We start from the raw sequence: 477,587 nt of genomic DNA on the forward strand, positions 1-477,587 counted from the left end.
TGTGCTCAGGATGACACTGAGGATGCAGAGACATAAACAGAGAGGAGTTCAATTCCACCGTCATTTACACTCCGGGTGGATTCAAGACAGAGACAGATGTTCAGAGAATACCATTTCGGGTAGCTGGTGTTGACTAAAAAATCATGCACAAACTAAAAGTTAAGAATTATGTTTTGGGGAGTTCTCATCGTGGCTCAGCGGTTAATGAATTCGACTAGGAACCATGAGGTTGTGGGTTTGATCCCTGGCCTTGCTCAGTGGGTTAAGGATCCGGCATTGCCATGAGCTGTGGTGTAGGTCACAGACACAGCTCGGATCCCGCGTTGCTGTGGCTCTGGCGTAAGCCAGTGGCTATAGCCCCGATTCAACCCCTAGCCTGGGAACCTCCATATGCCGCATGAGCAGTCCTAGAAAAGGCAAAAGGACCAAAAAAAAAAAAAAGAGAGAGAGAGAGAGAGAATTATGTTTTGGAGTTCTCATTGTGGCTCAGCGGTAACAAACCCAATTAGTATCCACAAAGATGCAGGTTTGATCCCTGGCCTTGCTCAGTGGGTTAAGGATCCAGCATTGCCGTGAGCTGTGTTGTAGGCTGGCAACTACGGCTCCGATTCGACCCCTAGCCTGGGAACTTCCATATGCCGCAGGTGCGGCCCAAAAAAGAAAAAAAAAAAAAAGATTATGTTTTATTTGGCAGACTTACTGAGGAGTTAAGCCCATGATACGACTCTCAGAAAACTCTAAAGGATTCCCCTAAGAGGGGAGGGAGGAGCCAGGAAATATAGGAGTTTTTGCCAAAAAGACTCAGGTAGTCAGAACATCAAAAGACGTTAAAGAAAACCAGACATACTGAGTTAATGCATTTAGCTCTTTTCTATGGATGGGAAGGAAGATGCAAGAGTCTGGGCTCAGGGAAATCACCCCTTTGATATGCACCTTAACTCTCTAGGGCAGCATCCCATCTTTCTCCATCCTGAATCCCCTCTGGGTGCACCGTCAGGGGTGGCAGCAGGGAATGAGGGCTTGCTGGCTGCCAACATCCTTTGTTTACCGAAATGGCAGGTGACATTCCTTGTCCACACTGGCATTGCTGACTGGGCTCCTGGCACATCACGTGACATCCACCTTCAACATCACAGGGAGGGAACTGCACAGAAGCCACCAGAGAACTCCTGATGGTTCTGCTGCACCAGTTCCATCACTGGGACTGTGCCCGCCCCCAGTGACCTCTCCTGGCGCCCTCTCCTCCTGGGAGCACCATCAAACTCCACTTCCAGCCAGGCCCTGCACAGCTTCGTTTTTCTAACCTTCATCTAGTTGTTCTAGATTTCTGAATTTCTTTTCCTTTTTTGTCTTTTTAAGGCCGCACCTGTGGCATATGGAAGTTCCCAGGCTAGGGGTCAAATCAGAGCTGCAGCTCCTGGCTTATGCCACCGCCACAGCAGCTCAGGATCCAAGCCACGTCTCCACCTACACCACAGCTCACAGCACTGCTGGATCCTTAACCCACTGAGCGAGGCCAGGGATCGAACCCGCATCCTCATGGATACCATTCAGGTTCATACCACGGAGCCACAACAGGAACGCCCAGATCTCTGAATTTCATTCCTCGCAATACTGACTCTGCCATTATACCCCCTCATAGATATCTCTTAAAATCTGGCTTCATTTTCTTACTTTTCAAATTGTAAATAGTCACCCCTATCTTGATCATCATTACATTGGCTGGTCCACCTCGGTGCTGGCTACTTTATATATAATCGGGCAGAGGTCCTAGGGGTCTTAGAAGCTTGAGTGAAAGTCATTTATAATGTTTCATTGCTTACAGGAAATGAATAAAGAAAATAGGAAAAGAGGAAATATTAAATATTGGGAGGACGTGATGGAAGGCATGTGCTTCATTCAATCTAACATGAATGGAAGGGACACGAAGTTACTCAAATAAATTTGATAAAGAAATTGAACACCCAAAAAACGTCACTTTAAAAATAGGATGATCTATGTGCCCTCAAGCCCTCAGGCAGGGCAACCCCTGCTTCACCCTCTCCCTGCCCTGGCACTGTCGTCCTCACTCAGCCCCAGGGCCCCACCCTCAGGGACCCCCCAGCTGGCCCCTTGCCTTTCCTCTTTATTCTGAGTGGGTTTAGTTTTGGTTTGGGTTTTTGGCCGAGCCTGTGGCATGTGCAAGTTCCCGGACTGGAGCTTGAACTTGCATCACAATGGCAACCCAAGCTGTTGCAGTGACAACGCTGGATCTTTAACCCACTGTGCCACAAGGGAACTCCCAGAGGGGGTCTAGTTTTCTCCCGCCCTCCTCACTCTGCTGTCTCCCACATGACCAAAGCCTCCTTGTCTGACCTGTGAGTAGCTCACTGTCACTTCTCTAAAACTCCCCGTCCAGGAAGAAAGCAACTCAAAGCAGATGAGCTCACAGATGCCCAAAGACTGAGGAGCCCAGAGATGCAATTTCAAAGACAGAAAAGGACAGGTGGGCATCCTCTTAGCCAGGCTTTTGCAGACCAGGATAAAGGCACCCAGCATGAACGCTGAAGGAGCTTGAGGGACCCCCAAGTTGACTTAGAAACTTACTGGAGTGTTCCTAGACTGAGTATTTTTCATTTCCATCCTTCTGCCTGAAGGGAATGCGCATTCTCTCTGCACGGAACAACTTGACTCCAATGAGCCTCCTCACCCCATTCCTCGAGGACATTTCTCCATTTTTGGAGATTTTACTTGGTGGTTTGAGGGGTTTCGGGGTTTTACAGTTTGGGGATTTTTTTTTTCCTCCAAAGACATTCGGGAAGTTTAGTTCTGTATGATAAAACCCAAAGCAACCTATCTCAGTGATCTTTTGAGTCCACACTGTATACTGTATAATTCTCCAGACAGCTGCCCCTCAGTGTCTGAGACAGATTGGTTCTGGGACCCCCTGTGACTACCAAACTCCCAGGACGTCCGCTCAAGTCCATTATGTAAATGGAGTATGGTTGCCTGCCCTCCACATCCGTGGGTCCCTTTATCTGTATAACAAATACAGAGCAGTCATGGAAACTGTGACTCAATCGTCCCACAAAGATGGAGGAAGGACTGTGCACTTTGAAAATGCAACCTGAGGAATAATTCCACTGGCTTGGGCACTAACCCTCTGAGTAAGCTGACCTTTCAAACTTTGGATTCACATTTTCTAAACAGTACTGCCCAAGGCCACAGCCCTGAAGTTACTCCATAAGAAACACACACTTACCTTGAAGTAAGTACACAGCTGTCATTCTGAGCTTCTTAGGTTCCTGCCATGACATCAAAGATGTCTGTGTATTTTATATTAAGATGTCTTCCCATTACAAATGCAGTTTGTGCTTATGATAAAAAAAGATAATAAGAATTATCTGTAATTCAATACCTAAACGTAATAATGTTAACTTTCTCTTAACACTTTTCTACCCACATGCTTTTATATATTTTTTTTCTTTTTTTTCTTTTTAGGGCTGCACCCGTGGCATATGGAGGTTCCCAGGCTAGGGGTCCAGTGAGAGCCTATGCCACAGCCACAGCAAACACAAGATCCGAGCGCATCTGTGACCTACATCACAGCTCATGGCAACGCTGGATCCTTAACCCGCTGATCAAGGCCAGGGATTGAACCCACATCCTCATGGATACTAGTCTGGCTTGTTACCACTGAGCCACAATGGGAACTCATATATTCTGCTTTTTTAAAAAATTGACATTATACTGTGTATATATGTGGAATTTAAGCATATTTATATAAGTCCAGTAAAGAATTTTTCAGCTAGTAAGCTCAAATATTAGCTGATCTAATTTGTCAATTTAGAAGTTTCAAAGATAGTTTTCTTTACTCTGGAGCCTAATGACTTTTTAAAAGGCAACAGATTTTATTTAAATAAGCGACTGGCCCAACTCACCGGACAATAAAATGGGACACTTTCTTGTCTCTAGCACTTCCCAGGCTGTGACACTGTGACTCTGCAGTAACACTGGGTAATGCTCACAGCAGGGCTGGGCTCCCTGAACCCTTTGCAAGGGATTCAAGACTGCCTATGATTTTCCTTTAAATTTCCCTACCTGCAGATAACGTACTCAATTTACGTACACATATTTAAATTCTATTTTGGTTTTAGTGCACATTTGGGTACAGAGTAGGCAGAACTGAAGAGCAGAGAAGGGAAATTATGGAATTATGGGGGGGGACCCAAACTTCTTGAGGTTTACTGAAGTGTTTCTTGTTTGCAAAAAATGATGCAGAAGAAGGGGGGATGTTTTAGCAACCCGACATGTGAGGTAGGGGAAACCGGGGCGTCAAACAGACCTGAGTGCAAATGCTGATTCTGCTACTTACCTCTTCTGAGGGGTGGTTTCCTTATTTGTGAAAATGGAAATAACACCTTCTTCAAAGGGTTGGTGGAAAGTTTAAATGACAAAAGAATGTGTGAAACCTCAGAGCCTGGCAGATTAGACAGGCATGTTCAGTGTTAGCTTCCAATCCTTCTCCTACAACTAAGCTGTGTAGGTTCAAGAGCTCAGAATGGAGAGATTCTGGAGGGAAAAAAAAATATGTAGATGTAACATCACAACCTGTTAGTATGTTAATGGGCCTCAGTTTTACTCTGAATTGCATTTTTGCAATTAATTGCCTCTTACGCATTTTTGGAGTTATTTTCTTTTCCTCACCCTGAAGCCTCCTTTAAATCATAGTTATATTTTGCGCTTTGCAGGCACTGCAGCCTTCAAAGACATTTACAAACAGCGTTCTGCACGATTTTGCCAAGATCACAGGAAGGCAGGTATTACCAAATCCATTTTACATATGAAAACCATGGCTCAGGCTGCTCTCTTGCCGAATGTTTATAACACGAAGATTCAGGCCCAGCTGACAGTGAACTTCTTGCACAGTTCAAGATTGTGATGATCATTGAAAGAAAAAGTTTAAAATTTATGCTCTGTAAATGTAGCTCTGTAGAGTCAGGGAAAATAGCAGATGCCTATAAATGAACCAGAATGATAGATCGTGTGATAAAAATGAACTTGTTTTGGAACTCCTGTCATGGCTCAGCAGCTAACGAACCCGATTAGGATCCATAAGGATGCAAGTTTGATCCCTGGCCTTGCTCAGTGGGTTAAGGATCCAGCGTGGCCGTAAGCTGTGCTGTAGGTTGCAGATGCAGCTCGGATCCCGTGTTACTGTGGCTGTAGCGCAGGCCAGCAGCTGTAGCTCCAATTGAGTCTAGCCTGCGAACCTCCATATGCCGAAGGCGGGAAAAATAAGAACTTGTTTTTACCAAAGGCAAATACCGTATACAAGCAAGAGTATCTACTTCAGAAAGTTTCAGGTACTAGGAAACTCTTGAGTGTGTTCTTTCCATTCATCGTCCACCAGGGGGCACTGTTACCCACTCTCAGGGCGGACACTGCATAGCCCCATGAGCGGTTTCCTTCTTCCGGCTGAAAAGCTAGGTAACCAGTCCAGTTTACAGCTTCCCTGGTCTGATGGCTTTTTCTCATTTCCCAGTTATTTTGCTTTGAGGACAAGGTGTCTCAAATTCAAAACGTATTTTAAAATATTTTATCTTTATGTGTCAAGTTAGAGTTCAATTCTCCCCACACCTTGTTAAAATTCTTTACAGTTCACTTAATGAGTATGAACTTTTAGAATAAAAGAAAAAGGGGCTCGTGGAGGAGCTTTTGATCTTCACAACAACCCTAGAGGGCGATTTGTTTTTCTATTTTACACGCGAGGAAACAATTTCAGATAAAGTAATTGGTCCAAGGTCAGGCAGACAGGAAGCAGAGAAACCAAATCCAAGTTCTTTTCACTATATGATAAACTCAAGTTCAAGTTCTTTTCACTATACTCCACTTTGTGATAAACTCAATTTCCTAGGGGAGACTATTAGTAAACTCAAACGATGTCCTCCTAGACCTGGTAGACAAAAACAAATGGGATAGCATTTTTAAAGAATACGGATTACAGGAGCTCCGCTTGTGGCTCAGCAATAACAAACCCAACTAGTTTCCATAAGGATGTGGGTTTGACTTGGCCTCACTCAGTGGATTAAGGATCTGGCGTTGCTGTGGCTGTAGTGTAGGCCAGCAACTATAGCTTAGATTCGACTGAGAACCTGGGAACCTCCCTGTGGCATGGATGCGGCCCTAAAAAGGCCAAAAAAGAAAAAAAGAATACCAATTACAAAATTCTTTGCAGCCCTTTTAAAATTGTCTTTTCTTTAATGATTCTTTCCCTAGAATCAATCTGCAAACTCACTTTAAATGTGTTTTATTCCTGCCCTGGTTCATTGCATTGTATTGTATTGCATTGTATTGTATTGTATTTTTAATAGTTAAGAGATTTTATTCTAATACTGTAATTACAGTGCTTGTTTGTCGAAATGAAACTGAAAACAATGTACAAAACAGTTGATTACTAATCATGTATTGAAAGCAGTAAGAGGTTCCACAACACCAAATAAGCCAGTTCTGAGGTTTTCCCCAAGATAAAGTTTAACAGCTCCAGCTTCTTCAGTGTTTATCAAAATACAAAAGAAAAACGTGCAGGTTATCATTTTCAATGGCAAACCTGACTCCTGCAGGCTAAGGGCGTGAAAGCACATGTAGACAGGGCCTCCAAGGGGCTGGGGCTCTCCGATGACCACCATGCTCCTGCCGGTGAGACCCCAGAGAGCCCGGAGCAGGCAAGCAAGGGGACGGCAGGGCTCCCACTCCAGCCAGATCGTTCCAACCAAAGTGCCCATGTTGACTCAAGAAAAGGCTAAGGTTCCTCCAAGGGGTCTGGGAGCCGTGGCTGCAGCTCCAGTCCATCTCCTGGGTGGCTGTGTGAGCACAAATACAAGCAAAAACGCAATGGGGTGTGGGATGACCCAAGACAGAGCCAGTCGGAGGGATCCTATTGTGACCGTGCAGAATGGATCGTGGCTGGTTCTGCTCCATTTCATGTTCCCAACGGGAAACAGACCGCCAGTGGACTGGACTCAGGCGATTTCTGCAGAACCTACACCAGGCACATTTCTCCCTGCTGTGTATTCAAGTGTTCTCCTTATCTTGTATTTGTAACTATTTTTTTAAAAATGCACTGAGTTTGGATTAAAAACCAACCACCAAAATGGATCTCAACGCAGATCTAAAGCCCAGAGGAGGAGGATGGGGCCTGTCTGACACAGTGACCCCTAGATGACCCGTGTGCCTAAAATCCCTTCTCATTCCTAAAGAGTGGGTTTTCTTTTTACAATAAAAAAAGCCGAGTAATATTGCATAGGAGTACCAGAAACTGCCTCATTGGAAACAAAAACTATTTACATTAAATAAACACCCAGGTGCAGGCTGTGTCTGCACATTTACAGCATCGTGAAGCCCACTGTGACTGACCATGGAGACAGCTTCTGGCACTCACACCACAGGCTGCCCTGGTTCATTTTAGCATCTAAGCAACTAAGTACTCACCACACTTTACCCCACGTCTTAGCTCCCAACACTGATAATGTTCAAATCAAATAGAAAAAAATGTATCTATCTAAATTCTGGCTTGCCCATTCCAAAATCCAAATGGCTCCTTTTTGTGTATACATACACATTTTTCTGTATACACATAAAACTCTATTTGTATCTAATTTCCACATCAATATTTTGTTGCACTTTTGGTGTCCCGGGTCTTGATGTTTGCACTTTCTTTGCTGTCGCTCAAGAAAATCTATAGTCTGAGTTCCCATCGTGGCTCAGCAGAAACGAAACTGACAAGCATCCATGAGGATGCAGGTTCGATCCCTGCCTCACTCAGTGGGTTAAGGATCCGGAGTTGTTGTGAGCTGTGGTGTAGGTCACAGATGCAGCTTGGACCTGGCATTGCTGTGGCTGTGGTGTAGGCCAGCAGCTACAACTCTGATACACCCCTAGCCTGGGAATCTTCATATGCCACCAGGGATGCAACTCTAAATAAAAAAAAAAAAAAATTAAAAAAAAAACTACTGCCATTGCTAATAATCATGACACATAGTATCTGTTCTATTAGTTCTATGTCCTGAGGTCTCAAACCAAAACCTTAAATGAATGAACATATCTATATAGCTACAATCTTTTTTTTTTTTTTTTTTTTTTCTTTTTAGAGCCACACTGCAGTATATGGAAGTTCCCAAGCTAGGGGTTGAATCGGAACTGTAGCCGCCAGCCTACACCACAGCCACAGCAATGTGGGATCCAAGCACGTCTGCGGCCTACACCACAGCTCCTGGTAATGCCAGATCTTTAACCCACTGAGCCACAATGGGAACTCCTCTATCTACACGTGAACTCCTCTATCTTGTATGTAAACAGTGTACAAGATTGGGGAAGCTGAGGTCACTGAACTTCTTTCTCTCTTACTCGTACAGTTACTCTTGTCCAAAAGCTGCTCTTTCCCTCTCCTCTCACCACCTCTCAGTCTAACGTCTGCTTTTTTAAGGTTAAGCATCCTACAAGGTGGCCAAGGATACCTCTTCCTCCTCCTCATGACCCAGACAGGTGACACCTTCCCCATGAAGCCCTCTCCCACCTCTCCAGGCCTTGTTTTCACGTCTGTTGCTGCAGCATATCTGCCTATTTTAAGAACCTTGCCTTTCTTTCTTCCTCACCACTTTTTTTTTTTTCTTTTTAGGGCTGCACCCAGAGCATATGGAGGTTCCCAGGCTAGGGGTCCAACTGGAGCTACAGCTGCCAGCCTACACCACAGTCACAGCAATGCAGGATCTGAGCTGCATCTGTGACCTACACCACAGCACACAGCAATGCTGGATCCTTAACCCACTGAGCAAGGGCAGGGATCGAACCCACCACCTCATGGTTCCTCGTCGATTCATCCTGCTGTGCCACGATGGGAACTCCCTCCTCACCACCTTTTTTATGCTGCCTCATTTCTTGAGGACAATACCCATATCTTACTTATCTTTATATGCCCTAATGCCATGCTTCTTGAACTTGACTTGGGGCACAAGAACCCTCTGGGGATCTTGGTGAAATACAGATTCTGATTCAACAGGAGGTCAGGGGTGGGGCCTGAGGTTCTGCAGTTCCCAGAGAATATGACAGGCCCACGGCCGCACTTTGAGCAGCACGGCACTTGTACGCCTTGCATAATATTTTCACATGGCTGATGCTAATTCACATGTACTAGAAAATTGAAAGTTAGGAAGCCAAAGTAAAGGGAAAATACAGTGAGACGGCACTACATAACCATCACAATGGCAACACCAAATATTGGTGAGGAAGTCTGAGTGCCTAGATTCTTCTAACATGTTGACGGGGGTGTGAAATAATGTACTTACTTTAAGAAACAATCTGGCTTTTTAAAAAACAAAATTAACATCTACTTACTCTATGATCTAGCAGTTCTACTCCTAGATATCTACCAAAGAGAAATGAAAACACATGTCCACAAAAAAGACCTCTACAAGAATGTTCAAGACATCTTTATTCATAATTCAGCCAAGAAGTGAAAATACTCCCAGTGTCCACTGACTGGCAAATGGATAAATACATTGTGGTATATCTGTACTGTGCAATGCTGGCAACTATTTCAACACCGTGGAAAACTGGCTCAGGTTCCCCACGAGGGTGTGGTTATGAAAGGCAGAACTACACTCATTGGAAGGCTTGCTGGGGCTGCAAGATCTGCTTCCAAGATGGTGCACTCGTCTGGCTGTTGGCAGGAGGCCTCAGTTCCCTGCCACATGGTGCCCTCCAAAATGCTGCTTGAGTGTCCTTACGACATGGCCACTGACTTCTGCTGCTGAGTGACCTGCTGTGGCCTTGCCTGGCTCCAAGTGGCTGCCTGTCTTGAGGCTTTCTTGGTCAATGTTGGGCCAAAGGCTCCTAATAAAAAGGTATGAAATGCTGATACGACACGTGTCACTCTCAAATGGCCATGTTAGTGGAACAACCAGACACAAAAGGGTACTTACGGTATGATTTTATTCCTTTCATATGATATTATAAAAGGCAAAACAAATCTGCAGTCTTTATAAAAAGTCAAACGGTGGTTGCCTGGGGGTAGGCAGCAAATGTTACAAGGAAACCTTCTCAAAGAATGAAATGTTGTATATATATATTTTTTTTTTTTTTGTCTTTTGTCTTTTGAGGACCACATCCACAGCATATGGAGGTTCCCAGGCTAGGGATCTAATCAGAGCTGTTGCCACTGGCCTATGCCACAGCCAGAGCAATGCCAGATCCTTAACCCACTGAGCAAGGCCAGGGATTGAACCCATAACCTCATGGTTCCTAGTCGGATTCGCTTCCACTGTGCCATGATGGGAACTGAAATGTTGTATATTTTGACAGGACATTTGTCGGAGGGAAGCCTGGGCACATATACTCTTTAAATGGTCTCCTGGTGAGTTTAATATTTGTCATATAACTGGACCTCACATTTTTAAAAAGCCTTCGAAGGGACTTCAAAGAAAATTAATTTTACTTTAAAAAACGCTATTTTGTGTTGCGAGTCATGTTTCTACAATATTTTCTTGGCCTCTTTGCTGAAAACTCCATCTTGTCCTGCTTTACTTTACCCCATCTTCCTGCTTAGAGAACAGTCGCAGTGCTGGTAAATGACTTAAGCTTAAGAACAGAGACCTAAAGGCATGAGTTATTCATGTGCTCAGCTGAGTGAGGACTTAATGTGTTGGTCTAGGCAGGCCGGACCTGTGCAGATTGGCACGCCGTTTGCACAGCATGATATGTCCTCTTAAGAATAAAAGAAAGAGGAGCCTCATGGCCCCAAGGGGTTTATGAGGGGTCCTTAGCAGGATATGCCTTAGCAAGGAGACCAAGGTGTAAGCCTAGGCACACGGGTTGCTGCAGATCGCATGCCATCTGCAGAAGCACAATGGTGATTCTCTAGATGCTATGCATGGATAGCTGACACCAAACTTCCTCAATGCTAATGATTGTTCAATGCCTAAAGGTCAGAATAAAAGCTTAATCAGCAACTGGCTATGTGACTTTTTTTTTTTTTTTTTTTTTTTTGTCTTTTTGCCATTTCTTGGGCTGCTCCTGCGGCATATGGAGATTCCCAGGCTAGGGGTCGAATCGGAGCTGTAGCCAGCCGCCAGCCTATGCCAGAGCCATAGCAACGCAGGATCTGAGCCGCGTCTGCGACCTACACCACAGCTCACAGCAACGCCAGATCGTTAACCCACTGAGCAAGGGCAGGGATCGAACCTGCAACCTCATGGTTCCTAGTCGGATTCATTAACCACTGCACCACGACAGGAACTCCTGGCTATGTGACTTTTAAAATAACTTAAAAAAACCTATATCCTGCACCTACAACCCCCTCCTCACTTGATGTCATCCTCAAGAGCACAAAAAAAGCAGTGTGGCTTCTTGAGGTGGGGATCTTGGTCCCTGAGACCTTGAGTCCCCCGGTTCCCACCTTTACTTAAGATAAATGTCTCTGTGTCTTGTTTTATGTTAACTTTTTCCTTAAGTTTCACAGCACTCGTTCTTCAGCCCCATCCTGCTGAGCTGGTCTCAGACAGTTCTGAATAAAGGTCCTTAATGTTTGTGGCTATCTTTTTCCTCCAGCAATTAGAGACACATCTCAAAATGTATAGGTCAATGAGTTCACATTAAAATAGAACAAACTTCAATTTTAGATCTCCCGAATTCATAAAAGCTCATTGGCAGAAATTATTTTAATCCTACTGAAACTGACCTCCAAGAGAACACTCCTGGTTGCCCAAATGCTGATGCGTGGACCTCCGATTGGCAGGGCCTGATTTCCTTAAAGATAGGCTAAGCATGCATTTAGGAAAAACACCACCATATATGTTTGGGAAAAGATGTATATTTGGTATTTCAAAAGTAGGATGGGAGGAATCATGATGGTGAGAAAGAAAGAGGGAGAATGACACTGGCATTTGTTACAGTTGTTCTGTCTCTGGGAGGTGGGGCGGGATCATGGCCTTTGCCAGGAAGGGGGATGTGAAAGCGACTTCGAGCCTGGTGGGGGGGGGTGGGAGGGGCTCCGCACTGGGGGATAACCTTGGCCCCAGCCAGGAGTCAGCACCTGGTCCCTTAGAAAGTCAAAGTCAGAAGAGAGCCAAGCAGAGGGAGCTTGCGCCTGGCCCAGAAGGTTTTACCCTGTGAACCTGACACAGAACAATGTTTTCATTGTTCTTTGTTTGCTGAGTAGGGCCCGTTCCAGTGCAAAGCTGGCCCTGAGAAGCTTCCAGAGCCTGGTGACCAGGCTGGGGGAGGTGGGAAGCTAGCACTGGCTGCCGCCCACCCTGCTGCCTGCCTGTGGGGGTGAGGATGGGGGTGGGGAGGCCACGGCAGGTGCACCATAGATGGGTTAGAAACTTGGAGGCACTTACAGGTTTCAGAGTTTCTCTTATTAGAAAAAGAGACAGAAAATGGCTAAAAAGTCAGGCCAGCAATAATCGAATCGGAACACTAAACTCCAGGACAAAGGCGAAGGGTTTATCCCATTGGAGAAATGTGCACACACTCCCCTGGAGTAAGTGTCCTGCCCAAATGTCACAACTTTTCTTGGCCTTGAGGATGTCTGACCTGCAGCAAGTAGGAGGAACAGAAAAACGACCAGACTGGGTTCAGCACCCCCCCTACCCCACACCCCCCCACACTGTGGAATAATCTTTTCAACTGCAGGGCAGCCCCCAGGCTGTGAATAAAGAGCGAAGGAGGCACCCACCCTCAGAAGCAGGACTTTCCGGAAAGAAAAACAAAAGGCCTTTGCTCCGTTATCACCATGCATGGAAAGGGTGAAAGTTGTGTGACTATAATCCGGCTATTGGTCTTTCTGATGTATAGACAAAGGAAAAAATGTAAATGTATGCCAAAGAAAACATTTTTTCAAAAATACACACAACACACAACTGTCATGAGCAGTTATAACTGGTTAGTAGGGTTGTGGAAGAATTGTACTTTTTTTTCCCTCTATTTTTAGATTGCCTTACTAGTTTATGTGTATACATATGCACGTGTGTAATTATTTATTTATACCAAGGCCATGCACATCTACAACTCAGGAAAACCATGAAGCTAGTTCTATAGTAAAATCAGTTTAAAATCTGCAGATGTATTTTACAATAGTCAACACATGAAAGCAACCTAAACATCCATCAACAGAAGAACAAAGAGGAGTTCCCATTGTGGCTCAGTGGTTAACAAACCTGACTAGTATCCATGAGGACTCACGTTCAATCCCTGGCCTTGCTCAGTGGGTTAAGGATCAGGCATTGCCGTGAGCTGTGGTGTAGGTGGCAGACACAGCTCGGATTCTGCATTCCTATGGTTGTGGTATAAGCAGGCAGCTGTAGCTCCGATTCGACCCCGAGCCTGGGAACCTCCATATGCCACAGGTGTGGGCCTAAAAAAACAAAAGACAGGAAAAAAATGGATAAAGAAGATATGGTACATGTATGCAGTGGAATACTACTCAGCCATAAAAAGGAATGAAATAATGCCATTTGCAGCAACATGGAGGGACCCAGAGATTCTCATACTAAGTGAAGTAAGTCAGACAGGGAAAGACAGATACCACATGATCTCCCTTTTATGTCGAATCTAAAAAATGACACAAATGAACTTATTTACAAAACAGAAACAGAGTCACAGACACAGAAAACAAACTTACCATTACCCAAAAGGGAAAGTGAGAGGGAGGGATAAGCCAGGAGTTTGGGATTAACAGAGACACACCACTACATAGAAAACAGAGAAACAACACAGATCTACTACAGAACCCAGGGAACTATATTCAGTATCTTATAATAACCTACAAATGAAAAAGAATATGATATATATATATACGTATACATATGTGTTGTACATCTAGAATTAACACAACATTGTCAATCAACTATGCCTCAATTTAAAAAAACCCGTGCAGATGCAAGCTCTTGCCCATGCATTTAACTATGGATGCATGTGTGGATAATTTGGCCTTTGAGCTGGCATTCTCTGGGCCTACCTCCAGGAGGAAAGGGAAGGAAAATTGTTAAAACAGAATTTCCTCATTAACATGACTGGCAGAACAGTGATTATTTTGACAGTACTTTGTTTGCGAAGCTTCTAAAAGGACAGAAACAGAGATTTATATCTCAAGAAGAGTCTCCCATGCTTTCCTGTGGTTATTTAAAATTCGTAAGACCATCAAAAACACAGCTAAGGCCATAGGCTTTCTTTTCTTGGAAATGACAGAACTGAGGTCCTGTTTTTAGCTCTGCAGAGATGCCAGGGGGAAGTAGGTCATTACAACGTGTGTCAGGTCGTTAACTCCTCCCAACCTGGCTCTAGGCATTTTGTCTGCCATTGACCCTTCCCCTTGTTTCAATATCCAATCACTATGTCACACCTACAATGCACGGAAATATCAAGTTCAAGTCGCCAGGAAAGCACAAAACCAAAGGAAAACAAAACAAAAGTCCCAAATCCTGTTAGTTGGCTGGATTAAGATCTACTCCCATTTCAGAGTTCCTGTCGTGGAGGCTCAGTGGTTAATGAATCCGACTAGGAACCAAGAGGTTGTGGATTCGATCCCTGGCCTTGCCCCATGGGTTAAGGATCCGGTGTTGCCATGAGCTGTGGTGTAGGTTGCAGATATGCCTCGGATCCTATGTTGCTGTGGCTGTGGTGTAGGCTGGTGGCTACAGCTCCGATTAGACCCCTAGCCTGGGAACCTCCATATGCCAAGGGAGCAGCCCTAGAAAAGGTTAAAAAAAAAAAAAAGATCTACTCCCATTTTAAAGAGGAGGGAACTGAGGTGTGAAAAGGTTCTGGGGTTTGCCCAAGTTAAGAGCTCTGCAACTTTGCCCCCGGGTGGTGCCAGAGGCTGGCCCATGATGCCATCTGTGCTGGCACAGGCTGAGGACTTGCACCCACCCTCTCACCTGCCCTGCCCCACCTCCGTGCTCCAGCTCCACACCCCTAAGGGGCCAAGCAATTTGTCTAGGCCCAAGCAGGCAGGTGCCGTTCCGTCTTACTCTAACTTTTAAAAGTCACTTTATATACTTTTAACTTTGAGTCATAGAAGAAACACACAAAAGCAGGCACGATATAAGAAATTCAAAAGCTACCAAAGACTACAAAATGAAAACTGAGAATTCTTCCCAACCACCTCCCTGAGCTCACCTACCTCCTGCCTCAAGAGGAAGCCTGGCTCATGTCCCTGGAGGCGACCACAGGTCATCAGGGCATATTATCTGGCAAAACAACAGTCAAAATGCTTGCTGTGGACCAGCGGTTGCCACAGGCCTCTTGTTGTTCTAGTCCCTTCTGGTTTCATGGTCCCTAAGCCCGAGGCCCAGCCTGGGGTGTCAGGTCAGGGCAGGGAGAGGCAGTGCGGGTCTGACCAGGGGCGGCAGGGGCGGCGGCGGCGGCGGCGGCGGAGGCGACAGCCAGGAGCACGCAGGCGGGAACAGACCGTACTCACGCAAGGTTTGTCTGGGATCACGCAGTGGCCTTGTCTTCCTCGTCTCCTCCCTCCCTTTACCACCCACGGGCCCCAGGACACCCTTGACCTTCTCTCGCACCAAAGCTGGGTTAAGAAGGAGGCTTTCAGGGGCTCTTCCACAGCCCTTAAAATCAGGGTCAGCTCTTGGAGTTCCTGTCGTGGTGCAGCAGAAACAAATCCGACTAGGAACCATGAGGTTGCGGATTCGATCCCTGGCCTCGCTCAGTGGGTTAAGGATCCAGCATTGCCAGGAGCTGTGGTGTAGGATCTGGCGTTGCTATGGCTGTGGCATAGGCTGGCAGCTGTAGCTCGGATTTGACCCCTAGCCTGGGAACCTCCATATGCCATGGATTCGGCCCTAAAAAGGCAAAAAAAAAAAAAAAAAAAAACCCTCAGCATCAGCGCTTGCTTCTGGGTCTAACCTTACTGCGGGTTTTACACCCTGTCTCCAGGGTCCAGTCCTAACTGCATGCCTTCGACCTTCTATGTCGCTATAGGGGTAATATGTCCAGCACACCAGATCCTCCTAATTCGGTGGCCTGTCCCCGCCCTCACGTGTCCCCTGGCCTTGAATCACAGCCCCACGGCAGAGCCTGAGAGTCTGCAGTGGCCCTCCTGGTGCAGGGCTCCAGGTGGCAGAAGGGACCTCCTCCTGGTGCCTGTGACCTGGCTGTCTCTTTAGTATCCCCTCCCCATGGTGAACCAGTCCAGGTAACGAGCTGTGTCCTAGTACAAGCCAGGTCCCAAAAGCAGGAGAGAGACAGGTGGCAGAGATATGTGCTTCCAGGTACCCTGACCCCATCAGGTGATATCACAGGCGGGGGTGGCAGGGAAGAACTGTCCAGAACACTTGTTTGAAAGCTGAAGAAGGAGTTTAGGTCACTGGCCATTCTCAGCTCTTCCTGTGCACGCAAACACACACACACACACACACATACCCCCAGCCATCGGGCACCAGCGCAGAGGCAGTGCCAGCTGACCACCGATGCTGCTGGTGGTGTTTGTCTTCTCCGTCCACCTCTATCCTGTGGTCTGTGCACAGCGTTGTGGGACAGGCAGGGTGTGGAATTCTAGGACCAGTGTGAGCTGTCAGCTAAGGAATAGCTTCTGAGCGCAACCACCCAGAACTCTGCCTTCACATGAAGAATACAAGCCAGACCGAGAATAAAACAGGGAGATCAGGCCTGTGCTATCCCAGGACACCCGAACATTGATGAGAATTCCCCACCTGTTGGCCCTCTGGACCTTGACTTAGCTGCAGGGCACTGAGCTATTGCTTAGAGGCAGAGCTGGTCCCCAGGATGTGGAGAGAGAGAAGCAGGCTCAGGACTTGCCATGAGAAGCCAGGTGGAGGTTCCAGGTCTGAGAATAATGGGCTGTGACCTTGAGCCTCAGACAGCAAGCAGCATGGACTCACATATCATCTAAGGTCCTCTCCATCTTCCACATTTGGTGAGTCTATGTTTTCCTCCATTGCTCAAACAGGAAAAGCCACTGGTCTTCCTACCCAAGCTACTCCACCACATTAGCAAGACCAGGAAAAGGCATATTTATATGTTTAACCAAGATGGTGCTCCTAGTCACAATAGCCAAGACATGGAAACAACCTAAATGTCCATCAACGGATGAATGGATTAAGATGTGGTATATATACACAATGGAATACTACTCGGCCATAAAAAAGAATGAAATAATGCCATTTTGCAGCAACATGGATGGAACTAGAGACTCTCATACTAAGTGAAGTAAGTCAGATAGAGAAAGAGAAATACCATATAATATCACATATCTGGAATCTAATATATGGCACAAATGAACCTTTCCACAGAAAAGAAACTCATGGACTTGGAAAACAGACTTGTGGTTGCCAAGGGGGAGGGGGAGGCAGTGGGATGGACTGGGAATTTGGGGTTAATGGATGCAAACTATTGCCTTTGGAATGGGTAAGCAACGAGATCCTGCTGTATAGCACTGGGAACTCTATCTAGTCATTTATGACGGAGGATGATAAAGTGAGAAAAAGAATGTATACATGTATGTGTGACTGGGTCACCTTGCTGTACAGTAGAAAATGGACAGAACACTGTAAACCAGCTACAATGGGGAAAAAATCATTTAAAAAAAAAGAGAGAGAGAGATGGTGCTCTTGGCCACCATCCAGGCATTTGCTGGGTGATATTCTCCTAACTGGATGGATGGGTAACTGGCCCACAGAGTCTTTGGAGAAGCAAATTCTTGACTATTCTCCTTGCCTGGGATAGCTCAGAGTCACGCACACACAGTAGGCCTGCAGCAAGGCACTGAATGAAAAGAGCAGGATTGAGACAGCCAACCTTTCCCACATAACCCACCATAAAATAAAGAACGCCCTGTGGAGGCTTTGGGGGTTTGAAATGCATCTCATAAAGGAAAAAAGTCTCTGAGCTCAACTAATTGACCCAGGGGTCGGCGTGCAGCGAATGCCAACCTGCTAAGAGAACATAAGTTGGCTCAGGTGGAAGATACTGAGGTTACAAGACCACGCCTCTGCTTAGAGAGTTTCGAAAGCACCCAAGCAACAGGTACAGACAGGTCTCAGGAGGCTGTTCGAAGGAGCACAATATGATCTAATAGCTTTATAATGTCCTCGAGGAAGATAGGAGTGTATCAAATTTGCTATCTAGAACTAAGCAGGTAATTAAAGCTTCCTACATGTAAAACAAAGACTTGAATTCAATAACCTGGAGTTCTTTTAGGCTTTAACTTTCTGTAGCCATTCATAAATTTAAATATCTGGAAATAATCATCTCGTACATTACATGCATGCTCAGGGAAGAAATATTTTTAGGTTCATTCCAGGTGCGTTCTAAACACATTGAGAAATTGGGAGTTCCTGTCGTGGCACAGCAGGAATGAATCTGACTAGGAACCATGAGGTTGCGTGTTCAATCCCTGGGCTCACTCAGTGGGTTAAGGATCCAGCGTTGCCGTGAGCTGTGGTGTAGGTCACAGATGTGGCTCCAATCCTGCGTGGCTGTGGCTCTGGCTGCAGCTGCCCTAGCCTGGGAACTTCCATATGCCGAGGGTGCGGCCCTAAAAAGACAAAAAGACAAAAAAAAAAAAACCACATTGAGAAATCAAAAAGAAAAAAAATGTGTGTGCAGTGGGGGTGAAGAATTAGGCAACTGAAGGATAAACTCACATCTTAGGTGATTTTCTGCTTCCTTATTTGTGAAATGCCTTTAGCCATCTTCAAGCTATAGGTTGAAAAGTAAGGGCTAATAATATATACATCACAGAGCTCCAAGTGCAGTTGAATTTTTAAATTGATTTTTTTAAAGCATGACTCTAGTATACAAAGGGTGAGTGTTGTTTTAAAAATGTATTTATAAGTAACTTCACCTTACTCCAGAAAGGATTTAAAATGGAATAATAAAAATTAAAAGTAGAAACATTAATTTGCATAATTTTTTTTCATTTTAGGGCCATACCTGCTGCATGTGGAAGTTCCTGGGCCAGGGGTTGAATCAGAGCTGCAGCTGCCAGCCTACACCATAGCCACAGCCACACCAGATCCAAGTCACATTTGCAACCTCTGCAGTACCTTGTGGCAATGTTGGATCCTTAACCCACTGAGTGAGCCCAGGGATAGAACCTGCATCCTCACAGAGACTATATCGGGTTCTTAACATGCTGAGCCACAATAGAAACTCCTAATTTGTACAAATTTCATCCCTGTAATTTTAAGTTTTTACAAAATTGCAGTTCTCAAAACATCTGAAATTTCGAACAATTGCATAAGCTCTATTGAAGCAGAGATTTTGGGTGGAGGGCGATTCGGGCAGTGGCTCCAAGGCAGGGATGAGGTTCGCATCTTTGGGAAGCAGGGGCTGGTGTGTCAAGAATGATGTACATGAGGAGTTCCCGTCGTGGCTCAGTGGTTAATGAATCTGACTAGGAACCATGAGGTTGTGGGTTCAATCCCTGGCTTTGCTCAGTGGGTTAAGGATCTGGCGTTGCCGTGAGCTGTGGTGCAGGTTGCAGACGCAGCCAGATCTCACGTTGCTATGGCTCCGGTATAGGCCAGTGGCTACAGCTCCAATTGGGCCCCTAGCCTGGAAACCTCCATATGCTGCAGGAGCTGCCCAAGAAATGGCAAAAAAAAAAAAAAAAAAAAGAATGATGTACATGAGATACACAGGGGTCAGGCGATATGGGCCACCATCAGCCACAGGAGGGAGCATAGGTTAATCCTGGATGTGATGAGAGACTGGTGGTGGGATCTGAGCCGGTGGCCACAGGACATGAATTTTTAACAACAGCTCCAAGGGAGGTGGCTGTGTTCTTTAGAGGAGAGAAGAGGCCAGCTGTGGGGTAGGGTCCTTGCACGTAGGTAGGGTCAGCAGTCAGTTGTGGTGTCAGGAAGCCAGGGGTTTCTTTAGGCAGAAGTTGGTCACCCCAGCAAGGGGGTGTTTTCTGTCGGCGGGCAGGGGGCAGGGGCAGGGGGTTGTGATGTGAGCAAGCAGCCACATGACCCTGGCCAGCCAGTGCGGGACACTGACCAGCAGGTGGAGCACACCTGCAAGCACGGCACATGGACCAGCCACCAATAGGAGTAGGTTGTGAGTTGTGTCCCTTGCAAATTCAGAGGCCAATATCCTAACCCCAGGTGCTTCAGAATGTGACTATACTGAGACAGGGCCTTTACAGAGGTCATTAAGGTCAAATGAGGTCCTACAGGTGGGCCCTCATCCAAATACGAACGGTGTCCTTACAAAAAGAGGATGCGGATACAAGGGGAAAACCATGCAAAGACCACCTACAAATCAAAGACCGAGACCCTCAGAAGAAACCAACCCTGTTGGCGCTTTGATCTTGGACTTCTAGCCTGAAGAATGGGGAGAAAATAAGTTTCTGTTGTTTAAGCCACCGGGTCTGGGGACGGGGTAGTGGCAGCCCCAGTGAACTAGTCCAGGTGGATAATTTCAGTGAAACGCTGGGAGGTCATGTGCGGTCTGGGTCTCCCCTACAAGCCCCTGGGAGAGGCTGATGAGCACACAGAACACACAGAGAAGTGATCTGAAGTTCATAAGTTGTTGGGGAGATTCAGCAAGTCATTGGGGACCCTGGTGAACGTCCACAATGAGAGCAAATCAGATTGTTGGCACGAGAATATCTGAGAGCTGCAGATGAGTTACATGGAGACGAAGATGAGAAGAGATGGGATTGTGGTGAGAAGCTTGGTGACTCCACTGAATCCCTAGAGGCTGGACCTTTGGGGATGATCCTTGAGGACATCAGGGCCTGTGGTTGAGAAGCTCACATGGGCAGCTGGAAACCGGATGCTGGGTGTCCTGTGACAGAGTCGGTAATGATGCCAATGTCATCTACTGCAGCAACGGTGGGAGGTCAGGACTCCACAGGCTTCTGGAAAAGAGGCCAGAAATCCATCTACTCCGTCTCAGAGGTGGTATGCTGGGGCTGAGTGCAGAATTTGACTCTCTCTTCTTACCAAATATTTTATGTGGCTTTACCAAACTGCTTGCTCACTCAATCTGTTTCTGTGTCTGCACAGACCTGTTCGGACCTGGCCTAGGCCTGGCCAGCTGCTTGGTGGCTCATCCAGCTCTATGATTTTGTAAAGATCTTTTTTTTTTCTTTTTGTCTTTTTAGGGCTGCACCCGTGGCATACGGAAGTTCCCAGACCGGGGGTTGAGTTGGAGCTGCAGCTGCTGGCCTACACCACAGCCACAGCAACGCCGGATCTTTACCCACTGAGCGAGGCCAGGGACCGAACCTGCGTCCTCATGAATACTAGTCAGGTTCATTACTGCTGAGCTACCATGGGAACTCCGTAAAGCTCTTTTTTTTTTTTTTTTTTCTTTTTTAAATTTCGAGTTTGACTCTAAAGAGTCATATTTCTTAAAAGAGTCCATTGTGTTTGTTGGTATGATTTGACCTTCAAGAAGCACGAACACAAATGAGTTGTGCTAACCAACTGTGTACTCCTTCTACAAAAGTGACTTCTGGAAAACAGACGCAGCCTTCTGTTTGTTTCTGACAAACTGTGCCAACAGAACAAGTCCATCTTTTCTTTTTAGAGGGTGTCAGAAAGCATCCCAACACCCAGGGCTCCTGGACCTAGAGCAAAGATAGTCACAGACGTCTAACGAAACCAGTGTCCTAATTGCGCCAGATGCCTTAGGTTACATAAGGTAGATTACATTCAAGACAGGCCAGAAATAGGCAAGAGCACAGTCACTTTTGCTTATGGCAAAGAAGAAGGGAGTGGAGTAAAGAAGGGAAGATCAGAGATAAAAATTAGCCTAAAAGAATCCAAAGCAAAGACGAACACCAAGCAAATATGAAATTATCTGGAAAGCTTGGGTATAACTATAAAAAGTCTTTTTTTTTTTTTTTTTTTTTTTGTCTTTTCAGGGCCGTACCTTCGGCGTATGGAAGTTCCCAGGCTAGGGGTCAAATTGGAGCTGGAGCTGCCGGTCGATGCCACAGCCACAGTAATGACAGATCCAAGCTGTGTCTTCAACCTGCACCGCAGCTCACGGCAACCCCAGATCCTTAACCCACTGAGCAAGGCCAGGGATCGAACCTGCATCTTCATGGATACTAGTTGTGTTCATTATCACTGAGCCACAAAGGCAAATCCCCTTGACATTTTTTTCATCCTCTCTTGCAATGTACCAGGATTGTTTTGTTAGTGTGTACCTTACCTTTTAAGAGAGCTGGACCCTGACTCTATTGGTCTGAGCTTTAGTGCATAGCCTTTACCAAGACCCCAGAGTCTGGAAGCAGCTGCAGAGACCATTGCGGGCTGGATGTACTCTGTGGATTATTAGTTTGTACCTTCAGAAGTTAATTCAAGTTTCAAACCTCACGGCTGGCCTGTGTGCTGGTGAGTTGGGGCAGCTTAGATCCCTGGACTGTCAGAGCTAGAGGAATGGCCGAGCCCATGCTGGCCAGTCCCTACAATCTGCCAGGACACCTGAGCTTAAATACCCACTCAGTAGTGGAGAAATGTGGGGCCAGAGTCTCCACCTATTTGAGCCCCGGTGTTCTCATCTGCAAAACAGGCCCTCTTCAACCTCTTATTGTCAGATCAAGAGATTTGCCACTCTTGAGACCAAGCCAGTAAAGCACTCAGCGCACACGCTAAGTGTTAGTGAAGTTACTGTTATGGCCAGAAAAGTGTTCCCCAACCTGAACAATGGTCAGGGGAAGGCTGAGCTCTGGATAATTTGCATGATGTCCAACTTAGCTGAATTTAAATTTTCTGACCTGCTGTCTAGCACAGGCAACTATATCCAGTCACTTGTGATGGCACATGATGGAGGATAATGGGAGAAAAAGAATATATATATATATATTCTGGGTCACTTTGCTATACAGTAGAAATTGATAGAATGCTGTAAATTGATTATAATGTAAAAAATAAAAATTATAAAAAAATTTTTTCTGGCATTTGGGACATGTGATTATGCATGTCCTGTTTGTTCATTCACTGGGCGCCTGACTGCTGAGAGTGGGCAGAACTAACTGCTGTACAGGTCAGACTGTGACGGAGACACAGCTGGATGGGTATCAGGAGAGAAGGGCCCCTTTCATTCACTGCATTGTCAGTGAGAGTAACATTTTGAAAGAAATCCTTTTTTTTTTTTTTTTTTTTTTTTTTTTTTTTTTTTTTTTTTTTTTTTTTTTTTTTGTCTTTTGTCTTTGTCTTTGTTGTTGCTATTTCTTGGCGCTCCGCGGCATATGAGTTCCAGGCTAGGTTGAATCGGAGCTGTAGCGCCGGCCTACGCAAGGCACAGCAACGCGGATCGAGCCGCGTCTGCAACTACACCACAGTCACGCAACGCCGGATCGTTAACCCACTGAGCAAGGGCAGGGATCGAACCGCAACCTCATGGTTCTAGTCGATTCGTTAACCACTGCGCCACGACGGGAACTCCTTTTTTTTTCTTTTTCTGAGAAGTTGGTCTCAACAGGCGGCTTAAGATATTCAGTAATCCATATTTTAAACAGAGGTGCTGTTATGCAGGTTTCATTCACTGTTCCATGTATAGAGCACAGGCAGAGTAGACTCAGCATAATTCCTAAGGGGCCGAGGAGTTGGGGAGCAGTAAATGAGCACTGGCTTCAACTTAAAGTCATCAGATGGAGTTCCTGTTGTGGCACAGCAGAAACGAATCCAACTAGTATCCATGAGGATGCGGGTTCCATCCCTGACCTCACTCAGTGGGTTAAGGATCTGTCGTTGCCGTGAGCTGCGGTGCAGGTCACAGACATGACTCAGATCTGGAGTTGCTGTGGCTGTGGTGTAAGCTAGCAGCTGCAACTCCGACTCGACCTCTAGCCTGGGAACCTCCACATGCCATGGGTGTGGCCCTAAAAAGCAAAAAAAAAAAAAAAAAAAAGAGTCATTAGCTGCATTAGCCGCTAATAAGACACTGGCTGATGCTTTGAAACCAGGCAGGACTTGTCTCTGGCTATGAAAGTCCTAGATGGCATCTTGTTCCAATAGAAGGCTGTTTCCTCCACATTGAAAGTCTGCTGTTGAATGTGGCCACTTTCACGAGTGATCTTAGCCAGATCTACATCGCTTGCTGCAGATTCTATATCAGCACTTGCTGCTTCATCTTGTATGGGGATGTTATGGAAAAGGCGTCTTTCTTTAAACCTCATGAACCAGTTTCTGCTGGCCTCAAACCCTTCTTCTGTACCATCCTCACCTCTCTGAGCCTTCAAAGAACTGAAGAGAGTTAGGGCCGTGCTCTGGATCAGGCTTTGGTCGTTGCTGCTTTAATCCACCCAGACACTAACACTTGCTCCATATCAGCAAAAAAGGTGATTTCACTTTCTTATCATTCATGTGTTCCCTGGAGCAGCACTTTTAATTTCCTTTAAGAACTGTTCCTTTGCTTTTACAACTTGGCCGTTTGGCTTAATCATTTCTAGCTTTTGATTTAAAGTGAGAGACATAGGAATTTTCCTTTCATGTGAACACTCGTTCGGAGACCATTGTAGGTTATTAATTAGCCTAATTTCAATACTGTATGTCTCAGGGAACAGAGAGGCCTGAGGGGGAGAAGAGAGATGGGGGAACACTGGTCGGTAGGTCAGCCAGAACACAGAGTTTTCCAAGTTCCCATTGTGGCACAGTGGAAACGAATCCAAGTAGTATCCGTGAGGTTGTGGGTTCCATCTCTGGCCTCGCTCAGTGGGTTAAGGATCCAGCGTTGCCATGAGCTTTGGTGTAGGTCACAGATGTGCGGTGGCTTGGATCTGGTATTGCTGTGGCTGTGGCATAGGCCAGAAGCTGTAGCTTCAACTGGACCCCTAGCCTGGGAACCTCCATGTGTCAAAGGTGCAGCCCTAAAAAGCATCCCCCCAAAAAAAGGAACACACAGTTTTTACTACCTGAATTTGCTGTCTTACATGGGAGCGATTTGCAGACCCCCAGAATAATTACAATGTCACATCAAAGACCACTGATCACAGATCATCATAACAAGTAGTACACCAATGACGAAAAAGTTTGAAACATTCTAAGAATTACCAAAATGTGACACGGAGACATGAAGTGACCAAATGATGCTGGAAAAATGGTGCCCAGAGACTTGTTCAACACAGGGTGGCCACAAACCTTCAATTTATAAACAAACAAACCAACACAACCAAAAAAACACAGTTTGTGTGAAGAGCTGTAAAATGAGGAACGTCTATATTCAACCTGTCCAGCTGCTCCTGCTGAAAGACTGGCTCTTTCTCAGTTGTTTCAACAAACAGTTCAGGACTGAATCTTTTTAGTCTGGCCTGGGACATGTCCCCATGGCCCATCATGGAATCCATTCCTGTGGTCAAGGGATCAGAACTGGCTCAGACAGGCTATGCTTGGGTCAGAGCAAGTGTGACCAGCTCATCCCAATTTGCCTGGGACGTCTCTGGTTTCAGCAATAAAAGTTCCATGCCCAAGGAAATCCCTTAGTTTAGGGCAACCAGGGATAGCTGGTCACTGTAGGAGTCTAGGCCAGAGAAGGGGGGTGTGGTCAGCTCCCTAAGACTCCCACAGCTAAAACTGAGGGTGGAACAGGGTCCTGGCGGAAACACCAGAAGAAGGGGAAATGAATTCTGGGCTGTAACAAAGTAATATCCTCTCCTCCACCTGCCTTCCTGGATTAGAGGCACCTTGAGGACAGGGGCTGAATCTTACTTATTTCTGTATCTTTTGCAGAATTTAGCACATTGCCTTCCACATTGGAAGGCCTCAGAAGAATTCATAGTTTCTTGTACAACTTTACTAAATACTTCAAAAAATTCTCATAGAGTGAAGAATGCCTAACACTAAATGGTTCATGACAGATAATACAGAATCACTTTGAACAGGAGTATTTTTTTTTTTTTTTTGGTGTTTTTAGGGTTACACCTGAGGCATATGGAAGTTTCCAGGCTAGGGATCGAATCTGAGCTGTAGCTGCTGGCCTATTCACAGCCACAGCAATGCCAGATCCAAGCCATGTATGGGACTTACACCACAGGTCACAGCAACGCCAGATCTTTAACCCCTGAGTGAGGTCAGGGATGAACCTACATCCTCATGGATACTAGTCAGATTCGTTTCTGATGAGCCACGATGGGAACTCCCTTAACAGGAGTATTTAAATAGTTTACAGTCTTACTTGATTGAGATGATTCAAATGTAATCTTGCTGAAAATGGAGTGGGTGCAGAGTTTCCATTAACTTAGCTTTCAAAATAACCAAAGTACTATGAGTCCTAAGGTCCTTCTCCCACTTTATATTAGAGATAAAAGCTAGATTATGTTTTCTTTATATTAACGTCTGATATATATTAAAAATGTGAAACTTACAATACCTTCTTGGTGATTTGAAACGATTCACTAGTTTCGGTTTTGTTTTCAAATCAGAGTGAGGAGTGGACAGGAATTGTTTTCCTTGGGGCAAGCTGTGGCTTTTCTTCTGAAACTTTTTTCCCTATAACTTCTAACTTTCTACCCATTCCTGCCAGCATTGAATGACATATCGCAAGTAGGAGTTTAAAAGAGAAATAAATGCATTTAGAACTATGTCTTGGATTTTGAAAACAGAATAAAACATTTTAAATATTTGACACTAATGAATACATTTTAAATCTTTCTTTTGTGTGTGGGGTGTGTATTTTTGTCTTTTTAGGGCTGCACCTGTGCATATGGAATTCCCAGGCTGGGGGTCGAATTGGAGCTGTAGCTGCCAGCGTACACCACAGCCACAGCAACGCAGAATCCAAGCCGCGTCTGCGACCCACACCACAGCTCATGGCAATGCCAGATCCTTAACTCACTTTAGGAGGCCAGGGATCGAACCCTCGTCCTCATGGATGCAAACTGGGTTTGCTAACTGCTGAGCCATGACAGGAACTCCTAGATTTTAAATCTAGTGGGGGTAAAAAGATACCACCTCTAATCTGCTGCTTACAAACCTGACATTGGCCATGGAAGCAAAAACTCTAGTTGTAATTAGCCTGTGTGAATTTAGGCAAGTCAGTTTTCTCTGGGGCACAGCACTCAATTGTAAAGGATGAGTTTAGACTATAGTTCCTAGTTCATTTCAATCTCCAGCACAAAAATGGGTTTAAACTTCATCCATATTTCTTAAGATTTACATAAAATTTCTTTTTCAAAAGCTGAGCAGAAGAACATTATAAATGAACGTTGTCATTTTGCCTACCTAAATCAAACACTATGTCAAAAAATCACATTGGAAATGGAGAATTTGGTAATGTTATGTTTTTTTTATAATCATAAAATGCCTCCAATGACCCTAGAGCAGACTCTCTGGTGGTCTCCCCAGCTACCCACTCCACCTCACTCCCAAGACAGAAGAAGTGCAGTTTGGGAAAGAGAACTCAGCTCAAAGGGCAGACTGAACGGTCTGCTTTTTTCATATTCCTTGCTGGCTTAGATTTGGGCATTTGACACATTTCTAGTCAAAGCAACTGAAAGAGATGGTTGCTGGAGCAAAACAAAACAAAAAACCTAGAAGTCACTTCTATTGCCCAGAGGAAGTGAAAAATGAATCATATGATCCCCGATGCTACTGTTACCTTTATCGCTAGATGAACCAGAGGCTAATTCTGTTCATAGCTGTGTGAGGAGTTTGAAAGAAGCCCATCTGAAGTAGGTTTCTCTTTAGGGCCGCAGCTGCAGCATATGAAAATTCCCAAGCTAGGGGTCCAGTTGGAGCTGCAGCTGCTGGCCTACATCACAGCAACAGCAACGCCAGATCCGAGCCACGTCTGTGACCTACACCACAGCTCACGGCAGTGGGGCAGCGCTGGATCCTTAACCCACTGAGCAAGGCAGGTATTGAACCCACATCCTCATGGATCCTCATTGGGTTTGTTACCCCTGTACCACAAAGGGATCTCCCTGAAGTAGTTTTCTTTTGTGGTTGAAATGGTAAATATTTGGAGAATAACAGATGCTTGAGACCAAAAAAAATGTTATGAATCATTTTGTCCCTCTATTTTTGAGCGTGTTATCTTACAGAGGGGACCAGAGGGCATAGGACCCCCTGAACTGACCCAGCCACATGGGCAGTGGCAGTGGCAATGAAGGGGGGTCCTTCTCTCCTGATACCCATGCAGCTACGTCTTAATCACAATCTGATCTGTATGGCACACAGTCATAAACCCAGTGAATGAATAATCACATGCCCCCAAAGCCACAAAACTTACATTCAGCTAAGTTGGACATCATGTAAATTCCCCAGAGCTCAGCCTTCCCCTGACCATTGTTCAGGTTGGGGAACACTTTTCTGGCCATAACAGTAACTTCACTAACACTTAGCGTGTGCGCTGAGTGCTTTACTGGCTTGGTCTCAAGAGTGGCAAATCTCTTGATCTGACAATAAGAGGTTGAAGAGGGCCTGTTTTGCAGATGAGAACACCGGGGCTCAAATAGGTGGAGACTCTGGCCCCACATTTCTCCACTACTGAGTGGGTATTTAAGCTCAGGTGTCTGGCAGATTGTAGGGACTGGCCAGCATGGGCTCGGCCATTCCTCTAGCTCTGACAGTCCAGGGATCTAAGCTGCCCCAACTCACCAGCACACAGGCCAGCCGTGAGGTTTGAAACTTGAATTAACTTCTGAAGGTACAAACTAATAATCCACAGAGTACATCCAGCCCGCAATGGTCTCTGCAGCTGCTTCCAGACTCTGGGGTCTTGGTAAAGGCTATGCACTAAAGCTCAGCCCCAGGAGCATCTATCAAAAAAAAAAAAAAAAAAAAAAAAAGCCCGTTTCTCAGCTGGTAATCACCACTAGTTCCCTATGGCAAAGACGATGTTTCTGTGTTTCTCGCAACTTTACTCATAAACTGTCTAGTACTCAATTTGCCTGCGCAGGTGCTGACTTCTCCAGCAAGACATCTACTCCTTTGGTAGAACCACACTGTATTTATTTATCCCAACTCACTGGAACTGGTTAAAGTTGCTCTAGACTTGTGCTGGGCTCCAGAGCCACCCAAGTCGTTTTTCCTGCAAACAACTAAGCCGCCGGGTGCATAGTAATTAGGGAGTGGCAGTAAGCCCTGGGTTGGCAATAGCCAGGGGCCCTTTCCGGGCCTCGCAGTGTTTCAGGTCCCCTGAAGGGCACTCAGTCCTGGAACGCTAGCAAAGGGGCGTGGCCGGAGAGGAGAACGAACCTTCCACCTAGACCCCATTCGATCCCAACCAGGCCGCTGTCCCCAAGTGTTACCTGAATCCAACCAATCGGAAAGGGAGTTACATCTACTGAAGCCGCGGCGTCCAATCCGAGGACATGTCTCAGATCTGTCGCCCTCCAGGTCCCCGCCAGCTGGAAGCCTGTTCCGCAGTCGCGCGCGCGGGACAGCCGCGCACCCTCCCAGCGCCCCAAGCAGCGCTGATCTCGGGGTGGTAGAGCCTGTTAATCGCAGGGGGCGCCCGCTATTGCGCAGGCGCCTCCGGAAGAGCTCGGCCTGGCTCCCCAGCGTTCAGATCTCGGTCGCTTCCAATACGCACCGGCGCCGGGTTCCGCGCGCGCGGGGTTCCGCGAGCTGCAGGGACGTGGCGGCAGCAGGTGAGTGTGAGCCCCGCGCGCCCGGCATTCGGGAGCGAAATGCCATCCCTGCCCCACGTCTGCCGGGGGCTTTGAAAATAGAGATGGTGAGACCCCTTCCCCCATCACACACATCCCCCGGGTGGGGGGACGTCCGCGAGTGACCCAAAGTGGCCCCGGTACCTGCGGGGGCGCGAGGGGTGGGGGGCGAGGTGGGAAAAGAGGTGAGGAAACTGTGCAGGTGGGCGTGGACTGGGCAGGCGGTGAGCTGAGGGGTGGGGAGAGGGGAGGCGGCGGGACCGCCCTGAAGGTTCAGGGGCGGCGGAGCGGGCGTCGGATTTGACATGAACGCGTTTAAAGGCTCCGATCGACCTGCAGCTGCCTCAGTATTCGGTTAGAGTTAATGGTGATGACATAGAGTTAATGGTAATGACAATTTAAAAACGAATTTCCTAGCAAATCGAACAAGAAAGATAACACTGAAGTGCTTTTTATCGGCCGGATACTGGGCGAAGCATTCTAGGAGCAATGCTTTCCTTGTCTGGGCACAGCAGGCTTGTGAGACCGTAGCGTCCCATTATACAGATGAGGAAGTTCCTGCTCGAGACATGAAGTACAGCGAGTGACCACGAGCAGATGCAGGTTTATACCAGCCCTGACTCCACCAGGGTTTGGGTTGCGGGGGAGGGTCGTTTGTTTGTTGTGTTTTTTCCTTAACCACCAGGCCACTTGGTGGACCTAAGCCTGAAACCTTGCCAATATTAATGGAAATCAACTGCTCCTTTAATGTTTGGGTTTTCTTTTCTTTCTTCCTTTTTTTTTTTTTTTTTTTTTTCCCCAGAGGTTGCTCCAAGCTCTTTTAAGAGAATTAAACAAATTTAAAAGCGAGGAGGAGATATTTTATAAATGAAGTATCTCCTCCTCGCTTTTAAATTGGCTACAAAATGTCATTTGGGAGACATTTTGATTTAAAAAAAATGCAAGGAGTACACGAGGGCTATATTTTATGATGTAGAAAGTAAGATTTAAAAAAAGAAGAAAAAAAAGAAAGTAGGATTAAGTGTAGCTGTTTTGAAGATGCTAGAAAAGTTTGTGTTGGAAAACTGAAGAAGGGTTGAAAATACTAGAATTTTTAAGCCAGTCTTTTAGAACTAATTTTAGTTTTTCTTTAGAATATCAAGAAAATAACTGGTAATAATCTAGAGAAAGCCACCTAAGTTACCTATGTGAGTAGACAATGCATGCTATTTTATTTTTATTTTAAAGCTATATATGAGTTTCATTACAAATAGCATTTGTGAAATGTTTCGAATAAGGCTTTTGTCTTACAGAGCAGATGACATGCTAATGGCGGCAAACATCTTTCACCATATCCTGTAACTGTCATACACTCCCAACTTGAGACGGGCAGATAAGGCCACAGAGAATTGCTTGAGATGCAGTCTCTGCAAGTAAGAAAGTCATCTCAGAGGAGGTCGAGTTTGTTTTGTCCCCTGAGTTGACGAAAACTACATACAGTTGCCATTGCTGTCGGGATTATTTGGGTGTTGTCCAGATGACTCTGCTTTTTTTCCTTTCCTTTGATTTTTTTTTTTTTTTTTTTTGGTTTGAAAAATTACAGAATATCTCTCGATGCTTTGTAGTGCAGCAGGATGATTAGTGATTTTTATTCCTTGAAAATACTTGAGAACTTCTCATACTTTAACACTCCCTGCTGGAAGGAAACAACACAAGAGATCTAGATACAGGCACCACTAATGAAAGATAATCTGGCAGGAAAGGTTGGGTTCATCATATGAAGATGAATACTAAACTTGTTAACTGGATCAAACTAGACTTGCAGACGTGTTAAGGACCTGAAATTAGTAAGATTACAGACAGGAGTTCCCATGTGGCTCAGTGATTAACAAATCCGACTAGGAACCATGGGGTTGTGGGTTCGATCCCTGCCCTCACTCAGTGGGTTAAGGATCTGAGCTGTGGTGTGGGTCGCAGATGCGGCTCGGATCCCACATTGCTGTGGCTCTGGCCTAAGCCAGCAGCTACAGCTCCTATTAGACCCCTAGCCTGGGAACCTCCATATGCCATGGGCGCGGCCCTAAAAAGACAAAAAAAAAAAAAAAAGATTACAGTGTTTGGCTGATCACAGGACTTCAGCGTCATCATGTGTAAAAAGAAGAAGTTAGAGAGTTCCCACTGTGGCACTATGGGTTAAAGATCTGGCGTAGGTCACAGCTGCAGCTCAGATTGGATCCCTGGCCCGGAACCTTCCATGTGCCACAAGTGCAGCTGAAAAAGAAAAAAAAAAAAGAAGAGGTTAGACCAAATTAGTTCTAATTAGTTTATAGTTTCACAATATCATTCTGCCTGTCATTGTAGGGACTTTTTTTTTTTTTTTTTTTTTAAACATACAGCTTTGTAGCTAAGATGGAGAAAAGGAAATTCAGTTCGAAGGCCTGTTGTTTAACGCTATGCATCCTCATTTTACAAATGCAGATGTACTGAAGCTGGGAGAAGTTAGATCTGCCTGTAGTCACTCAGCTATGAACTGTGAGCTCCAATTTTGGGACCCTTCTGATTTCAGAGTCTATAATCTTTCCACTTTGTGCTTCTAAGCCTGAAACAAGGATCCTAGCTGTGGGCTAAGGGATTAATGAATCTTAGGATAAACAACACATACATATTGAACATATTAGGATTGAACGCACTTGAATTTGGAGGAGAAAGGTTTTGACTTGTATGTTTTGTAAAAGAGGGGCAGACACAGGTTTTTTTGTTGTTGTTTTGCACATGGGAAGTGGAGTAAAACATTTTCACATTGAAATACCCAACTTTGTATTGTAGAGTACACATTTCATATAATTTTTGAGCTAAGATGATATTTTCTGTTATTTTCATCACTGGTACTTTTGGTACTGTATCTAGGAAGTCTTAGTTTAACTCAAGGTCATGAAGAATTATTCCTATATTTTCTTCCAAGAGCTTTATAGTATCAGCTCTTAATTTTGGTCTGTGATCCATTTTGAGTTAATTTCTGTGGATGGTATGAGATAAGGGTTCCAAACACATTCTTTTGCATGTGGATGTCCAGTTGTCCCAGTATCAGTTGTTGAATTGTTTCAGCACCCCTCTGCTCTTTGAGGCAACTGTGTTGGAAAAGCTCTAGACATACTGTGAGATTCAATTTGTAGTGATGCCTCAAAGAGCTTAGTTTTTTTTGTTTTTTGTTTGTTTGTTTGTTTGTTTCCTTTTAGGGCATCAAGTGTAGCATATGGAGGCTCCCAGGCTAGGGGTTGAATTGGAGCTGCAGCTGCCAGCCTACGCCACAGTCACAGTAACACTGGATCCAAGCCACATCTGTGACCTACACCACAGCTCGCAGCAACACAGGATCCTTAACCCACCGAAGGAGACCAGAGATCGTACCCGGAATCCTCATGGATACTAGTCAGATTCTTTTTTCTTTTTTTTTTTTTTTCTGGATTTATTTATTTTTTCTAATTTTTTTATTACTCATGAATTTTACCACATTTATGGTTGTACAATGATCATCACAACCCGATTTTATAGCGTTTCCATCCCAAACTCCCAGTGCATCTCCCAGCCTGTCTCCTTTGGAAACCATAAGTTTTTCAAAGTCTGTGAGTCAGTATCTGTTCTGCAAAGAAGTTCATTGTGTCCTTTTTTTAGGTTCCACATGCAAGTGATAGCATATGATGTTGGTGTCTCACTGCCTGATTAGTCGGATTCTTTTTTTTTTTTTTTTTTGCTTTTTTTAGGGCTGCACTTGCAGCATATGGAGGTTCCCAGGCTAGGGGTCAAATCAGAGCTACAGCTTCCGGCCCACACCACAGCCACAGCAACGCCAGATCTGAGCCACGTCTGCGACCTACAGCACAGCTCACAGCAACTCCATTTCCTTAACCCACTGGACGAGGCAAGGGATCAAACCTGCAACCTCATGGTTCCCAGTCAAATTCATTTCCGCTACGCCGTGACGAGAACTCCTGATTAGTCGGATTCTTAACCCACTGAGCCACAACAGGAATTCCCAGGGCTTAGGTTTAAGAACACTACTTTATGGGAGTTCCTGTCATGGCACAGTGGTTAACGAATCCGACTAGGAACCATGAGGTTGCGGGTTTGATCCCTGGCTTCGCTTGATGGGTTAAGGATCTGGCATTGCCATGAGCTGTGGTGTAGGTCGCAGACACGGTTCGGATCTCATGTTGCTGTGGCCCTGGCGTAGGCCAGTAGCTACAGCTCCGATTAGACCCTAACCTGGGAACCTCATATGCTGCAGGTGCAGCCCAAATAAAAGCAAAAAAAAAAAAAAAAAGAAACAACAGTATTTTATGGTGTACAGATCTCAAGCACAGCATTACGACAAGGTGTAGTGTGTTGTAGAAGAGAGTTCATTCAAGCTCCTCTTTGTTCTTCCAGGAGGACAGCCCGATGCCTTATTTTGATGATTTATGCCCCAATTTTGAGTATTTTCTATTTGAAAAGTACAAAGCTTTTGTTCCCTGTTAAAGAGTACATACGTAAATTTTGGTGTTAAGCATTTTATTTTATTTTATTTTTTATTTTTTTGTCTTTTTGCCATTTCTTGGGCTGCTCACGCGGCATATGGAGGTTCCCAGGCTAGGGGTCTAATTGGAGCTGTAGTCACTGGCCTACACCAGAGCCACAGCAACTCAGGATCCAAACCGCGTCTGCGACCTACATCACAGCTCACGGCAACGCCAGATCCTTAACCCACTGAGCAAGGCCAGGGATCGAACCCGCAACCCCATGGTTCCTAGTCGGATTCGTTAACCACTGAGCCACGACGGGAACTCCTAAGCATTTTAGTTATATTAGATATCTATTGAATTTTTTTTTTAATGATCTCAAAGAGTATGTGGGCAAAGACTTCATGTGTCGGGAGCAACTTTAGGAGGTTTGGAAACACAAATTATTACTGAAGAGCTGTTGTAGGTCACCTGTAGGTCACGGGGATAAATGGTTACTGTCTTTGAATGCATCTCAGACGGACTATGACAGCAGCATGTGGTAAAAGTGGGTTAAGTTTGGCGGTGACTTCTGTCCCTGTTTCATACTAATTTGCTTGGGGCTTGAGCCTGGATGATGGAGGCACTTGAATGCCAGGCTGGAAGTTTTGTGTGGGCAGGGGAGCTCTGAATGCTGATTTTATTAGGGAACCGTCACAAATAGAGCTGTTCCTGGGCAAGGTCCATGGGCAGCAGCTGTCGGGTGAGTAAGGGGACGGGGATAAAGGCAGGAAGGTCCATCCGGACAGGAGGTGTTGAGGCCTTTAAGGAGCCGGGCTGTAGTGGAAAGAGACAAGAGTAGTAGCTGTTGAAACTGTAGGTTCTGGAGTTCCCGTCGTGGCTCAGTGGTTAACGAATCCGACTAGGAACCATGAGGTTGCAGGTTCGATCCCTGGCCTTGCTCGGTGGGTTAAGGATCCAGCATTGCTATTAGCTGTGGTGTAGGTTGCAGACTCGGCTTGGATCCCGCGTTGCCGTGAACTGTGGCGTAGGCTGGAGGCTACGGCTCTGATTCGACCCCTAGCCTGGGAACTTCATATGCCACGGGAGTGGCCCGAGAAATGGTAAAAAAGACAAAAACAAAAAAACCAAAAAAACTGTAGGTTCCTGACCCTTCCTCTCGACTGGCTCGACCAGAACTCCCTACGTCCAGAGTCTGGCTGCCATTTCACAGGCTTCCTCTGTGACTCTTCTATCTCCTCTGCTGACTAGATATGAAGGTGGAATGGACTAGGCTGGCAGCCACTGGTGTGATCAGGACACGCCTGCAGGAGAGAATGGAGAAGCTGTTTTAAGGGATCAGGGAACCAAGGGAAAGGAGAGGATTTGGAGATGGAGAGGGAATGCATTTGGTTGGATCCCCACCAGACTTGACTTGGCAGCAGCAAGTTTGTGCCGTGGCCTTGATTGAATATGAAGACTGCTCAGGGAACAAGCCGGGGCAGTAAATAATTTTCAAAAAAGACTTCTAGGGAGTTCCTGTTGTGGCTTAGCAGGTTAAGAACCTGCTATAGTGTCTGTGAGGATGGCGGTTTGATTGCTGGCCTCACTCAGTGGGTTAAGGATCCAGCATGGCCACAAACTGTGGCAGAGGTTGCAGATGTGGCTGGGATCCAGCGCTTCTGTGGCTGTGGTGTAGGCTGGCAGCAGCAGCTCCAATCCGACCCTTACCCTGAGAACTTCCATAGGCCAAGAGTGTGGCCCTTCAAAAAAAGAGAGAGAAGGAGATTTCTAGGTATATGTCTTTAAGATACTCTACCACATTTGCTGTTTTCAGTCTGCTCTGCTGTTGGAAACAATTACTTAGGTTGGAAAAGTAGCTCCATATGCCATGGGAGCGGCCCAAGAAATGGCAAAAAGACAAAAAAAAAAAAAAAAAAAAAAAAAAAAGGTAGCTGTATGCAGAGAGAAACCAGGGAATCTGCTCGGTTCCAGCCTTCCGTGCTCTACGCACCCATGTTCTAAGGTGGCCAGGACCCAGGACAGCTGCCTGTGTGCTATTGTTGCCTGATCGTAGCCAGTCCTGACTGTCCGAGGGAGAGGTTGAGTTGTGCACAAACACAAGGTCAGGGCCATCAAATACTGAAGGAGAAGCAGGGACTGCTCCTGGATTCGGGCCCCCTGAAGTTGCTGAGATGTGGCCCCGGCTGTGTCTGTGCAAAGGATGTCTCTCATATGAGTTAGAATGGTTACTCTGTTCTCTCAAGAGGTGGTTCGATTGGGGACTCTACTTTCTTCGGTTTCTTGAATGCCCGCCGGCAGCAGATGATCCATGCACCACTCCCAGAAGGCAGCCCGCTTCAGGTTAATATGGTCGAGATTTCCCAAACCCCCAGAGCCTGTGTCTTTGGTCTGCAAAATGTTAAGGCCTCGGTTTTCAGAGGGTCCCAGCTTCCATCGGTTAAGTGTTTGAATGACTGCACACACATAGATTGCCTAAGTTTTTGTGGGTTTGTTTGAGGGTTTTTTTGTCTTTTTTTTTTTTTGGTCTTTGTGTGTGTGTGTCTTTATTTTTTTTTTTTCTTTTTAGGGCTGCACCCACAACATCTGGAGGTTCCCAGGCTAGGGGTCCAATCAGAGCTGTTGCTGCCAGCCTACACCACAGTCACAGCAATGCCAGATCTGAGCCATGTCTGCGACCTACACCACAACTCACGGCAACGCCGGATCCTCTACCCCCTGAGCTAGGCCAGGGATCAAACCCGAAACCCTATGGTTCCCAGTTGGAGTGGTTTCCGCTGCGTCACGACGGAACTCCTAGATCGCCTAGGTTTTATGTTTGAAAGAGGAAAAGTCTGTGCCTGCAGGTAATTGCAGTCTAGATGGGAGAAAGTAGAATGCTCAGCAAATGACTCATGAACTTAACCACCTGAACCGTGTAACCATCTTAACCATGGTGCTAATTTTACTCGCCACTGCTCTGCCTGGGACCTCTGGGTGCCTGCACCCCAGCCATACCTTAGGTCTTCTACTCCGAATGATGAATTCACTCCCCTCACTCTGACCATGACCTTACTTCCTTGCAACTTTCACTGAGCATTACTTTTATTTACTTATTTTTCTTTTTTGAGAGTTACTTTTAAAACAGGTTTTGTTTGTTTTTGTTTGTTTGTGTTTTAATTTCATCAGAACCTCTAGCCTAAAAACCTCAGTCTCAGCTTCGCTGCAGCTCAAATTTCAGCCACTCTTGAGTCAGGATCTTCAGCTTTCCTTTGTCATCCTTCAGCATCTGGCAGAATCTCAAGCTCAGGTCAGATCAACTGCCTGGTTTGTTCGTGCCTGAGCCAGGGTCACTGAATGGCTAGAAAAAGCCAATCAGCAGTGTCCCCTCCCAAAATTCATGGCAGCCACTGTCAACATGGGCCACCAGTCCTGCTGTTTCCTTGTACTGGCTCCTGTTCTTCACGTTGGCCATTCCAGACATTCTGTGTTTCTCAAACCTCTGAATCTTTTACCAGCCTAACTCTGAAAATACTCAGCCCCGGCTGTTCCAGCACAGAGAATGCAACTCCCTGCTCCCTCAGCCCTCAGACCTGTGACCTTTCACCCTTCCTCCCCCTCTCCTGCTATAATGGAAGAGGAATCCTGCCCCCTAAGATGAATCACTCAACTGCATCACCTATCTCCGATTTTCTTAGGGAGCAAAGAAGATAGAGATTGAAAGCAGGGAAGTTCCTTTGGGGAAGCCTTTTTTTTTTTTTTTTGGTAAGAGAAGAGAAAAGTCAAGGAGTTTCTGTCATGGCACAGTGGAAATGATTCTGACTAGGAACCATGAAGTTGCGGGTTCAATCCCTGGCCCCACTCAGTGGATTAAGGATCCGGTGTTGCCTTGAGCTGTGGTGTAGGTCACAGATGCGGCTCGGATCTGGCATTGCTGTGGCTGTGGCTGTGGCTATGGCCAGCAGCTCTGATTAGACCCCTAGCCTGGGAACCTCCATATGCTGCGGGGGTGGCCCTAAAAAGCAAAAAAAAAAAAAAAAAAGAAAGAAAAGAAAAGTCAGGGCTAGCTCTGAGCCTGGAGTAGTAGGTAGAATAGTTACAGTGTCCCTAGGTGTCCTCAGGGGATTGGTTCCAGGAGCCCCTGCAGATACCAGAACCTGGGGATGCTCAGGTCCCTTCTATAAGAGGGTGTGGTGCAGTGAACAGTCAGCCCTCTGGATTTTCCGTCCGCAGTGGTTGCCTCAACTATATGTTTTTGACAGTAAAAAGGAAGTTTAAAAGGGATGTATGTGGTGGGAGTTTCCGCTGTGGCACAACAGGATCGGCACCATCTCTGTAGCACCAGGACGCAGGTTCAATCCCCAGCACAGTCAGAGATCCAGCATTGCTGCAACTGTGGTATAAGTGGCAACTGTGGCTCGGATCTGATTCCTGGCTGGGGAACTCCATATGCTGCAGCTTGGCCAGAAAAGATTTAAAAAAAAAAAAAAAAAAGGATGTGATGAAATTCATTTCAACAACTGCTGGATTGCTTTGGAAGTTACTGTGGCCTCCAGGTCCCTGTGGGCTTTGTCTGTTTGTCAGCCTCATGTGAATATTGGGCAGGCATAGATTGAGGTGGGTCCCATGTCTCAAATAACATTTATTTCTTACGCTCCTTTTTTAATGCCAGTATTTTTCAACAGGAACTTGCGATGAGCCAGGATGGTAGAATTTTCACCCCTTATTTTTTGTGGATTAAAAGGAATTATAGGGTCCCAGTTATTAAAGTAGAAAAAATTTTGTGCAAAAGGGTTGTTTTGATTTCTTCATTTTTTTTCCTGTTAAGCCTTTAGAATAACTTTTTCTGGTGCACACAAACCAGGCAGCCAAACAGGAGTATTTATGAGGAGTGTAAGAATGGCCCACCTCCCCTTCAGAGCATGAAACATGGGGCAGGACGTATCACTGGACAAGTAAAGGCGTATTTTACTTCTTTTCCTACTTCAGCTTCATTCAGTTGCCTTTCAGTAAGTGACATTATTTAATTTCGAAGTTGTTGAAGGTAAAGCTGGTATGTAAAGAGTTGATAAATGTTTGTTTCCTTCTCCTGATGGCCCAACTTTTGAAACCGAATCCAAATCACAGAGCATCACTGCTTATGCCTTGTGTTTTTCTGTTTTAGGAACCCTGACTGCCCTCCTTCAGCACATTCATTATGAAATTATTGCGGGTACTTTTGTTTGCTGGGCTTCTAACTGGTTGCGGAGGGAACTCTTCCCATCCTTTGCCGCCCAGGTTACTGCTGTTGTCCTTCGATGGCTTCAGAGCTGACTACCTACAGAACTACGAATTTCCTCATCTCCAGAACTTTATCAAAGACGGCGTCTTGGTCAAGCAGGTTCAGAACGTTTTCATCACCAAAACATTTCCCAACCACTACAGCATCGTGACAGGCCTGTATGAAGAAAGCCACGGCATTGTGGCCAATTCCATGTATGATGTCATCGCAAAGAAACACTTCTCCGACACGAACGACAAAGATCCTTTTTGGTGGAATGAGGCAGTGCCTATCTGGGTGACCAATCAGCTTCAGGGCAACAGATCCAGCGCAGCTGCCATGTGGCCTGGCACAGACGTCCCCATTCACAACACCACGCCATCCTACTTCATGGATTACAGCCCCGCCGTGTCCTTTGGGGAGCGGCTGGGTAACCTCACCACGTGGCTGAGCAGTTCGAACCCACCGGTCACCTTTGCGACGCTCTATTGGGAAGAACCAGACGCAAGTGGCCACAAATACGGCCCCGCAGATAAAGACAACATGCGCAGGGTGTTGAAAGAAGTAGATGACCATGTCGGTGAGCTCGTTCACCAGCTCAAGGTGTTAGGACTGTGGGAAACTCTTAACGTGATCATTACAAGTGATCATGGGATGACCCAGTGCTCTAAGGACAGACTGATAAACTTGGATCACTGCATCGACCCGGCAGACTACACTCTTGTAGACTTGACCCCAGTGGCTGCCATACTTCCCAAGAAAAGTAGGTCAACTTTTGGCTAAGGAAGATTCGAGGGGGCCGTTGATGGAGGAGTGGGGTGGGCTGTAAAGGCGTGGAACTCAGGCTTTTTGTAGTTCATGACCTTGTACTCTTCTACTTTCTCAGAGGGGATTATGTCTACGTTTTTAGGCCATTCGCCTAAGGTGTAGGTTCAAAGTGATGATTTCTTGGCTTTTTGATAGATTTAATTTTTATTTTTGTATTGAAGAATAGTTAACAGACAGTGTTTCAGATGTATAGCACAGTGATTGTGTTATAAATATTTATATATATTCTTTTTCTTTTTTTTTTGATCTTTTCAGGGCCACACCTGCGCAGCACATGGACGTTCCCAGGCAAGGGACTGAATTAGAGCTGCATCTGCCGCCTACGCCACAGCCATAGCAATGTGGGATTCTGAGCTGCATCTGCAACCTACACAGCACACAGCCACGCCAGATCCTTAACCAACTGAGCAGTGCCAGGAACCTCATGGATACTAATCGGGTTCTGTAACTGGTGAGCCAGGATAGGAACTCCCTATATTCTTTTTCAGATTATTTTCCTTATAGGTTATTACAAGTTATTGAGTAGTTTTCTGTGCTATACAGTAAGTCCTTGTTGATATATTAATTGTTCACACTAATGGAAAAAGGATGTTTTTATCCTTAAAAAACATCTTACATGAGATGTACCTTTTTTTTTTTTTTTTTTTTTTTTTTTGTCTTTTTGCCTTTTCTAAGGCCGCTTCCCTCGGCATATGGAGGTTCCCAGGCTAGGGGTCGAATCAGAGCCGTAGCCTCCAGCCTACACCAGGGCCATAACAATGCAGGATCCGAGCCTCGTCTGCGACCTACACCACAGCTCACGGCAATGCCGGATCCTTAACCACTGAGCGAGGCCAGGGATGGAACCTGAAACTTCATGGTTCCTAGTCAGATTCGTTAACCACTGGGCCACGATGGGAACTCCGAGATGTACCTTTCATCTACTGATCTTAGAAATTAGTAGTAATATGTAATTTATGTGTCCATTTACTCAGGAAGCTAGTTGTGAAATTTGTTCCCTTTGTGAAAAAGGCCACCAGGGATGATCACAAAATGAAAAGAGAGATGTGTGAATGCTTGAAAAGGCGTGTGTGTGTGTGTGTGTGTGTGTGTGTGTGTGTGTGTGTGTTCCCAACACTGTTACCTAATTATTATTATTTTGTTTTTCAAATGATTTAATTGATAACAGTGTTCAGACTTACTTCCGGTTGTTCTAGTTCCAAATCTTTTCTCCTTATCAGTCCACCATGACTTTTTTCCTTTGCTGTTTCCTTTTCTTCTAGATAGAACAAAAGTTTATTACAAACTGAAAATCTGTGACCCTCACATGAAAGTTTATCTCAAAGAAGACATTCCTGCCAGGTTTCATTACCAACATAATGACCGAATTCAGCCTATTATTTTGGTTGCCGATGAAGGCTGGACAATTGTGCTAAATAAATCATCCCTCAAACGTAAGTAGTTCTTTAGAATTTTCCTTTTGAATCCTAGGCATAAATCAACATGTTCTGACATTGTCCTGTTAACAGGGTACTTTGATGTAGAGATGTTAACACAGGATAGTTTCATTTTCAGCTGGATGCTGCTCAGGTTTTCATCGGAGAGCAATTTTCTGGCCCCTGAGTGTGGCCCAACTAATCAGACTTTTAGTGGGTGGGAATTAAACTGGCGAGCACCTCGTTTGACACTAGAAGCGAGTTGTTATTTTGCAATAATACAAATAACATTATTTAATCTTTGCAATAGAAGGACAGACCTTCATCACTGACCTCGTCTTGTTCTTTTTCAGTAGGTGACCACGGTTATGATAACTCTTTGCCTAGTATGAATCCGTTTCTAGCTGCCCACGGGCCTGCATTTCACAAAGGCTACCAACACAGCACCATTAATACCGTGGATATTTACCCAATGATGTGCCACATCCTGGGATTAAAGCCACATCCCAATAACGGAACCTTTGGGCACACCAAGTGTTTGTTAGTCGACCAGTGGTGCATTAATCTCCCAGAAGCCATCGGGATTGTTATCGGGGCGCTCTTGGTTTTAACCACGCTAACCTGCCTCATCATAATCATGCAGAATAGACTCTCGCGGCCCCGGCCGTTTTCCCGACTTCAGCTGCAAGAAGATGATGACGATCCTTTAATTGGGTAACACGAGCTGGGGTTTATACACAGTGGCTTTGATTAGGACGCACCCAAGGAACTATGGTGTCACAACTAGGAAAAAGTACACTTTGAAAGTCGGAGAACTTAGACCACGCATGCTCAGCTCGTTTTGTTTTTCTTTGTGTTTTGTTTTGCTTTCTTAGCTAATACAAGAAACTCTGACCGTAGTGAAAATTGCTACTAAATCACTAGTTAAACACCACCTGTTTCTCTAACTGGAACCTTTTTTTAGGGAAAAATACTGCCTTTGCCTTTTCTTTTTTTTTTTTTTTTTTTTTTCCGGCAAAGAAGATGTGACACATCTTTAGATGAAAAAGCACCAAAATTTAAGGGGTAGGCTTTTCGAATACATTTTTACATTTGTAAATTAAACAACAGAAATCTTTATAAAATCTGTGAATTTTGTGAATCAGGGAGGGAAAGTTTCCTGTATTTTTATATTTACTATTAATAGACTTTGTAACCCAAGTAAAAAACCCCCAGACGTAGGAAATTCTCTGTGATGGTTAATAAAATGGATCAACCAGGCAGAAAAGATCTAGCATATGAAGACGTTACTATAAGAAAAATTATTATAAAAAACAAGCAGAGACCATGTGACACAAAGCCTGGCCTTCGCCATTGCATTTTTGTTAAAACCCATACGCTGTTAAAGAAAGCCTCAAAAGCTGTGTCTTTGAAAGATTATTGCTAATAAGAAAATAGGGGAAAATAGAGACAAGTGCATTTCCTGCTTTGTGCTGAATGTCTTTGTGTCAGTTATTTAGGTGTGTGCGTGTGTGTGTGTGTGTGTGTGTGTGTGTGTGTTGCATGTATGGATGTGCAGACTTTGTGTGACTTATAGGAGGTGGTGAGAGGTGAGTGGCCTGTAGGCAGGCTCCCACCTTCCCATTGCACGCAGCTCTCAGGAAAGTTTATATTTACACTTCATATTTGTTTACTCTCTTCTAACTCAGAAGTGAAAATCATTTTTAAAAATTCCTTAATTTCTGTTACCATTTTTAACTCTCTCATGTTGTTTTGTGCAACCAAAGGTGTCTCAGTGCTGCAGAAGAATTAATTTATGGCCTGAATACATACCTGGTTTTGACTGGGTCAGAACGAGGAAGAGAGATGTTTCTATTTACCTTCGGGAATTTTTTGCCTCCCTTTATAGGCAATAGAGTAGCTAAATTTAAAATGGAATTGAGTCTCTTTTGACCTTTTACATTAATCATATGTTAAGTGGCTGGATAATTTCAGCATTCTGTTAACGTTTGGTACCCTCAGTGCTGCCTCTGCTTTTTTTCCTCCAATATTTTGTTCATGGAAATAACCACTCTGCTCATATGGACATTTTTAACATACTTGTTCTGAGCCAAGGATTTATTGTGAATTACTCTCATCTTAACTTGCTAAGTAGTACCTTCTAATAATCAAAATTAATATGAAGAAACTGAGTGGTGGCCAAAGAGATTCTATCAGAAGAGAATTTGGGTTTAAAAGAAGCATTCTAGGGACCTCAGGCAAGCAATTCATATTTCCAGTGCGATCTTTAAAGTTTTGGCAAAATAGGAGTTCCCGTCTTGGCGCAGTGGTTAACGAATCCAACTAGGAACCATGGGGTTGCGGGTTCGGTCCCTGCCCTTGCTCGGTGGGTTAACGATCCGGCATTGCCATGAGCTGTGGTGTAGGTTGCAGACGCGGCTCGGATCCCGCATTGCTGTGGCTCTGACATAGGCTGGCAGCTATAGCTCTGATTCGACCCCTAGCCTGGGAACCTCCATTTGCCTCAGGAGCGGCCCAAGAAATAGCAAAAAGACAAAAAAATAAATAAAGTTTTGGCAAAATAAAAGAAACTAGGTGGGAGTTCCCGTCATGGCTCAGTGGTTAAGGAATCTGACTAGGAACCATGAGGTTGTGGGTTAGATGCCTGGCCTCGCTCAGTTGGTTAAGGATCCGGCGTTGCCGTGAGCTGTGGTATAGGTTACAGACTCGGCTCGGATCCCACGTTGCTGTGGCTCTGGCGTAGGCCCGTGGCTACAGCTCCGATTCAACCCCTAGCCTGGGAACCTCCATATGCCTTGGGAGCAGCCCAAGAAATGGCAAAAAGACAAAAAAAAAAAAAAAGAAAAAGAAAGAAACTAGGTGAGTATTTTGCAGATAATCTGAAAATAATCTACATAAATGCACAGTCCAGTTAAATGTTGATTGTCTGCAATGGTCAAGAACAGCGGTGCCAGTCATCAAATAGGTAATTCATCCTGTGGTCACTGCTGACTTCCTGATCCTGGGGTTTGGTGCCTATTTGTACTTGGGGTTCTTGAGAAGCATTTCCACACCCTGCATGAATAGTCTGTGCATGCAGTCATAAGGAGAATGTATTAGAACAGCTTGGAGCTCCCTTTGTGGCTCAGCAGGTTAAGAACCCGGTATTGTCTCTGAGGATGTGTATTCAATCCCTGGCCTCACTCAGGAGGTTAAGGATCCAGCATTGCCACAAGCTGCGGTGTAGGTCAAGATGCAGCTTGAATCTGGCATTGCCATAGCTGTGGTATAGGCCAGCAGCTGCAGCTCCAATTTGACTCCTAGCCTGGGAACTTCCATATGCTACAAGTGGGGCCATAAAAAAAAAAAAAAAAACAGCCTAATAATAAATGATACCAATAGGACTAATTATGCTTTTAGACACATTTTATTTCTGTCTCCTCCTCACATAAAAGTTATCCTGAAGGTTAATATTGATCTAAACAAAATAATAGAAAATTTTCCTTCTACTTTAATTTCCATTTTAAAAAAAGAAGAAGAAAAGGAAAACAAGCAAACAGTCACATTTAAACCAATGAGCATTTTTTTGGAGTTCTGGTCGTGGCTCAGTGGTTAACAAGCTCGACTAGGATCCATGAGGATGCAGGTTCGATCCCTGGCCCTGCTCAGCTGGTTAAGGATCCGGCATTGCTGTGGCTGTGGTGTAAGCCGGCAGCTGCAGCTCCAATTCAACCCTTAGCCTGGGAACTTCCATGTGCCTCGGGTGTGGCCCTCAAAGAGAAAAAATAAAAAATAAAAATAAAGCAGTGAGCATTTTTTGAAATGTCTAAACTACTGGTTGAGTAGAAGCTTGATCCTTGCAGTAGAGTGAACTTTAGTGGTTGTATTGGCTTGATTGGCAGTTCTGAGTTTCAAAAATCTGTCCATCCATCCCATCCATCCTGTGAGTGGATCCTATGTAGGATGGGATAGGAAGGGCGGTCCTGTCAGTGTCTCAGCCCTTTGAACAAAAGACCTATTTGACTTGTTCATTCCACTCTCAAAACATTAACTTAAATAAATTGTAAATGTGTTATGTATATGTTGATGGGATGAGAGCAGTATTATTGAATCAAAGAGACATTTATATATTATTATAGTGAACTTTATGTTAGTTCATTTTTATCTTTAAACAGTTATCACTCAAAGCCAGTGACTCCTCTAGTATACCAAGAAAACCTTTCAGTAAAGCCAGCCTTTTTCACTAAGGCTTTGGTGTGTATTTGTTAAGCAATCGACTAATATGCTGCTGTGCTTTCTGGGTGGTAGAAAGTGTTTGGCTCTGGGAAATATTTACCTGTTTATGACAGCAATACTCAAAAGTAATAGGAAAACCTTTTTATTAAGATTTTGTTAATTCGGTGAGTGAATTCAGAATAAGTACATTTACTTATAATGTAGGGACAGTTCTGCTGCTGTTATTAATGTGTAAGTTCTTCAGATAAACAGCAATAGAATAAAAATTATTTCAATGCTCTGTCCCATAGGTTTTGTGTTCTGTTCCATTAAGCTTGGTAGAAGAATTTAAAGATAAATTCTTGAAACATTAAAGGATTAAAAATGCCTTTGCATTGTTCTTGGGTATTTCCTTCTCTTGCCCATATCTGGTAAGTTTTAAAGCTGATTGCACTTAATTCCTTTATTTGGAGAGTTTTAATTCATTGTAAATATATAAATTTGCAAATGAAGGACAAAGATGAGATGGAACGTGTATATTTATTGTCACTTCTTAAAATACTGTGTAAATAAAATGATATGAGTGTGCTTTAAAGAAATTTGTATGTAGTGCCTTAAGTTAAATATATTTGACTGTATTGTTTGAATTCATAGTTATGACTTTGCTTATGATTTTTAAAATTTTGTGGAATAAAATATACCAAAATGTTTTGACCGTAATTATTAAATATACAATGTGATGTCACTGATGATTTTTTAACTTGTCACATTCTTGCAAAATATACATACTGTGATAGATGTTGACATGGCTTCGTAATACTGCAAAAATCCACATAGGCATTCATTACAATTTTTTTAAAACGGATTAAGTGTGTGACATTTACCAGATTTTTAAAGCAGTGTATAAATATACAGTCCAACATAAATACACCATTGGAAAGGAAGCAGAGATATATTTTGCAGTTTCTATGTCTATATGTTTCTGTGTGTATATATATATATATATTCGCAGAGCTATAATTTATTGGTTTATAGTAGAAAGGAAGATGTTTGAAAAAGCTGATTACAAAACACTAGCAGGATTACAGTATATAAACTTTGTTTTGTACACAGTGTAAGTATTTAATGTCTTTTTTAATAGAGTATAGATTCAAAAAGTTTCCTTGAATAGAGCAGTGATTAATTCATTTCCTATTTTGACATTCATTGAACCCTGCTAGGAAATGTGGAAAAGAAAAAAGGCCTTGTTTGGACAGGAGTTCTGTACCATTTCAAAAGTGGTAAAAACGTGTACCAACAAACTGCATTTGTCTACTCATGGTTAAACTCTTATGCTGAGATCCTTAGATCCAGAACCATTTCCCAGGCCCCGTGCTTTCTGAAGTCAGGATGCCAGAGTTCCCTCTTTCCCCCTCCACCAGCACATACACAAACACACATACACACACTGCCCCTCACCTGTATATGAGGACTTCTCATGTATGTGAAATTCTAATGTATGTGTGTGTGGGTAGTTGGTTGGTGTTGAAACTGCTAGGTCTTGTGATGCATGTCTCAGCCAAGATTACCTGTCAAAGGCAGGGTCTTACCCAAAGAGCAAGGCAAACTGCCATGGGGGCCTTCTGCCTTCTACCATTCCACATATCTTCTGCCTCTTTGACTTCTGAAAGCTGATTTCCATGGTCAATAAACTGAATCTAGTGAGTTCATCCCCTGGCAGCTCCATAATGATGGTTTATAGATACACGTCTCCGATTCAAACATTCCTTCCGGTGTTAAAGATCTGCTGACTTACCCGTGACCCAAAGTGTTAAAGATCTGACTTACCCGTGACCCAATCAGCATTCTTCTCATGGCTAACTTTTTTTTTTTTTTCCCCCCCGCTTACAGCATGGGGACCAAGTTACACATACCTGTATACATACTTTTTCCTCCCATTGTTGTGTTGCGATGTGAGTATCTAGACATAGTTCTCAATGCTACACAGCAGGATCTCATTGTAAATCCATTCCAAGAGCAATAGTTTGTACAGCTACCATTTTTAACTCTACTGTCATAAACAGGGCTGGTGGGAAGGATAGATAGACATTAGCCCCAAAACAATTCTAGACAACCCCACTCTACAAATACACTCTTTATACAAGGGTTCCTCTAGGTCAGGCCCAGTACTATTGATTCACACATGGTTTGAATTGTCCACTGAGGAAAGTGAACATGTTTATTACATAAAATTTCCGTGAAAGCTTTTTTTTTAATAGTATATGTACATGCAAGAGAGTTCTGTTTCCAGTAAAATGGTAGTGTATGTAATTCAAACCAACCCTCTTGTTGAGGACTGGAAAATCTGGACAAAATATAAAAGATCTGTGCTGAAGCATTGAGGAATTACCAAGAAAGTGAAGAATCAAGAGGTCAAGATTCAGAAGAAAGAAGAAACCTCTAAAAGTGAGCCCCTAAGGGCATCTCTGGATTCTGGAATTCAGCTGAGAGGCTGAAAAACTAACCTAATCGAAAGTGATGGGGGTGGGGGGGCATGGCAGGTGAGTGAAAAGAGAAAACACAGATGTAAAAAGACAGAAGCAACACACTTAAAAATCTTTGCGCCTACTTGATTTGGCACAAAAAATTCGAAAATATAGATAAAATGGATGATTTCCTAGGAAAAATATTGAATAAAATTGCTTCCGATAGAGAAAAGAAATAAAAGTTTCAGGCCCAAAAGACAATAGTCTTTTTTAGTGGCTCTTTGTCACATTTAATTATCAGTGTTGTATCTGCTTCCTAAAACAAGTGTTTTAAGGAAAAACATGTGTTTTTTAGGTGAATGTAACAACATCAAACCTGATTTAACAAATAGCATCAAAAAAAGAAAACTAGGGTAAAAAAGAAAAAACTATAGACCAATTTCAAATGAGGGGAAAAAAGAAAACTCCAACTGCATCAGTAACTAAATGTAAATAGACCGAACATTCCAATTAAATGGAGATCTTGTCAGATTGTGTGAAAAAGCAAGACCCAGCTATATGTCGTCAAAAAAGAGATATTTTAAATACAAAGGCAAATGCAAAGCAAAAGGATAGATCTACAGTGCAAAGCTGGAATACTTATATCAATATCAGATAAAATAGTCTTCAAGATAAGAATTTCCAGAGATAGAGAGGATTTCACAAAATAAAAGAATCAATATATATCAGGAATTCAGCAATTCTAAGTGTTCATACCTAAAAACAGCTTGAATATTTGTGAAACAAGTGATGGAATAAAAAAAGGGAAAATCCATAAACATATTTGAATTTAGAACTCCTATCTTAGGTAATGGAAATAATAACTAGACTGAAAAACTCAGTAATGATATGTTAGACTTATGTGGTGGAATCAACTACATTGACTTAAAAGACATTTAGAGAATATTACAGCCCCAAACTGTGGAATTCACATTCTTTTCGCATATACATGGAATTATCACCAAGGTAGATCATATGCAAGACCATAAAATAAATCTCAGTAAATAATCTCAAAGGATTACAATTTTATAAAGTACGTTTTCTGACTGCAATGGAATTAAATCGGATTCAGTAATAGATCTAGAAAAGCCTTAAATATTTGGAGGTTAAACAATACACTTCTAAATAGAATGCATAAAGCAAATGAGAAAATATATTTCACTGAATGATAATGAGTTTATAACATAAGAAATCCTGCCATGTGCAGCTAAACTAGTTCTTGGAGGGAAATTAATGCTGGTCTTTGGGAGGAAGAGGTTCAAAATCAATGATTTAAGCTTCCACTTTAGGAAGTTAATACAAGATGAAGAAAACTATTCAAAGTGAGTGCAAGGACGGAAATAATAAAGATAAAATCAGAATCAATGAACTAGACAAATAGAGAAAAGTATTAATAAGTCCCTAATAAGACTGAGAAAAAAAATGGCAGTAGTACAATCAGCAATATTTGTAACAAAAGAGGGGCCATCACTAGAGATATCTCCATGTACTTCTGGGAAGTGCCTGCCCAGGTGCCAAGTTTATTCTCATAGGTACCCAGAATTAACATGGAGTTAAGACCCAGGCAGCCACCCTCAACCAGTGGGGTCTGGGAAGCTGAAGGACACACGCTTGGCTTCTCACCTTCCATTCCTCTGGCAGACAGTTCTGAGCATTTCCCAAGTTTCCCCTGAGAGCCCTGCAGGATTGAGCTCCATCATTCCTAACAGCAGCCAATTCTCTAGCTTATGCTTCTATCGTCTTTCTCTGTATCTCTCACACCCTATCCCTCACTCTTGCCTCTTGAGATCAACTCAGTTAAATCGCCTGCATACAAGTTTTTGTCTAAGACTTCTTTTGGGGAACATCCAGGATCTAGTGTTGTCACCGTAGCAGCTCAGGTAACTGTTGTGGCCCAGGAACTTCCACATGCCATGGGCACAGCCAAAAAAAAAAAAAAAAAAAAAAAAAAAAAAAGTGGATTTATATACTATATCCAACAACAAAAAAAGTATGCAATACGTACACCAAAAGTTCATAGCAGCTTTACTCATCAAACCAGAAATGATCCAAATATCCAAAAACAGAGCCCAGAAATAGAATTTAGTGTGTTCACATAATGTAATTCTATGAAGCAATGAAAATAAGCCAGGGCTACATAAGAACATGAATGAATCTCACAGAATCTTGAGTGAGAAAAGCCAAATATAACATAATACATATTGTTTGATTTCAGAGAAAATTTTAAAACCGGAGAAATGGTTCTAATGGGTTCCTTGTCAGGATAGTGTTATCTTTAGGTAGGAGGGAAGAGGTAATGATGGGAAAGTCTTAACAGAATCTTTCTGGAGAGGCGGTAATATTCTATCTTTTAAAGTGCTAGTTACATAGCTGTGTTCGCTTACTGATAATTGGCTACGTTTACTATTTATATACTTTTGATTGTGTTGCACTTCAAAACAGTACATTATTTCAAGGAAACAGAAGAAGGAAATCTGGAACATTAAAAATAAGACTTTAAATCTGTTTAAAAAAAAAAAAATGGGGGGGGAGTTGTTGGTGGGTTAAGGATCTGGCATTGTCACTGCAGCAGCTCCCGTTTGATCTCTGGCCCAGGAACTTGCACATGCCATGGGCACAGTCAGAAAAGTGAGGGGATGGGAGTTCCCATTGTGGCTCAGCTGTAATGAACCTGACTCGTATCCATGAGAATGCAGGTTTGATCCCTGGTCTTACGTGGTGGGTTAAGGATCTGGAGTTGCCATGGGCTGTGGTGTAGGTCATGGACAGGAGTTGGATCTGGGGTTGCTGTGACGTAGGCTGGCAGCTACAGCTCTGATTCGCACCCCTAGCCAGGGAACTTCCATATGCCTCAGATGCAGCCCTCAAAAGCAAAAAAAAAGGGGTGGTGGTGGTGGTGGTGGTGGTGGTTAAAGACTTGGAAGATGCAGTATCTCAAATGCTGTAACAAAGGGAAGAACTGGAAAATACTGAGACAGTTAACCAATTCAGAAGGGTCAACATCCAACTGCTGCGAGTGCCAAAAACAGAAAATGGATTAAAGGAAATTATAAACTATGACAATTTGCCAGGATGCAAAAGAGAAATGAGCCTTTCAAATGAAAGGGCCCCTGAGTGGAGGGTATCAGGTAATAACTGCAAACTTTCAGGATACCAAGGGTCTAAAAACAAAATTTATGGGTTTTAGAAGGGAGAGAGAGAGAAACATAAACAGACATAAGCCCTCTTAATAATCACCCTGAGAGAAGATGACTACGGTGTATCATCGAATTGGAGATGTGGGAATTCCCACTATGGTGCAGTGGAAATGAATCCAACTAGGAACCATGAGGTTATGGGTTCAATCCCTGGCCTCGATCAGTGGGTTAAGGATCCTGCGTTGCCGTGAGCTGTGGTGTAAGTTGCAGACACAGCTTGAATCTTGCATGGCTGTGGTTGTGGCATAGGCCAGCAGCTGTAGCTCCGATTGGACCCCTAGCCTGGGAATCTCCATATGCTGTGGGTTCAGCTCTAAAAGAAGCAAAAAAAAAAAAAAAAAAAAAAAAAAAAAAATTTGGAGATGTGAATGTATTTTCTCATATAGCTTCTCATTTTTCCAGGGCCTTTTGTTACTGTTTTTGTTTGCTGGTTTTTTCATTCCCAGCCTGTTACGGCCTGAATCATGCCTCCATAATGCATTATGTTGAAATCCTTACCCCCAACCTGGATCAGGACCCTTGGGCTCTGACTCCAGGGAGCACAAAGATGCTATGCAAGTCTCTCCAAGAGGATCCTTGTTAAATCCAGGGGTTCAGTGGTCCCTCAGACCCCTCCTGGCTCTGTGATTCTTGAGTTTGTCTCCTTTAATTAGTGAATAACTGAAAAAAAATTGAGAACTAAAAGATCTAGGATCTACATTAGGTTTTCCAGAGATCAGTTCTTATAAGAAATGAAAATAATAATAGGATCTTAGTTTTACCTTAAGAGGTCAGAAAGCATTTTGAAAAGTAATCTTAAATTAAATGGCAGGTGCCAAAGGGAGAAGAAATTGCAAAACATACACAAACACATACAAGTGAACAAGAAAAATCCTGTCAATTAATAAACTACAAAATAGGAATTCCTGTTGTGGCTTAGCAGGTTAAGAACCCAACTAGTATTCATGAGAATGCAGGTTCAATCTCTGGCCCTGCTCAGTGGGTTAAAGATCCAGTGCTGCCTTAAGCTGTGGTGTAGGCTGACAGCTGTAGCTCCCATTTGACCCTTAGCCTGGGAACTTCCATATGCCACGGGTAAGGCCCTAAAAAGCAAAACAAACAAACAAACCCCAAACCCCATAAATCTACAAAACAGCTGATGGAGGGTGTTGAACAAAATTGTCGCGGTGTTGGAGGTGGGGGGATCCCATTCCTCTGACCCTCCTAAAATTCTTAGAGTTAGGAGGGTCAGCCAGCCTACATTTTATTTCTATGTGCTCATTTGTGTTGACTGCATACAAAGTCTGATCATTAGAGACAGGCAGGTAAAACCAAAACCACAACAAAACCATCTCAAGATGATGAGTGACTAGATTTTCCCAGCAAGGTTTAAAATGTTATTGTCCTTCAGGTAAACGCTCCTGCTGAAATGTTATAGGAAACTAAGTATCTGTAAATAAAAGAAACCACTCAAATCATCGAATCTTCACATCAGAATTTTAATGATTTCGTAAACGTTACAGAATTTACTTTCTTCTTACTAGTGAGGTCACAGCACCTTCTAAATTAAGTTAATGCAGCAGTTGATTTTCAACGTACACATCATTCGAAAAATAATGCTTGTACAGAAAAGTTTTATCTTTCAGTCTTTAGATGGGCATCTCAATAACGCAAATAAATTCAGTGCTACAAAGCAAGCCAACACAAGTGGTTACCTGTTCTAAAATGTCTAGTCCAGAGTTCAGACCTCTTGAGTTCACCATCTACCACCTAACTTCTCAGCTTTTCAATCTAGTCATTTCTAGAGATTTCATTCTGTTCCATTAAGAGATTGTATATTGAAAGGAGAATCAGGTACCAATAGCATTCTTTATTGGTGTCATCATTTAAAAATCATTCATTCACTTGATTTTAGGAAGCACTTAAATTCAAGGATATATTTAACTGTGCCACTTTTGTTCTTTACAGCTAGTTTATCCTTTCTTTCTGGAATACATTCACCATTTCACTTACTTACTAGCCTGTTGGTGCATAAATATATGCAAAATCACAAGAATTATCTACAGGCCATGTGTCTCTAGACAGGTTTCTATTTTCTTCAAGGGAAGCTGTTCTTTCCAGGGCTGCTTCTTTTCCACCAAGAAACCCTAAGTAATACTACCTTCACTCCAACCTGCAAAAGCACAGCTTTTCATGGTGGGAAGGAGGAGCTGAGGTGACCAGGAAGGTTAAAAACTACCCAGGAGGTAAAGTCTATTTGTGAACCGACAGTTTTCTTTGATTTCACTGAGCACTTGTTGAGTGGATATTCAAACCTTTCAGGAAACAAGGCTACCACCTCAGCTTTTCTTTTTTTTTTTTAGGGCCACACCTACGGCATATGGAGGTTCCCCGGCTAGGGGTCGAATTGGAGCTAGAGCTGCAAGCCTACGCCACAGCCACAGCAACGCAGGATCTGAGCTGTGGATGGATCCTTAACCCACTGAGTGAGGCCAGGAACCGAACCCACAACCTCATGGTTCCTAGTCGGATTTGTTTTCCGCTGCACCACGACGGGAACTCCATCTCAGCCTCTCCTGTTTCAATACCTGTTAGCTCTAAGAGACATGTCACTACTTTTTGCCATCAGGTACCCTTCAGCACTGTTCTGGGTACATTGTGAAAAATGGTCCTGCCTAATTTTTCCCCCAAGCTCCTGTCTTAATTTCCACCACTACCCCCCTTCTGCCCCACAAGCACCACACAGCTCTTTTCAAGGACTGTGTGCCCTACACTTTTCCCTAGTATAATTTGTGCTCTCTTGCAATTCTGGACTTTCAAATGCTCAAATCTAAAAGATGCTTGTGTTCTGTTACTGACAGGTTACCAGAAAGAAAATAATTTCATTGAACTGATTTTTAATGCGATTAATAGCGATGTTGTTTTCAAAGCAGCAAATAATTACAGAACAAGAGAAAACATGGCTGAGCTGGTGCCTGATCCTTTACACTCCGGCTAGTGCTGGATGATAGAGGAAAGAAATGTATATTCGTGGTGTCTTATTATCAGAGTAAAATGACACATCAGGAAGTAGCAGTAATGACTCAGGAGGGAAACAATTTGCCTAGGATGAGTCCCTCAGTATTTGCATCTCTTTTTGGGGGGCAAGGCGGGGAGGAAATGAGTTAGGACAAGGAGGGCCCACCCTGCTGTGGAGAATGCAATCTTCCCCAAATTCAATGTACAAAGGCTGTCATTTTCATCATCGAGTTTTCACTTACCTCCTATTCTCCTAATGTAAGGAGATAGATTTCTGCATTATTTAGGAATTATTAGAAATTTGATTCTGTTTGAACAAGGAACAAGAGGTAGGCTGGGACGTGGATATAAAAAATTGTCTTTTTCAACCGAGTTATGAGTTATGAGATGTTACAGTCAATAAAGTGCATTTCATATAAAAGTACCTATCAGGAGAGTAGTTTATTTATTTATTTATTTAGCTTTTAGGGGCCGCACCTGCGGCATATGGAGGTTTCCATTTGGCATAGGGGTCAAATCAGAGCTAGAGCTGCTGGCCTATGCCACAGCCACAGCAACGCCAGATCCGAGCCACGTCTGTGACCTACACCACAGCTCAGGGCAATGCCGGATCCTTAACCCACTGAGTAAGGCTAGGGATCAAACCCGCAACCTCATGGTTTCTAGTCGGAGTCATTTCCACTGCCCCACGACGGGAACTCCAGGAGAGTAATTTAAAGTGCAATCCTGTATGATACTTCAAATAGTGCAAAGTTGCTAAATATATACATTTTATGTGCCAAGTCCAAATAAAGCAGGATCTTAGGTAGCCCCACATTGCCCTAAGCCAGAGAGAGCAATGCAAACATACCGCCCCATCTTCCATCCTTTGCAGATGTGTCATTTGATCCATGTGCCTATGAGTGCGTGCGTGTGTGTGTGTGCACAAGCCTCTCTATGTACAAATCTGCTAAATGGTCTGTGCAAATGCCTGAAGCTGGTTTCCTAGAATGGGAAACCTTTAAACACTGACATAACTATGCAACCTCCCCATCAACATAGCATTAGGCTTGTAATAATGGCTGAGATATTTCAGACTGAAAATCTGGTAAGGCAGGTATCTGACTGCGAATTAAATGTTTAGTGAAAGTTATTAAAAAGACAATAACTATAATGGCTCCGAGAGAGACCCCTAGGAAATAAGCGTATGACTCCTCTTGCTCATTTTCTCTTGGTTTGACACCACCACGCAGGAAAGGAGGGCTCTGCGTGTAAGGGCTTGCTCTTGGCGCTGTGGAACTGAGCAGATCCTGGACATTCCTGAGTGACCCGTTGTGTGGCATGCCAGTGATGTTGAGGAGGTGGCAGAGCAGGGGGTACAGATCCGTGGAGTTCATGGCCTCTCTTGTGAAGTTCTTTCGGAAGGCAGGCCCGTGGGCTAAAAATATGGGGTGCATTTCGGCTAATGCATTATCATAACCGTGGTTGCCTACTGTGAAGATAAAACGTGCATGAACAGGTTAGCCAAACGGATGGCATTAAACTGGAAATAATGGCTGTATTGCTGAGTTCTGAACTTCGATGCAAACTTTCCCTAATTTGACTTTTTAAATGAAAGGGTCTTTTACAAATAATCACTGCTATTGTCAATGTCACAGGTCACTTCAGGAAACGAAAAGTCAAACAATCACAAATCTTTATCACAGGCCAATGTTTCTTTAAGCAGCACAAGGAAAAGCATAAAGGGCAAAGCCGAGTCAAGGCAGGGGAAGATGAAAGTGATCTTTTTGGGTTTTGGTGGCAGGTAAACTAATATTCAGCAAATACTTGTTAGGTACCTACTATGTTTCAGTTATTGTTGCAAAGATAAAAGGATAAAAGTGCTTAATTATGAAGCCAATAAGTTCATAATTACCTATAAAAGAGGAAAAGCAATAAAAACAAGACACCTCCAAAATCGAACCTCTATAGTTACAGGTCCAATCTACTTTTGAAAAATAAAGATCAGGGAGTTCCCTTGTGGCTCATGGGTTAAAGATCTGGTATTGTCACTGCTGTGGTTTGGGCTGTTGCTGTGTTGTGGGTTAGATCCCTGGCCCCAGAACTTCTGCAAGCCATGGGAATGGCCAAAAATATAAGTGAAAGAAAATTTAAAAAATGAGAAAAAAGTTTCAGAGTTCTCCTGTGGCTCAGCAGGTTAAGGATTTGGCATTGTCACTACAGTGGCTTGGGTCCACACTGTGGCTTGAGTTTAATCCCTGGCCCCAGAATTTCCACATGCAAAAAAAAAAAAAAAAAAAAAGTGGTGAGAATGACCAGCAAATCAGCTTCATCTGCTTATACGTGCTACGGGGAGACATGCAATGGGAATACATGTCCAGAAAGAAAATTCTACATCGGCTCCTCTGAAAGTTATTGTCTCAAAGTAATTCCAAATCTTCCTGGCAAAATCTATCTGAAGAAGTCATTCTAAGTGCTATGATTCTTTTGAGTTTATTTATTTATTTATAGCTTCTTTTTTTTCTTTTTTGCTTTTTTTTTAGTGCTGAACCCTCGGTATGTGGAAGTTCCCAGGCTAGGGGTCAAATCGGAGCTGCAGCTGCTGGTCTACACCATAGCCACAGCAACGCGGGATCCGAGCCACGTCTGTGACCTACACCACAGCTCACGACAACGATGGATCCTTAACCCACTGAGTGAGCCCAGAGATCAAACCCACATCCTCATGGATACTAGTTGGGTTTGTAACCCACTGAGCCACAGAGGGAACTCCTCTTTTGAGTTTATTATTCAACTGAAAATAATGCTGGACTTCTGAATCACCAGGAATCATCGCACAGAGGACTGTGCTGTTCTAGTTAATTCATCGATATTGGCACATTGCGAAATGTGTCATGACTATAATTTTATAATTGAATGGATGACTACTGTGCTCATTTCTATGAGAAGCTGGATCCAGACTTTTAAACACAAAGGCAAAGATAATCCATTCCCCTCTCACCTTTTACTAGAAAATCAGATCTGAGGTGAACACATGATGACTTAATACAAACCTCTCCCATGCCCGGGGACTTTGTTTTGTAGCCGTGCTCCCTACCATATATGCCTGACCCAGAAGAGAATTTAATAAGCGATGCATAAGAGCATGTGTATGAGCCCCCGGGGCTAGAGGGTGCAGGCAAAAACACAGACTGCTGGGTAGTACCCTCACAGTTCCTAGTTCAGTAGGTCTGAGCTAGGCCCAAGAATCTGCATTTCTTTCTTAATTAATTAATTTTTTTGTCTTTTAGGGCTTCACCAGAGGCATATGGAGGTTCCCAGGCTAGGGGTCCGGTCAGAGATGTAGCTGCCGGCCTACACCACAGCCACAGCAACACAGGATCCGAGCCACGTCTGTGACTGACACCACAGCTCAGGGCAACACCAGATCCTTAACCCACTGAGTGATGCCAGGGATCAAACCCAAGTCCTCATGGATACTAGTCCTGTTCGGTAAACCGCTGAGCCACAACAGGAATTCCAAGAATCTGCATTTCTAACAAGTTTCCAGGTGATTTGGATGCTGTTAGTCCAGGGAATACATTTAGAGAACCACTGCTTTGGGGCATTTGGGCTGAATTCTTACACAACTCAGGCTGAGAAGGCCTATAGTGGTCAGTGCTTAACTATCTGTTGAATCTATAATTATGTTGAATATAAGGTGACATCAAGACATCAATAGGAGAACTATTAAAGTCTTCTATTCAAAGTAGGTGTGACCCAAAGTTCCCAGAGTGGCTCAGGGGTTAACAAACCCGACTAGCATCGGTAAGGACGAGGGTTTGATTTCCGGCCTCCCTCAGCGGGTTAAGCATCTGGCATGGCCGTGAGCTGTGGTGTAGGTTGCAGACACAGCTCAGATCTTGCGTTGCTGTGACTGTGGTGTAGGCCAGCAGCTACAGCTCTGATTCAACCCCTAGCCTGGAACCTCCATATGCCCATGGAGGCAAAAAGGCAAAAAGACAAAAATAAAAAAAATAGGTGTGACCCATCTATTACATAATCATAGTTCACACAAACCAAAATTTCAAGAGGGTCACTTACATTTATATTCAACATAAATTGTAATTAAAATCTCCTCAGAAACAGCAGTTCTTTTTTTCTTTTCTTTTTTTTTTTCTTTTTTTTGTCTTTTTTGTCTTTTTGTTGTTGTTGTTGTTGCTATTTCTTGGGCCGCTCCCGCGGCATATGGCATATGGCATATGGAGGTTCCCAGGCTAGGGGTTGAATCGGAGCTGTAGCCACCGGCCTACGCCAGAGCCACAGCAACGCGGGATCCGAGCCGCGTCTGCAACCTACACCACAGCTCACGGCAACGCCGGATCGTTAACCCACTGAGCAAGGGCAGGGACCGAACCCACAACCTCATGGTTCCTAGTCGGATTCGTTAACCACTGCGCCACGACAGGAACTCCCCTTTTTTTCTTTTCTTCTCTCTTTTTTTTTTCTTTTTAGGGCAACCCCTGAGGCATATGGAAGTTCCCAGGCTAGGGGTTGAACTGGAGCTACAGCTGCCAGCCTACACCACAGCCACGGCCAACACCAGATCCGAGCTGCATCTGAGACCTACACTACACAGCCTGTGGCAATGCTGGATCCTTAACCCACTGAACAAGGCCAGGGATGGATACTAGTCAAGTTCTTAACGCACTAAGCCACAATGGGAAGAGCCTAGCAATTCTTTTCTTTTTCTTTCTTTCTTTTTTTATTTCTTCCTTCCTTCCTTTTTTTCTTTCTTTTTTGTGTGTGTGTGTTTGCGTGATCAGCCCCTCTAACCTAAAAATGAACATATAAATGTGGCAACTATTCTCATAGCCAAAGATAATAATGTTTAAAGGCCTTCTTAAAACAGCTCTCCTAGCTTGATTAAACATTGGTTTATAGATTATTATCTGTCTGTAAACCCTGTTTTAAGGACCAGAACCCATGTATCTGTACACTTGTGCCAGTATGACTTACATATGCCCTACAAATGTCACTTCCAGGCAACTGCTCTCCTGGTCACCCAATAAACAAGATGGGAACCTAATTCTACCTAAAGGGACATTTTTGTACATCTCTTCTATGTATCCAGGACCTATGCCTCAAAGAGCATTTCTAGATAGTGTTGACATACTATAGTTCCTTCCACATTCATGCAACAGAACAGAAACAACTCCCAGTGATTTGGTGGGTAGTGCATGCTAATATCCATGTCAGCCAGGAAGGCAGAAGCCAAACCAGGTAGTTCAAGAGAGGGAATTTCAGGGGGTTCCCCTCATGGCTCAGCGGAAACATATCCAACTAGTATCCATGAGGATGAGGGTTCGATCCCTGGCATCGCTTGGTGGGTTAAGGATCGGCGCCATGAACAGAGTTGTAGGTTGCAAACATGGCTCAGATCCTGTGTTGCTGTGGCTGTGGTGTAGGTTGGCAGCTATATCTCTGATTTGACCCTAGCCTGGGAACTTCGTATGCTGCAGGTGCAGCCCTAAAAAGAAAAAAAAGAGGGAGGGATTTCAGATGGGGGCTCAGTAACAAACTGCAGAAGCTCAGCCACAAACAAGGGATGGGGAGGTCACGTGGTGAGTAGAACAGTGGGAACCTCCCACAGCCCCCAGGGCTGGAGGTACAGAAGGAAGATGTGGTGACTCCAGAGCCCCAAGACCAGGAGTACCCAGGAGATGCTGAGGCCATAGAGAGGGAAGTGGTCCAGAGCTGGGATTACAGAGGACATGAGGCCAACGTTAGAGACACGGCTGGGGCAGGAAGAGTGAGGGTCAAATATCTGGGCTTCCCCCAAACTCCTGTTCCCATTATTTGGCCAAACCTCACCAGAAACCATTCCCAAAGGAGCCTGGGAATTTCACTCTGCAGGGATCAGTCACTGGTGGTACAAAGCAGAGGAGGGTAAGAGCCGGGAATTTGAGAGCAGATATGCAAATGACAGGCATATATATATTTTCTTGAATATGGATATATGCCTGGGAGTGGGATTGCTGGATCCTATTCCATATTTAGTTTTCCGAGGACCCTCCATACTGTTCTCCACAGTGGTTGTACCCATTTACAATCCCACCAATAGAAAAAGAGGGTTTCCTTTTCCCCAGATGTTCTTCAGCAGTTGGTATTTGTAGACCTATTAATGATGGCCGTTCTGACTGGTTTAAGGTAGTACCTCATTGTAGTTTATCGCAGTACTATCCACAATAACCACGACATGGACACAACCTAAATGTCCATCCACAGATGAATGGCTTAAGTGGTACATATATACAATGGAATACTATTCAGCCTTGAAAAGAACAAAATAATGCCATTGGCAGCAATATGGATGCAACTAGAGATTCTCATACTAAGTGAAGTAAGTCAGAAAGAGAAAAAGACAAATACCATATGATATCACCTCTATGTGGAATCTAAAACATGGCGCAGATGAACCTATCTACAAAACAGAAACAGACTCAGGGACATAGAGAACAGACTTGGGGTTGCCAAGGGGGAGGGGGAGGAAGTGGGATGGATGGGGAGTTTGCCGCGTCTGCAACCTACATCACTGAGCGAGGCCAGGGATGGAACCTGCATCCTCATGGATGCTAGTCAGGTTCATTACTGCTGAGCCACGATGGGGAACTTCCCATTTGACTAACTTATTAAAAGCTATGTGAAAAGGGGAAATTATACCCTACAGAGAGCAGGAAGTTCTTTATTTTGCATGCTTGAATTTTAAATGGGATTTCATTATATTCTAAATTTAATCAGTGGAAATATCTCCCAAATTATAACACTTGGTATTAATTAGGGAAATATATCTTGATATATTTTTATCCATGCCATATGCAGTTCTTGATAGAAATGTTCCTAAGGTGTAAAGCAAGCTGGCCTATATTTGGTAGAGCCAGAAGCGCAAAAGAAACTAGAAAGCTAAGAACTGCAAAGAAAAATTGAGATTACATTCTTATGAAATCTGAATATGAAACAGATACAGAAAATGATTCAACTGACCCCCTTCAGTTAGGTTTTGCTCAAGAACATAATGGTTGTAATTAGCAGTACAGGCGACTGTGCTTTGGTCTGATGGCTTCAAAAGAAGTAAATGTTTCATTTTTAGGAGGTTACTTCATTTTAAAGCCCCAATAAAATTTTTTTTCTTTTCATGATTGCACCTATGGCATATGGAAGTTCCTGGGATAAGGTCGAATCAGAGCTGCAGCTGCAGCCCTATGCCGCAGCCACAGCAACGCCAGATCAGAGCAACACTGGATCTGAACTGCATCTGTGACCTCCGCCAGATCCTTAACCCACTGAGCGAGGCCAGGGATTGAATCCTCAACCTCATCGACACTATGTTAGGCTCTTAACCTGCTGAGCCACAACAGGAACTCCTCTAGCAAACCTTTATTGGAATCTTTACTGGGTCTTTCTTTAGCTTTTTTTTTTGTTTTTTTTTTTTTTGTCTTTTTAGGGCCACACCTGCGGCATATAGAGGTTCTCAGGCTAGGGGTCCAATCGGAGCTACAGCTACTGGCCTACACCACAGCAACAGAAACGTGGAATCCGAGCTGCATCTGTGAACTACACCACAGCTCATGGCAATGCCAGATCCTTAACCCAGTGAGCAAGGCCAGGGATTGAACTCGCAACCTCATACTCATGGTTCCCAGTCGGATTCATTTCCACTGCACCACGACGGGAACTCCTCTTTAGCTATTAATGCATGGTACGAGCTAGTTATTTGATCGGTAAAGAAATTGCTGAGAACAGCGAAAAAACGGCTTCCGCCTGGCCTCCACTGTAGCCAACAAGGATGCAGAATGGGGAGAAACACTATCACATACTCACACAGAAAGTCGTCGGACTTATTCCGCAAAACATACCACCCGTTGTCAGCCACCGCGATGATTGGCTGAATTCGGCTGTTGTATCTGTAATGCCATCTTTCTGGAATCTCTTCTTTTTTGTAAACAGTAAGATTAGGATGAGCGTGAGCTAGTGCTTCATAGACTTCATCAAATTTACCTAAAAGAGAAGGAGGAGGAGAGGCACTCAGAACGAAGACACTGGCTGGGACATTCAAAGAAGCAACCGGGGCAACAGAGGCCAGTCAACACAGGCATCCTTCTGACATGGAGAGTCACAAGCTCAACCTTAGGAAGCCTAGCCAGAGGCGTCCCCTCGGGGGAAATAATCTTGGGGGGAAACTCAGAAGTACTATTTTTTCTCTTCAAGGCATCCAAGGCATGTGGTAATTCCCAGGCTAGGGGTCAAATCGGAGCCACACCTGCCGGCTTACACCACAGCCACAGCAACACCAGATCGGAGCCACATATGCAGCTTTTGGCAACGCCTGATCCTTAACCCACTGAGCAAAGCCAAGTATCGAACCCACATCCTCACAGACACTGTGTGAGTTCTTAACCTGCTGAGCCACAACGGGGACTCTGAGAAGTAACCTCTTAAAGTAAATTCATCTTGGAGTTCCCGTTGTGGCGCAGTGGAAACAAATCCGACTAGGAACCATGAGGTTGCGGGTTCGATTCTCGCTTCGCTCAGTGGGCTAAAGATCTGGCATTGCAGTGAGCTGTGGTGTACATCAGATCCCGAGTTGCTGTGGTCGTGGCTGTGGCGTAGGCTGGCAGCTGTAGCTCCAATTTGACTCCTAGCCTGGGAACCTCCACATGCAACTAGTGGGCATTTAAAAAGCAATAAATAAATTTAAAAAATTCTTCTTGGGAGGACATTTTATTTTATTCTTTTAAATGATTTTTATTTTTTTCTTTTATAGTTGGTTTACAGTGTTCTGTCAATTTTCTACTGTACAGCAAGGTGACCCAGTCACACATACATGTATACATTCTTTTTTCTCACATTATCCTCCATCACGCTCCATCATAAGTGACTAGATATAGTGCCCAGTGCTACACTGCAGGATCTCATTACTTATCCACTCCAAAGGCAACAGTTTGCATCCATTAATCCAGATTCCTAGGAGAGGGCATTTTATACAAAGAGAAATCTCTAATATCTGAAGACAAAATACCCACACACGTGCGAATTGGTGGCACTTAGTTCCACGTCCAGGGCACTGCAATACCCACACAAAAACAAAGAGCTCAGTCCTGATAGCTCTCAGTCCAGAGACAGAGAATCTCAAGGCGATAAGGGTATGTGGAGGGGGAGGGTTGGTCAAGGACCAAAGCGGCAAAGCAGGTTGTAAAATGGAAACATTCTTTAAAAACCCTGGAGGCAGAAGTACTCCCAGTAACTTCAAACTGCAGGAATCACTATCTTTAATCGTCTCTTGTTTTTCAAATCTGTTTATTAGGGGACATCATACCAATTTTACAAGGAAAATTAAAAGGTTAAGGTAATTTTCTTAACCACCAAAAGTGACTATTTTATATTGAATTTGTTAAAAAGTTTGTCTGCAGGTGCACGTGCATATCTTAACATTCACTGTCTCCTAGCGATAGGGATGGAGTCGGCACAGGTAGCTGTAAAATCCCAGTAAAGGACCATAAATAAAGAGGGAAACCTGGGGGACATTGGGAGACCACTGTAAGTTAATAATTGCTCAAGAAAGCCATCAGAACAGGGCAGGCTTGCTCGACTAGTGGAGGTGCGAGAAATGCCTCAGGTCGTTGGGGCGGGGGGATGGGATGAGGGCTGCATTCAGATTCAGACCAAGGGCAGGAGTTTGGGGACCACCCTTCTGCTGACTTGAATACACACCTTACCCGGTAACAAAGGATGGGCTACTGCTGGAAGAAAGAGGAAGAGGCAGTCTTTTCTGACCCCCACTCCCCTTGGATGACAAAACTGTAGCCCACCGGATCCTGGGGGCAGAGCCTCCTTGCCTGCCTGCTTGCATCTCTCACAAGCATCTGATCTTAAATCTATTTCTTGCCAATCACTTTGTCTCTCACTGAATTCCTTCTGCGTGGAGGCATGAAGAACCTGAATTTCAGTGAGTTCAGACACTGGGTGAGTGATTTCCATTTAAAACCATGGGTTTAAGTCCCAGTCTGGGTTTAGGTTGCGTTCAAGCCACTAGTGCTGTCCGTTTCACTAGGATCCTCTGCATTGCCCTGTACGGGATCTAATTCTTACTTGTGAGGCACTCAGCTTTTCAAGGATCTGTTTTCTCACCTGATACCTAGATGAACACCAGGAGGTGATAAAACAGAAGTCAGACAAGCAGAGGCTTGCTCTGCACTTACTTTTGATCTGGGGATGTTGAACCTTTGGGGCTTGTTCACCTATCTTGAAATCAGAAATCATGAGTGACAGGGTTGGAATGGGGTTTCCCGGAGAGGTTTGTAAAAAGGTCAAGGTACAGTTGGGAGTTTCCTGGTGGTCTAGTGGTTAGGATTTGGGGCTTCCACTGCTGTGGCTTGGGTTCAATCTCTGGTCTGAGAACTGAGATTTCACATCAAGCCCTCTGCCCACCCCCCACAAAATACTATTATTACTTCCCCTGCTTATCAATAAGAAAACTAAATTTCAGAACGACCAGAGCTTTCTCCTTCCCATAACCCTCTGCTTTCCTAAGGGTCCACAGAAGGCTTTGGGGCTTCCATAAAATAACTGCAATGGTATGCATATTTTGTATGTATTTTCCCATCCCCAGTCCTCTGAAAATGGAAGCTGTAGCTTTCCCCATATCGGATAGGACTACCATAAACATAGAGGGAGCATCAGTTTCAGTATTCTAGGAAAAAGGGAAAAATTAGACGCTGTGAAAAGAGAGTTTGTCTTTTCAGTGTCTAAGGATTCGATTCTGGAATTTTACCATGTCAGAGGCAAGCCCACTGGAAAGACAGACACAAAATCCCCCCTTCAAAAGCACTGGGCATGCGTAGCCCCAGCCCCCAGCTCACCCCTCAATTCAGACTTACCTTCTTTGGGTAAGATAGCTGCTACGGGTGATTGGTCAATCAGGGTATAGTGGTCTCTATCCAGATACTGGTCAAGCTCTATGACCCTTTCCTCAGAACACTGCGTCATCCCATGATCACTTGTGATGATTAGGTTCAGAACATTCCACAGCTTCGCCTTCTTCAGCATTTGTATGAGATAGCCTAGCTTGTGGTCAGTATCTGAAATGACAGGTCCCATGAGCGGGCTGTCCGGTCCCAAATGGTGGCCCATGTCATCAGGTTCTTCCCAGTAGAGAAGACCAAGATTGATGGGCTCTTTCGAGGTAAACCATTCAATGATTTTGGCAACTCTCTCTTCAAAGGAAACGGACTCGTTGTAAGGGAGGTAGTGAGTAGGAAAGCTTTCATGTATTTTCACATCTGTCCCAGGCCACATGGCCGCGCCACTAGTATGTCCCGCCCTCTGATTCGTGATCCATATTGGCGTCGCTTCTTCCCAAAACTCAGAATCATAAATGTCCATGTTATCCAAGGAGAAGGATTTGTTCAGGATAGGATCAAACATGTCATTTGCCACAATGCCATGATTCTCAGCAAAGAGGCCAGTTACCAGAGTATAATGGTTAGGGTAGGTCTTTGTAATAAAAATATTAGTAACTTGCTTCACATGGACCCCATGTTTCATAACATAATGAAAATGGGGTGTTGGAACTCTGTATAAGTAATCCCAACGGAATCCATCAAATGAAACTAGCAGAACTTTTTGCTGGTCTGGTTGGAGAGAATATGTCTTTGCAAGTGTTAATGCAGCAAGTAGGAAGCACACCCAGAGAAATTTTGAGGTCATTTTCAAAGAACTTGATCGGTTCCGTGTAAGATAATCTGGATAAGAAACATATAGAAATTAATGACAATAATTTTGTTTTGTATACTTGAACCCCAATTGAGAGTGATGCTGCTGAGTAATTCCAGTTCTATCGTAAACCACAGCCTGGAAGGATCATGTTGCAGAACTGCGTCTTAAACATGAAGCTGAGCAGTTTGTTTGCATTTTAGAAACTGTTTTAGTTTCCAAGAATTGATCAAAACATTCCTCAAAGAAATTATTTAAAACAGCTCCTAAAATATCATTTTGAAAGATGACATGGAGTTCCCACTGTGGCTCGGCAATAAGGAACCCGACTAGTGTCCAAGAAGATGAAGGTTCTATCCCTGGCCCTGTTCAGTGGATGAAGGATCCGGCGTTGTTGTGAGCTGCAGGGGAGGTCACAAGTGCGACTCAGATAATCTGGCGTTGCTGTGGCTGTGGTGTAGGCCGGCAGCTGCCGCTCTGATTTGCCCCTCGCCGGGGAACTTTCATATGCTGCAGGTTTGGCACTAAACAGATTAAAAAAACAAAAATAAAATAAAAGATGATATAATTTACATACAACTTTTCAGAAGCCATTTTTAGGTTGACTCAGACCTCTGACTCCTGGTCAGAAAGATTTGTATGGTCAAATACCTGTGGATATACTTATTATGTTAGCGGGACCCTAGGAACCTAGCGACAGGAATTACCATTGGAAATCCAAAAAAGAGTGCTTTTTAAAAACACATATGTACAGGAGATACTTGGTGGTCTAGCAGTTAAGAATACAGTGTTGTCTGTCATTGCCATGGCTCTGGTCACTGCTGTGGCAGGTTTGATCCCTGGCCCAGGAACTTCCACAAGCCAAGGGCAAGGACAAAAAAAAATATGTACACCTCCATTTTTCAAAGACCAGGCCTTATGTTTGGTCCATCATGGTGAAAGATGTCATGAGAGAGGAGAAAATAGATGAACTTGGTTTCTTGAAGTGACATCAAGTTTGTGACTTTCTAATACATTTGTGAAAAGTAATGTACATTCCTGTATTAATAAAGAACAGCCTTCTTTAAAATAATTAGAACTAAGTATAAACAAAAACATAATTCTGAAATCTGATGCTGACCTTCTTAAAGTTAATCAACATTTTTTTCTTTTTTGGTTTTTTAGGCCATACCGGTGGCACATATGGCCGATGCCACAGCCATAGCAATGCCAGATCCGAGTCGCATCTGTCATCTACACCACAGTTCACAGCAATGCCAGATCCGTGTCGCGTCTGTCATCCACACCACAGTTCACAGCAATGCCAGATCCTTAACCTACCAAGTGAGGTCAAGGATCGAACCTGGAGCCTCATGGTTCCTAGTCTGATTCATTTCCGCTGAGCCAGGACCAGAACTCCAAGTTCATCAACGTTTAATTGTATCAGTGATGTGTGTAGAAAAGGCACTTCCCAGGATTAAATAATCTCTTCAGATTAAGGTTGATGTTACCGTTGTTAATCTGCCTATATTTCCAAAAAGCTTTATTCTCTTCAAGAGTGCTAATAAGAGGCAACATGCATAAACAATACATATGTAAATTTTGTCAGTTCTCATTGGGCCTGCAAATCCAGTGAGGATATTTTGTTCTCTCCTTCTTCCATCCATTCTTGCATGAAGGTATTTATTAGCCCAACAAAACCTGGATCTAGTTGCATTTTGTGCCAAGAAACCTATTGAATTCAGCTTTCCACATCTTTCTAATTTGAACATGCTGAAGATATTTTTCAACCTCAAAAACAGACCCTGTCTTGTCCTGCTATATTATAAATAAAATAAGGAAAATAAAAACTGCTTGGTATGCTTGCTTTGCTTTCAGATGCAGTAATTCTTTTATTTGTTTGTAACCATGATTTTAGCATACCTAGAGCATTACTTAAACTGAAATGATTTTAGGTAATGTTCTCCAGACAATGGTTCAAAAATTAAATTCAAAAACTATTTCTCAAATGGCAACAAAGTTTCCAGTTCTGGAAAGAACGTGAAAAATCGGTTCCAATAAGGAACTGTAAATATATTTACTAACACCTCCGGCTGAGGATGGAGGTCCCTCCCCCCTTTCTTCTCTACCTGCCTAACACAAGGAAGGATACTGTGTATCAAATATATTTAAGTCTAAAAACAAGAATCGACTACACAGAGACATCTGATTTTCCTCTTTCAGTAAATTAATTTAGCAACTGTGGTAAGCAGAAAAGAACCGATTTCCTGGGACAAATGAAAATAAACAAAGGCTAAGAATTGCCCCAAGCTAAGGAATGTTTGGTAAGAACCAGCGTTATCACAACGATGGCAGAAAGCTACAGAGACATGGGGGCGGGATGGAAGAAATCTGATTTCTTTCTTTTCCAAGCACAATGCCACCCGGCGACGGGGGAGGGGGGGGTAGGAATACTTAGATTTAGGTACAGATTTCACTGGGTTGCTTCCCAGTTCCTACCCCACCCTCACCCTATCCTCCCTCCCACCCCCACCCCCCGCCCCAAACAGCTTTCGAAATCTGGAGGGAAGGGGCGCCATGAAACAAGAGGAGGGAAAGTGAGGAGAAGTAGGTGAAGAGCGAATAGACGTCAAGAAGGTGATGCGGCGCCCCATCTTTTCCACGGGGATTCCATCCCAGCTCTGGGAAGCATCACGGGTACGTTCCCAATTCGCAGACTGCCGCCCACCGAGGCCAACAGATGCCCTAACGTGGGCTCTGTGTACGTGTACAGAGGAAACTGGGGGTGAGGGCAGTTTGGGGGGGTGCCCATTGGAGGCAGGTGGGTCCCCGGGAGGCCAGCCGCCCACTCCCGGGGACTCTTACCCTTGCAGCGATCCGTTCAGTCCGCATCAGTTTGGGGCAGTGGGAGTGAGGGCCTGGAGGGGACTCCCTCTCGCAGACCCGGTGCAAAGGGGGGAGGCGGCGGGAGCAAGGAGCGCCCCCAAACCCGCAGCTGCTCACCTGCACACCACCTCGGCGCAGAGCACCTGACCAGCACCTCCCCCCGCTGCAGGCCCCGCCCCTTGGCTCCGATTGGCTGCGGTATGATTGTTACTGCCGGGGCGGTGGAGAGAAAGCCAGGCTCCCAGGAGTCGCTGCCCTGCCTGTCAATCAGCCGCAGTGGGGAAGGCGCTCCCGGGTTCCGAGGATGGATAGGGCTGGAGCCAGGGGAGCGAAGGGTGGTTTGGACCCGGCCGGGAGGCCCGGGGAGCCGAAGGGATCGGTTTCTGAGGTCCCCTCTGCTGGGTCACAAAACCTTTCTGGCACCGTTCCTTTTGTAGACGGGCTGTAGTCGGTGATGCAGCGAGATCATACTGCGCTACCCCAGTAGTTAGTGCGCTCCAACTCTGTTTTTGTTAAAAGCTACTTTTATTCTCTTATTCGATCTCTCGTGTTTGTTTTTATTTTTTCTCTTATTACAAATGAGTGGTGCCGTACCCTGGACTTTGCTCTGAGAAACACCTCAGCAGTCCAGGATGTCGATGGGAGGGTGCAAAATCTAATTGTAAAGGATTTAATTTAGTCGGCTCTGCAGCCGCAAAGCTTGTTGTCCGGGTTTTTGCAATGTCAGCTCTCAGAGATCTGCAGTAGTGTGGCACCTGAGAGCGCACATATTAAATCAAACCAGATTCAGAATCAGGTTAATTGGCACAGGCTAAGAGGCTAAACAGCTATTCTGATAGTTCCATATGAGCGCCAGACTCTGCTCTGCTCCTAGCTTTGTTTCCACATATACCGAAGAGTTATAAACTTCAGGTCTGATTTCTCTCTCAGGAAGTCTTTTTTTTTCTTATTTTTTATTTTTATTTTTTTATTTTTATGTCTTTTGTCCTTTTAGCAACGCATCCACGGCATATGGAGGTTCCCAGGATAGGGGTCTAATCAGAGCTACAGGCCACAGCTCACAGCAACGCCAGATCCTTAACCCACTGAGCGAGGCCAGGGATAGAACCCGCAACTTCATGGTTCCTAGTCGGATTCATTTCCGCTGCGCCAGGACGGGAACTCTATCAGGAAGTCTTCTTTGGCCCTGTTCCTTCTATCCCCTTACAGTAGTGAATTTATTTTTTCAGGATTTTTTTTTTTTTTTTTTTTTTTTTTTTGGTAATGATGGTATTTTAGGTCGAAGGGAATGCGGACATGTGCATAGTTGCCAATATAATTCCAACTGTATTTATTATAAATTATAGCAGTGACTTTCAGCTCCCCTGAAACAATTTCTCCATCTGCACAATTCCCGGGCCTAAGTCTTTTTTTTCTTTTTTTTTTCCTTACAGCTGCACCTGTGGCATATTAGAATTGACTGGCGGTTGACTCGGAGCTGCAGCAGCCAGCCTCCACCACAGCCACAGCAACACTGCCTCTGTGCAGAATCTGCCACCTAGCTGAGGCAGTGCCAGATCCTTAACCCAATGAGCGAGGCCAGGGATGGAACCTGCATCCTCACAGAGACTATTGTTGGGTCTTTGACTTGCCAATCCACAACTGGAATTCCTAATTCTGACCACCCTGCAATGGGCAATAACATCTGCCTGGCTGTCCCAGCTTAAGTTTCAACATCTAATTAGCTGTTACAATGGAGAAAAACCCCCGAAGCCCTGGCTCCCATCCAGAGCTCAGGTTCCCTGTCCAGTACACTGGAACTGGAAGATGAATAGACGTTTCTGCTGATACTTAATTAGATGAGGCAAACAGTTTGGTCCCTGTTTTTTTCTTTCTCTAGGCTTCTCATAGAAGGGCAGTCCCTACCCCAATGGTTCTCTTCTAATTGCACCCTACCATTCCCAAGGCATCTGGGCACTCCTCCATGCCTTTTATTTGCAATACCTTGAGTTTATGGTTTTCCATACGTGGGACGGGGATTAAGAGGCAGGCTGCTGTCCGGGTTTAGCCAGACCCAGTGACAATGAAGTTGTACAGGTTGTTCCAGGTCCCCAAAACCCTGACCTTTGAAATTGCCCCAGCTGGGAACGGGGTGGTCCAAGATTCTAAGTCTTTGTCCCCCCTAAATGGGCCAACCCTATGTTCTCCCCAAACGCTCAAAGGACAGCATATGCTGATTAGAGAGGGGGTAGTGAGAACACGCTTGTCTTTTCCATGGATCACTGAACATCGTTGGACTCTGCTCAGATGGCCTTGCCTTGCTCTGCAAACTCTTTATGGAAGATCCATTGCATTCACGAGCTACCCTGTGAAAACAGGCACAGTGCAGTTGTTAAGCACAGTGCTCAGCTCGAAAAACGACTCACAGGAGGCCCATCGAGGGCCAGAGACACTTCCCAGAGCTCCGCATGATGACATCGAGGGTCACCTGGTAGGCTTGTTATGAAAGTCATGTTGCTCATGGGAAAAAAAAATCTGGCTTCAATAGTACAGATAGAGGAACGATTGCCAAAACATGGAATTCCCACTTCCACGCTGCCACCAGGCCTTCTCCCCTGCCTGTCACCTTGATTTCTCTCCAGCTGCAATCACTCCTCAGCAAGTTATGATCGCCTAAGCCACCACCTATTCACTGTAGCTATTCCTTTGTTTTCTATTATTGAATTAATGTGAGTAATTCGAGTATTGCGCTAGTAATGTTTTTTTCCTGAATAATGGCGTAACAGAAGAATCAGCTTCTTCTATGGGTTTTGGGGGTGGTCATGGGGGTCCCTCTGCCTGTCTAAGTCTGATAGCAGTTTGGGAGCTGGATTATTTTCTAACTTGGAAGCTGGAAAATGTTTATGCTAAAACTGAAATCGGATTCATTCTTTATGAAACAGCCAAGACTGGCTCTGATGCAGAAGTTTTGTTTTCCAAACTAGTCTATATCTACCCCATGGTAGGGACAATGAACAAATTATTTCAAATTTTTATATCTTAAGGTTGTAATATATTGTATCACAACAACTAAACTAAAACAAAGACTATCTCTTCATCATTTATAGAACATTCTGTAAAATAGGGGTTTCACATATGAATGGCCATAGCGATGCTGACTCTGGAGTGAACTTAATTTTTTTTTTTTGGTCTTTTTAGGGCTGCGCCCATGACATATGGAAGCTCCCAGGCTAGGAATCAAATCAGAGCTGCAGCTGCTGCTCTATGCCACAGCCACAGCAACGCCAGATCCAAGCCACATCTGTGATCTATACCACAGCTTACAGCAATGCTGGATCCTTTAACCCACTGAGCGAGGCCAGGGATCAAACCTGATCCTCATGGATACTAGTCAGGTTCGTTACCACTGAGCCACAGTGGGAGCTCCGTGAGCTTAATTTTTTTAATTGAAGTATAATTGATGTACAATATTGTGTTAGTTTCAGGTGCATGGCAAAGTAATTCTGATATATACGTATTTTATGTATATATATTCTTTTTCAGACTCTTTTCCATTATAAGCTACTATAAGATATTAAATATAGTTCCCTGTACTTTACAGAAAGTCCTTGTTTTTTATCTATTTTGTATTTTTGGCGTTTTTTTCAGGGCTACACCTGCGGCATATGAAAGTTCCCAGGCCAGGGGTTGAATCAGAGCTTCATCAGCCGGCATACACCACAGCCACAGCAACTCAGGTTCTGAGCTGCATCAGTGACCTACACCACAGCTCATGGCAACACCAGATCCTTAACCCACTGAGCAAGGCCAGGGATCGAACCTGCAACTTCATGGTTCCTAGTTGGATTCGTTTCCATTGCCCCACAATGGGAACTCCTGACCTTAACCCTTGATAAATTGTAGATCTTCGCTAATTTGGACTCATTAGCAGAAGTTCAACCCAATGAGTGAAAAGCTGAATTATAGATTCTTCAAAGACTTAATTCAAGTACTTTTTTGCCTATTAGTAACTTAGGCTGCTAACGCTATGTTTGTACTAATTAGAACTATATTTTCACGTAATTAGTATGCTTTTATCCTCGGAAAGCTTTATGTAGGTCAAATATATGTAACCCTGTACAGGTCTTAGTATTACTATATTTTGCAAATTATTCTCATAGTATGTTCTTTTCCTAAGGCTACTCTAGCAAAGCCACTGGGTGGCTTAGGTCAACAAAAATATATTCTCTCACAGCTTTAGAGGCTTGACGCTTGAAATCAAGATGTCAGCAGAGCAACCCTCCCTCTAGAAGCTCTAAGGCAGAATCCTGGCTTGTCTCTGTCTTTCAGTTTTCGATGGTTCTGGCATTCCTGGGCCAGCTACCATGTTGAGCTCCAATCGCCGCCTCCATCATCAAATGCTGTTCTCTGTATATTTCCGTGTCTCCACGTGGCCGTCTCGTGAGGACATCAGTTACTGGAATGAAGTCCCTCTTGAATCCAGTATGACCTCATCTAAATTTCACCTGCAAAGGACCTATTTCCAAATAAAGTCCTATTCTGAGGTACTAGGTGAATGTGAATTTGGAGGGACTCCTGTTCAAACCAGGTCACATAGTTAGTAGAATTTTTTTTTTTTTGCTTTTTAGGGTCGCACCCGGGGCATATGAAGGTTCCCAGGCTAGGGGTCGAGTCGGAGCTACAGCTGCCAGCCTACACCACAGCTCATAGCAACGCCAGATCCTTAACCCACTGAGCGAGACCAGGGATCAAACCCACAACCTCATGGTTTCTAGTTGGATTTGTTTCTGATGTGCCACCATGGGAACTCCTAGTCAACAGAATGTTTAATTTTATAGCTCAGCCTAGGTCCAAAGTCCATGAATTATTATTAAAGTGGCTCAAATCAAGGAAACTGACCACATCTGATCCACATCCGACAAGGAGGCACAGCCACTGTAACAATGGAACACTTCCAGTAGCAATGTCACAGCCACTTTGGAAAACAGTTTGGAAGTTTCTTATAAAGTTAAATGTGCATTTATTCTATACCCCAGAAATCCCACTCCTTAGGTACTGAGCAGAGAGAAATGAAGATATCCACCCAAAAACATATAAGCAAATCATTATAGCTTTGTTCATCATTAAAAGCTAGAAACAACCCAAATGTCCCTCAACTGCATAGATTAACTGTCTCAAGACATGTTTCTACAATATTTTCTTAGCCTCTTTGCTTCTATTTTCTATGCTGAAAACTCTATCTTGTCCTGCTTTACTTTACCCCATCTTCCTGCTTAGAGAACAGTCACAGTGCTGGTAAAAAAAAAGACTTAAGCTTAGGAACAAAGACCTACAGGCCTAAGTTATTCATGTGGTCAGCTGAATGAGGACATAATGCGTTGGTCTAGGCATGCTGGACCTGTGCAGATAGGCATGCGTTTGTGCAGCATGATATGTCCTCTAAAGAATAAGACGAAGATGAGCCTCATGGCCCCAAGGGGCTTATGAGGGGTCGTTAGCAGGATATGCGTTAGCAAGGAGAACGGAGGTGCAAACCTAGGCACGCTGGGTTGCTGCAGATGCGCATGCCATCTGCAGAAGCACAATGGTGATTCTCTAGATGCAATGCATGGATAGCTGACACCAAACTTCCTCAATGCTAATGATTGTTCAATGCCTAAAGGTCAGAATAAAAGCTTAATCAGCTACTGGCTATGTGACTTTTAAAATAATTAACCACCCCCCAAATCCTGCATTTACAACCCCCTCCTCACTTGACGTCATCCTAAAGAGCACAATAAAAGCAGTGTGGCTTCTTGAGGCGGGGCTCTTGGTCCCTGAGACCTTGAGTCCCCCAGTTCCACCTTTACTTAAGATAAATGTCTCTGTGTCTTGTTTTACGTTAACTTTTTTCTTAAGTTTCACAGCATCCGTTCTTCAGCGCTCACCTGCTGAGCTGGTCTCAGCATTAACCCATTCTGGTCTATCCATCAGTGGAAGCCTATTCAGCAATAAGAAGGAATGAAGTACTGATACTTGCAGCACCCAGGGTGAGTCTCCAAAGCATTGCACTAAGGGAAAGAAGCCAGATACAAATGGCTACGTGCTGTATGGTTCATTTATATGACATTCTAGAAAAGGCAATCTAGAAATCAGATTTCTGGGGCCAGGAGTGAAGGGAGGGGATTGGCTACAACTTTCTGGTGTGAGGGAATTTTGATTGTGATAGTGGTTACAGGACTATCTAAGTTCATCAAAATCCAGAGAGCTTATACCTCAAAATATATCATTTTACCATACGTAAATTATACCTCGATAAACGACAAGGACAAAAAATAAGCCCTGCTGGGTTGGTGATTGTCCCTCCAAAAGTTCATGAATTAGGCCTAGAGAAGTTTGACTTTTGAGTGGCGATGTTTCTGTGTGTAGGTGCGAGTGTATTGGCTCAGCCTGAAGGATATAAGAACTTGAACTTTCAAGTGCGGGGAGTCCTTGGGGTCCCTGCTCTGCACTTTTCCTGTTGTTTCACCTTATGAAGTCTAGAAACTGGGCAGCAAAAAAACAATTATTTTCAGGAGTTCCTGTTGTGGTGCAGCAGATGCGAATCCGACGAGCATGTAGTGTCCATGAGGATGCGGGTTCGATCCAGGCCTTGATGGTCGGTTGGGGATCTTGGCATTGCCTTGAGTGGTGGTGTGGGTTACAGACCCGGCTTGGATCCTGAGTTGCTGTAGCTGTGAGGTAGGCTGGCAGCTGTAGCTCAGACTGAACTCTCAGCCCGGGAACTTCCATATGCCATGAGTGTGGCCCTAAATAGTAAAAAACAAAACAAAACAAAATAAAAAACAGTTATCTTCTGGGTCAGAACTGAATGTCATTTGTTGAATAATAACGAAATCAGTTTAGGATGTGCTAATGCAAGCAGAGGGACAGTGGCCTTTTGGTATTTAGTTTGAGGCTTATTTTGTTTTTTACTTTTTATTTTTTTATTTATTTTTTTCCTGCTGTACAGCATGGGGGCCAAGTTACACATACATGTAGACATACTTTTTCCTCCCATTGTTGTGTTGTGATGTGAGTATCTAGACATAGTTCTCAATGCTACACAGCAGGATCTCATTGTAAATCCATTCCAAGAGCAACAGTTTGCATCCATTAACCCCAAGCTCCTGATCCCTCCCACTCCTTCCCTCTCCCCTGGGGCAGCCACAAGCTCTTCTCCAAGTCCATGATTTTCTTTTCTATGGAAACGTTCATTTGTGAGGTATATTAGATTCCAGTTATAAGTGATATCGTATGGTATTGTCTTTCTCTTCTGACTTATTTCACTCAGTATGGGAGTCTCTAGTTCCATCCATGTTGCTGCAAATGCCATTATGTTGTTCTTTTTATGGCTGAGTAGTATTCCATTGTGAGTATATACCACATCTTCTTAGTCCAATCGTCTGTCGATGGACATTTGGGTTGTTTCCAGCTCTTGGCTATTGTGAATAGAGCTGCAATAAACATGCGAGTGCATGTGTCTTTTTTAAGGAAAGGCTTGTCGGGATATATGCCCAAGAGTGGGATTGCGGGGTCCTATGGTAGTTCTATGTATAGATTTCTAGGGTACCTCCATACTGTTCTCCTAGTGGCTGTACCAGCTTACATCCCCACCAACAGTGCAGGAGGGTTCCCTTTTCTCCACACCCCTCCAGCACTTGTTATTTGTGGACTTATTAATGATGGCCTCACTGGCGTGAGGTAGTATCTCATGGTTGTTTTGATTTGCATTTCTCTAATAATCAGGGATGTTGAGCATTTTTTCATGTGCTTGTTGGCCATCTGTATATCTTCCTTGGAGAATGAAAAATTTAGGTCTTTTGCCCATTTTTCCATTGGGTGGTTGGCTGTTTTGCTGTTGAGTTGTGTAAGTGGCTTGTATATCCTAGAGATTAAGCCCTTGTCCGTTGCATCGTTTGAAGCTATTTTCTCCCATTCTGCAAGTTGTCTTTTTGTTTTCTTTTTGGTTGTGGTTTATTTTGAAAGACATAGTCTCAGAAGAAGCCAGATACAAAACTGCACCCGTATTTGCAGTAATCTGGATGACAGCACTGAGACAAAACCATGTTGTCCGTTTTTTGTGAAGAATACATCCCTTAGAAGTCTCTGAGTGATACCTAGTTTAACCTCACCAGTTATTTTGGAAAGTATTGCCTTATCATGGGCATTGTAATTCTGCAAATTTACTCTATGTGTGAGAGAATCTAAACATACTATACTACTGCCAGACCAAAAAGATATTTTTTTCCATGCTAGGTATTATATGTATGTATGTATTTGTTTTGTGGTCCTGCCCACAGCATGTAGAAGTTCCTGGACTAGGGATCAAACCCATGCCATAACAGTGACCCAGGCTGCTGCAGTGACAACACCAGATCCTTAACCTGCTGCACCATAGGAAAACTCTGAACTGTTATATTTAAACGGTAAATGTAAACATCCTTGGCAACTATTACGTAGCTTGTGTGTGCAGTGGGTTCTTTGGTAAACATCACAGTTTATGAATAGACAAAGCAGGTAGCAATAGCTCTTATGGCTTTCTTGGCATGGAAGAGTGGGAAAAACCACAGGAGAGTTCTCTCTTTCCCATTCCCCAATGGCTGTAGTTTTTGTTACGTTTGTTTGTTGCTTTGCTTTGTCCGAGCCCACAGCATGCAGAAGTTCCCAGGCCAGGGATGGAACCCTCGTCACAGCAGCAACCGGAGCCACAGCAATGACAACGCTGGAGTTTCATCATTGAAAATTCATCTCTTTGGATGAAGGCTTTTCTTCCAGGAGTGATGCCAGATCCTCCTCTATTAGCCATTGGCTCTCACATGTGTGTGACTGAGTCTGATGCACCCAAAGTAGCATCATTTGTGGAGGAGAAAAGCCCTGAGCGGAATGGGTCAGTAAGACGGACATTTTCTTTTGAAAGGATTGGGCACCCTCGTGTGCAAGAATTAAAATGAGGATCTTTTTCTTCTGTTACTTTGTCTCGTGTCAGTTTATTTTAACTTTTTATTAAAGTATTGGTTTTTTGGTCATTTTTGCTTATGGAGGTTTCCAGACTAGGGGTAGAATTGGAGCTGTAGCTACTGGCCTACTCCACAGCCACAGCAACTCGGGATCCAAGCTGCGTCTACGACCTACACCACAGCTCACGGCTACACTGGATCCTTAATCCACTGAGTGAGGCCAGGGATCGAACCTGCATCCTCATGGACGCCAATCAGATTCGCTTCTGCTGAGCCATGATGGGAACTCCTTATTAAAGTAGAGTTAATTTACAATGTTGTGCCAATTTCTTCTGTGCAGCAATATGACCCATTCATACATATATATGTGTGTGTGTGTGTATATATATATTTATATGTGTATGCACACACAGACACACACACACATTCATTTTTTTTTAAATCTTTTTTATGGCCATACCCAAGGCATATGGAAGTTCCTGAGCTAAGGGTCAAGTCAGAGCTACAGCTGCAGGCCTCTGCACAGCCACAGCAATGCCGGAGCCAAGCTCCACCTGTGACCCACACTGCAGCTTGTGGCAATGCCGGATCCTTAACCCACTGAGTGAGGCCAGGGATGGAACTCACATCCTCAAGGATACTGGGTCAGGTTCTTAACCTGCTGAGTCACAATGGGAACTCCTACATTCCCTTTATATTATCTTCTATCATGGTCTATCCCAAGAGAATGGATATAGTTCCCTGTGCTATAGGGTAGGGCTTCATTATGTATCCACTCAAAATGTAATACTTTGCATCTACTGCATTTGTTTTGTTATTAGTCCTGCTGCAGAACTCAGGAGAGGTGGAGAGGGAACACCCCCCCCCGCCCCGACCACACTGTGCCTGTTGTGTGCCCTCCTCTCCCTCTCATGTGCCTCTCCTGTCATGCTCTTTGTGCTGCCCTGGACTCTGTGAAGAGCAGTTTTGCCAGCTCTCATGATGAAAGGCATCTCATAACATTTGATTTCCTCTGTGAGATCTTAGCCTTATCGGGTAGGACAGTCAGTGATGTGTTTGGTACCCCAGAAATTCCTACAGTTTTTTAATAAGTGATGTTAGATGAACCTTCTGGCCTTCTACATCATGTCTGTGAGACGCCACTGAGAGCGCTGTTTATACTCAGATCGTGAATTATCTTCCTCGATGTACAAATGGGCAGAAAAAACAAGCAGGACCCCCTTTACCAAAGGATTCTCACATGGTCTATTCATCTGTTCATAGTTTGAGAAATTCGAGGGGCTGGAGGTTGGATTCACTTGCTGTTGTTTTTGACATCAGAGTTAGGAAAGGAAGGGACTGGTTCCTGGAGGAAGAGGGGGATGGAGTCAGGAGATAAGGGATGCTCACACATAAAATGGGATGAGTTGGAGCTCCCGTCATGGCTCAGGGGTAACAAACTCAACTAGTATCCATGAAGATGCAGGTTCGATCCTTGGCCTCGCTCAGTGAGTTAAGGATCCAGCACTGCCAAGGTATCAGACAAGGCTCGGATCTGGCGTTACTGTGGCTGTGGCGTAGGCCAGCAGCTAAAGGTCCAAATCCACCCCAGCCTGGGAACTTACATATGCCAAGGGTGCAGCTCTAAAAAAAAAAATTTTTTAAAAAAGATGACTTAGCCAATGTAGTCACTGACTCAATAAAGTATAGCAAATCCCCTGGATATTATCTGGCAGGAGTAAGTAGGAGACTGGCAAAGGTGACTGTGGGTGTTTGCATTGAATGTGAGGTGGGAAAAGTGGATTGCTTCTCTCTCTTTCCTACTGTGTCAGCTCTTGGACAGCTCGCGAGTGTACATGTTCCAAAAAATAAATAAATAAATAAAAATACTCCTGCAGCATAAACTCACCGTGGGGCCCTGGAAAATCCCCCAAATGCCCAGAATGTGCTCTACTGAATCTTGTTGTCCCACTGATTTAGGTTTAATGTGGCCTTATCGCTTATGGCAAAAGACTAAATTATACAAAAGAGCAAGATACATTTCCTGTTGTCAAGCCATGCAAGCCAGTAAAAGGAAAAATAACCCCAATACCTCCTATGACATCCTCCTTCTCCATTCTTGGGCAAGCAAGGTGCTTGCAGAAAGTGATAATACTCACAGCTATAGATAAAATAGCCGAGGTGAGAAATCGCCTCTGTAGACTTCTCTCTCTACTCTTTGTCCAGCTACGTCCTCCAGATTTCTTATTCTTTTAGGGCCACACCCACATGTAGCAACATTGGATCCTTAACCCCCTGAGTGAGGTCAGGGATCAAAACCGCATTTGACTGCCATGAGATGCCATCTCACGCCAGTCAGAATGGCCATCATTAATAAGTCCACAAATAACAAGTGCTGGATGGGGTGTGGAGAAAAGGGAACCCTCCTGCACTGTTGGTGGGGATGTAAGCTGGTACAGCCACTAGGGAGAACAGTATGGAGGTACCTTAGAAATCTATGCATAGAACTACCATAGTTCTACCCGCAATCCCACTCTTGGGCATATATCCCAACACGCCTTTCCTTAAAAAAGACACATGCACTCGCATGTTTATTGCAGCTCTATTCACAATAGCCAAGAGCTGGAAACAACCCAAATGTCCATCGACAGACGATTGGACTAAGAAGATGTGGTATATACTCACAATGGAATACTACTCAGCCATAAAAAAGAACAACATAATGGCATTTGCAGCAATATGGATGGAACTAGAGACTCCCATACTGAGTGAAATAAGTCAGAAAGAGAAAGACAAATATCATACGATATTACTTATAACTGGAATCTAATACACAGCGCAAATGAACGTTTCCATAGAAAAGAAAATCATGGACTTGGAGAATAGACTTGTGGCTGCCTGGGGGGGCTGGGGGGGGAGAGGGAAGGAGTGGGAGGGATCAGGAGCTTGGGGTTAATGGATGCAAACTGTTGCTCTTGGAATGGATTTACAATGAGATCCTGCTGTGTAGCATTGAAAACAATGTCTAGATACTTACATCGCAACACAACAATGGGAGGAAAAAGTATGTCTACATGTATGTGTAACTTGGCCCCCATGCTGTACAGTGGAAAAAACAAAACAAAACAAACCGCATCTGTCCTCCAGATATTTGAAGACCAAACTAACGAGTGCCATCCTCCTGGACCCTTTCTCTGTTTGGGTTTGGAGGTGGGGCTTGTTTTTTTTTTTTTTTGTAATCATTTCAAAATGTGAAAAATTCTTAGCCCAATGACTGTATAAAAACAGGCTGTGTGCTGGATATGGTCGTGACCTCTGTTTTAGGGATTTGGGCCACTAATAAAATTATTTTTGACCTCCCTTTCTTTTACATAATTTTCAATGTTCTTTTTTACTTTATATTTTTATTTTTATGGCCGCATATGGAAGTTCCCAGGCTAGGGGCTGAATCAGAGGTACGGCCCCCGGTCTAGGACGCAGCCACAGCAACCCCAGATCCGAGCCACATCTGCAGCCTGTGCCACAGCTTGTGGCAATGCCGTGTCCTTAACACACTGAGTGAGGCCAGAGGTCAAACCTGCATCCTCATGGATACTAGTTAGGTTCTTAATCCACTGAGCCACAGCGGGAACTCCTTGATTTTTTTTTAATGGATTAAGGTAAATTCAAAATTTGATATTAAGCATCTAATTTTACTGAACTCCAACACTAGTAACTTTATGAACACCAAATAACCTTGGAGACAGAATCTCAAGTAGGAAACGAAGAAGCAAGAGAAATGTCAGTCTTTTTAAGGTCTTTGTAAAAGAACAGGAGATAGAGACGGCAGGAAAAAAGAAAACGCAGCAGCAGAAATAAAAAACAAATCAGCCCAGGACTGCATATGAAGAGCTCCGAGGGGTTTATTTACAAAAGAAAATAAGGAATTGTTTTCTCTGGTTGAATTTTGACCTGGAAATATTTATATATATATAAAAGAATATATATGTATATATATTCTTGTTCTTCTGATACTGCCAGAACTGTCCCATTTCTTAGCATCATGGAACATATTTGCACAGAAAGCTGTTATATAATGAACTATTTTTACCTATATTTCAGAAAATCAGTTCTGATTGGTCTGGATCACAAAACCTGTAAATCTGCCCCAATAACCAATTCCAATTCCGAAACTTATTTCCTAAGAATAGTAGACAGAAAAAGCAACCTAGTCCCTGTCATAGTCTTTTTTTTTTTTTTTTTTTTTTTAATAAGGAAATGGGTTCATTGCTGTCAACTTTTTGTAAGATGCTAAAAGTGAGACAGTATTTTTGCTGACCTGGTTGGCCTTTCTTGGAATGGCTGTTTAAAGAACATAAACAAACTTTTTGATGTGCTGTGTTTCATAAGTTTTGTGGAGCTGGCCCCTTCTCCTTGTCCCACTTTGAAAACCCTAAATACAATTTCTGGGTTTGGTTGACCCTTCATGTGGGGTTGATGCTTTGGAAAGTGATCAAATGAGGACTGAAACAAATGAGGAACAGAGAGTTCCCATGGTGGCTCAGCAGGCTAAGAACGATTAACCATGAGGATCCGGGTTTGATCCCTGGCCTTGCTCATTGGCTTAAGAATCGAGTGTTGCTGTGGCTGTGGCATAGGTCAGCAGCCATAGCTCCAATTTGACCTCTAGCCTGGGAACTTCTATATACTGCAGGTGCAGCTGTTAAAAAAAAAAAAAAAAAAAGAATCACCCTGTTCAGAGCATGCTCCATTCTTTTTTTTTCTTTTTTTCTTTTTTATTTATTTATTTATTTTGCATTTCTTGGGCTGCTCCAGCGGCATATGGAGACTCCCAGGCTAGGGGTCGAATCGGAGCTATAGCTGCCGGCCTACGCCAGAGCCACAGCAATGTGGCTAACAAATGGCTAACAGTGGTTAACGAATCCGACTAGGATCTGACGTTGCTGTGAGCTGTGGTGTAGACTGGAAGCTAGAACTTCAATTTGAATCCCTAGCCTGGGAACCTCCATATGCTGAAGGTGTAGCCCTAAAAGACCAAAAAAAAAAAAAAAAAAAAACCAAAAAAACAAAACAAACAAACAAACCCACTAAGAGCTATAAAAGCCCTATCGCGAGAGGTCTTAAAAACTAACAGAGGATTGTTTGGGGGCATGTGGGAGATAGAAGTCTTGAACAGAAAGGAAAAATGATGCAAAGAAAACATAAAGTAGTAAAAGCAGAAGTTGCGAAAGAGATGCAAGGAGTGGTCCCCCGCCCCAGCTCTGCTTCCTCCCTGCGCCCTATGCCCTTTCTCCAAAAGCATCCCAGAATGCTTTGTGCTTCTGTGTTGCACATATTATTATTATTTTTTTTTTTTGTCTTTTTGTCTTTTTGTCTTTTTTTGTTGTTGTTGTTGTTGCTATTTCTTGGGCCGCTCCTGCGGCATATGGAGGTTCCCAGGCTAGGGGTTGAATCGGAGCTGTAGCCACCGGCCTACGCCAGAGCCACAGCAACGCGGGATCCGAGCCGCGTCTGCAACCTACACCACAGCTCAGGGCAACGCCGGATCGTTAACCCACTGAGCAAGGGCAGGGACCGAACCCGCAACCTCATGGTTCCTAGTCGGATTCGTTAACCACTGCGCCACGACGGGAACTCCTATTATTATTTTTTTTAGGGCCACACCCTCGGCATATGGAGGTTCCCAGGCTAGGGGTCGAATCAGAGCTGTAGCTGCTGACGTACACCACAGCCACAGCAACACTGGATCCTTAACCCACTGAGTGAGGCCAGGGATCGAACCTGTGTCCTCATGGATGCTAGTCAGACTCATTTCTGCTGAGCCATGATGGGAACTCCCCTATGTTGCACATCTTTTTTTTTTTTTTTCTAATTGCACATCTTTGTGTCAATTTTAAATCATGCTAGACTAATGAAGCCAAGTACACCAGGCTAAAACTTGGCCAAAGATATAGAGGCCAAAGGAAAGAATCACTAGAACTCCATGGAACTGAGCTGCTCTTCCTAGAAGCTATATAAGATGTAGAAAGAGGCCATTTCTCCTTAGGGGAGAATATACCTTGGGACTTAGATATTGGCATTTATGTAGTCTGTAGTGTGTTCCAGATACTTATCAATACCACAGTAAGTTTTCTCAATTTCTCCCTCCACAAATGAGGTAAGTGAGGCACCCAAGGTTCAGTGACGTGCGCAAAGTTACACGGCTCGTAGCGACAGAGCCAGAATTTAAACTGCCAAATCCCACTTGGAACCTCAGAGATGGTACAGAGACTATTTTAAGCTGAAGGCATTTGAAATGCAACAGATGGAGAAAGAAGCCGTCTCCGAGCTCCCCTTGTCTGACCCAACGTAGAGACTTCTGAGAAAGGAAGGCAGCCACAAATTCCCTCCGAGATGCAACGTCTCCTCCTGAAACTGAAAACCTACCATAGACCCCTCTCTGGGGATTTCGTGGTCCTGAGGAGGATGGAAAGACCACACATACTTGGGACAAACATGATCACAAACTTTATCTCTTCTTCTTCGAGAAAACCCATCTGTCTTCCTAAAGACGCCTATTTGTCCTTCCCCCTAGAAGCTCGTCTTCCCTTTCTTCTCCTAAGTTGGGTGTATGTCCAAGCCTTTAACTACAACCATGTTAACACACCAGCTGCATCTTTTCCAGGCCCGTGTGTGCAGCATGAATTCTACCTTTCCTCCTGCTGATCTGCCTTTTACCAGTTTAACTGACAGCCTCTGGTTATTACACCTAAGAGGGAAGAGACAGATTTCCCTCCCCTACCAAATCCAGACCTTTGGGCTCCAGAATCCACACACTAATCCAGACTTTCTCAGCCTCAGCACGCATGACACCTGGGCTGGGCAGTTCTTTGTCACGGGCTGTCCTGGGCATTGTAGGATGTCAGCAGCATCTCCGGCCCTTACCCACCAGAGGGTAGTGGTACTCAGCGCTCACCTCCAATTGTGGCCACCAAAGGTGTCTCCAGACATTGTTGAATGTCCCCTGGGGGGCAAACCCAGCCACCAGGTTGAGATGCTCTGCCCATGATGCTGCCTCTCCTGGTTCTGCTGTCCCATTCTCTGGGAAGCCTTTCCTGATTCTCCTCTCTCAAGGGTGATTGTTTTGTTTGTTTGTTTGTTTCCTTTTTACAGCTGCACCTGTAGCATATAGAAGTTCTCAGGCTAGGGGTCGAATCGTCCTACACCACAGCCACAGCAACACAGGATCCGAGCTGCATCTGTGATCTGCATTGCGTCTTGTAGCAACACTGGATCCTTAGCAGAGTGAATGAGGTCAGGGATTAATCCTGCATCCTCAAGGACATTGTGTTTTTTTTTTTTTTTTGTCTTTTTAGGGCCACATCTATGGTATATGCAAGTTCCCAGGCTAACGGTCAAATCAGAGCTACCTGGCCTACGCCTCAGCCACAGCAACGCCAGATCCAAGCCACGTCTGCAACCTACACCACAGCTCACGGCAACACTGGATCCTTAACCCACTGAGTGAGGCCAGGGATCAAACCTGGATTCTCATGGATACTAGTCAGGTTCCTTACCACTGAGCCACAACGGAAACACTTATGTCAGGTTCTTAACCCATTGAACCACAACAGGAACTCCTATGTCGGGGTTCTTAATCCACTGAGCCACAACAGGAGTGCCAAGGCTGATAGTTATTGAGCTACTACAAGGTTCTAGGTGATGCCTAGTTTTTTTACATGTACTTGCTTGCCTCATCCTCACAGGGAAACTGTGTGGTGGGTCTGACTGTAATTTGCTCCTATAAATGAGAAAATGAACTTTGTCTGGTTCAGATCCTGCCGAAGTCATGGGGCCAAGAGCCCCCAAGCTGAGACCCACGCTGGAGTCTGTCACTTTCCAGCTTTTGTGCTCTGAACCACCCACTGCCTTAGATCATCAGGCCCTGTTTATAGCTTGGCCTCCTCCACTGGTCTGTCTCTTTGAGAGCAGAGACCAGTGTGTCCCCAACACCCACCACGCAGCACTCAGCTCAGTAACAGTAGATTAAAATCTTCCCAGCTCCAAAGCGGAAGATTGTGTAAACCACACACAGTCTCCCCACACAAGAGAGGGCTGCTGTTCCACCTGCACGGAATGGAGTATCCAGGACCTCACTGGACTCCTCAGAATCTTCTGCATTAAAAAACTTCAGGGAGTTCCCGTCATGGCTCAGCAGTAACGAACCTGAATGGTATCCATGAGGATGAGGGTTTAATCCCTGGACTCACTCAGTGGGTTACGGATCCAGTATTGCTGTGGCTGTGGTGTAGGCTGGCAGATGCAGCTGCGATTGGACCCCTAGCCTTGGAACCTCCATATGCTGCGGATGTGGCCCTAAAAAGACAAAAAAAGACCATAAATAAATAAATAAATAAATAAACCCTTCAGGAATAATATGTGATGTATGTCTGTCTGTCTCTCTCTTTTTTCCATAGTGTATGGAAGTTCCCAGGCTAGGGGTCCAATCGGAGCTGCAGCTGTCAGCCTACACCACAGCCATAGCAATGCAGGATCTGAGCCATGTCTGCGACCAATACCATAGCTCAGGCAATGCTGGATCCTCAACCCACTGAGCGAGGCCAGGGATTGAACCCACATCCTCATGGTCACTAGTTGGATTCATTTCCGCTGCACCACAATGGAAACTCCCTGCTTCTCTGTTTTAATGTATCTCTCTCTCTGCCCTCTTTTTTTATGGGCACACATATGGCATATGGAAGTCCCAGGCCAGGGACCAAATCCAAGCCACAGCTTTGACCTACACCACAGCTGAGGCAATGTTGGATCCTTTAACCCACTGCATCAGCCGGAGATCCAACTCCAGGTTCTGCAGTGACCCAAAATGCTGCAATTAGATTCTTGACCCACTGCTTCACAGTGGGAACTCCCTAAGGTGTTTCTTTAATTCAAATGACCAAAGAGAGACACAATTAAACAGACTGCACATTCTTTCTCAAAATAAAAAACACGACAGGACTTTAGGATGAGATCCCTTCATCTTCACATTGTCAAATACATGACTTCACTCCACATCACATTTTACAGGTAAATGTTGTTTAATAAAGTGCCATGGGGGGGGTTAATAGAATTTCCTCTCTCCCAGAAGTGCAGTATTTGCTAGCATCTCAGCATCTCGGCCCTGGAGGAGATGCTGAGATGACAGCTAGGACTTGAAGGTAGGCCTGTCACCTAAGGCTTTGTCACACACTTTACTTCATTGCTCTTCTCCAAGGCTCCATCTGGTCCTTCTGCCCCTGGCAAGTCCATGGGAAGAACGTTAACCTTGGAGTTAAAACTGGCTTGAGTCTTGGGTCTTGGTTCTGACACTTACTAGAGAAGGAACATTAAGCAAATCTCCAATTCTCAGGCTGGTTTCTTTTTTCTTTCTTTTCTTGCTTCCCCCCCCCCTTCTTTCTTTCTGTCTGTCTGTCTTTTTTAGGGTCGTATTTGCAGCATATGGAAGTTCCCACACTAGGGGTCGAATGAGAGCTTCAGCTGCTGGCCTACACCACAGCCACTGCAACACAGGATCCAAGCTGCGTCTGCAACCTACACCACAGCTCACGGCAACACTGGATCCTTAACCCACTAATCAAGGCCAGAGATCAAACCGGTGTCCTCCTGGATACTACTGGGTTCGTTGCTACTGAGCCACACCGGGAACTCCCTTCAGCTGGTTTCTTTATCTGCACAATGGAAAAGTTTCCATGATATTTTTTTCCTAGTGCTGTCCCAAGGTTCAGTAGCAAAGGAATCTACTAGCTATGTTTTTTGAAAAATAATTTCCTACTTCAGCAGAGTTTCATGCCACTGGGGTTCGTGGAAGTGGCTACTGGATAGTGTTTCCCAGGCATCTCTCTGGGGGTGTTTGGGAGGCTCTGTGTCCCTTTTGTCACCGTTCTATTTTTATGTCCGTCACTCCCCCTCCCAGACACTATCAGCACTGTGGAGAAGGCACAGAACCACTCCTAGGGGCATTAGTCCAGGGAAAGTCACACTGTGTTCTCTTCTGTCCCCGGCACCCAGCGGTCCCCAGGCTAAGGGAAATATAGCTGGTGGCCTTGAGAAGATATAGGAACAACCCTGAAGTGGGCAACGAAGGGTCAGTGGGGAAGCAGGCAGGGGCAGTTCAGTGGCTCTTGCCGGGAAGGTGTGGCCCATGTGATGGCTTCTGAACCACTTGTGTGCCCATGGATGGTCAGGGTTCTTCTAGCCCCTGGTCTCTGGGTAACTTCTCCATCGTTAATTTGATTCTGGAACAAAATGCTCTTGCTTGTGCAGAGTCAGTTTTGCTACATATAGGAACAAGGACAAATTCCATTTCTCCTATCCTGTTCCTACTTTCTGGCTTATATCATTTAGCATGGACTAAGACTCTATTTGATATATATATATTTGTCTTTTTGCCTTTTCTAGGGCTGCTCCTGCGGCACATGGAGGTTCCCAGGCTAGGGGTTGAATCGGAGCTGTGCCCCAGCCTATACCACAGCCACAGTAATGCGGGATCCGAGCTGAGTCTGCGACCTACACCACAGCTCACAGCAACGCTGGATCCTCAACCCACTGAGCAAGGGCAGGGATTGAACCCGCAACCTCATGGTTCCTAGTCGGATTCGTTAACCATTGAGCCACGACGGTAGCTCCTATTTGATTTTTTTCTTTTTAATTATATGCTGGCACCTGTGGCATGTGGAAGTTCCCCATCCACCTCTGCAGTGACCCAAGCCGAGGCGGTTGGATTCTTAACTCACTGCGCCAGGTGGGAACTCCATTTGATTTTTTATCATGAGATTCTACAACCTCTGTGGATGCCTGACTCTCCATGTGACATTCTGTTTGCGTGAGAGGAGTTAGAGCAGGTCAGGAAATGGGCCACTGGGGTCTTTGTTTCTAAAGAGATGGGAAAAGGCCTCTGTGGATAGCCGAATTCCAAGAATTATCTTCCTGATTTTACATATAGAAGGTTAAATGGAAGTTAAAAGACATATTTACAATACTGCTTCTCTCTCATGGTTAGGACTTTTAGAACCTCTCTCTTTATCTTTTTTTGGCTGCCCCACGGCATATGGAGTCCCTGGTGCAGGGATCAGATCCAGGCTGCAGCTGTGACATACACCACAGCTGAAGCAATGCCAGATGCTTAACCCACTGTGCCAGGTCTGGGATCGAACCTTTGTCCCAACACTCCAGAGATGCCTCTGATCCCATTGCAGCAGAGCAGGAACTCCAGGACTTTCAGAATCTTTCTACATTGTGGTTTCACAAGAATGATGAAGGACTTTCTTTTCTGGAAGATAATGGTAGAAGATGTTGGCATTCACACACAGCCGCATCCCCAGGCAAAGTCTGTCATACCATATCCATCCAGGCTTGGGTGGAGACACTTTCCCCAAGTAAAGACCCCTTCAGGAGTTCCCACTATGGTGCATTGAGTTAAGAATCCAACTGTAGGAGTTCCCGCCGTGGTGCAGCCAAAACGAATCCAACTAGGAATCATAAGGTTGTGGGTTTGATCCCTTGCCTTGCTCAGTGGGTTAAGAATCCAGCATTGCTGTGAGCTGTGGTGTAGGTCACAGATGCGGCTCTGATCCCGAATTGCTGTGGCTGTGGTGTAGGCCAGTGGCCACAGCTCCGATTGGTCCCCTAGCCTGGGAACCTCCACATGCTGCTAGCGCAGCCCTAAAAAGACAAAAAAAAAAAAAAAATCCAACTGCAGAGGCTTGGGTTGCTGCAGAGAAGTGGGTTTGCCCCCTGGCCTGGTTTGGTGGGTTAAAGAATCTGTCATTGCCACAGCTGTAGTTCTCAGCTACAGCTCAGATTCAATTCCTGTCCCAGGAGCTTCCATATGCCACCATATGCGGCCATTACAAAAAAAAAAAGACTCTTTCAATGGATAAAGAAGATGTAGTACATATATACCATGGAGGATTACTCGGCCATGAAAAGGAATGAAATAATGCCATTTGCAGTAACATGGATGGGCCTAGAGATTATCACACCAAGTGAAGTAAATCAGAGAGAGAAAGATAAATACCGTAAGATATCACTTATATGGGCAATCTAAAAAATGATACGAAAAATAAATACAATTTAAAAAATGATACAAATGAACTTACTTACAAAACAGAAATAGACTCGTAGCCATAGCAAGCAATCTGGTGGTTACCAAAGGGGAAAGGAGGGGGAGGGATAAATGAGGTGGTTTGGACTAACAGATACATGCTCCTATATAAAAAATAAACAACAAGCACCTACTGTGTAGCACAGGGAACTATATTCGATATCTTTCTTTCTTTTTTTTTTTTGCCTTTTCTAGGGCCGCTTCCCACGGCATATGGAGGTTCCCAGGCTAGGGGTCAAATTGGAGCTGTAGCCGCTGGCCTACGCCACAGCCACAGCAACACGGGATCCAAGCCAAGTCTGCGACCAACACCATAGCTCATGGCAACACCGGATCCTTAACCCACTGAGCAAGGCCCGGGATCGAACCCGCCACCTCATGGTTCCTAGTCGGATTTGTTAACCACTGTGCCATGACGGGAATTCCTATATTTGATATCTTGTAACAACTTAAAATGGAAGAAAATCTGAAAAAGAAGGTCTATCTGAATCACTGTGCTGTACACTTGAAACTAACACAACATTGTAAATCAACGATACCTCAGTTGGAAAAGAAAAAGAAAAAGGATTCTTTTTTTCTGGTAGAACAGTCACAGTTACTGTCCTCAACTGGGAATCCAGAGAACCATTTCTCCTCCAGTTACCAGGAGGCTCGAAGCATGTCTTCTTTTTATTTCTACACCCTAGATTTGATTTTCTATCATTTTTTTTTCTATCATTTTTACTTTTTAGGGCTGCCCCTGCGGCATATGGAGGTTCCCAGGCTAGGGGTCGAATTGGAGCTACAGCTGCCGGCCGGCACCACAGCCACAGCAATGCAGAATCTGAGCCGCTGTGTCTGCAACCTACACCACAGCTCACGGCAACGCCAGATCCCAGACCCACTGAGCAAGGCCAGAACTAGCACCTGCATCCTCCTGGATACTGGTTGGATTCGCTTCCGCTGCGCGATGACGGGAACTCCCTACACCTGGATTTTAGAATCACCACCCAAGGGATAAAGGAAAGAAGAAAATATTGTGGAAAATTGTGTCACAAGGATTAATCCACTGAATCAGGGAGAGATTGACAGGCTCTTGTGTCATCCAACCCTACCTAGGAATTGGCAACACCAGTGATGTCTGGGAATGAACTGGGTTTGTTAACTGCTTTTCATTCTGTGGCTTCTGACTCATTAGGGACCCCTGAAATCAACTCAGCCCGACTCCCCTTTAGCCCCAAACACTTCTCTGGACTGATGATGGAAGTTAAAGGTGAGATTCGGATCACCTAACCTGGACAGAGGCGCAGGTTGCCATTTCTTTAGAGGCCCTGGTTTCTGTAGGAGTCTCCCCAAGATGCACCTGGACCTGGTGGTTCATTAGCGGTCACATTCATCTAGGGGTTGGCGACTACCTTTTAGAAATAATGAGATAGAATACAATGAGTCAGAAGAGAACTCTCAGAATGCCCCACATGTAACAAGGATCGTCATTATTTTATAAAAAACTTTGTTTTTGTTTACACATTACACATTTGTGTACTGAGACTCACCCTAAAAAGTATTTTCTTTTTTTTCTTTTTAAGGCCACACCCGTGGCCTACGGAAGTTCCCAGGCTAGGAGTCGAATCGGAGCTGGTGCTGCCAGCCTACACCACAGCCACAGCCACACGGGATCCGAGCCGCATCTGTGACCTACACCACAGCTCACGGCAACGCCGGATCCTTAACCCACAGAGCGAGGCCAGGGATCGAACCCGAAACCTCATGGTTCCTAGTTGGATTCGTTTCCACTTCGCCGAGACGGGAACGCCTAAAAAGGAGTTTCAATGGTGGGTCTCAGTCTAAACGGTGTTCAGTTACAAATACACTATTGCAGAGGGAAACTTGTGGTTCTACTAAAGTGTGTGGCCAGTCACACTTCCCATGATCGTTATTGTAAAGGAGGCAGGTCTCCAAAGGGACCTTCTTTCTGTCTTTTTTCCTGCTTTCTTCCAGGTTCTTCTGTTCTTCCTGTTGTGTCTTCCCCACCTTCCTTCTCAATGCAGACTTCAAGTGAGGGGTAAAGCAATCAGCCCTCCTGGGATTTTATATTTTTATTTTCTTTTTTTAAAATCCACCTCCCCCGAGCTCCCATCGTGGCTCAGCAGTAAGGAATCCGACTGGTATCCATGAGGACGTGGGTTTGATCCCTGGCCTCACTCGGTGGGTTAAGGATCTGGCATTGCTGTGAGCTGTGGTGTAGGTGGTAGAGCGAGACTTGGATCCGGCATTGCTGTGGCCTCAGCGTAGGTCCGCAGCTGTAGCTCCGATTTGATCCCTAGTCTGGGATCTTTCATATGCCATGGGGGCAGGCTCCACACTCCCCCGCCAAAAAAGAGAAAAATCCACTTCCTCCTGATCTTTCCGAGACAAACCTTGCAGCACTTTATAGAAACAGTCCCGCAGGGTGGGTGGCAACATGTGTGAGAGTGAGCTCATAATATTTGAAAATCAGAGGAATATAATATGAATCTAAGCCTTGTTTCCTACTAGCTTTGTGATCTTGGGGAACTGATTTAGCCAAGATGTGCTTTTTAGGTTCCTCGCTTGTAAGCTGGAGATGATATTTTAGAGGAATGCTAAGAGAATTAAATACGGAACATGTGGAGTTCCCATTGTGGCTCAGCGGTTAACGAACCCAACCAGGATATATAAGGAAACGGGTTCAATCCATGGCCTCGTTCAGTGGGTTAAGGATCTGGCTTTGCCGTGAGCTGTGGTGTAGGTTGCAGATGTGGCTCAGATCCTGCGTTGCTGTGGCTGTGGTGTAGGCTGGCAGCTGTAGCAATGATTGGACCCCTAGCCTGGGAACCTCCATATATCATGGGTGCAGCCCTAAAAAGAAAAAAAAAAACCCGTAAATAAATAAATAAGAAATGTGCCTGTGGTATGTGTGTTTGAGAGAGCGGCAGAGAGGGAGAGAGAGGGAATCAGAAATGCTATTTGCCTGGCATAGTATTTGGAGCAGTACAAACACTCAAGAAAATAAAGGTAATTTCTGTACATTAAATGTGGACACATTGTAGCCAGTAATTCTTATAGGAAATGATTTATTTGCATTGGAAATCCACAGATAATCCAAATACAATCAATTTTAATGAAAGATTTTAGTATTTGAATTGACTGAGTAGCTGGGAATTTAATGAGGGCTTCTTGCCCCAGCAGGGTGCCACATGGAAGAGTCAGATTACTCAGCAGCTCTGGTCTCTGTTTTTTTTGTTTTGTTTTGTTTTTAGGGCTGCACCTGGAACATATGGAAGTTCCCAGGCTAGGGGTCCAATTGGAACTGCAGCTGCTGGCCTACACCACAGCCACAGCAACACCAGATCTGAGCCACCATCTGCAACCTACACAACAGCTCACGGCAATGCCAAATCCTTAACCCACTGGGCGAGGAAAGGGATCCATGAACCTGCATCCTCAGTGGTCAGGTTTGTTACCACTGAGCCACAATGGGAGCTCAAATTAGGAAACATTAAGCGGCAAGTAACACTATACTGCAACTCCAAGTAGCTTAAACGATGGAGTTTGTTATTCCACTTAAGAGTAAGCCCAGTGTACATGATTCCGGTTTGGTTATGTCAGCAGCACAATCATGTCAAGAATCCAGCTATAGTCCTTCTTTCTGCTCTGGCATCTTTGGCCTTGTACCTCTGTGATCATGCTGGCAGCCACAGCACCAAACATCTCAGCTTTCCTCCGCTTCCAGATGTGGAAGGCTAAATAATGGTCCTCCACAAAATAGCCACATCCTAACTAATCCCCGGAACCTGTGAATATTACTTTATGTGACAAAAAAAAAAAAAAAAAAAAAGTCTGGAGTCCCGTCGTGGCTCAGCAGTTAACGAATCTAACTAGGAATCATGAGGTTGCGGGTTCGATCCCTGGCCTTGCTCAGTGGGCGTTGCCGTGAGCTGTGGTGTAGGTTGCAGATGCAGTTCAGATCCCATGTTGCAGTGGCTCTGGTGTAGGCTGGTGGCTACAGCTCCCATTGGACCCCTAGCCTGGGAACCTCCATATGCCGCCGGAGCGGCCCTAGAAAAGGCAAAAAGACAAAAAAAAAAAAAAAAAAAAAAAAAAAAAAGTAAAGAAACAAGAAAGAGATTTGGGGAGGTGATTAAATTAAGGATTTTTCAGTAGAGAGATGATCCTTGGTTATTCAAATGGTGCCTAAATGCCAGGACACGTGTCCTTACAAGAGGGAGCAGAGGAAGATTTGACACACACACAGAAGAGGCAGAGATGGGAGTGATGTGGTTACAATCAGAGGAATGTCAACAGCCTCATCTCTGAAAGAGGCAAGAAACAAATGCTTCCCTAGTGCCAAGGGCTATGCTCACAACTTGTTTTTGACCCAGTGATCCTGATTTTGAATGTCTATAGCTGAGAGAGAAAATTTCTCTGGTTTTAACCCCCAAGTTTGTGGCGATTTGTTTTTGCAGCCATTGGAAATGAACACAAGGAATGACAGGGGCATTTCTTCTCATATGCTTCCTTTCACGGGGAGAGGAAAACTTTATTTCATTGCATTTCATTTCATTTCATTTTTAGGGCCGAACTTTCAGCATATGGAAATTTCCAAGCTAGGCGTTAAACCGTAGCTGTGGCCTGCGCCACAGCCACAGCAGCTCCGGCTCTGAGCCACATTTGCAACCTACACTGCAGCTCTCAGCAATGCCGGATCCTTAGCCCACTGAGTAAAACCAGGAATTGAGCCTGCATCCTCATGGATACTCGTCAGGTTCTTAACCCTCAGAGCTATGATGGGAACTCCAAGAAACCTTTCTCAGAAAACCCACTGCACACTTCCCCTCAGGTCCTGTGAACAAAGTTCTCGCTTCAAGGATGCTGGCAAATCAGTCTCTGTCATGTTTTGCCTTTAGAAACCTCTGCCAGCACAGAAAACCTACGGTGTAATAGTTTGGGGAAAACCAAACAGTAGCATCTGCCACAGTAGTAAAGGGACTACATCAGAGATAGCAGGAGGGAGATGGGACTGCATGGGCTGAACCCCATCGCCCAGCACTGATACCTGAAGAATTTACCTGGAGAGCTGACTGCATTCTTCACATGAACAGTCTCACCAGCAGCAGGGTATCACTGCCTTACCAAGCAGGGCCATGGATTTCCACGTTCTTCCTTGGCAGTGTCTGGCCACTTTTCCCAAGGTGAGTTCTTACCCAACGTGGTTGGGCTGATCTTCCTGGAGCTTCCAACCAGGAAACTCCTTCTGGAGGTAGGTTGAGTTTCCTTAGCAGCAGTCAGCATAGCCTTCTGTGTTCTAACCCTTGGTTTTCTCTTCCTGGCAGCTGGCCACAGGCAAGGGAGGTGGGCTCTTGGCTTTATACACCTCTCTGGATGGCTTCCTTGCAGTTCCAGATTTCTTTCTTTCTTTTTTTTTTTTTTTTTTTGTCTTTTGTCCTTTTTAGGGCTGCAGCCGCGGCATAAGGAGGTTCCCAGGCTAGGGGTCTAATCAGAGCCACAGCTGCCGGCCTACACCACAGCCACAGCAACGCCAGATCCAAGCCTTGTCTGTGACCTACACCACAGCTCAGGGCAACGCCAGATCCTTAACCCACCGAGCGAGGCCAGGGATTGAACCCACAACCTCATGGTTCCTGGTCGGATTTGTTTCTGCTGCGACTTGAAGGGAACACCCAGAGTTCTAATTCAAACACCTGAGTCATCCACCCGACCCTCTTGGTGGCTCTTCACCAACTGAAGTTTCATTGAGTGCAGACGAATGTTCTCGAATTCACGGTTTAGTGCTCGTGTGACTATTTGCCTCCTTTCATATGAACTGAACTGGCAAAGACTTGAAAGCCTTGGAATAGCTCAACTACAAAGACAGGGGGAAGCCCTTGCCAGGAGACCTTCCTATTTACGGCATTCTTTGGAATTAAAATCCTTCAAATCTGACTGGTAGCTCCCCCTGCCACCCCCAAGTAAATGTATTTTCTTTTTGCTTCATTAATTTTAAAAATGTGGAAGGTTTGTGGTCTGACTCACAGAGCATTATAAAACAAAATCCTGTCATCTGGAAAATGCTATATATATATGTGTGTATATATATATATATATACACACATATATATATCCTCAAATAGGGCTAAATTTAAAAGGAACCCACACAGAGACCACCAGGTAACATAATGGCTCTTTGCCCAAGAAATATTTGGAGGCAAATGCCCCCGCTGACCCACAACTCAAGACTAGTGGGGCTTTAAATCTGTTACTTATGGGATTGTAACACTCCTACTGGGCCATTAATCTGATTGTTTATTAAAGCTCTGCTGACTTATTCATTTAATGGTTTTCTCTGGCCCGGCCAAGACTCTTCAGAGAGTAAAGGCTATGAAACTTTGAGCTTTTTAATGGAAACTGACAATCTGTCCCAGAGGATGGAGACCCTGAAGGCTTCAAGCAGAAGACGGATGAGATTCTTGCAGATGCTCATTTCAAGACGAGCTTAGCAGCCCCATCTCTGAATTCCCTGCTTAGGTCTCTGCTGTGCAGAAAAAGCATTTGTCATTTTGGTTCCATTTACCCACCTTGCAACGAGAGCTTCTCAGCAGTGGGCTCAGGGCTTCCACATCCTTCATCACACAGGGAGACACGGAAGGGATGGCAAGGAGCAGCCAAGAAAAACAGCACACGGTGAAGTTCCCGTTGTGGCTCAGTGGTAGCGAGCCCGACTAGTATCCATGAAGACATGAGTTTGATCCCTGGCCTCGCTCAGTGGGTTAAGGATCCAGTGTTGCCGTGAGCTGTGGTGTAGGTTGCAGATGTGGCTCGAATCTGGCATTGCTGTGGCTGTGACATAGGCTGACAGCTGTAGCTCCAATTCAACCCCTAGCCTGGGAACTTGCATATGCCCAGGGTGTGGCCCTAAAAAGCCAAAAAACAAAACAAAACACATGGAGACCAAATGTCCCTGAGAAGATGACTAAGGTGGACAAACAAAACAGTACAAGAACCCAACAAGATCAATGAGATGGGCTCTAGGTGGGGCTGCACTGTGGCCAAAACATAATTTCAGAGCCACTGTCTTCTGTAAGGATTTTTCCTGTTTTTCCACCCCGCCCCCAGCCTTCCCTAAACCCACGTGGGCATGCTCTTCATTTGGCAGAATCAAGCCCTCTTTCTGCTTAGACCCCCTCCTTTTCGATCCCTCTGTCCTCCACAAGGGAACATCCATATCCCATCCTTAGTCTGTTTCAACTCCATTCTTCCAATCCGGTGAGTGAAGTTTGGCACCCTCTGATAAAAACACAGCAAGAGCCACATGGGTAATGAAAACATTTCTAGGGGCCGTGTGAAATGGAAAGACGCTGGTTAAATTAATTGTAGAATATATCTTCTTTTATCCAATGTCTACAAAATATTTTCATTTCAGCATGTGGCACTGGCCACCCATCCAATGCTCTCTATCACAGGCAGCGAATGGCCATTGCACCCCCCTTGGAAGGGCTCCTTTTCTGCTCCCCAGCACTGTGGGAGGTGGCTTCTATGATGGCCCCTGATGATGCCCACCGCCCTATATTCACCTCCTTTTAACATCAGCCCACACCCCTTGAGTAGTCTAGACTTGATGACTAGTTTCTGATCCAATGGCAAAGATGATGGATGTCGGCGTTCCCGTCATGGCTCAGTGGTTAACTAATCTGACTAGGGACCATGAGGTGGCAGGTTCGCTCCCTGGCCTCGCTCAGTGGCTTAAGGATCCAGCATTGCTGTAAACTGCAGTGTAGATCACAGACACAGCTCAGATCTTGTGTTGCTGGGGCTATGATGTAGGCTGGCATGCTTCAGCTCCAGTTTGACCCCTAGCCTGGGAACTTCCACATGCCGCAGGTGTGGCCCTAAAAAGCAAAAAAAAAAAAAGGGGGGGGGGAGGATCCTTCCCCATTTGAGCTTTCAGATGAAACAGCCTGGTGCAGGCTTCAAAGAACCCCCAGAGTAGAAGACCTAGTTCCCCTGGTTTCCTGACCCACAGTTGTGACAATAACAAATGTGTGCTGCTTCCGCCACTGACTTTGTGGTCATTGATTACATGGCAATAGATGAGAAACACCCCAAGCTTAGCAGTGAGAGTGGGGACCAGACCCATGCAGCGGTTAGCTGGGGTCCATTCTCACCTAATTCCAAGAGACCAGGGAGGGCAGACTGATTCAGAAAGACTGCAGAGAGATTGCTCATATATGGAAACACAATACCCAGGTGTCCAATTAAAACCAGGATTGAGAATCAAAGTATTTGATTCACAAGAGAAATGAGAACCCCCTGAGAAGGACGCAGCTATCTTTAGACCGGACTCTGAGCCACAGTAAAGGGAGAGACTTTTATGGGAGGAGGCGATGAGTCTCAGAAGGCAGATGAACATGAAACATAACCATGCAGCACAAGGCTTCAGAGAGGGCTGAGAAAGTCAAGAGGCGTCTCAAGGGAAGAAGGTTTTCCTTTATTGGAATCCATAAAAAAATACGCGCGATTGTAACTTGTTACACAAATAACATGAATTCACACTGATGATCAAAATCATTCAGTTTTCCTGCTCTGAGAGCAACTTCCTTTCTCCTCTCCTATCTTCTTCTCCTCCTTCTTCTTCTCTCTCTCTTTTTTTTTTTTTTTTTTTTTGGGCATACGGAAATTCCCAGGCTAGGGGTCAAATCAGAACTATAGCGACCTACAGTAGAGTTCACCGCAACGCCCACTGAGTGAGGCCAAGGATCCTGAGTGAGGCCAAGGATTGAACCTGCATCCCCATGGATACTAGTCAGGATTGTCACCACTGAGCCACAACAGGAACTCTGAGAGTTCTTCTTCTTTTTTTTTTTTTTCGGTCTTTTTGCCATTTCTTGGGCCGCTCCTGCAGCATATGTAGGTTCCCAGGCTAGGGGTTGAATCGGAGCTGTAGCCACTGGCCTCTGCCACAGCCACAGCAACGCAGGATCCGAGATGCATCTGCGACCTACACCACAGCTCATGGCAATGCCAGATCCTTAACCCACTGAGCAAGGCCAAGGATCGAACCCAAAACCACATGGTTCCTAGTCAGATTCGTTAACCACTGAGCCAGGACGGGAACTCCGAGATTTCTTCTTTTTTAATTGCAGTAGAGTTGACTGACAATATTGTGTTACTTTCAGGTGTCCAGCAAAGTGAGGTGGTTATCCATATATTATATAAACATACACATGTGCTTTTACTCTTTTTTGAATTCTTTTCCTTTATAGTTTAGTACAGGTGGAGATTTCTTGACGGCAGGATGGTTTGAGAACTGATGGAAGAAGCTCAGGTAAGCTCTGGAAGCACTTTAAAAGGCATTAGCATTAATTCCATTATAGGGCACCCGAGAGAACATGAGATGAGCATTTCGTGATTAGCCCTCATCTTCTGCCGTCCCCCATCTCCCCCACACAAACGGAGCAGGCTCCAATGTTTATTTTCAAAGGTGTAGGAAGGGAGAAAGGAGGATGAGCAAGGGTGGGAGGGGTCCTGGGGGCACGGCAGGCAACCTTTCTGCAGAGTTAGGCAAGGGGCAGATGGATCCCCATGTTTTTAGGATCCCCTAGACCGATCTTCCCAGACTGTGCCAACATCTATAAGGAAATTCCTCAAATCATTTTATATTTTGGCCGCACCTGTGGCATGCGGAAGTTCTGGGGCTAGGGACTGAACCCAAACCACAGCAGTGACAATGCCGGATCCTTAACTCTCTGAGCCACTAGGAAACTCTGGAAGCTCCTCAAATCTTTGCTCTTGACCTGGGAATCCCAGAAAACCAGAGGGCCCAGAGTTGCCCCCGGTGATACTGAAGCAGGAAAGGACAACCACTGTCAGGTGGCATCAAATTACAGCCAGACTTGCAGAACCTGAAGCTGGCCAGCCCCTTGGGCTCTGCCCCGTCACTCCTTAATCCCCACATCATGTGACCCACATTTTATTTCTGTTTGGATCCCACTTACTTTGTTAGGCCTTTCCTCAGTATTTGCAACTTAGTGAGCAACCTGTGAGTCCTACATAGGTCAGCTACAGATCTGCCTGAGCCTAAGAGACTTGCTCAGGCGTCTTGCTCACGCTTCTTTCTATGCAGGGATTTATGAGTTCAGGGGCCCAGTGCCAGCTTCCACTGTCCAATTCCAGAAGGAAAGACAAGGAGATCTAGTAGGGTTCTGAGCTCTCACTTCCAGACCCCATCACTCCTGGAAAAGTCTGCCTAACCCTTCTGGGACCAGACGCAAACCATGACCGTGCACTTTGCTGGAAATCTCTGAGCTGGTGACAGACACAGTGTAGGGCCATAACAAGTGCTAGGTTGGAAATAAATAGTAATGCAGAAGCATCCTGCCTTTCTGGAGAGATCTCACATTTTGTGTTCGCCCTGCCACCCATTTGGTGTAGGGTATTTCACCCATGTCATCAACTGGTGTCCTGTGGGCATTAAATGGGTCAAATAAAATAGCTTGTGTGTCATCACTTTATAAACCCTCAGGTCCAATGGAAATGGATAGATTAGCTGTTGCTGCCAGCATTGTGCCATGGTTAGTACAGGGCTGGGCGCAGTGTCCTGTTAACGCTAGGCTTTGGATGCAGGCTGCTGGAGCGCCAAGCTCAGCACTTTGGGCAATGTATTTAACTTCTGTTCACCTGGGCTTCCTCCCTGGAGAGATGGAACTAGAAAGCCTTGGGCATCAGGGGGACCGGGTACCACTGGGGCGAGTGGTGGTGGGTGTGGGCCCCAGCATTAAGGCAGCCTGCAGACGGGCTTCTAGAATGCTGGTCGCCAGACTTCAACTCTCTAGGCAGGAGGAAGGTGGCTTTTTGTTGTGAATTTTGATGAATGATAATGCATGGGAGTTCCCACTGTGACAGTGGCTTAAAAATCCAACTCCATGGAGTTCCCGTTGTTGCTCAGCAGTAATGAATCCAACTAGTATCCATGAGGTTTCAGGTTTGATCCCTGGCCTCACTCAGTGGGTTAAGGATCCAGCATTGCCATGAGCTGTAATGTAGGTGACAGACTGGGCTCGGATCCTGTGTTGCTGTGGTTGTGGTATAGGCTGGCAGCTACAGAGCTCTGATTTGACCCCTAGCCTGGGAAATTCCACATGTCTCGGGTGTGGCCCTAAAAAAAAAAAAGAAAGCAAAAAGCAAAAAAAAAAAAAAAAAAAAGAGTCCAACAGCAGTGATTTGGGTCACTGTGGAGGTGTGGATTCAATCCCCAGTCTAGGGCAGTGGGTTAAAGGATCTGGCATTGCTGCAGCTGCAGTGTAGGTAGCAGCTACAGGTCGAATTTAATTCCTAGCCTTGGAATTTCCATATTTGGCAGTGTGGTCATCAAAAAAGGAAAAAGAAAAAAAAGGTAATGCATGATTATTGGCTCATTAATTGTTTTGTTTGTTTGTTTGTTTGTCTTTTTGCCTTTTCTAGGGCCGCTCCCTCGGCATATGTAGGTTCCCAGGCTAGGGGTCGAATTGGAGCTGCAGCCACTGGCCTACACCAGAGCCACAGCAACTCAGGATCCGAGCCGCGTCTGCAACCTACACCACAGCTCATGGCAACGCCGGATCTTTAACCCACTGAGCAAGGGCAGGGACCGAACCTGCAACCTCATGGTTCCTAGTCGGATTCGTTAACCACTGTGGCTCATTAATTGTAATAAATGCACCTTTCTAATAGAAGTGGTTCCTGATGGGAGAAACTGGGTACAGCGTTTCTAGAAACTCTGTATTCGTCTCACAATTGATCTGTAAATCTAAAACTATTCCGAAAAAATACAGCGGAATAAGAAAATGACTATTAAGTGTTATTTCAAACTCCATAGTTATGCAATAAAATTATTCTAAAACTCCAGAAAACGGAGGGGGGCAGATACAGAGAGTCTGAAGTCCTACAATAAAACTGATACCTGGATTAACTTACAGGGAAGTTCAAAGTCAATGAGTTTCACTTACAACCACACGACCAATCAAATTACTTGTTCAGTGTTTCACCTAAAATATGAGTAAACCACTAAGGGTCACAGGACATGGGAGAAAATGTCTAACAAGGGTTTCTCAAGTAAATACTCTTGATATTGAGGGCCAAATAATTCCTTCTGTGGGCACTTACTGTGCATTACAAGATCCTTAGCAGGATCTCTGGTCTATATCTCTCAGATGCAAGTAGTCTAAGCCCCCAGTTTCTTTCTTTCTTTTTCTTTATTTTTTTTCTTTTTAGGGCCATACATGCAGACTATGGCGATTCCTGGGCTAGGGGTCGAATCGGAGCTACAGCTGCCAGCCTACACCACAGCCACAGCAATGCAGGATCTGAGCTGCGTCTGCGACCTACACAGCAGCTCACAGCAATGCAAGATGCATTAACCCACTGAGCAGAGCCAGAGATCAAACCCACATCCTCATGAATACTAGCTGGATTCTTCACCCACTGAGTCACAACGGGAACTCCCTAACTCCCCAGTTGTGACACCAAAAGCGTCCCTCAGGGGCAAAAACTTTCCCTATAGAGAACTTCTGCTCAAGCCTGAGAGAGAGGGAGAAATTAGGATGACAGGGCGACATGGGGCTTCTAGAAGCTAGAAAGGGTAGGACTAATGCCTTCAAAAATCCTGAAGAAATTCCAACAAACCAAATTAGCATTCCGGTGGGAAGGTGTAATGATGCTGCTGGCGGACAGACAAGGTCTTGTACAATGTACGTTTCCTGCTTCCCTTGTCTGGGAAGCTACTGGAAAACATCCTTTGTCAAAACTAGAGAGCACAGAAGTTCTCGTCGTGGCTCAGTGGTTAACAAATCCAACTAGGAACCATGAGGTTGCGGGTTCGGTCCCTGGCCTTGCTTAGTGGGTTAAGGATCCGGCGTTGCCGTGAGCTGTGGTGTAGGTTGCAGACGCAGCTCGGATCCCGCATTGCAGTGGCTCTGGTGTAGGCCAGGGGCTACAGCTCCGATTCGACCCCTAGCCTGGGAACCTCCATATGCCGCGGGAGCAGCCCAAGAAATGGCAAAAAAGACAAAAAAAAAAAAAAAAAACCCACAAAATAACAACAACAACAACAAAAAAACTAGAGAGCACAGCTTTCTCCTCATCCACGTGCTCACTAGAGGTCCAGTGTGGTTAGGAGGATATGATGCATCCACCAGGAAGCTCTTTCACTTGGTCAGGATACGAGTCATGCTGTGGGGCCTTTTATCAGCTGCAGCCAGCGATGGGGGCAGGTGTTGTGGGGGGTGGGGGTGGGGGGAGCTCCATTGGCCCCAGCCTTCTGTTCCCAGTGCACTCCTTCCACTCCCCAGCTACTCCTATTTGTGAACCTGAGCTCAGGGTGTCTCTTAGACTCACCTGGAGAGAAGAGCTGCCACCTCCATTGTCACCTTCACTGAATCCAGATTTTCTATGGTAGCTTTATCAGGTCGGATTTTTCTGTTAATCAGCTGCTTGCATTCCACAAGCGACACAAGTATGTGTATTTTTTTCTCAATAACGTTTCCTGTAATTTCTAAGCAATTTCAGGGGATCCATCGGGTAGTAAACGTGTTCCATCTAACATTTAAAACAAAAAGACTCGCTCAGTGGGTTAAGGATTCGGTGTTGCTGTGAGCTGTGGTGTAGGTTGCAAATACAGCCTGGATCTGGTGTTGCTGGAGCTGTGGTGTAGGCCAGCAACTACAGCGCTGATTCAACCCCTCGCTTGGGAACTTCCAAATGCCACTAAGGGTGTGGCCTTAAAAAGACAAAAAAATTAAGCAAAAAATTTTTAATTAAAAAAAAAAACTCATAAATTGAAGATTTTGCCCCTTCCCTACACTGACACACATGGAGCCTCTGTTCAACTAAGACTCTCAAACGTTTACGGTATTTCCCTTTTTTTTTTTTTTGTCTTTTTGCCTTTTCTAGGGCTGCTTCTGCGGCATATGGAGATTCCCAGGCTAGGGGTCAAATCAGAGTCATAGCCGCCCGCCGTCCTACGCCAGAGCCTCAGCAACACTGGATCCGAGCCGCGTCTGCAACCTACACCACAGCTCACGGCAACGCCGGATCCTTAACCCACTGAGCGAGGCCAGGGATCGAACCAGCAACCTCATGGTTCCTTCGAACCAGCAACCTCATGGTTCCTAGTCGGATTCGTTAACCACTGTGCCATGAAATACTCCGGTATTTCCCTTGTTAAAGTTGATGTTTTTCTCCCTATACTTGCATATTGTTTTAGACAATTAAATATGGGACTTCACATTTATACCTCGTACATTTTCTTTAGTATTTACATAGTCACTCTCTCAGTTTGAGAGTGAAGAAATCTCATTTATGTTGAATTAAGTAAAAGGGAAGTTGTTTGCATCTGAAAAGAGTAGAGGATTTTTAACTTCAGGTATGGTTTGATCCAGCTGCTCAAATGATGACATTAAAATCTCTTCTCTATTCCCCTCCTTGTCTTGCCATCTTTTGACATTCCTTTCCTCTGGATTGCCTTCATTCTCACGGAGGAACTATCCACGTGGTAGTTCTTTGCCCTTCAAGTTTACATTGTCCTATTTAGTAATCTAAGTAGAAAAGCATTCACCTTTCCATTAGTTCCAGCAAAAATCCTGGTATTGCTTCCGATTCACCTAGCTGGGATCATGTGACCATTCCCAAATCATTCATTTTGGCTGTGGTACTGGCCAGACCTGGGAATATGCTGCAACCTGGTGCTATATGATGGCAGCTGATAGCCAGGACTTAGAGAAAAGGGTGTGTGGCTCCCCACAGGAAGTCCTGATGCCACTAACCAGAAGAGGAAATAGGTTCAAGACAACCTGAGAAGTGAAGACACAAAGTGGGAGCACATGGTATACTGGGCCTGATAGGTGTTAACTCTACACAAAGATAACCTTACTTCCAAGGTACAGATGAAGAAACTTTCGGATGTACAGGTCTGAATAACTTGCCAGTCTCTATATCAAAGCTTGGCAAAGCCCAGATGTAAGGCCGCTACAAAATAGAGATAAAGGAGATTGTCCCCAAAGAGAGTAGGGTCTTAGCCTTTCTAGCACCAGGGAAACTAGGATGAGAGAGGGTTTGGTTTGCCCAGAAATAGAGATGCTTTATCCAAAAGCAAAGGAGATCACTCATAAGCCAGAAAGTTCAGCATCAAGTTCTAAATTTGGAAACCTTCCAGCATCTATGCTCCCTCATCGGCTGGCAGCAGAGGTGAGGGGGTTGTTGGCTCTGAGAGGTGGAGATGCCTGCCTCTGGGATGGGGGTGGGGGGCAATAAGCTGGGGGTGGCCAGGTCTTCCGCTGGAACCAGTACCATTGAATGTTGAAGCCAAGGCATGCTTTTAACTTATAAACAGCTATGAAATTACCATCTATTTGTATGTTTTCTTTTTTTTTTTTTTTTTTTTTTGTCTTTGTCTTTTCAGGGCCGCACACGCAGCATGTGGAGGTTCCCAGGATAGAGGTTGAATTGGAGCTACAGCTGCTGCTCTGTGCCAGAGTCACAGCAACACAGGATCCAAGCCACGCCTGCAACCTACATCACAGTTCACGGCAATGATGGATCCTGAACCCACTGAGCGAGGCCAGGGATCGAACTCACAACCTTATGGTTCCTAGTCGGATTCGTTTCCGCTGTGCCACGATGGGAACTCCTATTTGTATGTTTTCTTCACTGGAAGGTTCTCCTCCTTTGTAAAGCTAATGCAAGATTTAGTTCATCATAATATTACAGACCAAGTTATGGCAAAAAGTCATGGTAGTGGAGTGAAGGGTATTTAAACAAGATCCATTTGTTGGAGGTAAATGGAAGAACCAGTTACTCTTTGTAGCTCATCGCTTACCCTGTGCTTCAAGCCTTCAGAACCTTCTGGAAGAGGGCTTCTGCTGCTACAGGCATCAAGGGATTGATCAGGTTCTGGGTTTTGGAAGTGGTATGTTTCTGTGCGTTGGAGGAGGTCACAGAGAGGGCATGACCTGGACTCAGGCAATGGGAGGTTCCTCCGCCCTCCCCACCTCGAACTTTGAATGTACATCTACCCACCTCCCCTAGGGGAGCTGTTTTCAGATGCAGCCTGGAGAGAGTGAAGTGTTGACATCTGAGCTGCACCTACACTGCAGTTTGCAGCAATACCGGATCCTTAACCCACTGAGCAAGGCCAGGGATTGCACGTACATCCTCACAGACACTATGTCAGGTTCTTACCCTGCTGAGCCACAAAGGGAACCCTTACCTACCCATCCTGAGTGACTTGCTTCTCTCTCCCATCTCCAGGTACAGGGGCCAATGTTGGATTTAATCCGGGGAACTTGCAGATTGCAAACCATCACCTTACAACCCAGGGTCGTTGGTGTGGAAACAGCCTCCTAACATGCTTCCCCCTATTCCTAGCACAGAATCTGAGAATAAGCATGAAGACGGTGGTTTTACTGGTGCTTCACTTCTCTTGCAAGTGCAGATGAACTTAATGCATCGCTAGCCCAGTGTGTTCTGGCATGCTTGCCTGGTACCATATTCGCAGTAGCGCTGGGTGTGGCATGGCTGGTCCTCAGAACTCTGCTGTGTTCCTGGGGTGAGGGCCTTTCTCAAGTCACACTGTAGCTTATGCAGAAGCCCTTTTACTGGGGATAATGGGCATGGCCACTGGCAGAGCTTGATGTGAGCCTGGAGCACAGAAGCTGGAGCTGAGATTTCAGCTGAAACAGCAGGGGCAGCAGAACGGACAGGATGAACTGTGGATGGGAGCAGAGAAGGCACTTGGTCAAACAGACCGTGACTGGGGGAGGGAAATTATCTACTGTGAGCACTGATGAACACTCTCTGCATAGAAGCGGTTGGACACATTTGCTCTGCAGTTACAGCTCTGTTAGGGCTTTGCTTTGGCCCTTGATCTTGAGAACTTTTATTTTATTTTTTAATTGGAAATTTTTTTGGCTGTGCCCATGGCATGTGGAAGTTCTGGGGGCCAGAGATTGATCGAATCCTTGCCACACTAGTGGCAGTTCCAGATCCTTAACCTGCTGAGCCACCAGGGAGCTCCTTGAGTGCTTTTAAAACTGTACAGTACATGGGACTCTTGGGCATGAGGACTTTATTAAAATGCAGGTTGTGACTTGGTGGTTCAGGGGAGGTGCCAAGACTTGGCATCTCTAACCAGCTCCGAGGTGGGATGGGGAGTAGGGTGTGGCTGAGAGATGGGGGTGGCGTGTGGATGGGGGTTGGAGGAGTGGAGGAGAGTGGGAAGGATGCCTCTGTAGATGTCGGTGTGGGCGGTGCGTGTAACACCCTTTGCTGTATCAAGGGTGAAACTCTTCCAAGCTTGGAACACCTCGCATGTAAAAGAGACATGTCAGGAGTTCGCGGCGTGGCTCAGCAGAGACAAATCTGCTGACTAGCATCCATGAGCAAGCAGGTTTGACCTCTGGCCTCCCTCAGTGGGTTAAAGACCCAGCATTGCTGTGGCTGTGGTGTAGGCCAACGACTACAAGCTCGGATTTGACCCCTAATCTGGTAACCTCCAAATGCCAAAGGTGAGTCCCTAAGAAAGACAATAAATAAATAAATAAATAAATAAATAAATAAATAAATGGGGGACATCAGTACTTTCCTCATAGGGTCATTGAGAGAATTAAATAAAAATCTAGAGAACTTAGAAAAGTACCTGCCACAGAGTGCGGACTCAATAAAAGACGCCAATTTTTTATGAGAAAAGGCAGACATAAAAGCCCAGCCAAGATGAATAAAGAACGTAAAGGTCGATCACGTGCGCCCCCTGGGGTCCGATGCATGAAAAGCACTGGCCGTCGCCCTGAAGTGCTTTCTCTGAATCCCTCCTAACACCACGAGATGGGTACCAACAACCTGCCCTCCTGGCAGATGTGCAAACCAAGACTTAGGTTAAAAAAACTGAGTGGAAGATCACACGTTGGCTGCAGTGACAGAAGGGGGGCGGCGGGTCAATCCAGGTCACGTGGCACCAGAAGGTGTGAATTCAGTCACCAATAATGATCGCTACTGTCATCAGTGTTATCGTATTAAGTCCTCATGACAAAGGTGGGTGTTTATACCTATTTTACAGGAGAGAAAACTAAGTTTCAACGACTTGAGTAACTTGTCTAAAGTCATATACGCAATCTCTCTCCTGGTCTCAAATACAAGGGTGGCACACAGGCCAGAATTTGGGTCCTGCCCTCCTTGCCAAGGGCCTTCTGTGTTGTCCCCAGGGGCTCCTGACGACAGGTGCTCACAGTCCTCCTGTCACAGGGAATTCCCTTTCTCCATCGTGGGAGTTTGTGCGAGTTTCCAGCACACCTACTCCACGCACCCGGAACGGAGCCCAAGGACACCAAGGAAGCATGCGATGGAGCTTGGCTGGGCTGCTTTCGGAGAAGCTGAGAACCCTAGTGTAACGGATCTATCCTAGCAATGCGAAGGTGATGGGACGGATGGAGGGGCTGTGCAATTGCCGGAGTTCCAAGTGATGGAGAGCAGACGGTCCAGGATGTGTGAGGTTAGTATCTCCGGGAGGAGGTGCATATGGAAAGCTTGCTTCGGCATCTTTAAGGTCCACGTGCGCGGGGGAGTGGAGACAGTATGTTTAGGCAGCGGGAGGAATTGAGCTGAGATGTGGACACCTCAGCCGAGCCCACAAGCAGCTCTGGAGCTGGGAGGCCCTTCAGAGTTGCAGGGCTGGCCTTCCACCCCCACCAACACCCCACCCCCGCCGCCCTGTGACTACCCGAGACTAGTTACTGCACGCAAGCTGTCCGCGGCAGGGGCGTGACCTTGGGTGGGGGGATCTCTCCAGCTGAGTGCAGTGTCAGGCCACTCAGTGGAGGGCCACCAACACCCCAGCGTGGGGCGACATGACCACCTCCACCTTGAAGGGCCGGAAGGGCTGGGAGTCACCCCCTAGCGGCCCTCGCAGCGCATGACATGGGCGGGGGCTGTCGGGGCTGAGCTTGATCAAAAACAGCTGTAAATCTTGCTTTAGGAATAAAATGACCCCATCGGCAAGTCTAAAGTCTGTTTGGGGAACACTAATGATTGCAACTCGTCAAGCACACCCCACAGTCCTGCCCAGCCCTCAAACTTTTTTTTAAATTTATTTTTATTTTTTATTTTTTCCCCAAAATGGATAGTTTTTTTTTTTTTTTTTAATTACTCTCTCAAACTTTTAAAACTCAATTATTGGGTGAGAATGGAAAATAATGCAAAAAAGCCAAGGAGGGATCCTTTTCATGCAAAGCATTTCGATCATTTCAGCCTCTTCTGGGTTTCCTGTTTCCAACTTATAACCAATGCACTTGGGTGCACACACACACACACACACACACACTCATGATTAACCTTAGATATGATTTCCGTTCAGAGACATAAAACCTCCTGCATCAACTTCAATAATGCTTCCCCAGACCGTCTTGGAAAAGAGCAGATGAATGAATGTTTGACAGAAAACTTTTTGCTTCAGATTTTTCCCTTTCTCATATTGCAGATGTAAGGGGAAAGCCAGCCAAGTGTTCAGTGAGGCTCTGTATGGTGGCTTCTGGCACGGACACTGTTCCAGCAGCTAAATGAATGTTTTCCTGAACCACTGGCTTATCATTCTTTGTCACCTGTCTCTGTCCCCTCTTTCCTGCACCGAGGCCTGACTGAGGGCATAAGAACAAAAACAAACTTTTCTAGAACCATGAAAAAACATTGCACAGTGGCGCTGGTTGCGAGAGGTTGGGTGGATAAGATGGCATTGATGAATACAGCTCTTCAAAGCTATCTTTTCAAGCCTAAATTGGGCAGTCTCGGGTCAGACCTCCAGGCTGGAGTATCTGGACCTTTAGGACTGTGGCTTTGTGTTAGGAAGTGTTGATTCAAGCAGGATCTCTCACAGGATGAAGTGAGGCTGTACATAGCCCCTGCTGAATCCCTTCTCTTCTCATGGTGCTTAAAATGAATTCCAAGGAGTTCCCTGGTGGCACAGGGCGGTAAAGATCCGGCATTGTCACTTCTGTGGCTTGGGTTGCTGCTGTGGCGTGGGTTTGATCCCTGGCCTGAGAACTTGTGCATGCGGCTGGCCAAAAAATAAAATAAAATAAAATGAGTTCCAATCCCCCTAGGTTGTCCTCCTAAAGCTCCATGGAGCCCAAGCCCCGCTCCCTTCCCCAACCTCATTTGAGGCCACCCTGGCCCTCTGGGCTTCTGCTGTACTGAGGATAGATAAGATTCTTCCACCTTGAGGAGGCTTCTCCATGTCCAAGACCCTCATCCCTGCTTCCTGGAAGGCTTTTCTCAAGGGCTGGTTTCTTCTGTTCTGTATCAATGTCACCTCTTCCAAGACGCCTTCCCTGACTACCCTCCCCCCCCTTTTTTTTGTCTTTTTGCCATTTCTTGGGCCGCTCCTGCGGCATATGGAGGTTCCCAGGCTAGGGGTCGAATCGGAGCTGTGAGCCACAGCTACGCCAGAGCCACAGCAACGCGGGATCCGAGCCGCGTCTGCAACCTACACCACAGCTCACGGCAACGCCGGAACCTTGACCCACTGAGCAAGGGCAGGGACCGAACCCACAACCTCATGGTTCCTAGTCGGATTCGTTAACCACTGCGCCACGACGGGAACTCCCCCTCCTCCCCTTTTATTCTCTGACCTCTTAGTTCTTGCTTTTCCGCCCTGGGCTCACCTACTAGAATTTCTAATTATGGGTTGGCTTGTTCCTATATTTATTCTCTTTCCCACCCAAGACTCTACTTCCTGAAATGGGCAGGGACGAAACCCACCTTGTCCACCCCTGGAACCCAGGGTCATCACAGGGTGGGTCTTTGTTAAATACCTGTCACCCCAATGAACAGTGCCTCCCCCAGGGCTAAAGTCTGATGCTTTCCACTGTCTGAGATACTTATTTATAGATCATACAGGAACGCTTTGTGCAGAGCGAAATATCTCACAAATCTACGATGGATGAGTTGTGTCTTGAGGGTGAGGGCCTTCTATCCCCTTATTACACCTAAAGGCTCCTTCCTCCTGTTCTCACAGTGCTTTCACTTCAGTCGAGGTATAATTTATGTATCTATCACATACCTTTCAAATGAGTTTTGCATATGCACGCATGCGAGGGAGGTCTCCATGAGGTTGTAGAGAGACGCAGTGTCCACCACACCCCAGGCGGCCCTGTCTGTCCCCTCTGAGTCAATACCCCCCCCCCCGCCCCCTGCAAAGGGTAGACGCTATTAGCATGTCTATCAATGTAGGTCAGTTCTGACTCTTAACATCAAAAATGGACACAGTCTTACATCATGGATTCTTTCATGTCTTCCTGTTTTGGCTCCAAAGTATGATTCTGAGACCCAACCATGTTGTGATAGGTCTCAGTGATTTGTGTGTGTGTGTGTGTGTGTGTGTGTGTGTGTGAGTTTTAATTGCATTGGAAGATACTACAGTTTATGTATCCACTCAACAGTTGGAGGATGTTTGGGCTGCATCCAGTTAATGGCTATGGTAAGCAATGCTGCTGGGGACCTTATCAGTCAGGTACTTGGGTGGGTGTGCTGGGTGTCTGTCTTGGACCAGAATCGCTCCCAGATTGGCCTACATCTAGCTTTCGTAGGTATTACGGAACAGTATCCTAAGGTGGTGTTACCAGTTTCCACTCTGCCTTGACTGAGGTCATTCACACTCCTATTTCCCTAAACTTAATCTTGGCCATTCTGATAGGTGTGTGGTGCACCACTTTTTAAAAAATTTAAAAAAATTTTTTCAATTCAATTCAATTCAATTTTGTCTTTTCAGGGGTGCCCCTGCGGCATGTGGACGTTCCCAGGCTAGGAGTTGAATCGGAGCTGCAGCTGCAGCCACAGCAATGCACAGCCACAGTGCCAGAGCCTTAATCCACTGAGCATGGCCAGGGATTGAACCCATGTCCTCATGGATACTAGTCAGGTTCGTTACCTCTGAGCCACAGTGGGAACTCATATTTTGACCACAAGTAAAGAAATGAATTTTTCCCTTAATGATTTGGAGGTCTTTTCACATCTTGGGTGTGACTTATTGAACCATGATATGTGAAGTAGTTTCTCCCACTCTGAATCTGTCCTTCCCACTCTTTTAATGGTGCAATTTGATGAACAGATCCTCTTCATTTTCATGAAGGGCCAAGTACCCATCTTTTATTTTATAATGGTGCCTTATAATGGTGTTTCCGGTAGTAAATGTGTGCCTACTTCAGGGCTATTACAGGGTTTTTAAACTAAAGCATAGAAAGAGATATGTTAAAAGAGGGTTCATTTACAACTGAAATGGCTTTTAGGACCTAGCTGGCTGAAGCCTGACCATAAAACCAGGGGTTTCCCAGGTCCCCTATCAGAGCCCAACCCATCCCTCCAAACCTCGAATTTCTCTTCCTTCTGGAGCTGCTGCCCACCAGCTCCCCTTCTGCTTGTTTTTGGAAGACCTCAGATGAGTTTAGCTCATCTGTTGGGAACTTAGAAAGACCACAGGCTGGCTTGCCCTCCTCCACCATCACCACTCAGAGATCACCCAACCCAGCCAAACAAGACAGAAATCACTCTGCATAGACAAAGACTCATTCATCAGGTGTATTTGAAATCTAAGCAGTTGAGCTGTACACGTGCACAAAATGATTCAGTGGGTGGTGTTCTGCTTCTTCCCCTCCATATTTAAACTTTTCCAACTTAAAATAGTGCTAAAGAGGTCTGCAACTTGGGGGTCCCAGAGCCACCAAGGCAGGTGCTTTTCCAGTCCTTGCAGGGTCCACAGAAACACTCCAAGGAGTCCCTTCTGTTCCTTCCCCCTCTCCTGGGATAGCCTCCTCTCCGCACCTCCCCAAACCCAACCTCATGCGAGTTACTTGATCTGAGATGGATGAACACATGGGCCCTTTGTAATAAATGTCACCGAGACTAACCATGCGGGTCATACACTCCATGCAGTTTTAATTTTTTTGAAGACACAGAATGGTCATTCAATTTTAACTCAATTTGGTTGGAAACATCTGCTGTATCCATTGCAAAACATTGAGAAGTCATTTCTAAATGGTTTCCTCTCACCCAGATTTCTCTAGAACCTGCCGAATGAAAATTGTGAGTTGCTTCCAAAGTCAAAGGACCCGGAGAAGTTTGAGAGGAGTTTCAGACCCAGATGGCTGCCAGCTGTAGTTCCCCGCTCCCTCCACTAGACAGCAGCCTTTCCTCACTAGTAAGGCTAATCTTTCATTTGTTCAAGAAAAAACCAGAAACCTCCACGGCAAAGGAAAGGCAACAGCATTTGCTTATTATACACTCCTCAGGTTTTATTTTTTTCAAAGGAGCCTTCGTTTATCTTACGGAAACTCAGGATCTTACAAGCAACGCTGTCCTCAGTTTCACCTGTACTGCGTCCAGTACTATATTGCTATATTCACAGTAGAACGGACTTTAATTACTGAGTGATCAGTCTAATGTTTTAAGTTTCTGATGAAACTAACATACACCTTAGTCAAAAACCACAACAATCCTTCCATTGGCTTGGCTGTGTTATTGTTCTTGTGTGTTTTTCTGAGGCTTGGGGAATAAAAGCATTTCCCCACTCCGTCATAATTGGCATTTGCATCTAAAGCAATTCGTTATTAATGTACAGGAGTAGATGAGGCCTGGCACACATAGCAGAAGGTAATGGTTCTATAGGTGTATCTTCTGTAATGCACTTCGGGCTAGAGAAATAGAAAAATCACATATAACGAAAACAAATACATTTTTGAGCAATATGGGCATTGCGTGAGCAAGCCGGGTGAACGTTTATCAACCTTTCCTTTTGATTATGCTCAGCAGCTGCTCCGTGGACTTAGCTGCATTTAAACTGTCTGCAACAAACACTTTCATCTTCGGTTTATCTTTGCTATCAAGATAAACCGAACTTCTCATGATAAACAGAACTTCTCATGCCAAAATATAGATGATTAGCCGACATCTTTGCTATCTTTCAAAATTCAGCATCATCCATAATAGTGTGTAATATTATCAGATTACCTGTATTCGTATATGAACGCATTCATAAGCAATGCAGGTATGCTTGAAGCAGCTAACGGCTGAACAGTTACTAAATAAAAAAATCCAGATTATTAAAAGCACAGCTGAACCATTTGTACAAATATACAAAGAGGAAAAAAAAAAAAAAAAGAAACCAATCGTTCAGACACCATGAAACTTTTGTAATAAATAGATTTGTCCGAAATCGGTCTCTATCACCCTGGACAAGCCTCCCCAATGAGGCTGGGGAAGTTCTACGTGGGAGGTCATGTTCAAAATCTATGGAGGGGTCTCTCTGGGGCCAAGCTCAGTTTTGCCTCCAGGAATTTTAACAGAGCGAAGAAGTCTTTGACTCAAAAGAGTGACCGTACCCAGCCTTGTGTCGCTGGAGGAAGCTGATAAATTTCCTAATCTAGATAGGACACGGCTGGACGCTGACAACCTGTGACTTAGAGTAACACCCTCCAATCATGAAAATAAATGCTGGTGATCATGCATGTCCTGGGAATGTCGGGTGCAGAGGGCTGGGTGAGACCAGATAGGGACATCTCATGCAGTCAAAGTCAAGTTTACTTATGGTCCTACGTATTAAGTGGCCAGGAAAAAAACAATGCACACACATCAGGACTTGAACTGGGACGGCTCACAGACAACACAGGTGCTATTTGTCACCGATGTCTCTGGCTTGGAGCCACAGGAGAGCATGAGGGTATAGGCTGTGCTGATCATTTCATAAGAAAATACTACTTTTTTTTTTTTTTTTCCTAGAATCTTCTAAATAATGGATGATACTGGATGGGTATGATATGGTCAGGAAACATGTCACCTTTTCCTAGCCCTTTTGTCCGAGAGGCTTGATTACAAGGAAGGAAATCTCAAACAACCAAACACCCAGGGATTTAAAGGCAATTATTTTTTTTTTCTGACAAACAAACAACGTTGGGGGGCAGGGGGGAAGCATGATAAAGAGGAGACGGATATTATCGTCGAGGTGGAGCCAGGGGCTCAGTTGGACACGGAGGGCGGCGGGCCGGGACGCCGGGTCTGGATGATTTTTGGCTTGGGGGACGTCTTTGGATCCTCTTCCTCCTCGATGTCACTGTCACACACGTGCACGACGACACTCGGGGTGGACTCCGTCCCTGCGTGGAGCTCGTACTTCTCTCCTGAAAAGCATGAGAAACAGGAGGGGTGAGGAGGGGGTGGGATTTCATTTCCAAGCAGATGCTTTGGTCCGGTTTGTTTGGTGTGAGAGGAGCACGTGGCAGGGTCACAGGAGAGGCTGGTCTCCCGGGCCGGTCCCGAGGGATGGATGGAGACTGAACTGTCTCTGCGTCTCTGCTCTCCCGCTCGTCAACTGCACAGCCCTGAACAGGCCACTTCCCCCGTCCCAGCCTCCGCCTCCTCAACCATCAATTTCCAAAGGGCAGTGACTACCATCCATAGGATTGGGGTGATGACAAAACGGGCCTGGCAGCAAATTACCAGTTTCCCTTCTCTTCCCCAGCCTTGCTGCCAGTGGCGGAGCAACCTTGAGCTCCTCACCTCCTTTCTTCACCTTTTGGAGGAAGTGGTCTCTACATCCTCCCCGGCTCTACATTTCTTATCATAGGAGCCACCCGGGATGGAAAAAGGTGGGGTCGCTGCTTGTCTGGAATCTTGCAGTGGTTACTGGGAGGCGGGGTTCGATGACGGTCAAGGTCCAGTTCTAAGAGTCTATCAGTCTAGGGAGTGCCCTTCGTGGCGCAGCGGTTAATGGACCCGACTAGGATCCATGAGGGTGCGGGTTTGATCCCTGGCCTCGCTCAGTGGGTTAAGGATCTCGTGTTGCCGTGAGCTGTGGTGTAGGTGGCAGTCGCAACTCGGATCCCGTGTTGCTGTGACTGTGGTGTGGGCTGTAGCTCTGATTCGACCCCTAGCCTGGGAACGTCCATATGCTGTGGGTGCGGCCCTAAAAAGCAAAACAAAACAAAACAAAAGCGTCTACCAGTCTATTCTGCTACGTGGCTTTGTGAGACCAGCAGGGGGCTGGGGTTCTGGGACGGGGCTCCACTATCCCACAGTCTGTAGCCGACTGGCTTTCTGTCTGTCTCTGCTTCACTTCAGCATCTCCCATGACCTGACCCAGGGCGAGTCATAAAGGCTACAAGGCACAACATCTGTCTTTTGCAGGAGCACAGCCTCGTGCAGAAATACGAAGTATCACAGAGTTTGATGGTAACTGCCAGGGCGGCGATATATGTCCAGGATGTTGGTACCAAGCTGGAAGGAAGGAGTAGCTCTGAAAGCCTTCCTGGTGGAGGCAACAGTCGACCGGGGTCGCAAAGCTACGTGGAAGGTGCCCAGGAGGTGCGCAGGCGTGGGGAACATTCTCCATGCGCATGCTTGTAACTTCTCAGCGTAACAGCCGACACCCTTCTCTTCATCTTCTTCTCACATCCTCTCCCTCCCCGCCCATCCTCAGGGAAAACCCCAAAGCAGTGTCTCCCAGACACCCTCCTGGTCAGTGGCTCTCTGGGTCTCACTCGATCGAGTCCTCATTTCTTAGGCTAGGACAAAAGACTGTATAATCTCTCACCACTCGTGACAGCCACATTTTTATACCCACCAAACCCACTACTTTTATTTGGCATCGTCTCACCTAGTTCCTTAAATCCCGCTCTCCTCTCACGATCCAAGCCAGACACCACTCAGCACAGGAATCTTGCCCATCACCCTCAGTCTGTGGTGGAAGATGCCCCTGCCTGATGGCCAGAGCAAGGACCATTGGTGCCCGTGCTGGGCTAGTCTTGACCCTACAGGGCAGATCTTGCTAAGCATCAATGGTGCAAACAGCCATTGCTTGCAAGGTGCAAACTTCAATTTTTGGAGCAGTGGTTTGCAAGCACCTGAGCAGTTTCCTGGGGCTGCTTGTGGAAAACAGGCTTTAGGGAGTTCCCATTGTGGCTCAGTGGAAATGAATCTGACTAGCATCCATGAGGACGTAAGTTCGATCCCTGGCCTTGTTCAGTGGGTTCAGGATCCGGCGTTGCTGTGAGCTGTGGTGCAGGTCGCAGACGCAGCTCAGATCCCATGTTGCTGTGGCTGTGGTGTAGGCCGGCAGCTACAGCTCTGATTAGACCCCTAGCCTGGGAACTTCCAGGGTTCAGCCCTAAAAAGACAAACAACAACAACAACAACAAATGGTTTAGCAGTATGAGGATGCAGCCCTGCCAGTTTGGATGTAGCAACACTTACTTTGGTACCTGGCAACCCTGGCACTTCTCCCTGCCTCAGGATCCGGATGGCTACTGTTACACAGCTTAGGGAGACAGGCAGGGGGTTAGGTCCTGTGAAGATGCTGGTGTTCAAATAACCCTCCCTTCCTCCAGTCTGCATCCTTATTTTATTAAAAAAAATTCTTTTTTTTTTTAGGGCCACACCTGTAGCACATGGAAGTTCCCAGGTTAGGGGTTGAATTCAAGCTGCAACTGCCAGCATACACCACAGCCACAGCCGCACCAGATCCAAGCCTCCTCTACAACCTACCTCACAGCTCACAGCAACACCAGATCCTTAACCCACTGAGCGAGGCCAGGGATCGAACCCGTGTCTTCATGGATACTAGCTGGGTTCATCTCTGCGGAGCCACAACAGGAACTCCTGCCTCCTTATTTTTTATTGGAAAGTGACAACAGTGCAGGTAGAAGGTAGCAGAGGGAGGGAGGCTGAGGATGCATGAGAGAGAAGAAGCAGGGCGGGGGCTGGGGGTGGGGTGGTGGGCGGTTGGTCGGCTCTGTGGCCCCTCCCAGCCGCCAGCACTGCTCGGCCACTCTTTCATCCTTGGCCTCATCTTTGTTTCCGGGAGAACAGCAGATCCCAGCAGACGTTGATCAGTTCACCAGACCCAGGGTTTCTAAAATTTTCTTTTTTCCCCCCAGGATGTTTTTTTCTCTCCCTGCCCACCCCCGGATGCTTTGCAATTCTGAATGAGATGTCTTCAGGCAAGAGACAGAGAACAAAATAATGTCCCACTAAGGTTCTTGTTTTTAGCACAGGATCTCTTTGAAGTTCTCAGGTTTGGAGAATACGTGCCTTTTGCAGAAACACCAGTGGCCCCCGCGGTCCTGCCTGTTGCCCTGTTGGGTGTGATGGGAGGATGGAGCCAGCGGCTGCTTCTCATCCTCTGGTGTGGGGGTGACAGAAAAGAACCTGCCGGGCACAGCGAGCATGGAGGCTATGGGACCTGTGGGTGAGGGGCTGACTGCAGGGACCCTGATCGGGGACTGACCGGATCCTGCCCTTGTCCTCAGAAGAAGCTAGCTTTAAAAAAAAAAAAAAAAAAAGTCATACAATGTATATAATGAAGCTCGCCCTTGGACCGAGCCCTTTCTGTGCCTTGGCTGGGATAAAGACCATGCCCTTAAAGGCACCACTAGCTGCCATGTGTTTATTGCTTCAAAAGGCAGCACTTTCAGAGTTCCCGTTGTGGCTCAGCATGTTAAGAATCAGACTGGTATCCGTGAGGATGTGGGTTTGATCCCTGGTCTCGCTCGTGGGTTAAGGAGCTGATGTGGCTGTGAGCTGCTGTGGCATAGGTTGCAATCAGGGCTCAGCGCTGGCTGGTGTGGCTGTGGCTGTGGCCCGCAGCTGCAGCTCTGATTCAATCCCTTCTCTACACCGCAGGCCAGGCCCTAAAAAAAGGGGGCGGGGGGGATACCTGCTTTCCTCTCGAATTGGATGTGCTTGGATCACGTTTGGGATGGGGGGTGGTCAGGCAACTTTCACGCCAAGTTAACAAAGTCAGACTGGTTGGTAGTAGGGCTATTTTATTGCTGTGTTGCCATTAACGCTGACATTTCCCTTGTCTATTTTGGGAAACTTTCTTACTATCAAAATCCAGCAAAGCCCAACAGCTGCTGGGAGCCCACAGAATAAAAAGACCGAGCTTTGGTCTGGCTGGACTGAATTGTTCTATTTCTGGTCTCTTTCCCCTCGGGCTTCAGCTAACTCCTCTCCCACCAAGGCTGATGTCAGCACGGTCACCCGGCTTGGGGACCCACTGGGCTCCGTGGGCGGCAAGGAGCCCGTGGGATGGCCAAGCAGACCACTGCATCTTTTCAAGGACAAGCCTGGGCTTGCCTATCACACTCTCAACTCCGCTAGTCTGTCCTCAAACTGTCCTTTCTCCCCAGGGCAGAAAAGAGGCCAGGACCAAAAGCCCCTCAGCAAAGGCACTGGCCAGAGTTTCCTGCCTCCCGCCATGAAGCCAATTCCCAGCTCAGCAAAGGCAAAATCCTCTGCGATGTAGCTGCACTGAAGCGGGAGATAGATGGGCTCCAGGATAGACATTTCCAGCCAGCTGCCTATTTATTCTCCCAGAGAGAAATAACAAGAGGCACAAGGCAAAAAACTGGTACTTGTCTTCTGTGGACATCTGAAACAGTGGTAATGGCAGGATGAGAGGAGGGGCTAAGCCCTGTGTGGGCAAAAGACCTCAGGGTCAGAAAGGGAGGGGTGCCAGACCACAGGACGTCTAGATAACCTTCCCACAATGCCTCGCTTTGGAATCCATCTCGGTCAAGAGATGCTCATGCAGATCGGGGAGGTATGAGAAATAAAGATAATCAGGACCTCCCGTTGTGGCTCAGCGGGTTGGGAACCCAACTGCTGGAGTTCCCATTGTGGTGCAGCAGAAACGAATCCAACTAGGAACCATGAGGTTTCAGGTTCGATCCCTGGCCTCACTCAGTGGGTTAAGGATCTGGCATTGCCGTGAGTTGTGGAATATGTCGAAGATGTGGCTTGGATCCATCGTTGCGGTGGCTGTGGTGTAGGCCAGTGGCTACAGCTCCGATTCGACTCCTAGCTTGGGAACCTCCATATGCCACGAGTGTGGCCCTAAAAAGACAAAAAGACAAAACAAACAAACTCCAAAACCAAAAAAACCCCCAACCCAAATACTATCCATAAGGATGCGGGTTTGATCTCTGGCTTCATTCGGTGGGTTAAGGATCTGACATTGCTGCCATGGCTGGGGGGTACACTGACAACGGTAGCTCTGATTCCACCCCTAGCCTGGGAATTTCCATATGCCTCGGAGGCAACCCTAAAAAGCAAGAAAAAAACAAAAACGAAAATAAAAAAAAGCAACTCTATCAAGGTAATTGGCCAAAGGAAACCAAAGACCCAGAAGAAATGGTCTATGTTAGTGAGTTTGGGATTAACACATACACACTGCTGTATTTAAAACAGATAATCAACAAGGCCCTACTGTACAGCATAGGGAACTCTACTCAATATTCTGCAATAACCTATATGGGAAAGGAATTTGAAAAAGAATGGATGTATGTCTGCATATATCTGCATCACTTTGCTGGACACCTTCTAAAACTAACACAACACTGTAAATCAATCAAACTCCAAAATAAAATCAAAATTAAATTAGAAAAAGAAAAAAAGGAGCTCCTGTCGTGGCGCAGTGGTTAACGAATCCGACTAGGAACCATGAGGTTGTGGGTTCGGTCCCTGCCCTTGCTCAGTGGGTTAACGATCCGGCGTTGCCGTGAGCTGTGGTGTAGGTTGCAGACGTGGCTCGGATCCTGCATTGCTGTGGCTCTGGCGTAGGCCGGTGGCTACAGCTCCGATTGGACCCCTAGCCTGGGAACCTCCATATGCCGCGGGAGCGGCCCAAGAAATAGCAAAAAAAAAGAAAAAGAAAAAGAAAAAAAGGAATGACTGATGGAAAAGAAGATATAACAAAAGAATATATATATATATATATATATATATATATAACTGAGTCACTTTGCTGTACAACAGAAATTAACACAACAAAGTAAACCAACTGTACTTCAATAAAAATACATTTTAAGAAAAGAATGGGGAGTTCCCGTTGTGGCACAGCAGGAATGAATCCAACTAGGAACCATGAGGTTGCAGGTTCGATCCCTGGCCTTGCTCAGTGGGTTAAGGATCCAGCCGTTGCCACGAGCTGTGGTGTAGGCTGGCAGCTACTGCTCCAATTTGACCCCTAGCCTGGGAACCTCCATATGGCGCCAGTGTGGCCCTAAAAAGCAAAATAAATAAACAAATAAATAAATAAGAAAGAAAAGAATGGATGCAGGCTTATTGAGGCAATCACCAAGAGCATCTCAGGACCCTTGAATGCAGAGCCACGTTGGGTGTAGGCCCAGTGCCACCACTGAACTTGGATTAAGAGCCCTTTCCATTTAATTAAGAAGAAAGCCAAAAATACTGATTATAAAATTCTCTCAGGTTTGGTCATGTTGAAAAGACACTGCAAATCCCCACCCCAAATATTCTGTATTATAAATGTGATCTTTTTTTTTTTCCCCAAGAGGAAGGAGCAGGCGTTGGTCCTGGTCTATGGAATAAGTACAATGGCATTTCCATGCGGATTATTTTTAAGGTGCTCACTGCCTGCTGGGGATTAAACACAGAGATTGAGGGAAGGGTTCAGGATGATTTGAAAGGTGTTTGAAAGGTGGTCACTCCTGGATTTTCTTTCCTTCCAAGTATCAGGGTTAGGACTTGATAGCATTCAGCAGGGAGGGGAAGCCTCACAAGCCCTGTCAGCTGTGGAGACGATGGAGGTGTCTGTCCCCAGTCTAGCTGTCAGAGAGCAGAGAGGTGGGAAGTGGGGCAGGGGTGAGGGGGCCTTGTACCCCCTTCCCTCCACCCCAGGCACTGGCCAGCATATGAGCTCACTGTGCCTTTAACCCTCTCTCAATCCTGGCAGGGCAGAAGCTCCCTTTGCAGCTCAGTAGGATCCATGAGGATGCAAGTTCCATCCCCGGCTGGCCCCGCTCAGTGGGTTTAAGGATCTTGCGTTGCCATGAGCTGTGGTGCAGGGCATAGACGAGGCTCTGAGGATCCCATGTGGCAGTGGCTGTGGTGTCAGCAGGCAGCTACAGCTCTGATTCAACCCCTAGCCTGGGAACCTCCATATGATGCAGATGAGACCCTTAAAACATAAAAGACCAAAAAAAAAAAAAAAAAAAGAGTTGATGCCCAGGAAATACGGTTGCAGCTAAAAAACTAGTTAAAACAGAGTAATAGGCACCTGGTATTTAATTGTCCTTTGAAATGCTCCCCAACACCCCCTTCCTTTTGTGCGCAATCTTCACTGCAGAGAGAAGGTTAAGGTGCGATAACCCCAAAGACCACCAGAAACCATTGCTGAACCACCTGACTCTGGCCTTGATGACCTTGAAATGACCTACGGAGGGAGAAGAAGGCAGGCACCCTAATCTTTTTCCATAGCCCTATTTTTTTCACACTAAACCTATAAAACCCCTCGCTACCCCCTCTCAAGGGAAGACACAGTTTTGAGGGCCTTAGCCTGCTGTGGCCTCCTTGGCCTGGCAAAGCAATAAACCTGTTCTTCCTGCTTCACCTAAAACTCTGTCTCAGACTTAATTGGTGCCCGTGTATAGAGGTTAGTTTTGTCTCTGCACTGTCCCCACTCCTGTTCCTCTTGTTTTTGCTCCCACACTGGCATGTGACCCCTGAAAGATGTTTTTCTTGCCTTTGTGTCTCTGACTCCTTGCCACATTTGGGAACCACCTGCTAAATACTGGAGAAGTGTGATGAGTGGGGTTCTTCTTCTTCTTTGGTGTGTGTGTCTTTTTAGGGCCCCATGGTGTCACATGGAAGTGCCCAGGCTAGAGGTCCAGGCTACACCACAGCCGCAGCAACGTGAGATCCAAGAAGCATCTTCAGCCTACACCACAGCTCACGGCAACACCAGGTCCTTAACCCACTGAATGCGGCCAGGATTGAGCCCTCATCCTCATGGATACTAGTCGGGTTCATTACTGCTGAGCCATGACTGGAACTCCAAGAGTGGGCTTCTTAATCAGGGGTCCTAAACTCCCAAAGGTGTCTGGAAATGTGATGGGATTTTTTTTTTTTTTTTTTTTTTTTTGGTTGTCATAGGAACTGGGTTGTGTGTGGATACTGGCATTTTGCAGGTGAGGCCCAAAGATGCTAAAGGTACTGCAATATGTAGGATCATCAGTTCCAAAATATCATATTGAGAACACTGAGGTAAGAGCTAACAGGCACTTACATTTCAGTAGGAGACTATGAAGTGGTTTGAAAATCAAGCAGCAATGAATAGGTAACACACTATTTACTATGTCCAGGCTTGTACATGATGTACAGACATATGTGCTTTTTTTTTTTTTTTTTTTTTTTTTTTTTAGGATTGCACCTGGGGCATATGGAAGTTCCCAGGTTAGGGGTTGAGTTGGAGCTGCAGCTGCTGGCCTATACCACTGTCAGAGCAATGCCAGATTCTTAACCCACTGATCGAGGCCAGGAATTGAACCCAAATCCTCATTGATACTCACTGAGTTTTTAACCCACTGAGCCACAATGGGAACTCCTGGATTATCTTATTTGATGCTTGCAACAATCCAATTTTACTGTTGAGGAAGCCGAGGCACAGAGAGGTTAAGAAAGTTGCTTAAAGTCACACAGCTAATCAAAGGTGGAGCCTGGATTCTAACTCATATCCTGAGTTTTAATCCTCATCTTAAAGCAAGAGAAATACTGCTCTTCATATTGGCACTTGATTGCCAGCTACAAAATAAAAAAAGAGATGAGCCAGGGCAGGCTTACAGGAACTTTTAAAATCACAGCTAGGAGTTCCCGTCGTGGCGCAGTGGTTAACGAATCCGACTAGGAACCATGAGGTTGCGGGTTCGGTCCCTGCCCTTGCTCAGTGGGTTAACGATCCGGCGTTGCCGTGAGCTGTGGTGTAGGTTGCAGACGCGGCTCGGATCCCGCGTTGCTGTGGCTCTGGCGTAGGCCGGTGGCTACAGCTCCAATTGGACCCCTAGCCTGGGAACCTCCATATGCCGAGGGAGCGGCTCAAGAAATAGCAACAATAACAACAACAACAACCAAAAAGACAAAAGACAAAAAAAAATAAATAAATAAAATAAAATAAAATCACAGCTAACTGGTAGCCACCTATGCACGAGATCAGTCTGAGTGGAGAAAGAACTGATTTTCTAAGTAGACGTGGAAAGAAGGATTCAGGATTTTTAAAAAAAATTCCAAAGAGGAAGAGGATTTCCGTTGTGGCTCAGCGAAAATGAATCTGACTAGCATCCACGAGGACACAGGTTAGATCCCTGGCCTTGCTCAGTGGGTTAAGGATCCAGTGTTGCCCTGAGCTGTGGTGTAGGTTGCAGACGTGGCCTGGATCCTGTGTTGCTGTGGCTGCGGCGTAGCCCAGCGGCTATAGCTCTGATTGACCCCTCGCCTGGGAATCTCCATGTGCTACAGGTGTGGTCTTAAAAAAAAAAAAGAAAATTCCAGAGAGGAAGAAATATTCCAAAGAAGGAAGTCCTTGGCAAATTTTTTCTCCCCTATTCCTTAATGATTCCATGAGCGCGTATTTAATTTGGGGAGACCTTGGAGAAAAATGCTATATAGGTAGACTCAAGGGCAGGATCAACCACTGAATAAACAACTCCGTAGCTTTCCTTGTGTGGCAGCTGCTCTGTCAAAGTATGCCCTCCAAGCCACAGTGGCAGAGGGTATACAGCAAAGCACAGATCAGACTAAATATTTCACTGGCAGTTCCAAGAACAAGTCCACATAAATAGCAGCCACCACAAAGGACACACACACCTTGTCCTCACTGCCTGGTAGACCCTGTTCCAAGTGTGGTACATACCTTAATTCATGCACTGGCAGAAGAAACTGGAAATCTCTCTGAGGATGCCCTGCTAAATAATACTGTGAGCAGGATGCTCATAGCACCCACCATGGATTGGATAGTGCCTATGTGCCAGGCACTAGGCTAAGTGCTTGATGTATATTAATGCTTCCATCTTCATGATGTGCTTGCAAGTTGTCAAAGAATTACCATTGAGGGAATTCCCTTTGTGGCTCAGCAGTTAACGAACCCGACTAGCATCCATGAGGACGCAGGTTCCAACCCTGGCCTTGCTCAGTGGGTTAGAGAATCTGGTGTTGCCTTGAGCTGTGGTGTAGGTCACAGATGTGGCTCAGATCCTGCATTGCTATGGCTGTGGCATAGGCCAGCAGCTGTAGCTCCGATTCGATCTCTAGCCTGGGAACCTCCATATGCCTCAGGAGCGGCCCTGAAACGCAAAACAAATAAACAACAACAACAACAACAACAAAAGAATTACCACTGAGAAAGAAAGAAGCGTAGAGGGGGTGAAGCAAATTACTCCAGGTGGACACAAATAAGTGAGAGAGGCAGAATTCCAACAGAGCTCCACCTGGTACAAAAGTGTGAGGGCCGTATTGCCTGCGGTGGTCATGACTGAGGTGGGGAGGGCACATGAAAGGCATCAGGGCTGCACGTGAACTTCTCTGTTCCCAGTAGGTCTGGAATGAGTGCGTGTTGGCAAAAGATCATCAATGTGAGTGGTTGGAGGTCTTCTTCCTCACCCACCCCCATCCGCAGTCCTGACCCTCATCAAAGTAGGAGAACAGAAGTGTTTTTGGTAAGATGGAGAAGGGCTAAAGGGAGAGAGAGGGAAGGAGGGAGAGGTGGAGGCGGAGAGGGAGGATACTTCTGAGGTTGGGTCTACGAGGTGCTTTATTTCCATAAAAGAAAGTTTGCCTCACACCCATCAGAATGGCTATCATCAAAAAGCCTAATAAATAAAGAGTCCCCGTTGTGGCGCATCGGAAGCGAATCCGACTAGGAACCATGAGGTTTCGGGTTTGATCCCTGGCCTCGCTCGGTGGGTTAAGGATCTGGCGTTGCCGTGAGCTGTGGTGTAGGTTTCAGATGCAGCTGGGATCCCGTGTTGCTGTGGCTGTGGCTGTGGCTGGCAGCTGTAGCTCTGATTCGACTCCTAGCCTGGGAACCTCTACATGCTGCTAGTGCAGCCCTAAAAAAAAAAAAAAAAAAAAAAAAAGTCTAGCAAATAACTAATGTTGGTGAGGATGCGGAGAAAAGGGAACACTTGTACACTTTTGGTGGGAATATAAATTGGTGCAGCCATTATGGAAAACAGTATGGAGAGTCCTCAAAACACTAAAAATAGAACTACCTATGATTCAGCAATTCCACTCCTGGGCGTTTATCTGGAAAAAATGAAAACACTCATTCAAAAAGAAACACGCACCTCAATGTTCATAGCAGCACTATTTACAGTAGCCAAAATATGGAAGTAACCAAATGCCCATCGGCAGATGAATGGATAAAGATGTGGTGTGCACACACGCACAGGAATATCACTCAGCCGTAAAAAGAATGAAATAACACCATTTGCAGCAATGTGGATGGACCCAGGGAATATTACGCTTAGTGAAATAAGTCAGACAGCGAAAGACGAATGCTATATGATATCACCTATACACGGAATCTAAAAGATACAACCAATGAATATATAGAGCAAAAGAGAAACTGCCTCACAGATAGAGAGAGCACACCAGTGGTTACCAGTGGGGAGAGAGAAGATAGGCTTGGGAGATTAAGATACACAAACTGCTATGTATAAAATACATCGGTAACAAGGATATCTTGAACAGCACAGGAAATTTTTTTTTTTTTTTTTTTCAGCACAGGAAATTATAGCCATTATTATGCAGTAACTTTTAAGGGAGCATAGGAAAACACTGAATCATTATGCTATACATCTGAAACTAATATGACAAATCAACTATACCTCAATTAAAAAAAAAAAAGAAAGAAAGTTTGCTTATCTTCTGGGAGTTTGCCACTAAAACTGGATTAGGGCCCGGCTTATCTTCATTCCCTCCTGGGTCATTTAGGATCTGAAAGGACTTCATAGGAACCACAGGACTGAGGACCTGAATAAGTGATTTAGACAAAGGAGTGGAGCCTTAGGGGGAGCGGTGGGAAACTGCAGACCAAGGAGGTGGGTCTCCACAGCCTGCAAGGTGGGCTTGTCCTCGGGGCTGAGGGCTGACAGGTGAGGGCAGACGTGAGGATCGGAACAGCGCGTGGACGTGGACGAGTTCTCCGCGTGCTTGGCCACAGAATCGGGAGCTTCTCCTCTCTGGGAATGATCACTCTATTCCTCCTTTCCCAACATTAGGAGCTTAGCTACCGGCATAGCCATGTGGAGGAGCACGATCGCGCATGCGCGCGTACCGCCGTGCTCATTTCTGTGTCTTTTTCGTTTTCTACAACGTGCAGTTTACTTGTGAAATAAGAATAGGAAGTATTTCATATTGCTACTCAAGAGTGATCGAAGAATACTGTGGAATATATATGCTAAGAAGACAAGCCCCTTTAAATTTTTTTTTTTTTTTTAACCCAGAGAAAATTCTTCTAAAGGAGGTGGAAAATTAGGAGCGGGAGTCCCAGGCTCACAAATCTGTGTCTCTCCGGTGAGCAGGTGACATGCACTAAATGGCACCCTGGGACTGGCTGTTTTATTTGCGTCTCGTGTCTGTGATCAGAATATAGCAATTGTCGAGCAAGAACCGGGGCTTATATAACAGTCATAGCCTAGGCACCCCAAATAGAGGTCTTCATCCACATTTTAAAAATGCAGTTTTCTGTACCTTCCAGTCAATAAGCCTGGAAGAGAAAATGTTTCTTCCTTAGAAGTGACACGGGTTAATGAAATATATTTTTCCCTTTGGGGAAAACTGTATACGAAGCGGCAAACCAGCAAAATTGCTGTACCATGGCATGTTTTGATAGAGAGAATTTGGAAAAAAGTCTAAATATAGCAGATGTATGCAACTTGAAATTTCAACACCATTTTAAGCCCTCTTCTGCAGTTAACTAAAATCGATCTCCCTAACAAGAGCTAAAAATAGCAGGAGGAAAAAAACAGGACTAGACAATGACTTTTCATATCTCTCCCTGCAGGCATTTCCAGTGTCAATGAACCTGACCTTCCAGAGCCATCCTGGAGAGCAGAATAGGCTGGCATTTCACACCCCGGCTTTGATTTACCATCCATCCAGGGCCCGAGCATCTCTATTTTGCCATTTTGCTGATGAGTACAGAGACATTCTTTTGCTGGGCTGGGTTTTGTTTTTCCTATTTTGTTTTCCATCCAAAAGGAACACAGCACTATACTCTTTCTGGGGTCAGGAACAATAGGCATTGTAAAGTAAACAAAAGTATTCATTCTCCACCAGGTCAAAGCTCATCTAATTTTGTCCAGACCATTCTCTAGATTCACCAGAGGGACTCATATAAATGTTCAAAGATTCTGGGTTTTTTTTTTTTTTTTTTTTGGTTTTTTGTTTTTGAAGTTTAGTTGATTTACAATGTTGTGTTAGTTTTTGGTGTAGAGCAAAATGTTTCAGTTCCGATATCTATAATATATATGTATATATTCTTTTCAGATTCTTTTCCATTATAGGTTATTACAAGGTATTGCATATAGTTCCCTGTGCTATACAGTAGGATCTTGTTGTTTATTTATTTTATATATAGTAGTGTGTATCTGCTAATCCCAAATTCCTAATTTATTCCTCCCCCATTCCCTTTCTCCTTTGGTAACCATAAATTTGTTTTCTACGCTTTGAGTTTGTTTCTGTATTGTAAATCAGTTAATTCGTATCACTTCTTTAGATTCCATATATATTTGTCTGCTTACTTCACTTAATGTAATAATCTCAAGGTCCATCCATGTTGCTGCAAATGGCATTATTTCATTCTTTTTTGTGGCTGAGTAGTATTCAGTTTTATATATACAATATATATACACCATATCTTCTTTATCCATTCCTCTGTTGATGGACATTTAGGTTGCTTCCATGTCTTGGTGGTTGTAAATGATGATAGTGCTGCAATGAACACTGGGTGCTTTTTTTTTTTTTTGAATTAGAGTTTTTGTCTTTTCCAGACAAATGTCCATTAGTGGGATTGCTGGGTCACATGGTAACTATTTTTGGTTTTCTAAAAAACTTTCATGCTGTTCTCCATAGTGGCTGCACCAATTTACATTCCCATCAACAGTGTAGGAGGGTTTCCTTTTCTCTATACCTTCTCGAGAATTTATTATTTGTAGACTTTTTTTTTTTTGTCTTTTTAGGGCCACAGCCTTGGCATATGGAAATTCCCAGCTAGGGATTGAGGCGGAGCAGCAGCTGCTGGCATACACCACAGCCACAGCAATGGGGAATCTGAGGCGGAGTTTGCAACCTACACCACAGCTCACGGCAACGCCAGATCCTTAAATCAAACCCATATCCTCATGGATACTACTTGGGTTCGTTACCACTGAGCAACAATGGGAACACCTACTTGTAGACTTTTTAATGATGGCCATTCTGACAGTGATACCTCATTGTATTTTTTTTTTCTTTTTTTTTGTCTTTTCCTAGAGCCACACCTGCGGCATATGGAGGTTTCCAGGCTAGGGGTCTAATCAGAGCTGTAGCTGCTGGCCTACACCAGAGCCACAGCAACACCAGATTCGACCCAGTCTCTGACCTACACCATAGCTCATAGCAATGCAGGATCCTTAACCCACTGAGCAAGGCCAGGGACTGAACCCACAACTTCATGGTTCCTAGTTGGATTCATTTCTGCTGTGCCACGACAGGAACCCCCTCATTGTAGTTTTGATTGCATAGAAAGCTTCTGTTTTATAGAGATGATGATAAGCCTTTAAACAGAGCAGAGGACGGCAAATTCTGATCCAAGCAGCCCACTTGACATTAGAGGAAAGTATCAAACTCACCTGACAGAATAGATGCAGTGGATATGCTTTAGGAGGTGCCAATAAGTTGAGAATGGAAGTTTGGAGAGACAAAATGTCTAAGCAGTTTTGTATTTTTAAAATGTCCTGGGAGTTCCCTAGTGGTCTAGTGGTTAGGATTCGGCACTTTGACTGCTGTGGTCAGGGGTTTAGTGCCCTGTCTGGGACCTGAGACCCACATCAAGTTGCCGAATGTCATAGCCAAAAAAAAAAAAAAAAAAAAAAAGAAAAAAGTCTTTTTGCAACAATCCGGAATTTCTTTTGGATAAATTAATTTGGTTTCTCAAACTTTCCACTCCTCAAGGCAATGGTACTGGCTCCATGAATCCTCTCTGTTTCTCATTAGGGGTGGAGGGACATATTTTAACTTCCCAGCTGTGTAGCCTTGGGCAAGTGACTTAACCATTCTGTGCCTCACATTCCTCAGCTGTATAAATGAGGAGTAAACAACACAATGAACATTAAATGAGATAATCTATACAGCAAAGTGTTTAGAACAATGCCTGACACACAAGTAATCCCTATATATGTTTCAGCCATTGTTTCTATTACCTTTTTCTCCCTAATTTATCTATTCCCCTTACTTTCGGGATCAAAAAGCAGAACATATAGTCATGGAGACAGTGGTTAAAAATGTTTGGAATTGTGCCTCCCATATTTTCCAGACTGGGAACTTGTTCCCACTGGAATAAACAGAACAGAGCGATGCTTCCCCAGTGTTACGTGGCCCTGGTCTTGGGTTGTAACATCCCGTTAAGTATTTCCAAGGATTTCAAAGGAAATCCACAGGCTTGGGTTTGATCATGGTCGCTTTGTGATTGCACTTGTCCTCCATGCTGATTTCAAGAGCCTCTTTCGAAGTTCCAGGGAGCAAGAGCGATCCTCTCTGGAACAGGGTCACCCATGCTCCTTTCTGAAAGAGCAAGGTGCTGTTCTGGCCCTGCCTGTCTGAGCGATGCTTGTGTTCCCCCTCTCCCACTTAGCCTCCATGAAAGGGTTTAAATAACACACACCATTGCCTTCCACGGGCGGCTAGATGTGTCAAAGCTCCCACAAGCCAGATGCTTTGTCGAAGTGATCCCCAGCCTGAGTACCATCTCACCCCGGATCCCCAGCCTGAGTACCAACTCACCCCAGATCCCCAGCCTGAGTACCAACTCACCCCAGATCCCCAGCCTGAGTACTATCTCACCCTAGGTCCCCAGCCTGAGTATCACCTCACCCTGGATCCCTGCACTGAGATGTCTTTCTTTAGAATTTCTCTCCCCCAGCATCCTAGACTTCTGCATCAGTTCTCATTTACTCAGCTCCACATATTTAGAACCATTTGTCAATTCTCCGAAGGAAGTAAAACTCCATTCCTTTGATCATTTGAGCTGCTTTGCTCTGCTCTCATTCTAATTTATTTCTCTGCTCCTGGAAGTGAGGTCATCATCCCCTAACACGGCATGACGTATAATTTGTTACCGAAATGATTCTGCCTAAGGATTAAAAATGAATTTTTTTCTAAAACATTTTTCCCCCCAAATGGAAATGCTAGAAGTTCTCTCAGTGGAGAAAACATTTATTTGGTGCTGCCCAAGTCTGGCTAAAGCTAGAAGACAGCAACAATTTGCCAAGGAAGGAACCATCTCTAGAGCGGGCTAACAGCTCTGATCTCTCCGCATATTCGGTCATGCACTCGTTCAATACTGACTGAGCATCTACGCTGTACAAATTGCTATCAAGCACGGGGAAAACCAAAATGAATAAAAGACACATTCTCCCCTCAAAAAGCAGAGAAGACAGCTGAACAACAGAAAACTACCCATGAGTGGAAGTGAGCATTTGTGGAAAGTGCCAGGGAGTAATTCCTCGCCTTGCTGCCTGGTGGGGAGTGGAGGCGAGATGCGGGGGGTCAGCGGGGGGGAAAGGGGTGCAGGGGGGCTGTGTGCAGGGCGGGGCTCTGCTCTCATCACTGAGGCTGAACTGGCCGCCATTGGTCCACATCTCTAACCTCTGTGAGATGCTTAGTTGGATATAAATCATCCATCTGGGTGGGGTGTAGACGCTTCAAGGACACAGGAAAAGGACACACGGATGACTAAAGAAAGAGAAACAGCCTCAAACTGCTGGCAAGGAATGGAGAAAGCAATAAAGAGAAGACACGCCAACAGAGGCTGTTCCATGGGGTGCGGTATCGGTCATCTGTGAAGAACAGGAGACCTTCCGTATTTGCTCTTGCACACAGAGCACCCAGCGCTTCATCTGCACACTTACCAGACCCTGGGGTAGGCTTTCTGAAGGTTACAGTGGTGTTAGACATGACTGCCAGGGCAGGGTTGGAATAATGCTCTGCCTGGGTTAGAGCTGAGCTGGCATAAAGCCCACCCAGGCAGCCAGAATCCTTAATAGAGGCCCGTGGGTCTGGCCAAGAGGTGGTCAGAAGAGCCAGGGTGGACATTTGTCTTTGATCCCGGCCAGCTGTGTCACCTTGGGCAAGTGTGTTCACCTCTCTACAGCTCGGTGTTCCCATCTGGAAAATGGGGATATTAACAGTGCCTACCTCTGTGCTGAGTGCACAGCCGGGCACTTCAAAGCTGGTCAATTTTGGAGTTCCCATAGTTAACAAATCCAACTGGGAACCATGAGGTTGCCAGTTTGATCCCTGGCCTCGCTCAGTGGGTTAAGGATCCAGCGTTGCTGTGGGCAGTGGTATAGGTTGCAGATGCGGCTCGGATCTGGCATTGCTGTGGCTGTGGTGTAGGCCGGCAGCTATAGCTCCAATTTGACCCCTAGCCTGGGAACCTCCATATGCTGCAGGTACGGCCCTAAAAAGAAAAAAAAAAAGAGCTGGTAGATTTACTCGTAAGGCTCATAGGTTAGCTGCACAATTAAGGTAAAAGACATGCATTTTTAAACACTATTGGTAAATTATTCACAAGTCTAAAAAAGTACCCCCCTCTTTTTTTGCCTCTTTAAGGCCATTTCTTTCCTATGTCCTCCCTCCTCTGTACCAGGTTCTGTGAGCACCTCTTCTGAAGTCGAATTCTCACTCCATCCAGCCCTTCTGCTGCTGTCAGTGCCAGGTCACACTGGTCCCAGCAGTGCCCATCAGATTCAGGGCTCAGCTCCCAGAGCCAGGGAGCGTGTCTGACACATGCCCCTTTCTTGCCTTTGCATCAAGCATTGTGAATATTAAATAAGAATGAATTTTCTTTCTGGCTCTGAATAAAAAGTGTTTTGAGAAGTCCCCAGTTTAAGGACCCGACACTGTCTCTGTGAGGATATATGGATTCAATCCCTGGCCTCACACAGTGGGTCAAGGATCTGGTGTTGCTGTGGCTGTGGTATAAGTCACAGCTGCAGCTTCAATTTGACCCCTGGCTTGGGAACTTCCATATGCCACAGGTAAGGTCATGAAAAGAAAAGAGAAAAAAAAAAAAAGAAAAAAAAGATCTGAATGTAACTGGATTACAGGCTCCAAGGGAGTGGACCAGAGAGGGACCTGAAAGTCTGACTTAGCGGGGCCTCCTTTATAAAGAGTGAAGCAGGAAGAGCACTGCCTGGGAGCCCTGGCCTTGTCACTGGTAGGTCGTTCCCACCCCCTCTCTGGGCCTCCGTTTTCCTGCCTGTAAAATGAAAGTTGGCCATGACTCCTAGGCCTTCTGGCCAACCTTAGCGAGCCTGTGGAGAGCTCTGTGGGTTGACACTACAAACAGCTGTACAAGGTGTTCAACTGCATTCTTGTTAATATCTTGTTAATATCTGCTTGGGAGCCAAACCAGCTGTTCCAAGGACAGCGGTGTCATTGGTCCTATGTCTGAAGTGTCCCCAGTGACTGGGGAAAATGGGTCACTTGAGTAGACTTTACTTATTTTATATACATTCTGCAAACATCTGCTTGGATCACCCCTATGGCTCTCTTTGGATGCGAGTGCATGTGCTCAGGATTCCTGTAGGTGGACTAGACTTTCAAGGAAATCACGTTTCACAGACATCTCCCTCATTATTACATGGTTTCTTCCATCAGCCCATCTTAAGTAGTTAGACACCAACTCTTTCTCACAGTGGCTCTTTGAGAGTAAAACCAGTGGCCTTTGGTTTGCTTGTTTGTTTGTTTTAGGGCTGCACCCATGGCATATGAAAATTCCTGGGCTATGGGTCGAATTGGAGCTGTAGCCTCTGGGAGGTTGAGCTGTGTCTGTGACCTACCCCACAGCTCATGGCAATGCCAGAGCCCAGGGATCGAACCCAAATCCTCCTGGATATTGGTTGGGTTCGTTACCATTGAGCCACAATGGGAACTCCCCCAATGGCCATTTTCAAGGCCCTGGGAAGCTGAGGGACGAGACCATGATTACAAAGAAACTCCCAACAACCTGGCTCTTGAAAGTGCTATAGTCTAACTTTAAGGCCACACATGGGACCACTCGTAGTTCTCTTGCAGGGGGTAGTTATTAATCAAACCATCCTCATCTCATTCTGAAGACCCAGTAGGATGACTAGCTTTTCCTGACTTGCCTGGGAATGTCCTGGTTTGGAAATCACAAGTTCCTAGGACCCCGAGTCTGGGCAAAGCAGGACACTGGGTCACCCTCTTACACAGGGTTCTCAAATTTCAGGGTATGCAAGAATCACCAGGCGTGCTTATTCAGATTTCTGGGGCGGGAGATTCTGATTCAAGTGTTTTCTTGACCACACTAAGAAATATTGGTAAGCATGTATTATAAATTTGTCATTCCAGGCACTTGGCACTTGGCTACTGGTGGTTCTTTTTTTTTTTTTTTTTTTTTTTTAGGTTTTTTCTTAACTATTTTTTTGTCTTTTTGTCTTTTCAGGGTTGCTCCCATGGCATATGGAGGTTCAGAGGTTGGGAGTCAAATTGGAGCTGCGGCTGCCGGTTTACACCACAGCCACAGCAGTGTGGGATCTGAGCCGAGTCTGTGACCTACACCACAGCTCAGGGCAACACCAGATCCTTAACCCACTGAGCAAGGCCAGGGATCGAACCCATATCCTCATGGATACTAGTCGGGTTCGTTAACTACTGAGCCACAACGGGAACTCCTTAACCATTTTTTTTTTAAAATTATAGTTGATTTACAATGTTCTGCCAATTTCTCTATACAGCAAGGTGATCCAGTTATACAATATATACATTCTTTTTCTCACATTATCCTCCATCATGTTCCATCACAAGTGACTAGATACAGTTCCCTGTGCTATACAGCAGGATACAGCATCATTGCTTATCCACCCCAAATGCAATAGTTTGCATCTAATAAACCCAGACTCCCAATCCATTACACTCCTTCCCTCTGTGGTTCTTGAACTCATCTGCATATCAGAATCTCCTGGGGAGATTTTTTAAAAAATACTGAGATCCTGCTGTGTTGCACTGGGAACTATGTCTAGTCACTTATGACGGAGCATAATAATATGGGGAAAAAAATGTATACATGTATGTGTAACTGGGTCACCATGCTGTATAGTAGAAAATTGACAGAATGCAGTAAACCAGCTATAACGGAAAAAAAAAAAATCATTATACAAAAAAAAAAAAAAATACTGATTCCTGAGTTGACTCAAATTAATTAAGTTAGAATATCTTGGGGTACAGTTAGCCCCCTCTCACACGGGGATGTCATGGAGCAGGACCCTTTGGGGCCTTCTCGGGCTGTGCTCTCCCCATATCCTCTGCTTTAGCCTCTCTCTGAAGTATAACATGTTGGAGATTTATGGGAACATGGTGACCTGACCTCTGAGGAGAGCTCCAAGAACAAAGGATCTTTGCACCAGGAAGTTCACAACAACCAACCACACCCCTCCCTCACTTTGCCTTTAAAAATACTTTGCAATTTTGGTTCAGGGAGTTCAGCATATCTGGGGAGCACGAGCCATCCGGGTCCTCTCTGATCCTGCAATAAACCTTTCTCTGCTCTAAACTCCAGTGTTTTGGTTTGTGTGGCCTCACTGTGTGCCAGGCACACAGACTTGCGATAACAGAGCAGACTAAGAGAAAGGCTGTTATTTATCTTTGATCCATGGTGCCTAAAACTGCAGCTGCTACTTTCAGCCTCCCGCTCCCCTCCACTTTCCACCACGGCCCCTCCTGCGAGAATATAGGCAAATGCTTTGGCGTACAAGGTGACCTCTGTTGAAACTGATGACAGTATCACTTCTAGGCATAAGACACAGAGAAACTTTTGGATGAGTGCATAGGAGGTATGTATGAGAGTGTTACTATAGCTTACGTCATAACGGCAAGAAACTGGAAACCGGCTAAATGTCCATCAAGAGGACACTGGATGAGTACAGAGCCACGGTGGGTTCACAGGGTGGAATACTACACTGCAGTGAAAATGAGAGCACCCAGACTACATGGACCAACGTCAAACACAACAACCATAGATTTCTCTAAAGTTAGAGGCTATTGTAACTAGCTTCTTGGGGACTTAGAGGCTTCACTTTGGCAATTGTCTTGTAGCAGAGGGGCTCCTGGGCACATCTGTGGCAGCAGTAAAAACAAGGTGGCACAGCATAGAAGCCTCGTGCCAGCTGCTAGAGCTCATTTTGTCTGTGCTGAGGAAAAGACGTCCTTGCGGTCTAGAGCAAAATTCCACAAGATTTAGGGAGCTCTTTGCAATCTTTCTGCCCTGCCATCCAGAAGTTGTATAGACTGACATTTTAGGGCTGGGTCCTGAATTGCTTTTGAACAAAGTCTGACGCTGCATTTTCATTCATCTTTCCTCTCGCTGTTCACACACATCGATACATGCATTAGAAACGCAGATGTCACCAGGAGCCCAGGATTTCAGGGTTGTTCATCTTTGCCTTTCCTAGGTTGCTGACAGATGTTTAGTTTTAGGAAAGGCGATGGCGTCAGAGGAGCTTACCTGGTCCTAGTTTGGCCACGGCATAGAGGAGGTCGTAGTTAAGGACCGGCGTGGCATCGCTGATGGGCTGCCAGCCGACGGGAGGAGAGGCGGGGGGTGAGATGAGGAACTGTTTGGCAGGCTGTGGTGGGGCCAAATGCAGTTTGTCTCCGTCTGTCTCTGGAGTCTGAACCTTTCAAACAGAATAGAAATGAAGATGAATTATTCCTTCCGGCCTCGGATGTATCGTGTGGTTCCGTTAAGATGCAGAGTTTCTCTTTTAGCCTATGCCAGATGAACCAGTGAGCCAGCCTATAATACTAATGACTACTGACCACACACTGTGTGCTCCATTATCATATTTGACCCTTAAAACCAGTGGATCCAAACCTTTAGAATTAACCTGGGAAGCTTGTGAGATAAGACTGCCGAGCCTCCGCCCTGGAGCTTCTGAGTCAGTAGATGGGGTGGGGTGGGATGGGGGCAGGGCTTGAAAATGTGCATTGCTAACAAGTTACCAGGTGATGCTGAGGCTGCTGGTTCCCAGACTCTTCCTTTTCTTCCCTTCTTTCTCTTCCCTCCCCTCCCCCATCCCCTGACCCCACCCCCACCCATCCCCTACACTCCCCTCCTTCCTTCCATCCTTCCCTCCTTCCTTCCTTCCTAACTTTCTCCCTTCCTCTCTCTCTTTCTCTTTTAATGGAGGTGATAATTCACATAACATGAATTAAACCATTTTAAATGGAGCAATTTCAGTTGCATTTTAGTACAATCCCAGTGTTGTGCAATCACTGCTTCTATCTAGATTCGAAGGATTTATATCATCCCAAATAAGATCTGGTACCCATTAAACAGTTTCTACCATTTCTGCTTCTGGTCAGACCATGGAAACCACTGGTCTGCTTTCTGTTTCTATGGATTTACCTATTCTGGACATGTCTTACTATGGACTCGAAGAATATGTGGTATTTTGTATCGAGCTTCTTTCACTTAGCATAATGTTTCCAAGATCCAGCCACACTGTGACAGGTATTAGTACTTCATTCCTTTATATAGTTGAATACGATTCCACTGAATGGACAGATCACAATTTGTATGCTGACCACAATTTGTGGGTTCACCCATTTATGGACATTTGGGTTGTTTCCACCTTTTGGCTCTTGGGAGTAGTGCTATTATGAATAGGTGTGGACATGTATTTGTCTGGGACCTCTCTTCAGTTCTTTGAGATATAGACTCAGAAGTGGAATTACTAGGGCAGAGAGTAACTTTATGTTTTACATGTTAGAGAACCAAGTAGGGTTTTAATAGATGAGGAGACTGAGGTTTCTACAATCACACAAGTTATTAGCCGTGTGGGATTTGAACATGAGTCTCAGGCTAAAGTCTAAGGATATTTTTTGCAGTTTTAATTTTACTTTATTGTGGTAAGAACATTTAACATGAGTTCTATCCCCTTGACAACTTTTTAAGTGTGTGACACATTATTCCTGACTCCAGGCACAATGTTGTACATTCATCTTGCTTGACTTTATGAATGCTGATTAGTAACTCCTTATTTTCCCTCCTCCAGCCCTTAGTAACCACCATTTCACTCTTCGACTCTATGGATTTGACTATATTAGATACCTCATATATGTGGAATTATGCAGTATTTGTCTTTCTGGGACTGGCTTTTTTCACTTAGCATAATGTCCTGAAGGTTCACCCATGTTGTCCCGTGTTGCAGGATATTCATACCACCCAAAGCAGTCTACAGATTCAATGCAATCCCTACCAAAATCCCACTGACATTTTTATGCAGAAATAGAAAAACATTCCAAAATTCATATGAAACTACAACAAACAGCCAAATCAATTATGAGAAAGAAGAATATCATACTTTCAACTTTCAAAATATACTGCAAAGCTATAGAATCAAAACAGTGTGGTACTGGCATCAAGACATATAGACAGATGCAAAGAAAAGAGAACTCAGGAATAAATCTGTGCATATAGGGTCAACTGATCTTCAACACGGGTGTCAAGGATACAAAATGGGGAAAGGATAGTTTTTTCAATGAAGGGTGTTGGGAAAATGGGATATCCCACACACAGGAGAATGAAACCAGATACTTATCTTAACACCACACAAAAATCAACTCAAAATGGATTAAAGATTTAACCATAAGATCTGAAACTGAAAAATCCCTAGAAGAAAATATAAGGGAAAAGTTTCATGACAATGGTCTTGGTAATGACTTCATAGATATGATACCAAAAGCATAGACAACAAAATAAAAAATAAATGGGTGCAACCACATCACACCAAAAAGCTTCTGCACAGCAAAGGAAATAACCAAAAGAGTGAAAAGGCAACCAGGAATGGAAGAAAAACATTTGTAAATTATATATCTGAAAAGGAGTTAATCTCCAAGATATATAAGGAATTCCTGTAACTCAATAGTACAACAACAACAACAAACTCTAATAATCTGATTTTAAAATGCACTAAGAAAAATAAATAAAATAAAAATTTTTAAAAAAGGGAGTTTCTGTCATGGCTCAGTGGTAACGAACCCAACTATCAATAAGGATGTGGGTTCAATTCTGGCCTCACTCAGTGGGTTAAGGATCTGGTGTTGCTGTGAGCTGTGGTGTAGATCCCTGAGTTACTGTGGCTGTGGTGTAGGCTGGCAGCTACAGCTCCAATTCGACCCTTAGCCTGCGAACTTCCATATGCCACAGGTGGGGCCCTAAAAAGACAAAAAAAATAAATAAATAAATAAAATAAAGCAATCGAATCAAATCGAATAGCTAAGGACTTGACATATCCATAAAAAAGACATACAAAGAGTCAACAGATATGTGAAAAAGTGACCAACATCACTTAACATCAGAGAAATGCAAATCAAAACCACGTCTGATTATTTAAAAAAATGCCAACAAATGTTGGTGTAGATATGGAGAAATTGGAACTCTTGCACACTGTTGATGGGAATACAAACCAAACAGCTTCTATGGAAAATAATATGGGAGTTCCTCAAAAAATGAAAAATAGAACTACTGTATGATCTAGCAATTCTACTCCTAGGTATTTACCCAAAAGAATTGAAATCAGATGTTCAACAGATATTAGTACTCCGACATTCACTATAGCATGATTTGAAATTGTCAAGACATGGAAACAACCTAAATGTTGGTGGACAGATGAGTAGAGAAAGAAAATGTGATATATGGAGTTTCCATCATGGCTCAGCAGTTGCTGAATCTGACTAGCATCCATGAGGATGCAGGTTCGATCCCTGGCCTCGCTCGGTGGGTTAAGGATCCGGCGTTGCCGTGAGCTGTGGTGTAGGTTGCAGATGAGGCTCGGATCCTGAGTTGCTGAGGCTGTGATGTAGACGGGCAGCTGCAGCTTGGATTCGACCCCTGGCCTGGGAATCTCCATACGCCATGCGTGCGGTCCAAAAAAAAAAAAAAGCGACGTCTATATTCCTTTCATTGCATCATCTCTGTAGAGTCCTGATGTGAAAATGATGCCTACAAACGACTAATGGATGGATCGAGGTATCTATGTAATGAACGAGGATACTAAGGAAACATTATGGACACCGATGTTCTACTGCTGAGGACTCTTCATGAACATTGTCAAGAATTACCCAGGCCTTGTCGGAAGAGCCAGAATTTATTTTGGGATAAAACAAAGCACAAAATTGATTTTCACATGTTTGTAACTTTTTTGTCCTGGGTATGAGTCATTGAAAAGATATACAGTCTACTGAAACTGTCACGTAATTTAAGTTTTATTTATAACCTTGCCTGGTAAGTTAGGAGTAGGTGTGATCAGAGCATTCTTATTATAAGTCCTAGCTGGCATGTAGGGTGCATTTACCCAACGCTAATCATTTTAATGCACAATGATTCATTTAATCCTCATAATGACGGTATAGGGAGCACGTCACCATCCCCATTTTACAGATGGGGAAACTGAGGCCCAGTAAGGTTATATAATTTGCCTAGATTAGAGCCAAACCTGCCAGTCCTCAGAGTCTGCTTTCTAAACTGCTATCCTGTCTCCACCTGGGAATCACGATATAGGTTTTTTTCTCAGTGAACTAATTACAGATTACAAACCAATCTGAAAGTAGAAAGGGCTCCATTTGCATTTTTAAAAGATAAAAAAAAAAAAAAACAACAACGAAGGCCCATAGGATTAGCTTTAGTAAAGAATGATCTTACCGGAGTTCCTGTTGTGGCTCAGTGGTTAACGAATCAAATCCGACTAGGAGCTATGAGGTTGCGGGTTCGACCCCTGGCCTTGCTCAGCGGGTTAAGGATCTGGCATTGCCGTGAGCTCTGTGTAGGTCACAGATGCAGCTCAGATCCAGAGTTGCTGTCTCAAGTTGCTGTGGCTCTGGCATAGGCTGGCGGCTATGGCTCCGATAGACCCCTTAGCCTAGGAACCTCCATATGCCACGGGAGCGGCCCTAGAAAAGGCAAAAAGCCAAAAAAAAAAAAAAAAAAAAGAATGATCTTACCTGTGCAAAGTAGAGTTTTAATTTTTTCCCCCTGAACTGGGTTTCATGCAGCTCTATCCTGGCTCGGGCTGCAGATTTGGGATTGCTGAAGTTTATTCGGACACGTCTGAAGCTCTTAAACAGCTGGAACGTCACACAGTCGTCATAAGTCCGGAATAGGCCCTCAAATTTTTCCTGATAAAAACAAACACAGAGGAAAACCCATTGGTCATTAATTTTGCATGATGCCAGATCTGACCAAACAAGTAAATATATAGGCTTTCCCTCATCTAAAATTAAAGCAGAACACCATAATGTATTTTTTTTCACCTGTTGGTCTGTAAGCAGGTGCTAAACATGCCTGAGGATTCAGTCAAAGGATTCAGAACCTGGGTCTAGGGATCGATCCCTAGAGGACCAGTGAATGGGGTCGGGAGTGCAACCCTATTTCCACTGACAAACCTGACAATTACGCAAAGCGTTGAGAGTTTCAACATAAATATGTTTTTTCCTGGGAGAGAGATCGTAGCTGTCATAAGATTCTCAAAGGAGTCCATTATCTTCAAAACATTAGCTTATGAGTAAAGCATGAGGTAGACATTGCTAGTGATTAGCAGGCTTGGGGGCACTTTTCTTGCCTAAAGATAGGGGAGCCCACTCTCTCCTATCTCAGGTAGTGCCATTAGTTCTTGTGGATGAAATAGGTACAGAAATCAGGAATAAAGCCCTGGAGAAGATTTTCTGTCGCATTCCCTGAGGACACCGTGTACTGCAGACAGGTGTGCAACTAGAAGCAGGGTTCTTCTCAGCCTCGGTCCCTGAGTGGCTCTGTGGAGTGGAAATATCTTTCTCCTGACTCCCACCCCATCCTAGAGCCAATGTTGGCCAAGGAAACAAAGAACCCTCTCTTGCATTAAACCACTGAAACTTGTGGAATATTGTATTCCTGCAGCACCACCAAGCCTATCACAATACAAAGCAACATTTTTTTTTTTTAAGGGCCAAACCTGCAGCATATGGAAGTTCCCAGGCTAGGGGCTGAAGAGGAACTGTAGCTGCCGGCCCACACCACAGCCACAGCAACCCGGGATCCGAGCCACATCTGTCACCTACGCCTCAGCTCACAGCAACACCAGATCCTTAACCCACTGAGCGAGGCCAGGGATCAAACCCGAATCCTTATGAATACCAGTACGGTTCTTAACCCCTGAGCCACAACGGGAACTCCAATTTAGAAATTTTGATTGGATATAAGTTTCAGTTCTCCTGTACACATCTCTATTCAATGCTCACTTTGTACAAGGAATGGTGTCTAGGCTTTAGAAGGATACAGAGAGGACATTATTTTGTTTTGACTCTTAGTGATGTAATGGTATAAGGTGAGAGGCAGACCCAGACCATAGAACACCTGTAAGTCTGGGGAAGGCATAAAAGGAAAGCTAGAGAATGTGAGTATATATATATAAACACCATTTATGTAGTTCTTCTTAGATTTATAAAAAAGATCCTATTACGAGTAACAAAACCAATGCATGTTAATTTACTCTGTGTTCTTAGTGGAGAAATTGCCACTAAGAAAATAGCTTCCATTTTTTAAAAAAAATGCTGATTCTTTTATTTCTACAATAAATGGTATTTTATCACAAGAGTGAGTTCAAGTGGGAATGAAGATGTGTGAGAGATGAATACTGCAAGATCCGTTGCATTTTGATTTGCAAGGGACCTGAGGGATCATTAATTCAGTCTTTCCCTCCTCACCTCCATCATTTTACAGATCAGGCCCCTGAGGTCTGGGGAGATGAGGACCGGCCCAAGGTCACATGGGCAGAGGGTGGCAGAGCCAGGACCAGGCTAAAGTCTTTGTGACCTGAATACAGAGATGCTTTCAACTACATCAATAATTACCCTGCTCGACTGAGAGGAAGCTTTAAGAAGAGCAAGAGATGGAGAGCAATAAGCTGACCCCAGCTCCTGTGTGACCACATCTGAGACTCAACAAGATGATGCGGGGTTAGAAAATCACTGTCCTCTGAGGCTGCATGGAGGGTGTCAGGTGAACTTGTCTCAGACCCTCAAGTCCAAGGTTCTGGTTCCTTCCAAAAGCATGCTGCCTATTGCTGAGGTTCCCTAGCATGTAGCCCATAGTAGTTTCACCCATTTTCAACTCCTGTGTCTGCACACACTTGATCTTTTTTTTTTCGTTTGTATGTGTACATTTGCTTTTTTGTTTGTTCGTTTCTTTGTTTTTTGGCTGCACCATGTGGGAAGTTCCAGAGCAAGGGACTGAATCTGTGCTGAGGCCAGATCCTTAACCCACTGAGCCACCAGGGAACTCCAGGGAACTATTTTTTTTAAACATATAAGGATGTTTATTGAAACCTTGGTGGCAGTGGCAAATTTTTTTTTTTTTTGAATTTGAATATCATGAATAGGGAACCTTTTTTTCTTTATGTATTTTTTTCACATTTTTTTTCCCTTTTATGGCCACACCTGCCATACTGGAAGTTCCCAGGCTAGGGGTCCAATCTGAGCTGCAGCTGAGGACTACACCACAGCCACAGCAACACCAGATTTGAGCCACATCTGCCACTTACGCCACAGCTTATGGCAACGCCAGATCCTTAACCCCCTGAGTGAGGCCAGGATGGAACCCGCATCCTCATGGAGACTAGATCTGGTCCTTAACCAGCTGAGCCACAACGCAAACTCCTTCACATTTTTTTTATCAAACGAAAGATTCTTTAAATTTTATAATGCTTTACAACTTTCAAATGTTTCACACACTCAATTTCATACAATCCCATAATAACCCTTTTCAAAACACCTTTTTTTTTTCCTCTCAGCTTCATGACATTTTATGGAGTGATTTGACTGGTTGTCTCTCTCTCGCCTTTTCAGGCTCTGTTCTCGTCCCCCTGTCCTATAAAGAACAAAACAGGAATCTTTCCTTGTTTGTTCCTTGGGCAGTTTTTATTGTTCTCAATTTTCAAGCCTTGGGATCAACCAACTCCCAGGCCTGGGGCTTCAGCCACCAGTCCCAGGGGGCTCCCAGCACTAAGTGTTTTCCTGAACAGGAATCCTGGGGACTAAAATGCTTTCTGGCCCTCACAAGGCAAGTAGTCTTAGCTGGTAAGATCGAAGCTGGTGGGCTGATTAATTTGAGAATTTTCAGGAAAGGGGGGAATTAAGGAACCAAAAGCTCTTTCTTTCTCTCCCTTTTTTCTTTCTTCCCTTCTTTTCTTTCTCTTTCTTTCTTTCTTTCTTTCTTTCTTTCTTTCTTTCTTTCTTTCTTTCTTTCTCTCTCTCTCTCTCTCTCTCTCTCTCTCTCTCTCTCTTTCTTTCCTTCCTTCTTTCTTTCTTTCTGTCTGTCTCTCTCTCTCTCTCTTTCTTTCTTTCTTTCTCTCCCTTCCTTCCTTCCTTCCGTTTTGCATTTTAGGGCCGTGCCTGTGGCATATGGAAGGCCAGGCTAGGGATCAAATCAGAGCTACAGCCGCCAGCCTACGCCACAGCCACAGCAACATGGGATCCAAGCTGCATCTGCGACCTACACCACAGCTCACAGCAACGCCAGATCCATAACACACTGAGCGAGGCCAGGGATCAAACCTGCATCCTCATGGATACTAGTCGGCTTCATTTCTGCTGCGTCACAACGGGAACTTCTCTTATTTCTACGTAGAGCATCGTTTAGGACACAATCCAAGGGTCTTCTTCTTGGATCTGCCGTTTTCCCATTTCTGGGGAGGGGGTTCCATCTCCTGTCTCCCCTCCCCACCCGCCAACATCAGCCTGGGCATGAACGTGAGTCCTGGAAAGGGAGGTGCTCTGTTCCTGGGAGTGGGATTCCTTGCCTTTTGGTTTATATTTCTTCCTGGCATTTTACATCTTGGCTGTTTGGCCTTGAGAGGATTAGGAAAGGAATGGAGGAGGAGGCCAGGCTGCAGGCTTAGGGCAGGGGTGACAAGGAATGACGGGAGGCCTGGGCGATGTCACTGCAGCTCTTTTCTCCACGATTCCTCAGGCAGCCACGACCAGCAAGCTGGAGATGGCAGGTGACAGAAGCCTCTTAGAGATCCGCCGAGGGAGGCCAGGGATCGAACCTGCATCCTCATGGATACTAGTCAGGTTCATTACCACTGAGCCACAACGGGAACTCCCTCTTTTTGGCCAGCAGTTTGAATAAAGCTCTACAGCAAAGATCTCAAACTCTGCTCTCTGAACCTCACACATCACAAAAATTGTGGAGGATCCTAAAGAACTTGGTTCATGTGAGTTTTATCCACCTACATTTATTGTACTAGACATAAAAACTGAGAAACTGAAAAGTATTTATTTATAAATTCATCTCTAAGTAACAATAATAAACCCAGCATATGTCAAAGTGATCTTTTTTATGAAAAATAATTGTTTTTCCCAAATAAGAAAAAGCTGAGTGAGAAGACTGGCATGGTTTCACATTTTTGCAAATCTCTTTCACTTCTGACTTCATAGAAGAGACCTGGAATCTCGAATCAGCTTCTGTTACATTATATCCTTCTGTTTGAAGGGTCTGAAGAAAAGCTGGCCTCACCCAAATATGTGGTTGGAAAAGGGAAGGGCGTTTTAATAGGCTTTCAACTGTTGTGAATATTCTTTTTTGATACTTCATCACAGCTCAACAAATGGCAGTTTCTTAAAATCTATTGCCACATTAAATCTGAAGCCATAATCAAATAATACATTATTAAAATCCATTTATCTATTTTTCACCTTTAATGGATATTTTCACCCATGCACGATTCTGTCGGAGTGTACATTGGTCATCTGAAAAATGTTGGTTCCTTGAGTGATGCAAATGTTGACACATTTCATGACACAAGATCAAAAATCACATTCATTAATATCACCACCCACTTTTTTTTTTTTTTTTTTTGGTCTTTTTGCCTTTTTCTAGGGCCGCTCCTGCGGCATATGGAAGTTCCCAGGCTAGGGGTCCAATCGGAGCTGTAGACGCCGGCCTACGCCAGAGCCACAGCAATGCCGGATCCTTAACCCACTGAGCAAGGCCAGGGATTGAACCCGGCAACCTCATGGTTCCTAGTCAGATTTGTTAACCACTGAGCCACGACGGGAACTCCTATCACCACCTATCTTATTAAGAAGTCTTTCGATATTACAAAGCTGTCAGATCCATGTTGGTGGATACAAGTTTTCCAAAATTGTAATTTTTGCTTGAAATTACCCTCTTTATCATTGGCAACAGACCCTGTAGGTTATTTTCCTAACACACTCATTCATTCGTTTTTGGTAAAATGTCCACAAAATAACTAAGTCTGCATAACTATAGTTTGTGCGTTGTCCTTTCTAGAAAGAATTAAGTTCCATGAGAAAAATAAGTGTCCAGTGCAGCTTGGGACATCTTCAGCCATTTCCTCAGGTGAAACACTGAAGTGTTTTAGGTTCACTTCCCATTCTATTATTCAGATTATTAAATAGGCATGTGCAGAGTTAATAAAGCTAGTAACATGCAGTTCCCCTCATGGCTCAGCGGTTAACGAACATGACTAGGAACTACGAGGATCCCTGGCCTCGCTCAGTGGGTTAAGGATCTGGTGTTTCTGTGAGCTGTGGGGTAAGTCGAAGACACAGCTCAGATCCCACCTTTCTGTGGCTGTGGTGTAGGCCAGCAGCTGTAGCTCCAATTCGACCCCTAGCCTGGGAACTTTCATATGCTATGGGTGTGGCCTTAAAAAGCAAAACAAACAAACAAACAAATAAATAAATGCATCTAATAACAAATGATGACACTCTACCGTAAAATTGGTATTTTTGTATTTTTCTTTATCGCACTCTTCTTCCTTTTTTGTGTGTGTGGGAGTGTGTGGCTGTGAAAAATACAGACACGAGTAGCATGGTTTGGTACAGTTTGGTGCCACTGCCTTGATTCATACTAAAGTACCAGCCTTTCTAACCACTATTGCTTTTGCACCAGGGGGGTAAATGTCAACACAGTTGGAAAAGCAAATACTGTCTTAGTGTTATCGTGGAAATAGTTTTGACCCCATGGGAAATGGTCTTGGGAACTCCCAGGAGTTCGTAGACCACCCTTTGAGAACTGCTGTATGACTGGACCTCAGAAAAAGTAAGGTTTAGTTGGTTTAGGGTGAAGACAAGAAGTCTAGTGAGAATCTCTTTTTAAAATTTTTATTTTATTTTTATTAGAGTATGATATTGTTTCAATTTCTGCTGTGCAGCATAGAGACTCAGTCATACATACATATATATATACGTACATATATATACACACACACACACATGCTTTTCCTCATACTATCTTCCATCATGTTCTATCCCAAGCAATTGGATATAGTTCCCTGTGCTGTGTAGTAGAACCTCATTGCTTATCCATCCAAATGTAATAGTTTGGATTTACCAACCCCAAACTCCCCACGCTGTGTATATATATGTGTATGTATGTGTGTATGTATACACACACAATGGAATACTACTCAGCCATAAAAAAGAACGAAATAATGCAATTTGCAGCAATGTGAATGCAACTAGAGATTCTCATAGAAGTGAAGTAATTCAGAAAGAGAAAGACAAATACCACAGGATATCACTTACATGTAGAATCAAATATGGCACAAATGAACCTACCTACAAAACAGAAACAGAGGGAGGAGGAAGAAGGGGGTTGGACCAGGAGTTTGGGGATGGTGGACGCAATCTAGTGAGGATCTTAAGGGCACAACCTGAGGGAGAGCAAAGATGGTTTGCCTCCGCTTGGTGATGCCTAGGGAATGAGTGTCATCAGCAACTCTAGGATTTGATACAGGGAGGATGGAGAGGACCTTTTCAAGAACATGGATTGTCCTCTCAGAAAAATGAGCAAGGGGCGCTAGAGAGAGGGAGCGGCTGGGAGAGGAGGTTAGTAGGGGAAGAAGAGCCAGGAATGGAGGCTGGGGCCGGATGAGGACATGAACACAGGGGAGGAAGCCGTGTAAATGAAGGCATCCCGAGAAACTTGCACCCTTGGCGGGGTAGACCAGATAATCAGAAAGGGAGGGCGCGATAGGTGGTGAGGCCATGCAGGTCTCAGGTGCTTAGGGTCCAAAGAGTAATTTGATATTTTTACCCTCATCAATTTGAATCAGCCTCATCCTTTACATAGCAAGAACAACAAGGTACACACAAAGGCATTCAGGGCGTGTGCCTGAAAATTGTGAGTGTGGCTGCTTACTAGAGAGTGTAGATCCAGGCCTCGCTCAGGACATGTTTGAAATCAAATAATCTCCTGGTTTCAAATAGGAACACTTTTGGATTTTAAAATGTCTACCTTTAAATGTGTTTGCTTTTCTTGAATAGTCTAGACAGCAAAGATGAATTTTTACCGATGGAAGCATTTTTTGCTTTCCTTGGAGAAGCTCACTGCGGTTTTCCTTAAGTCTTCTTACTTCACCTCTGTTATAATTATTCCTTACTTATTATCTGTACTCTGCATTTTAAAAAGATTCTAACATGGCTTAGAAAGACATGTAAGAATGAAAAATTTTTTTAAAAAGTGGAAATAGTGTAGAGAAAAAGAGGACAACAAGGGTGGAAACAGAAATTGAAGCCAATAAGGAGGACTCTTCAGAAAAGGTGAAAAACTTCTCATAGTCTTGATCGTTTGCCATGGGTGGGCCAACATCTTGCCTCTAATTTTTCCCAAAGCTGACATGATACGGTAATTTTCACCAGCTACCCAATTCTCAGGGCATTACGGTAAAGATGAGTCTGGCTTTAAAACCAGGCAAAGGGATCTGTCCACGGTCTTCGCAAAGAAGCTCCTGTGATGTGTTACAGAACATGAACCAAGGAGCAAGTGATCTCTTATAGCTTCCAAAGTGTAAGCAATGTTTTTTTTTTTTTTTTTTTAACCAATAACCTTTAAAGCATCCTCAGGACTTAGGGAAGCGCTCACTATATTTTAATTGCTTGGTTGATACAAAACCTCAAGGTATTTGATAGACTATTAGAACACTGAAATAGTACCTACAGTTTAACTCTAAACCAGATAAACAATATCATCTAATTTATTATCTCATTAACTCCTTACTCAGGTCCTTTGAGGGAGAGTTCCAATTATCATTATCTCCGAGTAACACAGGAAAACCAGAGAAGGTAATGACCTTGGCAAAGTCACCTGACTAACTAGTTAGCAAAATCAGAACTAGCAAGCTCAGATGCATCAAGAATAACATACAAACAAGTGAGAGGTCCAAAATACCAAAATGAGAAACCAGCTTTCCTTGTCAATCCAGAACTGTCCTGTCCTTGAAAACGTGGCTGCCAAAGAAAACCAACGGTGCCTTATCTGCATTCCAAACAATGCTTTATGCCTTTATGCATTTTTTTCCCCAATTTTCTCCCTTATAATACCTTTGGGTATAAATTATCTTCATAAGAAATTCAGCTTCCTTCAAATCACAAGGCTCTCATCTGTCAGATAATACTGCCCAGAAACTACTGAAGAATGAAACAATTCATTGAGGTTTATCACCTCTCAACGGATGCCCCGGACAAGCCCTGTGCAAATTCCATGTTTAAGGATCATACTGGATTTTAGAGGCTGCTCAGGAGGGCCTCCTGTCAAAAGGACTGCTATTGTAAATCTTCTGTAATCACACTCCTTACGTGATAGGCAAAACCAGGCCTGCATGTAGAGATTTTATTAAAATTAGTCGATAGTTGATTTACAGTGTTGTGTCAATTTCTGCTGTACAGCATAGTGACCCAGTCGTAAATATATGTATGTGTGTGTATATATATATGTGTGTGTGTGTCTGTATCTATCTACCTATATATACATTCTTTTCTTGGTCTTTTTTTAGGGCCACACCCTTGGCATATGGAAGTTCCCAGGCTAGGGGTCAAATTGGAGCCACAGCTGCTGGCCTACACCACAGCTCATGGCAATGCCAGATCCTTAACTCTCTGAGTGAGGCCAAGGATGGAACCCACATCCTCACGGATATTATTCAGGTTTGTTACCGCTGAGCTATTACGAAAGCTCCTATATATTCTTTCTCTCATACTATCTTCTATTGTGTTTTATCCCAAGAGACCGGACATAGTTCATTGTGCCGTACAATGGAATACTACTCAGCCACAAGAAAGGACAAAATAATGCCATGTGTAGCAACATGGATGCACCCAGAGATTCTCATACAAGTGCAGTAAGTCAGAAAGAGAAAGACAAATACCGTATGGTGTCACTTATATGTGGAATCTAACGTATGGCACAAATGCCCCATCTATAAAACAGAAACAGATCACGGACATGGAGCGCAGACTTGTCGTTGCCAGAGGGAGGGGGTAGGGAGTGGGATGGACTGGGAGTTTGGGGCTGGTAGATGCAGACTATTACATCTAGAATGGATACACAATGGGGTCCTACCACCCTATCAGGATTTCTCAGACCAGGAAGACCTGTGTTCCATCGTAGTTTGTTCCATTTGCTCCTGATATTATCTAAATTAAAACATTACCGTGAAAGGAGGCTCTCATCCCTTCCTTGCTGATAAAAGAGGCATTCAGACCTCACGTCATATTAACAACTTTGAGAACAGATAATTCACTGGAAGAGGCCCCAAAGCTTTTATCCCTTCTCACTGGAGTCCCTGGGAGAGACAAAGATCTAAAACCGGGTCCAAACTCCAAAAGGACCCTCTTTGTCCTGAAACCTCAGGGATTCATCACATGCCTCTCTCAACAGAATGCTTTCCATGGTTGGCGTTTGCTTCTCTTTCATTTGGGGCAGTGACCCTCAAGTTCATGGTGGCTAGACACCAATGCTATGGGAAAGTGCTCCCATAGACTATTAAAGCATTGAAATATTATCTTCAATTTTACTTCTCGAGTTAAGGACGTCTTGGTTTCTCTGCTGCCACCAAGCTGCAAACTATGCATTTAGACCTGGAAAAACAAAACCCCCAGAACTCTTCCAAAACTACAAAAATGTACAAGGGTTAAAAACTGGAATGACCTTGGAACAGGAGTGAATCTAAGTATCATGGAGCCTGAAGTTTTACAATTTGCAAATCCCTCTTTTAGCAAGATGCTACAAAATTAGGCATGGACAGGATTTTCCCTTTCCTTTTTTTTTTTTTTTTTTTTTTTTTTTTTTTAGAACAACAAGAAAAAAATCATAACGAGTAACTTGTGCAGATTTTATAAACAATATATGACCAGAGTGCCAGCACCCTACAGAGGCCATGGTAGAGACCCATGCAAATGAGAGTCCCTTAAGCTGAAGTTTCATTCACTTCCCAGGAAGTATGACCAACAGAATGACAAGTCTCCTGAACCATGACCAAGCAGTCTGGTATCTAACTTTTCAGAACAGCAAAAACAAGTACAGTGCTTATACGGCTCTCAGCTGATGATGCTCACTTCCCTAAATGTTTGAAGCCCCAGAATGAGAGCCAAGAACCTGGAAGCTGCAAAGTTTCAGCCCAGGTCTCATATTACAGATGAATGATATGTCCTGGCTGCACTGGAACCCATTTCCTAAATTTCTCCAAGATTGAGAACTGAGGGGGAGGGGCAAGTAAGGGGATGCTCGGACGCTCTCCTGCAGCTGTTCAATAAGGGGTGGCAAGTGCCAGATGAGGGGACTAAGAGGGGAACCTAAAGGTGGCACTGTCCCTTGTGCCTGGGACCCTTGTACAGCAATCCCCCCCGCCCTTTGGGTGAGTGAGACCCTCCCACACCTGAATATGGGACTGTTCTCATGGGTCTCACTACTCCCACCAATGAGACCAGGGGATGTGCAGCCTGGCTGTGCCAAGCAAGATGCCATCTGTGGATGGCGGCATGCACCTGCCTGCTCAGGACATTTGTAAGCCTCCCAAGGGAGTAGCCGGGAGGAGCACACCTACCTGTCCTGGGGATGGGGAGGGGGTGGACCAGGCAGACTAGACTTCCAAGAGAATGGTTATGATCACAGATGGTCGGTTACCCCTGCATGGTTGTACATACAAAGGAAGCACCTGACAGTCCTTTTATGGGTGCCACATTTCAGTTTATAATATCAATGTCTGCCTTGGTCCAGGGGATTGGCTGAGAACTGCCACATCCTTCTCTGGGCCAGCAGCTCCCCTCCTCTGATCAGGAATCTCCAAGAACGCCTGTGGCTATCATCAACTCTAACTGCACATGTGTCATTGATGAAATGTGCAGCCATTTTAAATTCATTTCAATATTGATTTATCTATGATAGATTGATGAAGAGAGGTGCTGTAAAGCCATGTTACTGGCACAGACTCTAGAGCCATACTACCGAGTTCAAATCCTGGACCCAGGATTTTGTACCACCCTGAGCAATTTACTCACCTGACACCTCAGTTTTCTTGCCTGTGAAATGGGAAAATAGCAGTATCTACCTCCTAGGGCTATTCTGAGCACTAAGTGAATTAATATATTTAAATCACCAAACGAGAGTTTATTTGAGCTGTTATCATTATGATTCCCACATTTGAATATAAATAATGTTTTCTTTATATGTCTATCTTTGGCCCGCTCTCTCCAGCTGCACAATTCTCCCTATATCTAAATCCAGGGATGTAAACATATTTATGCCCATATCTATCTATATTTATATCTAGATTGCACCTGTATCTAATCCTTAAAAGATTAAGAGCCATTATAGGAATGCCCAGAGGGATAGCCCATATAAAATTGAGTCTAATTATACTAACGTGTTTTCATTGATATTTTCATCTACTTAAAATGTAAATCCCAAATTAACCATCAAGATTTCTTCCTTGGCTGCTAAGCTGTAAAATTTCCTTTAAAAAAAAAAAAAAACAGCGTGGTAAATTAGATAATTCTAAGGAGGAAATCAGCCGGGTAATTGCCTTCAATCGTTTCCTTTGGAGAGTCCACACCACCAGCAGGGGCTGGGGTTCAGAGTCAGTGAGTAAATCGCAAAGATGCCAGCCACTGTTGAAACTACCTGAAGCTCAGACCAGTGGGCGATTCATTAGGCTCCGCCCACCTGTCTCCTTTCGCCTGTCCCAATGCACTTAACCATCTTTTAGACAAATCCATCTCTAGAACTCTATTTCCCATGTTCAATGGTTTCCTGGACATTTCTTTTGGGAAATCCAATAGGTGCCTTAAACTTCATGACTCTAAAGCCACACTCTTTGTGGGGGACTTCTAAATCTGCTCTCCTCTTTCTCAATGAATGGATCCGATTTACACGCTGCTCAATCCAGGAGGTTGGATGTCATCCCGATTTTTTTCCTCTTCCTCTCCCTCCGTCTCCATCTCACCAGTTAACCTGACTTTCTCAACGTTCCCATATCTGCTCTTCATCTGACCACCAACCAATTCCTTGGCTTTCCACAGCTCTCCCCCTGGCCATACTAGGTCTTCCTAGCTTCAGTCTGGCCACCCTAGACTCAACCTTGAGTTTCTTGCAAGATAGGTCTTTCTAAAAGAGAAAATTCTGAAATCCTCCAGCAGCTTCACATAGCTTTTAGAACACAGTGTGGCATAGCATTAATTAGCTTTAAAAATGGCCATCACTCACCCACAAATCTCTATTCCACCCATTCCCTAACCTACCCACGGTGCTCAAGCCAAACTTCCCCTTGCAAGTTCCCCAAGGCAGGCTACTCTGTATCTCCCAGCCGTCTCTCACGCGCTTTCTCTTCTGCCGGTGATAACCTTCTCCTTCAGAAAACGTTTTTTCCTGTGGCATTTCCCCCAGTTTTATGGAGACATAATCAACATAAGGCATGCTTGAGTTGTACAACATAGGGATTTGGTAAATATATATTGTGAAATGATTGCCACAATGTTTAGTTACCATCCATCACCTCACAGAGTTACACGCATTTTTCTTTCTTGTGATGAGAAGTTTAAGACCTAGTCCCCTAGCAACTTTCAAACACACAACACAGTGCTGATGACTGTGGTTATCCTGCTGTATGTTCCATCCCCATCAGAAAACCTCCAATTGTCTCTCGAGTCTCAGCTTGGGTTTCATAGCTGAGAAATCCCTCCTGAATCCTCCTGAGGTTTAGACAGCCTCCCACTGCACTCCCATAACACCGTTATCTAGTTAGTGAGGGTAATTCCTCCCCCACTGACTAGTACTTACTAGACTACGAGAACTTCAAAAGCAAGAATGGTTCATGCTTTTTTTGTTTTTTGTGTGTGTTTGTTTTCTCTTTTTAGGCACCTGTGGCATATGGAAGTTCTTGGGCTAGGGGTCAAATTGGAGCTGCAGGTGCAGCTGTATATAGACACACACACACACACACACACACACACACACATGCACAGCAATACCAGATCCCAGCCACACCTGTGACGTGCACCACAGCTCACGGCAATGCCAGATCCTTAACCCACTGAGCAAGGCCAGGGATTGAACCCGTATCCTTATGGATGCTAGTCGGGTTCTTAACCCATTGAGCCACAATAGGAACTCCAGGAATGGTTCCTATTTTTGTGCTTTGCTCCTCTGTTCACGATTGAGTGCCAACTGTGTACCACGCAGGATGCCTGCATTGTTAACAGAGCAGTGTGGACAGAACTGGCCTCCCTCCCCAACCACAATACTTTTTGGTGAGTTTTTTCATCTCTTCAAAACTACCTTCAATAAAATCAACAAATATGTACTGAACCCAGAGATTAAGATCTTCCATATTATAATATAACAGGGGAGCCCAAATCATATTGTACATACTTCTTTCCTGAAGTCTTTTTTTTGACCCCTTCCCCTGACCTACCCTTGCTTCATCTAGGTTTCATTTCCACTTCCTTAGGTTATTTAAAATACTCGGAACCTCTTTTCAGAATAATGTATCATCACAGTATGTGTTGGGGGGGAGGGAGGTAAGCGGTCAAGAAAGACTTCAAGGAAGAAATGGTAAGTGAAAGATGTATAGACTTTTTATTTTATATTTTATATTATATTTTATTTTATTTATTTTATTTTACTTTATTTTATTTTATTTATTTTATTTTACTTTACTATTTTATTTTATTTTATTTTATTACTTTTTATGGCCATACCTGCGGCATATGGAAGTTCCCAGGCTAAGGAGCTACAGCTGCTGGGCTACACCACAGCCACAGCAACATGGGATCTGAGCTGGGTCTGCACCCTACACTACAGCTCACAGCAACGCCGGATCCTTAACCCGCTGCATGAGGCCAGGGATCGAACCAGCACCCTCATGGATCCTAGTCAGGTTCCTTAATGGCTGAGCCTCAACTTTTCATGTGTGTAAATGAGGTGGTGGGAGAATTTAGAAGAAGCTTTTTGTTCCAGGCAAGAGCAGTCTTATCAAAGGCTTTATATATTCCTATTAATCTGATGCCACCTCTAAGGCAAGGGATTTTGGGGGGACGAAGGAAGAAGGAGACAAAGGTAACAGTTCGTCCTAAACCCCATTTCCCTGAGTGGGACCTTGCTGCCCATTCACAACTGTTACTAACTCCTTAAAGAACTGCAGAAAACGTAAAACAGGGAGTTCTCCCCGTGGCGCAGTGGAAACGAATCCGTCCCTGGCCTCGCTCAGCAGGTTGAGGATCCGGTGTTGTCGTGAGCTGTGGTGTAGGTTGCAGACGCGGCTCCGATCTGGTGTTGCTGTGGCTGTGGTGTAGGCCGGCAGCTACAGCTTCCATTTGACCCCTAGCCTCGGAACCTCCATATGCCGTGGGTGCAGCCCTAAGAAGACAGGAAAAAAAAAAAAAAAGAAAAAGGAAATGTAAAACAAATGAGCTTTGAGATTTTATTATTTTAAGGGTCAGCTCTTACATGTTCCTTGTGATATTGATTTTTCTAGCAATCTGCTCCACTGAATACATTTCATTTGAATTCTAAACTATGGGTCCTGGGTCTACTGAGACAGACAGGACAAACTGCTCACCAGCTCCAAGACTAATTTAGGAAATAATCCCTTCGGAGAACGCCAGGCAGTGTTGTAGCTGAAAGAAGGAGGAAATAATGTTTCTAGAAACAAGCAGTATTCTCTCTGCTCAAGATGGAAGCGAAGCCTCTGTTTTAATAACGGGCTGTCAATAATTGATGAGGACATTTTTAGTATGTTTAATGTTAAATTAAAGGGCTAAATCCTAAATATGTTCCCTATCACATCCTTCTGAAGATGAGCAATTTAAAATTTAATCCATTCATTTTGCCATTTGGCACAGGATCAAAGCAAGCTTTTCAAAGGCAATGTATCATCCTTAACTTATTTTTCCCATGAAATGGAGAGAGCATTTGCATTCTTTTGAGATGCAGATATGAGCAAAATTTTATGACTCGATTTAAATCTAGAAAGAAAATACACAGTTTGTTAGGCTCCTCATGGTCCTCCTCACTGTCCCTTTTCCTCCTCGCAATTACACCTTTTCTTTTTTTTTTTTTGTCGTTGTTGTTGTTGTTGTTGCTATTTCTTGGGCCGCTCCCGCGGCATATGGAGGTTCCCAGGCTAGGGGTTGAATCGGAGCTGTAGCCACCGGCCTACGCCAGAGCCACAGCAACGCGGGATCCGAGCCGCATCTGCGACCTACACCACAGCTCACGGCAACGCCGGATCGTTAACCCACTGAGCAAGGGCAGGGACCGAACCCGCAACCTCATGGTTCCTAGTCGGATTCGTTAACCACTGCGCCACGATGGGAACTCCACCTTTTCTTTTTGATTTTTAAGACTGTACCTGCAGCATATGGAGGTTCCCAGGCTAGGGGTCCAATTGGAGCTGCAGCTGCTGGCCTATGTCACAGCCACAGCAAGACAGGATCTAAGCTGTGTCTTATGAATTACACCACAGCTCATGGCAATGCTGGATCCTTAATCCACTGAACGAGGCTAGGGATCGAACCCACAACCTCACGGTTACTAGTTGGGTTCGTTTCTGCTGCACCACAATGGAAACTCCACACCTTTTCTATCTTATTTAGTTTCTATGCTTTCTGTGCTTTCGGTACTGACATAAGAATACATGTTATAATAAAAACCTTATTTAAAATGAAATCTCTCATGTCTCCTGGGATAGAACATGATGGAAGATAATATAAGAAAGAATGTATATGTATGACTGGGTCACTTTGCGTACAGCAGAAATTGGCACGACATTGTAAATCAATTATATTTTAATTGACACAAAAACAAACCAAATTCCAGAAAGTTCCCCAAAGCAAAACTTGAACTTGCTGTGCTCTCTCATCAATTTAGACAGCATTTTCATTGTATTTACAACTAGTTACATAGCATTTACATTGTATTCGGTATTATAAGTAATATAGAGATGATTTAAAGTATGCAGGAGGGGCGTTCCCTTCATGGCTCAGTGGTTAATGAACCCTACGAGGATCCATGAGGATCCAGGTTCAATCCCTGGCCTCACTCAGTGGGTTAAGGATCTGGCATTGCTGTGAGTTGTGTTGTAGATTGCAGACGAGACTCAGATCCCTCCCAAGTTGCTGTGGTTGTGGCTGTGATGTAGACTGGCAGTTGTAGCTCCGGTTGGACCCCTAGCCTGGGACCTTCTGTATGCTGCGGGTGCAGCCCTCAAAAGCAAAAAAAAAAAAAAAAAAAAGAAGGATGCAGGGAGATGTGTGTAGGTTATATTCAAACCCTGTATCATTTTACATAAGGAACTTGAGCACGCATGGATTTTGATATCCATGGGGGTCATGGAATCAGAACCCCATGGATACTGACAGATGACTGTATTCAACAAAAAAAATCTGTCTGCTGCACAATTCTTGATACCAGTGCACATGAGCCCAGGAAGAGTTAGAACTCCCACCTCTCCCAGCAATAATAGTAATCACTATCACTTAGCAGGCCTCCCTAAGTGCAGACACTGTACGTCGTCCTGACAGTCCAACCTGTGGACCACAGACCAGCAGTAGCAGCCTGGGGGGCTGTCCTGTAAACATCTCCGGCTCTAAACCTGCAGACCGACTGATTCATCATATGTACTTCAACCAGGTCCCCAGATGATCGGTATCCCTTTAAGTTGGATAAGGACCAGATTAGAAGACTTGGGTTGCACCATTAGAAACTTAAGAGCTTCCTGACTTAGTGCATAAACTGACGGATGTAATTGTGCTACTGGGAATTACCAGCACTGTCTTTGGGTGTTAGTGGTTTTCCTTTGAGGGGGGCATTAATTAATACATTTATAGAATTATGCTTAGCAATTACTCCTGTTGATGACTTTGTTCTTACAATCACTGCAATGTTTTTACTTTAATTAGTATCTTGTTCTTTCCCAGTTGTCTGTTTTCACTGGGTTTCTCTCCTACTACAAAGAGGAGACCCATCGGGTGCATAGATGGGGCTCTATGTTGGAGGGTTCTATGAACAAGGGAAGAAGAGAACCTGAAGAGATTTTCAAACGGTAGAAGCTTTGGTCTCAGTTGATCGATACTGTTGAATCTAAATCCACCCAGGATTATCCCCAGGACAATTTATTTCTGCTGTGTATCACTTAACCAGTACATTTGAAACCAAGCAGTATACGCATATGAATGGAAGCATCAGACCTTCTATCCCAATCAATTTTAATTACTTTTTTCCAAAGGTTCCCAGCGATCAGGTTTTCTCTCCAGCATCACCTTAACTTTTGTTCTTAGAAGGGACACTAAGAGTTCCCATTGTGGCTGAGGGGTAATGAATCCGACTAATATTCATGGGGACTTGGGTTCATTCCCTGGCCTGGGAACTTCTATATACTGTGGGTGTGGCCTCTGAAAAGCCAAAAAAGAGTAGGGGGACAATATCAGTAAGTTACTCTAATCCCTTTACTTGGCAAGTTGATTTTTTTTTTTTTTTTTTTTTTTTTTTTTGCTTTTTAGGGCCATACCCGCAGCATATGGAGGTTCCCAGGCTAGGGGTCTAATTGGAGCTATAGCTGCTGGCCTACACCACAGCCACAGCAACGCAGGATCCGAGCCGAGTCTTCGACCTATACCACAACTCACAGTAATGCCAGATCCTTAACCCACTGAGCGAGGCCAGGGATCGAACCCTCAACCTCATAGTTACTAGTTGGATCCATTTCCTCTGCTCCACGACAGGAACTCCAAAAAGTTGAAATACATAAAACACGGAGCAGTAAGGTAACACACCCGTTACCTCACTCTTAGTCAGAGGCAACACTACCCTAGAACTTGGAACTTGAATGTATGGACACAGTGAAACACAAAGGCAATACAGCAACATTTAGAATCAAGATTCTTCTCTGATGTTTTGGAAAAATGCCAGACTTTGAATAATCCAAAGACATTCAGAGGTGTCGTACTGGAAATGAGATAGTCCTTAGGAAAAACAGGGCTGCAATGTTCATTTTTTTTTTTTACAAAGCCTCAAATATAAATTTCATCCCAGGAGTTTCCATTCTGGCTCAATGGAAACGAATCCGACTAGTAACCATGAGGTTGCAGGTTCAAGCCCTGGCCTCACTCATTGGGTTAAAAATCAGGTGTTGCCATGAGCTGTGGTGTAGGTTGCAGATGCAGCTCGGATCTGGTGTTGCTGTGGCTGTGGCATAGGCTGGTAGTTACAGCTCCGATTCAACCCCTAGCCTGGGAAGCTCCATATGTTGTGGGTGTGGTCCTAAAAAGCAAACAACAAAAAAAGTGTGTATGTATATATATATATATATATATATATATACACTTTTAAATAAGTGCTTCATCAAAGGTTCTGGGCAAGCGATGGTAGCAAGAGACTTCTAGTATATATGTTTGCCAAGTTTTAGTTACAAACCATGTTGTAACTGGAAAAGATTATTGTGACTCTGGAAAATAACACGGTCATGGTAAACCAGTTGGAAAAGCATACACACAGGTCAAGGACAAAATGACCCCATCCATCAAAGATAATCACTGTTAATGTTTTTAATTAAATAAAAGCATTATATTGATCACTGTTACTTAAATTTATCAGAAAAAAAGATTTAAAGAAAACTAAACAATTGTTGATGTTCAGAAAAAAGTTTATCCCAAATAGATACTAATCTCCTAAAGGAGTCTTGCAAATTTTTAAATAAAAAGTCTCAAGAGAAATAGGTTTATGTTTTTAGGTATAAAATCGAAGGCATCTATCTGACGAAAATCAGAAGATAATGCTGATATCTAAAAAAAAATTTCAGGGAGGGATGGACGGGGGGTGTGGGATTGGCATATGCACATGGAGGTCTATGGAATGATTGGCTAATGGGGACCTGCTGTACAGCACAGGGAACTCTACCCAATGTTCTGTGATAATATTTGTGGGAAAAGAATCCAAAAGAGAATGAATATGTGTCTGTGTATGACTGAATCACTTGGTTGTACAGCAGAAATGATCCCAACTTTGTAAATCAACTAGACGTCAATGAAACTTGAGAAAACAGAAATCGAGAAAAAAATAATTTAAACCTCTATTATTTAATTTAAAAAAGAACCCATGCCTACTTACAAAGTAATAGAAAAAGGCAAATTTGTAAAATAACATGTAACAGTCACAAACGCAAGCACTGGCTGGGGCGGGAGGAAGCAGCACCATAGCGAAGTAACTGCAACCATTTTGTACAATTAGCATGAAATAAACGGACTAGACCTACTAATGCCAGTCTTCATTCACCCGACTGTTCAACTGTTTTGACTTGTGCCAGTTTGGATTTATTGTTTCAGAAAACACTACTCCTTTCACTTCATCAATGGCACCATTTTTTTTCATGTTTCAATGGAGAAGTGTATCAGTCTCATTTTTTTCTTTTTTAGACTTTCTAAATGCCTTTCTATTTTTATTGAAAAGAAGAGACATATGCCTTTATTTCATGCCTTTATTTCATGAGTCTTGCCACAAAATTGTACTTCCAGGTTCCTAATGACGTAATTTGAATTATCATATCAAATGTCTCCTTTTTTAGTAGTCTAAACAGATTTTTTTAATTGAAGTAAAGCTGATTTATTATGTTGTGCTAATTTCTGCTGTATCGCAAAGTGATTCATACATATATACATAAATACACACACACACACACACAAAGCCACACTGTTTTTTTAAAATTTTGTTATTTCATTGTAAGGCCGCACCTGTGGCATATGGAAGTTCCAGGCCTGGGATTGAATCTGCGCCACAGCTGAAACCTACACCAGATCCATTTAACCCACTGATCAAACCTGCACCTCTACAGTGACCCAAGCCACTGCAGTCAGATTCTTAACCCACAGAGCCATGGCAGGAATGCCTATATATTCTTTGCTTTTTTTTTTTTTTTTTTTTTTTTTTTTTGTCTTTTTAGGGCCACACCTGTAGCATACAGAGGTTCCCAGGCTAGGGGTTGAATCAGAGCTGTAGCCCCATAGCCACAGCACCGAGGGATCCGGGTCTCATATGCAACCTACACCACAGCTCACAGCAATGCCAGACCCTTAACCTACTGAGTGAGGCCAGGGATCGAACCTGCCTCCTCATGGATGCTGGTCAGATTCGTTTCCACTGAGCCACGATGGGAGCACCAATATTCTTTTCCATCATGATTTATCTCAGGATATTGAAAACAGATCCCTGTGTTATATGGTAGGACCTTGTTGTTTATCCATTCTACATACACTAGTCTGCATCTACTACCCCCACATTCCCAGTTCAAAAGTCTTCTTTAAGTACTTCATCAAAGAACCCTCTGAATTCCTGGGCCACTTTGAATCAATTAAGTTTTAGGCCAGTTGGAGAACTGTCATGACTACCTTTCTTCTCCTTTCAATCTTGGGCTGTTTCTACTGGGTTATGCATCTTTCACTTTCTTAGAGTACAGTTTTCTGCTATGAAGAAAAACATCTGGGGAGACCTCCCTCCCCTGCAAAGATGGCAGGTGGAAAACATTCCAAGTCATTGCACTGTCAAGTATGTGTATATGTTGCCATCACACTAGGCTGCTTGTCCCCCAGAAAGGCTTCAGCAGATCCAATGGCAGCAAAGGGGGGGTAGGGGTGGTTTTTCAGAGGTGTCCCCCTGCCCCCTTCAGGACCTTGCATCTCCGGGAGCAGTCATTGGGTGAGAGCTATCCCAGGTGAAGGGCGTGGCCTTGGCGAGGTGACCCCCTTTCTCCTTGGCTGAAGGCTATTCCCACAGGAGGACTCAGACAAGCTCTTCTAGCTGCCATGACTTCAGAGAAGGTCATGGGAAAGCATGCCTAGGCATGCCGGGAGGACCCAGGGGAGTCAGAGGGCCCCTGGGTGGGATGTCATCAGCAGCTTCAGGACACAGAAGCTGGCAGGAATCAAGTGAGTGGAGGACTCTGGGATGAACCACCAACATGACCTCTCTCACGTTCCCACAGGCTCGGCTCTGCTTTTCCCGGTGGTCGCACCGACCCTTAAGAAGGCACTTAAGGCTGATTCCACACTTTATATAATTCTTGTTTTCTCCCATTGAGAGGGCCCCTGTGGAGCTTGCACAGCATCACCTGGTCAGCCAATATGACGCTCAGAGGGCTGATGCTCTCCCTGGGGTCTGAGGCCACTGCGGCCGTCCCTGCGGCCACCTCTCCGGCCCTCGGGATCCCATCTGCCTGCTGTCTTCTGCAAGGATTTCTGATCTGCTCCCAGTGCCACCGACTGCTGCTTCTTGCTACATTTTCTTCCTGCCATTTCTGAGACATTTCAGTGGAGAGAGGCGTTAAACACTCCTCAGCCTGATATTTTGGGCCCAAAGAGCATCGGGGACTTCTTGTTGGGATTATAATAGGTTGAAGCACACGGAATGGCATTTTGTGGAGGTTAAAAGTCAGCAAATATCAGCACTTCCTTGTGGTTCCATCCAACAGCCTGCAAGGTACTGGATAGACCAGAGAAGCCAAGAAATACCTCCTTTACTCCCTGTCGAGAAACAACATTAAGGAGTTTCCATTGTGGTGCAGTGGAAACAAATCCAACTAGTATCCATGAGGATGCAGGTTCGATCGCTGGCCTCGATCAGGGATCCGGTCAGGGATCCGGCATTGCCATGAGCTGTGGTGTAGGCTGCAGACATGGCTCAGATCCTGTGTTGCTGTGGCTATGGTGTTGGCTGGCAACTGCAGCTCTAATTTGATCCCTAGCCTGGGAACTTCCATATGCCACTGGTTCGGCCCTAAAAAGCAAAACAAAAACAAAAACAAATTCCCCAAAACCCCACACAACATTAATCATCAACTTTTATGATAAGTATCTTTTTTGTTTGTTTGTTTTTGCCTCTTTTTTTGCCTTTTCTAGGGCCGATCCCACAGCATTTGAAGGTTCCCAGGCTAGGGGTCTAATCGGAGCCATAGCCGCCGGGCTACACCAGAGCCACAGCAACTCGGGATCCGAGCTGCGTCTGTGACCTACACCACAGCTCACAGCAACGCCAGATCGTTAACCCATTGAGCCAGGCCAGGGATCGAACCCGCAACCTCATGGTTCCTAGTCGGATTCGTTAACCACTGTGCCAGGACGGGAACTCCAGTATCTTTTTCATTTGTTTCATTCATTCTTTAATTCCAAGGAATGTAAAATGTAGTTCCAATGCAATGTCAGCATGCTGTGCGGGACATTTTCTCCTCACTCATTTAAGTCTCCAGCACTGCAGGAAGGTGGGCGTCTAACTGGTGAATGGGACAAGGCTGGTGACTGTGGGGGGTGTCTTAGCACAGGGAGCAGACCGACCCAGGCGCGCAGGGGCTCCAGGCACACCCTGGGGACATGGCTGTGTGTGAGCGTGGGGTCCAAGGCCGGGAAGTGGAAGGATGGAAAAGCTGTCTCCTTGAGTGCCCAGCTGTGTGGTGGCGCCTGATTACTGTGAGCAGACTGGCCTCACTCCCTCCTGCCCCCGAGAAGCCACTGCCCACCAGGGAGTGCAGTGTGTGTCCTGTCCATGGAAAAAAAACAACAAACAAACAAACAAACGCTCCTTACTTCCTACAAGGTGCTGCCAAGAACAGAATTCCAGCTTCAGCTGCATTTTCCACTCTTCCTTTCATCGAGGGAAGGGTCCCTCTCCTCTGGGACACCTCAGTGGAACATGCTGAAACCTGCCCTATCAGCCTTGATACCAGCTTGTGTCTTCTGGGAACACGTTTCTTTCTTCTTCTTCTTCTTCTTCTTCTTTTTTTTTAGGGCCACATCCTCGGCATATGGAGGTTCCCAGGCTAGGGGTCCAGTCGGAGCTACAGCTGCCAGCCTACACCACAGCCACAGCCACATCAGATCTGAGCTGTATCTTCAACCTACACCACAGCTCACAGCAACGCCGGATCCTTAACCCACTGAGCGAGGCCAGGGATTGAACCTGCAACCTCATGGTTTCTGGTCAGATTTGTTTCTGTTGCACCACGATGGGAATGCCCACACGTTTCTTGTTTAGACAGAAGGATGTAGTGGATGTGTTCAGACTCAGACGCTTGGCACCAGTGTGGCCACATTCCTTCCAGGTCAAGACTCTGGACTACTCTTGTGTTGCCTCCTGAGAGAACAGCTTACCTTCTTCTGGGAGTCCTCTTCCTCCTCGGATGCAGCCAAAACTCAGTTGTCCGTGGGGTCGGTCTAGGGAGTCTCAGCTCAAGCGAAGTAGAGATTTCTTCCAGGTTTTATTCCCCTTCTTTTTTTCTTTTTGTTCTGAGTTTGGTTTTATAAGTTTCAAATGGAGGTTGCCTGGCTTTGCTCTATTAAGATCTATGAATAAGTCTAGGTTTACCCTATGTCGGGTCTCCTATGCAAGCTTTTTTTTTTTGTCTTTTTTATTTTGGGGGATACACCTGTGGCATATGGAGGTTCCCAGGCTAGGGGCTGAATTGGAGATACAGCTGCCGGCCTATGCCACAGCCACAGCCACACAGGATCGGAGCTGGATCGGAAACCTACATCACAGCTCATGGCAATGCTGGATCCTTAACCCACTGAGCAAGGCCAGGGATGGAACCTGCATCCTCATGGATACCAGTCGGGTTCTTAACCTGCTGAGCCACAACGGGAACTCTTGTGCAGTATTTCTGAAATGCATAGATTATATACATTTCCAGAAGTAAATGGGATCATAAAAGCCTTGTAAACATTAAGGTGCTCTCTCCTTAGACAGGGCAGGGGTGATATTAATCAACAGAGATGGATGAATGGCTGGGTCCATTTGGGACGTGAGCATCTGCTCTAAATGGAATTACCACTGCTGGGCTAACCACAGCCATTTTTCTTTAGAGAGCAGAAAGTGGTGAAAGAAAAAAAAAATCATGAACTGTGTGTTTCTTTTGTGACCACGCTCAACCACTGCATTTAGTCCGGAGGGCAAGGTTGGCCTGAGGTCAGCTCTGTGAAAGGCTGGATGCAGAAAACGCTGAAAAAGATGCCAACGAGCCTCTTGGCTGAACGGGACTGAGCACGGAGGCTTCCTGTGGATCAACGCAGCAAACAAGGGTGGGCCGTGATTATTGCATCATTTACTTTCCAGCAGCGGTTTAGCTGCCTTCCTGTTTGTGAATCCGAGATGAACACAGAGCTTTGTTCTGACCAGAGGATGTTCCACCTGCAAACCTTTGACCACACAAGCTAAGTGTGGGCGGAACCTCTGCGTTTGGAATGGGGGTGTATTTACTGAGACACGTCTTCACTGATGGCTTCTTTCTTGGACCCTCATTATCTACTCAGGTACCTACATGTGAGTCCTACACTCCCTCAACTGTGGAAGCAGAAAACAGAGACATCTCGGAGAGTTCCCATCATGGCTCAGCGGTCATGAACCTGACTAGTATCCATGAGGACGCAGGTTCTATCCCTGGCCTCGCTCAGTGGGTTAAGGATCTGGCGTTGCTGTGAGCTGTGGTGTAGGTCACAGATGTGGCTTGGATCTTGCATTGCTGTGGCTGTGGTGTAGGCTGGCAGCTGCAACTCTGATTCGACCCTTAGCCTAAGAACTTCCATATGTCGCACCTACGGCCCTAAAAAGTAAAGGAAAAGAAAAAGAAAAAAAAGAAAGAAAACAGAGAGGTTGGCTTCTCAGCTTTTGAGTTCAAGAGCTGAGGGCCAGATGCTAATATAAAATATTTATAAGAGGAGTTTCCATTGTGGCTCAGTGGCAACAAACCCAACTATTATCCTGACTTAGTATCGAACTAGTAACCTGACTAGGGTTCAATCCCTGGCCTTGCTCAGTGGGTTAAGGATCTGGTGCTGCTGTGAGCTGTGGTATAGGCTGGCAGCTGTAGCTTCGATTTGACCCCTAGCCTGGGAACATCCATATGCTACAGGTGCAACCCTAAAAAGACAAAAAAAAAAAACCCCTCAAATCCAAATATTTAGAAGAGTATTCAGAGTCAGTTGTTTCCATCAAAGGAAGTAAACATCCTCTAGATGATTACAGAGAGAGATTTGGAGAAAACTCTATTCTTTACGATAGGCTGGTATGGATCCAACATCCTGCTCCAGTCGGCATCAAAAGCTATAAGGGGTGGGTGGGCTTCTGGGATTCCCAAGTGTGTTTAGAGATCTGGTGTAGGTAGCACCTGTGCCTCACCCCCAGTGGGGAGGGTGTCTAGATTAGCAACAAGGCTCTAGAACCTCCCCCCCCCCGCCCCGACATCCTGCCTTATAGGGAAACAATACCATGAAGACGGTTGTGTGGTGTGGCCAGGCAGAGAGTGTTCAAGACAGCCCCAGTGAATTTCCCATATGTCTAGAGTCATGAAAGAGCTTCCAGTATTTGGGGGGTTTTTCCAAAAAGAGAGGCAGGGAGGGCAGGAGACCCCAGGACTTGCTCTGTGGCTAGGACTCGAGGAATAAAGAATAACCTCCTAGACTTTGACAGAGGAGCAGATGGAAGCAGGTACTTCTCGTTAGGACAGATGGACGCAGAGGACTGTGCATTAGCAGCCTGAGGGTCTCCACCAAAAGTGGTGGCTGCTTGGCTAAGTTTATTTTATTTTATTTTACATTTTATTTTATTTTATTTTATTTTATTTGTCTTTTGTCTTTTTAGGGCCACATCCGTGGCACATGGAGGTCCCCAGGCTAGGGGTGGAATCAGAACTGTAGCTGCCAGCCTACACCACAGCCACAGTAACATAGGATCTGAGCTGCGTCTGTGACCTACACCATAGCTCATGGCAATGCTGGATCCTTAACTCACTGAGCAAGGCCAGGGATCAAACCTGCGTCCTCATGGATGCTAGTTAGATTTATTTCCACTGAGCGATGATGGGAACTCCCGCTTGGCTAAATTTAAACAAGGCTGCCCTCCCTCCCAATAACCTTATTTCAACACCCTGACAACGTGTAAGGGTTTTCAATTGAACACTGGTTTAGAGGTGGTCTGAACTGACTGAGAGCATCCTGCAGTGACTACAAGAAAAGCCAGAAGTAGCTATGATTAACTTTTGACCATCGGCAGACTAGGGTTTTACACGTGCTATGATTTTGGCTACCAGAAATAAAGGACATGGTTGCCTTTGTATCTTTGAGTCTATAGTTCATGAAGCTGAGACCTTCTGGGGCCCCTCTGGAGCTCAGGATGAGAACGGAGGCACATGCCAAACAGGTGGTGAGTTTGCCAAGACTGGACTTGGCTCCACCATCTTCTCGCAAACCTCCTCTAAGCCATCAGATGGCATACATAATCGCCGTTGTTCTTTCAACAGCTGCTCACAAAAACCCATGAATGCTTTTCTGTGAGCTTGGTAGCAGCATCACCAACTTTGTAACTCTTGAAAAAGAAAAGCTATCTGTTTTTCAGAGACCGAGGATGACACAGTGCTTGTGGAATGACCACAGAAGGAAGACCTTTGCTTTGCTACACAGCTGTGGCAACACAGGCTCTTCCCCACGTTTGTGCTTAGAGCCCAATTCCTTTCTCCTGCTCCATCCATGCAAATGACACATAAAAAATAGTAACATCAGGAAGTTTCCGTTGTGGCGCAGCGGAAGCGAAATCACACTTGTATCCGTGAGGATGCGGGTTTGATCCCTGGCCTCCCTCAGTGGGTTGAAGATCTGGTGCCGCTGTAAGCTGGTTACAGACACGGCTCAGATCCCGTGTTGCTGTGGCTGTGGTGTAGCCCGGCAGCTGTAAACTCCAATTCAGTCCCCAGCCTGGGACCTTTCATATGTGGCAGGTGTGGCCCTAAAAAGAAAAAAAAAAAACAAAAAAAAAAAAACCAAAAAGTAACATTGGACTAGAGTTTCCTAGGAGTCCGCGTAGTGCACAGTGGTTAACGAATCCGACTAGGAACCATGAGGTTTCGGGTTTGATCCCTGGCTTTGCTCAGTGGGTTAACGATCCGGCGTTGCCGTGAGCTGTGGTGTAGGTCACAGACGCAGCTCCGATCTGGCGTTGCTGTGGCTCTGGCGTAGGCTGGTGGCTACAGCTCCAATTGGACCCCTAGCCTGGGAACCTCCATATGCCGTGGGTGCGGCCCTAGAAAATACAAAAAAAGAAAAAAGAAAAAGAAAAAAAAAGAAAAAAGAGTTTCCTAAAATACAGGAGATGTTCTGTAAAGGTGGCCACAGAGGAACATCCATTATGAGTTCATTACCATTTCAATGAGCTGGTTTCTTTTCCCAAATGAAAAGTTTTCAAGTGAAAAAAATAAGGGGTCAAGGTCTGATGTGCAGAATTCTGCTGGATATCTTAATATACCACAAAAGGTTCCCCAAGGTCACTTACAACTTCCGCCCTCAGTATGGACTGGAGAACCTATTTTGCCACAAGACAATCTTCGAGGATTGACAAGCCACCCGGAATGGCCACTGTGTGGCTCATGAGGCGTGGCTACAGCAAGGGGCTGTGTGGCCCCAGGACTTAAATGTCCCTTCATCAAAAAAGGCATCCCCGAGCCCTGTCAATCCACCTCAGCTAAAGGCAAACTGTGTTTCAACTGGAGTCACCATCACACTGTCCCTCTTGGGGATCCTAGGGGCTCCCTACCGTCTTTCCCACGAAATGCTGCTTCAGGGAACCCCTGAAACACGAAAGCCTGTTTGGGTTTGAAAGCCTGAGCAGCCATCCCACACACATAAATCATTTCAACGGCAGCCACGCTTTTTCAAAGCTCAAGCCTGGGAGTTGACATGGCGTGGAAAACTCTCTGGACCACATGAAATCATCCCTTTGGCTGTGCATCAGCCACAATTTATTTCGTCTTGCCGGAGCCTCTACGAGTGGACTAGAGCAGCGAGCGGAAGTGGCATTTGGGGAGCTGGAGGAGGACAGGAGTGGGTGGAAAGCTAAAGAGGTGGCCAGGGGCAGCCTCCCACAGACACCTGTGCTGGCTGCTTCTGAAACTACGTGTGAGTGTCCTGAAGTCCTTGAGCTATGACACCATCAGTGCTATCAGGCCCTTTCGTGCAAATGAAACACCAAGGCAGGTCGAGAATGCAAGGCTCTGCCTGGAGGGGCCAGGCAGGGGGGGAACACAGCTTGGCTCTATCAAAAAAAATTATTTACTTATTTTAATTGTTATTTATTTATTTTAATTGTTATTTATTTTTAAAGTGTATTTATTTATTTATTTATCTTATATTCTAAATGATTTTTATTGTTTTCTATCATAGCTGGTTTACAGGGTTCTGTCAATTTTCTACTATACAGCAAGGTGACCCAGTCACATATACATACATACTTTTTTTTCTCCCATTACCACGTCCCATCATAAGTGACTAGATATGGTTCCCAGTGCTATATAGCAGGATCTCATTGCTTATCCATTCCAATAGTTTGCATCTATTAACCCCAAATTGCCAGGCCCTCCCACTCCCTCCCCTTCCCCCTTGGCAACCACAAGTCTGTTCTCCAAGTCCATGATTTTCTTTTCTGTGGAAAGGTTCATCTGTGCCATATATTAGATTCCAGATATAAGTGATATCACATGGCATTTGTCTTTCTCTTTCTGACTTACTTCACTTAGTATGAGAGTCTCTAGTTCCACCCATGTTGGTGCAAATGGCATTATTTTGTTCTTTCTCATGGCTGAGTAGTATTCCATTGTGTATATACATCACGTCTTCTTAATCCATTCATCTGTCAATGGACATTAGATTGTTTCCATGTCTTGGCTATTGTGAATAGTGCTGCAATGAACATATGGGCGCATAGGTCTTTTTTTTAAAAAAAAATAATTTAGAATGGAGCTTACAGAAAAAAGGAAGATCGGCAAAACTCTCCTGTTCAGGTGACTTTCTGTGCTCAAGCCTTTTAGTGTTTTTTATATGTAGAACATGTTTACATTCTATTTGTATCTCTAGCTCTGTTCTATCTCAAAGGGGCTCAGGTTCTCCACTGGGTTATTTACCCAGATCTGGTGAATTTTTCTGGGATGAAGTCCAGTGATCTGAGTAAAATACCACTCTTGGTGTGAATTATTCTTCTGTGGGAGGAGAAATGGCTTCTTCCACAAGTAGATGACTGTAGAATTTAATATCCAAACTGGGGCATTGCTAAGTATGATAGGAAGTGCTGATAATTATGCTAAAAGGACTTTACTGGGCACATGGAAATGTGTGCTCATGCTTCCTACAGATCACAAAGAACGGTTTAAGAAAAATCACTTTCTCCAAAATAGACCACGATCCTTGTGCCCCAATGTGATGCTGGTGTTAGGAGGCGGGGCCTCTGAAAGGTGATGTGGTCCTGAGGGTGGAGCCCTGGTGAATGAGGTTAGCACCCAGACCCAGGAGGCCCTAAAGATCTCCCTCGCCCCTTGCACCTAGTGAGCACCCAGCAAGAAGACAGCCATCTATGAGCCTGGAAGCTTTCACCAGACACCAGATCTGTTTGATCCTTGATCGTGGACTTCCCAACCCCTGGAGCTGTGAGAATAAAGGTTCTTTTTAAGGCACTCAGCCTGTGGTATTTTTGTTACAGCAGCTCAAAGACAGGCAGGGTGTATATGGGGGAGTTGGGGGAGGAGGTTCTGGAGGGTGATATATCTTGATGATTTAATCTATTTCTTTCTTCCTGAGTGTTCGCCCCTCCTATCCCCCAGCCCACCTCATGAAGAAGGGATTTGAAAAGAGGAGCGCAGCATTCTCTAAGACACAGGGCTCAAAGCCATGCACGTGGGTGACCAGGTCACCCAGTGACCATTGCACGGACCTAGCTAAAGTTGACTCAACACGCGCTGTTCAAAGAAAGAGGCTCTCTTTCCTACGTAGGGGAAATCTCTTAGCTTAGAAGTCAAAATGGAATTTTCCCGACTGTGAACCATTACCTCAAACTCTCAGACCACGTCATGTCCATTTCCACCTACTTTCTCTTCTTTGCACAAAGGATGTCACCTAAGACATCATGAAATATGGACATGCATCTCAGTCCCAGAGGACTCCAGAGACAGGAAGTCTTCTATCACCTTTTGGAGCATTTTAACTTGGTATTTTGGCATAACTTCAAGATTTACAGAAAAGTGGCAAGAATAGATTTATGCGAAGAATTCCCATATCCCCTTCAACCCAGATTCCCCAAGCGTTAACATTTTTATCATAGTTGCTTTATTCTTTAATCCCTCCCATCACACACACACACACACACACACACACACACACACATCCTTCTGGATCATTTGAGCTTTATGTATACTCCTAAACACAAGGACATTCCCTTACGTAACCACTGCACAGTTGTCAAACTCAAGAAATTAACATTGACACAATACTGTAATCTACAAGCCACTTTCAATTTTCACCAGTTGTTCTATTATTTTACCAAGTATCCCCTACAGCAAAAGAAGATCCCACATCATATTTTGGATTCCGTTATCATTTCTCTCTTGTCTCTTTTAGTCTGGAACATTCCTCCGTTTTTGACATTGACCTTTCTGAAGTGGACGTGCCAGATGTTTCACAGAGCGTCAGTCACTTGGGGTCGGTCTGTTGTTTCCTTGTGCTTCGATTCCAGCTATCCATCTCTGGAAGGCTGAGGCAGGTATTCTAAACGTCCCTATACTGGATGCTTATTTTTTAATGGTCCACCCATCCCTATAGCTGCTCTTTTATCCAAGTCCTACTCATCCACTACCTCCCTGGGGACAATATAGCCAGTGACTCTAAACCCTGGCTGTGTGTTGGAACCATCTAAGGCACACCAGACTATTATTACAAACAGAATTTCTTGGGTTGAGACCTGAGTACTGGTATTTGAAAACATTTCCCAGATTATTCTAGTGAACAGCCAGGGATTTGGGGCTTGTTTTCCCCTTGAATTGGTGCGAAGTTTTCTAAGTACCTTAGACCTCACACAGTGGGGGAGGCCTTTGCATTCAACCCAACTTGATTCACAAAAGCCAGCATCTGGCTTCCTGGTGGGAGCTGTCCATCCTCATTGTTGACCCCAATTCCTGAGAGTTGGAAGTCCACATTACCTAAGGGACATAAGTGGGGACTTTAGCAACCAGGCAACACTCCAAGGGTGCCCAGTTGTCTTCTTGGAGAGGCCAAAGCAGAACCTCCTGCTCTAAAGCTCTGGTTTCTAGACCTCAGCACTATGAACATTTGCAGCCAGATAATTCTTTGTTGTGTGGGGCTGTCTTGTGCACTGTAAGATGTTCAGTGCCAGCCCTGGCCTCTGTCTACTAAATGCAAGTAGTATCCCTTTAATCACGACAATTAAAAATGTCTCCAGACATTGTTGAATGTCCCCTGGGGAGGAAGGAATTACTCCTGTGGAGAATCACTGCTCTAGATCCCCCTGTCACCAGGTCCTCGGTCAAAGTAATATTTGCAACCATCTCCTCTTCATTATTTATTTATTTTTGTCTCTTTAGAACCACACCTGCAGATAGGGAAGTTCCCAGGCTAGGGGCTGAATCAGAGCTACAGCTGCCAGCCTATACTACGACCACAGCATCGAAGGATCCGAGCCGTGACTGCGACCTGCATCACAGCTCACAGCAATGTCGGATCCTTCACTCACTGAGCGAGGCCAGGGATCGAACCTGCATCGTCCTAGATGCTAGTTGGGGTTGTTATGATGAGCCACAACAGGAACTCCCCATTTCTTCTTCTTTAAGCCCTGTGTTTCCTCTAAGACCAGCCAGACCAGGGCAGTAGGTATATATATGTTTATAAATCTTGTCTTGGTTATCAGACTGTACTAGGTTCAGTTTTTTTTGCTCTGCCCCTTACTAGAGGAGAACCTTGCTCAAAGAACTTGGCCTCTGTAGCTCTCAGTCTTCTCTTCTGCAAAATGGGAAGAAGAACAGCTCCTTCATAGAGCTGTTGTAAGAATTCCAGCAGAGAGCGTATCAAATGCATCTGACGAATAGCTACTGCTCGAAAAAGGATTGCTTAATGAAAGTTCATGGAAAAGGGGTGAGCAGCGTGCCTGGCACATGAGAACTCAGTAAATACTAGTGGTGGCTGTCATCAGTCATCCTCCCTGGTCAAGATATTCTCGCACAGAGCGATTAAGAGTCTTGTTCAAGGTCACATAGCTGGAGTGAGAACTACAAGCAGAGCCCCTGCTTTACGGTTCCCAGTGAAATGCTCTGTAACCCACACAAAACTTTGAAAGATCAAGGACAATTCTAGGGAAGATGAAACTCTTGGCTAGAGAGTACTGGGCAGTGCTGTAATGACCAGGACTTGGCAGTATAGGTGAGGTGATTAATCATTCTAAATTGGGGAATTTCAGAATTAAGGCCATTCAACCGAGCATTTAAAGGCATAGGTTCCCTTTAAGTCCCATCCCCTGAAAATAATTAAAAAAAAAAAAAAAAAAAAAAAGGGAACAGGGAGTTCGGTCGTGGCTCGATGGAAATGAATCTGACTAGCATCCTTGAGGACACAGGTTTGATCCCTGGCCTCACCCAGTGGGTTAGTGATCTGGCGTTGCCGTAGCCTGGGGTGTAGGTCACAGATGCGGCTCAGATCCTGAGTTGCTGTGGCTGTGGCACAGGCCGGCAGCTACAGCTCTGATTCAACCACCAGCCTGGGAACCTCCATATGCTGCAGGTGCAGCCCTAAAAAGACAAAAAATAAAAATAAAAGTAAATTAAAAAGGGAACAGAAAAAGGATTAGAAATACTTTTAATCTCTTCAGGCAAAGGAATTGGGCTACTGGAACATGGAACCTTTACAAGATGTGACTCCTTAATTTTTTTAAAAAAATGTTTTTATTTATTTTTGATTTTTTTAATTTTTAAAAAATTGGATTATAGTTGACTTACAGTGCTGTATTATTTTCAGATGTACAGCAAAGTGAATCAGTTATATATATATATATAGATAGGGCCATTCAAAAATTTTTAATTGAAATATCATTGATATTATATGTTACATGTGTACAACATAGTGATTCACAATTTTTTAATTTTATTTTTTAATTGCTTTTTAGGGCCGCCCCTGCAGCCTATGGAGATTCTCAGGCTAGAGGACCAATTGGAGCTATAGCTGCTGGCATACGCCACAGCCAAAGCAATGCGGGATCTGAGCCGCCTCTGTGACCTACACCATAGCTCACGGCAACACCGGATCCTTAACCCACTGAGCGAGGCCAGGGATCGAACCTGCAACCTCATGGTTCCTAGTCGGATTCATTTCCACTGCACCACAACAGGAACTCTGATTCACAATTTTTAAAGGTGATACTCCATTTGAAGTTATTGTAAAAATATTGGCTATATTCCCTGTGTTGTACCATGTGTCCTTGTAGCTTATTTTATACTTAATATAAAGTATTAGTCCTCTACCCCTATTGTTCCTTTCCCCCTTGCCTTCCCCACTGGTCATCACTAGCTTGCTCTCTACATCTGTGAGTCTGATTCTTTTTTGTTATAGTCACTAGTTTTTAACCCTTTTAAGAAATTTTTAAAATTTTTAATTTTTTGCTTTTTGCTTTTAGGACTGCATGTGCAGCAATATGGACATTCCTAGGCTAGGGGTTGAACTGGAGATGCAGCTACCGGTCTATGCCACAGCCACAGCCGCGAAGGATCCCAGCCGCATCTGCGACCTACACCACAGCTCATGGTGATGACAGACCCTTAACCCACTGAGCAAGACCAGGGATCGAACCCACATACTCAAGGATGCTAGTCCAGTTCGTTACGGCTGAGCCACAACAGGAATCCCCTTCACCCTTAATTTTTAAAAAAATGTTAGTGCCACACCTGCAGCAGATGGAAGTTCCCAGGCTAGGGGTTGAATTGGAGCTGCAGCTGCAGCCTACACCACAGCCATAGCAATCCAGATCCGAGTGGCACCTGTGACCTATGCCACAGGTTGTGGCAATGCTGGATCCTTAAGCCACTGAGTGAGCTTAGGCATCGAACCTGCATCCTCATGGACATTATGTCAGGTTCTTAACCTGCTGAGCCACAGCGGGAACTCCCAAACCTTAATTGTTAAAAAGATCTTTGTCTATGAGGACAGAGACAGATGAACATGGTGAAGACAATTACTTCAGGGTTGAAAACCACAAAGAAAGAGCAGACATCCCCAAGCACCCACTAAATGTCATAAAACAAAGAACAAAGGGGCTTCCTCTCTCTTCAGAGCTGTATTTTAACAGGGAGGGATTCTAATTCCATCGGTTCCAATGGAGCCTTGGAGAAGTATTTCTACGGCCAAGAAGCTGTAGCTCCTTATGAAATAATTGGCCAGAAAAGTGCATTCATCATAACCAGCAGGTTGGCAGCCTTTGTCATCCTGTTCTTTGTCCCCTTCAGTCGTGAAGCTGCGTATTTGTTACACCGAAGGACTCGTAGGAAAGTGGTGAGCAAGCAATAAATGCCTCTGGGAGGTGTGTGGGCGCAGGAGTGTGCATACGGGTAGTGTGTGTATGGGCCTGTGTGTGTTTCATCCAGAAACAGTTTGCTACAATCGGTCATTTTCAAGGGCAACATTAAAACCATTCATTCATCAGTCCTATTCTAGGACCACATCAGCTACCTCCCTAGAGCAGAAGCCCATGCTGTGTTAGGCTCTTGAGTTGCTGGTTGGTTGGAAGGTTCCTGGGGGAAGGCTGAGCAGCTGGGGTTTGGGCTGGGAGAGAAAGAGGGGGGAGTGGAAGGGCACTCAAGGACTCCAGGTGGGAGTTCCCATCGTGGAGCAGCGGAAACAAATCTGACTGGGAACCATGAGGTGGCGGGTTCGGTACCTGGCCTCGCTCAGTGGGTTAGGGATTCAGTGTTGCTGTGAGCTGTGGTGTAGGTTGCAGACGCAGCTCGGATCCTATATGGCTGTGGCCAGCAACTATAGCTCCAATTTGACCCCTAGCCTGGGAATCTCCATAGCTCCATATGCCGAGAGTGTGGTCCTAAAAAGCAAAAAAGAAAAAAGGACTCCAGGCAGAAGCTGGTTTGGAATGGCAATAAGGAATTAGCTTGATTTTTTTTTTTTTGGCCACACCCATGGCATATGGAAGTTCCCAGGCCAAACATATCGAATCCAAGCCTCAGCTGCAACCTACGCTGCAGCTATGGCAATGCTGCATCACAGCAGGAACTCATAGGCTGATATTTTAACAGAGGTGTGCTGGCTCACAACAGCCCTGAATGCATGTCCAGCTTGTGGCATCTGCCTTTACTTTGTACGCACAGGTTTGCAAGGCCAGCCCTCAAGAGCAATTTCTCACACTTGGGTCCACAGCTCGTTTGTGCATAAGGATCCCTTGGTGTGTTTGTCACAAAGACAGATTTCTGGATTGCTCCCTGCAAATGTGTGTTTTAATAAACGAGCTTCCCAAGTGATGCCTGAATAGCTATAGGTTTTGATCTGTTCCTTGAAAAGTGTATTCAAAGGATAAGAAGATGCCCATGGTTCAGAAAACAGCGTGGCCTTAAAACAAGTGAAAAGGGAGATCGAAATTATTTCCTCAGACAGAAGGAAAGCCCGGGTGTGATGTAACGGCTTTCAAACAGCTTTAACTGGCGGGTGCTCCAAAAACTTGAGGAAGAGACCTAAGCTCAACCTTTATTAGTGCTTCCAATACATGTGTTAATTTATTAATAAGCAGAAAAAAAGAATGAAATAACGCCACTTGCAGCAACAGGGATGGACCTAGAGATGACACTCAGTGAAGTAAGTCAGACAGAGAAAGGCAACTATCATATGAGAGCACTGATATGTAGAGTCTAAAAAAAATGATACAAGTGAACTTATTTACAAAACAGAAACAGACTCACAGACATAGGAAACAAACCTACGGTTACCAAAGGGGAAAGGGGATTGGAAGGGATAAAATTAGGAGGCTGGGATTAACAGATATGCATGACTATATATACAATAGCTATATACAACAGATACACAATATATATATACAATAGGACCCAATAATCAACAAGGACCCACTGTAAAGCACAGGGAACTATATTCAATATCTTATAATGACCTATAAAAGAACAGAATCTGAAAAAGAATATATACATATATATACATACACACATAACGGAATCACTTTTTTGCACACCTGAATCACTGTCAATCAACTATACTTCAACTGAAAACCAATCAGAATGGAAAAAAAAAAAACAAACCAGAGAGATCACATATTAGCTATGTGTCACATATTAACTATATGTCAGGCATAATTCCAAAGACATTACAAGGCATCCGATTTGGGGGCCTGCACCATTAACTACTATATTCATGTGCCTCCCTTTGTTAACTTATGTCTTCCTTTCCCTGAGTTACAAATACATTGGAAGTGGCATGACAGCAGGGGCCAATTCTGTCTTGTTCACTTCTGTTTTCTCAGGGTCTCACAGAATCCTGAGCTGCCCAATCAAATTTTTTTTTCTTACTTTTTACAGCCGAACCTGTGCATAGGGGAGTTCCCAGGCCAGGGTTCAAACTGGAGATACAGCTGAGGCCTATGCCACACCCATGGCATCACCAGATCCTCAACCCACTGAGCCAGGACAAGGATCAAACCTGCATCCTCACAGAGACAATGTCAGGTCCTTAACCCACTGAGCTATAACAAGAATTCCTCAATCAAAAATGTTTAATTGCATAAAGAAGAAAATTTCACGATGTGTGCTTTTTGGACTAAATCATTCACATTTTCTCTAAAGATTTGAATATGCTTGTTAAAAAGAAACCACTCAAACAGCCAACATGCAAACTGGTTATTACTCTGTTCTGGTGGTTACTGATAGCTCAGGTCACATGATGTGTTAAGATAAAATGATGCAATCTTAATCCTTAGGTTCCTCTGCAGAGAAGCCTTCTGCATTCATCTAGGGAAAATATTCGTGTTCACTTTCTAAATTACACCTTAAAACCAAAGCCTGCTCTGTAGGCCACTGAGCTAGAGGCTGGGAAGAGCCATCTATCTTTAGATGCAATGATGGCGCCATAAGCAATCTCACACTGGGAGTTATTGATGGGCCAGTGCTGACAGCTCAATTTGGCTGGGCACTGCTTTAAGGTTCTTCCTAGCCTTCAATGCAAATAGAGCATCACACCCTCTCCCAAAGGCCAAGTCCGGGGCAAAGGCAGAGTTCTGGCTCCAAGTGAAGCATGTCTGTTCCTCTCAAGATTAAATACAGAAAAGAGAATGTCAGAATTTCAGAAGGAACCATAGGCGTTCTTTCATCTAAACCTTCACTTCAGAGATAAGAAATATTAAGCCTGGAGCAGGGATGATGCTAAAATACTCAGGAAGTTTTCTTTCTTTCTTTTTTCATTTGCTGCTTTTTAAAAAATTATTTTGTATTAAAGTATAGTCGATTTGCAGTGTTGTGCCCATTTCTGCTGTAAAATGACCGAGTCATACATATATATACATTTCTTTCTCAGATTATCCTCCATCATGTTCCATCACAACAGACTGGATGTAATTCTCTGTGCTATAGAGTAGGGCCTCATTGCTTATCCATTCTAAATGGAGTAGTTTGCATCTACTAACCCCAAAATCCTATCCACCCCACTCCTTCCCCCTCGGCAGCAAGCGCAAATCTGTTCTCTATGTCTGTGAGTCTGTTTCTGTTCTGTGGATGGGTTTGTTTGTGCCACATTTTAGGTTCCACATGTAAGTGATATCATATGGTATTTGTCTTTCTCTTTTTATAAATTTTTAATTAAAGTATAGTTGATTTATAATGTTGTGCCAATTTCTGCCGTACAGCAAAGTGACCCAGTCATATATATATATATATACACACACACATATATATATACACATATATATATGTGTGTGTATATATATATATGAGAGCACTCTATCATATATATATATGATAGAGCACATGATCTATCCCCAGAGCCTGGATAGAGTTCCCAGTACTATACAGTAGGGACTCAGGAAGTTTTCTGTATGGGCGCTGCTCAAACAGGTGGGCAGGAAATAGACCTTCAGTGACCAGATCACAGGGAAATCCAGGAGGTTCCAAGAAGCAGCCAAGGTGGCCTTGCAGAGGGCTTCAGCAAAGACTGTCCATCAATTGATATAAAGGCATTTCAATAATTTAAACAGCAGGCAACGGAGAGGGTGTGGAGAAAAGGGAATGCTCCTACATTATAGGTGGGAATGTAAACTGGTGCGGTCCATTTTGGAGTTCCCTGTGCTGTAAAATAGGTCCTTGTTGTTTCTCTCTTTTATACGCAGTGGTATGTACCTGTTCAGCCCAAACTCCTAATTTATCCCCCTCACTCCCTGTTCCTCTTGGTAACCACAAATTCGTTCTCCCTCTCTGAGTCTATTTCTGTCTTGTAAATAAGTTCATTCATCATATATTTTTTTTTTTAGATTCCACAAATAAGTGATATCATATGATATTTGTTTTTGACTTACTTCCTAAGTAGATAACCTCTAGGTCCATCCATGTTGCTGCGGCTAGCATTATTTGGTTCTTTTTTTTTAATGGCTGAATAATCAGAAATGGATTTTCATTTCACCTTGCAAAAGAGGACTCAGTCTCTGTTTTCTGTACAGGTATACATTTAGCCCAGTTCTGCACACTGCACTGGGTTCTCTGTGGAGGAAGATGAATTAGACAATCCCCAATCCTGGAAGGGTTCTGTGTTTATATAAACCTTCTTCTCCTTGTCCTCCTTTGCCCTCACCCCTAACACTCACACGTATCTTTTATCTTAGCTCAAGATGAACACTTTTCTAATTCCTCCGTCCTGTGATATCATCACCATCACATGACTTCCACAATGGGTCCCTATTTATTGAACTTCCACTTGAACTTCACACTTAAAAACTCTCATCACAGTAAAATATTCCTTAAGTTATCCTTAAGTATAACCTTACATATATGCATTTCATGGGTTTCCACTGTCATAAATTTCACCTCTTTGGGCAAGACTCAAAGCCAACTGGTAATGCCAAATTGTGAGATTTTCCCAGGAGGCTTGGTTGAGAACCTCTTTTGGTTTTTTTCTAGCAAGATATGGGACTCCTGGGAAAAGAATTCTGAGAGTAAATGGATGTTCTTAAATATCAATTTTTTTTAAAATCCATAGAGTTAATATTTCCCCTGTCTACTTCAACTGGTTATTACAGTCATCAGAAAAGTTATTCCACATGGAAGGGCTCTGTAAGTGGCAATCACAACGCAGACTGAGAATATTAATGTTTCTCCTTCCTCCACTCTTTCCCTCTTGCAGGGAGAATGTTAGTCTATCTCCTACTCATCAGGTAAATGTATTCCTAAGAGTTCTTCATAATCAAGACTCTCCATAAGAATGCAGTCAAGTCCTCTGCCTCTCAGTGTCCCCTTTTCTACAGTCTATTCTTAAGTTGCAGCAACAGGGAACTGGAGCAGGGAGAAACCACATATACCATAAACATCTATTATCAAGAAATAATAGAGACCAGTCAACTCAATGGGGCAGTTAGAAGCAATAAGCAAATATGGAGGTGACTTTGGAGGGTAGACCAGCTCTCTCTCTCTCTCAGTACTGATTTCTCCAGCTTTACCTCTAGTGAGGAATCTGGGCCAGTCGGAAATCTAGGCACCAGTGAGCAAGGAGTGAGTGTCAGAAATGAGGAGAAGGGAGCTTCCTGGATCCTGAATGTAGCCTTCAGGTGACTGCCCCCACTGTCTACCTGTATTGTAGGTCTTGTGTTCACCTATCTTCTCTACCTCTGTAATCCTGGATAATTAGAGGTTGATGAGAGGATTCTAACACTGGATGATTCAGATTCTAATGCCAAGGCTCTGGGAATAGAGCTCCTTATCCGGAGACTACATTTCCTAGCCTCCTTTGCAGCTAAATATGGTCACAAGACTCAGTTTGGGCCAGTGGAATGAAAAAGGAAGTGGTACATAAAATGTCTCCATCTCATGTTTAGAATGAGGAAGAAAGAAACCTGGTTGTCTTCTGTTTCATATTTTTCCTTCTCCAAGGCTTGAAAATGGAGTTAACTAGAACAATTAGCCACTTTGGACCCAGAGGTGAAGCCAAATATGGAACATGTCAGGGCTTGCTGCCTGGATCCCTGGATGACACTGTGGAGTAAAGCTATTATTGACCCACCAGGGTCTGTCAGCTACCTCCACACTGGTTATGAAAAAAAAAATACACTTCCAGCTTATGCAAGACATACATCTTTAGTTCTCTTTCTACAGTGTGCCTTAGCCTGTAACCTACAAGATTTCATCCATCCAGTATACCTGGACTAGGCAGAAACAATATAACAAATCCTGAGGTAATGCAAATTAGGAAAGAAATTCCAACACTGTAGATGGAATTAATAATCATGACATCTTGTATAGTAAACATGATAAATCAGTGCTGAGATGTTAAATGATGAGAAAGAGAAAAGTACTGAAAGCCTAATTGGGGCAAAGCTTCTAGGAAGCCACTTTGTCTATTCTGAGTTGATTGTTCTATTCAGTGACAAATGAAACTCTGTATCATTTGAACTTTATTTGAATTCTTTCTCCCCCTCTCATAATAGTCATGCTACCCTTACATTTTCTATGAATGGTTGCTGCAGAACAATTTTAAATATTAGTAAATCATTGTGTCTAATGTAATTTTTTTTAAAAGAAAAAAAGAGATGTCTATCTTGCAACCCAGGAATAGCATAGAGGGAAATAAATCATTAGAGCAGTATGGTATTAATATGGTGCTGTCAAGTTAATAGGCATTAGTCAAAGATACATGACTCAAAACATGAAGATGGAAGCCTGAAAGAAAGATGACATCTCATCTCATCCAGTCCACATAAGTATGAGGAAATATAGTAGTAAAATCATGAAGATAAAGTAAAACTACTTTGAGAATATAATGAAATTTCTAGGTATAATTTGGAATCCCGATTAAAATTCATAAGGAATAGTAAAAATGTTATTCTGCTCTTTCCTGACAACTCTTGCTCTAAAAACATAAGATTAAGTATGACCACGGCTGATTCACAAAGCAATATCCAGTCACTGTGGCCCAATGACACCCTGAACCCAATGGACAAATTGAAATTCCATGAGTCAGAGGACTTAAAGTGCAGGGGCATGAAAGGCAGCTTGCTGGGGTCCAGAGAAGGGGAGAAAAAGACAAGAGGTGCTTTCATGAGGAAATAAGGAGATGAGTTTAATGAGTGAGTTTCTAAGAAATCTTTTATTTTTACCTTTTTCTTTCTCTCTTTCTCTCTTTCTTTCTTGGCTACACTTGCAGCCTATGGAAGTTCCCAGGCCAGGGAATGAATCCAAGCCACAGTTGTGGCAACACTGAATCCTTTCACCCACCGCACCAGGCCAGGGATCAAACCTGAACCTTCACATTGACCCCAGCAGCTGCAGTCATGTTCTTAACCCAAGGTGCCACAGTGGAAACTCTCTTTTTTAAATTTATATTTATATCTTAAAAACTCAGCAATAGAATGAAGAGTGCTGAATCCAGCTGAACAGAAAGACATTAAATATAATTAACCATTTTTTTCACTGGTGTAATTTTTGCTTCTTAAGAAAAGCAAGAAGGGTGGGAGGAAGGAAGGGGGTGAGAAAAAATGAGAAGAAATGATTGTGTTTTCATTATGCCAAGTTACAAGAAGTGTGAGTTATATTGTTTCTGCCTATTCCAGGTGTACTGGATGGATGAAATCTTGTAAGTTATAGGCTAAGGCACAGGGGGCCAATGACAGAGGGACAGTTGCCTACAGAGTCAGAGCAGCCTGGAGCCCCTAGTTTCAGGGATTTTTTTCCTCCTCCAGGCACCACAGGGTTTTGATTTCAAAGCTCAGAGTGGTGGGTCCTTCAGGAGGGAAATGAAATAATAGCTTGGGTCTTTTTCTTAATCACTAGAACAAACTCACACAAATATCCACCTTAGAGTGTTTCCCCACAGGCAAGGTCACCTTTACTTAGAACAAAACATTTCATTTCATAACCACAAATGTTCAACAATTCTGCAGCCTTACTTTGCTAGAACTCCTGACATCAATGTATTCCAAGGATGCACCTGTCTCTGAAATGCAGTTTTGTTGTGCCCTAGGCATGTCTAAGAAGGGACCCTTCTTTTTTTTTTTTTAATGGCTGCGCCCTCAACACATGGAAGTCTTTCGGCCAGGGACTGAATCCAAGCCACAGTTGTGACCTATGCCACAGCTGCTGCAATGATGGATCTTTAACCCACTGTAGTCAGATTCTTAATCCACTGTGCCACAGTGAGAACTCTTAGAAGGAATCCTTTTTAAAAGGTGGCATGGAGTTCCCCACCATGGCGCAGCGGAAACGAATCTGACTAGGAACCATGAGGTTGAGGGTTCGATACCTGACTTCGCTCAGTGGGTTAAGGATCTGCGGTTGCCATGAGCTCTGGTGTAGGTCACAGACTCGGCTTGGATCCGAGTTGCTGTGGCTGTGGTGTAGGCTGGTGGCAACAGATCTGATTGGACCCCTAGCCTGGAAACCTCCATATGCCACAGATGCGGCCCTCAAAAGACCAAAAAAAAAAAAAAAAAAAAAAAAGTGGCATGTTCACGTGCTTTATCCACTAAGAATCACTAGTGATTAGGGAGAGAATATGAAGTGGTAAAGGTTGTTTTAGGCAGACAGACTAGCATTTGCAAAAGCTCAGAGGCATGAATGAGCAGACAGTACTTAGCACAAATGGGTCAGATCTTTCTGATGCTTATTGATGCCTAAAATTTCTTACACTGCAAAATTGGAATTAAAAGGCTTAAAATGCAAATATCTCCTGAAACGGTCCCTCAGCAATCTTATTACACTAAATTCTGATTAGTCTATCAGGCAACTGGTATAAGGCCAACATCAGTTCTTTCTTTCCTGTTTCTGTAGGGAGGACAGGATAAAAGCGTGGTGCTTGAAAGCTACAAAGAGGTGAGGCTACGGACACTGGCAAATTTGTCCGACCTATACTTGAAAGACTGGTTGATCTCCAGACCATTAAGCAAATTGATCAAGTAAATTATAGGCATGCAATTATTATTTCAATTTTCTCCAAGACAAATGCATTTAAAAAGTGAATCTTGGCTCCCTAAGATGATTAATGGATTTAGGGCTGTTCTCATGATGCCATCCTTTTGATAGATTCTTGGGAAAGATTTTCTCTTTTTTGCTTTTGTCCTAATTGTGCAGCAAAATTTTGTCAGTTTCCCTTTTCGAGCTTTAATTATTATTTTTAATTTTAGCATGTAATTTAATTGAACCTCAAATGGTCTGAAACGATACAGAAGCATTCTTAGATAACAGAAAGCTGTGATCTGAATATTTGTGCCGCAACCAATTCCCAAATTCATATGTTGAAATCTAATGCTCAATGAGGGGTATTAGGAGTCTTTTGGAAGTAATTAGGTTATGAGGGTGGAGCCCCTGTGAATGAGATCAGTGCCCTTATGAAGGAGATGCCCACAGCGCTCCCTAGTCTATGAAGAAGAGCAGACTCTCATCAGATACCAAATCTGCCAGCACTATGATTTTGGACTTCCCAGCCCCCAGAACTGTCAGAAATGAATATTTGCTGTTTATAAGCCACCCGATCCGCCTGAATGGACTAAAGCAACAGGTAAATTTATCTTTCCAAATGAACATGTTTTCCATTCAACAAGTAAGCTTCAGGTCTATTTTCCTTCCATCCATCCATCCATCCATCCACACATCCTCTTGCCATTCTCTATGTTTTCAGCATCTATGCTCTTCTTAGAACTAAGCTGAGGGAGTTCCCATTGTGGCACAGTGGAACAAATCCGTCTGGTATCTACGAGGATGTGAGTTCAATTTCTGACCTTGCTCAAGAAGGTAGGGATCTGGCATTGCCGTGAGCTGTGGTGTAGGTTGCAGGCTCCTGTGTTGCTGTGGATGTGGCATAAGCTGGCAGCTGTAGCTCCTATTTGACCCATAGTCTGGGAACTTCCATATGTCATGGGTGTGGCCCTAAAAAAAAAAAAGCAAAAAAAAAAAACTAAGCTGAGACATCAAATGCTATGATAACTGACCTCATGAAGTTATAATTTCCAAATCTTTATGCCTAATAGTAAATGAATTTTGGAGATAATCAAATCCATGCCAAGGAATTCTTTTTCTACAGCTTCATGGGAAAGTATAGATAGTAGACATGTGGTAAGCACACATTCTATATACAGGAGCTTTAATAAATTAGCAAAATACTAGAGCTCTACCTACTTGGAGAGAGAAAGAGCCAGAACAAATTACTAAAACATTCAAATAAGACATTCAAGTTGAGATAAACTTCCCAGGGCAGAGACAGCTCCTTTTTAGATGGAGAACAATAGCTTCATCCATTCATCCCTCTATTTCTTCAATCTTTATTGCCTATCTACTATCTTGTAGGTATCGTTAGGCCCTGGAAGCAGAAACAAAAGTCTTACTCTCTTTAAGAATAGGAAAGGCAATAGAGTGTGGTGAGAGCTAAGAGAAAGGCTTCTCCCAGATGCTATAAGAGCACAGAGAGGGACACTGAATTCAGGCCACGTGGTCAAGGGGGTTCCCACTCAAGGGAAATAACTCTTGAGGGCGTTGGAAGATGAGCAGCGGTTTGCTTGGCAAAACAGGAGGCAGGTGGAAAATGGTGACTGGGGCAAAAAAAAAAAGCACATGTTGCCCAGATATGAGGCATAAAGAACAAACACGTTATTTTGAGAACTGGAGATGATTCAGAAGAGCCTGTGGTGTCCTGGTGTGCGTTTTGGCACAGGAGGGCAGACAGTCAAGGGCAAGATAATAGGGGGCACTGTGTGCCAAGCTAGGCGATTCAACTTTGCCCTGAGAATTAGAGGGCACAAGAAGAAATTTTATTTTATTTTATTTTATTTTGTCTTTTTAGGGCTGCACTTGCAGCATATGGAGGTTCCCAGGCTAGGGGTTGAATTGGAGCTGTAGCTGCCCACCAGCCTACACCACAGCCACAGCACGTGGGATCCGAGCCATGTCGCGAGCTATACCACAGCTCACAGCCAGATCCTTAACCTACTGAGTGAGGCCGGGGATTGAACCCGTGTCCTCTGGATACTAGTTGGTTCATTAACCACTGAGCCATGACAGGAACTCCCAAGAAAGGATTTTTAAAGCAAGGCTTGACTTTCAGAATGACTGCTCACTCATACAAATAATAATATTAATCATGATAATCAAGTGACCGAAACCTTGATACAAAAAAACTGAAAACATGAATAGGCAGGTCACAGAACAAGAACCAGTTAGAGTTCATAAACATATGAAAACATGTTCAACTTCATTTAGAAAATATCCAGCTTTCATTTTTCAATTATTGAATCAGTAAATATACTACTTAAATGCAAACATTCAGTTCTGGCAAGTGTGAGTGAGACAGTCGGTCTCAAATAGTACAGAGAGAATAATCTGTTACCTCTTTTCTGAGATGCACTTGGGTAAAATATATCAAAAACTTCAAAAATATTCATACCCTTTAACCTCATGATCCCACTTCTAGCAACTGATCCAAAGGAAATAACAGAGGTAAGAATTACAGATTCAACCACAAAGCCATTCACTTAGTGTTAATTGAAAGATTTTTTTCAAAAAAGGACACAACACGTTACACAATAGAGGAATAGTTAAATTATGGCTCCTTTGTTTTATTTTCCAGGCTACAAGTTGGTCATCAAAATAATATTTTAAAGTAATTTTTAATGCTATGGGATAATGTATTATATACACACCATGCGAAGAAATCAAACAAAGTGAAACAGGGACATGATCCCAATGGTGACTAGGAAAAAAAACACCCACCTATGCATGAATTAAAAAAATTTTTTGGGGCGGGCTGCACCTGCAACACGTGGAAGTTCCTGAGCCAGGGATCAAACCCATGCCATAGCAGCAACTCAAGCTGATGCAGAGACAACACCGGCTCCTTAACCTGTTGAGCCGCAAGAGAATTCCTGCACATGCGTTTTTTTAACTAGAAAGAAATGCATCCCTATTTTTTAAATGGTTCTATTTAAGAAAATAAGAAACTTCTACTTTCTTCATATGTCTCCCAGGCATCTTCTGAGGCTTAAGAAAAAATGATATGAGCAGGGATCATTTTTATGTTCTAAGGTTATTTTTTAAAGGCAATATTCATTTATCTGCAACATGGAGGCTGCACTGGAAGGTCAGAGAAAAAGATAAGAGGAAGAGCCCACTCGGGGGTGGCTGTAGTGAGCCAGAGAAAGGGTATGGGTCCAGGCAAGTCAGTGGCAAGGCATGGAGGAGAGAAGCCTTCAAAGGATGTTAAGGAGGAAAGAGTCTCAGAAAACCCATACTGCCAGGAATTAGGGCACAGAGGACGGAGGAGCCAGGACGTTCTCAGGTTCTCAGTCAACCTGGGGAAGCAGCTGGTTTGCAGGAATAATGCAATGAAACCCCTGGGGATCTGTTTTGTCTGTGGTGGCTTTGGAACGGCCATGTGAAGACATGCAATACACAGTTGCCGTTGCGGATCGGGACCTCAGGAGACAGATGTGGATGTCATCAGGATCTCTGGGAAACCTGGAGTCGGAATTTGGGGGAGGAGTTCCCGCTGTGGTGTGGTGGGTTAAGAATCAGACTGCGATGGCTCGGGTCACAGTGTGGGCGAGGCTTCCATCCCCAGCCAGCACAGTGGGTTAAAGGATCCTGCACTGCCATAGCTGTGGCTCATCAGATTCAACCCCTGGCCTGGGAACTTCCACATGCCTCGGTATGGCCATTTAAAAAAAAAAAAAAAAAAAAAGAGTGTCTCCTGCAAATTTTTTTTCTCTACCAGTTTCTGCTTTTAATAGCCACATAGATAACCAGTCACACAGAGAAGATTCAAAGCCAAGCCCTGAAGAGGTCAAATCCTGCCTGTTTGCATTATACTCTGATGCATCCACCAAAAAAATACTGTACATTTCTTCTTCGTTTCCTTTCCCCACAGTGAAAGACTCTCCTAAGTCTTTTTTTTTTTCCCCCACTCATTTTTTGAACTCTCTTCTAGAGAACTTTGTGAGAAAGCCTTCATTCCACTTCTACGGTCCCTTGATTACATATTAAGGGCCTGATTCTGAACTTGCACAGCTCTGCAGAGCTGGCTGGCACCCTCTCCCTGCAGCAGGCACCCCGGTGGGGCCTCCAATTTTGCAAGAAAGGATTTCAGCGCCAAGGTTCTGCAGAGACTGATTGGCTCAGCATGGGCTCTGCCAGGCCCTGGAGCTGGGAAGACGCCACTGCCGCCTGTCACTTCAGAGGGAATGAGGAAGAATGAGGCTGCTCTCAGAAAGGGGATAATCAGAGTACAGCTCCCTCAGAATGGGGAAAGGGAGTGGACAGAACCAGCTCCTCTCCTGTATCTGCCATGGAACACAGGTACGCTAACCAATCCCAGTCGAAGTTGTTCCTGCACGGTCCAGACAGGCAGAATCAACCCAAACCAAAATCATCTGGAGGGCAGATGCTAAGAAGTGCTAGGGTTTCCCATCTGCAGAGGCACAGAATACATCATGTTTTCAGATTCTCGGAAGGACCAAATGAAACTTGAACTCTTCCGTGCAGTCTAAAACATTTATCACTAGGGCCATATCACTCTCCTTCTTTTTTTAGGGCTGCACCTGTGGCATAGGGAAGTTCCCAAGCTAGGGGTCCAACTGGAGCTATAGCTGCCGGCCTATGCACAGCCACAGCAACACAGGATCCAAGCCTCGTCTTCAACCTACACCGCAGCTCCTGGCAACGCCAGGTCCTTAACCCACTGAGGGAGGCCAGGGATGGAACCCGCATCTTCGTGGATACTAGTCAGGTTTGTTTCCCCGAGCCACGATGGGCACTCTGCATTCTGATGGGGAAAAAGTCATTATTGAGTTGATAAGAAAAATCTATGTTTTTCATTTATACTCTTTATTAAGACAGAGAAGTGACATATTTTCACCTGCTCCCTGCTGCAAGCAGTTAAAGGAATAAATGCTAGTTTTCTGTGAAAATCTCTTTTTATTTATTTATTTAGTCAAATGAATTGATCACCTCTGTAGTTGTATAATGATCAGAACAATCCAATTCCTGTGAAATCTCTTGATTGTGGTTCTTTGAGCCCCAACATGTGGGCAGAGAAAGAACTAAGAGTCTGAAGGGAGGATGTCCCCCCCAAAGGGGAAAGGAAGTAAGGGACACACCTCGAAAGAAATGTTACCTGCTTACTATTCCGCCCCAGCGTCAAGCTGGCTGAAAAGCTGTAGCCAAGCCCTGAAGGTCCCACCTATCCCAGAGAACTGCTCACGTCTATGAGTTGCCTAACAAAGCTGATGCTGCTGCTTCATGAACGAGTGTCCACGTTAACAGTGTGATTTCAAGATGTAATGATCTTCTGGGCCGCTTACATGGGAAGACAAATACTAAGAATAATTCATCGATAACAGACTTTTCCTTCACCACTGTGAGATAGTTAACACGCTTTCCCAACTCAGCTGACGCTCGGTCTTGCTTGTAAATACGATTGATTTTATGTAAGTGTCATAGACGTCACTCGCGGTGGGGCATCATGGCAATGTCCACCTAATGAAAAGTCATCTTGCTGTTGTTGGGCGGGGGGCAGCGGGGAGGGCAGTAGTGACCAAACCAGGGACTGTGTTCCAGAGGTCTGGCTTCAGCTATTGACTTTATTATTCTGTGCTAAAAGCTCCATTTTCACAACCAGTGCTGTTTGTTCGGAGGCTACACCCCCAGTGCTTTTTCTTGTTTGGCTACCCCTTGACATTCTCACAGGCCAAGAGAGTCTCCCTGACTTTGGTAAATATCACAGAAACTAATCACAGTTGTGGACTCACTTTAAAAGTTACCCAACCAGGAGTTCCTGTCGTGGCACAGCAGAAACAAATCCAACGCGTATCCATGAGGATATGGGTTCGATCCCTGGCCTCCCTTCGTGGGTCAGGATCCGCATTGCCGTGAGCTGTGGTGTAGGTCACGGACGTGGCTCAGATTCCAAGTTGATGTGGCTCTGGTGTAGGCTGGCAGCTGTAGCTCTGAATTGACCCCTAGCCTGGGAACTTCCCTATACTGCAGAGGCAGCCCTAAAAAGCAAAAAACAAAAAACAAAAACAAAAAGTTACCCAGCTGAAAAAAGAGTAGAAGTGGTCTTAGTCCATTCTGCAGCTATAACAAAGTCTGGTTGACTGGTTGGTTTATAAACTACGGAAATTTGTTTCTCATAATTCTGGAGACTGGACAGTCCAAGATTAAGGCACAGACAGATTTGGCATCTGATGAGGTGTCCCCTTCCTTGTTCAGAGATGGCCTTCTTCTCTCTGTGCCCTCACAGGACAAAAGGGTGAGAAATCTGGCTGGGATCTCTTTTATAAGTGCACTAATGCCCTGAGCTTCACCCTCATAATCTAAGCACCTGCCGAAGTCCCTATCGACAAATACCACATGGGGACTAGTTTTCAACATATAAATTGGGCACAGCTGGGGGGCACAAACATTTAGTCTAGAGCAGAAACCAATGTTCTTCTAAACACAGGGGTAATGCAATTCCAAAGCCTGGTTTCTCCGGGTCATCTCTCTCAAGAGCACCAGTGCTGGTCCTTTTTTTTTTTTTTTTTTTTTTTTGTCTTTTTGCCTTTTCTTGAGCCACTCCCATGGCATATGGAGGTTCCCTGGCTAGGGGTCTAATCGGAGGTGTAGCTACTAGCCTACACCACAGCTCACAGCAATGCTGGATCTTTAACCCACTGTACAAGGCCAGGGATCAAACCCACAACCTCATGGTTCCTAGTTGGATTCGTTAACCACTGCGCCACAATGGGAACTCCCAGTGCTGGTCCTTCTAATGCAAATACCTGAGGCAGCTTGCTCTTAGCAAAGGCAATAATGTTACCACCTGAGAACCTACTCTGTATCAAATATTTAATTTGTATGATCTCATTTAATATCACAATAACCCTGTAGGGTTGGTTCTATCCCCATTTACTAGATGAGAGAAGTGAGAGATGGTGAGTGATTTCTCCTAGATCCAGGGCTGGAACCAGAAGCTTCCAGAAGCCTCTTTGCGTGATTCTATGCAATGTCTGGAAACAGGAAAGCAAAGTTACAGGAATAAAACACAGACAGACCTCAGAGGCTCATCACTGTTGTTAAGGACCTTTGCATGAAGCTTGCTGTCTAAAGTCGATAAGGATCTGAACCATCCTTGTGCATCTGAGCAATATCACGGAATCTGAGACAATGCTCCCACGTTCAGGAGGCCAGTCTTTGAACCAAAGGGTCCATAACCATGTACAGACATGAAAATTCTCAAGGACCACTAATCTTGACTTCAGCCATTTTTATTTTAATGTTATTTAAATACGCATGGATGTAGAATGGGGTATCAACACCTTATTCTTAAGTGCTAATAAAACTATTTTTTAAAGACACACGGAGTTTCCATTGTGGCTCAGCAGAAACGAATCTGACTAGTATCCATGAGGATGCAGGTTTGATCCCTGGTGTCGCTTAGTGGGTTAAAGATCCGTCATTGCCCTGAGCTTCGTATAGGTCACAGATGCGGCTCGGATCCTGCGTTGCTGTGACTGTGGTGTAGGCCAGCAGCTGCAGCTCCAATTCAACCCCTAGCCTGGGAACTTCCATATGCCACAGGTGTGGCCCTAAAAAGACACACACACACACACACACACACACACAAGAACCACACAAATGTTCAAATTGGACACAAATGACAAAATCAGTACAGTTCAAATAAGCAACAGCCCATAGCCCTGATGGGGTGCACTCCTTTCTATAGGATGTGCCAGTGTGGGTCACCATTGCCATCCTATACTGGGCATGCAGCTCCTCTTTCTTGTGCATGAAAACTTGAGCAACTAAGAAGCCTGCATTCTCCTCTCCCTTTTATGGATTAAACCCTATGCTACACTTTTCATGATATAAAAGTAGTGTTGCCACTTACTGCCTTGCAACCTGGGGTGCCTTCTTCCTGCCTCATGTTCCTCATCAGTAAAATGGAGATAAGTAGACAGGACCTCCCCACATGGGGTAATTATGAGGATCAAATGAGTCAATAAATAGGAAAGTTCTCATAATAGTGTCTGGTTCACAGTAAATGCTCAGTAATTATTTATTATTATTATATGATTATTATAAGTGTAATTAAGAAAAACGTATACATGGAAACTGAAAGACAGCCCCAGTATTCAATTGGTTATAAAGTAAGCATACTAATGATCAAGAATCTGATGAATTTTTTATCCGACATGGGAAGATAAACTAATTAAAATGTTGTGTATATATAGTACAAGCTCTAGGGCAACTAGTAAAAATTTTAAAAGGCGCTATTAAAGGAAGCCAATAATTGAGATAAAGTGAAATAATAAAAAAATGTTCCAACTAGTTCAAAAGACAGAAAAAGAGGAAAAGGGAACAAAAAACCCAGATGGAACAAACATAAAACAATTACAAATGTAGTAGACGTTACTTTTTTTTTTTTTTTTTTTTTTTTTTTTTTTTTTAGGGCTGCACCTACAGCATATGCAAGTTCCCAAGCTAGGTGTTGAGTCGGAGCTACAGCTGCTGGCCTACACCACGCAATGCAGGATCCGAGCCATGCCTGTGACCTATACCACAGCTCATGGCAACGCCAGATCCTCAACCCACTGAACAAGGCCAGAGGTGGAACCCATGACCTTATCGTTCCTAGTCAGATTCGTTTCCGCTGGGCCACAACAAGAACTCCGAAGTGTAGTAAGCAGACTTTAATCCAACTCTACCAATAGTTGCATTAAATGTAAAGGATCGAAACAAATAAATTGAAAGATAATCAGATTGATTAAAAAAGCCACACCCAAGTATATGCCATTGACAAGAAGTCCACGTTACATACAAAGGCATATACAGGTTTAAAGTCAAAGAATAGAAAAAGATATAATCTGCAAAACTAATAAAAAATGCTGGAGTGACTATATTAAAGTTTTATCATAGAATGAAAATTTAAATATACAATAACTGCATTCATAGTTAAATTTCTTATCTCTGTCTCTAATGCTTTATCTCCCTATTAAGGAACTCTCAGATAAGTTCTGTGAAAAGTAAGACTAAGAAATAAAACAGAATTAATCTTAATACTTTGCTTCATATGCTCTATAGCTACCATATCAAATGTACGAACACCTTTTTATTTTGCTCTTTGAAAGCATATGTTACGGCATGGATTTCTTTGGATGGAGCTCAAATAAAATTGAATAATTAGTGAATAGGAATGTTAGACTGAAAGCTGTGAATGAATTCCAACTAGCTAAAAACAATGTGAACTCTTGTCACTGATTAGTCTCATCTTTCACTATTAAATGACCAAATGCTAAAGATTTCATTTAGCTAGAAGAAGACACTAAAATGGGATCCATTTTCAGAATTTGGCAACCAAGGCTACTCCTTAATTAAAACAAAACCAGACAAAACAGCTATCTAGCTAAACCAAGATTTTAGCAGCTAAAAGGACAGCAAGATTCTGTTATCGTTAAAAAAAAAAAAAAAAAAAAAACTAGTACTGCCAAAAAAGGGAAAAAATAAAACAAAAAAACCTAGCGTGGGAAAACAGAAACATCTTGTCCCACAAGCAAAATCTGGGCCATATTTCTTTCTTGTAGGAGGAAATGAGAATTCCAACACCAGTGTTAACACAGAGTAGGTGTAGATGAAGGGAAATATTTATCAACATGGAGTTAACACCCCTGGTTTTAAAAGACAGATACAGAGATGTTTCAACAAGAACAGAGTAAGCACATTCTGCCAACATAGAAAAATGATAGGATTCAATAACTGAGAAAGGCCCTTATTTCCTCTGATCCTCACTGTCTGCATCTGTACCGTGAGGTCCAGGCCCTCTTACAATGGCTGTAAGGGCTGCAAAGATACATGGGGATGGGTCTCTAGATGGCCACCCCTGTGATCAGAGACCCTGGCCAGACGTGAATGATCCAAGAGTAGACACTGTACACCCCAAGTTGGGACAATCAGATCTTCTCCGGCATTCGACATTTCACAACTCATTTCATGCATGCATTCATTCACTCACTCCCTCATTCATTCATTCAACAAATATCTACTGAGCGCCTACCAAGGGTACTGTCTTAGTCTCTGTTGAGCAAGTTTACAAAGATATTACCCTCTTAGAACTTGCACTCTATAGGGAGGTACAGACAACAAACACACAAATAAGGCAGTATTAAATCCTATTCAATGGCCAGACTCTAACAATGGTGCAGTGACAAGGAGCGACTGAGTAAAGATGCAGATACCACAAGTTGGATAGTGAGAAAAGCATTTCTGGGGAGGTGATAAAAAGAAGCCAGTCACATAGAAAATCTAGGAAAGATCCTGCTAGGCGGAAACAGAAAGAAGGCCAGTGTGGCCTGAGGAATAATGAACCAGGGGGTGAACAAAGAGACAAACAGACCAAATTATGCAGGGCCTTGTGGGCTTTGGTGACGTATGTAGATTTCATTCCAGATGTAACCAGAAGCCACTGGAAGGCTTTGTGCATAGAGTCCCATGACCCAGTTTGTGACTGGAAAAGATCACTCAGGCAGAGGGATCTAGAAAAGGGGGTAGAGACTGGATTATAGGAGAGCAAGTACGGAAGCAAGAGACTTGCTAGGAAATGAGTCCAATGTCCAAAGGAAGGTGATGGGGCTAAGATGATGGGGCAGGAAGTGGAGTTGGAGGTGCAGCCAACAGACTTTGCTAAGACGGAGAGTGGGGGATAGAAAAGTCAAGCAAGACAGCTGTGCTTATGGCCAAAGTGACCAAGTTCAATGTATCCCCCTTTTTTTTAATTATGGTTAGTGCTTGCTTTTTGTCTCGTTTAGGCAATCTTTGTCCACTCCAAATCTTGTTGTCTCTTCAAACTGAGGAAGCTCAGGGGCCATTAAAGGTTGTATATTGGACAGGTTTGGAAAAATGGCAATGGTTAAGCTTTTTCAAGGCACAGGAAAAAGAGGTATTGAGAGGTCAAAAGGGAAGAATCACAGCAGTGCCGAAATGGGAGGAAACTTGCAAGATTCCCTTGACAGTGGGGAGGAGGCAGAATACTAACTCAGGTAATCAGCGTAGGAGCATGGGCTTGATACCTTCTTTGATATGGCCATTGATTATCATTTGTGACTTAAGGGCTCCAGGGAGTAACATCCCCACAGGCTTTGTTTACTATAGGGAGTGTACCTACGCCCAAATGGACATTAATCCTTAATCCCCTGTGACTCAGTTTACGGGAAGAAAAGGGCAAAGAAACCATGAGATTTATGGGACATTTCCATCCCTAGGATCTCTATTGGATAAGGACTGACATAGGTAATTGGGCAAGGCCAATGGGAGAAAACCACATCTTTCTGGACCCCACATTGGTATTTGGTACCCCCACCATCTTTAAGGGATAAAAACCCCTGATAAGACAAAAAGAGGGGGGGTCTTCTCCCCACTCCCAGCTGTCCTGGGAGCTATTTGCTTTCCTGTAATAAAGACGTTGCTTGCTTGCTGCCTGTGTGTTCGCGGAGCTCATTCTTTGGCTGCGTAAACAAGAACCAGATTCTGGTAACATCTTTCCAGCATCAAGGGGCAGGCAGTAATCAAGGACTTACCATTGGAGTTGGCAAGGGGAATTTTTCTTGAGAGAAACTGACAGTAGGAACCATAAATAAATCTGATCTATATCGAGCCTTGGACGGATACCATCCCCATGCTTTTGCTAAAAGCAGCAGTCACCTGACCAGGTTTAGCCCAGAAGTCCCCACAGAGTGCTGCACAAACGGAAGATCTGCAGACAACCTTGTCCCTTTCTTGGGAACAAGGTGACTATAAAGAGGTAAACAGTCCAAAGCATCTGTGCTTGTATTGCATCTTTCTAGTGCATCACTTCTGATTGGCTGGTGGTGAGGTAACAGGAGGGGCTCCAGGAGGAATCTGGTGCACAGCCTGAAGTTACCATCCTCCACCCGGATGGGGGCCTCAGTTCCTGCAGAAGAATTTAAAGATTCTGTTCTGTATATTCCTTGAGACAGAACCAGGACCCTGCCCCAGGCTGCACTGTTGTTTCTTGACTGCTCCTCCCTTGTCTCTTCACCCCCTCCCTTCCCTGACTGTTTGAATCCGCCCTTTGGAACTCAGGGAACATCCAGGAGGCTGAAGGAAGCTTATTTCCTACAAAGAAAAAATGGGGGATGTGGAAAGAATTGGTACCTAGGAGGATCCAGCAGGGTCCTGTTGGCTTTTAATAGTCTTGGACTTCAAGGCCCCTTCAAGGAGATAGAACTCAAAGCCTCTGGCCAAGACAAGAATTAATACACCCTTATCATCGCTCCACCTGTCTCACTGTAATGCCCCCCACTCCTTGAGCAACCTGGTCTACTCCTCCCTGCCCCCTGCTATGTAGCCCACTCCTCAGCCCACCCCTATGGTGGCCTTAAATGCCACCAACCAACCCGCAAGTGTATGTTAAGACCCCTCTTTCCCCAACCAATCAGCAGGTCAGCAGGGGTATCCTGAGACCTCTCCTCTCCCTGGGTTATAAAAACTGACACGACCACACGTGTTCAGTGTCAGCTCTCCCTGATCAGGAAGCCTTCCCACTGCACTATCTGCATCCATTGCTTATCTTAAGAAACACTTCTTTCTCTTCAACCTCGCCATGCTGGAAAATTCTTCTTTCCGACCCTCATGCACAGACCATGACAAATAGCACAGGTAAACCTGGATGTCTTCAAGAAAGGAGTTTTTGTATAAAGGATGACTCAGTTATCAATTATAATAAAGATCTGTGGTCACTATTTGGTTTGCTGGTGTCTTTTATAAGACACCTGTCTCATCCTCCAGTTCCTGCCACAGTAACCGGTTTTGTGTGGGTTCCAATCAGCTATGTGCAGTTTGCAACCTGAAGGCCCTGCTTTACCACAATGCCCGTCTCTTTCCATCCCAAGTTTCTCTGCTGACACAGAGGCAGGCACCCCAAGAACCTGCTTGGTACTCATGCATACACAGCCCAGAAGGTCAAGGGAGGTACAATCTGTGGGGAGAAACTCTGGCCCATGGTGGCTGGAAGCCAATGGCTAAAGGCTTTGTTGCCGGAAGGGGGAACCCCTTCCAGGGCCGGAGAATGGGCTTTTGTCTAACACTCCTTGGAAATGAATTGTCTGAGGAGACACACGTGCTGACAAAGAGAGAGAATTTATTGAAGGGGCACCCATGCAGAGAGCAGCAGGGTGGGGGAACCCAGAACTACGCTGCCATGTCACTTGCAGTCTCTGGTTTGATGGGAATGGGGTTCATTTCTGGGTTGTCTCTGGCCAGTTGTCTTGCTCCACCCATACTTGCTCTGGCCCAGAGTCCTTTTTGGTGGCACGTGCGGCTCTAGGCCAAGATGGATTCCAGAGCCAAGGATCCTGGGAGGCTGGTTGCCTCCTCCTTCCTACTGGCCCCTCCCAAATCCAAATCCTCCAAATTGGTCTTCAGGGCAGCATCATGTTCCTTATCAGGGCTTCCTGTTGTGAGACAACTCATGCAAGTGGCTATTACATTCCTGGCCAAAGTGGGCGGATTCAGTCAATGGTCCCCTAACAGCTTCCCCTTTGCTTTCTCTGGACAGAAGATTCTGTACTATATTTTAATACAGCTGCTCAGGCTTTCCACGGAATCCAGCAACTGGTCTCATAACAGGGGCCAGGATTCCCATTACCCATCTCAGCACTGGCTCCCCCTCCTTCCCTGCTTCACTCCACCTGCCTCCACCTCGGCTCCTGGGCTCTTGTTCACCAGTGATGCAGCTGCCTGGAAGCTCTGTTGTGGGCTCTTCTTTTGGGGAACGCAGGTTAAGAGGACACTGAATCAGACTTCTACTCGATTGATTTTACTTCATTAGATTTCCACCCTGGATCAATTTTACACTTTTATAACTTCCAAGGAAGACTCAGACCTTTTACAGGGAAGTACCTATATGAATTAAACCCATCCAGTCAGCTGCACACATCAGCTCCAGGGGAAATTTATTCGAGAATCAACATGATTCTCCGTTAGCCACAGAGCTGCAAACGCTTCTTTTTAGATATCTGTTGGACTGGGGCCAAGATGGCATCAAACTTTACATTGGTTCATGAGATAATCAAGGCACTGAACTCAGGTAAAATAATTCAATAGATGAGAAATGTCAAAAGCTGACTGTCCAGGAAACGTGAAGCGGACACTGGCTCCCACCACTGGGGTGGAATCCTGTTCTCAATTGGAGGGCTTTTTGATCTCGAACACCTGGCACCACTCCTGGTGGCCGAAGTGCTCAGGACATGCTGCGAAGGTGGTCAGGAGGGAGCTTTGATGGGCACCGATGGAGCCAGCGTGCCCCAGAGTCGGGCTGCTATGTGCAAAAGGCCACCTGATGGAAGGGAACGTGGCCAGAAGTCAGCAGTGTAGCAATAGCAGTGTGACATGGTGTGTGGGGGGGGTGGCTCCAAGATTGGCTTGTTTCATGTTCAAAGAGCCCATAGGTGCCGTGTAAACAGACGGTTCCACTGAAATCACCTTCTCCCTGGCTGGCTCGGGGCATTTCTCCTCCAGGAATTCCAGCTTAACAGTGAGCAGAGCAGGCACAATGACCCTTACAGACCAGTGGTTGTCCCTGATGCCCTCAAGCTTCCTACAACCCCAGAGGAACCCCCCTTTCTAACTCTTCCGAAGAAATGTACACCTTTCAGAGTTCTTGTCCTAGCATTGCAGGCCATTTTGTTTTATTATTTTATTTAATTTGTATTTTTAGGGCTGCACCTGCAGCATATGGAAGTTCTGGGCTAGGGGTCCAATCAGAGTTGCAGCTACCAGCCTATGCCACAGCCACAGCAACGCCAGATCCAAGCCATCTCTGCGATCTATCTACACTGCAGCTCACGGCAATGCTGGATCCTTAACCCTCTGGGCGAGGCCAGGGATCAAATTCGCATCATCATAGAGCCTAGTCGGTTTCTTAACCTACTGAGCCACAAGGGGAACGCCTGTAGCCCATTTTAAAAAGGCTCAGAGGCAGTGTGGAAAAGGCCGGGGATAGTGAGGCAGAGACGGGGATGACGGTGGCCGGAGCGGTACTCATGCAGCATCTTGAACTTACACAGCATCTCGCGCTCTTCGCAGAGCCTGCGGGCATCTCATTTTCTCTCCAGACGCTCACATGGATCATACGCTGGTTGACAGGAGCGTCTTCTCACCCGTGTCTGAGCTCTATTTTGGCATTCTCAGGCTTCCACACAGAGCCTTGCTCATGGTAGGAAAGCAGGAGATGTTTGTGGAAGGCATCTTAGGTCTTCATTTCAGGGAGGGCTATCTTGACCCCCCCACTGAAGCAACGCGGAAGAGTTATGCTGCGAGCCACACAGGAAGTCCCTGACCCCCTATTGAAAAGTCTACCTCCTGCTCCCACTCATATACCCCGTGGCCTGCTTTTTCTTTTCCTCTCTGGCACATATCACTCCTGGCATACTAAAGGATGCATTTCTTTAATATAGTCCTTCCTTCTCTCTCTGCCCACTAGAATGTTTCACGGTGGGCATTTATTTATTTATTTTGTCTTTTAGCCTTTTTTTCTAGGGCCGCTTCCTGCAGCATATGGAGGTTCCCAGGCTAGGGGTCTAATCGGAGCTGTAGCTGCTGGCCTACACCACAGCCACAGCAACTCGGGATCCGAGCCGCGTCTGCAACCTACACCACAGCTCATGGCAACGTTGGATCCTTAACCCACTGAGCAAGGCCAGGGATCAAACCAGCAACCTCACGGTTCCTAGTCGGATTCGTTAACCACTGCGCCACGGCGAGAACTCCAACGGTGGGCATTTCTAACTGTCTTGTTTGCTGACATCTGTCTCTGTCTAGGACAGGACCTGGCATATGTAATAGGCACTCAGTAAACACTAATTGAATAAAGAACTTCCATCCCCCAGTGGCAAGTTCTGGTTCTTAAACCCACAAGGAGCAAGTCTGTGCCTCCCTTGGTGGGTCCCAACTCCATTTTGAAAAACAATTTTCTTTCTTTCTTTTTTTTTTTTTTTTTTTGCTTTTCAAAGCTGCAGCTGGGGCATATGTTCTCAGGCTAGGGATCAAATCGGAGCTACAAATGACTGATTGAATCAGAGCTACTTTCGCCACAGCCACAGCAACATGGGATCCGAGCTGCATCCTCGACCTACACTGCAGCTCATGGCAACGTCAGATCCTTAACCACTGAGAGAGGCCAGGGATTGAACCCACATGCTCATGGATACTAGTTGGGTTCGTTTCCTCTGGGCCACAATGGGAACTCCGAAAAAACAGTATTTTTAATTCACTAAATAACTATTTTTGAGCACTGACTCTATGCCCAGCACTGTGCTAGGTCCTGGGGAGACAAACATGAATAAGAGAAAGACCCTGTCTTCAAGGAGCTTAGGGTGAGTGAGGAGACATCTGTCTGCAAGCACGGGCTCCTGGAATACAAAGCAGGAAGGACAAGGACAGGGACAAACACCGGGTGTTAAGAAAGCACAGAAGAGAGCGCTTGGGCTTCAAGGAACAGCTAAGGCTCCGGCAGAAATCCAAGCCCTGGAGACCTGAGTTTCAAGGCTGAGTGGATGTTAGCAAGAGAACGCATGTGAGGACAGGGTGAGAGAGGCAGGGGGTCAAGGTGAAATGGAACAGGACCCTGTAGTCCTTCTCCCTGTGTCCTCTGCCTGCATTTTGTCTGTAGAAAAACTTTAAAGAATAAGTTTAATTGGCTCAGCAGAAATGAATCTGACTAGTACCCATAAGGACGCAGGTTCGATCCCTGGCCTTGCTCAGTGGGTTAAGGATGCAATGTTGCTGTGCCTATGGTGTAGGCCAGCAGCTGCGGCTCCAATTCAACCCCTAGCCTGGAAACCCCCATATGCCACAGGTGCGGCCCTGACAAGACCAAAAAAAAAAAAAAAAAAAAAAAAAGTCATTAAACAAAGTGAAGGACCTTTAGTTCCTCCTCCAGGGCTGTAGATAATATTCTGGGCCATATCCTGTGAGCTGTCCTGTAGATACTGAAACCCCCACCAGGTGGAAGAAGTTAACTACATGATGACCAGACTGTAGCTGTGACATAAACTGCCACAATTCCAAGAACTGGGCTCAGGGAAATGGGAACAAACCGACCCTGAACCTGAACTGTACTTAAAACAATCAAGATGACAGTGGTCAGACCACTGCAGGACCAATTTCAAGATGACTGTCAGAGCTGATTGTGCTGTTTCTGCATGTAGCGCCCCCCCCCCCTAAAAGCTCTTGACTGTGGGAGGTGTGTGTGGGGGTGTCGGCCTTTGGACAGAAGTCTGCCCTCCTCCGTGGTTGCTGGCATCTAAAATAAAACTGTACAGCCCAGGGAACTATGTCTAGTCACTTGTGATGGAGTATGATGGAGGATAATGTGAGAAAAAGAATACACACACACACACACACACACACACACACACACACACACACATATATGTGTGACTGGGTCACTTTGCTATACAGCAGAAATTGACAGAACACTGTAAATTAACTATAACAGAAAAAAATAAAAATCTTAAAAAAAAAAATAAAGCAAACTTTCCTTTCTACCGCCCTTGCCTCTTTATTGGCTTTAGAGCAGCATACAGCCGGACCCTCCCTTTCACAAAGGTTGTAGCTGAGAACTGCAAACCTTGGAGGTCAAATGCCCATGTTCCGAAGGTGATGGAACTGCTTCTGTGCTGTAACATTCATTCAGCATATATTTGTGGTGCTCTTACTCTGTGCCAAGCTGAGGGTGCAGCAGGAAACAAAACACAATTTCTGCCTGCATGGAGCTTACCTTCTAGGGAGAGGAGATGGGTAAGAAACAAAATAAATAAGTGAGTTATATATTATAAAAGAAGTGCTATGGACAAAGAGCAAAAAAGGGGAGGGGGCGGGGAAGAGGGGGAAAGCACCGCTATGCCCAGAGTTTGAATAGATCCACCTCTCTTGGGATTATCTCCCATATCCTCTGATGGAAATCTTCCTGAAGACGGTGGTGGCCCGCCTCTAGCTTTAGAGGCTTTTCTTGAAGCAAGAGGGAGGAAGGAAAGAAGCCTTCCTTCGTTACAGTCATGATTACAGTAATTACACTTTCTATTAAATCCTGTGGAAGCCCTAAAGTAATTACACAACAAATAAACAAATGAAAGGACACTCAGAAACAGGCATCAGACAAAGACGCTGAAGGAAGCTTGGGGTGCAGATGAGCAGCACAGGCTCCGAGCCAGGCAGCCTGCGTTTGACCCCAGCGCTGCCACTTCCTGGCTGGCTGACTTAAGAGGTTCCTTGGTCTGCAAAGCCCTGCTCCCCCTGACTGTGAAAGAGGGATGAGGATCCCAGTACTTACTTTATTTACATGGGGTGTGAGGGTTGTGATGTGAGAAAACACTTGAGGACAGGGGCTGGCCGGTCATCATCACTCCATCACGTTAAACATGAGGCACGTAGCCAAATATGTCTCCCTCGATGATTCTGGAGATCAGGAACTCTTAGACGAATGCTCGATTTACAGCACGGAATGTGGAGACGTTTAAATTAAGGAAGAGAAGAGGCAAAGATGGTTGGGTTGGGGGTTGGACGAAAGGTGCTTTTACTGCGTAGTCCAGGATAGGATGAGCCCAAGGGTCTAAGCACAGCGCGGCTGGATAAGATGGGAAGTGGGAGAAGAATGGCTGGTGATGGAAAGATGATATAAGTTGTGCAGAACTTCAGGATGGGAGGGCGGCTTGTGACCATGTCATATAAATAAGCTGGAGAGATTGCAGATTTGGGCTGAAGAGGAAGATCTAACAGTGGGGAGAGGGATGAATAACCATCTTCAAAGAACCAGAGGATTTTTCTGGCAAAGAAACAGTAGCTCGCTCTGTTTGCTCACAGAGCACACGACTACTAGGACAAATGGATTGAAATTACAGAGGGTCGGTAAAAACATGAATAATCATGAAAACAGTCATAGTAAGGAGTGAGGGCTCCATTGCTGGAGGAGTTCAAGGAGAGGCTGGGATACTGGAGGAGAGAGATGGTGACAGCAAGTAGGGGGCCCTTCGTTGTCCCTCGAGTCCTTCCCACCCTGAAATTTTGACTTTAAGCCTCAAATAAGAAGGCAAAAATAAGCAGAAGAAGGAATCCAAGCTTGGAAATAATCTGAGAAAAGTCCATGCTGGTCCATAGGAAAGAGAAGGGGGTGAGACTGCTGATATGGAGAAAGTTGCAGAAATGCAGTCAGGAAAGGTTAGTCCATGAAGATGATCCAAAATGCTGTGTCGCTCAATCCTCACCAGAATCCTGGGAGGTCAATATCACCCTCATGGCCATTTTACCACGAGCAAAGGGAGGTCCAGAAAGCCCAAATCTTGCCCACACACTGTGCTAATTAGCCAGGGCAGACCTGCAACTGGACCCCAGTTTTCTGACTTACAGTCCAGCATTCCATCCAGTTCAGTGTGCAGAATTTCCATGTAGGATTAAGAAAGAGAGATTAAAAAATGGGGACATGGGTGTTTAAAGAATGGTAACAGCCCCCTTACTGATTTCCCTGCCCTCTCCCTCCCCCTCCCCTTGTTTTCCTCCTTTCTCCTCTCTAGGCTGGACGCCTGGGGCACTGTGGTCATCCTAAATGATGGCTCTGAATGCTCTGATGATCCCCATGGTTCATGGAATGAGGGGCAACGCTTTGGTTGGTGCTCAAGGGCATCCATAGCAGGACTATTCTCACTCCTCACTTTACAGCATTGTCCTCCACTACTCCCTGCATCAACTTGGACTTGGTGTACGCAAGTTGCAGGACAATAGAGAGTGATGGGGATTGGAGAACGCTTGCTCTACTGAAAGGGCAGACCTGAGTCAGCTGTAGCTGGCACTCAGTGATGCCAGCTCTACCGATCTTTTAAGAGAAGCAGGGATACAGATTTCCAATATGAAATCGCTCCAATTTTTAAAGAGTAGCAATGAATTCAATTTACTAAAACAACATTGTATGGGCCAAATAAAACCTGTCTTTGGTTCTGGCTCACAGGTGACCATTCTGCAACTTCTGATCTAAAAATGTTACCTTATGGATGAAGCTAGTCCTGATGTGCAGAACATGAAGGAAATCATTCTTCCCAGTAGCCCTAACTTCCTAAATTTGCACCTTTCACCTGGCACTTATACTAGTCAGTCCTGCTAGTCTGCAGGATTTTGAGTTTTCTACTCTTTGGAGATTGGATGGTGCTCCATTCAGATGAGGTACTTACAAATAACTTTGAACTTAGAATGAGCAGGAAAAAACCTTGAAAAGAAAAAATAAAAAAGATTGGCTTTTGCTTACGTGGGAAGTCCATAAAAGGGACTGATGAGTAAAGACGGTTCCTGATTCCAAGTCTGGGTAATGATGATAATTGCCTGGAATAACTGTGTAGGTGGATCAAGCAGCAAGTTCAAGGGAAAGTTGAGGTATTCAGGGCTTATTATGCTGTGCTCATTCAGAATTCAAGAGCTTAAAGTCCTTTTTGAGTTTATTTCACTCCCATGCCCAAGAAAGACTCTGGAGCGGAACATCATCAGGCAGTCATTATAAAAATTTTGTGCTTAGAGCTTCTATTCTATAACACAAATTAGAAGGAGGACTGAATGGGGGCACACACTTGATTTTCCAATATTTGTAAAAAAGAATGAAGACGGATTCATATGTCCTCCAGAGAAATCTGAGTTGCCGTAGTCCAAGATCTTTGCCTGCTTTTCTTACCTTAATACTGGCAAATAAATAGCTGTTCTTAATATTTGTTTGATTTTTCTCACAGTGTTGCACTAAAGGAAGCAATTGACACCACTACTATTAGTGACATCATGGGAGAATTTGATCCTAGTGGCTATCTTTTTTTTTTTTCCTGCAGCCTTGAATGACTTGATGGAGTTTTGTTTTATTTTATTTTTTTTCACTAAAAAGGGTGCTGCCTTATGGAGGAATGTTACTCAGAAATTGTGTAGATTTCAGAAAAAAAAATGACCTATTTTTTTGTGGGTGGAGCACATAATGTGATCTTCAATATAGCAGGACTGCTGTTTTTGCTTTTTGTTTTTTTCTTTCTACAACCACGCCTGCAGCCATAAATACGGAAGTTTCTGGTCTAGGGGTCTAATTGGAACTGTAGCTGAGGCCACAGCCACAGCCACAGCCACAGCCACAGCCCCAGTGGATCTGAGCCACATGTGCAACTTGCATCACAGCTTGTGGCAACACCACATCCTTAACCCACTGAGCAAGGCCAGGGATCAAACCTGCATCCGCACAGACACTATGTAAGGTTCTTAACCTGCTGAGCCACAATGGGAACTCCAGGATCACTACGTTTTTAAAAGACCTAAAGCTCACTATTGGATTCAGTTGCATTTGAGGTGTTTTCATCATCAAAGTTGAGAGACAGGCGTTCCCCCTGTGGTGCAGCGGGTTAAGGATCCAGTGTTGTTACTACCCTAGAAGTGCCTGGCCCAGGAACTTCCACATGCTGTAGGCATGGCTGGAAAAAAATTCTAGAGATGAAAGAGGAAAGAAAAGTAACCATTTACTGAGTGCCTTCTTTCTTTAAGTACATTCTCATTCCACTTACAACACCATGGAAAGTAGCATTTTATGTCCATTTTACTGATGAGAAAACTGTGACTCAGAGATCAAGAATAATTTCCCATGACTGCAAAACTAGCAACCATTAGGGTTAAGGTGCCAGCCCAGGCTGCTCTGTCTCCAAAACCCATTCCCTCTGCATGCTGCTCACTGCTCACCTAGGGATCTTTCATTCCAGTGATCTACCTGAGAGATTAAATTTCTTGCCCAAACTACGTGGCCTGACGACCTACCCTTAAAGCTTCTCCCTCCTGGTTCAGCCCTCCTTCTGTCTCCCTGAAGCCATGGCTGCAGCATGGGTTCTGCTGCAGCTATGAAGGGCAGAGGAAGGCTGAAGACATCACAGTACCCCCAGGGGCAGAAACTCTCTAGCTTAGTCAACAGAACACTGGCCCTAGCCAATGATGGCAAAGGATCTGAATGATACACTGGATCTGATCAGGGATGGCCTTGCTATCTGTTAAAGATCTATCTGCAAATAGACAGCACTACCCAAGTGGACAGCAGCAGAACACAAAGCAGGGAATTGTGTGGGATACCCAGTCAGCAAGCAGGAACGTTCCAAGTCAGAGAGACGGGGTGGGCAAGGCCGCCCAGCCCGTTGGGGCTTTAACCTTGCCGGCCAGCTGAGCTAGAAGGGAGCAGCTACATTGGAAAGGACCTACTAGCACCTGCCATGCCTTTCAAACCCCAGATCAAAAGCTCACCTGCTTTAGGAAGCTGGACAAATGTCTCCTAAGACTGGGTGTTTTGAGAATTCATTCAACCTAGGGGAAATCTGTGACTCAAATTCTCAAGTCATTTACTTAAAGGGTAGGTACATTTGTCACTGGCACTGGAAATTGCTACTTGTCCCTCTGTATCCACTTTCATCTTCTATTTACACTAGAATCCTGATTTTCAGCTTGGCACAGGGCCACCAGGAACTTTCTTGCATCCTGACGTGTTCAAGTACCCAGGTTTTGCCCAGATGAATCTCACAGGAAGTGATATGTGCAACTTATCTGACAAGTGGAGAAGCGCCTGCTCTCCCCCCCTTCCTCTTCCTCCCTCCATCCTGCTGCCAAAAAATGAGGCCAGCAACACACTCAAGTACCATTTAATGCATTTCCTCATCTAAATTCTTTTCATCGTCTATTAAATGTAGACTATTGTACTGGGGCAAAAGCATTGGCATGATGGCAGCAGTTAACTAAAAGGAGATGGCGTCAAACTTTTCTTTCTCTTGGCTTTATGCACGTCAAACTTGAGGAATTTTAGCCCCTAGGAACATATTTCAGTAGTAATATTTAGGTTTTTTTTGGGGGGGGCACACCCATGGCATATGGAAGTGCTCAGGCTTGGGGTCAATTTAGAGCTGCAGCTGCTGGCTTACACCACAGCCACAGCAACAACTTACACCACAGCTCATGCAACACCTGATCCTCAACCCACTGAGCGAGGCCAGAGATCAAACCTGCATCCTCAAAGATACGAGTCGGATTCGTTTCTGCTGCATCACAGTGGGAAGGCTGAGGTTGATTATTATTTTTTTTTTTTCTGTCTATGTATTTGCTCTCAGTAAGAACCTAGAATAGTCTAGATCCAACATTCAACATCCTGAATTTCTTTGTCTAAGTTGCTAGAACAAGGCAACGGGGTGGGCTTATTGGATAAAAAGACATTTGCCTGTTACTGTAAGTCTGCCTCTTTCACCCACAGACCAAGTGATACCTCAGGGCAGGGACCAGGATTTAGAGTCTTGATTTTCCACTCTTGGACTGAGTCAAATTGGATGCATTGCTGAATATCCTGGGTGTGAGGCACAAAAAGATATCTCCTTCCCTCCCAAACTCATTGAATGACCACCTAATGACAGCCTTCAGGCTGCGGCTTTCCTGTTTTGACTTCTTTCTTCTTTAAAAAGACAAGACGTAGACACAATGAACTTCTTTGCAGAACAGAAATGGACTCACAGACTTCGAAAAACTTACGGTGACCAAAGGCGACAGGTTGCCGGGGGAGGGAAGGGCGGGGGGGGGGTCTGGGGTGGAAATGTTGAACAACTGGGTTGTGATGATGGTGGTACAGCTATAAATATAATAAAACTCATTGAGTTTAACAAAAAAAGACAAAAAGTAGGAATAACAAAAGATAAGCAAGTAATTTAAGGATGCTCTCACTCTGCAGCTGATTCTCATTCTAGCTGGCAGGGGGGTGTGTAGGGGGGGCAGCCCCGCCCTGCCCCCCATGCTGGCCTCTTTGCAGCATCAGCCTTGGTACAGCCACAGTCACATGACAACCAGAGAGGACCTTCTGTCAGACCAGGCGGAGGGTCACACCCCTGTTTAACCTGCTTCCTATGGTCCATCTGATGGGACTTGAGCCTAAGGTCCAAATTCCTTCAGAACGTGGGCCTGGCCTCTACCTTCCAGCACCCACCCAGGGCTCTCTTCCTAAGAGTCATCACCCAGCTTGGCATTTCTGCTTGGGCACAGGCTCCTCGCTCTCTCAGGAAGACACTCTTCTATTTCCATCTTTCCTTGTCAAACACCCACGTAACCTTTAAAGCTGTGACCCAAGGATTACCCCTCTGGGAAACCTTTCCTCTTCAATCCAGACCTCCCTCTTAGAGGTTTCCACAGTGTAGGGACCTTACACAAACCATGGCATTGTCTAAAATCTACTGCCTTCACTCCTCTATCAGCAATGGCCTCCTTGAGGGTAGAAGGAATGCCTCCGTTCCTCAACTCCCAAGTACTGAAGCAGCTCCTACTACCCACCGAGTGCTCTGCCATGTTTGTCACGTGTGGAATGAATGGATGAGATGCCTCACTCGTGCTCTGCACGGGCATCAGCAAAAATTCGTTGATCATCTATGTCCCAATAGCTCTTTACCTAATTCTGCATTTTTTCAACTTTTCAATTTTTATTTTATTTATTTTTTTATTTTTAGGGCCGCACCCACAGAACTTGGAGGTTCCCAGGCTAGGGTTCGAATCGGAGATGTAGCTGCCAGCTGCAACACGGGATCCAAGCTACGTCTGCTACTTACACCACAGCTCACAGCAATGCCAGATCCTTAATCCACTGAGCAAGACCAGGGATCGAACCTGCGTCCTCATGGATGCTAGTCAGATTTGTTAACCACTGAGGCATGATGGGAACTCCCAGAATCATTTTTTTTTTCTTTAAACGTATGAGGAATGTCATCCATAAGACGTAGCATGAATTCAGGTCTTTTTGCCTCCAAAGACCAAGCTGCTCTCCACTGTACCATTGTATCAAGTTTCTTGGTTTTACCTCCAAGAATTACGGAATAAGAATGTGAAGTAACAAGATGTGGAGTCTAAAATATGACACAAGTGAACTTATCTATGAATTTATGAAACAAATCGACTCACAGACTTGTGGGAACAGAGCTGTGGTTGTCAAGAGGGCGGGAGTAGGGAAGGGATGGATTGGGAGTTTGGGATTAGCAGATGCAAACTAGTATGTATACAGAATGGATAAACACCAAGGTCCTACTGTAGAGGTCAGGAAACTATATTCAATAACCTGTGATAAACCATCATGGAAAAGAATATGAAAAAGTGATGAAAAAAAAGGGAGTTCCCATTGTGGCACAGAGAAATAAACCTGACTAGTATCCACGAAGCTTCCATCTTTGGCCTTGTTCATAGTGGGTCAAGGATCCAGCATTGCCTTGAGCTATGGTGTAGGTCACAGACACAGCTCAGATACCGTGTTGCTGTAGCTGTGGCATAGGCCAGCAGCTGTAGCTCTGATTCGACCCGTAACCTGGGAACTTCCATACACTGCAGGTGCAGCCCTAAAAAGAAAAAAGAAGAAGAAAAAAAAAAAGGTGTGTGTGTGTGTGTGTGTGTGTGTGTGTGTATAACTGAGTCTCTCTGCTGTCAAGGAGAAATGAACACAACCTGGGAAGTCAACTATACTTGAATAAAATAAAAATTTTCGACCATGTCCGTAGCATGCAGAAGTTCCCAAGCCAGGGATTAAACCCGAGCCACAGCAGTGACAATGCTAAATCCTTACTCCCTAGGCCACTAGGGAACTCCCAACTTCAATAAAATAAATTTGAAAAAACAAAAGGAGATGAAGTAACAAGGAGCAAACTTGAAATCTCTCTATTGTTTGGGTACACAGTTTGGAGAACACTTCTGTTTTTATTTTGTTTTTTTTTTTGTCTTTTGTCTTTTTAGGGCCACACTCGCGGCACATGGAGGTTCCCAGGCTAGGGGTCTAATGGGAGCTGTAGATGCCGGCCTACACCACAGCCACAGCGACGTCAGATCCGAGCCCTGTCTTCAACCTACACCACAGCTCACAGCAGTGCCGGATCCCTAACCCACCGAGCGAGGCCAGGGATCGAACCCGCAACCTCATGGTTCCTAGTCAGATTCGTTTTCGCTGTACCACGACAGGAACTCCATGGAGAACACCTCTAACCTGACATTGTCACGGAGAGAGGAGCACTTCCCACTGACATCAGAGGGGTGATGTGAAGAAGAATTCACTCAAAGAGGGTTCAAGTTTTCTGAGGCTCACACAAAGGCTGATTTTTGTTAATTATACGCTAGGTGTTATTTAAACAGAGAATATGATTTTGCTGAGCCCTGTGAAGTTTGGAGCACTTCCTTCCAAGGTAAGAATATAAAATAGGTCATCTACTCTCTCTCATTAATAATTCAAATCTATTGCTTATTCAGTCAGGCAATGAATAGTAGGGCTTTTAGCTTTTAGCTTTGTTTTAAGTATCATAGACTTGTTTACTTGTTTTATGCTACAAGTTAATACACAGTCAGAGGTAGGTGTGCAGGGTGGAATATGGAGCTCCTGGAGCAAAAGGCCTATTAAGCAAAAGAGAAACTGAGCTCAGCTTGGGTAATTAACCTAATGCCCACTTATCTCCACAGTTTTAAAGTAGAAATGGACGTGAAGGTCAATATTGAAAGGACGGCAAAAACGGTTTAGCAAAACTGGTGAAATCCATCTGCAAGTCCACCTAAAATTCCTGCTCAAAGAGATGTATTTAAATAACCAAATGGGTTCTGAGTTCAAAGTCTCTTTTCCTGAATGGACATCCTGCCTGAAACCTCTGTATTCCGCCCTATACATCGCTCTCTGAACACTCACTAAAACTGGCCTTGGACTGGCAGCCCACGCCAACCGTGTGGGTCTGTGGTTCCCGGCTCCTCTGCTGAAACCAGTCACCTCCCGCTCTAGTTCTCTGACCTCAGCGTGTCGCCGAGGTCAAGGTATTGCTTCCTCTGTGCAAAGATAAGTTGAAAACCGCAGGGAAGCATCTGAGATGGGAGTTCCCACTGTGGCTCAGCGGAAACGAATCTGACCAGTATCCATGAGGATGCAGGTTTGATCCCTGGCCTTCTTCAGTGAGTTAAGGATCTGGTATTGCTGTGAGCGGTGGTGTAGGTTGCAGATGTGGCTCGGATCCAGCGTTGCTATGGCTGTGGCCCAGGCCTGCAGCTATAGCTCCAATTCCACCACTAGCCTGGGAACCTCCATATGCTGTGGGTGTGACCCTAAAAAGACCAAAAAAAAAAAAAAAAAGAGTCGGATATAATAGGGGCAGTTAGGGTGAAGAAAACCCTAACTGGGGAGTTCCTGTCGTGGCGCAGTGGTTAACGAATCCGACTAGGAACCATGAGGTTGCAGGTTCGCTCCCTGCCCTTGCTCAGTGGGTTAACGATCCGGCGTTGCCGTGAGCTGTGGTGTAGGTTGCAGATGCGGCTCGGATCCTGCGTTGCTGTGGCTCTGGTGTAGGCTGGTGGCTACAGCTCCGATTCAACCCCTAGCCTGGGAACCTCCATATGCCACGGGAGCGGCCCAAGAAATAGCAACAACAACAACAACAACAACAACAACAACAACAAAAAAGACAAAAAAAAAAAAAAAAAAGAAAAAGAAAACCCTAACTGGGAAAACTCCTGGGAAGTAAACTCAAAACACTATGTAAGACACTTACTACTACCAACGCTGATGAAGGCTGGCATCATCTGGGCATGTCCTACCTGCTAGTCCCCGGGGTTAAGGTTTTGACATACGCAAATGGATTTAACCTTCACCGCCAACCTAGGACATAAGCACTATTAGTTTCTTCCTTTTGTAGATGAAGAAACTGAGGCACAGGGGAAAAGACTCCTTGCTCAAGGTCACACAGCAAGAGGCCACCTGGCCAAATAGAGAATTTCTAACCAGGATGTCTGACTCGGAGACCTCTGATGGCTTGCTGCCTTCTCACGACTTTTCCAAGTCAGCAAAGGAGGCCTCTGCAGGGGCTGAAACTGCGTTGTCCTTTTGGGATAAAAATGGCACTGAGGGGAGGCCAACACTGTGTAACGACAGAGCACAAGCTTCTGCCTCCAGCAGGACTGTTCACCTTTGAATCTCCAGTGCAGAGCACGAGGCCTTGCCTATGGAAGGCATGCAATACAGATTTGATGAATGAATGAATGAATGAATGAATGAAAGAATAAAAGCACTTTGCTCAGTGCCTGACAAATAGTAAGTGCTCAATATATTGTTGCTATTATTAAATTTGCTCGCTGCTTTGGTATCCTGTTCCAGGAAAGCTGGCCTGAGATGATTTTCTTAGTCAATACCTCAAGGCACAGTGAAGTCACAGAAGATGAAATCAATTCTATTAGGCGTACTATTGATGGGGGCTCTAATAATACATCCAGAGGTCTTGGGCGATGCTGTGAAAAGAATCCCCATTCAAGCTTCCCCTGATGAACTGCGATCTTGTTTAACTTTGGAGATCTTTGCGAGAAAGCTGAGTTCTGTATCATTTGGAAAGCACTGTCCGAAAGTAAAATATCATTACTGCAATTAAAACATTCACCACTGCGGCGCCACGATCAGAGATAACCCTTCACCCAGTCGTGGAATATGTGTGCTGACATCCAGAGAGAGGCTGGAGGAGCTGTCACACCAGTTATTATCTGTCTACTGGTGAGCCTCTGAGTTTTCCAGCATTTCCTCTCCCCAAAGAGATGGCATTATTAGATTTTGAAACCAATTTTAAAATGAAACCCTGGGAGTTCCCATGGTGGCGCAGGGGAAATGAATCCGCCTAGGAACCATGAGGTTGTGGGTTCGATCCCTGGCCTTGCTCAGTGGGTTAAGGATCTGGCGTTGCCGTGGGCTGTGGTGTAGGTTGCAGATGTGGCTGGGATCTGATGTTGCTGTGGCTGTGGCGTAGGCTGGCAGCTGTAGCTCCGATGGGACCCCTAGCCCGATAACCTCCATATGCCGCGGGTGTGGCCCTGCAAAGCAAAAAAAATAAAAAATAAACAAATAAAATGAAACCCCAGACAGACGCTATGCCTAGAAGTGCCACCATGTTCAATTCATTGAGAGAAGGAAAACAATCTGCACTGATTTGTGTAAAATAGTACTCCCAACTCTGATAAGAAAAAAGAAAAAAAGGCCTAGTGTTTTGAACATGAGCAAATGTTGTATATGAGTTCAATGTCTTAGTCTCTAAAATCTTTTTTTTTTTTTGCCCAAGAGTTGGTTACTGGCTTGTTAATCCTTAGGGATATTTCAGTAGTGGAAAGAGTGAAGCAAACCACGGTTTGTTTCCCAGTTCTGCCAATTAATAGCTGTGTGATCGTATGTGAAAATTTAACTGCTTGATCAGAAACTCATTTAAGGAGTTCCCGTTGTGGCTCATTGGAAATGAATCTAACTGGTATCCATGAGGATGCAGGTTCAATCCCTGGCCTCCCTCAGCAGGTTAAGGATCCGGTGTTGCCGTGAGCTGTGGTAGGTTGCAGACATGGCTCGGATCCCACATTGCTGTGGCTGTGGTGTAGGCCAGTGGCTACAGCTCTAATTTGACCTCTTGCCTGGGAACCTCCATATGCCATGGGTTCAGCCCTAAAAAGACAAAAAAAAAAGAAACTCCTTTAAAACAGGGTAGAAAAATAGATGCCTCAGGAGTAACCTGGTGCATGTCATGCACTTAGATACACTTAGAAATATTCAGTGAACAGGAAGAGTTGTTAGAATTTTTAAAATTGCCCATCTGGATAACATAATATTGATCCATGAAGATGACTGTTGGGGAGGTTACATCTGTCATCACAAGATATAGCTTAATACCCAATTTAATAAATGCCCCCCCATCAAATCCTGGGGGCAGAAAATAAACACTGCTCACATATTCCTTTAGAACCACCAGTGATGGGGAAAAAAAAATCTTAGACAGCTTTAAAAAAAAAAATGTACAGCTAAGCAGCAAACTATCTTGTTTGGCAAAGTAGAATATTATTGAAGATGTTATTTGGGGGGATGAAAGCTGGCTTGCAGTCCAATACCACAGAAGAGCAAATGTGTTAAAAGTTATCTTTCTGGGAGCGGAAGGGTCAAGATCTTTTTTAAAGGCTTTAAAAAAAAAACTCAGAGCATATTAGATTCTGGAGAATGATTGTGTTACTAGACAGTAAGTATGTAAACATTTCTTTGGTATATAACAATAAAAAGAAAAGGCCATGAATTTCTTTGGGATATAATACATACATTTACATAAAATTAAAAATATGTAATATGTATTTCATATGCATGCATTTATTATATACATATATATTACATGCATGCAATACATGTGTGTGTGTGGTGTGCATGTGTATATTCCCCCTCCAAAACATATACCCCAAACAATACAAAGGTACATACAGTGAATATTTTCTAGGGAAGGTCTAACTTGGATATTTTATTCTCAAATAGTTTTGAAATAACTTTTCCATTCTATACAGAGTGAAGTTACCTGCTTCAAGGCCTCTTTCCTTTTTTTTTTTTTTTTTTTTTTTGCTTTTATTTTGAAATCAGCTTAGATTTAGAGCTTAGAGGGGATACATTTCCTTTACATAAAGAAATCGTCCCTTAAAGAAATTCTAGACCACACGTTGGCTGGAGGGTTTATGATCTCCACAGCAAGCTAGGTTATTCACCACAAAGCTGTGGTGCCATTTCAGCTTACAACCTAAACACAGCCAGTGATGACAGATGTTTCAGGTATCCTTTTCTTTTTGTCTTTTTTTTTTTTTTTTTTTTTTTTGCTATTTCTTTGGGCCGCTTCCTGTGGCATATGGAGGTTCCCAGGCTAGGGGTCGAATCGGAGCTGTAGCCACCAGCCTACGCCAGAGCCACAGCAACGTGGGATCCGAGCTGCACCTGCAAGCTACACCACAGCTCACGGCAACGCTGGATCGTTAACCCACTGAGCAAGGGCAGGGACCGAACCTGCAACCTCATGGTTCCTAGTCGGATTCCTTAACCACTGCGCCACGACAGGAACTCCTTTTTTGTCTTTTTTTTTTTTTTTTTTCAGGTATCCTTTTCTTTCCTATTGGTCAGTTTTAAGCTTCATCAGAAGGTACGAAAACAGCTATTATAAATTATTGATAATTGTACTCAGGACCACTAAGGATGCAAATGATACCCTGAGGTTTACATTAAAATCTGCTTCTTTAGGAGAACAATGTTAATGAAGCTACTATTTTGTAGTTATTGTTTTTAATAAACATGACATTCAGGTTAGAGGTAACAACTGTCAGTGTTTCAATTACTTTCCAACAGTGAAAAGACTCTAAACAGAGAAGCAAGTTTTCAGGTGATTTTCCTGTTTAACAATGTCACTGGGTGAATATTGTAGCTTGTCCTTCCCTCATGGGACAGGTGGCTGAGAAATCTGCCAGTTAACCTTCTCAAGGGGCATCTGTCACTTGAATAAAATCCCTTCTTCCCACTCCGTGAAAGGTGTTTGCTACGGTCTTCAGAGGTGAGACAGTATTCAATGGTTCACATTTAAGGATGTTAAGTTTCTAAATCAACTATAATAGAAAAAAGAAAAATCATTATAAAAAATAAAATAAAAAATAAAGACTCTGCAAAACAAACACACACAAAAAAAAAAACCCTTACAAAACAAACACAAAAAAGAATGTTAAGTTTCTTAAAGTATTTTTTAGGGTTATGTCTAACATTCAGTCTTGCATTAATTCACTTGTTTTCAAAATGGCCTCCATTTTAGTCCATGAATTATCAGAGAGAGAGCACGTTTTTGTGTGAGAGGGTTAGAACCTGCTCTGGGCAGACTATCTCATCCCATCCTCCCGTCACGGTCCCTTTCGGTTTTCAGAAGATCCAAGAGGTCCAGGACAAAGATTATTTAAAATTCCGGTCACTGAAGAGAGAATGAGAGTTTCTGTTAACATTTTGGTTCCTAAAAATCACCGTGAATAGCTCCAGAAGGTTTCAATGTTGGAGAATGAAATCATACACAACTCAAATTCTTCTCTGTGACCAAGTGAACACAATCGTTTTTGAAGACTCTGAAAGAGCTTTTGAGTTCTACAGAAAAGGTCAGAATTGCAGCCAGATCCTCTGCCCAGCATGGCATCTTCAAAAAGCAGAAGGAATAGGCATGGACAAATAAAAACTATAAGGAGGAATCAGCTCACACAAGTCAGAATGGCCATCATTAATAAGTCTGCAGAGAACAAATGCTGGAGAGGGTGTGGAGAAAAGGGAACCCTCCTACACTGTTGGTGGGAATATAAGTTGGTACAACCACTGTGGAACACAGTATGGAGGTTCCTCAGAAAACTAACAATGGAATTACCGTATGATCTGGCAATTGCACTCCTGGGAATATATCCAGACGAAACTATAATTCAAAAAGATACATGCACCACCACTATGTTCACTGCAGTATACTTCACAATAGCCAAGACATGGAAGCAACCCCAATGACTATTGGCAAATGAATGGATTAAGAAGATATGGTACATATCTATGATGGAATACTACTCAGCCATAAAAAAGAACTAAATAATGCCATTCGCAGCAACAGGGATGCAACCAGAGATTATCATACTAAGTGAAGTACGTCAGAAAGAGAAAGACAGAAACCACATATCACCTATACGTAGAATCTAAAATATGGCACAATGAACTTATCTATGAAACAGAAACAGACTCACAGACATAGAGAACAGACTTGTGTTTGCCAAGGGGAGGGGAGAGGGAGTGGGATGGAATAAGAGTCTGGGATTAGTAGATGTAGACCATTACATTTTGAATGGATAAGAAATGAGGTTCTTCTACTGTGCAGCACGGAGAACAATATCCAGTCTCCTGGGATAGATCATGATGGAAAGGAAGGTATCACAGAAATTGGCACAATATTATAAATATATAAATATATTATAAACAAACTATGATTTAATTTTTTAAAAGAAGTAAAAAGAAAAAGACAGGCATGAAGCCTGATGAGCTCCTCTAACAATACCCACAAGTCTCTCTTCCCAGTCGATCCTGGTACCCAGCATCTCCACATCCACCTGTCACCTGTGCCTCCTCAAAGCAGAGCGCAAAGTGTATCCCACCAACCCTGCTCCATCCTTCTCCCATGACTCCAGCCAAGCAAAACAAGTCATGTGAAATTTCCAGTGGTTCAAATGACAGAGCGATTTCATTGTACTAAGTGGCCAAGATGTGCTGGGGCTTTGTGTTTTTGGTTTTGCTTTTTTTTTTTTTTAATAACTCACACAACAGTGTGACACAGACTCTGAGTCAGTCACCTCATATTTTTGTGTGAAAAAGGAAAACAAAATACACAAAGCATCAAGCCTTTTTCTCAGCATAATGACCATGTGCCAGAAAGGTTAGGAGACTTGCCCAAGGATGCTTGGATGGGGAGGATACTGGGAAATTCTCAAAAGCGGAGGAGAGAAAGTAGGACTTATGAGTCACCTTGGAAAGGCCCTGGACTTCCAGAAGGGCAAAGAACAGTCCTACAGCAATGCTAAGATTTCAAGTGTATGAAGCATGATTATGCTGAGAACAAATTTCTGCGTATATTTCTCCCTCCTCCAAGAGAACTGCTAGGCTTAAAACATAACACGAGGGAATTGGCTGAAGCACAATTTCTAAAAACGAACAGGCTTCAAAAACTAAAAGTGATGGCATAAGATCCTGCCAGCCTCAGTAGGTCCCTGAAGGAATGCATGCCTGAAACAGGTTAACTGCAGCAAGGCTAAGAACACATCAGATAGAATGGCCTCTCTTTGTATCTGCTGTTCCCTCTATGGAGATGCTTTTCCCTCTATTCTACACGTGGCCCTTTCACTCGCGGTCAGACCCCTGAATGACAGTGGAACAATGACATTGAAAAACCTGTCGCCTCACCAGGAATGCTTCCACTGGTCAATGGGATTTCTGGAGAAAGACAAATATGGTAGAACTCCATTCACCTGATTTTCTCCACTTCATGGTACTACTGATCTAGCAGCCTTGGCAAAATTTATGAACGAGGAGCCTGAATGGCCCCTGACACCACTTTCCCTCCGAGAGGGCATCCCCTCCCTCTGCTTCATTTATCTTCAAAACCCTTACCACTGCCCGCAATTACAGTATACACGTACTGTTCACTGGTTTGTTGTCTGCCTCCCATGTGAGAACGTGCTCTCCCCAAGGGCAGGGGAGGTCCTTCTTGCCCCTCTCCCAGTGCTCCCAGCATCACCTGGTCAGGAGGTAAGCGCACCCCACAGATGTGTTGCAATGAATGAACAAACCTCCATCTCCAAGGGTCTTTGGCATTTCTGATCTTCTGATAGGGTCTGCCGTGTTTCCTGCCTGCCCGGAGGAGCAGAAAGAAGCTTTGCAAGCCCCCTGTCTCCTATAATGAAGCCCATGGATGGGATCCTTGGGACTTCAATCAGGAGCCCTCCGGCCCAGAGAGGAGGCACCCAACCCCTCTTCTGTGAGGAGAGCTCCCACTGCAGAGCAGGGCAGCCCCAAGCTTGAAGTCCCTGGGGGAAGGGGGGACCCTCTGCTCTAAGAAGGTTGCCCATGGCAGCCAGCAGTTCAGAAGAGTGTTTACCATCATCTTGGCACCAGGTGGAGGGGCTGCAGGGCTGTTGAACTGGCCCAGAAGTGCTGGGTGAGTCTCAACGTTTGTTTGTTTCTTTCTTTCTTTCTTTGGTCTATTTAGGGCCGCACCTGTGGCATATGGAAGATCCCAGGCTAGGGGTCAAATCAGAGCTGTGGCCGTCTGCCTACACCACAGCCACAGTAATGCCAGATCTGAGCCACATCTGTGACCTACACCACAGCTCACAGCAACACTGGATCCTTAACCCACTGAGCGAGGCCAGGGATCGAACCCACATCCTCATGGTTGCTAGTCAGATTCGTTACCACTGAGCCATGACAGGAACTCCAAGTCTCAACATTTCTGACAGCTTTGAGACAGAATTGCTTCTGAAACTGTATCCATCAAGGCTTCACTGGGGGGAATGGATTGAGGTGTGTAACCAGAGGTGATTCTGGATAATTCTGGACTGACTTCACTGGTACCTACCTGTGCCTAAAAGACATGAGACATTAACTTTATAGGATAATCTATACCCACCTCCCTTCAAGCCAGACGTTCTGGGCATGGAGCCTGGGCATCACCATCAACATGTTAAAAGCTCTCCAGGGGATAGGAATGTATAATCAGGTTTAAGAACCACTGGACTAAAGTAAAATCTAAATTCATTACTCATCTTTGGATCGCTTTCATTTCCCCCAAGCATTTGGTTCCTCCTTGAGGGGTGGAGGAGACTATTTTCAGAATAAGAGAAGAAAACTGGAGAAAATGAACCTGCCTCCTGTGTGCACACACGCGCACACACACACACTCACACGCAAATGCTAGAGTTCACCACGTCACTTTCCTTCTACTGAGGTCTTTGAATATATTTATCATTCTGAGCATCCCTTTGCCATAAAACAGACAGCGACCATTCAAAACACCTAATGGCATTTCTGGAGGAACACAAATATGGGAAATGCATTTGCCTGATTTCCTCTGCTTTTTGGTGTTAGGGCTCAGGCAGTTTTGGCAAAATTTAGGAAATTGGAGCCTGAATGGTTCCCTGTGCAACCAGCTGAGATCCCAGGGATAAAGGCTTTCTAAATCGCCCTAAGTCACTGGATTTGCATTTGCCTCCACTCCCTTCCAATAAACCACCGCATGTGCAAAGAGTACCTGCTGGTTGCATAACCCTGATGTGGTTGCTTTCCCACCGGGGCTACAGGTAGAAAGGGAGAGTCAGTAAAAAGCCAAACTGCCTGAGTTCGAGCAGGCTGGATGGAGGCAGGGGTGAGAGATTTTCACCCCGGGGGGCCTCCCTTTTCCCTAACAGGAAATACCAAAGCCTTAGAAGAAAGGAATCCCTGGCTCCTTTGTGGATCTAAAATAGGTAATAATGAAGTTCACCCTTTGGGGAAACTTTGGTGCCAGAATTTTACATCTGAACCTCTCTTCCTGACAACAAACAAGGAGCAGACAGGTTTCCTCAACAAACCTGGCTAGCCTGCCTTCTGTTAGCTTGATTACAGTGTAACTGCTTTACTTTAAAGGATGAAGTGTCTGAAAGGAAGGGCCTTGTTTTCTAAGCTGCTAGGCTGTGGGGGAGGGGGAGGGGGGTGAGGAGTGTGTGTGTGTGTGTGTGTGTGTGTGTGTGTTTGGGGGGATGGGAGGGAAAACACTCTCTGTGTCCTGGAAGGTCGTTGTAAAGTCAGCTGGAGATAGGACATTCCACTAAACCAACAAAAGCATACCTATCACCTTCAGAGAATTCTAAAAAGGTGACCATGACAATGAGGGTGACAGCTAACATTTACTGAATACGAAATACGTGTCAGGTACGGTGATAATTAATCTACATGGACTATTTTCTTTATTTCTCCTACCAAGCCAGTGAGACAGGAACTACTCCCCATGATACAGATGAGAACACTAAGGCGCAGAAAGATTAGGTAACCTGTTCCAAAGAAACAAATCCATTGTGATTCCAAGCTGTTGAGGAGGAAGGCATCTTTCTGGTGGGAGTTTTCGAAGAGAACCCCTTACATTTCTGTTGAGCAGCGTTAAGTTGCTTCATGATTGGGCCCAACTCCCTCCCTCCCGTTTCCCCTCCAATCTCTCACAAAGATCCTACTGCAGTCAAATGCATTGACTCACTTGACTGCAAAATGGAATGCCTTTCCATCCCCCACCCTCCCTCCTTCTGTATGCAAAGCTACCCATCTTCGAAGTCCAAGTACCACTCTGTCCAGGAAGCCATGCCAACTACTCAAGTACAACGGGCAGTAAGAATTTTGCGTCCCCTTAATTCCTCAAAATACCCTCTGTCTTTAAAAAACATCAGGCATTTTTGCGGCAACATTCATGGACCTAGAGATTATCATACTAAGTCAAGTAAGTCAGACAGAGAAAGACGACATATCACTTACACGTGGAATCTTTAAAAAAAATGATACCAATGACCTTATTTACAAAACAGGAACAGATTCACAGACATAGACAACAACCTTAAGGTTGCCAATGGGGAAAGGGGCAGAGGAATAAATTAGGAATTTTGGATTAACAGATCCACACTATATAGAAAATAGGTAAACAACAAGGAGCTACTGCATAGCACAGGGAACTACATTCATTAGCTTGTAATAACTTATCATGGGAAAGAATCTGAAAAAGAACATTTATACATGTATATATGTATAACCAAGTCACTCTGCTGTACACCGGAAACACTGTGAATCAACTACATTTCAATAAAACACAAATTTAAAAAAATGAAGAGCAATGATTTTAAAAAAGGAGAGCTATTGGGCAAGTGGTTATTTTTATGCCTAAACACAGATAACGACGTCATAAAAGCGTATTTTAAACTCCTTCCTGTACAAGCACAATGCCCAGCATACTGCAGAACCTTAATAAATATTTTCTCACTATCTTTTCTTGGACCGAAAAAAACGTCTAGATTATTTTATGATGTTTAACGAGGCAAGCGTGGAATTACCTGGGGATTGCTGGAAATAGAAAGGAACAGTCAAGTTTGACTTTATGAACACATAATCCCATTCTAGCAGGTGCTGAGCAGAGATGATGTCTCTCTACTCAGTTACCCACATCAGACTTTAAACCAGCTTCAAGGAGGGGCTGTGAGGACTGCTCCCCGCTGGGGTGTAGACAGCAGGTCTGAGCAGCAAGACTGTTAGTCCCAATTCGCATGTTTCCATTGTGGACACGACTACAGGTAGGAGCCAAACCCCTGCATTCTAATTTTCTGAACCTCAGTATGACAGGTGGTCAACACTTCGCAGCCCGGGTGTTAAGAATGGATAAACACTGGACCCCGAATTTAAAATATGCAGGAAGAACAAACCAGATTCCTGAATCCATTTCAAAAGCGTCTTCAAAACCGCAATCTTCAATGACAGAGCCATGTGTTATGCTGGTGAACCCATAAATTTCCCCTCGGCTGTACCAGGGTGTCACCTGCATGTCCCAAAATAAGGAATTTGGGGTCTCCTTTAAAGTGACGACTAAGGGCAGGGTGGAAAATGATCCCGCAGTGTAACCCCCTTTCCTTCCTCCCATCGCACAATGAGCAACAGTCCTTTTTGTTGTGTGTGTGAACTGTTTAAATAAGAAGCTTCCACTAGTTGTTATTTTCAATACACGAGAACCAAGATGCCCATTTCAGGAGCATCTTTTTCCTAACATAAAAACCAAAGGGGAAAAGAAGAGAGGATGTATGTCAGCAGGAGACGATTCCCTATGACAATCAAACAACTGCTGGGGACCGTCAGGCAGGACCAGCGCCCTGGAACAAAACGTCTTGAGATGCACAATATATTTATGCCTGAACTTTCTTTCACGGACAACTGCTCCGGGAAAATGACTTGCTTCTCTGGCCTGACAAAGAAAATATAGACAGCCACTCTCCAACTTTGATTTCTAGAGAGTGGGACTGGGGGGAGGATTGAAACTGCCATCCGGAGAATAGCTTTTGTTCAATTTAAAGACCACATCTCGGCCTATGAAAGCGCCATTCCAGGAAGGGGTTAATGTCCCGAGATCAGGGTGGCCTGGGCTTGCTGTTTATTACATGCGCGTTCTTGATTTAATCATTGATTGAAAACCCCCTGTCCACGTTAAGGACTGGCAAATTCTTACTGACACAGATAAGAGACTATGAAAACAGGTCTACTGTGAAAGGGATGACTGGGGATGATCCTAATTTAGCAAAGACAAGAACAAACAGACGATGGTGAACCTCATCGCATTCAAAATTAATGTGCCGGTGCCTCTTCTAACTTATTCTAATGAACAGAGCCGGGCACTCACCGCATGCATGCATGTCTAGCGCAGATCATGAGCTGAAAACTAGGAACCCAAGTCTTGCTCCCTTAAGCTAAAAAGCAGCTTCAGCATCAGCATCAGCAACAATGAAAGAGAAGATTGCAGGTGCATACCTTAACCTCCTGGTTGGTAAAGACCTCCACATCCACCACGCAGGCAACCAGAGTGGAAGCATCACAGTCCATGCTAGGGGCTGGCATTCCCCCTCCTGAATTGACAAGAAAGAGCTGGGCAGCCTCCGAGTCGTGCCGGCCGGGGAGAGCCTCCAGATGGATGTGACTGGGCCGGGCCGGGCACTGCCCTGCCCTGGGGATGGCCGAGCTGAGCACCTGAGCCCCCTCCGCGGCACGCAAGCAGCCCGCCGCGTCTCAGGCAGCGCGGCAGAGTAAGAGCGGCCGGCTCACTGATGGCTATGACATCATCACTAAGACTGACACAAGCGGGAGCTATTTTTTTCCCCCCCAGCCTTTTATCTCTAGGCAGTGCAGTGGAGCAAATTGAACATGATTATGTGCTAAATCTGAACTCAGACTAAATCAATTCAGGCAGCGTTAGCTAGGAACTGAGTCATAGCTGTTGTTTCAGCTCAGTGCTTATGTTTGCAAAAAGCAGGGTGGGGGAAGCGGGAATCTGACACCAGCGGCTCCGGTGGGGGTGGGGGAATTATTCTGCAGATGAGCTTCCTGAGGTTAAGGTGTGACAACGTTCTGCCTCAGAAATGAGCAGGAAGTTGAGGCATTTTGCAAATGGCTTGGCTTTGGTGAATTGCCCTGTGCCGGCCTGGAGCCGTCACACGTGTTCTGGGCATCCTAATGGATCCCGGGCAGGCGGGCACAGGCTAAGTAGAAATCCATTCTTGGAGTGACTAAAGAGTCGGTCGTCAGTCATTTAGGCAGCCTGGTAAGAGGAGATAATTAGAGGTCTGTGAATTTCTATTTGAAGCGCCTAAGTGCAGGCCAGTAACTCTCAAACACCCTTCCAAGCTCAGGATTTCAGGCCATCGCCAAGGTCATTCAAACCGAAAGCGGCCAGTGGAAAGGAGCTGTAGCAATTGTCTCCTGTGGGGACAGATGGCAGAGTCTAATGGGCAAACCCACTGATGTGGGTCATCGTCAGAGCCTCGGGGCTGGATTTTGTCCGAGACTTTGAACATGTCCGATGGTTTTTTCAGCTTCTTTTCCTGACTGTGAAGCCCTGAAGGGCAGGGCCATGGATAATTCACCTTAACATCTTGAGACTTTAACAGAATATGTGGCATAAGTAGGCAGTAACTGTCTAATGAGTGAACAAACCAAGCTTTCTTTTACAATAGAAGTGAGCACAGGAAAAAAATCTGATTGGTTTTAACTTTATCATCAGTTATAAAAGTACCAGTAGAGCTTCCTAATATTCTGGCAGGATCTATGCCCAGTAGGAGTGCAAGTGCATCTTTGGTGGCCATCAGAGGTCATGATTTGTAACAGACTGGCGCCTTTCTAATCCATAACTGGACAACGTGGTCCAATTTTACAGGTAAATAAAGAGAGGTGATATTTTAGGTTGAAGGTGAAAGTTTTGTGGTTGATCCTCATTTGAATCTAATATTTCCCTTCAACAAGGCATTTCCCACGTTAAGTGAAATCGGCCCACAGATAGATCTATTCAGACTAAAGAAACTGTGTGTGTGTGTGTGTGTGTGTGTGTGTGTGTGTGTGTGTGTGTGGTGTGGCATTGACTGTGTTGTCCAGGGCATTGTGGGGAATATGAAATCATATATATATATATATACACATACAGCAGAAAATCCAACTAATGACGGCCCTGAATGACGGCCCTGTACAAAGCTCTGGACCAGCTGCGCTCAAGGATAAAATGACGGATAAGCAAAATCCACTAACCTCAAGAGGCTTAACATCCAAGGGAGGAGATTAAGACACAGGGCAGACACCTGTACAGCAAAGCAAGGGCGGGAAGGCACAGGTGGTACTTGGTGGGAGCACTGGAGAAAGAGCAATGGATGCTGAAGGGAGCTGGGACAGAGGAGCCTCAAAGAGCAGGACATGACTTCTGCTCTGACCTTGAAACATGGGTGAGACTTCATCAGACAGAGAAGGGGTAAGGAGACACCCTGCAGGCCACAGACTAGAAATATCCAGAGCAAAGAAAGAATAGGGTAATGGGGGGTGAGGCACACTGAAGGTTAAAGTTGACGGGAACCAGGACTCGAAAAGGCAAAAAGAGCCAGATGACGCGGTGCCCTAATGGGCCTCTCCTGACTATCTGGTCAACCATGGAATGCCAGGCAAAGTTTTTGAGAAAGTAAATGAGGTCTATAGGTACATAAATAGAGCTGAAACGTAAAGTATACAGAAAGATGAATGCAAATTTAAATATCATCGATACCCACTCAAGAGGCAAAACAAAAACATGGCTAATTTTTCATACACCTTGGCATAGCCTAAAATTTACTTTTTTGTAAGGGTCACAGCAGCGGCATGCTAGTAAATGTCTAACAATCCGTTCTCTGAAAAGCTCAACGTGCTGCATTTGCTGATTCCTGTGGTGTAAATATTCTCATCATGGCTGATTTCAAGCAACCAACATAAAGTCACTGAACACAAAGTTAGGAAGCAGCTCTCATCTGTTCATGCCGCCATTCAGGTGCCACTGAGTCCTCTGGCTCAGAGGACTTTTTGCCTTTTCTAGCACTGCTTCCTAGTCAAGAGAACGTGACACCATATCAGTGATAGTCCCTACATGTCGAAGGTGTTAAGTCCAACACTCAGGTCCAGAGCTGATCAAAGAGCAACAAGGCAGTAGGAACGACTCATTATAATCATCACTCTCTACATCTAAAGGGCTCTGTGAATTATTTCACACTTTCTCCTTAGGAAAGAGCTATAAAGGATACTCACATGTTAGTTCAAGAGAAAGAGCCTTGCTCTGACAAATCTTAACAGGAGCACATTAGCCTATCCAGGAAGCAGAGCTTCACTCCAAATTGTAAAATAGGCAATTCTGCATTTTCAGTTTCTTCTTCTTCTCTTTTTTTTTTAAAGGGCTCCGCCTGTATCATATAGAAGTTTCCAGGCTAGGGGTTCAAATTGGAGCTGCAGCTGTCGGCCTAGGCCATAGCCATAGCAATGCCAGATACAAGCTGCATCTGCAACCTATACCACAGCTCCTGGCAATGCCAGGTCCTTAACCCACTGAGCAAGGCCAGGGATCAAACCTACATCCTCATGGTTACTAGTTAGGGTCTTAATCTGCTGAGCCACAATGGAACTCTAGTTTCTCCTTTTTGATTTATTTCTTCCCTGGAGATTCCTTCTTGTACTCTTGAGTCCACTCACTGTATGCTTTCCACTTTTATTTATTTTTTTTGCACAAAGGAACCTTTCCACAGAAAAGAAAATCAAGGACAGAGAGAACAGTGTGTGGTTGCCAAGGGGGCAGAAAGGGAGTGGGATGGACTGGGAATTTGGGGTGAAGAGATGCAAACTATTGCCTTTGGAATGGATATGCTTTTCACTTTTAAAATATCTTTTCAAGGACACAGCTCTTGGTTGTTTTATGTTATCATTAAATGGCTGATAACTTACAGAGTTACCCATTAGAGAGGCATCTGTATGATGAAAAATACCACAGGGTGGTCACATCTTAAACTGAGTAAATAGTGGTTTTAGGGTGAAATTAGAGGCGTCAAGAGCAGGTAGTGATTTTGAAATAAAACTACTGGATTTTTTTTTTTTTTTTTTTTTTTTTTTTTGTCTTTTGTCTTTTTAGGGCTATACCCACGGCATATGGAGGTTTCCAGGCTAGGGATCGAATTGGAGCTTGTAACTGCCAGCCTACACCACAGCCACAGCCACGCGGGATCCGAGCCGCATCTGTGACCTACACCACAGCTCACAGCAACACCAGATCCTTAACCCACTGAGCAAGGCCAGGGATTCAACCTGCATCTTCGTGGATACTAATGGGATTCATTTCCCCTGAGCCACAGCAGGAACTCCCTGGTCTTCTTGAGAGTCCCCCCAAAAAAATGCCAAGTTCTTTCTCACGTCAGCACCTTTGCACTTGCTATTGCCTTTGTCTGAAAATATGCAGATGCAACCATTTTATTCGCTCAGTCTGGATTCTCTCCAGGCTGGATGTCCTTAATGAATTCCACATAGTGTCATTTAACTGGTTTCTCTCCTACCTGTAGGTCCTGTTAGTTAGATCCAGAGGCTCAATAGGTTGGGTTTGGCAAGACTCTCCCAGGGATGGTGTACTTCCATCAGGAGGTGTGAAATGCTTGTTGGTCTCTTTTTTATGGTATTAGCAGCCTTTTGTGCTCAATGCCTAGACTCACTTTTTCATTAGAAAATGAAAAATGATGATTTCCCCTTCATTTATTCATGGAATATTTCCATTAAAAAGAACTACCTCTTTTTTTCTTTTTGGCCACGCCCACAGCATGCAGAAGTTCCAGGGTCAGGGATCGAACCCACAATAGCAGTTAAAACACCTGATCCTTAACCCGCTGAGCCACCAGGGAACTCCAAAGCCAGTTTTTGTTTTTGTTTTTTTGGCCGTGCCTGCAGCATGCCGAAGTTTCAGAGTCAGGGAAGGAAAATTGCACCAAAGCCACAGCAATGACAACTCCGGATCCTTAATCCACTGAGCCACCGAGGAACTCCACAAGGAACTTCTCATCTACTGTGGAGTCACCCTGAGCTACATTTCTGTAAGACAGGCAAAATACACACTTGATTTGTTTTCCTTTATTATCTGGCTTTTTCTGGAAAAAAAAACAAAAACAAAAACTACTTGCTTCCCTTTATCTTTCAAAGAAGATCACGAGCTTTTTTACTTTATTAAGCATCACTATGAACTTCAGGGCTACACACACTTGAGGGGTTTAAATCCATTGTTTTATCTTATTGGTGCTTAAGTTGCTGGTGAGAATCTAATCAGGTTGGCTCCTGTGGCCTTTTGACACCATCTCAGTAGTCTCCGAGAACTACCTCGCCATCTGGCAGGACAAGATGTTCCAGACTCATCTCATCCATTTCCTGCCCCAGATAAGGAATCAGTCATTTCTTTCTCAGTTTCATTTGGTAAGTATTTCCAATATATTTTAAGATCCTAATCTACAGACTTAGAGATGCTCTTTGCACTGAGTTGGTTATTGTTTACAAGGCTTTTTCAGGGACCCAGCTAGAAAATGTATGAATGTGTTTGAAAGATAACAGGCATGATGAGTTCAGACTAATAATGTCAGTGCAAATCCAGAATTTCTCAACCTTACATCTGTATCTTCTTTCTTCCACACCAAATATCTTGGTCCTTACCAGTAATGTAATTACTCACTTGCCCTAGTCCATGCTACAATACACACCAGCTTCAGAATCACAATATTCACTAGGAAAAACTTAAATTTTTTTTCCCTAGTTCTTTTTGTCTTAAGGGTATATCCCAGAAGGCCAGTAGGGATTCTGATGCTTTGGTCACTAGAATAGTTCCTCTGTTCTACCAACTGGATACCGAGTGAGGTTCATTTGTTTCCTTCTACTTTTGATCCCTAAGGACAGCCTTTCTCATGACATTTAATTTTGTTTTATACTTATAAAACATCTCACATGGTCCAAAACTTAAAACTACAGATCTATAAAGAAATCTAGCTTCTAGCCCTGTCTCCTCCACCACATTCGCTCTTCCCTTCCCTCCCATACAGGTTACTACCATTTCATCTTTGTCATTTATCTGTCCTCTCCTTTAAAAAATTACAATATATATGTATGTAAATGTACTATATATATGTAAATATATATATGTGCATTATTTTCCCTCTCTTTCTTTGACAAATGATAGCATACTTTGCATTTTTTTTCTTCTGTCTTGCTTTAATCACTAAAAAACAGGACCCAAGAGATCACGCCATAGTTGTATATAAAAATAGTCCCATTCTGGAGTTCCCTTCGTGGCTCAGCGGTTAATGAACCTGACTAGGAACCACAGGGATGCAGGTTCGATCCCTGGCCTCGTTCAGTGGGTTAAGGATCGGGCATTGCTGTGAACTATAGTGTAGGTCACAGACACGGCTTGGATCCCATGTTGCTGTGGCTGTGGCACAGGCCAGCAGCTGTAGCTTCAATTTGACCCCTAGCCCAGGAACTTCCACATGCCTTGAGTGCAGCCCTAAAAAAAAAAAAAAAAAAAAAAAAAAAAAAAAAAAAAAAAGTGTGCTTATAATCAGGGCAGAGGTGATCCTGTGTTGCCTGTGGGAATGTTACAAAGTATAACCTTCTGGAAAAACAATTAATAGCAACATCAGAAGACAGAGAAAGTCTTGAGAAGGTCCCTCTGAGCCAATAATTCCACTTCTAACAGTCTAGCCTGAGAAAATAATCCAAAATATATGGAAAAAATTACCACCAACGATGGTCATCAAAGTATATTTATGGTATTTTTGGTAATTGGGAACCATCTAAATGTTAGAAGGAGAAGGTAAATCACCCTGCCATGATCCAGTGTGATCCTTGAGCTAGAATGGAAAGTCCGAGCAGGGCTACAGTGAGTTATAAGCTGAGAAGAGAAGTCTGTGGCCACCAAGACAAGGAATTTGAGTGCCAGGGCAAAGAATGAGTATATTTCGCTCAGAAAGGTATGGGATCTATCAGAAGCATATGAAAAGATCGAGTTTGGAGTAAAGAGGGATTTGGTTTTCACCCTCTAGCAGGAAGGTGATGAGAGGCTGGGTCATGGAGATGCAATAGTAACATAAGGAAAGGAAGAGATATGGACATGGAAGAGGCAAGATTTCACAACTAATTGACTGTCAAGGTAATGGTTTGGGGATGGAGAATGACGTGAGGAGGAGGAGAGGTTGAAGGTACCAGAAAAAGACGAAGGGAGGCAGGGACAGAAGGCGATTATAAAATTCCAAGCCTGGGTAGATAATGGTAACTTTATCTGAAATAATTTAATCATGCAGGGGACAGGAATAAATTGTGATCAGACTTCTACTCCCTTAACAGTGAGATACACATTCACCTTCATTCATTTCCGTCTTTAGCTATTAATATTCATCTTTAGCAGAAAAACAAAAAACCAAAAAGACGGGTAAGGGTAAAAACTGAGATAATGGCTTACAGTGGTTATAGGTACTCGTCTTTATTGGTATTAATTAGGGATGGACATTATGGCAAAACTGTTATAGTTTTGACTGGCCAAAACTCTAGACACAGATTCCCTTTCAGCCTAGCTCCACTCTCCTTCTCATGCTGAGACTTGCAGCACGGGAGCAAATCTACGAACAGTGGTTCTTCTATGCAACTATTTCTACTCTCTTTTTAAAAGGCCTGGACTTTAGTTTGAGGTGTAAATAGATGAAAGTATTTGTGAACTCTTACTCTTTAATCACAATGAAATAATTATGGAGCAAACAAACAAACAAACAAACCAAAAACCAAAAAACTTCTAAAAAAGCCAGTGTACCATTTTGGGACCTGAACTTCTAATCTTCCCACCAAGCCTGCTGCTCTTCCTGTGCTCCCTCTTTCAACTGGACACCACCCTCTACCCAGTAACTTACATCATAACCTCAGTCATCTTTGATCCCTTCCATTGGCTTGACTAGTGCACAGCTTGACTAGGGTTCAGGAATGATTCATTCAGAGGCTCAATGAGCTTATCAAAGGGCTCTGTTCTTCTGACTCTGTCTTCTGAAGTTCAGTGTCATTCTAAAGCTGATTTCCAAACTGGCCGCCAGGAGCAACAACTGCCTCCATTTCATTCCAAAACTGGACCCTTTAGGTCACCTATTCGCTTCTGAACTTTCTGTGGTTGGGGTAAGGAGAGTGCTGATTGGCTTAAGTCAAATTAGACCCATTCCTCCAGCAAGGAGTGGACTTAATTCTTCCTAAGTATGTGAATTGCATGAGGATGGAGGGTTACGCAAGGAAGAATGTGGGTTAGGAAGGAAATGGATATTGGGTGGGTATCCACTGCTATCTACCACTGATTCAATTCTATACCTGTCAGGGCACTTGGTTGCAGATGATAGAAAGTGAACTGTTCTTGGCTAACTCACGGAAAAGTAACACACAAGGACGTTATCAAGTGGCTCTTACAGAATTAACAGGAACTTGGAGAAACAGCTTCAGAAATTAGTCAGGAACCAAGAGAATCTCAACTGCAGAAGATAACCTCCCAGGTGATGCTTTAGGAACCAATGTGGATAGGTTACCACCACTGGAACCCACAACTATTGGACGTGTCACTCCTCCTTTGCTTCCATGAGTGACCTCTAACTGTCCCTGTGTAATACTCTCTGGAGTCAAAATTCTGAGTGTGGTGTCCAGCTGGTCACCCCAACCTCAACTGTTAGGAGATCTAGTTAGGAAATTTTTTGGTCCCCATGGCTGCCGAGTAACAGCTGGGTCATCGAGGGGAGATGTCCCCAACATGGATTAGTGTGAGGATGCTGGACCGCTCAAAAGCGACAAAGGTCCACTCTCAGCCTCTTACCCACTCTGCCTCTATGCCTGCCCCCATCTTCTTATTCAGAATCACCAGAGCCATCCTTGTGAGAACTGGTTCTCACCACCCTGGTTCACATACCTTCAACTGCCTTCCATTGCTGGTAGAATCAAATGTGCGTGTGCAGTGACATCAACCTACTTTTCCAGCTATTTTTTTCCCATAACTGCTCCTCAGCACCATCCTATTGTCCAAACTGAACTTCTCAACACCTGCCTTATTAAATGCACTCTGTTCTCTATGAGTTGTTTCCCACAATGGGAATTCATTCATCCATCTATCCATCCATCCAGTCCATGGTTATTTATTGAATACACTATGTATCCAGTACATAGCAAGGCATAGGCTATAAGAAGACGGCAAGTCACTCTCCTTTTCCTCAAGGAGGTCATTGTAAAAGGCATAAAGTATCACAATATGATTGATATGATATGGTACAATGATGTGATGTCATATAAATTACATTTGCTTTAAGTGATGTTGACACAAAATGTGGTTTGAACACAGAGAAGGAATCTAAGTTTGCCACGTGGAGCGGGCATTAGAGAAGCTTTCCCTCAGCAAGAAACACTTTGTTAAACCTTGAAAAACAAGAGGATTTCTAGATTTATAGATGAGCAGATAGGTAGGAAAATGACATTTTAAGCATAGGCAGGGGCACAAAGTGACGTGGTAAGACAAGAGAAACTGAGTAGCCCAATATGGCAGAAATTCCCAGGTGGAGTTAGGGACTAAAGGTGGAGAGCCATGGAGAATGCTAGAAATGTCAGGCAGGAGCCTGATTGCAAAGGGCCTTGTGAGTTGTGGGTAGACATTTAAATTTTATTTCATAGGAAGAAGGATCCAGGGTAGGCTATCACAGAGTAGCCTCTTGGATCTTCCTTCCTCTAATTTCACTACTATTGAATCCATCTTGTGGACAATCTGTGACCAGAGAGATCTTTCTACAAAGGAAAATAAATATATGATCCGTGAGAGTGGAGGGCAAAGTTGGAACCAGGGGCTGCAAATAGGCAAGGGATTAGAGTAAGGAAACCCTAGAAATCTAATGAGCAAATAGACCTCTGGGACCCTGTGCTGGGAATTTCTCATACTACCTTGATGGAAGGCAAGCTTCCTCCACTAAAATAATACATATTACTTCCACATGCATAATGCACAGAAATCCATTATAGCTCTTACCCATTGTAGGGTTTAAATGTTTTATTGTGTCTCTAACACTTAGCATGTTGCCAGGCATAAAGCAAGCAATCAGGAGTTCCTGTTATGGCTCAGTAGGTTAAGAACTCGAAATAGCATCTTTGAGGATGCGGGTTCATCCCTGGCCCCACTCAGTGGGTTAAGGATCTGGTATTGCTACAAGCTGCAGCATAGGTTGCAGATGCAGCTTGTATCTGCTGTTGCTGTGGCTGTGGTATAGGCCAGCAGCTGCAGCTCCAATTTGATCCCTAGCCTGTGTGGCCTTAAAAAAAAAAAAAAAAAGGCAATTAATCAAGATAACATCTGATCTGTCCTCAAAAACAAACTTGCGATTACCAAAAGGGAAACTTGGTGGCGGGGGGAGGATAAATTGGAGTTTAGGGTTGACATATACACACTACTATACATAGAATAGATAATCAACGGGAACCTACTACATAGCACAGGGAACTCTACTCAATATTCTGTAATAACCTATATGGGAAAAGAATCTGGAAAAAAAAGGATATATGTATGTGTATAATTGAATCACTCTGCTATACCCCTGAAAGTAACCCAATGCTGTAAATCATTATACTCCAATATAAAATAAAAATTAAATTAAAAAGATAATGCTGATTAATAAATGAAAGAATGCAGGAGTAAAAAGCAGGACAAAATGATGCCATCATCACTTCTTTCCATGGATGGAGGACTTCTGAGCCATCTATCCAAGCAGCAGCTCCACCTGCGTTAGTCTTTGGTGCTTAGCATCAAGTCTCCCATCCCACCAGCCTACCCCGCAAGCTTTTAGAGTCCTGGAGATGTATCCTGAAGAACTAGTAAGTGCAGCCAGGGAGCCTCAGATCTACTTATGAGTATCAAGAAAGCTGGCTGAAGGTCCACGGAAGCTTTTGCTCCTCCCACAGTACAGAGCTCTTTCTGAAAAAGTGGTTTCCCAATCAGGGCTACCACTGGATTCTATCCAATGGAGTGAGGACAGAATGAATATCACTTTCAGTCCTGGCCCATAAGAACCTCCGGTAGGACTCATTTCTCTTCTTCAACCTGATCTTTGGAGCTAAGTGTTGAAGATGGCAGAGCCTCTATCAACCTAGGTCTCTGCACACACTCCTGTTGCCTTCATCCTCATCTCCGTCACTCTGCCAATGGATTTTTTACATGAGTGGGAAATAAACCTGTCTTCTGGTGAGCCCCTGAGGTTTTAGCACCTATCTGGTGCAGAAGACAGCACTATCTTAACTAACACAGAATGCATGTACGTGTCTGTATGGACGTATGTGTGCTATGGAGGCAAAATCCAATTTTCAACAGAACCTAATACTAAATGGGGATTGAGCCAGAAGTAAGAGGATTTAATCTTTAAATGTGGAAAATCTTTCATTTGAAATTGAATTTGAATGTCTTAAATTAGCAAATCAGCAGGTAATCATATTGTTAGTTGACATATCACGGTTAGTCTGTGTCAAGACAGAGACCAAGGGAGTAAATGGAACTTGTGGAAAGAGCTGGAAAGCCCAAAGGATCAAATGAATGCGATCAGAAGTGATTTTCTGCTCAAGTTCATGATTTGCAAAAACAGCTGTATTAGATGCTGATCATGAATGGTGAGATTTCAAATAAATAAATAAATAAATCATCAGGATTATATGTAAGAAACATAAGTTAGCAATAATTAGAAGTACATTACAGTTATGTCACTGGATCTTGTCAAGCTGCAGACTGTTAATGCTCTGTACTTTAAGATTCCACCTGCCTAAAAACAGCAGGTAGGGACATCAAATGACTTGCTCTGTATTTCTATCCAATCTAGGGCCAGCCTAGGGAGGAAAGGCATCTAAAAAAGTAAATCTTCCTTCATGCTATCTTTTTTTTTTTCGGGCTGCACCCTCGGCACATGGAGGTCCCCAGGCTAGGGGTCTAATCAGAGCTACAGCTGCCAGCCACAGCAATGCCAGATCCTTAACCCACTGAGCAAGGCCAGGGATGGAACCCAACCTCATAGTTCCTAGTCGGATTCGTTTCCACTGCGCCACAATGGGAACTCCTTTTTTTTTTTTTTTTTTTTTCCGTCTTTTTGTCTTTTTAGCGCCTTCCTGCTATCTTAGTGGAAGCTGGGCCCCCTCCACTAAAATAATGCATATTATTTCCACGTGCATAATGCACATAAATCCATTACGGCTTCTTTCATTTGCTCTCCCTTTTCAAGGAGGGGTTTCGGTACATCGAAAAGCTAGAACAAAGAAAGGTAAAGAGGGAGTGGTAAGAAGCCACACGGAAATGCACAAGAGGGCAGTTTCTGGTATAATATGGCAGGCTGATTATAAGCATTCATACCACTCAGGCTGGGGTTTCATTGGGGTGTGTCGGTTGCCCAAGGCAACACTTTTGGAAATTTCCAAAATGTTGATAAATCACATTCTTTGACTGAGATATGTCATTTGAATGTTTTCATAGAGCTGGAGAGTCAAGAGTAGAAAAAAGCAAGAAGCTAGCTATGAAGGATTGTCTCTAGGCTCAAGGCAAGAAAGGGGGAAGAGATTTTCAGGTTAATTTCAGGTAAGATAGATTACTTCCTCAAGGAGGTAAGGAGAAAGAGTCTCAGGACAAATGCTCTGCAGAAGAATAAATAATGCACATCTGGGTGGAGTTTTCTCTGTGCTCTGTCTCTGGCACACCTGGTATGGAAGGAGAAAAATGTAGAATTCTAACAGTGGAATCATAAGATGATGGAAAAAAATGTAGAATTCTAATAGTGGACTCATAGGCAAACTTATCAAAGAAGAAGTGTTCATTAAGCATGGCTCTGGGATAAGCATTTGAAATTTGGGTGTTGCTATTTTGGGTATAAGTGGTGTTTTCAGTACTCTGTGGGTGAAAATATAACTTGGAACAATCTTTACGGAATGAAGGAAGCTTTTAAAAAATAAATGAAGCACACAGAAACGTCTACTGCCAGTTAAAGTGAGAAACAGTAAGCCTCATGAACTACACAAGCACAGATTTTTTTTTCCCCCACCAGGCTAAGGGTCAAATCAGAGTTGCAGTTACCGGCCTACCCCACAGCCACGGCAACACAGGATCCAAGCCACATATGTGACCTATACCACAACTCGAGGCAATGCCAGATCTTTAACTCACTGGGTGAGGCCAGGGATCGAACCTGCATCCTCACAGACATTTTGTTGGGCTCTTAACCTGCTGAGCCACAATGGAAACTCTGAATCACAGACTTTTAAAACTCTCTAAGAGAACTGGTGGAAAAGAAATCTAAAGGACCTCAACTCCATATCAGCAATGACCCATTCTCGTGAGAGAAGAGATACATGTCTGCTTTCATCTTTCATGTAATAGTTGGAGAAAGAAGAATTCACTAGAGACATGTGTAAGGAGGAACCATGAATTCCTAACAAACTTTCATGGTTTCACGTGGACTAGAATAATGGATCAGAATCCCAGAAAGCCTCTGACAATAAGCAAGCCTGGAAAGCCAACATATTATCCAAACCAAAACTAAAATAAAGGAAAAGAGGTCTGTGGGATAATATAAAGTGTTTTAACAGATGTTTAATTAGAGTCCCCAAAGTAGAAGAGAAGATGATGCAGAAGAAACAAGTAAATAGATAATGGCCAAGATTTTCTCCAAATCAATTAATGATATCAACTCATAAATCCAAGAAGCTGATTAAACCTTGAGATGACCATAGCTAGACATATCATAGTTAAAACTTTCAAAATTCAAAATTAAAGAGAGGATATTAAAAGCAGGAAGAGGAAAAAGACATATTACCTATAGGGGAACAAGAAGAACCATTATGACTGATATCTTATGAGAAACGAGAGTGACCATACTGCAATGGAACAGCATATCTAAAGTTAAGAAAGAAAAACGATCAACTGTCAATCTACAATTTCATATCCAGCTAAAAATGGCTTTCAAATATGAAAACAAATACTTAGCTGTTGTTTGTGAGAAAGTAAAATAGTGCAACAACTTTGGAAAATAGTTTGATAGTTTCTTTTTTTTTTTTGGAAGAGAATATTTTATTTTTTTATCACATCTGTAGTCGTATAATGATCATAACAATTCCATTTCACAGGATTTCCATCCCATAACTCAAGCACATCCCCCCACCCCCCAAACTGTTTCCTCTGGAGACCTGAGCTCCAGTCCTTCTATTCCTCCATCTTAATGATGGTTTCTTAAGAGGTTAACTCTACAATTAAAATATGACCCCATAATTCAACTACTTGGTATGTACCCAGGAGAAATGAAGACATATGTTGACACAAAGCCTCCTACGAAAATGTTGATAATAGCATTATCATAATAGCCCCAAACTGGAAACAATACAAATGTATAGCAACTGGTGAGTGGATGATCTAAATGGATATTCATACATTAAAACACTGACATGTTGTAACATGGGTAAACCTCATGAACATTATGCTAGAAGAAATGAACCAAAATACCACGTAATGTATGATTCCATTTATATGAAATGCCCCCCAAAAGTAGACAAATGTTTGCTTGCTGGTGTGGGTGGAAAAGAAAGTTGCTACAAATGGTCATGAAGGACTTTTTGAAGGGATGGAAATATATTAAAACTGGATTGTGTTACACCAGCCGGAATAACCATCATCAAAAAAAATCTATAAACAATAAATGTTGGAGAGAGGGTGGAGAAGAGGGAATCCTTTACAATGTTGGTGGGACTATAACTTGGTGCAACCACTATGGAAAACACTATGAAGTTTCCTCAAAAAACTAAAAATAGAATTACCATATGATCCAGTAATCCCACTACTGGGCAACTATATGAAGAAACCCATGACTTGAAAAGATACATGCACCCCAGTGTTCATTGCAGCACTGTATACAATTGCCTAGACATGGAAGCAACCTGAATGTCCATTCACAGAGGAGTGGATCAAGAAGATGTGGTACTTATATACAATGGAATATTACTCAGCCATAAAAAAGAATGAAATAATGGTATTTGCAGCAACGTGGATAGACCTAGAAATTATCATGCTAAGTGAAATTAGTCAGACAGTGAGAGACAAACATCATATGCTATCACTTATATGTAGACTCTAAAAAAAAGATACGAAGAAACTTATATGCAGAACAGAAACAGACTCACAGACTTTGAAAAACTTACAGTTACCAAAGGGGAATGGTTGCAGGGGAGGGATGGACTCCGGGTTTGGGATGGAAATCTTCTAAAATTAAATTGTGATGATGGTTGTACAACTATAAATATAATAAAATTCACTGAATTAAAAAAAATTGATTGTGGTGATGCTTTTACAATTCTGTAAGTTTACTAATAATCACTGAATATGCTTAAAATGGATGAATTTTATGCTCCGTAATTTATGCCTCGATAAGGTGGTTAAACAATATGAAGACAAGATAGAAACCATAGTCATCAGAAAGAGTATGAGAGAATCCATTTACTGTGTATCAGAACTGCTAGAAGTGATACAAAATATTCTTTCTCCTGAAGGGAAATCACCCCCAGTGGAAACTCACAGTGGCAGAAATGGACCCAGAACACCAGAAGGGATCCAGTCATAGGTAAATATACAAGACATTTTATTATGTTTATTTTACAATTATTTAAAAGATGACTAATTATTTAAAGTAAAATAACAATAACGATTGTGGGGTTTATAGCATAGGTAGAGGTTAAATATGTGACAAAAAGAGCATACAGATCAGGTAGGTGAGAAAGGAAATATTAGTTGTAGGTAGACTGTCATGCGTTAAAGATGCATGTTGTGATCTCCAGGCTAAAGCAACCATTAAAAATAACATAAAGAGGATGAGCTAAAAAGTCTACAGAAGGGAATCGAATGTGATACTAAAAAAATAATTGATTTACCCAAGAGAAGGCAGAAAAGGACGAGCAGAGGAACATAATACAGATGGAACAAATAGAAAACAAATGCCAAGACGGTAGACTGAAACCCAACCATACTGATAATTACTTTAAATGTAAATGGATTACAAACACTTTAATTAAAAGGCAGATGATCAGACTAGACAAAAAAGAAAGAAAGCAAGGCTCTCTTCCTCCCTCTTTGCATTTTAAATCTGAAGAGACAGACCTCTTAAAAGTAAAAGATTAGAAAAATACAAACCATGCAAACAGCAAGCATAAGAAACTTGGAACATCTATATTAATACCACACAGAGTAGATGTTAAGACAAAGAGAATTATCAGAGATAAGATTCCTTATGTTATAATTTTAATTAATTAATGTATTTAATTTTGCTTCATAGGGCTGTACCCGTGGCATATGGAAGTTCCCAGGCTAAGGGTCGAATCGGAGCTATAGCTGCCGGCCTACGCCACAGCCACAGCCACATCACCAGATGGAGCAGCGTCTGCAACCTACAGCACAGCTCATGGCAACGGCTGGATCCTTTACCCACTAAGCTAGGACAGGGATAGAACCTGTGTCTACATAGATACAAGTCGGATTCACTTCTGCTGCATCACAAGGGGAACTCCTATCATCTTAACATCAATACACTATAACAATCTAGATGTGAATGCACTTAATCAACAAAAATTCAAAACGTGAAGCAGAATTTACCAGAACTAAAGGGAAACATGTAGATCTACAATCCCAGTTGGCTATTTTAACATCTCCCCTTCAGAAAATGATAGGGAAAATTTAAAAATCAGCAGTGATAAGAAGAGTGGAACAACTCTACAACCAATTTGGCCTAACTGACATTTATAGAACTCTGCGCGCAGCAGCTGCAGAATGCATTCTTCTCAGATGTACATAGAGCATTCACCATGACAGACCATGCGCTAGACTGTAAAACAAGTCTCAGGAAATTCAAAAGGATCAAAGTCATGCAGATCAGAGATTCTCAGAATCTCCCTTTTAGGAAGTCTGTAAGATCAAAACTATTTTCAAAATATTGGGACCCTACCTGCCTTTTTCACTCTTGTTCTCTCCTATGAGTGTACAGTGGAATTCTCCAGAGGCAAAATCCCTTGATAACACAACAGATTGAATGAGGCAACAAATGTGGAAATTCAGCTGTCTCAGTTTCAACTTTTTTTTTTTTTTTTTTGGCTTTTTAGGGCCACATCCATGGCATATGGAGGCTAGGGGTCGAATCAGAGCTAGAGCCGCTGGCCTACACCACAGCCACGGCAATGTGGGATCTAGGCCTCATCTGTGACCTACACCACAACTCACGGCAATGCCTGATTCTTAACCTTCGAGGCCAGGGATCAAATTTGCATCCTCAGGGATACTAGTCAGATTGGTTTCTGCTGCACCACAATGGGAACTCCCAGTTTCAACTTCTAATACGGTAAATATAAGTAGACATAACGTACGTAAGCAAAAGCCTTGGGGGCCTTCAATAAATTTTAAGAGTGTAAAGGTGGTGAGATTGAAAATTTTGATACCCACTGATAAGAACACCACAATGAAATTGTTTGATATTAATAAAAATAAGACAAGTAGAAACCCCCAAGTATTTGGAAATAAAACACTTTTCTGAATAATCCTTCAGTAACTTAAAGGACAATTTTTAAAATATTTAAGCCAAATGATAATGAAACCATATATCAACACTTAAGGGTTACAGCGAAAGCAGTGTGGAGTGAAGTAAAAGGTTTGAATGCCTGTGTCAAAAAGAAGAATGAGATTAATAAAATAACTACCGATTTTTACACAAAATCCTGCAGAAAATAGAGAAGGAAGAAACACCTGCCAACTCATTTCATGAGGGTAACACAATTCTGATGGCAAAATTTGTTAAAGACATTAAAATAAATATGCATACTCTTTACTAGTAATATGTTTAGGCATCTCCTCGAAGTCATGAGAGGTATGGATAAATATCTCTGTGCAAGAGTTAAACAGTGAAAAACATATGTCTAACTAGTAGGAACTAGTTAAACAAATTATGATAAATCTATGGGATGAGACATTATGCATTAAAAGTATGCTCTCAGAGTTCCCCTGTGGCTTAGAGGGTTAAGGACTCTGCATTATCATTGCTGTAGCTCAGGTTCGATCCCTGACCTGGGAATTTCCACATGCTGTGGGTGCAATCAAAAAAAATACAACAAAATAGGAGTTCCCTTCATGGCGCAGCGGTTAACGAATCCGACTAGGAACCATGAGGTTGAGGGTTCGATCCCTGGCCTTGCTCAGTGGGTTAAGGATCCGGCGTTGCCGTGAGCTGTGGTGTAGGTTGCAGACGTGTCTTGGATCCCGCGTTGCTGTGGCTCTGGTGCAGGCTGGCAGCTACAGCTCCGATTAGACCCCTAGCCTGGGAACCTCCATATGCTGCGGAAGCGGCTCAAGAAATGGCAAAAAGACAAAAAAAAAAAAAAAAAAATGTAAAAAATAAAAAAAGTACATTCTCAAAGGAGTGAATAACATGGGAAAGACATAAATTTTAAAAAATGTAGTCTAATCACGTTATTACATGTAACCTACATACATATAAAAAGCCTGAAAAAAAAAAAAACACACCAAGGAGTTCCTGTCGTGGTTCAGTGGTTAATGAACCCTACTAGGAAGGATGAGGTTGCGGGTTTGATCCCTGGCCTCACTCAGTGGGTTAAGGCTCTGGCGTTGCCGTGAGCTGTGGTGTAGGTCGCAGATGCGGCTCGGATCCCGCGTTGCTGTTGCTGTGGCGTAGGCCAGCAGCTGCAGCTCCAATTCAACCCCTAGCTTGGAACCTCCTTATGCCTGGTGCGGCCCTAAAAAAAATGACAAAAAAAAAAAAAAAAAAAGAAATACACCAAAATATTAGCTGTGCTTAACTCTGGATTGGAGGGATTGCCAGTAATTTTTGTTTTCTCTTTTTCACTAGCTGTATTTTCCAAATCATCTGCAGTGTAAATGTGCCACTTTAATAATAGAATAAAATTATAATAATAAAAATAAGAATACATAATAAAATAGAATAAAATGATAACATAATAAAGAATACATAAAAATCAAATCATTGTATAAAGAAAAATGTGGATAATGGGACACTGTAATTCACAGAACGGTATTGCTCTGAAGGACCTTTGAAATTAATCAGTCTGTGCCTGAATTATATAGACGGGGAAATATAGTTCCTTTCCTGGGTGGACATGTATGACTTACATCTGGTCATACATCAAGTTAGTAATAGAATCAAATCTAGAATCTGCATCTCCCGCCTCCCAAGGCTATGCTTTTGACTTTGGGTCACAATGTGAGCAAAATGATGCTCTTTTTAGCTGCATGAAAATTCTTCAGATTTAATCACTGCTCTCAAGACTATAACCCTAGGAAAAGAATCTGATTTACATCTTCAGTTCAAAGGTAAAGTAGCTAAACTTACGCTTAAAAATACACTGTTAACCATCTCAACAAAAATGTCAGGGATAAGTCATTCCTTCATATTTTATAAGGAGATGGGTTTTTTTCCCATCTGAATTTTAATAATGTTTTTCCACATGGTCAAAAATTCCAATTCGTTAAAATCTCAAATTAAGACAATCATTAGAATTATCCATTGCATAAAAAAAGCTAAATAGTCTATTAAAGAATTCTGGCCAGAAAGCAAAGGAAAACCAGTCAGGTTTCACTCAATGGAAGTTTGGCTTAAAGATCATTCTCGCATCTAAAATTTAGGTTGTCTAATTAAGAAATATCTGTTTAAGACGATTGGATTAGGAAGATGTGATATATATATATATACACACAATAAAAAATAATGAAATCATGCCATTTGAAGCAACATGGATGGAACTAGAGACTCATACTGAGTGAAGTTAAGTCAGAAAGAGAAAGACAAATACCATATGATATCGCTTATATCTGCAATCTAATATAAGGCACAAATGAACCTTTCCACAGAAAAGAAACTCATGGATTTGCAGAATAGACTTGTGGTTGCCAAGGGGGATGGAGTGGGGTGGTTGGGGAGCTTGGGGTTAATAGATACAAGCTATTGCCTTTGGAATGGATTAGCAATGAGATCCTGCTGTGTAGCACTGGGAGCTATTGTCTAGTCACTTATGACGGAGCATGATCTTGTGCGAAAGCAGAATGTGTACATGTATGTGTAACTGGGTCACCATGCTGTACAGTAGAAAAAAATTGTATTGGGGAAATAACTATTAAAAAAAAAGAAATATCTGTTTAATAGAAACGTTTCCAAAGAACAGGCATATTTCTTTCTTGGCACACTACTGAGTAACTCAAGCCTCTGTAAGAATAAATAAATGAGACATTTATTGTTCAAAAATCGGGAGAAGACAGCATGGCCACATGGAAAACCTGAGCAGAATACCATATTGTGATTTAAATCAAAGCATCCATCACCTTTAACCATAAAGACTAGATTTCCAGCCATGGCACATCTCGTAAAACAATGGAAATAATGTTTGTGTCCCTTCATGTGTCGAGGAAATTAAACGGCCATTCTGTGGTCGATCTAAGGTGACTGGACCCAGATTTAGCAGACAGTAAGAGAGTGCTTTTTAATTCTGTAAGCATTTAATAAAAGGAGAAAAAGAAAAATCCACGTCCAATGCCAGGATTAGTGTGTCAGATCACATCCGTCATGATTTGATTGGATAAAAGAGGCTAATGGATAGTCCTGTCCTTAAGGAGTCAGAGAGGGAAAAAAGAATCCAGCTTTTCCTCTGCAGTGCAGGTCACATCTATCCAGACCATGGGCTCTGGGACCCCTTTCTATTCCAAGGCTGTTTCGAGGGGCTTCCTTGTCTCCTTGGTGATTCTGGAGCTCCCATCCCCTGCCCGTCACATGTCCATAGGCTTCCTCCTGCCCCCTTGGACTTTCCCATCATCAGCCCTGATATCAGTCCATCGACATCTGCTGGAAAAGCACATCCACCAGGGAATCAGGCTTCAGACCCTGGTTTTGCCCCCAACAGGGGGAGGATGGACGAGGGCAAATCATTCACTACCTCTGGGCTTTAATTTCCTCGACCTTTAAACAAGTGGATTGGATCAGGCAGAAACGGCAACTGGAAGGGCTACACTGAGAAAGATCCTGAGGCCTTTTCCAGCATTTCCAGGAAAGATCCTTCATGAACACCGCCTGCCAGGAACAGAGCAGGGCATGGTGACAATTAACCCTCAAAGTCTGAAATACAGATATTAAGTGACACCTCAGGGAGACCTTCTCCCCAAATTATTTTCACTATTCTTTCTGCCTTAGGACAGAGAACTGGGGGCTCTTTATTCTCTAGCCCCCAAATGTGTACCCACCATTCAGTATACCAATGGTGCATTTACATTTCAAAGGTGAATGTGATGAATCCCATTTCACAAGAGGAAAATTCAGTCCCAAAGGGTCCAGCAAGTCCAGAACAAAAAATTGAGGGGGAGTTCCCGGTGTGGCTCAGCAGAAATGAATCCGACGAGCATCCATGAGGATGCAGGTTCGATCCCTGGCCTTGCTCAACGGGTTAAAGACCCAGCGTTGCCGTGAGCTGTGGTGTAGCTCGAAGACTTGGCTCGGATCCCGAGTTGCTGTGGCTGTGGTGTAGGCTGGCAGCTCTGATTCCAAGCTTGGGAATCTCCATATGCCTTTAAAAAAAAAAAAGGACAAAAAAAATTGAGGGCCACTGACTTACTAATAAACATCTTATGTGTTAGATTTACTTACTTCATAGCTTTTATTATGATTTACTACATGCAAAGTGCTAGGAAAGTCCCTCCTAAGATGAGAAAAAGAGGAGAGGAAGACAGAACAACTAAGGATTCCTGGGGCCAAGGAATTTTCAATCTAGTAGGCGAGAATGATATTCTCAGATAACACGGTCAAATCAACAAGTGTCCATCTCAGAGGAGAAGAGCACTGTTCACCCTGCAGTGGGTAGTCCTCCTGGACTGCCCTCTTTCTCTCTGATCCACATCCAACCCACACACAGAACCTGTGTTTTTTTTTTTTTTTACAGCCACACCTGTGACATATGGAAGTTCCCAGGCTAGGGGTCAAACCAGAGCTGCAGCTGCTGGCCTACACCACAGCCACAACCATGCTGGATTTAAGCCACATCTTTGACCTACACCATAGCTCGTGGCCATGTTGGATACTTAACCCACTGAGCGAGGCCAGAGATTGAACCCACATCCTCTTGGATACTAGTTGGGTTCTTAACCCTCTGAGCCACAACAGAAAATCCCCACCCCCCGCCTTTTTTTACTCATTTCTGGAAGGAGAAATTATTGATATCAGCAGACGTTGCATGTTTCAGTGACATAAGGGATGATTTCCCTTCCTTTGGGGTAAAATACCACATGGGGGTTTTCCTGTAACAGGCACAATTCTAGCCCTGTTCACAGCTAGTGGATAGCAGAGCAGGGAGTCCAACCTGAGAAGTGTGGCCCCAGAGTCCATCCAGTAACCGTGGGCCAGGCTGTCTCTCATGAGTGTACCTCTCATGACTTGCTCCCCCTTGGGCTGTCATCCTCCTCATAACCCGGTTTCCTGGGACAGCAACAGGAAACAGGATGCTAGACTTGTTGGGAGCTCCAAGGAGTTAACACACACACATCCTACTATTACCATTATATCTGTAGCATCAGTTCTTAGCTGTGAATTATTGGATCAAATACTGAGTCACCTAGTGGGTGAGTGATCCCTGGCCTGGGAACTCCAGATGCTTCATGGTAGCCAAAAAAGAAAGAAAAAAAAGTAAAAACCCAGCCACGACTGGCCCCAAAACTCTTGTTCTTATACCCCTGCTAGCTAGCATCAGCTGTTCCCAGTACTAGAATCCTCTGGCACCAGACAATCTTCAGTCAAAGCTTTCAGTTCCCTTTCAGGCATTTTCTTGATGATGTCTGACTTTTAATTCGGCATGTAGAGACGGCTCATGATCGAGCTTTCTAATCAACACGTTTCAAGCCTGGAACATGACTCGTTATGGCAGAGGGCTGACACCCATCAGGGAGGCTGGCGTGGACTTTCATTTTGATTCTAATCAGAGATTCCCGGGCTGGGATAGGAAGGAAGCTGTGTCCTTGAAAATTGCTCGCATACCAATGCTCCACACGCCAAGAGCTGCAGGTCTCACAAGATACACAGGTGAGAAATTTTCCTCTAGTAAACAGCACCCACTGCCAAGCTGGCGAAACAGGCCAGCTCACAGACAGGAAAATCAGTGATCCAGTGGGACCCAGATAATAAATACCTTTGGCGATAGTGGATGAACAAAAGAAAATACACCTGCATGCAGTTACAGACGGTCCAGGGAGACGATGGTGCAGATTGATTTTATTTTTTATGATAATTAGGGTGCAGCAGGAGTTCCTGTTGTGGCTCAGTGGATTAAGAATCTGACATAGAGTTGGTGAGAATGTGGGTCTGATCCCCGGCGTTGCTCAGTGGGTTAAGGATCGAGCGTTGCCATGAGTTGCGGTGTAGACTGCAAATGTGGCTTGGACCTGGCATTGCTGTGGCTGTGGCTGTGGCTGTGGCCGGCAGCTGCAGCTCCAGTTCTGCCCCTAGCCTGGGGACTTCCATATACTGCAGGTGCAGCCATTAAAAAAAAAAAAAAAAAAATTAGGATGGGGTAGGTGGGGGGCCAGAGAGTTGAGAGGAGTGACATTTTTCTCTGTGACCAGCCCTCCAGACTCCCCTTTCTATGTTGGCAGGAACTCCATGCCCTGGGAGTGGGCTCTATTCTTTCTCTCTCCCCCTGTCCAGTGTTCCTAGAAAGGGTCAGACACATCCCATAACACATGAATACATGACTCTTATCTTTAAAATAGGGTATAGCACAGGGAACTCTACCCAGTCTCTTGGGATACACTGTGACGGAAGATAATACAAGAAAGGGAATGTGTACGTACGTATGTACGACTGGGTCACTTTACAGCAGATATTGGCACAACACTGTCAATCAATTATACTCTAATAATTTTTTTTTAATATAATGTATTGGAAGTTCCCATTGTGGCTCAACAGATTATAAACCCAGCTAATATCCATGAGGATTTGGGTTCGATCCTGGCCTCACTCAGTGGTTGGGGATCTGGCATTGCCGTGAGCTGTGATGTAGGTCACAGATGTGGTTCAGATCTGGTGTTTGCTGTGGCTGTGGTGTAGGCTGGCAGCTGCAGCTTCAAATCAACCCCTAGCCTGGGAACCTCTATATGCCTCAGGTACGGCCCGAAAAAGCAAAACAATAATAACAGTAATGTAACTGGATTATACCTGGATTTCAACAGGCCCCCTCCAAGCTTAAGCCATGGACATAAAGGTGAACATTGAGGGACCATTAAATCATTCCCCAGGAGGGCAAGGAAATTCTGCAGGATGCCCCTACTGGGATCTCACAGCAGCTGGCCAACCCCCAACTGTGTTCACAGGAGGGGCTTGAAGAGATGTGCATTGAACATCCAAATGTCTTCATTCCACTGACCTACTATAATCAATGTGTCCCGGTGACTTTACCCTGTGCTACAGTTCCCAGCTTTAAGTAACACTGGATGGATCAATAGATAGAACAAAGAAGGAGGAAAGATTCTTTGTATCCAAATCTTTGAGGGTAGCCCCTTTCATTCCATCCATCCCATCCTTCTTCTCTCCCAGGACTGAGCTGGGGGCCTGGGAGTTACAGGATCTAACCCCTTGGTGGAAGGGTGTCAGGCTCCATCACTGTCCCTCCAGGGCCTTCTGCAGGCCTCCAGGAGCCCCTGGAAATGCCGCTGCAAACCAAACCTCTCTGGAAATACTAGGTAGAGAGAATATTCTCAAGACTCTGACGCAAATATTTGCTGTGCTCGGTAACTTGGTGGAACTCCATTCAAGTAACATTCCCCAGGGAGGTCCACGGTTGGGGCCAGGAGTCAGAAGTCACCAGGGGAATATGGGGACACAAAGGACCAGCGGGATTGGGGAGAGAGGGGATCTGACCCTGAAAAAGAAGAAGACATGCAGAAAGTTCATCTAGGGAGGCTTCTGAAGACAAGAGTCAGCCGTTCTAAGTCTGAAATTTGTGGCCACCTTCTGCTTGTCGAGGGGAGCCGGGGGGCATCCTGAAAGACCTCTAGACAGCAGAAAATACAGACAGTGCAGTTGGACGTGGAGCAGGTGGCATCTGAAAAGTCCTGCACAGACAAGTCTTAGCAAACATATTCCAGACACCACGGCAAGGTTCCTCCTGAGCTTGATGAAGTTTCGGCTCCAGTAAAGGCAAATCTCCTCGTGTATAAGGTGAGGGTAAGTTCCGTGCTCTGACTCAGGTTTGACTTAGGGTTTGTTCTGGTTATAAAAGTCCCTATTTAACCTCCCAGCTCATACCTGAGAGTAGGCGCTGGGATGAGACGTGAGGTTTATTCATTACACCCACTGCTTAACTGATTAATACCTCTTTCACCTCTTTTTAAAGAGAAAAGGGATGGAAAGGTGCCCAGGACAGGATTTAATTTCCCAGGTGGCAGAGAGAGAAACACTCATTTCATTTACAGGGAACAGTAGTTGTCTATGCACATTGAGAGCCTGATAAATGGGAATTTTATAGACATAACTATGTACATAAGAAGTCTCTCCCCATGTTATCAGATTTTAAAACTCAAATCTTCTCTCTAAATGACATTTTCCGAGCCCATGGAATCTTCTTCTCATTCCTGAGATGGACTTTAATTCTGAGAGTCATAAACCCTAATTTACTTTCCCAGGTATGATAGACCCCTCCTGTTTGACATAGGATCTAAAGCAGGCTGTGTTTTGTATGATTGTGAAGTGTAGTTTTCAGCAGTTAAGTTTGCTTCTAAATGTCAGTTGCTTTTACTCTGCAATCTGTTATTAAAAGTTTTAACTCTTTAGAATGTGTATTGTGAATGTGGTCTACATTTGCACACATGTATATATGTATATTGTGTGTGTGTGTCCACGTCCTTGTGTGTGTGTGTTGTGTGTGTGTGTGAATCACAGACCTAGGGTTGGAAGAGGTCAGGGCAGAGGTAGGCAAAGCTAGCTAGTTAGGAAAATCACCCGGGAAGCTTTAAGTCCTGATCCTCAAACTGGTGAAATCAAAATAAGGTCCCTGGGCTTCTGTAACATCACGATTCCAATGTCAATTTCTTGGCCTTGATGTTGGACTATCTATCGTTCTGTGAGATGGGACCGCTGGGGAAATATGCGTGGAAGGTATGAGAGACCTCTTTATATTATCTTTGCTACTTCCTCTGAGCCTACACTGATTCCAAGATAAGAAGTTGAAAATTGCTGATTCACAGGCCAACACTAGCGCAATTAAACCAGAAGCTTTGCTGGGGGGGGGGGAATATCCTGGAATCAGTCTTTTTTTTTTTTTTTTTTTTTAATGGTTTTTATTTTTTCCACCATAGCTGGTTTACAGTGTTCCATCAATTTTCTACGGTACAGCAAGGTGACCCAGTCACACATTCTTTTTTCTCCCATTATCATACTCCATCATAAGTGACTAGATATAGTTCCCAGTGCAATACAGCAGGATCCCATGGCTTATCCATTCCAAAGGCAATAGTTTGCATCTATTAACCTAAATTCCCAGTCCATCCCATTCCCTCTCCCTCCCCCTTGGCAACCACAAGCCTGTTCTCCAAGTCCATGATTTTCTTTTCTATGGAAAGGTTCATTTGTGCTGTATAGTAGATTCCTGATACAAGTTATATGGTATTTCTTTCTCTTTCTGACTTACTTCACTTAGTATGAGGGTCTCTAGTTCCATTCATGTTGCTGTGAATGGCATTATTTTGTCTTTTTTAAAGCTCCCCAGGTGATGGCAAAGTAAGGTCCAGGTAGAGATTCGCTGATCTTTGCCAACTCTTGTTTGTTCGTTTGTTTTGCTTTTTAGGGCCGCACCCACAGCATATGGAAGTTCCCAGGCTAGGGGTCAAATCGGAGCTACAGCTGCCTGCCTACGCCAGAGTCACAGCAACGCGGGGTCCGAGCCATGTCTGCGACCTACACCACAGCTTATGGCAATGCTGGATCCCCAACCCACTGAGCGAGGCCAGGGATTGAACCCACAACCTCATGGTTCCTGGTCGGATTCATTTCCACAGCGCCAGGACGGGAACTCCGACCTTTGCCAACTCTTGATGTTTAAATGTTTTAGACTCTCCTAAAGCATTGCTTACTATTTCAGTAGGAATCAAGCACCTTTCAATTACTAAACAAAATATTTATTATAAGCCTTCTAATATTCTAGGAAACCAGCAGAGATTTCTCAGAGGAAAATTTATACATATATATGTTTCAGGTAGACTATTAACTTTGTAAATAATTCCCTAATGATTTTGAGTGAATGTTGGCTAGCCCTATGATTTTCCTAGCAATTATTCATAGTGGCAGGAATATAACATGTAATTATGGCATAAAGACTTAATTACTTTTGTAAATAAAAATATGAACATGCTTCCCACAATTAAATAAATAAAAGAATGTCCTATTTTGTTGTTAACCAGGTAAGCTCAAACTTCAAAACTTTTGCAATGCATAAGCAGAGTGTGTCTCTCCAAATAGCCATAATACAGGCAAAAGTTCTTACGTAGCCTGAAATGAAGATGATTTTGCAATAAATTTATATCTCAACCTAAAATTCTATGGCTCTAGTCTTGAATGCTGTGTATCAGCCCCATGAAATGTTAGCTATAAAAATATTAAAAAAGAAAAAAATCCCCTTGATATATCCATATGCATGCAGATTGAGAAATATTGAAAAAAAGGAGAAAATCATAAAACATTCACATGAGAATGTATTATTTTATACAAAGTAAAGCTGTTCCAGAGGAATAAAGTGAAAATTTAAAAAGGAAAGAGAATTTCTTTTTCTGCAATAATAACTACCACCTGTGTGTCCACATATTTGATTTGATAGGTGTGCAAAATAAAGGAAAGAAAACTTGGTATCTACTTAAACTTTATCATAAGCTAACAGTGATATCAGTCACCAAACCAGCTTAGGGACCACATGGAGCTGGCCTGCTATTTTTTTTTTTTTTTTGTCTGTTTGCCTTTTCTAGGGCCGCTCCTGCAGCATATGGAGATTCCCAAGCTAGGAGTCTAATTGGAGCTGTAGATTCCAGCCTACCCCACAGCCACAGCAATGCCAGATCCGAGCCACATCTGAGACCTACACCACAGCTCACAGCAATGCCGGATCCTTAACCCCCTGAGCAAGGCCAGGGATCGAACCTACAACCTCATGGTTCCTAATCAGATTTGTTAACCACTGAGCCATGACAGGAACTCCTGGCTTGCTATTTTTTAAAACTTTATTTCATTGAAGTATAGTTGATTTACAATGTTGTGTTAGTTTCTGCAGTTAGCAAAGTGATTGAGTTGTATACATACATATGCATTCTTTTTCATATTCTTTTCCATTATGGTTTATCTCAGGATATTGAATATAGTTCCCCGTGCTATATCTTGTTTATCCATCCTATATAGAATAGTTTGCAACTGTTAATTCCCAAACTCCCAGTCCCCCCTCCCCCACCACTCCCTCCTTGGCAACCACAGGCTTGTTCTCTAAGTCTTGTGAGTCTGTTTCTGTTTCATGGATAAATTCATTTGTATCATATTTTAGATTCCACAGGTAAGTGGTATCATATGGTTATCTGTCTTTCTCTTTCTTTGTTTTATTTCTTCTTAGGGCTGCATCTCTGCATATGGAGGTTCCCAGGCTAGGGGCTGAATCAAAGCTGAAGCCACCAGCCTATGCCACAGACACAGCAATGACATATCTGAGCTGCATCACAGCTCATGGAAACACCAGATCCTTAACCACTGAGCGAGGCCAGGGATTGAACCTGCATGCTCATGGATACTAGTCAGATTCGTTTCTACTAAGCCACGATGGGAACTGCTGTCCTTCTCGCTCTGACTTACTTCACTTAGAATGACAATCTCTAGTTCTACCCATGTTTCCACAAATAGCATTATTTTATTCTTTTTTAGGGCTAAGTAATATTCCATTGTATATATGTACCACATCTTCTTTATCCATTCTTTTGTTGAAGGACATTTAAAGTGGCTTCCACATCTTGGCTTTTGTGAATAGTGCTACTATGAACACAGGGGTGCAATTATATTTTCAATTATAGTTTTGTCCGGATATATTCCTAGGAGTGGAATTGCTGGATCATATGGTAATTCTTTGTCTTTTTAGGAAACTCCATATTGTTTTCCACAGTGGCGGCACCAAATTACATTCCCACTAACAATGTGGGAGGGTTCCCTTTCCTCCAAACCCTCTCCAGCAGTTTTTATTCATAGACTTTTTAATGACTGGCTCTCTATTTTTAACTCCAGGCCTCCGCCACATACAGACGCACTTCTCAGATCTGATTGTGCCCCAGTTCACCTGAGGGTCTTGTAAGAATGCAGATTCTGGAGTTCATGAACTCTGGGGTAGACCTGAAGTTTCACGTTCTTAGCAAATTCCCGGGAGACACTGCTGCTGCCCCAGGACCATGCACTGTGACCAATCTGATCCAACCACCTGACTAAGTGGTGCCATCACATTACTAGAGTGACAGGATGAAGCCTGCAGTCACCCTAAAGGTCTCATTACAACCCGCCTCACAGAAGCACATCTATCTAACTGTGGCATCAGCAGAATTTTATCACAAGAAACAGGCAGCACAGTGGAAGAGAAAATGATGAAGCTATGCCCCAGTGTCTCTTTGCCTTTAAATATCTTTACATATTTTTTATGCCCTCTTATGAACAAATGAAGAATGGTATCCCTTCAAAAAATAAAAATAGAGGCATAAATCTGAAGTGATGGATTATTCAAAATCCTCTTGAAGCTTTCATTGAATTCTATACTTTGATTTCTTATGTGTGTTAGTGCTTTGGGATGAGATAGCCTACTCCTGGCCCCAAATAGAAATAAGTTTTGTTTTATGACTTGTAGAATTGGCATATAATGTAATTATTATCTCTTTAATATGCCACAAATAGGTCTACCAACCGCTATGAATGAAATTTTAAAGTAAATTTCTTCTATTGCAAAGAGCTAGACCGCTGGTTTATTGATCTATTTTTGGATCAAAGACCACTTTGAGAACAGGACGAAAGCTAGAGAATCTCTCCTCTCATTGGAAGATGCAGAAACAAGTGGTTCACAGATCCTCAGTGACTTCCAGAAGCCTGTAATAGAGACGGTAGGATTCTGGACTCTGGGAACGAGCCTCTGGTTCCCAGGTCAACCAAGCCTGACACTCAGGCTGATGGCTTCCCTCTGCCAGCCCTTGAGGTGTCCTCTTCTATATGCTAAGATCAAATGATGTCCAGGGCCCTTCTTTCTCTCAGAGGTCATGATTAAACCCAAGTTCATTCAGTGCAGATGCTACAGCTTAAATGCTTTAAAAACCACCCATTCTCCCCAACTAGTTAATCCATCACGTCAAAGTTTGTGTCACAAAGTAGCCAATGATTAACTCAGCTTTAAGAAATCCTTGATTTTCCCATTTTTATTGTCCACTGGGTCAAAACTAAGAAATGAATCAGGTCCTTCCAAGACTGCCAAGGAGGCAGAGAAAGAAAAAGGTGTTGAGCAGTGATTCACAGCTCAGTAAAGCTTGGGGTCATCTCCAGAGGGAGATCCGAGGAATTTAAGAAAGCCCTCTGTTCAACTGCTCAAAAATCAAAGTGAGTAAGTCATGCTCCTATTTCCAGGCTTGACCTGAGTGGCCGAGGGGCCAGTGTGCTGCTCCATCCTGGGCTGTGGGCTGGTCAAGCCCTTCCTTACTGATCTGGCTGGCTGCATCACCCCATCCTGCCACCTCCTCAGCAAGGGGGAAGTTGTGGGGTAGTTTTAGAACATCGGTGGTGGAGTTCCCGTCATGGCTCAGCAGTAATGCGCCCAGCTGGTATCCATGAGGACAAAGGATGGATCCCTGGCCCCATTCAATGGGCTAAGGATCCAGCATTGCCATGAGCTGCGGTATAAGTTGCAGACACAGCTCATATCTGGCGTTGATGTGGCTGTGGTGTAGATGGGCAGCTGCAGCTCTAATTTGACCCCCAGCCCAGGAACTTCCATACGCTGCAGGTGTGCCCCCCCACCAACCAGTCATAATAACACAGACACGAGGGACCCTTAGGCACAGGAAAGGCTCATGTGATAACCCAACTTCATGATGCACTTTGGAAGCTGAGCCAGCGAGTCAGCCACCAAGTGAAGAAGTGGGATGCACGACAAGAAGGATGAGAGTTACCTGTTCATGCACCTGCCCAGCACAGTAAGCTGAATGGACAAATTGAAAAGGCCAGGTTGGATTCACATTTCTTCTCTGATCTCCTTGCGCTGATGTGGGGCCCATGAAATAGCTGTCTTCTCTGGTTCCTGCTCTTTAGGTCAGCCATGGGCCCTCCCTCTTAGCCCAGGGGATACTTTAAAAAAGTGATCCCAGCCTCCTCCCCCAAAGACTTCAGTTCCACTAGGCTGGAGTACAAAGCCCGGAGGGTGGTACCTTTTTAAAGTTTCCTCTGGAGTTATCGTCGTGGCGCAGCAGAAAAGAATCTGACTAGGAACCATGAGGTTGCGGGTTTGATCCCTGGCCTCGCTCAGTGAGTTAAGGATCCGGCATTGCCGTGAGCTGTGGTATAGGTTGCAGACACAGCTCAGATCTGGTGTGGCTGTGGCTCTGGTGTAGGCCGGCAGCAACAGCTCCGATTAGATCCCTAGCCTGGGAACCTCCATATGCCGCAGGTGCAGCCCTTAAAAAAAAAAAGAAAAAAAAAGTTTCCTCAAATGATTCCAATGTGCATCCAAGTTAAAACCCTCTTTTCCAAGATACAGACACATAGCATGTGATCAGGGAAAAAGCATAGTGGATGTGACTGCCTGTATAGGTCTGGACCTCTTCGGGCCGGCAAAGCTTTGCAAGAAGGATGCTGGGATTCCCAACATCATTGATGAGAAAAGCGAGGCTCTGAGAGGGAAGAGAGGTTACCAAAGGCCAAAGAAAGAGCAAGTGGGAGAAATGGGATTCTAACCCAGGGCTTGGTTTTCACTCCCAGCACCTGCTTCCCTGCAGTGAACACTTATCCAGGAACAGATCCCCCGCTGCCTCAGCCACTGTCCAGACCTGTCTTTTCATCTTCCCTGCAAGATGCACCTTATATTATACCCATTTTACTAAATAAGAAAACTGAAACTCTGAGGGGTTAAAGGACCCATCCAAGCTCAACAGCTAGATAATTAAACAGAACATTCTAGTCTCCCCAGGATCTACTTTCCAAGGCCAGTCTTACTTTTTAAAATTTTTAATTGATGTATAGTTGATTTATAATGTTGTGTTATTTTCTGCTCTACAGAAAAGTGATTCAGATATACTTTATTTTTTACTTATTTATTTTTTTTAGGGCCGCATCTGCGGCATATGGACATTCCCAGGTTAGGGGTCCAATCAGAGCCACAACTGCCAGCCTACACCACAGCCACAGCAACGCCAGATCCAAGCCTTGCCTGTGACCTACATCACAGCTCAGGGCAACTCCAGATCCTTAACCCACTGAGCGAGGCCAGGGATCGAACCTGCGTCCTCATGGTTCCTGGTGGGATTCGTTTCTGCTGCGCCACAATGGGAACTCCCCAGATATACTTCCTTTATATTCTTTTCCATCATAGTCTATTGATGGCATAAATAAATTCAATTCCTCATGCTCTGCAGAGGGACTCGTTGTCTATCCATTTGACATATAATAGTTTGCATCTGCTAACCCCAAACTGCCAGCCCCACCTCTCTTACCCTGGGGCCAGTCTTTACCCACTTGGTTCTCCTTGTAATTCTGCTGGGATGAACTTGACCTTTTCCCGCTATGCAGGCTGATTATCACCAGGGATTTGGGAAAAGGCTGTCACACCAAGCCCACGTTGCCAGGACATGTGGGCCCATCTGGCTACAGGCTGTAGAGAGAGTGACAACTCACCCTGGTGTGTTTGGGTCTGTCCCAACATTAACACTGAAAGTCCTGCCTTCTGGCACACCCCTCAGGCTTGGGAAAACAAAGACTGTTGGTCAACTCAGCCAAAGAGAAACCTCAGGGCAACTGAATAGAGTTCAGAATGCTCAGTCTGCTCTTCTCACCAGAAGAGTCATTAATTGGGTTCTAAAGAAGAATCCTCTCTGGTTATGCCTTTAAAATTCATGTGGAAATTAGGAGATGGTTCATAAAAGAGTCACCAAGACAATTTTTTTTTTTTTTTTTGCTTTTTAGGGTTACAGCCACAGCATATGGAGGTTCCCAGGCTAGGGGTCAAATTGGAGCTGCAGCTGCCACCCTACACCACAGCCACAGCAATGCAAGATCCAGGCCTCATCTGCGACCTACACCACAACTCATGGCAACGCCAGATCTTTAACCCACTGAGCAAGGCCAGGGATTGAACCTGCATCCTCGTGAATACTACTCAGGTTCGTTATCTCTGAGCCACGACGGGAACTTCCAAGATAAAATTTATAGAATGGAAATTAGGCCTTAGTTAAGGAGTTAGTTACTGGTAAGTGATATTTCCTTAATGATTATAAATATATAATGGGACTGAAACCTAAAACATTCATGAATATTGCGTATTGCATGCCAGGCACTGAAAGCTTTAAAACCCTATTAACTACTTAATCCTCTTGGGAACTCTATGACGGAGACACTGGTATTCTCCCTGGTTTAGAGATACGGTTGCAAAAGCCCAGAGAGGTTGACTTTTCAAGGTCACACAGCTAGTACATAGTGAGGCTAGGGCATTTTCTCAAGGTCACACAGGACTTCTGAACTAGGGTACCAAACCTCAGGCAGGGGTCAGCAACAGGAATTGCAAATTGTGTGGGAGACGTGGGCCACACAAAGAGGCTAGGGCAGGGTATGTGTTTAAATAAAGAAGTTTAATTTTCACCTTGTGCAGGGCAGGAAGAGATTTGGGAGGTCTTGGAATCACTCCCAACTCCCAGCCAAGGTATTATCTTTCCTCTCCCTCTTCAGAGGACACATCAGCTTAATGTGAACTGGAAAAATCTATCCGGTCACCTCGGCACCCATTTTTTGGTACCGAATCTTTAGTTTATTTTTACAACATGCAAATCAGAGGTACAGACGGAAAATTCAATAACGTTGTAATCCTGGCGATGCCCTGGGTCTAGGATGACATTTATCTAGGCAAAAGCACTCTTGCGGTCCTAGGAATGATGGTTGTGGCATTTGAAAGCCGCATTAGACCCTGCAAACAGAAATCCTCTCCCCCTACTTTTGACAATCCTATGGGGTGCAACAGAATTTATCAAGCCAATGAAAAATAGGTTTCAGTAACAATCCTGCTGTGTGAGGAGGGCTGCAGCCCATTAACTGCAATGAGCAGACTTCAGAAGGGCTCTCCGTGGCACTTGCTTGAAGCAAAGATGATGGCAGAGGAGAGAAAGGACGCCCTGCAACTGGTGGGCAAGGGGGAAGCTCCAGGGCTCCAGGCATCTCCAAGGGCAGATCACAATATCTGGAATTATTCCATCCTTGGTCTTCTCTAGCCTTATCTGAGACATCCCAGCCAGAATGCAGTGCCCAGGGCAGCAGGAACATTAGCCAGTACCAACCCCCGGAGTAGGGACTTCGGGGGAGATGTGTTTCCCATTTCCTCATCTGTCAAGCAACATGTGAAACTGGATGCGTGAGTCTCAATCGCCACCGTGTATTGGGGAAGAGACCCTTTGACAACCGGCAGATGCCCAGGCTCCATGAGATTTGGTGTCATTCAGTCTGGAGTAGACCCCAGGTATGACAGGTATGGTTAGGGTGCCAAGGCAATTTGAAGCCACCTTCGGCGGTGGTCGCCATCAGTAGTTCCCAGCCTGGGCTATACATGAGAACCACCTAGGCGATTAAACAGAATCCCGATACCCATGTGGCTACACTCCAGGATTAAATCAGAATCATCAGGAGGTAATATCCGAGTAATTAGTATTGTTTACAGCTGCCAAGCGATTTGAACATACAGCCAGCATGGAGCATCATTCAGCTAGGTGCTGGCTAGGGGACCATTACAGTGGGGAAATCCTGCTGTGTTTCCAATCCTTCAGTTCCTTCCACTTCTAGGATTCTGTATGCAGGCTGGCTCCCCAAACAGAGCATGTTAGAATCCCATGGAAGGCATGGAAAAATGGGTTTCACCCCCAGAGGTTCTGGTTCATTAGTTGTGGGGTAGGATGCAAGAATTTGCACTTCTCACACGTTCTCAAGTGATGCCGCTGCTGGGCCAAAGATCACATTTCAGAAACTTCTGCTCTAAAATCTAATGGACACTGGACCTCGACGTCAAAGAGAACAGAACCAGATGAAGTAACTTCTGTTGGAGAAAAATAGTAGCTCAGGGCTGCCAGGATCAGCCCCACGGGCAGCTTCTGGGCAGCTGGGGTTGGTACGGAGACAATGAATGAACTAAAATGCAAAGATGATGGTTTGAGACGTGAGGATACAGCAAAGACACACTTCGTCTTCCTCAGCCCTTGGCCTAGAGCCTAGAGCTATTTGTCAGTCAAATCACAGGAAGGTAGAACATTGAAGCCTGTGCTGATTTCACCAATAATTTCATTCTAATTCTCTCAGAACTCTCCCACATATTTGCTTATTATCTTTCCATCATTCATAATGGATGAATTGGGTTACTTATGATATTGTTTTTCTGGACATATATATTTAGGTAGGATCAGACCAGGCCCAACACATAAAAAGTGCAGATTCACTACTCTGGATGACTGGAGATGCTTAAAAGACAGAGCCATCAAAGGTGGGGAGAAGGCTCATAGCAGAGGGTGGATGAGATCTATGTAGATTCAGCATCCATGGGGGGTGAGTGGATTCTGTGGGTGTGAATACATTTTGTTTACCCCTCATCAACAAATAATTTGCTAAGAGAAATTACAAAACACAGATGCTAGAGCCGAGCTCAGAGATCACTAATCATTTGAGTTCTCAGATCTCCCAGGAACAAGAGCCAAGATTTGAATTTGGGTGTGTCTGACTCCAAAGCCCAGGCACTTCGGTCTCTATCTCTTGGCCCTCACTCCACACAGACCTGATCCCTTTGTTTCACCTACTCAGGGGCTCTGGAAAATTGCTAGCCCTCCTCATCTAGTGCGTCTCAATATAAGAGAATGAAATAGTGCCCTTGCAGCAACATGGATAGACCTAGAAATGATTATACCAAGTGAAGTAAGCCAGATGGAGAAAGACGAATATCTGTGATATCTCTTATATGTGGAATCTTGAAAAAAAATGATACAAATGAACTTACATACAAAACATAAGACTCACAGATAGAAAATAAACTCAAGGTTACCAAAGGGGAAACGGAGGGGGATAAGTTAGGAGTTTGGAATTAAAAGACATAACACTACCATATATAAAATAGATCACCAACAAGGACGTGCTATACAGCACAGGGAACTATACTCAACATTCTGTAATATCCTATAAGAGAAAAGAATTTGAAAAAGAATATACATATTTTTTATATACATATACATGTATAACTGATCACTTTGCGGTACACCTGAAACTAACACAAATTATAAATCAACTACACTTCGATTAAAAAATTAGAATTTAAAAAAAGATCTTCAATGTGAGTAGGCTCTTGGGGGTGAATCTTGGTAAAAATGCAGATTCTAGGATGAAGCCTATGATTCCTTTTTTTTTTTTAAATGGTCACACTCACAACATGTGGCAGTTCCTGGGCCAGAGATTTGAGCCACAGCTGCAACCTACACTGTAGCTGTGGCAACTCTGGATCCTTTAGCCCACTGTGCCAGGATGGGGATTGAACCCATGCCTCTGCAGTGCTCCGAGCCACTCACAGTGCAATTCTTAACCTGCTGTACCACAGCAGGAACTCCTAATTCTGCATTTTCAAAGCAGCTCCTGGTATTTCCGTCATGGTTCAGCAGTTAACAAATCTGACTATCATCCATAAGGATCCCTGTCCTTGCTCAGTGGGTTAAGGGGATCTGTCTGGCATTGCCATGAGCTATGGTGTAGGTCGCAGATGCAGTTGGATCCTGCGTTGCTGTGGTGTAGGCCAGCAGCTACAGCTCCCTAGCCTGGGAACCTCCATATGCTGTGGGTGTGGCCCTAAAAAGCAAAAAAAGCAAAAAAAAAAAAAGTAGCTCCTAGGTGATAACAGATACTGTCAGTCCCTGAACAATATTTTTCACATCAAGGTCTCAGGAGATATGGGTTAAACAGAGCTTTACATAAACAAGAGAGAGAGACAAAAATCTTCCCAAAGAACTGCTCTGAAGAAGACATCACTGGCTGCAGAAATAAAGAATTAAAAGGAGCAGAGGCTGGGTTTACAAGATGCAAAAGCAACTGGTTAACATTTTGCTTTTAAATCGTCCATCAACCATCTGTTTGGTACTAAATAGTCAAATGCACAAAAATCTGTATTAGTTAAATCAAATGAACTTCCACTTTGCTACACTGGGGAAGAATCCAGAAAAGTGGCTTACCTATTAATAACAGAAGGAGAAGTGCATTCTTCAAGGTGGTTCTAATGTATGTTTTAAATTTGTCACGAAGGAGTTCCCATCGTGGCTCAGTGGTTAACGAATCTGACTAGGAACCATGAGGTTGTGGGTTCGATCCCTGGCCTCGCTCAGCAGGTTGAGGATCCTGCGTTGCCTTGAGCTGTGGTGTAAGTCACAGACTCAGCTTGGATCCCGAGTTGCTGTGTCTCTGGTGTAGGCCAGCAGCTACAGCTCTGATTGGACCCCTAGTCTGGGAACCTCCATATGCTGCAGGTTAGGCTCTAGAAAAGGCATAACGACAAAAAAAATAAAATAAATTTGTCATGATTTTTGTAGAACAGAGTTTGAAGAGTGATGACATAATTACAGGCCTCGCCCCTGTCCCCATATATCTGTAAAAATGTGACCTGGAATCTCAGAAAAATGATTGCATTATATATAGCAATAGTGCTTGGTGTCCAAACATCTGGATGTTCCTTAAATCACAAAGCGATTTTAGGCTAGATCTTGTTCCAAACCAATGCCGGTATTTTCCAGAATTTCCATATGGACTGCAGCCCTGACATGGTAAAGTGGAAATCAATTTGGCAGCACAGCAGGCCCAGCGTATAAGAAGTGACACAGAGAACTATCCTGGGGGAAGGGCAAGAGAAAGCAGAGCTGCCTGTAATGAGACTGGAAAGCAAAGCGAAATGAGCTGAAATCCCGGCGGACGAGAAGCCAGGGGAGTAGCCAGACATGGGCTGAGTCTGTAGGAATATAAAGGAATAGGGAGCTATTTGCCAAACTGGATTTTTAATTAAGAAATAGAGAGCTATACGGCTTTCAGCTGGGCTGCCCCAACTTGCAGTTCACACTGAGTTTCCATTATCCCTTGAGTCCAGATGAAAGGTAAAAAAAAAAAAAATCAAATCAAATCAAACAACATTTTTTAAAAAGGAAAACACTCCTTGAGTATTGTTATGCTCTGAAATAACCAGCAGATAAGCTGTTTAGAAGTTATGTTGATATTGCCTTGGGCTCTGGACTTTACCGTGCAGCCTGAATGTACCTCTAGATGACAGTTAAACAAGATGACACGTCTGCTTAAGGAAAGAGGAGGATCTTTATTTTATTTTTTCTTTTTAGGGCCATATCTGCAGCATACGGAAGTTCCTAGGCTAGGGGTTAAATCAGAGCTTCAACTGCCGGCCTACACCACAGCCACAGCAATGCAGGATCCGAGCCGAGTCTGCGACCTACACCAACAGCTCACAGCAATGCCAGATCCTTAACCCACTGAATGAAGCCAGGGATCGAACTCATGTCCTCATGGATATTAGTCAGGTTTGTTACCTCTGAGCCATGATGTGGGAACTGCCAACCTTTTTTTTTTTTTTTTTTTTAATTTGGTAAATTAAGAGGTTTTGTAGCCTGCTTTATTCAAGAACAAGGTGCCGATTTTTCTGGGGTTGAAGTGACACCTAGATTTGTTGATATGTGGATTAGTTTGAATTTTCTTGGCAGACAGAGCCCAGGAGGTTGTTTGTTATTATAGAGGCCTTGCTGCTAACGGTTTTATTTCAGAGATTAGCAAGATAGATACTGTTGGTGCCCAAAGAGGGGTTTATAGTAATCCCATGGTTATTTTTCTTCCACTGGATTAGATACTGAGCACTTGCATATTTTGATCTGAGTTTTTCCAACACCTATTATTAGGGTTTGGGGATTTCAGCAGAGATAAAGTTTTAAGAGACAGAGAAAAATATCAATAAAAAAGGGGTGTAAGGAGTTCCTGTTGCGGCACAGCGAAAACAAACCTCACTAGTATCCGAGAGGATTCCGGTTCAATCCCTGGCCTCACTCAGTGAGTGAGTCAAGGATCCAGCATTGCCATGAGCTGTGGTGTAGGTCCCAGACACGACTTGGATTTGGTGTTGCCATGGCTGTGGTATAGGACGGCAACAGCTCTGATTCAACCCCTAGCCTGGGAACCTCCATATGCCATGGGTGTGGCCCTAAAAAGAAAAAAAAAAAAGGAGGGGGTATGAAATTTACATATTTACTCCAGTCTGGGAATTTGAAATGTTTGTTCTCACAAACCAACTCTGATGAATTCACATGGACTGGTGTGCTCAGAAAGATTCTGAGGTCCAATATCAAACAGCACCATGACGAGAAGTGATGTTTGCCATAGATCCAACTTCAGGCACTGACAATACACCTGCCACGAATGCATCCCCCTATTTTAGGAACCTAAGTGATGAAAGGCTTTACATGTAAATGGGAAAAAATAATTATTAAAAACTTTTTTTTTCCTGTTTAAGAGGATGAATCCAAGGAACATAGATTTATTTTAGAGAAAATGTATCCATGGAATTCCCTGGTGGCTCTGCGGGTTAAGGATCCAGTGTTGTCACTGCTGTGGCTTGGGTCACCACTGTGGCACAGGTTCAGTCCCTGGCTTGGCAATTTCTACATGCCGCAGGTGTAGCCAAAACACCAAAAACCAAATGTATCAACTAATGAGAATTTTCTGCAAATCATAAATGCTGTAGGCTTTCCCCTTCCTTATAAGGTAAATTGTACACTGACCATAAGGAAAAGTTAATCAATGAGATGACAAACCAAATAACCCTCAAAGAGGTGGCAACCTTATATCACCACAAACTCTTCATGCGGGAGGCTGTTTCCTTTATTAGAGCCTGCATTACGCTTGCCATTTGATTATATCACAGCTTTGCATTTTCATTTTGTACTTTTTCCCCTCTCTAATTGTAACTTGGATTCCAGAGGCAAGTCCAAATAACCTAAGGAAAGGCATGATGATGAGACACACAGACCCACTTGATATTTTCTTATCGATCGCTGAGAGAAGAAAAGCTACTCTGCAGGAATTTTCTCTATGTATGTATTGTTGTTTTGGGGTTTTTTTTTTTTAATGTTTTTTTTTTTTTTTTTTTTTTGCCACACCTGCAGCATGCAGAAATTCCTATGCCAGAGATTGAACCTGTGTCACAGCAGTGACATTGCCAGACCTTAACCCACTGAGCTACCCAGGAACTTCTGTATGCATTTTCATTGTTAATGAAAGAAAAGCAGTTTTTTATGCCAAAATGTATCCCACAGCATCCTGTTCTCATTCAAACCCACGGATAACTGAGCGAAGCCTGCTTTAGCCCATTCCTCCTCCTTCAGGGTATAGGATGATATGCAGTTTGAACTATTATTTATAAGTACCAGGTGGAGTAAATAATAGTTTATTCAGTTGCCCTGATGCTGTGCAGTTTGAACTTTATTTAGTCTACCTGGTATTTGTATTTTGTGATACAGAAATTATTAAACTTTTTTTTTTTTTTTTGTCTTTTTGCCATTTCTTGGGCCGCTCCCTCGGCATATGGAGGTTCCCAGGCTAGGGGTCGAATTGGAGCTGTAGCTGCCAGCCTACGCCAGAGCCACAGCAACGCAGGATCTGAGCCGAGTCTGCGACCTACACCACAGCTCACAGCAACGCCAGATTGTTAACCCACTGAGCAAGGGCAGGGATCGAACCCGCAACCTCATTGGTTCCTACTTGGATTCGATAGCCACTGGGCCACGACGGGAACTCCTAAACTAATTTTTAAAATGGACATTTTGGGGGGGCCACGCCTGCTGCTTGCGGAAGTTCCCAGGCCAGGGATTGAACCCTTGCCACTGCAGCAACCAGGGCCACCACAGTGACAACATCAGATCCTTAACCCACCAAGCCACCACAGAACTCCTAAAAATAGACTTTTTAAGGAGTTGGCCTCCTGTTCAATGGCATGTGATGATAATTATGCCTTTCGAAAGAGTAAAATAATTCATTCTCTAAGAAAAAGAAATCCAGTAGCATAAAGTGGGAATTAGTGGGAAACTCAAATTACTATGAGAACCATCAGCTCTTCCTGAGCAGAAGTGGAGAAGCCATCATTTACTTTCACGGTGAGGAATACAAGCAGGGTCTGAATGTGCTGCTCCATCGGGTTTTCTTCTCGTGCGTGGATTGTCAACTGTATTATAAGGTTCTACCACATGTGCATTGTGTATCTTAGCTGAGCACAGGCTGCAGTACCATGTATGGTACTTTGGGGACTTTGAAGAGAAACACATCATTTCTAACCTTACAATTTTCCAATTAAATGAATTTCCACATAGAAACACATTTTTCTTTAAAACCAAAAATAAAGCTAAATTATACTCACGGTAAGAAGCTAGGATAGTAAGTAAAAAACAGTGAGAAATAAAAAGAAAATTCTCAAGACATATAAACAGGAATTTAACTGAAAGGATGGGACAACCCAGAATTTATTCCCTTTTCTTAGTTTGGCACACAAGAAGAAGCTCCCCCTGCCCAAACTACAGAAATGAATGATCTAGTGCAGAAGAAAAATAACTATTGAATTTTGGCTCTTGCTTATTAGCTTTTGATTTCCTTCATCATTCAGTTTATTAAAGTGTGGTTGAAAGATTATTCCAGAAAGGTAAAATCATGAGTCTTATACAAATATAAAGTGAAAGGTTTATTTAACTATTTCGTATATATATATATATTTCCTATATATGCATATATATGCATATAGGAAATAAGATTATTTAAAACAAAAATTCACATAGATGTATAACATATATTCTATACAACAAAATGTTTTACTTAATTCATCAATTAACTAGAGAATTCTAAGGTGTTAAAACCAGGTTAAAAGAGAATCCAAAGAACAAGCACATACATATTTTAGGAATGCCGAAATAAATTTGGATAAAACAAGGCAACAGGCCTAAAATGGAGTCACTTATGCTAAAGCCCCATGTCCCCAAACAGACTTTACCATTTTCAGCTCTTAGCCCTGTAATCTTAAGCCAGTCAATTAGGACTTGCCAGATCAGCACTGGTTAGGTCATCTGTCTGACAGACCCTTTCCATCCCCTATAAGGAAAGTAACCTTCCAATGATCAATCTGCTTTTTGGCCCAGGACAACTTCCTGGTTCTTGCTCCTTCTACCTCTAAAATCTCTTGCCTTGTATAGCTCTTTCTGGAGCTCCTTTCTATCTACTACATTGGATGCTGCCCAATTCAAGAATTGCTGGATACACAATCCCACTCTTGGGCATAAATCTGGACAAAACTTTCCTTGAAAAAGACACACATACCTGTATGTTCATTGCAGCACTATTCATAATAGCCAAGACATGGAAACAACCTAAATGTCCATTGACAGATGAATGGATTAAGAAGATGTGGTACATATACACAATGGAATACTACTCAGCCATAAAAAATGAACAAAATAATGCCATTTGCAGCAACATGGATGGAACTAGAGACTCTCATACTAAGTGAAGTTAAGTCAAAAGGAGAAAGCCAAATATCATATGATATTACTTATATCTGGAATCTAATATACGGCACAAATGAACATTTCCATAGAAAAGAAAAATCATGGACTTGAAGAACAGACTTGTGGTTGCCAAGGAGGAGGGGGAGGGAATGGGATGGATTGGGAATTTAGGTTAATAGATGCAAACTATTGCCTTTGGAATGGACAAACAATGTGATCCTGCTATATAGCTCTGGGAACTATATCTAGTCACTTACGATGGAGCATGATAGTGGGAGAAAAAAGAATGTATATATGTATGTGTGACTGGGTCACCTTGCTGTACAGTAGAAAATTGACAGAACACTATAAACCAGCTATAATGGAAAAAATAAAAATCATTAAAATTAAAAAAAAAAAAGAATTGATGGATACAACCAGTAAGGTGCTTCTTCCATAGTGGGGAGGTAAAGAAATTGAACCTCCACCAGAAAAAAAATCCATTTGCACATTAAGGGACAAGTACATTTGCATTGCTGTTATTTCCATCGTAAGTCTTAATGAATTTAAAGACAACGGAAGACTCAGAGACCTCAAGAATCAGACAATCAAGAAAGATGTGTTAACAGATGCCTAGTTTCCAGTGATAACACTCAGTCTTCTTTGTGGCTCATTTCAGAGTCTTTCACAATTTTCCCTATTATATATAGTCTTATTCTCTGAATGTGTTCTCTTTATGTTGGTTAAACTTCACAGAGAACTAAAGAAAGGGGGAGGGAAGGTTTGCTTTTTTGATGTTGAAGGGTATGAGCCGCTTAAATATTTTGATATTAACCCCTTACTGGTCTTATCATTTGCAAATATTTTCTCTCATTCAGTAGGTGTTTTCCTTTTGTGGATGGCTTCCTTTGCTGCACAAAATCTTTTAAGTTTAATTAGGTCCCATTTGTTTATTTTTTGCTTTTATTCCCTTTGCTTTAGAAGACAGATCCAAAAAAATATTCCCGCAACTGATTAAAGAGTGTTCTGCCTATGTTCTCCTCTAGGAGTTTTATGGTTTCCAGTTCTACATTTAGGTCCTTAGTCCATTTTGAGTTTACTTTTGTATAGGGTTTATGGATGGACTTCAAGGGTATTAAGCTAAGTGAAATAAGTCAGAGAAAGACTAATACTATATGATATCATGTACATGTGGAAAATAAAAATACAACAAGTGGTGAATATAGCAAAAAAGAATCAGACTCCCAGATATAGAGAATAAACTAGTGGCTGCCAGTGGGGAGACAGAAATGGGGAGAGGCCATATAAGGGATTAAGAGGTACAAACTCTTATGTATAAAATAAGCTACAGGGATATATCGTCCAATGCAGGAATATAGCCAATATTTTATAATAACTATAAATGGAGTCCAACCTCTAAAAATTGTGAATCACTATATTGTACACCTGTCATTTATACAATGTCATATATCAACTAACAATTTAAAAAAAAAGAAATAAGCTGAAATTCACAGACAAGAAAAGGTGGGGGGAGACCAAAGGTGTGACATGCAAAAGCAAGATCACACTTTCACAATGTAAATTTCCTCCTGGATTTTCTTGTGCAATTAGATATGAACCCACAACTAGCCTGGTCCTTTCAACATCACTTCTGAGAGTGCACAGATAAGGAAAGAGGAAAAATTTGGAAATGTAAACTGATCTTTTAACCTAATATAGAGGGTTAGCAGTAAACTGCAGAATTTGTTATAACTCCAGTTCTTCAACACTCACTAGCCTGTCAGTAACTAGTAAGTGATAGGTTCCCTGGAGGATGGAGACAGACCCCCAACCTCCATCCCCAAATGTGGTTGTTCACCTTGGAGACCTGCTGCAGACATGGGTACCACCAGGCACAAGATCTTCACCCTTTCCCGGAATGTGGATGCTCAAGTTGAGCATCAAGAAACAAGGACCTGCCTGCAGAAAACAGCTGCCTGCATAGCTTAACCACCTACAAGGATTAAGTGCCCTTTGTCATGGGTACTTGTCATGCCCTCCCTTGACCTTCCCCTCCTCCTTCTTCATTGTTCCTGCCACAATTCCCTCCATGAACTCTGGCCACAGATTCCCACCACAGATCCTTTATAAGCCTGGCATCTCCTCACAGTCAGAGCCAGAGCCATCTTGAGCTCAGCCCATCCCCCTCTGATGCCTTAATAAATCCCTCTTGCTGTACCAATTTGGCCTTGGAAGTTCCTCCCTCAGCAAACCTAACATTAAGTAACCAGGCAACCACCGAGTAACAGAAACATCACCGGCTCTTGCTTCCATGGCTTCTGTGGGACTTGAACTACCTGCTCAGCCTCACCTGAACTGAGCAAGACCTCACAGATCCCTCCCAGGTACAAAAGTCCTTTGTCTCCCTGTTTCTTTAAAAGAGTAAAGCCTTTTAAAGGAAAAAAAAAAAAAAAGCTTTAATCTCTTAGGCCTTCCCAAGTTCCAAAGAGCAGACACAGGCAGTTACTAATTAGGGAAGCAAGGGAATGCAGAAAACAAAGGAAAAGCAATTATGCCAGAAAAGGAAGGACAACAGTTCAGTGATAAAACAGAGTCCTAGTTCCTCCTCAAAGGATATACATAATAATCTGACAAATACCTTTGAGCTGTTCTGCAGGAACTAATCCTCCCACCCCCACCCAGGTGGAGGATGGTAGCTACATGCTGAGCGCAAGCACAGAGACCCCAGACTGACTGGAGCCAGAAGGGTGATGATTAAGATTCCTGAAACACCACCTTGCTACCTCACCACCAACCAATCAGAAGACAATATATCCCCTGCAGTCCTCACCCCTGGTGTAGCCTTTAAAAACTCTTCCCTGAAACGCCATCAGAGAAGAGAATTTGGGTCTTCTGAGCACAAACTGCCCATTCTCCTTGCATGGTGCCTGGCAAATAAATGCTGTACTTTGCTTCACCCCCAATCTGGCATCAGTAGATTGGCTTTGCTGTGTAGGGGGCAAGCAGACCCAAGTCTGCTTCCTTAACACACCCAGTTTAGCTTGAGATCTTAGGGGTTGTCTCCCCAAACTGCCCCTTGGTCTCTGCAACATGATGTATGCTTTCTCTTCTCCTCTGGCCCAGCTGGAGGGTACCTGATGTCTGAGACGCTGTGTGAGACCTGCTCACTGCAGCCTTGGCTGCTGAGACACAGCCTGGGGCTCAGATGCACCTGCCAGGGGTGCTATCACCAACAGCCCCCTGAACTACTGACCCCCAGGGGCCAGAGAGGCCTGATGTCCTCTGGAGTCCTTGGTGGGCCAAGGTTCTATAAAGAAATGGCCTCATCTCATCCCATTCTCCCTCTTGCTTGCTCTACTACAGTCACACCAGTTTTTTTGCTGCTCTTTGAACCTGGCAGGCACACACCAGCCTGTTCTCTGTGCCTGGTCCATTCTTTCTCCTGGTACCAACATACACTATTCCCTCCATTTCCTTCAGATTTTACTCAGATGTTACCTTCTCAGTGAAGCCTTCCCTGACCATCCTTCCTAAACTGCAGATTTTAATCCCAACTTGTCACTTCCTATCACTCTGTTCTGCCTTTTTTTTTTTTTGCCACTTATCTAACTCACTATAAATTTTATTTTATTTTATTATTACTTTTCTCTTTTTTATAGCCTCATCTGTGGCATATGGAAGTTCCCAGGCTAGGGGTTGAATAGGAGCTACAGCTGAGGCCTACAACACAGCCACAGCCACACCGGATCTGAGTCACATCGGATCTGAGCCACATCTTCAATCTATGCTGCAGGTTATGGCAACCAGATCTTTAAGCCAGTGAGCAAGGCCAGGGGTCAAACCCATATCCTCACAGACACTAAGCCACTGAGACACAATGGGAGCTCCAGTATACATTTTAATTATCTTAGTTCTTGCCTGCTAAAGGGGAACAGAATGTAGCACTCCAAAATATGCCTCTCTGGCATAAGGATTTTTCAAATAAATTTTGTTGGGGTATAGTTAACTTACAAAATTGGGTTAGTTTCAGGTGTACAACAAAGTAAATCAGTTATTCATACACATATATGCATTCCTCTTCAGATTCCTTTTATATAAAATAGATAGCAAGGACCTACTGTACAGCAGAGTATACTCTATTACAATACTGTGTAATAACCTATATGGGAGAGGAATAAGGATTATTTTGAGCTGATTGTCTTTGAGAAACAGCAGACACAGGAGAATCTCTGCAAACAGAGTAGCGGTTACCCCTTTGTAAGGGAAATTTACATCAATAAAGGACATCTCCATTGATAAGTGTCTCCCTCTCTGGACCAGGAAGAGAAGGACGACTGTAAGTCACAAGAAAATCTAATCAATGGAGAAGGTCCGGACTTAAATCTGCATCACAACAGCAGCCTGGTTCATGGGGCTTTTCCTGGTAACCTCTCGTAATGGGCCGGCCCCGCCCAACATTCTTCCTTTGTCTCTAGCCTAACATGATATTTAAGGTGGTCTCCTGGGCTTCCTCAAGGGAGCTGATCATTTCTCCTATATACAGGAGGGATACAAGTTAATAAACTTCTGTTTGTTTCCCCACATTAAAAGTGTTTTTCTCTTGTTAATCTGTCTTTTATGATGGGGATCTCAGCCAAGAGCTCAGAAAAGTAGAGGAAAATTATCTTTCCTCCCCTACACTGACTTTCTCCATTACCAGATCATCTCCGGAAGGTAGGAGTTTTTGTTTTGTTCCTGGCTGCATGCCCAGCTCAGCACATAAAAGCCTCAGTTAGTACTGGTTGGAAGTTGAATAAAATGAGAAAGTCCCTCTCCCTAAGCACAGCCTCTGGGGGTGTGAATCTGTGTGTGTGTGTGTGTGTGCACGCGAGTGTGTGTTTAATGGAACACTCTTTATAGAAACAGCTTCTTCAGTGTCCGTGGCTAAGTGGCTGGTGCTGAGCTGATGGATGGTTGCCATGGCAAGGAGGCCACCATTCCAGTCTCTTCCCAGAAGGTACCTTCCTCCCACCCAGATGGACTCATGCACTTATTTCCTTACAGTTTGCCCGTCCTACCAGACAATGCACTAGACCAGTTTTAATGGTTTCTCCCAATATGGATAAGAATCTTGGGCATGTCTTTCAGGGTTACGAAAAGGCACCTGAAAAAACTGCTGGGACCCTCAATAGGAAGCTGTCAACTTCATCTAATGATCTCACCTCTACTTCCTGCTCTTAGACTTTTTAAGATCTCATTGTATAGATTTAAATGCTCTCCTTTTAGGGCCACATATTTGTTTGTTCTTCTTTCCCCTTCCACAATCATGAATCATCAGAAAAAGCTCACTTGGCCAGTTGTTGGATGAGAAAATAACCAGCTGACAAAGCTTAAGGAACTCTCCCATGCTGGTTACCATGCACATTTTAAATAATACCAGCTCCAACCACTGATGACTTTTTTGTCTTTTTAGGGCTGCATCTGTGGCATAGGAAGGGTCAGGGGTTGAAACGGAGCTGCAGCTTCCAGTCTATGCCACAGCCACAGCAACACCAGATCCAAGCCATGTCTGCGACCTCCACCACAGCTCACAGCAATGCCAGATCCTTAACCCACTGAGCAGGGCCAGGGATTGAACCCTCATCTTCATGGATACTAGCTAGGTTCTTAATCCACGGAGCCACAATGGGAACTCCCATTGGAGACTTCTCAATGTCGGGCATTATGCTACGTACGTATTCTTGCATTCTCAATCTTAACTTTCAGAATAACCCGCTTAGCTGGGTACTTCATTGTCCCCAGTTTAAGGATGAGGAAACAAGGTACAGAAAAGCTTAGGGAATTTGCTCAAGGTGATCTGGCTGGAATGGGTCAGGCCAAGACTTGATCATGGGTCATTTGACTCTAGAACCTGGGATTATAACCACTATTTCCCATGTGGTTCCTGCTTGGCTGTTTTGGCTGCTGCCCCAAGAAGCCTGGTTTCCTTCCCTGATACTTGTGTTTACTTCACAGCTTGAAATAAACCCCACTTTCATATCTTCTGAACTCTGAGAGGGTCAAGAGCTTTCCAAATAGTTCTGCAGGCAAAAATACTAAAAATCAGGATCCTAAAGTATCCAGATATCTTCCTGACACACTGAGAAGAAGCCATGTCTTTTGGGCCCCTCCAGGCAAAAATCCCAAAGACCAATGGCCATCCTCTAACTTCCATTTCTCTATTCAATTCCTTCTTTATAGCCTTCCTCCCTACCTCCTACAGAGTTTTTCTTTTTCTTTCATTTTTAATTATCCTCGACATATCTATCGTGGCTGATGAATTACATGGAAACTTAAATGCCACACACAAGGCACATGTATTTAGAACACAAGGGAGACTCAGCTGGAGAGAGGCCATCATCTCATATAAATTATTATTGGTATAGTTTAAGGAGTGGCTTAAGAAATGGAAAAACCTTGGAGTTCCTGTCATGACTCAGTGGTTAATGAGCCCGACTAGTATCCATGAGAACTCGGGTTCAATCCCGGCCTCGCTCAGTGGGTTAAAGATCCGGCATTGCATGAGCTGTGGTGTAGGTTGCAGACAAGGCTCAGATCTTGCGTTTCTGTGGCTGTGGTATAGGCTGGCAGCTACAGCTCTAATTCAACCCCTAACCTGGGAACCTCCATATGCTGTGGGTGCAGCCCTAAAAAAAAAAAAAAAAAAAAAACCAAGAAAAAGAAATGGAAAAATCTTGACTGAATGTATCAGGTATATATGTAGTTTTTTCTTCGTAAGCTCTTGATAATTCTAGGCTTATCATATCACACCATCAGATGGAATTACTGCATTTTTTTAAAAGGAGAAAGTTCAAAAGAACACCTGGTCTTCCCAATAAATATCCCAAATATTAGTGACAGCCTGGAGATTACATGAGATGCTGACCTATTTAGAAAGCTCTTGAAAGCCCCAGTATTAAAATGATGCCACTCTGGAACTTCAAAGGCTTGGAGGGTTAAGATGAATTTGAAATGCCAACTCGAGATCAAGTTAAATCATTTAATTATTCTGACCCGTTATTTTCAGTCAAGATGGAGAGCCATTCTTTCATTTTTTTCATACTGGTGGATCTCTTATCAACAGTGACAAATGATCTGCTGCATACATTATCTTTTTCTTCCCCATTTTAAAGTTTTATTGGCATATAATTGATTTACTATGTTGTGATTAATCTCTACTGTACAACAAGGTGATTCATTATACACACACACATATCTATTTTTTCCCATATAGGTTATCACAAAATACTGGTAGAGTTCCCTGTGCCATACGGCAGGTCCCCCTTGACCATCCATTCCAAATACTACAGCGTGCAAGTACCAGTCCCCAAACCCAAGCCCTGCCCCCTCCATCTGTCCCCTTTGGTAACCACTACATTTGTTTTCTTTCCCTTTTATTTTTTTTTTATTGAAGCATAGTTTATTTATAATGTTGTGCAATTTCTGCTATACAACAAAGTGACACAAACACACACACACACATTCCTTTTCTTATACTATCTTCCATCATGTTCTATCCCAGGAGATTGGATGGAGTTCCCTGTGCTGTACAGTAGGACCTCATTGCTTAGCCATTCTAAATGTAATAGTTTGGGAGTTCCTGTTGTTGCTCAGCAGTAACGAATCTGACTAGTATCCATGAGGATGCAGGTTTGATCACTGGCCTCGCTCAATGGGTCAAGGATCCAATGTGCCATGAGCTGGTAGCTGCAGCTCAGATTCCACCCTAGCCTAGGAACTTCCATATGCCTCAGGTGTGGCCCTAAAAAGACAAAAACAAACAAACCCACAAAGTAATAGTTTGCATCTGCTAACCCCAAACGCCCCATCTATTCCATTCCCTCTGCCCTCTGCCCAGTAAGCACAAGTCTGTTCGCTATGTCTGTCCACACATCTTTTCTTCTCTTTTCTTTGCATATTCTACTGTCTAATGTTTGTTTACAAAGCTGGCAATTAATCCTAGCATTTTGAAATGCATGTGTGAGACAAATGATAACTAAAAACAAATGTATCTTTGGCTTCTCCTAATTCCTCTTCAAATTCAACTAGCTCCAAGAAAATTTTCTCAGTTTTAAATTGCATATACTATCCAGATTTACAATTTAAGAGCTGTTTATCTTTTGGTCTAGAGAAGAGGTGGGCAGGTTTTTTTCTGTAAAGCCTCTTGGGGCTTCATTCTTCCATACTCAGATGACCTTCCCTCTGGACCTGGTCCTCAGCACACATCTCTAGTCTAGGTACAGTGCCCAAGAACTGGTCAGTGCCTCCCCAGCACCCATGTGCATCACTCAGACTCCTAACCCCACCAGTCTCTTTAGTTTTGCCTGATGCTCTATCCTGGTCATTGTGTTTGCCTCCTATTTTCATTCCACTCTTCATGGCCCTGCTCTGTGCCCAAGATGCTGCCCCTATGAAATACCTCCCCCCCATGAGCTCCCCTATCTCCTGGCTTCTGGTCAAGGTTGGCCAAAAGGAGGCCTCAGCAGGAGATCAGGGGTCAGAGACAGAAAGAGCTGGAGGGCGTGTTTGCATCCTTGTGTGACACAGCTCCCGCTGCAAAGCATCCAAGCTCTTGCCAGGCTTAGTCATACTATCTCTTCTCCTTGCTCCTTTGATCCTGAAGGTTGTACCACCTTCCCAGGTTGTCAGCCTCTGAGTGCCCCAACCCGTGGTTAGTTATCATGATACTGCCTATACTTGAGTGTCTCTTCATCAAGTTCACTCTGCTTAAATCCTCTGTGTGACTCTGTCTCTCAGTCAGTGTCCAGCTCCATTCACTCTTCACATTGGATGAACTTCCCCAGGTACCAACTATAAGCTACCTGCAGCATCACTCTCTCCCTCTCTCTTTCTTTCTCTCTCTCTTCCTTCCTTCCTTCCTTCTTCATTTTATACCCAGAGCTATCTTCTGAGGATTTAACTCAAGAGTCTGAACGTGAGATACATGGACATACAAGGGTTCCAGGGTAGATTTGGAGGGGGCAACACGCATACCCTGACATTATATAAAAAATTGTGTGCTGGTGTGTTTCTGGGAAGAGGGGCTGTATCTATCACCAGCCTCTCCATGAACTGATGACCCAAATGGGTAAGAGCTCATTTTAACTAAAGATAAAAAAGAAGATATGCAAGCTGGGACCAGTCCTACCATTTTAATTAGTGAGGAATGATTCTTACAGTATTTTTACCCCAGGCGATGATTTTTTTGACAATTCCCTGCTTATAATGAGAATCAACTCTGTTGGGTGTCCAAAAAATAACCTTGGTTCTAAAAAACCCAGGGAACAAAATAAACAAGTAAAGATGGTGATCAAAATATCGCTCTGGGAGTTCCTGTCATGGCTCAGCAGTAACAAACCTGACAAGTATCCAAGAGGACACAGGTTCGATCCCTCGCCTCGCTCAGTGGTTAAGAATCCAGTGTTGCCGTGAGCTGCGGTATAGGTCGCAGATGTGGCTCAGATCCTTCATTGCTGTGGCTGTGGTGTAGGCTGGCAGCTGCAGCTCTGATTCAACCCCTAGCCTGGGAACCTCCAAGTGCCGCCGGTGTGGCCTTAAAAAAGAAAAAAAAAAAAAAATCACTCTGATTTGTCACAGAGGTGAGCTGAGTGTAAGCTAAGTAATTTAGTAAGAACCACACAAGCTGGCCAGACTTCCTCACCAATCACAAGCAAAGCTGGACCAGGGCAGACTTTTTTGCAATGAGTTTGTCTAGGTAAGATTCACAGTATAGAGGGTAGAAGAGAATTCCCGCTTCCTTTGGACACACCCAGTCCCAAGAGGAAAAAGAAAATAATGAGCTAAGCTAAGCATCTCCAATTTTCCTCTCTAAATCTACCCATCAGATATGCCATCCTACCTCCTTAGGGATACGCAAGGACAGGGGTATGTATGGAGGAGCAGAGGAACTCCCTATCCACAAACTACACCATTTTTTCTACTCCTTGTCTTTAATTATTTGATTTTATGTTACATGACACTACCACTTCTTTTTGTGTGTGTGTGTCTTTTCGTCTTTTTAGGGCCCCACCTGCAGCATATGGAGGTTCCCAGGCTAGGGGTCAAAGAGGAGCTGTAGCCTCCGACCTACATCACAGCCACAGCAACACAGGATCTGAGCCGCATCTGCGACCTACACCACAGCTCATGGCAACACCGGATCCTTGAACCCGCATAGTCATGGATACTAGTTGGGTTTGTTAACCACTGAGCCACAACAGGACCTCCAACCACTTCTGAAGTATAAGCAGAGGTCTGCTGGCCTTGCCTGTGCCTGTGTAAAAGGCTTTCATCTGTCTATCGCATGACATCTCTAGGCCAGTTCTACTTGACAGCCAATCACCACTCAACACTGGGGGGAACTTGTGGGAGGAATGAAAAAGCTCAGTTAGGAGTTCCCATCGTGGCTCAGTGGTTAACGAATCCTACTAGGAACCATGAGGTTTCGGGTTCGATCCCTGGCCTTGCTCAGTGGGTTAAGGATCCAGCGTTGCTGTGAGCTGTAGTGTAGGTTGCAGACGCAGCTCGGATCCCGAGTTGCTGTGGCTCTGGCGTAGGCCGGTGGCTACAGCTCCTATTTGACCCCTAGTCTGGGAACCTCCATATGCCGAGGGAGCGACCCTAGAAAAGACAAAAAGACAAAAAAAAAAAAAAAAGAAAGAAAAGGCTCAGTCAGAAATTCTAACAGTACTAAATAGAGCTGATTCATGTGCAGTGGGTGGATCAGAATAGTTTTGATTCCAAATCCCAGAAAATCCAACTCAGATTGGTTTAGGCAACATGGAGATTGTTTTGTTTATGTAGCTTAAAGCCGGGATGTCTATTATTGAGCCAATCACTGCCAATCAGGGTAAGGCTGCTCTTAAACTAAGCAGATTTTGGATGGAGATCAAGATGGGGTCAGCTTTTCCTTGGGCACATGGGCTGAATGTGGGAACAGTAACTATACCTGAAAAAAAAGGGGGTTCTCTTAGGAGGAAAAGGAGAGTAGAGAATGGGTGACCAAAATCCAAAAGAGCGGTCACATGCAAACTCCTCCTCTTATGACCGCACGTCCCTGTGTCCATACCGTTTTGGCCAATCATGGAGAACTCATTTTGATCGGGTGAATGTCATAAACAGGGAACAGAGCACAGAGGTTCAATAAACATGTGTTGAACAGAAACCAAATGTACCGAACCATCAGAGGCATGGCCCGGAACCAGGGCAGACTAGGTAACCACAGAGACCTCTTCCAACTCTAATTGAAAATGAACTTACGGGAACTATACAGAATATAACCCAAGGAAGATTCTTCTCCCAGGCAGCATGCCCAAGGGTGTTTCTTATTATCCATGCAAAAGATAATGCTGAAGAGTTGTGCATGATTACAATAATCGTATTTCCCAGCAGTCAACCGGGACTGGAGATGGAAAACAGATGGATGGAGTCAAGTGGCATCACCACCACAGAGCAACTAGCACTTATTGAGCACTTCATTTGTACCAGGATCTGTGCTGGACATCCAGATACATTGTATTATTTAATGGCAATGCTGCAACAATTCTAAAGAAGGTAGTAACTTGCCAGTTTGCAGCCCAGGAAATGGAAGCCTGTCGCCCAAGATTAAACAAGCATTACTGCAGCCCCCACATTAAGTGGACATAGACCAAGACCCCTGTCAGATTCTTCTCCTCTTCCTCTCCAATTGTTCTGTAAAGTCAGAAATCCTTAAGGATTCCTTTTCCGAAGCAAGTTGCCTAGGCGCCATCATTCTATAAATTGCTACGCGTTGAAGGATTGGAGATTTGATCGTTCCGGAAAGTGCCCTTGTCAATTGTTCTTGAATATCGGCATTTGTCAAAATGAGGAAAAGGATTTGGTCTGCTCCCACTTACAGGTGGAGTCCTTTCAGACTGGGAGCAAAGCCTGCCCCAAACTTTCCCTCGTCATTTTGCCAGCCAAGAAAACAACTCAAAAGCCAGGCCAACTACTAGCTTTCAAAAGAAGAACTACCTGGAGCTTTAATATCCTACTGGATCCAGTTGTTCCATTTGTAAAATAAGGAAAATAACATTTGTTCCAAGGATACTGTAAGATGAAGGTTCTGAGCCTATAAGGAACATAAAAATAAAATGGTATTTTAGATCTGAAAGAGATATTAGAGATACCAAGGTCATAAAAAAAAAAAAAAAAAAAAAAGAACCCCAGAGAAAAGGTACTTGTTGTCTCCTATCCTGTTCCTGGAGATTAGTGGAGCTGGGGTCAGCATCTAGGTCTCCACTGTTGGGCCAGTGTTCACCCTGGATGTCATCAGTCATGGACACAACCTAGCAGTGAGCTACAGTGAGATCCGCAGACAACTCAGTGTTATTCCATGGAGACTGCTTTCTTGGAGTTCCTAAGAAATCACTGTGAATTTAGTTCTGTGGTTTGATAGGCAGTTGGGCTGTTGACAGGTAACCTAAAAGGAAGCTACAGTGTCGAGAAACATAAATCGTGGGAACTTGCCACTTTTATTAGGTTAGAACCTCCCACTTTTATTACTTTGTTTTTCACACAGTAAGAATTTACTAGTCCTTAAGCATGGGAAAATGTACATCTGTACCTACCTTTTTTCTTATCCTTAAGTGACAAATCAAAGAAGACATAATGCTGCACAGTGCCTATCTAGTAAAACACGAACAACGGAGACGGGGTACCGAACAACACAGCAAACATAACAAGAGTCTTAAGGTAGAATTTGTCTCTGCCTTGTCCTGCCCCATCCCACCCCTTCCTCTCCCCCCCATCTCCTCCTCTCTCTCCTCCCCTTAGAACCAACCCCACACCTGTCTTGGATACCTCAGGTGAAGTCCATCCCCTGATATTCTAGCCAACAGATGCCGCCACAGCAAGATCCCTAAAATTCCATTTCTATGATCCAGCATGTTGATGCTGCCTGCATCATGGAACTCAAGATACAGTCATGATTTCATCGTCTGCTCCCCCCAGGAGACTGTAAGCTCCCTGATGGCAGGGAGGATGTCCTAACTCCTCTTGATTTCTCCATGGCATAACACAGTGCTCAGCACACAGATGCATTTACTAAATTACTGGCTACGCAACTACCCTAAAACCTGCCACCACTCCCCCAATGCCTATATATCAAAACCCCTTTTATTTTTCAACTGCTATGCCCTCTGCCAAATCATCTTTCCCTGGCTTTTCATGCTAAACATCCTCCTGAAATCCATCTCAGGCCTCCCCAATTGCTCCCTCCTCTTAATCTCTTTTTTTAATTTTTTTATTGAAGTATGATTGATTTAGAATGACATGCTGATTTCTGCTGTACAGAAAAGTGACCCTGTCATACATATATATATGTGTGTGTCTGTGTATATATATGTGTGTGTGTATATGTGTATATATATGTGTGTGTGTGTATTTATATATATATGTATGTGTATATATACGTGTATATATATGTGTGTGTGTGTGTGTATATATGTATGTGTATATATACGTGTATATGTGTGTGTGTGTGTATACACACACACATTTCCTTAATTCCTGTGGTGCGTGATCATGTTTTATCTGATAACTATTATTTTAACATTTCAGGATATCACTCAGCTCTTAAATATTTTAGAAAATATTTTTTACATTTTTTAGTATTTCACAGAGCCTAATATACATATATATAAATATAATCATTAATTATATATACATAATTTTATGTATGTGTGCATATATACATACTTATATACATATAAATGCAAGATGTTTGTTGTACAAATGAGTGCACAAAATATGAGGCCGACAGACTATAACTCCCACAACCATTTTCAGCCCCATGAATCTAGGATTTGATTTTTTTTTAAGTGATTTCTAGATTCCGTAGATCCAACACTGTGAGAAAGCCTCCATTTTTTACAATGAAAATAAATCAAACCAGTGTGAAAATTTCGCTTTTCCTATTTTAAACTGAAATTCAGGAGTTCCTGTCGTGGCGCAGTGGTTAACGAATCCGACTAGGAACCATGAGGTTGCAGGTTCGATCCCTGCCCTTGCTCAGTGCGTTAATGATCCGGCATTGCCGTGAGCTGTGGTGTAGGTCGCAGACGCGGCTCGGATCCCATGTTGCTGTGGCTCTGGCGTAGGCTGGTGTCAACAGCTCCGATTAGACCCCTAGCCTGGGAACCTCCATATGCTGCGGGAGCGGCCCAACAAATGGCAAAAGACAAAAAAATAAATAAATAAATAAACTGAAATTCATCAATTCATCATGCCTCTGTTTGCCTGACCCAGCCCAGCACTGGTCCTTATCAAACCATATATGCAAGAGTGCAACCTGGAGGCCAAAGAAACTCAACACATATTTTGCTCGTAGCTCAGTTAGAGACAGATGAAAGAAAACCCCTTTGCTAGCAAGGAAAAAATAATTCCATTTCTGATACCGTTTAAAGTTCAACACATGAGATTCCATGAAAATCACCACATGGTTATTTGGAAAAGATGAATGGCCCCATACTCTTCCCACGGGTATCTTTTAAACCTCTTTTCTCTCTCAATCCTGCCCTCTCTTGGCCTGTATGGTTTTCTTCCCACATATAGACAAGATAGCACTCCCCAGGACCATAGCTTTCCCCAGGTCAGGATCCTTCAGCAGAGACGCTGACCTACAAAAGTTCTCTAGACTTGCCTTTTGAAACCTTCACCTTGGCCTCTATTTATTTACCTTTCTGGCACAGTCTCTGCCTCAGGAAACAGGTTCATCAGCCAAATTGCCCTTCTAGCAAAACAATACCCTATATGTACGCTTCTCCCTCAGAGATCACAAACTTTTTCCAACAAAAACCGGAGAGTAAATATTTTAGGCTTTGCAAGCCATCTAGTCACTGTCAAAACCACTCACCCTGCCGCCAGACTAGTGCAAAGTTCATCACAGACAATCCATAAAAGGATGGGTGTGGCTGAAGCTGATAAAACTTCTCTGATGGAAATGGAAATTTAAGTTTCATATCATTTTCACATGGCATAAAATATACTTCTTCTTTTTTTTTTTTTTTTTTAAATCATTTAAAAATACTGGAGTTCCTGTCGTGGCTCAGTGGTAGTGAATTCGACTAGTATCCATAAGGACATGGGTTTGATCCCTGGCCTTGCTCAGTGGGTTAAGGATCCGGTGTTGCCTTCAGCTGTGGTGTAGGTCCAAGACACGGCTCGGATCTGGCGTTGCTGTGGCTGTGGTGTAGGCCAGTGGCTATAGCTCCAGTTCCACCCCTAGCCTGGGAACTTACATATGCCGCATGTGGGGCCCTAAAAAGCAAAATAATGATAATAATAAAATAAAAATACTGAATGATCAATGCCCAGACCCTACACAATCAGGTGGGGGTCCAGAGGTGGGTGAGGTGACAGGCTGCAGTTTGCCAACCTCTGTGCTGTGACATCACATGCGCTCTACCTGCCATGTCTTTCTTTTCTTCTTGTCTATAAATTCCCCTTCCTTCTCAGGGTCCAGCTCAAACACCAGGCTCCCCGGAATATGTGTCAATTCTGCTTAGAGTCAATTCCACGATCGGCCATTCCGCTCCCCAGAACCTTTTGGTGACATCTCCAAAGAGGAAACTGACACAGTCAGTGTTGGCTGTCCTTGTGTTTGAGCTCACAAAATCCGATTCTCTGTGCTCCTTTGTCTCATTCAGCTCCTCGTGAACGTCACACCCCCTCTCCTCCTCGTACTCGGTGCCTGATGCAGAACCGACACTCAGCATGCTTCTTTTTTGGGGGGGTTGGGGGGGTGGTTTGTTTTGTTTTGTTTTAGGGCTGCACCTGCGGCATATGGAGGTTCCCAGGCTAGGGGTGGAATCGGAGCTGCAGCTGCCGGCCTACACCACAGCAACAGCAACTCGGGATCTGAGCTGCATCTGCGACCTACACCACAGCGCACGGCAAGGCCAGATCCTTAAGCCACTGAACGAGCAGACTGAACCTGCATCCTCACGGATACTAGTTGGATTCTTAACCCACTGAGCCACAACGGGAACTCTTCAGCACATGTCAAAATAGAAAAATAGGTTCTTGCCTTTTTCCAAAATCCACATAGAGTACTGATAATGAAATCAAACTGGAGCACTGAGACCATGAAAGTTGAGGTGAACTGACCAGCAGGACTGAGGTCATTTCTGGAGAATGGGCTCTGGGCCTCCCTGCGGACAGGCAAGGATGAGAGTTACAAGATCCTATCAGAGAGGAGGAAGCAGAGCACAACCTCAGCAGAAGCAAGGTTTTGTTTCTTTTCTTCTTCCTCTTGGCATTAAGTGATGAAAGCAGCTGCTTATGTGGAAATGTGTGCAGGGCATGTAGTGGCAGGCTGGATGCTGCCCTCCAGGGCGATTCATATTGCAAAAGAAAGATGTGATTTTCCTATGGTTATTATCTCAGAATAGCCTGGGAAATGCAAGGGCAGTTCCATGAGAAGAAACAGTTCCCAGATATTGCCTTCTGGAGCTCTAACTAGAAAGACAGAGCTTAGACTATACCTAAGGCATGTGCACGCTGAGGTCTATGGAATGACTGACCAACGGGGACCTGCTGTATAGCACAGGGAACTCTACCCATATTCTATGATAAGCTGTGTGGGAAAAGAATTTGAAAGAGAATGGATGTGTGGGAGTTCCCGTCATGGCTCAGCAGTAATGAACCCGACCAGTATCCATGAGGCTGAGGGTTCAATTTCTGGCCTTGCTCAATTGGTTAAGGATCTGGTGTTGCCCTGAGCTGTGGTGTAGGTCGCAGACATGGCTCAGATCCTGCACTGCTGTGGCTGTGGTGTAGGCTGCCAGCTGCAGCTCCAGTTCAACCCCTAGCCTGGGAAATTCCATATGCTGCAGGTGTGGTCCTAAAAAGACAAAAAAAAAAAAAAAAAAGAATGGATGTGTGTGTATATATAACTGAATCACGTTGCCTTACAGCAGAAATCATCACAGCATTGTAAATCAACCATATTTCAATAAAACTTTAAAAAAATGGTGCAGTGGGTTAAGTTTCCAACTGCAGAGGATCGGGTCACTGCAGAGGTACAGGTTCGATCCCAGGCCCAGCTCAGTGGGTTAAAGGATCCAGTGTGGCCACAGCTATGGCTTGGATTTGATCCCTAGCCAGAGTGGAATTTCCATATGCTGCAGGTGTGGCCATAAAAATAAAAAAATAAAACTTTAAAAATGGAAGAAAAAAGAATATACCCAAGGCAGAGTGGGGACCCATACCATCCAGCCTATTTTCCCTAATGCTTTTCCTTCCAGGTTGCAAACCCACGTTTCATAGGCTGGAGACCCCAGACTCTGTGTCCAGCCAGAGCTGGCAGCTAAATGAGAAGGCAAAACAGCATTCTCTCCTGAAGAATGGAGGGGCTGAAATACACTTCCCCCCACACCCCCATCACTGAATGCTCAGGGGGACACGCCACACAGTCACTAGTCTGCTCAAATGGAAGACCAGTGACTCCTCAAGCACTGGTTCAAAGACTTAATTAAGACCCTAGAGATCTCCTCAGGAGAACCGCTCAGAAATGACTTTAGCTTGGAAAACGTTCAGAGGCGAGCAGTGTCCCATCCTGGCAGTCAGGAAACTCCCATAATGCTCTCTTACGTGACTAAATCAGAGGAGCAGAATTCCCAGCGGAACCGGCAGGGTGAGTCAGCTGTGAAGTGTAGCCCCAAGTCAAAGAACAAGGGGCTGAGGGTACAGAGTTATTTGTTATTAACCAACTGAGGACCAACAGAGCCAAGGGCGCAGCTGTCTTTTTCTGGCAGAAATTACCTAATGGGGCAGAGTGCTCCTGAGGTCATTCCCAGTTTGTTCCATCCATACTATTCGGTCGGCTTAAATAAGGATCTTCCTTCTTGCTTTTTATAAAGCATTCACATTCACTTTTTCCTAAAATCCTATCAGTCCATTAATGTATGCGTTGTAAAGATGAGGCTATATCCTGACCAGCTTGGTGGGTGGAGGGGGGGTCAGGGAGGGAAAAATAGTAGAGGATACTTGTTCAGAGCATGAAATCTGGAGTCAGAAAGCTTTGGGTTCAACGCCCCCCATGTGACCACTTATTAATTATATGACTGTGGGTTACTCTACCTGCTCTATGTCTCAGTTTCCTCAGCTATTACAATAGAGATGTTAAGAGTGACCTCATAAACGTCCAGGATTAAAACAAGCCCCATATGGGTAATGCATGAGAATTCAGAAACCATCAGCTGCCGCTCTGATTGTTTGCCTTCTTACAGCATCTGTCACGTCACAGCAAGTCACAGCACCTGCACAGAGTAGACACTGACTAAACATGTGCTGATCGCTGAGTTAATTTCTCACAATGAAGCTGGTGGCCATTCATGGGCTGATACCCACAGTGCCAGTTTAGAAAGGCTGCAGTGTGCCTCCCAGATGCCGTGGGCTCCATGATTTGTTTATGAACCATCAAAACTGGTGATTTATATAAACGACGTCTTTGGAGGGAGTCAACACAAGAGAGGAAATGGAATGGGATAAAGGACTACTTAACAAACATCACTCAGCTTGGGCAGCTGGAACTACCAGCTGATGAATACCTGGCCCAAGGCCTAAGCCACTCAAAACAACAACAGCAGGTGCTATTATTACCAGATGTTATTGCTCCTGGAGCTTGAAAACTGGTCTTCTGGGAGTGATCCCATCCAGACAGACATGCAGGCTTTACAGGCGAATCCGTAACCGGAGATCTATGGAAATCCCCTATGTCTTGGGACGTAGGGACGTCATGATGATCCAATGAGTCCTGCCATCTTTATTCATAAAGTGGGAGACATTTAAAAGAGCCGCCATGTTCGGTTGTGCCGGCTGTACACTGCACAAGCCTCAGGGCACCCGTCACTCACTCGGTCCAGGATACCCCTGGGGTCTGGAGGGTACAAGTCAAGCTGCAGCAGCCCTGCTAAAGAGGGCTCAACACGGGCCTCTGAAACCTTGTCCCCCACTAAAGATACTGAACCCAGAACAGAAGTTTCTTAAGAACAAAATTGGTATATATCGCAGGGGGGCGGATTTAGCACACTGATTGGCTTATAGTGTTAACTGAGTGGAGTGGCATTCTTTTTGGAAGACTAGAGACATAATATTTGGAGTCTATCTAGAAGGTTCTGCAACTAAAGTGCTCACGGAATCAAACTGGTCAGAAGAGTGGCCTGCCATACAAAAGAGGCCGCCCAGAGTACAATGGCCAAACAGAGACTAAGTAAGCTTTATACGTTTAATACATTTAATCAATCCAAGTAGTTCTGGCCCTGGTAAAGGAGAGGACATGGGTCTAGAAAATAGAAGGCAAGTGAATGAGAATTCTGGACCTGAAAGAAAAATGCGTTGAAAAGGGCAGAGGGAGTTGGCTGATCTTACAGTACATGGACCCTGCCAGGCCAGAAACAGGTAACCCGGAGGCTCTTTGCCACCAGAAGGGCAGGATGACTGCCTTCAGGCAGGGCTCTCTCTGGACCCAAGATACCAATCTCTGAAACTGATGAACTCTTCTGGTTCTGGAGAGCACTGTTGGGAAAGGGGGGGCTTCTGGGGAGAGAGGGAGAGAGGGGCACAGCTAGGGGACTGCACCTAATCAGCTCGGTGGCAGCAATCGTCAATGATTTTGGGAATGGGATACAAAATGGGAAGCTCCAGATAAATGAATTGTGAGGGTTCAAACACATTTTTGTTCTGTAACTCATTTTCAGCTTGAGCAATTTCATGCGAATCCAGTTACGTGAGAGAGTTTCCTGATGAATATGCTTTTTTATGATTTTATTACAGCTCTAAGAAGTATTTGCATTTAAGTGAAATGATGTTTGGGGGAATCTGAATAATTGTCTCATGATTTCAGCCTGCCTCATTATTAAATAAAAATACAGGGCTCTGTTCCCCTTCTTTCTTACCCAAATCTGTAGCCTCAACAGCATCTCATTCCCAGGTGAAAAAAAACCCAAAGAAAGCTTCAGGAGAAGGTGGGGAGGGTGGGCCCAGGCAAGAATGCCTGATGGTGTCCTGATAAAGGCAACTAAGCTTCAGGAAACACCCATTTCAGATCACCATGACCTTGGGATTTGCCCAGGTAGCTGGGAGAAGGACGACTCAAGCCTTTTCCTTACAGTTCAGCAGGCAGCAGCTTGTCTGCAGCTGAAGGAGAGAAGCTTTTGAAAAATCTTCCCAAAAGATGTCTCAAAGGGTATCTATTGAGTTCAAGCGCATGGACGATTGTGGCTATCTAAAAATGGCATTTTTGCAACATCAAAAGCAAAGAGCGCCACCCATTTCGTCAGGTTCGCACAAATGGACAGTCCCTTCTCTGAAATCTTCAGCACTGGTTGTGTTTTGGATTTCAGGGTTTTTCAGATGCTAAAGGGGATTACCCTGTGTCTTCTATGGAACACCCTCCCAGAAACGTCCGGGGCACTTGCTACAATCCAACGTATTAACATCTCTGCAGCAAACTGTACGAACAGTCACAGCCGGGGATAAAGAAAGACTATAAATAGCCTCACCTCTGTTCAGGGAGGGCTTTGCTGCCAAACGAGTTTGCGCCAACCTTCAGGGAAAAACGTTTAGCGGCCAGAGCTTTTTGGTTCTCAGTACTGCAGGGGAGGGACTGCCCAAAGTTCAAAGATGTACTAGCAATGCCGTTGAGCGGCGGTTCTCAAAGTGTGGTCCCCGGGCCAGCAGATTCAGCATCCCCTGGAAACCTGTCAGAAACGCAGATTCTCGGACCCCACCCCAGACTTAAGGAATCACCAGCTCTGAAGGTGGACTCCAGCAATAGGTGGTTAACAAGCCTTCCAGAGGATTCTGGAAGAGAATCTGCAGGGCAGAACCAGAGCTGGAGAGATGGAGCATAAACACTGGTCTGGGAGTAAAAGAGAACTGAGTCTACTAACCTGCTGTGACACATAATCCTCTGGTAATCTGATTTTCAATCTGCAAAGTACGAATTGGGTCTAAATTCTTGTACTAAAATGTTAGTTATTTTAAATAAGAATTAAATCTTGTCATTAAGTAGAACAGAAGTTAGTAGATCCATGGTATATAACAAGAGAAAGCAAATAAACACGTAAAATGGTACTTCTGTGCCTGGAAAAGTAATATAAGAAAATGTTACCAGAGTTCCTGTCACGATTCAGTGGTAACGAATCTGACTAGTACCCATGGGGACAGGGGTTTGATCCCTGGACTCACTCAGTGGGTTAAGGATCCAGCGTTGCCATGAGCCGAGGTGTAGGTCACAGACGTGGCTCGGATCTGGTGTTGCTGTGGTTCTGGTGTGTAGACCAGCAGCTTCAGCTTCGATTGGACCCCTAGCCTGGGAACCTCTATATGCTGCAAGTGCTGCCCTGAAAAAAAAACAAAAAAACAAAAAAACAAAGAAAGAACAAAAGAATGAAAATATTATCTACCCTCAGGTTTCCTGTCTCTACTGTCTCTAGGAGACCTCAAGTTCTGTTCTCAAGGATTTCACATTGAAACACGGCCACAATGAAAAGACTGAAATATCTGCTAAAGTATATATATGAATGCATTTTCATATGTCCTGCTCCACCCCACTCCAGAAAAGATTCCAAACAATGTTGAAAGACAGATGATATGTTTACTGCTGGGATTTCTGTGCTTTGAACAGCAAAAAGAACAATCTGGAGAAGCAGACAACACAAGATAATACAGTTCTCTCTCTCTTTTTTTTATTTTTTATTTTTTTGGTCTTTCTGTCTTCTACGGCCACACCTGCAGCATATGGAGGTTCCCAGGCTAGGGGTCTAATTGGAGCTGTAGCTGCCGGCCTACGCCACAGCCACAGCAACGCTAGATCCAAGCCACATCTGCGACCTACACCACAGCTCATGGCAACACCAGATCCTTAACCCACTGAGCGAGGCCAGGGATCGAACCCGCAACCGTACGGTTCCTAGTCGGATTCGTTAACCACTGAGTCACAACAGGAACTCCATAATAATACAGTTCTCTTGAATGGAGAATCAGGACACCTGAATTCTCATCCCAGCTCTGCCACTAATGGGCGATGTGACCTTGTGCAAGTCCCTTAACCTCTCTAGGCATCTGTTTCCAGCTGTTAGCCCTGCTCTCATAGTTCAGTTCTGTTATCCACTGCTTTTTTGCCCCCCACCCCCAGTTCCTGGAATTAGATTCTATTAATGGAGGGCAAGAGTGATAACCAATGAGAATAATATGAGATGAGCTTGTCTCCACATCTACAAACCCAGGTGGGGAACAGAAATACAAGCTGAACTGGGTTTCAGGGTATAAGCTTCTATATTATAATCCTATTGTATATTACAGTTCTGCCTGACAGGCAACAAGTTTTATTTGCAGTAAGTTACCTATAGTGGATAATATGACCATTAAACAAAAAGTCTCATTAAGGAAAGTTTCATCCATACAGAAATTCCACTCTGTGCTGTTGGCCACATTAAAGTGATTAAACTCAGCTAAGGGCAGTGCATCCTGTTCCTTCTTGCTCATGGAACAGAGGTGACAGCATACAGCTGTCCTATCCAAGCTCTTTTTGGCATTTTTTATCTTCTCTGTCAAAGCTATGTCTTCAAGGGCTACTTGGCTGGAGCCTCTACCCTACAAGGTACACACACCTCCAGAGGCATCAGCTTATATTTCCCAACACATGATTTATAATTTTTATATGCTTGTGTGTGAAGCAGTAGACAGGGGTGGTTAAAGACAGGGACTGTTGGGAGTTCACGTGGTGGCTCAGTGGTTAATAAATCTGACTAGGAACCATGAGGTTGTGGGTTCGGTCCTTGGCCTCGCTCAGTGGGTTAAGGATCTGGTGTTGCCAGGAGCTGTGGTATAGGTCACAGACGTGGCTCAGATCCTGCGTTGCTGTGGCTGTGGCGTAGGCCTGTGGCTACAGCTCCGATTAGACCCCTAACCTGGGAACCTCCATATGCCATGGGAGCAGCCCCAGAAAAAAACAAAAAGACTAAAAAAAAAAAAAAAAAAAAAAGATAGGGACTATTGGCCATCAGATCACCTTCCAACAGCTACTGACACCTTGGATAATTCATTTACTATCTCCATGCTCTCACATACACACCTGTAAACTGGGAATACTTTAATCATTCCTTTCTCAAAAGGTGACTGGGAGCATTGAATGAGTCTTTGTTAAATACCTAGACCACTACCTAGGACAGTAGGTAGCAAGAACTCCCAACTGAAATGGGACATCCATCCTCCAGCTACTCTCTAGTGTAAGTATCAGAAAGCACAGTCTACTAAGCCCTGGAATCCTCAGGAAACTACAGTGAGACAGAATTAGTCTCCCTTGAGCAGAAGACCCCAATTCCCAGAGGAACGAAAACAATTCCATTTGTGCTCCACGGAACTCAAGCAAATACAACAGCACATGTGTAAATGGTGCCAACCTAGCAATACAAACTCCAGGTGAACTTAGGAAAACTGCATTGCCCATCTACAGTGGTTCTATTAATAAAACTGCACTGGTGCGTGATTTGGTTTAAAATACTGCTATAGTCACTCTGCATGTTTATGATTCCTGTGTTTTTGAAGTAAAATGACACCATATAGAAAGGAGTCTAGAGTATTACGTCAACACAAATTCTAGGTGTAGATGAACAGAATATTCTTTTTTTTTTTTTGAATGAAAGTCAATTTATTAGCCTTACCCATGAAAAGAAACTTCAGTGGTGTAACATAAAACTTACAAGATTTATAATGCATACAATTTGAACAGAATATTCTATCTGTAGAAATGGAAATAGAAAGCAGATATTTCATTACAACTACCTCCTGGAAACATGTCAGAAAAAATAGCCTGGGAACAAGAAACCTTTCTCCTTGAGGTCCAGCATGAAGTTACCTCCTATGGTCATTAGATGGCAGATTTGGGCTTGTAGGGTAATTTGTTCGCCTGCACATGGCCACAGGAGCAGAAACAGAAGGCTCCATCACCAGCACGGAGTTTAAACAGTAAGAAGAATCTATTACAGTTGACCTTTGAACAGCATGGGTTTGACCTGTGAGGATCCACTTATACGTTAATTTTTTTCAATAAATACATACATACGACAGTATCTGCATTTGGTTGAATCTGTGGATGCGTGGATCCAGACGGCCAGTCTGTAAAGTTATTGGCAGATTTTTGACTGCACAGAGGCTCAGTGTCCCTAACCCCTGCACGACTGAAGGGTCAAATGTATAAATAATATTTGGTGCTAGATATTATGTGAGACAGAGAAGACAACCAACCTAAATCCTCCCTTCCAGGAGCTAACGGCCTAGTAAGTAAGAGAGAGAAATAAATCTAGATCAATAACTTTAACACAAAGTAGTTAATATAAGGAATTCCTGCTATGGTGCAGTGGGTTAAGAATCCAACTATATCGGCCTGGGTCACCGAGGAGGTGCGGGTTCAATCCCTGGCCCAGCACAGTGGGTTAAAGGATGTGGTGTTGCCACAGCTGAAGTGCAGTTTGCAGCCATGGCTCCTATTCAATCCCAGGCTCGAGAACTTCCATATGCTGTGCGTGTGGCCATAAAATTAAAAAAATAAAACGTAGAAAGAAAGAAAACACCAGAAGTGTTCACAGGAAGGAAGAGATTCACACAATTCTGGAGGAAGTGGGGGAAAAAAGATCCAGAAGACAAAGGTCAGGCAAATATTGTCTTAATTATTTAAAATGCAAAAAAGTGTTTGAATGTCTCTCAGGATGGAGTCTGGATTCCACAGAAGGAAGGCAAACAATGTTCTCAATGTTCTCTCTGAATTGCTCCAGTTTCACTTCTGTCTGTCCTGACTCCTTCTCTGCATCCTGATGAAAGCAAAGTTTTTGTAGCTGCCCGTGTTCAACAGGAAGCTGGCTTTCTTCATGCTGTTCCCTCTCACTAGAATGCCCTTCTCCTTCTGTTTATTCTTCCAGACTCAAGTATTATCTCCTTCAGAAAGTACTGCCAAAACTTGCCCTGCCCCCTCCTTGATGCTCCTATAGCATCTGGCCCATTTGCCTCCCATGGTACTGATGATGCTGAAATTATCTTCTTGGGTATCAGCCTCCCTGTGGATCTATCATCAGCATCTCCAGAGCTAGATCACATGCTCTTCATCTCTGTACTTCAGTACCTAGCCCAGGGCTTGGTACTCTGCAGGTGCACAGTAAGTGTTTGTTGCTCTGCTATAAGGCTGTTCTAGACTTAGGGATTCTATGTGGCGTGGGAATACAAAGAAAATAAAGTGGTGGTGATTTTACAGCCTTCCTGAAGCTGCTCAGGACTCATCCTTGTCCCCACCTATTGTCTCCACTGAGACCAAGGCTCATGCCTTCAATTAAGTTACCAAGTTCTGACGGACCGATGGGTACCAGGTGGGTACCGAGATTGCCAAAGAGCCTCTTACTCTCACTCTCATGCCAGACAATCTTGGAACAGAGGCAAAGGGATACTGGCAAGATTCCTCTATCCTATAATAAAAAGTCATTTTGTCAAACACCCACTTCAATGATAATCCTAACCTTTACGAAATGATAGGAACAAAGAGAAATGAACAAGGGATGTCATTGTCATCATTTGAGATGTTGAAAAATGGAAAAATGACCAACCACTCTCTTTGAAATAATCTGGTTAAAATATTTAGCCATGAAACCTCTGCTGGATGTTCCAAGCAAGAGGGTTGGAAATATGATCACAGGAGAACCAGAGATTTTTCAAGGTGGTGGATATCGGAATGATCTGCTCCAAAGGGAAACTTTTTCAAAAGAAACAAGCATGGAGGGGTAAGGCAAATTCTGTGCCACTGATTCTGCAACAGTGTGAAATTGTTCTAAGTTTTCCTTGACAACTTTGTTCAAAATTGTCAATAGTCAATAAACTCCTGACAAATGGAGCCCCAGACGCACTGAATGAATAGGATAAGGTTCCCACTGCACTCCTGGTCCTTTCAGGATACAGATTCAAAACCCAGGGCTGAGACTCTCCAGGTAGAAACCAAATCTTTTTATTTTGCTTTCCCTAAAACACAACGATAGGTAGACTCTCTATGGGATGTGACGTTTGGAGCTTTCCTCTTTCCTTCTGAAATTTTTTTCATATGCATTTCCATCAGTTACGGACCTGCTATAATTAAAAGTCAAACAATGTGCAATGACCTCAAATGTCCACTGCTTTATCAAAGTCCAGGTGAGTCACAATAACCGCATTCTGTTAGGGTTACTAGAACAGGGGGAATGCCATAAGAGGAGCATTGGAAATAACTTCGAATAGAGAACAGAGACATAGGAAGATGAAAAGAGAATAAAATTGGTTCCTGAAGCACTGAGAGTGAGAGTGTACTGATTTGGAGAAGGTGACTTTCTGGGTTTCCTGATAATGCAAAACAGTGATTACAAGTGCTCCCTTGTAGGAGGTTGAGTGAGAAAATGTATATAAAGTACCCGGGGGAATGTTTGGATGTCATGGCAGCACCAAGAATGGCAGGAGGGATAAAAGTGTTTCAGGACAGCCCTGGTCAATGGAAGTTGAGGCCAAGGCCAGCCAGGTCTTGACCGCCCAGCTCTTGTGTCAGAGGGAAAGCATGTTCCTTGGAGGTGGGCAGGCTGGTGCATACCCCAGCTCCATCTCTCCCATCCTTGTCCTTGTCACATAACTACCCTGAGCCTCTGTTTCCTCAGCTGGGAAATGGAGATAATAACAGACCCTATACTTCATGGGGCGGCTGTGAGGATCGATGGAGGTCCTGAAATGAGAGTGCTGGGCACATTAGGAGTTCTCAAAAAGTGTGGCAGCTTCACTGCAGCTGATAGGCAGGGAAGGCAGGGGTAGGGCTGGGATGAAGAGAGTGATGCCCTCAGCCCAGAGCATCTGGGAAGGTTGCCTGACTGCATTAAGCATGTAAGAAAAGGTGAGCATCTTTGCTGTTGAGGCTGACATGGGAGGTAGAGTCTGTTGTCATCCATCTCCTCCTTTAGTGGACAGTTTGCTCTGTTCCCAAGACCACAGTCTGAAACTTGAGAGCAAGAGCTTAGAGAAACATGGACAGATCTCTTAGTCTATCCTAAGGTCTAGAGAGGGCGAGGTGATAGAGGAAGTCAGAAGAATTACAGCTGATTGAACTACCAGTCATAAGAGTATGGACTATTAGAGGATGTCATCAGGGTGGTGACAAATCAGAAAGCCTGTTTATTGTGTTTGCTGGCAACACAAAGACAAAGGGATGGCAGGCTTTGAGACATACAGTAGACTCTCAGGAATGACTGGTTGAATATATGACTGAAAGAAGAATCAAGATGTAAAACTTTCAATAGACCACATGAGAGGTCGAAAAACAAGATGAAATGTAGAGCGTAAATGCTAAGTTTTGCCAAGTGGTGAAGATTTTGTCTGACAGTTATACATGCAACAAAGACTTAGGGAAACAGAGAAAGTCACTTCCCAAAGACTTAGGGATGTCATCAAAGACTAGAAGCTTCATAGTAATCATATGGTGTGACTTGAAAAATGCAGACTTGGAGTTCCCATGTGGAACAGCAGGTTAAGGATCCAGTGTTGTCACAGCAATAGCCTGGGTCACTGCTGTGGTGTGAGTTCAATCCCTGGCCTGGGAACTTCCATATGCCAAAGGTGTGCCCCTGGCCCAAAATGAAGACTTAAGCCATATTATGAGATTCAGAGAGGAATTATGAGACTCAGAGCCATATTATGACAATCACCATCAGCCAAGGCCCGTGGTGTCTTCAGTTTTAAGGCCATGCTTTAGGAACTCCATTTATGCTCTGGAGCAGGCAAAGGCAAATCATCAGCAAGAGTCTGAAAACCCTCTTACCAACTCAAAGGACTGGTAATTCTTCATGGGCAAAAAGAAAGAAGACTCCCTAGGAACCTGAGAGTGGATGTCAATAGTCAAGTATCTGAAGTGTTGTCAAGTAGAAGATGCATTAGCTTTTCTAAACTGAGCAAATGTTTCTTCAATGTCTGTACTGATGAAGTACTCATTTTTCAGGGTGATTGGCCACTTCTTCTGTGCCAGGCACTGTCCTAGATGCCAGAGGAAAGGGCTCTGCCCTCATGAAGCTGACACTTAGCGAAGGATGGGAAAGACAGTCAATAAACAAGCAAACCAGAGAATAATTTCTGATAGTGGAAGGATGGAACTGTCCATGGTGTCTGCCCTCACACATAGCCTTCAAATCCAGTGGGCTGCTCTTATTAATTGTTGTTTCATTAATTAGATAAAGATAGATTGTCATCCAATAAAAGGAAGAACTGTCTCCCAACAGAGCATGGACTCCAAAGAAAACAGTAGACTCTCATTGGAAATCTTAAAGACAAAAGCTACCTGGCCTAAAGGATGACTGCGGAGAACTGCTGAGTAGGGAATAAAGTTGGATCACTGGTCCCAAAAGCTTTGGATTTCTCAGACCAATACAACTGAAAAAACATGGTAAGTGGGAATATAGGGTGGCCAAGTTTTTATATTTCCAACATTAACAAAAACCCTACTATTAAAATCTTTTCATTAAAGACAGGTCCATTTTCAGGAACTGACAAGGAAAGAATGACACCACATTTATTCAGAATAAAAAGGTTTTCTAAGCTAAGCAAATTTGGTTATATTAAAATCTCCTAACATTGGCCTTTCTTTTCTAGTTTTGCAATGGACCATCAAAAATTTCCTCATCAGCCTGAAGTAATCCAGAGACTGGAATCTGAAAACAGAACCAGATGCCCTTTAAGTTCTTCCCACTCTGTTTATGTACTGTCAAATTTGAGTATACTCTTGAAGCATGGGGCTGGGAGGCTAATGTTTACGAATTCAAAGTCAGCACTCAAACTAGTTATTGGAAAGCTATTTAACTTCCCTGAATCTCAGTTTTCAGCCCTGTGATGTGGGATAATAATATTACCCACTCCTGGTGCTGTAAGAATTCACTGAAATCACACAAATGAAGCACGTAGCACAGACAGTGGCCTGTAGTATGTGCTCAATAAAATGAGAACTTGAGCACGATAATGTGCAAAAATAGAATGTGTACATGTATGTGTAACTGGATCACCATGCTGTACAGTAGAAAAAAAAAATTGGGGAAATACCTATTTAAAAAATAATAGTTAATAAAAAAAATGAGAACTTGTCCCACTTTTTATCAGCTCTTCTGCCCCCAAGGAGATGGTGAGTCGAGAGGTCTTTCTTCTGGATGACTTTTTAAATACTTTAATTTCCCACAGAGGAATCCCTTGCCTTATTTAGCATAAATCCTTGAACCCTGGCTCCTATTGCCAGGGGAATAAACAAACATCACAACTTGTTACTCAAAGGATGGTTGTATCATGTAGTATTCATTTTCCCAAGCACCTATGTCTGACTTGTGCTGCCTACCTTCTTTGGTATTTGCTGGCTTCTCCAGGGCCTGCCTGACCACTTATTGTGTCTGCTCTTGCTTCTCGATGGCTCTTCCATGTTCTCTTCTACCTCCCTGCTTTCTGAGTCTACTGATGGCACTCCTTCCCTCCTCCCAACCCTGCCCACCACCTCCAACGGAATCAACCCTCCCAGCAAAGCTTCAGAGCAAAAAAAGAATTTTGACATCAATCCCAATAAATTCTTGCTCCATTTCTTCAGCAGGCAATAGGGCGTGTCTGAAGGTTGTGGCAACATCTGTCCCTAGGCCTGTGACTTCAAGTCTAAAGGCTCAAGCCACATGAAAAACGACCTAGGTTTGAAAGCTGAGCTACCCGTCAACCTTCCAGGGCTCATGCTTTGTGACAAGGCCCAGCAGTGTCTTTTCAAAAGAATGCATTGTTTTAACAGTAGCGAATGCTTCTCTTGCTTGATAAGGAAGTCACACTGTGATGTCATGATCAGTGATCAGACTGAAGTCCCTGGAAGGGGCTGAGTGCCCTAGAATCCAAGAACTCTGTTCTTCAGCAGGGGAACTCTATAGGAAAAGATGCTGAAATCAGGTCTTTCTACACAGGTCTTAATGGAGGGACGTCAGCGGAGTGCCTATGACTTGGCATTTGCGTAAATGCAAAGGTGCTGAGTCAGCCCTGAGTTACTTTTCAGCACTGCCTATGCCAGTTCCACGTCGATGACTTACTCATTTACAATGTGGCTAGGCAGGCTTAGGGGAAATAAAAGCACAGAGCGGTATAATTACTGAACACAGTCCAGTAGATAAAAAACTGGTCTAAAAATCTCACTCCCATTGGAGATCTCCAGTTATAGGCATGGGTTATATCTAAGCAATTCTTCAGGACCTGAATAGATACATGGATCTTCTTCCCTGATGGAGACACTGTTACACTTTGATTTATGCCCCCTATTTTTCTTTTTCTTTTAAATTTTCTCTAGGAAAAGATCACCTGGGGCCTTGCACCATAAAGCCTTCTGCTTTTATCCTTAATGAGCTGGGGGCTGTGTGGGAAAGATTCATTTGTGTGCACCAACATTTAGGAAGAAGCACATTTGTCACAGCATCGTTTATGATGGCGGAAAACTGGAAACGAATCTAAATATTCAGAACAGGAGACTTGTGAAGTACATTTTGACAGACACCCAGAACTGACAAATGAAAGACAATCAACATGTTATTGCAGAATGGTTCTTAGCCATTTAAAAAGCTGCCCTCAATGTTTTGCCAAGTGAAAAAAAATATCTTAAATGGGGTATGCAACAATATTTACTTATGTATTTGCATAGGGAAGGAACAGATACTTAAAAGTTAATGGCAGTTTTCTCTGGGTGATGGCATGACAAATAATGTGTATTTTCTTCTTTTGTTTCAATTTTCTAAAATGTCTACAGGAGATATTTATTACATTTGTAATACATGCAAAATGAAAAAAACAACGCATAAATTACACCCAATTCCTTAGAGATCAGCATTTCCAAACTGTGGTGAATGAATGGAGTTTGGAAGATGTATTCGTCATGGTCCATGATGACTGCTAGAAGAATGTTTAATGTGGGGCGTTCCTGTGGCAGCGCAGCAGAAATGAATCCGATTAGTAACCATTAGGTTGTGGGTTCAATCCCTGGCCTCACTCAGAGGGTTAAGGATCTGGCATTGCCATGAGCTGTGGTGTAGGTCTCAGACTCGGCTTGGATCTGGCATTGCTGTGGCTATGGTGTAGGCTGGTGGCTAAAGCTCCGATTAGACCCCGGGCCTGGGAACCTCTGTATGCCTGGTGTGGCCCTAAAAAAGGACAAAAAGACAAAATAAATAAATAAATAAAAGATCTATGAACTAGGAGTCTGGGGTTAGTAGATGCAAACTATTACATTAGATCGGATAAGCAATGAAGTCCTGCTCTATGGCACAGGGAACTCTATCCAGTCTCTTGGGATAGACAGTGATGGGAGATAATATAAGAAAGAGAATGTGTACATATATGTATGAATGGGTCACTTTGCTGTACAGCAGAAACGGACACAACACTGTAAATCAACTATGCTTTAATTTAAAAAATACTAAAAATGGAGTTCCTGCCATGGTGCAGCGGAAACGAATACGACTAGGAACCATGAGGTTGCGGTTGGATCCCTGGCCTTGCTCAATGGGTTGAGGATCTGGCGTTGCCATGAGTTTTGGTGTACGTCACAGACATGGCTTGGATCTGGTGTTGCTGTGGCTATGGTGTAAGCAAGCAGCAACAGCTCCCATTGGACCCCTAACCTGGGAACCTCCATATGCCGCGGGTGCGGCCCTCAAAAAGACAAAAGACAAAAAAAAAAAAAAAAAAAAAAAACTAAAAAAATATAATGGTTGGAGTTCCTGTTGTGACGCATTGGGTTAAGAATCCCACTGCATCGGTTCAGGTTGCTGCAGAGGTGAGGGTTCAACCCCCAGCCTGGTGCAGTGGGTTAAGGATCTGGTGTTGTTGCAGCTGCGGCTTGGGTTCAATCCCTGGCCTGGGAACTTCCACATGCCACAGGTGCAGCTATTAAAAAAGAAAAAATACTAGGTTGATTCAAGTCTACACAAATCTTTTTCTATAGAGAAGGACACAAGACTTGATTTTTAACATGTTTCCCAGAGATTCTTACACGTAAAGAATTCTGACAACCACCAGACAGTACAATCAAAGGAACAAAACGCAGCCACATTTCCCAGAGTTGAATCAGGCTCATGTGAGGAGCCTAATGTCCAGAGTGGGTTGAACATTTTGGTAAAGTTCCTGTTCCTTCTATTTACTCCTCAAACCCTCCTCTGCAACACAAATTTGCCCCCGGGTTCCAATCAGAACCTCAGGACCTCAGAATCCCCTTTCCTTCTTTGTCCTTCCAACTTGAGCAGAAGCCAGTCCACAGTCTAATCTCTTTCGGCTTCGTTTTGGGGAATTTGTTGCCTATTCATACTCCTCTACTAGGGCCAGAATTAATTTGATGAAAAAAATAATTATGGGAGTTTCCACTGTGGCTCAGTGGAAATGAATCTGACTAGTATCCATGAGGATGCAGGTTTGATCCCTGGCCTGCTCAGTGGTTACCTAGGATCCGGCATTGCCATGAGCTGTGGTGTAGGTCACAGACACGGCTCAGATCTGCGGATCTGGCATTGCTGTGTCTGTGGTATAGGCCGGCGGCTACAGTTCCAGTTCGACCCCTAGCCTGGGAACCTCCATATGCCGCAGGTGCAGCCCTAAAAAAGACAAAAAAAAAAAAAAAAAAAAATTCTGTAAGCCAGCACTGCCGGACAGTTCTTGACTCTGGGTGACCCTGGTTTCTTAAGACTAGCTGGCTAGATCGAGGTTAGTGGGATGAGCTGACAGAGGCTGGAATCTAGAATATATTCTTCATTCCTACCAACCCTGTTTAAAAATAGATCATGCACTGCTTAAAATCGATCATTGTTTAAAATAGATCCCCACACCACTGTTAAAATAGATCCCATGCAGTTTAAAATAGATCATCACACAAAGTGAGTTATGAACAGTAACAAAAGTTTTAGACACACAAAATCTTTTACCCCAAACTCCCAAGATAATGGTATCTGCACAGAGAGCTGGGGGTGTGGACCTTTCAGGAGAGGACCAGGTTCCTCTCCTTGGTATTTCCGAGAAGTGGGGGGGAAGGAGGCGTCTAAGCTTAGATGAGGTGACTTCTTAAGCTAACGTTTTTGCTCACAGATCATCCGGCTTGAAATATTAACCTTTTTTTTTTTTTTTTTTTTTTTTTTTTGCCATTTCTAGGTCCACTCCCGTGGCATATGGAGGTTCCCAGGCTAGGGGTCAAATTGGAGCTGTAGCCACTGGCCTACACCAGAGACACAGCAACTCGGGATCCGAGCTGCGTCTGTGACCCACACCACAGCTCACGGCAACGGCAACGCCGGATCCTTAACCCACTGAGCAAGGCCAAGGATCGAACCCACAACCTCATGGTTCCTAGTCGGATTCGTTAACCACTGCACCATGATGGGAACTCCTAAAATATTAGCCTTTCTAATCTCACAACTTCCACATACGTATACCAAAGATGCTACATAAAGGCAAATTTGCTGCAGGTAAAGTAAATACTTCAGGATATTTTTGCTCATGTTATTGGGGACCTTTTTATAAAGCTGTTCTTGACACCCTAGTCTTTTTTTTTTTTTTTTAAGTTTAAGGGAAAAAAATTCCCTTAAAATTTATTTAATTGAAAATATCTTTGAAATGACAAAGACAGTATGTACTCACTATAACAAGTGAAATACTCACAAATGCACGAAGATAAAGCTAAAAATCTCTTCCCTTTCACATCCCATCCCCTTCCCTTGTAACCGATTTGATTGACACTTTATTCTTTTTTCAAATTTTTTTATTCCTCCATGAACTGTATTACATTTACAGTTGTACAACAATCATCACAACCCAATTTTATAGCATCTCCATCCCAAACCCCTAGCGCATCCCCCACCCCTCAGCCTGTCTCCTTTGGAAACCCTAAGTTTTTCAAAGTCCATGAGTCAGTATCTGTTCTGCCAAGAAGTTCATTGTGTCCTTTTTTTAGATTCCACATGTCAGGATAGCATGTGATGTTGGTGACACCCTATTCTCAACATTTACCCTCAGCCAGGCCTAGAGCACCTTACCAGCTCCATCTACAACTCTTCAATGGAGGCTAAAGTAAAAATTATTCTAGAGAGAATATAGATCCCACAAAGTAAGTGAACCTGCAATACACTTCAAAAATGCCGTTCCTTGGTCTGTAGCAGATATATTGATTTTCTATCTGCCAAGTCCTTTCTATATGTAACACATACTGTTGGATGGTAAAATGTTGCTGAAATAGACAAAAGCTAACCTGGTAGATAAATGGAGGGTGGGGCCCAGGTAACTTGCATTTTAGGGCACTAACTATATTGCTGTACCAGCTGCCCCATGGAAACCTCTCAAAAAAGCTAATAACCCACCTAAGACGGTATCACAGTTCCTACTTCCTTTTCTCCATATTAAGATGAAAGCACTTCCCTCAATTTTGAGCCAATTTTTCTTCTGAAGAATTATGTTCTCATGAGTATATGGCAAAGAGTCAACAATAGCTGAATGCACACCTTTGGGCAAAAAAGGATCACAGATCAATAAACAATCATTTGCAAAGAGTCACACTACCATCTTCTAACAGGCTTGGGGAATTTGGACGAAAAGGTCTCCATACAGATTCGATGTGAAAAATAGCTATATTATCTAATTTTCTCAAATAAGGCCATCCTTCCAAGTCTCATTAAATTCTGGCAGATATCTCTTGGTGTGTTTTCATTGCTTTTTTCAGCTTCAGATGTATTTATCAAAGCAGTAAACCTTTCGTTCTGTCCTCAACTCAACCTTCTCGGCATTCATAATTTTGATGGAAGACCAAGACAGCTGTTTGAGTTTTAGGACAATTTAAAGCAAACGTTTCTGTCCACTCCTTTTTGAACTCTTATACATAAATGACTTGGAGAGAGAAACAGATTTCAGCCCCCTGCTTTAATTTTTTTTTTTTTTTTTTTTGCTTGTTAGGGCCATACCTGTGACATACGGAAGTTCCCGGGCTAGGGGTTGAATCAGAGCTACAGTAGCTGGTCTACACCACAGCCAAAGCAACATGGGATCCAAGCCACATCTGCAACCTACACCACAGTTCAAGGCAATGCCAGATCCTTAACCCACTGAATGAGGCCAGGGATCGGACCCGCATCCTCGTGGATCCAAGTCAGGTTCATTAAACGCTGAGCCACGAAGGGAACTCCCAGACCCCTGCTTTTAGTAAACCCTTTGCTTTAACATAATGTTGGCCATAAGCATTTTGAAAGACATGTTTTCCACTTATAAAGGCTATTGCCTGGAATGGCTTGGCTACAAATGATCAGGGAACTTTCAATGTCAACAGCACTTTAATCCCTGATACTTTATGCTTCATTCTCTACACCACAGCCAAAGCAATGCGGGATCCCAGCCACCTTTCGACCTACACCACAGCTCACAGCAACACTAGATCCCCAACCCACTGAGCAAGGCCAGGGATCGAACCCACATCCTCATGGATACTAGTCAGATTCCTTACCACTGCGCCACAAGGGGAACATCTCATTCCCGCATTTTTCTATTTTAAAAAACTAGACAATGAGCAGATGGTTCCTTTAAAATAAAAATTACAGCACTACAGTTGGAAACTGAGCATAGAATTAGGTTCCAGGGGATTCAGCAACACATACCCGCAAACTGGGTCCCCGAGCATTCGCTGCCTAATAAAGACACAGAGATCTCCAAAACGGACTTTTTTTTTTTTTTTTTTTGGTCTTTTTGCTATTTCTTGGGCCGCCCCTGCGGCATGTGGAGGTTTCCCAGGCTAGGGGTTGAATTGGAGCCATAGCCACCTGCCGACGCCAGAGCCACAGCAACGCGGGATCCAAGCTGTGTCTGCAACCTACACCACAGCTCACGGCAACGCTGGATCGTTAACCCACTGAGCAAGGGCAGGGACCAAACCCGCAACCTCATGGTTCCTAGTCGGATTCGTTAACCACTGCGCCGCGACGGGAACTCCTCCAAAACTGACTTTAAGACCCCAAAGACTGAACTCCCGGAGCACAAATCTGTTACTGGCCAGGGTTCTGGGCCTTCCTTAATCAATAGAAATGGATAAGAGGCCAGATAAGAAACTCAAGCAGGGCTTTATTGGGGAGCCTTGCTGCGGCCAGGTGAGTGGGATATGGTGCAAGCTTAGAGTCACTGGCCTATAGAGATGCCCAAGTTCCCAAGGCTCTCTTTGGGGGTTCCTGAGAATTCAGATGAATGGGTAACTGAACAGGACTAGATGAAGATAAAGGTGAGATTACATAAGCTTACAGAGGGGCCGCCCTTTAAATGCATGCCTCCTAAGAGCGAGGGAAAAAGAGAAAAAACCAGTCAGAGGACCACAGAGAAACTGAAACCTTACCCAAAGGAGTAGCAACAGAACAAGAAATTAGGAGTTCCTGTCATGGCTCAGTGGAAACGAATCTGACTAGTATCCATGAGGATGCAGGTTCGATTCCTGGATTAAGGAGCCGGCGTTGCTGTGAGCTGTGGTGTAGGTCACAAACCCATTTCGGATCCCACGTTGCTGTGGCTGTGGCGTAGGCTGGCAGCGGTAGCTCTGATTGGACCCCTAGCCTGGGAACCTCCATATGCCACAGGTGCAGCCCTAAAAAGACAAAAACAAACAAACAAACAAAAAACAGACTCATCCACGCCAACCCTGAAACTGCTCATCTGGAACGGAGCAGCTTTGCTTTTTCAGTCATTCACATGTTGAGATGGTTATTTTCAAAATCTACGATTCTTCTCTCGAGAGGAGAGCTGTTGATAAAACAACTTCTGAGGATTTTCTGATCAGTCTTTATGTCTCCTTGGTGGCTTCGATCAGCTCCCTGAAGAGGAAGCTTTTCAAAGTTGTAGGACAATGCTCTGATTACCTCCCTGCGGGTAGCTGTCACCGCTCTGCCCTACATGAGTTTGCCTGGGTACCTGTTCCCATGTTTCAAGCGCATCCAATATGGGGCTGAACAGCTGTGGTGCCTGCAGGCCCTCCTGGTAACCTACTGCAGATGGGACCAGCTGGCAAGCCGCTCACTCTGCAGCCTGGCTTCTCTTTGCCCTGCCCCGGAAGATGGTGACTCATCAGCTGAGCAGTTCAGCCCAGCCTCCTTTTACTGAAAAAAAAAAAAAAAAAAAAGTGGGATGTGCAACCTTTTGCTCCCAGAAGATTCTTCTGGGAGAGGCGTATGTATCATTGCAACATTTCCTATTTCCAGTAATGGTGACAGATTGATGCTAAATGCTACTTCTAGGTCTCCTAGGGCAGACTTAGATTAGGGTACAGGGCCTGCCAGCCAAAGAGACCGGAGCTGCCAGCCCACACGAAGAAGGAACTAAACCCACTGGCCTTTCGCTCTCTCAGCTCTGCCCAACTGAGCTATTCAACTACTTTAAATAACCAGATAGTAAGGATTATTAAAAGACTGGGTAGGCGCTTTGGCAGGAAATGATATATCTTTTTTTAAATTTTTTTTTTCTTTTTTCTTTTTAGGGCAGCACTTTCAGCATATGGAAGTTCCTGGGCTAGGAGTCGAATCATAGCTGCAGCCTAGGCCACAACCATGGCAACACCGGATCCGAGCCACATTTTGCGACCTACACCAAAGCTTGCAGTAAGGTCAGATCCTTAACCCACTGAACAAGGCCAGGGATCAAACCTGCATCCTCATGGATTCTAATCAAGTTCTTAACCCACTGAGCTGCAACGGGAACTCTGGAAATTGCATTTCTAATTCTTCTTCTTTTTTTTTTAAGGGCCCCACCCACAGCATATGGAAGTTCCCAGACTAGGGGTCAAATCAGAGCTGTAGCTGCCGCCGACACCACAGCCACAGCAGTGCAGGATCCAAGCTATATCTGCGACCTACACCACGGCTCATGGCCACACCAGATCCTAAACCCACTGAGCGAGGCCAGGGATGGTCAAATTTGTTTCCACTGAGCCATGACAGGAACTCCCTAATTCTTTTATTTATTGTTTGTTTTTTTTTGTTTGTTTGTTTGTTTGTTTTTTCCCAAGAGGAGAGAGTTTGGCCAAAAGAAGTCCTATCCTCTTAAGGATGCCTGTATCATGTTTGCACCTTCTCTTTGCCTTGAATGCAGGGAGTCACAAGGATGGGAAAAGGCCAATTATCATGTAAAATCTTGGGTTCTAGGAGACCTTCCAGGGTGTGTGAATTTCACAGGGCTCTATCAGACCGTGAAAATCCAAACCAAGGTCATCTGCCACTCAGATGCCTTTTTAAATATGCTAATAAATTACATTCCTGATATGATGACTTATTTGAGTGAAAAGGTTGCCTTGGAGTCTTTGGAAACATCGTGCATAAATATTAGGACTTCTGTGTAAAGAAAGAAAATACCTTAAAATGATTTCTCAAGACTCTCATCCAATGCCAGCATTCTACAGATTAATTTTTTCTTTTCTATATAATTCTACAAGTAAATATGAATGCAATAACTAAAAATCATATACAGAAGCACTCTATAATGGAATAAGAAGTTTGGGGGGCATGCCTAAGACATGTAGAAGTTTTTGGGTCAGGGATCAAACCCAAGCCACAGCAGCAACCCAAGCCACTCCAGCAACAATGCTGGATCCCTAACTCGCCATGCCACAAGGGAACTCTTTTTTTTTTTTTTTTTTTTCTTATTATAGCTGCACCGACAGCATATGGAAGGTCCCAGACTAGGGGTTGAATTGGAGCTGCAGCTGCAGGCTTATGCCACAGCCACCGCAATACCAGATCTGAGTTGCATCTTTGACCTATGATGCAGCTTGCAGTAACTCAGGATCCTTAACCCAGTTAAGGAGCAAGGCCAGGGATCAAACCCACATGCTCACAGAGACAACATTGGGTCCTTAACCGGCTGAGCCACAATGAGAACTCCAGGAACTCTTGAAATAAGAAATTTAACACTGAGTTTGTTCTCCCATTATTACTCAACTTTCAAAAAGTTTATTAATAACCATGCCAACATTTTACTCTCTCCCATACATCCTGTAAAATTTTTTTCTCTGTGTACAAGTTCATAAAATATGTTTTGACCAGTTTTAAGCTACCAGTCAATGTGACATATATTAGTACTAGACTCTCATCCAACGCCAGCTACCATTCTCAATGCATATTTGACCTTGATTAGGACATAGCCTGAAAAGGTGGAAGAGGATTTGGTGAGACTTTTTTCCAGAGTAGGCAACAGCGCATAGTGTGGCTCCACCTGCTGGCCACCTGGCAAAAAGGCATGCCCATGACCTCAAATCCACCAGCTCTCACAGCAGGTACCTCTTGTCTTGTCACTACAGCATCCAAACATTTCCTGAACACCTAGCCGAGGTGAGGCTCCAAATAAGAAGCAGATTCACAGGAACAGCCTGGAGGAAGTACGGTTTTTCTCATTTTGGGAAAAATCCTATCCTACCTGAGAGAGCAAATCTTTGAACAGTTTAAAAGCTCAGTCATTAAAAACATTATTTGAAAAATACACAGTTTTAACAAGGGTAATATGATCTGACATTATCTGATCATTTGGGGCTTTCAAAGACCCTTTATACCCATGATGTTGGGCATCCTTACAATCATCAAAAAGTGCTGGTGCATGCAGGAAACAGAGGGCCAGGGGAGCAGGGGGAGTCACAGGCTTAGGTGTTCGGTAGGGCTAAGTTTGTTTATCAGCAGCTCCATTCCTTAATGTGTAACCTTGAACAAATACCTTAGCCTTCTGAAGACACATACTTCAAGTATCAAACAGTGAGAAGAGCCTACGGCTCCTGCAAAGAACACCTAGGATATTTTCCATCAAGGATGGATGAAGGGATACATACAATGTGGAAAATACCTACACTGGAATGTTATTCAGCCTTCAAAAGAAGGAAAGTCTGAGATATCCACAACACGGGTGACCTTGGGAACCTTAGGCTAAGTGAAATAAGGCAGACGGCAAAGAACAAATACTGTAAGATTCCACTTATACAAGGTCCCTAGAGGAGTCACATTCAAAGAGACAGGAGAATGAGGGTTGCTAGTGACTGGACCAGGGAAGGAGGCATGGAGAGTCAGTTTTAAGAGATATGAAGTTTCAGTTTGGGAAGACGAAAAAATTCCGGAGATGGATAGTGGTGATGGTTGCACAATATGAATGTACTAATGCCACTGAACTGTACCATTTAAAAATGTGGAAGTAGGAGTTTGTGGCTCAGTGGAAATGAATCTGATTAGGATCCATGAAGACATGGGTTCGATCCCGGCCTCGTTCTGTGGGTTAAGGATCTAGCGTTTTCGGGAGCTGTGTGGCAGGGATCTGGCGTGGCTATGGCTGCGATGTAGCCGGCAGCTACAGCTCTGATTTGGCACCTAGCCTGGGAACCTCCATATGCCGCAGGTTCGGCCCTAAAAAGACATAAACAAACAAACAAACAAACAAAAAATAAATAAATGGTGGAAGTGATTAATTTTGTTTATGCATATTTTACCTCAATACCAAAAAAATCCATAGATACCTGGCCAGGAGTTTCCATCGTGGCTCAGCGATTAATGAATCTGACTAGCATGCATAGATACCTGGCCCATGGTGTGTGGAGTGAACCAGAGCCCCTGGAAGCTATCACAGTCTCATTCTCTGCCCTGTCCCTGCCACTGATCATTCAGGATTTCAAATGATGAGCTTAAGGCCACCCTCTATGGCAAAGCTGCCTCCAGGATCTTTCCTCAGGGCTAACTGAGGTGTGTACTTATTTCTATGAGAGTTTTTTTTTTTTTTTTTTTTTTTTTTTTTCCCTTTTTAGGGCTGTACATACTGCATTAGAAGTTCCGGGGCTAGGGATCAAATCTGAGCTGTAGCTGCCAGCCTCACTGCAGTCACAGCAAGGTGGGATCCGAGCCTCGTCTGCAACCTACACCACAGCCCACAGCAACGCAGGATCCTTAACCCACTGAGTCAGTCCAGGGATCAAACCTGCATCCTCGTAGATACTAGTCGGGTTCTTAACCCACTGGAGCACAACAGGAGTTCCTCCACGAGAGTGTTTAATGTGTACAGCCAATTTAACAGCTTGCATCCTGATGTTGGATGTGACATTCAAGGAAACACAGGTCACGCCAACTAAAGGCGAGTTTTAAACTTTGCAGTGAATCTGAAACACGTGTGGCTTCCGTGGGCTATTATACTTTTGCTTTCAGTGAGAGAGACTTTTCACGTAAGAGGCCATCTCCAACACCAAGGCCCTGATGACCCACATCATGAAACACCATATAATTCTTTTATCTATTGGCTGACCTCTCCCTCTGCCACGTGGAAACTCAAGGTCTCAAATGGCAAAGTCATCGGCTGAGTGTAGGACATGGCTACAATGGGTAGGAGTCCTACGATGCTCACTGAGTCATAGAATTAGGATTAGAAGATTGGAAAATAGTCATCAACCAGACGGGATTTCCTGAGGAGCCCAAGTCCCTGAGCAGATGATCTTGAGTATCGCGGTGAGGTGTCAGGAAATTCATGAATCTGAGTGGCTCTCTGCAAAGCCTGGGGAGGGGGGGGTGAGGGGCTGGAAGGAGGTGGAAAATGGAAGGGAGGGACGTCTGTCTGCAGCAGTTAAGGTCCCAAAAGATCCCTTCAGTAAAGCATCAGCAGAGGCTGAATGGGGTATCAGTCAAGGCCCTCACCCATGCGAAGATGCTCAATAGTCTCACTGAGCATCTACGGTTCTATAGAGAAGAAGTAAAAAACCTCTGGGAGTTCCTGTCGTGGCTCAGCGGTTAACAAATCCAACTAGGAACCATGAGGTTGCAGGTTCGATCCCTGGCCTTGCTCAGTGGGGTTAAGGATCCGGCGTTGCCGTGAGCTGTGGTGTAGGTCGCAGACACGGCTCGGATCCTGTGTTGCTGTGGCTCTGGCGTAGGCCGGCGGCTGCAGCTCCAATGAGACCCCTAGCCTGGGAACCTCCAGATGCTGAGGGAGTGGCCCTTTTAAGACAAAAGACAAAATAAATAAATAAAAATAAATAAATTTGTTCATCCATGCATCACAGGGTCTATTTGAAGAATTCTTAGTGACCTTTTAATATTTCAGTAAGAGTATCAAAGAGCAGCTATTTGTTATTTGAATTTTAGCTACCACTTACCGAACACCCTGTGTATTTTCCCTCCCTCTAATTCTCCTGACATTTGACATGCAAAGGACAAAGGGTCAGAGAGAGTGAGGAATCTGGTAAGGCTAGACAGTTCCCAAGTGGCAGAGCTGGGTTTTTAAGTCTGCCCTCAAAGCCTGTGCCATTAATTACCCACTGGATCTGCCCTCTTCCATTTGTGTAAGGGTCAAATTCAGTGTTCAAAAGATCTGAGGGAATTCCCATCATGGCACAGCGGAAATGAATCCAACTAGGAACCATGAGGTTGCGGGTTTGATCCCTGGCCTCACTCAGTAGGTTAAGGATCTGGCGTTGCTATGAACTGTGGTGTACGTCACAGGTGCAGCTCGGACATGGCATTACTGTGGCTGTGGTGTAGGCTGGCGGCTATAGCTCCAATTAGACCCCTAGCCTGGGAACCTCCATATGCCTGGAGTGCGGCCCTTAAAAGCAAAAAAAAAAAAAAAAAAAAAAAAAGCTGGAATCAATTGATCAGCCACCATTGGGTTTCATTCATGACTAAATGAAAAAGCTGTTGCGAGAAAATATAGATCCTGACATTCCTGTTATGGCTCAGAGGGTTAAGGACCCAACATAGTCTCAAGATTTGGGTTCCATCCCTAGCCTCGCTCTGTGGGCTAAGGATCTGGCATTGCTGCAAGCTGCAGTGTAGGTCACAGATGCAACTCGGATCTGGTGTTGCTGTGGCTGTAGGCTGGCAGCTGCAGCTCCAATTCAACCCTTAGCCTGGCAACTTACATATGCCACGGGTGCGGCCCTAAAAAGAGAAAAAAAGGATCCGTACAGGCCATGAACAGCCACCTCCATACACCAATCAATGACAAAAATTATGGCTTCTGCTGGGGCATATTTTTACATTGGAAAAATATTACGCACTGAAGCCCCTGCTTGGGGACAAAGCAGCCTGAAAGGTGGCAGAGTTTGGGGAACCTAAAGGAGGTAAAGCAACCGAGCAGGTAGGGAGGCAGCCGCAGGAGCCCTGGCACCTGGCATGGTGCCTGGCACATGTTGAACATTCAATAAACATGGGAATGAATTGATCAACCTGTGGACAACGGCAGGTCCACTTTAGAAAGACCATCAGGGCACAGGAAGCAGCAGAGCCTCATGGGGGCCCCCAGTCCCCCTTGACACCCTGGCAAATGGTACAGTTGAGGAAAGAAACTGTCTGCTCTCAGATCTGCATCTGTCCACCTCACCCCTGATGCTCTGGGTGGAACAGACAGCAAAGCGAGAGGCCGAGCTTTTAGAAATTGCAGTGGGATTGACTGCCAGATCATATTTAGTTTTCTAAGGAACCTCCATACTGTTTTCCATAGTGGCTGTACCAGTTTACATTCCCACCAACAGTGGAGGAGGGTTCCCTTTTCTTGAAGACTTGATCTAAAGCGATAGTAGTAGAGACAGAATGAGGAAATCTGATCCAGGATTTTTCAGATGTAGCTCTTAGAGGACCTGTGTACTGATTAGAGGTTAAGGGCAGGAGGAGGAAGAAGGCTGTCTCCTGGATGTTTGACTTGAGTAACTTAAGTTACTAGCATGTGGTGGGACAGACAAACTTCCTGGTGGGGTGACCAAAACGTTGGCTTTGTTTGAGAAGGAGATGTTCCAACGTCCATGGCAATGTCCAGTAGACAATTAAATCATTGAGTCTGGGGTATGGTCAAGGCTGGAAGGAGAGACTGAAGGAGCCACGTCATTGAGAAGGCATGAAAAACTATGGGGCTGGATGAGATCATCTATGGAGAATATATAAATTGAATACAAAAAGTGGCCCAAAACTTACCTATGGGATTCGTCAAGTTCAGCAGAAGAAAGAGAAGAGAATAGGACTCAGAGAAGAAGGAGACAACCAGGAAAGAGAAATGGAGATTATAGTGTCATGAGCATCCAAGACTTCTAAGAAGGAAGTAGTGGTCCACTGACACATGCTCTTGAGAGATCAAGAATATTATGAGGGAGTTCCCGTCGTGGCACAGTGGTTAACGAATCCGACTAGGAACCATGAGGTTGCAGGTTCGATCCCTGGCCTTGCTCAGTGGGTTAAGGATCCGGCTTTGCTGTGAGCTGTGGTGTAGGTCGCAGACGAGGCTCGGATCTGGCATTGCTGTGGCTCTGGCGTAGGCTGGCGGCTGTAGCTCCGTTCGACCCCTAGCCTGGGAACCTCCATATGCCGTGGGAGCGGCCCAAGAAATAGCAAAAAGACAAAAAAAAAAAAAAAAAAAAAAAAGAATATTATGGAAAAAGATGGCTACTGGGTTTGGCAACATGAAGCTCATGACTCAAGATCACTCTGATGAGAGCTGTCTTGGTGGAGTTACAGGGAGAGAAGCCTGATGGGGAGCAGGCTGAGGCATCAAGATGAGGTGGGGAGACAATGATTACAGAAAACTCTTCTAAGAAGACTTGCTGCAAAGTGGGTAAGAGAAACAGTTGGAAGAGGACACAGGGCAGAGATGGGTCTGTTCTCAAGACAGGTGATGTCTTTTTATGCTGATAAGGATAATCTAGCAGAGACAAAGAAATTCATCAGGCAGGAAAAAAGGCTCATTATAGGTACACAAAGTTTCGGAGGCAAAAAGGATTGGGACCCTGGGCACAGTGGAGGGGTTGGCTCTTGGCTTTGACCTGAGAAACTTTAGCCCTTGCAAAAGAAGGGAAGCCAACGAGCACAGGCTAACATGAAATTGGGGGGTGGGGGTGGTAGCCTTGGCCGTGGGAAGATGAGGTGGAAAGTTCCTACCAATTACTGGATTTTCAATGACGTATGAGGTACCTTCATCATCTGGGACTGGGATTGGAGGAAAGATGAAAAAGTATGAAACAGCCCTCTTCAGAGAGTGGACAAGTAGAAATGCCAGTCATACCAACTGTCCAACTGGCGTTTGCTGTATTGAAGGTAAGAACAGCCAGCCACGGTGCACTTTTCTCCTGCAACTGGTCAGGGGCAGATTCAGGAACTGAGTTAGGTGTGAGGGTGAAGCCTCTTCCAAGAGAATGTAATCAAGACAGAAAGAATCAGAAAGGGCTTCAGAGGGAGGCGGCTACAACGGTGGGCATAACATTTAGGCTGCTAAGGAGGGTATAAGGTCAGGAAAAGAGAGGATTGGCGATCCATCTAAAGGGTTTAATGGAGCCACTCAAAAATTGCTAGGGTGGAAATATAGGAGTAGATAAAGGATAATAGAAAGAAAGATGGCTAGAATCAAACTTTTATTCATTTACTTATTTATTTTTATTTATTTTTTGCTTTTGAGGGCCTCACCCGTGGCATATGAAGGTTCCCAGGCTAGGCGTTGAATTGGAGCTGTGGCCACCAGCCTATACCACAGCCACAGCAACGCAGGATCCGAGCTATGTCTGCGACCTACACCCCAGCTCATGGCAATGCTGGATGCTTAACCCACTGAGGAGGCCAGGGATTGAACCTCTATCCTCATGGATGATAGTCAGATTAATTAACCACTGAGCCTCGACGGGAGCTCCTGAAAACAAACGTTTAAACTCAGAACAATGCTCTCGACAGGGAATGCGTTGCTTTATCACCACTTCCTAGTGGAGCCCCAGTTCAACGAGATTGAACCTGACGTCTCTGCCTGTTTTCCATATGCCTTTGAGCAAATCATACAACATCTCTGAGTTCTTGTCTATAAGATAGTGATGGTCATCTCTCCCTATTATTTGGATGGTGAGGGATGACATGTAGAAAGCACTTAATACATGGCAGGTGCTCATTCTTGGCTGCTCAATATAATCCCGATGTTTAGTGACCACAGGTGACCCTTCTCCTGTAATTCATGTTCCTGATTCTCTGCAGTCCTTTAATCTTTGCTCAGACTGTAGCTGCCATTCCTTATGGTTACTGGGTGCACAATAACACTGTGGACCTGGAAACCAGATCCTGAGCACCCATAAACGCAGGCAGCAGGAGATGGGCCCTTCGGGGAGTCACACTTTGGCATATCGTCTCTAGGACGCTTTTTCCTCCCTTCCGAAGTCTGCGTTCATGACTTCCTGGTCCACCTGTGTTGTGCCAGATACCTGAGTTTGGGTCTTGCAAAGCGTTACTGTTGTTGTTGGTCAATATTCTGCCACCGGAAGCAGGATCTTCCATAGGTACGTGGCAACAAAAAAGCAGGAAGTGCTTATATGTTGTTGGGTATATTTGATTTCCTCTATATTAAAACAAACAAAAAGGATCATTGTGATACAGGAAGGAATGAGATGAGGGTACAGTGTTCTATGACTTGGCCGGCTAAGAAAGCCTCTCATTTAGGCTTCCTGCTGGGTGTCCCCATGGTTATTCTTATATTATCAATGGCATCTTAAGAGCTCACGGAATGGGAAAGAAAGGAGGCTTCTAACCTATTACTGACCTTTCTCCATCCCTAGCTGATATTATAATTCATCCCCTTGATTTAAATTTAGCCTACACTATCATCAAGAGGATTGTTAAAGTTATACAACCTACTTAATTCTATACCTTGCTTTTCACATTTAGAATTAACTTAGAGCCAACTGAGCCAAGAAGAAATTATTGGGCAACCTCTTAACTTGGTGCTCCTATGCTTACTCTTCATCCTTTCTCTCTGTAAGGGAAATGAGTCCATCTCTTTAAAATGGTGGCTCTGCTGAGATGCAATGAATAAACTGGATGGCATTAAAGATTTAACTTCTACTAAAGAAAAGCACTTTAGAAGAAAGCCAGGAATTTCCTCGTGGCTCGGCGGGTTAAGGATCCAGTGTCGCCACTGCAGTGGCTTGGGTTCGATTCCTGGCTTGGAAATTTGCACATGCAGTGGGTGCAGCCAAAATAAGAATGAAAGAAAAGAAAAGCACTTTCATTGATACTGGGCAGAACAGACAAGCAGAAAAAGAGAAACAAGAACTTTATTACATTGAAGGAAAAAAAAATAATTCCCCCCTGGAGGAGAGAGGCAACATTTGATCAAAGATTCTCATAGACAAACTGAATGAAAATAAAAGAAGAGCAGACGTGTGCGTGTGTGTGTGTGTGTGTGTGTGTGTGTGTGTGTGTCTTTTAAAGCACAGATTACATCCTAAAAGCATGATAATAATTAGTGAGTACTTAAATATATTCATTAGGCTAATTAAACTAGGAAATGTGGGCAGTTCTATTGAAAGATTTCCTGCTAAGATTTTTTTTTTTTAAGATGGAAAATTCCCTCCAGTTTGGGAGAGCCATTAAAAGTCCTCTTGTGACGTGTAGATTAGCTTAATTGGAAGATACCATTAAAGGAAATCATTGGAGTGGGTTAACAGTATGTGTGCATATTTTCTATGTATGAGAAGTATTTTTTTAAACCTGGGGGGTTATAAAAAATCTGTAAGAGCACATGGTCTTAAAAATAGGAGATTTCCTATGGTTGGTGAATCTTTGGGATCAGAGTTGACTCCAGCGGTGGGCACAAAATGCCCTCTCATCCTCTTTGCCTCCTGCTGAGGATATTTACCAAGTGGAGATCCTGGGAGATAAAGTCTCTTTATGGTTACAGAGCAGAGCACACAATTCTGAATCATTTGCTCACCCAACTGGGCAGATCAAGCCCCGGCAGAGTGAAAGTGAGGTTTCCCTTCATCAAAGGAATGCTACTGGTTATTACTAGTAGATCAGACTCAGGAATGGACTGAGGTGAAGCCTGGTGGCCAATCCTAGAGTTTTTTCCCCATCAGCTTAATTCTGATCATAAGACCACTCGGCCGGCCACTCGGCCTTTAGTAATTAAGTGCTTGCTGAGATTTAAATACATTCAGAGATAATCCGGGGTGGCGAGGAGGAAGGAGTTAGATGCCAATCCATGGGGGCACTGAATGTTGTGTACTAGAAACCAAATTAGAGATGAAAACTCCAGGATGCTGAATGCCTTTCCAATGCTAAATATATTTATCAAGTGCCCATTTTGCATAGCGTCCTATGCTAGAATCGTGAATTATGCAAAGATAAAGAGGTCCGGCGGCAGCCATTAGTTTAAGCGGGAGATAAATATGAGCGGCTAAATTGCGAAGGCTCTGCAGAGTGTTTGGATGTCACTCTGAGTTTCCAGGAAAAAGGCTATGGGGGTGTAAAGGTGGGAAAGATTAGAGAAATGACAGAGGACTTCCTGGAAGCTGGATCCTTTGACCTGGTCTTGGAAAAGGGCCCATATTTTCATTAGTAGACATGGAGGAGAAAGTGAATGATGGAGCTAAGTGTACCACAACGGGTAAGTGAACGGTGTTCGTTCAGGGACCATGAATTCTCAAACCTGGCTGGATTGCAGGAGAGTCGCAGGGCTCTGGAGGGGTATGCGGGCCTGGAAAGGTAGTTGGAGGTCATGTATGTCTTTGATTCCTGAGCCAAGCGGCTTGAGCTTTATTCTGCAGAAAGCTTTTAGAGCAGAAGAGGGACATAACCAGGGCTGTCCTAGGAAGATGACCCTGGTGACAGCGTGGGAGATAGAGATGGGACTCCCAAAGATGATAGCACTGTCCACAGGAGAGGTGCCAAGCCAATAAGGGGTGAAACCGGGCCTGGGTTATGGGTTTGGTATAGAATTAAGATACCTGAAACGGACAAGGTGATCATAAAAGAAAACAGAATCAAATGTCTCTTGACCTTCTACTGTGATTGGCTTACAGGACTGGGACACCATTCATCAGGATAGAAATTAGCACTGGGAACTATGTCTGGTCACTTATGATGGAGCCTGATAATGTGAGAAAAAAGAATGTATACATGTATGTGTAACTGGATCGCCTTGTTGTACAGTAGAAAATTGACAGCACACCATAAACCAGCTATCGTAGAAAAAAATAAAAATCATTATATTAAAAAAGTAACTATAAATGGAGTATAACTCTTAAAATTGTGAATCATTATGTTGTACAGCTATAATTATAAAATATTGTATAGCAAAGATACTTCAGTTTACAAAAAGAAAAGCTGAATATCCTCCATAATAATGTAATAATGAGATTACACATAATTGCGGTCATTACACTAGAGAAATAATAAAACTATTAAATACTTTATTAAAAAAAAAAGAAATACAGAAGCAGGTTGCAGGAACAAAGCTAGATGGGCAGACATACAGAGAGATGAGTTCTGCTATGGACCCCTGAGCGTCCAGGTATTAACGGTACACACGGGTGAAGGGATTCAGGAGACACACCGGGTAGAGATGAACTGAGGGCATCTAGGGCCCCAGAGAGTGGGACCAGTGCTAAGAGAGAGATCAGAGCTTTAGGGGTGTTAATTTTTGCACAGGGAAAAGGACCCAGCAAAGCAGACCATAGAGGAAAGGCAGAGTGAAGTTAGGGGAACTAGATGGTACCCAATGACCCAAACCATGAATGAATAAGCCAAGGTAGTGCCCAGACACAGTAATTTAAGAAGAAGGGTGCTTCAAGGACAAAGGCGTAGTCGTGCACTTTGAAAGGGTAGATTTTACTATATGTCAATTACATCTAACTAAAGCTAGGATTTTTAAAACGCATAAAGGAGCAATCAATTGTGTGACAATTTGGGGCACCAGTAACCTCTAAAAGAGCAATTCCAGGAGACAAGGAATGGCAGAGACTGGACAGGTGGAAGTGCAGGAAAGGGTTGAAAAGTGGAAGGATCTAACATTGTACCCTTTTCTCAGTAAGTTCAACATCTCGTAATTTTTTTTCTTTTTTCTTTTTAGAGCCACACCTGCAGCATATGGAAGTTCCCAGGCTAGCGGTCAAATTGCCACAGCTGCAGCAACACCAGATCCGAGCAGTATGACAGCCACAGCAACACCGAAATCCGAGCTGCATCTGCGACCTACACCATAGCTCACCGCAACACCAGATCCTCAGCCCACTGAGCAAGGCTAGGCTTGAACTCACATCCTCACAAAGACAATGTCGGGTCCTTAACCCAGTGAGCCACAATGGGAACTCTAACGTTTAATTTTTTTTTTTTTTTTGGTCTTTTCTAGGGCCACACCCGCGGCATATGTAGGTTCCCAGGCTAGGGGTCCAATTGGAGCTGCAGCTGCCAGCCTGCACCACAGCCACAGCAACGCCAGATCCAAGCTGCATCTGCGATCTACACCACAGCTCATGGCAATGCCAGATCCTTAATCCACTGAGCGAGGCCAGGGATCGAACACACAACCTCATGGTTCTTAGTCACATTCGTTAACCACTGAGCCACTACAGGAACTCCTCTAATGTTTAATTTTTGATATAAAATAATGTTATTGTAACGTATTTGGAAAATGTAGAGGTTTTTAAAAAAGGAGAAAATGAAAGTCATCTGATCTGCTACTACCCCGAAATAACAATGGTTAATGTTGTGGTAGATGTATTTCCATAAAATTTTCTGTGCTTATTTTTTATAGAATTGGGATCATGCAAAACCTTCAGTTTTCTATCTTGTATTTTAAAAAAATTCAATCTTAGAGCATTTACCATTGTATGGATGTGCCATCATTTTAAAACCATTCTCCTGTTGCTAAATTTTAGTTTATCTCCTCTTTATTTATTTTGCTATTTTCACAGCAATGATTATATTTTACTCCTAAATCTTTGTCCAATGCTGTTTTGCTATTTCTTTAAAATATATGCTTAGAGGGAAATTGTTATGTCAAAATACATGGGCATTTTTTATGACTCGCTGTATTATCAAATGGTTTTTCAGAAAGATTGTACCAATTTGCAATCCTCAGGCAGTGATTCACTGCGCATTTTCCCCTATTGAGTATGATCTTCTTCTTTTCACTCACGTGGCCCATTTGAGAGATAAAAGCAATATCTCACTGTTGTTTTCATTTGCATGTCTTAGCCCAAAGAGCTCTCAAACAAGATTTCTTCCTTAAGATGTGTAATTTGTTTCTAAGCCTCCTGATTAAAAAGGCAGCAGAGAGAAACAAATTGATGAGGACAGATTATGAAAATGAACTCAGATTAAAATTTAGTTCCATAAAACCATCGGAGTCTTACGAATATGGACAGAGAGAAAGAAGCTGTTCACTTATGATAAGTATTGCAGGGGAAGAATCTCCTATTCAGTGGCTATTAATCCTTCAGGCCATTTTCTGCAGTCTCTGCTGTTCCCCAACCCATCGCAGAAGCTGGGGTAAAATACAGATGCATCAATTTCCTCTGATTCCTCATGTATATCTCATTATCATAATCCAACATATCCGCTTTTACCTAGGGTGGTGTATTCCACAGAAACAAGCTAAAACTCTTTCCTAAATATTTGTATTGAAGGTTGAATGATACCGGAATAAGAATAAAGCTGCCATGTCCTAAGAGCCAGGCATCATGCCAGGTGATTTACATACACAGTGAACTCTTTCGACACTGCATGGAGGCAACTACTGGACCCATTTCACTGATGAGAAAACTGAGGTTCAGTTTGCTGTACCCATGCAGCTATTAAATGAATAATCTGAAACTCACATCTGGCTGTCTGGTAGGAAAGCCAAGGCTCTCGCCCCCAAATCTCACTCTTTCAGATGTCACTTGATATTAATATTCTGTGTGACAATGTATTATCACTACGTTTCAAATGCAAGAAAGGAAAGGGTGGGAAAGATTAGAGAAATGACAGAGGACTTCCTGGAAGCTGGATCATTAGAACTGGTCTTAGAAAATAGCCCATGTTTTAATTAGGAGACAGGGGGAAGATGGACTATGATGATAATATAGCATCATGACTGCGATGAAAATTATATATCATAACGTATGATGACTATGATGATAACATATCATCATATAATATCATAGTGTAATATAGCTGTTTCACAGTATCTCAACAAAATACCTTAAATACTGAAGCTGATGAAAGTCTTAGTATTACGATTAGATCAGAAAGAATAGCCTGAGCTTGTAAAGAAAACACTTCAAGCATCCTTCTCTCTGACCTTTCCAACAATTCTTCCACTTCATTCTACCTTTCAATCATCAAGGCTTTTCCACTCTCCAGAATCAAACCTTCTTCAATTCCTTACACACTTGGGGTTCTCTATCCCACCACTGTGGTCAGTGCCTGGTCAACACCCTCAATGACTGCGGGATCTCTTATCCCGCATTCTAATCTGACCAGCCTTAGGTTCCCCAATACATCCGCCTCCTCTGTACCAGCACCCTGGCAACTAGAGGAAATGACCATTTCACCAACTGCTCTCACGTTACATTCCTAACCAAAAAAAAAAAAAAAAAAAAAAAAAATCTCAAATGACCACATGGCCAGCAATTCCAAATATGCTTCCTTGGGAAATTTATTTTTCTTCCACTGCAAAATGACTACATCACAAATAGGTGTCTCAAATATAACAACACCCTTCCCCACCTGCATAGGCTGATGAACCCACCTCATGCCACATGCAGAATCTAGCATCAATCACACAGGGATGTGCTCACCTTTGCACCCCTGTAATAACTGCCTGCACCTGGATCCACTGGCTTTCCCACATGTCACACTGGAGGAGGTGACCCTTGTCCTACCAAAGCAAATCCTACATGGTGCTCTTGACCTCAGCTTCTGCAAGGCTGGAGTTTTCTCATGGTTCAGGGTTCAGCTCTGATGTGACCATCTCATAGGACCTGGCTACCATCCAAACTAAAAAAAGCATCAATCACTTTCCAGCGTTCTATTCTAGCCCAGGGCTTCTCCGTATGGACCCTGCACTAACTGTATTGGCATCGCCAGGGAATGTTAGAGATGCAGATGCTGGAACCCCACCCCAGACCCACAAGTCCAACCCAGCCACTCTGGGGGCGGGGCCAGCTGTGTGCTGCAGCCAGTTCCTACCCATGCTAGAGAATGGACTGTTAAATTTCTGGGAATTCTTTTTTTTTTTCCTTCATGGCAGTTTTTTTTTTTTTTTTTTTTTTTTTTTTTGTCTTTTTTGTTGTTGTTGCTATTTCTTGGGCTCCGGCATATGGGTTCCAGGCTAGGGTTGAATCGGGCTGTAGCCCGCCTACGCCAGAGCTACGCAACGTGGGATCGAGCCGGTCTGCACTACACCACAGCTCATGCAACCGGATCGTTACCACTGAGCAAGGCAGGACGAACCGCACCTCATGTTCCTAGTCGGATTCGTTAACCACTGGCACGACGGAATCCTGGCAGGTTTTTAAATTGAAGTATAGTTGATTTACAATATTGTGTTAGTTTCAGACATACAGCAAAGTAATTCAGTTTAGATTCTTTCTCCTTATGGATTATTACAGGATAATATTAGGTAGAGTTCCCTATGCTATACAAGAGGTCCTTAAATTTCTAGGAATTCTATAAGCTGATTGTTAAACACAACCATTCCTAACTTTAAATTTTATGAGCTTTCAATACATTCTAAGTGGAAATAATAAATATTCAGCATTCATCGCTTCCTAATAAAATAACTACATTTACTGTTGACTGTACAGGTGAGCAAGTGTAAGTGGGGTGGGGAAATGCTGCATAAGAGATGCTACAGGGCATCTTTGCCTGACCCCATGGTGAGTGTGTCATGTTGGCAGCTGACAATCAGCCAAGGTGGGAGCACTCACAAAAATGAGCAAGTGGTGGAGTTCCCTTTGTGGCTCAGCGGTTAACAAACCCGACTAGGATCCATGAGGATGTAGGTTCGATCCCTGGCCTCACTCCGTAGGTTAAGAATCCAGTGTTGCTGTGGCTGTGGCGTAGGCCAGTAGCTCCAATTCAACCCCTAGCCTGGGAACCTGCAAGTGGGTGCAGCTATAAAAAGACAAAAAAAAGGAATTAGCCAATACTACAAAGCAGGGTCTTTTTTCTCACAAACCACTTAAGCATTTCCTAATATCTCACTGAATGAGGTCCAGTAATTTGCATTTGAACAAGTCTTCCAGGAGATTCCATGAAGCTAGAGTTTGAGAACTGCTAGTTTGGAAGAGCTTTCCTACCCATCTCCCATCACCTGGTACCCTCCCCTCATCACTAAGCAGGCTCCCTTCTCCCTCACCTGCACACGGAGTGCCTGATGATGGAGCTGGCTTCACTGCACGTCCATCCCCGCTTCAAACCTGATTTCACCGACCCAAGTTCCTGGGACCCAGAGTCAACCCCTGTTTTACCTTATTTGTATGTCCAAGATTCTATAAAAAAGCATTTTTCCTAAGTGGTTTCCTGGTAACCTAATCTCATTTTGGTATGCTCTTCTGTTTTTTTAAACATAATGAAATTACAAAATGATTTTTTTTTTCCCTGAAAATTACATCTGTCATCCATTCTCCACTTAGCAGTTTGCTGTCGAATCATAAGAACCAGCAGATGGCAGCAGGGCCTCTTGGAAAAAAAGTCTCCCGTGTTCAAAGCATTTTGGCTGAGAAAGAACATAACCGTTATTGCAAAGTCAAACACATTTCTAGAGTTTTTGGATTCATCATACTCTTCATGTCAGCAAAATGCCTTTTAAAAGGTGGGATCGATTATGTTCTATGGTTTCATAAGAACAATAACAACTCCCCCAAAAGCTTTGCTCTTTTTATGCAAATTAGCCCATGTCAGACCAGAAGCAAGTATTTGGCAACTTTTGAATGGCTTTTCTTTCTCTCTTTCTTTTTTTTTTTTTTTTTTTTTTTTTCTTTTTATGGCCACACCCTCTGCATATGGAAGTTCCCAGCCTAGGGGTCTAATCAGAGCTATAGCTGCTGACCTATACCACAGCCACAGCAATGCAGGATCTGGGCCACATCTGTGACCCAACTGCAGCTCATGGCAACACTGGATCCTTAAACCACTGAGCAAGGCCAGGGATGGAACCTGCACCTCATGGCAGCAGATTTGTTTCTGCTGCGCCATGACAGGAACTCCTAAACATTTTAATTTCTTACAGATTCAGATTTAAATTATTTCATTCATTACTATTTTTAAATTTTTTATGTTATTACTCTTACAACCAGTTTTCCTGTAAATTCAAAAGACAAGATATGCAGAGTGAAAATTATAAGCTACACACAACCCCCCACCCACAATTTTTAAACAAACATAAAAGACCAGAGTGTTTAGACTCTCTAGGTCTGTAATATTACAGAGCTTCACTAGAAGCCATAAAAGCCAATTAAGTTGAGTCCAATATTAAGAATGATATATTTTTAAATTTTTAATTAAAGTATAGTTGATTTACAATGTGCCAATTACTGCTGTAGAGCAAAGTGACCCAGTCATATATATACATATACTCTTTTTTCATACATTTTTTTTCCATCGTGGTCTAATAGGAGATTGGATATAGTTCCCTAGAACCTTGTCTAGCCATTCTAAATGTAACTGTTTGCACCTACCAACCCCAAACTCCCCGTCCATCCTATTCCCTCCCCCTCCCTCTTCTCTATGTCTGTGAGTCTCCTTCTGTTCTGTAGATAGGTTCATTTGCGCCATAGTTTAGATTGCACATGTAAGTGATATCACATGGTATTTGTCTTTCACTTTCAGACTGTCTTCATTTTAGTATAAGAATCTCGAATTACACCCATGTTGCTGCAAATGTTATAAAAAATACTGTGTACCTGGGGTCTTTGGTGGCATACATAAGGAAAGCTATTTATAAGGATTGGTTCTACGTCTATATAGTACTTAATGCTAAGATCCATTTGGGAGCTTGAGGTTCGAGGATTCAGCAAGAGTGGCCGTCACAGCCCTGGGAGGTGTTTCTTTGATTGCTGAACAGTGTATAGAGAAATAGCATCAGTACTGCAATATGGGGAAACTCTTTTTTATGGCCCAATTTCAACATCTTCTGATCAAATAATTTTTATTGGGCACATACAGATGTATAGACACTAGGGAGGAACAGGTACATAATACCATATTTACTGCACATCATTTATGAACCAGCAGTGTAGGAAGCACTGGGAATGCTGAGATGAACAGACTGTCATCTCTGCTTTCCAGGAGCTCACAGAGTTCTGTTTACATATTTTAAAAAGATTCAAAGGCGTTCCCATTGCAGGGCAGCAGTAACAAACCTGACTAGTATCCATGAGGAAATGGGTTCGAGCCCTAGCCTCACTCAGTGGGTTAAGGACCTGGCGTTGCCATGAGCTGTGGTGTAGGCCAGCAGCTGTGGCTCCAATTTGACCCCTAGCCTGGGGAACTTCCACATGCCACAGGTACAGCCCTAAAAAGCAAAAAGAAAAAAAAATTAAGTTCAATTTAAAAAGAGAGATTCAGTAAAGTATAGTATTTATTTCACTGGATTGTTTTGACAATAAGAGAACTTAGAGAACAGCACTTCACAGACTAAGCACCAACTATGTCAGTGTGTCATTATTTTTGAATAGATGAGTGACAATATCAAAACGATGGTCATAAAAGATTGATAAGGTAATGGGACCTAATCAAACTGACAAGCTTTTGCACAGCAAAGGAAACAAAAAAGAAAACAAAAAGACAACTTACAGAATGGGAGAAAATAGTTTCAAATGATGCAACTGACAAGGGCTTAATCTCTAGACTATGCAAGCAACTTATACAACTCAACAGTGAAAAAGCCAACAACCCAACTGAAAAATGGGCAAAAGAAATGAATAGACATTTTTCCAAGGAAGACATGCAGATGGCCAACAAGCACATGAAAAAATGCTTAACATCACTGATTATTAGAAAAATGTACATCAAAACTACTATGAGGAGTTCCCGTCATGGCGCAGTGGTTAACGAATCTGACTGGGAACCATGAGGTTGCGGGTTCGATCCCTGGCCTTGCTCAGTGGGTTAAGGATCCTGCGTTGCTGTGGCTCTGGTGTAGGCCGGTGGCTACAGCTCCGATTCGACCCCTAGCCTGGGACCCTCCATATGCCGTGGGAGTGGCCCAAAGAAATAGCAAAAAGACAAAAAATAAAATAAAATAAAAATAAAGGCTTATTTCTAAAAAAAAAAAAACTACTATGAGATACCACCTCACACCAGTCCACAAATAACAAATGCTGGAGGGGCTATGGAGAAAAGGGAACCCTCCTGCACTGTTGGTGGGAATGTAAGCTGGTACAGCCACTATGGAGAACAGTATGGAGGTACCTTAGAAATCTATACATAGAACTACCATATGACCCAGAAATCCCACTCTTGGGCATATATCTGGACAAAACTTTCCTTAAAAAAGACACATGCACCCGCATGTTCATTGAAGCTCTATTCACAATAGCCAAGAGCTGGAAAAAACCCAAATGTCCATCGGTAGACTATTGGGTTAGGAAGATGTGGCATACACACACACACACACACACACACACACACACACACACACACACACACACAATGGAATACTACTCAGCCATAAAAAAGAACAACATAATGCCATTTGCAGCAACATGGCTGGAACTAGAGACTCTCATACCGAGTGAAATAAGTCAGAAAGAGAAAGACAAATAACATATGATATCACTTATATCTGGAATTTAATATACGGCACAAATGAACCTTTCCACAGAAAAGAAAATCATGGACTTGGAGAATAGACTTGTGGTTGTCAAGGGGGAGGGGGAGGGAGTGGGGTGGTTGGGAGTTTGGGGTTAATAGATACAAACTATTGCCTTTGGAATGGATTAGCAATGAGATCCTGCTATGTAGCACTGGGAACTATGCCCAGTCACTTATGATGGAGCATGATAATGTGCGAACATAGAATGTGTACATATATGTGTAACTCGGTCACCATGCTGTATGGTAGGAAAAAAAATATTGTATTGGGGAAATAACTATTAAAAAATAATAGTAATAAAAGAAAAAAAAAGATTGATAGGGCAGTGATTCAAAAGCCAGATGAAATGGGAAAAGTTACCTTAGGCAGACTGACTAGCTGGAGTCCACAATAATAAATCCAGATACTCCATGTCGACAGAGATGGAGAATGAACTGCCTAAGACAGGGGGAACAACTGAAGGAAAAGATGAAGGACCATGACTCTGTGTCTGACAGTAGGGCGATAGAGAGGAAAGAGAAAAAAAAAAGCAAAAACCCTAAAATATATTCCCTGGATGATTATGGGAATAAGGAAGTAGGAAAGTCAAGTGGGTGATATACTTTAGGGAAGTAAGAAGGAGAATGTGACTTTCAACCTGTTGAGTTTGATTTTTTTCATTTTTTGCAGTTTTTTTGAAGTATAGTTGATTTACAATATTGTGACAATTTCTGCTACACAACAAAATGATTCCGTTATGCATATACACACATCCTTTCTCTTTCAGATTCTTTTCCCACATAGATTATCGTAGAATTCTCCGCACTATATAGCAAGTCCCCATTGGCCAATTGTTCCGTATAACTCAGTGGGCATAGGCCAATCCCAAACCCCCAGACCATCCCTCTCACCCCCACTGTCCCCTTTGGTAACCATAAGTTTTTCAAAGTCTGTGAGTCTGTTCTGCAAATAAATAGCCTTTTTAAGATTCCACATGTAAGTGATATCACATGATGTTTGTATTTTACTGTCTAATGTCACTTAGTATGATAATTTCTAGGTCCATCCAAATGTTGCTGCAAATGGCATTATTCCATTCTTTTTATGGCTGAGTAATATTCCATTCTACTTATGCCACATCTTCTTTATCCAATCATCTGTTTATGGGCACTTAGGTTGCTTCCATGTCCTGGCTATTATAAATAGTGCTGCAGTGAACACTGGGACTCAGGTATCTTTTCAAATTATGGAGTTTGAAGTGACAGCAGAACATCCGAGCAAACACAATAGGAGGAAGTTAAGAGTTAGGAAGTTGTGTCACAGCTCACAAACTCCTATTCAAACTTCAAGACCCACCTCCCATGTCCTCTCCTCTGGGAAGCCTTTCTCTGATAGCCCTCAGGGATTGAGTTAACTCACTTCTCCATGTTCCAAAAGCAGTTATTTTTTTAATATTCTATCTTAGCACTTGTCATATTGACTGTGTGTCTGTCACTTCAATTAGACTTTATTGGAATCACTGGAAGTACAGAAAGTCACCCATTTTTACATCCTCAGCACCAGCACAGTACACTATTTAAGGTGCTCAATAAATGTCTAGGGAATGATTCAAGTAACGAGTGATGAAAACAACCATCTAGATATCAAAATACAAGATTTGGAACTCATCTCCTTAAAGGGGATAGGAAGCTGTCAGTGGATACAATTTCCAAGGAAGCATATTTAGAAAGAAGAGCTGAGAGCTCAGGGGAGGACATGGATAGAGAGTCAGGAAGAAAGAAAAGCTAGTAAAAGGAAGAGAAAAAAGCCTCAGAGTAAAAGGATGCAGTTGCAAATGAGAGAGAACATATTCCAGGCAAAGGCGGAAAAGGCTATTGCCATCAGCAAACGAAGATTAAAGAATGAACCACAGAATGTCAAGGCCAGCCTCACTGCAGAAAACTCAGGTTTATTTCACCAAGAACTAAAATAAGAGCCATGAATAGATGCACTTAATTTGGTGAAGAAGCCAGGGATACGGGAACAATCAATTCTTGGGATTTATATGCTGTAAAAAGGCTGCACGAAACTAAGGGCCGGCTGAGTGCATCAGGACCGAGAAGTTGAAAATATTCAAGGGATTAAGAAGCTAATTTTAAAACATGATGAATAACAGGAACGTTAGCACAGGACGACTGACGAGGTCTGATGAGGAGGCAAAAAGCATGCAGGAAGCTCTCCAGGGCATTTTTCACGGGCAATGATGCTGCGGTCCAGATAAACAACCTCTTGTTAAACAGGCATTCCTTAGGACCATGCAGGCTCACCCGGGCTGTCCTCCCACGGCTGCCAGGCCAGAGGGTCAGGGGACCTTTGCTCCCAGGGTGTTCCCCATGTTTCATTGAGATATCTAGTGCCTGGCCAAAGGGGTGGTGGCATTTGTACTCTATATAGCTGGATTCTTCTTCATTTCAGGAAGTCCTAGCTTTCTGGGTAGCTTAAGTGAATTCCGAGCATCAGCCTAGGAAAGATCTTTAAAAACAATTTCATGGAGTTCCCATTGTGTCTCAGCAGTAACGAACCTGACTAGTATCCATAAGGATGCAGGTTCAATCCCTGGCCCTGCTCAGTGGGTTAAGGATCCAGCACTGCAGTGAGCTATGATGTAGGTCACAGACATGGCTCAGATCCCACGTTGCTGTGGCTGTGGGGTGGGCTGGCAGCTGAAGCTCCAATTCCACCCCTAGCCTGGGAACTTCCATATGCTCTGGGTGCGGCCCTAAAAAGAAAAAAAAATAAGAATAAAAATCATTTCATTTGGCCTTGTTTTCAAATGAGGATACTGAAGTCCCAAGAGATCAAGTGGCTTCTCTGGGGTCACACTGTTGACTGGTGACAGATCAAGACTAAAACCCAGGTTTGCAGACTGCCAATCCTACGGCGTTATGTTCTACACTTCTCAACACAGCGGGGGATGGAGGAAGAAAAAAGGCAACTAAGAGAGGAAAAGAGACACAATGGGACCCTCCGACCTGTGGAAGGCCTGACCTCCTCTCCACACTGAGGCCGGCCCTGTCCTCGGCCTGGCACCATCAGCTAAAGGTGAAGACTGGCTGTTTCTTGCAGGAACCTGCACACTGAGTTTTGCCTTCTGTATGCATTTTCTTTCCACTGTGTGCACACCGTGGAAGCCCAAATTTCTCACTATTTTTCCTGTGTTGAGGGACCCTATTTAAAATCCTACTGTCCAAGAGCTGTGATTTTTGCCCCTCCTTCCACTGGTTTTTGCGTTTGGGCTGAATTCTCCAATTGCTAATGGCATAGTTTGATTATACAGCATGAACCCTGTCCCATACCAACTCTGGTTCAAGACCTCATCTCAGCAGCTTGTATTCATAAGCTATTTCCATACCTGACTGAGATGAACATGCATCTCTTCTCCACCTTACAGAGGAGGAAGCTAAGGCAACAAAATGATTAGGTAATAACCCAGGATTAGGAGTTCCCATAGGGGCGCAGTGGAAATGAATCCAACCAAGAACCATGAGGTTGCGGGTTTGATCCCTGGTCTCGCTCAGTGGGTTAAGGATCCAGCGTTGCCATGAGCTATGGTGTAGGTCACAGATGTAGCTCAGATCTGGTGTTGCTGTGGCTGTGGGGTAGGCCAGCAGCTGTAGCTCTGATTCGACTCCTAGCCTGGGAACCTCCATATGCTGCAGGTGTGGCCCTAGAAAGACTAAATAAATTAATTAATTAAATAAATGAAAACAAGTCATACAACTCAACAACAACAACAACAATTAAAAAAAAAAAAAGAATAATCCAGGATTATACAGCCAATAAGTAGCAAAAGTCTGGTTCCGGATCCTGCGTGCCAATCACGCAGCACCATCCCCTCAACGTCTCTGCCTCTCTTTCTGTTGGAATCTGAATTCACCTCTGTTGTTCTCAATCAACATTTATGAGTCCCAAGACAATCACTAATAGAAACAAAACAGCTCAGACCTAATAGATGCATATAGAATGTACAAAATGCAAGGCACAGTCTCAAGGGTTTATTTTACAAGTTCATTTCATCTCAAACGATCAGGTAGGTGAGATAGAACCGTCACATTCACTCTACATAGAAAACTAAGGCACAGGAAGCTTAAGCAACTTGCCAAAGGTTGCACAGCCCTGAGGGGAAGAACCAAGACTCAGTTGTGAGGCAGCCCAGCTCCAGAGGTCTTCCTTCTTAACCACTCTGGTCCTGCCTCACAAGCAAAGTGCACAACCAGTCAGGAAGCAGGCTGCCTGTCTCATGGGGACTCAGTTTATCAATCTGCCTCCTTCCTGTGCCTCCTTTCTGACCTGACCCTGACACTAGATCCTGCCTGCTGCCTACACCTTGAACTTGTAGGTTTTCTTCCTGAGTGAGCTGGTCTGTCTAGACTGAATTCCTTTGATAAGTGATCCCTGCCACGCTCACTACACACTTACCTGGCCAGAGCCAGAAGCCAGGATAACAGAGCCGTCCAGGCAGAGAACAGGTAATGAGGTCAGCACACCTTTGGTCACTGCTTTCACTGCCACTGACTAGCTATGTGACTTGGGCCAAGTAACTTCACTTCTGAAGTGTGAAGGCAGAATGGAAATAACAGTGGTACCTCCTGCACAGGGTTGCTGGGAACATTATGGGCAATATAATAAGATATTAGTATACCTTACATAGCATTACATCTTAATAATAATGAGATTAGCACATAGTAAACAGTTTATAGATATTTCCATGTCTTGGTTTTATTTGTTGTCCTCTTACCAGATTTTTTTCCCTTTTTAAATTTATTTTTATTTTTCCAGGAAAGACCAATTTATTCCATATTTGAGTTCTGCAACCATCCTTAGCCATGGGCACATCTTCACACAGCCAGGAAAGGGGAATGTGTGTATGGAGGTGAAAAAGAAGCTGGGTGGGCTACAGTAAAGAAAGAGTCGGAGTTCCCGTTGTGGCTCAGTGGTTAACGAATCCAACTAGGAACCATGAGGTTGCGGGTTCGATCCCTGGCCTTGCTCAGTGGGTTAAGGATCTGATGTTGTCGTGAGCTGTGGTATAGGTTGCAGATACAACTCAGATCCCAAGTTGCTATGGCTGTGGTGTAGGCTGGTGGCTACAGTTCTGATTCGACTCCTAGCCTGAGAATCTCTATATGCCGCAGGAGCGGCCCAAGAAATGGCAAAAGACAAAAAAAAAAAGAAAGAAAGAGTCTATGGTTTTCAGTGGCTGAGTCTTCCCTTTCTTTAAATTGAAGTATAGCTGATTCACAGTGATTCAGGTGTATCAGAAAATGATTCATACATATATTTATATATATATATATATGAATCAATTATATATATGTGTGTTCTTTTTCAGATTCTCTTCCATCATAAGTATTACAAGATATTGAATATAGTTCCCCACGCTATACAGTAGGACACTAGTTGCGTACTTTGTATTTGTTAATCCCAAATTCCTAATATATCCCCTCCTTTTCCCCTTTGGTAACCATTAGTTTGTTTTCCACATCTGTGAGTCAATTTCTGTTCCGTAAGCAACTTCAAATTTGTATCACTGTTTTTAGATTCCACATAAAAACGTTATCATGTGATATTTGTCTTTCTCTGACTTATTTCACTTAGTATGATATCAATGTCTTGGTTTTATTTTATTTATTTGTTTGTTTATTTATTTATTGCTTTTTAGGGCCGTACCCGCGGCATATGGAAATTCCCAGGCTAGGGGTCGAAATGGAGCTACCGCTGCCGGACCACACCAGTCACAGCAACGCAAGATCTGAGCCACATCTGGGACCTACACCACAGCTCACGGCAATGCCAGATCCTTAACCCACTGAGCGAGGCCAGGGATCGAACCTGCATCCTCGTGGTTCCCGGTCAGGTTCGTTACTGCTGAGCCACAACAGGGACTCCACAATGTCTTGGTTTTAAATCCATTCATGTAATAACACCTATTAGAGTGGATACTTTTGTAAGCACGTTATAGTGGATGAAAGCCCTCAGAGCCCTGACGCTCACAGCTTAGTCTTTTATGGGAGAACGACACACACCTATGAGCCAATAATTATGTGATACACATCAGGTAACAATACTGACAGTGAGAATTAAACTTCTAAGGCCATATATGTGGTCCCTAGTCTTCGACCAGCTGGATATCAGCAGGACTTGCAAGATGATTGTCTCATCTGCTAGAAGCTTCTAGAGCCCAGGTTTCTCAACTTTGCTTTCAGGGACCCATTCTACTCTTAAAAACTGAGGATCCGCAAGGGTTTTTGTTTGGGTGGGTTACAGAAGTCAATGATTTCCATGATAAAAGTTAAAACAGGAATTTAAAAATCTATTAATGCACAGAGCACAGAGACATTGGTTGTCTAGGCAATGACGTCATCACATGTCATGCAGCCTCTAGAAAGCTCCAACGTGCCCGTGTGAGAGAATGAGAAAGAAAAAGGCAAAAAGGCCTTAGGATTGTGGCTGACCTTGAAGAACCCTGAAAGGGTCTTGGAAACCACTCGGGGTCTTCAGACTATACTTTGAGAACTGCTGTTCTAGTGAAAATATATTTAGACTGGCGCAGGCTTGGAAAAATTATACACACATACACATAAACCAATGTATATAAACCTATGTATATACACACACATATACATATAAACCAGTATATGTAAATATACATGTATTTACTTTTCCGTTTCTGCTGGAAGTTCTTGCTTATTTTTGCTTATTTTTCTCCAATCAGAAGCTGAAAAAAATTAGATAACAACTGGAACAACATGAAGTCTGAATACCTGCAATTTGTTTCTTAAGTTGTATATTTATGTGCCTACTTGCCTTAAAAAAAAGCAAGCAAATTCCAAAATCTCAGTTCTTGATCTTCAGGATCACAACCATCCTTACAAAATAAAATTTACTTCTCTACGAAGGATTATATACTAAATATTTCTCAGTGGTTCATCTAGCAATACCTTTAACACTCCAAATTGGTTCAGAGAGAAACTGGTTACTTCTTTTAAAGGTGGGTCATATTCATTCCCAGGGAAATGTTATTGTTATTTCATTGTTATTTTTAAATGAATAAAATTCTTCAACGTGTTTCTAATCATGGTTAGAATGATTTCATAATTGTATTTCGCTATACTTTAAAGGACAAAACACTAAGTTTTTTGAAGGTGTAGTTGATTTACAATGTTGTGCCAATTTCTGCTGTACAGCAAAGTGATCCAGTTACATATTTATCTGCAATATTCCTATAAAATAATGATTTCCTTTTTTTTCTTTTTAGGGCCATACCTGCAGCACGTGGAAGTTCCCAGGCATTGAATTGGAGCTGCAGCTGCAGGCCTGCACCACAGCCACAGCAACACCACATCCTTATCCCGCTGGGTGAGGACGGAGACCAAACCCATATCCTCACAGAGACTACATCACATTCTTAAACAGCTGAGCCACAAAGGGAACTCCTAAAATAATGGCTTCTGAAGACAACAGGGGTAACAGACTTGTGGTTGCCAAGGGGGGAGTGGGATGTGGGAGTGGGAGTTTGGAGTTAGTAGATGCAAACTATTCCATTTAGAATGGATGGGCAATGAGATCCTACTTATAGCACAGGGAACCGTATCCAGTCTCTTGGGATAGAACATGATGGAAGATAATACGAAAAAAAGGAATGTATATATGTGTGACTGGGTCACTTTGCTGTACAGCAGAAATTGACAGATCATTGCAAATCAACTGTAATAAAAAATCTTTATTGGATCTAAAAATTTTTTGAAAAAAGAAAAAGGCATCCTATTTCACTACTTTTAGTACTAACCACTTTCATTAATCTATATGGGAAAACAGGGAGTTCCCATCATGGCTCAGCAGTAATGAATCTGACTAGTAACCATGAGGATGCAGGTTCGATCCCTGGCTTCGCTCAGTGGGTTAAGGTTCTGGTGTTGCTGTGAGCTGTGGTGTAGGTCAGCAGCTACAGCTCTGATTTGACCCCCTAGCTTGGGAATTTCCATATGTCATGAGTGCAGCCCTAAAAAGACCAAACAAACGAACAAACAAAATCTATATGGAAAAGAGCAGGCAGCTGACCGGCTATGTTTCTTAAACAGGGGAGTAAAAAGAGCAGCTGGCTATACAAATATGTAAAGGTATTTGGGGCTACAGAGCTTTAGGGCTCTAGAATAAAAAACTAAACCCCCCCTCCCTCAGTACAAAGCATCCCAGCTAGCACACTGGGAGGGAAAAAGGAGAACAAATGAATCCATGGGGTTTTCATTAAGCACCTACTACATAACAGGTCATGTTGTATGTACTTGATGCAAATCATCTCATTTAATCCTCATCCTTGGTTATTCTTATACTCATGCTACAAATGACAAGACTGAGACACAGAAATAGCAGATAACTTGCTCAAGGTCACTCGGTTGTTGGCAGAGATGGAGTTGGAACTCCAGCAGCCTCGTAACAAGCACAGCACAGGGTTTGAGCCAGCAAACCTTTTGATAACACTTATTAGCTGTGTGCCTTTGCGAAAGTTACTCCGCTGCTCTAAATAGAACAGAGATAACAATACCCCTTCCATGTAGGATCATAGAGACTATTATAGAAGAAAAAAAATCACATTATTGAGGGCATGAAGGGGGATAAAGTGGGGACTCCATTGCCAGAATGGTGTCCTGAGCTCTTAAAGTAATTAGAACTGTTTTGAATAACTTGAATTTAGAAATCCTAAAAATAAGAAGCCTTGATTAATGCTTAAACGTTATTTAAAGACTGACTAAATGAACCATTAAAGCAAAAAAATCTCAGGGAAATTAAATGGATAACCACAAACAATTACACAGTTAATTTCTTTTTTTAAATCACATTATCACCTAGTACAGCGTTCATGTGGCATTCCATAGACTCGCTGCTTATCCTCTCAGTGGGCCAGCTTAGTGGTTGTGTGCTTGGGCATTAAAGTCCTTGTCCGAACTTGACCTTGGACTAGCTACTGCACCTGTGCCTCAATTCCTCATTGGTAAGTGAGCCTTGAGAGTAGCACTTCCTGCATGGTATTATTATTAAAGTTAAATGAGTTCATATATGTAAAATAATTAAAATAGTGCCAGGGAGTTCCCATTGTGGCTCAGTGGAAATGAATTTGACTAGTATCCATGAGGACGTAGGTTCCATCCCTGGCCTCGCTCAATGGGTTAAGGATCTGGTGTTGCTGTGGCTGTGGCGTAAACCAGCAGCTGCAGCTCCGATTTGACCCCTAGCCTGGGAACTTCCATTTGCCTTGGGTGCGGCCCTAGAAAGACAATAATAATAATAATAATAATAAATAAAATAAAATAGGGTTGGGCACATAATCAGAGATCAAAAAATATTAACATTCTTTTTCATTCAATTGTTTCCCAAGGGCTTGGTGCATATCGGGCCTGAATAAATATCTGTATTAAATAAATAAAGGATGACACATCCCCCTGATGAATATAACAAAGAACATTCTGAATGTGTATTAACATCCTCCTTTAACCCAGCTTCCAGAGTTACCCAACCTTGAAAGCAATGTATCTGGTCTGATAACTTGAGCCACAGCAGGCTCTGGATTTTCAAGAGACATGGGAGAAACCAACAAAAGAACACTTGAAAATTGCAGGCAATCCTAAGCATAAGTCTGTGGCAGACATTGTCAGTTGATTTTCTCCCCTGACAAAAGAACCCCAGTTTACTACACCCAATTCAGCCCCAGGATGAATCCTTTGAGGGCTAAGCCAGGCTTGGCCGTCATTTCTCTCTGAGAGATGCTTCTCTGCCTCCTTAGTATTTAAGAACACTGGCCAATGACACGAAAGTCTCAGTCCACTGTTGGGAAGAGGAAGTGTTTCTGGGAAAGGTTTTACTCCCTCGACAAAGAAAATGGTGCAAGGTGACACCATGTCACCTCGTGGCATTTATCCCCCTTATAAATCAGAGTCTTTCTTTTTTAGCCTTTCATTGATTTTACCACTGTTTTATTTTGCTGTTCAGTTGTCATTTATGTCTTGAAGTGTTAGCTGTCCTGCTCCACCAGGAGGTAAGCTCCATGAGTGATGGCATAGTTTATGTGTCTTGCTCATGATGCCTTGAGCAATGACAGGAATGTAGCTGGAGCTCAATAATTATTTGTTGACGGAATGATTAAATAAATGATCTGACTGTGATTTCTCTGGAGCAATGGCTTCGAATTTCCAGAGACTCTTTGCTCTCTGGTCTGGAAAGGAATCACTGAGTTGAGAATGTTCAGGACCCAGGACAGGGGAGAATGGCTAGACTTTCACTCTGTCCCACTTTCCAGGCAGCAGCTCGCCTATTCCCTTCCCTGAGCTGGCGTTCCAGAGCCCAGAACACTCAGAAGGTCTGTGGGCTTGTTGGTTTTACAGGTTCTCCCCACTGTCGGCACCTTAGTGGATAGCGCCCTCCAATCTACTAAATCAGGGGCCACTCTTTCATCTGCTTTCTTCTCAAGATGTGCTGAAAGCTCTTGACAGGGGATATTTTCTTTTTTCTTTTTGTCTTTTTAGGGCCACACTCAAAGCATATGGAGGTTCCCAGGATAGGGGTCGAAAAGGAGCTACAGCTGCCGGCCTACATCACAGCCACAGCCACACCAGATCTGAGCTACGTCTGCCACCTGCAAGACAGCTCACAGCAACGCTGGATGCTTCACCCGCTGAGCGAGGCCAGGGATCGAACCTGCATCCTCATGGATGCTAGTCAGATTCGTTTCCGCTGAGCCATGACGGGAGTGCCTTGACAGGGGATATTTTCTTTCTGTTCTCTTCCATCACGTACAGCATGCCTTATTATGTCTTTACTATCAAGAATAAGAGGGGACTGGAGTTCCTGTTGTGCGGCAGAAACGAATCTGACTAGTACCCATGAGGATGGGAGTTCAATTCCTGTTCTTGCTCAGTGGGTCGGGGATGCAGCATCACAGACCTGGTACAGGTCCCTTGTTGCTGTGGCTGTTGCTCTGATTAGACCCCCAGCCTGGGAACTTCTATATGCCGTGATGTGGCCCTAAAAAGAAAAAAAGGGGAGGTGGATATATATTTATGTGGTCAGGAGTTGTCTTTAAATGGAAATAAGGACATAAATATTTAGAAAGCAAAGACAAGTAACCCCAGCCTAAGAGATGATATCAGACAATCAATTAAGTCAAGTCTGATAATACTTTATAAGTTAGACTTACAATTATTTTAAAAAGCAAACCACAGGGTGAGTAGTGGGGAAAATATGATGATCCAAGATTATGGGCACCTAAAGCATCTAATTCAATATAGGGGGACATGTCCCCCTGTACATAAATAGAACTGCCAAAACTCTTCCATGGGATATGCTCTGAACTTGCCCCTGAAGAAGCAACGTAGCATCACAAAGGCATCCGACCTTGGAGCTAAAAGACATGGTTCAAGTTCTGATTACACGAGATCTGTGTGACTCTTGGTAAATTACTGTGGCATTTCATCTGCTGTAACTCACACCTTTGCTGCAAGGGTCAAATGAAATAACTCAGGGAAAGTCCTTTGTAGTTGGCAGCAAACTCTTCAAGAGTTTTCTTAGTTATTATCTTGGACAAGGGAAATATTATCTTGAGATATCAAAGTTTTAATTTCTGAAAGAAACAGATAAATTCCATGCCAAATGTCTCTAGCAGTACAAGCAGAAGCTAGAGGGACTCATATATAACTATATATAATATATATATTACATATTATATAAAATTATATACAATATATTATATCATATCTAATATATATGCATAGATTATAAATTTTATATAAAAGGTATCACACATTCATTTCTTCAACAAATGTATAATCCAGGCAACTTTGCTAAGTGCTAGAGAATGGCAAGCAAGGCAGACAGGCTCTCCCTCTCGTGGACCTTAGATTTTAGTTAACAATCACAGACACAGATGTATCATTCAATGGAGGGTTAAGCTCCCCGAAGGAAAGAAACATCACAGTATGAAGGTATATAGCAGAGGGATTCATGAGATCTGGGGCTGGCACAGGAGGAGTAAGGAAGGGGGTGTTTATGACAGATGCTAGCAGAAGCAACAGCAGGTGCAAAGGCCCTGAGGTCATGACAATGCTCCAAGATTGAAAGAAGAGATGATTCACATGGTCCAATGGCAGAGAACCCAGAGGGGTACAACGTGAGGGAAGCGCTTTGAGGTGGGTGGGCCCCACAGGGCCAGGCTAAGACTAAGTATGGAACAATCATCTCTTTTTCTTAAAAGGATCAAGGAGCTTTGGGTGGATTTACGCATGTCGAAATTGAGCTCTGAAACAAAAAACACCATGATGCAGTCTACAGAGTGAGATGGATTGAAGAATGGCCAGAGAGAACCCATGGGAGACAGAAGCACTCAAAATGGTCCAGATAAGAGGTGTCTGAGGCTTGGACCTGGGCTAAAAGAAAGCGATCAAATTGAACCTACAAGGTGAGTTCATCAGGATTAGTTAACGACGGCGAGGGTGAAGGAGAGGAGGGTTTCTGATTTGAAGAACTGGGTGCCAGAAGGTTTGGTTCAGGAACACAGGGAACAGTGGAAGGGAACCTGGTTAGCAGGAAAGAGCAAGGGTGTTGTTTTGAACCGGGTGAGTTTTCCCATCATGACTCATCAGAAGATGTCAGGTCCTTAGATCACAGAGATGGTTTAGATCAGGGGTAGCATTTGACAGTTATATGTAGTTGGATAAAATTACTTAGGGGGAGCAAAAAGCAGAAGAAAAGAGGATTATAAGAGTGGAAATGGGTTCACATTTATAGTTTAATTCGATCCTCCTAGTCCCCTTAATATAATTTAAAATTTACCTTCTCGTGGGCAGCTGGTATCTACCACCCCCAATTCCTACTAGGTGTGGTCGCACTTTTATTTATACTGACTGAGAAATAAAAGGTTGCTGTCTTCAAAGAGTGGGGCAATAGCAAATTCCCGGCACATCTGTTCCAAGAATATGAAATAGGAAACAACAGACAGAACTAAGGGAGGCTATTAGCTGTAAGAGTCCAAGGGTTATTAAAGATTAAGGGAGGAGAAAAAAGAAAAAAAAAATCATCTTCCCTGATACAGCCTTTAAAATACTTTTGTGCAAAAGGCCCCAGATGTCATCAATCAGGAAAATGATCTCTGGCATAGAAGAAGAGGGCTGGTGTAAATAATTAATGAATGAAGGCAGAAACAGAATATGGAAGCAGGAGATACCCCGAGAGGAACTTTCTGCTGGAAAGTGCAAGCAATAGCTAAATGATTTTCTTCTCTTTGATTGTCTTCCCAGCCTGTGTATGTCAGTGTGTGTTTGTGTATACATATATATGCGTATATAAATAATTTTTAAATTTTTTTCTTTTTCTTTTCTTTTCTTTTTTTTTTTTTTTTTTGCCTTTTTAGGCCACACCCATGGCACATGGAAGTTCCCAGGCTAGGGGTCGAATCAGAGCTGCAGCTTCCGGCCTATACCACAGCCACAGCAACACTGGATCTGAATGACATTGGCAACCTACACTGCAACTTGTGGCAACACTGGATCCTTAATCCACTGAGCAAGGCCAGGGATCAAACCCACATCCTTACGGATACTAGACAGGTTCTTAACCTGCTGAGCCACAACAGGAACTCCATAATTTTTAATTCTTATTTTTTTGGGCCATGCCCACCACATGCAGAAGTTCCCAGACAAGGGATCAAACCCATGCCACATCAGCAACCTGAACTGCTGCAGCAACACCTGATCCCTAACCCACTGTACCACAGGAGAACTCCATATATACTTTTTAAAGCTTATCTATATATGCTTTTATTTTCCTGGTTGAATTTCAGATATCACGAAACATCCTTTTTTTTTTAGCCACACCCACAGCATGCAGAAGTTCCTGAGCTGGGGATCGAACCCTTGCCACAGCACTGATCTGAGCCACAGCAGTGACAATGCTGGATCCTTAACCTTTAGGCCACCAGGGAACTCCCATCCTTATTTGAAATAAACTACTTGCTTTTAAGGCTAATGAAAACCTCTAGAGAAAATAATAGCTTTGTGCCCAAATTATTATTTAGTACATACTGGTCCCCGGTCAATTCACTGGAAAAAACAAGCTAAGAAATTCAACTCCTCATCCTGGTTAGCATTCAGCAACCACGAACGTTGGCAGTGACTCACATGCCTTCACAGTGCTCTCAGGTGTTAGAAAAACTCAGAAATTCTCCTTCCTAGGGACGATCAAAGTGACTCACACGACATTATTAAAGCTGTTCTTGGAGTTCCCGCCATGGCTCAGTGGTTAACAAATTTGACTAGGAACCATGAGGTTGCGGGTTCGATCCCTGACCTCACTCAGTAGGTTAGGGATCTGGCGTTGCTGTGAGCTGTGGTGTAGGTTGCAGACTCAGCTCGGATCCCGCGTTGCTGTGGTTGTGGCGTAGGCCTGCGGCTACAGCTCCGATTCAACCCCTAGCCTGGGAACCTCCATATGCTGAGGGAGCGGCCCAAGAAATGCAAAAAGACAAAAAAAGAGAAAAAAACAAAGCTGTTCTCTAAGCCCACAAGAAGTGAACACAGCAAAGTCGTCAGGTAAGTAAAACAACTCACCATTCATTAACTGGCTTCCTTTTATTTTCACCCAACATTTATTCAAAAGTTAGAGTTAGGAAGGAAAAACACCCACATGCTAGAGTTTCCATTGGTTTCCCCAGGCCCAGAGTTCCATCTGACGATGAAAAGTGTGATTAGCAGCACAAGGAATTTCTACTTTTACAGTATCAGAATAACTTTATCATTTCCAATTAAAATAGGAAAGAAAAATCCTGGTGTTTATTGACTGTGTATTATAAGCTATATTTGTGCATTTATAGGTCACAATCATGGCAGTTTTGTTCAAAATTAGCTCTATGGAGGAGCAAACACAGAGACAAAGATGTGACTTAGAAGGTTTACAGTAAATTCAGTTACCATTACCCCACTTTCCAACTAGTGAATTACACCCTATTCATCAAGATAGTTTATAAGCTGTCCTTACAAACTTTAACTGAACTTCACATCAGTTTATGAATGCTAATTCACCGTAGTAACTGATTTATTTATTTTATCACCTAATGCTATTTTTTTTTTTTTTTGTCTTTTTGCCTTTTCTAGGGCCACTCCTATGGCATATGGAGGTTCCCAGGCTAAGGGTCCAATCAGAGTTGTAGCCGCCAGCCTACACCAGAGCCACAGCAATGCAGGATCCGAGCCACATCTGCGACCTACACCACAGCTCATGGCAACGCCAGATTCTTCACCCACGAAGCAAAGCCAGGGATTAAACCCGCAACCTTATGGTTCCTAGTCGGATTCATTAACCACTGAGCCACGATGGGAACTCCACCTGATGCTATTTTTCTGTATGTCCTTCCTCAAAAGCCATGAATGTCTTTAGAAACAATATCTGTACATGAAACATGAAAACATTACCAGCAAACTTGGCCAATGTGTTTGCTGACTCAACTAACTTCATAATGAGGCAACTCATATATAAGATGTTAGCAATAAAGAATCTTTATTTGTAATAATAACTGAGGTGAGGGCTCATGTGATTCTGTCATTTCACCGCTTAATCAAGAGAGAATAGGATATATACTTCATTCTGCTCTATCAATAGTCAAACTTGCATTTGGTCAAAACCTAAAAACCCAGGAATGCTTTTATGTGGCATTCTGAACAAAATTATTCCTGAATCTTTAAGTATAATTATTATTTTACTTCAGGGACTGGAGACCCATCTTGACTCACCAATTAAGAAAGTAGGAGCAAGAGTTTCTGTTGTGGCTCAGCCGGTTAAGAACCCAACATAGTGTCTGTGAGGATGCGGGTTCATCCCTGGCCTTGCTCAGTGGATTGAGGATCCGGTGTTGCCCCAAGCTGTGGCTCAGGTTGCAGATGTGGCTTGGATCTGGCATTGCTGTGGCTGTGGTGTAGGCTGGCAGCTGCAGCTGCAGCTCCAATTCAACCCCTAGCCTGCAAACTTCCATATGCTGCTAGGGAAGCCCTAAAAAGAAAAAAAAAAAAATAGGGTCATTCTCTAGATGGATTGGGTAAATAGCTAACTTCTTTAATTCTATGTGGCTTAAAGATGAGGTTAACAACAATAATCATAATAATCCAGAATATAAGATCAAACTGTAGTGCTCCTTTTTACAATGCTGAAATGACGGAACGGGAGGAAAATGGAGAAGGAGGCTGTTAGTCCATGGATGGTACCCAGATTGGTCTCTACTTCCAAGTCCTAAGCAACCCCAGTACATAATAAAGAAATACTCGGAGTTTCCGTTGTCTCTCAGTGGTCAACGAATCCCACTAGGAACCATGAGGTTGTGGGTTCAATCCCTGGCCTACACTCAGTGGGTTAAGGATCTGGTGTTGCCATGAGCTGTAGTGTAGGTTGCAGACATGGCTCGTATCCCGTGTTGCTGTGGTTCTGGTGTAGGCCGGTGGCTGCAGCTCTGATTAGACCCCTAGCCTGGGAACCTCCATATGCTGCAGGAGCAGCCCTAGAAAAGGCAAAAAGGCAAAAAGACAAAAAAAAAAAAAAAAAAAAAAAGAAAAAAAGAAAGAAAAAAAAGATAGAAAGAAAAGAAATACTCCCAAATCCAGAGAAAGTCTCTCAAAGTCACTGGTGAGGACTTCCACTGTATGGTAGACAAAATAACTCCCCCAACCCCAGACATGGTGGCAGGTGAGTTGGGGGGCGGCTGTCACTAAAGCCAGCTCCAGAACAGGTTTTTTGTAGCCCAAGGAAATACATTCTTGGGAGATCTTATCACACAGTTATGGGGGATGAGGATGGACTCCTCAGAAGGCTGTGTTATGGGGGCCACCAGACCATCAAGCCAGAGACTGTCCAAAGGAGGTTTACAAAGAGGAAGAGCTGAAGAACCTCAGTCTCCTCATTGGGATGGAGGAAAGAAATGCATTCCGCATGAGATGCCAAGAAGTAGATTATAACTTGCTTCTTCTTTTTTTTTTTTTTTTTTTTTTTGTCTTTTTAGCTATTTCTTGGGCTGCTCCTGCGGCATATGGAGGTTACCAGACTAGGAGTCGAATCAGAGCTGTAGCCACCGGCCTACGCCAGAGCCACAGCAACTCAGGATCCGAGCTGCGTCTGCAACCTACACCACAGCTCACGGCAACCCCAGATCGTTAACCCACCGAGCAAGGGCAGGGACCGAACCCGCAACCTCATGGTTCCCAGTCGGATTCGTTAACCACTGCGCCACGACAGGAACTCCTATAACTTGCTTCTTAAGTGCTGCTCCCAGGGACCCATCCAAGGAGATCCTCATCCATCAAGATGAGGTCCTAGCATTGGTGTTAAGAAAGGTCCAGGCAGTGCCTTTAATCAGTGGAGACGAACAATCAACTAGATCAAGGCTTCTCAACCAGGGTGATTCTGTCCCCCAGAGCGACATTCAGCAATATCTGGGGACATTTTTGCCCCAGATATTGCTGGTGTGGGGTGGTGACTACTGGCATCTACTGAGTAGACTCCAAGGATGCTACGAAACATCCTACAATGCACAGGGCAGCCCCCACAACGAAGAATTATCCATCCAAAATGTCAATAGTGCTCAAGTGGAGAAACCTTGAACTACATCAGGCTGTGAGAGCTTCTCTGCCTCCCATATTATTTCTATTCCTGGCAATGAAATCTCTGACAATTAAGTATATGGTGGCCATGCATTATTTATTCATGATGACATTTCTGCAGAGATCAGAATATAAATCCTCACACTTTGTGCCAAGCAATACTGAGTATTACATGAATGATGGCTTGTGTTGAAGGAAATTTTAAAAGGTTACCATGAATGGCATTAACTCTCATTCTCTCTACATCAGTTAGAGTGGATTTTCTAAGGAATCATTCTCAAACCACTTCTTTAAGTGTAATAAAGCCATTCATGCAAATTCAAAGCCTCTTTACCCTGATGTTTCTCTTCCACAGAAATGACACTTTTCCTTCATCTGTTTTGCTCTGATGTTTCCTGTAGCATTTTCTTCAGAAAAATATGCTTGGATTAAGTGAAGCATCTTTTAAACAGAACTCTTAACATACTTAATGACTATGAAAACAAAATCCCATTCAGACTTTAAAAGGCTCTGTTCTCATTTACCTTCTCTTTCTAACTTTTTTTTTTTTGTCTTTTTTGCCATTTTTAGGGCCACTCCTGCGGCATATGGAGGTTTCCAGGCTAGGGGTCTAATTGGAGCCGTAGCCGCCAGCCTGTGCCAGAGACACAGCAACGCGGCATCCAAGCCGCATCTGCCACCTACACCACAGCTCATGGCAACGCCGGATCCTTAACCCACTGAGCAAGACCAGGGGTCGAACCCGCAACCTCATGGTTCCTAGTGGGATTCATTAACCACTGAGCCACAATGGGAACTCCTACCTTCTCTTTCTAATGTCAATGTTAATCCCTTCTAACTGGGCCCGCTTAAATTGTCAATCCCAGTGAACACCTACTCAAAATGTGCTCCAAGCAAAGGATGCAACGCCAGCAGAGAAAAATATCCTGGTTCAAGGGATTTTTGTTTCCTGAAATTAAAATCTGACATGACTTTAATTGCTCGCAGAGAAGGCCTTGGTGACCAATTCAGTTTTCTCTGGAAACCAATGAAAAGATAGACCAAACTGAAAAGAAAATCATCAACGCAAAACTGATGTGTCTTTTCGGAAAACTTCTAAAGATGTTGTTTAAATGGTAACATGAAGCCCAATACACACCAGGCTCCTCATCAATGTGTATATATTAATGGGATTTCCAAATGACTATATCTAGTCTTTGTAACTGTACCTTCAACACTAAAGAAAATGAAACTTTCTAGTGAGTATTAGAAGGATGAGGACTTAGGATCGGCAATGAATCACTGGAGTTATGGCTGTTAAAGGCACTGTGTGCAGGAGAGACAGCAAATGGGCTTTCCTCTGGGCTGGTCCTTGTGAATAAACTGCTATTTGTTCAGACGTCAAAAGGCGGTCATCTGGTCTACCCCAGAAGTTCTGAAGGTAGCAAGAATGGCCAACAGGGCGGACCAAGTACACTGTGCTTCAGTGAGTGATGCAACAACCACAGGCAAGGAAAGCAAAGTTTAAATGATGCAAGACTGATGAGCAGCAATTATTATCAGCAGGCAACAGTACAGTTCCTGTCATCAAGGCATCCTAGAGGATGCCACTTATATACTCACGGCAACCTCTGAAGTACATGCTATTACTTGATGTCATTTTGTAGGTGAAGACACTGCCATTTGGAAAGATGCAAGAAACTGCCCATGGTCACACAAGTAGAAGCAGGGGATTTGGGTCTGGGATCTGACTGACAGACGCCAGAGGCTGCTCTCTTCATCACAATGCTATATGCCATTTCCCCAGTTCAAGACAGGATGTCCCACATGGGGAGCAGGTTTGAGCTCTGCGACATTAAATGCAGAACCGGAGCTCCTCCTTTGGTACAGCGGGTTAAGGATCTAGCATCATGGCAGCTGTGACAAAGGGTGCAGCTGGACTCAGATTCGATCCCCAGCCTGGGAACTTCCATATATGGCCAAAACAAGAAAAAAAAATTGGAGTACCCACTGTGGCTCAGCAGGTTAAGAACCTGACTAGTATCCATGAGGATGTGGAGTCGATCCCTGGCCTCTCTCAGTGGGTTAAGGATCTGGAATTGCCACGAGCTTCAGTGTAGGTCACAGAGGCAGCTTGGATCGGGTGTTGCTGTGGCTGTGGTGTGGTCCTCAGCTGAGGCTTGGATTCGACCCCTAGCCTGGGAGCTTCCATATGCCGGAGGTGTGGCCCTGAAAAGAAAAGAAAAAATAAAATAAAATATAATATAATATAATATAATAAAATCAAAGCAGACCCAAGCCTGTCAGAGTACCTATAGTTTCCTGGCTTGTGCTCGGAAGCCAGCCCACCACATGCACTGGTCCTTTTCAGCTGCCCTTAGACAGAGGTCATGTGACTGCCCTTCTGTCACATCCAGACACAAAAGGTACACTCTAATATTAAACAACCACCTCATTTTATTCCAAGCAGCTGCCTCCCTGGATGCTACAGTTAGAACAGCATTTGGCTCAGCTCATGAGCCGTTAGTGCTCTTACAGGCTTCCAAACGCCACAAAAAATAAATTGATCATATTTGGGCATATGCTCTGAACAGGCAATGGGAAAACCAGCCTCTGAATTGACCCACGAAGTTCCACTTCTGGGCTGGCTCCATCCGTTTTACTGCCCTGTCGTCAAGTTCCAATATGGTTTACGATTTATAGGCTCATTTAGTTTAAGAACCTATAACAACATTTATTTTGGCTTCTTTCAGTTGATCCTGCCTAGATGCCAACAGCAGCAGCCCCAAGCCCACCCCCTCCCGGGAGGTATCTCAAGCCACTTAATCCATAAAACACCAGGCATAGACACAGGTTTTGAAATGTTGAAAAACGGGTGAAGTCACTGATAAAGCTATTTGCAGACCAAACAGGCACTGACTAAAGATGACCAGGAGCCCTTTAGGAAGGAAAAGGTTTTTTTCCTTTGTTGTTCATGCCACCACTGTTTACAACAATAAGGATGTCTAACACAGGTTTGAACAAATTCAAGTGACAGCGCTGGATACCGTTTTCAAGTTGACCACAGAAAACCCACAAGGGCAAGAATGTTTGGGAGGTAAAATGCGAGCTCTGGAAAGGAAGAAAACATTCCATTCCCACTGTGGAGCGGCGACAGGATCTTTACTGAGGTGACTTTCTGTAGCGTCCAGACTACAAGGGCTATTCTTAGAACTACCAAAAAAAGCCGAGAGCTGCCTAAAAATAATGATGACTCAACACCTAGAGGCTTCGGTGATGTCATGTTGTCAAAGAACACCCTCTCTCCTCACAGGTTGCAGTTTTTAAAATAAGCAAAAGCTCACAGCTCCTCTTTGGAGGACGGCGAACCCTGTGCATGTGGGCGGAGCAAATGAAGACAGGTAGGTCACAGTGGAAATGTTCCACCGTGTGCCACCTGTCCCCGTGGCTGGGTCTGCTTGCCGCAAAGGAAAGCTCCGGCCAGGGTCAAAGTCTCCCCCTCTGCCACCCTCGCCCCTCAGTGGTCCTGTCCAAACAGGCCCCGTGAGACAGGACAGCCGTGCCAATTACACGAGAGGCGGGCCTGAAGCATCCTGTCCTCAAGTCCCCAAGCCAGCACTCCATGGCAACAGATGGGTCCAGGTAGAGATTCCTATCTAGGCTCGGGGTAGGGCTCGAAACCGAACACAGAAGTACATCCCAGAGATTCCAGAACCTTCGTTTTCCCCTCTGACGGGACCCATTCCCTCCGCCCCTACCGGCTGCTGCATCCACCCCAGTCTCTCGCTACTCCAACTTGTCCTCTAGTCATCAGACTCAGTCACCATTAAGCTCATGAGGTCATGGAGTTTCCATTGTGGCTCAGTGGTTAACGAATCCGACCAGGAACCATGAGGTTGTGGGTTCGATCCCTGGCCTTGCTCAGTGGGTTAAGGATCCGATGTTGCTGTGAGCTGTGGTGTAGGCCAGCGGCTACAGCTCCGATTCAACCCCTAGCCTGGGAACCTCCATATGCCATGGGAAGCAGCCCTAGAAAAGGCAAAAAAAAAAAAAAGCTCATGAGGTCGTGCATCTCGTTCAATCTGTGTATTCCCAGGGCCAAGAGTGGTACTTGGAGTGGAGCAGATAGCTGTTCAATAATGGTGAAATAATCAATGGACGGACTGAGCAGATTGATTCAAACAGTCTTCTTTCCCCTTGCAAGTATGTTCAAGAGTCACTGCCCTTCCCTGGGTATGTAGACTAGCTCTCTGAGGCTATCTTAGGATAGATCTTAAGGCTATCTCAGGATATAGTATCTCCTGAGGGTATGTTTATTAAAAAGGGAATTCTTGGGAGTTCCCATGTGCTCAGGGGGGTAAGAACCTGACTAGTATCCATGAGGATGCGGGTTCAATCCCTGGCTCCTCTCAGTGGGTTAAGGATCCGGCGTTGCCACAAGCTGTGGCATAGGTCTCAGATGTAGCTTGGATCTGCTGTTGCCATGGCTGTGGTGGAGGCCGGTAGCTACAGCTCTAATTTGACCCCTAGCCTGGAAACGTCCATATGCCACAGGTGCAGCCCTAAAAAGAAAATTAATTAACTAATGAAAGCTACAATTATAAAAAAAAAATAAAAAGAGAATTCTTGGTCAGCACATGGCCATTGGGTTTGTTGTCAGGCTTTCTTTGTGCAGCAAGGAACTGAACAAGGGACAGGGATTTGAGAGTTGAGGCTGGCTACGTTACACATAGGCCTAAAGAATCAACTCTGCTTCTTATTTAGTACATTAGGTAGGTCTCACAGGGGCAGCTGAATGCTTCTTCTTCTTCTTCTTTTTTTTTTTTTTTTTTTTTTTCAAAAAAGTGACCTTGTGGCAGCAATGCCTTCCTGGTGCATTTCTGGAATTCCCCAGCATCAGTTCCCAAGCTCCGCAAGAAAATCATTCCTATGATTCTGAAGCTATTTCTCATTCCAGTGTCTTGTGCATGTTCTTATTAAACAAAAATGGTTTGACTCGGGTTGGTTCACCTCCTGAATCACCGCGCATGGCTCTGAATGGCTTGCTCCCACAACCTCAAATCTACCCTAAACACAAAGGCTTTGCACTACTGGAAACACTGCAAAGAATGCGCTATCAATGATGCCAAAAAAGGAGCCCTTTGAAAGGGACCCTACTTGCTCAGACACGTGGACTCAGAGATGCTTGTTGAGAGTGGGGAGCCAACCCCACCGGAGCTGGGAGCTCAGGTGTTGACAGCAAGCAGGGCAAAGGCCTGCACAGGCGCTTTGTCTCCTCCTCTTTCTTTCTTTCTTTTTTTTTTTTTTTTTAGGGCCACACCCTCGGTATATGGAGGTTCCCAGGCTAGAGGTCAAATCAGAGCTACAGCTTCCGGCCTACGCCACAGCCACAGCAACGCCGGATCCTTAACCCACTGAGCGAGGCCAGGGATCAAACCCACAACCTCATGGTTCCTAGTCAGATTTGTTTCCACTGCGCCATGACAGGAACTCCTCCTCCTCTTTCTATATCACGCTGTCCTCACCTTCCTGACTCCCACGTGTAGAGCAGGACTATCTGGAGGAAGCAGATATAATGAAAGCCAGTTATCCGCGCCAGGTTTCTGACACTGAAGATTCTCATTCTCTGAATCTTCCAACAGAGGCTATTTGAAGAGCTAAATTCCTTTCTTCTACGTGCCTTTCAAAGCCTTGAACTTCACCGACAGTGATTCCCTGTAAGTGGACTTCTGTTCCAAGGTTTGCACCCGGAGAGAACCACAATAGCAAGGAGGAAAATAGCCTATTTGCAGGAAAGAATTAAAAAAACCTCAGGTGTCAGGCTATTGCAGCACCTTCCCAGGAAATAATTTGGCTCTAGGACTCGAGGGTTACAAAAGCAGACGGACTGAGTATAAAAACAAACCTAAGTACACATATCACTCAAATGGTTTATATGTGTCCATTTTCTCACAAATTAATACTAGCATAACGATCAAATTTAAGAAACTGTTACCTGACCAGGTACTTTTCTAAAAACACACATTTGTGATGGCCAAGTTGAATTTTTTCCTTGAAGATGTTTAAAAACTATTCCTCCAAATAATGTGAGTGATAGCAAAAACAAAAATTATATGTGTAGGTGTGTGTTATTCTAAAAATATATAATCTACTAATTTCAGTGATTTTTGGATTCACAGTGGAATTTAAAACATTTGCAAAACACACCTTAGTGACTCCTGGCCAGACTCCTTACATCTTCAAAGACAATTGTGTCATAACACAATGTGAACACAAAAATATGAACAAAATTGGAGTTCCCACTGGGGTGCAGTGGGTTAAGAAGCCAACTGCAGTGGGTTGAGTCACAGCGGAGGCATTGGTTCCATCCCCAGCCTGGTGCAGTGGGTTAAAGGGTCCAGTGTTGCCACAGATGTGACACAGGTCACAGTTGCGGCTTCGATCTGATCCCTGGCTTGGGAACTTCCATTTGCTGCGGGTGTGGCCATTAAAAAAAAAAAAGTGAATACACGTTGATCACATAATTCAGAAAAATGTTTTACACACATTCAAACATGATTCAGTTAGTACAAGAGAAACAGAATATCAACAGCAATGAGAGTAAATAGAGTGGCTATGGCTGAGTATTAATTTTTATTCTGAGTTCCCTGGGACATGTAAATTACATAATTCTCCTATTGAGAAAACTACCAGTTCCCCCAGGGTAAACAAAGTTTTCTTGGAACTATATTCTGAAAGAAATAGAGCACCTGAACCTTCTGTGGGGAATAGTGAACAACACACGTCCTACAACAGAGGCAGAAGCAGTTTTCACGTGGCAGCTACTGAGATTAAACCTTCTTGGCACTGAAGGCCATGACAGAGAAGACAGTTTCATTAGGATGCTACAAAGAGCTGGCCAAAGGAAGCCTTGCTGTCATCCATGGAGTGGACTTCCCTTGGGGCTCACGACATCGCTACTCAGGGTTGCTTCTTTCATCCAAGGCTACGTATTTTTTTTTTTTTCATTTTTAACGCTTTATTGAGGCACAAGTGAGGTACAAGGTTGAGATCATTTCTGCTGTACAACAAAGCGATTCAGTTATGCATGGACACACACCCACGCTTTGTCAAATTCTCCTCCCACACATGATCACAGAGGATTGGGTAGAGTTCCCTGCGCTATCTAGCTGGTCCCCATTGGCCAATTATTCCATATACCTCCATGTCCACTGTGTATGTCAATTCTAAACCTCCAGTCCATCCCTCTTCTGCCCCTACCTGTCCCCTGTGGTAACCGTAAGTTTGTTTTCAGTCTGTAAGTCTGTTTCTGCTCTGCAAATAAGTTCATTTGTATCTTTTTTTTTTTTTTAAAGATTCCACATATAAGTGAAACAAACCAGTTTATGTTTTTGTTTTTTGCGTGTGTGTACGTGTGTGTCTTTTTGCCTTTTCCAGGGCTGCTCCCGAGGCATGTGGAGGTTCCAAGGCTAGGGGTCAAATTGGAGCTGTAGCCGCCGGCCTATACCACAGCCACAGCAACTCGGGATCTGAGCCACCTCTGTGACCTACACCACAGCTCACGGTAATGCTGGATCCTTAACCCACGAGCGAGGCCAGGGATCGAACCCGAAACCTAATGGTGCGTTAACCACTGTGCCATGATGGGAACTCCAAGCTAACGTTTTTAGAAAAGTTCTTTCTTCCTGGAACCAGAGAGAGTCACAGGTTTACAGGGTGGGGAGAAGAATGAAAGAGAAAGAGGAAAGGACCAATGTTGACCAAGAAGATGGAGTCTTGGGCCACCTCGTCTAACCATATTGCCTCATTTAAGCACACAACAGAGGAAGTGCCCGTCGTGGCTCAGTGGTTAACGAATCCGACTAGGAACCATGAGGTTGTGGGTTCGATCCCTGGCCTTGCTCAGTGGGTTAAGGATCTGGTGTTGCTGTGAGCTGTGGTGTAGGCCAGCGGCTACAGCTTCGATTCAACCCCTAGCCTGGGAACCTCCACATGCCGTGGGAGCAGCCCTAGGAATGGCAAAAAGAAAAAAAAAAAAAAAGAAGGTATAGTTAACCCATCTCACCAAAGAGGACACTGAGAGTCAAAGAAGTTAGGCTGGTCAAGGTCATGTAATTGCTATGCTGATGAGGTGGATTTGGACCCAAGTGCATCTGAACCCAAATCTCCACTGGCTCGCCTGCCTCCCTTTCGGGACCCGTGTTCCATCCAGAGCTGTGCTGGACACCATAGGGCACAGGAGGACAAGGAGCTTGTCCTGCTGCCCCCGAGATACTTACAATCATGCGGTCCAACTAGACTATCTGATAAGGTGGTGAACTCTAAGTATGAATAATATACGAAATAGTTGAGAGTTAATAATAGCAATAAATCCGATGGGAAACTGTAGGTTTTGAACAAAGAACAAGATATGATATTTTGACATGTTTGATGAAAAATCTTAACTATGTTATGTATCTTAGTGATGGGTCTCTCCCTCAAAACATTGATAGAGATGATGAATTTTATGTTTTATTTTGTTTTTTTGTTGTTGTTGTTATTGTTTTGTCTTTTTAGGGCCACACCAGAAACATGTGGAAGTCCCAGACTAGGGGTCAAATCACAGCTGCAGCTGCCAGCCTACACCACAGCCACAGTGACGCAGGATCCAAACCATGTCTCAACCTACACCACAGCTCAAGGCGACGTCGGATCCTTGACCCACTGGGCGAGGCCAGGGATCGAACCTGCATCCTCATGGATCCTAGTCAGGTTCATAAAAAGTGGAGCCACAATGGGAACGCCCGGCTTTTATGTTTAAAACAATTATTATGCTGTAAAGTACATTCCCAGTAAAATATAACATCACTGAAATACTACCAGAAACTGGGCAAAGTTAAAAAGACAAACTACATGTGTTATGTTTCTATATAGTCACTCTGCTTAAAAGGTACGGAGTTTGGTTGAGTAGATAATAATACATGGATAATAATACCTACATTATTATACACAAATACATGTATAATAAGCCATGCACTAATAATGCCACTCTGATGGGGTAAATGTCACACGGTATTAATGGAACTGGCGCTCAGATCGTCCATGTCACACTGATCTCATCCATTGAGCTAAATGTCAGGCTTGCTGTGAAGGATACGCTGGTGGAGTTTTTAAAGTTCATGTCCAAACTCTCTGACTTTCTCGGGTTATCTCTAAGTTGGTTTAAGAATGTCATGGCCACCAGCCTGTGACCAGAGTGAAGAAAGCTGAGAAAGGCCAGGTAAAGGCCCAGCCCATCTTTGCTGATGAGAGCAAGGAAAACTAAAAATGCAGCTTCTTCTCCCCTGGGGCCTTCTCCTGAGCTCCATCTCCAAAATCACCTCTTAAAAAAGCAATGTTCTGGAGTTCCCGTCTTGGCGCAGCGGTAATGAACCTGGCTAGTATCCATGAGGACTCGGGTTCGATCCCCGGCCTCGCTCAGTGGGTTAAGGATCTGGCCTTGCCGGGAGCTGTGGTGTAGGTCGCAGACACAACTCAGATCCCGAGTTGCTGTGGCTGTGGTATAGGTCGGCAGCTGCATCCCCAAATGGACCCCTGGCCTGGCAACTTCCAAATGCCGAGGGAGCGGCCCTGCAAAGAATAAGAAAAAAAAGTGATGTTATTAGGCAACAGAATGCAATTGTGATCCTTGCATTTATAAATCTTTTTAATTTGGAATAATTGACAGTGATCTCCTTAGACTGGACCCTCTGCGATAGATATGCCTTTTGTGTTCTCCAGGAGCACCTGGCCCAGGAGAAGCGTGGAGGATGAGATCCAGTCTCCCCTCCACCTGTCAAGCCACTCACAACTTGTTCAAGGCTTTATCACCCGTCAGCCCAGAGGCAAGGGTGCCATTCGTACAGATCCACCTGCCTTGCCCCAGGCAGTGCACCCTCAGCCGACTTCTGCCCCTGGGAACCCTTCTAGCAATTCACAGGCTCCTGCACAGGCCACCAGGAGCTCTGATGGAAATCAAACCTACTGAGGTCTGAGTCCTTTCATTTTTCCAAAAAAGAAAGAAAGCTCTATGACCCTTTCTACAGCATCTTAGATGAATCAGAGCATGGCAGCCGTGCCCCCTCCATCCCCCCAGGTGTCATCAAGAACCCACGCTCACCCACGCTTTGGCACAGAAACCAAACTCTCTCAGCTCTCTAGGCCTCAGGCTTAATTCTGCCCACGGCCTCAAAATGTTTCCAGGTAGTTAAGTGGGCCATTTCCAGTGGCTTGTCAGGCTCCTGAGCCCCAGGGGGTCACTCAGCGCCATGGGAGAAGCAAGACACCAAATATGTTCTGGAATATTTTAGGCACTTCCAGAAAGGTTAAGGTTCCAGGGAATGTCCTACAGCAGCTTTCAAATCTGCCCCACGCTGGGCTCTCATCTGGCTGGTGTCCCCAAGTGATTAGCAGTGACTAATTACGGTTCCCAGTCACCGTCCGGAAAAAGAGAAAACAGGACCAGCTTAGCACAATGACGTGCAATCATTGTCTCTTTTTAGCTGAAACATCCTTTAAAACAACAAACAAATCTATACGTGTTACCTCCACCTCTAAAAGATGACACAAGAGAAACAGTGAAACTCCTAAATAGTCCTTGACTGTTTGGCATCTAATTTAACAGTTTTCTGCTTTAATATTTAAAATTAATGCCTGGTTATTACCTCCCTACCACCAAGTCATAGTAGTTTCCTTTGTTTTTATTTTGATGATTTTTTTTCCTTCATTTTTACTTTTTTAACCCATTCAATGTCATTTAAACTGCTGTAAATTGCTATCCGCTTACTCATCTTTTGCTACAGATCCTTGGCATGAATTTTTTTTTTTTTTTTTTTGGCCATGCCCAAGGCACACAGTTCTCGGCCAGCACCACAGCAGTGACAACACGTGATCCTTAACTGCTAGGCTACCAGGAAACTCCCTCAGCGTGAATTTTTCAACAAGCCTTAAACCATCCCCATAATAAGTTTCCTAAGGTCTTCCGAAGGCACCGGATTTCATCCTTCCTTATTGCCTTTTTTCTTTTCTTCCCTCGGAATAGGAAGCACGTGTTTAAGACACCTCTAATTTTTACTCTGATCACTATTTTAAATAGGTCAAGTCACCTCTAGACATTTAAAATACTATGTAGACAAAATAAAATAAAATACTATGTAACTATAAATTGACATATAATACAGGTTTATTCATGTGAGTGTCATAACTACAAGCGTGACATGGACTCAATGCGTTTACAGATCATTTGAGCCTTGCTGTTGAATCACCTGAGTTCTGTCTGCCTGCCACGTTTTGACTTGGATGTTAGGCTGATGGACAGCGAGCTTGAGTTCTAGAACCTGTTCGTGGTGGAATTTAAAGAGAGCAGTGTATGCACAGTGGGTAATGAACCAGACTTAAACGTCCAGAGGCCTCACTCCACGCTTAGCTGTTTCTCTCATTTATCAGCCCATCCTGGCAAAGTCATTCCTCTGCATCTTAATTTAGTCCCACTGAGGTGGAGGTCCAACTCATTATTAATGGAGTACCTACTTTGTGTCAGATCCAGCAGGTGCCAGAAATACAATGAAGAGGAATACGAATTGTGCCTGCCTTCTAGCACTTCAGAATCCAGAGAGGAAAAGTACAAGTGAAGAGAAGCAGAATATGCGGAGGTGGCATAAATATTTTACAACGGAAGTGCCACGGAGTTGAGAAAACCACGTGTGTGGAACAGGAGCTATCTCCTTGATGGGCTAGGAGACTTTCCTCTGGACCCAGACCAGACCATTAGTCAGGAACCAGGTGAAAGGATGAGGGCAGGACCAGCAGTGACAGTAAGTCAAGGCTAGAGGCTTTCAACTATAGACCCTCAAAGAAGGAGACTCAGAGTTTGACCTTGACTCAGGAAGGTCACACAGGTGGTATCCATGCCCCGTGCCCATCCTAGCTTCTCCCTATCCTTTATTTCTGATAGACACAAGTATCTCTTTATGGGGAAAATCTATGTAATCGCCCTTCTTGATGCCTCTTCAGATTACAGCAGTGCATTCACTCTTCTTTTTGAACACGGGGTGTGGGTGTATTGGTATGTATTCTATAGGTTCACAACCCACTGTCTGAAATTCTTAGGGGCTGATATGCTTGGGAGGCCAGAATTGGGGGATTTAGAATGCCATACGATAGACACGGCTCATGTTGTGTAACGTTCTAGCAAGGTCTGGGGCAACCCCGCCCCCCCGCCCCCACCCCCGCTGTGGTTAAAAACAGGCATATTTTTGCAAAGAGATGGATGAATATTCACACTGGAAGAAGCTTCTCATCAGTCCTGGTTAGATTCTGAAGGAATTGGGTCAAGTGAGGTTTCTGTCTTAAAATGGGTTATGAAGAAAACTCTCAGTCTTCAGAGCTTTTCAGATTTCAGGACTATAGACAAGAGGTTGTGGACCTGCAATTAGTTGTAAAGGACAAAGTGGACATTTGCAACCCCCTACAAACTGAAGTCTGAAGTGAGGGCCAGTCTTGTGCGGGGAGTTAAGTCAAAATCGCAAAGAAGCAGAGTTAACGCTGAAAGTCCTTGAGGATGCTCTCATAGGGCTGCCAGTGCTGGACTAGGTCAGTTTCCTCAGCCGAGCTCTAGAAGGAGCTGGTTTCTATGAGTGGTAGCTTGAATGAAAAATATACACCTTTGGGATCTCTCCCTGGGGCACAACAGGATCAGTGGTGTCTTGGGAGCCACTGGGACACAGGTTCAATGCCCAGCTGGGCGCAGTGGGTTAGGGAACCGGTGTTGCTGCAGTTGGGGCTTAGGATGAAACTGTGGCTCCCATCCCTGGCCAGGGAGCTCCATATGCCGCAGGGTGGCCAAAACGACAATATATATATACATATACATATATAGTGTTGAATAGACAACCCAGCCACACCCAAGGCACTGAGATGATCCATTTGTGAGAAGCACAAAGCCTATGTACCCAGTAGCACTTGGTCTCTGATCTTATGCCCTTCCTGGTAGGATATAGTCTTTAATGGTTGGCAGAAATGCGCACTTATTTAAAAGACAAAGCATAGCAGATACAATAAGAAAATCGTGCACATGTGTGTGTCTGTGTGCCTCTGAGTGTGTGTGTGTGTGCATAAGGCAGTGAATATAGTTGAAAATGTATATTAAATGCCCTTTGATTTAGCATCACTGGATTTATCATGTTTGTCTCCTTACTGGAATTGTTTTCTTTGGCAGACTTGAATCCAAGGAGTTTATGCTGTCTGTTCACCAGGGCAGCCTCAGAGCCAGCAACTATCATACCCATTTCCCATGTTGTAGGTTAAGAGGCAGGACTGTATAAAGGTTAAGAGCCCAGACTCTGGCTTGGAAGCTGAGGTTGGAATGCCTGTTCTGCCACTATCAGCTGTGAAACCAGGGGCATCCTCTTTGTGCCTCAGTGTCCTCATCTGAAAAGTGGGGCTAATCATAGTACCTGTATCAACCCAGATGGACTAAGTTACAGGCTAACAACAAACACCCAAATCCCAGTGGCTTAAAGCAACAAAGGCTTTCATCATTGGGTTGTCACATTGCACGTTTATCACGGGTCAGCCAGGACCCTGCTTTGTGTCATCCTTGGCCTCACTCCGTGGTCTCAACTGCCTAGTGGCACATCTGGCACAATGCCCGTTGCTTGAGCAGAGTGAAAAGAACATTCTTCAGGGTCAACCACTGGTAATTAAATGCTTAGCCTGCAATCGGCATGGTGGGTCACTTCCACTTATACTTTGAGCAGAATTAGCCAGAAGGACCCAGGGCATACAAACCTGCCATGCACCCGGGAGGCAGAGGCAGAAAGATACCTTCCTGCCAGGGTTGTCATGGTGATTTAAGGGTGGAATGTCTAAAAAACATTGGGAAGGGTCCCCAGCACTTCATTACATGCTATGTAAGGTTTGCTATTATTATTATTGTTGTTGTTGTTCTTATTAAACTAAAGGATATCAAAATTTTTGGAGGTCAATAACAACTGACCTTTTGGGCTTCTCCTCATTGAACTGAATTTAGCTAAAGATTTTTTTTTTTTTGCTTTTTAGAGCCATACCCGCAGCATATCAAAGTTCCCAGTCTAGGGGTTGAATAGGAGCTATAGCCACCAGCCTCCACAGCCACAGCAATGCCAGATCCTTAACCCACTGGGTAAGGACAGGGATCGAACCAGCACCCTCATGGATACTAGTCGGATTCGTTTCCACTGAGTCACAATGGAACTCCCCTAAAGATCTTACGGTAGTTGATTCACTCTTCCCCTTTGGCCTCTTGTGAGTGCCAATGAACCATGGAGCGAACCCTTATCCATCTTCAGCACAGACACAGGGCAGCCCGAAGGGTGGCCCCCTCCAGCCTCACCTTTCTTAAGATGACTTTTGCAGCCCAGCTGGATCCAGAAAGGCAGTCCAGGGGAGAATGCTAATGGTTATGGACCCCTAATAACTTTTAGGCGTTGCCTGCTGTGAAGATCCCAGTTCTAAATGTGTTTCATACAAAAATATTTATGCTGCAAGCTGTAGCATGCAAACAGCAAGCTGCATTTATTGGTTTCGGATGCCAATTTCCTCCAGCTCTGGTTCTCCTTTGTGTTATGTAAACAAATCTCAACCATCTGGACCACAACAAGCCACCCTGAAGTATGTGCTCACTCCTTGCAAAAAGCATCAAATCAAAATACAATCTCACGGAATTCTGCCTACCAGAAAATTGGAGTGAACATCATGGCCTCATGAAGCTGTTTGGGGGAAAAAAAAAAATGTTCTTTAGGTGTCAGAACTTAGACTTTAAATAGGAGAGCAGAAATGAGCATTTCAGAATATTTATCACATTGGTAAGAAGAAACAAGCATAAACCAGCACCATATCGTGTGCTGTTATCTCTATTAAGAGCAGTCCAAGTGAGTATTTTCCAAATTTCCTCAATAAGGAAAAGAGCTTAGGAAAAGCGTCTCAGACAGATGGGAAAATAGAGAAGAGATTACAGCCAGACTTCATGGTGATAGCCAGAGAGCAAGAGTTTTTATTCCCACCCAGCTATGGAAGTGAAAAATGTAGCTTTATAATAATTGTAACAAACAAGGTAAACTCTAGTCCATCAGTATTAAGAAACAATGATTTGGCAGTTCCCCTCATGGCTCAGCAGAAAGGAATCTGACTAGTATCCATGAGGATGTGGGGTCCATCCCTGGCCTTGCTCAGTGGGTTAAGGATCCTTTGCTGCCATGAGCTGTGGTGTAGGTCGCAGATGCAGCTCAGATACCATGTTGCTGTGGCTGTGGTGTAGGCCGGCAGTTACAGCTCCAATTTGACCCCTAGCCTGGGAACCTCCATGTGCCTCAGGTTTGGCCCTGAAAAGAAAGAAAGAGAGAAAGAGAGGGTGGGAAGGAGGAGGAGTGAAAGAAGAATCAAAGGTAAATTAATGCAAAAAAAGAAAGAATTTGGCCAAAACAAGTTACATAAGTTACCACCTACCTGCTGGAGCCTCTGAAATGAAAACTAAGCATCATGTCTGATGTCTTATCTCCCTGATAACTGCAGGCTACTGAAGGCATCTTCCCAAAGCCAAATATGTTAGGCAGCCCCCACAGCCAGCCTTGCCCACAGGCAAATACAAGTGTTGGGAAGCGTTTCTGATTCTTCTCCCTCTACCTGAAAACATCTCCTACCAACTTAGCACAGGGCCTCACGTGCCCACCCTTTGGCAAAGATAACCATCACCAGAACTCCGATTCATGAACTTTGAACCCTGTGGGAAGGCTATAAGGATGCGGGACAAGACCAGTGAGTTTTCTAAAGATTGTAGGCAACAAAACGGAGGTAAAGAGAAGAGAGGAATCTGGAACGTGAAGAGAAACATGTGGCAGTAAAAATGGGAACCGTGAGGCTCCCCAAACACATTTTTCCCCCTAGAATCCCAGTGATCCCGTGTCTATTTATCAATTTATTTGATATTTGATCATCTTGCTCTGTCACCCTTAAACACTATACATATAATTAAAACTGAATATGCATCAGATTATTTGATATCTTGGAGATACTCTACAAGTGGGGGCTATAAAATTGCACCCAAGTGGAAGACTTTTTGTTTCATTTAACAGGTAAAGCAGACACTAGCCAATTATAAAATTCACCTCCTTGGGTATAAAAATGTGCCTGACATCGTGTGAAACTGGTCCCACTGAACTACTTCTTATTGATTTCACCTCAATATATATTTTTTTAGCAAGTTCACTTTAAAGCCCAAGACTATGTTTCCAACTGCAATGTATCCACTTTGTATACAAATTAAATGAGAATATGTGGCAATTCGTTACTCAATCACACACCTGAATATCAGAGGAGATGTGTGAACTCACGCCACGTTTTGGTCTTTCTACCAATTCTAACCATTCTGGCTCAGCTGATCAGCCATTCTTTTTTCTTTTTTCTTCTTTTTTGTCTTTTGAGGGCCACACCCAAGGCATATGGAAGTTCGCAGGCTAGGGGTCAAGTTGGCGCTATAGCTGCCGGTCTATGCCACCACCACAGCAACTCAGGATCCGAGCCTCATCCGAGTCGACCTACACCACAGCTCACAGAAACGCCAGATCCTTAACCCATTGAGCGAGGCCAGGGATGGAACCCACATCCCCATGGACACTAGTCGGGTTTCTTACTGCTGAGCCACAGTGGGAACTCCCTGATCAGCCATTCTTGAGCAGCTCTCCTGAATGAGATCGGCTCCTTTGTAAACCTTCTTGTTTCAATCTGCTGCTAAGCATTTCATCAGAAAAAAGAAAAAAAAACCCATTAAACCTCTAAGGAAAATCCTTCTAATAGTTGATACTTAAATAGAGGACAGAACAAGGAAACAGGGAACTTTGTTTCATGGTTAATCTCAGATAGATTTCAGGGGCAATGACTTGCTCTGAATAAACTATAATCCATTATAACCTGGTTATAATCCAAGAGCAAAATTCCCAGTTTCTTTCTAAGAGGCTGTACATCACTTTCTTACATCAAATAATCTGGTGATCATAGCTCTGGAGGTTCTAACCACATACAATTCCTTGGACTTCAAGCTATTTTTGAGCCCATCATTTCAATCATTCAGCTCCAAAATAATTATCATTATCAAGCTATCTTTATAAGGCTTGAAACAATTCCTAACCCTCTGGGCTATAAGGATTGCTTACAAAACCAATAAACTCCAGAGCAGAGATTTCCAGTCACTGTGTTCAAGCGACAGAGTTTGGACTTTAGCAGCTGGCAAAAACAGCCCGTGTTGGTGAAACGGCAATCATAAATCCTATTTTTAATCTCACACAGGGCCAGACTTTAGGAAAAAAGGTCCCTTTCCTCCCCAAATGTTGGCCATGTTTTACCACATAGCGCGACAGTGAATATTTACAATTAGAGCCCCCCCCCATCCCCAAGGGAAGGTTTGATCGATTCAGAGCCTCTGCTTAAAAGGTCAGAGAAATCTGAAGTGAACTTTAGAAAGACCTCTGAGAGGAATATTTACTCTGATTTCCAAGAATACCTACACTAAGTCAGGTTTGCTCTTAAAACGGAAGCTTCCGGAGTTCCCATCGTGGCTCGGGGAAACAAATCTGACTAGCATCTATGAGGACACGGGTTCGATCCCTGGCCTCCCACAGTGAGTTAAGATCTGGTGTTGCCGTTAGCTGTGGTGTAGGTCGCCAACATGGCTCGGATCCTGAGTTGATGTGGCTGTGCTGTAGGCCGGTGGCTACAGCTCAGACTCCACCCCTAGCCCGGGAACCTCCATAGGCCACGGGTGTGGCCCTAAAAAGACAGGGAAAAAAAAGAAAAGGAAGCTTCCTCTACTGTAAAGGGCGTGTACAGTGACAACTTCATTCCCTGATTATTTCCAATCAAGGAGCTCAGCATTTTCATGCAAATTCTTACATCCAAAACAATTTCACCCACTGTGGTATCTGCGAGCAAAGCAAGACTCAGTTGGCCAATCAACTTACCTTTCCCATAAGTGCTGCTGGACTTGGGGCCCAATTTAAGAAGCTATTTTTAGAACAGTCATCAAATTGCAAGAAGAAGAGGGGTGAAAGAGAGCTTGGGCTGTGCGGGGAGAGGCAAATGAAGTTTTGAGCAGAATAGGGGCAAGTAACACTTTTCCCTTTTTATTTACCATGTCTGTTTCCCAGCCCAAGACGGAATCGCCTGCCATCCCCATTCCCAGTGCCACTGTTTTGTTCGATTTGCAGATTCGATTCAACACCGTCTCAAGGAAGACCTCCTGTGTACCCCCCAAGGTCAACCATGATAGCACAGGCTTTTCTGCTCTTGCAAGGCACGCCAATAAGAGCACCAAGTAAACATTTTCAAAAACTTCCAAACATCAACCACCAAGGAGCAAAGGAAATACTGGATGCGAGCGGAGATAAGGCCACGTCTCCCCTGCTTCAGGAGCAGAAAGGTCCTTACCTTGCTGTCTTCCCCTTCAAACACCGACTGGTGGACGTTGCAGGCAAACAGCGAGTTGGGGAGGTCATTGAAGTCCGTGATTGCTTGAAAGGCCTCCTCCGTGAAGCACTGAGTCACAGCCCAATCCCGGTCTATGCAGCAGAGCAAGAAGAGGCCTCCATCTTCTGGGATATGCTCCTGCTGCCCCAGGCTCCTCATGCCAAGGAAGTAAGAATCTCCCCTCATTCCTGAAGGTACAGAGATGGCTGTGTGTTAGAACAGGACTCGATTCCTTGAAAGCTCAGTTGGCAGGTTGCCGTTCTGGAGCTTCTGGGGCAGAGCAGGGGATGGTGAGGGGTGGTAATGGGAGGGTGTAGGGGGGTGACCAGATGGCGAGGCAGGGGCTATTGGGGGCGGGGGTGGGGGGGAGAGCCAGCAAGTTCACATTTTCCCCTTGATTTTTGAGTTACGACTTCCCATATAGCCCTACTTCTGGGCAAGAATCCAGTCTACTCTATGGGCAAAAAAAGAAACCCTCACTTGACTAAGATTAGAGTTAGAGGCAGGGGGCTCTAGCCCAGCTGTCCAGCGTTTACTAGACTGGGGTCTGGGAAATTACGTGAGTTCTCTGAGCCTCGCTTCCTTAAGAGACTCAGATAGACTCAAAGCAAAATGTACATGGGAAAGTCTTTTTTTTTTTGTCTTTTTTTTTTAATTCTATTTTAAAGGCACACCTGGAATATGGAAGTTCCCAGGCTCAGGGTCGAATTGGAGCTGCAGCTGCAGGCCTATGCCATAGCCACAACAATGCAGGATCTGAGCTACATCTGTGACTTAGGCCGCAGCTTGTGGCAACATCAGATCCTTAACCCACTGAAAGACCAGCGATCGCACCCGCATCCTCAAGGACACTACGTGGGTCCTTAACCCACTGAGCCACGAGGGGAGCTCTGGAAAGTGCTTGAATAAGTTACATGATGGATTATACCATGACCATTACTGCTCATGCTTATCATGTATTGAGTTCCAGAGCATTCTAAATTATTGACATGCATCCGCTGACCTACTGAAGCTCCGCTAGAGTCTTTGAGGTTGGTACCCGTATCATCCTCATTTTATGGAGGGAAAACCCAGGAATACGGCACTTAAGTAGCTCTGACAGGGTCCCTGACAAAAATAGCAGGACTAGGCATCAGACTCAGGGGGTCTGGCATTAAGTCCCTGCTCCTATGCCATGGAAAGGAAGCAGATCGAAATTAGTGCAGGTCTGTATCTAAGGAAGGGCAAGCTATGTCATCACCACCTGAACCCTGATTAGGGCAACTCTTAAGAGTTAATCGTTTCTCCGCCATGACAACACACACACACACACACACACACACACACACACACACACACACACACCCACCCTTCTGCCTGGGGTACGCTAAGTAATTTGTGAACTCTGGATCTTACAAAATCAATACTATCTTGGCTGACGGATGGTGTATAGATTCCCCTCCCTCGGAGCCCCGCATAGGAAGCTTTCCTGTGTTAATCTCATCTAGCTTGTTCCATCATTCGATTATTTCATCACCCCTTACATTCAAAATTCGACCCAGCTGCAGCCAGCCAGAGAGGAGAGTTTTTCCACATGTTTTTTGTTTGTTTGGTGGGTTTTGTTTTGTTTTGTTTTTTGCTTTTTAGGGCTGCACTCACAGTATATGGAGGTTCCTAGGGATCCGAGCCAAGTCTGTGACCTACACTACAGCTTGCGGCAACACCAGATCACTGATCTACTGAGCACGCCAGGGATCGCATGTGATACTAGTCAGATTCATTTCTGCTGCACCACAACGGGAACTCCTCCATGGTTTGATACTGGGACATAATTCAGTAGTTTTTGCCAGTCTTCCATGCACTTCAAGGGTCAGTTTTTGCCTTTTTCTTTCATATCTGTTTTCACACCTATCATACTCTTATGTTCCAAGATTAATAATTAAGGGCTCAGAAGGTGAAATAACTTGCCCATGGGTACAAGGTAAGACTGCCTGGCAACTACGATGTGGATGCTAGATCATCTTCCATAAGCTTCATTTCTCCCCATCCCAGCAACGCAGAACCTCAGGATAAGGACAGAAAGGCCACAAAATGTCACTCTGGCCTCATCAAGTTTAGTTAAGACACAAATTCCAGATCCTCAGACAAATATGGGTTTCTACTTATAATCTCTCTTGAACTCTGAATGTAGCACTGTGATGAGGTTGTTTCTTTATTTTTCCTAGAAACAAAGCCCAGATGGGATCCTGATAAACGGTACTTGATGAAAACACAAAAGATGTGTTAAACTCTTAGGCTTGTACGGGCGTTTTAGTTTTGTTTTGTTTTTCCATATACCCACGGCATATGGAAGTTCTAAGCTACAGCTAGAGCAATGCCAGATCCTTGACCCATTGTGCCACAGCAGGAACTCCAGAGTTGCTATTATTTGAAATAATAACCCCAAATCAGATCACTATGATTGTGGAAAATAAAAATGTTATTCTTATATAAAATATAATTGCACCATTCCTATTTTCTAAAAGTTCTCAAAACTCCAATTAATGCAACACTGCCTGTATTTAAGTCAACAAAATATTCATTTTTAAATAAAAATATGGTATATGTTTTAAGCTTTGTTTTACTCTATAATTAATCCAAAATATATGATGATTTTTAATGAGAAGAAAAAAACTTTGATGACATACTTCTAAGTATTTATTTTCCTTCATATTCATTTAAACTGTTGCTTTAGATATTTGGGGGTAATATGCATAGTAACCACCACTTATTATTATTAAGTATGAATTATTTTAGTAGTAAAAATAATTACTAAGAACATTAAGATAGTTTTACAGTCGATCCTTGAGCAATGAGGGTTTGGGCCACCAACTGGCTACACAGTCAGAAATTCCAGTATGGGAGTTCCCGTCGTGGCTCAGTGGTTAATGAATCCGACTAGGAACCATGAGGTTGCAGGTTCGATCCCTGGCCTTGCTCAGTGGGTTAAGGATCCGGCGTTGCCGTGAGCTGTGGTGTAGGTCGCAGATGTGGCTCGCATCCTGCGTTGCTGTGGCTGTGGTGTAGGCCAGAGGCTATAGCTCTAATTAGACTCCTAGCCTGGAAACCTTCCTATGCCGAAAGGGCGGCCCTAGAAAAGGCAAAAAGACAAAAAAAAAAAAAATTTCCAGTATGACATTATAGTCTGCCCTCCTTATATAGGATTCTACATCTGTAGATTCAACCAACCCCAGATTCTGTAGTAGTATGTATTTGGTGAAAAAAATCTGTGTATCAGTGAACCTGCACTCTTCAAACCCACGTTGTTCATGGTTCTACTGTATTTTCAACAATAGAAAAACCTTTTGATAATAAAGTTATAATCATCCAGGACCTTGAAATGAGATATTAAGTCTCAACTCTGATTTTATTTTTAATCCCATCTCTCTTATTTAAAAAATTTGAAATTAATCAAAATAGGTCCCCTAATGTTCTTAAACAGGTCAGAGAACATTTCAATTATTCTTTTTTCAAAGAGAATTAAGATCCATTACTGAACAAATTAATTAAATAGACCAACTATCAAGGCTCACTCAGGACTCATTTTAATCTACTTAAATAGCCTTAACTTCTGTTCTAAGCTGTAACAATACGATTACCTTCATGAGACATCTTTATTTTAAGCTCATTACTCTCACTAAAGATTTAAAAGGTGAACGCATTTTTGGCAAACAACCCAGTCTACTTACATGGAGAAATATTTTAGAAGTCAGAGCTTTGAACAAAGAAACCTGGCTTCTCTTCCCATTTCCATTTCTGACTCACCTCCTAATTTAGAGAAATCAACTGATCATTCTATGATTCCGTTTATCTTTATAAAACAGCAACAAAAACCTCCAGCTGCCTCTCACTCAGCCAAGTAGGAAGGGAAGGGGGGAATGGAACAGGCATGAAAGAAAGTGATCAAAATCAGTATTAATCACTCATAAAAGGATATGTACTAGAAAATCCTAGAAAAAGACATCATTATGATCACCTCAGAGCAAGATTCTTATGCTTTGGTATTACCACAAACCTTTATTTTATTTTTTATTTTTTTGTCTTTTTGCCTTTTCTAGGGTGGCTCCCTCGGCATATGGAGGTTCCCAGGCTAGGGGTCTAATCGGAGCTGCAGCCGCGGGCCTACACCAGAGCCACAGCAACGCAGGATCCGAGCCACGTCTGCGACCTACACCACAGCTCACAGCAACGCCGGATCCTTAACCCACTGAGCAAGGTCAGGGATTGAACCCGCAACCTCATGGTTCCTAGTCGGATTCGTTAACCACTGAGCCACGACGGGAACTCCTACCACAACCCTTTAGTAAACCCAAATAAACGCAAAGAGAGGGAAACGTTAACGATGAAAAGAACTCCCTCACAAAGAAACCTAAAGACCCTACAGCCCCAAATAGCTAGTTTATCTTTTAAATTCATTTCAAAACTCTTAATTGTGGTAGACTAATTAAGAGGCACCAACTGCCTACATGGATAAGAAGATGTACTTAGGTTGTCTTTCATTCTAAATCTGAGGTTGGTCATCCAAAAGAGAACAGCTTCTTTCAGCTCCAAAGATGACTTTTCCCAGAGGGCTCCCATCCTCCCCCAGGACCCATGCATTTAGCATCCTTCCTTTGCACTTCCCCAGAACCCAACGGAGCCCTCTTGCAGCTCATTCCATGATTACGTATCCCAACCAGATTGATTTTTTTTGGGGGGGTGGGGGCGCGCCTACAGCATGTAGATGTTCCCAGGCCAGGGATCGAACCCACACACAGCAGTCACCTGAACCACAGCAGCGGTAACGCGAGTTCTTAATCCACTGAGCCACAAGGAGACTCTGAGTCTGATGTTTCTTGACAGCAGAGAGTGAGTGGCCTTCATGTAGGTTACCTTCCACCTGGGACAGCTAGAAAAGCCCTCAAGATGATGTTTGACTGAATGAATGAATTTTGTAAAAAGGAAGTCTCTTTCAGGAAATAACACACCAGCGAAGGCACTACTGCGGCCAATTTAAAGCACATATGCCAAAGATATGTTATTTCCAATGTATACACTAATAATAAAAATTAACCATCATTTCAAATGTAGTTTTAAAAATGGAAGATACTACAAGTCTATTCTCCAAGTCCATGCTTTTCTTTTCTGTGGAAAGGTTCATTTTACCATATATTAGATTCCAGACATAAGTGATATCATATGGTATTTGTCTTTCTCTTTCTGACTTATTTCACTTAGTATAAGAGTCTCTAGTTCCATCGCTGTTGCTTCAAGTGACATTACTTTGTTCTTCTTTTATAGCTGAATAGTATTCCATTGCTGGAGCATGGTAGAGGGTAATGTGAGAAAAAGAATGTATATATGTATGTGTGACTAGGTCACCTCACTGTACAGTAGAAAACTGACAGAACACTGTAAACAACTCTAATAGAAAAAATAAAAATCACTTAAAATAAAAAATTAGAATTAAAATGGAAGATAATAAGAATCTCTCAAAGTCCTCTGGCTAAAGTTAAAAATCAGTCTAGTATAATTAAGGTAACATTTATGTTTTTCTTTTCTTTTCTTTTTTTGTCTTTTTGTCTCTTTAGAGCCACACCCTCGACATATAGAGGTTCCCAGGCTAGGGGTTCAATTGGAGCTGTAGCCGCCGGCCTATACCACGGCCACAGCAATGCAGGATCCAAGCCAAGTCTGCAACCTACACCACACCTCACAGCAACGCCAGATCCTTAATCCACTGAGTGAGGCCAGGGATTGAACCCGAGTCCTCATGGATGCTAGTCAGGTTCGTTAACCACTGAGCCATGATGGGAACTCCAACATTTATCTCTTTTGATTACATGAGTTCATTGAAGGAAAAACTGGAAAAATCAGAAAGGTGTAACAAAGGAAATTAAAAGTAAAGTATAATCCTCCTATCCAGAAAACTCTGCTAATGTGTTAGTATATTTAGTTTCAGCATTTTTTTATGCGTAATTTTCTTTTTTGGCATGTGGAAGTTCCTGAGCTAAGGACTGAACCCAAGCCACAGCAGTGACCATGCCAAGTTCTTAACCCCTAGTCTGCCAGGGAACTCCTCGTTCATAATTTTGAAAAAAACCTGGGAGCTTGCTGCTTAGTATTGCACATAGATACAGCCAAGAGCAGTTCCCTGTAGCATTACACATTCTTTGAAAACATGAATTTTAATAGCCATTTAGAATCCCAGTGTATAGATCTGTCATTATTGATTTAACCATTCTTCTGTTGTGTGACATTTAGAAAGCATATATTTCCATCATCACATGCATCTGGGAAAAAAAACCCACCACCCACTTTTAAGATATGAAGTCTCCGCTGGGAGAATCTCAAAACTTCAGAAGCAGAGAAGAGACATCTTTAGGAAATCTTGGAAAGAGCCCCAGAGGCCTGCTTGGGTTTGGTCCTTCTCTAAGTTGTGTAAGTTCTGGGTTGTGGTTTCCATGTTAGCAAAACAGAAAAACACCATGGCCTTGTCTACTGTGAACATGAAATGAGCGAAGGGGATGAAAGTCTTGTGAAGCCTCCAAAACCCTATGTGAATTAAGACTATTTATTATCAGGCTCATGAAGAGCAGAGGAACCTGGAATGCCCACTGTGGCTCAGCAGTCACGAATCCAACTAGTATTCATGAGGACGCGGGTTTGATCCCTGGCCCCGCACAGGTGGCTAAGGATCCGAGTTGCAATGAGCTGTGGTGTAGGTCGCAGACGAGGCTCAGATCCCGTGTTACTGTGGCTATGGCCTAGGCTGGCAGCTGCAGCTCCGATTTGACTCCTAGCCTGGTGAACCCGCATGTGCTGCGGGTTCACCCCTAAAAAGCCAATTAAAAAAAAAAAAAAAAAAGCACAGGGTTCCTGTCCTGGCTCAGTGGTTAATGAATCCGACTAGGAACAATGAGGTGGCATGTTCGATCCCTGGCATTGCTCAGTGGGTTAAGGATCCAGCGTTGCCATGGGCTGTGATGTAGGTTGCAGATGCTGCTCGGATCCCAAGTTGCTGTGGCTGTGATGTAGGCCAGTGGCTACAGCTCCAATTCAACCCCTAGCCTGGGAACCTCCATGTGCCACGGGAGCGGACCTAGAAAAGACAAAAAGAAAAAAAGAAAGAAAAAAGAGAGAGAGAGAGAGGAACCTGCACACAGACCTGGTTGCCGTCGACTACTGCTGAGGGTGTGAATAAGGTTCAAACTTCAGTGAACATCCATGACGCTAAACCCATGTCATAACATGAGAAACAAGAAAGGATGCCTCTTGAATATCTGGTCTGGGTCTGGCTGGAGAGCCATTAGAAGGGCAGATGTTCATAAGGCAAAAGAGAGTGACTGAATAAAAACAAAACCCCTCTCCCTCCCCAGACACTGGCAACTGCTTATTTAAATGTTACAAAATAGGTGGCAAGGAGACTAGAAATCAAATTCGACTCATTTTAATGGAAGAAGAAGTCGGCAAGGAGGAAAAAAATATTTTCAACTATTTCCTTATTTTGCTATAATGTGAACATGATCTCATCCAAGATCCTCAGGTAACACTCAGATTACTTCTTAAACATTTTTTTGGCCACGCCCAAGGCATGTGGAAGTTCCCAAGCCAGAGATGGAACCTGCACCACAGCAGTGAGAAAGCTGGATCCATAACCCACTAGGCCACCAGGAAACTCCTAAATAAACATGAAAAGACCTAAAATGAAGGTGGTATGGTTCTTACCATGAAGACTAAACACTCGACACTTAAAGATCCCTGTGTGGCATCAAAGAAGTAGCAACTGAATAAATGTTTCCAGAAACTCAGGTGGTCATTACTGGGTTTCCATACACAAGGAACTAACCTTTCCAGAACTCCCACTTTTCATTCCTAACAAACATTTCTTTCTTTTTTTTTCTTTCTTTTTTTTTTTCTTTTTGCTATTTTAGGGCTGCGCTTATGGTATATGGAGGTTCCCAGGCTAGGGGTCGAATCGGAGCTGCAGCCGCCGACCTACGCCAGAGTCACAGCAACGCAGGATCCGAGCCACGTCTGCGAACTACACCACAGCTCACGGCAACGCCGGATCCTTGACCCACTGAGCAAGGCCAGGGATTGAACCCGCATCCTCATGGATCCTAGTCGGGTTCATTAACCACTGAGCCAGGAAGGGAACTCCCACCTAACAAACATTTTTTAAAAAATATGGCACAATTAAGAAGTTCCCATTGTGGGAGAGTGGGTTAAAAATCCAACTGCAGCATGGTGGTGTGGGTTTGATCCCCTGCCCTGGTGCAGTGGGTTAAAGGATCTGGCGTTGCCCGTGTGGTTTGGATTCAATCCCTGGCCTTGGAATTTCCATATTCCACACGTGTGGCCATTTACATATGGTGTACATATGGTATGCCATATGTACATGCCACATATATATATATGCTACATATGCATATGGTACTATATATGCACGATTTATATATACATGGTGTGTGTGTGTATATATATATATATATACATAAATACACACACATACATACATACATATAGAGAGAGTACAATTTGCACATATGTAGGGTACTATTAAGTCCAGAGGAAGGGAACTAAAAGAGCCATCCGATTCTGCTGGATATCATTTTTGTCACAGTGTTATCAATATGCATGAGGTTCAGATTGCTGAATTGCAGAATCCTAAAAATTCTCACCTTTCTAGGAATGGGGTATATCTCGTGAGACTGGGGAGCCATGCATTTGCCACAAGAGTTCTGATCTAGAAAGTCTTTTTTTTTTTTTTTTTTTTTTTTTTTTAAGTTTATGGCCGCACCCAAGGCATATGGAGACATGTGGAAGTTCCCAGACCAGGGACTGAATTCAAGCCACAGTTGCAACCTACACCACAGCTGCAGCAACATCAGATCCTTTAACCCACTGCACTGGGCCAGGGATCAAACCTGCACCTCCACAGTGACCCAAGCCACTGCAGTTGGATTATTTTCTTTTTTTTTTGTCTTTTTAGGGCTGCACCCAAGGCATATGGAAGTTTCCAGGCTAGCAGTTCAACCAGAGCTGCAGCTGCAAGCCTACACCACAGCCACAGCAAAGCCATCTGAGCAGCGTCTACAACCTACACCACAGCTGACGGCAACACTGGATCCTTAACCCACTGAGCAAGGCCAGGGATCGAACCTGCATTCTCATGGATACTAGTCAGGTTTGTTACTGCTGAGCCAGAACAGGAATTCCCCGCAGTTGGATTCTTAAACCATTGTGCCACAGAGGGAACTCCCTGATGTGGAAAGTCTTAAACTGGATAGAGGAGTGGAAAAAATCACAAATAAGCCCATGAGAGCAGCAGAGTCGTGGCAAGAAAAATAACATTGTAAGTAAGCATCCAGGAAGATGCTCATCCTAGCTTCATCATCAAGTCACGTCACCCCATTGACACTGTGATCATCAGTGTGACCCATAAAAAAGGCTGATGCCACCTTGGAAGGGATGGGGTAGTAATATCATCTTGAGTCCCCTTAACATGGAGAAACCAACACGGCCAATTCTGAGTACCTCCTAGGACAGAAATACTGGAACTTTTCCTAAGGAAACTATCTAGTCTCTCTCTTTTTTTTTTTTTTTTTTTTTTTTTGTCTTTTTGCTATTTCTTTGGGCCGCTCCCATGGCATATGGAGGTTCCCAGGCTAGGGGTCGAATCGGAGCTGCAGCCACCGGCCTACGCCAGAGCCACAGCAACGCTGGATGCGAGCCACGTCTGCAACCTACACCACAGCTCACGGCAACGCCAGATCGTTAACCCACTGAGCAAGGGCAGGGACCGAACCCGCAACCTCATGGTTCCTAGTCGGATTCGTTAACCACTGCGCCACGACGGGAACTCTGGAAACTATCTAGTCTTATCGAGGGGTCCAAAGTCATGTCAACTAAGAAACAGGGACATGGGGACACACAGCATAGGACACCGGAGGGGAGAATTCTGGAGCCAAATCACAGTGACCTTTGGATTCTGCGAGAGGAACCATTCTTGCGATGGCACCAAGAAAGGAGAACTCAAACCAGGGGAGAATGAGTTCACTTTAGTAAAAGCAGCCATGGATCTTTTAACTGTTCAGGTTAAAATAGAAATGGCTAAGGGAGCAACTTGTCCCAGTGACAGCCACTGAGTACGCTCCACAGAGCAGGTGGCATCTATCTGGGAGGATGTCACATAAGGAATACAAGGACCAGGGAGATGGCCAGCTGACATCTCCCTTTAAGGTCCCTTCTCACCTAGATATTTTTCTTTCTCCAAGATTGGAAGAAAATACACAAGAAAAGAGGCATCTGTTTACCCTGGGGCTTAAAGGCACTCAAGAAAGGAGAACTTGTATATCGCCTTTCAGAAACGCGTTCTTCAGTGTTGAAACCTTTATCTGATGCTCACAATAAACCTGCCTCTATTTTTTTGTCTTCCAGGTTATTCAAATTAGAAGCAAGATGTTTTAAAAATAGGAACTAGTGATTTACAAAGAAAAATGAGCTAGACATTCGCAAAAAGTAATTTATTTCTCCTTGGACTAAGAGAGTATTAAAGATTCAACTTATCTGCTTTTTAAATTAAGATGTGGAAACTTTCTGCAATAAGGGCAACATATAGGGGGAAAAACATGTGCCTGATTTCATGGTATAGCCAGTGGAGGAGGATAAACAGGAAACAAGGTAAATGGAAATGATTAATGAATAATTCACTCTGACTTTAAATTCAGTTTTGACTGAAAATCAAGTCAATGGATTATGGGAGGTTTGTTATTTTGGAAGAAGTTAAAGATGATCATGTCGGCTTGAATATTAATAATCAAAACTAAGAATGCAATGTTGCATTAATAAGTAGTAGGAAGAAAGGCCGATAGATAGCTCTTTTTAAGTTGAATATAACGTTAAAGAAATCCAATTCAGGAGTTCCCATCGTGGCGCAGTGGTTAACGAATCCGACTAGGAACCATGAGGTTGCGGGTTCGGTCCCTGCCCTTGCTCAGTGGGTTAACGATCTGGCGTTGCCGTGAGCTGTGGTGTAGGTTGCAGACGTGGCTCGCATCCAGCGTTGCTGTGGCTCTGGCGTAGGCCGGTGGCTGCAGCTCCGATTCGACCCCTAGCCTGGGAACCTCCATATGCTGTGAGAGTGGCCCAAGAAATAGCAAAAAGACAAAAAAAAAAAAAAAAAAAAAAAAAAAAAAAGAAATCCAATTCAATTTTTTAAAGAATAGAAACCTCAATTTAAAGATCTGCAGTGGAGTTCCCGTCGTGGCTCAGTGGTTAATGAATCTGACTAGGAACCATGAGGTTGCGGGTTCAATCCCTGGCCTTGCTCAGTGGGTTAAGGATCCAGCATTGCCATGAGCTGTGGCATAGGTTGCAGACGCAGCTCAGATCCCGCATTGCTGTGGCTCTGGCGTAGGTCAGCGGCTACAGCTCCAATTGGACCTCTAGCCTGGGAACTTCCATATGCCACGGGAGCAGCCCTCGAAAAGGCAAAAAGCCAAAAAGAAAAAAAAAAAAAAAAAAGATCTGCAGTGTTGGGGAGTTCCCATAAGGACTCAGCACAAACGAATCCAACTAGTATCCCTGAGGATGCTGATACAATCCCTGGCCTCAATCATTGGGTTAAAGATCCAACCTTGCCATGAGCTGTGGTGTAGGTCAAAGACGCAACTCAGATCTGATTCGACTCCTAGCCCAGATTGCTTTGGCTGTGGTGTAGGCCAGCAGCTGCAGTTCTGATTCAACCCCTAGTGCAGGAATTTCCATATGCTGCAGGTGCAGCCCTAAAAATCTAAAAATAAAAAATAAATTAAGTGTTGGAGTTCCCACTATGGCTCAGGAGGTTAAGGACCTGATGTTGCCACTGTGAGGATACGAGTTCAATCCGTAACCTCACTTGGGTAAATTAAGGATCGGGTGTTGCCTCAAACTATGGCATGGGTTGCAGATGTGGCTTGGATCTGGTGGTACTGTGGCTGTGGCGTAGGCCGAAGCCACAGCTCCAATTTGACCCCTAGCCCATGAATTTCCATATGCCACAAGTGCAGCCATAGAAAGAAAAAAAAAGGAGAAAGACTTGCTGTGTTTAAAATCCCTTCAGATCTAAAATTAAATGACTTTGACTTTTTTTTGGCCCCGCAACATGTAGAAGTTCCCGGGCCAGGGATCGAACCCAAGGCACAGCAGTGACCCAAACCACTGCACTGACACTGTTGGATTCTTAACCTACTACACCACAAGGGAACTCCTTAAGTTAAATGATTCTTTAACGATACCTGGGACAAAATAAACTTATTAGAAGAAAAATTTACATGAATCACAATAATCATTTTACAATTAAATCAAATCAGCAGCTTTCATTTTTGGTCTGGCCTTAATGGTGAGGTCTTTTGGATGCATAGCTAGATTCTCTTCGGGATAAGCCAGGCCTTTTGCTCACGTTGTCCATCTTACAGGAAGATGGGAATTGACTATTAGCAACCTCAAACCATCCTGGCCATCCTGGACTACAAAGGAGAGACAAGATATTCTTAGGCTGTGCTCCAGAGAAACCCATTTCAGAGCTCTTTCTGAAATAGAATGGAACCTATTTAGTTCAGCCACAGAATTTTCACACCCACTGAGCTGTGTGAACCTCATGCTCTTCTTTAAAAAAATTTTTTTTTTTTGATTAAATACCATGTGGGATCAGTCTTGAGAGAACCAGGAGCACTCAGTGTTCAATGCATGGTTTTCAAAAGAAATTATTCCCACTCCTCACTCATGGCTCCCTTCAGGACAGCTTCTGGGACCACCGTTCCACTTGAAGTTCCCACAGGACAATAATTCAATTAATTTAACTCCCCAAGGAAGCAGCTTCTTATACATTTTTATGAAGCTAAAAAAAAAAAAAAAAAAAAAAATCAAGCTGTTGGCATCATCTCCTTTTGCACTGGATTCTACAGCAGGGATGGGACGACAAAAGCACCCATAATAACATCTTCTAACCTGTAGGGTTTTCATGTCCATGGTCTCTCAGGAAGGATTTGCAAATCCTGTATATCCTTCCAATGGCTGAAATCGAAAGGAAGAAGGACCCTCACATTTATACAGGCTCAGATGGGACAAGCAGTTCGGACATGCGTCTTCCATTTCCACAGCCCTTAGACATCATCCAAGAAAATGTATTCCAAACAGGCTTGTCACGAGAGAAGAGAGTCACAGAAAGGAAACATCACCTTTTTATTTTTATTTTTTTGTCTTTTTGCCATTTCTTGGGCTGCTCCTGCAGCATATGGAGATTCCTAGGCTAGGGGTCGAAGCGGAGCTGTAGCAGCCAGCCTACACCAGAGCCACAGAAACTCGGGATCTGAGCCGCAGCTGCAACCTACACCATAGCTCATGGCAACGCCGGATCCTTAATCCACTGAGCAAGGCCAGGGATCGAACCCGAAATCTCATGGTTCCTAGTCGGATTCTTTAACCACCGAGCCACGACGGAAACTCCGAAACATCACCTTTTATGAAGGGTATGAGGGTAAGAAGCTTTTTCTTAAGGCCTGGCAAATCTATGTCTACAGAGAATCACCTCTGGAAAACCAGAGATTTATTCAACAAAACAAACAGGTAACACTGGAGCCCTCACTCACCCAAAGAGAAGAGCTTTGGTCATTGCATTAGTTAACGTCCCAGCAGGAAAACAGATGGCATGCTCAAGTGGGAGAATCTGAAAAAGAGTTTAATAAAGGAAGAGCCGACAAAGGTGTGGGCAGGCTCTAGAGAAACCACAAAAGAGAAGGCAAAAGCCTGGCTATCCTTAAGCCTGAAGGAGAAAGAAGAGGGGAGGAGTTTCCAGACTTGGGATACAGAAGGCTGAGAGTAGAGAACCCCCAGCAGACCTCTGGTTGAGGGTGAGAACTAAAATACTGCCTGCCAGGAGTTCCCGTCATGGCGCAGCAGAAATGAATCCAACTAGGAACCATGAGGTTGCAGGTTCGATCCCTGGCCTCGCTCAACAGGTTAAAGGATCTGGCATTGCCATGAGCTGGGGTGTTAGGTCATAGACTCGGCTTGGATCCTGCGTTGCTGTAGTTGTGATGTAGGCCAGCAGCTGTAGCTCTGATTCAACCCACTAGCCTGAGAACTTCCACATGCCGCAGATGCAGCCCCAAAAAAGCAACAAAATAAAATAAAATAAAATACTGTCTGCCACATTTTTTTTTTCCAGCCAACTAGGGATATGGCCAGTCCTCAGTGCCACCACAAAGAGGGTGCCAGGGGAGTCAACATCCCCACTTTGCCCTTTCTCTGATCTGCTGGCACCTGGCACTGGCCAAACCCAACAGCAAGGGGCCAAGGGAGCTGGGATGTGGACTACATAGATCAGCCCCAGGGGTATGGTTCAGAATGGGGTATGGTTCTCTACTCTCAGCCTTCTGTGAGTATGGCTCTATGGTTCAGCCCCTCGGGCTCTCTGGGTTCAAGAGAAGAAATCGAGCACGGGCTTCATAACTGGGAGACAGTCTAGATATTTGATAGGTTAATTTCAGTAGATCTCGATCTAAAAATGGTATAATGTCATCCCAGGGGCACCGTGTCCTGACTGCATTTTTCCTAAGAACACAAAGACTGAAAGGGAAATGAGCAGCTCTCTCTCTTTCAAGGCCAATGCCTGCATCACTGTGGACCAGGTCTTCCTGAGCCCAGGAGGGAGGCAGGAGGCCACCCCCTCATTGAGGCTTCAAGAAGAAGCCCACAGACAGCCCCAAGCGTCCAGAGGAGCCAAGCAACTTTAGGCAAAAATACCATTGCACAGAAGGATGGCACGTCTCACAATAGCCAAGACATGGAAACAACCTAAATGTCCATCAACAGATGAATGGGTTAGGAAAGTGTGGTATATATACACAACGGAATACTACTCAGCCATAAAAAGAACAAAATAATGCCATTTGCAGAAACATGGATGGAACTAGAGACTCTCATACTAATTGAAGTTCATCAGAAAGAGAAAGACAAACACTATATGATATCACTTATATCTGAGATCTAATATACAGCACAAATGAACCTTTCTACAGAAAAGAAACAAACTCATGGACATGGAAAACAGACTTGTGGTTGCCAAGGGGGAGGAGGAGGGGAAAGGAGTGGGTTAGACTGGGAGTTGGGGGTTAGTAGGTGCAAACTATTGCATTTGGAGTGGATAAGCAATGAGATCTTGCTGCATAGCACAGGGAACTATATCTAGTCACTTATGATGGAACATGATGGAGGATAATGTGAGAAAAATAATATATATATATATGTATGTATGACTGAGTCACTTTGCTGTACAGCAGAAAATGACAGAACACTGTAAATCAACTACAATAGAAAAAATAAAAATCTTAAAAAAAAGGACGGCCCTTCTAAAGTGAGCAGCAGAGCAGGTGAGGGTTGCCATGGCAGCCAAAGTAAGATCATCTTTCACCTTCTGCTTTCAGATGGGACCTATAGGAAGCTGGGATGGAAGAGCAAAGAGGAAGAGAGGAAAATCCAGCCAAGGGTCTGGGTTACTCAAGAGAGTCTAGTAAGAAAGGAAAGCCAGGCTGGAAAGCTGCCTGGGGAGGGGTGGGGTGTGGAGAGCTGCTTAGAACTCCAGACAGGCGCAGGAGGCAGGTGACCCTCCCTCTAATAAGATTAAAAGATAACATCCGATTGCTTATAAGGTCTTTTTAATGTAGCTGGAAAGTCAGGAGGAAGGGAAAGATAAATAACCCTATCTCGGTGCCCAGTATACACTATGCCATTTTTTCTCCCTCAAATACAGCTAACTTTTCATGTCACTTCCACACTAAAAATCTCCCATAACTCCCTAACATCTAGCAAATTCAAGCAAAAGAGTCCTTCTGCCCAGCAAACCTGGACACCTGCAAGAAGATGACGGATGTCCTTCTGTCCAGAAGTATGTACACCCTCATCAGTGTGAGAAAAGAGTCAGAGCTCCGACTGACTGTTGATAATGGCAATAGAACAGCAGCAGCAAGGGCCAGCCATTCCTGAGGGTTCCTTAGTTCTGGGCACTTCATCTGTATGGAACGAATCAACAGCTGGGCAGCCCCGAGTGCCTGACTCAAGTTTTCCTCACTTCTAGGCATTTGTGCTGATTGCTGGCTCATCCCTGAAGCCAGCCCTGGGACCACCGCCTTTACACCCCAAGATAAGCCCCACCTGCGTAAGAGACACCCCACCCACCAACCCCCATCATGCTGTGTCTATACCTCTCATGATGCATACTTTGCTGCACCTCTTGTGAAATAAAATTCATATTTTATGGCAAGACAAGAAAAACTTAAACATAAAAAATTCTCCTCTGCCCTTTGGCCTTCTCTCTCCCCAACCCTGCATTGTGTATCTGCATTATACACGGACCAAACCTCCCCCATCAGCGGGAAAACCTGCTCAGCCATCAAGAGAAACATCCTCCCGGCACCAAGGAGATGACTCCTTAAAGAAAACATCCTGGAGTTCCTGTCATGGCTCAGTGGTAACGAACCAGGCTAGTATCCATGACGATGTTGGTTCGATCCCTGGCCTTGCTTAGTGGGTTAAAGACCTGGCGCTGTCATAAGCTACAGTGTAGGCTGCAGATGCAGCTTGGATCTGGTGTTGCTGTGGCTGTGGTGTAGGCCAGCAGCTGTGGCTCCGATTTGATGGCTAGTCTGGGAACTTCCATATGCCGCAGGTGCAGCCCTAAAAAAAAGAAAAAAAAAATGACAATATTCCTTCTTGATCAGGTTGGGGGGGGTCACATGACCCACCATGATGATGCTTAGATCTGGATTGTGTAAACTGTCAATAACACATTTTTTTTTTTTTTTTTTTTTGGTTTGTGTATCATGACTTTTATTTTCTAGCTACTAACTGTACCTCAGAAAAATCACCATACGGTTTGGAATAGTGACAGCCAACATGATTGAAATGGTCAGGATGGCAGTTAATCGTTGCACGTCCCTGGAAAGCATGATGGTGGAATGTGTGATAACATGGAGCTGCTTCACCCACATCCCACTTCCAGTAAGGACTTATTCCCCTGGCTGCTGGGAGTCCTGTCCGCAGATGGTCTTAGCTCTCAGCCCTTCCCAGAAAGTTTCAGCTGCTAAAAGCAGCTCTGATTCAGCCCACACCTTCCCAGAGATGGCCCATATTCCATGACTGATCAGAGTAGTGGTATCAAGGTCATCCATTCAGCTCAACTGGGGATGACTCTGATGGACCCTTTCAGTGCTGGAGCTTGTCTTTATCTGGTACCCAGGCTCTGGGTACCAACTTCTCTTACATCATAGGAACTTGTATCCCTTTCTTTCCCATGTGATTTTTAACCAGCCCAGACCTTGAAAACAAAAACAAAAACACATACTCCAACTTCTCCTTCTATATAACGAATAAGATGTCATTAGATGTCCAGCCTTCTGTCTCAAAAAGCTTATATAACTGTACTTCTAACAGGAGGAATAGTTCTCAGAGTTTTCTGAGATGCCCCTGCTGGGTTCCAATCCTCAAATTTGGCTCAAATAAAATTTCCCATTTCTTTCTTAGATGGACTGATTAATTTTTCATTGACACTCTCCTTGTGCTTTTTTAAATTCTTAGCTTCCATGCCATGTTGAGGGCTTAGCTGTGTCTTTTCCACCAGGAGAACCCCTGTTACTGCTAAAGATTTTACCCCTTGGAAGGTAACCTCTGGCTTTTCTTGAATTGAATAGAATTCAAGCTCTGCCTTCGATTCTCAGCTCCCCAACAAACTCGCCCCCCCCCACACACACACTCGCCGCCTGATTGTGGATGAGTTACTAAACCTCTCTGTGTTCTGTGTCCTCACCCCTAACGTAGGGATAACAGAAGTGCCTACATCTTAGAGTGCAGTTTTGTTTTGCGTTTGTCCTTTTGCCTTTTCTGGGGCCGCTCCCACAGCATATGGAGGTTCCCAGGCTAGGGGTCGAATTGGAGCTGTAGCCACCAGCCTACACCAGAGTCACAGCAATGCCAGATCCGAGCTGTGTCTGTGACCTACATCACGGCTCACGGCAACGCCGGATCCTTAACCCACTGAGTGAGGCCAGGGATCAAACCCTCAACCTCATGGTTCCTAGTCGGATTCATTAACCACTGAGCCACGACGGGAACTCCTTAGAGTGCTGTTTTGAGGATTTAACAGCTAATGCAATAAGGCATTTAGAACAATGGACTTAGTGATTGCTCAATACATGTTAACTGTTACCAGTATTGGCCATCTTAGGTCCCTCACATGACAAAATCTCTTCCTCTCTTTCCTAGAGTCATCGGTCTTTTTACACACAGAGACGCAGAGGGAAAAGTAAAGCATAGGTTTTGGGGTTGGTCTGTTGGGTCTGAATCCTGGCACTGTCACTTCCTGGCTACGTGACCTTGGACATGTTACTGACCATCTCTGGCAGTGTGGGTGCAACATGGGGGCCATCCTGGCACCAGCTTCATAGGGTTGTTGTATGAATTAAAGGAACTCTGAAGACAGACCTGGAGTCTACTGAGCACGAGTTGCAGGGGAGGGGGGTGCGGGGGAGACCACCGTGGGTGGCAGCTGAGCCCTGCCGCCTGGGTCTGAACCCTCCTTCCACAACCATTTGCCTTGGTGATCTTAGGCAAATTAGTTTCACTCACTAAGCCTCCGTTTCCAGGGCCATAAATCAGGATGAGGGAGAGGCCCAATAATGAGATCATTTGGTCATGGATTTGGTCCAGAGTCCTGCAGCTGTAATCACTCAGGAGATGTTAGCACTCGCTGATCACTGACTGGCGCTTGTTAATTTCACAGTCATTGCACCTTCATCTCCTTCTCTGTACTCAGATAACTGTTCACTTTCCAAAAAATATATTTTATGTTAGGCTCAGGGTTTGACATGATTTCAGGACCAAGAATTTTCCTTCAGTTGCCCAGCACATGAACTTGGCTTCCTAACACATGTTCCCTGCTTGAGACTGAAGTTTTATTTGTCATTCTCTTTCCTTTGAGCACCGGGGTCCAACGTGGAGAAAAAAATCCCATCAGTGCTTAAGCAGAGGCTCCGGGGTCCTTCCCAGGAAGGTCCTCTCCTCCCCACGGCTCCCCCAACACCAGCAGAGCTCCCCCCCCAACCCTGGCAGGACCACCCAGTGACTCCTTTCCACCTCCTGTCTGCACATGTGTTGTTACAGACAACATTTGGCAAAGCAAACCCATTTATTGATGTTTTTACATCTCCTCCCATATGGCGAGCATCCCTGTTTCTTCCTGTAATGGCCTGCACCCAGCACGGCTCCTGGTCCACGGCGCTGGCAAGACCAAGGCAACAGAATACCACTACCTCTCCCCAGAGCTACTGAGGTTCTCTCTCCTCCTCCCCCGACCCCATCTCCCTGGCTCTCTCCTCCTAGTAGATGTCACAGAACCTTGCTCATCTTTGATGACACTTTCTCAACTGAGTGACTTGGTAAATCTCAGATTTTCATTGTCTCCTGCTGTGCTAATTCCAGGCAGATGAGGGTTCTCCCCCTCCCTTACTAGTCACTGCTGGTGCAATTCACCAGTTCACTCTTGATCTGAAAGTAAGTCACTGCCCTGACGGCTTCAGGTCACTTTTTAAATCCTTCCCCCCTTTTATTTATTTTTTTAATTGTTGGGAGGGGGCGCACCCACAGCATATGGAAAGTTCCCAGGCTAGGGGTCAAATCAGAGCTATAGCTGCCCATCTACACTACAGCCACAGCAACGCCAGATCCAAGCCACAACTATCACCCACACCACAGCTCAGAGCAACACCAGATCTTTAACCCATGGAGCAGGGCCAGGGATTGAACCTGCATCCTCATGGATACTAGCTGAGCCACAGTGGGAACTCCCTTCCCCTTTTTTAATACCCTGCGGTTGAAGACGTTTTCTCTCTCTCCCTTTCCCCCCCTCTTCCTCCCCTTCCTTCTCCCTCCCCATCTCTCTTTCTTTCAAGTTTACAATCACAGTGTCTATGGGGGGCCTGAAGGAGCAAATGTTGGATTGGACCCGTGCCTTGCGAGCTGGAGCACAACCCCTCCTCTCTGGATGGAGCCACCTGCCCGCAGCCCATTCAGCTGACTGAGAAGCTGACCTAGGCTGGGCAGTTTTCCTTCACATTGTCAGAAAGTCATACTTCGGATGATCCATAATGAGGTGCTCACTTCTGGTGCCACGTGTTGTTTACAAGAAAGGGCTGACCTAGATTCCAGCTTCGAAAAAAACAAGCCGAAACCTTTATTAAAGGACTTTCTGGACAGCTGTGATTGGGACCGGTTGCTCTGAGGCGCCCAGTCAGCTCATCGCCCATTCTTCCAGCAGTGGATCAGAGGCCAGGCTCATGAGGATGGAACCTGGGTGGTGGGATGGTTTCTGGGGAAGATGTCCAGAGGGTTGAGTGAGGGAGCCTGAGCCAGTGCAGGAATCAAGCAGCAGCAGCCACATGGGCTTAATCACTAATATACATTTTAAGACCCGGTGACAACCTTTCCTGGCCTCTACACTGCCTTCCTCCAATGACCACGTGGAAATGAAGTGGGAGGAGATGTATGTGTATCATCTTTGTACTGGACCGAAAGAGCAAATGGAAACACTTCTAATTCTAATGAACTGAAACCATCGTGGTAGATGCCGTGGGAACCAAGATGGCAGCTTCACCACCACAGCCTGCAGGCTCCCGACAAGGACAACCAGCGCTGTGTGAGGGGCCCGCCTAAGGTCATTCCAACACATCACTGGAAGCTCTTTACATCAGAGGAGAAAACCAGGGCCCCTTCACCTTCCTCCTTGTCCAACCAATCGCAGCACCATTCCCTATGCTTAACAGGAAAAGCAGGCAATGAGATGGAAGCTTCTGGTTGAGAGGTCATGGCCCAGTGCTCATCATTGGATTCCTAAAGCCTGATTCGAGACCTGGAATGGGGCAGTAGGAAAGATGAGAAATGGTATTGCAGGTAAGCCTGTCTTTTTGAGAGACCTATTGTTATTTTTCTTTTCTTTTTTTTTTTTTTTTAGCTATTTCTTGGGCCGCTCCCGCAGCATATGGAGGTTCCCAGGCTAGGGGTCGAATCGGAGCTGTAGCCACCCGCCTACGCCAGAGCCACAGCAACGCGGGATCCGAGCCGCGTCTGCAACCTACACCACAGCTCACGGCAACGCCGGATCCTTAACCCACTGAGCAAGGGCAGGGATCGAACCCGCAACCTCATGGTTCCTAGTCGGATTCGTTAACCACTGCGCCACGACGGGAACTCCTATTTTTCCCTTTAAAGTAGCTACCTCATGGTGCTATCTTACAGGTGACAGTGTATGTCCCACAGCAGATGCTCAAAAAGATTTCTCACATAAATCTAGACAACTGTCTTTTTTCCTTCTTTCCAACAGTTCACTTTCATCTTCTCTATTTTCTATATTTCTTAATTTTTTTTCCTCCTTCCAAAACAGAATCTAATCGGTCTCTTCCCTTCTAGTGTACAATTAGCTCAAATACCAAAAAATGAGGCATTTAAAAACGTAATCAGGAGTTCCCGTCATGACGCAGTGGAGATGAATCTGACTAGGAACCATGAGGTTGCGGGTTCAATCCCTGGCCTCGCTCAGTGGGTTAAGGATCCGGTGTTGCTGTGAGCTATGGTGTAGGTCACAGACACGGCTTGGATCTGGCATTGCTGTGGCTGTGGTGTGGGCCGACAGCTATAGCTCCTAGCCTGCGAACCTCCATATGCCACAGGTGCAACCCTAAAAAAAGACCAAAAGACCAATAAATAAATAAACTAATTAATTAAATAAAAATCAAAACTTCATCAGTGTGTGGTTATGAGAAAGGGACCTGGGAAGTGCATAACATGAGAGGGAAAAAGCAAGTCTGATTGACTACATCAGCATGTTCTGTCTGTCCTTGGCTTCAACAGGGGGACAGTGAAGTCTGGAGCAACACAGAAAAGCTCCATCTTTGTCCCCTCCTTCTTGGTGTGTCACCCCTGATATAAGGATGTTGGCACCGATTCCTTCAGAGTACTCTTCCAGCCTATTAAAATCTGTGTAATGGGTCTGAAGTACAGAGCATTTGTTATTTTATATATTTCAGACAGGAATGTCAGAAATATGTCTATGATTTAAAAAAAAAAAAGAGAGAGAGAAAGGGGTAAGCATATAGATATGAAGAGAGAGACCTACCATGTTAAAGAGACTGGCAAGAAATAAAGCCTGACGGTGGCTGAAGTACCACGGGAAGGAGGAGGTGCGCTAAGAAATGAGCCCAGGAGTTCCTGTGCGGCTCTAGCAGGAACTAGTATCCATGAGGATGCAGGTTCGATCCCTGCCCTTGATCAGTAGGTTAAGGATCCAGCGTTGCCATGAGCAGTGGTGTAGGTCAAAGACTTGGCTCAGATCTGGCGTTGCTGTGCTGTGGTGTAGGCTGGCAGCTGTAGCTCCGATTCGACCCTTAGCCTGGGAACTTCCATATGCCGCAGGTGCGGCCCTTAAAGAAAAAGGAAAAGAAAGAGACGTGAGCCCAGAAGGAAAGCAGGCCAGACAGAGAGCACCTCAGAGGCCACGAAGACCTAACTTTCTCCTCTGAGATGATAAGCCCCTGGGGATTTTGAATAGAGGAGTTTCACGAACCGACTTATGTTTTTAAAAGGATTTTTCTCTGGCTGCTTATTTGGGGAAGAGATCAAAAGGTCAAAGACAGGAAGAGAGAGCCAATTAGGAAAGGACTGGCAGAGATTCAGGCAGGAGATGATGGTGAGAAAGAACAGAGAGGTGGCAGTTGGAAGAGCAAAAAGCAACGGAATTCAGGATTTTTTTTTTTGGGTCTTTTTAGGGCAGCACCCATCGCATATGGAGGTTCCCAGGCTAGGGATTGAATCGGAGCTGCAGCTGCCGGCCTACACCCCAGTTACAGCCATAGCAACATTGGATCCGAGCCTGGTCTGTGACCTACACCACAGCTCATAGCAATGTGGGATCCTTAGCCCACTGAGCGGGGCCAGGGATTGAACCTGTGTCCTCATGGATACTAGTCGGCTTTGTTACCGCTGAGCCGCAATGGGAACTCCAGGATTTAGGATGCTTTTAATGTGCAAGGTGGACTGGAGAGGGAACGGGGGAGGATTTGAGGCTAATGCCATGGTTTGGGCCTGAGTCCTTAAAAACAGGAAGCTGCCATTTTGGAGAAGACTTTGGGAAGTGTGGTTCAGGACAGATGAAGCTGAAGATGCCTACTCTTCATCTAAGTGATGAGCAGTTGGTGTTAGGAGTCCAGAGTTTAGAGAAGAAGGCTGTGTCACAGATGATACTTAAAGCCATAGGACTGGATGAGAGTTCAGCGAGAGAAGAGGTCTGAGGTCTGAGCCCTGGACCACAGCTGCATCTCAGAAGAAGAGCAAAGGTAGCATCTCCCGGCTTTGTCGTAAGGATGCAATGAGGTAACACACACAAAGCACTTTCCATAGTGCTGGGAACCTCTGGCAACAATCAACAACCACGCACCCCTCTTCCCCCCCTGCACCCTCCAGGGGAGCCCCCATCCCACCTCCCTGGGATCTGGGCCTGGGGAAATTCTTATTGTTCAGAAAGGAGGCTGAGAGGGAAAAGAAAATCTTGTTTTCCCCAAGAAGGTTATAGAGGGGAAAGCGCTCTGGCTTATTTTATCCAACCTGGAATTCTGAACATTTTCCCACAGTAACACAAACAGTTTCTAAGATCTCTCAAACCGGAAATCCAGTACTTTATCTCAAGTACATCATGAATATAATAGCCTTCTGATGGTAATTTACGATGTTTCTCTGAGCAAATGCCTTCACATTTTAAGCCACTCAATAGGAACCTCTCTGTCTAAGGCAGCAGATTGCCTCCTTACATATATATGGGAGTTCCCGTTGTGTCTCAGCGGTAAGGAACCCGACTAGTATCTATGAGGATGTGGATTCGATCCCTGGCCTTGCTTGGTGGGTTAAGGACCCAGTGCTGCCGTGAGCTGTGGAGTAGGTCACAGAGGCAGCTCGGATCCTGAGTTGCTGTGGTTGTGGGGAGGCCGGCAGCTGCAGCTCCCATTTGACCTCTAGCCTAGGAACTTCCATATGCTGCAGGTGCAGCCCCTAAAAGACGAAAGCAAACAAACAAAAAATACATATATAAATTCTAAAGATGGATGTATCGTCCTTCCGTTACATCCAACTAGTTACATTTTAGGTACCCAACCAAGGCTAACCATGTCCAGTGACATTCCCTTGGCAGTTCCTGTGGCAGTTTAATTCTTATCCTAGCTCCCTGCCACTCTTCTCCGCCTCACTTCCCAGCACTCAGCCAGGCAACAAATAGGTTCTTGAGAAGATTTTAACTTCAAGATAACTTCCCCATCAAACTGCATTTCTCCATCATAGTCCTTTTCTTGCTGCACTGCAATTGTTGGAATGGCCTCTTTCCCAATTAACTCTGCCAACGCTGGGCTGTATCTCTCTTGTTCACACGGTATTTCCAGAGCTCAGCATCATACCTGATACCCAGAGGAGAATCACTAGACCTTTCTAAAGGAAAGAGGAAAATCAAAACTCAAGCTTGAAGCTTGGTCCCAACCCACTCTGTGACACATTCGTCTCCTTGAAACAAGGAATGCAGAAGGATGTAACAAGGGAGGCAAACCAATCACTCTGAGAAGGGGGTTCAGGAACACTGGGCTTTTTCGCTTTTTTTTTTTTTTTTTGACTTTTTAGGGCCCCACCTGTCATATGGAAGCTCCCAGGGTAGGGGTCAAATCAGAGTTACAGCTGCCAGCCTACACCATAGCCACACAAACAGGGGATCTGAGCCATGTCTGCGACCTGCACCACTGCTCACAGCAACGCCAGATACTTAACCCACTGAGTGGGGCCAGGGATCAAACCTATGTCCACACGGATGCTAGTCAGGTTCATGACTGCTGAGCCACGATGGGAACTCCTTGGGCTGCTTCTGAAATAACAAGACAAGGGGACTTGCCGTTCCCACTGTGGCTAAGCGGCAACGAACCCGACTAGTATTCATGAGGATGTGGATTCGATCCCTGGCCTTGCTCAGTGGGTCAAGAATCCGGCGTTGCCATGAGCTGTGGTGTAGGTCACAGACTCAGATCGGATCTGGTATTGCTGAGGCTGTGGCTACAGGTGCAGCCCTAAAAAGCCAAAAAAAAAAAAAAAAAGGCAAAAAAAAAAAAAGAAAGGGGGACTTGTCCCCAGCGTAGAGCTACTCAGGGTGGCTTGTGGAAACTCAGAGAGAGGGAAACCCTCCATAGGACCAGCCTCAGGGCTGCCTCAGAGTGCCCAGCTGACGCTTCCGGTGTCCAGGGTTCCAGATGGTTGTGCTTTTTTGCTTAAAAGACAATGTAGTTTCCCAGACTCCATAGCCCCGAACTCTTAGGAGTCCTGTTTTAGGACAGGTTGATTAGTTATTTGCATGGACGTGTCTCTGTCCCTGCAAGTCATCTTTAGAATGTACATATACATTTAGGTGCTCGCCTGTTAAGAGGCAAACTCATAAAGCAGGCTCAAGCTTTCCTCGTTCCTTTGGCTCTAAATAATGTCTTCTGGTACACTCAAAAAAAAAAAAAAAAAAAAAAAAAAAAAAAAAAAAAAAAAAAAAAAAAAAAAAAAAAAAAACTCCTTTGCTCTAAATAATGTCTTCTGGTACACTGCTTAATTGTCCATGATTGATTATGACCCTCTTCTATAGCTTCTCCATAGTAAGGATTTGTTTTTAGATTCTTTTTGAAGTATAGTTGATTTACTAGGTTGTCAAATATATATTGACAAAATATATATTTATATATATTTATAAATATATATAGAGAGAAATATATGCATTTATTATATATAGAGAGATAGGTAGATGCATATCTATGTACATATATATAAGTACATATTCTTTTTCAGATCTTTTGCCATTATAAATTATTACAAGATACTGAATAGAGTTCCCTGTGCTATACAGTAGGTTCTTGTCACTTACCTCTTTCATATATAGTAGTGTGTATCTATTAATCCAGACTCCTAATTTATCACTCCCCCTTTCCCCTTTGGTCACCATAAGTTTGTTTTCTATATCTGTAAGAATACCAAGGATTATATTACACATACATACACGTACAATTCTACCTCAATACCCAGCATACAACAGGTATTCAATAAATGTCTAGTGAACTGAACTGTGTAACTGACTGCCTAGGCTATTTTTTCTTCTCATTATTCTTTTTTTTTCTTTTTTTTTTTTGCTTTTTAGGGCTGCACCTGCGGCATATGGAGGTTCTCAGGCTAGGGGTCAAATCAGAGCTGTAGCTGCTGGCCTATGCCACAGCCATAGCAACGAAGGATCCGAGACACATCTGTGACCTACACCACAGCTCACAGCAACATTGGACCCTTAACCCACTGAGTGAGGCTGGGGATCGAACCTGCAACCTCATGGTTGCTAGTCAGATTAGTTTCCACTGCACCACAGTGGGAACTCCTCATTATTCTTTTTAGTAATAAACTATAATTTATAAGTCACCAATCAATCACACCTCAGGATTCTAATGGGCTGAACACTGTCACATCACCACCAAGATTCAAAGGTTAATAACAACAGAATATAAAGCACGTCGATAGCGGTACTGATGCAGAAGAGCTGCAGCCAGATGTGGTATCAGACGTATCTTCACAGATGAAACCACATGCTATTATCCAAAACCAACGTGGAATTTTTTTTAACATGATACCTATCAGATCAATCATTGAATTTTTTTTTTTTTTTTTGGCTTTTTGGCTTTTCTAGGGCCGTCCCATGGCATATGGAGGTTCCCAGGCTAGGGGTCTAATAGGAGTTGTAGCCACCTGCCTACGCCAGAGCCACAACAACGTGGGATCCAAGCCACGTCTGCGACCCACACCACAGCTCACGGCAACGCCAGATCCTTAACCCACTGAGCGAGGCCAGGGATTGAACCTGTAACCTCATGGTTCCTAGTTGGATTCGTTAGCCACGGCACCATGACAGGAACTCCAATCATCAAAATATTTTTATAGTGGATAATGAAAGCCTGCTAGTTACCATTTAGGTCTGAATAATTTATTTAAAAGATCCATGAGGATTAAACCATTTTCTTCTGTCATTTCATCCTTTTAAGGGCACTCTTGACATAATTCATCATGAAAAGATTAAGCATGAATTTACAAAACACAGAGATGATACTTTTAACTTTTGAGCATGACATAGAACTTGCATATCCCTCCTTTAAAGTTATGCATTGAGAATCTGCAATGTGCCAACTTAGCCTCTTAGATGACTGATTCTGAGTTAGACAGAAAAACCCACTTCTGAGCAGCTGGCAAAGGAGGACATAAAATTACACTTTTGCAGGAACGCATGGGTCAGGGGTAGAGGGAGCAGTGAGGTGAGCGGCAGAACAGGTGGACAGGTGGTGCTGGGGACTCAGAGGAGGAAGGGCTCCAGCTGGAGGGTGAAGCTGGGAAGAGATGCCAGTGCAGGCAGGGCTGCAGAAGAGCTGGTGAGGAAGCAGCAGCGTTAGAGGGAGGGCAGTGGGGTTGGGGGGGGGTCCATTCCAGGCTGAAGAACGATTTTAGGCAAAGGCATGGAGGACGGAGGAAGGAGCTCTCTGGGGAGAGTGTTTAGAAAACTACAGGTGTCCAGAGTGACACATGGGGTGAGGCAGGGCGAGGCAGTACTGTCCTCAGGCACCTTTCCAAGATGTCATTCTGCTTCAAGGAGCGAGGAGTGAAAGCCAGGGAGGGAGGAGTGCTCCGAAGCAGCAGCCCATGATCGTCAGAAATTCATTCTACCAAGATTCTCCATCAACCGGGTTCTGCAAGAAATAAGTACGACGGACTGAACTGTGTCCCGCCCCTCCCCAAATTCATATGTTGACGCCCCAAGCCCCACTTTGTATTTGGACAGGGAGTCTTTAGGGCGTAATTAAGGGTAACTGAGGGGAGCTCCCAGGTGGCTCAGCGGTTAAGGATCTGGTGCTGTCACTGCTGCGGATCAGGTCATGCTGTGAGTGTGGCCGAAGGAAAAAAAAGGTAACTCCAAGAAAAAAAGAGTAATTGAGGCTAGAAGTGTGTGTGCCAGAGACCCGTAGGATTGTTGGTCTCCTGAGAAAAGGAAAAGATGTCGAAATCTCGTCTCTCTGTCTCTCTGTCCCTCGCTCCACATACAAGTTCTCAGAGGTCACAGGGGGACACAGCAAGCAGACACTTGTCTACAAGACACGAAAAGAGTCCTCCCCCGGAATGAAGCAGCTGGCACCTGGACCTTGGACCTGTCAGCCTTCAGAACTTTGAGAAAAAATTTTCTGTTGTTTAAGCCCTGTCACTGGTACTTGGTTACGGCAGCCTGAGCTGCATCAGACAGTAAGTGATGGCAGGTTTGAAAAGTGAGAAAGTGGCAGAGATAGACAAGGAGGAGCATCTGGAGAAAAGCCTCCTCACAGAAGTGGCGGGGGGCGGCGGGGGGTGGAGGCAGGGTGTTCAGCAAGGAAGGGCAGTCACTGGCATCTGGGCCACATGAAAGGTGAAAGTCTGGAGAAGCTGAAGACTAAGAAATCACTTTGGCTGCCAGATTGGGGGATTCCTTCAAGAGAGCAGTACGGGAGTTCCCGTTGTGGCGCAGCGGAAACGAATCTGACTAGGATCCATGACAACGCAGGTTCGATCCCTGGACTGGCTCAGTGGGTTAAGGATCTGGCACTGCCATGAGCTGTGGTGTAGGTCGCAGACGAGGCTGGGATTCCGTGTTGCTGTGGCTGTGGTGTAGGCAGGCAGCTGCAGCTCCAATTCAACCCCTAACCTGGGACCCTCCATATGCCGCAGGTGTGGCCCTAAAAAGACCAAAAAAAAAACAAAAACAAAAACAAAAAAAAAAAAAAAAACAAAACAACAACAACAAAAAGAGCAGTTACAAAAAAAGAGGAGCAAGAGAAGCTGAGCAGGATTAAGGAGTGCTTCGCTGTGAAGAACACAGGCAGCAGCAGGTCAGTAGTTGTAAACTTTCTTTTAAGAACTGATATGCAAATAAAATCCATTAAGTTAAAAAATAAAAATAAAAAAAGAAATGAAAAAAAAAAAGAACTTATATGCAAAGCCTGATGGCATTCTTGGGAGAAAGTTAAGGCTTATTTTTCTCTAGATAAACATACCTGTCTTATGGTTTCAGCACTCACTTTTTTTTTCTTTTTTTTCTTTTTGTAAGGCAGGGGATTCTTTTAGGCAGCACTGGGGATTTTTAAGGATATGCTGAAGTGTTTTGTGACACTGTTCCATTTTCTGACAAATACTAGATTAAAAAGATGTTGCTGTTTCTCTGCCCAAGAATCTCCCAGAAGCTTAGGAAATGTTTCCTTTCAGCCCAGGTAAATATCTGAAGACCTTTTAATTCATCATGGAGGATGTTACAGCCATTTTCAGAAAATCCTCGGAAAGCCCTGCCAACCATCGTCCTTTGAAGCTGAGTCACCTCAAAAGGTGCCTGAGAATACAGTTCGGCCCTTGACTTCAGCACCTTGCCCTGAGCACCGAGCACCAAGCGCCCATCAACCCCAAGCAGGTTCACTGTAAATACTTCTTTTTACCTCTGCTTCAGTCCATGTTCCAACAGAGAGTGGTCCCATCCAACCACAGAGTGAACAAGGGTTTGACCCACGTTTCATCCCTAGCACCTGGCACACATCTTAGAGGGAGCTCAGGAACCCCCTGGAAACAAGGTTGGGGAGGGGAGGCCATTCTGCACATGACTGAGGATGTTTTCTCAAGACTCTATTAGCTAAGGAGGGGAGAAACCCTATAACTCCTGCAACTCGTACAGCAGAAGTCAAGGTTAAGCATGGACAGGACACCACTGATGCACCATTGTCCCATTTCAAAAACACTCCCTGGGAGTTCCCTAGGAACCATGAGGTTGCGGGTTCGAACCCTGGTCTTGCTCAGTGGGTTAAGGGCCCAGAGTTGCCGTGAGCTGTGGTGTAGGTTGCAGGCTCGGCTGGGTTCCCGCATTGCTGTGGCTCTGGCATAGGCCGGCGGCTACAAATCTGATTGGACCCCTAGCCTGGGAATCTCCATATGCCAAGGGAGCCACCCTAGAAAAGGCAAAAAGACAAAAAAAAAAAAAAAAAAAAAACCCAAAAAACAAAAACGAAAACACTCCCTGGAGCATGCCTCTGTCACTATGTTCTGCCCAGGATGATCGATTGCTTGACAACCAAGACTAGTGGATTTTTTTTAAACTTCAAGCAGGCAGTGGATTGTTAAGTGTATTGAGGTGGCGGGTAGGGATGGGGGTGGGCTGAGAGTGCTTTTTCTTTTTTTTTCTTTCTAGAGCTGCACTCACGGTATATGGAAGTTCCCAGGCTAGGGGAACAGCCACAGCAGCGCAGAATCAGAGCCTTGTCTGCAACCTACACCACAGCTCACGGCAACACCGGATCCTTAACCCACTGAGTGAGGCCAGGGATGGAACCAGCATCCTCATGGATACTAGCTGGACTTGTTACCGCTGAGCCACAACAGGAACTTCCTGGGAGTGCTTTTGGGAGAAGATGAGAGCCACCTATCTGGAAACAACCTAAATGTCCATTGACAGATGAATGGATTAAGAAAATGTGGTATACATATACAATGGAATACTACTCAACCATAAAAAGATAACTATTGCCATTTGCAACAACATGGATGGAACTAGAGATTCTCATACTAAGGGAAGTTAGAAAGAAAAAAGACAAATACCACAGGATATCACTTATCTGTGGAATCTAAACTATGGCACAAATGATCCTACCTACAGAACAAAACAGATCAGCGCCAAAGAGAGCAGACTTGTGGTCCCCAGGGGAAGGCGAAGCAGGAGGGAGTGGGATGGATGGGCAGTTTTGGATTTTTGGATTCAAACTATTATATTTGGAATGGATGGGCAATGGGGCTGTATTATACAAGGCAGAGAACTGTGTGTGATTGGGTCACTTTGCCGAATAACAGAAACAGAAAAACACTGTGAATCAACTACACTTACATTTTAAAGAAAAGATTAAAAGGGGAAACAAAAAGAAAGGAGATGAGAGCAGGTTGATGAGAGATGAGCTGATCTCCTCCTCGCCTGGCCAATGTCATCCACTAAAGGGAAGAGAAGGATGATTTTTTGAGAGCTCACATGCTTACATCTCTTCGAACAGCCAGAACCACCTTAATCCAGATATCCTTTAGTTATTACAGCTTTGCATTTATTTGGCCAGAATCACCTCTCTGCCCCCACTCTGGTTGGTTTCCATCGTGACATGGAAAGGGAGTGGCTGAAATGCTATACTTTGCAGCATCTGCTGCTCCTGCTCCTGTGCAGAGCGGAACGGCGACTTGATCCTATGAGCTAATACTGGACATCAGGAGCTATGTTTGTTCAGTCAATAAAGAAATATTGTGGGTCTATCATGTGCTGACCAAAAGCAAAATGAGCATCCATGGTCTCTTGCTGTCATGGTTCTCAGAGTCAAATGGGGATGGCATGAGTCACCCAAAACGGTCTTCTTTCTCTTTTATCTTTTCAGCGTTTGTCTAACAGGTATTCTCAGGAACTCCTTTTCAAAGTTCAAAAAAAAAAAAAAAGGAGGCCTGAAGATGGGCTAGGGGAACAGAGAGTAGAACGTAGAAAAGTGTTGGTAGGTAGTGCTGAAAATAATAATGCTTTTCATGTGTCATCATCAAAGCTATTATGCGGTTTGACCCTCCTTACAACCTTATGACATCACAGAATGTTATTCTAATTCCCATTTTGCAGAATAGAAACTGAGGCTCAGAGACAGTCAATGATCTGCCCAAGGTCTCATAGCTAGAACAGCATCATCAGGACCAAAAGGAAGAGCCCTGGAAACTTGATCTATTGTTCCCTCCATCTCACCAGGCCAAAAATCAGGAGGAAAAAAAAACAAGGACCACCAAACAATATTTTTTGTTGTACACTGGCAGGCATGAAGTAAAACAAATGATCCATAAAGCTTAGGAAACAGTGTTTTGGCAAGGAGAAAGTGACCCAGTGAATATTAATAATAACATAATCAGAATCCTATCAACAGTCATGCAATCAAGCCCCAAGGTCCAATAATACTTCTTGAAAGTTTGTCATGTGCAAGACGTTTAGACATGGTGGACACGATGGTGAATCCCAAAGCTTGGTGCCAGTCTTCAGAGACTGCAAGGATCCTGGAAGTGGAAGGTTCTCTGGCTCGTGCTCCTTACTTTGCCCAAATTATGCACTCAGTAATTACCTGTTGACTGAGGGGTCATTACAGGCCATTGTGCCACTGATGGTAAGAAAGTAACAAAGAGGAAGATGGCAAAAGAAAGTCTTGGCTAGGAGTTCCCGTCGTGGCGCAGTGGTTAATGAATCGACTAGGAACCAGGAGGTTTGGGGTTCGATCCCTGACCTTGCTCAGTGGGTTAACGATCCGGCGTTGCCGTGAGCTGTGGTGTAGGTTACAGACGCAGCTCAGATCCCGCGTTGCTGTGGCTCTGGTGTAGGCTTGGCAGCTACAGCTCGATTAGATCTCTAGCCTGGGAACCTCCATATGCCGCAGGAGCGGCCCAAGAATTGGCAAAAAAAAAAAAAAAAAAAAAAAGAAAGTCTTGGCTACAGTAAGTGCTCAGAAGTATCTCAAGCTCATAGAATCTTCTCTCCCCTCGCCCCCAACTCTGAAACGTAATGATACAAGGACTCTATGGATTCCTAATGGTCTATTTACCAGACATAAAATCAAAAATGGGAAAGCAGGGGCCAAAAGTCTTGAGTATTTGTGGGTCTTCTCTAGGATAAAATTATTGGTGAGCCCTTGAAGGCTCAACTCATAAAAATGATAAAATCAAGTCCATACCATTTCTGTGAGATACATATAAAAGCGAGTATCAAATGGTGTTAAAAAATTAAAAGCACTAGCACCCTCCTGCCTGGCTTTGAGTTCCAGCCCAGCCATTTATTAGCTATTTGACCTTGGGCAAGTCCTTTAACCACTTTGTGCCTCAGTTTCCCCATCTGTCAACTGTGGTGAAGATACTATGACAATCAAATGGCATGTTATGGGTAAAAGTCTTCAAAGGAAGCCTTGCACATAACAGGAGCTAGAAAAGTGTTACCTGTGAATACAAATAGTACCTACCGAAAAGAGATTTGCCAGTTAACACACTCAGAGCCATGACAAAATGTAAAAATAAGGTAAAGTTGACGATTCCTGCAAAACCCGGCTCTCCTTTTCTCCCCACAGTCAGCTGAAGACTTGGCTGGGATTCAGGATCCATGCATCTTGCCATCCTTAGGATGGAAGGACCCTTACAGAAAGTAGTATGGTTAAAAATAACCCTGGAGAAAGGAATGGGCACAGCTCCTCTCTTAAAATGGCTAACTTTAAACATATGGAAGTGTTGGATGAGCTCTGGGTTCAAGCTCTTGCAAATGATGTCCTGAAAAGCTATGGAATACCTCTATCGTCAGAGATGCCAAAAGAATTTCCATCGCTCCTGCCTAAGAATAGCCCTGCATTTAAACATTAAAAAATAGCAAAAACCAGGGGTCACTCTCATCTGCAAAAGACAAGCTCTAAGGATGCTATAATGATCTGTAGCAGAGACCAGAACATACAAAGGATGAAAGAGCTGGCAGGAACTTTGGTGATCATTTTGCAAAAGTCCTTAATGACGTCAACTAAGGAGGTTAAAGGGAATCAGAGAAGGTCCCGTCTCAGACGGGGAAATCATAGCCGACCCAGAACAAAAGCCCAGCAGCTCTGATTTCACTTTGCACGCTGCAGAATACTTTCAGGGAACAGTAACAGCAATAGCACGAAAAACAACAACAAACACTCATCAGGCACTTTGATGTATCTGACACTCTTCTATGCATTTGACTAAAATAGGGGAACTTGGAGTTCCCTGGTGGCCTAGCAGTTTAGGCTTTGGCATTGTCACTGCTGTGGTGCGGATTTGATCCTTAGCCCAGGTACTCGTCCATGCCAAGGGCATGGTCAAAAAAACAAATAATAATAATAAAATAAAGTAAAATAGGGAAACTTTATTAAAATTTTAGTCTTATTTATTTATTTTTAGCTTTTCATGGCTGCACCTGTGGCACGTGGAAGTTCCCAGGCTAGGGGTCTATCATCAGAACTGTAGCTGCAGACCTACATCACAAGCCACAGCAACTCGGGATCCAAGCCAGGCTTGCGACCTACACCACAGCTCACAGCAACGCCGGATCCTTAACCCACTGAGCAAGGGCAGGGATCGAACCCACGTCTTCACCGATACTAGTCGGATTCATTTCTGCTGCATCACGGTGGGAACTCCTAAAATTTTAAATAAAAGGAGGACAGGGAAGTGTACACAGAAAAAAAAAAAAAAAAAAGCCCCCTCTTTTGAAGGCTACTCAAGGTTGACTGTGCTTTTAATCAGGCTTTACCTCCTGGCTTCCTCGACCTTAGCCTGTAAGCTGCACTGCATATGCACATGCTATAAATTTATCTTTTCTATCAAAACTCACTGTCCTCAGGGAGTTCCCACTGTGGCTCAGCAGTAACGAACCCGATTAGTGAGGATAAAGGGTTCGATCCCTGGCCTTGCTCAGTGGGTTAAGGATCTGGTGTTGCTGTGAGCTGCAGTGTAGGTTGTGGACAGGGCTCAGCTCTCGCATAGTTGTGACTATGGTGTAGGCCGTCAGCTACAGCTCTGATGTGACCCCTAGCCTGGGAACTTCTGTATGAAGCAGGTGTGGACTTTACAAAATCAAAACAAAAGAAAACAAAAAACCTCTATTCCAATGCTCCAAAATCATACCAGGAATTCATCAGAAGCAATAATAGAGCACGAAGGATAATTTACACTGTCGTATGTTATCTCCTCTCTGAGTGTCTACATTTAACAGGACTTTCCTTTTTTTTTTTTTTTTTTAACCCAAAAAAGTAGCTGATGCAATCATTTTGGACAGACTCAGAGATCTTTCAAATCAGAAGCCTTTAAAATCCCATTACATTGTCCTTATCTTGTCTGCCTATGTGGGGCTGGTACAATGTCCTAGCAAAGATTCACAAATCTTTGTGTTGGCGATGAGATAACGATTGTAAACCATGAATGATGTGGATACACCACTGTCAGCCATCAGAGTCAGAACAAAGAGTGACAAAGACTCCAAAGGCACCTAGATGGACAGGGCCAGTTCCAGGGGAACCACAGCAAAGGAGAGTTTCTCCAAGGTCAGACCTTAACCTTCTATTTTCAGGTTGGCTGGAGGACACCATTTTCAAGTTGAAAGGCAATGTCAATGCCTTATCCCTAAAAAAAAAGTCTTGGGCAGGGCAGACCCTCCGGTGGCTAGAGGAGCATCTTTCTTTTGTCTTTTTGTCTTTTTGGGGCCACACCTGCGGCATAGAGAAGTTCCCAGGCTAGGGGTCCAATCAGAGCTGTAGCCACTGGCCTACACCACAACCACAGCAACGCCAGATCCAAGCCACGTCTGAGACCTACACCACAGCTCATGGCAATGCCAGATCCTTAACCCACTGAGCAAGGCCAGGAATCGAATCCTCATCCTCATGGATACTAGTCAGTTTCGTTAACCACTGAGCCACGATGGGAACTCCTGGAGGAGCATTTTTGTTTGTTTGTTTGTTCATTTGCTTTGTTTTTTTGCCATTTCTTGGGCTGCTCCCACGGCATATGGAGGTTCCCAGGCTAGGGGTCGAATCGGACCTGTAGCTGCTGGCCTACACCACAGCCACAGAAATGCGGGATCCAAGCTGCATCTGCGACCTACACCACAGCTCACGGCAACGCCGGATCGTTAACCCACTGAGCGAGTCCAGGGATCGAACCTGCAACCTCATGGTTCCTTGTTGGATTCGTTAACCACTACGCCACGATGGGAACTTGGAGGAGCATTTTTTGAGGGCAAAGTTTTCATCATGCAGAAGAATTCAGTTTGCTCAGATCTGAAAAATGCACAACCTCTTTTCTTTAGGAAAAAAAATCACCCTCCCAATCGCCTTGTGATGATACTCAAACATGTACCAAGAAAAGGCTAAGTTCTTATCATTCCAAATCCTCTAAAACCATCAAACTGCAGCTAAATGGGTCTAACCAAATCCAAATGAATTTTTTTTTAATCTTTTTTGGGGCTGAACCCATGGCATATGGAAGTTCCCAGGCTAAGGGTCAAATCAGAGTTGCAGATTCTGGCCTATGCCATAGCTCTCAGCAGTGCTGGATCCTTAACCCACTGAGCAAGGCCAGGGATGGAACCTGAGTCCTCATGGATATTAGTCGGATTTGTTACTGTTGAGTCACGACAGGAACTCCCTAAATCTTAAAATCAATCCCATTCAACCTGACAACATTGACTTCATACTCAGATGCTGATCTTTTGCTAAATGTGACTCTCCACGCTCATTATGACTCTGGCATCCAAAACCGCAAGACAGGTGTTTGCAGTTCAGAATATTCCCACCACCCACCTTGCAGTGTGACCCCTCTCCCCCTTTTCTGCATTCGCTGCAAATTGAGCATTACTGGGCCATCCTGTGGCCTTCCCTTAAGGCAAATGGCATAAGAAGCCCAACAGTCACTGCCATGAGCCCATGGCACCTGAAGCAGTATGGCACCAACCGAACTGTAAAAAAAAAAAAGCACAAATTCAGGCACCCAAATCAGGTGGCAATATTATTCATTGTAAGGTGGTCATCTAGACGATTCAGAACATGCTGAGATTATTTCAGATGATCACTGAAGAAAAAAAAAACCCACAAAATTTAAATGTTACCATATGGAAATTCTATGTCCCGCTCCCATGAATGTCCCTGGGGGTCACACTTGCACAGGGGTGGTGGGCAAGAGAGGCAAAGAGAATACTGGTGAGTTCCTGGCTCCACCACCTCTTGCCTGTAAGACCTTAGACAAGTTATCCAATGTCCCTGAGCCTCCGTCTCCTCGTCTAGATAAAGAGGGATAAAAACCAGAACACATCTCCCAGGGTTGTTGAGAGGTCTAGGTGGGGTAACATATGGGAGATGCTTGGCCCCATGCCTGGTGCTTCACAGGTGTGCAAAAAACAGCCCCAGTCCTTCCTGCTCGGTTGCTTTATTCCCAGTTCCACAAAAGAGGAAGGATGCACTGTCAAACCCAAAGAGAAGCCTCTCGAAATAACTGGAGTTGGAGGCAGAAGCCTTTCATGTGACTGCCTGTGGGAAGTTCAGACATTGTGACCAGTCCTACTTGTGTATATTAGACAGATGGGGCACTAGATCCTATTGGGAGAAGAGAGGCCTTCTGACACCAAGGGGAGGGAGACAAGCTGATGTCACAGTTACTTCTTTTACAGTTAGCAATTGTGTGAGGAGGAGAAAGGCTTTAAAAATCTTTGAGGGTAGGAGTTTCCCTGGTGGCTCAGCAGGTTAAGAACCCAACATAGTATCCATGAGGATGCAGGTTCGATCCCTGGCCCCACTAGTGGGTGAAGGATCTAACATTGCCCAAAGCTGCGGTGTAGGTCGCAGACGTGACTCACATCCTGCATTGCTGTGGCTGTGGTGTAGGCCAGCAGCTGCAGCTCCAATTTGACCCCTAGCTCGGGAATCTGGGAATAGAAATGTTACCACATGCCTAAAACAGAAAGAAAGAAAGAAACATTTGAAGGTGTTAAATCATCAATCTTGTGATTCTGATTATTTATTTATTTCTTTATCTATTTATTTATTTGTCTTTTTGCCTTTTCTAGGGCGCTCCCACAGCATATGGAGGTTCCCAGGCTAGGGATCAAATTGGAGCCTACACCACAGCCACAGCAACACAGGATCCAAGCCTCATCTGCAATCTACACCACAGCTCACGGCAACGCCGGATCCTTAACCCACTGAGCAAGGCCAGGGATCGAACCTGCAACCTCATGGTTCCTAGTCGGACTCATTAACCACTGAGCCACGACGGGAACTCCTGATTCTGATTTCTTTAGAGTGGAGAGTGATGGGTTTATCACACAGGGAGCTGCCATATGCAGCCATTAATTCTGGGGGAGGTCACAAAATGGTCTTCACTCTCAGAGCACAGACCATCCAGAGGAGGGACAGGAAAACAAAGAGCAAGCTCACATCTCCTGGACTCCAGTTTCACTAAAGACAGGGGCCATGTATGCTCTACTGGTTTGTATACCCCAATGGCCAGCACAACACCTTGTGCATAGTAGGGGTGAATGAATGGATGAATGAATGAGTGAATAAGCTATAAAGGTTACACTATGTAGGTGCCATAAATAACAGAATCAGAAAAATAAAAGAGTGACGGCTCTCTTGAGGGTTCAGGGATTGAGGAAATCTGAAAAAGACAGAACTTGAAGGGTAGGGGACCAAAACCTGCCCAAAGTATCTCTTTGGCATGGAGACTATTTCCGCTAGAAGAAGGCCCCAAAGACTCAGGAAGAAACACTGACCTTCTCTTAATTGTCCGAAGAATCTAGATAGAGGACCTATTATAGGAACCAGTTGTCACTAGAAATGCCTGCAAAGAATGCAGGCTAAGTGTGGTGGGGAAACGCTTAAAGAGCAGAGTGTATGCTATTTCTTTGAGTCCATGTGGCCCAGCAAACAGTTGTTTACGGAACGTTTGCTTTTCCATCTTTATGGGCATTGCCTTCCTCTGTTTTTTGGGATTTTTTTTTAATTTAATTTTTTATTTTTTGGCTTAAACTATGGCATGTGGAAGTTCCCAGGTTAGGGATCAAACCTGCGCCACAGCAGCAACCCAAGCTGCAACGTGACCATGCCAGAACCTTCACCTGCTGTGCCACAAGGGAACTCCTCTGCCTTCCTCCGTTTTGAAGTCCCAAACCACTTCCCCCAACCTTCTCCTTTTTTCTTTAGCTTCACTTTAAGGTGAGGGTTTCAGCCAACTTGGCAAGTGAGTCAGTTTTCCTGAGTCTCTCAGGTACACATGCTACTAAACCTTTGCTTGATCATCTCCTGTTAATCTATTCCGCGTCCATTTAATTCTTAGACCAGTCCGAAAAACCTAGAGGGGTAGGGGAAAGTTTCTTCCTCCCTGACAGAAGAAAGACTAGAACTTTAAGAAGCAGAGATCAGAGAAGGTCCAGTTATAATTACATACAGTTGCCACGTGCTCTAAATAGGTCTCAGAGTAAAACAGTTCTTATTCTGATGATTATAGGTTTTTGGGTTTTTTTTTGTTTGTTTGTTTGTTTTGTTTTGTTTTGTTTTGTTTTGTTTTTGCTTTTTAGAGCTGAACCTGTGGCATACGGAAGTTCCCAGGCTAGGGGTCCAATTGGAGCTACAGGTGCTGGCCTACACCACAGCCACAGCAATGCAGGTCCTACACTACAACTCACAGCAACACTGGATCCTTAACCCACTGAGCGAGGCCAAGGATCGAACCGGCAACCTCACGGTTACTGGCCGGATTCACTGCTGCCGCGCCACAACGGAAACTCTGTCTAGCATTTCTATAACATCTGGTATCCGTAAATTGTGTGCAGTTGCCTTTTAGTTTGGTATTTATTACAGGGGCATTTGATTTATTGATAAACAACTTGGCAGTTCATTATTTATTAGAATAGGAAGCTGAAGAAATACTATCTAGTCTCTGGCAGTCATGGATCAATTATTACTATTGGTCTCCTGGGATTCTCTAATCAGTCGCCATAAAAAAAGTCAATTTGCAATTAGGAAAAGAAATGTGTATATTTGGCAGCATTTACATTGATATGATTGACAACAGGCAGGCCTGAGAGCAACTCTACAACACAGGAAGAATAAGCTTGTCTTGACATCAGCATACTGTCTTTTAAAAAAAAAAAAAACCACCACTGATCCTAGGATGAGAAAGAAGTGTGGGATGGGTTGGTTTTGGCAATGACTGGGATTCTATGAAGGCTGCATACAAATGTCTCCATAGCAGAAACCCCCCAAAGGAACAAGGAATATTGTTTCATTGATACTCTGGAACATCACTAAAAGGACTGACTTATCAAAAGAGGAATAACTGGGAGCTCCTGCTGCCATGCAATGGGACAGCACCAGGATGCAGGTTCGATTCCCAGCCGGACACAGTGGGTTAAAGGATCTGCCATAGGTCACAACTGCGGCTCAGATCTGATCCCTGGCCTGGGAACTCCGTTTGCTGTGGGGTGGCCAGAGAAAGGGGGGGGGCAATGAAAACCGAATTAAAAAACATCTGGCAAAGAAAACCATTATCTCAGAGATGATCGCTCACCAAACGAGATAATGAACTTTTTGTACTAGATGCTCATAAACCTGGGTGACCTCAAATGACTACCAGGTTCCTTTTTTTTTTTTTTTTAAATATTAACAATATCACCCTTTAGCTAAGTGTTTATGTTCTGTATCATCTGAACCACACTCCTCTTTTGTGCAGGAGAATGATTATATTTCATTTATGTGTTTTTCAGTTTTTTGGAAGTAAGAAGTATTATTTTAGGTTTTTGAAGGCTTGGGGTCAGTGAAACAAAGGTGTCTGAGAAGAAGAATGGGGACAGATCCTAAAGGGAAAGTCCCCGATCAGAGTCAGAGGGAGGGTTCTGCTCTGATCTGGAAAGGGAATAATTGAAAGAGAGCGCCTGGGTGATGGAGGGTGAAGCAGGAAGGCTGCCGTCATGATCATTTGGGAAATGCACCCCATCAGGCCGCCAAATACATTGAAAACAGCCCCACACACCAGTTAGGTAAACATCTCTAACATTTCTTATTCGTTGGATCTTCTTTCCTTTAAGATATGCCCTTGAGGAGTTCCCGTCGTGGCGCAGCGGAAGCAAATCTGACTAGGAACCATGAGGTTGTGGGTTTGATCCCTGGCCTCGCTCAGTGGGTTAAGGATCTGGCGTTGCCGTGAGCTGTGGTGAGGCTGAAGATGCGGCCTGGATCTGGCATTGCTGAGGCTGTGGTGTAGGCTAGTAGCAACAGTTTCGATTAGACCCCTAGCTTGGGAACCTCCATATGCCACAGACGCAGCCCTATAAAGAAAAAAGATAAAAAAAAAAAAACAAAAAAAAAGTCCTTGAAATTCATACTGCCATAAAACCCGCTAGGATTGGTTTTCATGACTATCCATTAGGTTATTTCTAATTTTGTTCGGGTAAAACAAGCTTCTCAGAGTATCACACCTTGCCTTGAATTGTAAGACAATAACCAGGTCTGGTTGTGAGGACATCGTAAAGGTTGATTTGGATGAGGTTAAATGAAAGGTGAGAGGTACTGAAAATGTGGTATATGTTTGGACCTTCTCACCCAAGGCAAAGCCTTTGTGATAAATACAATTAAAGGTTAGATTCCTTTTCCTTTTCTTTTCTTTTCTTTTCTTTTCTTTTCTTTTCTTTTCTTTTCTTTTCTTCTCTTCTCTTTTCCTCTCTTCTCTTTTCTTTTCTTTTTAGGGTGCACTTGCAACATACGGAGGTTCCCAGGCTAGGGGTCCAATAGGAGCTGTAGCCGCCAGCCTACACCACAGCCACAGCAACACGGGATCTGAGCCGCGTCTTCGACCTACACCACTGCTCATGGCACTGCCGGATCCTTAACCCACTGAGCGAGGCCAGGGATTGAACCTGCATCCTCATGGATACTATTCAGATGCATTTCCCCTGCACCACGACGGGAATTCTTAAAGGTATGATTTTAAAAGCCATTTTAAAGAATAACACTAGAAGATTCAAGAGGCACCGCAACATGTGGCAATTCCCACAGCTGGAGACTTCAAAGGCCATTTCATGAACAATACGTATGTATAAGAAACAATATCTCCCACGGGTGCTCTTGCCTGCGGCCTCCAGGGAGTAGCTGAGGTTCATACAAATGAGCTTGAAGGAGCAGAGCCCGCCAGGCAATCCATGCATGTGGCTTCTGCTCCAGGGCTGCTGTGGCCTGTCCTCCATCCCTCGTGAGCTGTTCACAGTTCCACTAGCACATAACTGAGCCTACCTAGAGCCATCCTGAATGCCATCATGTCCTTGGTTTCCAGCTTCCTGGAAAGCCTCCAAGAAGTGGTTGTGGGTTTGAATCAAAGCAATTTGGATGCAGGGGAGCCTAGGGGAGCTTTTCAGGTTTATCATTGATTTCGTCTCCACCTGGCACCACCTTTCTAAATCAGGCTGCGAAAATGTCCCTGACCTTCCAGAATAACACTGGACATCTGGGTGTGGCTGGAAATCAGAACAGGAAGGAGATCCTTTCTCCCCATCCTTGACAGCTCAGGGGGCTGAAACCGAAGCAAGGTCCAGGCTGTAAGCCAAGAATCCCCGCGGATACACATTACTGTACAGAAAATAGATAAACTATAAGGACCTGCTATGTGGCACAGGGACATACATTCAATATCTTGTAACTACCTACAATGAAAAAGAATCTGAAAAAGAATATCCATGTGTGTTTGCCTGTGTATGTGTATAACTGAATCACCCTGCACCTGAAACTAACACGACGTTGTAAATTTATGTCAATTGAAAAAAAAAAACAAAATTCCCTACAGGGTCTCCGTGAACTGTGGCACTTAGACACAAGGTCAGAAGGTTTGCTTTCAGGTTTGCCTTGAAAATCTGACCAAGCAAATATTTCAATCTAGAGCTTCACCTAAATGTCACCTTGTCAAATTTTGAAGTTTAATGCTAGACAACAGCTGTGTGGAACAGAGATCACCAAGAGACAGAAAAATAAGGGGGGAAAAAAAGGATACCAAATAAACCCATTTAAGATATGTCAGTAGCTGAATATCCTCCTTGACCAAATTCTAACCTTCTTAAAAATGGTTGTTTGTACATCATAAAAAAAAAATCAAACAAATATCATTAATGCTCGCGGCGGGGGGGAAAAATTAACATATTCATGAATGAGCACTTTGCTTGCACTTGTCAAGGTTGAGACTTTGCTCTTGAACAAGTAAAATTTTGTTTGAAGTACCATTAATTTATCTGAATTTACCATCCTCTATTTCAAAATTCATATGATACCTCTCATCAAATAAAGAATTCCTTTCCAGACAAAATGATTAAACCTCAGAAGTGAAGTACAAATTGGACTTTGATTTTTCCTGGCCAGACCCCATGACTTGGCTTCTATCTTTAATAGCTACAGAAGTCAAAATAAAACATAAACTATATTAGGTTAGCCTGTCTTTCCAATAATTTTATGGGGGGAAAGAATTTAAATTGGCTGTTTACTTCAATAAAGTGGTCAATATAAACAACGTGGTTGATGGCAGACTAAGAGTGAATGCAAGGGCTTTTTTGGGAATGACTAATTTGATTAGCCATCAAATTAAAATCCCAGAATAATAAACTTTTTCGTGACTTTCAGGAAGATTCCAGGAGTTCCCGTCGTGGCTCAGTGGTTAACAAATCCGACTAGGAACCATGAGGTTTTGGGTACGATCCTTGGCCTCGCTCAGTGGGTTAAGGATCCGGCATTGCCATCAGCTGTGGTGTAGGTTGCAGACGTGGCTTGGATCCCTCGTTGCTGTGTGTGTGGTGTAGGCCAGGGGCTACAGCTCTGATTAGACCCCTAGCCTGGGAACCTCCATATGCTGAGGGAGCGGCCCTAGAAAAGACAAAAAGCCAAGAAGCCAAAAAAAAAAAAAAAAAAAAGATTCCAACTGATTATTCTACTCTGCACTGTATCTTAATCTCTTGGGAGGTGAAAAATATCATACCTGTCTGGAGCTGGCCCCAAAGGCCCTGCCAACAGTGGAAGGGGAACCAGTCAAAACTAAGGAAAGCAACCACTGAACCAAAGCAAACAGGCATGCATATGTGTTGTTAATTTTTCAGAACCTAAAAGGCAGACTGAAGGAGTCCTCATTTAAGCAGAGGTGGTTGTTTTATCCTGTTTAGCTTTGTCAGCTTCAGTAGCTCAACAAGCCACACACATCCATATGCCAGGCCCCTGATCACAGAACCATCAGGAAAGAAGTCAATCCACTGAAGTCGACTCTCCTACGAACACTCAAGCATGTGAAATCTACCAGAGCCTGACCCACCCATCCTCAACACCCACCAAAAAAGTCCAATATCCCTGAAGCACTGGTTCAGCGGGGTGGGGGGTGGGGGGGTCATCTTTGGGAAGTAAGATAACCGCCATCACTTATCTTCACCAGGAAGTGTGCTTGGGAGTTCCCTTTGTGGTTTGTGGCTCAGCAGTTAACAAACCCGACAAGGTTCCATGAGGATGTGGGTTCGATTCCTGGCCTTGCTCAGTGGGTTAAGGATTGGGCATTGCTGTGAACTATGGCGTGGATCACAGACATGGCTTGGATCCCATGTTGCTGTGGCTGTGGCACAGGCCAGCAGCTGTAGCTTCGATTCGAGCCCTAGTCCAGGAACTTCCATATGCCTTGAGTGCAGCCCTTAAAAAAAGCCAAAAAAAAAAAAAAAAAAAAGTGTGCTTCTAATCAGGGCAGAGGTGAGAACAAATTCTCCCTTGCCTGTGGGAATGTTACAAAGTACAACCTTCTGGAAAAACAATTAATCGCAAGGTCAGGAGACAGAGAAAGTCTTGAGAAGGTCCCTATGTTTGAGCCAATAATTCCACTGCTAACAATCTAGCCTGAGAAAGTGATCCAAAATATAGAGAAAAATTATGACCAAAGATGGTTATTAAAGTATATTTACGGTATTTGGGGTAATTTGGAACCATCTAAATGTTAGAGGGGAGAAGGTAAATGAACCTGGTAACGCCACACACGAGAATGTCATATGGCTACTGAAAACCATGATCAGAGACACTGTTGACTTGACCTCGAAAAGTTACTTAAAACATTTGATGAAATGCACGGATCCAGACACTATACACAGTACAACTTCCGCAAAAATATGCATATCAAACAGACCGAAAAGAAATACACCAAAACGTGAACAGTAATTATCATTTGCTTATGATATGTGTGATTTTAACTTTCTCTTGTTCTACTAGCCTGTTTTACGAAAACTTTACAGAAAGCACATGATTTAAAAAAAGAAAACATTAAAAAGAAAAAATCAGGGCAGGGGGTGCCTGTTCGCCTGTTGAGTGGGCAGACTGAAACAGACTCAGGGAAATATTTCTGTCCTTCTGGAGGAGATTCTATGTCCTACCTGTCGCTCACACTTGATGGAAACCCTGGTGCTGCCCTCCGCATCATGCCTGTGCCTCCCATGACCTTGTCTTTGACTTTCAGCCTTCCCTATTTATCCTGAAACACCCTTCTGGCAGTTATCTCTTCTCTGTAAACCATGTTCTCCACCCCCCTTCGCCAGCAGGACCTAGTTCCATGGCCTGGTCCGTTTCCTTCTGGTCCGGCCTGGTTGAGTCTGGGTACCGACAACAAGCAAATTACCTTTGAAAGAAACAGGCATGATAACATGAGTTATCAAAGAATAGGGCAAGGAAACACAGCTTTCATAATGGCTTCTAGAAAAGCACTTTCTATACAGTGGGCTTCCCCTCACAGACCTGATCCTATACCAGGCCCCAGCTGGAACTGATCTCTTGGAAGTCCCTACTGTGACAACCAACCTTAAGGTCTGTGCAGAACCTTCCACGTTTCAGAGCACCTTCAAAGACTCACAGCATTTCACCCTCCTGACTGTAAAGTGGAGAGATCAAGCATTATTTTCCAAATGGTACCAAAAAGAAAATTGCAACTCAGGAGTTCCCGTTGTGGCTCAGCAGGTTAAGGACCCAACATTGTCTCCCTGAGGATGTGGGTTTGATCCCTGGCCTGGCTCAGTGGGTTAAGGATCTGCCTTGCAACAAGCTGCTGCAGAGGTCGGATCCCGTGTTGCCGTGGCTGTGGTATAGGCTGGCAGCTGCGGCTCCAATTAGACCCCTAAACCAGGAACTTCCATATGCTGCAGGTGCAGCCATAAAAAGAGGGAAAAAAAATCACAGCTCAGAGACTGGGCACTGAGTGGCTTATGCCCCCTGATCCCCGAGGCGCGCTCCTCTGTAAATAGTGATGATAATACCTGCGTGGGGGAGTTGTCCTAGGGATTAAATGAGATAATGTATGCAGCCTGCTCAGCACCGTGTCTGGAACAAGGGCAGCATTCAGCAAATGCCAGCTTCTATGACTGTTAGGGTCAAAAGGAAGCTCAAGGTGACATAGCTGGGAAGCGACAGTGCCAAGATGGGAAGCCAGGCTGTTTCAAGCCAAGGCCACCCTTTTTTAGACTTTATTCCCAGCACTGTAAGGAGTATTAAGGCATGGCCAGTGCCCTTATAGAATTTATAATATTTTGTAGCAGGCCTATCTCAATCACATAAGGTAATAAAGCAGTTATTCCCACAAAGAATTAAGGCAACAGTAATTAAAACTAGGATGTAGCCCACAAGTTACACAGTTCTTTTGTCCAACAGCTACCACTATAGCATCTTCTTATGCATAGATCCTAAAGCTCGGGAACCCCACATTTCATCCCTGTTTCAAAGAAGGCTTATGTGGAGTTCCTGTTGTGGCTTAGTGGTTAAAGAATCCGACTAGGAGCCATGAGGTTTCGGGTTCGATCCCTGGCCTCACCCAGTGGGTTAAGGATCGAGTCTTGCTGTGGTTGTGGTGTAGGCTGGCGGCTACAGCTCCGATTAGACCCCTGGCCTGGTAATCTCCATATGCCATGGGTGCAGCCCTAGAAAAGGCAAAAATACAAAAAAAAAAAAAAAAAAAAAAAAAAGAGAGAGAGAGAGGTGATATGGAGAAATCAGATCTGAAAATAAGCCCCTTCCCATCCTGACCACAGGAAATATTTTCTGTGGGCATTCTGAAGTGCAGGAAGTTTAAGCTATTTTTGGAAACTTGTCTTTAACTTCTAGAAAGTACAATATACAATTACCTTTTTTTTTTTTTTTTTTGTCTTTTTAGGGCCACGCCCAAGGAATATGGAGGATCCAAGGCTAGGAGTCGAATCGAAGCTGTAGCTGCCAGTCTACACCACAGCTCATGGCAATGCCAGATCCTTAACCCACTGAGCAAGGCCAAGGATCAAACCTTCGTCCTCATGGATGCTAGTTAAGCCACAATGGGAACTCCATAACCATATTTTTTTAAACAGAACTTCAAAACAGCTTCAGTGTAATTTAAGCCTGCTTCCATCTTTTAAAAATATCCTTGGAGTTCCCGTCGTGGCACAGTGGCTGACGAATCCATGAGGTTGCGGGTTCGATCCCTGGCCTTGCTCAGTGGGTTAAGGATCCGGCATTGCCGTGAGCTGTGGTGTAGGTTGCAGACGCAGCTCGGATCCTGCGTTGCTGTGGCTGTGGTATAGGCCGGTGGCTGCAGCTCCGATTGAACCCCTAGCCTGGGAACCTCCATGTGCTGCGGGAGCAGCCACAGAAAAGGCAAAAAGACAACAATAAATAAATAAATAAATAAACAAATAAATAAATAAAATAAAAATATCCTCAATTCGATTAATTAATTGAACCTACAACATGACACCTGGCAGTTAGTAACAGAAGGGAAAAAAAGAATCCAATATCATCATCATAAGAAAAAAAAGAGAGAATATCATAGGATAATGAACATTCTATAGGCAACGACGCAGAACATTCTTCATGAAGTCCAAAGCACAGCACACACACAGACACAGAATAGGATGTCACTGGGTCTCCTGGATATTTGGTGCCATCATCACGGAATCCACGATCACCCACCCTCGGCCAGAATATTTCTTTACAGCAATCTTGGCCTATTTATCCAACAAAAGAAGAGTTTAAAACTTTGTGTTGCGGAATGTTGATGCTTCTTTATATCTAAGAGGGTCATTTATGAATGAATACTTGAGATTCACTTTTTTTTTTTCCGCTTTTGCTTTTTTAGGGGTGCACCTGTGGGATATGTTAGCTTCCAGGCGAGGGGTTGAATTGGAGCTACAGCCACTGGCCCAGCAACGCAGGATCCAAGCCGGTCTGTGACCTACACCATAGCTCATGGCAAAACCAGATCCTTAACCCAGTGAGTGAGGCCAGGGATCGAACCAGCATCCTCATGGATTCATTTCCGCTGCATCACAAAGGGAACTCCGAGATTGACATTTTGAAAGGTATTTAATGCGATGTGTATTAAATACCTTTCGTATTCCAGTATCTACTACTTTCTAAGAGGGAGAGAGAAGTGATGGTCACTAAGGGGTGGCCCTTAGCAAAACTGGGAAGAGGAGGCGTTTATCCTCAGAAATACTCTCCCTCCCTTTACTGCATGTCTGTTATCCTGGGGGTGAGGGGTAAGGACCCCCCGACTCACAGAACATCCTCAATGGGGCAGCCGCGTGTGCAGTGCCTGCCTTTCGTAATGGGTCGCTCTTCTCCCAACAATCTCACAACAAATGTATTCATCACCACGATTACTTAGAGATGACCAAATGAAGTCTCATAGAATTTAAGTGACTCATCTAAAATAAAGAAACTGGGAGTTCCCATCGTGGCCCAGAGGTAACAAACCCGAGGAGTATGCATGAGGTTGCAGGTTCGACCCCTGGCCTCGCTCCGTGGGTTAAGGATCTGGCGTTGCCATGAGCCGTGGTGTAGGTCGAAGACGCGGCTTAGATCTGGCGTTGCTATGGCTGTGCCGTAGGCCAGCGGCTATACCTCCAATTTGACCCTTAGCCCAGAAACTTCCATATGCCAAGGTGCAGCCCTAAAAAAATAAATAAATAAAAATAAAATAAGAACCTGCCCAGTGACTGTGGAGCCTCCTCCACTTCAGTGCCTGTCTGGGGTTCCCCTGCCTGAACCAGGCTCCCCTAACCTCAGGCACCCCCATCAGCATTGATACTATGACTTGTTCCCATCAGACTGTTAAGGACAGGCGACCATTTGAGTAAATCCTCTTAGAAGCAACCCTGCTCTGAAAGGGACTGGTCAGGCGTGATTTTAACCCAAATCTCTGCCTTTGGCAGTAAAATTCGAGACAGGAGTGCAGAACTTCAGAGACGATCTTAGTCAACCTCTTCCCCCAGGAATACACAGATTTAAAATAACTAAAGCCTGAGAGGGGATGTCACTTTGCAAAGGTCACACAACCAGTCAGGTGCAGGGCCCGGAGGAGAGCCAGCGTTCCTCACTCAGCCCCCTTCTCTTTTATGGCATCAGCCACAAACATGCCAACATAGGGTAAAAATATACATGCCAGCCTAAATAGGAAAGATTTCAATGTTATGAATTCACCCTGGCTATACAGAGTGCTGGCCAGACCACTTGAGCTTGAGCCCTGGATGCCCTTCTTGCTGACTGTGTGACCCAGACCAGAATCCCTCTCTTTGCCTGGGGTTCTTTATCAATTTCAGGAGCATAACAACAGTGTCTGCTTTACAGAGTTACCGTGAGGTTCAAACGTGATAATCCATGTACAGCTCCACTTTCTCTGTGCTCGTCAGACGGTATAAGCCCTGAATAAATGTTACCCTTTTTTTGTTGTCTTTTTAGGGCGGCACCCAAGGCATATGGAAGTTCCCGGGAAAGGGGTCGAATCAGAGCTGCAGCTGCTGGCCTACACCACAGCCACTGCAATGTGGGATCTGAGCTGCATCTGCGACCTACACCACAGCTCACAGCAAGACTGGATCCTCAACCCACTAAGGGAGGCCAGGCATCGAACCAGTCACTAGTTGGGTTTGTTACCACTGAGCCACAATGGGACATATTATTATCATTCAAATTATTACTCTTATTACTATGACTCGGTCAGATCATTGACAGGTGACACTTCTACTTGGGGGGAAGGAGGTAGAAGCCACTGCCTGTTATCAAATTCATCTCCCTCTCCTCCAAAGGCAGCACTGCACAGTTTCAGAAAGGAAGGTAAAATGAGAAATTAGCACCAGGAATGAAGACACTGTCTTGGAAAATACAAGTGCCTACAGGGTATTTTTCTTTGAATGTTCGAAGTCAAAATATCCCACCTTTCTCAAAAAACTACTCTCTCTTGTACAGCTGACCCTCGTACACCTTGGAGGTGAAAGGTGCCCCACACACCCGCCTCCAAGTAAAAAACCTGAGCCCTGCTCTCTCTGCCTCAAAAACAAAGGAATTGATAAATGCCTCACCTCAGGGCAGGAAGCTGAAAGAGTTTGGACTGAATCAGGACTCAAACCCCAAATCTTTTTTTTTTTTTTGCCGAAGCTGGAAGTTCCAGCACCAGAGTTCAAATCCAAGCCAAAGCATCGACCTCAACGGCTGCAATGACATCGCCACATCCTTAACCCACTGCACCACAAGGGAACTCCCATCAAACCCCAAGTCTTTTTGATTCCAAATAATGTGATCTCTAATCCCAGTTCAAATTTGTGCTATTCGAGGATCAACCATACTTCCCCCCCCCAGTTTTATGGAGATATAATTAACATAAAACACTGCATTAGTTCTAGGTAGATAACATAACAATGTGTTATATGTATATATTGTGAAATGATTATCACATTAAGTTTAGATGTGGTAGATCACGTCTATCCCTTCCCACAGTTACAAATTTTTTTTCTTATCACAAGAATTTTAAGGTCTACTCTCCTGGCTACTTTCAAATATCTAACACAGTATCATGCTACACATTACATCTCTGGGATGTATGTGATCTTATAACTGGACGTTTGTAGCTTTTGACCATCTTCACCCATTTTGCCCATCCTCCACCCCTCACCTCTGATAACTGCCAATCTATTCTCTATATCTAGGAGTTTGGTTTTTCAGACTCTACATATAAGTGAAATCCTGTGGTACGCAACTCTCTCTGACTTATTCACTTAGCACAATACCCTCAAGGTCCACTTATGTTGCAAAGGGCAGGATCATCTTTTTATGGCTGAATAATATTCCACTGTGTGTATGTATGTATGTGTCTATATCATAAACACACACACACATTTTCTTTATCCACTTATCAATGGCTCTCATAAAAAATGCAGCAATGAATATGGAGGCACAGATATCTTTTTGAGTTAGTGTTTTTCCTTTGGATAAATACAGAGAAACAGGATTGCTGGATCACAGGGTAGCTCTACTTTTGATTTTTTTTAGGAACCTCTAAAGTATTTTTCACAGTGGCTTCATCAGTTTCCATTCCCACCAACAGTACACCAGGGCTCCCTTTTCTCCACCTGGCCAACATTTATCTCTTGTTTTTTAAAAAAACCATTCTAAGAGATGTGAGGGGCTATCTCATTATGGTTTGGATTTGCATTTTCCTGATGATTAGTGATGCTGAGCACCATTTCATGTACCTATTGGCCATTTATATGTCTTCTTTGGAAAAATGTCTGTTCAGTTCCTCTACCCATTTTTTAACTGGATTGTTTATTTTGCTATGAGAGTTGTACGAGATTTTAATATATTTTGCATATTAACCTCCAATTTGGAAATATTTTCTCCCATTCCATGGGCTGTCCTTTCATTTTGTTGATGCTGTGCAGGAGGTTTTTAGTTTGAAATAGTCCCATGCATTTATTTCGCTTTTGTTGCTTTTGCTCACAAATCCAAAAGACCATTGCCAAGAACAGTGGCAAGCAGCTTACTCCTATGTTTTCTGCTAGAAGTTTTCTAGTGTCAGGTCTTATATTCAAGTTTAACCCTTTTTGAGTTAATTTTTGTGTATGTTGTGAGTAGTCAAGTGGCTTTTTTTCTTGCTTGCAGCTCTCCAGTTTTCCCTAACACAATTTACCGAAGTGACTATCCTTTGCCCTTTACATATTTTTGGCTCTTTTGGCTCTTTCTTAATACATTAATTGACCATATATGTGTGGGTTTATTGCTGGGTTTTCTATTCTGTTGCATTGATCTACGTCTATTTTTATGCCAATACCATACTGTTTTGATTATAGGAGCTTTGAAATACGGTTTGAAGTCAGGCTACATGGTACCTCTTATGTACCTCTACATGGTACCTCTACATGGTACCTCTTTTTTCATATTGCTTTGGCTATTTGGGGATTTGTGCACTTCCATACAAATTTTAGGGTTATTTGTTCTATTTATGTGAAAACCGCCATTAGAATTTTGTCGTGGATTGCACCGAATTTGGAGATTGCTTTGGGTAGTATGGACATTTTAACAATCTTACTTCTTTCAATCCATGAGCATGGACTATCTCTCCATTTATTTGCATCTTCAATTTCTTTCATTATTGTCTTATAGTTTTCAGGGAACAAATCTTTCACCCCCCTTGATTAAATTTATTCCTAGGTAGTATATTCTTTTGGATGCAAGTATAAATGGGATTATTTTCTTAATTTCTCTTTCTGATGGCTCATTATTTTACAGAAATGCAACTGATTTTGTAAACTGATTTTGTATCTTGCAACTTCACTGAATTTGTTGATTTAGTTCTAACATCTTATTTTTAAAGCAGAAATCTTTAGGGTTTTCTGTATATAATATCATGTCATCTGCAAACAGAGACAGCTTTACTTCTTCCTTTATGTTCTGAATGCCCTTTTTTCTTGCCTGAATGCTCTGGCTAAAACTTCCAGTACTATACTAAGCAAAAGTCCCAAGAGTGGGCATCCTTGTCTTACTCCTGATCTTAGAGGAAAAGCTTGAATTAAAATTCCCCATCCTTCTCAAACCTAATCTTCTCATTTACTTGCTATCTCAGTTGAAAGCCTGACCATCCATCTAAACACCTAAGCTTCTCTTTCCATACCACCAGATATTCGGTGACTTGGAGCCATTTATTCTCCCTATGAAATAGCTTTCATCTCTCTTCTCTTTCCTCATTCTACCTGGCTCAGGCACAATTAATTTTATTTCTTTATTTTTACTAGATCACTGCAGTGGTCTAAAATCTGAGCTCACTCTTCTTTGCAATCCACCTACTCACCACCTCCAAAGTCACTTTTGTAAGACAAATTAGATCAAATCATGTTTCCCATAAAGGCTGCACGGCTTCTCCTCCTTGGCAGGGTATATTCATAACCCAGACTCACTGAAACACCTCCTCCCAAACTCACCTGCCACCTTCTCACTGCAGAACACCTACAAGTTCCTTGAACATGACCTTTCTTTCAACCCTGACCACCAGGCCCCTTCTCTAGAGAACTCCTACTGCCGACTGAGATCTAGCTCATACACGAACTTCTCTGCAAGCTCTTCCAGATTCCCTGCACCCTTCCTTCCCTGGCTTCCCACTGAGCTTGTTCCTATGTCCCCTAAACACTCACCACTTGTTTTCTTATCTTTTTCTGCCAGATGGATTTCTGAAAGACATGGGCCTCATTCTTTTAGCCTCTGGCACAGGGACTACATAGCATGTGCTGGATACTTAACAAATAACTGCTGAATACACCAAGTGGATGGTACAGGAAATAAAAGGCACGGGAAAATGAGACCTCAGCGACTATCAAAGCAGATCTCAAGGAAGCTACTTTCTATAATATGCATGACTAACTGCAAATGATTATGCAAGGAGTTTTTAAAAGAGTGTGATGTGTACTTGCAAATGACAAAGCTCTCAAGTTCCCACTTAAACCTGTTAACTGTTCATCACTGGAGAGAGAGCCATGGCCTCCAGATTTCATTGGGGTCTGCAAGACCTGCACACAGAAGCCATTTTGAAAGCTCTTGGAATCCTGCAGTTTTGGTTGAGGACATTTTCTCTCCTGAAATTCTACAGACTGGACTCAAGTAGTAGGTGCTCAATAAACGCTGATTTGATTGGCATAACCACTGTGGAAAACAGTATGGAGGTTTTCCATAGACCTATATGGAAACTATATACAGAACTACCATATGACCCAGCAATCCCATTCTTGGACATATAACCGGACAAAACTTTCCTTAAAAAAGACACATGCACCCAAATGTTCACTGCAGCACTATTTACAATAGCCAAGACATGGAAACAACCTAAATGTCCACTGACAGATGAATGGATTAAGAAGATGTAGTATATATACACAATGGAATACTACTCAGCCAAAAAAGAACAAAACAATGCCATTTGCAGCAACATGAATGGAACTAGAGACTCATACTAAGTGAAGTCAGAAAGAGAAAGACAAATATCATATGATATCACTTATATCTGGAATCTAATATACGGCACAAATGAACCTTTCCACAGAAAAGAAAATCATGGACTTGGAGAACAGACTTGTGGTTGCCAAGGTGGAGGGAGAGGCAGTAGGATGGACTGGGAATTTGGGGTTAATAGATGCAAACTATTGCATTTGGAATGGATAAGCAATGAGATCCTGCTGTATGGCACTGGGAACTCTATCTAGTCACTTATGGTGGAGCATGATAATGTGAGAAAAAGGAATGTATATGTGTATGTGTGACTGGGTCACCCTGCTGTACAGCAGAAAATTGACAGAATGCTGTAAACCAGCTATAATGGAAAAAAATAAAAATGAAAAAGTAAAAAAAAACAAACAAACATTGATTTGATTTTCAGTGGATCTGAATGCAAAGTGCAACTCACATTTTATACTAATTCCAAACAATGAGACTGGTTGTACTTAAGATAATAGCTCTAAGGCTAAAGAAAATCAATGCATAGGCTGAAAAACAGCCAAATGTTCACTCCCCTGCCTTGTAGCACTATTAGTGCTGACCTGCTTCTTGATCCTTTCCAGCTTCTAGGCTTTTCCAGCTTCACTGGGTTCACAGAATGGAGGGGGCCACTTAGCAAGTGTTGCCCTGTGCCTGTGATACATTTGCCCTGTGTTTTGTGTTGATGTAATATGTGTGAAAGTTGAGCTGCGTTATTAAAAATGTCCTACTTTTCCTAAAGCCTCCCCTCCGTATGGTAAGTGGGTTTCTGGCTTAGGGAAGAGAGAAGGGTGGACTGGAAAGTTTTATCATTTTTACCTCCAATTGTGGGACATATGTTAAAGGGAGCCCAGAAACTTTTATTTTTACTAAAAGGATAGTTATTAAAAAAAAAAAAAAAAAAGGCTTTGGCAGTGGACTCATTAGGGGTCTCCACTGAACACTTCTATCCTAAGGTAGGAAGTAGGAAAGATTCAAAGCATGCACTCTGATATAATTCATTTTGGGATAAGAGAAAGACAGCTGTGCCTTGGAGAATAAATCATTAACTAAAAGTCAAACCCAGACACCCTGGAAACCAGTGAGACCAGAAGGCAGCGGTGGGATCAGGCGGCTGGGATTTGCCTGTTCCCTCTGGTGACTTCTGGAGCGAAGCATCCCACGGGCAGGACGAACTCGGCACACTGCGCTCCCGTCTATTTCACTTTTCAAACTTGAAGTTATTTTTAGATGACCCAAGCCGGCTAATCCCAGGCAGGACAATTCCCAGCCCGCTGCGCCTCAAAGCACCTTCCCCTCCCCAGCACTTTCCTTTAAGCACTGGGAAAGGAGCCTTCTATTTCCCGTTTGCCCTCTGCGCCCAGACCACCTCTCCTAATCCCCTCTCCAAATCTCAGTCCCAGGGACCACAGGTGTTATTCTCGCTCCTCCACTTCTGCACCTGCTGCTGCTGCCGCCGCCACGGGAAAGGCGGACGCGTGGGCCATTAGGAATGGGGAAGGGGCTCCTTGAGACCCGCGCCCTCTAGAGGGGGGTCACGGGACCTTGGTCCCCACAGCGGCCGCGGTGGCTGAGAACCGAATCTGGAGACCACCCCCCACGCCGCCGCCCCCCCGGCCCTGGCCCAGCCCGCTACCCCGACCGCGCTCCGCCGCCCACCGCCGCGGTCCCACGGCCCAGCCAGGGTGCTGAGCGCAGCTCGGGCAGGACAGGACAGGACAGGGTGCCGGGGCGGGAGGGCCGGCGCTGTTACATAACCGACCTGCTGGGCGTCCGCGATGCGCCGGCGGAGGAGGAGGCAGCGGCTCGGGCGGTGGGTCTGCGGGGCCGGAGACTGCGGGCGCGGCGCGGCGGCTCACCTGGCGGCCGGGCGAGCGCGCGCGGGGACGGGCGCGGTGCCCGCGGGCCTGGGCGTGGGGCCGTGCGCGGCGCGCCCCGCCTCCCGGGCTCCGTCTCGGGCTCCTTGGGTCCACGGGTCTCTGCCTCCTGCCCGCTGCTCGCCGCAACCTCCGCCGCCGTCACCCGGGACAAAGCGGCTCCAGGGAGGGGCCGAGCCGGCGGCTCTCGCAGGAGCCAGCGGAGATGGGCGCGCCCCCAGCTCCGACTCATCGGGCCAACCTCCAATCAGACCCCGGGAAGCCGAGAGCCCCCGTCTGGCCTCCTCTGCTCTCCTCCCGCCTGACCCCCGCGCCCTTCCCGGCCCCCACCCGCTTCACTTCCCGGGCTTCCCCTCTGCCCGCAGCCCCACACCCCCTCCTTTCCAGCCAGGGTGCCCGGGAGGGGGGAAGACCCCCTAAGGACCGAGCTAAGAGCCTGCCCGCCAGAGTTCCAGCGGGAAGAGGATCCTCGGGGTCATGGCCTGGGTAGGGGGCCACCTGGGGCGTCGGATTGGGCTGGGGGCTGATGTTGAAGCTAAGGTGACTGGCCGGCGACAGCCAAGAAGAAACTGTCAGAGAAGCAAACTGTGGGGGGTGGGGGGACTACTGGAGGAGAGGCTCTGCCTACAAGATGATGGAGCCCCCCTGACCTGGGCTAACTGAGGGAAAATCCAGAGGCCCCTAGAGGGTCCTGGGGCGTTGCGCTGGGTGGGCCCCGGCGCCCGCCGCCTGGCCCCCGGGCCCGGCCCCGCCCTCGCGGCTGAAGGTGCCCTGCGCGGGCCGTGGCTTTGCCAGGATTCGCAGCCACCGGACCTGGGGACGGAGGGCTGCAAGGACTGCTGTTGTGCTGAGAGCCTGTGACACAGGCGTGGGAGGCTGGTATCATACAGTAAACCAGGGAACGTGAAGCGGAATCTTGGGTAGATCTGTTGCTCAACAAACTTAGCCCCGGCGGAAGTCTCAGCTTTACAAAATAAAGCAGTTCAGAGAGGTGGCTTACGGGTGGCGTTGAATCTCATGACAAAAGAATGCCAATAATGCAAAAGATTATAATGAGCCAGGTGGGAAAACTGAAGGAAGAAGGGCTGCGGGGGGAGAGGCGGGGGTGTTCAGACCAACCCGAGGGAGGGCGTGAATAAGATGTAAATCAGTTTTCCGTTCTGTCATTTTTCTAAATGCTACATAAATAGGCCTTTTTCCTTATACTTTTTATGCCTTTTTTGCTTCCTGATAGCAATATTAAAATTGCATGGAAGCAACATGTAAGTTTCACAATTATTCTTTGTTCACCCAGACACCACATTGTTTTTTTCAAGGTTGGCACAGAATTGCATCCTTTTTAAAAACAAACAAACAAACAAACAGAAAAAAAAAAAAAGGGGGAGACCTTGGCTCTTCTCTCTAACTAATCTGCATTAATATACATAAAGACAGGATTTCAGAGTTGAAAATGACCTCACACTCCTCCTCTTCCAAACATGTTCTAGATGCACAAATCCATAAACACTTGCTGATTAGATGACTTACTTTTTTGGGTAGAATTGTCTGGAAGAGCATCCTTATATTAAGCCCCAAACTGATTTCCTAGGATTTTCGCTCATTGGTTCTAGTTCGCTTTTTGAAGCCATGAAGACATAGTCCTGTTCCTTTTCCAACTGACTGTTGTTCATATATGTGAAGATAGTCATGATCATTCAATCTAAGCCCTTCTTTCCAGGTAAAATATCCTCAGTCCTTTAAACAAAACTCCCGCTAGGTAGTTTCTAGAATCTTCATCAACCTGAAGATCTTCACCTTGATAGGCTCTATTATGTACCTATATATTTACAAATAAGATTTTCTGGTTGTAGAAGTAATATATTTATGAGAGAAATTTTGCAACATTGGAAAAACACAAGATTTAATGTGAGAATTAAATGAAGTGATACATGTAAAGCACCCAGCACAATGCCTGGTACACAGTAGCCCTCGATAGGTTTTAGCTGTGAAGAAAGGAACATGGTCATTTTCTTACCACTCAGATGCAGGTGTCCTTATTTTTTTTTTTTTCAATAGCCTTTCTTTTTTTAAGTTTAAGGTTCATGCCAAATTGAGTGGAAAGGACAAAGATTTTTCACTTACTTCCTTGCCTCCACACAAGGCACAGCCTCTTCTGTTGTCAGTGTCCCCCACAGAGTGGTTCATTTGTTACAAAAATGACCTGACATTGACACTTTGTTATCCACTAAAGTCCATGGTTTAAACTAGGGTTCCGCTTTTAGGTGTTGTACTTTGAGTTTTAGCAAACAAATAATAACACATCCACTATTATAGTGTCTTACAGCTCAGTTTCACTGCCCTAAAACCCCCCTGTGCTCCTCCTGTTCAAGCTTGCCTCGCCACTAACCCTTGGTAACCCCTGACATTTTAACTGTCTCCATAGTTTTGCCTTTTCCAGAATGTCATCAAGTAAGAATTATACAGCTTACTGTATAGACTTTTCAGATCGGCTTCTTTCATTTAGTAATATGCATTTAAGGTTCCTTCATGTGTTTTTATGGCTTGAAACATCCTTTATGTTTAGCATGAAATAATATTCCATGGTCTGAATGTACCACAGTCTCTTTATCCCTTCCCCTATTTGAGGGGCATCTTGGTTGCCTCCAAGTGTCAGCAAGTACCTATCAACCTGCTATAAACAGCTGTCTTCAGGATTTGAGTGAACATGCATGTCAACTCAATTGACCAAATGCCAGGGAGCATGATTGCTCGATTGTATTGTAAGAATATGTTTTGTCAGAAACCACCGAACTGTCTTCCAAAGTGGCTGTATGAGTTTACATGCCTGCCAGCAAGGAATGAGATTCCCCGTTGCTCCACATCCTCACCAGCACTGGGTACTGTGAGTATTATGGAATTTTACCATTCTAAGAGGCGGGTGGTGGTATCTCATTATTGCTTTAATTTACAGTTTACTGGAGTTCCCATTGTGGTTCAGAGGAAACAAATCTGACTAGTATCCATGAGGATGCAGGTTCATCCCTGGCCTCGCTCAGTGGGTTAAGGATCTGGCGTTGCCGTGAGCTGTGGTGTAGGTCACAGATGCGGCTCAGCTCCTGCATTGCTGTGCTGTGGTGTAGGCTGGCAGCTGCAGCTCCAATTGGACTCCTAGCCTGGGAACCTCCATATGCCATGGGTATGGCCCTAAAAGACACAAAAGAAAAATGTTTACAGATTCCTAATGACATACGAAGTTGAACTTTTTTTTGTATGTTTATCCGCCATCCATAGATCTTCTTTGGTGAGATGTCTGTTCAGATTTTTTGCCTGTTTCCTCAGTGGGTTGTTTGTTTTCTATTGTTCTCATTGTTTCTTTTGGTTTTAAGAGTTCTTTTATACGTTGAACAACAGTTCTGTATCGGATGTGTATTTTGTAAATAATTTCTCTGATTTTGTGGCTTATCTTATCCTCTTGATGCAGCAAAAGTTTTTAATTTTAATGAAGTCCAGCTATCAATTGATTTCATGGATTGTGTCTTTGGTGTTTTATCTCAAGAGTCTTCATCATACCAAAAGTCATCTAGGTTTTCTTCTGTATTATCTCTTAGCAATTTTATAGTTTTGCATTTTACATGTAGATTGATGATCCATTTCGAGTTAGTTGTTGTGAAGGGTATGAGTTCTGTATGTAGATAATGATGATGATGATTTTGCATATGGGTGTCCGGTTGTTCCCACACCGCACACAATAAAGAAAAGGCAAACTTTTCTTTATTGTGTTGCCTTTGCTTCTGTGTCAAAAAGCTGATGAAAGGGAGTTACAGTGTGGCTCAATGGGTTAAGGATCTAACATCATCACCTGTTGCAGCTTAGGTCACTGCTGTGGCACAGGTTCAGTCCCTGGCCCAAGATCCTCCACATACGAAAGGCATGGCCCTCCAAAAAGTTGATGATACATGTTTATGTGGATCTATTTCCAGACTCTCAATTCTGTTCCATTGAGCTATTCATCTATTCTTGCACCAATATCACTCTGTCTTGATGACTGTTGCTTTGTAGTAAGTCTATTTTTGTTGTTGTTGTTGTTGTTGTTGCTTTTTATGGTCTATGGAAGTTCCCAGGCTAGGGGTCAGATTGGAGCCACAGCTGCCGGCCACAGCCACAGCCACAGCCTTGCACCTACAGCACGGCTCAGGGCAATGCCAGGTCTTTAGCCTACTGTGGAAGGCCAGGAATTGAACCCGAATCCTCATGCATACTAGTGGGATTCGTTTCCACTGTGCCACAATGGGAACTCCCCCCACCCCACCCCACTCTTTTTTTTTGCTTTTTAGGGCCACACTGGTGACCTATAGTAAGTCTTAAAATCAGGTAGTGTGAGTTTTCTGGTGTTGTTCTTCAAAATTATATTGGCTCTTTTACCTTTCTGCCCCTTCATATAAACTTTAGAATCTGTTTGTCAATATCTACAAAATAACTTGCTAGGATTTTGATTGAGATTGCATTGAATTTAAAGATCAAGTTAGGAAGAACTGACATCTTTCCATATTTAGTCTTCTTATACAGAGACAATTTATCCATTTATCTAGCTTTTCTTTGATTTCTTCACCAGAGTTTTCTAGCTTTCCTCATATGGATTATGCACATATTTTATTAAATTTCTGCCAAAGTATTTTTTTTTTGAGGGGGGCTTTGCCTATGTTTTAATTGGATTATTTTTCTTCGTGTTTGTGTGTGTGTGTGTGTAATTGTAAGAGTCCTTGGAGGTTGAGTCAAGCCTTCTTCCTCAGGGCTCCTATAGGTCTGTCTCACAGATCCCTGTCACACTGTATTATTTGCAAATGACTCGATGGATGGCCCAAGCAACTTATTCTACTGGAGTTTGCTTTCAATAGGTATTTAATTGTAGATAAGGAATTTAGGCTAACAGCATATGGCTTTTTTTGAGGTCAAAGTGATGATCTGTGGAAAACTCAGACTCAAGAAAATTCCAGTCTTCTCAGTCTCAATCAAGTAACTATTCTTTTTCCTGCATCAAGCTGGCTCATCTCATGCCACAATGATTGCTAGAGAAGTACCTTGTAGCCTATCTAAGTGTCATACCATTCCTTATAGATTTAGATTAGTTGTAATGCCTTGTGAGCAAGATGCATGTTCCTTTATATAGCATTCCATGCTTTACAGTGGCAAACAGCAAAACAGGGGCTGAATTTTAAGTTAAAATAAACCTGGAGCAGGACAGATTCTGGTCTGAAAGTGGAGGCTGTCCTGTATATCATTCTGGATTTACAATATATCATGTCATGGAAATGAAAGTGGAAAGAAGGGACGAAACACTTTTCAAAGCATTCTAAGTTAATTTGCATTCATTTTTTCCCTGGCGGCATTTGGAATGGGGTGGAGAGGGCTCGTTAAAGCAGGGAACAGAGAGGGTGATCTTATGGCAAAGTGATTGGTTGCTCTCAACTGCTAGAGATTTCCCTTGGAGGTGGCAGCGGGTGGGGGCAAGCACCATACTCCCTGGAAAAAATAAAGTTAAGACGACCAAGTATGTTTCTAATAGTTCAAGGAATCTTTGGTGACAAGGTCCTCCAGCCTAAGACTACCAAGAACGCACCTGCAGTTAAATAAGTGGGGTTTACTGGTCTTTGCAATGATGGAAAATGCACACCATGGAGATGGCGGGACGTGGAAGTAGAGGATATTAGAAAAGATTAAACAAGATTTGGACTTGTCTTAAGTGAAGTGAGGGAGAGTTTAAGGAAGCAGTGCTTTGCTCTAGAGCAGATGCTTTTAGAAAGTAGGCATATTTTTAAATTTTTATTTATTTATTTATTTATTGGGTTGCACTCATGGCATATGGATGTTCCCAGGCTAGGGGTCGAATCAGAGCTCTAGCCACTGGCCTACACCACAGCCACAGCAATGCAGGATCCAAGCCTTGTCTGCAACCTACATCATAGCTCACGGCAACACTGGAGCCTTAATCCACTGAGTGAGGCCAGGCATCAAACCTGCATGGATACTAGTCAGATTTGTTTCCACTGAGCCACAGCAGGAACTCCTTGAATTTTATTTTATTTTTCCTTTTTCTTTTCTTTTCTTTTTGTTAGAGTATAGTTGATTTACAGTGTTGTTTTTTTTTGTTTTGTTTTGTTTTTTTGTCTTTTTGTTGTTGTTGTTGTTGTTGTTGTTGTTGTTGTTGTTGCTATTTCTTGGGCCGCTCCCTCGGCATATGGAGGTTCCCAGGCTAGGGGTCGAATCGGAGCTGTAGCCGCCGGCCTACACCAGAGCCACAGCAACGCGGGATCCGAGCCGCGTCTGCAACCTACACCACAGCTCACGGCAACACCGGATCGTTAACTCACTGAGCAAGCGCAGGGACCGAACCCGCAACCTCATGGTTCCTAGTCGGACTCGTTAACCACTGCGCCACGACGGGAACTCCGATTTACAGTGTTGTGACAACAGAAAGTAGGGGTATTTTTTTTTGTGGGAGCATAATAATAAACCTCTATAAGGCAGGAGGAATGAAGCAAAGCTATCATTGGTGTCATTGGTGAAGAAACATCAGTCACTCATAACAACCGGGGTGGAGGAATGTGACTTTGAAGTTTGGACAACGTTCACATTTTTGTCTCTGTTTAGATGTGTGTGCAGAAGAGCTCACGGGGTCCTAGGATGTGCTGTGAAACTGTGTACATCCAACAGGAGAATAGCAAGGCCAAGCTGATCATAGCTGTCAGGGCTGTTTCTCTGTTTCTCACTAGTGAGATGGGATGCCTGGTAACATAGTCACCAGCCCATCAACAAGCTCCAATAATAATCAATAGTACCCTGTACCTAAGAATGTTCACTACCTCTTCCACAAGTGGAAAATAAGCACAAGGACTTTCAAAGGGCTTTTGAAAGAAAAAATGAAATAAGCGCAAAGCTCTCAAGACAACTAGAGAATAAGAAGAGATGGGGCTGCCTGATGGATGGGCATGGAAATCATGGGACGCTGTATGGATACTGGAGCAGCGTGGGAAGATGTAGGAGAGAGGCTGGGCTTTAGCAAGGAAGTGAATGTGGAGAGAAAAATAGGAAGGTGGTAGATCTCTCAAGCAGGAAGACCCACACCACCTCTGGGAGGTCGGCTTCGGCCCTGATAGTGACTCTAACACAGACAGAGGGGCAGCAGGCTGACCAGGAGAGGAGATGGGAGAAGAGATGGGGGCGGAGGAAGAAAGAGATTGACTTTAGCACTGGGTCAAATCCAGTCCAAAATAACAGCACAGTAGACAAAAATAACTGAGCACATCGCTGTCATGAAGAAGTCTCCCATACACAAGCTGGCTTATCTTAACAAATAAAAAGCTTGAAGAACTGCAAGCCAGGACAAGACAGAGACCCTGTTGTTAGAGAACTGAGGTGGGGACTTAGAAAGCAAGAGGCTCCTGAGACTAAGGACAGCTTTATAGCAGATTGTACCAAAGAGGCTGGAGCTCCTTAAAACATCCCTGGCACTTAAACTCTACATCAATTCTAGAGACCAGGATGGGGCTGAATTTCAGGCCAAGGTCAAGGCTCCAGGTATGAGAAGTAAAGGGCTAGAAAAAAATGGGGCTTGGTTTGAACCTCACCTCCTTTTTTTTTTTTTTTTTTTTTTTTTTTTAACTACCTGGGTGTCCTTGAATGAATAAATCACTTTACTCCTCTAAATGTCAGTTTTCTCCTCTGTAAAGTCAAGATCATGGTAATCATGCCTTTTGTTGTGAAAATTAAATACGACGAAGCTTAGCAAGCATTTGACCCAGGGTCTGACCTCGATAAATTTTAGCTGTCATCGTCTTCTTCATCATCACCATTTTCTCCATCATCATCAAAAAGAAGAGAATGAGGGGTTCCCTTCGTGGCACAGTGGAAATGAATCCAAATAGGAACCATGAGGTTGCGGGTTTGATTCCTGGCCTCACTCAGTGGGTTAAGGATCCAGCGTTGCCATGAGCTGTGGTGTAGGTTGCAGATGTGGCTCAGATCTGGCTTTGCTGTGGCTGTGGTGTAGGCTGGCAGCTGTAGCTTGGATTCGATCCCTAGCCTGGGAACCTGCATACACCGTGGTGCAGCCCTAAAAAGCAGAGAAAAAAGAAAAAGAAGAGAATGTACTAAGGTAGTGGTCATCCAATTATGGCCCCAGGCAAAGTCCAGCCCCCACAAGTTTTTTGCAAATCAAGTTTGTTTTTTTTTTTTTTTTTGTCTTTTTGCTATTTCTTGGGCCGCTCCCTCGGCATATGGAGGTTCCCAGGCCAGGGGTCGAATCAGAGCTGTAGCCACTAGCCTACGTCAGAGCCACAGCAACGCGGGATCCGAGCCACGTCTGCAACCTACACCACAGCTCATGGCAACGCCGGATCGTTAACCCACTGAGCAAGGGCAGGGACCGAACCCGAAACCTCATGGTTCCTAGTCAGATTCATTAACCACTGCGCCACGACGGGAACTCCGCAAATCAAGTTTTATTGGAATACAGCCACACATTCATTTATGTATTTTCTGTGACTTGTTTCTTTACAACAGCAGCTATAGCTGCAACAGAGACCTCAAGATCCATCAAACTGAAAAACTTTCTCTCGGGCCCTTTATAGAAAAAGTTTGCTGAGTTCTGCTCTCAAGCATGAGAAGTCAAATGGCCTTGGCTCTGCTGGAAGCTATGAGGGCTTCATGTGACAAAGCATGGGGGTAACCCAGGAAGTAGGAAGGAAAGGCAGACCAGGTGAGTTGAGGCACATGTTTGCAAAAGAATAGTCTTAAAAATGAAGAATATATTTAAAAAGTATGCTCTACTGCAACCATCTTAAAAACCCATGGAACTAACCCTCTCTCCAGGACCAGCTGTGTAACTTGGGGGACCCAGTGTAAAATGAAAAGACAGAGTCCCAGGATCAAAAAGCATTAAGAATTGCAGGATAAAGCCAGCAGAGCATTAAACCAAGCCTAGGGCCCTTTTGCCCGGGCTGTGTGGTGCTATCTCTTTTTCTGTCTTGCATAACACACACACACACACACCCTGAGCTCACAAGAGTCTTCTAGAATTGAAGAGCAATCTAGTTTGTCAACTGCGAATGTAGACTCGGCTTTTTTGTCGCTCTACCTACAGAGTCTTTTCTCCTATAAATGATTTCTCTACGCCCACGACCTCCTCCTCATCCCACTTTGATGCAGCAGCAAAAGCAGCCTCCTCCGTCTAACTCTGTCTCTTCATTTCCGCGTGACACATCGGTCTTATTGTTCAGATGGCAGAGGAAAACTGCCGGTCTCTGATTTCTCTTGTTCCATTCGTTACAGCATGCCATGCCCAAAATAGTCTAGTCTGCTTTCACAGTGGCCCCACGCTCACCGGGCCAGGAAGAAAGCCACTGTTGCCCGTGTTGGCTCTTGCTTGGCTTTGGAGTGTCTGGAGTGTGTAAAGCTGTACAGATAAAAATGTTGGGGAGAACGACAAGCCCGGGAATAGCCCCGGCAGCTAAACTGACCTGTGTTTCCTTCATAGAAAATAGGAATGTGTAAGGGACTTACGTACAGAAATGGTCTGTGAAACTAAAACTCATGGATACCTAGGTTTGCCCAAAAGGGGGGAAAAAAATCACAAAAACAAAAAGATGGATGGGTTGGGTTTTGTTTTTAATGCTCTTTTGACAGTCCGTGGAGTGGAAAATATGTTTATAGATAAGTCGTTTGTGGTTCATGGTGTGGAAAATATTCACGGATAAATAGATAGGATGTTATAAGCCCTCCAAGGTTACTGCATTTTTTAAAAATCTGCAAATCTAAGCAAGATGCTTTGGGGGCTCAGGAGTATGAGTGCACAGATGCCAATAGGTTAATTCCAGAAGTGATCACAAACCCAGAAGTCCCCTGGGGAGGAAGGTTCCCCTCCCCCCTCTCCCAACAGGGGTTTGGACAACTGAGCGCCCTCAAGGATGCCTGGGACTCTTTGGTTTAGGTTGACTTTCCAAAGGAGGACCAATTTATCAGGGCCACCCAAATTTGCCAGGTATGAGTCAGATTCCTCCAGAGTTTGACAAAGTGACAGACTCCTCTGATAAATTAATTTGTGCTAAGGTGCTAATGACTGATAATAGGCTCTCTGGTTACTCTCAGATAATATCTGTCCTTACATGGGGCCAGGTTCTTCAGAATCTGGCGCTCGCAGTGCATCCTGTCCCTCTGCCAGCCCGTCTCTCCCTGTTTTTGGCGCATGCCCTCTGCTTTCAGCCTTCCAGGCTATGCCCTGGCAGTTCCCTGGGCATGACAAATTCTTCCATCCGATTCTTCCACCAAAGATCAGATGAAAATAATAGCAACAAATGCTGCTTACTATAATTCTAAGTATTCTCAAAGGGTAGTCCAGGGACCAGCGGTATTGGCATCCCCTGGGAAATTGCTGGAAATGTACGTTTTTAGGCCCGCCCCCTGCCAAGCTCTTGACTTGGACACTTGGTGTTTTAGCAAAACGTCCAGGGGATTCTGATGCCTGCTGTAGCTCAAACCCCTATTCTAAGCACTTTACCTATATCAGCTCATTGAATTTTCAGCAGTTCTCTGGGATAAAGCCTAAGATTTTCTCCACTTGACAGATGAGAAAACTGAGGCTCAGAAAGTTTAGACAACTTGGCAGAGGCCCTTAGTTGGTAAGTGGTAGAGCTGGGTTTGACTCCAGTCTGGCTCAAGAATGTGGATGCTTTACCACTCAGCTATGCTACCTGTTGAATCAATGCTTCTGCAAAGCCTTTTGTAACTCCAATCTCTCAAGTTCCACCAGACAATCTCAGCAGCTCCCATATACCTTTCTTCCTTTATGATGCTTGTGTTTTCTTGTCCTTCTATCTCCAGCACCCCATCCCTGTATGACATTAGCAAACACTGGTATATGATGAAAGCATGAATAATTAAATTAATTCATCAGTGAATCAATATATGTCTTGACTCCAAAGTAACTTGACTAGAATTTTCCAGGCAGCTTTAAAAAATTTTTTGAGAATGCTGTCCTCACCAACTGAATCAAGGTCCCAGGGAGGGGTCTGGGGATGTGCATTTTTTGTCTTTTGAGGGTTGCACTCACGGCATATGGAGGTTCCCAGGCTAGGGGTCAAATCAGAGCTGCAGCTGCTGGCCTCCACCACAGCCACAGCAATGCCAGATCCAAGCTGTGTCTGCAACCTACACTGAAGCTGGTGGCCACGCCAGATCCTTAACCCACGGATCAAGGCCAAGGATGAACTGGCTGAGGAGAACCTGCATCCTCATGGATACTAGCTGGGTTCATTACTGCTGAGCCACAAAGGAACTTCCTGGGAATATGTATTTTTAAAGATGAAACTACATATATAAATGGGTCATATTTCAAAATGTATTTGTAAGTTGAGTTGTTCGGGACTCAGAAAACACTTTCCCACAGAAGTAATATTAGAAAAAGGGTTCCATTCCTCTGCCAAAACACGAAACCTGATTTAGAACATTCTGTCTCTGAAATAGCAGTTCAGATGCTCCACACGGACGTCCATGGGAAATGGGAATGGGACCCACCCAGCTGGAACTGGGGGTTATGGGAGCACAGGGACTTGTGGGTGAGACTGGGCTGTGACAGCATCAGAGATGTGTTCCATCCCTACACACACACACACACACACACACACACACACACTCTCTCTCTCTCTCTGATGGCTACGGGTCATGGTAGAAAGACAAAGTTATCATTGAAGGAAGAACCCTCAGGATCCAATAAAATCTTTTTTTTTTTTTTTTTTTGTCTTTTTGCCTTTTCTAGGGCCGCTCCTGCTGCATATGGAGGTTCCCAGGCGAGGGGTCGAATCGGGGCTGTAGCCACCGGCCTACACCAGAGCCACAGCAACGCAGGATCGAGCTGTGTCTGCAACCTACACCACAGCTCATGGCAACGCCGGATCCTTAACCCACTGAGCAAGGCCAGGGGTCGAACCCGCAACCTCATGGTTCCTAGTGGATTCGTTAACCACTGCGCCACGACGGGAACGCCAATAAAACCTTTTTTTATGTTTTATTGAAGTATAGTTGATTTACAAGGTTGTGATAATTTCTGTTGTACGGCAAAGTGATCCAGACATACATATGCACATACATCCTTTCACAGATTCTTCCAATGAAATCTTCCCTCCTTCACCTGTGCAGGTGGCCCAGACCTTAGCTCAGAATTTCCAGCTCAGGTAGAAACAATCAGCAATGCTTGTACCCTTCCCTCTGACCTCCTTTGCCCGGATTCTGGAAATACAACTACACAACCTGTGCTTTCAACTTCAGGACATCTGCACCCACCTTCCCTAAAATATCAACCATAATAATTTGAGGACAAATATAGAATGAGGGCCAAAAACAAAATTGCTGCTCAAAAGTGGAAAAGAGGGATCCCTCTTCCCGTCGTGGCGCAGTGGTTAATGAATCCAACTAGTAACCATGAGGTTGCAGGTTTGATCCCCAGCCTCGCTCAGTGGGTTAAGGATCCAGCGTTGCCATGAGCTGTGGTGTAGGCTGGTGTTCAATACAAATAGTTCCCTCTACTTCCTTATGAAAAGATTTGCCAGTTGTTTGCCAATGACTCCACCTTTTTCACCCTTGGCAGTGAAATACTGAAAACCATTTCATCCCAGGCCCCAAAGATGTACTAAGAAGAACCAAGGCTGAAAAGTTAGTTTAATTTCACTCTATTAAATTCCACTTATTTAATTTAATTCTTCCTTGGCCCCCCATCCAACTTCACTTGGTCAATAGCTCTTGAGTTTAAGTCCTGGGCTCCATGAGAAGTTTCTCAGCACATAGCAAATTAAGGATCAAAGAGCTAAAGTAATAACAATAATTACAATAATATCATTTATATTTATTAATCTTCTTATAAATTAGAATTTTGACATAGAAAGCAAAAAGAGGAAAAGATTAAGATTATTTAATAGGATTTGAAGTTATTTCAGAAAAAAAAACCTTTAAAAGGAATCAATATACGAATTTTTAAAAATCAAAGTGTAGTTGATATACAATATTGTGTTAGTTTCAGGTATACAGCATAGTGATCCAGTTTGTTTTTTTTTTTTCAGACTATATACCATTATTGGTTATTATGAGATATTGAATATAACTCCCTTTGCTGGCCAGGAAATCCTTGTTGCTTATCTATTTTGTGTACAGTAGTTTGTTAATCTCATACTCCTACATTGTCCCTCCTCCCCCCTCCCGTTTGGTAATCGATTGTTTATTTTTTCTATGAGTCTGTTTCTGTTTTGTTTACAGATTCATTTGCCAATACAGTTAATCTTTTTTTTTTTTTTTTTTTTTTTTTTGGCTTTTTAGGGCCACTCCTAAGGCATATGGAAGTTCCCAGGCTAGGGGGCCAGATCGGAACTGTAGCTGCTGGCCTATGCTGCAGCCACAACAATGCCAGATCCAAACTGTGTGTGCAACCTACATCACAGCTCATGGCACTGCCAGATCCTTAACCCACTGAGCAAGGCCAGGGATTGAACCCACATCCTCATGGATGCTAGTCAGATTTGTTACTGCTGAACCATGATGGGAACTTCTCAATACATTTAATCATTACATGCATCCTCATTGGCTTGAAGTTTCCTCAGAGAAAAATATCTTGTTTCTCTAAGAGAACCCTCTTCTCCCAAAGCTAATACTATCTAGAAAAAAAAAAAAAGTGAGGAAACGGGATTCTTTATCAGCCAATTTTGGTTTGGGGTTGTTGATATTGGGTAGCATTTGAGCCAGGTACTCCTTTTTAGCTGTTAGGATAGTCTGTCCCTGTAATAGTCTGGAGGTGCACCTGGACTTGTTTTTAAGAACTGCAAGAAGATCTAATTAGTTTCCACAGCCCTATATCTTTAATGAGATTCAGTTATCTGACCAGGATAAGAACAGAAACTTTCACTTCCACTCACTCAGTAAAAAGAAAGTAAACCAAAACGAATAAAACAGAGAGTTCCCATTGTGGCTCAGTGGGTTAAGGACCCAACATTGTCTCTGTGAGGGATGCAGGCCTGATCCCAGTCCTCGCCTACTGGTTAAGGATCCAGCGTTGCCACAAGCTGTGGCATAGGTCACAGATATGCTAGGATTCAGTATTGCTGTGGCTGTGGCATAGGCCTGCAGCTGTAGCTCTGATTCGACCCCTATCCCAGGAACTTGTATGCTGCCAGTGCGGCCGTAAAAAGAAAAGGAAAAAAAGAAGAAGAAAACAAACAAAACAAAAGCAAAAATTATCCCAAATAACACACAACAAAAAAATTCTCTGAACCCAAACATCTTCCTAGCCAGATGTAAGAATACTGGGGAATTGTTTGGGGTAGGGAGAAAAAGGAAGCCTGGTTCCAGAACCTCTGGTTTTTCAGGTCTCAGAAACAATGATTTTTAAAAAATAATAGTTTTCTAGACCTCCTCCTTGTCAGACAGTATGTTGACTGTTTTACATGCATTATTTAACTCAACCCTTAAACAAACCTAGTGAAGGATGTGGCATTTCCACTTTGTTTAGGAAACACTTATAGGAGTTCCCGTTGTTCCTCAGTGGTTAACGAATCCGACTAGGAACCATGAGGTTGCAGGTTCGATCCCTGGCCTTGCTCAGTGGGTTAAGGACCCGGTGTTGCCGTGAGCTGTGGTGTAGGTCGCAGACGCGGCTCGGATCCCGTCTGTGGCTTTGGTGTAGGCCGGCTCCGATTTCACCCCTAGCCTGGGAACCTCCATATGCCATGGGAGTGGCCCTAGAAAAGGTAAAAAGACCAAAAAAAGAAAAAAGAGAAAAGAAAGAAAGAAAACACTTATAGTCCCATTCATGGAAGAAAAAATAAGAGGATGGGCAGATAGCCCAGTAAAGAGACAGGACCTCATGGATCTTCCATCCCAGCCCTTCAAACAGTCCAGGTAACAGCCTGAGATTTGAACTCTTGCCCTACCACATCCTGTGACTTTGAGGAAGTTACTCAGTTTCCTTACGTATAAAATGGAACTAACAGCAGCACCTACCTTTCAGACGTTATACATTTCCAACGAGAGCCTACACTTAAAGGACTTAGACTAGCATCTGTCAGAGGATAAGAGTCAACGACTTAATATTCTTACCTGGTCCAGCACCTCCCTGGGTTCCTACACACCAGAAGCCTGCCTACATCTGAGCAGATCCCAGGGATCCTATATAATCCAAGGACAAATGCAGAACTCTGAAACAAACAAACATTTTTACTCTCTAAGAATAGATCTTGATTTTTCCCTGGACCCGTGGCATCACCAGGACACTGGTTAGGAATGCCGACTCTCAAAACCCAGATCTCCTGAATCCAATGGTGCATTTTAATAAGATCCCAGGTGATTTGTGTGCACGTTGAATTGGAGAAACTGCTCGAGGCACGCACAGGAGCAATTCTCAATGGTCCTCGGACAGCACGTGCCTGGAGGCTCCTAGCAAGGCATTTTCAGGAGCAAGGCAGAATCTGTAGCATCCACAAATGCCAAGCTGCGAAGCCTCTCTCTGCCTTTTCCATTCTGCTCTCCTTAGTTCAGACTATCCTTCACCATACAATCCTCCTGGTGAACCTTTTTTTTTTTTTTTTTTTTGTCTTTTTGCTATTTCTTGGGCGCTCCCTGGCATATGGAGGTTCCCAGGCTAGGGGTCAAATCGGAGCTGTAGCTGCCGGCCTACGCCAGAGCCACAGCAACACTGGATCCAAGCCGTGTCTGCAACCTACACCACAGCTCACGACAACGCTGGATCGTTAACCCACTGAGCAAGGCAGGGACCGAACCCGCAACCTCATGGTTCCTAGTCGGATTCGTTAACCACTGCGCCACGACGGAACTCCTGGTGAATCTTTATTCAAGACTCAATTCTGGCATCATGGAGATTCTTCCTTGCTGCCCTCCTCCTATGCCAGGAGAGGAATCTTCACTTCCACCTTGGTTTCCCAATTGAAGAGGAGACTAATGCTCTTCATCTTTCTCCGTAATCCATGCTAAGAAACAGATTTTATAGACATGCCTGACCACGCACGTGCGCGTGCGCACACACACACACACACACACACACACACACACACCAGTATGTTGTTGAAATGGAAGTCTCATGAAAGGCTACTTTTACTTACTCTGTGCCACTGACTGAGATATTTTCAATATTACTCTGTTCTGTTTTGTGTCTTAGTTTGCTCTTGGGTCATAACTGACCATTTATAAAATCCTATACAGGGCTATTTCTTTCAGAAGAACTGCAACACTGGATTGATGATTTACTTTCATGCACATCACCTCTTCTAGATAGAGAGGACATGGCCCCATGTCTGGCACATATAAGGCTTTGGTATTGTTTGTTGAATGACTAATGGACGGATGGGTGGATCTTGTTATGATCTGTTTTCACAGCCTGTCCCTATTCCACCCCTTAACTCCTTGGTCCCACTGCCATTGTTAAAAGAAAAGCAGACAAGGGCTTGTTCATGCAAGAATTTATCAACCACTAACTATAACTAGCATTCTATCCAATGAACCTCCAGACTTTCAACAGGAATTTTCAAATGAAAAGTGGTTCTACAGATTGCTGTGTTGAATAATAAGAGGAAAGAACAATTTAAGAATGGTTTTGTCTTGTGGATTGGGGGATTTGTTGTTGTTGTTGTTGTTTTTAAGGACTGGTATTTTATTAGTCTCCCCATTGTACATTAAACGGAGCTCACGTCGTCGCTGTCGCTGAGACATATTTAGAACGTCCCATGTCAGGAGGTGCCAGCCTGCCATTTGAGCCTCTCCACGTATCTGCCAGCTCACCTCCATTCTCTCTTTCAACACCTCAGTTCTTCCAGCATGAGCGAGCTCTTGGGCAGAGGTTTATGATGGGGAAAGATGATGACCAACGACACTCATTTGTCATTTATACCCCAGTGTGCACCTGACACTCTAGTATATATGGCAGAAAGGGAATTTGAGGCTAGGTGTCAGGACCTTCCGTCCTCTTTTCCCCAGTCGGGCTGCCCTTCTTTCGTTCATAAGAGGAGGATGGAAAACTCCAAGACCCAGAAATAAAGTCTGGAAGGGATAGCAACTTTTCTAGGCTTACCTTTCACTACAACACAGGAAGAAAACAAGCCACCTCCTAATCCTTTCGCATTGTTACAGCCATGGTTACAGCTGATCCTTAGAGATTGCATTTGTATATGACACTTGAGAGTCTGACTGTCTGGTTTTAATCATGGCCCTTAGTAGCTAAGTGACTCGCATGACCCCTGCCTTCGTTTCCTACCCGTAAAATAAAGGGAATAATAGTACCTCCTTCACAGAGTCTTTGCAAGGAAAAAAAATGGTGGTACGTATAAACCACTTAGAACTGTGCCTCTCACAGAGTAAGAACCTAGGAAGACCAGCTAGGTATAAGATTACTATGTATACCCAGAAACCGTATATACATGTATAATTCCTTTTCTACCACATTTGGATGTTTCAAGTAATGAGGGAGCTTCGAAATAAAATACTACCCATACTAAGTGCAATGTGATATCCTGGACTGGATCCTGGAACAGAAAGGGACAGTAGTGGAAAAACTAGTGACATCTGAAGAGTTCCGTTTAATTTAATTTAGTACTAAAGCTAATGTCTTACTCCTGACAAATGTACAAAGATTATGTAAATTATGGACACTAAGAAAACTCAATGAAGAGTGTCCAGGAACTTTCTGTACCTTCTTCGCAACTTTTCAGTAAATCTAAAATTATTCCTAAATCAAAGTTATTTTTATTTATTTATTTTGGGTATGTATCTTTCTGCCATTTTTTGGGCTGCTCCTGCGGCATATGAAGGTTCCCAGGCTAGGGGTCTAATCAGAGCTATAGCCGACGGCCTACACCACAGCCACAGCAGCTCGGGATCCAAGCTGCGTCTGCGACCTACACCACAGCTCACAGCAATGCCGGATCCTTAACCCACTGAGCAAGGCCAGGGATCGAACCTGCATCCTCATGGTTCCTAGTTGGATTCGTTAACCACTGCGCCCCAACGGGAACTCCACAAAGGTTATTTTTAAAAAGGCCACATATAGTTCTTGTGTATGTGGTAACTATGAAGTTGAGCTGGGTGCTGTGGAAAATTGGGAGATCGGGAAAATAGGACTTGGTCTTCAAAGAGCTTACAGCTTCGTTCTGAGACTAGGACAGCAATGAACGTACTATAAACTGGCCAGAAGATAGGAAATGTCTTAATAGAAGTGGAAACAAATTCTTCCCAGCTTAATTTGAAGGGCCAGCCTCATAGAGACCTTGTTCTCTCTGGTTCAATCTACTCGTTAATTAATGAACACAGCTCTATTAATTCCTGCCTCTTCTAGTGGTTATTCCGCCTGGTTGGTTATTTCGGTGGTGAATTCCCGATGCCTGACTAAGGCAGCTGTAAACTTTCTTAATTAAAAAAATTTTTAAACTAGGCTGTGGCATGTAGGAGAAAGCATGGGCCTTGGAATCAAGTAAAACCCGGATCCAACCTAGTTTCTCCCTAGTGTAGGCAAATTAATCAAGCCTCATGTTCTACTGTCAAATGGGGGGAAAATATTGAACTTGTTGGGTGTTATAACAATCCATCAAGTGAGATGGGGTCAATAGGCTGGGTTTATTTCTGTTGCTATCCTTAGGAATTATGCTTTATGGATGTTCCCTGGCAACCACACCCAAGCACTCATGCAATCGGCAGGCACTCGGTGGACTTGTCCAAGACACTTTGGAGGCTCTGGGACTGTTTGCCCATTGGAGAGGGGGGCCGACTCCAGTAGGGAAGCCATTATCCATGAGTCTTTAGAGTCAGGTTGTCCCCGATTTAAATCCTGGCCTGCCTACTTACCCGCTTGCCACCTCTTAACCAGCTTATCCTCTCAATGCTTCTGTTTCCCTCTGTGTAAACTGTAGATAATAGTATTTAGCTCAAGGAGGTGTGTTATGTGGAATTTATGTGTATAACGTCTTCAGAACCTTGCTTGGCACGTAGCTAGCCCTCCGTAAATCATAGCTATCACTATTACTTATTATTATTAACAACCACTTCCTCTTTTTCCTGGATGATTAGCACCCCATGTGTTTGGATGGGGGATATGAGGCGCTCAGGGATGAGAGGTCTTTTCTCCAGTCCCAACCATGATTGGTGTAAATCAATTACAATGATCTCCTCTTTTTTTTTTTTTTTTTTTTTTTGTCTTTTTTGCCATTTCTTGGGCCGCTCCCACTACATATGGAGGTTCCTGGGCTAGGGGTCAAATCAGAGTTACAGCCACCGGCCTACACCAGAGCCATAGCAACGTGACAATGATCTCCTCTTATTCCTGTGTAGTATGGGTGTGTGGCTGAAGTCGGCTAGTGGCACCTAAAGGAAATCTGCTGGTAGATTAGGGAGTTCTTTTTGCTTCTGATGTTGAATGCTGCCTGATAGATATAATGCCATCCATTATACGGCCATGAAAGGAGTCTAGAGAACCACAGAGAGACCAACTCTGAGCCCAGACATCCCTGAGCTGCTGGACCATCTGCTTTTGTTGTTGCTGTCTTAGCATTTCTTTTTTCTTTTTTTTTTTTTTTTTTTTTTTGGTGTTTTAGGGTCACACCCACAGCATGTGGAAGTTCCCAGGCTAGGGGTAGAATCAGAGCCGTAACCACCGGCCTATGCCACAGCCACAGCAATACAGGATCAGAGCCACGTCTGCCACCTACATCACAGCTCACGGCAACGCCGGATCCTTAATCCACTGAGTGAGGCCAGGTATGGAACCCACATCCTCATGGATCCCAGTCAGGTTTGATAGCCGCTGAGCCACAAAGGGAACTCCCTTTCCTTAAAAATTTTTAATTGAAATGTAGCTGATGTACAATATTACAGAAGTAACAGGTGTACAGTATAGTGATTAAAAACTTTTAAAGGTTATACTCCATTTATAGTTATCAATAGAATATTGGCTATATTCCCCATGTGGTACAAAATATCCTTGTAGCTTATTTTATACCTAATAGTTTGTATCTCTCAATCCCCTTCCTCCTTACTGCCCCTCCCCCCTCCCATCCCCCTGTGGTAACCACTAGTTTTGAACCATTTACCTTTGGAATCTTGTTATTGAAATAATAAATGTCCTTATTGTTTAAGTCACCTTCAGTCAAGTTTCTTTCTTTTCTTTTTTCTTTCTTTTTTTTTTTTTTTTTTTAAGGTAAGATCAAAATTGTCAGTTTGGGGTTTTTTTTTAAGCTTTAATTTTTTTTTTTTTTTTTTTTTTTTTTTTTTTGAGGACTACATCTGCAGCATATGGAGGTTCCCATATGCTGGAGTCTTAGTGCACTGAGAGAGGCCAGGGATCAAACCTGAATCCTCATGGATACTAATCAGGCTTGTTTCCCCTGAACCACAATGGGGACTTCCAGGATAAAATTTTTTAAGAGATCTGAGTTGAGAATTGTGTTTCCCACATATTTGAAAACTCCCAGAATTCACAAGTTGTTAGCAATTAATTATTAAAGCTCATACCAGTCTGAAAAGATACTTGATTTAATGACAGCATTTTTTTGGAACTTAAAAAGGCAGATTCAGAGCAGAAAGAGCCAGAATTACCCAGTGTGGACCCTGTCTTCCTTCCTCTTCCCTGGATTTCCACCTTTAAAAATAACTTGACTCTGGAGTTCTCTTGTGGCATAGCAGGTTAAGGATCTGGTGTTGTCATTTCAGTGGCTTGGGTTGCTGCTGTTGCATGGATTCGATCCCTGGCTTGGGACATTCCACATGCCTTGAGTGCAGCCAAGACATAATAACAATAACTTGGCTTTCCAGCAGCCTTATGGCTTTTCATCTTATTCATCTACTCATTCTTTGATTTATTCATCATCAATGCATTTTTTTTTTTTTTTTTTTTTTTTTTTTTTTTTTTTTTTTTTTTGTCTTTTTGCCTTTTCTAGGGCTGCTCCATGACATATGAAGGTTCCCAGGCTAGGGGTCCAGTCGGAGCTGTAGCCACTGGCCTACGCCAGAGCCACAGCAACACAGGATCCAAGCTGCATCTGCAACCTACACCACAGCTCACTGCAACGCCGGATACTTAACCTACTGGGCAAGGCCAGGGATCGAACCCAAAACCTCACGGTACCTAGTCAAATTCATTAACCACTGTGCCACGACGGGAACTCTATCAGTGCATATTTTAAAGTAGCCATTACTTCCCAATCAAGTTGGGGAGTATCCTTAATATAAGCAAACCGCATATAATCATATCACAAGAGCTATGCTTTCCTGAGGTGCCTTACAGACTTTATGATGAATCCTTTCAACGATTTTTCAGGGTAAACATTTTTTTTTTCCAAAAATATGAGGAAATCAAGGTTCAGAGAGGTTAAAGCAATTTTCCACAGGGTCAGAAAGCTAGACTTGTGCAAGATTGGGGTTGACATGTGGGTCATTTAAACTCCAAAGGCCGAACTTGTCCACAGCATGGAAGTGGTGAGTGCCACAAAGAGATGGGGCCTGGGGACCAAATCTTGCTGGCAGTCCTAGGACTGGAGTGAGAGATAGGAAATGGGAAAGATGTATGGAGAGCAGGATAGAAATGAGTCTGAAAGGAGAAAGGGTGCCTGACCAGGTCATTCACGAGTCGGGGTTCGTTAAGGCAAAGACCTAGAGTTAACCGCAGCAATATAGGACTTATGTTGTTGTCATAGAGAGAGGATGAGCCCATATTATTATTTTTTTTTTCTGAGACATTGGGAGAAGAAAGAAGGCAAGGTAGCAGGATATACACTGGAGGCCACCCTACCTGCAAAACATAGCAGGATCCTATGGTCCATTCCTCTCCTCGCCCCCGCCCCCTGCCATGTCCTCTGCCTGCCTTTTATCTGTAAAAAAGGACTTTAGTCATTTAGAATGGATGGGCAGTGAGGTGTTACTGTACAGCACAGGGAACTGTGTCCAGTCTCTTGGGATAGACCATGCTGAAGGATAGTGTAAGAAAAGGAATATATATGTATGTTCGTATGTGTGCTTATATGACTGAGTCACTTTGCTGTACAGCAGAAATTGGCAGGACATTGTCGATCAGCTGTACTTGATTTTTATTTTTTTATTTTTAATTTTTTGCTTTTTAGGGCCACACCTGCAGCACATGGAAGTTCCCAGGCTAGGAGTTGAATCGAAGCTACAGCTGCCAGCCTATGTCACAGCCACAGCAATGCAGGATCGAGCCACGTCTTCGACCACCACCACAGTTCCTGGCAATCAACACCAGATCCTTAACCCACTGAGCGAGGCCAGGGGTTGAACCTGCAACCTCATGGTTAACTAGTCAAATTCATTTCCACTCTGCCACAACAGGAACTCCTAAATCAGCTGTACTATAATAAAAAAAAAATTTAAAAACTTTCGTCAAAGAATGAGTTTAATCAGAGACATCAGACAAGGTAGAAGCAATGGAAAATAGTCAAATGAGATCAAAATAATAATAATTTAGTCATTAAGCCAAGTCAAGGACCTTTAGTTCCTCCTCCAGGGCTATAGATAATATTCTGGGCCATATCCTGTGAGCTGTCCTGTAGATACTGAAACCCCCACCAGGTGGAAGAAGTTAACTACATGATGACCAGACTGTAGCTGTGACATAAACTGCCACAATTCCAAGAACTGGGCTCAGGGAAATGGGAACAAACCGACCCTGAACCTGAACTGTACTTAAACAATCAAGATGACAGTGGTCAGACCACTGCAAGACCAATTTCTAGATGTGACTCTCAGAGCTGATCATTGTTGTTTCTGCATGTAGCCCCCTCTTTCTGCCTCCACACCCCTGAAACTCCCCTTTAAAAGGTCTTGATCACTGGTTGTCAGTGGGGGGGCAGAATGAGGCTTTGGACAGAAGTCCACCCTCCCCCACCAGTTATATAAATAAACAAACTTTCCTTTCCACCAATCTTGCCTCTTTATTGGCTCTCAAAGAACGAGCTGCCAGACTCCACTTTTGGTTGCACCAGCAGCTCCAAGACCCAAGAGGGTCCAAGGACATGAATTATTTGCCCAACATAAATGCTAATAATTAATAGGAAGATTTTTCAAGTTCTGCATTTATGGTGTCTCTTGAAAAAAAAAATCAGAGTAGCTGGTTCTGGTTTTTGGGAGTCCTCACTTTCAGAGAGTGAGAGGTCACCCTAGCGGAATAACGGCTGTCATTTTCCGATGGCAATAGACCCGCCTGTACCCTATTGTTTCACTCTCAGATGCCTTCAGAAATTTACAACCCCTGGAGTTCCCATCGTGGCTCAGCAGTTAATGAACCCAACCAGCAACCATGAGAACTCAGGTTCGATCCCTGGCCTTGTTCAGTGGGTTAAGGATCGATGTTGCTGTGAGCTGTGGTATAGGTCACAGACGTGGCTTGGATCCTGCATTGCTGTGGCTGTGGTGTAGGCCGGCAGCTGTAGATCTAATTCAACCCCTAGCCTGGAACCTCCATGGGCCATGGGTGTGGCCCTAAAAAGACAAAAAAAAAAAAAAAAAAAAAAGAAAGCAAGAAATTTACAACCTCAACTTGGACCCTGCTGGCCTTTTGATTTACTTAATAAATTACTCAAGTATTAGCTGCAGATATCTCTGGAAAGGGAGATTTTTTTTTTTAAATCAGCAAATTACCTGACTGCATTTTTCTAAGTTTCTTCCAATTATTGTGCATTGCTTTTATATTAAAAGAAAATAGGAATGTTATTTTTGTAACTATCAATTCCACAAATATTGAGGGAGGATCTGGGGCTTGGCAGGAGTCCCTCTGAAAAGATCCAGGGGTTTTACTGAAGTCGGGCTCGACGTGAGCCAAGATCATGACACAGCAGCTAGAAAACAAAACAAAATCCTACCCATCATTGGACACCATGGCCTCACGGCACCCTGCATGGGTCAGGCCTCATGGAGCATAAGCCACATTTTATGGGAGAAAAATAATAAACTAGAGTGTTTGTTGCTGGGAATCAAGACAGAAGGAGTCTAGAAGTCAAGTCATGTGAGGAACTGTTGGGGGAAAATGGACATTTTTAGACTGGGCTTCTTTAGAAAAACCAAAGTGACACATGATAGCTATCATCAGGATTTGGAAAGATGAAATATGGTCCAGACGGTGCCTGCCTATCCAACGTGGATGCAATAGGCAGGGAAAACACAAGTAAAAGATGGAAAAAGGTTCCACTTTGACCAAAAAAAGAGGTATTTTTAAATTTATGCACCAGCACGCTGCCTTGTGCATTGGAAATCTCCACCTTGTAAGAAGATCAGGCAGAGATCAGACTGGCAGCCTATTTGGGGTGGATGTTTGGACCAGATGACCTCCATGTGCCCTCCAGATTTGGGGGTCCTCTCTTCCCCCAAGTTCAGGACTGTTACAATCATGCAAGTGTAGACCACTGGCATGATGACAAGAAGAGTTGAGGCCGGTCAACCTCCAGGAGGACAGGAGGCAAGGCTGCCAATGCCAATCTGCCTCAGCTTCTCCAAGATAATCTTCCTTTGTGAGGCAGAGCACAAAGCATCTTCCAGAAAGTGAAATAAGTACAAGACTCACCCACCATATTTGTGTGAAATCAAAGAAGTACCCTCAACCTCTCAATGGGGGAAGGGCTCAGAGTGTCCATGCTCTGGAATGAGAGGTTATAGCATCACTATTGCCAGGAAAACAATGGCCCCAGGTTGAGGCAGCACTGGGCATTTGCTTCAGTGGTCAGCATTCTGATTTCATTTCCTTAAACTCTCGAGTCTTGTATTTTTAAGATGCCCAGACCTTTAGCCGAGGAGTCTGTCCTTGCTCAAGCACAGATCTCAAAGTTTCCCCAAAGGATCAGTAATGCATTCTCCTTCAGATGGAGAGATCCCTGCTCATATTCCTTCAAGTCTAAGCAGTTATGGAGGACGACTGAAAAATAAAAATTCTTTGAATATCTGTGCTGGAGGATGACTGGTATGGTGGAGGGGAAGGGGTGATACGTGGATGAACACCCGAAGCTACAGATTCAAGGAATCAGGGAGCCTGATATCTAAGCTGCTAAGGGAGGGTGATCAGTCAAGTTCGCCGGGGAGCAACGTCTTACCTGGAGGTTCTTATCTAGAGGTCTCTGACCATTCACGCTCTGCATAAATATGGAAGGTGAATGGGGTAGATAAAACCTTTTGGATCAATTAGAGCTGGGTTCAGAACCTGATATAGCTGTGGCGCTTGGGTATTCTCCCTCGGTTCTACTCCACCCATCCCTGCCCTTCTCTTTCTGGCTCTGTGCGCTGGCTGCACCCCATACTGAAAAAAAAAAAAAGTCTTAGAAATCATCTGGATTTGATGGGCAAGGGCATAATAGTGTCCCCTAAGGTAGAGAGAAAAATCATTCTCTCCCAGAAGGTCTCGATTTGAATCTCAGATCCAGAACTGTGAACGGTAATCAGGTCTGAGATTCCATAAACTCTCTGAGATTCCATAAACACCAGCTCAAGATGTTACGGGCAAGATTAATAGGCTCAGTGGGGGAATGGGCCCAGGTATTCTTCCATGTCTAGAATGTCTGGGTAAGAGTGCTGAGGACAGCCAGGTATTTGCAGCAGCATCTCAATGGGGTCACTGACAATCTGACAATTTGAGAACGGTCTCACCAGGGCTTCAAAGCTTCGGTGTCTCCTCTCTTCCAATTCATCAGACCCTTCCACCCAACTTCTCTCTCCTGCTCTCCTAGTTCACTTCCAAGGTGCTTCAATTACAGCATTGTCGCAGCCTGTTTTATAGTCCCAAGAGGAATGGGGGCCTGAGGAGGGCAGGGCAGTGAGGTATTCTTCTTCAGGTCATTTACTTCATTCATTCATTCAACCATTCATTCAAAAAGCATTTATTTGTTATCCATCATTTTCCAAGCACTATTATAGAGGATGGAGCTACAGTGAAAAAAGAATCAGAGATTCTACACACATTAGTGGGAAAGGCCAAGGAATGGGAGTGAACTCACAGTTTCAATTTCATGGCAGGGGCTTTGCCTTCAGAAACCATTTTTAGTATTGGATTGGTTTTACTTGGAGGGAGAGTTCTGGTTCTAAAAGGCTAAACCCCTGGTTTAATCCAAATACCCTAGTGGGGGGTATTCCCAAGGCAGCTGGATGCCTGAGACCAGAGAAAAGACTCTAGTTATCAAAGCTGATTGTGGAGTTGAGAGTGAGAAGGGGCTTGATCCCTGAGGCAAAGAGTTCAGAAGAGAAGGGAAAGAAAACCACCCTCCAGGGTCAAGGACACGGGTTGCAGCATCTTTAAAATACGGGGGCATGTGGGGGTGGGGTCGGGGACACTTGGAAATTGTCTTCACTCAAAATATGCAGTTTTTACATGGCCACAAGATATATTCATTTGATTTACAGATCAGAATTTAGGTAGCTGATTTCATCAACTTCTGACGTTTCTTTCATGTTTTTGATTTTTTTTTTTCCGTGATGGAAATTAGAGTGTTGAATCTCTTGCCCTTTACCTGCCCACCACCTCCTTCCTCAGCTGACAATTCCTCTTTCTCTGTACCCGAGGATACAGAAAAGGGGGGAATTTGCATGGCTTCCAAATGCTGGGCAGTGGCTCAGGGGGGACAGTGGTGTCACGAAGTTCAAGCCGAAGCATTTGGCCTGAATATGAACTTGGGCTTCACCTGCACAGCTGGGGAGTCAGCCCACAGCCCTCACATGTTCCAGCAAAGTGTGCAGACCCCAGGATCCCTGGTGGGTTTAGGCGCTGACAGCTGTGCTCTTCTTTTTGCCATTTGGAGAGGTCTTTATTTTATTTCTCATGTGATTTCACTAAGTGGTTAGGGGAGGTGTGGAAGCAGCCAGGGCAAGCTCTTTTCCTCACCTCACCCCTCACACACACACCACACACACACACACACACACACACACTGGTCTAGGGCCCCCCTACCGCCAACTTCTCTTCCCATCTGGGGACATCCAGAGCAAACATGGAGGCCTGAGCCTTGGAAGATCCTAAAGACAATAATAATTGATAATGATGATGACAATGGTGGTGGTAATGACACTAACCCAGATCCCATTTTTTTTTTTTTTTTTTGGCAGTATCCCACAGATGGAAGTTCCAGGGCCAGGGAAGGAACCCTCGCCACAGCAGTGACAACACCAGATCCTTAACCCACTGAGCCACCAGGGAATTCTGATGCCAGACCGCATCCTGAGCATCCTTCATGTGGTTCTCTCTAGAGCTCTATGAGGGAGGTACGGCCAGGGGGAAACTGAGGCACCCAGGGGTTAATAACTTGCAGGGAGGAGCAGAATTGGTAAAGTGGCAGGATTGGACCCCATCCATGCGTTGGTGGTCCCAATGTCACCTCCTCCTCCCTACCCACCAGAGAGCCCATGGTTGCCTTCTCCAACCAACACCTCTTCAGAGCACTGCCCCTCTCCTACCTGGAAAGAACATATCTACACTGGGGTTGGGGTAAGACCCCCAGAGAGCTGGAAGAAAGCCTTTGCTTTTGTCAGATCATGGCTAAATTTGTAAAAGCATTCAAGGCCATCGTTCAAAATCTTCTTGTTCTTGGAATAAAGTACAACTATTTCTTTTTTTTCTATAAATATCCATGAAATAAAAAATGAGGGAAAATAATTTAATACTTTATTTTACAAAATTAAGTAATCAAATTCCTCCTAAAAGAACATGGCTAGATTTCTAAATGTCCTTAATACTATTTTTAGCGCTTTAAAAGCTCTACATGCAATCTCTTGACATTTCCTAATTTTACTGTTTGAATATTTAGAGTAGAAAATTACATCTTTCTCATGTTTTCCTTCTCTTTATTGACTCGTATGAAAGACATTTGATACTTGAAACTGCCAAATCTGCTCTTATTAGCTTAGTTTTTTTTTCAGATCACACTAGAACCTCTTAAAGTGTTCATGTAAATATTTAACTACATAAAACAATATTCATCAAATTGTAAGTACAAAAAGAAAATTTATAGGGAGTTCCCACCATGGCACAGCAGGTTAGGGATCTGACATTTTCTCTGTGGTGGCATGGGTTCGATCCCTACCCTGGCCCGGTGGGTGAAGGATCCAGTGTTGCCACAGGTATGGCATAGGTCACACCTGGGGCTCAGATTTGATCCCTGGCCCAGGATATGGCCGTAAAAAACCAAAGAAAGTTTATCACGTTCCCTATAGTGTGACACCATTTTTTTGTAAAGAGAGTTAAAATACACATGAATGTACACATACAAAGATACAGAGGGGAGCAGATTGAGAAAAATGTATTCAAAATATAGCAATGATTATACCTGAGTACTTTATATCTCAGTTTTGAGAATCTGGGAGATTTTTAATTCCTTCTTTTTCATTATATCTACATTCTAAGTTTTCTGTACTATGTTTATAATGAGAAAAAACATAGTGTTTTGTTTAACAAGAACATTTTTTATTTTATTGAAGTATAGTTGGTTTACAATGTTGTGTTAGTTTCTGCTATAGAGCAACGTGATTCAACTATACATATATATACACATTCTTTATATATATATGTATATATATGTGTATACACACACACACACATTCTTTTTCATATTCTTTTCCATGATGGTTTGTCACTGATACTGAATATAGTTCCCCGTACCATGCAGTAGGACTTTGTTGTTTATCCATTCTATATGTAATAGTTTGCATCTGCTAATCCCAAACTCCCAATCCATCCCTTCCCACCTCCTTCCTCCTTGGCAACCACAAGTCTGAAAACTCTTTAAGTATGAATTTGTTTTAATTCTCACATCAACTCTTTGGCATGGATCGTCTCATCCTCTCCCCTTGATGTGTGAGGCAATAGAAGCAGAGGGTGTTTCCACAGGGCCAGGCAGCTGGGTGTCAGACCTGTGCTCTGAACCACTTTAGCGTCCTGGACTTACTAAAGCAGCACGCCTTCCACTTACCTGTGTCTACTTTCATGGTCCTACCTTAAGACGATGGCAACCCCTGTGCTCTCTCTTTCAGTTTTTCATTTAAAGTCCTTTGACCTGGAGCCAGCCCTGACTTAAGGTTGGGCAGGCATTCCGATCCTGTCTCTTGGATGTTTAGCTTGCAATATCTCTGAGAAGCAGGGCATTCAGGTATAAAAAGACAACGACCATCACAAAGCAGCAAGGGCTAAGTTTCAAATGTGAATGCTTCAAGGGGTCAGAGGAGAGGAAGAAAGTTCAAAGAAAATAAAGAACCCCACAACCTACTCTTCAAAAATATCCGCTGCTAACAGTTTGAGTGTGTTTACTTTCAGTTCTCTCTCTCTTAAGCATCCTTAACTTCGTGTTGATCAGGCAGTATATTTTGAATATTTAGCTTACCATTTCCCTGAGAAGGCAGGATTCATTCATCTCTGTCTCTCCTGTCTTTCGCTGTCTCTCTCTTATTTGATTATGTATCTATCTACAGATCAATCTCTCTTTCCATCTGTCCATTATCTATACCATATCTATCTACCTACCTACCAAACTCATTTCTTTTTAATTTTGTTTGGAAATAATTTCAAATTTATAGAAAATTGTAAGTACATGACATGCTCATAATGAGATCATATGTTAGGCTTTGTAATGTGTTTATTTTATTAAATAATTTACAGACTCTTTTCATATTCATGGTCCTTGGTTTTTTTTTTTTTTTTTTTTTTTTTAACAACTTAATTGGCATGATGATGTTTATTACCTGGCTCTTCAACCAAATTATTTTTCCAGTTTTGTTGGATATTTAGTTGCTTCAGTTTTTTTTGTTTTGTTTTATTTTGCTATTACAAAGAATATTATAAAAAACTATCTTAAGGAAAAATATTTTTATACATCTCTGATTTTGTTAGCATAATTCCTAGAAATGAAATTCCTAAGCCAAATTTGTGTTTATTTTTATAGACTTTAATGTATGTTGCCATATTTCCCCTTGAAAATGCGTAATAGTGAACACTCACCAGTAAGCCATCAGAGCACCAGATTTTTGGCATGTTGGGCATTGTAATTTGCAAAGATACTTCTCTGATTAAAAATAAAGCTGCTATACACAGCAGTATGCAGGAATCTGTTGAAGAGACTATGTTCACTGCATTGCCTTTGCTCCTTTGTCAAAGATCAAAGTTGAACATATTTAGGTGGATCTATTTCTGGGCTTTCTATTCTGTTCCACTGATCTATTTGCTTATTCTTCTGCCAGTACCACAGGATCTTGATTACTGTAGCTTTATAGAAAGCCCTGAAGCCAGGTAATATCACTCTTCCAACTTTGTTCTTCTTCAATCTTGTGTTGGCTATTCTGGATCTTTTGCTTCTCCGTATAAACTTCAGAATTGGTTTGTCGATATCCGCAAAATAACTTGCTGGAATTTGATTGAGATTGCATTAAATCGATAGATTAATTTGGGAAGAACTGACATCTTGATAATATTGAATATTTCTATCCTTGAACTTGGAATATGTATTTAACTGATTTTGTTCATCAGAGTTTTGTTTTTTTCTTCGTATAGACCTCATACTTGTTTGTTAGATTAACACCTAAGTATTTCATTTTGAGGGGAGTTAATTTAAATGGTATTATGTTTTTAATTTCAAATTCCTTTTATTTACATATATCACTGTTATATAAGAAATCAATTGACTTTTGTATACTATCTTTGGACCTTTGAACCTTGCTATAATTCCTTATTAGTTCCAAGAGTTTTTTTAAGCTGACTCTAGTATTTTCTGCAAAGACAATTTTATTTATTTCATTCCAATCTATATACCTTTCATTTACTTTTCTTGTCTTATTGCATTAGCTAGGACTTGTTGAAAAGGAATGGTGAGACAGGACATCCTGGCCTTGTACCTGATCTAAATGGGAAAGCTTGGAATATCTCACAATTAAGTACATTGGTAGAGAAAGATTTGTGCGTGTGTGTTTTTAGGGCTGCACCCAGGGCATATGGAGGTTCCCAGGCTAGGCGTAAAAGTGGAGCTGTAGCTGCCAGCCTATACCACAACCACAGCAACTCGGGATCAGAGCCATGTCTGTGACCATGAAGATCCTTAACCCACTGAGTGAGGTCAGGGATCAAACCCACATCCTCATAGATGCTAGTCGGGTTCGTTAACCTCCGAGCCATGACAGGAACTCCAAGGTGTTTTTTTTTAAATAGATATTATTTATGAATTTGAGGAAGTTCCCTTCTATTCCTAGTTTACTGGGAGTTTTTATCATGAATGAGTGTTGGATTTTGTCAAATGCTTTTTCTACATCTGTCAATATGATTATATGTTTTTTTGTTTGTTTGTTTTTTTAGGGCTGCACCCATGGCATATGGAGATTCCCAGGCTAGGGGTCCAGTCGGAGCTACAGCTGCCAGCCTATACCACACCTACTGCAACGCAAGATCCGAGCTGCGTCTTTGATCCACACCATAGCTCATGGCAATGCTGGATCCTTAACCCACTGAGCGAAGCCAGGGATCGAACCTGCAACCTCATGGTTCCTAGTCAGATTTGTTTTCACTGCTCCACAACGGGACTCCATGATTTTCTTTTTGAATTTGTTGATATGTCAGATTATATTAATTGTGGTTATCTTCTTTAATTTGCCTGAGGCTTCATCCAAGAAGCTTGGTACACATAGGATACTAAATGTCTAAAAGGCTCAGAGGCACAGAATTGCTGTAAAGATATTAGTTGTTTCCCCTCATGATCATGTATCTGACAGAGCTGTGTCTGCCCAGCATCATAAGAGAGGACCACACCACACATCCCTGGGAGAAAATCAAAATTCAAAATTTGAAGTGCAGTTTCTGCTGAATGCATATCACCTTGTCACTATCTTAAATTTGAAAGATCAGAAGCCAAACCATCATAAGTTGAGGATGTTGGTATTTAATTTATAATATATGCACATAGCTATGCACAATATAAATGGAAGCTGAAACACAGCCACCAACAAAGAGCCAATAGGCTTAGTGGAGATACAAAGTAAGGAACAGAAAAGGTGGCCATGCTATACGTACAAGGCTTACTCTCAGAGCCAGTGAGTTCCTGGTGGAGGTGAGATGTATAGGATGAATCACCAGGAGGGCTTCCCTGAGGAAGCTGGTCAGCTGGACCTAGAAGGATGAATGGGGTTGGAATAGAAGGGGGTGGATATTCCAGGGGAAGTCTTACTGGTATAAAGGTATGGAGGTGGAAAAGAGATCAGTATATGTCAGACAGGGAAGAAACACATGACAGAACCAAATGAGCAGGTCCACCAATACTGGGAAGGCAGCTAGGGCTGCGGGGTGAGACTAGGTTTGCGGGGCTCTGAGAATCCAACAGGGCTACGTGGCTTTGAGACAAGGAGCACATGATGTTCCAAAACACCTCCTCTCGTATGGTTAGAGAACCAAGGCATTTCCATTTCATACGCTAAATAAAATGGACAACATTCCACATTGACTCAGGTTGATGAAAAATAAAAAAAGAAATTGACTGGCTTAGAGGTTTTAAAACATTCCAGAACGTGTTTATACAGAGAAGGATTTTTCAAAGGTCAGACTCCCACTGCTGTAATCACCTTTACATATCTATGTTCGGTATTATTCTAGTTCCATAAACAAACTTAAAATAGGAGTTGCTAATACCATCTGATTTTAAAAGGGGAAGAGCTTCATATTTCTGCATATCTGCAGCCAAGTGCATTTTTTTTTTTCAAACAAGTTCAGTAGTTTTGAAGAAACTTTGCCTTTTATGAAATGGGTTCAAGCAATTCACCAGGGATGGCTCCATCTGCTTTTTTTTCTTTTCTTTATTTTTAAGGGCTTCACCTGCGGCATATGGAAGTTCTCAGGCTAGGGGTCGAGTCGGAGCTAGAGTTGTCGGCCTGCACCACAGCCATAGCAACGTCAGATCCGAGCCACATCTGCGACCTACACCACCGCTTGCAGCAATCCCTGATCTTTAACCCACTGAGCAAGGCCAGGGATTGAATCCACATCCTCACGGACACTGTGTTGGGTTCTCAACCTGCTGAGCCACAGCAGGAACTCCCTCCAACGTCTTTTTTTATGTAGCATCAAGAATGAGGCTTAGAAGTGCAAGCATTCACATGAAAACTTGCTTACAAATATGAATGAAAAAATAGCATAATATTAAAAGAGTAAAATCCCACTTTTAGGTTAAAATTATGTATATAATGGATAGGGAGGATACATGACATAAATAGTTATGGTTTTTGACTAGGAACATAATTGCAGATGGCTTTAATTTTCCTTTTATTTTTCTATAGATATTAATTTTCCACAAAAATATGTATTCCTTGTGTAATTTTCTTCAAATTCGTGTCCCAGGACATAAAAAATTGCTATACATGAGATGTTAAAAAAAATGGCTAGGTAGAATCAGAATGAGATTTTATAATTTTGGCAGAGGGATGAGAAAACTAATATTAACACTTTTCATTAAAAAAAAAAATGTTATGGAGTTCCTGTCATGGCGCAGTGATTAACGAATCTGACTAGGAACCGTGAGGTTGTGGGTTCGATCCCTGGCCTTGCTCAGTAGGTTAAGGATCCAGCGTTGCCCTGAGCTGTGATGTAGGTTGCAGATGCGGCTCGGATCCCGAGTTACTGTGGCTCTGGTGTAGGCTGGCGGCTACAGCTCAGATTTGACCGCTAGCCTGGGAATGTCCATGTGCCACGGGTGTGGCCCTGGAAAAAGGCAAAAAGACCAAAAAAAAAAAAAAAGAATGTTATAGTAAAATTATAACCCAACAGCTCTTCTGGATAAGTGGTTGTGATGACCTTGGGTAAGTCACCTGAACTTCTGGGCCTTATTCTCTCATACATAAAATGAAGACCTGGATCATCTTAAGTGTCCTTAAAAAAAAGACCATGTCTGGCACAACCTTGGGATTTGATGAACTAACGTTTGCCACCTTTCATCCTAATGTTCAAAGAATGTTCTGATCCTCACCTACATGCCCAGGAAAAAAACATATGACCTGAGACAGTTAACCTTGAGGAAGCAGGAACAGCCCAGAGGATCCCGCATCATCTGGATGTTCCTTAGGCCCTAGGATAAACGCAACTATTGCAATTGCTAGGGAAAAATTAAGTTAATTACTGGATTTTCTCATTTCAGACAGCATTGTACCTTCCTGTGTGAATTCCCCCTCCCTTTGGCTTCAGGAGAGTTCCTCAACCTTGGGTGTTTGCCTAGTGGGTTGTGCGTTGGTCTCAGAGCCACAGTTTGGCAAGGTTTAGTTCACAAGATGAGGGGATAATGGGAAACCAGTGCCCCTACCCATTATTTGTTCATGTATTTTTTTTCCTTGTGTCTTTCTTCAGTTGCTACTGTATTGGCCATTTCCATTCTAATTCTTCCTATTCCTCAAGGTTGTGCCTTCATTTTTCCCACGAAGCCTTAACCCAGGTTTTTGCTCACAACAACCACTCCCTTGTAGGAGTGTCTCTGTACTTATTTCCAATATACCACACCAAGGAACATATGCTGTCTTTTTGCCTGAGTTTTCATTTACTTCTTTTTATTTATTTATTTATTTATTTATTGGTCTTTTGTCTTTTTAGGGCCACACCTGCGGGATATGGAGGTTCCCAGGCTAGGGGTTGAATTGGAGCTGTTGCCGCTGGCCTACACCACAGCCACAGCAATGCCAGATCCGAGCGGCATCGACAACCTACACACCACAGCTTGCGACAATGCTGGATCCTTAACCCACTGAGCGAGGCCAGGAATCAAACCTGCAACCTCATGGTTCCTAGTCAGATTCGTTTTCACTGGGCCATGACGGGAACTCTTTCATCTACTTCTTTACAAAAGCCTTTTCACTTTACCTGGGATAGAAAGACCTCATTAATTGAGACAAAGTCCTTAACTTTCTTACTATCCCAGTAATTCCAGCTATATACTTTCGGTCAGAGAAGGTGGTAAGAGATAGCTTTTGATTGATGAAAGAGGAGTCACCAACTGATGATTCATTTATTTTGGCCAAGAATTGGAATCTAATATGGTAGCTGCAGCAGGTACAGAAAAAGACCAACACTTAGAACTACAAGTTCAACCTCATGATTTTTGTGATTCGAGAAAGAGGGAGCTCTGCCTCTACCATCACAAACACCACCTAACCTTTCTTCTGATAATCTAGTAGAAGCCCTACGGAGTTTGGGATAACTTGGATTTCTTGCAAAAGATTCAACAAAAGCAAACTGGTAAAGAAGTAGCTTAACAGTAAAATACCTGAATGCCCTGAAAAATCAGAATAGAGTGAAAAGGCTATGGATTTGGGGGCTGTAACAGAATCAGAATAGTGGAAGACAGATTAGGAACCATTTATGAAATTATCATTTTACAGAAGAGCAAAGTAAAACTCAGAGAGTAATTGCCTAAGGTCATAAAGTGGTAGACTCGATACTGGCCCCCAAGTCTCTGGCTTCATATATCCAGGACTCTTCCTACTCTGATCATCATTTATTTTTCTGATAGTGTTCTGATGCACTTGGGAGTTCCCTGGTGGCTTAGTGGGTTAAGGACCAGTATTGTCACTGCTGTGATTGTGGTTACAGCTTTGATGCTGGTTCAATCCCTGGTCCAGGAACTTTTGCATGCCGCAAGCACAGCCAAGAAAAAAAAAAAAGAATTGTAGCTATTTTCTATCAGGAGGCAATGTGTCCTAGAAGAAGGAAGATACCTAGTGAAATATTTCTGCTTCCCTAGTTCTCCTGAAAGAGACACTACTTCCCTTTCTTCATGCCAGTAGACTGATTCCACTTTTATATTCCACAGCTCTGAAATCAACGTTAAGTTGAAAACTAAACAATCAAACCAAGAGAGCACACCACTAATTCAGCTTTGGGTTCATATTAGGAATGACTCATAAGGCAATTCCTGAGAATGGAAAACATTGTGATATGGTAGTTCTCTGTAAGAGTGGGCTTCCAACAAAAATCCTTCATGGAGGTTCTCTAAGGCCTAAAAATATGTTTTGCTAAACAATCTTCTAAAATGGGGTGCTTAGCTCAATCACTTATTATCAGAGTCACATTGTTGCATTTGGTTGTGTGCAGTCCACTGGAAATAGTGCAGGCATCTAAGACCAAGGTTGGATAACTCGTCTCCATGATGCTGTGGTGGGGAAAACAGCTGGAGGCAGCCCATGGTTATTATTATACAGCTGATGCAATGAATTCCGTCATTACATGTTGCGATTTTTCTACATGTGTAGAACGTTTTAGGGAGCTAACGAAAGACTACTTCATTAGCCAGGGACCTCTGAGGTTGGTCTGGGTTAGAAATAGCCAAAGGAAGTGTCTCAATAAGCCCTGGCCCTGAATGATGCCTATTACACATGCGACTTGCTGGATAGCTCATTTCCCACCTATAAAATAGGACATTCATTTTACTTCTTCACTAATTGGTTCAATAAATCAGCCCTCTGTGAGTCATCACTGTGAGAACAAAGAGCAAACAGGCTGTTTTTCCCATTGAATCTCCAGGGGGGGGATTGAAAAGACCTTTAGGGAGAGAGATGATCCCATCTTCAAGCAAATATTTCCAGAAGAGGCTAGAATGACACGGTCTTCCAGGCCCTTTAATCAGCTTGACTCCACCTCCGAACGGCGGGATATAGCAATTACTATCCCTCTCTTCAGATGAGAAAAAAATGAAGCTTGGTGAGTTGGAGCGATGTGCCAAAAAGCACCGCTACTAAAGCGATGAAGGGCTGGAACTGGGTGTCCACATGTAAAACCTCATCAAGTTTCTGACATATTCTACTGCTTGACTTGTACAAACCAAACCAAACCAAACCAAACCAAAGGCAGATCGGTTTGAATGCTGCTCACTCTCTTGAAGCAAAAATAGAAAGAATCCCAACCCCTGCCACTTCACACGAGAACAACTTAAAAAAAAAAAAAAAGACAACAACAACAACAAAACTCTCCAGTAATCAAAAAGCAAAATATAAGTAACTCTCTAATCAGTTCAATGGGTTTAGTCCAAGTGGGTAATATATGTAAATACGATATCTAGAGCTTACTTCCAATGTCTAATAAGTCTGTGTAAATATCTCATTTTAGGATTGCAAGGCTTAGAGGCAAAGGATTCTCTTCCTTCTTCTCCTTTTGGCCAAAACTTCACCTTTAACATTATAAAAGTGTTTTCCATGTGGCTGTGGCTGTGGGGTAGGCTGTCTCCGATTGCACCCCTAGCCTGGGAACTTCTATATGCCAAGGATGAAGCCCTAAAAAGCAAAAAAAAAAAAAAAAAAATTCCAAACTGTATTTTGAGGTTACAAAATGCACATAAAAAGGGGAAAATGCATTGAAAGGAAAATTTTAAAATAAGTTGAGAAAACATCAGGAGACACATAATACATGTTAGTTACTCTGCTTTTGGATACCTCCAAGACTTTCTTTTTCTTTGTCTCTTTTTTTTTTTTTTGTCTTTTTTTTAGGGCTGCACCTGTGACATATGGAGGTTCCCAAGCTAGGGTTGGAATCTGAGCTGTAGCTGCCTGCCTACGCCACAGCCACAGCAACTTGGGATCCGAGCTGCATCTGCGACCTACACCACAGCTCATGGCAACGCCGGATCTTTAACCCACAGAGCAAGGCCAGGGATCGAACCTGTGCTCTCACAGATGCTAGTCAGATTCATTTCTGCTGAGCCACAAAGGGAACTCCACCTCCAAGACTATCATACATCAATGTTCGTGAGCTGCTTCAAACATATTTGACTGCAGGACTTCTTTCTTGGAAGGTGATTCTATGACTGTCTTATGTCTACTGGGACACACTTTAGAAAACATTGCTCAATACAGCAACATCAAAGTTAGTTCCCTGGAGAGTCCAAAGCCTAAGGATTTCCAAATTGTACAAGATCTAGGAAGAAATCTGCATCTATGACTGTCAACCTCGGTTGACTTACAATGGAAGAAAATGCTTCCAGAATGAACTAAATAGAGCTCGTGAATTTAAGTCAAATAGATGCAATACATGAATTGCCATCATGATGCAGCGGAAACAAATCCCACTAGTAACCATGAGTGAGGCCTCGCTCAGTGGGTTAAGGATCCGGCATTGCCGTGAGCGGTGGGGTAGGTCGCAGACATGGCTTAGATCTGGTGTTGCTGTGGCTGTGGTGGAGGTGGTCAGCTGTAGCTCCGATTCGATCCCTAGCCTGGGAACTTCCGTATGCTACAGGAGTGGCCGCCCCCCTCAAAAAAATGCAATGCAGTGCTTGTTGAAGAAATCTTCAGCAACAAATCTAGATCATCCCACAACTGGTTTCCTTATCACTCAGCACTTTGCTGACTATCTGATTTCAGGCTCTTTTTGCCCCCCTCACGTGCTGAGTCGATTTCTATCCCACAAGCCTGTTTAATTTTCCTCATAATACTCAAGCGTTGTCTGAAATCATCTTGTTGCTTTGTCCAACCTTAGAATCTGAGAATCGTGAGAGTTGGACCTTATTTATGTTTCCAGCAACTATTTCAGTGCCAAGTATACATAGAAGAGCACTGCTCGTTTCTTTCATTTACGTGTTTATTCCTTCAACAGATATTTACTGCGTACGTATTATAGGCCTCAAACCATTCTGGTTCCGGGTGCAAAAGTGAGTGAAAAAGACGTCGATTCATTCCCTGAATTGTTTGTACGTTGAGTTTTTCTGAAAATTGAATAAGACATTGCATTTCCTTGGGGGATGGAACATTTTAATCCATTGTAATTATTATGGATAATGCAAATTATCAGCAACTAATTTAATTCTGTAAACATGAATATCCATATGACTTGTTTTTGTTGAAGTTTGTTGTTCTTTGTTGAAAGTAGAAGGGTGAAATTTTGTGTATATTAGTCGTTTAATTCTTACAACCACCTTCGGGAATAGAGATTATCACCTCTATTGAACACAGGAGGAAATTGAGGTTATGGAACTAGCCTACCCAGGACACTTAATTGGTAGGTAGGGAGTATCTGAATATAAGCCCAGAAATCTGAAATCAAAGCCCACATCCTTTTCAACCACACCCACTACCTTCTTATTATATCAGTATAACCCAACAGGAGAAAGCTAAAAGCACCCAAAAAATGACTAAGTCAGTGGGACTCTTGTTGTCCCATTTTGTAATCATGGAAATTTTCTCTGATTCTTTGTACTTATGCTCCCTTTCTGAGCTCTGGGAAGTGCATCTTTTTTTAACTCCCAAAGGTCCTGCCAGGACCATAACAGGTGCCTCCCCACCTCAGAGGCAGTGACTGCTGTATATCTGATGCGTACTGTCTTCCTGATGAATAAGACCAAGTGGTGTATTTCATCACAAGGATACTGCCAAGGGAAGGTAAAACTAGCTAAAAGAAATCAGAGAGACAAAGAAGATAAGGAGAAAAGAAGTTAAGTTCATGGTGAGCCAAATTTGGAAATCCATTGGAGTTCCATTGTTCAATTTAAAGATTTGTCTTGTTTTCCCCGTTGTGCAAGTTCTGCCAGTAATTTGATGGGTGACCTTATCTGGTCTCTTTGCCCTTTTGTGTGTCAAGTTCATGACAGGAGGGGGCGTCAAGCTGGTCCTGGACTGCTGACCTTCGGCGTCCTTAATGTGAGATCATGAGCCCATGCATGTTTACAAGAGATGTCTCTGTTGTTCTGGAACTTTTCCATGGTGTGCAGCCAAACAGAATCCTAACTGAGACAATTGGCGTATATTTTTAGTATTAAAAAAGTGCATTTTGAAAGAACCTCTTGGAGTACCCATTGTGGCTCAGCAGTAATGAACCCGACCAGTATTCATGAGGATGAGGGTTCGATCCCTGGTCCCACTCAGTGGGTTAAGGATCTGGCCCATTGCCATGAGCTATGGTGTAGGTCACAGATGCGTCTCAGATCTGGCGTGGCTGTGGCTGCAGCCGGCAGCTCTAGCTCTAATTTGACTCCTAGCCTGGAAACTTCCATATGCAGCCAAAAAAAAAAAACTCTCTGAAACTTGACTCAAAGAATTAGAAAGATATGATGTAACTAATCATAAGGAAAAGAATAGTAAGAAAGAATAAAGGGGCAAAAAGAAAAGGAAGAAATAAGAGACAATGAGAGTAAGGATGAGGAAAGAAAAAGAAGGAGGAGAAGGAAGAGGGGAGGGAGAAGAGGAGGAGGAGGAAGTAGGAGGGAGAGGAGGAGAAGAAAGGCAACAGCAACAACAGGAATGGCAACAGCAAAACCACAAACAATAAAACAAGGGGGAGAATATTCCTTTCCAATACAGACCAAAATTCTTCCAATTTTGTTCAGAAAATATTTGTCAAACTATGGGTAACTTGGGGGTCCCCAAACTTACTAAATGCAAACTTCTCCAATGACTTAGATTCTGCAGTAATTCCCATAAAACCAAGATCCAAAGTTCCCATTGTGTATAATGGACCAGTAACCCTTTATCTTTTAAGTTAACTTGGTCAAACACATAACTCACTCATTAACTACATTTTATTAATTATGACTTACTAATCTTAGTATTCTACTGAGGTCAAAATCTTCTTGAGGTTTGTGCATGGCTTCAATATTTACTTCCAGCTTCACATCAAAATCCCTTCCTCCTTCCTCCTTGTTGCTCCAACCTGGAGAAATCATTCCTTTCACTCGTCCAATCCTGACTGCAGAAGATTAGCTGGGAGGAGCTAGTGACAAGATATTGGCTGTTCCCTGAGAGGAGATTGCAATGATCATCGCGCTGATCATCAGCGAGGGTCTGTGATAAGCTTGGACCAAGGAAAAGGGAGAAAAAACCCTCCTGCGCTGTTGGTGGGAATGTAAACTGGTACAACCACTGAGGAAAACAGTATGGAGGTACCTTAGAAAATTATACATAGAACTACCATATGATCCAGCAATCCCACTCTTAGGCATATATCTGGACAAAACTTTCCTTGAAAAAGACACATGCATCCACATGTTCATTGCAGCACTATTCACAATAGCCAAGGCATGGAAACAACCTAAATGTCCATCGATAGATGAATGGATTAAGAAGACGTGGTATATATACTGATACATACATAGTAGTGGTATATATACTACTACTCAGCCATGAAAAAAGAACAAAATAATGCCACTCGCAGCAACATGGATGAAACTAGAGACTCATACTGAGTGAAATAAGTCAGAAAGAGAAAACCAGATACCATGTGATATCACTTATATCTGGAATCTAATATACGGCACAAATGAACCTTTCCACAGAAAAGAAAATCATGGACCTGGAGGATAGACTTGTGGTTGCCAAGGGGGAGGGGGAGGGAGTGGAATGGACTGGGAATCTGGGGTTAATAGATACAATCTATTGCCTTTGAAATGGATAAGCAATGGGATCCTGCTGTATAGCACTGGGAACCATATCTAGTCACTTATGATGGAGCATGATAATGTGAGAAAAAAGAATATATATATGTATGTGAGACTGGGTCACCCTGCTGTACAGCAGAAAATTGACAGAACGCTGTAAACCAGCTATAATGGAAAAAATAAAAATCATTATTAAAATAAAGGAAATGGGAGAAAAATAAAACCTGAGAAATAGAAAGGATCCGTTCACCCCAACACCCAGATTAGAAAAAGATGCTCTGGAAGAGGGAAAGAAAAGAGGAAAGGGAAATAAACAAGGTGGTGTGTGTGGTGGGGGAGGTCAGAGGGGAAAAGGAAAAGGGTGGCAGCATGATGTGAAGTGATCTGGAGGAGGGGGCAGAGTCAGCGTCTGAAGACGTCCAGGCACTGCGGCATCAGCTCCTTGCGGTAGCCTCAGCCAGGGAGCAAAGAGGAGCCAGCCTGCTTCCCGGCCCCACCCTTGGGAGCCTGGACATCTCCTGTACTCAGGGCCTAAACCAGCTGACTTTCTCACCTGCACAGGATGAAGATGCTTAGCAGCAATCAGCATGATGCCTGTTTATCAGTTAGTAGATGAGATGCTGATTTGAGCCCCACGTCTTTGCTTCAGCCAAGTTTGACTTGCCTTGTGTGGAGAACCCCCCGATCCTGTTTCCCACTGCTAGCATGTCTGCTGCCCACGGCCCTCCTGAGCCACATAGGGCCCATTTAGCTAAGGGTGGAATAAATGGAATAAATCAGACATGGGACTTGGATGGACTCCATACACCCAGCCTGAGAGTCTCCCCAAACTGGTGCCATGATCCCATGTAATTTGTTAACCTTGAACTTCTCCATTGCTCAGTCGTTGGATTTAGCAGCTATCTTCAGGCTCATGTGATTTAAGTGTCTCTCCTGTAATAACTGAACCTTAGCTTCGTTTGCAAGTTCCAGTGCCTGGAATGACTATACAAGGTCATTTCTTTTCCTTCCATACCTGTGGTCAGCCCAACCCTGACCCTGCATTCTTCTTCGCTTGCTGGGCATTTTCCTTCTGCCAATGAGTTTCCCCCCCCCCCCAGCATAAGAATTACAAAGGAGTTAATGAACATCTGAGCACTCAACGATCACAGCCTTGCACTTGTATTCTCTTCCTTACTAGAGCAGAATCCTCTAGCAAAGAAAAAAAAGAAAAAAATTGTTCTGGAGGTTCACAGATAAAACCTCTTTGTTCTTCCAAATTAGAGGGAAGTAACTCTAGTCCCCCCCAACCCTATCCTGTTTCCAGCTTTTGAAGCTATTATTAATTTTCACCATGTGGATGCTTAGCAACAATCAAATATGCTGAATTAAATATAAAACTTCTTTCTGAAGTTGGAGCTCAGAATTACAAAATCAAGCTCATGGGGACCCATATAAACAAGTTTTTTATTTGTTTGTTTTTGTCTGTTGTCTTTTTAGGGCCGTACCCATGGCATATGGAGGTTCCCAAGCTAGGGGTCCAATTGGAGCTAAAGCTGCCAGCCTACACCACAGCCACAGCAACTCAGGATCCGAGCTGCATTTGCAGCCCCAGCTCACAGCTGTACCACAGCTCACAGCAACACTGGATCCTTAACCCACTGAGCGAGGCCAGGGATCAAACCCACAACCTCATGGTTATTAGTCAGGTTCACTAACCACTGAGTCACTACGGGAACTCCCTAAACAAATTCTTGAAGATCCATATAAAAGGAACTTAAATATTTGAAAAGCATGTGAAGATACTTCACCACATTCCGTTTATGATGGATGAAATACAGAAAATCAAATCAAATCAAATTTTAATCTGGTTTAAATGAATTTCATTTCATTTCATTTTCTGGTACTTGCACTCCAAACTGAGAAAACTTAGTTTAGTTTTCTTCACGGCATGGTAAGAGAAATAATTTTCAAGTGATGTTGAGGCTTATTTCAATCTGATCCAAAGGACAGCAAACATTTAAACTATGTTTCACAATGGTTATCTGCCAGAACTAACAATCCCCAAATTTTAGTGGCTTAGCACTCCAGATATTTATTGTTCACTGCCCTTATGTTTTAGTGTGCATGGGGCAGAAAAGAGGTCACCCTTCTTCACACAGTCATTCAGTGACTCAGACATCTTCCATCCATGGCTCCCCCATCCCTGAGGCCCTCCCTGAAACCCTGATGGAAGAAGAGAACAAAGTAGAGCATGGATGGTTTTTGACTGGCCTAGAAGTGATGTATCAATATCGTCCATTGGCCAGGACTTAGTCACATGGCCACACCCAACTGCAAGGAAGGCTGGGAAATGCAAGACCACTGTGCTCCCAAGAGGAAAGGAACACAATTTAAGGAAAAGTTTCTGAAGGTCTCAGTGGAGATGGGGAAAGGCTTAGCAAAGGAAAACCAGCGATAAAAGAAAGAGGCACTTGTATGAAGGGAAAATATATCAAGGCAAGGAGTCTGCGGTTTCTACTTTTGTCTTTCTGGCATGAAAGAAGATATGGATGACAACATTAAAAAGGGCTGAGGGTATCCTTCAGACGATAGAGCCTCCCCTGGGTTCCTAAAGATGTGGATTTGATGCTCACCACTGAGGGGTGACACAGCTCTTCAGCCACTGTTGGATTTTGATAGCAGCAATTATTTCAGCACCCATTGAGGTTAATAATGGTCTAGTATTATTATCCGTCTTTTTCTACATTTAAATGTATTCAAATAATCTCATGATAAGAATGCATGCCCTATCTTTTATAAAGTCTCAACAGTATGCATTGTATCTCTGTATGCGTGTGTGTGTGTGTGTGGTGTGTGTGTGTGTGTGTGTGTGTGTTGGTGGGGGTTATGGATGACTGTTTAAAAGGGAAGCAGACATAGGCTGAAATATACTGCTAAAAAAAATATTTAATAGAAACTAATTACGTGGGAGAATTTGTGGAAGGTTGAATATACTGCCCCATCCCCACCCACCCCCATCAAGCATTCATTACAAATATCAGTCATTGCCCCCAGTGGCTATTTTGTTAGAAATGTATCTACATTTTGCAGAATCTCTGGCACTTGCCATTTACCACACATTGAATCTGGGGATTGCTCCCGTGGTTTCATGGAATGTTGATGGAGCTCAGTAGATATTTTCGGAGTGAAATCACTGACACATCTTGAAAATATGGCTAACAAGCTAGGCAACATGAATGCATTTTATTACTGTTTAGGTCTCCTTCCTCTGATTATATGTTATTCCTCCCGATGATGGCAGTGATAGGAAGTGTGAAAAGATTTCAGGAAAACAGATATTTAAAGTAAGAACTAAAACAGCCACTAGATCCCCCTCCCGGTAGACAGCACTGCTCCATGATATCTAAAGTCTCAGATATTTGGGCTTCTACATTCCTGGAAGAGATGATTGCCTGGTTAGTATTGAGAGGTGTGGGGATTTGAAAGGCTTCGACATGATATCTGAAATCTCTGTGTGACTCACTCCTTTGGGGTAAAGCATTGACAGTGACCCTCAAAGAAGAAGAAGCTAAGATGAAGTTAATAGCATAGGTCCTGGAGGCAAAATGCTAGGGCTGAACACTGGGCCACCACCTGCTCCCTTGGGAAAGTAACTCAACCGTTCTGTGCCTCAGTTTCCTCCTTGGGAACATGAAGATAATATTAGTACCAGAGGGTTGTAATAGATGTGTGATACTAGGATGGCTCTTGGGAGGGAGACAGTCTAACTCTTCTTCTAATAGGGACATTCTTGTGTGATTCTCCCCCCTGTTTTTTTCAACCAGTGCCTGTCACTCTCTTGGTTCATTTTTGGCAATGAAGGAATGGATGAATCAATGAATAGTTTCTTGCTTTCCATGAAGCCACCGTGATGACATACCAATGATACAGAAAAAGCTCAGCCAAATCTCAATGTGTAGTCTTTCAAATTGGATTGTGGTTTGCGGGGTTTGGGGGGGGGCTCCTCTAGAAAAATTTTATGATGTTTAGCCCATTCATGGTTAAGGTCCTGACCCATGGAGGATAATGTTTTAGTTTTATTTTCTTTTGGACTTCTTTTACCTTTGGTCCAGATGACACATTGACACTCCATGGGAAAAGAATGCTGGAATTGCCACCTGGGGGGGTGGAGGGTAGGCAAGCTATATTTTCTTGTTTGTTGGGTTTTGGTCTTTACCTCCCCCCAAAAGAGCATTTTCATGGAAAAGGTAGTTCCAGGATTCACTGTGGCAGGGGAGCTAGAAACCTTGAAAATTTAAGTTAGAAAAGAAGTGAAGGTAGGTTACAGAAAAGAAACAAACTCATGGACATGGAGAAGAGACTTGAGGCTGCCAAGGGGGAGGGGGAGGGAGTGGGCTGGGCTGGGAGGTAAGGGTTGGTAGATGCAAACTATTTTGGGTTTGGAGTGGATAAGCACTGAGGTCCTTCTGTACAGCACAGGAAATTTGTGATGGAACATGATGGAGGATAATGTGAAAAAAGAATGTATATAAGTGTATAACTGGGTCACTTTGCTGTACAGCAGAAATTGACAGAACACTGTAAATCAACTATAATAAAAATTTTTTTTTAAAGAAAAAAACTGAAGTAGTTCACAGCAAGCTGGCAGAGGTGAGTATGAAGTGCTCGGGGCTCAGGTATGAGCCTTGTTTGCTCAAAACAACAAGAGTCAGGACAATCCGCAACAGGAAAAGCAGAGTGGCAGTGCTTCCAGCGATCGGAGAAAAACCCAATTGGGTTTCCCTCGAAATGACAGCTAGACACTCCCTAGGTCCAACAGTGCTGAGAGTGAAAATTGAGGCGTAGGGGCCGGGATCCAGACAGGTCTTTAATCATGATCTCGTCTCGTAACTGTATACTTGATAGGCAATAGAGTTCACAAAGTGATTTGTCCTAAACACTTGGATGAGGCTGGGATTCTCATGATCCCTGTTTTATAGGCTGGGAAACTGTGACCGAAAGAGGTCAAGTAGTAGCAGGGCTCGTAAATGCATGAGCCAGAACTGAGTCTAGAGTCGCTGTTTCCAGCTGCCTTAGTCTTCTTCCTCTTCATGACAAGAGATGCAGAAAGGCCTATAGCGGGGACTGATTTACACCCAAATCCTGCATTTAAGAGGCACATACTAGTCCAATATTTGTGACACAATCATATGTGCAGAGCAGTCAGAGCATGTGAGGTGTTTGGAGGGTCTTTACAGCTTCTCTAGTCTAGGCCAGACTTCTCGTGCTGCAGAGGAGAAAAACGGGCCCAGAAGGTAAGACTCGGCTATGCAACTTGGACCCAGTTTAGAGCGAAAAGCCCCACTATTCAGTCCAGGAAGGCCCTCCTTTCTTTATCCTAGGCTCTCTTTACAGGAGAGTCGATGATCTCAGGCAAGGGTTGCAAAGAAAAGCATTGCTTGGCAAGCTCTTTTTCTTTTTTCTATTTACAGCCACACCTGCAGCATGTGCAGGTTCCCAGGCTAGGGGTCGAAGCTGAGCTGCATCTGCCAGCCTATGCCACAGGCACAGCAACACTGGGTCCGAGCTGCATCTGTGACCTACACTGCAGCTTGTGGCAACGCTGGATCCTTAACCTACTGAGCAAGTGAGGCCAGGGATTGAACCTACATCCTCACGGACAATATGTCAGGTTCTTAACCCGCTGAGCAGGAACTCCAAGCAAGCTCTTTTTCTTAATTGGAAACTCTGCTTCCCTTTCTTTTGATAGATGGATACATGAATTGAAAAACAAAACCCTACCGCCTATTTTCACCGGTGTAAACTACTACAAAACAAGCACCCCTGGTGTCTTAGCCAACTTCCTCAATAAAGTATTGTCCACAATTTCAGGATGTTTATTTTATGAATCAGTTTGTCACATGTCTTGGAACTGAAGACAAAAGTCAATATTTCCTTACTGAGTGCCATTTTTTTTTTTTAAGCTTTTTAGGGCTGCACTTGTGGCATACGGAAGTTCCTAGGCTAGGGGTCGCATCAGAGGGACAGCTGCCGGCCTACACCACAGCCACAGTAATGTGGGATTGGAGCTGTGTCTGCGACCCGCACCACAGTTCATGGCAATGCTGGATCCCTGACCCACTGAGCAAGGTCAAGGATCGAACCCACATCCTCATGGATACTAGTTGGATTCATTTCCATTGCTCCACGATGGGAACTCCCACAATGCCACTCTTATTTGTTCTCCTTGAAAGGAGAAAGGTAAAACATGGGATGTTCTTACACCAGGCTAAAACACAAAGACTCAATCAATGTATGTTTATTGTTGTTATCAGTAACTTATTATCTTTAACTCATGGTATTATTATATCAAGATATATATAAACTTTCAGGATGCTCTAATGTAGTAGTTTAACTCTTCCATTTGTTTTGTTCTTTGCTGTACCAAAAGAATAAAATCAGAGTTCCTGTCGTGGCGCAGTGGTTAATGAATCCGACTAGGAACCATGAGGTTGTGGGTTTGATCCCTGGCCTTGCTCAGTGGGTTAAGGATCCGGCGTTGCCGTGAGCTGTGGCGTATGTAGGTCGCAGATGCGGCTTGGATCCTGCGTTGCTGTGGCTGTGGTGTAGGCCTGTGGCTACAGCTCCGATTCGACCCCTAGCCTGGGAACCTCCATATGTCACGGGAGCGGCCCAAGAAACGGCAAAAAAGACAAAAAAAAAAAAAAAAAAAAAAAGAATAGAATCTATTTCTCATCAAGGCCACCTCTTTGAGAACAGTAAAATTGAGTTTTGGGGATACCACAGAGAAGCTGGGAGAAGCAGAGAAGTTCTCCCTAACTGGAAAAAGCTCCCATTAGGCTGGCGAGGGGTGAGATGGCTGAGCCTGGAGACCTGAGTCTGCTGGAGATCTGAGACACAAGGGGGTCCAGGAAGAAAGGAACACAGGCTCCAAGGTTCCCAGTGATGCTGAGCAAGGCACAGAAACCACAGGATTTACAAGATGTCAGTGGACAGCAATGATGTTCAAGGCAGACCTGAAACATCTGGCCTTTGTCCCAGGGGCATTTGTCCCTTTTTTTTTTTTAAGGAACCAGATAACACCCTAATTCTACTCTGAAGGTTGGAAGGATAGAAGGGCTCAGAATGAATTATTTATAGAGAATTTATAGCTGGCCCACCAAAACAGGATCTTGGTAGAGTCAAGAATTGTGATGCTTTCCAAAATATCTTAAAGGTTGCATCTTTGGTCTTGTGTGCCAAGAGTTGCACTTATCACATTGCTTATTCTGCACAATAGCCTTTTTATTTTTTATTATTTATTTATTTAGTTAGGCTTTTTAGGGCCGCAGCTGTGGGACGTTCCCAGGCTAGGGGTTGAATCAGAGCTCCAGCTGCCAGTCTACACCACAGTCCCAACAATGCCAGACCTGAGCCGTGTCTGTGACCTACACCTCAGCTCACAGCAACGCTGGATTCTTAACCCACTGAGCAGGACCAGGGATGGAACCTGCATCCTCATGGATACTAGTCGGGTTCATTACTGTAGGGTCACAATGTGAAGTCCCCACAACAGCCTTTTTAAAAGACTTTGCCGAGATGTAATTGGCATGCCATCCAATCCCCCATGAAGAGTGGAAGAGTCAATGGCTTTTAGTACATTCACAGAATGGTGCAACTACCCCAGCATCAATGTAAAACACTTTCATCTTCCCCCAAAGAAACCCTATGCCCTGTAGCCATCACTTGCTCAATCATCCCACATCTCAGAGCCCTAGGCAAACACTAATCTAGTCTCTCCGTGGACTTGCCTTTTCTGGAAATTTCATATAAACAGAATCATTCCATATGTAATCCTTAGTGTCTGGCATCTTGCGGGTACTGTGATGTTTTCAAGGTTCACCCATGCCGTGGCTTTTATCGGAACTTCATTTCTTTTTGTTGCCAAGCAGTATCCCGTCGTAAGGAAAGAACACATTTTATCTAACCGTTTGTCTGTCGATGGATATCTGGGTTGTTTCCACTTTTTGGCCATTCTGAATAATGCTGCTATAAACATTGGCGTAAAAGTGTTTGGTTGAACATCTGTTTCCAATCCTCTTGGGTACATACCTAAAACTGGACTTTCTAGATCATAGGGTAACTCACTACCTAACCACTTGAGGTTCTGCCAGACTGTTTTCTAACACAACTGCCCCTGATCAGCAGCCTCTGGGGATTCGAACTGCTCCATAATCCTCACGAACACGTGTTATCATCTGCCTCTCTGCTGATGGCCATCTGAGTGGGTGTGACGTGGCATCTCATTTTTATCTTGATTTGCATTCCTCTGATGGTTAGGTTGAGTATCTTTTTATGGAATTATTGGCTATTTTTATGTCTTCCTCAGAGAACTGTCTATTCAGATTCTTTGCCTGCTTTTAAAGTGAGTTGTCTTTTTATTATTAAGTTGGAATAGTTCTTTAGACACTCTATTTGTTTGTTTGTTTGTTTAGGGCTGCAATTGTGGCATATGGAGGTTCCCAGGCTAGGGGTCCAATCAGAGCTATAGCTGCCGGCCCACAGCACAGCCACAGCAATGCCAGATCCGAGCCACATCCGTGACCTACACCACAGCTGCAGCAATGTCAGATCTTTAACCTACTATGCTGGGCCAGGGATCAAACCCGTGCCGCTGTAGTGGCCCAAGCCTCTGCAGTTGGACTCAACCCACTGTGCCCCAGCGGGAACTCCTCGTGGTTCTTTCTGAAGACTGAAAGTCTGAGGTCAGAGGGCCAGTGTGGTTGTCTTGTGGATGGAAGACGGCTGACTTCTCACTGTGTCTTCACATGGTGGATGGTAGTGAGGGAATCTCTGGAGCCTCAAAGGGCACGAATCTCATTCACTAGGGCTCTGCTTTCACGAACCTACCCCCCTCCCCAAAACCCTACCTCCTAATGTCACTTTGGGAATCAGGGTTTTAACATGATTGGGAGGGAGGACACAAATATTCATGTCATAACACAGCCTGGGGTGTATCTTTTCACTTTCTTGATGGTGTCCTTTGAAGTCAAGATGTTTTTTATTTTAATGATGACTCGTTTATCTTTCTGGATGTGCCTTTAGTGTCATAGCTGAGAAAGCATTGCCTGGAGTTCCCATCGTGGCTCAACAGTAATGAACCCAACTAGGATCCATGAGGATGCGGGTTTGATCCTTAGCCTCACTCAATGAATTAAAGGGTCTGGTGTAGCCATGAGCTGTGACGTAGGTCACAGATGCAGCTGGGATCTGGAGTTGCTGGGGCTGTGGTGTAGGCTGGCAGCTGTAGCTCCAGTGTGACCTGTAGCCTGGGAACTTCCATATGCTTCACCTGTGGCCCTAAAAAGGCAAAAAAAAAAAAAAGCAAGCAAGCATTGCCTACTCCAAGGTAATGAAGATTTATACCTATGTTTCCTAGGTATCTTGGAGATCATAGAGTTAGTGCTTTGATCTATTTTAGGCTTATTCTTGTATATGGTGTAAAGTAGGGGTCCAATTTTATTCTTTTGCATGTGAATATCCAACCCTAAAGAGTGGATCTAAGGAGAGGAGTGACTTGAAAAATGTCCTGCAATCAGAAAAGAGTAGAGCTGGATTTTTTTTTCTTATGGCCATACCTGTGGCATATAGAAGTTCCCAGTCTAAGGATCAAATCAAAGATGCAGCTGCCAGTCTACACCACAGCCACAGCAACACCAGACCTGAACCACGTCTACAACATATGCTGCAGCTTGGGGCAACACTGGTTCCTTAACCCACTGAGAGAAGCCAGGGATCAAACCCATATTCTCACAGACACTATGTTGGGTTCTTAACCCTCTGAGCCACAATGGGAACTCCAGAGTTGGATTTTGAATGCAATTTATTGAAAATCAAACTTTCTATATTGAACTTCTATAGTCTACTCCTTATAATTACCTGGTACACAGTAATTGCTCAATGCATATTGGTTCTTATTGTTTAATGTCTATTATGTGAGTTAATAACCTACATGACTCACTTAGAAATTATTCTGTTTTGGAATCCCTTTCTACTTAATAAGTGATTGGTTGTTCGGAAAATAAAAGGCAGCAGCCAAAATATAATTTCGACTGCAATGTTACGATCTTAAAAAATGTTATTGAGGCATTTTCGTATAATCCACAGACACTCTTGAGCTGGTATGCAGCATGCTGGAACTGTGTATTCCTCTGAAAGATATCAGATTAGATAAAAGAAGACTAAAAGCATAAAAAATAATAGGAGTTAGAGGATTCCATTTCTGAGATTGTTTGGATAGGCTAGTTTATGCTGTGGAAGCAAACCTCAGTGTCCCTTGCTCACACTATATGTCCCTCAGTGCAGACTGAGGGGAAGGGCTCTTTTTCCTCACTGACATTCAGGAACTCAGGCTAATGGATGCTCTGCCCTTCTGTTGCCGCATCTCTCCCACCATCACAACATCAAGGGAAGAAGGAAGTGAAGACAATTTATCTCCCTATGTCCATGCTTCAGCTTGGAATCACCATGGTATCATTTCTACTTACATCCCATTGGCCCAAACTGGTCATATGACCTGGTCATGGAACCATGAAATTTGAGGGAGCACCTAACATTCAAGGCTTATCTGGTCTAGTGGTTTTCAAAATGTTTTTCTTTGTAGCAAATGAAACCATAAAAAAAAAAAAAGACAACCCACAGAATGGGAGAAAACAGTTTCAAATGATGCAACTGACAAGGGCTTGATCTCTAAAATATACAACTTATACAACTCAACAGCAAAAAAACCAACAACCCAGTTGAAAAATGGGCAAAAGACTTGAATAGCCATTGCTCCAAAGAAGATATACAGATGGCCAACAGGCACATGAAAAAATGCTCAACATCATTGATTATTAGAGAAAGGTAAATTGAAACTACCATGAGGTACCACCTCACACCTGTCAGAATGGCCATCATTAATAAGTTAACAATAACAAAAGCTGGAGAGGGTGTGGAGAAAAGGGAACCCACCTACACTGTTGGTGCGAATGTAAATTGGTACAACCGCTGTGGAAAACAGTATGAGGTACCCAGAAAACTAAATATAGAACTACCATATGATCCAGCAATCCTACTCTTGGGCATAGATCCAGACAAAACTTTCCTTGAAAAAGATACATGCACCTGTATGTTCATTGCAGCACTATTCACAATAGCCAAGACATGGAAACAACATGATGAATGGATTAAGAAGATGTGGTATATATACACAATGGGATACTACTCAGCCATAAAAAACGAACAAAATAATGCCTTTTGCGACAACTTGGATGGAACTAGAGACTCACACTAAATGAAGTAAGTCAGAAAAAGAAAGACAAATACCGTATGATGTCACTTATATCTGGAATCTAATATATGGCACAAATGCACCTTTCCACAGAAAAGAAACTCATGGACTTGGAGAAGAGACCTGTGGTTGCCAAGGGGAGGGGGAGGGAGTGGGATGGACTGGGAGTCTAGGGTTAATAGATGCAAACTATTGCCTTTGGAGTTGATAAGCAATGAGATCCTGCTGTACAGCTCAGGGAACTCTATCTAGTCACTTGTGATGGAGCATGATGGAGGATAACGTGAGACAAAGAATATGTGTGTGTGTGTGTGTGTGTGTGTGTGAGAGAGAGAGAGAGAGAGAGAGAGAGGAGAGAGTGACTGGGTCACTTTGCTGTGCAGTAGAAAATTGACAGAACACTGTAAACACACTATAATGGAAAAAATAAAAATCATTTAAAAACAAAACAAAACAAAACAAAATGTGCTTCTTTGACCCCTAGGGCTCTGCAGAAGTATGTAATGGTTTCTGCAAACAACAAAGGATGGTCAACTAAATATTGAGTTGGCTTTATCAGCTTTAATCTACTTTTTTCCTGAGAGATCTATAAACTGTGGAAAGGAAAGTTTTGCTGCCAAAAGCAAATTTACTCATTTGTACAATTTTTTTTTTTTTTTTTGTCTTCAAAGAAGCATTCATTTAAACCATCTCACCCAGAAGGCTGTCTTCACTGGTCTCTAGACACAAAGGTACATGACAGGACATTTCTCCAGCTTGGATATCAGCTTCTTAAGCAGCAAAGTCAGGATGATAGGCTGGTCTCTCTACTTAGGTATTATGATTCAAACATGTTCCCTTCCAGCAACGATGACAACAAAAACCAAAGGAGAGTTTACAGGCATGGTAAAACAAATATCAAATTTCCCCAAAGTCGAAGCCATCTGAAGGCAAAGCTTGAACTAAGACCATTTGGATTTTATCTAGTTCCTGTCCCTCCCGAAAGAGAAAATCCACATATATATAATTCCTTACTTTTTGGTCTACTGGGTCTCAAAGGACCAGGGCTATTTTTGTGAAGGAAGAAGATAGAATACGGCTCAAGGAAAAAAAGCCAATTGCTATTGATGGTGCATGCTATACTATATCATCTGAATTCCTAACATTTGTTCAGCAGGTACATTTAGATGCCCTCACAAGAAAGATGCATTTTTATAGATATTTTTCTTCAAACAACGAGGGGTCGCCTCTCCCATCTGCTGCCTCTCATCCTAGGCTGGTCTGTTACACAATTCTCACAGGGAGAGGGGGTGTTTGGGGGCTTCTGCAGAAGGATGCTGGGGAGAAAGGGAACAGGCATCCCACAGGAATCCTTTTCCTCTCCCGTTGGTAATGCAGGCTATCCAACAAATTGGCCATTTTCCCCCTAAGACTTAGGAGAGAAGCCAGAGTGTGAACAACAAGGTCAGTGGTGCTTGTGGGTAGCATTTTCTATTTAAGAAGGATGAAGCACTATTTAGCATCATGGTGACTGTTCTGGAGCCACACTCCCTTGGCTTCAAACCTGTCTCTGCCACTTCCTAGCTGTGTAACCACAAGTCCACATGCCCTGAAGGTAGATAAAATTCCTGGAGAATTTTTTTTTTTTTATCTTTTTGTCTCTTTAGGGCCACACACTCGGAATGTGGAGGTTCCCAGGCTAGGGGTCCAATCAGAGCTGTAGCCTCTGGCCTACACCCCAGCCACAGCAACACAGCATTTGTGACCTACACCACAGCTCACAGAAACGCCAGATCCTTAACCCACTGAGTAAGAGCAGGGGTCGAACCTGAGTCCTCATGGATGCTAGTCGGGTTTGCTAACCTCTGAGCCACGATGGGAACTCCTAGTTCCTGGAGAATTTAAACACAAACCCGCTATGTTATTATGAAACTATCTCCTCTCCTGTCACTGCTGACACCACTTCATTTCCTCACTCTCAGGGAAAAGCTCAGCTTCCACTTTCTAATGATAACCCAAAACCCGTGAAATGAGAATTTTCTCAATTTCCTGATAATATACCTACTCTGATTCCTTCTTCCTTAAGGATGAAATATGTGACCTTTCTGCCTCCTAACAATAGTTATTTCCTCTACCTGGGCTTTCCATTCCAATAATTCCCATGTCAGGGACGGTGCACAAAAATAGTCTTCTCCCTTGCCTTTTATTTCAACTTCTCTCTGTGTAAGTGTCTTCCCATAAGCATTGAAACATGCTGATGTCTCCCCTGCAGGAAGGAAGGAAGGAAGGATCAAGAAAGAAGGAAAGGAAGGAAGGATAGAAGGAGGAATGAATGAATCAAGAAAGAAGGAAAGGAAGGAAGGGAGGAAGGAAGGAAGGATGGAGGAAAAGAAAGAAGGAAAGGGAGCGGAGGAGACAGGCAGGAAGAAGGGATTCCCTTCCAAGCATCACTTTCCTTTTTCTCCCTTTCATGGGCAAACCTCTTCAGAACATTATCTGGGCTGCACTGGTTTCTCTCCTCCCATGCTCTTCACATACTTCCTTTGCAACTCCAGTCCATTCTTCATCTGTGTTTATAGCTTCCAGTGCAAAAAGGACAACCAGACCCACGACCACGTTGAAAACCTGCTACCCAAATTCATCCAGGGCTGCAGGTTCAACATCTTCTACCTGGACCTTGACAAGAACTCAACACCAGAGCACTGGCCAAACAAGGAGGCCTGGCCAAACAAGGAGGACTTTGTGAACAACAAACAAGGAGGACTTTGCCTGGAGGCCTGGCCAAACAAGGAGGACTTTGCCATCTCACACTTCTGGGTGGACCCACCCTGTAAGGACATCGCCTCTGAGAGCATAGCAGGAGTATTCCCATGGCCATAGCTTCCACTGTCAGCTCACCAGTAGCGTCGTTAAGCTCTGATTCCACTTTAAGCATCACCACCACTGTTGGTGATGGACCTATGGATAGATGGCTAGATCCCTAGGATTCTAGAGGAAGGTCATGCCTCTGCAGTTGAAAATGATTGGTCATTGAAAAGCAGTTCCTGACATTTGATTAAGCTGCCTGAACATTCCAAGTTCTTTTTTTTCTTTTTAGGGCCTCACCTGCCCCAAGGCTGCACGATTGTCTCTTGACTGCTCCTCCCCCGTCTCTGCATCCCCTTCCTTCCCTCCCTGATTAGCGACTGTCTGAACCTGCCCTTTGGAACTCAGGGAAGGTCATGGAGGCTGAAGTATATTCCCTAAAAACAAGAAACCGGGAGCACAGAAAGGCTTCTGTGCCCAGGAGCCTACAGGGACCTGCTCGGTTTCACTCTCACGAAAACGGACGGAGCCACCGCCACTGCTGAACGCCTGACCGACCAGCTCAGTTCTGAGCTCTTAATACACCATCGACAGGGGGAGAGCCAGCCACTCTGAAGGTTTCTACCCTGGAGAGGACTTTGGTGTATCCTTCCCGGAACTGACAGCCACTCCTGATGAGTATTTGCTTTCATTGCCCGCAGAGCCTCTGTCAACGGCTGTTTTAATGACCTCCTATGAACTCCATTGGTGAAAGAAGAGATGCCCACCCTATGGATATGAAGATGGTGGAACTCACGGCATCCACCCTGGGCAGTTGAGAGAGACAGCAATTTGTCAGCTGTCTCTGCTCACAGCCTGGGGGAGGAAGACCTTACGTGTCACACGGAGGAGCTTCCCTCAGGAAGAGAGTGAAAAACTTGGAACTGGACAAGGCGGGTTTTGCAGTAATGAGAGGATGGGGTGACCCCCGTCTCCTACTGGGGGACGTGATTAGCTTGTTTGAATAGTAAGCTCTCAGGCTGCCAGAGAACTGAAGCCTGCTTCTAAGGGACAAGCAGAAGATGTGAAACTGGCAGCACTTAACAGGCCTGAACCTAGCCAGAACACAGACTGCGACCTGAACCCTCATGCCACGACTCGGACCCAACCAAAATCCAGATTGGGACTTGAACCCAAGGTTTTAAATTAGAATCACTCGGGAGTTCCCGTCATGGTGCAGTGGTTAACGAATCCGACTAGGAACCATGAGGTTGCAAGTTCGATCCCTGGCCTTGCTCAGTAGGTTAAGGATCTGGCGTTGCCGTGAGCTGTTGTGTAGGTCACAGGCGTGGTCAGATCTGGCGTTGCTGTGGCCCTGGCGTAGGCCGGAAGCTACAGCTCCGATTCGACCCCTATCCTGGGAACCTCCCTATGCCTCAGGAGTGGCCCAAGAAAAAGGCAAAAAGACCAAAAAAAAAAAAAAAAAATTAGAATCACTCACCCGATGTCTGGACTTACTGAGGTTCAGGTCTTCCTGCCTCCATGCAGAAGAAGTTCAGCAAGAGACAAAGTGATAGGCAAGCAATAGATTTATTGTGAGAGATGCAAGCAGGTAGGCAAGGAGGCTCTGCCTCCACCCCACCCTCATTCAAGGGGGCTACAGGTTTATCATCCAAGGGGAGTGGGGGTTGGAAAAGACTGCCTCTTCCTCTTTTTTCCAGCAGGGGCTCCTCCTTAGTATCTGGTAAGGTGTGTATTCAGATCAGCCCAAGGGCAGTCCTCAAACTCCTGCCTTTGGTCTGAATCTGAATGCAGCCCTCATCCCATTCCCCACGCAGTGACCTGAGGAAATTCCCTCACCTCCACTAGTCAAGCAAGCCTGCCTTGTTCTGATGGCTTTCTTGAGCAATTCTTAATGTACAGTGGTCTCCCAATGTCCCCTAGGTTTCCCTCTTTATCTATGGTCCTTTACTGGGACCTCTACAACTACCTGTCCTACTCCATCTATCAGCCGTGCCTGGTTCCCTTGGCAGGGAGGATTGTTTGGCTAAAGGACCATATAGGTGGGAGCAAGGTGGGGTGGGGAGCTTGGGGTTGGACCAATCGAGGCCCTTCTAGTTTCAGATGTCAAGGCAGAACACAGTACTGGGTCTCAGGTAGGCCATACCCGACACCACCAGCAAAGGGTTTATAAAATGCCTGCAAGACCAACTTGGGGTCTTTCATAACATGACCTCAGAACACAGTTAATGAAGCAAAAGAGGCTGGAACACAGGCCATGAATAAGAGGTCCACTGATGGAACTGAATCATCTGGAAGCAACTAAGCTGCTGTTAGGGGTACTATCTGTGGGGTTGGGATTCTGTTTTCAGGGATGTATTATGCATCCAATTCATTTAATCCACTAGCTAGAATTGTCCCCTGTAGCTAGAATGTCCTTAGTAGCTAGCATACATGAGTTTATAGAGGATTGACCATTTTCACTGTTACAGAGAACCACTGGAAAAAGGTGTGCTTATTTTAACTTAATTTAATTTAATTTTATTTTATTTAATTTTATTTTATTTTATTTGCCTTTTAGAGCTGCACCCATGGCATATGGAGGTTCCCAGGCTATGGGCTAAATTGGGGCTACAGCTGCAGGCCTAAGCCACAGCCACAGTAATGCAGGATCCAAGCCCCGTCTGTAACCTATACCATAGCTCACAGCGACACAGGATCCTTAACTCACTGAGCAAGGCCAGGGATTGAACCTGCAACCTCATGGTTCCCAGTGAGATTTGTTTCCGCTGCGCCACAACAGGAACTCCCATGGTGTGCTTCTTTTACCTGAAACCCTAGGCTTAGGCAGGGAATTGGACATGACTAGCTAGGTGCCACCAAAACTCTAATCAGACTTACAATCTAGAAAGGCTGATCCCTCCCCCAACAATGAGCTGCCTTGGAGACCAGTTAAACAGTCAAGTAAGTTAGAAAGAGAAAGCTAAATACCATATGATATCACTTATATCTGGAATCTACCTTATGGCACAAGTGAATCTTTCCAAAGAAAAGAAACTCATGGACTTGGAGAACAGATTTGTGGTTGCCAAGGGGGAGGGGGAGGGATGGACTGGGAGATGGGGGTTCGCAGATGCAAGCTATTGCATTTGGAGTGGATAAGCAATGAGATCCTGCTGTATAGCACAGGGGACTCTATCTAGTCACTGGTGATGGAACATAATGGAGGATAAGGTAAGAAAAAGAATTTATATGTGTATGATTGGGCTACTTTGCTATACAGGAGAAATTGACAGAACACTAAATCAACTATAATGAAAAAAATAAAAATCTAAAAAAAAAAAGTCATTTGTCATGGGATGTTTCTTTACAACTTCCCTCTACCCCCTACTCAAAAGCCTTACCCACATTCCTAAGGAGATCGCCTCCCCCTAACCCTTGAATACTGACTTAGCCCAAGAACAAACCTGTGCTGAAAACAGAAACAACCCCTTTTCCTATATAACGAACTGCTCCTTAAGGGCAGGGAGCCTGGGTTCTCTCAGTGCTCCCGACCAACCTGTTTGTCAATAAAACTCACTTGCAGTCTCAGCGCTCTGGCCTCCTGCCTTTTCTTAAATTTTCTGCTCAAACACCTCCTCTCTTCTGGATTAGAGGTCCCAGTTCCCACAGGAGAAGGGGATGCTTCCACCAAGTGATGGAGTAAGGTTTGCACTGAGCCCGAAGCTGAAGCTGTAGCTGTAAGTACCTCTTAGCCTTTGGTGCGGAGGCGCGTCTCACGCTGCTGAGCCAGTGGTCCGGGAAAGGAGCTACTGCTCTGGTGGGAGAAACTGATGCCATCGTGACCAGGAGGTCCGTCTGCTGCGACACAGTGGCGAGGGGCAGAGGTGTTCTGCCCCAAAGAGGATTTCCTAAGGCACCTCGTGGCGCTTTCCTGTCTGGTGACCATGTACATGGGGAAAGCAGTAAGCAGAGCAGGACAAAAGCAAGGCCACCCAGGTTCAGACCCCTCAGGGAAGATATCTGGCTCATTTCACCAAACAACTTGGATCAGTTTACGTGTTGCCTCAGGGTGTGAGACATCTAGACTAGGTAGGAGAGTGACATGAACATTCAGTATTGGCTTCAGATAGATGCAGCCATAGGGACTGGAGCGTCTTAAATTAGTCATCGTGTCTTGGGTCTTTCATAGAGATTGTGGCCAGTTATCACTTTGAAGACTTGGTGATGGATTTGAGTTGACGAGGAGCATGAGCGGGTCTGAGGGGTGCTGGGTGAAGGGAGCATCCGATGATGCTGGTGGCCCCAATGTCTCATCCCTTAGCCTAATTTTGATTTCGGCTGCAGTAAAAACTCCGTGCAAGCTCAGATCCATCTGGAGCTTCTCTGAGGCTATAAAAACCTGCTCCATCTGCACACAAATGCAGCTGAGAAAGGCAGGGTTATCATGCTGGGGGCGGAGGGGGCGAGGTGGGGATGGGTGGGAGGTAATTGCTCCCACCTCTTAGCTATCAGGTGGGCAATTCTGGGAGGCAGTGCACATGTTTCTCAGCTGGTCCCAGGGAGGCTAAACCCTCAGAGCCAGAACACCTACCTTGGTAATATAACTCCACTATGGAGTATGGACTCCTTCTGATCCCTTACTTCTGCTGTCTAGGCACATCTCAAACAGTGTGCAGTGCACACAAGCCTGTCTCAGGCTCTGCTTCGTGGAAAACTCAAGTTAACACATACAAATACATACCCATATATGTATTCTTGCATATTTGTATATGAATATACATTATATTTACATTGATATACATAGTATAAAATACCAGGCTAGGGAAATAAAAAGAAAGAGGGACCTCCTGGTATATTCCTCTTACCAGGCATTATTTTAAAAGCTCAGCAGACCTCCTGTGTCTGGACTGTTTGTTTTGTTATTTATTTATCTTTTTAAGGCCTAGGGTTTTGGAAGTTCCCAGGCTAGGGGTCAAACAGGAGCTGCAGCTGCTGGCCTATGCCACAGCCATAGCAATGCCAGATTGAAGCCCTGTCTGCAACGTACACCACACCTCACAGCAACTCCAGATCCTTAACCCACTGAGTGAGGCCAGGAATCGAACCTGCATCCTCATGGAAACTAGTTGGGTTAGTTACCACTGAGCCACAACAGGCACTCCTTTTTTTTTGTTTTGTTTTGTTTTGTTTAAAGGTAACCTGAAGGATATGGTTTTATTATCCTGTGAGATAGTAATTCTTCTTCTTCTTTTTTTTTTTTTTTGGCTGCACCCACGGTATGTGGAAGTTCTCTGTCCAGGGATCGAACCCAGGCACATTTTCTACCTGTGCCACAGCTGCCACAATGCTGGATCCTTAACCTGCTGCACCGCAAGGAAGCTCCCTGCACTGTTTTTTGTTTTTTGAAGTGCATAAACTTGTCAGCTAACATTCATCCTTACCAAGCAGTAATAAGGAGATCAACACTAGCCCTGAGTGTTTGCAAATTCAGCGGATGAGTCTATTATTTGCAAATACAGTGTTTCTCTGCCAGCCTCAGCTGTCTGGGAGGACACACCTTCCCTGAGGACACTGCTGCCATATTTAGAAGAACCTTCCAGGCAGTGGTCCACAGTGATCAGATCAGCTGTGGATTCCAAACTGCTTTCTTCAGCCTCTTCTGTCTCCAGACTGCCATGCCTGCTAAGCTAAGCTGCTCACTTAGCTTCAAAATCGCTGCATTAGTCTCGAAAAGTTAGTGCACTCCAAAGCACTTCATGTTCTCCTAGGGAGTCATCTGCTTGTTGGTAGGAAGTAGGTGACTAAGAAATTGTTAGCAATCCCATGGGTTAATTCCAGCACAGGGGAGCAAATAGTCCAGAGGACGACAGGCACTCCAAAGCTTCCTTACTGTGAAATCAAGGAGGCAAGCCGCCTTTCACTTACTGCTAGACGACACCTCCGGACATCACTGATCACACTGTTATTAGAGTCATATGTTTCCCCTGACCATGAAAGGATTTCTTTTCTGGATTTCATAATTATTTCAGGCGTAACCCTTAAGTAGTAGATTGAAAAGTGGTGATTTGCCTTGACACATCACTTCATTTGAGTTTCTATACATTAGGGAAGATAACTCTTTTTTTTTTTTTTTTTTTTTTCTCTCTTTTGAGGGCTGCACCTGTGACATATGGACGTTCCCAGGCTAGGGGTCAAATCAGAGCTGTAGCTGCTGGCCTACACCACAGCCACAGCAACACAGGATCTGAGCCACGTCTGTGACCTACACCACAGCTCAAGGCAACGCTGGATCATTCAACCCACTGAGGAAGGCCAGAGATCGAACCTGCGTCCTCATGAATACTAGTCAGATTCGTTTCTGCTGAGCTACGACAGGAACTCAGGAAAATATTAACTCTTAAACTGCAATTACAAACACCTTGAGTCAAGAGAGTGATTTTGCCTTAATTAAGATACAACACGAGGAGTTCCCTTGTGATACAGTGGGTTAAGGATCCAGGGTTGTCACTGCAGTGGCTCGGGTTGCTGCTATGGTACAGGTTTGGTCCCTGA

General features: G+C 44.1%; 3 protein-coding genes and 1 long non-coding RNA gene across 13 annotated transcripts; 1 reads left to right on the forward strand and 3 right to left on the reverse strand.

The window, feature by feature from the left end:
* Window positions 1,503-29,341, reverse strand: LOC102161511. The gene is made up of 3 exons (XR_002345746.1): window positions 29,225-29,341; window positions 4,355-4,551; window positions 1,503-3,353 (listed from the first exon to the last, which is right to left on the reverse strand). It is a non-coding gene; the product is annotated as an uncharacterized LOC102161511 (long non-coding RNA).
* On the forward strand, window positions 29,258-46,475 carry ENPP4 (ectonucleotide pyrophosphatase/phosphodiesterase 4 (putative)). 7 transcript variants are annotated; one of them, XM_021098797.1, is made up of 5 exons: window positions 29,990-30,187; window positions 30,877-30,996; window positions 39,203-40,061; window positions 41,389-41,559; window positions 41,895-46,475. In XM_021098797.1, exons 3-5 carry the CDS (start codon window positions 39,236-39,238, stop codon window positions 42,257-42,259), a joined length of 1,362 nt encoding a protein of 453 aa, XP_020954456.1. In that variant the 5' UTR covers window positions 29,990-30,187; window positions 30,877-30,996; window positions 39,203-39,235; the 3' UTR covers window positions 42,260-46,475. The 7 variants fall into 7 exon arrangements, with proteins under 7 accessions (XP_001924975.4, XP_020954459.1, XP_005656287.2 ...); XM_021098798.1 differs by lacking the exon at window positions 29,990-30,187 and adding an exon at window positions 30,498-30,771; XM_001924940.6 differs by lacking the exons at window positions 29,990-30,187; window positions 30,877-30,996 and adding an exon at window positions 29,258-29,566.
* Window positions 52,896-69,246, reverse strand: ENPP5 (ectonucleotide pyrophosphatase/phosphodiesterase 5 (putative)). 2 transcript variants are annotated; one of them, XM_005656228.3, is made up of 4 exons: window positions 69,008-69,202; window positions 65,329-66,192; window positions 62,273-62,449; window positions 52,896-55,904 (listed from the first exon to the last, which is right to left on the reverse strand). In XM_005656228.3, exons 2-4 carry the CDS (start codon window positions 66,155-66,157, stop codon window positions 55,477-55,479), a joined length of 1,434 nt encoding a protein of 477 aa, XP_005656285.1. In that variant the 5' UTR covers window positions 66,158-66,192; window positions 69,008-69,202; the 3' UTR covers window positions 52,896-55,476. The 2 variants fall into 2 exon arrangements, with proteins under 2 accessions (XP_005656285.1, XP_001927569.1); XM_001927534.6 differs by having other exon boundaries at window positions 53,325-55,904; window positions 69,146-69,246.
* RCAN2 (regulator of calcineurin 2) lies at window positions 112,680-415,735 on the reverse strand. 3 transcript variants are annotated; one of them, XM_021098802.1, is made up of 5 exons: window positions 415,505-415,735; window positions 359,663-359,889; window positions 141,191-141,364; window positions 136,692-136,863; window positions 112,680-115,287 (listed from the first exon to the last, which is right to left on the reverse strand). In XM_021098802.1, the coding sequence occupies exons 2-5, from the start codon at window positions 359,885-359,887 to the stop codon at window positions 115,127-115,129; spliced, it is 732 nt and encodes a 243-aa protein (XP_020954461.1). In that variant the 5' UTR covers window positions 359,888-359,889; window positions 415,505-415,735; the 3' UTR covers window positions 112,680-115,126. The 3 variants fall into 3 exon arrangements, with proteins under 3 accessions (XP_020954461.1, XP_013844428.1, XP_020954460.1); XM_021098801.1 differs by having other exon boundaries at window positions 112,751-115,287; window positions 415,602-415,660; XM_013988974.2 differs by lacking the exons at window positions 359,663-359,889; window positions 415,505-415,735 and adding an exon at window positions 223,487-225,002.

Source organism: Sus scrofa, chromosome 7 (assembly GCF_000003025.6).
Source record: "Sus scrofa isolate TJ Tabasco breed Duroc chromosome 7, Sscrofa11.1, whole genome shotgun sequence".
NCBI lineage: Eukaryota > Metazoa > Chordata > Mammalia > Artiodactyla > Suidae > Sus > Sus scrofa.

Bases quoted from the DNA above. Each gene is read 5' to 3' on its own strand.
- ENPP4 (XM_001924940.6), top strand. From the start codon at position 39,236: ATGAAATTATTGCGGGTACTTTTGTTTGCTGGGCTTCTAACTGGTTGC. The intron at 40,062-41,388 runs GTAGGTCAACTT...CTTTTCTTCTAG, and splicing joins TGCCATACTTCCCAAGAAAA to ATAGAACAAAAGTTTATTAC. The intron at 41,560-41,894 runs GTAAGTAGTTCT...GTTCTTTTTCAG, and splicing joins AAATAAATCATCCCTCAAAC to TAGGTGACCACGGTTATGAT.
- ENPP5 (XM_005656228.3), bottom strand. From the start codon at position 66,157: ATGACCTCAAAATTTCTCTGGGTGTGCTTCCTACTTGCTGCATTAACA. The intron at 62,450-65,328 runs GTAAGTCTGAAT...CTTCTCTTTTAG, and splicing joins AGCTATCTTACCCAAAGAAG to GTAAATTTGATGAAGTCTAT. The intron at 55,905-62,272 runs GTGAGTATGTGA...TTATCTTCACAG, and splicing joins TAAGTCCGACGACTTTCTGT to TAGGCAACCACGGTTATGAT.
- RCAN2 (XM_021098802.1), bottom strand. From the start codon at position 359,887: ATGAGGGGAGATTCTTACTTCCTTGGCATGAGGAGCCTGGGGCAGCAG. The intron at 141,365-359,662 runs GTAAGGACCTTT...TGTTTTTATCAG, and splicing joins TTGAAGGGGAAGACAGCAAG to GAAAAATTTGAGGGCCTATT. The intron at 136,864-141,190 runs GTAAGATCATTC...TCTGTTTGAAAG, and splicing joins TAAAACTCTACTTTGCACAG to GTTCAGACTCCAGAGACAGA.